Source organism: Balaenoptera physalus (genome assembly GCF_965194825.1).
Source record: "Balaenoptera physalus genome assembly, chromosome: 5".
NCBI lineage: Eukaryota > Metazoa > Chordata > Mammalia > Artiodactyla > Balaenopteridae > Balaenoptera > Balaenoptera physalus.
The window spans coordinates 68,361,953-68,938,668 of NC_138884.1; the positions used below are offsets into that span (position 1 = coordinate 68,361,953).

General features: G+C 34.7%; 1 long non-coding RNA gene and 1 pseudogene across 2 annotated transcripts; both read left to right on the forward strand.

The window, feature by feature from the left end:
* Positions 1-115,690: 115,690 nt before the first annotated feature.
* LOC309661924 lies at positions 115,691-382,866 on the forward strand. The gene is made up of 2 exons (XR_014264375.1): positions 115,691-117,013; positions 369,642-382,866. It is a non-coding gene; the product is annotated as an uncharacterized lncRNA (long non-coding RNA).
* LOC309661119 (THO complex subunit 7 homolog pseudogene) lies at positions 262,927-275,446 on the forward strand (annotated as a pseudogene). The gene has a single exon. The product of its transcript is annotated as a THO complex subunit 7 homolog pseudogene (transcript).
* Positions 382,867-576,716: the final 193,850 nt, after the last annotated feature.

Consider the following 576,716-nt stretch of genomic DNA (forward strand, 5'->3'; position numbering starts at 1 on the left):
GCAAGACTATAATTATATAGTCCATTAGGAGAAAAGACTGTCTCGTCAATAAATGTTGCTGGGAGAACTGGACAGCTACATGTAAAAGAATGAAATTAGAACACTCTTTAACACCATACTCGGAATGGGTTAAACACCTAAATGTAAGACCGAATACTATAAAACTCCTATAGGAAAACTTAGGCAGAACACACTTTGACATAAATTGCAGCAAGATCTTTTTTGATCCACCTCTTAATGAAAATAAAATAAAATAATATACAAATGGGACCTAATTAAACTCAAAAGCTTTTGCACAGCAAGGAAACCATAAACAAAATGAAAAGACAACCCACAGAATGGGAGAAAATATTTACAAATGATGTGACCTATAAGGAATTAATCTCCAAAATTTCCAAACAGCTCATGTGGGTCAATATCAAAAAAACAAGCAACCCAATCCAAAACATGGGTGGAAGACCTAAATAGACATTTCTCTAAAGAAGACATACAGATGGCCAAGAGGCACATGAAAAGATGCTCAACATCACTAATTATTAGAGAAATGCAAATCAAAACTGCAGTGAGGTATCACCTCACACCAGTCAGAATGGCCATCATCAAAAAGTCTACAGACAATAAATGCTGCAAGAGGGTGTGGAGAAAAGGGAACCCTCCTACACTGTTGGTGGGAATGTAAATTGGTACAGCCACTATGGAGAACAGTATGGAGGTTGCTTAAAAAACTAAAAATAGATCTACCATATGATCCAGCATATGGTATATATCCTGGTCATATATCCAGGGAAAAACATGGTCTAAAGGATACATTCACCCCAATATTCATTGCAGCACTGTTTACAATAGCCAAGACACGGAAGCAACCTAAATGTCCATCAACAGAGGAATGGATAAAGAAGATGTGGTACATATATACAATGGAATATTACTCAGCCATAAAAAAGAATGAAATAATGCCATTTGCAGCAACATGGATGGACCTAGAGATTATTATACTAGGTGAAGTAAGTCAGACAAAGACAAATATCATATGTTATCACTTATATGTGGAGTCTAAAAGATGATACAAATGAACTTATTTACAAAACAGACTCACAGAGAGAGAAGACAAATTTATGGTTACCAAAGGGGAAGGGGGGGAGGATAAATTTGGAATTTGGGGTTAAACGATACATACTACTATGTATAAAATAGGTAAACAGCAAGGACCTACTTATAGTACAGGGAACTGTATTCAATATCTTGTAATAACCTATAATGGAAAAGAATCTGAAAAAGTATACATATATTTATATACATGTATAACTGAATCACTTTGCTGTACACCTGAAACATTGTAAATCATCTATACTTCAAAAAAAAAAAAAAAACCAGTGAGATTTTACTGGGTTACATCCCAGTAAACCCATCGTAAATTGAAAATGCATTAAATCAAAAATGCATTTAATACACCTAAGTTACCCAACATCATAGCTTAGTCTAGCCTAACTTAAACATGCTCACAACACTTACATTAGCTTACTGGTTGGCAAAATCATCTAATACAAAGCCTATTTTATATTAAATTGTTGAATATCTCATACTTAGTTGAATACTGTATTGTAAGTGAAAAACAGAATGGTTGTATGGGTACAGAATGTAAGTGTATTGATTGCTTAACTTGTGATCCTGTGGCTGAGTGGAAGGAGCAGCTCCCTGACACTGCCAAGCATCATGAGAGAGTATCATACCACACATTGCCAGCCCAGAAAAAGATCAAAATTCAAGGTATAATTTCTACTGAATGTGTATCACTTTAGCACCATCATAAATTTGAAAATTTTAAATCAAACCACTGTAAGTCAGGGACCATCTGTACATTGCTGAAGTCCAAAACTCTGACAACACCAAATGCTGGCAAAGATGTGGAGCAACAGGAGCTCTCATTTGTAGCTGGTGGGAATGCAAAATGATACAGCCACTCTGGAAGACAATTTGGAGTTTTGTTTCAAAACTAAACATATTCTCATCATACAACCCAGCAATCATGCTCCTTGATGTTTATCCAAAGGAGTTCAAAACGTATGTCCACATAAAAACCTGCACATGGATGTTTATAGCCTCTTTATTCATAATTGCCCAAACTTGGAAGTAACCAAGATGTCCTTCATAGATGAATAGATAAATAAACCATGGTACATTCAGACAAAGAAATATTATTCAGAGCTAAAAAGATGTGAGATATCAAACCATGAAAAGACATGGAGGAAAGTTAAATGCCTGTTATTAAGTGAAAACAGGCATTCTGAAAAAGCTACATACTATATGGTTCCAATTATATGACATTCTGAAAAAGGCAAATCTATGGAATCAGTAAAAGATCAGTGGTTGCCAAGGGTTGGGTGGAAGGAGAGATGAATAGTTGGCACATGAAGGATTTTTAGGGCATGAAACTATTCTGTACAATGCCATAATGGTGATTATACGTCATTATACATGTATCCATACCCATAGTATGTACAACGTCAAGAGTGAACTGTAACATAAACTATGGACTTTGGGTGTTAATAATGTATCCAAGTAGGTTCATTGATTTTAACAAATCACTGTGATGAGGGATAAAAATAGGGGAGTCGTGAACTTGTGGGGACAGGAAGTATATGTGAACTCTGTACTTTCCCCTCAATTTTTCTGTGAATCTAATAATGCTCTAAAAAATAAAGTTTATTAATTAAAGCAATTTTTTAAATAAAAGATTCAGGCTGGATTAACCTGGCCTTTGTTTATTTGCTATTGTTCTTCAGTGATTTGTTTGGTGAAGAATCCAATTTATAAAACAGAAGACAATATTGTCTTATTAATTACAAAAGCTTTTATGAAATGAATTAGATATTTGGGTATCTTTACATCTTCATAAGAATAGAAATTTATTACTGATGTCTCCTGTTTATAGACCAAAAATGTGGACCTACCCCCAAAAAAGCACAAAATAAGTTGATAGAAACATTAAACCCAAGAAACACAAACATAACTTTAGAAGTTCTGCAGTGTATCACTTCTTTTTTCCTTCTTATTGCTATGCTTTGGCATAAAGAGTCATTAATTTATTTATTCATGCATACATTCAGCAATCACTTATTGAATTCCTATTTTACACAGAGGCACTGAGAATATAGTAGTGAGTAAGCAGAAATAAATTTGCTTATAATGAGTGCTGAGTCCTCCCAAGTGGGATGAGTTTGCTAAGAGGATATTTAATTTATTGGGGTGGGAGAAGAAAATATTGGATCTTTTATTTACATGTATATTTTGATTATCTTTTTTAAAAATATATTTTTGTTTATGCCTCATAAGGTAAAAAAAATCAGAATTCCGGTGCCTGTACAAATACATAAATACATGTAAATATATACATATTTATAGATAGTGGATTCACATTTTTTTCTCCATGTGATCAAACAAATTTGGTCTTATGTAATGAGACAGATCTTAAAACAAACATACAGAACACATAATTACAAATTGTGACATGTTTTATGAATGCAAAGCACAGAGTACTCCTAGAGCAAGTGTGAAAAGTGTGGAAAAAGTGTTCCCGGTGGATGAAACAACACGTACAAAAGCTGTGATGCAGGAGCAAGCTTAGCATGTTGAAGGAACTGAGAGACGCCTAGTGTAGCTGAAGCCCAATGATCAAAGAAAGGGTATAGGAAGGTCAGATGATGCTGGCGAGTCAGGAAGAGGCTGGGTCACAGACAGGCTTGTAGGACAGGAATGAATCTGAATTTAGTGTTAAGTGCAAAAACATGCTAGTAAATATTTGTTTTTTAAAAAGGAATGACATCAGGTTTATTTGTGTACAAGGTAAGTCTGACTGTTCTTTATGTTATTTTTGAGGGGGCAATTGAAAATGCCAAGGAGTCTGGCAGACACAAGGAATTTTGTTCAAATCTCATTATAAAAAATTTCCCTCAAAACATGATATGAAATTAATGACATAAAACTGTGAAATGAAAAAAATTTCTGGATTTGCCCTTTAAGTTTTTGAGGCTTGTCATTTAAGCTATAACTAATAAGGGGCATTAATGACTAGTTCTTTGAGCATGTCTAAAGTAACCTAGTTGCCATCAAACTTACGGATTCAGAACTTATGTCTTTTTTTCCCCAGAAAAACAAAGCAGCAGCAAGAGAAGAAGGAAAAGAAAGAGGGAGAAAGAGGAGGAAAAGGAAAAGGAAAAGGAGGAGGAAGGGGAAATAACAAGCTAAAATCAGTTAAATTTATATAAAAATTTTGTGTCAACATTTAAAGTTTGTTGTCATGGTTATTCAACCATAAACTGTCTCTAACATCAGACTTTATTAAGAATTAGGTTTATCTGACAAGTTGGCCTACAGACGTGACAAACTTCAATTGGGCTTACACAAATAAAAACCCTGCTTTGATTTTGAGTATCATTTTATTATTTAACCAACTTATTTCATTAAAGCCAGACATTGTACCTATAAGCATTTTATAAAATGGTGTGGATACAGCAAGATAAATCATGGCATAGCTTTATTTTTCCTGTAATAGTGGTTATTTATTTTTCTGTCCCTAATGCCATCTCTACTAAACCAAATAACATTTATATTCACTTTATGGAATTAACAAATTCTCTTTTTTAGGCATTAAAGTATACAGGATAATATCAACAAGTTCTAATATTTTATGAGGTTTAAATATTCACACTTCTCCTTTATCTAAGCTTAGAAGGCTGCGTTGAAAAGATGAATGTGATCTGTCTTGTCTTCTCTATTTTCTCTCCTATGTCCTGTACTCAGAGACTTTAGGGTAAGAAATAGAGGGAGATAAAAACCTCTCATTTAATGTTTGAAATTGTAGTTTGGATGGTAAGGGTTTAGAGAGACTCTAAAATTGTTTTCTCTGTTTAACATACATACACATACACACACACCCCAGTCTTCTGCTTATTTTTAAAATAATAAACATGAAAGCTTACCACCTCAGTCTGCTCCATCTGGCATACAATCTTTGGTTATATTTTTGATTTAATGCCTTAGCAGAGACCTCAATCATATTATGTTTCTTATACTTTCCTGGGATTTGAAGTTTACAGAAGAAAATACCTTTTCTAAACTGCTTTCATCCTCAGTCTTTGTATCCTGCTTTTGCTTGTAATTAAATCCAACATTTTTAAACTCTGAAATAGAAAAGATCAGTTTTGGCAGGTCTTTTTCAATTTGAAAGACTTGATTATTTTCCAGCTTTAATTATTTCAACTATGGCATGATATTTATCCTCTCATCCCTGAAGCACTCTTAAATTTTCAGAGTAGATACAAAATTTTACTTTCATCAATCTTTGATTCTTTTGCTGACACAACTTAAAAGGTGTTAAGAGTTTTTGTTTCTCCTACAAACATTCTGAATACAACCTGAATCCAAAAAATTTAGGGTCATCCATTTGCTAGCTTTGCTTTGGCATAGAAGAAAAATTCTCCTCCCAAAGGGATTTAATTGGTAAATGATATTAGAAAAGAATAACTGGAAAAAGCAGAAGAAAAACTTTATAAATTTTTGAATTTTACCTAGGATTAGCTAATAACTGATTTTCTATCATAATATTTGAGGAAATTGGAACTTTTTTAACATATTTTTAGATTATTTTGGGTTTCTAGATTAACACCCCATGGTTCGGTGGAAAGAATGCAGGCTTTGGATTTGGATAAAGTTTCTAATCCTGGTCAATAATTTTATAGCTTTGTTATCTGGGGGAAATCTCTCCAGGTCTCAGTTTCTATTTTGTAAACAAACTACATTTTCGAGTCCTTAGGTAGAATAGATGAAGTAATTGATGGTACTGCAAATTTCTACAGCACATTTCTGTAGAAATGTGCAGAGTTCTACAGCACATTTTCCATCCTTTACATATTCTTCCTCCTTTCATCAAAGCCCAATACTATAAAGATATCCACACTTCTCCACAAGGCAATGTGCTTTGGCACAGTGAATCCTTATTCTAGCATCAAGGATAGTTCTTAATTGGTCTAATCCAATCATGGTACTCCCATTTTGCTGGCCAGTGACTGGTCTAGGCTAAAGTGTATGATTCAATTCTAGGCAGCACATATGACGGGCACAGGAGTTAAGGGAAGGGTTTCTTCCTCCCTAAAAGTGAAACTCTTTCATGATGAAAACATATTCTCTTTCCAAATATGTTTTAATGTCTGGATATAATGCTGGGGGATACGGCAGCCATCTTGTTATAAGCTTATGGATAAAATCAAACTGAAAATGGCAGAAAGATGCTGGAGTTCTACCTGTTATCACTGATCATCTGATTAACCATTGTTGGAACCACAGTAACTCTAGAATTTTTGTTATGGAGATAATAAATGTTCCTTTATTTTAAGTACAATTTGTTATTTGCTGTAATTTACAAATAAAACATTCTAACCAATACAGTGATGACTGTAGTATGTGGTAGGTGGTAAGTGTTCAATAGATGTTATTTTCCTTATTTTACCCCATTTATCCCGAGAAGTGTTACACTAAGTATATCTGAAATTATTCTGCTTGATAGAAACCTAAATGCTGTATAGAAAAAAAAAAAAAGGTTTGATCAACTGCTTAACTTGTTGAATCCATAGGGGAAATTTATAACCAGTGCTAATAATGTGCTAAATTCATCATCATTTAAGAACAAAATTAGCTTCATTTGGCTAGATATCTCAGAGTGTAGAAATGAGATGAGAAAAACACTTTATTTTGCTCTTTAAAATATAACTCTATGTTTTTAAAAGTTGATACTAATTTGTTCAAACTAAAAATTAAATATTACACCATATTAAAATCAATATAATATTAAATAAAAAGCATACTGAGCATCTAGCATACTAAGGGATCATAAAATGCATATTTCATTCTTACAATAAATCAAAGTTAAAGAAAATATTTAAAAGCTAATGAGAGCAAGAGTGCATCAGTTATCTTTATTTCTCATCTAGAAAATACACCAAAAGAGGTAATTCAATTTTTATAAAATGAACTGTATAATTCAAATCTAAGTTGTTTCCATGAGTGGAGAAAAAAATCAAGGAAGAAACTTAACTATAGATGGCAATTCAAAGCTTCCTTGATTAAATTGGGAACATTCAGAAGGAGAAAAAACCTCTCTAAAGGAAGGAAGCCCTTGACAGATGAGAAAATTCACTTACATGCATTTTATGACACCAGGAAGCCCTGAATAAGTCCTGGGAAGGAGTTATTTTTCACTTTATTAAGAAAAATAGGGTGAGTACAAAAGAGTACCCTAATTAAGGACTGGAAATAAAAGATTTGGATAAATTGATGATATTTAAGGACCTTATCCTCATTTGAATTCTTTTAACAACTACTGTCTGAACCATATTGATGGCATATACTTTTAACTGCATTCCTTTCCATTGCGTGTATGTGTGTGTGTGTGTGTACCACTTTTATCAATCCTAGTGCATTGTTATTTTAAGTAGCTAAGATATAGTCTCCATTCTTGTCTTTTCTATTTGTTTCTTGGCACAGAAGAAAGGTTCATGAATAGGAGGCTTTTGATAAATTTCGTAGGTGAGTAAAGGATAAACTAGAACTATAATTTATAATTTTGCTTACTTTTGAGACCATTTCTTTATAATTTATTTCTTTTGTGCTTATGCTGACATGTTTTGTAAAAAAAATATAAGTGAAAAATCACCCTAATAGTCTATAATCACCATGTTATACTATAAATATGCATTCAAAGCACAGGTTATTAAAAAGTCACTACCTGGTAGTACTTCACCCAATTTGATAGTAAATTTTTGAGGAGAAATAATTTCTAATTTACTGAATTAGATCTCTACAGCAGTGGGCAGATCATTTCCACTTTCATGATTGCCCCAAATCCAATGAGGAGAACATTTATTTTGATCCAAAAGCAAGTTGTTATCCATTCTCAGGCCTAATAAGAATCTCTATGAAAATAATAAACTGCTAAGTAACACACACACACACACACACACACACACACATACACACACACAGCACTGATTATCACATTTTATCAATAGTTGACATCAAGTCTCTAGCATAATCCATCAACTAGAAGGTAACTTGAATAATCAACCCAAGAGCAAGGATTAGGCATTACTCATTTTTGTCTCCTCCAAAGTGTGTCCTACACATAGTATTTCTTTATCAATGTTTTTAGCAAATGAGCAAATAATTACTAAAATACTTTTTAAGCAATAATTGTTTCTTTAACAACAATTTAAAAAATAGTGCCAACATGTAATTTCAATTTCAATTCTAATTTGAAACATTCAAATCACTTAAAGATAATCCTTTAAGAGCCACTGTCACTGAGTCAAGGGTCAACCAAATTCTACCCACTCAATATGCTACTCCAATATATAGGTAATAGGATATAAAACCCCTCAGAAGCAGCTAGGATAATCCAGGACATGTTCTTCAGGTAAATTGAAAAGTTTCAGTAAATATCATAGTCAGAACAAGACAGGGCAAATTCAAAGCAAGTCAACTATCAAGGAAAACAAGGAGGAAGGTATTTGAATGCTGGAGAGAATAAAGATGAGGTAGGCAACTTCTGGCCTCTAAGCAATTTAACAAAGTCTGTTAGGTCAAAGAATCTTTAGCAGTGATATTAGCAGTCAGCTTCCACCTTAACCCAAAGAAGGAAGTTCTTGTTTCCCTGTTATGTTTTAAATTCTCTTCTGGGAGTGAATAGTACTAAGATCATAAATGTAGACTCCTTGGCAAATCCTGATGTTGATTTACATAAGATAGACTTTAAAATTCTGGGAAGATGGTGGAGTAGGAAGTGCAAGGACTTTGTCTCCCACCTAGGCAATAATTGCACTGGCAGAATCTGTCTTATGTAAATATTTTGGAACTCTGGAGTCTATTGAAGGCTTGCAACTTCCAGGGGAAGGCTTAGAACAGGGATCCCCAACCACTGGGCCACGGACCAGCACCGGTCCGCGGTCTGTTAGGAAATGGGCTGCGCAGCAGAAGGTGAGTGGCAGGTGAGCCAGTGAAGCTTTATCTGCTGCTCCCCATCACTTGCATTACCACCTGAACCATCCCACCCCCTCCTCTGGTCTGTGGAAAAATTGTCTTCCACAAAGCCAGTCCCTGCTTCTAAAGAGGTTGGGGACCACTGGCTTAGAAGGTAACTTCTGGTTAATTTCAGTGAATTTCACTTCTTAGCTTGGCAGCAGATATCCAACCCCCCATCCCCCACCACCCAGTCCTGTGGAAGGTGGTTGTGTACTTTTTCCTGGAGCAGCTTGCACACAGCTTGTGGAGCCAGAGTGGGCAAAAGGTCTTGCCCTCCAAATATCAGAGATCTGTGCTCTGATCACTCATTGCTGCTTCTGGTCTCAGAAGTGCAGACTAAGAATTGTGTGACCACTGTTGTTGTACCTCCCCCTGTTGTTGCAAGCCCCCTTTTTTTGCTAACTAAAGTGACTTCCAGGGGTTTTAAAGGGACCCTTTTCCCCCATCTTCATTATTTTCCCTCTTCTGGGAGACAGACATTAATGACAAGGGCATTCAAAAGCAATTACATATATGGGGGAAATTATAAAGTTACTGTACATGCCCAGGGAAAGGTAAAGTTTCAGAAAACAGCTGAGAAGACCATAAATTTATAGTTCAGGTTGATCCTTGCCAAAGAGCCAGCCTCTAACACTCAAAAAAACAATAACAATAAACCAAAACAGCAGCAATAACAATAAAAACTCAGCAAAACTGGGGAACCAGGGAGAATATGATTTCAAGTGTTCTCATGTTTTTAGGGTCAACTGTTCAGTTTTCAACAAAAAAATCACAGGGCATACAAAGAAACAGGATAACATGGTCCATTCAAAAGGAAGAATAATCAACAAAAACTATACTTGAAAAAGAACTGATTTTTTTTATCTAGTTCTGTGAAAAATGCCATTGGTAATTTGATAGGGATCGCATTAAATCTGTAGATTGCCTGGGGTAGAATAGTCATTTTAACAATATTGATTCTTAATTGCAGCGCTGTTTACAATAGCCAAGACATGGAAGCAACGTAAACGTCCATCAACAGATAAAAGGGTAAAGTTGTGATACATATATACAATGGAATATTACTCAGCCATTAAAAAGAATGAAATAATGCCATTTGCAGCAACATGGATGGACCTGGAGTTACCATACTAAGTAAGTCAGACAGAGAAAGACAAATATCATATGATATCACTTATATGCAGAATCTAAAAAAATGTACAAGTGAACTTATTTACAAAACAGAAACAGATTCACAGACTTCAAAAACAAATTTATTGTTACCAAAGGGGAAATGTGGGGAGAGGAATAAATTGGGAGACTGGGATTGACATATACACACTACTATATTTAAAATAGATAACCAACAGAGACCTACTTTGTAGCACAGGGAACTCTGCTCAATATTCTGTAACAACCTAAATGGGAAAAGAATTTGAAAAACAATAGCTTGTATCTGTATAACTGAATCAATTTTCTATACACCCGAAACCAGCACAACATTGTTATTCAACTATAATCCAATATAAAATAAAAATTTTTAAAAAAGACCTGACAGCAGATGTGCTAAACAAAGACTTTAAAATAACAGTCTTACAGATGCTTGAAGAACTAAAAGATGTGGAATAACTCAAGAAAATAATGTAGGAAAAAGATAAAAATATCAGTGAAGAGAAAACCTATAAAGAAACCAAAATGAAATTCTGAAGCTGAAAAGTACAACAATTGAAATGAGAAATTACTAAAGGAATTTAAAGGTAGATATGAGGAGCGTGAAGAAAGAGTCATCAAATTAAAGATAAGTAATGGAAATTACTGAATCTGAAGAGAGGGAAGAAAAAAAAAAGATTGAAGAAACATGAGCAGAGCCTAAGGAACCTGTGAGACACCATTAAGCATATAGTGAGAGTCCCAGAAGGAAAAGAAAGGAAAGGTTAGAATATTTGAAAGATAATGACTGAAAATCTCTCAAATTTAAAGGAAGACATGAATATAAACATCTAAGAAGCTGAACAAGCTCCAAGTAGAATAAATTCAAAGAGACTCACTTCAAGACACATTATAATAAAACTTTCAAAAGTCACAGATACAGAGAGACTCTTGAAAGTAGCAAAAGAGAAATGACTCATCACATACAAGGGGTCTTCAATAAGATTATGAGCAGAGTTCTCATCAGAAACTTTGGAGGTTAAAAGGCAGTGGGCAGGGCTTCCCTGGTGGTGCAGTGGTTGAGAATCTGCCTGCCAATGCAGGGGACACGGGTTCGAGCCCTGGTCTGGGAAGATCCCACATGCCATGGAGCAACTGGGCCCGTGAGCCACAACTACTGAGCCTGCGCGTCTGGAGCCTGTGCTCCGCAACAAGAGAGGCCGCGACAGTAAGAGGCCCGCGCACCGCGATGAAGAGTGGCCCCCGCTTGCCACAACTAGAGAAAGCCCTCACACAGAAACGAAGACCCAACACAGCCAAAAATAAATAAATAAATAAAATTAAAAAAAAAAAAAAAGCAAAACACAAAATTCAGTTTAAAAAAAAAAATGCCTATAAAAAAAAAAATTGGCAAAGGTATTGAATAGAATTTGTATATCCAAAGAAGTTACACAAATGTCGAATAAACACATGGAAAGATATTAAACATCACTAATCATTAGAAAAATGCAAATTAAAACTTCAATAACTCACACCCATTAAAACGGCTAGTATAAAAAATCAGAAAATAATAAGTGCTGGTGACAATGTGGCAAAATTGGAATCTTTGTACACTGTTAGTGGGAAACTAAAATGGTACAGCTGCTATGGAGAATAATATGATGTTTCCTCAGAAAATTAAAAATAAAATTACCACATGATCCAGCAGTTTAACTTATGGGTATACACGCAAATTAATTGAAAGCAAGGTCTTGAAGAGATATTTATCACCCTTGTGCATTGAAGCATTATTCACAATAAAATATGGAATCAAGCCAAGTGTCCATAAATGGATGAATGGATAAGCAAAATATTGTATATACATACAATGAAATATTATTCAGCCTTAAAAATCCTACATATGTTTCACATGTATAACACATTCTACAACATGGATGAAAATTGAGGACATTATGCTAAGTGAAATAAGCCAGACTCAGAAAGAATACTGTATGATTCCACTTATATAAGGTACCTAAAATAGTCCAAATCAGAGACAGAAAGTAGAATGATGGTTGCCAGGGGCTGGATGGAAAGGGAGAATGGGGAGTTATTGTTTAATGGGTATAGAGTTTTAATTTAACAATATGAAAGAGTTCTGGACATACTTTGTGGTAATGGTGGCACAATATTATGAATGTATTTAATCGCACTGAATCGTATACTTAAAAGCAGTTAACATGGTAGATTTTGTTATGTGTATTTTACCACAATAGAAGAAGAAAAATAGACTGTAACATTATGCCCCCAAAATGCTATATTACTTGGCTGACATTTCATGGCAGAAGTTTTAGAATTCATCATGAGTCAGGAATTAATGTCAGAAGGGAATTACTGGTTTTAGGGTCACCGTGACATCTCTGATTGACTCACAGTGAGGGCAAATGGAGTTTGTTGGCTATCACTTTCTCCTGTGGATGACATTAGGATGCATATTTTCTAAGAAGGCTGCTCTACACAGGTTATCATGGAGCCAGAAAAAGTTTGGGTCCTTGGTAGAGAAAAGGGTAATAGGAATAAAAAATAATAAATAAATAAAAAGAAAGCAATTAAAAATTCACAGTTATAGAGAAACTTCTTTGTAAAAGGTTTTCTAATATACATGTATATCCTAAAGGAGTTTTGATAAGTACAGCAAGAGAAAGGATTGATCATTGATCACTAAAGGTTAGGCTAAAGAAAGTAAATGCTAAGTATTCTAGATCAAGAAGGAGTCTATTATATGAAAAATGCTATAATATGATACTTAAAATAATATATAACTCCTTCCAGTCTAGGAGATGCTGAATTTTCGGTAAGATAAAATTGTTCTTCTCACTGTTTCAACTTGGATAAGACTATATTATATCTGTAATAGCTCAATAGAACCTCCATTTTCTTTTAAACCAATGCCTACCACTGTGAAATTTGTCTCTAGATTACGAACACCAGCCACCTAATTACATATGATATATTCTCTTTAATTAACTTTCTTCAACTGTTTCTTCAGTTATCTAATCTCAAATGAGTTGCCAGTATCATAAATTTACCACCTTTTAATAGATTTTGTATATTATATTTGCTTGTACACATAGATACAAATAAGATCATACATTATAAAAATAACAAAAATATAATCATTATACATAGTATGCAAGTATTATAATAAAGAATAAAAACATAATTTTTATAAAATTATGATACAATTTTACATAACCTTTTAATGTTTATAGGTCTGTTATGTTCTGGTTTCTGAAAATTCTATACCTAATTCAGTGTCTAATTATCAGTTAACAATTCTCTGTTCAAATTCTTTCAATGGCTCTCTAATTAACTCATAACTAATAATTTTAATACACTTAACATTTCATGCAATTCTTGACATTACTGAGCTTAATTCTACCATATGTTACTATATGTTTTCTATTTGTCCCATTATTTCTTAAAGTCTTTATTGAACTTGTTACAACATTACTTCTGTTCTATGCTTTGGCTCCTTGGCCCCAAGGCATGTCGGATCCCAGCTCCTCCACCAGGGATCTAACCTGCACCCCCTGCATTGGAAGGTGAATGGACTGGACTGCCTGGGAAGTCCCAGATTTTTCCTTTTAAGAGAGAGTAGTTCAGAAAGGAAGACCTATTGACTGATGCACTGAAACAAAGGGCTTTAACCCGAACCTACAGCTAAGTTTCATAGGTACAAGTGATTTCTTTGAAGAGAAGTGTTCTCACTTATTGCCCCTCTTGAGGTAGAAATGTCTTTGTTAACATATACTCATAACTATGCTGCTTCATTTGAGACAGTTTCACTGGATAGGCTGTCTCTAACAGATATATTGACCAGCAATGAAGAGCAGTTTCTATACAGAATGACATTTCCCAAAGCAATTACATAGACATTACATGTTTTTGTAATATCTATGTGTTGGTATCTGGAAAAAGAGACACAACAGATCTTAATATTGTTTATAATAGTCAAAGATCACCATTTTCTAATCTATTTATTTTCATAAAAACAGAAATCAGGCGTTGCACTGTAAGTATAAAGAAGACACCAGAGCCATAGATGGGGATTTACTAAATATTTTTCTAGGATATAGATATACAACAATGCCTAGGTTCAGATGATACTTTTCTCTGTCAAAGCTATTTTTGTTTATTTGTGTTTCTTTTTGTTTTTATCACGTGGCAATAAGTTCCTAATTATTAAATGCAGAAAGTCTTTGTATATGAGCCTGAAAATGTTCAAATTCTTTTAAGTGAATCTTTATCACTTTATTTCTCCAGACAAATATTTTCCCCAATTCCTGTCTAACAACTTCATTTGTTAAACCGGCAGTGACTTTTGACTCTAATAGGAACATGCTTTATCTGATACATGTTTGCTGATATGTTATCCTTCCCCATGACATTTTAATGATTGGATAGGTTAATATTATCTCACCTTTGAATTACTTTTTTACTGGGATCCCAGAAGAAAACAGTCTCTATATTAAATGCACAATTTTCTTTCTTTTTTATATCACTAAACTTCCCTCCCATCAACCCACCATAGTTCAGGTGTGTTACAGTTTAGTCACTTTATATCCATGTTTGTGTGAAGCACACAAGAATATAGTAGTACTTCAACAAATATTTAATGATGAAAGAAATAAATTTTAAAATTCATAAAAATAATATTCCCTCAAATTATAATTTAATTAATAAATAACCTCAAATTATAATTTAATTAATAATCATAACTAACTATGGTAGTATGGTCTTTTTTTGTAAGTTAAATATAGTACCAAAGTGAAATCACATCCATAGAAGTTACAGTGACCAAGTATCAAAATTTAAAAATAAAGAGTGTATCCAGCAATTCTACTACTGGATATATACCCAAAACAATTGAAATCGGGATATTAAAGAGATATTTGCATCCCCATGTTAGTGGAAGCACTATTCACAGTAGTTCAGAGGTAGAAGTAATTAAGTGTCCGTTGATGGATGAATGGATAAACAAAATGTGGTACATGCATATAATGGAATATTAGTAAGCGCTAGAGTGGAAGGAAATTCTGAGAAATGATACACCATGGATGAAATTAAAAGACGTAATGCTAAGTGAATTAATTCAGTCACAAAAAGACAAATATTGTATGATCCCATTTATATGAGATATATAGAGTAGTCAAATTCATAGAAACAGAGAGTAAGTAGAATGGTGGTTGCCAGAACTAGGGAGAGGGCAAAATGGGGAGCTGTTGTTTAATGGATATAGAGTTTCAGTTTTGCAAAATGAAAACGTTTTGTAGAATGATTGTACAATGATGTGAATAAAATTAATACCACTGAACTGCACACTTAGAAATGGTTAAAGTGGTAAATTTTATGCTATGTGTTTTTTACCACAATTTTAAGAGATGAAAAAAAGTGAGAATCTATGGGCTTAAAAAAAGTCTTAATTGTGCAGTATAAGTTCACAACGTCTCAGATGTATTTGCACTCTTAAAAAATATATATCTTTTACAGAATTCTGCAATGTCAACTTCTCATAACCAATTCTTATTAAACTCTAAACTAGTAGTCCAGGTTTTCCAGGTTTTAATTCAGTTTTATTTATTTTCTTTAGTATGTATTAAACTTAAAAGACCACTTAAACATTCCCTGCAGTAATGTTCTAAGATGTTTTTGAGGGTAACTTAAAATTTTCCATAGTATTAAAAATAGAAAATTGAAAATGTGTTATTGTGATAAGAGGTACTGTTAAAGCACAACAGAAGTGGTTTAATTGGCATGTACATTTCCACTTTAAAAATGATTCTTATAACATTTGACTTCAGTGCATTTTTCCCCCAGCAAATTAAATAAAGAGTATACTTCTTTTAACAGAACTGAGGAGATTTACTTAATATCTAACTCTAGGGAATTAATATAATGTGTTGAGAGTAATCTTTAAAAAGCTAAAGGCTAAATTGCTGAAATTGCTAAAAGCAGTTGTCTGGCCAGCTCGCGGGAATAAATGTGTTGAATGAGAAATAACATGAACAATTATTTAGTTATTTAAACTTGTCCCAAATTTTTCCATATTAATAATTGTGATTAAATAGGTCATGTAACATTTATTCATCTGTCAATTAAATATGTTTTACTTAGTTATAATGTAACTTTCTTTAGAATTGGATAAAGTGCTGTGGAATGCTTTCAGAATATTTTCCTTACCAAGGGGAATCAAAACCACATGAATATACAACATACACTAAATGAATAAAAAATAATGAATAATATTTTAAACACTTGAAAACTAATTTGAATTCATTTAAAAATGAGTTTAGAAATAGTTTTCTTTCATAATTTCTTCTTTTAGAAAGACAACTGCAAATAATTGAGAAAATCAAGTGCCTTCAGTGTTTTAACAATGTTAATTATGTTTTTCACAATAACTGTTCCTATTAAAATATGGTCTACTTATAAGAGTTAATAATTAAATGAAAAATGGAGTCTAGCAACAACGAATCATAAAGTTTATGTAATTATATCATAACTGGAATACATTTGGATTATTAAGAGTTTTAGGAAAGCTTCCCAGAAAGAAGATTGCTACATACATTTCATATATCTATTTCTTCCACAGTAACCACCAAAGTTAAAATTATTTAATGAGTTCTATATCCACAATTAAACAGAACTGTCACTTTAGTAAGCCAGAACATGACTAGTTAAAAGAAGTCATAAAAATGCAAAATATTTTGATTATTTTTTATTTATTACAAATAAGAAAGAGATAAATATTTATGCTTCTTACAATTTTTACTATCAGATTTATATCTGATTAAAAAATTTTTTTTAAACCCTATTCCTGCACTCAAACTTCTCTAATTACTTGAATCTATTTGTCTAGAAGGCATGATTTATTTTCCAAAACCATCCTATCCTTTTTTTTTTTAAGTGAGCAAACAAAACTTCCAGAAATAAGAAATCTTTCTCTCAAAAGGAAACCTATTAGAATACTAAAATTAGAGTTTACGGATTCTAACTTAAGATCACTAAATTTCTGACTTTGGGAAATATTTCAAAAGTCTCTTCTATGAGCTAAATTAGCAAGTGGATAGCACAGTACACATGGCAAATTTCTGAAAACTCTAAGATCACCACTAAACTTGAAGCTACACAGTTGAAACATTGTTTAACTGTCTTTAATTGCACAGATCTGCAGGGAGAACTAAGGAACAATATTATGATTAAATAGTCATAAGTAAATGGAGAAAATGAATAAATATTGGACCATACTTTTAACATTTTGGCACAAATACTGAGATTTTGGAAACCACAGTCACAACACATCAACCTGCAAATAGAACAAAAGAAATGCTTGTGGAAAAAAAAGATGGGAAATTATCACCTGATTGTGCAAACTACATGTAGCTATAAACTGAGGAATAGTCTCTTCAATTAGAAAATGAGGAAATATTATGTACCCATTAGTTCTTCATATATGCAGAACACTTGAGAAATATAAAATTACACATAATTTTAACATTATTTATAAATTGTTTAAAATCACATTTAAAAATATTCTGATCCTCTTTTTCTCTGTGTACTAAGAGTACTACTACCACCTTATCCTGAAAGGAAAAGACAAATACAATTTATAATCCTAAAGGATTTACTTCCAGCTAGTTAGCACATGCAGAGCATCAATAAGAAGTTGTTTTCTTTCAATTCAAATTGTAAATTCCAGTCCTTTACCATATCCTCATCTGGTAGAGATTGGGAACAAGCTCTGCTGCCCTATTCCTCTGTTTTCCCCTTTCGTGGTTTTCCTTACTGGTGCCTGGGCTCATTTATTGACAATAGGGTATCAAATGTCTCTCAAGGTCTTTAGAGCAACCTCTCCCACCCTGAACTCCCTCCTCTTCTTCTTCTTATCTCCAGTCTTCTGTCTCTTGTGATTCAGACTTTCCCTATGCTGTTTGTCCTTTGGTTTCGTGGTTTCCTACTGAATGCCCCTAGATATCTGGTTCCTTGGAGATTTGGGAAGGTATAGGGTAAGAAGGGGAAATAAGTCATTCCAATGGTCAGGTCTCTCAGGAAAATATCTTTTCAAGATGATAATTAGTTACTCTAATGCTCATTATAGGCCAGGCACTGTTCTAACCACTTTCCATGAAGTAGTTCATTTAATTCTGACAACTCTATGATAGATATCTTATTTTCAAGCCCATTTTACAAATAAAAATATTGAGGCTCTGAGAAACTAATGAAATAGCCCAAGGTCACATAGTAAATGTCAGATCACATATTTGAGCCTGAGAAGTCTGTTTGCTATGCAGATTCTTAACTACTATCCTATACTACCTCTAATAATTCACACTGCCTTTGTTAACAAACATATGGGGATTACCTCTAATTTTAGGAAAGATTGCTTGTCCTCGGCTTTCATGATGTCCTGATATTTGCACTACTGCCAAGGAGAGAAAGGAAAAAGAGGAAGGGGAAAAGCCTACCACACCGGTGTATCTCTTAATGAGACGATCTGTTCAACAGTAGTCAAGCAGCTGCATTATATGAAGAAATATTTGTATGCATTTGCTTTTCTCCAATGAAATGTTAAGGTGTGATGATTTTCACATAATTTAGTTCATATTATTGGGAAGTAAATAAAATAAACTTTCACTTTCAGACATTTTATTGATTTTCATTTTCATGTAAAATGATGATGCCATACTTGAAATAATATTTTGTTCATTAAGCAAACATTTTTACAATATTCCCACTGTTGTCAAACTATTCCAACCTAGCCACACTGCAAGACCTACTAAAAAGCCACAGTTCTTTCCATTTCTTCCCAGACATATCACCATAGTCCTTAGTGTCATTTCCCTAATATTTGCTTGTCTTTATATTCATTAGCATTTATTTAATGCTTAGTACGCCTTTTGTATAAATCACTTACTCAACTAATACATAGAATTGTTATATATTTTTTTATTCTTATATACATGCATAAAATGTTGTGTCCCCACAGGACCATGAAATGTTTGAATGTCTTATACATCAATAGTTCCTTACAGTATCTACTTATACTAGATGCCCAAGACATTCCTGTGGATAGGGTAATAATAAATTATAACTTTCTTTATATAAGGTAATACAAGAAAAGGATTTAGTTCAGTATCACTCTATATATGGATAAGTGTTCATTATTTATTATTATTATTCAGTATTGGTAATAACAGTATCACAAATATGTACTTAATAATGGCTCCAAACATTATAAATAACTTCATTTTTTAAACTAATTATAGAATCTCTATAGAATACCCAACAGTTACTGTGTCAAATGATGGAGACATAACTGGGGAGGGAAAAACCTGAAACTTTCAACCATATAATCTATTTGTGGAGGTAAACATTACAAAATATTATTTAAATAAATGCAAAATAATAACTCTGGTAAATTCTATAAAGAGAATGTATACGTTATTATAAAAAGACATACTAGTAGATTTCACATACAGAGATCCGGGAAGGCTATCCTAGCCAACAAGTAATTAATAAGCTAAAATCAGAAAATAGGGTAGGCATTAACTAAATAGGGAAAAGAGGGCCTACTCTGTACGGATGTCCTATGTTGGGAGGTGCCACATTATATTGTGAAATCTGAAAGAAGCCTATTGTGGGTGGAGTGAGGTCATAAAATGATGATGAAGATGGAAAAGTAGTTGAGACTCAATCTTGCAGGCACTCTTTGTATTATGTTTAGGATTTTGAACTTTATTTTAGGAATTCCGTGAAAAACGTTGAAATATCTAAGCAAATGGGTTACAGAATCAAATTTACTTTTTGACAAAAAACATTCTGGTAGCAGTGTAGAAAATGAATTTTCTACATAGAGCATAGGAGGCACTGCTCGTGCCTTGCACATATCCCTTTGGTCTCTACCATTTCAGTGCAGACCAGCCAGACTTCCCAAAGCTAGTACTTGGATTTTTTTTTCTTCTTGGCCTGAGGACTTTTCCTTGCAGTTAGAGTTCATTCTAATCACAAGTTTAGCAAGCTGGAAGTTCTAGGGAATTAATGACCAATAACTGACAGGAGTTGGTATATTAATACCCCAGACCCTTTGTTGCTTAGGTGGGCTAACCTTAAGCAATTTTCTACACTGTTTCCCAGAACTCCTTTGTGGGGCTAAGTTTCAGCTGCCACATGGTAACTAGTTTGATACTTAATCCTTTTTTGGAGTTCCTGCCTAACTTCTATACTGCCTTACAGGGGAGTAATTCTGAGATTACCTCCCCCCTTAACAACTCTATTGGCACTGAAATCTTTGTCTCAATTTCTGTTTCTGAGGAGCTCTAAACCAGTATAAGGAATGATAGAAATGGAAAACAGGAGACAGGTTAATATACCTTTGAAGCAACCTTGAAGAGATGCAGTGATAAAAAAGCATGCATTTAAATAAGGATCTGTAAGCAAGCCTTGTAAAGTTTGCCTTTCTGTTAAAACCCAGGTATCTTTCTTCAAAGTTAAAAATGATGGTAAACAGAGCAAACACTATCCTCAGTGTAATGAAGAACCTGGTGGCTTACTCTTTGATCTTTTTACAACTCTCTATAATATAATACCAAATAGGTTGCTCCTGGATTTAACACATAGTGAGTAGTTTTTTGCTCTTCTTTTTCTCGTCTGCAGTTTCTTGCCATCAAAGTGGCCTTTTTTTAACTTATATTCTGAATTTTAATGAGAGGTATCAGACAGAGTCACAAGAGGAAACAGAAAGCATACTCAGAATAATTTGAGGAAATTTTAATTACAAAGAAATATTTTATACATATTTGTCTGAGGTGACCACTATGAATAGTGTGTCATACTACAGCTAGGGATACTAGAAAGGAAACTGTTACAATAACAATACAGAAAGAAATTCCTAAGGAGCAGGCTACCTTGAGAGGACCAGTTGCCTTCCAGCTAGTGACATAATCAGTCCGACAGAATGGCACAGAGAGGACAACAAAGGAATAAATGTCTCAACCTCACTTTCCAACCATCTTCTGACTTCCTACCCAGGTTTTCAAGTTATCTGAACCCAATAGGAATCTAGCAAGTGGGGAAGCCACTGATGAAGTCCATAGAGTCCTCCTCCAAGGGCAGATATCTGGTAGGAGAAGAGTGTAGGATGACTCTGGAAGGATAAACCAAAGGTACTTAGTGTATATGAAAAGTACCAATGATGGATCTTTCTGCATCATAAAATTTATTGCATCCCAGGACAACCACATGAGCTGACATTATTCTACTTAAAACTACTGTACACGTTCTTCCCAAAGATATTCATTCAGTAACAGAATTTTTAGAAAGCAGTGATTCTATGTATAAAAAGGAGAATAAAATATGCATTATCTCAGATAATGAATCAAATATCATAATGATTTACCACTGCATAACGAACTAATGAAGGTGAGAAATACGTGGTCAAAGTCATTCTTCAAAAAGAATGTTAGGGGCTTCCCTGGTGGCGCAGTGGTTGAGAATCTGACTGCCAATGCAGGGAACACGGGTTCAAGCCCTGGTCTGGGAAGATTCCACATGCCGCGGAGCAACTAGGCCCTTGAGCCACAATTACTGAGCCTGCGCGTCTGGAGCCTGTGCTCCTCAACAAGAGAGGCCGCGATGGTGAGAGGCCCGCGCACCGCGATGAAGAGTGGCTCCCACTTGCCACAACTAGAGAAAGCCCTCGCACAGAAACGAAGACCCAACACAGCCATAAATAAATAAATAAATAAATAATTAAAAAAAATGTTAGTTAAGCCGTTGTTTTATCTTAATATTTTAGTGATTTTTATCACTTATCTATTGCTGCATAGCAACCACAAAACTTAGTGGTTTAGAACAACACATTTACTATCTCTCAATTTCTGTGGGTCAAGTATCTTGACATAGAAACAGAAAAGTAACACAAACTAATATGTAAAAATAAACCTAACATATCAGTTATAATAAATATAAATTCACTGAATTTTGCAGTTAAAAGACAGAGTGCAAATGAATAATAAACAAAGAAGATAACTCCTTCAATTTGTTGTTTATAACTGACCCACTTTAAAAGCCTGAGTACAAAGAATGAATATAATAAAACAGTAAAGGATTAGATTAAATATACATTTATTGATATGGACTAATATCCAAAACTATAATATTTAGTAAAAAGAGCTATTTATAAATATATTCAGGATGATTCCTGTTCATAAAGCCTAAGAAGTTTTAAAAGTAAACAATATACTTTTTAGGGATATTCAGAATCCATTAAAGAAATCAGTAAATGAATAAAGACTAACAAGGTACTGTTTCAAAAATAGTATTTCACTAAATCAATTGTTTTTAAATTGATCAACTGAAGAAATTTTGTGCTAAATCATACAAGGCAGCTGTGTAAAAATATACTCAAAAGAAATAAGAAGCTTTCACAGTTTTCATCAAGCAAGGGAGTTGAACTCTATCTGGGACACACAAGCCACTGTAAAGATACATACCTCTTTGGAAGAGATCAATTCATCAGTTTTATCATATAAAATCACTCTAGCCTACGAAGTAAAATTCTAACGTTAAAAAGAGGTCTATCACACTTGAACATTGCTATGTAACCACATTTGAACTAGTAATGCCATATGTCACCCTATTGTTTTTGTTTGCATGTTTTTGCATTCTTCTTTTTCAATACTCTCACTCCCTCTTCTTAGACTGATTTTTATACTCTGCATATGTCAGCCTGCTACACATAATATTTTCATCTTCTGTTTTTAACTAAGCTCTAGTCTTAAGTTGCCCCTTCCCTGTTATTCACTCCATATACCAAGATTAGGAGAGCTGTTTATGACCACCACAATATCTGACTTTATCTCATAACACATTCAGGTTGTGTCACCCTTTGTTATGAAAATTCAGAAATACCTTCCCCTGCTAAATATTCCAAATTGTGTCACTTTCTCATTAGGACATTATTTTATTTATAATATGCTTATGTGAAGTTTAATATGTGATTTATCATTTCATTGCTGCATTTAACACTGACATTATCCAGAGTCATTATTACCTGATATTACTTGGGCACTTATAAATGAATTATGTATCTTCTTATATCTATTATAACTTAAAAATGGGTAAAATTAAAAATCAAATACATTATTCAAAAATGGCCATAATAAAATTTTCTTAACTATTAAGTATTAAATTATGGTTACTTTCATAAAATAGTATCATTATAATAGTATCTTTGAAACAATTGTTTTAAAATATCATTCTTTTTACTTTAAAATATTTTATTGAATTTTGATAGGCTCACAAACTTACAAAGAGTTGTAATATAGTACAAAGATAATTTCTTTTTCTGAAACCATTGAAGAGTAAATTGTTGACTTAAGCCGCTTCACCTTTGCATACTTTAGTCTGTATTTCCTACAAATAAGGACTTTTTCCTACATAACCACAACATTACCACCAAGACCAGGAAATTAATAATGATGCATTACTGGCATGTAGTCCTTAGACCCCATTCAAGATTTTCCAGTTATCCCAATCATATCCTTTATAACAAAAAGTCATTCTTAAAAACCTTTTAGATTTTATTACCACTTGACCTACATAAAAAACCACAGAACCACAGAACATTGAGCTGACGATAGTGTTAAAATGCTGCATGACAATTTTCAATCTGCTAAGGGTGGCTGGTTCAGATTTAGTCCAATAAAACTCTGTCCCTTTTGGACTTTGTATATGTAAATAAAGAATTTCATCTTTTCCCATAACATCAGAAAGCAGTCTCTACTAAAACAATGACTTCTTCTTCATTCGAAAATATGTCAAATCCTTCACTATAGTGACAGAGCAACATTTGCAGTATCTAAACCATTACTTTTTGAAGCTGCCTAGTTATATCAGGTATTTCTGTCCACTCACTATATTAATGGCGAGTTAAAGTTACTATTAAAATCTTTCCAACACTCTATTGGATGTGGTTCTGACACTCCAGGACTAAAGATTGTATTAATGATGAGGGAGTAAACTGAAGTGAGGAGAAAAGCAAAAGAGGCATGTTTATGACTCATTCTCAAAAAAAAAAAAGAAAAAAGTTACTAGCTTCTTTTGTTTATTTATTTACAGCAAATTTAAAAGAAAAAACTTCAGAATTTTCATTTTCTTTCTTTCCAATCCTTTTCCTGAATATCCTCCTATGCTCATTAACAACATTTCATTCAGTTCATCTCACCTTTTGACCTTGTTACCTTCTTCATGTATTCTTGAGAAAGTGTTATATATTCTGGGGGGCGGGGGAGTGTCACACAAAAAATACCTCTCGGTCTAGAATTTACACAATAAAAGTGCATATTTTAACAACTGTCTTGAATAAACATGATACAGCATGCTTCTAAAATACCTTGAATAGTGTCCCGCAACAGAAAACATAGTTAAGTCATGAATCGCATGTCAAAAATTGAACTGCATTAAGAATGGAAAAGCCGCACTTATTAGAGGTGAGAGAGCAAAGTTGTGACACATAATGTGGTTTGGCTCTTCACTGTCTAGTCCCAATAATATTATCTTGTGAAGTAAAAAGTTAAAAGTTGGTCTTGAAAAAATGCATCAGTACTTTTTTATGTGCATAATTTAGCTCCCTTTTAGAAGAAAGCTTAGGCTTGGAATCACTTTAAATATTGAAGAGATATTCATTTTTTTCAAAGAAAACAATCTACTTCTCAAATGTCGTTGGTTAAATTTGGCTTGGTTCCCTATATGAATAGCCAGTAAATACTTGATATTTTGAGAAGATTGGGTTTTGAATCCTTCTTCTTTCACTTACACACTTAATCACATTGCACAAGCCACTTCACCCTGATGAGATTTAGTGTACTCTACTATAAAGACATACTGATTTGTGATAACATACAGTTAATAACTCTTCTCTCAAGGGAAATGGGAGGTCAGCAAGCAATCAATAGTAGACATAAATATAAAAGAGCCGATGGTGACAGGAAGAAGCAACGAATAAATTAGGAGTTTAAGTAAGTTCATGAATGCACACTACATACTCTCTAAGGCCTAGTGGGTTATCCCAGACAAAAACAAGAAATTATGAGATAGATTACAATGGAAAAAAGATGAGAATTAGAGTCTTTACCTTGGCCATGTCATAGATATATTGATAAAGTGATCTATAATAAGTTTGGGATTAAAAATCAGAAATAAATGTATCACCAACCATGAAATTCAAAAAGAAAGGAAGAATGAACTAGTTGAAGGCATAATTTTGGAGTTATAATGAGACCCAGTCTCCCACAACAAAGCATTTAAGGGGTGAATTGGAGCAATAAAGCTTCATTATCAGCTCATAATGTGTGCTCAATAAGCTGCTGGAAATTGTAGATGGAACGGTAAAGTACTGTTAGCTATTCTTGAAGTAGGTTCAGATGCAGAGTAGCTCAGACAGAAATCCCACATCAAGACTGTACCTTACTAAGGGTTCATGTCTTTCTTTTCTGGAATCCTGTGTTAATTAACAGACAAGACTACTGAAAAAAATGAAACAATCCCTTTTTCTCCCTTCTGGGAGAACACTTGGGAAAAAAAGCGTTTATTAATAACAGCAAGACTACATCTAGTTTATTATCTGTGAGTAGATGAAATCAGTACCTGCTCTTCCATATCCCATTATGAACACAAGGATAAGTGAGGAGGATAATCTTCACTCTTAACTTCAACTCTCCATTTACATTCAGAATGGTCAGTATTAATCACCAGAACTTTCTCTCAATATCTACACACTTTGCCCTGTGGCTTTGTAGTTCTCTCCCACTGTGACTTAGAGATGAGCCATATGACTTGCTTTGGTCAGTCAGTGTCAGCAAACAAGATACAAGCAGGGGCTTGAAAAGTGCATGCTTGCCTGTTTTGCATGTCCTGTCTTCTCGCCCTTGTAATTCTGTCACCAGTGTGAGATCAAACCTGAGCCTACTGGAGGGAATGTGAGGGATATGTGCAGGAGAACTGAGGCCATCTTAGATTAGCAAGCCCCCAGCCAGCCTGCCAGCTGACTGCAGACTCACAAGCAAGAAGAGTCAAGATCACCCTAACCCAACCCAGATCTGCAGAACAACCAAGCCAACCCATAGACTTACAGGAAACAATCATCATTTTAAGACTCTGAGGTTTGGGGTGGTTAATTGGATACATTTTTGAGGCAAAAGAAAACTGAAATACATACACACACACACACACACACATGCACAGGAAAGCTCTGTATTATCCCAAATGAAGTTAATAACTGATCTCCCATGGGCCTCAATAACCTGGAATAGAGTGAGTGGGAATGATTTCTCTATATCCACAGCTTAAGTCCCACATACCTTGGGAGACTTAACATTTTGTATTGTTTTAGAAAGCAGCTTACTTCCCCTGGTAGATTCCTTGAGGAATCTGAGCTCTGAAAATGTTTTGCTACTTGCTGAGAGCCTGGAGAATAGAAGAATGTTGCTCAACCAATGTTAAATGGTATTGCTGTTCATGATCTACTCCCCTCCCTGCTTCTCCACATCTGTCCTTGTGCTGCTCGGTTTAACTTTATGGACTCTCCTGAAAACTAATGATTCCTAAAGGTTAAGGTTTTTCAGTGAACATAAAGTCATGAATATTAGTTTTCTACTTTATAGGTTCATCATCTATAATGAATTCCAGCTTAAGCATTTTCCTTTACTTAATAACAAGGAAGGTTAAAAGATCTCTATTTCTTGTCAAGGCCTTATCAATAAAATTATAATGAAGAACAATCAAGACATACCAAAGGTTAGAAGTAGAGTTTTGGTGATTCTGCAGGGGCACTCTCTCCTGAAGGTTTATTTGGAACATAGGGGAAATGCACTTATAATTGATAATCTTTTATGGAATGATATAACTTAAAATGCTCCATCAGTCTTAATTGAAAGACCAGGATGCCTAGCACAGGTAAGCATTCTGTGCTCAGTTAATTAAATTGTCTTCTCAGTTAAATAGTTTGATTGAAAACTGCTAGTCTCATTAAACTGGACTTTTAAGCTCTTAGGTTTGCAAAAAGAATAATCGTTCTGGATGCATTCCCTTCATTGCCTCTTTATAGGCTTACAATGTACTAGAAGGCAGATATGTATTTTCCCCCTGTTAAGGACACAGAAATTGTGCCACAGTATTGTGAAGTGATGTGCTTAAGATAACGAAGTTAATAGAGGCAGACTATGACACGTAATTTAAACTTTGGGCCCCAAAGCTGTCTTTCTTTCTATGAAAACATATTGCAAACTCAAGTTTTCTTTTTGACAAAATGAAACTCTTGTTATTATCTAGAAATCTAAATTTGTGGCTGGTTTGTATTGGAGCAAAATTTCACTGATTAACTAACCTATGTAAGAACTATAGCTCTACCTTTTAGAACTATAGTTCTGCAATCAAGACTTTAGGAAAACAGGGAAAAGAAGTTAATATCCAAAACTGACCAATTATCCCTTTATAAAAAACACCTTTTTTTTGCTTTGACTATAGAGGCAAACTGTTCAAGTAATTAAAGCCTATGTTTGGGATCTTAGGAACTGGAATTAAATCCTATCTCTGCCACTTAGTGGCCAAGAGATCTAGAAGAAATTACTCAATTTCTTTAAGAATCAGGGTTTTAAAAATTTATAAATCTAGGCTAACAATGATACTAATTTCATATGTTCCTGTAAGGAATAGATGAAAAGTACAGGTAAAGTTCCCATCATACTGCCTGACTCCTAGTAAGTATTCAGTGAATGGCAGCTTTTACTATTTTTATTGTTGTTATCGTCTTGAGTTACAATAAACAAAGGTTAAGGTTTCAATTCCAGTGTACTGTTTGCAGATATTCGAGCTTCCTATCAATTAACCTGCAGTGGCCAAATTTTTATCTCAAAATTGGATTATTTCTACCTTCTTTCCCTCTCTCAAGACCAAGGAACTTGGTATTATAAACATTCTCATGTAAATTGGAGTGTGTTTTATTAATAATATGCCTTATTAGCTCTAAGGAAGCACATATTAAAATTAAAAGTTAGCAATGGGTAACAAGTGTTATAGACCACAGTTGATCTTGGAAGTAACACAGACTCAGCCCAGGCTATTTGAAGGTTGATATGGCTATTATAGCTGCTTTTGAAATTTCCTGCTGGGTACGTCTTCTTGCACAGATATATCTTCTCTTTGTAACTTTTGGCAGATCTGATTCTGTCAACTCCGCAAAATAAAATACTGAAGCTACTTACTCCTTAACTTCCTAGCTCCCCCCAAATCCTACTCTAGCTTTCAGGCCCTCCAGCACTGGCATTGAAAACTCCACTACCTTCTCTGGAGACCCTAGTAATTGACCTTGGAAATTCCTGTCCGCTCTTTTACTTATTGATCTCCCTCCTGTTTTGTTCTGAAATTTCCTTATTGCTTGTTAAGATAAGGAGTAGCCATTTAAGAATTTCTATTTTTACTTCTATAATTCTAAGCTAGAATTTTCCAATGTATTCCTACATTATGCTCAAGAAAAGAAAGCTCCATGTTTACTAAATATTTAGAAATGCTTAATTATCACAATCCTTAGTAAAGAATGAAGCATTCTAAAAGATATGTGTATATATAGTAAATATATTAAAATATATAATATATCATAATATATTTTTATAGTAACTAATATATTAATAAATTCATATACATATATTATGTCAGAGGAAAATAATATCCTGTTTTGGATTTACTCAAATTTATTTTAACTCAGAACTTATTTCTTTCTTTTATATCAAAGTAGTTATTATATCAATCAGTAATTATTATACCACCCTTCCTATTTCAAAGATTACACATTATTCTGTACTGTGCCTAATGTTCTCCTCTCAAGTGGAGACCATCTGTTCTCCTCAGCTAGTATATATAGCTATGCCATATACAGCAAATAAGCAAGACATTTTCTGAATTTTGGATAATTTTCCAGATTTTCTGACATAAATTCAGTGATGTGAGTCTTTGCTCCCAATTTATCTTGGAGTTGTTATCAAATAGCCTGTCTTTTGTTTTGTTTGCTTGTTTGTGCTTTGTTTGTTTGTTTTTTGTTTTTGCCTTGGACCTCTTTGGCAGTTTTGTTTAGCCTATGGCCTCTTTCTCAGAATAATGTTTTTAAACATTTTGCAGAAAAGATATTTAAAATAACAAATGTTTTAAATGTATTTACAAAGGAAATTAATTATAATAAATGTAGAATATTAGTAGTGTGCTATAGTTAAATATATGCATCTTGATGTTTTAAATAAATTACTGGGAGATTTATTAATTGTCATAATTTCAAAATAATGATGAGAATAAAAGACACTAGGACATATTTGCAATTGGTGTAATAGGATATGAAAATCCTACTGTGAGTTCCTACTGTGAACTCCTGTGAGTTCTCCTACTGAAAAAGTTACAGGCATCACTAATATTACCATAATTTATTACCTGATATATATAATGGAAGAAAATATAAATTTCAGTTAGAAGTTAGTGGGGGGGGAGAATATATATATATATATATATATATATATATATATAATTTTCTTCATCTAAATTGATGGTCTCCCAGAATTCCCTCTGTTGTCTATGGTTAACAGGTTTGGTACTTCAAACTTACAGGAAGTTTTTATTGCTGTTATTGTGTTTGCATGAAGGTTTAAAGTAGGTAGTTTTTGTTCTTCTGTTTTTTTCTAATGTAAATCTTATAGTTCTCTTGAGGTATGCTGACGTTTTGTGCAGCACCATTTTACTGTAAATAATTTTTTTAATTGAAATATTCATGATTGAGTTACCTGAAGCAGTCTCATTCCCTCATCTTAATTTACTATGAACAACATTAAATGTCCTCAAATTGCAATTTACTCCTAAATAGTTGTAGGCTAAAGTGAATCAGATGATACATCTGTACATTTTACAGATATAAAGTGGCATAAATTAATGCCTAATTATCATATTTATATCACATTTATATGTATTTTTTATTTTATGTAGATTGCAATTATGCAACTTTATACCCATCACAAAATGTTATTTTCTCTCTTTTTTTCAGCAGTAGAGAAGAATGATGTACTAATTGTTCTCAGTATTATAAGATTTAGAGTTTTATTTAAGTCTAGTGGACAGAAAAATTAAACATGAGTTCTTAGATCAAAGTTAATGCTTCAGAAGGTAACATCAATAGCCTATACTTGAATATGCTACAGAATTAAAACTTTGGATATTATTTTTGTAATAAGTTAAAACTTTATCTTTTAAGTCAGAATCATGTATCTTAAAACATCACAATTCTTAATAAATCTATAACCTTAAAGTTCATGCCACAATATTATAGTACTTTAAAGAAACTTTGACATATATGTTTGATCATTTGACTTCCATTGACCTTAGTTTCTTAGAATAAACCTAGAAACTGGGATAACATAAAATTTTTGGAGATAAAAATTAGAGGAAACAGATTTTCACAAATTCATAATGAATTATGTAGTTATTCTATGTCTACAAACACTGTACTCATTGGCATTTTTCTTCATACATAGCTGAGCATAAAATATTATCACATTTTCTTCATACTACTCCCAATGCCTTCCAGTTTTAGATGAATAGTAAATTAAAAGCAACAGAAATCCATATTCACCAAGGGTAAATAAAATAAAGCAAAATAAATAACAGCTAAAATGAAAAGTTGGCAAAAAACAAAATATATCTAGGCCTAGTTAGTACATACAATAATTTATACTAAATATTTATTAGCAATTTCATAGTGGTTTGCCATTCATAAAATACTCTTACACAAGTGTATGTGAAAAGAGGCAATGATGGATGTCATCAATGTTTTAGTTATTATATGTTATATCAAAATTATCATGGTCCTTTCAGACCAAACGTTGACAAACAGAGAAATTAGCTTAGTCCTGGAACCAGATGATATTTGAACTTCTTTCCTTCCCATGTAAATGCAAACTGTTTTGGACACTATTTATTGACTGGGATTAAAAAGAACACACTAGATTATTAAATGCTTTAGTAGAGCCAAAGGCTGTGTTCATCTATTCTAGTAAAAATACTAGGAGAGCAGCTATGCTGGGGCTACATCTTATTTAAGTGGCATTTACTAGTCTATTAGGGGAAGTATCCTACCATTAACTGTCATGACTCTTCTGTGTGTTAAATGCTGTGTGGCACCACCCAGAAGTCCTTAAGGTTTGAAGGCCTTATCACACAGCTAGTGGAATTGCTGCTGGCAATTCCCTTTGAGAACTGCCCCATTTGAAGAGCGCCGATTGCATCACCATTAATCACAACCCCCTTCCCAGGGCAGCCCACATCCAAAGACTTATTAACACGATAGTAAAAATATGGCCCTCTTACACTGATTTGGTCAAATCTAAAGGGCAATTCATGCTCCAGATATGTCTGGGGGGTTGTCTGAGCATCTATTTAGGGCTGCAAAAGAGCTCAACTTGTTCCTTTGCTCAGTCTAGCCCCTTACTTTCACTTCCACAGATGTTAATCCTAAAACCACTTCCTACAATCCCTCTTGCCTAGTTACCCCATGCGTAGTGAAGTTAGGACTTAGAAATAAGAGCTTCAGTGAGAAAGAGTTGACACATTCAAACATTATTCAAGGGGTGGACATCCTCTTTTAAGGACTCAGTCTGTCCAAACTTGGGTAAATATTTAGCCCTTTCAAAGAGACAAAAGCATCAACCTATCAGTGTGATGTCATTAATATTTTTGCCATAAAAATAATTTCCCTTCCTCATAGACTATGATTACCAATCATTCTTCTGATTTAGTTATTCCAAATAGATTTCTTTTTAAAGAGATATTTTACTCACTAGAAGGTATGAAGCAATAGTTTCCTAAGCAGTAATGGTTGTAATTATAAATTAATAAGTTGCCTTCTAGTTATTTGTAATATATAGTTAACTTATGAGCTTGAGTAACTATGCTAAGAATTATTACATTTATAAACTTATTATGTTTCTGCCATGTGCCATGAAATATTATAGGTGCTTTATATATCTTATTTTAGTTATGCCTCACAGAAATTCTCATAAAAACAAAGTCGATGTAAATATCTTTATTTTGCTAACAAGGTTGACAAAGTTTCAGTGACTTCCCTCAGAACACATAGCTAAGAAGCCTAATCAGATTTAAATTCAGGTCCATAGCGTGCTCAAATTCACATGAAGAGCTAATCTTTCCTTGTATAAATGCAAACTTGTTAAACTCAGTAGACCAAAAAAACCCCAAAATACATAAAACAAAGTCAGAATATTCCTAGCAACAACTTTAAAACTCATGTGTACCCAATACTTATTTTTAGCTATGATTAAATTTTGTCTTCACATCAGAGACAGCACATATCACCAAATCTCTGTGAACTTGTTTTGGGGTGTATTCATTTGATCTGATGCACTGAGAACAGCTGGTAATTCTTTATAAACACACACACACTTTATTTCGAGATCAAATGTGTCTCTATTGGTTGTTGCATAGTCTTTCAAAAGGAAGAAAATGGCATAAATATAATAATAACAATATTAGCCAATATTATTTAAACACTAGCATGTAGGAGGCACTGGTCATAGCATTTTAATATGTTGATCTAATTAGTACAACAAAACTTTTACCAGATATTTGCGATTATTATCTCCATTTCACAGATAATGTAACTGAGGCGTGGAGATGTTAACTAATTCACCAATGATTGCAAAGCTTTTGAATGGAAAAACCAGAAGAGGGGATGGTGTCAGTTCAAAAATTGGAGTATCCAACAGGGATAAGGCAAAAAATGGGAAGATTAGAGGACCTTAAAAGAGCATACACCTAACAAGATTCCCACTTCCATCTCCTCACACATGTATACTCTTATTCACTCCCTTATCTCTTCAGTTGTCTAATCTCTAGGTTTCAGGTGGAATCCATAGGTAAATGGAAAGGAAGATATCTCTGTGTTGTGATTTAAGCATTCTAGAAAATCAGTTACATTCAAGTTATTTTATTACTGTTTTAACAGGATATTTTTATCATCAGGATCACTTCTTTAGGAGAAAGTATTATAGTTAGATAATATCTCTTAAAACATATCATAAGACAGCAGACCTGATTGATGTGGAGTACAGTTGAGTCCAAATCAGTGTGTGCTACATATGCATCAAAAATTAAGACATTATTATTATTCATTTCCTGATTTAAGGTCTTACAGTCTAGGAGGAATGCTGCTCAAACAAATCTTAGAATTTTTAGAGCATATAAATGAATTTAAGCATACAAAAGGAAAAACAGAAATTTGAGAGCACCTTACATCTCAAACTAGATATTGGCGATTTGGTATGATAAACCTAAGTACAGAGTGTTAGGAACTCTCTTAGGAGAGACTCTTACCACAACCTAGGAGAGAGTAAGTTTTATGAAAGAGAAAGTGCCTGGCTGAATCTTGCAGAATAGGTAAATAGAGAAAGAGTGGACTATACAGAAAGAGAAAAGATCATATAAGGAGACCTGGAGATACAAATGTTTGGTTAGTTCAGTAATCCACAGGTGGGTAGTTATTCTTGGAGCTTGGAGTTTACATGTCATGTTGCCTATATAATATTCATGCTGCCTATGTAATATTATACAGTATGATATTATATAGGCAACATACAGTGTTACCTATACAGTATTCTTTCTCCTGTTTTTCTGTTTTTAGTTAGCTTGTTTTTTTGTTTTTTGTTTTATGTGGATCTGATTCATTCAGGCTATCAAAGTATAAATCTCCTTCTCAGGCTCCCATGAAGCTAGAGGTGACCAGTTCTGGACAAAGCAGAAGTATATTAGATAGGACTTCCAATAAAGCTATTATTTTCATGACAAAAAGGGACATGATCAGTTGTCAGGTATCTCTTTTGTGTTACCCTTTCCTCTTCTTTCCTGCTGGAAACTTAAAAGAAAGTTCTGGAAATGCATTAGCCTTATTTTGGCTTTGAGGATGAAAGATACATAGTGCAGGGTCCAGAGTGGAAAGATAAGGAGAGCCTGAGCCCTCAATTACCTCTTCACTGTGTTGATGTTCTATGAGGTCCCTATGGCTTATGAATATCTTGAGAGATCAAACAAAAGACAAAATAAGGAGGAGGGATGGCATCACCATTATTATTGATAGGTTTCAGATTGAACTATGTGGCTTAATGTGAGAGCAAGATTGCTAACTAAATGTCACAATTAGGCAAACTTACTCACCCAGTCACAAGCAATGCTGAACCAGGGCAGATGTCCCTGTGTGGTAGGGGGAGAGCCTTCTCTTGGAGGAGAAGTGAAGAATGTTTGCTTGTTATCTTCAACTCACCTGTAAGAAAGGAAGCATGGAATGATAACGTTAAGCAGACACACTTAACTATCAGTTGAAGCACCCTCACTCCCCTGGAGCAGAGTAAATTAAGTTTTAAGAGCTGCCAAAGGCCAGAATTACCGAAATTCGTCCTTTTATACATGAAAGAAATAACAAGATTGGGAAAAAAGTGTTTCCTTCTGACATACTATTCCAGTCTGGGCTGTCTGCCTCAGAGTTATTATTGCCTGAGAAAAATAAGTTAAAAATTATGTAAGTCATCATTAATAGATTTCTTTTATGTGTAGCCAAACAGAATCTTAACTGATTCAACAGGTGGCAAAATTTGACAGAAGTGTGTAAAGATATGTGGCTGTAATGAAGATATGTTAACAGTTTTAAAATCTATTCTGTATGCCATGGGAATGTTTTAAAAATTTGGTAAAGTATAACTGTGGATAACATAGTGCCTCCTTCTCCCCTGGTTGAAACAATGAACAATGGAAATGGAATTGAGAATCCAGCGAGGATTATGGATTTCAAAAATACTGTAAAGTCATCACTGATATTACTTGATGACTTATTGAAATGAGGGAGAGGAAAAGGAATAAATTAAGGATGACACACAAAATTTACTGTCTGGTAACAAGAAGAAAAGGAGTAGAGACTGGGTAGAAAAGCAGCAGATGGAGGTGGGAGGATAAACTCAGTTGCAGACATTTTGATTTTGATTTACTGTGGATCAACCAAAGTATAGACTGATCCAAATGCAGAAGGCAATAGAATGTATTGATCTAGAGCCCAGTGGTATTAATGGACTAAACATCTGTTTTGGAGACACCAGTCCAAAAAATCTTGGGTGGAATCATGAGGGTGCATGAGTTCATCTAGGAAGAATATGCAGCACAGAACAGAAATAGCACTTAAGAGAGAGGTCAGAAAACCTCAAGAGAGTGACATCAAGGAAGTCAATAACATTGCTTAGGAGATAGCGTTTTGCAGCAACAATGTGTAGAAAGATCAATAACAAGGAAAAGACTTAATGAATGGTATCCCTTTTCTTCTCATAAATTATTTCAATGATAATCCTGGTAAGAGTAGCCTTAGCAGAGATGGCCATGGGTGAGGCATAACAGGTGGTGAAATGTTGAGAAGCAAATAGGAGATGAAAAAATGGACTCAGTAAATGCAGTCTATTCTTTCAAGAAGAACACACCTGGATGTAAAGAGATACAGTGGGTAGAGGGAGTTTGAAAAGCATATTTTTACTGTGGTTATTATTGCTATTTTGTTTCAAAAATATGAAAACTAAGCCTTTTAAAGTAATGATGAAATATAGAACAAGAAAGGTTTGTTAAAGGAGCTTGAAGAAAATTAATGGGCTGTCACTCCCTAGGAAAGGATAGAATCCAGATCAGAATATATTCTGAGAACAAATATAAAAAGGGGACTCTTGAGAAAGCAAGATTAGGATTTTGGAGACCTGAGACAAAATGGGAAGCTAAACAATCTTATTTCACAATTCTGCTTGCAACTTATCTTTTTTTGGTGTAACTGAAATTTTGTACTTATTAGTGCTGGCCAGCCAATAACTCAGAGTCACATGCAATGATTTAGGAGCAAGTTGAAGGGAAAAATAACTGCAACTCTATAATAACTTAATGTTTCCATGAAATCCCTAATTTAAAATCTCTTGTTAAAAGCAAGAGAATTTTGTTTTTGTTCAGACTAGGGGTTTTATATGCATGATAAAATAGTTGTTTATCTCAAATTTTTCTCTTCATCTGACACTAATTCTTTGGGCATTATGAAAGATAGAATGACTGAATATAAAACAAATGAGCATTTTAAGCACTACAGGGAAATGGTGAATGAGAGAGAAACAACTATGACACTGATACTTAACAGCTATGCTAGAATCATGAGCCAGTAGTGTGGTGAGCACTTCAACCCATTTTTCTAAAATTGTAGCTGATGAAAAGTATGTCAGTTCAGCATAGGTTTGATTTTCTGTATTTTATAAAGGACATCAGACCATGAATATCTAGTTTCAGGACATTAAGGAATAAAAATCAAATAATAACATCAAGACACAGGAGACTACCCTAAATAACTTGAAACAGATACAGGAATGCAGGTAATAAATAAAGAATGGCATACTCAACAGGCGAGTGACACAAGTGGCACTTCCTGACACATACCTGAGCAAAAAGAGCCATCTTCTTTTGGGAATATAGTCAGATATGTAGACAGCTTCAGACAGACCACATAAAGAGGTGAAAAAGTCATACATTGCCTTGTAAACCTATAAATCTTTGGCAACCAGTAGTGTGGCACTTGTCACAATATTAGGCAATTTAGTTTGGGGGGAATTTATGGTAGTCCTTTATCAATGACACTTTTGTGCCTCTCTCCACACTGAATTCTGGCTCTTTTATTTCCTATATATTGTAGGTAATTGTTAGAGCATGGGTTCTGGATTCAAATAACATAAATAAAATAAACTGTTTAGATACATGGGGTTTTGCTAGTGAAATATTAAGACAGTTAGTTACCCCAAAACTTATTCTCAATACACTTGTTACCTTAAAATCAACTTTGTGCTGGCAAGGCTGTGTTTTAGATAAAGGAGGCCATAAGTATGTACTAAATAATTATTTACTTATCTTTCATTTCCTTTTATCAGTTCTTAACTTTTCCTTTGTTGTGACCCAGACTTTTTATATCTTATTTATTGAAGTTCTCAGATCTCCATAGTGGCTCTTCTCTGGACAGGAATGGCACTAGAGAATTCTCGAAGGAGATTATGTGATCCCAGAGAGACGGGGCCAAGTGAGAGTACTTAAGTGTCATAGACAAGGTTGGTGTGATTATCATCATAAGCAGCAGACCAAAGTGTTAATCAGAAAGTTCTGAGAAAGAGAGATCTTTAGTATTGGATAATGCATCATGACGTTCCCAGGACTGAAATAGGCTGCCTGTTAAACGTTTACTTGATTTTATAAGCAGAAATATCCTGGGTCTGGTGAACAGAAGTCTAAATTCAATCACCAAAACAGAAAATGATGGCCCCTCCAAAATGACCCCTCTGAACTCGACAGAACTGAGCTTTTGAATTCAGAGATCCAGAGCATCTTGAATGAAGGGAAAGTCAGGTCCCCTTTAGGAAGGACCCTGCTTAAATTTCCAAATTTCGTGTTGTAAATCTTACTCTTAGTCTCGCCTATAAACACTTGTGACCATTTATCGGGGTGGTCATACATGAAAAAAAAAGGAAATAACTAGATATTCAGGGAGTAGTGGACAGTGGCTCTGAAGTGAAATTAATTCCTGGGATGCAAATACCACTATGGTGCATCAAATTAAGGCCTTATGAAGGTCATATGATTAATGGAGTTTAGCAAGGATCTGTCTCACAGAAGGTACAATGGGTTCTTGAAACCAACCTCTGGTTATTTTCCCATTTCTGGAATGCACAGTTGCAGTAGACATACTGGCAATTGAAAATCCCTAAATTGATATCCTAGCCTTGTAGATTGATGTCTATTATGGTAAGAAAATCCAACTGGAAGCTTCTATTACTGCTGCCATCTTTCTAAGCAGTAAACCAAACACATATAACATTCTTAGAGAACTTGCAGAGAACAGTTCTACCACCAAGGACTTAATACCCACAAAAGAAATCCTTCCATATCTCCATACAATTTGCCCACTTGGAGTGTGCATAAGACTGGTGTATGTCAGAGAATTATTGTATTTTAATAAGTTATAGGCTCCATTGCAGCTTCTGTTTCAGACGTGGGTTCTTTGCTCTTGCACTTCAAAATATCCCCTGCCATCTGGTAAGCAGCTATTGATGAGGGAATTTATTTTTTCCCTATACCATTTAATGAAAACCATCAAAGTTATCCATGTAATTTCATGTTCTTATTCTCCAGCTCTATTTCATAATCTTGTCTACAGGAATCTTGATAGCCTCTTCATTCCACAGGACATCACACAGGTCCACTACATTGATTCTATCATGCTGGCTACGCCTGCTAAGCAGGAAGTAACAATTGTTCTTGATACCTTGCTAAGGTACGGATATGCCAGAGGTGGAAAATAAATTTCACAAAAAGTCATCGTCCTGATACCTCAATTAAATATCTAGCAGTCTAGCTGTCTAGTGTATGTCAAGATAGCCCTTCAAAGGTAAAGGACAATTCTGCATCTGGCCTCTCCTACCACTTAAAAAGAAGCACAAAGCTTAGTGGGCTGCCTTAGAGTTTGTAGGCAACATATATGAAATTTTCACTTGCTAATTCTACCCATTTACTGAGTAAATTAAAAGGCTGCCAGTTTCAGATAGATCCCATAGGAAAAGAAGTCTCTTAAACAGAAGCATACAATGTTGACGCTTGGGCCATATAACTAAAATGATTTGATGGTGCTTGACCTATCTATAGCTGATATAGATGTTGTATAGAGCCTTTGAGATTTTTCAGCAACGTTATGCCCTCTTCTAAAAAAAAATTTCTTTTTCAAAGAAATAACATCTGGCTTGCTACTGGGTCCTAGTAGAGACTGATCATGTGACTATGTGTCAGACTTTATCATGAAAATTGACCTTCCCATCATGAACTGTGATGTTTTCTGACCTTTCAGGCCATAAATTTTTAAGTATTCCATCATCCAGTGGAAGTGGTATACACCATATCAGGATAGAACAGGTCTTAAGGGTATAAGTAAGCCAAATGAAAAATTATCTGATTCTTATAGCTTCTGTTTCTCCTACATTTCTTCCTCTCTCAATTTGCATTATGATCTCATGGGAAACTTGCTATGATCAATTTACTGGAGAATAATAATTCAGTTATAGTCTACAGATGTTATACATAAAAGGCTCTATGTTTGAAAGCAGACAGCTACCTCCTTATTTGGAAGGAATAAAAACCTTCCAAAAAAGGATATAGACTCTGAGAAATCTATCTTATTATTCTTTTTTTTTTTTCAGGAAAGAGATATACAGAACTATGAGTCATCAATTCATGGGCAATAACTAACAATTTGCATAGAAGATCAAGGATTCAGAAGGAAATCAATTAGAAAATTGGTTACAAGAAAGTTTAGGAAGAAGTGTGAGACACAGTGATTATCTGTGTCCCATCTGAATGCTTGCCAAAGAAGAGTGTATTAATTATCAGATGAAGGCAGTACCCCAAACTGTGGATGGAAATCAGGCACCCTTGCCCTTATGCAAGGAACAAAGAGGCCATAACAGTAGGGATAGTGCTTAATGTCGGTTTAGCAACATGGATTTTGTAAATGCTCAATTATCGAAAAAGTCACCATGTTTCTTGCTTTTCACGATAGCTCTATTAATTAGGCAGAAGCACAATTTTACTATTGTGTTTATTTGTAAGTAAATATGATTAAGAGAGTTTGTATGAATTTCAAGTTAACAAAAGGTTTGTTCTGAATTGCGCTCTGTCAGATTGGTTAAGCTGGAGCTTACATTTCCCTAAATATCCTTCACTATGTAGCTCCAGATTAGATTAGTCCAGAAAAGGAACTTGTGGGAAAAAAGAAGTAAAACATTAGCCATTTCTCTCTGAAGATGTCAGATAAGTTTAAGAATAGATGCAGAGATATTTGGCAGTTCTGGCTTATCCTCACTCACCCCTGTTCTTCATCCAGCTATTTTCTCAATGGTTGGTCCTGCTGACCAATAGCTGCCCCAGGCCCATTGGAATATGGAGGTGTTAGAGACAGGAGCTTTACAAATACCACTCCAGGAGCCCACAGACTTTGTGCACTGCAGCTAAAGCAATGTTGGAAGGGAAACTGATAACACTAATTGCTTACATTCGAATATATAGATAAGAAAACAATAGAGAAAATTAAAGAAACCAAGAAAATCTTGTTTTCCAAAAAAATTTGATAAAATTCTAAAAAACTGACAAAAGTAAAAAGAGAGAAAAGATAAACCATCAATATCAGGAATTAAACTGGGGAATATCACTACAAATCCTGCTATAATAAAAAGATAATAAGAGAATGCTATGAACAAGTTATGCTCATAAATTTAACAATTTAGAAGAGTTAGACCAATTCCTTGAAAACCACAAACTAACATAACTCAATCAAGATTAAATAATCTGAATAATTCTATAACCATTACATAAATTTAATGTGTGATTAAAACTCCCCCCAAAAGAAATCTCCAGGCGCAGTGGTTGCACTGGTGAATCCTACCAAACATTTAAATAAGAATTAACCCCATATTTACACATAGTTTCTTCCAAAAAATGAAAATGAAGGAAATATTTCCCAAATTATTTTTGAGCTAAGTATTCCTCTGTGTTACCAAAATCAAAGATAGTGCCCCACCCCCCAAAAAAGAAGAGAAAAGTAAAGAAGTAAAGACCAATATCTTTCAAGAAATTAAAAGTGAACACTCTCAAAAATATTAGGAATATATCAAATGTATCCCAGAGTAAACCAAAAACTTATGATCACACACATGTAAAATGTACTCAAAAGTTCATAGCAGCCATTTTTTTGCTAATAGGAAAAACTAGAAATAACAAAGATGTCTTTAACGGGCAAATAGTTAAACTGTGGTATATTCATACCATGGAACTCTACTCAGCAATAAGAAAGAATGAATTATTGATATGTGCAACAATTTGAATGAATCTGAAGGAATATAGGTTGAGTGAAAATTCCCAATCTTGGGCTTCCCTGGTGGCGCAGTGGTTGAGAGTCTGCCTGCCAATGCAGGGGACACGGGTTCGATCCCTTGTCTGGGAGGATCCCGCGTGCCACGGAGCAACTGGGCCCGTGAGCCACGACTACTGAGCCTGCGTGTCTGGAGCCTGTGCTCCGCAACAAGAGAGGCCGCAATAGTGAGAGGCCCACGCACCGCAATGAAGAGTGGCCCCCGCTCGCCGCAACTAGAGAAAGCCCTCGCACAGAAACGAAGACCCAACACAGCCAAAAATAAATATATAAATTAAAAAAAAATAATTCCCAATCTTAAGATGTTACGTATTGTATGATTACATTTATATAACTGTATTGAAATGACAAATTTATAGAAATGGAGAGCAGATCAGTGGTTTCCAAAGGTGAGGAGGGAGTGGGAGGTTGGTATTGCGATAAAAGGGCAATAGGAAGGATCCTTTTGGTGATGGAACTATGCTGTATCTTGACTGCAGCAATGTCAATATCCAAGTAGTAATACTATATCATCAATTTCTCTATCTACTGTCTATCTATCTCTACTGTGCTATCAGGTTTTCAATATGTTATTATGGTGTGGTGGGGGATCTTGATAAAGGGAGTACAGGATATATCTCTACTATTTCTTACAACTAATGTAAATTATTTCAAAATAAATAGTTTAATTAAAAATATATTATCAGGTAAATAACTCATTCCTTAAAACTCTACTTGACATTACACTGGAGATAGCCTCATCCACCAGAGGGCAGACAGGAGAAGCAAGAAGTACTACAATCCTGCAGCCTGTGGAACATAAACCACATTCACAGAAAGATAGATAAGATGAAAAGGCACAGGGCTATATACCAAATGAACGAACAAGATAAAACCCCAGAAAAACAACTAAATGAAGTGGAGATAGGCAACCTTCCAGAAAAAGAATTCAGAATAATGACAGTGAAGAGGATCCAGGACCTCGGAAAAAGAATGGAGGCAAAGATCAAGAAGATGCAAGAAATGTTTAACAAAGACCAAGAAGAATTAAAGAACAAACAAACATAGATGAATAATACAATAACTGAAATGAAAACTACACTAGAAGGAATCAATAGCAGAATAACTGAGGCAGAAGAACGGATAAGTCACCTGGAAGACAGAATGGTGGAATTCACTGCTGTGGAACAGACTAAAGAAAAAAGAATGAAAAGAAATGAAGACAGCCTAAGAGACCTCTGGGACAACATTAAACGCAACAACATTCGCATTATAGGGGTCCCAGAAGGAGAAGAGAGAGAGAAAGGACCAGAGAAAATATTTGAAGAGATTATAGTCGAAAACTTCCCTAACATGGGAAAGGAAATAGCCACCCAAGTCCAGGAGGTGCAGCGAGTCCCATACAGAATACACCCAAGGAGAACCATGCCGAGACACATAGCAATCAAATTGGCAAAAATTAAAGACAAAGAATAATTGTTGAAAGCAGTAAGGGAAAAACGACAAATAACATACAAGGGAACTGCCACAAGGTTAACAGCTGATTTCTCAGCGAAACTCTACAAACCAGAAGGGAGTGGCATGATATACTTAAAGTGATGAAAGGGAAGAACCGACAACCAAGGTTACTCTATCCGGCAAGGATCTCATTCAGATTCGGTGGAGAAATCAAAAGCTTTACAGACAAGCAAAAGCTAAGAGAATTCAGCACCAGCAAACCAGCTCTACAACAAATGCTAAAGGAACTTCTCTAAGTGGGAAACACAAGAGAAGAAAAGGACCTACAAAAAACAAACCCAAAACAATTAAATGGTCATAGGAACATACATATCGATAATTACCTTAAACGTGAATGGATTAAATGCTCCAACCAAAAGACACAGGTTTGCTGAATGGATACAAAAACAAGACCCATCTATATGCTGTCTACAAGAGATCCACTTCGGACCTAGGGACACATACAGACTGAAACTGAGGGGATGGAAAAAGGTATTTCATGCAAATGGAAATCAAAAGAAAGCTTGAGTAGCTACACTCATATCAGATAAAATAGACTTTAAAATAAAGAATGTTACAAGAGACAAGGAAGGACACTACATAATGATCAAGGAATCAATCCAAGAAGAAGATATAACAATTATAAATATATACGCACCCAACATAGGAGCACCTCAATACATAAGGCAACTGCTAACAGCTATAAAACAGGAAATCAACAGTAACACAATAATAGTGGGAGACTTTAACACCTCTCTTACACCAATGGACAGATCATCCAAAATGAAAATAAATAAGGAAACAGAAGCTTTAAATGACACAATAGACCAGATAGATTTAATTGATATGTATAGGACATTCCATCCAAAAACAGCAGATTACACTTTCTTCTCAAGTGCGCACAGAACGTTCTCCAGGATAGATCACATCTTGGGTCACAAATCAAGCCTCACTAAATTTAATAAAATTGAAATCATATCAAGCACCTTTTCTGACCACAACACTATGAGATTAGAAATGAATTACAGGGAAAAAAACGTAAAAGACACAAACACATGGAGGCTAAACAATATGTTACTAAATAACCAAGACATCACTGAAGAAATCAAAGAGGAAATCAAAAAATACCTAGAGACAAATGACAATGAAAAGAAGATGATCCAAAACCTATGGGATGTAGCAAAAGCAGTTCTAAGAGGGAAGTTTATAGCTATACAAGCCTACCTCAAGAAACAAGAAAAATCTCAAGTAAACAATCTAACCTTACACCTAAAGGAACTAGAGAAAGAAGAACAAACAAAACCCAAAGTTAGCAGAAGGAAAGAAATCATAAAGATCAGAGCAGAAATAAATGAAATAGAAACAAAGAAAACAATAGCAAAGATCAATAAAACTAAAAGCTGGTTCTTTGAGAAGATAAACAAAATTGATAAGCCATTAGCCAGACTCATCAAGAAAAAGAGGGAGAGGACTCAAATCAATAAAATTAGAAATAAAAAAGGAGAAGTTACAACAGACACAGCAGAAATACAAACCATCCTAAGAGACTACTACAAGCAACTCTATGCCAATAAAATGGACAACCTGGAAGAAATGGACAAATTCTTAGAAAGGTATAACCTTCCAAGACTGAACCAAGAAGAAACAGAAAATATGAACAGACCAATCACAAGTAATGAAATTGAAACTGTGATTAAAAATCTTGTAGCAAACAAAAGTCCAGGACCAGATGGCTTCACAGGCGAATTCTATCAAACATTTAGAGAAGAGCTAACACCCATCCTTCTCAAACTCTTCCAAAAATTGCAGAGGAAGGAACACTCCCAAGCTCATTCTATGAGGCCACCATCACCCTGATACCAAAACCAGACAAAGATACTACAAAAAAAAAAAAAGAAAATTACAGACCAATATCACTGATGAATATAGATGCAAAAATCCTCAACAAAATACTAGCAAACAGAATCCAACAACACATTAAAAGGATCATACACCACGATCAAGTGGGATTTATCCCAGGGATGCAAGGATTCTTCAATATACACAAATCAATCAATGTGATACACCATATTAACAAATTGAAGAATAAAAACCATATGATCATCTCAGTAGATGCAGAAAAAGCTTTTGACAAAATTCAACACCCATTTACAATAAAAACTCTCTGGAAAGTGGGCATAGAGGGAACCTACTTCAACATAATTAAGGCCATATATGACAAACCCACAGCAAATGTCATTCTCAATGGTGAAAAACTGAAACCATTTCCTCTAAGATCAGGAAAAAGACAAGGATGTCCACTCTCACCGCTATTATTCAACATAGTTTTGGAAGTCCTACCCATGGCAATCAGAGAAGAAAAAGAAATAAAAGGAATACAAATTGGAAGAGAAGAAGTGAAACTGTCACTGTTGTTTGCAGATGGCATGATACTATACATAGAGGATCCTAAAAATGCCACCAGAAAACTACTAGAGATAATCAATGAATTTGGTAAAGTTGCAGGATACAAAATTAATGCACAGAAATCTCTTGCATTCCTATACACTAAGGATGAAAAATCTGAAAGAGAAATTATGGAAACACTCCCATTTACCATTGCAACAAAAAGAATAAAATACCTAGGAATAAACCTACCTAGGGAGACAAAAGACCTGTATGCAGAAAACTATAAAGCACTGATGAAAGAAATTAAAGATGATACCAACAGATGGAGAGATATACCATGTTCTTGGATTGGAAGAATCAATATTGTGAAAATGACTATACTACCCAAAGCAATCTACAGATTCAATGCAATCCCTATCAAATGACCAATGGCATTTTTTACGGAGCTAGAACAAATCATCTTAAAATTTGTATGGAGACACAAAAGACCCCAAATAGCCAAAGCCGTCTTGAGGGAAAAAAACGGAGCTGGAGGAATCAGACTCCCAGACTTCAAACTATACTACAAAGCTACAGTAATCAAGACAATATGGTACTGGCACAAAAACAGAAACATAGATCAATGGAACAAGATAGAAAGCCCAGAGATAAACCCACGCACATATGGTCAACTAATCTGTGACAAAGGAGGCAAAGATATACAATGGGGAAAAGACAGTCTCTTCAATAAGTGGTGCTGGGAAAACTGGACAGCTCCATGTAAAAGAATGAAATTAGAACACTCCTTAACACCATACACAAAAATAAACTCCAGATGGATTAGAGACCTCAGTGTAAGACCGGACACTATAAAACTCTTAGAGGAAAACATAGGAAGAACACTCTTTGATATAAATCACAGCAAGACCTTTTTTGATCCACCTCCTAGAGTAATGGAAATAAAAACACAAATAAATAAATGGGACCTAATGAAACTTCAAAGCTTTTGCACAACAAAGGAAACCATAAACAAGACGAAAAGACAACCCTCAGAATGGGAGAAAATATTTGCCAACGAATCAACGGACAAAGGATTATTCTCCAAAATATATAAACAGCTCATGCAGCTCAATATTAAAGAAACAAACAACCCAATCCAAAAATGGGCAGAAGACCTAAGTAGACATTTCTCCAAAGAAGACATACAGATGGCCAAGAAGCACATGAAAAGCTGCTCAACATCACTAATTATTAGAGAAATGCAAATCAAAACTGCAATGAGGTATCACCTCACACCAGTTAGAATGGGCATCATCAGAAAATCTACAAACAACAAATGCTGGAGAGGGTGTGGAGAAAAGGGAACCCTCTTGCCCTGTTGGTGGGAATGTAAATTGTTACAGCCACTGTGGAGAACAGTATGGAGGTTCCTTAAAAAACTAAAAATAGAATTACCATATGATCCAGCAATCCCACTACTGGGCATGTACCCAGAGAAAACCATAATTCAAAAAGACACATGCACCCCAATGTTCATTGCAACACTATTTACAATAGCCAGGTCATGGAAGCAACCTAAATGCCCATCGACCGACGAATGGATAAAGAAGATGTGGTACATATATACAATGGAATATTACTCAGCCATAAAAAGGAATGAAATTGAGTCATTTGTTGAGACGTGGATGGATCTAGAGACTGTCATACAGAGTGAAGTAAGTCAGAAAGAGAAGAACAAGTATCGTATATTAATGCATTTATGTGGAACCTAGAAAAATGGTACAGATGAACCGGTTTACAGGGCAGAAGTTGAGACACAGATGTAGAGAACAAACGTATGGACACCAAGGGGGGAAGTTCGCAGTGGGTTGGGGATGGTGGTGTGCTGAATTGGGCGATTGGGATTGACATGTATACACTGATGTGTATAAAATTGATGACTAATAAGAACCTGCAGTATAAAAAAACAAACAAACAAAAAAACAACTAATACTAAACTATCTTTGAGTTATTTGTATTGAAATATGTTAATATAAATGTTTCAGATATTACATGAAATTTCTAAAAATCTTATATGTTCTGGTATAATGTTATAAGTCATAATTCTCGTTATTACTTTAAAATGTATATCTCAGAAATAACTAAATTCCTTTGTCAATTGCATTATTATGAACTTTCATCAAATCTTTAACCATGGTCATTTTTAAGTCTTTTGTCATTTACGGACAGTTCTGGGTGTACTCTGATGCTTTTGCAAAAATGTTCCTATAAAAGGGTTTCATCTTCAAGGAATTCATGGAAAAGATTCTGACAAGTACAGGTTTCTGGTAACTGACTGTACTGCTGAACTGAATGAATAAGCATTTTCAGAACTCTAATGGAAAACTGATGAATTCATAAAAGTGTTAACAAAAGATCAAGATGAAAAAATAATTAATTACATGGGACTGAGCGAACTGATGAGGATGATTATAATTTTTGTGACTTTCTGTTTGAATAAAAAAAAAAAATCCCACCAGGACTCAGAGGCAAAAAATATACAAATCAATTTTCACTGCAAAGTAAAGGAGCTGTTACAGTGGAGGATTACTGGACTGAATGTCAATATTATGACATAGTATGAGTGTGTTTTGTGTTTGGTAATTGCAATCATTGTTGCTTTTGTTGTGGTCATGCATTTACAATGCTTGGTGTCAGTTTATTTATCTCTTGTAAAAATAAAATACAGTGTGTGTGTGTGGAAAAAAAAGACATTACACTGAATTTTCCTCCTACCTCCTCAAGTGTCACAGTTGGAATTAAGTTCTAACTTCATTATCTTTTTACATAACTAGGTGTTCCAACTATATCTTCTTTAATTATTTTCCTCATTTCCCTGATTTCTAAATGTTTGAGTATTCTAAGATTCAGTATCCATATAACTTATCTTTTCTATTTATATTTGTTCTCCAAAGGAATTAAGCTTTAAATTCCATCTATGTGCTGAGTCCCAAATTCTCTCTCTCTCTCTCTCCACCCCTTGCCTCCCAGATAGCTGAATCTAGCTGCCTACCCAATATTTCCACTTAGATGTTTGAGAGGCATCATAAATATAATGTTTCTAATACCAATTTCCAAATCTTTCCTCCAAAATGTCTTCTGATAACAGTGTTCCCTATCTCAATGAAAGGTATCTTTAGTTTCTTAGTTTAGCTGCTGAGAAATCCTCAACGTATCTTTGACTCTTCTTTACTTTTTCATTACTAGAATACATCAACTAGGAATTTCCCTTAGTTCTCAAAAAGACTTCAAATATCTTATCACTTCTTTCCACATCCAGTGCATCCTCTCTGCCAAAGTCACGATTATTTTCATTTGAATTCTTACAATAAACTTCAAATTTTTCTTTCTCCTTATTTCTGCTCTCTCGGGCTCCCTGACTGCTACTCACAGTCTATCTTAATACAACAACCAAAGTAAAATTTTAAAAATAAATCAGATATTTAAAAAGTTGTTCTTTATTCCACTTCCCTCCACTCTTGCTCCACTTCCCCCCCTAGACATCACCATCTTACAGTACACACATTTTACTTACTCCTCTGATTTTTAAATATCTCTTTCTCTCCTACCAAAGTATAAGCAATGTAAAGGCAAAGGTTTCTGTCTATTTTGTTTCCTGAGAAATGCTCATTTCAACATTTCCTGACACACTGTAGACATTCAATAAATACCTGTTAAGTGCATGAATGAAAAGAATAAATAAATGAATGAAATATAAAATTAAAAAGACCTGAAAATGGTCTGAATGTGAAACGTGTAAAAGAAAGTATTTAATATGACCCTGAGACTTCTTGTCTGAGTGACTATGAGGATTGATGGTTTCATTAAATGAGAGACTGTAAAATGTTCCAGGGGGTTGGTCAGAGGAAGATAATGATTTTGAACATGTTGGATTTTAGTCATATCAATGAATCAATATTAAACTAACAATTATAATTTATTGTAAGAAGGAAATCTAGACTAAGATGTAGATTAACAAAAAGTTAGGTCATCTTTGAATTTCTTAAAATGTATAGACATTTTTACGTTTCTGCTGTTTTTTTCCTTCCAGCATAATGCACATGTGGTGGGACAGATTTTAAACCCAATCTTGTGGGTATGTTTGGGATTGTTACTTAAAAGTGTAGGTTTTTTTAGTTTCCTGAATACCTGCCTTGGGAAATCTGATGAGAACCTCAAAGATCTTTGCAAACTTCCTCAAGGACAGATAGAACTGATGACTACCTATAAGTCTGTTTGGTTATTGAAGGGGAGATAACATACCAATACGTGTTCATATGCAGTGGATAAACAAACATAGAGTGGTTTAAAACAGGGTCTCTAAATGAAAGTTGCAAAGATAGATGCTCCAAATTACAGGCACTGATTTGCAATCAAGACAATTCTCACATGGACAGCTCTAAACGTGTGCTCCAGGGTGAGGAAAAGCAGGGATTTATTTATATTTGTTAATGATTCTCCCAGCAGGCTAGCCAGTAATTTAATAGAAGAATTTGAAAAAATACATAATTAATTTATAGCTTATAGTATTGGACAAGCAGTTAACTATCACAATAATTAACTTTGAGTTTTAATACTTGTGGGTAGATTTTGGTCTCATCCATTAGAGTCTGGCCACATTGCTTCTGCTTGGGTAATGCGTTCCTTGAAGCACAGAGAACTTACAGGTGAGATTTTCTTTGGTAAGATATGATTCCAAACAAATATGATGAGTTATTATCCAACAAAACTGTTCTTTTCTTAAGCTGCTTTAAGGAGGATTTTTAATCTGAAATCTATGATGTTTCCAGTATTCATAAACTCTGGCTGCACACACACTTCCTAGCCAACTAATTTTACCTTTCTTAAATTTAATATTTCAGTGCTTTAGAAACACTTGATATCAATGCAATTTGATCACCTACTCACACTTAATCAGAGAAAAGACATTACTTTACATGTGATACCCCAGCACTCCTTCTGTGTAACTAGGAAGTCAGTGTCTGGACTACATCCTCTTTTCCTCATGGTAAGTAGAGAAAAAAAAGAGAAGTAAGATTTAATTAGCAATGAGCATGAATAATGAAAACACTAAAGAATGTAAGAGATCCTCACTAACAAAATAAAAATAAAGCTAATATAATGTCTTATGGCAATAATTTTGATAAAACAGACAGTGGAATCCATTATACCCAACTACAAGCAATTAGTTTTAAGGGGGAATAATGAAAGGCTCAAATTTAGTGCACAAAATTTTCCTTCTCCCTAAATATATAACTTATTTACTGTGCTCTATTAAGAATATGACTCCTTTTAAAATCATTTGAAAATTGTACTTTTACTCTACGGTGCATAATAAAAAGCATACATTTCAAACTCTTTCACAAATAACACAGAATGGGGAATAATGTAAAGGAATTTGCTATAAAAAATTTAGTGTTTAATTGTATTTTAGTATTTGATCTAGTATTTAGTAATCTTTGACTTGATGCAAAGGATAATTATGACTTGCATAATTTTAGCTACTTTAAATTTTGGCATTTTTCAGGTAATGATTCTCAGGAAATGCTTTGACATATAATATGCCACTAAATGCTAGGAATCTGGAATATAGCTAACATTTGTCAAAAATGATATTTATTTTAGCTGTACCCCAATAGAAGAAGTAATTACACTATTCCCAGACAAACTCCTTGTCATTACCATGACTCCCTAGTATTGCTCTTACCCATATGTGTGAAATCAAGCATGCTACTTTATCTCTCTCATATTTACTTGATTACATTACATCAAAGTTTACTTCCAGTTCTTGAAATAATTCTGATTGTATTATGATTTTCTGATGACAGTAATAATTTCATTCTCTATACTGACTTTTGATTTAATATAATTACTGCCTTTCTGGTTATAAGTGAAGACTAAATGTTTAAAAATGATACAAAGAAAATGTGTATAGGTATAAGTTATCCTAGACTATTTCTGTGAAGTGATACTCTTTCAAAGATAATATCCCATCTGCATTTCCCCCTGGTATTTCCTGTATCCTATCTATGCTTTCAAGCTGATGGCTGGTTCTCATTGCCCCAAAATGGGGAGAGGACACAGCCCAAAGAAGAGAAATGTGTAAGTCTTGCCTGGTGTTTGAGTATCCCAAACCTAAGCCTATGTAGTGGTAAGGTGTGGGTGGGAGAATTTTGATTTGGAATCTAAACAAATTGTTTCAGAGAAAGAAAAAGTAACATTACTTTTCTGGGCTGGAAGGACTATGTAAACTAAAGAGTGGGGCCAACAGTACTGGTCTAAGAATAGTGTGTTGTATTTCCTGGTCAGAGTTCCAGGAGGTCTCCAGAGATCAGATATATGGATATGGGTATATCTAGGGAAATGAAGTCATAGAACCCTCATTAAAATTAGTATGCCCTATATATCCAGACAAAACTATAATTGAAAAAGATACATGCACCCCTATGTTCATAGCAGCACTATTCACAATAGCCAAGACATAGAAACAACCTAAATGTTCATCAACAGATGAATGGATAAAGAAGATGTGTTACATATATATATGATGGAATATTAGTCAGCCATGAAAAAGCATGAAATGATACCATTTGCAGCAACATGGATGGAACTAGACATTATCATACTAAGTAAAGTAAGTCTGAAAGGGAAAGACAAATGCCATATAATATCACATATGTATAGAATCTAAAATATGACACTGATGAACTTATCTACAAAACAGAAATGGACTCCCAGACATAGAGAACAGATTTGTGGTTGCCAAGGGGAAGGGGAGGTGGGGGAGGAATAGAGTGGGAGTTTGGAGTTAGCAGATGCAAACTATTATATAGAATGGATAACAACAAGGTCCTACTGTATAGCACAGGGAACTATAGTAAACATCCTGTGATAAACCATAAAGGTTAAGAATATAAAAAATAGTGCATATATATATATATAACTGAATCACTTTGCTGTACAGCAGAAATTAATAAAACATTGTAAATCAACTATGCTTCAATAAAAGCAATTACTATGTCCTATAGTAACAAGGAAAGAACAAAGATACTTGCTGGATATCTTGCCTTCTATGACATAAAGGCAATTGCAACTTGTACACAGAATTTTGAGAAGTTTCACAATTATTTCTTTTCATTCTGCCCTTACTTTAGTTTACAGCAGGCAACAGTGAACCTATGTTACCTTGCCCCAGATGACTTTGAGCTTAAGACACAAGACTTGTTTTAACACATGGACTCTGGGCAGAGTAAAACTCCCCAGTTCTAAACAGAGGCTATAAGAGGCATAATGTGTTTGTTCTTGTCTCCCTTGTGCTATGCCATCAGTTACAAAAAAAAAAAAAAAAAAACACTTTCCAAGTAGCTATTACTCCTACAGCCTGGGTCCTGGAATGGAGAACACCTGATCTGATTTGCAGCCTGATGCTGGGTCCAGCTGAGTCCAGTTAAGCCCATGTAAGGCAAGCCAAGACACAGGCTTTTGGGTGAGAAATAAATTTTGTTATTCACCACTAAAATATTGGTGGTTTTTAATTACAGCAAAGACTAACAACTATAAGATGTGACAGAAGAAATACGAATTATCTTAGCAGATAACTACAAGGAAAATAACTTAAAAATTTAGCATACCAACCCCCCCCCCAGCAAAAAAACAACAATCAACCAACCAAACGCAATATTCTAAAAGCTCCTTAGGATTTGGAGACTATCCTGGAAACTGGTTGTAGCAATACATAAAATTGAACAAAATTAACTTTTCCACCCAATTGAGAAAGATTGATAAATGGAGAGAAGAGAATAAAGTGCAGATTGAGGAAAAACTGGAAGTTTGAGTTTTTTAAGTAATAGAGTTTAGAGATATGCTTGCTGTCCAATATAGTAGTCACTAGCCACATGTGGTCATTTAGTGAATTTAAATTAAAGATAGATAAAATTAAAAACTCAATTCCCCAATCACACTACAATGTTTTAAATCTTAATACCTACATGTGGTTAATTACCCTATTGGAGAACACATATTATAAATATCATCATCACAGAATGTTCCATGGGACAATGCTGGTCTAGAGGTCTCAGTGATTTATCCTTTATATGGATAATAAGCAAGATAAAATAATTCCTATGTTTCCATCTTGGGCAAACAGAATATTACGGAACACTGTATTATTCCTGAAAATTTTCACTTTTACCTTCCTCTCTTTTAATATAGACTTGGCCCTGTAAGTTGTTTTGGCCATATGAAAAGAAGTACATTTGACGTGGTCAGGTCTGAGCGGAAGCTTTAAATATGACTGCAGGGTTCATCTCCCCACTTTGATTTTCCCCTTTGACATAAAAATTGGCATGTCTCAAATGAGAGCTCCTTCTTATTCTGAGTTCCAGATGAGACGGCAGTGGAGCAAAAATCAGGCTAGAGCAGACCTACACTCCAGAGAAAATCCAAAGGCAACGTGAAACCCTCGTAAACTGTGAAAATGAACATTGTTGCTGCAAATCACTGAAATTTGAATTATTTGATTCCTCTAGCAAATCTAATCAATACCAAAATGATTCAGAGAACAAGGGAATTTTGGAGTAGAAAATAAAATTTTAGTATGTTGAGTATAAGATCCCAGTGTGATGGCTTAGTGAAGATACCTGGTAAATATGTCCAGTAGATATTGGCTTCTGGAGCTCAGTAAAAATAATTGAGGTGGGCGATATAAGATTTGGGCATAAGCTGCACAGAGATGATCACTGAAATTTGGGAATGGATGCTATTATCTATGTGGGATTCATAGCATAAATAAGAGTTTTGAAAATGAAATCTCATTTTGGTAGATGCATGTTATCATTTTATAAACCTCCAAATATGTATTTGCCCTTTGCTAGATAAAATATTATTATAATTGCAATCTGGAAAAGTGCTTCAATCTTCAACCTGCTTTCCATGGGTTTAGCTGTATCTAAAGCTCCAGAGGTGGGCTTTCTCTGGCTAAACCAATCAGAGTATTTCTTTTCCTTGTATACAATGATCACTACCCCTCATGAACAGTGAGACATGAGAAGGTATTTGTGAGGCTTCTGGGAAATAGACCTTTTTTTCATATAAACAAGAATAGATTATCTTCCCCTGGATGGTGTAGTATGACTGTGAGGTGTACAACTGCCATAGCAATGTATGATTCAGGCAGATTTTCTGAGGATGCTGGAGTAAGGGTTCCCAACGTGGAGACCAAAAAGAAAACTGGCACCATGATAGAAAAGAGTGAAAAATGAAGGCACAGAAGAAAAAAATAATCAGGGTGATTGATGGTATTATTTGAACTTTCTAAAGCTTCACCCTAAACAGCCCTACTATTTGTCTTTTTAGTTATGTGACCCAATATCTTCACCCTAGTGATTGAGTTAATTTGATATGAATTTTTAATATCTCACAATAGAATTCTAGCTGGTATACAAAAGAAGCACAAATATGAATAAATGGCTGAAGAAAAAACATTTAATTAAGCCTTGAAATGGCATGCCACAGGAAACAGGAAGAAAAACAGAATAGGCCATGGAAGACTACTTCAAGTAAAGGGAAAAATTGATAATTCAGATGCTACTCAAAAATACAGTAAATAAAAACAGTAATGTTCTCAAAATTTTCACTGCATTTAGTAACAAAAACATATTTTGGAATAAAGCATGCTATGAACTGAATGTGTCACCGGATTCATATGTTGAAACCCTAACTCCCAATGTGATGGTATCTGGAGATGGGGCATTTGAGAAGTGATTAGGTCAGAAGGATAAAGCTTTCATGATGGCATTACTGTCCTGAGACACAGAGAACTTCCTCTCTCCCTCTCTCCCTCTCTTCCTCTCTCCCTCTTTTTCTCCCTCTCTCCTAATCATGTGAGAATATGAAAAAGCAGTCATCTGTAAACTTCACTAAGAACCTGACTTCTAGCCTCAAAATCTGAGAAATATGTTTGCTGTTTAAGCCACTCAGTCTATGATATTTTATTTGTTATAGCAGCTACAACTAAGACAAAGCATAATGCTTTATTCAAAGGTATGAATAAGTTATACGGTGGAAATAAAACTGAGATTTCTATAGTTTGGGAATGACTGAGAGTTTTTAAAATAGAGCAAAAGTAGACAACATCCACAAAGAAATTTGGCTATGAAGTGGGGAAAACAGGTAAACTAATTGGTGGAGTAGCGTATGAATTTGAGGCAAACTTTTTGTTTACGCTTTTAAGATTTGTGTTTTTTAAGTTTTCATACATATGATCACTTAAATATATGGTAATATGTCAATACAGAGAACTGGACAAACTGAAAACGTATGAGAGAGTTGGGATAAGGAAATGGATCCATACCACAAATCAAGTGGGAAAGGGAGGAGACAAAGCCTTATATTAAGACAGAGCCTTGTTCTAAATGTGGTATTAGGAAGTTAAAAATTTTTTATTATTATTTTTATTTTTTCTTGAAGTTCTGAAACAAGAACTCTACATGAATAAGTGATGAGGTGTTTGACTAAGTTTGCAGTAGGATTTGTAGAGAAGAGAGGAAATTATGAAAATGAAACATTTAGGAGAAAGCACTGAGGGTTTATTTAATGTTGGGAAACAAGAATCTGCATTGTGTTGTATAGCATTGGGTATACAGTCCATTTGAATGTGGTAGTCAACGAGAATAATGGCTGGATTTAGAATACAGCGGACTCATTCATGTTAGGTACTACACTCTTCAGTAACTGAGAGAATGGTGAGTTAAAATTGAGTAGTTGGAGGAATAGGCACACCCAGATGGCATAATGCTCAAAGGAACAGATGTTTTTAACATGAGGGTGACGCAATAATGATCTTGAAACTATATTCAGGGGTGAATTGGTTATCATCCTTTTTTCCTAGTACTAATGTAGGTGGGATACAAGATAATGAGGAGGCTATAAGAAGAGTAATACTCTTAGCAGACAACCAGATTTCAGTTAGTGCAATGAGATTGAGGCAAAGTATACAGAAATGTTCAGGTTGTGGGAGAGTTTTATAGCTAAGAATGTGAGTTCCAGAAGGCAGAATGACATGTTTTGATAAAGAGAACAACAATGGGAAAGAGAGTTGATATAAAGGCAGCAAAGCATAGATGAACCTTGTGAATGTACTACAATTTTTTAAAAAAATGCTGAATTGTGCAGCTTAAAAGAGTATATTCTAGATAAGTGAATTATATCTCTATAAAGAATAATAATTATTAAAAGTATGGAGATTAGTGAGGACTAAAGGTACTTTCATGGATGATGAAAAGTTAGGAGCGAAATGTTAGAATTATCTGGAAAAAAATTTCCCAAAGGAATTAGATCCATTCATACCCAAGAGAAGGCGGTAACTCATGCTTCTTCCTACAAAGAATCAGCAGCAAATAGTCAAAAGTAATGTATAGACGTACTTGACGGAGACAGTGTTCACACTTAGCTGTAGTGCTGGCTCAGCTGGTTTGTCGAGAAATCTGAGCCCTGACAAGCACTGGTGCACATCACCATGGGGCACACAATAAGCAATTCTGAAGTAGTCAGAAGGAATAAAGAATCAAACACACACACACAAATTAAGTAACAAAAATATTATTGCTATAGCACCATTATCTCCCCAAGAGTAGGTGAGCTGCTGCTCTTGAAAAACAGAGCAGCAGAAAAACATAAACCTCTAACATTTTTTCTTCGTGTCTATTATAGATTTTTACTGTCCCACCAGAATTCATTCTCCAAAGATAGGATTCCAGTTAGAAAAAAAAATAACATAAAATAAAAAATAAAGAACAGAGATTGTTCTTCATTATATATCATCTATTAACAGCAGAAGAAAATGTCTGTTCTGTTCTGGGCTTAGTGCTGAATTTTGAATAGCAGAGAAAAACAGAAAATGAAAGCAGTCCTCACTGACAAGTGTTCCACAGAAATAAATCTGAGATGCTACAATATGGCAATTACATTGATATAATAGACACCCAAGCCCCTTGTAACAAACCCAAGGGCCTCAGGAGGAAGGAGAAACACTATGTTATCTATCACGGAGAGATTCACTTCATGTGAAATTCATTGAGTCCTATGGGCTGTGTGTTGAGATTTTGCTGTCATTTTAATATAGCTAGGTTTTCCAGAGTTGTTTTAAAGGCATTGTATTTTATAATACAAACAGAAAAGGAAAAGGTTAAAGATGATTTAATAAGAATAAAATAATGATTGATGACAGACATATTGGGTTCTGAGACAACGTTGAGAAAACTGATTTTAAGCAAGAATAATCTGTATTATAATTTCTTGATATGTTTTTCTGGACAACTGGACAGGAGAGAATGGTAATAGGGTTTAAGAGAAGAAGGAACAATACATTTCCTGGAGAAAAATTAAGCAGTCTGATTATGTCATTTATTTATAAGACTCACCAGTTCAAAAATATTAATTCATGTAAATTAATAATTAATTCATAATTAAGAGAGCCTTTGTCATTCTTATAATATGAACAATGTAAAAATTTGTCAACTTTCTATAACCTATTGTTTAATGCCCAACAGAATTACAGTTCATGTCTTGGGAACTGATCAAAAGACTCCAACTTTGATTTTCTTGCTGTCTAGAGTTAAGTTATTCAGAATCTCTTTATTTTGATATCAAAGGAAGGTCTCTACCATTCATCAGAAAAATTCAAGATTCTTCTCTAGTACTATTTTGTTAATCCTTATCTATTTCTGGATGTGCCTTTGTTAGAGCAGGACAAAAAAATTCAGAACTCTTTGTGCCTCGTGCCTTAATACTTAAATGATAGCACACAAGGCAAATTTCAGAGACGTCATTTGAAGTCTGAGAGCCTTTTAATGTTTTCTAATTTTTCAGTTTTAAAATTTTTAAATGACATTAAGTATGGTAGCCTCTTTTGCCATTTTTGGGACAGAAAGTGATAACATTCTGATTTTTGCGAGCAATAGGGTTATAGGACAGTGGCATGAACATTTATAATGTAGAAATGAGGTAGTACTCCACCAATATAACAGTTGATATGAAGTGAGAATGAGAAATGTTGAGAAAAAATGTTCTATTTTTTCCATTTACAAAACAGTCATTGTTGACTTCTTAGGAAATAGTTAATATTTGGACATTATTAATAAAAACCAAAGAAAAAAACACTGAAGTGTATTATTTCCTGATGATCAAACAATAAAGGAGAAGGAGATTCAGATTCAGTTAAATAGAAATGTAATAATGGTGGTGGGAGCACAGGTGAAATCACAGACAACCCAAAACTTGTGATTAATAGAAACTGATCAACAGTGATATCCAAAGGAGAGAAACAATTCTGGAATGAATTCTGGGTAAAGCTTGGCTAGGAAGAGGGGATAGAAAAACTTTTCCAGCTGAACTCATTGGGCTCTAGTTAATTAGTGTACTGCCTTATCCTTTTCCATCCAGCCCCACCCCCAAGAGGCTAAGGAAGAGATGCAAACTCTTAGTCTTGGTTACTTGAGGAAGGGAAAATAGAGGATGAGCTGGTAATGGAGTAATTCATGGAGAGGAAAAGTCAACTTAATAAAAGGGCTAAATATTCACCTACTCACAGAAAACAAACAGGTAACGTGAATTAACGGACTCAAGCACAAGACAACAGGGAGTCAAGAGGACTGTGAGAAAGAATACAAGTTCTTATGAAAGACATTGAAATTTAAAGGAAAATGACTGAATGCCAAAACAGACAAAGAAATGAAAAGCAACAATAAAAAATGCATGCATGTCTATGGACAGATAAAATTCTTGTGCCACTAACTTGCTTTTCTTGCATAAAGAAACAGAATAAATCACAGACCAGATCAGGGTTTAGCTTTGTAAATTAATTAATGGAAGAAATACATTTTAAATAGCATATATCAATAAAAGGAGGGAGAGTAGAAACAAAACACAGAAATCTGAGAATCAGAAAGGAAAATATCAGTAACATCCATCTAATCACTAACTTTTGGATAGATTTCTCAGACATATTGGCATAAATATCATTTTTTTAGGATGCTTAACTCAGAATATCAGAAACTAAAGTTACTTCATATCCAAATCATATCAGCTCCCTGAAGGAAAATAATTTAACTTTTCATGTTTACTTTCTAACAGGAAAGAGTCTGATAACAGGCAATAAGAAGGTCTGAATTGTTTTTCACCATGTAGCAAAAGGAGATGTTTTTGCCCAAAAGTTTTACAGAATTAAAAATTAATTCTTGACAAAGTTGCACTATAAAAGGTATATATTTATATATATGTTAGTAGGAATCTAAATGTGGACATATATGTTGAAATTTGTTCTAGCATTATTTTTAAATGGTAAAATTGGGGAAAGGATAAAATGTGGCATAGTCATATAATAAATATAGCAGTTGAAAGTTAAAAAACTAAAACTACTCTGTCAACACAGATAGATCTTCAACATATACTTGTGAATGATAGAAGAAATTGCAGCATTATGCAAATTGTAAGGCATTTATGTTAAGAAATACACAAAATATAAAATTTCCATGGCTATGTATTAATATTTATAATTTTAAAAATATTACACATGGATCAGTTACTAGTACATGCCTCTAAAAAGGGGGTAGAGTTCAAATGGGCTTTTATTTTTAAAAGAAAATTATATAACAAAAGAATATTCTTAATATTGATATTTAAAAAGTATATATAATCAGTAATTAAATATACAATAGTCTAAGTAATAAATGGACAAATATACACATACATAATTCAATAAGGAAGAAATTCAAATGCCTGATAAATGTGAGCAAATTCAAAACCACTTTCAAAGATGTCACCTTCCTTCATAGTAAACTAATATGAAGTTGTTTAAAATCATAGAAGTCTATATAGGAAAGGCCGGTAGATATAGGTTCAAAACAAAAAAGTCTACTATTTTACCCTCCAGATGGAAGAATAAGTTGGCAGAGTTTTGATTTTAAAAATTGCTCAAATTTATCCCAACCCTAAAAGTTTATTTTCTTGACTCAGAAATGCTACTTCTAAGAAATTATCTCACAGAAATAGTCCGAGAATTATGCAAGTTTTAACTAAATTATCCTTCATAGTCTTATTTACTGTACAGAAATTGGGAATAACACAAATAATATGCACAGGGAAAGGAAAATCTTTATAAGCATTACTCCAAGAAGGGACATTTATGGCTATGAATATCAGAAAACACATTTAGTAATGTAGATACTTTTTTTTTTTTTTTTACATCTTTATTGGAGTATAAACACTTTACAATGTTGTGTTAGTTTCTGCTGTACAACAAAGTGAATCAGCTATATGTATACATATATCCCCATATCCCCTCCTCTTGAGCCTCCCTCCCACCCTCCCTATCCCATCCCTCTAGGTCATCACAAAGCATCGAGTTGATCTCCTTGTGCTATGCAGCAGCTTCCTACTAGCCATCCATTTTACATTTGGTAGTGTATATATGTGATTCTTATAATATAAAGCTGGGTAGAAAAGCATATACAATTTCTTATATGTTATGATTGCAATATATTTAAAGTGTATTGAACAGTAAATTAGTAAAATTATTCCCAAACTTTGTATCTGGGTAAACAGGTTGTAGATGACCTTTCCTCTTTTTATGCTTTTCTGTTCTATAATTATTTTGATACTGAGCAGGCATTATTTTTAAAGTTAGAACAATAAGAAACAAAGAAGTGGGAGATGTATCATACAGAAATTATTCCTAAAACCTGATTTTCCTCAGGCCTTGCAAACCTACAGACCCCTAAATTTCAAATGCACATTTTAGGAAGCTTTGCATAACTGCATAATATTACCTCCTATTACCTATGGTTTCTAACCTCAAAATTCTGTTCAAGAACAAATACATTCTTAGGGTATCTAAACTGATAGAACACAATAGTTCCCTGTTGCTGCTGTCTTTTCAACTCTTTCAGATGCACCCTCCCTATTCCATATGCTTTTCCAATACTGCCTTGTCTCTTCATCATTGAGATCACTTCTGTCCTTCCAACATGGCTGTCTTGGTCAGATATTAGTATTCCAAGTTACTCAGCCTATGCTGTGGTCTCTTACTCTCCAATAGGCTTAGAAATTTTTGGCCCACCGAGTAGATCTGGAACCCAAAGTCAATATGACATGATCAATATGAATCATGTCCTCACATTATACTGGGGGTTTTTTTGACCACATTTACTGATAAATAATTGACATACAACATTGTGCAAGTTTAAGGTGTACAACGTTTTTACTGTTTTAATTAACATTATTGTTGTATCAAATTAGACCAGTAAATTTATACATATAGAGAGACCTTCCCTCTCAGATATTTCATTATAGGAGAGGAGTTATTTTGATTTTGTTTGTGACAATGTCTTTTTTTTCTAAAAGTTTATTTTTTTACATTCCTTAGCCAGCATTTAATTGTTCCTGTGATAAATAACCAATATTTGGTTACCTATCACACAGAGGGCAACAATGCCAGATTACAGTCTCCCTTCAGGAGGAGCAAGAAATAGACATCTTCTCACCCCATTCCTGGTGTAAAATACCAGTCCTGAGCCAGGGATAAAGGGAAAAACTTGTATATTAGCTGTGAGACTAAAGTTTAGATTGAACTGAATTTCCTAATACCTAAATCAGAGATTGCCCTTTTACTCCAAACTGATTGTAAAAGCTCTGGAAACTTGCAGAAATATTATCCAGTGGTGGTAAGGAGGAAAAGCCAAGAATCCCACTCCAAAATGAAAACTGGTGGAGGCATAGATGAGTGGTGACCACCCTCTCGTGGATGAAGGTATGGGTATATAATTCCCTTTGAGTGTTATTCAGTAACAGTAACTCTGTACAACCCTTGTTGATAGAGAATAGACTATGGAGACATCAGTAGATCAACATTACAGGTCAACATAGCAGACAAGATTAAGACCAAGATCAAGAATGACCTTGTTATGTCGAGAACAAGAAAAGGGCTAGTGCCTAGGAATAGACAAAAGTATTTAAAAATTTGAAGTTGGATTCTTACAAGCCATGATAAAAATTTTGGATTTTAATCTACTTATAGTTCATAGAAGAGTTCAAATTTGTAGATTTTCCTACCAAGCTTATGTTAACCTTCTCTAACTACAGCTCTGTAAAATGCAGGGCATTTTCTTCACTTGTAGGTGTAATAACAATTGATGTTTTGGGGTAAGGGGCGGAGTATCCCTAACAGAATTAAATAAGCAATAGCAGTTATTTTTCTATATTATTTGTAGTTACTCTTAAAATTTTATTTTCTCAAAGGATTATCCAGGAATGAATTTTTCATTCAGTTCCTCTTAATCAAAATCTCATCATTCACATTGTTATATTTAAATTTCTCTGTATAGCATTGCTGAATTTCTAAGTATTTCAATGAAACTCTTCAGGTGTATTGACTGGAATTAGGAGAGAATTCATCAGACACTACTAATTTACTATAGGAAATATTCTCTTTTGTCCTTCAAAATAACCTCTTTGAGAAAGGAATTTATGTCTTTTATCTATTTTTACTCTTCTCAGGTAAGAACACAAGTTTACAACAGGATTATTGATAAGCCCTTTTGGTAGATTTTATTGCAGTCAAACTTGTAGAGATACAAATCATACAGTTAACATATATTTTGGTGTCTATTATGTCCCTAGATGCCAGAAACCTTGGCAAAGGACAATAATCTGACATCAAGATTCTTTCACTTGATTTAAAGAAACAGTAACCAAAGAGTTTGCAAGCAAATCATACATGTGGCATGATTCAAAAGTGAATTTGAACTTGAATTTCTCTTTTAAAATAAATACCATTAGGGTAGTCAGATAAGGCAGGAAATAGCATTATAAGTTACAAGGATGTAAGTTATTCATTATAAGTGTTATGCTATTTTTAATGAAATTAGGAGAACTTTGAAGAAGAAGGAATTATCAGGAAAGATGCAGCATTTATAAATTTGCATTTAGCCAAAACAATGGTATTTATAACCCTTTGCAGGTCAACTGTGTTCTTGATAGAAGTGACATTTTAAGTACAGTATTTCAGAAGGTTGTTGGTGATTTCTAAGAGGAAATTTAATAAAATTTATTAAAACACTACTTTTATACCATTTTTACTTAAATTATATGCTTTAATTTACCTGAATTAGTTGAATAATTGATTGATCAATCTATGCCAGCTAATCAGAGACATTTTGCTTTGTTTTTATCCACTTGACTGTAAATTTCCAAAAACAACACCACATCTTGTTTATGAACAGAAAATATCCTGCTTCCGTTAATGACGCGACATAAGACCTTGGACAAAATGAATGTCCAGAATACAGGTTTCTTCCTTTATCTGTTTTATTTCTTAATTTTCATTGTTTGTTCTTCATTATGCTATTATTTCTTTTTCCCTTTACTTTCATATAACACTTCAAGGTTCTATTCCAATCTTATTTTACATTTTTCTTTTCTGCTTATCCAGCAGTACTTTATTCAACTCTAAGGGCCAGGCGCACACATTTTTATCTAGTGAGCTATAGATGACCTAAAGATTCAAGACTTGTGTCTATGATGGAAAAGGAGATAAAAAACAGAAACTTTTTTTTATAATTTATGATTCACTACCTGTCGCCTTCAAAAAACAATTGAGGAGCACTAATTTTATTGAAATAAAAGTTGATATTCTTTATGTATGTTTCTTGGGAACAACGACTATTGGCTTTGGTAAATATTGTACAAAAATAGCTCATTGTAGAAAATGTAGAGAAGTTAGAAGTGGCATTTCTTTAAGAAGTTCAGTTTTGTGTTTGTCGATATTTGAAACTTTTTCTCATTGACCTTTGAAGATGCCATAGTCAACTCTTGAACAGGACTGGTTCCATTTGAATACTGAGGATTCCACACATTAGCTGTGTGCTATTGTGCAAGATACTACTCCACGTGTCAACTTTTTCACCTTTAAAGGTTAAGAGTACTAACCTAGGCCAAAGTGTTGCAGTGAAAATTAAGTGAGTTAATACATATAGAGTCTTGTACTTAATAATTACATAGTAAGTATCAGCTATTATTATCATTGTGGTTACTCTTTTAAAATCTAAAAACAACTAGATTGTTTATATCATTTAAAAATGGCCTGGTTCCAGAAAACAAATTTATCGCATTCAAAAATTTCACAGAGAGTAATTAATCCTAATGCTAATGAAAATTAGATAACTAATCTAAAATTAGATAATCTAAGAAAATTAAACTCTAAAGTTTTTCCCACTTTCCTCCTACATTATGTAAAAATAATTTTGGCTTACTGTGCCAAACACACAGGTTTGTTGGTTCTCGAAATTCTGGTTTAACTTGGTGTCCTAGTGAGAGAAATGTTAGTTAAAGAATAGAGCTCAATATTTTATTCTGAGATTCTAAGATCGAGAAAAAAAAGAATAATTATTGTAAATTTTTGATGCATTTACTTGAGCAATAGAAGTCTTCTGAGTTTTAAATAAAAAAATTAGTTCCATGCTCTGAATTTTATTTTTAATAACTTATTTTTCCAAGCCAGTTTCAAAGTATCAAATTTTCATGAAACAGTAAACTTCAAAAGTTTTAGTTCAGTACATACAGCAATTGTTTCTTAATGAATGAAACATATACTCTATTTATGAAGAAAATAAAAAAAGTAAAATGTGACTTTCAAGCCAAATCTAACATCTAACATTTAATAAATAGTATTAGTTGTAAAGATTATATATACATACAGACACATATAAAATCTGTATAATTATATGTTATAGAATATGTATAATCTGCTCTTTGTTGTGTACTTTGGTGCCAAGTGTGTAAGTCATCAGGAAACCATGTAATAACCAACTTTTTAGGATATTATCAAGTTTAACATTAGTCCAGGGAGTTTGAACAGAATGACAAGAATCACTGACTACATACAGAGAATTAAACTTTCAAATATGACCTAGAATCATTCCTTAATATCAGATTTCAAATGAAAGCTTAAATTCATAGGTGATTTGCCAATTTCAACCATAATAAGCATATAAAATATCTAACAGAGGTTTGCTCTTGAAAGGAACTCTTCTCTGTTCGGTTTTATTGCATGCCTTAAATTCTCCACTACCTATAAAATGCATTTTGATAAAGTGAAATTTAAAAATATTAGAATATAATCTTGCCTATTTCCCAGCACAAGAAGTTTTATCCAAATTGAAGCATGAGTATATAAAAGTCATGTACATTAATATAGTCCAGAGCTCCACATGTGCATATCTGATACATAATTACATTCATCCCTTTGATGTCGAATATGTGATTACTATTTTTGTGATTTGGGCTCAAAAGAAAAGAGAGTGAGTATCCAGCTGTTCATTCTAGGTATTAGAGGAGGTTTTCTTCTTAATGAGAGATACTAAAGTTTTATTGTCAGACAATCAAATTTATCGGATTATTTATAAATGGCCACATTCCATATGATTTATATTTCATATAAGTTTTAAATAGATTTATAGAAAGTTATATCTTAATCAGAATATCAATTTATTTATTTGTAAGTAAAAACACAGGGAAAGAGAAATATCATATGATATCATTTATATGTGGAATCTGAAAAAGAAATGATACAAATGAACTTATTTACAAAACAGAAACAGACTCACAGACTTAGAGAATGAACTTACGGTTACTGGGGGGAAGGGTGGTAGGGAGGGATAGTTAGGGAGTTTGGGATTGACATGTACACACCGCTATATTTAAAATGGATAACCAACAAGTACCTACTGTATAGCACAGGGAATCGTGCTCAATATTATGTAAAAACCTGAATGGGAAAAGAATTTGAAAAAGAATAGATACTTATATATGTATAACTGAATCACTTTGTGGTACACCTGAAACTACCACATTGTTAATCAACTATACTCCGATATAAAATAAAATGTTAAAAAAAAAAAAACCATACTGGAATAATTGTGTTGGCATGCCAAGATCTCCTTCCTATTTCTAAGTGCCTGCAGAATTCAATTAGCAACAACAACATTGTTTTACAAGCATTTTGTCAGAATGAAAGTAGATGAGGAGTTTGTACAATATTTCAGCTCCAGGGAAATTAACCCTGCTTGTATGTAGAATGTCTCAAGACATCTATTTTTATACTTTTGATCTCACTGTCAAAGAATGTTATAATTTGACTATATTCCCATGTTTTAGAATGAATGTATTTTAAATATCTACTCTCCTTCCCAAAGTTTTGACTCCCAGCACTTTAGTAGATTAATTTTAATTAAATAAATATTTACTAAGCACAACAGATTACTTCTTATCCAAATCAATAGAGTTGGTTAATTTTTTAAAAATTCCTCAAAAACTGGAAATCAGAAAAATAAAATCCCACGGATGTAAATATTTTATATTTATTAATATTCATTCACCAAATTTTTATTGCAAGTACAAAGTATTTTCTTTGGGCTTGGGTGTACTGATTGTCATTTGTGTTGACTTTATTTTGTATACTACACCCATACTGCTATTTCTTCTTATCTTCTATTTTTATATGATATTTTGTTTCAAATAAAGAAAAAAAGTGCTAAACCTCTATCAAAACTAATGTAAACTATGATAAAGGTAGAAAAAAGTGTCCAACCTCTATCAAAACTAATGAAAGCTATGATAAAGGTAGAATATAGAAGGTGCCTAGGAACACATAAATGGAAGCATTTAAGTATTACTGAAGATCCCAAGTAAATTTTCCAAATAGGCAGATATTTTGAGCAGAGTCCTAAAAATATAAGACTTTTCAAGGAGGTCAAGATGGGAAATTCATTCTAGTCAAATGGCACTGGATGTTCCAACACCTGGAGGTGATCAGTAAATAACTCAGAAACTTGTGCCTTATTTTCAAACAAGGTAGAAAGTTAGCTGAGGTCTATGTTGTAAACATTTGGTTTTACCTAGAGACAAGGGACTTATTAGAGGACTTGATTCAGACAGGTTTTTGTTTGTTCGTTTAACCAAATTTGTAGTTTACATGGAAGTATTCACATGTAAATTCAATATCTAAAATATGGAAATAGAGAAAAGTCTTACTTCCAATTCTATGATCTGACACTTTCGGAGTGATTTGGGGCAAATTTCTTCAATGTACCTTGGATGTTAGCAGAGATCTCACTCTCTTTCCTTAACCCCAGATCTTGGGCAAAACTACTCAAACATGATTACCTCAAGCTGAAATTCTATGGCAACTCATAGCCTGGACACCTGATTCTTCCTCCGCAGATCCTTTCTTACCTCACTCACTCAGCCAGGCACAAGCATACAGACAATATGATAGCATCCTCTAGGAAAAGCACGGTACCAGAGCCCAGAGCATGCCTAGTCCTGGGATTAATATTTCCCCATCCTTTTTCAGTGTCTTAACCTCCATCTCTTGTGCCTCTGTGGGGAGCTCAGGATGCTTATATTAATTTTACAAAGTGGAGATGGACACAGAAGACAGTTTTGTCAATTCTTTTAAGTTTTAAAAGTACATTTCTTTACATATGCCATATAAGTGGACATCAAAAATATCAGCACCAATGTATTCCAGAGGCATGACAAAACTATTTTTGTAGTTCAAAAAAACACTTGTAGTTAAAATTTCTCAGCACCATAGAAGAGCATATCAACTGGACAATACAGATTTATTTCCTCTTCTTTCTTACTAGCCTTACCAAAATAGCCAGACTAAGTTTATCTGTCTTTATCTATCCATCAACCATCTATCTATCATTTATCAATCACCTATCACTTATTTATCTTTATTTCTCCCACTTTTCTCTGATTCTTGCTCCTACTCAGGATGGATACTAGCTTCCAGAAAGGTCCCTCCTATGTAGCTTGAAGATGTCTCACATGAGTTCATTAATGAGAGCCTTCAGGTTCAGTTTCCATAAGGCATCTATAATTTTTCCATTTTGTTTATTGATGCACTCTTCTGTTGGGCACTATCATGTACTACAGATAACATGCCTGTATAGCATTTCTGCTCCCTGTAGGCACACTTCTGCTTCCATTGGTAGTTTTTTTTTTTTTTTTTTCCTTTAATGGGACCCTGGTACTTTCACCAGGGTCACAGGCACCCTGATCTGTTTGAAACTTTCTGGAGCTGAGTGCCATAGTCCAGGAAGCATTTAATATGTACAAGGTGTGAAAGGTACGGTATGTTTCCTACAGAAGTCAATCAATTATATCCTTCTATCATTCTGTGTTGTAATTTACCACATTAGTACCGAAACACAAAGCTTTTCAGAAAAAAAGCTACTGTGGTTCCACATATAGCTTTTAAAAAATCCCTCCACACGTCTCAGATGTGCTGGATGGGAAAACCACAGGGTGCTAGGCAGCAAGAAAAATCCTTGTGAGACATCCAGAATGCTGCATTCCCAATCACCCAAACCCTCTGTCAGGGAATAACACTTTGTTACTTGACCATGTATGAATTCCTTAGGAGAATTTTTTTCCAGGAAGCTCTGAAGTCCCTTCTCCTAATTAGCTCTGATAGATCTTCCTTATCAGGTCACCAGCCATTGTCAGGTAGAACTGAAGCCCAGCACTGACATCTCCAAGGATCATTTTAGGATCCTCTCTGAAGGTCAGGAGCTACATGCTCTTCTCAGTATAATATTCTATTTTCCCACATGCTCTTGCCACATCTCTCTTGTGACTCACTAGTAACCATTTTACATTTTTTCATCTAACATTGATGGACTAAACATATGGCTGCTGGATGAACACTGAACCATTCAGAGGTGAGGCAATACCTACCCAGCACAGGGTATGACTGTATGCATACAAATGCACTTGAGTGTGCTGGGAGAGGGGCCTTGCATCGGCACGCAAGCTTTTTAAGATATATGTATTTGTAGTTCTATACTGAAACAGTTCTAGCCCCGAAAATAAACTATCTTACTTATCTAAAATCTCTGTAGGAAAGAACATTTTCTGGTTTAAAAGGTGAAATAAAACTATATTTCCCAGAAATATTAATTAAGCATGTTTTCAAGAGTCCTTTTTTTTCTCTCCCCACCCCAGACTTCTTCTTGATATACTGTATTAGAAATTTGCAAATGTGTTTTTTTTCTACCTGGGCACCCCAAAATATTTAGTATATTGGTGACTACCTATGAAAATACTAGTAATGTCTGCACTTATACTGTGCAATATAGAACTATAGTCCTTCTTTGTTTTTTTTTTTTTAAAAAGAATCCTTTGACAAAAAGCAAAGCATCCTACATACAGAATTAAAGATGAGATATGCAAAATGGTTCAATATAAATAAATAAAACCCAACAAAGTAGTAGAATAAAGTAGGAAAAAAATGGAGCTCTTTCTCTACAAACATAAGCCTCTACCTAAATCCTCCTGGAAATTTGCTTGGCATTACTATCCCAACTCTCAGATCCAATATTAATAAGATAAAGTTGAAAATATAGATTTAATATTACAGAATAAACAAAAAATAAAAAGATTGAAACATGGAGGTGTCAACAACAAATTGGCACTTGTCATTGGCACTTACCATCTACCTACAATGATTAAATCATTTGCTGCTGCAGCTGCTGATTTTCAACACCCCCTGAAAGGAGTTCAGGGTGGAGAGCAGAAACAAGGCACTCTGTGCTCTGAACAGGTCTGCAGATAGATATTTTCAGGAGCCGATTATATGAGCCCAATTCTTGCATCTCCTCATATCGAGAAAAGCACTAAAATCCTTCATGGTGACGTCTACTCCTCATGACAAGCAGTAACCTTCATGAGACCAGCAGAAACCTTCTGCAAAAAATATGTGCTTGATTGCATGTACTCCCCCTTCACGAAAATCACATATATACTGACCTTCCCCCCTACCTCTTTGGAGAAATTTCTCAGAGCTATCTGAAATGCTGTCTCCCAGGCTATAGTCCTCATTTTGCCCCAAATAAAACTTAACTTGCAACTCTCATGTTGTGCATTTTTAAAAAGTTGACAGACGTATAGAAATCAATAAATTAGAAAATATCGAAATAATTAACAAATGAGTTACAGGAATGAGTTGTAGGAAAATGTACAAATGGAAAAGTATAACACAAACAATAAAAATAATAAGCTATGAAAACCAGTAGATATTAGAAAGCCTTAAAAATGCTTTTAAAAGAGAAAACGCTAGTTATTTACAAGAAAATATCCAAGTCAGTATTTCCAAGTAAACATGTATAGCAGAATTAAACCTATGGCAATAAAAAAGCCTGCACAAAGTTTTTCCACTATACAATATTTTATATAGCATACTTATATTATTTTAAATATAAATGGATACTTCCTGCAACACAAATTAACAACACAATGTATATATATATAACTATATTTTTCATCTTCATAATTAGAAATGAATGGATAAAATCATTTATTTTTCTTGAGCTACTATATTTTCATATTGTGAAATAGATTCATTAACATAAGCAATTCTAGTGAAGAGTTCACAATAAAAGAAGTAAGAATAAAAGATTCCAAACCAATGCCTGTAGTCATTAATCTCTAACAAGCTGAAAGGACAAAAAATTATCTTGCCTCAAAATACACTTTTTTTTTTTTTTATCGGTATGCACATCCAGTCCACAGCAGATAGGCTCAGCAGGGCCACTTTAATCCTCTATTTGAATGAAGATTTCTAGATGTCAGATTTAGAATATCTCAGGGATGCTAATTTTCTCTACTTAAATATCACCTTACATTCTGAAGTCCCCTTATGATTCTGTGACTCCTGTGAATGGAATAGTCTCTTTACTATGACTTTGAAAATAGTTCCTAAAATAAGCATCTCAAAGCTGAACTTTAAAATTCAGCTTTGAAAACTTATCAGTATTTATTATTTAAAAACATCTTTGAATCATGGATTCTCTTTATTTTACAAACATGTTTTTCTAGGTAGGTTAAGTAATCAAATTCATAAAAACATGATAATTTCCTTTGTGACTGTTTTTGGCAGCTTTCCATTTGATAGACTTTTTCTTTTCCTATAATTCCTCAAGGTGCTAATACTAGAACTTGGAAAATAAGTTTAGTTTCTAGTGTAATGTACTGATTATATTTTCTATCACAAATCTGCTTGCATATATGCAACAGATCTAGTCTCGGTTAAAAAATATGAGGTAAATAAATATCCTTTCATAAAATGTCCTGCAGAGAAGACAAAACAAAGTTTTAAGGTTTTGAGCTGGCCGCAATGCCCAAATCATAATATTGTAAGTTGTCTTAGATTCTTCTCCATTTTAATATCTCCCTTCTCTCTCCAGGAACATCTCTCCACACTGTCCCTTTGTGATATTACACTCAACAAGGTATCAGTTGATTTTTGCTAATCAATCAATAGAGTTATTTGTGATCAGTATTTAGGTGGATGAAGATATTGTGTAAAACATTCAATGATATAAGGAAGAAATATTTAATTCTGAAAGGTCTAACATGGGTCAGAGTAACTATATTGGTATCTGTTACGGGGTAAATTGTGTTCCCCAAAAAGATATATTGAGACTAACACCCAGTATTTGTGAAGATAATCTTATTTAGAAATAGGGTCTTTGTGGATGTTATCAAGTTCAGATGAGGTCATACTTGATTAGTGGATTCTAATCCAATATGACTGGTGTTCTTACAAGAGAAGAGACACAAACACACAGAGAGGAGAATGCCATGTGAAACAGAGTCAGGGATTGGAGAGGTGCATCTATAAGTCAAGAAGTTCTGAGGATTGTGAGTAACCAACAGAAGCTAGGAGAGAGGCATGGAACAAATTTTCCCCCAAGCCACCAAGAAGGAACCAACCCTATTGATATCTTGATTCTGGACTTCTAACCTCCAAAGCAGTGAGAAAATAAATTTTGGTTGTTTTAAGCCACCCTTGGTGACATTTTGTTATAGCAGCTCTAGGAAACCAATAAAGTGTCCTTGTTTGGCACCCTTAAAGAAAATTATTTGATGTATACTGCTGCTCCATGGAAAATCTATGGAAAAACAGTAAAGATACATAAAGATACATGTTCAGCAAGTTTCTGGCCTTTTAAGTTAAAAATGGGAATTAAGATCACAAGCTTAAAAGTCCTGATAGAAGTGAAGTGTATATTGCAATTTATCATGTCACAAACTATTATTCTGATGCCCGTGCTATGTGGCAATAAAAGCCTATACCAGTCTAGCATCTCTCTGACCATTTTTATATGTGAAAACTTGATTAAAACAATCATAAAAGGAAAGGTATTCACAAGGAATAAAAGAATGAAAGGAAAGTCAGATTTTGGATTGAGCAGTTTAAAGATGAGTTAGTAGTGGAAAAATGAAGTGCCAGATATAAGTTACCCAGGAGTTGGAGTCCCATATTTAGTCTTGGCTCCTCCACCAACTAGCTGCCTTCATATCTGTTAAGTTTTCTGAGCCTAGGTTTCCTCATATGGAAAATTAAAAGTTAGACCGGACACACCGGACATCTACATTCTACCTAAATCACTGGAGGTAACCAACCTGACAGTGATACAACTTTGGTGTATCCACTTCTTCAAACTTCTTTCAAGTCAGAAAAACAGGAAACAATTTATCTTGACTTGTTTAACATTGGAAAGACAGCTACTTGCAGCTAACTCTAAACAAAGTACAATATGAAAATCAAAATGGATTAAAGACCTAAATGTAAGGCCGGATAGTATAAAACTCTTTGAAGCAAACATAGGCAGAACACTCTGACGTAAATCACAGCAGTATCTTTGTGGATCTACCTCCTAGAGTAATGAAAATAAAAACAAAAATAAACAAAGGGGACCTAATTAAACTTAAAAGCTTTTGCACAGCAAAGAAAACCATAAACAAAATGAAAAGACAACCCACAGAATGGGAAAAAATATTAGCAAATGAAGCAACTGACAAGGGGTTAATTTCCAAAATATATAAACAGCTCATGCAGCTCTATATCAAAAAATAAACAACCCAGTCAAAAAATGGGCAGAAGATCTAAATAGACATTTCTCCAAACAAAACATACAGATGACCAAAAAGCACATGAAAAGAGGCTCAACATCCCTAATTATTAGAGAAATGCAAATCAAAACTACAATAAGATATCACCTCACACCAGTCAGAATGGTTATCATCAAAAAATCTACAAACAATAAATTGCTGGAGAGGGTGTGGAGATAGGGAACCCTCCTACACTGTTAGTGCGAATGTAAATTGGTACAACCACTATGGAGAACAGTATTGAGGTTCCTTAAAAAACTAAAAATACAACTACCATATGATCCAGCAATCCCACTCCTGGGCATACATCTGGAGAAAAACATAATTTGAAAAGATACATGCACCCCAATGTTCATTGCATTTACGATAGCCAAGACATGGAAGCAACCAAAATGTCCATCAACAGAGGAATGGATAAAGAAGATGTGGTACATATATGCAATGGAATATTACTCAGCCATAAAAAAGAATGAAATAATGCCATTTGCAGCAACATGGATGGACCCAGAGATTATCACACTCAGTGAAGTAAGTCAGAAAGAGAAAGACAAATATCATATGATATTACTTATATGTGGCATCTAAAAAAAAAATGGTACAGATGAACTTACATACAAAATAGAAAGAGACTCACAGACTTTGAAAACAAGCTTACAGTTACCAAAGGGGGAAAGTGGTGGCGGAGGGGAAGATAAATTAGGGGTTTGGGATTAACATAGACACACTATTATATATAAAATAAATAATCAACAAGGACCTATTTTATAGCACAGGAAACTCTACTCAATATTTTGTAATAACCTATATGGGAAAAGAATCTGAAAAAGAATGGATATATGTATGTGTACTACTGAATCACTTTGCTGTATACCTGAAACTAACACAACATTGTAAATCAACTTTACTCCAATATAAAATAAAAAATTAAATTAAAAAAGTACAAGATGAGAATGCTTACTGAAATGACATTAAGATTTTAATATCATCCAACCACCAAATCATTTCTCTCTCCCTTAAGACCTAATTTCTACTTTTATCTAAAGATCTTTTTTTATTTAACTTCATCTGCTTGTTGTTTCTCAAGTGATGTGATTTCACTTTTCAACATTTTCCACTACCAGAGTTATCTCTCACTTTTGACAGGGACAAAATAATTCCAGTCCTCTCTTTAGAGTAAGGGTCTCTTTTGGGTATCTGTGATATAGGATTTCCTTTATGCTCTTGATTATTCTCCTGAAACATGTCTTATTACCCAATATTCTCCAATTTCACAAAGCAAACCGAGTCAGGCACTACTCTTTAAGATAACATAATTCGGGCTTCCCTGGTGGCGCAGTGGTTGAGAATCTGCCTGCCAATGCAGGGGACACGGGTTCGAGCCCTGGTCTGGGAAGATCACACATGCCGCGGAGCAACTGGGCCCGTGAGCCACAACTACTGAGCCTGCGCGTCTGGAGCCTGTGCTCCACAACAGGAGATGCCGCGATAGTGAGAGGCCCGCGCACCGCGATGAAGAGTGGCCCCCGCTTGCCGCAACTAGAGAAAGCCCTCGCACAGAAACGAAGACCCAACACAGCCAAAAATAAAAATAATAAATAAATAATAAATAAGTTAAAAAAAATTTAAAAAAAGATAACATAATTCATTTAAGAAGAATTATATCCATTTAAAAGAATTCTTGAGTTTCATAGTTTAACACCAACATCAAGGAATAGGAAAAAGGAGTAAAAAAACCTTTCACTCAGTATCACACACTACTACTTCTTGTATTCATTTCTTTCCAGTTCAAAACTAGAATTAAAATAAAATTGGAAAATTTATCTTAACATTGCATAAGTGAACACTGAGACTAGCACTGTCATCTTTCTAAATATTCTGGCAAGTACTATTGTCTGCTACATAGGAATTACTTTCTGATTATTATAAAGACAAGAAATGTACTGAGCCCTTTTCTTTCTTTTCTTGTATATGTCCCTCTCAGAAATTTTTCTAGGATTTTGAGTCTCTTTCCTCTGATATCACTAATCAGCCTGGCAAGCTGGCCTTAATTCTCCTTGTGGGAAAAATCCTATCCCTCTAGGATTCTGGGAGAGTTTAAGGTATAGGAGGTGCCCTTTCCCCTTGCCATTTTGACTCTTTAGCCTCCACAAAATAACACATTCAGACTCCATACAAAATATCAATAACTAAGAAAAAAAGTTCCAATGCTGGAGAAACAAAGGTGAAATTTCTAACTAACCTGAACTTTTCGCTGAACATTTGTAAAGAATGGATTATCAATGCATGCCAGCTCCCAGTGGGAACTTCCAATGCAAGTTTCTTTCACTCTTACCTATGTGTGTTTATCCTCAAGTTCAAGTTTTCTGCTCCATCCCATAAACAAACTTCATTCCAAGTCTCTCTCTGTGAGACTCTAAGTAGTTTGTTGTTTTTTTTTTTTAGAAAAATATTATCTATTCTCTTGGGAAGAGAGTTTGCTTCCTAACTCAATCCTATGTCTTAGAGTCTTAAGTAGTATCCAGAGTCTCAGCCAATACATCAGAATTTGTTGCAGCTCTGTTTCATTCACATGGAGGAGATGGCTTCAGGCCCATGAGCAAAGATAGAAGTATTGAAGTTTACTTTTAATATTTCTACCAGAAAAGCAGCATGCCTTCGAGTTCTCTTAATTGTCAATCAATAATGTTAGCTCCCCTCGTGTATCAGATAGGATGGTTTCACCATTAAGTTACAGAAATCCTGACCTAAAATGGTTTATGAAATAAGTATATTCTTATATAACAGTAAGTCCCAAGGTAGGGCAAGTTTCAAATCTACTTGATTCAGTGGATTCATGATGTCACCAAAGACACAGATTATTTTCATTTCCTGGCAGTGTCATTCTCTATTTTATAGTCTGTGTAAAGCATTCTAAGCATCATATATAGATTTGAATGTATCCCCCCCAAAAAACAGAGACCTTCTCTTCATGCAGCAAGTTTTTTTCCAGAAGACCCTCAACAAACTTTTCTCATGAATTATTGGCAAGATATGGGTCACATGCCCATTTTCTAAACCAAATACAAATAAGGGGAATTGACTTCCCCTTAGGCCAGGCAGGTCTCATCTGAGGTGAGCTGGGGGTTCCCTGAGGCACAAGCTGAGCAAAGTTTATGCTCTCCTGGGGGAACACAGGTAAGAGGAGTAGGTGCTAAGTAGACATAAATCATTGCCTTAAAGAACCTTTTATTTTCTCTCTTAGAAATGATAGTAATTTCTAAATTCAACACCAGGATAAGTCATGAGCTTTTCTTAAAATTTTCAACTCAGTAATTTCCAACATAGTCAGGAGAATGGGTGAAAGAAACCAGGCACAAAATGATCTCCTCAGTATATTAGGAACCTATCTCTTCAGGTCTACATGATCATTAGAAATAAAGAGAGATACTAAACAAGTATCTTACTATCTTTTTTGGAAATAATAACACTTTCCCAATCAGATAAATAGTCCTCACCTTTACTCAATTAAACCATGTTTATCTCATAGCATGAGGGGCACCCTCTTATTTAAAATTTCTCAGATTTCATAATATTTTCTTAGTGTTGTGCAGGTTTGAAGGCCTCCACTTTGTCATTCAACTTTGCTAGCCATACCTTCAGTCTCTTTTGATCAATGTTTCAAAGACCAAATGGGGCATCAGAGAAACTCTTTCAGGATATACTTTTTTAGTGTTGTTTCAAGTCTACTGTCTGGATTTAGAGTAGAAAACCATTCTTGAAAACCATCTCTACAAAGAGTAATGTCTAATTTTTTTGTGTCCGATTTTACCTAACCTTTATAAGAAATTAGCATTCTTGGACTGATCCTTTGTAATTGGCAGGCTTCCACCTATGTATTATTGGAGACAAATTTTAAAACTGGACTATATCTCTTTTTGTCAATTCTAGAACTCTATAATAGTATTGTTTCCCCTACAATGGCATTGCAGAAACAATAAACAGAACCAAAAAGCTTTTCGTAGATTATCTCTTAGCTCAGCTGAAATATGAGTAATAGAATTTGCCTTTCCATCCACAGGAACGGTACTGAGATCAATAGACAGTAGCTAGATAATTTTCGTTATTTATTGAAATGCTTATGTCTTTAAAATTTGAATTTTGAACCCTAGCATCTTCTCACTCCAATAGTTTACTTGGCATCTGCATTGGTTTTCTACTGTGCATCTCAAATGCAAACAGCATGTATTATTCTCCCAGGGCTGCCATAACAAAATGCTAGAGACTGGGTAACTTAACAACAGAAATTTATTTTCTCACAGTTCCAGAAACTAAGTCCAAGATCAAGGTGCTGGCAGGGTTGGTTTCTCCTAAGTCCTCTCTGCTTGGCTTGCAGTGAGCAACCCTCTTGCTGTGTCCTCACATGGGCTCTTCTCTGTGTACATTCATCCCTGCTATCTTTCTCTACAAGGACACCATTGGATTAAGGCCCCACCACAAGGGCCTTATTTTATCTTTACCTCTTTCAAGGCCATTTCCTTAAATACTGTCATATTCTAAGGTACTGGGTGTTAGGACTTTTAACATATGAATTTGGCAGAGACACAGTTCAGTCTATAACACTGCAAAACAGACATCTTGATTAACCACCTCAAACCTCTTTTCCTTGTTTTCTCAAGTCTAGAGGTGCCACCATCCAGCTAAAGCTGCTTAATCTCTCTACCCTTCTCTGAACTCTTCTCACTAACTTTCCTTCTACTACCTTGATCCAGGCCTCAGTTATCTTCTGTCTGGACTATCAGCCTTCATATGACTTTCTTCATCATTTATTAAACTCCAGCCACATTAGTTACATCTCTGTTTCTCATATAATTGAAATTTAATTCTGCCTAAAGGTATTGTTTTGAATTTCCCTCTACTTCAAATCTTCTCTCCAAATCCTGAAATGTATGGATTTTTAAAATCATTAATCTCTTCTCAAAAGTCCTTATTTCTAACAGCTTTATTTTCCCCCAATCATCCTATCCAAATTGTCCCTCCTTTTACTCTTTCTCCAAAATCCCTGTTTTATATTGTGATCCCTCTGTGAATGTTACTCTTTATCGTTGGTTTGTTTATATTTTTCCTAACCCAACTTATATGTATGTTCTTTTAGAGCTAGGGTCTTTTCTCTTTCATTCACAACTCAAACAGGACCTGGAAAATAAGAAGAGCTCAATAAATACTTATTTAATACTTAAGTAGAACAGGTCATCAGGAATGATGCTGGCCCATATGACACACCATAGATCTAACCAAAACCACTCTCCTTTTTTGAAGGCTGTGAGATAATATTTCACACCTGGCCAGCAAATGCTTCCTTGAACACCACTTCTATTTTTCAGACAAAAAAAAAAATTCTTGAATTATAAAACTGACAATTTCTCTGGTTCTATCTCATGAGGCACCAGCAAAGGAAATAAAGCATAATATTTATTTCTGAATAATGAGTTATGTCTGAGCTCTCTGCTAGAAGACACTGACATATAAAGCTTCCTGGTGGAATATAGCTATATTCTAAATTCCAGACTGTGGTACTGTTGTTCAAAGTATAAAGAAAGTTAGAATTATTCTTATTGCAAAAGCTGAGCTACCTGTGTCAGCACAAACTAATCATTTCAGATATGAAATTGAGAGATGCAATACTGCCTGGTTCATCATATGAATATTGAAGTCATTCCAAAAACTGACAGAAATTATGGTGAAGAAGACTCTAAGACTGGTTCCAAAATTGTTAATAAATTACAAGACTCATGTGAAGTCCATAAATGACTGCAAAGTGTAGAGACAGAAATGGCTGAACCGGAATGGAATATACAATGGAATATTGGCTATAAAAAAGAATGAAATCTTGACAATTGCAACAACATGGATAGATCTAGAGGGTATTATACTAAGTGAAATAAGTCAGACAGAGAAAAACAAATACTGTATGATTTCACCTATATGTGGAATATATAAAAAACAAACAAAAACAAACAAAAAAACCCAAATTAACAATGATGACTAAGAAACAGAGTTATAGGTACAGAGAACAAATAGGTGGTTGCCAGGAGGAAGGGGGTTGGAGGAGGAAAGAAGTAGGTGAGGGAGGTTAAGAGGTACCAATTTCCAGTTACAAAATAAATGAGTCACAGGTATGAAGTGTGCAATATGGGGAATATAGTCAATAACTTTGTAACATCATTGTATGGTGACATATTGTTATCCTGGTGATCATTTTGAAATGTATAGAAATATTGAATCTCTATGTTGTGTAACAGGAACTAACATAGTATTATAGGTCAATTATACTTCAAAAACAAACAAACAAACTCATAAAAAAAAGAGGTAAGATTTGTTATCAGAGGTGGAGTATGGGGAGAGGAGGAATTGGATGAAGGCAGTCAAAAGGTACAAACTTACATTTATAAGATAAATAAGTACTAGGGATATAATGTACAACATAATAAATATAATTAACACTGATGTATGTTATATATGAAAGTTGTTAAGAGACTAAATCCTAAGAGTTCTTATCACAAGAAAAAACTTTTTTTCTATTTCTTTAATTTGGTATCTCTATGAGATGATGGACGTTCACTGAAGTTACTGTGATAATCATTTGATGATAAATGTATGCTGTATACCTTAAACTTATACAGTGCTGTATGTTAGTTATATGTCAATACAACTGGAAGAAAAAATATCTATTATAACCTTTAAAAAAATAGCAGAACTGGATAATATATATCTCAAATAATCAGATGTTCTTAAAAAATGGCAGAACTGGAGACTATATCTCTCAAATATTCAGATAATCTTTTGGGTAGCAAAATAATCATTCAAAATGGCAATGTGAGCAAGGAAGACACTGACCCCATCTTTTTATCTTGGAACAATACATGATAAAATAGAGTTGACTAAGACATGATTTTAGATGGGCCTTCCCCCAAGTAGCTATGTACATTTAATAAACAAGTTTTTGGTCAAGTTTTGAATTACAGTTATCTATAATAAGGAACATTCTTAGCTATAAAACATTCTTAAAAAGTAATTGAGATACCTACAATTACGCTAAATAATTGAAAATATGCTGAATTTTAAAGCAAACTAAAGTGTTATTATTAAATGTAGGTGTAGCCTCTATTAAGCTCAAATTCAGCTTTATTTATAATTGAACATAGGAACAAAATCTCAAAAAGATTAAGATGTTTTGCAAGAAAAGTCCTCAATCTAATGTTTGAATTTTAACACTGAAAGAGAAGCCCTAACACCAAACTCAAAAACAATGAAATACATTTACAGACACCATCTTAAAGAAACCAACTCTAAGGTGTTTATTTTCTGAAGTTTGCATTTACTGAGAATGAGTAATTTTTAAAAGTTGGTGATATATTGCAAAATGATCACCACAATAAGTTTAATTAACATGCATCACCACACAAAGTTATAATTGTCTTCTTGTGATGAGAACTTTTAAGATCAAATAATTACACTGTATACCTGAAACTAATATGATGTTACGTCAATTATGTTTCAAAATGTCCATCAACAGAGGAATGGATAAAGAAGATGTGGTATGTATATACAATGGAATATTAGCCATAAAAAGGAAAGAAATTGGGTCATTTGTAGAGGCGTGGATGGACCTAGAGGGTATAATACAGAGTGAAGTAAGTCAGAAAGAGAAAAACAAATATCATATATTAATGCATATATGTGGAATCTAGAAAATTGGTATAGATGACCTTATTTTCAAAGAAGAAATAGAGACACAGAGGTAGAAAACAAATGTATGGATACCGAGGCGGGGGGAGTGGGAGGAATTGAGAGATTGTGATTGATATACATACACTATTGATACTATGTTTAAAATAGACAACTGATGGGAACATACTGTATAGCACAGGGAACTCTACTTAATGCACTGTGGTGTCCTAAATGGGAGGGAAATCCAAAAGGGGGGAGATATATGTATATGTATGGCTGATTCCTTTTGCTGTGCAGTAGAAGCTAACACAACATTGTAAAGCAACTATACGCCAATAAAAATTAATTAATAAAAAAATCTTAAAAAATAAATAAAATATCATTTGATGAATGCCAAATGTTATGAGATAATCAGAGTAGTCACTATTATGTCCTTTCACAGTTGAGGAAACTGGGGCTGAACAAAGGTAAGAGGACTTTCTCTTCCAAGGTCACACAACTGGTAAATATCAAGTGAAACATGAACCCACGTTCTTTTTATTATTATTATTGTTATACTGGGTTTAATCTCATCGGCAAATGGATCTCCATGTAAATATACCAATAAAAAGTTTCTAAAAGGAAGAGATCTTTTCTGAAATGTCCTTAGCAAGGCATTCTTGGCTAAAGGATTACTTATACTGAACAAACCCAGTATCCATAGATTTATCAACCTGGGCTCCCCTTGTTTGTATTAAGGATTATGTAAGGTGGTTACTGAGAAAACTGACATTTAGAGAAGTTAAGTTACTTGACTTAGGTTCACATATTAGGTGTAGTTGACTATTAGGTGTCGAGACAAGATTCCTATCTAGCAAGTCTGACTCTGGATCCTGCACTCCTAACCACTACTCTCCAGGCCTCTCCACTGGGCACTGAAAAGAAAATTTATATAAATTTTCTAAAATCCTTCCAAATTCTGAAAATGTATAATTTTCCAAAGTATTCTGACAATACGGTATTTTAAAAATTCATTTGATGTGACATGTTTAGATTCATAAAATAATACATTTTCTTTAAAAATATTTAAAGCACTAGGACAAAATAAATCACATTAAATTACAGAATACCTATGCATTACAAGAATCCAAAGAACATACTTGTAAATAAGTTAGAAGAGTGCTTATCAGGCAAGGTTTTACATGTTCTTATACACTAATTAGAAATTAAACAACAAGAAGAGGTTTTTCTTATACAACAAGTTCTTAACCTCTATATATTGCTTACCTTTATCTAAATTAGGTTTACAAAACGTTGAGACAAACCGTCCTTTTTACCCTATCATGAGAACTCAAGTGGAAAAACAATAATAGTAAAATGATAATATTTAACAGTTTATATTTATTTATTCTGCAATCCCAAAATATGGTTAATGTGGATATCACATGGAAAGAAGTTGATTTTGGCAATGACGCATAATGATCGTGGCAATAACACAAAAATGGTGATGCTAAAATAGCCAAAATATACATTTATTTAATAAGTGACTAAGGAACAGGTATTGTTTTATCCCCTTTACTATAATAGTCAGGAGTTTTACGTACTGAAACTTCTTGATAGAGCTTATCACAACACTGGTCTTCTTACTTATTCCACTTATTCAATAATGCTTAACCTGAAAAATGATCTTATTTTAAATCATCAATGTTCTTAACAACATATTAGATTTAAAATTTTGAAATATTTAAAATCCTTACATAGCATGTTTATGTATACTATATATATGCATAGGTGCTATAAATATACATGCACTAATTTAATATATATGTATAGACATACATATATGTTTATATATATGCATATGTGTATATGCATGCATGTGTGTGCATATATATGCACACACACACATATATATAATTAGTGAATAGTTGTAATGAATGGCCCAGAAAGATAAATATCTAAAATTTGATATTTTAGGTTATTTTTCAAAATCAAAGCTTTTAAAATCAAAAATGCTATAAATATTTCTATTACTATTTTTCCATAACCCATAATTTTAAATCTCAAGACCTAATAATTGATTCAAATATTTACTTTTTTCTTCAACTGTAAGCTAGGTTTTGTTCTACTCTATGTCGCATGCCAAATTAAATCTTCTGAGCTGTACCATAATTCATGTCAATTCATATGAACTCTGGCTACAGTCATTTATGAAAAATTACTGTGATCTTATTATTCATAGAAACCATTTGTTCTCTTTAATAAAGTTCATCACCAAATTGTAATTTTATATATAGTGTGTTTTGAGATGAAGCAAGAGATGTGGAACTACACTGAAATAGGCTTTCAAAATTTCAATTATCTTGATTTTTCTTCATCTAGAATGTGATGAAATTTCCTGCATAAGTATATGTGAAATAAATGAAGTAAATATATATGCACACACATATATATTATGTGATAATGAACCCATGACTTATTAACAGATATGCAGCTATAGCTATATAGGCATATTTTGGAGGTAATGAGGGTTCAGTTCCAAACCACTGCAGTAAAGCAAGTATCACAACAAAATGGTCACAGAAATTTTTTGTTCCCAGTGCATATAAATGTTTACATTATACTGTAGTCTATTAAGGGTGTAATAGCATTATGCCAAAAAACCAATGTATATACTTTAAACAAAAACACTTTATTGCTAAAAAATGCTAACCATAATCTGAGCTTTCAGCAAGTTATAATAGTAGCATCAAAGATTACTGATCACAGATCATCATAACAAATATAACAATAATGAAAAAGCTTGAAATATTGTGAGAATTACCAAAATGTGACACAGAGACAGAAAGGGAGCAAATGCCGTTGGAAAAATGGTGCCAAAGGACTTGTTCAATGCAGGGTTACTACAAAATTTCAATTTGTAAAAAATGCAATTAAAGTGAAGCACAATAAAATCAGGTATGCCTGTTTTGAAATACTGATAGTCAAATCGCTTAAATATCTTTAAGCAATGATCATGTCTGGTTTATTGTAAATGGAAACATATTAAATATTATACAAAAGAATTAAGAATTTATCTTTATGACCAAAAGCTTTCAGAAACATGCTATTGGATAGAAGTGGAAAATTTTTTCCCAGTTACAGTTGCCTTGAACACTACTCAAAGGAAATGATAGCAATCAGCACTCTGTCATGTCTTAGAACAAACGACTAAATTCACTTTGGGACTTCAAAAATCTAAACTGGCAATATATATTTTCAAGTTACAGTTTCTAAATTGCTTATTTATATTTCAAAAATCCATCCAAACCACTGTTTATTCTTTAACAAAATACCAACATTAGCTCTATAAACTGAATTCTTAAACATGTAAATCCATTAACTGTAACCTTAAAACGTACAAAAACATACATTTGATTTTTCCTCTTTTAATATTCAATCTATCCTTAGGTAATGAATCACAAACATATGGGAGCCCCAAGCAAGGGAAGGACAATGAAGAATTTACAAAGAAATTTCATCTTAAGGCATGTAAATGAATAAAATCATAAAGAAGCTAAGTTTAGGGAAAAATTATTCAGTTTTGAATGATCATCTCATCATCATCATCACGACTAAAGTTTAAATGCTGCTGTGGACTGAATTTTGGTGTCCCTCCCAAATCATATATTGAAGAGCCAACTTCCAACGTGATGGTACATTAGCACCTGTGGTGTTTGGGAAATAACTAGGTTTAGATGAGATCATAGCAGGGAAGCCCCTATTGGGGGATTAGTGCTCTTATAAAAAGAGAAAGAGACACCAGAGCTTCCTCTCACTGTCATGTGAGGATACAGCTAGAAGGTGGCCAGAACTGTGACAAATAAATGTCTGCTGTTGTATAAGCCACTTCGTCTATGGTATTTTGTTACAGCAGCAGGCTGACTAAGACAAATGTTCACAATGATCAAAGGCTTTACACGTCTCATCACTAGTCTAGATGATGCCTCATCAATAGACACTGTGAGGTCAGAAATTTCTGCCTTTTAAAATGACCCGATCCCACCCTACCACCTAAAGCAATGCCTGACACATATTAGACTTGAATAAATATGTGCAGAAGGGAGTAACAATCCAGTTAACATTTGAATAAACAAATTTACATAAATTAAAACAAAGCAAAAATGAGACCAAGGGATAAATAATGGAACATTTACTATGTACATGAAGCACCTCAGCCAGACCATGATGGATGAATTTCACTAGTCAAAAAAGAAGAAAAAGCATTTTAAACAAAAGAATTATGAAGATAAAAGTCATGAAGTCACTGAACCTCGTAAGCTGTGTAGGAGAAACATGTCTGTCCTTATTACTAGACTGTAAAGCTCACAAAAAGCAGGGAGTAGTGATACGGTGGAAAGTGAGTAAAGGATGTGAAAGATTATTGCAGAGCTCCAGTGAGAGGTAGTGAATGCCTAAACTATGATGTTGGGCAGTCATATGCTGGAAAATGTTTACTAATTGCTCTTCAAAAGGAAAATATGTATGCGATGGAGTGTGCATTGTGTGTGTGTGTGCGTATCTGTACATGCTAGTAAAATTCACAATACCACTTGAGGGTTAACTTTACTATTTTGGTTATTCCTTTACATAATTTAATAAACAGCAGTTTAACAAAACTACGTACACTTAAAAAAATATACTCCTTTAAATTCAGTGTGACTGGCTATATCTCACAAAATCTACTACAAATTTTTATCATTCTGGCACCTATGACAATTTCACAAAATCAGATTCTGAATAATGTTTGATTACTAATGAATGGGGAAGGAATCACTCAAGTCAGTGATTAATAAGCATAGTTCCAATATGAATACTGTTTGAGATCTTCATGTACATTACTAGGTAAGCCAACATGAAACAATGAAGATCTATGCCAGAACTTCAGTTGTCAATGACATGAGTGAATTCTTTGCTAAATCTGATTGTTTTAAGAATGATGTGCAAAAGAGAAAAACAAATATCGTGTATTAACGCATATATGTGGGATCTAGAAAAATGATACAGACGAACCAGTTTGCAAGGCAGAAACAGAGACACAGATGTAGAGAACAAACGTATGGACACCAAGGGGATAAAGGGGTGGTGGTGGGATGAACTGGGAGATTGGAATTGACATATATACACTAATATGTATAAAATAGATAACTAATGAGAGCCTGCTGTATAGCAAAGGGAACTCCACTTCACCGTACAGTAGAAACTAACAAACATTGTAAAACATCTATACCCCAATTTAAAAAAAAAAAGAGTGAGGTGCAATATTTCCTCAATTTTTTTGGTGCTATTTATAACATAAGGGCTACCGATATGATAGACTTTAATCTGCATCAAAATGTTCTCCATTATTTTCCTAACTGCACAATCAGCAGAACAGTAAATCAAGCCCTAATTTGTAATGTTCGTCCATTTCCATGGTGTAAACCCTGCAACCATGCCAGATTCCAAGCTACCAAGGGAGCTTTCACTGCACATGAATTTGGGAAGAGATGTGCAGCAATATATCATGATGTAAAATTTCCACTCTATACATACAATAGATATAAGGTCAAGAGCACAGGCAAAAGCTAAATCAGTAAGATAATTAGGAAGTAATGGTAAAAATTAAATAATTATGAGCTTTGTTTATAATATAAATTTTAATTGTAGCTTTGTACAATTTAATTTTTAGTAATAGCTGTGTTTAACAACCAAATTACAAAAATTACTAAAATTTAACCATTGGCTCTCACAAACAACCTCCACCACATCATCATTGGGGTTACCACATTTTGGGTTTAAAATCACTTTTAAATTGGGGCTTACTCTTTATGAAAAATGTAATATCTATTTTAGCCATTATAAATATATTCAATCACTCTTCTAAGATCTTTCTCTAAACCAATAGAGAATTATATTTTAAGTAAATGGGAGGTAACCCAGATTCTTTAAGAAATTAAAATTAAAAAAATAAATAAGTGAAGTTTATTTGACCACAAGCTTGGACATAATTGGTACACAAGCATTTTCTTTCTCCAAAGAATTTGGAATTCCGTTAGAAAGTATACTCAATAGCTTGCCAAATGAATTATTATTGATTTGCATAAATTTGGTTTCAAAGAAAAAATATGAGAGTTGAATTAAACATTGAATTGAGAGAAAAAATCATTTTATAAGGTTAGAGATATTAATTTGAAAATATTTTACATGATATAAAAGGGAAATAGCGTGTTAATTAGACATTCAGAATATGATTATATCTTTATCTTCTCTTGTGGTTTAAGGCTAAAACCAGTTTCTAGGAGAGAAAGGAAGTCCATAGATATCTGACAAATGTGTAAAAAGAAAAAGGTTATCTATATATATATAGAGAGAGATAAGCTTTACATACATACTATTTATAAAAGCCTGTGTGTGTATGTGTGCAACTTTTCTCCTAAAAATAAATGTCAGATATTGCGGGGAATGTATAAATCTTGCTTTTATATGTTTTTTTTTTCCTGTCAAATTCATAACAAAAGACAGAATACTAGACTAGAGTTTTAAACCATTGTGGTATCCTGGGAAGAAATTCTTTATATTTTGTGTTTCTTCCTCACTGATAATAAACGAACAATTCTGTCATCAAGGTAAGTGGTTGAGGTATCTATTTTGAACTCAGGCAGTTCCATATATTTTGGAAAAGAGTTTATGAGTCGTGATAGCTTGACAATTTTATTATGAGGACAAATGTCAATCACTCAATTTCAAATATATTCTTTACTTAACACTGGCATTAGTGGTATAGTGGTGAACATAACTGCCTTCTAAATATATTCTTTACTGGGAACTGAGATTGATGACACATTGATCAACTTGCAAATGACAAAAAATATACTATCCGGCTAGTGACATACTAATTACAATTACATATATAAATATAAAATATTTTAAAGTCTTTTATTTCAGAAGTAAGAATGTTAGACACTAGTGCTTTTTATAGTAGAGATCAAACTTCTTAATTTGTAACTTAGGCTTAGAAAGATATTATAAGGAAGATGGTATCTTTATGTCTAATAATTAATTTGCTATCTGCTTAGTGTAAGCTAAATGATGAGTGAGTCATTCTTTTAAAAACCAAAATGGAAAAATTCAATATATCTTAAATGTTTTGAATTTATGGCTTATTTTAAAACTGTGCAGATATTAAAATATTGCTAGGTAGTACTTTAGAACATAACTTCATGGAGATTCAAAATAAATCTTAAAAGATTAACAAACCTGAAAATTAAGTCTCCAAAACAAACACTTGCCTTGGAAAATCAGCTGAAAAGAACCAAAGAGTGTAAAATTGTATTGGAGCAAACTACATGATTTGGGTTAGAGTCTACTTTCCTACTCAAATTGAAAACCTCACCATAATCTTTTCTGTAAGGTTTGGCTTTCAGTTTTTTCAGGGAAGCAAATACATGTGCATGTTTTTTCATCTTTGCAAAATAAGTTTTTCCAAGAGCAGGTATTAACTAGTTTTTTGGTAGTTCAGTAGTCAATGATTATTTTTAATTACTGAATTACAAAATTCAGTGAAAGAGAGAAATAAACTATGTAAGTTCTAAGATGATATAAAAAGTGTAATGGGTGTTTAGGGAATAAAATTGATGCTTGAGAAAATGACAGAATATATATGAGAGAAAATGACAATTTAGCCTGGAACTGAAGAACAAATGTTTTATTAATAAACTGATAATAATAGCAACATGTAATAAATGAATCATGTAATATTTTAAAATAGTTATGCTAAAATGCAATACTTAAATACTTAAAATCATCATGGATATCTAAGATATATTTTTAAAGTTTTTCAAAATACACCTATACTAATGCACACATTATAAAATTATCTTGAATATATGAATTATGAAAGTGAATACCCCTATCAGGATCCCAAGGAAAATAAGGCATTCAAAAAATGCCATATTACAACAGCACTGTAACAAAGACAGATTATGAAAATGACTAAGATATTGCCTGTCTTCATGTACAAATATTATATTTATCCCAAAAATTGATGTATTGATGTAAGATAGATTCTTGTCATGGGATCAAAAACAAAAAGCTGAATCTTAATTAAGAGATCACGCTGCTATTTCAGATCAAATATATTTGATCTATATACTGAGTTACAATCTTAGGAATAATAACGAATTTTCAACAATAGTCACTATTAAGGCTTAAACATGGTATGAGATCTCTGAGAAAAGAAAAAGCACAGAGAAGACAATATAGTGAATCAGACTCTATTTTCAACATGGAATCACAGGAGTTACTATGTTGGTGAAAAACAGAGAATGACTAGGAAAACAAGAACAGAGAGAAAAATGGCATTTTAAAGTTTTTTTGCAAGAAAAGGTAGACTTTGATTTCAAAATTATTTAGTCCTTATAAAATAGGAATGGGAGGATAAAACCAATAAAATTTTGGTAATAGATAAAGCCAACAATCTACATAGATTTTGTTGTTGCTGTTTCATGTCATCTGCTTCAACATGTCACTACTCTAAATGTTTCTTTAAAAACACAGTAAGTGTACACACATACACACACACACTTAATGATACAATATACCTGTAGTAAAAGGAGAGTTAGTAGGTACGTATATATAACTAATATGCATATTGTATTTCATGCTATATAGAAGTTATAAAGGACAAATAATAACTCATACCTTCAAATTACTAGCTAGCTAATAAATGAAACCATTAGAAAAATACTAGACAGACAACAAATACGATAAAACAAAATCATTAATAAAAACTTGTGGCACTCAAGCAAAAGAAAGAGGGAGAGAGCACAATGAGAGAGTAAGAGAACATCTAATTTAATACTGGCTTTTTTTTTTCTCCTTAATACTAAAGACTGGAAAACACATTGACAAGTCAAGTGGAAGGAATATCACTCTAGAGCATTATGTTAAGTTTGTACTAAGTTCGATAATGGACAGAATGTGTAAAAAGTAGGTAGAGTGGCTAACTGAATGGGTTGTAGAGGAAATTATGATATAAAATATGATCGGACCTGGAAAGACTTCAAATGTCATCATCACCAGCACAATCATCGAATTTATTCTATATCTAGTGGTATTTTATCAAAGTCTTGAAAATGGTGAAAACACAGATTTCCTTTTTTGTAAATTGTATTTGACAGATGAGAAAATGTAAAGTATTGGGTCAGAGGAATGAGAAGGGGAGTTATCACCAAAGAAAAGGAAGATGTTTCAAAAGGAAGGAGTATGTATACTAAAGTTAAACTTGATCAACGGCATAGTTTTGTTTGGAGCTGGCACTAAGTTCTAAGCGAGAACCTAGGATGATTTTTTTTTCCTACAGGTTGTATTTCAGGGTCATATAAATCTCCAGAAGGATAACATACCATAGGACTTCAAAAAGATTACAGAATAAAATTCCATAATAAAAATATAAATATGGTACCTTATTGCAACTAAGGTTGAAGAGCATAATGATATGAGTTTTCCATATATAAAATTCCTATAAAACTCAAAAAAAGTGTGAAGTAACACTAACAAAGGAAAAGTACTTTATAAAAATGTCTCTTAAAAAGATTTTATTTCTTTATTTTGAATCCTACCATTTTCCCTGGAATCTAACTTTATTTTATTTTACATTCTATATGCTTTAGTCAATGGAGTTTTATTGCCAAATTTTGAAGTCATATGTGTGGGAAAACTTTCTTTCATAGGACATTTTCCCATATTATTGTCTTACAAGACATCATCAATAGGAACTGGGATAGCTGCTTGTTCATCTCATTTTTCACTCATTTATTTATTTTCCTGTTACTGTTAGAGAGAGAAATATTTCATGTATTGTCTCATCCCCAGAAAGTATACTAAGCATAATTTGGCTTAGGCCAAGAAAGTTTAAAGAAGGTAATATACCATAATGAAGAATATAAAAGAAAAGAGAGACATAATAGCATCCTAAATATTTTCTGGCTTTGTGTATATCCAACTGAATCCTAACCTCATGAAATTTGTCTGAATGTCTTAGAACTTTACATGTAAGTTTGATTTTTCTTAAGCCAAGTTTGTTTTATTTATGTAATTTATAAAGTCCTCAGTATGACATAGACTCATTTCGATGTTACTTGTTTCTGTGAATTTCTGCCATGCTCTATTGAGATTTGGCCCTGATTCATATATTTTGTGATTTTTTTATTTAAGGAAGATACTCAAATATCCTGAGATTGAATAGCTGCATTACTTGGAATTCCCAAGTGATTAGTCATTTTTCCTTTCAATATTTAATTCTAATTCCAGTTGTTATGAGAACCATAGTCATTCTTGATACTAATTATTTCCCCTAAAAACATAAATATGCTAATCTGTTCCCTTTTACATTTTTACATTCAGGGAATTCTTCTAATCATTGTCTCTATCTTTCCATTTTTCTCCCTCTCTCTTCCATTAGGAAATTCACTCATAAGCTCTATTTTTCTTTTTTTTTTTACTTTGCTGGATCCCTCCTCATCCCTGATAATTCAAGATGTCTCCTACTCTGATTAGAACAACATATCTCTGAAAAGTGCATTTTATTGCTATAAAAACATCTTAAGAAATTCATATATGCACTTTATGTTAACTCATCATCTTTGAAGACAGTGCAGAACACTGTTGAGTTGGTCAAAGATAATAACAGGTCAATATACTTTCTATCACTGCTAAATCATTTAACAAAATATATTATTTTCTGGTACACGTACAGATAGTCCTAGCATCTCTACAACTTTGCCAAAGATCAACATAATAACATTTAGAATGCCTTCTCAGAGGTTTCAAATCCCTTGATTATACAACAGAACCCACATTTTATAGTATTACACGTTTGGAAATCATATATTCAAAAATATTCAAATTATTTTATTTATAATATTAAATACATCCTTAGTATAAATGTTTTTTATTTGCAAAATTGTATCCTATGCATATTAAACTTGTTCTTATAAAAAATGATTATAAGTGCTTTTGTTTTCTTAACCCTTTACTTTTTAGCTGATTATTACCACACATCTATCATATTGGGCAAAAGGGGACAATCCATTAACACTGTCTTGGAAAATTATGCTTGCTTTGAAATTCGCATTCTCCCTGCAAGTGCAATCAAAATAAATTGTGCTACTTAGCTTATAAATTGATTTTTTGGACCACTTTGGGAAGATTTCTCTAGGTTTTTATCACTGACTTTACAAGAAAAGAGCACTACATTTAAATGTCATAGTCCATGTCCTTACTTTGTACAAGTAACACTCCCCATACCCACATCGTGGATTCTAAATACCAGAGCACTTCACTTTAATAACACGTCATTTCACATGGCTCTTCATGGTCATTGAAAGAAAACGATTAAATTAAATCAGGAACACACAAGCATTCCTGTGAACTAGCTTAAGTACAAACTCCTTGGTCTTCAAATTCTGTTTAACATATGGAAGTAAAATTAAAAAAAAAAAATAGAACTTTGGTGTTGACCATACAATGCTATTATGGCTACAAAGTATGAAAAGATGAATTTGATATCATAAAGTAGAGTTATTCTCCTTCACTGAACTGATGAAACAGGTAGATAAAATATGAAAATGATTTATCACAGCAAAAATTTTTAATTATCTGGAATAATAAAAATAAGGATTTGTAAAGTTTGATTGTCATTCTTACTAGGGAAAACTGAATTTCACTCGAATAATTTTATTCAACCAGTCAGTGAAAAAAAAAAACAACTAAGTGTTGGGACCGATTTTAACGGAAATCTATTCTAAGATAACCAACAACGACCTACTGTATAGCACAGGGAACTGTACTCAATATTTTGTAATTTTGCAATAATCTATAAGGGAAAAGAATCTGAAAAAAATAGATATATATATTTATGTATAACTGATGTATACCTTAAACTAACACAAAATTGTAAGTCAACTTTACTTCAATAAAAATAAATTAATTAAAAAATTAAAAATAAAAAAATTAAAATAAAGGAAATCTAATTACTCATGTGATCTTTATACTGTTATTTCTTTTCTAAAAAAAATCCTAACCAAAGTTTATGTTTGAATATCTATAATAGTAGAGACTCAGTACATCCCAAGAAAGCCTATTTTATAACTGAAAGACTATTAGAAATAATTTCATAAATATATTCATATGAAATCTTTTTATTTTAATTGCCAAAAGTTTGGGAAGCTATACACCTGAGACCACACAGAATAAACTAAGATAGTACACATTCGATACCATCAAACACATAAAGAAGCATCTGATATATAATTTACTGTACAACCTTCTCAAATTTAGTTGCACTACAAAATTAAGCATACTCAGCATTCAAATATGGTTCTAACTATGGCTATCTCTAGAGAGAGCAAATTAGGAAGAAAGCATTTTCTCTACACATTAGCCATTAAATACTATAAAAAATACTTAGAAAACTCCATCTTTGCTATTTTATTGTCTGTTATACTCTATATATCTGAATGAAAAAGAGTCATAAAACAAATAGAATCTATAACTTTGTATAGTCTTTCCTACCTAAGCAAAGAATAAGTGTTCTAGAAAGTCAAGAAATTAATGTAAGCCTTTGAAATGAGGATAACTACAAGTACTTAAATGAGGTGGCATCTTTCTCTATCTGAGAGAAAGTTTCTAATGATCTTTGCCCGAACCATGGTATTTGGATTAAATGTTTCCGCTTTATTGTTTTACTTTTTAAAATTTTCTTGTTAGTTTTGTGGAGTCATTGTTCTCTAACATATTGTCCTAACCTGGGAATAAAATACTTCATTGGGAAGTCTTTAATAATCACACAAAAAAGTTAAAGTAGAGATATTCAAAAATTTTTTTAAATCTATGTCAAAATTATATTAACTTGTTAATAAACATTGAGGCCTTCTTTTTATCTGTACCTCCAAAGATGGCAAGAAAAAACACTGAAACACCTAGTAGTTTTTTTCATTTCCTATATGTATTTTAATCTCCAGACCCATTCCAGGACTAACCATGAAGACCTATCGATAGTTAGTAAATTTTTCATAATAACTGCTTATCAGGTCTCTGCATAAAAATTAGCTCTATATAGCCCATAGAGGGACTTAGGTATAAAAGCATTCTATTTGCTTTTAGGTATATCTAATAAGAAAACATTATATTTCAAAAAATAGTTTCATAGGAAAATGGGCTGAGAATTATCAGAGTACAAATATTCAATTTCTATTTATAGTAATATTGTGAATGAGTTGTCCAAAGAATATAAAGTATTATTCTAAATTATCCTAAAAATACTACATTATGATTACTAGTAAGATGTGTTCTACCTTGATAGTATAAATACATCTAGCAATTCTTAAGTGAATCCATGTTGAAATTGAATTTAAATCATATTCAGAGCCATCCCTAGTCTGTACCATATCAGAAAACTGCTACCACAAATCTGATGATCATTAGTAATCAAATTATTAAAAAGGAAAGAAACGGTGGAAAAGAGATTCTGGACATCTAAATATAAGGAATACTCATATTTTCTCTTCTCTTTAAACTTTAAATTATAAAGAATTTATTGTGGGACTACAGAATCTTCAGATTTTCATTTCTGGCTTAGAATTGGCTCCCTTGTGACTTCTGTTAACAAACATTAACTGGAACATGTTTACATAAAACTAACTTTTACTACATTGACTATCATCATTAGAAGTATTGCTAATTTCACACAGTAATAAACAGTTTCCCTGGTACTTGCCAACAACTAGAAGTGGAGAGGAGAGAAATTGTCTAACAGTGCTACTACTATGTGAACACACAGAAATCATGTTCTATATGCCATTCTGTGTAACCCATGCTTACAATTCATCCTGGGTGTTCTATTTTAGCTCTATAATAATGCTGATGATCAGAAGAAATAAGTGTTACTCTTTGTTTCTTCTTCATCACCTTAGGAACAGATCTGATTGTGTTTAATATGAGAAAAATTAACTAGAAGATAAAAAAGATTAAACATAGAGCACAGGGCTTCCCTGGTGGCACAGTGGTTAAGAATCCACCTGCCAATGCAGGGCACACGGGTTCAATCCCTGGTCCGGGAAGATCCCACATGCTGTGGAGCAACTAAGCCCATGCGCCACAACTACTGAGCCTGTGCTCTAGAGCCCACGAGCCGCAGCTACTGAGCCCACGTGCCACAACTACTGAAGCCCGTGTGCCTGGAGCCCATGCTCCGCAACAAGAGAAGCCACCGCAACGAAGAGTAGCCCCTGCAACAAAGAGTAGCCCCCGCTCACTGCAAATGGAGAAAGCCCGTGCACAGTAACAAAGACCCAATGCAGCCAAAGATAAATAAATATTAAAACAAACAAACAAAAACCCATAGAGTACACATTTTAACTTGTAGTATTCTATATTCTTTATGCAACAGTCAGAAGAGAGTGCATAATGTATAGACTAAAATGTCCCAAACTTATTTTTGACTGAAACATGTTGTTTGTAAACAACTAATTTAAACTTGTTAAAGAGTCATTCTCTTGACCTAGTTCCAACAGTCATATAACTCTTCCAGTTCACTCAGAATCTTAAATATTAATACTTTAAAATCAATACATACAAATATATGTACACATGTATTATATATATGTGTATACACATTACATATGTGCATATATACACATGTATATGGGTTTATATATTTACATGTGTGTGTAATTGAAAGGTTTACCTTGCTACTTGTGTGTTTTTAAGAATAGCCTTCTTTTTTCCATTTAAAGTGAATGAATATTTATTTAATGTGAACATTATGCCTAGGACTCTTAGACAAACAATGGGAGTATAATCTATTTAAAAGATACAATATCCTCAAGGAGCTTTACATTGTGTGTGTGTGTGTGTGCATGTGTGTGTGTGTAGATAAGAGGTAAATACTAAAGCAATAATATGAATTACACAATAAATCCTTTAGGTTGTGTATGTAAATAATGTGTATGTAAAAAAAAGTTAAAAATTGTGCTAAAAATAAGTGTAAAAGAACATGGCAGTGGAAGGAGCATGAGCCTTGGATTTCAATCCATACTGTTTTTAAAAAATTTTGCTATTCAGGTTTGCACAAATTACCTAACATGTCTAGGCTTCAGTATCTACATTTATAAAGTGCTAATAAATTACTAGGTTATATATTTGTTCTGTGGATTACAAAAATTGCTATATATAAAGGATTTGACAAAGTGCTAGGTATCTGATATATGCTCAAATTTTGGTGGCATTCTTAATGTTGTTAATATTGAACACACTTAATATTTAATAGTTAAAAGCCATTGGGAATAGAACAATGTTAATATTAAACATGAACACTGATTCAAGTAATAATATCAATAAAACAGCAATTGAGCACCATTTATTGAGCATATATTTTTCCAAGAAGTGTTCTATATTCTATCTCAACTCTGATAGAATTTATCAATAGGTTTTTTTTTTTTAATCGCCATCCTTGTCCACTTAGTTTTTTGTTTGTTTGTTTTAATTTTTATATTTATTTTTGGCTGTGTTGGGTTTTCGTTTCTGTGCGTGGTCTTTCTCTAGTTGTGGCAAGCGGGGTCCGCTCTTCATCGCGGCGCGCGGGCCTCTCACTATCGCGGCCTCTCTTGTTGCGGAGCACAGGCTCCAGACGCGCAGGCTCAGTAGTTGTGGTTCATGGGCCTAGTTGCTCCGCGGCATGTGGGATCATCCTAGACCAGGGCTCGAACCCGTGTCCCTGAATTGGCAGGCAGATTCTCAACCACTGCGCCACGAGAGAAGCCCCTCAATACGTATTTTTAATATGAATCAATATCCTAATTTAATGAAAACAATACATCCCATTAAGTTTGAAAATTAGCATATGTTATTCAAAAAGGGGTGAGAAAGTGATTCTAAAGTATTGCTAAAGTGCCTTCAAACACTGACACCCTATGTACATTTTTTTGTTTGTCACTAATTCAGACTAAGATAAATTGGTCTTTTTATTTTGTTCCTAAAAGCACAATCTTTCAAGGAAACAAATTATCAATTTCAATAATATAATGTAATCATATTCATTTATATATAAAAGGTATTATATAAATATGGGGTTATTATTAAGCTAGAATAACTTTTCAGAGTGAAAGTTCTTATATAAGTATCAATATTGTATGCTTTCTATCTTGTGATTTCTGAATTTCATCTTTCAAATTTAAATATATACATCAAAATGTTTGTCGCAATTTTATGAAAATAGTCTCTTAATGGCAAATTAATAAAATATGGATATTATAACTATGAATTCCAGTTTTACTGTGTTCACTTCCAAACATATCTCTTCAGTTACAATATTTAACCCTATTCTAGCATATGAGAATAGTACTGACACCAACATAGAAATGTACTAGACCTGTTCTCCCTTCCCCAGTCCTGCTCTACCTGGACGACCTTCATCAGAGTTCATGACAGTCTCATTATTCTGGTTTTTCAGGCTCAAAGAATAAACGTGTCCGTCTCTCTTCTTTTTCTCACTCTCTATATCCAACCTATGAGCAGTTCTTGTTGGCTATATTGTCAATATGTATCTACATTCTAACCATTTCTCATGATTTTCACTATTACAACCCTTGTGCAAGTTCCCATTATCTCTCTCCTGGAATACTGCAATAGTCTCCTAACTGGTGTCCCTGATTTATGTCAACATAGCAACCAAAACACTACTTTATAAATTAAAATTGTATTAAAGCATTCTTGAATCAAAACATTCCTTAGCAATTCATTTTTCTCAAAATAAAAACTATCCAATTAGACTCCTTTACCTCTGTAACACAATCCACTACTACCCTAACCATTGCTGACCAAACCTACTTACTGTTTCTTGAATAACCAGATACACATTCCCTCATCCTCTTCCTCCCACCCAAAGATATTTACTCAACTATTCCCTCTCCTCTTTCAAGTCTTTGTTGCAATAATACCTTTTCAGGAGATTCTACACTGGTCCTCTTATCTAACATTGTAACCTCCAGTCTTAACCCTCACTCTCTACCCTGATTGTTGTTTCACTTTCCTAAGTAACTCATTACTTTCTGACAAAATGAATTATTTACCCACTACTTATGTATACCATTTCTTTCTGTCCCTACCAGAATGTAGGCTCCTTTTTCTTAAGGTAAAAGTTATATTTTTATTGGAAAGATGTTTAACAAAATACAGTGACTCTATCTTATAACCTTTCATTTTTGTTGACCTTCCAGTCCTTGTACACATCAAACAGATTCAATCACAGGATTACATACCATAATGGGTGCTCAGTGCAGTGATGGAGTCCCACAATATGCAATACTACCATTAAGTGCTCCAAATTTTAAGTCCAGAAGACAAAGAAACCTAGAAACTTAGCAAGATAAATATTTATAAACAGTGTAGGAAAAAGCAAAATATTTCAATAGTTTCATTAAATGCCTTCTTTCAGGTGTAACAGAGGCTACAGAGGGGGATACAGCTAGCAGTCTCTTGATCAGAAAAGGAAACTTGACCAAAAACAAAACAAACTATGCTTTCCCAAACTTTCCAGCAACCCCAAAGTGAGATTACATGAACAACTATACTTCAGAAGTCTAAAATTCTCAGCAGTTGATTGATGTTGGTACTATGCTGCTCTCTACAAATCACTAAGGCAAGCATTGCTTCCTGTAACATTCCTGCAATGTTTTCATTTGTGAGAAAATCTCCAGAAAGAACTCTGTTTACACCAAAGCAAGGTAGCAAGGAAACCAGTTACTGTGGACTAATAAGGGCCTGACAGAATGTAAGCTCCTTGAGGGCAGATTATTTATCTGTTGGTTTCTCACACCACAGCACTAAAGGCAATGTCCAGCAATTGGTAGGTGTGAATGATTGAATGAAATATGCAGGTAATTAATCTCACCTCTATCTTTGAAACAGATAAAACTAGTAATTAAGTAAATTATAATCTATGTGAGGCAGCATGTCAGAGTCAGCAGGAATTCTTTGAAAAGAGTCAGTTCATTGGATTCTTTAAGGAAACATGTCTGTAAACAAAGAAGCACTTACATCAAATTTATGGATGAGGATGTTGATATATGCAACTTGGTAAGGTAAAGCTTCAGATTATGTATTCTTATTTACTTCCCTTTAAATTATTTCTTTATATTTTCATAATTTGATTTTTATGAAAAATCATAATTATTTGATTATGATTTAATATAGAGGAAAACAAGGTATCTTATTTTTTTAAGTGATTAAATGAGAAGACAAGATGTGTGATACGGAAGCTACTTAAAGTTGCTAAGAACACTGATCTTAAAGAGCTTAATTTAATAGCAATCACTTAAACCACACTTTAACCTTTTCTATCTAAAAGCTGTACACAAAATCTCTCCTATATTAAATACTTTATAAAAGTCATAGGTAAATTTGCTATTTAAAGAACCCTAAAACAATTATTTTGTTTTAAAAAAATCACACTTTCCAATACAATAATCCCCTTCTTCACCTGTTCTGTGGTCAAATGTTTTACTATTAAATTTTCTTAAAAGTGAGATGTGCTTCCCAATTTGCTGCAAACATTTTTGATACAGAAAAGACCTCTAAGTAAATTGACATGGCTATAAAATTAGCATTATGAAAAGTCTTTTTTCCCCCTCTTTCTCTTAAACATGTCAGACTCATTGCTGGAAGAATGTAGAAGACTTCCATTTGAAATATGTGAATGAACATACTATTTTAAGAAACTGATCACATTTCTATGGGATTCTTCCCCCTTACAAGTAAAATGCAATACTTTCACACATGATATATTTCCAGCAAATTATATTTTTGGTTATCCGTATGTTTGTAGAAGCAGAATTATTCCAACAAACTAGGTTTGTTTTAAAAGTCCCTGTATTGTGGTGGTTAAGTGGTCAGGTAAAGCACATGTGAAGCCTGTAAGTGTGGTAGGCTCCTGGTAAGTGTACATGTGCTCTATATTGATCGACATTGCTTTGAAACAGTAGTAACACAACTCCGGTGTTGAAACAAATCACTACTAGAACTCTTTGTTTTGAAATGCTCTCCTTAAAACTTTCTTAAGAGTATTCTGTTTGTCAAGAGGTAGAGGGCATCAGCTCAGAGGACAGGGATCTTGGAGTCCCACCCATACTTCACTGGCAGCTTCTATTTCAACTCATAAGAGAGTTTCACATGTTACAAAATATTTAAGAAACACAATAGCATAGAATTTTGAATTCACTTTTCTGCTCTACATACTAATGATACCAGGTCATAAAAATCACAACAGTAGGCAAGTTGGAGTACATATGTTTGTACTTTGTTTGCAGGTGTGACAGAGAAAGGAAGCAAGTTTGAAAGTGAGAATTAGAAAAGAATGACAAAACGAAGTGAGTGAAATGAGGAATCACCACTATTTGTAAACAAATAGAAGTTGACTTTGGTGTAACCAGTTATTAACTTGTATTTCGTGTAAAGCATTTGATTAAATACATACTAAAATATATCATTAAAAAACAAATATTTAGGTCTAAACCATGGTGAGGGTGTGTTAATTTTGCAACAATTCTTATTCAAATTATTTCAGTAATTTAACAAAGTAGAACTTCATGAAACATCCTACAAACTCTTGACTTCTAAATATCCACAACCTTTCCCTTAAACTTGCTGGAATGTTTTATCAGATGTATCAGGTGACATTTCTTGAAATTTGCTCTGCCTACTCAAACGCTATCACCAATTTTATAATGTAATTATGTGGAAAATCTACTTTGCTTTATCAGACTTTCAGCATGTCAGGATAAGAAGAATAAGTAAATAAACAGATAGTGCATTACTATCAAGTTTTCTTAATACTCAAGGCATCTATGTTTTTTATTAATCCCACTTGATCCTCTAACTATATTAGGAAGGATATTATTGACTGTTAGTATTAATGGTGTAGAGAGATTTTTTTTTAAATAACTTAAATTAGACCTGAAGGAGCTATAAAATTTGTAATGTTTTCCTTTTTATGAAGAAATCCAATAGATAAAATAACATGTGGCAAAGATAATAGAATGCCACTGAATCCATCTACAGAAATAACTGTAAGTAAACATTTTAAAGACAGATTAATAGTTTCAGTATTCTTTCTATGGCTTCCAGATTTCAATTCATTCAGAGAGTGAGGGGGGAAAAAAACGATTTACCAAAGGATTATTTCAGTGCATACATTTTTTTTTAAATTTTAAAACATTTTATTGAACGAGTAATAGAAGAAAAACATTGCTTGACATAATAAAGAATAATGTATTTCAAATGATCATCTATCATTTTACTTTGTGGTGACACAATGGAGGCATTCCTATTCGTATCCAGAATAAGATGAGAATATTTGCTATCACCAATAAATTTTGGGTTTTTCCTGGGCATTCTAACAAATGCAATATGAAAAGAGGGAAAAAAGTACACAAATACAAACACTGTAAAGGAAAAATCAAAGTTTTTGCCAATGACACAAATATCTTTTTCTTTTTTTTGAATTTTATTTATTTTTTTATACAGCGGGTCCTTATTAGTCATCAATTTTATACACATCAGTGTATACATGTCAAACCCAATCGCCCAATTCATCACACCACCACCCCCACCACCTGCCGTTTTCCTCCCATGGTGTCCATACGTTTGTTCTCTACATCTGTGTCTCCATTTCTGCCCTGCAAACCGGTTCATCTGTACCATTTTTCTAGGTTCCACATACATGCGTTAATATACGATATTTGTTGTTCCCTTTCTGACTTACTTCACTCTGTATGACAGTCTCTAGATCCAACCACATCTCAACAAATGACCCAATTTCGTTCCTTTTTATGGCTGAGTAATAGTCCATTGTATATATGTACCACTTCTTCTTTATCCATTCGTCTGTCGATGGGCATTTAGGTTGCTTCCATGACCTGGCTATTGTAAAGAGTGCTGCAATGAATATTAGGGTGCATGTGTCTTTTTGAATTATGGTTTTCTCTGTGTATATGCCCACTAGTGGGATTGCTGGATCATATGGCAATTCTATTTTTAGTTTTTAAGGAACCTCCATATTGTTCTCCATAGTGGTTGTATCAATTTACATTCCCACCAACAGTGCAAGAGGGTTCTCTTTTCTCCACACCCTCTCCAGCACTTGTTGTTTGTAGATTTTCTGATGATGCCCATTCTAACTGGTGTGAGGTGATACCTCATTGTAGTTTTGATTTGCATTTCTCTAATAATTAGTGATGTTGAGCAGCTTTGCATGTGCTTCTTGGCCATCTGTATGTCTTCTTTGGAGAAATGTCTATTTAGGTCTTCTGCCCATTTTTGGATTGGGTTGTTTGTTTTTTTAATATTGAGCTGCATGAGCTATTTATATATTTGAGAGATTAATCCTTTGTCTGTTGATTGGTGTGCAAATATTTTCTCCCATTCTGAGGGTTGTCTTTTTGTCTTGTTTATGGTTTCCTTTGCTGTGCAAAAGCTTTTACGTTTCATTAGGTCCCCTTTGTTTATTTTTGTTTTTATTTCCATTACTCTAGGAGGTGGATCAAAAAAGATCTTGCTGTGATTTATGTCAAAGTGTGTTCTTCCTATGTTTTCCTCTAAGAGTTTTATAGTGTCCGGTCTTACACTGGGGTCTCTAATCCATTTGGAGTTTATTTTGTGTATGGTGTTAGGGAGTGTTCTAATTTCATTCTTTTACATGGAGCTGTCCAGTTTTCCCAGCACCACTTATTGAAGAGACTGTCTTTTCTCCATTGTATATCATTGATTCCTTTGTCATAGATTAGTTGACCATAGGTGCGTGGGTTTACCTCTGGGCTTTCTATCTTGTTCCATAGATCTATGTTTCTGTTTTTGTGCCAGTACCATAATGTCTTGATTACTGTAGTTTTGTAGCATAGTCTGAAGTCAGGGAGCCTGACTCCTCCAGCTCCGTTTTTTTCCCTCAAGACTGCTTTGGCTATTCAGGGTCTATTGTGTCTCCATACAAATTTAAAATTTTTTTGTTCTAGTTCCATAAAAAATGCCATTGGTAATTTGATAGGGATTGCATTGAATCTGTAGATTGCTTTGGGTAGCATAGTCATTTTCACAATATTGAGTCTTCCAATCCAAGAACATGGTATATCTCTCAATCTATTGGTATCATTTTTAATTTCTTTCATCAGTGTCTTGTAGTTTTCGGCATACAGGTCTTTTGTCTCCCTAGGTAGGTTTATTCCTAGGTATTTTATTCTTTTTGTTGCAATGGTAAATGGGAGTGTTTCCTTAATTTCTCTTTCAGATTTTTCATCATTTGTGTATAGGAATGCAAGAGATTTCTGTGTATTAATTTTTTATCTTGCTACTTTACCAAATTCATTGATTAGCTCTAATAGTTTTCTGGTGGCATCTTTAGGATTCTCTATGTATAGTATCATGTCATCTGCAAACAGTGACAGCTTTACTTCTTCTTTTCCAATTTGTATTCCTTTTATTTCTTTTTCTTCTCTGATAGCCATGGCTAGGACTTCCAAAACTATGTTGAATAATAGTGGTGAGAGTGGACATCCTTGTCTTTTCCTGATCTTAGAGGAAAGGCTTTCAGTTTTTCACCATTGAGAATGACATTTGCTGTGGGTTTGTCATATATGGCCTTTATTATGTTGAGGTAGGTTCTCTCTATGTCCACTTTCTGGAGAATTTTTATCATAAATTGGTGTTGAATTTTGTCAAAAGCTTTTTCTGCATCTATTGAGATGATCATATGGTTTTTATTCTTCAATTTGTTAATATGGTGTATCACATTGATTGATTTGCGTATATTGAAGAATCCTTGCAGCCCTGGGATAAATCCCACTTGATCATGGTGTATGATCCTTTTAATGTGTTGTTGGATTCTGTTTGCTAGTATTTTGTTGAGGATTTTTGCATCTATATTCATCAGTGATATTGGTCTGTAATTTTATTTTTTTGTAGTATCTTTGTCTGGTTTTGGTATCAGGGTGATGGTGGCCTCATAAAATGAGTTTGGGAGTGTTCCTTCCTCTGCAATTTTTGGGAAGAGTTTGAGAAGGATGGGTGTTAGCTCATCTCTAAATGTTTGATAGAATTCATCTGTGAAGCCATCTGGTCCTGGACTTTTGTTTGTTGGAAGATTTTTAATCGCAATTTCAATTTCATTACTTGTGATTGGTCTGTTCATATTTTCTATTTCTTCCTGGTTCAGTCTTCGAAGGTTATACCTTACTAAGAATCTGTCCATTTCTTCCAGGTTGTCCATTTTATTGGCATAGAGTTGCTTGTAGTAGTCTCTTAGGATGATTTGTATTTCTGCAGTGTCTGTTGTAACTTCTCCTTTTTCATTTCTAATTTTATTGATTTGAGTCCTCTCCCTCTTTTTCTTGATGAGTCTGGCTAATGGTTTATCAATTTTGTTTATCTTCTCAAAGAACCAGCTTTTAGTTGTATTGATCTTTGCTATTGTTTTCTTTGTTTCTATTTCATTTATTTCTGCTCTGATCTTTATGATTTCTTTCCTTCTGCTAACTTTGGGTTTTGTTTGTTCTTCTTTCTCTAGTTCCTTTAGGTGTAAGGTTAGATTGTTTATTTAAGATGTTTCTTGTTTCTTGAGGTAAGCTTGTATAGCTATAAACTTCTCTCTTAGAACTCCTTTTGTGGCATCCCATAGGTTTTGGATCGTCATGTTTTGTCATTTGTCTTCAGGTATTTTTATTTCCTCTTTGAGTTCTTCAGTGATCTCTTGGTTATTTAGTAACGTATTGTTTAGCCTCCATGTGTTTGTGTTTTTTACGTTTTTTTGCCTGTAATTCATTTCTAATCTCATAGCATTGTGGTCAGAAAAGATGCTTGATATGATTTCAATTGTCTTAAATTTACTGTGGATTGATTTGTGACCCAAGATGTGATCTATCCTGGAGAATGTTCCATGCTCACTTGAGAAGAAAGTGTAATCTGCTGTTTTTGGATGGAATGTCCTATACGTATCAATTAAATCTATCTGGTCTATTGTGTCATTTAAAGCTTCTGTTTCCTTATTTATTTTTATTTTGGATGATCTGTCCATTGGTGTAAGTGAGATGTTAAAGTCCCCCACTATTATTATGTTACTGTCGATTTCCTCTTTTATAGCTGTTAACAGTTGCCTTATGTACTGAGGTGCTCCTATGTTGGGTGCATATATATTTATAATTGTTATATCTTCTTCTTGGATTGATTCCTTGATCATTATGTAATGTCCTGCCTTGTCTCTTGTAACAGTCTTTATTTTAATGTCTATTTTATCTGATATGTGTATTGCTACTCCAGCTTTCCTTTGATTTCCATTTGCATGGAATATCTTTTTTCCATCCCTCACTTTCTGTCTGTATGTGTCCCTAGATCTGAAGTGGATCTCTTGTAGACAGCATATAGATGGGTCTTGTTTTTGTATCCATTCAGCAAGCCTGTGTCTTTTGGTTGGAGCATTTAATCCATTCATGTTTAAGGTAATTATCGATATGTATGTTCCTATGACCATTTTCTTAATTGTTTTGGGTTTGTTTTTGTAGGTCCTTTTCTTCTCTTGTGTTTCCCACTTAGAGAAGTTCCTTTAGCATTTGTTGTAGAGCTGGTTTGCTGGTGCTGAATTCTCTTAGCTTTTGCTTGTCTGTAAAGCTTTTGATTTCTCCATCGAATCTGAATGAGATCCTTGCCGGATAGAGTAACCTTGGTTGTAGGTTCTTCCTTTTCATCACTTAAATATATCATGCCACTCCCTTCTGGCTTGTAGAGTTTCTGCTGAGAAATCAGCTCTCAACCTTATGGGAGTTCCCTTGTAAGTTATTTGTTGTTTTTCCCTTGCTGCTTTCGATAATTTTTGTCTTTAATTTTTGCCAATTTGGTTACTATGTGTCTCGGTGTGTTTCTCTTGGGTTTATCCTATATGGGACTCTCTGCACTTCCTGGACTTGGGTGGCTATTCCCTTTTCCATGTTAGGGAAGTGTTCGACTATAATCTCTTCAAATATTTTCTCTGGTCCTTTCTCTCTCTCTTCTCCTTCTGGGACCCCTATAATGCAAGTGTTGTTGCGTTTAGTGTTGTCCCAGACGTCTCTTAGGCTGTTTTCATTTCTTTTCATTCTTTTTTCTTTATTCTGTTCTGCAGCAGTGAATTCCACTATTCTGTCTTCCAGGTCACTTATCCGTTCTTCTGCCTCAGTTATTCTGCTATTGATTCCTTCTAGTGTAGTTTTAATTTCAGTTATTGTATTGTTCATCTCTGTTTGTTTGTTCTTTAATTCTCCTTGGTCTTTGTTAAACATTTCTTGCATCTTCTTGACCTTTGCCTCCATTCTTTTTCCGAGGTCCTAGATCATCTTCACTATCGTTATTCTTTTTCTGGAAAGTTGCCTATCTCCACTTCATTTAGTTGTTTTTCTGGGGTTTTATCTTGTTTCTTCATCTGGTACATAGCCCTCTGCCTTTTCACCTTGTCTATCTTTCTGTGAATGTGGTTTATGTTCCACAGCCTGTAGGATTGTAGTACTTCTTGCTTCTGCTGTCTGCCCTCTGGTGGATGAGGCTGTCTAAGAGGCTTGTGCAAGTTTCCTGATGGGAGGGACTGGTGGTGGGTAGAGCTGACCTTTGCTCTGGTGGGCAGAGCTCAGTAAAACTTTAATCTGCTTGACTGCTGATGCTTGGGGTTGGGTTCCCTCCCTGTTGGTTATTTGGCCTTAGGCAACCCAACACTGGAGCCTACCTGTGGTCTTTTGTCGGGCTAATGGTGGACTCTGAGAGGGCTCACGCCAAGGAGTATTTTGCAGAACTTCTGCTGCCAGTGTCCTTGTCCTCACGTGAGCCACAGCCACCCCCCAGCTCTGCAGGAGACCCTCCAACACTAGCAGGTAGGTCTGGTTCAGTCTCTTATGGGGTTACTGCTCCTTCCCCTGGGTCCCAAAACACACACTACTTTGTTTGTGCCCTCCAAGAGTGGAGTCTCTGTTTCCCCCAGTCCTGTCAAAGTCCTGCAGTCAAATCCCACTAGACTTTAAAGTCTGATTCTGTAGGAATTCCTCCTCCCATTGCCAGATCCCCAGGTTGGGAAACCTGACATGGGGTTCAGAACCTTCACTCCAGTGGGTGGACTCCTGTGGTATAAGTGTTCTCTAATCTGTGAGTCACCCACCCACCAGTTATGTGATTTGATTTTACTGTGAATGCACCCCTCCTATCGTCTCATTGTGGCTTCTACTTTGTCTTTGGATGTGGGGTATCTTTTTTGGTGAGTTCCAGTGTCTTCGTGTCGGTGATTGACCAGCAGCTAGTTGTGATTCTGGTGTTCTCACAAGAGGGAGTGAGAGCACGTCCTTCTACTCTGCCCTCTTGGTTCCTAATCTCAGTGCATACATTTTTATACCTCCACAAAATGAAGGCAGGGCTCTGTTAAATTCACTATCTAAGGTTTATAACCTATTATTTTTGTCATTTTCTTAAATTGATTCTATTTTAATTATTCAAGCCCTTGGTTACTTTTCACTTCCTTGAGTAATTCTTCTTACACATTTTAAAAGACATTAGACATATTTTTTTCTTTATGTTCATGTCTTCATTCCAACACAGCTTTTCTCTAAATATGCACAGTTAATACGAAAAATTATAAAAATTATAATTATCATTATAAATAATATTTATTCTTATGAATTCTCATGCATTTATATAGAATATGTACAAGGTTTTTGAAAGATGTGTCATTTTTAAATTATATTTTTTAAATGTGGCGTCTAAGCTTACATCCATTTTCTTCCTCACAGCTCTTAATAAATGTCTCATACATATGGTAGTACTTTTGAAATAGTAAACTAGTATTAAGAACAAACACTGGTAAGGTATTCACTGTAAATAGTAAAATATTTCTGCCACTATTTTTTTTTTAGCTGGTAAATTCATTTCTAAAGAAAGTAATTGTTGCCTGAGGTATTTAGCTTAAGACTATGCTGTTTTGAGACTTCACAAACTGAACGTGATTTTAACAACAGCAATACCACACAAAATTACAAATATATTATTCAGAATTATATTATTGAAATGACAGAAGCCCAATTCAAAGCATCTTAGGAGGTAATGGGAATTTATTGGAAGAATACTGGATTAACTTATATAACCACAGTAAGGCAGTGTTGACCTTGTATCTAAAAGGCCACTACATTTTTTTGTTTTTAACTAGAACTAAAGGAAGTAATTCAATCCCTGAAAAGTGAAACTCAGAAGCTGATAGTGGTCATGTTTCTGACCAGAAGGGGAAGCAGAGCTGGGAGAATTCTTTTGGCTTCTTTGACCCACTATTTTTTGGTGTTCCTCATTACTCTCCTGGCTACTTTTCTTTTTAATTATTATTGGAGTATAGTTGATTTACAACGCTGTGTTAGTTTCAGGTGTACAGCAAAGTGGATCAGTTGTATATATATCCACTCATTTTTAGATTCCTTTCCCATATAGGCCATTACAGAGTATTGAGTAGAATTCCCTGTGCTATACAGTAAGTCCTTATTAACTAATCAATTTTATATATAGTAAAGTAGTATGTATATGTCAATCCTAATCTCCCAAGTTATCCCTCCCTCACCCCCTGGTAATCATAAGTATGTTTTCTACATCTGTCACTTTATTTCTGTTTTGTAGATAAGTTCATTTGTACCCTTTTTTTAGATTCCACATATAAGTGATATCATATTACATTTGTCTTTCTCTGTCTGACTTAACTTCACTCAGTATGATAATCTCTAGGTCCATCCATGTTGCTGCAAATGGAATTATTTCATTCTTTTTTATGGCTGAGTAATATTCCATTGTATATATATATATATACCACATCTTCTCTATCCATTCCTCTGTTGATGGACATTTAGTTTGTTTCCATGTCCCAGCTATTGTAAATAGTACTACAATGAACATTGTGGTGCATGTATCTTTTTGAGTAATGTTTTTCTCTTGCTATATGTCCAGGAATGGGATTGCTGAATCATATGGTAGCTCTATTTTTAGTTTTTTAAGGAACCTCCATACTGTTCTCCATAGTGGCTGTACCAATTTACATTCTCACCAACAGTATAGTGTTAACAAATGAAATTAGAACACTCCTTAACACCATACACAAAAATAAACTCAAAATGGATTAAAGACCTAAATGAAGGCTGGACACTATAAAACTCTTAGAGGAAAACGTAGGCAGAACATTTTTTGACATAAATTGCTGCAAGATCTTTCTCGATCCACCTCCTAGAATAATGAAAATAAAACCAAAAATAGGGGGTCCTCGGGAAGATGGCGGAAGAGTAAGACGCGGAGATCACCTTCCTTCCCACAGATACAGTAGAAATACATCTACACGTGGAACTGCTCCTACAGAACACCCACTGAACGCTGGCAGAAAACGTCCGACCTCCAAAAAGGCAAGAAACTCCCCCCGTACTTGGGTAGGGCAAAAGAAAAAAGAAATAACAGAGACAAAAGAATAGGGACGGCACCTGCGCTAGTGGGAGGGAGCCGTGAAGGAGGAAAGATTTCCACGCACTAGGAAGCCCTTTCGCGGGCGGAGACTGCGGGTGGCAGAGGGGGGAAGCTTCGGAGCCACGGAGGAGAGCGCAGCCACAGGGGTGCGGAGGGCAAAGCGGAGAGGTTCCCGCACGGAGGCTCGGCGCCGAGCAGCACTCTCCAGCCCGAGAGGCTTGTCTGCTCACCCGCCGGGGCGGGCGGGGCTGGGAGCTGAGGCTCGGGCTTCGGTCGGATCGCAGGGAGAGGACTGGGGTTGGCGGCGTGAACACAGCCTGAAGGGGTTAGTGCACCACAGCTAGCCGAGAGGGAGTCCGGGAAAAAGTCTGCAGCTGCCGAAGAGGCAAGAGACTTTTTCTTCCCTCTTTGTTTCCGGGTGCACGAGGAGAGGGGATTCAGAGCGCTGCCTAAACGAACTTCAGAGACGGGCGCGAGCCGCAGCTACCAGCGCGGATCCCACAGCAACAGGGGCGCAGAGGGAAAAACGGAGAGATTCCCACACAGAGGCTCGGCGCCGAGCAGCACTCTCCAGCCCGAGAGGCTTGTCTGCTCACCCGCCGGGGCGGGCGGGGCTGGGAGCTGAGGCTCGGCTTCGGTCGGATCGCAGGGAGAGGACTGAGGCTGGCAGCGTGAACACAGCCTGAAGGGATTAGCGCACAACAGGTGGCTGGGAGGGAGACCGGGAAAAAGTCTGCAGCTGCCGAAGAGGCAAGAGACTTTTTCTTGCCTCTTTGTTTCGCGGCGCGCAAGGAGAGGGGATTCAGAGCGCCGCCTAAACGAACTCCAGAGAAGGGCGCGAGCCGCGGCGATCACCGCAGACCCCACAGCAACAGGGGCGCAGAGGAAAAAAACGGAGAGACTCCCGCACAGAGGCTCGGCGCCGAGCAGCACTCACCAGCCCGAGAGGCTTGGCTGCTCGGCGGGCGGGGCTGGGAGCTGAGGCTCGGGTTTCGGTTTCGGTTGGATGGCAGGGAGAGGACTGGGGCTGGCGGCGTGAACACAGCCTGAAGGGGTTAGCGCACCACAGCTGGCTGGGAGGGAGTCCGGGAAAAAGTCTGCAGCTGCCGAAGAGGCAAGAGACTTTTTCTTGCCTCTTTGTTTCGCGGCGCGCAAGGAGAGGGGATTCAGAGTGCCGCCTAAACGAACTCCAGAGAAAGGCGCGAGCCGCGGCGATCAGCACGGACCCCAGAGACGGGCGTGAGACGCTGGGGCTGCTGCTGCCGCCTCCAAAAAGCCTGTGTGTGAGCACAGGTCACTCTCCACATCGCCCCTCCCGGGAGCCTGTGCAGCCCGCCACTGCCAGGGTCCCGTGATACGGGGACAAGTTCCCCGGGAGAATGCACTGCCCACCTCAGGCTGGTGCAACGTCACGCCGGCCTCGGCCGCCGCAGGCTCACCCCGCCTCCTCTGTACACCTCCCTCCCCGCGGCCTGAGTGAGCCAGAGCCCCCGAAGCAGCTGCTCCTTTAACCCCGTCCTGTCTGCGCGGGGAATAGACGCCCTCAGGCGACCTACACGCAGAGGCGGGTCCAAATCCAAAGCTGAACCCCAGGAACTGTGCGAACAGGGAAGATAAGGGGAAATCTCTCCCAGCAGCCTTAGAAGCAGCGGATTAAAACTCCACAAACAACTTGATGTGCCTGCATCTGGTGAATACCTGAATAGACAACGAATCATCCCAAATTCAGGAGGTGGACTTTGGGAGCAGGATATATTAATTTTTCCCCTTTTCCTTTATTTGTGAGTGTATATGTATATGCTTCTGGGTGCGATTTTGTCTGTATAGCTTTGCTTTACAATAGCTTTATTTTACTTCACTATATTATAGCCTCTTTCTTTCTTTCTTTCTTTCTTTCTATTTTTTCTCCCTTTTACTCTGAGCCGTGTGGACGAAAGGCTCTTGGTGCTCCAGCCAGGCATCAGGGCCGTGCCTCTGAGGTGGGAGAGCCAACTTCAGGACACTGGTCCACAAGAGACCTCCCAGCTTCACGTAATACCAAACGGCAAAAATCTCTCAGAGATCTCCATCTCAACATCAAGACCCAGATCCACTCAACGACCAGCAAGCTACAGTGCTGGGCACCCTATGCCAAACAACTAGCAAGACAGGAACACAGCCCCATCCATTAGCAGAGAGGCTGCCTAAAATCATAATAAGGCCACAGACACCCCAAAATACACCACCAGACGTGGACGTGCCCACCAGAAAGACAAGATCCAACCTCATCCACCAGAGCTCAGGCACTAGTTCCCTCCACCAGGAAGCCTACACAACCCACTGAACCAACCTTAGCCACTGGGGACAGATACCAAAAACAACAGGAACTACGAACCTGCAGCCTGTGAAAAGGAGACCCCAAACACAGTAAGATAAGCAAAATGAGACGACAGAAAAACACACAGCAGATGAAGGAGCAGGGTCAGAACATACCAGACTTAACAAATGAAGAGGAAATAGGTAGTCTACCTGAAAAAGAATTCAGAATAATGATAGTAAGGATGATCCAAAATCTTGGAAATAGAATAGACAAAATGCAAGAAACATTTAACAAGGATGTAGAAGAACTAAAGAGGAACCAAGCAATGATGAAAACCACAATAAATGAAATTAAAAATACTCTAGATGGGATCAATAGCAGAATAACTGAGGCAGAAGAAAGGATAAGTGACCTGGAAGATAAAATGGTGGAAATAACTACTGCAGAGCAGGATAAAGAAAAAAGAATGAAAAGAACTGAGGACAGTCTCAGAGACCTCTGGGACAACATTAAACGCGCCAACATTCGAATTATAGGGGTCCCAGAAGAAGAAGAGAAAAAGAAAGGGACTGAGAAGATATTTGAAGAGATTATAGTTGAAAATTTCCCTAATATGGGAAAGGAAATAGTTAATCAAGTCCTGGAAGCACAGAGAGTCCCATACAGGATAAACCCAAGGAGAAACACACCAAGACACATATTAATCAAACTGTCAAAAATTAAATATAAGGAAAACATATTAAAGGCAGCAAGGGAAAAAAAACAAATAACACACAAGGGAATCCCCATAAGGTTAACATCTGATCTTTCAGCAGAAACTCTGCAAGCCAGAAGGGAGTGGCAGGATATACTTAAAGTCATGAAGGAGAAAAACCTGCAACCAAGATTACACTACCCAGCAAGGATCTCATTCAGATTCGATGGAGAAATTAAAACCTTTACAGACAAGCAAAAGCTGAGAGAGTTCAGCACCACCAAACCAGCTTTACAACAAATGCTAAAGGAACTTCTCTAGGCAAGAAACACAAGAGAAGGAAAACACCTACAATAACAAACCCAAAACATTTAAGAAAATGGGAATAGGAACATACATATCGATAATTACCTTGAATGTAAATGGATTAAATGCTCCCACCAAAAGACACAGGCTGGCTGAATGGATACAAAAACAAGACCCATATATATGCTGTCTACAAGAGACCCACTTCAGACCTAGAGACACATATAGACTGAAAGTGAGGGGATGGAAAAAGATATTCCATGCAAATGGAAATCAAAAGAAAGCTGGAGTAGCAATTCTCATATCAGACAAAATAGACTTTAAAATAAAGACTATTACAAGAGACAAAGAAGGACACTATATAATGATCAAGGGATCGATCCAAGAGGAAGGTATAACAATTGTAAATATTTATGCACCCAACATAGGAGCACCTCAATACATAAGGCAAATACTAACAGCCATAAAAGGGGAAATCGACAGCAACACAATCATAGTAGGGGACTTTAACACCCCACTCTCACCAATGGACAGATCATCCAAAATGAAAATAAATAAGGAAACACAAGCTTTAAATGATACATTAAATAAGATGGACTTAATTGATATTTATAGGACATTCCACCCAAAAACAACAGAATACACATTTTTCTCAAGTGCTCATGGAACATTCTCCAGGATAGATCATATCTTGGGTCACAAATCAAGCCTTGGTAAATTTAAGAAAATTGAAATCATATCAAGTATCTTTTCCGACCACAACGCTATGAGACTAGATATCAATTACAGGAAAAGATCTGTAAAAAATACAAACACATGGAGGCTACACAATACATTACTTAATAACGAAGTGATCACTGAAGAAATCAAAGGGGAAATCAAAAAATACCTAGAAACAAATGACAATGGAGATACGACGACCCCAAACCTATGGGACGCAGCAAAAGCAGTGCTAAGAGGGAAGTTTATAGCAATACAAGCCTACCTCAAGAAACAGGAAACATCTCGAATAAACAACCTAACCTTGCACCTAAAGCAATTAGAGAAAGAAGAACAAAAAAACCCCAAAGCCAGCAGAAGGAAAGAAATGATAAAGATCAGGTCAGAAATAAATGAAAAAGAAATGAAGGAAACAATAGCAAAAATCAATGAAACTAAAAGCTGGTTCTTTGAGAAGATAAACAAAATTGATAAACCATTAGCCAGACTCATCAAGAGAAAAAGGGAGAAGACTCAGATCAATAGAATTAGAAATGAAAAAGGAGAAGTAACCACTGACACTGCAGAAATACAAAAGATCATGAGAGATTACTACAAGCAACTCTATGCCAATAAAATGGACAACCTGGAAGAAATGGACAGATTCTTAGAAATGCACAAACTGCCGAGACTGAACCAGGAAGAAATAGAAAATATGAACAGACCAATCACAAGCACTGAAATTGAAACTGTGATTAAAAACCTTCCAACAAACAAAAGCCCAGGACCAGATGGCTTCACAGGTGAATTCTATCAAACATTTAGAGAAGAGCTAACACCTATCCTTCTCAAACTCTTCCAAAATATTGCAGAGGGAGGAACACTCCCAAACTCATTCTACGAGGCCACCATCACCCTGATACCAAAACCAGACAAAGATGTCACAAAGAAAGAAAACTACAGGCCAATATCACTGATGAACATAGATGCAAAAATCCTCAACAAAATACTAGCAAACAGAATCCAACAGCACATTAAAAGGATCATACACCATGATCAAGTGGGGTTTATCCCAGGAATGCAAGGATTCTTCAATATATGCAAATCAATCAATGTGATACATCATATTAACAAAGTGAAGGAGAAAAACCATATGATCATCTCAATAGATGCAGAGAAAGCTTTCGACAAAATTCAACACCCATTTATGATAAAAGCCCTGCAGAAAGTAGGCATAGAGGGAACTTTCCTCAACATAATAAAGGCCATATATGACAAACCCACAGCCAACATTGTCCTCAATGGTGAAAAACTGAAACCATTTCCACTAAGATCAGGAACAAGACAAGGTTGCCCACTCTCACCACTATTATTCAACATAGTTTTGGAAGTGTTAGCCACAGCAATCAGAGAAGACAAAGAAATAAAAGGAATCCAAATCGGAAAAGAAGAAGTAAAGCTGTCACTATTTGCAGATGACATGATACTATACATAGAGAATCCTAAAGATGCTACCAGAAAACTCCTAGAGCTAATCAATGAATTTGGTAAAGTAGCAGGATACAAAATTAATGCACAGAAATCTCTTGCATTTCTATACACTAATGACGAAAAATCTGAAAGTGAAATTAAGAAAACACTCCCATTTACCATTGCAACAAAAAGAATAAAATATCTAGGAATAAACCTACCTAAGGAGACAAAAGACCTGTATGCAGAAAATTATAAGACACTGATGAAAGAAATTAAAGATGATACAAATAGATGGAGAGATATACCATGTTACTGGATTGGAAGAATCAACATTGTGAAAATGACTCTACTACCCAAAGCAATCTACAGATTCAATGCAATCCCTATCAAACTACCACTGGCATTTTTCACAGAACTAGAACAAAAAATTTCACAATTTGTATGGAAACACAAAAGACCCCGAATAGCCAAAGCAATCTTGAGAATGAAAAATGGAGCTGGGGGAATCAGGCTCCCTGACTTCAGACTATATTACAAAGCTTCAGTAATCAAGACAGTTTGGTACTGGCACAAAAACAGAAATATAGATCAATGGAACAGGATAGAAAGCCCAGAGATAAACCCACACACATATGGGCACCTTATTTTTGATAAAGGAGGCAAGCATATACAGTGGAGAAAAGACAGCCTCTTCAATAAGTGGTGCTGGGAAAATTGGACAGGTACATGTAAAAGTATGAAAATAGAACACTCCCTGACACCATGCACAAAAATAAACTCAAAATGGATTAAAGACCTAAGTGTAAGGGCAGACACTATCAAACTCTTAGAGGAAAACATAGGCAGAACACTCTATGACATACATCACAGCAAGATTCTTTTTGACCCAGCTCCCAGAGAAATGGAAATAAGAACACAAATAAACAAATGGGACCTAATGAAACTTAAAAGCTTTTGCACAGCAAAGGAAACCATAAACAAGACCAAAAGACAACCATCAGAATGGGAGAAAATATTTGCAAATGAAGCAACTGACAAAGGATTAATCTCCAAGATTTACAAGCAGCTCATGCAGCTCAATAACAAAAAAACGAACAACCCAATCCAAAAATGGGCCGAAGACCTAAATAGACATTTCTCCAAAGAAGATATACAGATGGCCTACAGACACATGAAAGAATGCTCAACATCATTAATCATTAGAGAAATGCAAATCAAAACTACAATGAGATATCATCTCACACCGGTCAGAATGGCCATCATCAAAAAATCTAGAAACAATAAATGCTGGAGAGGGTGTGGAGGAAAGGGAACACTCTTGCACTGTTGGTGGGAATGTAAATTGATACAGCCACTATGGAGAACAGTATGGAGGTTCCTTAAAAAACTACAAATAGAACTACCATACGACCCAGCAATCCCACTACTGGGCATATACCCTGAGAAAACCATAGGTCAAAAAGAGTCATGTACCAAAATGTTCATTGCAGCTCTATTTACAATAGCCAGGACATGGAAGCAATCTAAATGTCCATCGACAGATGAATGGATAAAGAAGATGTGGCACATATATACAATGGAATATTACTCAGCCATAAAAAGAAATGAAATGGAGGTATTTGTAATGAGGTGGATGGAGTTAGAGTCTGTCATACAGAGTGAAGTAAGTCAGAAAGAGAAAAACAAATACAGTATGCTAACACATATATACGGAATCTAAGGGGAAAAAAAAAAAAAAGGCCATGAAGAACCTAGTGGCAAGACGGGAATAAAGACACAGACCTACTAGAGAATGGACTTGAGTATATGGGGAGGGGATGGGGTGAGATGTGACAGGGTAAGAGAGTGTCATGGACATATATACACTACCAAATGTAAAGTAGATAACTAGTGGGAAGCAGCCGCATAGCACAGGGAGATCAGCTCGGTGCTTTGTGACCACCTAGAGGGATGGGATGGGGAGGGTGGGAGGGAGGGAGATGCAAGAGGGAAGAGAAATGGGAACATATTGTATATGTATAACTGATTCACTTTGTTATAAAGCAGAAGCTAACACACCATTGTAAGGCAATTATACTTCAATAAAGATGTTAAAAAAAAAAAAAAAAAAAAAAAAAAAAAGTTCCAGAGGCTGGGGCTTCCCTGATGGCGCAGTGGTTGAGAATCTGCCTGCCAGTGCAGGCGACGCGGGTTCGAGCCCTGCTCTGGGAAGATCCCACGTGCCGCGGAGCAGCTGGGCCCGTGAGCCACAACTACTGAGCCTGCGCGTCTGGAGCCTGTGCTCCGCAACGAGAGGCCACGATAGTGAGAGGCCCACGCGCCACGATGAAGAGTGGCCCCCGCTTGCCGCAACTAGAGAAAGCCCTCGCACAGAAACGAGGACCCAACACAGCCATAAATAAATAAATAAATAATTAAAAAAAAAAAAAAAAAAAAAAAACCAAAAATAAACACATGGGACCTAATTAAGCTTAAAAGCATTTGCACAGCAAAGGAAACCATAAACAAAATGAAAAGACAACCCTCAGAATGGGAGAGAATATTTGCAAATGAAGCAACCGACAAAGGATTAATCTCCAAAATATACAAACAGCTCAGGCAGCTCAATATCAAAAAAAAAAACCAACAAAAACAACTCAATCAAAAAATGGGTGAAAGGTCTAAATAGACATTTCTCCAAAGTTGACATACAGATGGCTAAAAAGTACATGAAAAGAAGTTCAACATCACTAATTATCAGAGAAATGTAAATTAAAACTACAATGAGGTATCACCTCACACCAGTCAGAATGGCCATGATCAAAAAACTTACAAACAATAAATGCTGGAGAGGGTGTGGAGAAAAGGGAACTCTTCTACACTGGCTACTTTTCTAAGCAACCCAGTTAACTCATTTCCTCAATGTAGATGTTAAATTTTTATTCCATGAATTAAAAAAAAATTTGTATTTAGTTATCCACACTTTTCCTAGGAGAAATCATCTCTCATATGGCTTCAATTAGCATCCATACCCAGATAAGTCATATTTCTCTCTCCATCCTGGGATGCTACACAGAGTTCCAAACATCAATATTCAGCTCTTTAATTGACACTGTGAATTATATATATCAAAGCCAACTCAATATCAATATAAGACATTATTTTTTCCTAGTCCAGCATACCAAAATACACAAAAAAGAAAAGTTACTGGCCATCTTCAATGACCTTCAGGTCATTAAATGGATTTGTCAACCATATGATGAAACTATTGGAGTCAGGGAGTCATACCTTCAATTTCCCTTACCTGAGCCCAACATACATACCTCTACACTCACACAATTAAATCCCAACATCTAATCCATTACCAAGTATTGTTGAATGCCTCCTGAAAAATGTGTGCAATTCCTCCATTTGCTCTATCTCCACCACCACTACCTTAGTCTATCTTACATCACTTCTCAATTAGGTTACTCAAGTAGATTACTAAACATTTTATGTTTATTCACATATTCTCTTCCAAATAGTTCTCAAGGCAGTGTCTGTGATTTGCTAAAATACAGATATTTTCATGTGAAACACATTCTTTGGATCTTTGTTGAAAATGCTTGAATATTTCTTTTGCTGTATCTCTTAATATAAAGAGAAAACCCTTAATGTGACCTCTAAAACCATCACTAGTTAGTCCCTATTTACTTCTCCAAATTTCCCTGGCACCACATCCCGTTTATGCTTTGCTCTTTACAACCTGTGTTTAATTCACTCATATAAATCAGAGTCACCCCCACTATCATCTCTTATAGGTCCCTCTGTGTGGAATGCTATTTTCTCCCTTTAATTCTTGGTTAATTCTTACATCTTTAAGGTCTCAGCTCAAATTTGAGATCCTCATAACCTTTTTCCATCCTGGTTGTGTCAAATTTTGTTACCATTGGCACCATTTACCACTCTGTCACAGTTCTTGTTATGGTGAAATGTTGCACATATTTCTGTTATTACTTAAATATTATCTCTCTTCAATCACTGGAGTGTGAGTTTCATAAGACAGCAAACATATTCAGCTTTTATTATTTTATTCCCAGCTCCCAGGAAAGTGCTCAGAACTATTTTGTGCTCAGTTAATGTTAAATAACCAAAGGTAGAATGAATATCTACATTCAGCTATAAGAAAAAAAGGTAATTTTTTCAAGACCAAATTATGTCTCCTTTAAGAGAAATTAGCTACTAATCATAGTAGTAGATGATTCATTTAAACACATTGGTTCAATTAACAAACAACCTCTTTCACAACAATAATCAAACTAGAACTTAAAGATTTAAAATAGTCCCACTTTTACCAGAAATAAAGTGATATTTTATAGTATATTTTATATATTATATTACCAGTATATTTTCAAGTTTTCTCAATTTTATCAATTTTATTGAGTTCTAATTTTTATGCAATAAGATACCCATATTTAGGTGTAGATACACTTTTTTTAAGTTCAAGGAGAGCTGACAAAATCTTGTAAGCACCATAGCAATCAAAATATAAAATATTTCTAACTTCCCAGGAAGTTCCCATATTCTTCTTTATGGTCAGTCTCCACCCCTCCCACCCACACATACATCAGACAACCACTAATCTAATTTACATCACCACAGTTGGTTGCTTCTTCTAAATATAAATTTACATGGAATCAGACTTTGCATTTTTGTGGCTGGCTTTTCTCAATATACTGTTTTTTTGAATTTTGTCTGTTGTAGCGTATGTCATTATTTTGCTACTTTTATTAACAAAGTTAATATGAACAATCTTGTACAAGTCTTTTTGTGGGTGTATGCATTGATATCTCTTAGATGAACAGGTAGTATTGAAATTGCCAATTTCCAAAGTAGTTGTACCATTTCACCATGCCGTCAGCAATACACAAGAAAAGAGGTTCAAACAATATAGTAACATTTTTGGAAGGGCTCCCACTGGCCAAATCTGGGCTAAATTGTACAATAAAGCTATGAGAGGAATAAATGATAGTTTATTTAAAAAAATAGGAATCCTGAAATCCATACTGATATAAATAAATAATTAAATCGGGGAGATGAGAAATTTCCTTCTTACAGTAAAACACTAACTAAAAAATGTAGAAGGAGGGAATTAGAAAAATCATCATTTAGTCACCATGAGACTAACAATTTATTGAAATAAAAAATGTCAATGGATGTTAATAAAAAGAAAGAATGTTTACTGAGGGATAGGATTTTTACATATTCTCAAAATATCACTCCACAAAAGACATTTACTAAAAATGAAAACATTATAACTTTACAATGGAGAAATCTGGTAGATTACACCTTAATCAAGTGATCTAGTATCACCAGTAATAATAGGACACGTTGATATTGGATGCTCCATAAGATGATATACACTGAAGAACACAACGTACTTTCTGTAGCATTCCTGCTAAAAGTGAATATTCCCAACACAATCATGAAGAAATATTAGACAAAATCAAATTGAAGGGTATTCTACAAAATAATTAGTCTGTGGTCTTTAAGGATTTCATGGTTACACAAGAAAAGAATCATGTGAGAAAATGTTTCCTACTGAAGGAAACTAAAAGATATCATAATGAAATGCAAATAAAATAAAATAAAATGTTACTGGATTCTGGACAGGAATCTTTTTCTTTGAAAACAAAAGAATAAAATGTGGTGAAGTTATAGTACCTAATCTAAAGTTGCAGTAATAATAAGAGTAGCCTATTGGCATAAGAATAAACAAATATATCCATGGAACAGAACAGAGTCCAAAGGAACTGAGGTGACTTTATGATGAAATGACAATTTTTCAAGAAAAAAATCTGCTGAAAAAAGTGGATATCAATTTGGATATCCAAAACAAAAACAACTCCTTGACTTCCAGCTCACAGCTTTCACCAAAATTAATTTATGTATTAGATCTGTGAATAAAACCTAAAGCTGTTAAGCTTCTAAAAGAAAACAAAGGAGAAGATCTTTACAACTTTGAAGTAAGCAATGATTTCCTAGAATAAACACTGAGTACTTCCTTATTTTGGGGCACAGCAAGATATCCCAAGCCTGTTTTCTCTTCCTGTCCCAGTCTGGGATCAGCTATTTCTCCTGGTATCTCAGTTTCCATTTAGTGGAGAATGGTATATAGAAGCTAAAATCTAAGTACTAGTTGTGCTCCTTGCTATTAGGTCCTCTCAACAGAGAGAATTAGAAAATATATGTATGTATGTATGTATGTATATTTATATCTATACATTTATATGTATAGTAAAAACAATATTTCTCATTTATAGCTCCAATTCTAAGCCAACACTACAGTGTTCATTTATTCTTGTATTTTCCTTATTGGTATCTTCTCTGAAAGTAAAAAAATATGGTTCCCATTATCCTCGTTATATTTTCTGACTTGGTTACAGACACATACCCATATACATAATATATGCAGTCACACAAAACTACCAATCCCCTCCTTGGCCTCAGAACACCTAAATGGGCTTTGCTGACTTTGCTGGTCTTGTCAGCCTTGACTGCCATCTTCCGCCAGGCCCTGTCAGTCCTGCCATTTCCAACAGCCAACTTTATAGTACTCCTCCACAGATGTTAGCACTGGTATCTCAAGAGAAGAAAAAAGAGAGGAAGAGAAGGCAAGAGAAAAACAAATGAATCTTTTTTAAGCAATGGGGAACTGAAGGGAAACAGAAATTCCTTACTGATCTTTTGTCTACTTGTTTTGTCAGTGATTGAGAGAGCTCTGTTTAAATCAACTACTGTTATGAATTTATCTATTCTCCTTTCAGTGTTGTTAATTTATGTTTCATGTACATTGGCATTCTAATGTTAGGGACAAACACCCATAAAACTATCAGAACTTCCCTTTTTATCATATGAATTGTCCATCTTTAACTTTGATAACACTCCCTATGTCTACTTTAACTATAATATAATACATATTAGCTTTCCTATAGTAATTTTTTATCCAGCCCTTTGCTTTCAACTTATCTGTGAATTCTTTTGTTTTTCATCATTTTTCATTTTCAAATTTTTTAAATTAACTTTTAGCTTTTGCTCTTTGTTTTTTTTATTTTAATAGGTTTATTCTGTCTATTTAGATTGACCATGATGACTTCATGTAATAGGTACACAACAGTATAATTTCATTTTCAACCTTTCCTTTTTTTCTAATGGAGTCATATATTTTATTTCTACCTATTTTATGAATACATTAATATAATTTATTCTTTGTCTCTTACAGAAATAAGAGATAAAAAGTAAAGGTCATTTTGTGCTTTTTTAAAAAAATATTGTTCACAGAGTAAACTTTCTGATGCTTTTCATTTTTCTTGAAAATCTGTTTTTTATTTGTTATCATTTACCTTTAGACTGAAGAACTTCCTTAATCATTTCTTATCATACAGGTCAGTTGGTAACAAATTTCCTCACATTTAATTTTTCTGAAAATATATTTATTTTATTCTCAATTTTGAAGGATAAATTTATGGAATATGGAATCTATCATGACAGTGTTTTTTTGTTTCAGTACTTCGATGATGTCATTGTATGGTCTTTTGAGCTTCATCATTTCTGATGAGAAATTAGCTAGTGAATAAATCATATTCCCATTTGTGTAATTTTTTTCTGATTTAAAATCTTTTTCTCTTTGTGGTTTATAACAATATAACTATAATGTACACTGTTGTGATTTTCTTTGTATTTTTTTAACTTGGTATTATACTTCTTGGATCTGTGATATTATATTTTTCACCACCTTTGGGAAATTTAAAGGCATCATTTTGTTCTAGTTTTTTTTTTTTCCTGCCCCATAATATCTGCTCTCTTTCTGGAACTCTAATTGTGCATATGTAAGAATGCCTGATATTGTTCTATGTGTTATTAAGGTGTTGTTCACATTTTTTTTTCTGTTCTTCAGTGCGATAATTTATGTTAATCTGTGTCTAAGTTCACAAATTTTTTTCTCTATATAGTCTCAAATATTTGGTTAAGCTCATCAATTTATTTTTTTAAAATTTCAGATAATGTAACATTTCACTCTAGAACTTCTGTTCTTTTTAACAGTTCCATTTCTCTGCTCTCATTCCCTATACGTTACCTCATTAATGGATGTTTAAAGTCTTTGTATGCCAATTCTAACAGGCAGGCCATACTGGGATCTTGATTAAGGGTCTTTTCCTGCTTCTTTACATGTATAATAATTTGTAACTACATGCTGGACATTGTGTGACACATTGGGTGGAGCCTGGATTATATGACCTCCCTTTAAAGGATACTGAATTATTTTTGAGTAACCAGTTATATTTCTGGTAGATTCTTTCAATCTTTCCAGGTTTCTTTCTTTTTAAATTTATTTTCTTTCTCTTAAAGTATGGTCTTTCTGGAATCTCAGCTAAACACCTGGAATACACAATAAGATCACTCTACAGTGGCTTGGTGAGAAATGCAACATTTCTCAACATTGTGCACATTTTTGTGTCTCCACTTACCTCTCAGCTTTGTAGTAACTGCTCTGTGCTAAGCCTTGCCAATTCTGTGCTTATATATTCCAAACTTCTGCCAAAAAAATTGCAGTGTACCTCACACAGCATATGGGGTTTTCTGCTTCAGAGTTCCCTTCTCTACAGTACACTGTCCCACAAGTTCCAACCATTTTAACAGTCTGTAACATCCATCTCTGCCTCCTCATCTCAAAATACTACCATACCCTGCTCTTATTTTATCTTCATGTACTCTGGTCTAGAATGTGCCTCCGATGAGAGAGTAGAGTCTAGCATCCAGCTGTCTCCTCAAGAATACAGTTTTTGCTGCTTATTTGCTAATGTCTAAAAACAGTTGACTCATTTTTTGCCTAGCTTTATAGTTGCATCAGAAGGGCATTTCTGGTACCAGTTACTCCACCATGGTCACAAGCAGACCAATTTAATTTATTTTATGGTAAAAAGATTATTAAGAGTGAAGGGATTATTTTTCTGCCATTTAAAACCCTAAATAAGAAATAAATATAACTGTAATTTAATAATATTTAGAAATTCATTTTGTCCATTTGCTCTCCATTTCCTTTGATTTTTATGAAAATTTTCAGAAGGAAAGCATATAATTATAAAAATAATATTAGTATGCCAATTCATTAATTGTTAATATTTTGCCATTTTTGCCTCTGTCTTTCTGGATGGAGATATAGACAGAAATGTATGTATGTATTTGCTGAGCCCTTTGACAGTATTTAAAACCACAGTCCCCCTCTCTATCAAAACAGAAAATGCACATATACAGACATACATAATAGCCTAAAATTTTTTAAAATAGACCACTTGGGTTCTATTTTAAGCATACTTTATTTAAGCAAATCTAGAAATGACATTGAGGTAAGCTCCTGGGGGGGACTTTCATGCTTTCCAAGTTATTTATTATTTTATTCTGTGTCTAATAAGAAACCGTTTTTGCTTTAAACAGGATTTTCTTATGATTACAGATACACTCTGGAATAATTACTTTGACAGTGGCAAGTAATTTGTATTAGAAAGTTTAGAGAAGGCACTTAAAAAATGCTGAGTGAAGAAAGGTAGGCAGAAGTTCAATTAAGAGGCTCATGTAATGATATTAGTGAAAAACAATAAGGTTCTGAACTACATTGATGATAATGGAAATATAAATTATATACCAATGGAGATTTCAAAGAGGAAAAACCAACAATAGGCAATTACTTGATTGAGAGTAAAAAATGAAATAAAAAATGATTTTGTATTTTGAGTGCTTTTTTCATACCACTAACAGAAAAGATAAGTCAGAACAGGACTGGGTATAGGAGAGAAAGATGATGATGATGGTAATCATAATAACAACAACCACATCATCACTAATATGCCTCAGGTACAGTTCCAAGTGCTTTATAAGTATTAACTCACATAAATTTCACATTTTTCCATGAGGTAAGTACTATTATTATGTCTATTTTACAAATGAGGAAACTGAAGCACATGATTAAGAAATTTTCTGAAGTTCATCCAGGCACTAAATCATAAAGCAGAGTTTTAAACCCATATATATAAATGCAAAAGTCTGTGTTTTTTTAATAAATTTATTTATTTATTTATTTTTGGCTGTGTTGGGTCTTCATTGCTGCACGTGGGCTTTCTCTAGTTGAGGTGAGCAGGGGCTCCTCTTCCTTGCGGTGATTGGGCTTCTTGTTGCGGTGGCTTCTCTTGTTGCAGAGTATGGGCTCTAGGTGCACGGGCTTCAGTAGTTGTGGCACACGGTCTCAGTAGTTGTGGCACATGGGCTTAGTTGTTCCGCAGCATGGGGGATCTTCCCAGCCCAGGGCTGGAACCCGTGTCCCCTGCATTAGCAGGAGGATTCTTAACCACTGCGCCGCCAGGGAAGCCCAAAAGTCCGTATTTTTAACCCACTCTACCATGCTGCCTTCATATGACTAGTTGAATTTATTGGTCAAATAGTTCTTAGAAAAAAATTAATTTTAAAGACTATATTTAAAGCTTCTAATAAAATTACTATAGCCAGATTATAGAATTATATTTAGATGCAGCATATATTTAGATATATATTTACTGTATATTAGGATGCCTTGTGTACCTTTGGCTCAGATATAAGTCTCTTTAAACAAGGTCAGTAGGTGGAGATAAGCCTCTTTGATGGTGTGAGTCAAATAGCATAATTGAGTTATGTGGGAAAACGTAGAACTTTCCTCATTCCAAGCAAATCAGTGAATTATTTCTTCTGTTTTCTTTACTCTTATCCACAAAATATCAGTCCTATTTATTAGGTATATTATTTGTTTCCTTTTTTTCACGAAGTAACCTAAAAATATTAATGCCAAATGATGATTAATACTTCCCAACAGCCTGAGCTACTGAAGTGAGAGAGCTCTTGGTGGAATGAGAGAAAATTACAGGAAATATGTCCAAGAACAGAAGAATAATTCATTAGCTATAATCAATGTTAATTCAGTAATATGTTTGTCTCATATTTTGTTTTAGATCTGTCAGCCCCAAACTTCTATGAAGTACAGAATATTTTATGAGTTAAGAAACAAATAATTACATATTTGAATGAATAAGCTAACTATAAATCAAACCACTCATTATTTTTGAATTGAAGGGAAGATGAGAGAAGAAGGGATTAAATAATGTTAATAATTCCCTCTAAGTGTATAGATATATGATCAAAATTAATCTACACATTGCCTAATTAGCTATATTTCAACCTTCAAATCATTTTCTCAGTAGTATGTTTTAAGTGCATTACATTTAATATCTCATTTTATATCTAATACCAATAATAACAACAAATGAGGTATGAGCTATTAGCAGTTTGTCATTGACACATGACATGAGTGAAATGATTTCATCCAGATGAGAACCAATAGTGAGCTAGTAATGTAACGTAGTCATTAGTTCTTTTTCTTTAAACTCTCTCTCCACTGGTTCATTACATATATATGCTCAATAATTTTTTTCTTCTTAAAACATGTATACATATAAGGATGCACCGATGCCCGCACACCTGTCATGTGTACATGCACAGGTCCACACCTAATATAATTTTGATTTCCTTTACAGCCAACCTTCTGGAATCTGTTGTCTAATCTTTATTTTATCTAGTCCCTCATGTCTACTCATACCTCAATCCACTCCTATCAGGCTACTATACAGTAGTGTGCTGAAGCTGGCTCATATCAGTGCTCCAGAGACAGTTCTTAAATTTTCAGAAATATTTTGAGCTAAGCACAGCATTATTAACATTGGCTTGTGGTAGAGGTTAGCCATACCTCTATTAAAAACCTTGATTTATAATTAGATACAACACTTCTTCAGACCACTGAGAACAATGATATAAGACCCTTAACTTCCAGTATCCCTAACTAGACTACAAGTTTTCTTACCACAATGATTATTTCTATCTTGTTCACCATTGTATTCCCAGTGCTTGACTTATAGTTGCTCAAAAATGTTTAACATGTAATGTAAATGAAAAGAGTGAGGCATGCAATAGACAGGACTCCAAATAGAAGTGAAGTTAAAAAGAAAAGATAGGGAAAAAAAGTTGCTTCCTCTTTTTAAAATTTTGATCAGTTTTTCTCTGATAATAATTGCTGCAGCCGTAATTCATGTCAAACATTTTTCCTAAGACTACAAACCTCAGGGTTTCACATGATTTTTTTTCTGTACTTTATATTTGGGACAAAAAGTCTATTAAAGTTTAGCATGATGAGAAATATAATCTCAGTTAATATTTGAAGCTTAGCTCTTTTTTTAACAACTGAAGAAAAGAAAAATTACTTCTACTCCAAATGTAGGCAATTTCTAAACTGAGATAAGCATGTGGGATGAGAGCCAGAAACATTAAGCAATAGTACATAGCATCTAGCAATTTGAAGAGTAAAGTGCCCCACTGAAAGCATCCAAGTTCTTAAGAATGAAGTAAGAATGTTATAATTACATTATATACATCAATTTCAAAAACTCACAGTAAATAAACAGAAAGTACAGGCATACCTGGGAAAAGTTCAGGTTTATTTCCAGACCACTGCAATAAAGCCAATATTGTGATAAAGTGAGTCACATGAATTTTTTCTTTTCCCAGTGCATATAAAATTTGTTTATATTATATTGTAGTCTATTAAGTATGCAACAGCATTATGTCTAAAAATAATGTTCATACCTTACTTTAAAAATGCTTTATTGCTAAAAATTGCTAATCATCATCTGAGCCTCCAGCAAGTTGTAATCTTTTTGCTGGTGGAGGGTCCTGCCTCAATGTTGATGGCTGCTAGTTGCTGAAGGTTGGGGTGACTGTGGCAATTTCCTAAAATAAGAGAACAATGAAGTTTGCCACACTGATTAACTCTTCCTTTCATGAAGGATTTCTCTGTAACATGCAAAGCTATTTGATAGTATTTTACATACAGTAGAACTTCTTTCAAAATTGGAGTCAATTCTCTCAAACGCTGCTGCTGCTTTATCAACTAGGTTTATGTAATACTTTAAATCTTTTGTTGTCATTTCAACAATCTTCACAGCATCTTCACCAAGAGTAGATTCCATCCCAAGAAAACACTTTATTTCCGTATCCATGAGAAGCAATTCCTCATCCGTTAAAGTTTTATCATGAGACTGCAGCACTCCTGTCACACCTTCAGTCTCCACTTCTAATTCTAGTTTTCTTGTTATTTTCACCACACCTGCAGTTACTTCCTCCACTGAAGTCTTGAACCCCTCTATAAGAGTTAAAGTCAACTTCTTCCAGACTCCTGCTGATGTTGATATTTGATCTCTTCCCATGAATTATGAATGTGCTGAATGGCACCTAAGATGGTAAATCCTTTCCAGAAGGTTTTCAAATAGACTTCACCCACACCCACTAGAGGAATCACTACTGATGCCAGTTATAGCCTTACAGAATATATTTCTCAAAATAGTAAGACTTGAAAGTCAAAATTACTCCTTGATTCATGGGCTGCAAAATGGATGTTGTGTTAGCAGGCACTCAGTATTTTTTAAGTGCCTTCTCTAAACTTTCTAATCCAAATTACTTACGACTGTCAAAGTAATTATTCCAAAGTATATCTGTAATCATAAGAAAATCCTGTTTAAAGCAAAAATGGTTTCTTATTAGACACAGCAAGCCTCATACTCAATGGTGAAAAACTGTAAGGTATCTAAGTTTTTGTTAAAAAGTGACAAAGGCAGGTGTTGCTGTTTTTTATCTTCTTCTTGCCTTGAACATGGGCATGAGATTAAACCTACAGTAGACATTTTGAAAACATAAGGGAAAGTAATAGTAACCAAATTTATAAAAAGTAAATATTAAACAATAGCAGATTTTAAGCAAAATAATGAAATATGAAGATATCTAAATCGCTTATATGAAAATATTTATTGGCAAGTAAATGATCACAGTATATTGCAAAAGTTTTAAATGGTATACAAACTATGCAAAAAGATGGTAACATTTTGTAAATATATGAAGATAAAAGAGAAAAGTGTAAAGAGTCTGGGTATTCTCTGGCAGTGGAATAAAAGAGGTGGGGTGATAGACTTTGTCTATACCAGACGCAGCCAACAATGGGGTTGTATTCTCAGTTATAGTACTTAGAACAGTAATAAAGCCAACCAAAAACTAATTAGTGATTTATTATTAATATGTACCAGTTGGCTTTTCTGTTTGTTTGCAGAAATAATATCTTCTAAGGACAGAAAACTTGGAAAATAAGAATATAATCAAGAAAAACATCTTTGATACTTAGTTCACCAATTTTTTCCATTTTGTTAAACTACTCAAAATCAAGTGGCTTAAAACAACAATTTATCATTATTTTATTTCATATTATGTGGGTCAAGAATCTGGGTGGGGTCAAGGGGCTTATCTCAACTTCTCAACATCTTCTCTCTCTGCTGGGCTGATTTGAATGGCTGGGGCTGGAACACCTAGAGCTGGTGGAGCTTCTCTGTCCAGACAGACTCTGTCTCTGTCTCTCTCCTTACTTCCCCCAAGGCCTCTCGATGTGACTACCTTGAGCTTTCACATTGCTTGCACACAGAATGGTCTGACTTCTCCAATGAAGGTCAGTGTTCCAAGAAAAAGGAAGTGGAAACTGCCAAGTCTCTTTTTTTTTTTTTTTTTTTTTTTACTGCCAAGTCTCTTAAAGGCTAGGTCCCAAACTGGCAAACATTAGTTCTGTCATGCTCCAAGCCTAGATTCAAGGGGATGGGATATAGTCCCCATCTTTCAAAGGGAGGGATGTCGAAGAATTTGAGGCCATTTTTAATCTGTCACGATATTTATGTATGGATTTGTGTACATGATTAACTGGTCAGATATCTTTCAATTAAAATGAAACAATACAGCTTAAGAAAAAAATTGAAATAAAAAATGAAACAATATACAATAAATTGTCAGATTGATAGAGAAGACTAAGAAGAGTGGGTAGATATACTGGCTACTTAAAAAAATCCAGTTAGTTTCCAAGAGAGGCTAGACACGGGGTTCAAACTATGTTCTCCCTCTCTTGCTTTCACTCTCTCTTTCACTTGCTCAGATGTCCACGGAATAACCTGAGTGGACAGACTTTATAGGACTGTCATAGGACAGTACCTATAACAATATTGTAGCATGGAAAAAGGGGCCTGGTTAGCCAACCTGAGCCACATAACCGCCCCTGTGGGTGGAGAGATAAGGCCATGTAATTCTTTAGGTAAGAGAAGATGCATTAGACATTTCTTACTACAAAACAGAACTACCATATGACCCAGCAATCCCACTACTGGGCATATACCCTGAGAAAACCATAATTCAAAAAGAGTCATGTACCACAATATTCATTGCAGCTCTGTTTACAGTAACCAGGACATGGAAGCAACCTAAGTGTCCATCGACAGATGAATGGATAAAGATGTGGCACATATATACAATGGAATATTAGCCATAAAAAGAAATGAAACTGAGTTATTTGTAGTGAGGTGGATGGGCCTAGAGTCTGTCACACAGAGTGAAGTAAGTCAGAGAGAGAAAAACAAATACCGTATGCTAACACATATATATGGGATCTTAAAAAAAAAAAAAAAAGGTTTTGAAGAACCTAGGGGCAGGACAGGAATAAAGACGTAGACGCAGAGAATGGACTTGATGACACGGGGAGGGGGAAAGGTAAGGTGGAACGAAGTGAGAGAGTGGCATGGACATATATACACTACCAAATGTAAAATAGATAGCTAGTTGGAAGCAGCTGCATAGCACAGGGCGATCAGCTCGGTGTTCTGTGACCACCTAGAGGGGTGGGATAGGGAGGATGGGAGGGAGATGTAAGAGGGAGGAGATATGGGGATATATGTATATGTATAGCTGATTCACTTTGTTATAAAGCAGAAACTAACACAACATTGTGAAGCAATTATACCCCAATAAAAATTTTTTTAAAAAATTGTGTCCACTAACTTTAAAAGGGATATAGGTAAAGATAGTGTAATAAAATTATCAATAATTTACGGGTATGTTCACCATCTACATGTGTTTTCTGTTTGAATTATTTGTGTTCTGATTTAATACCTGCTATTAAGTAGAATTATAGGTTTTTTTTAATATAAGAAAATTAACAGTACTTATTGAAGTTTAAATAACAGTAACTGTGACTTGAATATATGTCAGGAAAATATATCTCAAGGTTCTATATAAAATAATGATTTTTAAAATGCCTTTATAGTTTGTTAACTATGCACAAAGGATTAAATTATAAAGATAGATAATAGCAGAGTACAAGCTATATATCTTCCCATCTGAACATTAGCTCAGGAGCCTGGACCAACTACTGAATTTTCTCTATGCCAGATTTGAAATAGTCTCAGGAAAAGGTTAAAATCACTCCCTGTCAATCATTATCTGTCAGCATCAACATCAAGCCCAGGAAGGATAATTGTTAAAATAGGTGTCTTCTAACAGAAAGACACTTGCTGGGATACAGTTTATTCTCAATATTTCCCATGGATGGATAACTGTAGAGTCCAAGGGTAGAGCAAGCTTCTGAGACCAGTCCAACCAGCATTTGTCCTATATTCACTGTTTTTTACATCAAGGGGACCTATATGCTGGAGGATTTCCAGAAATATCTTTCAAATGAAGTGAGGTCAGGAAATAAAATGTAGCATGCCTGAATTTGTCCCCATAATCTCTATATATGAGTTTCCATTTTAAGAATGACAGCTTTGATTAAAGTCAAATTTAGGAATACTAGTGAGGGTCAAAAATCAAGCTTTTATGGACTATATGCTGTTAGGATATTGTTCAGAAGAAGATGACTGAATTGTTAGAATAAACAGGAGTAAAAATGCAGTTCTAGGTGTGGAAGGCAAAAGAAGGCAACTGGTAGAATGTGCCATATATATATATATATATATATATATATATATATATATACACACACACACACACACACACACATATATATATATATATGCCATTACCCAATTGAAAACAATCTTTGTCATTTAAATGAATGCTTTTCAAACTGTGCTACCAGAGTCCAGAGCTTTCCACATGTTGAGAAGAGTCAAGCAAGAGGATGCTAAGTGATTGGGATTTCTCACATATAATCCAAAGCCCACAGCAAATCTATCTGGATCATAATAATTTTGTTTTTATTAATGTACGTGATTGGATTTTCACAAAGATTTTATTTGAAGGAAAGAGTCCATTGCTATAAAGATATAGAAACTACTGAGCTAGACTTGTTGCCTCTTCAAATATTAATATGTATTTAGTCATTAAATTTCATGCCATTGTAAATATCTTATTCATTATAATCATGTACACCAGATAGAGATTTTAAAGGATCATAACATTTTAATTATTAAACAAGGTTTTAGGCCTCATTAAAATCTAATATTGATAATATTTTAATGAAAGGATTGATTATGCATCTCTATTTTTGAACATTTTTATTTAGAAATTTGTGGTATAACTATTTATAAGCCTTGCTCCATACAAATATATTTCACAACTGTGTTTTAACGACCATCATACCTGAAAACTATACCATGAAAGATGTACAGATCTAAAAGGAAGAAAACCATCAGTGGCTGTGATGACTTTATGCTGATTAGCATGTTTAACCCAAACAACGAACTGCTCATGGGTTTTTACTGAAAGGTTGCTAATAAATATTCAGAAACTAATGGGAATGTTTTTGAAATTGTTAGTAAATTGGTAGAAACCTCTCTTGAATCTCTTCATTTAGAAGATTTTTAAAGAAATAAGAAAATCTTATTTCCAATTATCTTTTTTCTGTTTTTACGTGCATTACATAAGATTTTAAAGATGTTACTAATCTTATTATGACGATAAAGTCATATGGTAACTGTTACAATTCCAGACACCTGTTTTCAAAATGACACTGTTCATGGCACAAATTTCTTTTGAAAAGCATTAACTCTATCATTTATTGTAAAAAGGTCACCTTTATGTTGAAAGAACTTTTATATTTATTTTCAATTTACAAACACTTCATCAATAGGTTATTACTGACAATCACTTATCATTCAGTAAAATGTCAACAAATTCAGAGCAATAATTTTTTTTTGTAAGAGAAAAATGTATAATTCATCTTTAACTTTGACTATTCTTTGGGACTACATAACAGTAACTATGTTAGTCTGTACAAAGATTTTCATGATAATCTATCTCAATAGAAGATATAATAGGGGCTTCCCTGGTGGCGCTGTGGTTGAGAGTCTGCCTGCTAATGCAGGGGACACGGGTTCGAGCCCTGGTCTGGGAAGATCCCACATGCCGCGGAGCAAATAGGCCTGTGAGCCACAACTGCTGAGCCTGCGCGTCTGGAGCCTGTGCTCCACAACGAGAGAGGCCACGATAGTGAGAGGCCCGCGCACCGCGATGAAGAGTTGCCTCTGTTTGCCGCAACTAGAGAAAGCCCTCGCACAGAAACGAAGACCCAACATAGCCAAAAAAACAAACAAAACAAAACAAAACAAAAAACCTGGATTAAAAAAAATATATATATAATAACATTTTACAATTAAAATGTGTTTTATTATAGTAGCAACCATGTTTAGGATATGTTGGTTCACAACTATAGTATGTTAAATCAGCTGAAAGTATATGCCACAGTGACAGCAAAGTGACAAAGCCTCTGCCTCCCTGAGACTATATACTTTATGAAATGAGCTAGAGTTCCAATAACAAGCTATATATTAAGTTGTGAAAACTAAATGCTTTCATGATTTAGATAAAAATTTAAATAAAAACATTCTACTATTTCTTCCTGTACTTCTATGGAGCATATAATAAACACAGTGATGGATATGCCTGCCACCATGTAGACAACAATATTCTGCCAACAGTGTATATCTATTTGATCGCTGTTAGAATTCAGCCTATATACCATTACTAGAGAGGGTAAATTTCATTAAGTCAGACCTCAAAAAGCTTTATGTATACCCCCTTGGCTACAGATAATGTGCAGATGACTCACCATGGCAATCATGGCTTACTGTTTTCATATCTAAATCAGCCTTTTTACATGACCTTACCCAGAAAATTGAGTTATTATATGCATCAGTCATATTGAGAAACTTGCTTTTTACTGGATATGGTCTATGTTTTCCCACCTTAGGGCCTAAGCTATTTCGTTTCCTTCTGCCTCTCTTGTACAACCATCACTGCTTCTACAAACCGTACTTCTTTCAAATCCACCTCATGATTCCTTCTTCATTTTTAATTCCCTGAATTGGGACTATTCTGTGTGTGTGTATCAATGTGTGTATGTGTGTGCATGTATGTTTCATCAAGTGTGTGTACTGTCTTTAGTTTTATATGACTATAGGAATATGCTCTTTCTCTTCTACTATATTAAAGGGAAGGATCATGCCTTGCTCATGTTTATATTCTTTGAAAAACAAATATCTGGAAATATTATGAGCTTGATATATTTGTTGAATTTAAATTGTGCTCATTAATGAGAACTTTTGCTCATTAATACAAGAAAAATAAATCAAAACCAGTTTCCTAATTTCCCTGGATCTGCAGTAAGTAAAGAATAACTTGTCAATGTCTTAGCTATCTTCCACTACAGCTTCAGGAACAATATTAAATTGCCTTTCCTTGTTTATTTTTTATAAATTGTTGTTTTATTTCTATTAATAATTATTTTGCATGATGTTAATGTTGCTTATGTAACTTAAAATTGTAATTAATTATTATTTTCCTAGATGAGTTACATTTAACATAAGAAATTATGAATACTTTTATAATAATTTGAGACCATAAAGAAAAAATGCATAAAAATCCTTAATAACAGAAGAAAATGTTCTAGTATTCACACAAGAATGAAAGAAACATTCTGTACCATAAATAATTACTAAGCATTGATAAATCCAATGCACAATCTTCCTAGTTATTCAACCACATAAAATAAATAAATCCTAAACGTGACATTCCAGAGACCTACTTTAAAAATCCTGGAAGATAATAATGTATTTTTAAAGCCATTTAATAAGCATTCAGGGCTTCCCTGGTGGCGCAGTGGTTGAGAATCTGCCTGCCAATGCAGGGGACACGGGTTCGAGCCCTGGTCTGGGAAGATCCCACATGCCGCGGAGCAACTGGGCCCGTGAGCCACAACTACTGAGCCTGCGCGTCTGGAGCCTGTGCTCCGCAACAAGAGAGGCCGCAACAGTGAGAGGCCCGCACACTGTGATGAAGAGTGGCGCCCACTCGCCGCAACTAGAGAAAGCCCTCGCACAGAAACGAAGACCCAACACAGCCAAAAATAAATAAATTAATTAATTAATTAAAATAAATAAATAAATAAATAAGCATTCAGCCACATTTCTTTTTGAAATAAGCTTTTTTCCAATTAAACTGAAAAAGTGAAAATGGTTTATGCTTTTATTTGATGTGATAACCCCATATGTCAGAGTTATGGCATACAATTTCAGATAACACAAAGAAATAAAAACTAGCTTAAGGGTATTTTTTCTGATATACAATTTTTATGATTATAATAAATATTTCTTTATTAAAATCTCATGTTATCTGTTGATTGAAAGTGAATTAGATCATCAGTAGACATTGAAAGTACTGCTGTAGATTTTAAATTGGGTTGTTGCAAAAATAGTTCACTGACATGAGTACTGAATCTAGAGAATTGCTTAAGAAACCCATTGGAAAAATAATCTTTAAAAAAAATGTTCTGTCCTCAAGTGTCCTCATAACTTTTCATTAAATGGTCCTTTCTATTGACTAAATTATTGCCTATTGGCTTATTATTTCTAAGGTCAGCAACTAACATTTTGAAAAGCAAAAACCTGTGAATAAGAATGGAGTGTTTGGCTTCAATAATAGAATAAAGTTTTGCTAGTCAAAGGTTATCAAAATGTTTATTTAACCAGGAAAAAGTGATTTGTTCAACATGGGCAGTTGTCTGTTCGGTTTCATGAATCATTGTAAAGTATAAAATGAATCTTTAGGGGATTTATCATTCAGAGTAAAAGAACTGAGTTCTAAAATCATGGTTCTAGCAAAGGAAAAGTCTTCACCTCTCAACTGAATGTATCTGTCTGAAAAAGAATATCCTGAGAAATATTAGTAAATATGTAAGGAGGTTTTCTAAAGCTATTGAAAGTGCATATGTGTTGATATTTACCAAAGTAATTTATGGTCCTGGGCAAGTGCTTTAGTTTGTTTCAATTCTGAAGAGAAGATTTAAGTGTACAATATAAAAAAAGGTGAGCATATTACTCCCATTTCCCTATAAAAAACATTTCAAACATTTGTAATGTATGTAGACATTCTGTTCCAGTGGCAAACATCAGAAAACTTTTCTTTAGCATATTTTACTTATTCATTTACTTATCCATTAAGTAACTATTAATTGTCTAATATACAACAGTTACAGGCTTAATCCTTAAGTCTCATGACTTAATTTCAAATGCAGTGATCATGAATGTGTACAGATTATGTGAACAGAAGAAGGGACAGCTATTCCAAACTGCAACTGGTTAGAATCAGTTTTCCAAAGGAACAGGCTGAATTTCAGTAGGTGAGTAAAGATTACTTAGACTCAGAGAGGAGAAAGTGATATTCTAGAAATAAGAAACAGTAAATGCTAATAAAAGTAGCACAATGTACGTGGGGGGAACAGAAGTAATTTGGATCTTTGGAAACATAAAATACAAGGCACAGCATGACTAGATATGTGTCTGGGAAACAGTCAGAGGGCACTTCATGGCCACCCTTAAATATAAGGTAAAGTACCCCATAAGTGACAGAAAATCCTTGAATGTTTTTAAGCAAAGGAATAGTGTGGTTAAACTGCACTTGAGAAAGTACCTGGTGGCTCTTAAACTATGAATTTGAGTAGAGCAAGTAGAAAGCAGAAAGAATGCTAAAACAGAAAAATTTAAATAAGGTCCTGTTTTTTTGTGTGTGTTGGAAGAGTAGTGTTTTTGTGTGTGTGTTTCTTTTATCCTAAAACATTGGTTGTTAAACAATTACCAACACTTGACTGGCTGTATCCCACTAGTGATCAAAGACTATACCCTGTTATTCAAAAAATCTTCAGAAGTAAAAAGAGATAAGATACTGTGATATTAGTAAAAAAAAAATCTCTACAATGCCTCATAAAACCATGCACATGCAATACCAAATTAACTGAAATGTTGAAAACAGTAAAAAGCATGTGCCTCTTAGCTAAATTATAATACACATAAGTTAGAGGTTTAAAGGGTTTGCATATTATAATCTATAAAGCAATGGCTTTCTCTACAGAAATTACTGCATTCACCAAAGGCAGAAGTTATTCAGTCACACTTTTTTATCCAGGGACCTCTAGTCACCCCAGTCCTGCCATGTATATCTCAATATTTGAAGTAAGCTTCTATTTTTTCCCAGAGGTTCTTTTATATGACAAGCACTTTCAGAAATCTCTGCATAAAAAAGTGTCATCAAGGAGGAAAAAATCTCACAGGCACATAAAAATTATATTTTTAAATAAAAAATCCAAATGCTAAGTTAAATGCCACACAGTAATAAACATATTAAGTATGACAGTGTTTGATGAATATAGATGCAAAAATCCCCAACAAAATACTAGCAAACAGAATCCAACAACACATTAAAAGGATCATACACAATGATCAAGTGGGTTTTATCCCAGGAATGCAAGGATTCTTCAATATATGCAAATCAATCAATGTGATACACCATATTAACAAATTGAAGAATAAAAACCATATGATCATTTCAATAGATGCAGAAAAAGCTTTTGACAACTTCAACACTCATTTATGATAAAAACTCTCCAGAAAATGGACACAAAGGCAACCTACCTCAACATAATAAAGGCCATATATGACAAACCCACAGCAAACATCATTCTCAATGGTAAAAAACTGAAAGCATTTCCTCTAAGATCAGGAACAAGACAAGGGTGTCCACTCTCACCACTATTATTCAACATAGTATTGGAGGTCCTAGCCACAGCAATCAGAGAAGAAATAAAAGGAATACAAACTGGAAAAGAAGAGGTAAAACTGCCACTGTTTGCAGATGACATGATACTATACATAGATAATCCTAAAGATGCCACCAGAAAACTACTAGAGCTAATCAATGAATTTGGTAAAGTTGCAGGATACAAAATTAATGCACAGAAGTCTCTTGCATTCCTATACACTAACAAGAAAGACCAGAAAGAAATTAAGGAAATAATCCCATTCACCATTGCAACAAAAAGAATAAAATACCTAGGACTAAATGGACCTAAGGAGGTAAAAGACCTATACTCAGAAAACTATAAGACACTGATGAAAGAAATCAAAGATGACACAAACAGATGGAGAGATATACCATGTTCTTGGATTGGAAGAATCAATATTGTGAAAATGAATATACTATCCAAAGCAATCTACAGATTCAATGCAATCCTTATCAAATTACCAATGGCATTTTTTACAGAACTAGAACAAAAAATCTTAAAATTTGTATGGAGACACAAAAGACCCCGAATAGCCAAAGCAGTCTTGAGGGAAAAAAACGGAGCTGGACGAATCAGACTCCCTGACTTCAGACGATACTACAAAGCTACAGTAATCAAGACGATATGGTACTGGCACAAAAACAGAAATATAGATTAATGGAACAGGATAGAAAGACCAGAGATAAACCCACACACCTATAGTCAATTAATCTATGACAAAGTAGGCAAGGATATACAATGGAGAAAAGACAGTCTCTTCAATAAGTGGTGCTGGGAAAACTGGACAGCTACATGTAAAAGAATGAAATTACAACACTCCCTAACACCCTACACAAAAATAAACTCAAAATGGATTAAATACCTAAATGTAAGGCCAGACACTATCAAACTCTTAGAAGAAAACATAGGAAGAACACTCTTTGACATAAATCACAGCAAGATCTTTTTTGATACACCTCCTAGAGTAATGGAAATAAAAACAAAAATAAACAAATGGGACCTAATGAAACTTAAAAGCTTTTGCACAGCAAAGGAAACTATAAACAAGATGAAAAGACAACACTAAGAATGGGAGACAATATTTGCAAATGAATCAACAAAGGATTAATCTCCAAAATATATAAACAGCTCATGCAGCTCAATATTAAAAAAACAAACCCAATCAAAAATGGGCAGAAGACCTAAATAGACATTTCTCCAAGGAAGACATACAGATGGCTAAGAGGCACATGAAAAGCTGCTCAACATCACTAATTATTAGAGAAATGCAAATCAAAACTGCAGTGAGGTATCACGTCACACCAGTTAGAATGGGCATCATCAGAAAATCTACAAACAACAAATGCTGGAGAATGTGCGGAGAAAAGGGAACCCTCTTGCACTGTTGGTGGGAATGTAAATTGATACAGCCACTATGGAGAAGAGTATGGAGGGTCTTTAAAAAACTAAAAATAGAATTACCATATGACCCAGCAATCCCACTACTGGACACATACCCAGAGAAAACCATAATTCAAAAAGACACATGGTCACAAATCACCGAGCTGATCTCTCTGTGCTGTGTGGCTGCTTCCCACTAGCTATCCGTTTTACATTTGGTAGTGTATATATGTTAGTGCCACTCTTTCACTTGGTCTCAGCTTACCCTTCCTCCTCCCTGTGTCCTGAAGTCCATTCTCTACGTCTGTGTCTTTATTCCTGTCCTGCCCCTATACTCCAATAAAGATGTTAAAAAAAAAAAAAGACACATGCACCCCAATGTTCATTGCAGCACTATTTACAATAGCCAGGTCATGGAAGCAACCTAAATGCCCATAGACAGACGAATGGATAAAGAAGATGTGGTACCTATATACAATGGAATATTACTCAGCCATAAAAAGGAAAGAAATTAGGTCATTTGCAGAGTCGTGGATGGACCTAGAGACTGTCCATACAGACTGAAGTAAGTCAGAAAGAGAAAAACAGATATCGTATATTAACGCATATAAGTGGAATCTAGAAAAATGGTACAGATGAACTGGCTTGCAAGGCAGAAACAGACACAGATGTAGAGAACAAACGTATGGACACCAACGGGGGGAAAGTAGCAGGCGGGGTGGTGGTAGGATGAATTGGGAGATAGGGATTGACATATATACACTAATATGTATAAAATAGATAACTAATAAGAACCTGCTGTATAAAAAGATAAAATTAAATTAAATTAAAAAAATGTATGACAGTGTATAAAGCACCATGTTAAATATTTATATCAATATTTTACATATTATCTCATTGAATTCTCATGCAAGATCTGTTTTTTTTATTATCTTCAATTTCCGTATGTGAAAATTAGGACTTGGAATGGTGTTGTTGTGCTGGGGGCCTTACAGTTTAAAATTGGTTGAGTGATGCTTGGAATCTAAGTTTGAGATCCTGGACCTCTTTCTCTTGTCTGGTTGCCTAATCTGCCTTAACATTCTCTACAGTAAGTCTCTTTGGATAAAAATGAAAGAGGAAACCATGTGAAAATCTCACAAAGTGCAAGCCAGATTACTAATACAGAAAATGAATTTTAGAAGATAAAACCCAGAGCTCTCTTTAATAATAAAACGAGCACTGGTTTTAGAGTCACATATATCTTAATGAGATTTCCTGTTTCATCAGTCAGATGAGCTGGGTGAATATGGGAAAATTAGCCAGTCTGGGCCTCAATGCTGTCATCTGTAGCACAGTTATGAGAATTAAATATGAAATTGCCTATAAAGCCTCTAGTGCAGACCCAGGTAATAATGAGTGCTCATTAGCATGTTAATATAATTGCACTGCTGAAAGGTGAGCCAGAATAATAAGTGAAAGAATAGAAATATCAATATTTATTTCTTTCTCAAAAGCAACTTGCAACTGAGCCAACAATAATGTTTTCAGACATGGTGTTGACTTCAATAATAGTTCAGTAAGGAATTCTTTATATATATATATAAAACTTTGTTTTGTTTTCTGCTTAAATTATAAACTGAGGCTCAAGAAGGAAGAAAATAAGATGAGAAAAGGAGACAGAACTGACCAGCTCTACATCATTCTAAAAATATTATAATTTCCCTAGGAAATTATGACTAAAATGAAAATAATGCCACTAAGTTAAATTATGATCAATTATTATCAAATCTATAGAGTTTATGTGACTATTAAGGACATGCTTTTGAAAACTAGTATGGAAAGAAAGATTAAATGGGCCTGACATTTGCAAAGTGTTAGGTAAAGAACTATTCTTGCTTTCTGTTAACAAATACAAAATGAATTTATGGGAGTGAACCATAAAAAGTAGCAAATGATAAAAAGTAGTGTGGGACAAGATAGAAAGTGTTTATTATAACTTAGTATCTTCTTTACCTGTCCCCAGAATTGATCTCAAAAGTTTAACATTCTGATAAGTACTTTCACTCATATCTCACAGATGTTAATCGTTCTTGTTACAGGCGGTACCACTGTCACTTTCCCACAGACAACACTTCTTGGGTCATGTCAGTGTCTGCAAGCAACACCAGTATCAGTTGTTGGTTCTCTTTTCGCACTGAAGCAATGATCTGAGTGTGAAAGCAAAGCTACTGTTGATAATTGGCAAGGTATATTCAAGACTCAGAAACCTGCTTCCTGGATTAAAACATCCATCAATGTCTCAAACACTCTTCCCATCTGTCTCTCTTTAAAATAAAATTTTTTAAAAAATGAGTATCTGAGAACTATTTCATATCTTTGATATTTAGAAATGTACATAATACAAAGAAAAATATTCTAGTTTCTTTCCGCCTCCTTTTATTGTCACTGAAATTTGTAAATGATCAATATTGTGATCCTAACATTTATTCTCCATATAACTTTAATTTACTACTTAATATATGTGTTTCTATAGAAGATATAATAACAGGATTATTAAAATGATTGGAATTTCTTCTATGTATGCAAATCATAAAATGAACATAGTTTTATCAAATCCTTAAATAATATAGAGGAGAAATTCATAACTCTTCCTATCATAGTAAGCAATAACCACATACACGTAAACACAGAAATATACACAAAACCTCCTACATAAGAACATAGACGAAGGTTTTCAAAAGCGTCATAAGGCAAAAACTTTCTTTTTACAGAGGAATATATTTGAGTAATACTTATTTAAACAACCATTGCCATTCATATTACTGTGCTTACTGAATAGGTAAAATAGATTCAGTATTTTCACCTAGTTTTAATAGTAATAATATATATTATTTTTATTGAAATTTATCATGCACAAAGTATCTCTATAAATATCATCACTCATGACCCACACAATCTGGAAGTAGGAAGATGGAATCATCCTTCCTACTCTATAGATAACGAATCTAGGGTTTACACAGTCAGGTGGCTAATAGGTAGTAGTACTGAAATGATAAACTAGCACTTCTGATTCCCATTTTGCTGCTCATTTTCCTTTATCCAATAATCTGCTAAACTACAGTGATCTTTAAAAATACTTCTCAAGTTAAAATACTTGAAAGAATAAGAAAATTTAACATACCAAAATAAGAACTTGTCAGGCACTGAATGTGACACCTAGATCCATGGATAAGTGTAATAAAATTCAAGTTCTCAATAATTTCACGGTCTAATAGGTGAGACGTTATATTTAAAGAAATAATTACAACACAACATATTTAAGAAAATACAACTGTCTAGGACATGCCCCATAGTAGCAGGAGATGAGGATTGATGCATAGCCAGGACATGGAAAGCCTTGAATGCCAATCCAAGGTTTCCCCCCTTACAGATAATATAATACAAATGAAATGCAAGCAGGATAGTAATGAAATAAGACTTGCATTTTGAAAGTCTATATTAGCAGTAGTATAGAGAATAGATTGGAGGGACATGAAGAGAGAGTTCAGAGGTTATTTTAAAAATCTAGAAGAATGAGAGAAAAGAGAAACTAAATAAATAACAAGAAATGGGGATCCAATTTATATAATACAAAACCAATTAAATACTCAAAATAATGAATGACTCCCAGCACATTTATAGAGAAAATGGTAAATGGTAGTACCATTCAACAAAATACGTAATACATACATAATAAACCACAAATCTCATGGGAGAATATGAATGAAGTGTATTTTGTGACATCTGGTCACTCTGAGTTTGAAGGGCATAGGGACAGTGAACCACAAAACCCCAATGAAAGGCTGAACTAGGGAAAGAAGGACCACTGAGAGACTGGCTTTACCAGAAGTAACTAAATCTGAGAATCAAACAACTGGTTTCTAGGTTTTTAAATACATACATACATAAATACAGAAAAGGTAAGAATTTCAGCCAGATTCCTTGAGTGCCAAAACTATTAAGTTTCAAGTTAACAGTATTTTCAAATGGAAAACAGTGAGTGGCTTTTCCTTTACCATAATAAAATAATTTAAATCTGCAACATTTGATACTTAGAGAACACTATGGTAAAGTAGCCGTCTATCATTGTCACTAAGATATGCAGTAAAAAATTGAAAAAGTATGAGTCATTGGATCCTTCATGAAACCAATTAAGACAGATTAAATTTCTTCTTCATCCCCCTACTCCAGAATCCCCAAAATCCAATTTATCTTAGCTGAATCCTGTATCCAACTCTATGTGTACAATTGTATTTCTTTGTTGCCTAGACAAATAATATACAAAACATCTTGTAGTTAGCTTTTTAGAGGGTAAAATGTAATTTTCTCAAAGAAATGTGATTGCTTTCTGGGAGTTTAACTGGTTAAAATAAATTTTACTTAAAGGATACCATTAGCTATCTACTGTAGTGGGGATAAGCTATCTCTCTGGTAAAGTTAAAATACAAAGAAAAAGAACTTGAAATAGAATCAAAGCATGACCATATAAAACATACTATATGATATATAAAGAATAAGTTAAAAGGAGGGGAATGGCCTGTAAGGGACCTACATGGATGAAGCTTATCGTCCAATACATTATAAAGATAACTGATTAACTGTACAAATTGGAAACATCTCATTTTTACAATAAATATAGGCAATTGGAAAAAGGGACATGGTAATTGGCTTCAAGTCTACTGCCAAAATGACTAACATGATCATAAGTATGAATAATGTTCTCTATCTTACTAAGTTAAAATACATAGACACCCAAATATAAGATTTTGTTTCAAAGCTATGGTATATTTTAATTCACGTAGATGAAGAGGAAATAAAGAGCAAGGGCTCTAAACTCTAATTACCCAGGATGACTTGAATAAAATTCGTTGGACAAGTTTCTCATTAATTAATTTTAAAACTACTGAGACAAATTTTGAATTTTCCATGCAAAAACTTACCACTGGTTGTCAGAAAAAAGAAACAATATTCATGGGATTTTGTATAACAAAAATTTTGCGTACTGAAAAGAATTCAAAATTTTAAATAAACTCATATACACACATGCTCTTATTGGACTCCTAGCCCCACTACTTACTAGTTAGGAGTGATTAAAGTATCTTTCATTTCTCTGAGACTAATTTTCTCATCAGTTAAACAGGAATAATAATAACTGCCTTGAAGGGTTGTTATTGGATTGGAAATCACAAAGTGTAGTACAAAGCGAACTTCCTGGTACTTAATACACTCTCAAAAACAGACAGAAAATACAAGAATTTCACTTTAGAGTCTAGCTCTGTCATAGACATATCACTTCCCTTCAAATAGTTTATAAATGGCAAGTTGTGTAATCCCTCTAAAAATTTTTCCCTATAAATCCACATTACCAACTCAATCACATCCTTCAAGTCTTTGCTCAAAAATGACCTCATGGGCTTCCCTGGTGGCGCAGTGGTTGAGAATCTGCCTGCCAATGCAGGGGACACGGGTTCGAGCCCTGGTCTGGGAAGATCCCACATGCCGCGGAGCAACTGGGCCCGTGAGCCACAATTACTGAGCCTGCGCGTCTGGAACCTGTGCTCCGCAACAAGAGAGGCCGCGATGGTGAGAGGCCCGCGCACCGCGATGAAGAGTGGTCCCCACTTGCCGCAACTAGAGAAAGCCCTCGCACAGAAACGAAGACTCAACACAGTCATAAATAAATAAATAAATAAATAAATAAATAAAAGAACGTGAATTTCTAAAAAAAAAAAAAAAAAAAAAAATGACCTCATCAGTGCCTATCTTGATTTTTGAAACTTACCCATCCATTTCCACCCTTAGTATACATCATCCCTCTGAACTTGGTCTACTTTTTTTTCCATAACGTTTATCATCATTATGTATGTTTATACAATATTTTTTCTATTCATTATATTTATTACTTTCTATCAATACCTATTCATTATATTTATTAATTTCTATCTACAATTCCTTTCTAGACTATAGACTTCAAGTAATCAGATTTATTTTGCTGTTTTGTTTGTTCACTGACGTGTCCTAACATTTAGCATAGTGTCTGACACATGATGTATATTCCCAAATATTTGCCTTTGAATGAATATATTAATTAATTAGATAATCCTCACTTCTAAAGAAAACACAATTTGCTGTAAATATTGTCTAGAATAGGAAAATGAGTGACCCTATTCCAATGTTTATGAATAAGAAACACTAAAATACGAAATCTTCCAAAAGAAAAAAAAAAAGCATACGAATCTAATCTGAAATTGTTACCTATCCTCCAGTAGAATTAACAATAGCCACTTACACAACATTCCTAGGTAATGCCTAGAATTTTACCTAACTCACTGAATTGCTTTTTGAAAATTCTCTCTACATCCTTATATTTGGAGATACAATTTATGTGTCAATTTCTCTTATCCATGTAGTTGTTCAGAGTACTCTTTTGTTAAATAAAATATTGGAAGTATTTTCATGACAAGAACTGTGTGCTTGAGAGCAAAAGATACAATGTTATAAAAGGCTTTAGATATTCAAACGTAGACATTCATATTCGTCTATCTTTCCAACTCATCTGTGAGATGTAAGACCTGTACTCTCCTTGGATTCCACGAAATTTCTTTCTTTTTAGCACAGCGCTGTATCTCAAATATGAATCCCCTTCACTTTGAAAAGATGCCACACTGGGATGTGCCTTGCATTGACACAATGTAGGGGAAGAGGAACACTTAAAATTGTGAGAGGCATTTATATTTAGGACTCTTCATCAGCTATTGCATTTAGGATGGCCATACATCTCCTTATCCCGAACCCCTTCAAATTGGCTTAGTGTACATTTTTGGCCTGGGGGAAAGATTAGCTTCAGCTAAACCATAGATATATTTCTTAGAGAAACAAATGTTTCACAGAGTTCCCAGAACTGGCAGATTACGAATCTCTTTCTTCTCTGAAATCTGACAGAATTCAGGTTCAAAGAAATGAGAATACAAGGCACAGCTTGTTTTACTGAGAATAACATAGAAGTTGATCTATGTCTAGTTTATATATAACTATGAACACTGAAACCTGAAATAACCATTCAGACACTTCACTCTCTTGAATTCAATTAAACATAACAAGTGTATAAATAAATGTATTTTACACACAATAAAGCATGATTTATGTTAAAAATAAGCAGTGAATGCTTACTACACAAAAGGTACTCCTGCTGTTCCCAGATATAAAAAGTTGAATACGAAACAATCTTAGTACTTAAGAAGTTTACTATTTTTGATAAACCAAAGCAAAAATTAGGTTTATAGGGAGTACAAAAGTGGGACTGCTTAATTCTAACTGTAGGGCTGAATAAAAGCTTTAAAAAGGTTGCACTTGATGGGGCACTGAAGAAGTTTCATGATTTTGCTGAAAGAGGTAAAAGGATTCTAGCTAAAGTAAACAACATGAAAAAGACATATAAGCATGAAATTGCACAGATTACTAGAGGATTTCATAGGTGCCCGTTGTGACTGGAAATTTAGTGTCAGAAGGAGATCTATGGGCAAGAAAAAGTTGGTGAAAAAAGTGAGTGAATTGTTTAAAGCCATATATTTTTAGAATTGTAAATGACAAAGACATTAGATTTTACTGTTTGCCACAGAAACTTTGAAACCATTTGAATAGTGTCAATATTTAGAAAGTTAAGTTAGTTGTTTTAGACGGAAGTGTAATGACTAGAGACTGGAATAAGAAAATGTTAAGTGAATAACACGATTACATAAAGAACTACAGTATGGTAGTAATAGTGGCAATGATGTACTATTTTGCATTTTTGACACCCTTACTTATAATTTAGATCATTAAATTATAGCCTATGAACGATATTCTTTTAGTACATATACCTATGTCTCTGAAGTCACCCTGAAAATACTACATTTTTTATTTCAGGAAACTAGAGGTATAATTTGGTTAATTACCCATGTGAGACAATGACATTAATCTAGTGCTAAAAACAGTAAAGTGCCCAGACAGGAGTAGGTAAAGCTGTATGTGAATGGAGTATGAAGAGAGCTTTTCAGCTAGAATGACAGCAATTCTTAAGGACAGATTACAAATTTCCTATATGAAGTCAGACTATTAAAACTGGAATTTATTTTAAAATAACATTACAACAGAATTTTAAAATGTGAAATCCTTGGGAGTAAATATAAAAATTTAAAAAAATAAACTGCAGTCTCTAAGGCCAAATAGAAAACTTTGTTCAGAGAAATTAAAGAAATCCTTTAAACACCTGAAAAAGACATAAATAATTGTGAGAAAAAAACAGTATTTATGATTAGGTCTCAATAGTGTAAAATATCAATTCTCTGATATTGGTCTTTAGTCAGTATATTCCCAATTTAATATAATCAAAACATCAGAATATATTTATTTGGGGCACTAAACAACCTAACTCTAAAATTTAAGAACAGGAAAGTTTCCTGTAAGAAGAAAAAATGTTAGAATTGAGCCTACCACATTTCTAGACTTACTATAGTGTTATAGTGAGTTAGACAATGTAGTAAGCAGAATAATGGCCCCCTAAAGATTTTCATGCTCTAACTCCCAGGAACTGTGAATATGTTACTTTTTATGGTAGAACAGATTTTTTCAGTTATGATTAAGGTTAAAAACCTTAAGATAGGATGATTATCCTGAATTATCTGTGTGGGCCCAGTTTAATCACAAATCCTTAAAAATGGTAGAGAAAGGCAAACGAGTTAATGAGAGAAATGTGACGGTAGATGTGGAGACAGAAGAGATTCAAAGTCTGAGAGAGATGATCCAACATTGCTGGCTTTGCTGTTGGAGGCAAGGAATGCAGGTAACATTCCTTGTAAGCCTAGAAGGGCTCTCAATCCTACAACCACAAGAAACTGAATTCTGCCAACAAGCTAAATAAGAGAACAAAAATCCCAGAAAGAAAGGCAGTCCTGCCAACACTTTGGTTTTATACCAGTGAGACCAGTATCCAACTTGTGACCCACAGAACTGTAAGATAATAAAGTTGCATTGTTTTAACCCACTAAGTTTATGGTAATTTGTAACAATAGCAACAAACGGAAATAGTCTCATACATATATCAACACTTCATCTATGTAAGAGATGACTTTAAAAATCAATAAGGAAATAACAATCTTTTCAGTATATGAACTAGGATAAATGTGTAACCATTTGGAAAAATAATATTTAATATTTAGAAAAATAATTATTTAAACTTCTAAATATGTAAAGCAAAGCAGCAAAAATCTTAGAAGATAATCTAGGAGAATATCTTCATGATATATTGATATTTATCAAAAGACACCATTAAAAGTGTAGAAAGGCAAAGTTGAGAGTGGGAGAATATATTTGCAATTTATAGTATTATATAATACATATACAGAACTCCTATAAATCTCCAAGGAAAGTCAGACCACTTTGAAAATTTGGTAAGAAACTTGAACTTTACTGAAAATAGAGTCAATTGGTCAGTAAACAGATGGAATAGTAATTGACTTCATTAGTAACCAGGAAAAGTCAAATTAAACTCAAAGCTCCTCTGCAAAATGGGAAGAGGGGGAAAAAGGGGGGTGTTAGAGAGGAGGAGGGAAAGAAAGAGGAAGAGAAAGAAAAGAAGAAGAAGAGTGGACTTCTGGTTTCTAATTCTGCCTGGAAAAAGCTTAGAAGTCATCCTAATAACAAATAAAAAGCTGAATAGAATAAAATATAACTTTTCTTGAATCTGTAAGAAAAGGGAAGACACAAGCCAAACTGCAACCCCCAAGATTGCAGAGACACACAGTTGAATACAGGGAGTCACGACTTACCAGAGCAATGACTCATGAGTGGAAACTGCCATCAGGACCAGTGCCTTGGGAGGAAAAACTGAACTGTAAATGACTAATTGCTTGAGGTTTTTGTGGATCATTCTGGGAGTTAGAAACTCCAGGAAGTCCCAGTCAAGTGTGTGGGAGGTCACACACTTTTGTGTTTTACCTCCAAGAACTTAACCAGATTCTCACAGTAAATAATGCAGGAAAATACTTCCATGCTTCAAGCAGGAGGAGAAGAGGAACCATTTTGAAATACAGCAGAAAACTCTGTTCTTCTTAACAAGTCTAGGCCTCAGGTGAAACTAACCAGATCCTAACCTGGGGGATTATCAGAGCCTACTTGACCTGGAGAAGGGGAATACTGGATCCCAGCTGACTCTAGCCTTCCATGTGGAGAAGGGGAATATCCAAGTCCAGCCCACTCTAGGCAGAATAACGGCCCCCTAAAGAAGGGGAAGCTCTGAGAAGCTCTTGTGAAGTTTACAGCCCAGAGGAACAGGTTCCTAAAAGACTGAGCCCTAATCATAGGACTATAGGATGATTCCCCTTCCCCCACTCCTCACAACCACATTACTAAAGCCTAATTATAACAGTTCCTTTTATCATGTACAGCTGTCAAGAAAAAATTACAAGGCATAACAAAAGGCCAAAAACACAATTAGAAAATACAGAGCAAACATTAGGATCAGCTGTGGGAGGGGTGTTGGAATTATCAGGCTGGAATTTAAAACAACTATGATTAAATATGCTAAGGACTCTAATGGATAAAGTAGACAACATGCAAGAACAGATGGGCAATGTAAGCAGAGAGAGAGAAATTCTGAGAAAGAAAGAACCAAAAAGAGATGCTAGAGATTAAAACAACACCAACTGTAAGAGAAATAAAGCAGGCCTTTGATGCGCTTATTAGTAGATAGGACACAGCTGAGGAAAAGAAATCTCTGAGCTACAGGATATATATCAGTAGAAACTTCGAAAACCAAAAAGTAAAGAGGAAGAAGACTAAAGAAAACAAAACATAATATTTGAGGACTTTGGGACAGCTACAAAAAGTCTAACATAAAATTAATGGGAAAAGAAAGAAAGAAAGAAAGAAAGGAAGGAAGGAAGGAAGGAAGAAAGAAAGAAAGAGGGAAAGGAAGAAAGAGAAAGAGAGAAAGAAGGAAGGAAGAAAGGAAGAGGGAGGGAGGAAGGGAGAAATGAAAGCAGCTCCTTTGCCCCTTTTCTGTTTGCCCATTTCTGTTCCCCTCTAAACTTGAAAGAACCTAATTAATCTGTTGACTCTTTTCCTAGATAAAAAGAATGAAGAATTAAGTAGTTAAAGGATGACTAGCTCTCTGCCCCCAAAAGCCCCCTTATCAATACTGCAGGCAGATCACACTAGCATGAAAACTTCTGAAGAGAGAGTCAGCCAGCCTGCACGCAATGGAGAACAATGCAGAACTCAACCTCCTGCCTCAAAGATTCACTGAGATTCTTCCACCATTTTTCCCTTTAAAAACTGTCATGCCTTAGCAGAATCTTTGGAGCTGGCCTCAGGACACGAGTCAACCTTCTTTTCATATTGCTGGTTTTTCTGATTAAAGCACCTTTCCTTTCTGTTGACACTTGCATCTCTAATTAATGGCTTTTGGGTAGCGAGCAGCCAAACCTGAGTTTGGTGAAAAAAAGAAAGAAAAGAAAGGAGAGAAAGAAAAGAAAAATATTCTCATGGATTATCCCTCACTTCCTCTAGATCTTTGCTGAAGTTTTACTTTCTCAGTGAACAACCTATTTAAAATTATAAAGTACCATTCTGCTGAAACTTCACATTCCTTCCTCCCTTTCTTTGTATTTCTCTATATTTGCTATGATCATTTGGTCAATACACGTCACACTTATTAATGCAGTTGTTTATTTATTTGCTTGTTTTTATCATCTATGTAAAAATGTTAGCTACATGAGAGCCAGAAATTTTTAGTAAATCAGAAAATAAATAATTGAATGAACATTTGTGATACATCAATTTCTCATGACTTCAAAGGATTTTTCCTATGATGAACATAGATTTGATGATCATTATAATTTATTTGCAAGTTCTACAAGTTTTGTGTGGCAATATTTTTTTAAAGAAGTATTTTTACAAAGGAATCAACACCTTATTTTATTTATTAGAATGTGAATTTAATCATGTGCCTTCTGAATCTAGGCTTGCATTAGAAAGTAAAGTTTTATTGTAAAAAAGCCCCTGGTCCTTTGAAAAAATATATATATATTTAGTATGTCATAATTGTGTTACTGCTCCACAGAAATACAGCATCTTGGGGTTTACCAGAGTAAGGATTCCAATAGGCTGGTCTTCACCCAGAGAAGTCTACATGTGAACACAATGGGAATGGTATGTAGGTAAAGAAAAATTGTTAGTAATTTTATAGATAGAAGGAAGCTTGGCAGATTTTGCCTGCTGAGGGAAACTTTGACAGCTTGACATATTTTAATTGGCTGTCTACTCCGGGTATTGAAGTGAGCAAAAGCAAATAAAAGAATAAGAGGAAATTGGGAATAAGAGACAAAGATATTCTAAGAAATGTTGAAGAAAAAGACCGGAATAACTGATGTATGGAGATCTGCAAAATTACAAATTAAATTATGAGAAAGCACTGAGAGATATGAGAATGCTATAATTCACAAGAGTTAAAGGTTGAGAAGAATTGAATAAATTGTGAGCCAGAGAGCATTATCAAATAAGGTAAATATATTTTTGTTCAAAAGTATGTTCAGATAAAAATATTAGTGTTAGGAAGAAACTAGTTGAATCAGAGTGAAGATTGGCTTGGCAGGAAAAAATAATCAACATCTGTCACTTTCCTCCTTTTTGGGGTGATCTGTAAGAACGAAAGTTCCCTTGGGTGCCAAGTTACAGAAAAATCTGAAAGCCTATGCTTTTGGTAAGAGTGATATAAAAGTCAAATGGGCAAAAATATCAGCAGAGAAATGGTCTAAAAGTGGCAAATTTGAAAGCACTATATAGGTTAACATCATGTGGTTTGGGCAAGGTCTAACAGAAGATAAGAAAAGAGAACTCTACCACTTCAAATGTGAATACATGAATATCTGTGCCTCAAAGTACGTTGGCTGATATGAAAGTGAGAAAGATCAAAATAGAGTTTTACACACACACACACAGAGGGTTGCCATATTTTGCTACCTACTGAGTTTTGGACTTTGAAAGATGGAAAATATCCAGGAGACAATGATGAAAAAAGTGCTAGATTGTAACAGCCAAAAGTATCCAAAAGCATTCCTCTCACTAAAAGTATGTGGTAAAAGTTCAATAAAATGAAAATGAAGGTAAAAATGTTGAGCAATAACTAATATTAAGTGATATTTACAAAATTCCTTGGTGGGAACCATCATGTTTGTAAGACACACATAATATTAGTAAGATAATAAAACAAGATACCTTAAAGAAAATAACTCAAAAAAAGTCCAAGTTAAATTTTAAAAATATTTAAAACCATTAAATTTAAATGACGCTACAGATTATAAATGAGCAATAATAAATCAGTGAAGCCAAAAATGGCAGAAAATAATTATTGACTTATTCTGTGATTAACATCCAAAGTTACATTACACCTTTTACTCTATTGTTTTAAAGAACAGTTTGTCCGTGTTCACCTTTTCACAAAATGTATTTTATAGTATATTTACATATGAATAAAATATTACATTATGCATTACAGGTATAACCCCCTTTTATGTTTTGCTTTATTGCACTTCTCTGATATTGTATTTTTTACAAATTGAAGTTTTTTGGCAACTCTGTGTCGAACAAGTCTATCAGCACCATTTTTCCAAAAGCGTTTGCTCACTTTTTGTCTCTGTGTCACATTTTGGTAATTCTCACAATATTTCAAAAATTTGTATAATTATTATATTTGTTATGATGATCTGTGATCAGTGATCTTTGATGTTACCGTTGTAATTGTTTTGGGGGCATCTTGAACTGTGCCTGTATAAGAAAATGAACTTAATAGATTGTTGAAATGACAACAGAAGATTTACTATATTATGTAAACTTAGTTGATAAAGCAGTGGCAGGGTTTAAGAGGATTGATTCCAATCTGCAAAGAAGTTCTGTGGGTAAAAATGCTATCAAACAGCGTACTATAGAGAAATCATTCATGAGAGGAAGAGTCAATTGATGCAGCAAGCTTCACTGTTGTCGTATTTTAAGAAATTGTCACAGCCACCCCAACCTTCGGCAGTCACGACCCTGATCAATCAGCAGCCATTAACATCAAGGCAAGACCTTCCACCAGCAAAAAGATTACAACCCACTGAAGGCTTAGATGATGGTTAGCATTTTTAGCAACAAAGCATTTTTAAATTAAGGTGTATACAATATCTTTTTAGACAGATGCTATTGCACATTTAATAGACTACAGTATAGTGTAGACAAAAACTTACATGCACTGGGAAACCAAAAAATTTGCTTGAATCATTTTATTGTGAAAGTCACTCTATTGCTGTGGTCTGGAACAAAACCTGCAATGTCTCCAAGCCAAGGTATGCCTGTACAGTACATTATTACTGAACACAAACAAAAAAATTTGGTTTTTTTTATGCCTCATTTATGGTTGTAAGAGGCAATGGGATAGGTTCCATGGAAAAGTTTGACACAGTAGTATGGAAGAAAAAAATATATATATATTTAACATATATATATATTTATAATGCATTAAGTGCTTAATAAGTCTTAGGAATGCCATTAAGCATGTTACATACATTCTTTCATGCAAACACAAACATCTCTAAAAAAGATAAAGTTAGTTATACGTGCATTAAAGTGATATCCCAAAAGAGAACTATGAAAGTTCAGAAAAGGAACCTATTTCTTTCTGCAGAAATTTCTCCAAAAATGATGTCCTATGATAACTTACTTTAAAGCTTGACCTTGATGAGAAGGTAGGATTTGGATACACAGGGCAGAAGAATACAACATTCTATTGATATATGGGTGCAATACTGTCAACAAAGATATAGAAATTGCAAAACAATGGACACATGAAAAGAGAGGAATGCAGTTGATATGCAGCAGATATGCATGGTGGGAAGTAGTGAGAGAAAAGAAAAGCTAGGCTGTTTCATGTTTGCCATATTCAATAACACTATGTGAGGTCATGGAATTAAATTTCTTGATTTTTATTGTTGTCATTTTTTAAAAAAATTTATTTATTTTATTTTTGGCTGCATTGGTTCTTCATTGCTTTACAGGGCTTCTCACTGCGGTGGCCTCTCCCGCTGCAGAGCACGGGCTCCAGGCACACGGGCCCCAGCAGTTGTGGCACATGGGCCTAGTTACTCCACGGCACGTGGGATCCCCCCAGACCAGGGCTCGAACCCGCGTCCGCTGTACTGGCAAGTGGATTCCCAACCACTGTGCCACCAGGGAAGTCCCCTATTGTTGTCATTTTAATTGTTCCAGTTATTTTGAAATCTATGACTTGTAGAAAGTATTATTAATATTCTCATGACTGAAAAGTAAGGTCAAAATATAGATAATGCCCTTTAGTCATTAATTCTACACATATTTGTTAAATGTTTAATTATAAGCGAAGATAAACATGTCATACTGCTCATTTTGACTATTTTTTTATCTTATCCTTACAATTTTTGATAGAAATAAAATACATAGATTTTTGATAGAAAACAATGACTTTTCTGAACATTCATACTAAGGATTCATTCTGTCAATGATACAGTTTCTCCTAAGGTAGTGATAGTGGACATACTCTAAGGTAACCCCATTGACTCACAGCCTTGTATAATCCCTTCCCCTTGAGTGGGAACACAACTTGACTTGCTGCTAGCCAACAGAATATGGCAAAGGTGAGGGGATTTTGCAGACGTAATTAGTCTTAAATCACTTGATTTTGAATTTCTCAAAAGAGAGATTATCCTAGGTGGGCCAAATTTAATCAGGTTAAAGCCCTTAGAAAAGGGACTGGTGGTCATCCTGAAGTCAGAGACTCACTGTCCTGCTGGCCTCAGAGAAGTAAGCCACTATGAGTTCTACAACCATATGGAAGTAAATTCTTCCAGCAAGCTGAGGTAACCTGGAAGTGATTTTCCCCCAGTGGAACCTCTGATGAAAATTCAATCTGGCTGAAACTTCAATTGCATCCTCACAAGACTATAAGCAGAGGACCCTGCCTACAAGATGCTCTCCTTGTCCAAAATTTAGTCAGGTTCCTCTGAACCCTCTTCTCAACTAGGTCTTGACCTTTGGACTTCCATGTCCGTCTTTGCATTGCCCAATTTTAGCAAAAATCCTGCTGAGTGAGTTTAGCAAGAATCCTCACCCTTAATATCTGATCACACTCAATATCAGATCAAATTCCTTGGCTCCCTACCTTGGGTATCTGATCACCCTGGCCTGTGTTCAGCAAGAATTCTGACATTGGTTTAGCCAGAATCTCTCCTTACCCCTGATGTTTCCTCTTAGTAATTTTCCACCTACTGACCCCTACCTACCCTGCTCCTTGGCTATATATCCCCAATTGTCCATGCTATATTCAGAATTGAGTCCATTTCTACAATAAGTTCTCTTCCCCCTATTGCAACAGTCCTGAATAAAGTCTGTTTTTGCTGCTTTAACTACTTGTTCAGCTCTAGTTTTTCTTTCTCACAGCTAAGCTATGCCTGATCCACAATAATTAGTATCTTGTTTTAAACCACTAAGTTTGTGGTAATTTTTTATATCACAATAACAAATTAACACAGCAGCCAACATAAAAATATATATTTTCTCCTTTTCAGTAATGGGAATGAAAATTTAAAAATTCTACATCTGAACACAGACTTCCCCCTCAAAAACAAGAGTAAAGAATTTGCATGTGAGGAATAAACAGTTCTCTCCCAAGCACATACTCATGGAACACTGTTTCCTTAAATCTTTTGTGGATCATGGGGTTAGCAAGTATTATCTTTCTTACTCGTTTTTACAAACTTTTCAAAGTATTTGTAAATAAAGAGTGAAAAAGCATTAACAAAGCAAAGAAGAAGCAACCAAGAACTTTTGTTTCACTAAAGAGATTTTGACGATGTGGATAAATATGCCTTTGGAGATTTGAGAACTGACTGCAAAGATTTCTAGAGATATGTTCTAATATCTTTTCAAGGTATACAGGAATTATTCACAAAGCCTTTGTTTAGCCATATTTTTAAAAAGGATTTAGATTGATAAAATCTCAAGCTTTTAATGCTGTTTTTCTTGACATGTATATTGACTGATTTGGTTTTAACTGGAATGAACTACCAAGAGTTAAATATTTCATATGGGAGAATGTTAACTCTAAGTGGCAAGGGACCCCAGGAGAGTAGTGAATAATAAATAACAGAATTTCTTCTTTGTTAGCCTCTCACACCTATGCTTACTGAATATCATGCTGAGTATCCAAAGAAAGTATGAGTTTGTTTGAAACAGAAGCAAGATACTACAGAGCCAAGTTCAGGCTAACTTCAGAGCATCTCTTGCTGTGCCAGCCGGACAATTAAATGACCACATTCCCTTGGTGAGTTACCTGGAACACAGCAGTGCACAGAAAATGGACTTGAATTTATCTTGTTTTTGACCATTTTCTTACAACCATTTCAAGTGGGATTTTAAAGGATTGATTCTTAATGATTGCTTACTCTGCTATTATATTTCACGTAAGTGGATTTTTCAACAATGACAAACAACACATTTTACTAAACTGAGCAAATCTTAAATGGAAATACAATTAAATAACTGCATTGATAAAACACTGACAATAAAACAGAGAGTTTTAATGGCCACATAAGAAAGTGGCCCTGTAATATTAATCAGCTGCTGTGGCTACAATATGATGATATGACTAAGATCAATGATGAAGTAAAACCAAACAATAATGCTGAAATAATATTTTTGTATTATAAAATTGAAAGAAAGAGGTTAAACACGTAAAAAACTCAACTCTGAATGAAGGAAAAGGAATCTTATATTTACTACTAAAACCACATGTTGAAGGATGATAAACATTCAGCCCATAAAGAGCATCTTCCAACTGTGAAAGCCATCTGTTTTCCTTTTAATTGGGTAAACCTAATCAACTGTTATTCCAATAACAATGTAAAATCTCATCCACAGAATTATTTTTTTAATTAATTTTTATTGGAGTATAGTTGCTTTGCAAGGTTGTGTTCATTTCTACTGTACAGCAAAGTGAATCAGCTATACTTATACATATGTCACCACTTCTCTGGATTTCCTTCCCATTTAGGTCACCACAGAGCACTGAGTAGGGTTCCCTGAGCTATACAGTAGGTTCTCATTTATACATAGTATCAGTAGTGTATATATGTCAATCCCAATCTCCCAATTCATCCCACCACCCCTCCCCCCTTGGTGTCCATACGTTTGTTCTCTATGTCTGTGTCTCTATTTCTGTTTTGCAAGTAAGATCATCTATACCATTTTTCTAGATTCCACATATATGCGTTATGGTATATATATGATATATACTATGTTTGTTTTTCTCTTTATGACTTATTTCACTCTGTATGACAGTCACAGAATTATTATTTTAATAATGATGTGCAATGGACTATGGATTCTGCTTTTAAACAATTCACATTGCCTCATCTTTAATTCTTTTAAAATTCTGTTGAATTACACAACTCAAAGAAAATAATCATGCTTTGTTAATGTGAAAAACTAAAAAGATTAATATAATTTAATCCTTCTTTGGTATTTAAGAGAGCATTTTTGTAAAAAAGACATCTCTTTTCTATATATTCTTAAATTTACTATGTGTGGATTTATCTACTATATTTTATGGTGGTTTAATTTATGTACTAAAATGTTTCTTTATAATAACATCCCAGTTGGAGTTATACTTTGATGAAAATCTGTTAAATATCTTCCAAATTTCACAGAGTTTGTTTGGAAAACTCTAATATCCTTAAAATATTCATATTAGCAAGTTAAGGTGTTAACTTTAATTGTTACCATTGTCTGAATGTTTCTGCCTCTCAAAATCCATATGCTGAAAACCTAATGTCCAAGATGATGGTATTAGGTGATGGGGTCTTTGGGATGTGATTCGCTCATGGGGGAGGAAGCCCTCATGAATGGATTAGATTTATGAGAGTCAGGAGAGAGCAGCTTTCCCCTCTCCGCTCTCTGTCACGTGAGGATACAATGAGAAGTTGGCAGTCTGCAGCCCAGAAGAGATGCCTTACCAAAACTCAACCGCGCTGGCACCCTGATCTCAGGCTTCCAGTCTTCAGAACTGTGAGGAATAAATTTCTATTACGTATAAGCCACACAGTCTGTAGTATTTTGTTAAAGTAGCCTTAACAGACTAAGACAGTTGTCTACCTGCATATTTTATTATTTTTATAGTTGAGTTATATTAAAGAACGATAATTGTGACAGATTATACTCTCCAAGAAAGGTCACAAGGCTATCTCCTATCAGACATGCTTGTCTGTAATGTGGCATTGTCACTCTATCATCAAGGGATGGAATGTCTGTATACATCCCTTTTAACCCGGTAAGTCCTATAACAGCCTTGACTGATAGAATACAACAGAAATGATGCTGTGCCAGGTCCAGTGGTTCCCATTAACTAGCTTGGAAGCTTCTACTGCCTGCCACTTGGAAGCTGCTCAGCTTTATGAAGTGCAATTACATGCTATGAAAAGTTCAAAGTTCATGCTCATGGAAGGTGAGCTATCCTGTAGAGACAGACAGAGACAGAGAAACAGAGATCAGAATCATGAAGCTTCCAGACATTTGAGTAAAAAAAATCCATTTTAAAAGTGAAAGCTCAATCCCCAGCCAATACCACATAGATCAGAAATAAACCACCTGTTATCATTCCCTTCCAGAATCTCTAACATAAAAATTTGGGCAAAATAAAATAATTTTTATGTGATTACTTTTCAGGGTGTTTTTATTAATTTTTTCACATGGGTTTTGTTAACCAGAAGCAGGATGCTGCCATAATAAGAGAGAGGAAACTGGAGGGGTCTTAAAAAGACTGTAAGGAGAGACTGGAAAGACAATGAGGGAATTGTGTTCAGACTAGAGAAAGCAGACCATGTACTGGTGGAAAGTTTAGTGAAACTGGTGCCTATGATAACATAGAAAACAGAAAATGTTTTTAATGAATCCAGAGAAGGAGATATCCAGAAAGGAAGTTGAAGGTACTAACTGGTTTCTTTCAGCTATAGAAAACTCAAGCCACTTTCAGAGGCCATGGAAGATGAAACTACATGGAAAGACAGAGACCAAGTCCAAGGAGCTCCAAGGCGCCTGACATGTAAGCAAAAGGCCATCTTGAAAGTGCTTCATCCAGCTTTAGTAGCCCTGGCTGACAGATACCATATTCAGATACAAACCATCCACCCAATCACCTTCCAAATGCATATGTCTTAAATTGTGAGCAAAACAAATTGTTTCTTTAAGCTACTATCTTTGGAGTGGATTTTTTATGAAGCAATAAATAACTAGAATCTAATGATTGTTTTTTTCTAAGTAACTATTACTTAAATAAATTACTCCATTAATTTTTCTAATTGCAGAAAATGTTAGAATACTGGCTCTAAATATGGCAGTTTAAGGTCATAGAAATTTCTAAACAGTAAATGGTATCTGGATTTAGATTTAACAACTGTGTAATTGGATGTTTAGAATTGTTTTGTATTTTCTAAAAACTATATTACTTAGATAAAAGGATTAATTTTTAGTAAATGTTATTGTCTTTATGTTTTATTTTATTTAAGGGAACCAAATAAAATAGGTAAGTCTAACCATTGACACATCCAGAAATGATAGTGTGTGTGCCTATATGTATGTTTATGTATGCTTCCTTTCTGTCCTTTGAATATATTTCACTGCCATCTGCCATCCATTTTGGTTGATGAGAAGTTTGTTTTCAGACTATTGGTCATTCTTTCGTAGTCAAATTTTCTTTTCTCTCTTACAGCTTTAAAGATTTTTTTTTTTCTCTACTATGTTCTGCAGTATCACTACAATGGAACAGGAATGGATTAATTGTATTTATCCTTTTAGCAGTCTGTGTGTATTTCAATCTGAAGACAAGATAATTCTTCAATTCTGAAAATTCCTTAGCCATTTTCATTTTAGATAAGCTTTCCATCTACTTTCCTTTCATATTAGCTATGGTTGAGTCATAAGTATAGTCTCTATACTCTCAATTTCTTTTTCTCATTTTTAACTTTTTTATCATTCTATGCTGCATTCCTTGTGAACTTCTCAGGACACTTCCCATTTGTTATGGTGAAGGTTATGCTGCCATAAAAATTTTTATTTTTATGTGTTACTGTATTTTAGTATACAAGATCTATAATTGGATTTTAATATCCACCAGTTCTTACATCAGTCTGTCTTTGTTTCGTTATTTCCTACTGTTTTTAGGGATGTTATATTTTTTCCATTTTCTCTTTTAGAAACATTGTCTAAATGATTGTCAACATATGCTAAAATCATTTTGAAATTGCTCTAATACTTGCATTTCATTGCCTTGCTCCTATTTCTCAACTGTTGGTTTTGCTGATTAATTTTTTTCAGTGTTTGCTCTTCTCATGTGCTTGAAATATTTGCAAAAGCCTCACGTGTGAATTCTCTCTTTCCCTCTCTCTCTCCACCCCCCCTTTACCTTCCTCCTCCCTCCATCTTTGTCCAATGGTTTTGCATCTGCTTCCACCTGGCTTCCCCAACCCCATTCTGGAATTAGGACTTGTATCAGCTCTCCTACTGCAACAGCCCAGGGCTATTCCAGATCTAGTCACTGAGCTAATGGGTAGGTTATCCCAGACCCCATCTGGGATGATTTCTTCACTTTCCTCATTCTTTCAAGATGAGCTGCTTTATAAAAGTCATAGCTCTTAGAAATGTTCAGTCCTTTTTGGGTCACCTTTCTTACATGGATGGGAAGTCTTATTCCCGTCTTCATCTCCATGCCACGTAGCTGGTTCTTTTCTTCTGTCCCAGTGATTTGCCACTCAATATCTTCACCCCACAGGAGGTAAAATGTGATGATGCCTCTGCTTAAAGTTCTTAACATTAGGTTGCTCATAATACTGTTACCAACTTATAAAAATAATTTTTTTTTAAATTTCAGTTTTGTCATGTTTGGAAGAAAGGGGAAGTTTAAAATATGAATTCACAAAGCCATCTTGATCAGAAATCCCCTGAGAGTTCACTATTGCTTATGTTCCTCCTAAGAGTATGTTCCCCATCCTCCAGTCTAGTCACCAAAGCTTCAACCCTAAATATCAAGCAACATCCATCTTTTTCAGATGTTTATATGCTGTAAATAATTTTTAACTAGGGAATGGGTAAAGACAATAAAAATATCCATTAAAAAGAAAAGAGTTTAGACACAGTTATTAAAATATCTAAATTTCACTGCATAAAAAAATATAAAATTAATAATGATAAAATATACTTTAATAACAGCTTTTCTTTCCTCCTTATCCAGAAACAAGGAATAGATCTAGAATAGCTAAACTAAGAGTTTGCTTCAAACTCTACTAGTTTCCATTTTGTATATATTTGATCCTGTTGTGTATCCCTGGCTGCCTTGCAGAAGTTTTACATTGGGTGTTCCATCATTAATCACAGATATTCATTATTCTTTTACTTCTTAATCTTGGTAATGATTGTATAATACTCCTTTCCTTTTTTGTCTAACCAGATCCCTGGAAGTATATTTCTCTCAGTGGGGTCTATGTTCTTGCTCTGCTCAGGATAGGTGAAAGATTTTTTTTTTTAATTGAAGTATAGTTGGTTGACAGTGTTGTGTTAGTCTCAGGTGTACAGCAAAGTGGTTCAGATATATATATATACACACACACACACACACACACACACATTCTTTTTCAGATTCTTTTCTATTATAGGTTATTACAAGATTTTGAATATAGTTCCCTGTGCTATACAGCAGGACCTTGTTGTTTATCTATTTTATATGTAGTAATGTGTATCTGTTACTCACAAACTCCTAATTTATCCCTCCCCCACTTCTCCCCTTTGGTAAACATAAGTTTGTTTTCTATGTGAGTCTGTTTCTGTTTTGTAATTAAGTTCATTTGTATCATGTTTTTAGACCCCACATATAAGTGATATCGTATGATATTTGTCCTTCTTTCTCTGACTTACTTCACTTGGTATGATAATTTCTAGGTCCATCCATGTTGCTGCAAATGGCATTATTTCATTTTTTATAGCTGAGTAATATTCCATTGTATAAATATACCACATCTTCTTTATCCATTCATCTATCAATGGACGCTTAGAAGTAAAATTGTCATTATATGCAGATGACATGATACTCTATATAGAAAGCCCCAAAGACTCCACACAAAAACTGTTAGAACTGATAAACGAATTCAGCAAGTAGCAGGATACAAGATTAACATACAGAAGTCTGATGCATTTCTTTACACTAAAAATCAATATCAGAAAGAGAAAGTAAAAAAAGAAATCCTTTTTAAAATCACATAAAAAAAATAAGTAAATAAAATACCTAGACATGAACCTGACCAAAGAAGTGAAAGACTTATATGCTTAGAACTATAAAACATTGATAACGGAAATTGAAGATGACTCAAAGAAATAGAAAGATAGCCCATGCTCTTGGTTTGGAAGAACTGTTAAAATGCCATACTACACAAAGCAATTTACAGATTTAATGCAATCCCTATCAAATTATCCATGACATTTTTCACAGAACTATAACAAACATTCCTAAAATTTATATGAAACGACAAAAGATCCAGAACTGCCAAGCAATACTGAGGAAAAAAAAAACAAAGCTGGAGGCATAACCCTCCCAGACTTCAGACAATACTACAAAGCTACAGTAATCAAAACAGCATGGTATTGTCACAAAAACAGACATATGGTGAAAAACTTTTTAAACTAACTTTGTTGCAGAAAGCTGACATATGTTTTCATCTGACAAGAGCGATCTCCACTGACAAAACAATGTAAATTCCATGAATATTCTCACCTAACACCATTGAATTCGAAACACAATCAGTAGTTGTTTTGCATTAGTGCTTCGTTACTCCATGGTCACATAGTTACTCCTATATCACATAGGTCAAATAAGTACACACTGTGTCAAATACCAATAGTATATATAGAAAGGCACAATTCTTACTTTTCAGTAGTCTATTTGGAAAGACAATGAGAAACATTTTCAATGTATTAATTTTGTTCTGTGCAGGTTAGATTGAAAGAAGAAGATGAAAACAACAGAGAGATTAGGTAGGAGAAATTTTTAATAGCAATTTGAGATAACAAAGGCCTAGATCATAATGAGATCGTGGAAATGACAAGAGCAAACCAGGAAAGACACAAAAAAAGGAGTCAGTATACCAGGAGACAGGACCTGAGAAATAAAAGAAAGAGGAGTAAAAATGATGATGATGATGATAATAACAAGGGTAAGAGCAGCGAGAACAACAACAGGTTACATTTGCTAAGTGCTGACTGAAATATTTCAAGCAGAGGAAAATAAAACAATGTTAGCAACAGGGACAGAACCTGGAAAGAGAGTAATTTAAATGAAGAAAATTATTGAGTTATAGAAATTCCAAGTGTGATGTGACTGTGGGTTGTACAAAAGGAGAAGCCCTGAGTCACTTGAAGACTCAGGCATCAACAGAGACACAATTTTAAAAGGCAGCAAGATAAGGCGGAGCAGAGTCTTGAAGAGCACTCAAGAAACTGAATAAAATGAGAAGAGTTTTATCTTAGAAGATTGAGTTACTTTTATCAAATGTATATAAGTTCTGAGGACTTAGAAAGGGAATTGTACATTTTCTTTATCACTACAGCAAATAAGTAATGAAGCGATGTCTTTTTTATTACTTTTTATTTCTAGATCTTCCTTAATATGAATATTTGTGCTCTAATTGTGTTGCTTAATTGCCAAATAGCATCTCTCTAAAGCATCAAATCCCTGTGGTAAAAGCCACTATAGAAAACTAAAAATTCCACTGCTTCTTTCTGTAAATGCCTTCTCATTTTCATCTGTTATCTAATTCAAAAGAAAAGTTATTATTTTAGACATGCAGAAACATGAAGTATGCCTGAATCTATAATGGCCAATGGAATTATCTCTTTGGAATGTCTTAAAGTACCTTGAAATACATAGTGAATTAATAAAACTGCAGCAATTTTCATGAACTTTTTTTTTTTCAAGCAAAAACAAAGATCCAAAAAGAGAATAATTACCACGATATAGAGATTGGAGTGACCATTTCAGTTTGTTTCATATTGATTTTACATTCCTATTTAATAATTTTTAATAAGCCGGCATGTGGAATATCCCTAAATAAACTTTAAGATGAACATATTAGTATGGAGCTCACGTAGTGTCATTTGTGTTCCTTTCTACCTTGACACAATAGCCTCCTCTGTAGAGTGTTCCATAGAGAATTCTCTAACACTGGGTGGCGCTATATACTAAGAGAAAAATATTTATTTAGCTTGCATACAGGTTTTTCTAGCTTCAGATCATTTTCACAGTCTAGATATCAAGAGATATTATTTTTCTGGTCCTTCTGATATTCCACTCACACAAATGTCTGCTGCAAACTGGTCTATTAGCAAGGAAATGTCAACCATGTTGCTCCAACTAGGTAACATGCTCATGATAAAGCATTATGACACATAAACTGCAAGAAAATTAAAACATTTGATAGAGAAGCATTTTCCCTCATGTTGATGACTGAGGATATTTGTTGGAGGGAAACATTAAACAAATTACAAATTTGAAGAACTAATGAATTCCAAAGTAGCATCACATTTCCTACAACTTGGTTGTTTTTTAATAGTGATGTGCTAATTCATCAAGTGCAATGCTGAAGTTATTTAATTTATTCACCTGGGTCTTCCCAGAGTCACTCACACAGATTGAGCTATCTTTTTCAGGAAATTGGATACCAAGGCATTTATATTCAGAAGGGATAAATATAAAGGTTTTCTGAAATGTTAACAGAGTATCAATATTGGTTGTACAATAGAAGACCAAAAAGTACATTGGAAGAATATATTAATTAAATATTAGAATCTCTGATTAAAATAATAACAGAACATAAAATACATGTTTGAAAGCAGGAGCTTATCAGTTTTTTCTCTTACAAGTGATATATAACTAATATGCATTGTTTTTTAAAATTATCAAATAAAGAATAATATTAGCATCTGAATGTCCTCTTTCATCAGCATCCTCCCTCTGTACATACCATTCATACCCTAAACCAAGAGATAAAACTTGGTGCATCCAACCAGTCCTTTTTATATGCATGATGTAAATACATATATATATATATATATATATATATATATATATATATATACATATATATATGCACATTTTTTATTTTAAACTGATAGGATCATACCATGCATATGGTTCAACAATTTGCTTTTTAAATTAAAAATTTAAATATCATTCTGTGTCAACATAAAGGTCCAAATGTTTTTAAAGCAGCATGATATTCTATTCCATGGATATGTCATAACTCCTTTAACCATTTTTCTAATTGAATTTTTAGGGTTTTTTCCCCCTTTATTACCAGCGATGTTGAAATAAACATCTTGTGCATACATCTCTGTGCATGTGTGTGTTTCTGTTAGACCGATTTTAGAAGTAGAATTGCTGAGGCAGAAGAGATGCACACTTTCTTAAATTTGTCTAATTCTGAATTTCCTCCAACAGTGTTGGAGAGTGGTTTGTTGGAATCTAGTAAAGTGGTTTGTTGGACTCTCAATGTCAGTTCTTGGCAAAAATAAACAGTATCAATTTTTAAAATGTTTCTCATATTTAAATGTTGGGATGCTATGTCTGTGTTTTCACTGCTGACTAAACGTGAAATTGTGGATTATTTTGTATTTGTATTGGAATTTAGGGATTACATATTCATATCACCTTTGTACATTGGCAAGCTGGATTAATACTTATTTTTGTACAGCATTATAAGAGATTTTATATTATGTAATTTACTTTTTGTTAATAATAGCCATCTAAATATTTATTCCAGCCTGTCATTTGTCTACTAGTACCATTTACACCATCTTTGGTGAATATATGTTATAAGTTAAAAATCATCTTATCATTCTTTTTTTTTTTAATGAATTCTGATTTTGTTTCTTACCTAAGAAAGCATTTTCCATCCTCAAATTTTCAATGTATTTCCATTTATTTTTTAATAATGCTTTTATCATTCAGCTTATTATATTTATCTCTTTAATTCTTCTAAACTTTAATTTTTATATGGCATGTGGGAGGGAATTAAACTTTTTCTCAAATTTATAGCCAATTTTCCAGGCCATTTATTAAAGCGGTTATCCTTTCCCCACTGACTTGAAATATTTCTTTAATTATAAACTGAAGAAATATATTTTGAGGTTTTGAATAAGTGTTTACTTCCTTTGGTTTTATTGTTTGCACTTTGTCTTATTTTTATAAAACTGCTATCATTATATTCAAATGATATCAATATCACTCATAAGCTAATTTTTAAAACATATTTGATTACATGTGGTATCACTTCTCAAGTTATAATACAACTGAGTTAAGCTAAACAAGATTAATATTCTTCTTCAAAAAATGTTAAAATAAGTTTTTCTACTTTTAACTTTGTTCCTCAGTTCACAGAGTGACTCTTTTTAATATTCATTAAATATTATTTTTCTCAAGGTATTTAAAAATGACTATCCTGGACCTGGAAACTAACAGTCATATATTGACCTAGGCATGAACCAATTTATAGAAGGAAAAGAGATGATGATTTAGTAATTTTGCAATTATTGTATCTGTACTTCAGTGGGTATGCTAAAATGTGTCTGTATATCTTGACTTTTTCAGACTCTAAGGCTAGACAAACTAAATATGTCTCCTCGTAACTTAGATGAAGCCTTTTTGGACTAAATATTTGGCCTCTGAGACACCTTCTAAAAATATGATTTTATGATAATTTTTTGACCCAAGGTTCTCTTTTCCATTTGGAATATCTTAAATAGCAAAAAGAGTTCTCCACATCTATTTGATAAAGGCGCAATACTTACATTATAGTGTGGGATGCTATAAACTGTTTTTATTCACAACATGTCTGACACCAAATGTGTGGGTTTTTTCATCACACCAACAAATTCTCCAACTTTCTGGACACCAAATGGGTGTCCTACAATTCAACTCAATTCTGACATTAATTACCTGGAGATAACACTGCATAAGTTGAGGGCTCCATCACACAAAACTGCCCCCCCACTTCAAATGCCAATCACAATCCCAGGCCTCCCATATTTCTGACTGACTTCTATAAATCAGTTTGATGACTTGCTAGAATGACTCACAGAACTCAGGAGAGTGCTTTACTTCCTATTATTACTTTATTATGAATGATACAACTCAGGAACAGCCAAATGGAAGAGATGCAAAGGACAAGGTATAGGGGAAGGGCATGGAGCTTTCATGCTCTCTCTGGGCGCATCACCTCCCACCACCTCAATGTATTCACCAAACAGGAGATTTAATTACATAGGTATGATTGATTAAATAGGTGATCGTTGGTGATTAACTTAACCTCCAGCTCTCTCCCACCCCACCCCCCAAGTCAGTGGTGGGGCTGAAAGTTACAACCCTCTAAACATGCCTTGGTCTTTCCGGAGACCAGCATCCATCCTGAAACTATCTCGGGGGCCCTAAGGTTCTAAAAGTCACCTTATTGCATAAACTCAGGTATGGGTGAGAGGGGCTTATTATAAATAACCAAAAAGATGCTCCTATCACCCCTATCACTCAGGAAATTCCAAGGTTTTTAGAACCTCTTTTAGGCACTGAGGACAAATACCAACTATGTATTTCGTATTGTATCACAGATGTTTACACAAAAAACACAATGCAATTTTCTAATAATATACAATTTCATGCTTCTAATATTTATGTTTATATGAGAAAAAGCACTAAATTTTGCAATATTTAAGAATTATTCTATATATTAAAACATTAAAATGATTTCTTATAAGCAAAATTTCACTGTAGTCATAATGAAACATTGTAATACTCTTTATGGTAGAATGTATTGATTAGGCAATGAAACCTAAGCATTGTTTGAGTATTTTTCAAATATAAAATACATTCATAAACAGTGTGGACAATAATTGTCTTAATACATGTATTACTGATTCATAGTTCAGTTTCCTTCAACTTGATTTTATTTTGTATATAATTGGAACCATTAAACTGTACATTTAAGATCATGAAGATAACAATCCATGTGTCTTATGAAATCAAAAAAATCCATTATATAAGGTTATTCTGATTCAACCAAATGCATTGTTTGAAATATGCTTAGTTGATAGTAATTAATTACATCATGTTATTGCTTTTTTTCCCCCTATAGTAATTGTTATTGCTTCAGATTTGGGATCTACACACATTGCATTCAAATATCAACAGTAACAACTATTCAATGTATTTGTCATATTTATTATATTTATATTCAAAACTAGCATGCATTTAAGATAATTGTTAAAAATCTAGTCTATCTTCACTCTTACATGGGTGATTACAGAATCTGGACTTTCTTATTTTTAACTTGTAATCAATAAATGACCACTGAGATTTCTTCATAACAATATCCCTTATATCCATTGTGTTTAAATGTATAAACATTTTAAAACCATATTATTTTGTGTACTAAAAACTTAACATTCTAAATAATTAATATTCCATAAGGAAAGGAAAGAGGTAAGATTATTTGCTATATTATTTGTATTAATTTAGCTTTTGTAAATTAGTTTGAAGACTAAGATAAGATTATAATATATATCTTAATGTTTTGTGAATAATATGATTTCATGCATGGAAAATTTTATTAAAGTCTAACATAGTTATTCTTATCAATATTGATTGTTTTAACACATGATGAGAATTGCATGATTTTTGTTCATATGATCAGATATTAATTAATAGGTTGTAATATTCATGTATTTGAGGAAAACATAAGGCACCCACTTCAATGTATGTCAACACTTGATTTTGCTGAAGAATTTCCATAGCAATTCTTAGTTTTTACTAACATGAAGTTTAAGGCTATTTAAAGGAGAATTAGTAGATTATTACAACTGTATTAAAGAAAGTTTAATATTTTAAAACTGTACCTTCATCTTTATTTTATTTTCTTTACTAGTTTTATTTCAAAAGAAACCAATAAGTGGTATTACATTGGTACATTAATGATAGAAGCTTGATGCACCCAATTAGGCAATTCTATCATTGTAATCATTGTTTTTGACTAGATATAAAACATACATGTGCAGAATGTATATGTCTATACATTCCTATATATTTCTTTTTTCTTTTTTTTTTCAGTGTTGGACCATAGTTCATTCTTGCAAGTCATATTGAAAAGAAAAAACAGATAACATGGAGGTGGTGGGTAAATGCTGTTGTTAGAATCTTGCACCACTAAAGTTCTCCATGGCACAAATTATACCCCTTTTGTTGTCAGAATAGATATACATAAATTTTTTAAATTTAGAAGCGCCATTCTTTTTTTTTTTTAACATCTTTATTGGAGTATAATTGCTTTACAATGCTGTGTTAGTTTCTCCTGTATAACAAATGAATCAGCTATACATATACATATATCTCCATATACCCAGCCTCCTTATCCCACCCCTCTAGGTGGTCACAAAGCACCGAGCTAATCTCCCTATAATATGTGGCTGCTTCCCACTAGCTATCTATTTTATATTTGGTAGTGTATATATGTCAATGCCACGCTCACTTCGTCCCAGCTTACCCTTCCTGCTCCCCATGTCCTCAAGTCCATTCTCTATGTCTGTGCCTTTATTCCTGTCCTGCCCCTAGGTTCTTCAGAACCATTGTTTCTCTTTTTTAGATTTGATATATATGTGTTAGCATACGGTATTTGTTTTTCTCTTTCTGACTTACTTCACTCTGTATGACAGACTCTAGGTCCATCCACCTCACTACAAATAACTCAATTTCATTTTTTTATGGCTGAATAATATTCCATTGTATATATATATATCACATCTTCTTTATCCATTCATCTATTGATGGGCACTTCGGTTGCTTCCATGTCCTGGCTATTGTAAATAGTGCTGCAATGAACACTGTGGTACACGATTCTTTTTGAATTATTGTTTTCTCACAGTATGTGACTGTAAGTGGGATTGCTGTGTCATAGGGTTGTTGTATTTTTACTTTTTTAGAGGAACCTCCATACTGTCCCATAGTGGCTGTACCAATATACATTCCCACCAACATTACGGGAGGGTTCCTTTTCTCCACACCCTCTCCAGCATTTACTGTTTGTAGATTTTTTGATGATGGCCATTCTGACTGGTGTGAGATGATACCCCATTGTAGTTTTGATTTGCATTTCTCTAATGATTAGTGATGTTGAGCATCCTTTCATCTGACTGTTGTCATTCTGTATATCTTCTTTGGAGAAATGTCTATTTAGGTCTTCTGCCCATTTTTGGATTGGGTTGTTTGTTTTTTTGATACTGAGTTGCATGAACTGCTTGTAAATCTTGGAGATTAATCCTTTGTCAGTTGCTTCATTTGAAAATATTTTCTCCCATTCTGAGGGTTGTATTTTTGTCTTGTTTATGGTTTCCTTTGCTGTGCAAAAGCTTTTAAGTTTCATTAGGTCCCATTTATTTATTTTTGTTTTTATTTCCATTTCTCTAGGAGGTGGGTCAAAAAGGATCTTGCTGTGATTTATGTCATAGAGTGTTCTGCCTATGTTTTCCTCTAAGAGTTTTAGAGTGTCTGGCCTTACATTTAGGTCTTTAATCCATTTTTATTTTATTTTTGTGTATGGTGTTAGGAAGTGTTCTAATTTCATTCTTTTACATGTAGCTGTCTAGTTTTCCCAGCACCACTTATTGAAGAGGCGGTCTCTTCTCCATTGTATATTCTTATCTCCTTTATCAATGATACAGTGACCATATGTGCGTGTGTTTATCTCTGGGCTTCCTATCCTGTTCCATTGATCTATGTTTCTGTTTTTGTGCCAGTACCATATTGTCTTGATTACTGTAGCTTTGTAGTATAGACTGAAATCAGGGAGCCTGATTCCTCCAGCTCCATTTTTCTTTCTCAAGATTGCTTTGGCTACTCAGGGTCTTTTGTGTTTCCATACAAATTGTGAAATTTTTTGTTCTAGTTCTGTGAAAAATGCCATTGGTAGTTTGATAGGGATTGCATTGAATCTGTACATTGCTTTGGGTAGTACAGTCATTTTCACAATGTTGATTCTTCCAATCCAAGAACATGGTATATCTCTCCATCTGTTTGTATCATCGTTAATTTCTTTCATCACTGTCTTATAGTTTTCTGCATACAGGTCTTTTGTCTCCCTTGGTAGGTTTATTCCTAGGTATTTTATTCTTTTTGTTGCAATGGTACATGGGAGTGTTTCCATAATTCCTCTTTCAGATTTTTCATCATTAGTGTATAGGAATGCAAGAGATTTCTGTGTATTAATTTTGTATCCTGCTACTTTACCAAATTCATTGATTAGCTCTAGTAGTTTTCTGGTGGCATCTTTAGGATTCTCTATGTATAGTATCGTGTCATCTGCAAACAGTGACAGCTTTACTTCTTCTTTTCCAATTTGGATTCCTTTTATTTCTTTTTCCTCTCTGAGTGCTGTGGATAATACTTCCAAAACTATGTTGAATAATAGTGGTGAGATGGGCAACCTTGTCTTCTTCCTGATCTTAGTGGAAATGGTTTCAGTTTTTCACCTTTGAGAATGATGTTGGCTGTGGGTTTGTCATATATGGCTTTTATTATATTGAGGTAAGTTCCCTCTATGCCTACTTTCTGGAGGGTTTTTATTATAAATGGCTGTTGAATTTTGTTGAAAGCTTTTCCAGCGTCTACTGAGATTATCATGTGGTTTTTATTCTTCAATTTGTTAATATGGTGTATAACATTGATTGATTTGTGTATATGGAGAATCCTTGCACTCCTGGGATAAACCCCAATTGATCATGGTGTATGAAGCTTTTAATATGCTGTTGAGTTACGTTTGATAGTATTCTGTTGAGGATTTTTGCATCTATGTTCATTAGTGATATTGGCCTGTAGTTTACTTTTTTTGTGACATCTTTGTCCGGTTTTGGTATCAGAGGGATGGTAGCCTCGTAGAATGAGTTTGGCAGGGTTCCTCCCTCTGTTATATTTTGGAAGAGTTTTAGAAAGATAGCTGTTAGCTCTTCCCTAAATTTTTGATAGAATTCAGCTGTGAAGCCATCTGATCCGGGGCTTTTGTTTGTTGGAAGATTTTTAATCACAGTTTCAATTTCACTGCTTGTGATTGGCCGATTCATATTTTCTTTCTTCCTGGTTCAGTCTTGGAAAGTTGTGCTTTTCTACGAATTTGTCCATTTCTTTCAGGTTGTCCATTTTATTGGCATATAGTTGCTTGTAGTTATCTCTCATGATCCTTTGTATTTCTGAAGTGTCAGTTGTTATTTCTCCTTTTTCATTTCTAATTCTGTTCATTTGAGTCGTCTCCCTTTTTTTCTTGATGAGTCTGGCTAATGGTTTATCAATTTTGTTTATCTTCTCAAAGAACCAGCTTTTAGTTTTACTGATCTTTGCTATCATTTCCTTCATTTCTTTTTCATCTATTTCTGATCTGATCTTTATGATTTCTTACCTTCTGCTAACTGAGTTTTTTGTGTTCTTATTTCTCTTATACTTTAGGTGTAAGGTTAGGTTGTTTATTTGAGATGTTTCTTGTTTCTTGTGGTAGGATTGTATTGCTATAAACTTCCCTCTTAGAACTGTTTTTGCTGCATCCTGTAGGTTTTGTGTTGTCGTGTTTTCATTGTCAGTTTTTTCTATTTATTTTTTGATTTCCTCTTTGATTTCTTCAGTGATCTCTTGGTTATTTAGTAGTGTATTGTTTAGCCTCCATTTGTTTGTATTTTTTACAGTTTTTTTCCTGTACTTGATATTTAGTCTCATAACATTGTGGTTGGAAAAGATACTTGATATGATTTCAATTTTCTTAAATTTACCAAGGCTTGATTTCTGACCCAAGATATGATCTATTCTGGAGAATGTTCCATGAGCACTTGAGAAGAAAGTGTATTCTGTTGTTTTTGGATGGAATTTCCTGTAAATATCAATGAAGTCCACCTTCTTTAATGTGTCATTTAAAGCTTGTGTTTCCTTATTTATTTTCATTTTGGATGATCTGTCCATTGGTGAAAGTGGGCTTTTAAAGTCCCCTACTATTATTGTGTTACTGTCAATTTCCCATTTTATGGCTGTTAGCATTTGCCTTATGTATTGAGGTGCTCTTATGTTGGGTACATAAATGTTTACAATTGTTATATCTTCTTCTTGGATTGATCCCTTGATCATTATGTAGTGTTCTTCTTTATCTCTTGTAATAGTCTTTATTTTAAAGTCTATTTTGTCTGATATGAGAATTGCTCCTCCAGCTTTCTTTTGATTTCCATTTGCATAGAGTATTTTTTCCATCCTCATCACTTTCAGTCTGTATGTGTACCTAGGTCTGAAGTGGGTCTCTTGTAGACAGCATATATATGGGTCTTGTTTTTGTATCCATTCAGCCATCTATGTCTTTTGGTTGGAGCATTTAATCCATTTACATTTAAGGTAATTATCGATATGTATGTTCCTATTACCATTTTCTTAATTGTTTTGGGTTCGTTATTGTAGGTCTTTTACTTCTCTTGTGTTTCCTGCCTAGAGAAATTCCTTTAGCATTTGCTGTAAAGCTGGTTTGGTGGTGCTGAATTCTCTTAGCTTTTGCTTGTCTGTAAAGTTTTTAATTTCTTCGTCAAATCTGAATGAGACCCTTCCTAGGTAGAGTAATCTTGGTTGTAGTTTCTTCCCTTTCATCACTTTAAATATGTCCTGTCACTCCCTTCTGTCTTGCAGAGTTTCTGCTGAAAGATCAGCTGTTAACCTTATGGGGATTCCCTTGTATGTTATTAGTTGCTTTTCCCTTGATGCTTTTAATATTTTTTCTTTGGATTTAATCTTTGATAGCTTGATTAATATATGTCTAGGTGCCTTTCTCCTTGGGTTTATCCTGTATGGGACTCTCTACACTTCCTGGACTTGATTGACTCTTTCCTTTCCCATGTTTGTTAGGGAAATTTTCAACTATAATCACTTCAAATATTTTTTCCGTCCTTTTCTTTTTCTCTTCTTCTTTTGGGACACCCCCCATAATTTGAATGTTGGTGCATTTAATGTTGTCCCAGAGGTCTCTGAGACTGTCAATTCTTTTCATTCTGTTTTCTTTATTCTGCTCTGTGGTAGTTATTTCCACTATTTTATCTTCCAGGTCACTTTTCCATTCTTTTGCCTCAGTTATCCTTCTATTTATTCCTTCTAGAGATTTTAAAATTTCATTTATTGTGTTTTTCATCATTGTTTGTTTGCTCTTTAGTTCTTCTAGGTCCTTGTTAAATGTTTCTTGTATTTTCTCCATTCTATTTCCAAGATTTTGTGTCATCTTTACTATCATTACACTGAATTCTTTTTCAGGTAGACTGCCTATATCCTCTTATTTGTTTGGTCTGGCAGGTTTTTACTTTGCTCCTTCATTTGCTGCTTATTTCTCTGTCTTCTCATTTTGCTTAACTTACTGTGTTTGGGGTCTCCTTTTTGCAGGCTGCAGGTTCATAGTTCCCGTTGTTTTTGGTTTCTGCCCCCAGTTGGTGAGGTTGGTTCAGTGGGTTGTGTAGGTTTCCTGGTGGAGGGGACTGGTGCCTCTGTTCTGGTGGATGAGGCTGGATGTTGTCTTTCTGGTGGGCAGGGCTGCATCCGGTAGTGTGTTTTGGAGTGTCTGTAAACTTATTATGATTTTAGGCAGCCTCTCTGCTAATGGGTGGGGTTGTGTTCCTGTCTTGCTAGTTGTTTGGCATAGGGTGTCCAGCACTGTAGCTTGCTGATCATTGAGTGGAGGTGGGTTTAACTTTGAGATGGAGATCTCAGCGATTGATATTATGTGGGGCTGGGAGGTCTCTGGTGGAGCAATAACCTGAACTCAGCTCTCCCACCTCAGAGGCTCAGGCCTGACATCTGGCCAGAGCATCAAGACACTGTCAGCCACACAGCTCAGAAGGAAAGGGAGAAAAAAGGAGAGAAAGAAAATAAAATAAAAGTCATTAAAATAAAATTTTTTTTAATTATTAAAACGTAATAAAAAAAAAGAAGAGAGCAACGAAACCAATAAACAAATCCACCAATGATAACAAGCACTAAGAACTATACTGAAATAAACAGAAAAATCAGCCAGTAGTCAGTCTCATACAGCAAACCCCAAGTCTATAGGTGTTCCCAAAGTCCACTGCCTCAATTTTGGGATGATTCATTGTCTGTTCAGGTATTCCACAAATGCAGGGTACATAGAGTTGATTGTGGAGATTTAATCCACTGCTCCTGAGGCTGCACGGAGAAATTTCCCTTTCTCTCCTTTGTTCTCACAGCTCCTGGTGTTCAGCTTTGGATTTGGTCCTGCCTCTGCATGTAGGTCACCCTCTGGCATCTGTTCTTTTCCCAGACAGGAGGGAGTTAATGGGGTGGCTGATTAGGGGATTCTGGCTCACTCAGGGCGGAGGGGAGGGAGGGGTACGGAATGCAGGGTGAGCCTGTGGCGGCAGAGGTCAGCATGATGTTGCAACAGCCTGAGGCGCACCGTGTGTTCTCTTGGGGAAGTTGTCCCTGGCTCATGGGACCCTGGCAGTTGCAGTCTGGAAGCCTCCTGGGAGGGGAAGTGTCGATCATGACCTGTGCTTGCACACAGGATTCTTGGTGGCTGCAGCAGCAGCAGCCTTAGCGTTTCATGCCCATCTCTGGTGTCCGTGTCGATAGCCATGGCTCATGCCCTCTCTGAAGCTCGTTTAGGTGGTGTTCTATATGTCCTCTCCTCACGCACCCCAAAATAATGGTTTCTTGCCTCTTAGGCAGTTCCAGACATTTTCCCGGACTCCCTCCCACTCAGCTGTGGGACACTAGCCCCTTTCAGGCTGTGTTCACACAGCCAACCTCAGTCCTCTCCCTGGGGTCTGAATTCTGAAGTCTGAGCCTCACTTCCCAGCACCCACCTGTGCCGGCGGGTGAGCAGACAAGCCTCTTGGGCTGGTGAGTGCTCATTGGCACTGATCCTCTGTGAGGGAATCTCTCCACTTTGTCCTCTGTCCCCTTGTCTCTGCGCTCTCCTCTGTGGCTCCAAAGCTTTCCCCCTGCTCACCCCCCATTTCCACCAGTGAAGAGGCTTCCTAGTGTGTGGAAACTTTTCCTCCTTCACAGTTCCCTCCCAGAGGGGCAGGTCCTGTCCCTATTCTTTTGTCTCTGTTTTTTCTTTTTTCTTTTGCCTTACTCAGGTATGTGGAGAGTTACTTGTCTTTTGAGAAGTCTGAGGTCTTCTGCCAGCGTTCAGTAGATGTTCTGTAGGAGTTGTTTCACATGTAGATGTATTTCTGATGTATTTGTGGGGAGGAAGGTGATCTCCACATCTTACTCATCTGCCATCTTGAAGGTCCTCTCCCTGTATTTTCATCTTTAAATATGTAATTTCTTACTCTAGCATATTTCAAAAACTTGCATTTTCATATCATACTTAAATGAATACTTTAGATAATATAGCCGTACAGACTCCCATTGTCTCCAACGAAGATTTCTTGAAGGTATTTTACTATGTCATTGATACTTCAAATATCTTTACTTATAATGTCTAAACTAATCCTGTTGCTCTATCTACCCTGCTTCTTCACATATCACATTTCTAACCATCTTATAAAGACCGAAGAATGTCCTATCTGCCATATGGTGTTGCTTTGGATGCTTGGGTCTTAGTACATGGATGTAACTTAAACCAACTTTTTTATCTAAGCAATTTCTAAGAGTGAAAATACTGGAAATTTGCATACAGGGCCCTTGTGAAATTAAGTTAAATTGAGAAGTTCTTGACAGAAACAGAACAGAAACCTGTTTGCCAGCCTCAAGTGTCTCCTTCTATGCCTAAATTGGGTTTATCACCTTTTGCTTTAAGGGACTTCATGGCTGGCACTGTTCCAATTAAAGGAAGGTTTGCTTGGGCATTCTATGAGAAATGAACATCTTCCTTTGAGTCCGTACCATAGAATCCAATATTTGATTATAAACTAGGGTGGTGAGAGGATGAATGCAGACGTGTGTGCCTCTATAACATTTTAAGCTGAAGTTTTAAAGTCTTTGAATTCATAAGCTATTTCTTTTATCATTTTTTTGTATCCCAAACAACAATCAAAAAATAAAGGTATTATATAAATGCTTATCTTTAAAAATAATTATTTCATAGAATTGTAAAGATTAATTAATACATGTAAAATGATTAGAATACAACAGCATGATGCATAGTATTTTATATATAATTGCTATTATTTTATGAATTAACATAGAGAAAATCAGTCAACTTTAGAGAGCAACTACCACCAGTGTGAAGTGTAGTAAAGTAGGCATTAATCAGAAGAGGTATTTACTATTTGCTTGCCTTAAGAAAATACACTTCTCTTTGGTATTTCTTTAAAGAACAAAATACGGATTGAGTTAACTTTCATTAATTTTGGTTGCTGAATTGTGTTTCCCTTTGAATACCAGATTTAGTTTAATTTGAACAATAGTGGTCCCATGTTTTATTTAAGTTTATTTGCAATAACCAAAAATTCCTGATAAAAAGCAACTGTTCTAATAGTTAATTGGGATAATAGAAGAAAATATTATAAATCAGAAACAAACAAAGAAAAAGAGGGGTGTGGCAAGGGTTAAAAATGAAAGTACTCGAATAAGAACAAGTCAGAAATATCAGCCACACCCAAATGTTGTGTAAATTCTTCAAGTTTTGTACCTTTATAGACTGAGGCTCTGTTAAGTTTTCAGTTAACTCTTTAGTCAGTCTCTCTTCAAGGAAAGAGCATTCAGGGATAGGCAGTTGGATTTATATTGATGAAACTGCACATAGTTTGATGAGGCTAGAGTTATGATAAACAGAAGGCACAGCACAAAATAGGAGAGAGTGTGTATTTCAAACTAAAAAGTGGTTCTACCAGTAATGGGGAGCCACTGTAGATTTTAAGCAGGTAGTGGCATTATCACGTTGCATTTTAGAGAAAGTATCTTGGATTCATTAAATTAAATTTATATATTAAATTTTAAGCAGATTTTAAGCAGGTAGTGGCATTATCACGTTGCATTTTAGAGAAAGTATCTTGGATTCATTAAATTAAATTTATATATTCATTCATTTAACAAATATTTGTTTTTATATATGCCAGATAATTTTCAAGATGCTCAGGATAGCAAAGTGAACAGGACAAAAAACCAATCTTTTTCATGGAGCTGACAAAAAGGACACTTTGACAATAAACAACTAAAGAAATAAGGATTAGGATTTTAGATAGTGAAACTATTATGAGGAAATAAGCGGAATTAAGTGATACAGTGTGATTGATGGGTGTGATCAGTGGTTGGCATCACTAAATAGCAATGATGATACCATATTATCTCTGAGGAATACCATCATATTTAAGACCAGAATGAAAAGAAGGAAGTCACCACTTGGACTAGAACCGGAGAATGGATAACTGCAAAGAGCTGGAGGAAGAGAGCTAGGCTTGTTAGAGAAATGGAAAAAAGTCCAATGCGGGAACAGCAAATTGTGTGAGAATAAAAATGGTACAACCAGAGGTTTAAAAGCTAGTTTAATAGCTCATGTAGAGTGTCAGAGCATAGGACATGGGAAAAGACTACAATTTTAAAAATGGAAATCTCTTGGTTGATGTTTAAAAGTGGAATGATATGATCTTAATTACCTGTTTAAAACACAACGTTAGCAGCTGATTGAAGTGTGAATGAGAATATATGCAATAGGGAAACTAGTTAACTCCCTAACTGATATCTCCTATCAGAGGTGAGAGATAGTGGTGATTTGTCCTAAGTGGTAACAGAGGAGATGGTGAACATAGAGGTGGAGCTGCAGGTACTCAATGGTAGGATGGATAAGGGTGAGAAAAAAAATTGGGGTATCAATAGTTAAAACTATATCTGATACGTAACGTGGCTTCATGAAAAGATGCGAAAGCCATTTCAGGGTTATGATGATAGAAGATGAGTCCAGGTTATATTCAAGACTACAAAGAAAAAGGAAGTAACCATGTCTTTCTCCATTTAACAAGTCTTCATTTCCCAAGATTAATTGCTCTCAAGTCTGCTCTTTCATCCATCAAAGCCATTATAGTCTATAGTTTTCCCTTAGTAGTAATACTTCCCTTATTGGGTTACTGTGAGAAATAAATCAGATAGAAACAGACTGTACAGTCAGGTTATATGAAATAGCCCTTTATGTAAACATACTGGCAAAATTGTATGTTTCAATATAGTAACATGTAAAGTGTCATATAAATGTTGTTATTATTAAGCAGTATTTATTTAATGAATAAATTGTAATTATTATTTATGATGTGCTAAATACTGCTCTAGATGTATTTAACATAGAAGTAAAAATGTTAGATGATAATTACCCTGATCTCTTGGAGTATTCTATTAAGAATTCTATTAATTTTAGATAGAAAAGAAAAACAAATATATAATATGCAAATAAATTATTCATCCAACAGAGATTTATATTAAGCACCAACAACTTTCTAGGTACTGCTGTAGGTACAGGAAATACAGAAGTGGAACATAACAGATAAAAATCTCTTCCCTCATGGAAACTGCATTCAAGCAGGCAAGCAAACAAGAACAACAACATAAAAAAACAGATCAGATTAAATCCTGGGAAAATATTTACAATAGAGTGATGGGATAGACTTAGTGGGTGTCAACTTTGGTTAGAGAGCAAGTCACGTCTCACCCGTACTCAAAAGAGGGGTGACTCATTGGGAGTCACCTTAGTGTGTGTCTATCACAGTCCTCAAACACTGAGCCTGTTATATGGCATATATTCTACAACATACAAAGATGCTAAAAAATGCTGATATATTTTCAATAAAGTTTTAATTTTTATGCAGTTTTCACAAATAACATACAATATGAATATTAGTAATATTTAAGGACACTGAGTGTTAATATACCTTTTTTAAATGTAAGATAGCATTCACAATGATAATAATAATAATATATTGTTTTAGAGTAAATTATCTTACATTTAAAATGATCAACAGTTATAATGTTAGAGAGGAAATTAATTCTTTTTAGTTTTCCTAAACGGAAATGACTGTATGAAAGCAAGAAAGAACCTGAAAAATCATTAGTGGCTCATTATCTTTCATTTCCTTACAAGACTAAAGGACACATTGCAGTTAATATCTTCTTAACCAACTCTTTTTCCACTGACATTCTTCTAATGTTGCAGACTGGTGCCACATAAGTCTCTCCACTGAGGGTGACTTGTTAAAATCCTCAATCAATTATATGATGCAAGTTAACATAACCTAAGTCCCTTTCTCAAGAGGATGAAGGTAGAATAATGGAAAGTGAGGGGACTTTAAAGTCAGATAGATATGACTGGGATCCTACTTATTAGCTGAGGGAACTGGTTACATTCTTGAATCTCACTGAGGCTTAAATTCCTCATCTGTTAAATGGAGATAACTGTATCACTCTTATAGAGTTATGGCAAGCCTGGAAGGAGAAAATATATGTAATTCATTGAGAACACTATCTGACACATGAAAACTCCGCTCAATAAAGTTTTGGTTTTTTCAGAATTAATAAAATTGTTGTTATACCCACTTTAGCCTTCATCTTATTATGTTCTCAACACCAGAAAATTTTGATGGTTAGTTAATTAAAAATTTTATTCATAGGTGATAAATCAGACACATTTTACCTCATCACTTTTCATTTACTATAATGGTAACTTTTAAAATGAATGGTCAGAAAACATTAGAACAATTCTTTTGTTTGGGTGCACTTATTGCTAGATTCTAAGATAAATGGTTTCCACAGTTCCTGTTAAAAACAGAAAATGCAAAAATTTGGCAGATAACTCTTCTCATCAAGTTTTCCTGCCCTATTTTATCAGCAACATTTGTCATCATTCTTTCACAGTGATAACAAATTAGTTACATTTTCCTTATTGTACCATCACTATCTGTATCTCTGAGATTGACAAATGTCAATCTGTGTTCCCACAGAAAAATTCACATTTTGTCTTGTAACAATGTCGACCAGGAGTTCCTTGAGATGGGGTTAATTCCTCCTCTCTGTCCTCTCACGTCTAGGATAGAGCCTGGATAATCAACACTAAATAAATAATTGGTGAAATAAAAATGAAACCATAATTGTTCAAATTAAATACATAGGTATCTGCTGACACAATTTACTAGTGTGTAGAATCACAATGGATTCTTGAAATCTCTTATGGACTGAATGTCTGTGCCCACTCTACCACCTCCTGCTAATTCATATGTTGAGGTCCTAACACCTGTGTGACTGGACTGTATTTGGAGAGGAGGTGATAAAGGTTAAATGAGTATACAAGGTCAGGATTCTAATCCAGTAGGGCTGGTGCCCCATAAGAAAAGGAAGAGACACCAGAGCTCTCTCTCCAACATTTAAGGATACATTGAGAAAGTAGCCCTCTGCAAACAGGAAGAGAATTCTCACCTGGAACCGAATTGGCCTGCACCTTGATCTCAGGTTCCCCAGCCTCCAGAACCGTGAGAAAATAAATTTCTGTAGTTTAATCCAGTCTGTGGTATTTTGTTATGGCAGCTGGAGCAGACTAAGACAATTACATTTTATATAATATGATGGATTTTATACTTTATATTATATTCTTCAAGAATTAACGCCTCACCTGACTAACCGTGTTAGTAGAATGTGTATAATTAGTTTACCAAAGCAAAATTAATATTAATAAATTGTGGAAAATAAGACTGCATTTGGCATTTGGGACTTAGCTAAATGATATGCAGACGTAAATGCATGGAGTCTATTAAAAATCCCACTGACTGCCAAGGATCACAGATAGAGTTGAGCTGCCTCCAGTTTTATACATCCATTGCAGAATTTGTTCTACTTTGGGTATTTTAGCCAAACAGGGTGCATTTTTGAGACCCAAATAATATCATTTAATAAAGTTTGAACCATGGAAAACATAGTTATAGCTTCTCTAAAGAACCTACAGTAAAAACAACATGTATAAAAATATTTCATTCATGAATCTACTCTGAGATTGAATCCTCCTAATATTTTATTGATGTAAGAGTTTGGACTCCAAATTTTAAAATAAACTAACAGAAAGACACTCAAATAGTCAGTAGGAATTTTTCCAGAAGAATAAATCTCTACTTTTTAATCTATAATTCTTCTGTGGTATGGGACAATATAGTTAATCTACTCTTGTCTCAATATCTCTGTTTATCTCCATAATCTTTGAAATAAACAGGCCAATAAGTTAGAAAGTTTTTGGTCTTACAGCTGATTTATTGAAGGAAACATCCTTTATCGTAACTTCTCCTTTATGATTTGGACTTGAAAGAAACTCATTAATATATACAATGGAAAGTACCCTCATATTAATTCAGGGTAGTCTGGAAGAATTATATATGGCAAATTCTCTCATTTCATCCTTACACAACCCTAAGAGATTGGTATTACTACTGTTTTATAAAACAATAAATGAAGCAAAGAATTGATAAGTAACTTGCTTAAACTCATATTGTCATTAAGTGGTAGATGTAAGATTTGAATTGCATTTCCTTTAGAAGTCCTGAAGATATTTTTACAAAATTGAGGAATAAATAATAATGATGATGATAGTTAAAAATAATAATAATGAAGTACAGTTTCTTCCGCAAAGCTCTTACAATGGATGTATAGTCTCTCACTTAAACACTTAAAAATAATTCAAAGATGTCTACAAAAGATATTAAGTTACATGTAAGTAAGTAGAATATAAAGTCAAAGAAGGGAGAGAAAATAAATACTAAAGCCATGGAAGACTTCACAAGCAAAACAGTTTAGCCAACAGTGTTTATTTTGCGTCTTAAACATAATAACATGTTATATGTAGTTATTTGTAGGGTAAGAACGTTTTTCCTTGCATTCTACAATGCCAGGGTATGTTATGCATGAATATATTAAGTATTATTTTCAACTCAAGTTTGAAATGAAAAATCTGAGTTTAAGGACATTGAGTGACTTATCTAAAGTGACTTAGCCAAAAGATGTCAGTGCTGGATCAAGAATCCAACTTTTTTACTCCTGTCCCCAAACCATTTCTTTAAATCCTCAAAGCTAGAACAAATGCCACTTCCTCCCCCATAAAACTGTGCCTAAAATTGCCTTCAAGCTATAAGGAATCCATACATCTTACAATAAGAAATGTTAATATTCATTAATCAAAGCACTTGTTTATTGGATTTGTTATCAAGGTAAAAAACATACTTTGAATAAATATTTAATTTCCTCCTAAGGGCACCAAGCAAATAACACCATTCATCTTCTAACCCTTGTATATGCAGGCAAGGAAAGGTTGCTGAGGAATAAAGTGCTTGCAGAACTCAATATTAGACTGTTTAGATTTACAAATTCTTGGTGGTAGTAATGTTAGTAAATATAGCTCATTTGTCACTTTTTTATTTTAAACTCAGAATGGAAATAACATAATCTCTCACTCTTACAGTACATGTTGAGTTATGAAACCAATAAAATTTAGATCAAATATTAAAAGGACTGACATAGGCAGAACAATGGGTATAGATTGACATAAATTTACTAAAACTTTGATTTAGAAAAAATGTAAAGAAAAAGAACTACTAAAAAAGTTTAACACTTTCAGAGTGCAGTCTCATTTTCAGATGCATCACCAACTATAGGACTAGCATAAAGATGCAACGTTAATGTATTTATGATCACTCCTAAAACATATTTGAAAAAGACATTAAAGTCTTATATGGTACAGATGGCTTCAAACACTTTAAAATATTGCCATTTTGTTCTATGAGTAAAATTTCTAAATGTAGAAAAGGCATCACATGTCATATAATCTAATGACAACTTGTATTACTTGTAAGACAAAATTTTTTTACAAATTAGGTAAATACTAGAAATAATTAGTAATTAGGGTACCAATAGAGTTCTGCTCTTCCAGTTCTGTCTTTCAATAAATTCACATTTTTATTAATAACATTTTCTTTCATTTTGCCTCTTTTGTTACCCAGAAGAATGCCTCTTATCATTATGTATTTCCAAATAAGAGCAGACTAAGTGGAATTCATTAATGTCCTTCTTTTACAGGTTAATATTTGTAAGCTTAAGTAACTTAGTTATTAATGACAGTTCAACACATTAGATTAATTATAAGAAATAGGAGGCAGGATTTAATTTGATCTTAGCCTTTTGAGTTAAGAAATACATTTAATCAGTAATAATACTTGTTGCTGGCATGACAGCAAACTGCAGAGTTTCAATAAAATCTATTTTAAGTTTTTCATGAAATTCTGATTAGGTTGACATATTTTTCTTTGTATATACATATATATATATATATATAATCTTTTTTTTTTTTTTTGTAATTATAATCATTGTACCTTCCTTGGTTTCCCAGGGAAGTCAACCATTAAAATGTAAAAGATGATAAAAATCCAGGTACCACATCTTATTATTCTGTTTCTAGAGAGCATAATATTGTCATTTTAAATGGTTTTTTACATATTTGCATGCAAAAATATGTGCATTTTAAGACAGTAGTTCATTATTAGTCAAACAGATTTCATTAACATTTTCTTCCATGGAATTTAGATCCAATCAAATTTAGATTCTCCTTATGTAAAATGCTGAAGTTAAAAACATTCAGAATAAAAATCTCAGATAAACAACCTAACTTTACACCTCAAGGAACCAGAAAAAGAAGAATAAATGAAGCCCAAAGTTAGTAGGAAAAAGGAAATAACAAAGATCAGAGCAGAATTAAATTAAATAGAGACTGAAAAGACAATAAAAAAAATCAATGAAACCAACAGCTGTTCAATGAAAAGATAAACAAAATTAACAAACCTTTAGTTAGACTAATGAAGAAAAGAGATAGAACTCAAATAAACAAAATCAGAAATAAAAGAGGAGATGTTACAATTGAGACCACAGAATTACAGAGTATCATAAGAGACTACTATGAACAATTATATGCCAACAAATTGGACAGTCTAGAAGAAATGGATAAATTCCTAGAAATATACAACTTTCCAAGACTGAATCATGAAGAAATAGAAAATCTGAACAGACCAATTACCAGCAAGGAGATTGAATCAGTAATCAAAAATTCCCCAACAAAGAAAAGCTCAGGACCAGACAACTTTGTTGATGGATTCTACCAAACATTCAAATAAGAATTAATATCCATCCTTCTCAAACTCTTCCAAAAAATAGAAGAGAAGGAAACACTTCCAAATACATTTTAAGAAGCCAGCATTACCATGTACCAAATCAGACAAAGATACCACAAGAAAAGGAAATTACAGGCCAATATTCCAGATGAACATAGATGCAAAAATCTTCAGTGGGGCTTTCCTGGTAGCGCAGTGGTTGAGAACCTGTCTGCCAATGCAGGGGACAAGGGTTCGAGCCCTGGTCTGGGAAGATCCCACATGCCACGGAGCAACTGGGCCCGTGAGCCACAACTACTGAGCCTGCGCGTCTGGAGCCTGTGCTCCGCAACAAGAGAGGCCGCAACAGTGAGAGGTCCGTGCACTGCGATGAGGAGTGTCCCCTGCTTGCCGCAACTAGAGAAAGTCCTCACACAGAAACGAAGACCCAACACAGCCAAAAATAAATAATTAAAAAAAAAAAATCTTCAGCAAACTATAAACAAACTGAATTCAACAATATATTTTAAAGGATTATACACCATGATAAAGTGAAATTTATTCCAGGGATGCAAGGATGGTTCAACATCCACAAATCAGTCAATGCGACAAACCAAACTGACAAAATGAAAGCTAAAAAACATATGATCATCTAAGTAGATGCAGAAAAAGCATTTGACAAAATTCAACATCAATTAATGATAAAAACAAAGTGGGTATAGAAGGAACACACTTAAACATAGTAAAGGCCATATATGACAAGCCCACAGCTAACATCATACTCAATGGTGGAAAGCTGAAATCATTTCCTCAAAGACTTGGAACAAAATGGGAATGCCCACTCTTATTAATTTTAATAAACATGGTATTGGACGTCCAATTAAAATCATTCAAATTAGAAAAGAAGTAAAATTTTCACTATTTGCAGATGACATGATATTATATATAGAAAACCTTAAAGAATCCACCAAAAAACTGTTAGAACTGATAAATAAATACAGAAAGTTGCAGGATAAAATATCAATAAACAAAATTCTGTTGTATTTCTATACATTAATAACAAACTATCAGGAAGAAAAATTAAGAAAACAATCCCACTTACAAGCTCATCAAAAAGAAAAAAATACCTAAGGGTAAATTTAACCAAGGAATTGAAAGACCTGTACACAAAAAATTACATTACAGTGATGAAAGAAATTGAAGAATTCACAAATAAATAGAAAGAAATTCCATGAACATAGATTGAAAGAATTAATATTGCTTAAATGTCCATTCTACCCAAGTAGTCTATAGATTCAATGCAATCCCTATCAAAATATCAATGGCATTTTTCACAGAAAAAGAACAAACAACCCTAAAATTTGTGTGAAGCCACAGAAGATCCCAACTAGCCAAAGAAATCTGGAGAAAAAACAAAGCTGGAGGCATCACACTCCCTGATTTCAAATTATATCACAAAGCAATAGTAATCAAAACAGTATGGTATTGGCATAAAAACAGACACATAAATCAATGGAACAGAATAGAGAGCCCAGAAATAACCAATGCATATATGGTCAATTAATTAACAACAAAGGAGCCAAGGATATGCAATGGGTAAAGGACAGTTTTTTCAATAAATGGTGCTGGGAAAACTAGACAGCCACAAGCAAAAAAAAGAGAAAAGAAAAAGAATTTGGACCACTGGGTTACATCATACACAAAAATTAGCTCAAAGTAGATTAAAGACTTGAACGTACGATGTGAAGTTATAAAACTATAAAATTCCTAGAAGAAAACAGATACAGTAAACTCCTTGAATCTGGTCTTGGCAATGATATTTTGGATTTCATACCAAAAGCAAAGGCAACAAAAGCAAAAATCAACAAGTGGGACTACATCAAACTTAAAATCTCCTGAAGTAGAAGAAACCATCAACAAAATGAAAAGCCAACATACTGAATGGGAGAAAATATTTGCAAATCATATATCTGATAAGGGGTTAATATCCAAAATATATAAAGAATTCATTCAACTCAACAGTGAAAAAACAATCAAATTAAAACATGGGCAAATATCTGAATAGACATTTTTTCCAAAACAGACATACAGTTGGCCAACAGATACATGAAAAGATGCTCAAATCACTAATCATCAGGGAAGCACAAAACCATAATGAGATATTATCTCATACCTGCTAGAATGGCTATTATTAAAAAGACAAGAAATAATAAGAATTGACAAAAGATGGAGAAAAGTGTACCCTGCTTCACCGTTGGTGGGAATATAAATTGGTGCAACCATTATGGAAAACAGTATGGAATTTCTTCAAAAAATTAAAACTAAAACTGTCATATGATCCAGCAATTCCACTTCTGGATATTTATCCAAAGAAAACAAAAACACTAACTTGAAAAGATATATGCTCTCTTATGTTCAATGCAGCATCCTTTACAATAGCCAAGATGTGAAACAACCTAAGTGTCTATTGATAGATGAATGGATAAAGAAAATGTGGTGTATATATATATATATATATATATATATATATACACACACACACACACATATATACACACGTACATACACACACATACATCATCAGGCCAGGCCATTTATATATATTTGACAGGATATTACTCAGCCATAACAAAGAATGAAATCTTGCCATCTGCAACAATATGGACGGACTTTGAGAGCATTATGCTAAGTGAAATATAAGTCAGAAATAGACAAATACCATATGATATTTCTCACTTATATGAGAAATTTAAAAAGAAAAAAAGAAAATCTCACAGATACAGGGAACAGACTGGAGGTTGCCAGAGGCAGGGTTGGGTGCTGGGCAAAATGGGTGAAGGCAATCAAAAGCTACAAACTTCTAGTTATACAGTAAATAAGTCATGTGATGTAATGTAAAGCATGGAAACTATAGTTAATAACACTGTACTGCATATATGAAAGTTGCTAAGGGAGTAGATCTTGAAAGTTCTCATAATAGAAAAAAAATTCTGTAACTATGTATGTTGGCAGATGTTAACTATACTTATTATCATGATCTTTTTGTAACATATACAAATATTGAATCATTAAGTTGTACACCTGAAACTAATATAATGTTATATGTCAATTATATCTCAACAAAAATAAGTAAGTAAATAAATACACAATATAAATAAATAAATACAAGCCCTCAGAACGATGTCAAATCAATGAAATTCATCAGAGAATGAGTATTTAATAGTTAAACATTTCTAATATTTTCTGTTCTCATTCTTTATGAGTCAGAATTATTTTAACAGAGATTGATTATTTTCTGTGTGAATTTTAAAATGGAGACTTGTTTAATCAATCTATGTCCAGATCAAAATTTTAAGATTTTAACTTCTACTTTTAAAATGATATTTTTAGATCATTATTTTTGAAGTCAGGTCTTCCATGGCTATACTGGGCAGATTAAAATGTTATGAAGATTTTTTCTTTCATTGATAGAAGTCAATAATTATTTTTACTCTTTTAAGAATGGGTTTTAATTTTGAATTTGATTATACCGAATATATTTTATCACATAATAACAAATGTATCTTGTAGTTTTTAATATCACTAATTAGATGGGGTTCTTCTGAGTTTTTATTCTACTAAGAAGTTTACCATTATAATTTTAAGTTGTGTCAGGGTTATTTTGAATAAATGCTAAGACACTGCTTTCTGTAGAGTAAGCCCAGAAGTAAATGAAGAGTTGGTTACCTTTGCATTCTGATTTAACACAACCCATTATTCCAAATTACAGATGTATAATCTGTCATTTTACTGTCATTATTCTTTGCAGAATTGAAAAACTTTCTGTTTTTTTAAAGCACCCTATTAGTATGCATAAAACCCATAGAGAATCCCAGGCTTACCGTTAGCAAAAATATTAATATAAGCACTAATTTTCAGAATACTTGGTTTTTCTCTTCCATGCAACTGTTTCACAACTTAATTCCATCCAGAGTTACACTCTTGTATTATTTCCCTCCTCTTTCTCATCAATGACTTTGTACAAAATTAAACTCTGAAATAAGGATATATTAATTTAATATGAATAACATTCTAGTCTCTGGGGAGTTGATATTATTACCATTCTCATAAGAAAAGTAGATGCCCAAGGAAACATAACTGATGATCAGCAAAACAAGCATTGGAACTCGGGTCTTTAGTTCATTTAACCTGAACTGAAGAATGGAATGCTTTTGTTCTCTTCAAAGAATTCCTGACATTATCAAATACAAAGAGTAAAAGCTAACAAATCAATCTCTCTCTCTTTCTCTCAGTATCCATAAACTTCTACTACTAACTAATCTTTGTGTGAATGTACACACACATGTGTGTGCACACACACAATACTGGAAAGGAAGTATTCTTGTTCTTTTTAAAGGGCACTAAATGCCAAATTACCGTAACTATTGCATCTCCTTTTTATCTTAAATAGCACTGAGAGAAGTCAGTTGCTGATTCATTCATAAATGACAGATGAAAGCATGAAACACTGAGAAAAAGTGATGGCTGAATGGTTAAGAAGCTGAACAAGGTTTTCATTAGTTTCAGACCAGAATGGAAAATAAAGTTCAGAGCTAAACAGCGTGGAGGGTGCAGTCTTTAAACTATGACCAACATCATTAGCATACCTAACACCTAGATGCTGGTGTTCAAGTACTATCTCCACTGAAAGGGACTAGAACTCCTTAGAGAATTGACTAATACTAGGACTGGGGCAAAGAAAGAACAAGATGACCCTGGAACATCTTGTGTCCCAAATTTAGGAATTGACTAAAGAGTGATAAAAATATTCAGAATGACGCTGAAACTAACTAAAAGATGATCCCACTGATCAAATCTGGAACAAATTTATCTTTAAAGTACATTTGAAATGTAGCAGTTTATAGCACATTGAATAAAATTGGAAAAATGTTAGTCTATATGGATAAAAATTAATAAATGAACAATATGAACATTTGAAAAGGATCAGGATACTTTTTAAAGATTCATGTGCTTTACCACAAGGTTAAAAAGTAACTTCACACTCACCTCTGCCTTGCAGACACCTCTTTTATCAAGTGATGAAAGCATGTGTGCTAAGCAAATAGTCTACTAAGTGATATTCTGGGTCTCTTCCTGGCTGACTATGAGGAGGAATCCAATTAGATAATGCATTGTATCACATTGATTTGAGCTTTTTCTTGCCCATTTTTCCCTTTTTTTCATCAACTTCACTGCTTGGTCTTATAACTCCTTAGTAAAGGCTTAGCATTTTAATCCTTGCTTTAGTCACTGTTATTTTAGGATATTATCTAAGCCATTTGGTTTTACACTTGAAATTCAAGCAATATAATACCCATATCAACAAAATCAAATAGAACAATCCCTATAAACATCACAATAGATACAGAAGAAGCATTTTTAAAAATTCAAAATTCAATTTATAATAAAACTATTGCCAACCTAGTAATAAAGAAAACTTCATTAGCTTAATAATGAATATCTACAAATAATAGCATAATTAATGATTAATCAATATCAGTAGCATAGTTAATAATGAAATAATGAAAGATATTTTTATCTGAGCTGAAAATATAAGAATGTCCCTCAGCATTTATAATCACTATTATATTTGATATTTTATTAAATGCAAGAAAAGGAATTACAAGAATTTGAAAGAAATAAAACTGTCATTGCTTGCAGATGACATGATTAGTTACATAAAAATCCTTAATCTAAAATATGTCTATAGGATTAAAATGCAATGTAGTAAGATCACTTCATAAAATTTCCATATACAAAAATCAATTGCATTTGAAAAAACAATAAGAAAATAACATATTAAGATATAATAATATTTGTAATTACTTTTAAAAAGAGATTCTTGTGAAAAAATCTAGTTGCAAGAATTAAGAAAACAAGAAAACACTGCATAGAAATACATAAATACTATTGAGAGAAATTAAAGGAGCTCTTTAAACATTTAAGAATATATCATGTTCATGAATAAAATGATTCAGTATTGTAAAGAACTGATCTATAGATTTGATTCAATGCAAACATAGGAATGTGTTGTGTGTATACATGTGTGTTGGAAGTTGTTTAGTTTATTTTCAAATTTATATGGAAGTGAAATGAACCAAGAATAGCCAAGACAATACTGATGAGGCAAAACACTGATAGAAAACTTAACTTGGTAGATATCAAGACTTATTTTAAAGGTTCTGTAATTAGAAATGTGTGCTATTGGTGCAAGGAGAACCCAAATAAAGTAATAAAACACAACATTCAATTTACATCCAACGTGGTATTTCAGAGCAGTAGGAGAAGCCTTTACAATAAATTGTATTGTATTAATGAAATATATACCCATTGATCCCTACCTCACACCATACACACACACATACAAACGATTATATGTAAATTGTATATATAAATGTTAAAGGTAGAGCATTATGCTTCTAGAAAAATATCAATAAGAAAAGAAAATAATAAGTAGGTATGCAAAATTAATGTACATTAGAAGAGTGGGGATTTGTGCTATAATTCATATAGAGAAAAATTCATCTTTTAAGATGTACAGTTTTATGAGTTTTAACAAATTTGAAGCTTACTTTTAAAACATCACAAATTTGTAAAGAAACTAATATGATAAACTGGACTACATAAAAATGTATGAAATTCTGCTTACCAAAAGATATTATTAGAAAGCGAAAAGTCAAGCCATAGAGTAGAAAAAAAATATGCAATTCATATTACAACCAATTATTTGCATACTGAAAGTATATAGAAAACCGCATAAGTCAAAAAGAAAAACTATTGAAAAAATGACGAAAAGATATGAACAGATATTTCAAATCAAAAGACATTCAAATGAAAAACAAATTAAAGTATTTTACAACTCATGAGGGAAATGTCCATTAACATCACATTTTTGATCCCAATCTATACTCACCAATGCAAAAATAAACATACAAGTCAAGTGTTTGCAAGGATGTAAAGTAACCAGAATTCTCGTTCATTGATGATGCAAGAATAAGATGACACTAATGCTTTGGGAAGCTCATGATATATACTATAGTTCAAAATATGCATGCTCTATGACCCAGTAACTCCATTGCTACTATATATGCAAGAGAAATACATTGCAAACGATGTACACAGAATGTGCATAACATTATTATCCATGAGAATCAAAAACCTTAAAACTACTCAAATATCCATTCACAACAAAATGAGTAAGCAAGCAAAAGGTAGTATGCTCACACACACAAAGACCTATTATTATACAACAATATTGATAAATAAACTGTATTCATATTCAGTAACTTGTATGAACCTCACAAATATGATGTTAAGTTTAAGAAGCCAGTCACAAAAGAATTCACACTTTTACTCCATATAAATAAAATGCAAAAGAGTGAAAATAATCTATGATTTGAGAAGTAATGTAGTACTCATCTTTGGAGAGATTTATAGGGGGGCTGTAGAGAATGGGTAAGGTTCTATTTCATAGAATTGAACAGATGGTTCACTTTTTGATAATTCATCAAGCTTTACACTTAGGATTTGTTTGCATTTATGTGTGTATGCTATACTGAGATGAAATATTCATTATAATTGGCTGGTACTTTTAGTCTATCCTCTATTTGTAATTGAAATATAACCATATTAAATTAATTGCCATGAAGAAAATTTGATATTCACATATTATGTACCAGGTTTATTCCATAGCTTTGAATACTCCCTGGAACATTACTCTGTAGTCTCCAAATTACATGTACAGCATGAGAAGATGGTTATCAAGTCACCTCAGTGAATCAAAACTTGTTAGCTAATAATGTAATGGCAAATTGTAGGAAATTCAGTGGGCACCAATTTGAGGGTCAATCCAGCCTTCTTTTCTGGGTACTGCCTGCCACACCCAGGTTTGCTTCCTTGTATCATTGTTTCTTTTCTATGATTCAATTCTCCTGGCTACAGGTGACTGAATATAGGTGAAAATATTACCTGGGACCTTTTCATTCTATCTTTTGGAAAATTGGAATTTAAGTTGAAAATAGCTTACTATGAGCTGGCCTATTAAATAAAGGTTTATATAAACCTAGAAGCCATTAATGCACCAATTTCCACTCCTTTAGCCCAATAAGCAGAAAACACCAGACTGCAGGGAAAGGAGAATGGGACAAATATGCAGAAAGTAGAAAAAGGGAAATTCAAGAAGAGAAGTCTACTGGCTTTCCAGTATAAAACTGCAGTTTCTGGCTGAGGTTCAATGTCATTTCTGCCTTGGATTACACAAGAATGTCCATTAATCCTATAAAAATTATATTTCTTTCATTCCTGCTGTTTTTAATGACAAACTTCACCTTCATCATAATTTTATCGAGGATATTTTGTATTTACATTGTATGTGCATGAGAGTTAGTGGGAAAAAGAGCAATGTAAGTTTTCTGAAGGTGAAGATATTTATGATGGGATAAGATGTACTTTGATATCAAGAAATTTAGATTTTAGAAGTTAGAGTATCTTGGTTAACTGATTATTTTTATAACTAATTAAAAATACAGAACCAAATCAAAGGAAACTTTTAAATGACAGAAATTGCAGGCATATAAATAGAATAAATTGTAGTTAACGCTATAATTATTTGTCCCCATTGACCAATAATATCATTCTAATTGTAGATTTACACTTCAGCAGACCATTATGTTGTAGTAAAAGTTTGTACCAATACTAAGTATTTATACAGAATGCACACCGCTGAACTGTCTACAGAAGCCTTTCATTACTGTGCATAAAAAGCACTCCCTTAGTGATGTAATTTAGCTACAGTTTTAAGTTAACAAGCAATCTTAATGACTGTGTATAATGTTAACTGTGAATATAACAGAAAGGTTATAGAATAATATGCATATTACAGAAGCAAAATTATAGTAGAAACATTCAGTTCTTTATATTTTTGTGCATTTAAGAAAAAAAAAAGCTCCATTTTTCCAGAAATTAAAAAACAAAACAAAACAAAAAACCCTAAAAACTCTTGTGCATTGAGGTTTTGGTATCAGGTTGATGGTGGCTTCGTACAATGAGTTTGGGGGTGTTCCTCCCTCTGCTACATTTTGGAAGAGTTTGAGAAGGATAGGTGTTAGCTCGTCTCTAAATGTTTGATAGAATTTGCCTTGTGAAGCCATCTGGACCTGGGATTTTGTTTGTTGGAAGATTTTTAATCACAGTTTCAATTTCAGTGCTTGTGATTTGTCTGTTTATATTTTCTATTTCTTCCTGGTTCAGGCTTGGAAGGTTGTGCTTCTCTAAGAATATGTCCGTTTCTTCCAGGTTGTCCATTTTATTGGCATAGAGTTGCTTGTAGTAATCTCTCATGATGCTTTGTATTTCTGCAGTGTCTATTGTTACTTCTCCTTTTTTAATTCTAATTCTGTTGATTTGAGTCTTCTCCCTTTTCTTCTTAATGAGTCCGGCTAATGGTTTATCAATTTTGTTTATCTTCTTAAAGAACCAGCTTTTAGTTTTATTGATCTTTGCTATCATTTCCTTCATTTCTTTTTCATGTATTTCTGATCTGATCTTTATGATTTCTTTCTTTCTGCTAACTTTGGAGTTTTTTGGTTCTTCTTTCTCTAATTGTTCTAGGTCTAAGGTTGAGTAATTTCTTTGAGATGTTTCTTGTTTCTTGAGGTAGGGTGTATTGCTGTAAACTTCCCTCTTAGAACTGCTTTCGCTGCATCCCATAGGTTTTGGGTCGTCACGTTTTCATTGTCATTTGTTTCTAGGTATTTTTTGATTTCCTTTTAGATTTCTTCAGTGATCATTTGGTTATTTAGTAGTGTATTTTTTAGCCTCCATGTGTTTGTATTTTTTACAGTTTTATTCCTGTACTTGATATCTAGTCTCATAGTGTTGTGGTCGGAAAAGATACTTGATACGATTTCAGTTTTCTTAAATTTACCAAGGCTTGATTTGTGACCCAAGATATGATCTATCCTGGAGAATATTCCATGAGCTTTTGAGAAGAAAGTGTATTCTGTTGTTTTTGGATGGAATGTCCTATAAATATCAATGAAGTCCAACTTGTTTAATGTACCATTTAAAGCTTGTGTTTCCTTATTTAGTTTCATTTTGGATGATCTGTCTATTGGTGAAAATGAGGTGTTCCTATCTTGCTTGTTGTTTGGCATGGGGTGTCCAGCACTGGAGCTTCCTGGTTGTTGAGTGCAGCTGGTCTTAGTGTTGAGACGGAGGTCTCTGGGAGAGCTCTAACTGATTGATATTACGTGGGGTCAGGAGGTCTCTGGCGTTCCAACGTCCTGCACTCAGCTCTCCCACCTCAGAGGCTCAAGCCTGACATCCAGCTGCAGCACCAAGATCCTGTCAGCCGCATGGCCAGGTATGTGGGGAATTTCCTGCCTTTTGTGAAGTCTGAGGTCTTTTGCCATTATTCAGTAGGTGTTCTGTAGGAATTGTCCCACATGTAGATGTATTTTGATGTATTTGTGGGGAGGAAGGTGATCGCCACGTCTTACTCCTCCGTCATCTTGAATGTCCTTGGCCTACTTGAACTTTTAAACCTCAGTTTTCTCATCTGTAAAATTAAGACCAAAAATATCTACCTCATAGATAAATAAAAGGATTACCTTAATTGGAATGATGTTGCTAAGTTCAGAGAAAGTATTTGATGGATATGCTTAATGCTTATGTTTAATAGATTTGTTGCTACTCTTGTAGTGACAGTAATAGTAGGAGTAGCAATAGTATTCTATTACTTTGAAGATTTATCTCTATCATATCTGAATTAGGACTTATTGGACTAACAATAGGACCTTCTGGGCCCTGCTTTGTATCACCATTATTACAAGAGAACAGTGAGTTGTAGAAATCTGATTAGTAGAGGTAGTTAGTTAAAGTGCTACAGAACCACAGATAAAGGTTCACTAGGAACCCATTATTTAAAATAAAAAGTAAAACTAACCTCAGTGAACACTGTCTAATGAACTAAGCATGACTACTTGAAATCGTTACAATGGATAAAATTTATGTTCAAGTCACTGAAAGAAACTTTTCTTTTCTCTACCCTATGGTCATGAGTTTCTAATTGAAAACCAGTGAGATTAAAGGGAAAAAATTACTCAATGAAAGGGAAATGAATTTAAAACTGTGTAAACTCATCTAATATAAACCTTAGTTGACATCCGAGACAGGGAAATGGCTCCAAAATCAGTGAAGAAGGCAGCCAAATCATAAAGGTTAAGATCAAAACAGTTTTTTTTAAATTGCACTTATCTCTTTCAAATTTGCATACAAGCCACCATGTATGCTAGAAAATTAAAAAGTGATCACTTTTGTTAAATGGTCTGTAAATAGTAACTAGATAAGTATCATTATCTTAATCAAAACCATTCATTAAACTCACATTTAAATTGGCTGGTGGTGCAGTACTGGGCATTGGGAACAAGGCAGCTTAAAATGTAGTGATCTTTACCCAGGGGGCGGTGCGGGGGTGTGGAAATTGGAAAAGAAACTGTATATCTGGCATAAAAGACAAATGAAGTAGCATTAATCAAATACATTAATAAGAAAAGTGTAGATATTAGGTTTAAAACAGAAAAAATAAAGGATTCCTTATATTTCTAAATGACTCTATATGAAAAATATCTCATTGTTCCTTTAAACAGAGAGATTCATCAGTACATTTACATCACAAGAAGACTGATTTAATCCCAATTTTAAAGGTCACAGTAATTACATATATTGTGGCACATTTAACAGATATCATCTGAGCACATTTGCAAAAGCCAAAGGAAGTAGCCAGTGTAGGGTACATTCAGCAGCCCACAAATCTCAAAATTGTCACCTTCAGAATTATCATGATAGAAAAAATCTCTCTATATGAGTTTTTCCATAATGAGTTTTCATGTGAGTGGTTGACAGTATTATAGCATATTATAACTAATGTTTAACATAATCAGGATATTATAGCCTGTGTGTGCACGCACGTACTTGTATTGCAGTAGAGAGGGATACAATCAATGTATCTGAAAAGGAGATAACTCTACAGAGCATTCAGAATTCTGCACCCTGCACTTAAAATGTGTCTCTAAGTCAAAAGGCCAAATACTGCAGATCATTAATAAGCAATGCCTGGCACTTCCCTCGTGGCACAGTGGTTAAGAATCTGTCTGCCAATGCAGGGGACATGGGTTCCATCCCTGGTCCGGGAAGATCCCACATGCCATGGAGCAACTAAGCCCGTGTGCCACAACTACTGAGCCTGCACTCTAGAGCCCGTGAGCCACAACTACTGAGTCCACAAGCTGTAACTACTGAAACCCGTGCGCCTAGAGCCTGTGCTGCGCAACAAAAGAAGCCACTTCAATGAGAAGCCTGGGCACCACAATGAAGAATAGCCCCCACTCACCACAACTAGAGAAAATCTGCGCACAGCAATGAAAACCCAATGCAACCAAAAAAATAAATAAATAAATAAATTAATTAATTTAAAAAAAGCAATGCCTATAAGAATTAATAAAAAATCTTCGTGAAATCATGAATTCTTTAAGAATATTCTAATTAGATTTGGAGAATACCTACCTCATTTCATTTGTACAAGTCTTGTTGTGCATTGAAAACATACAGAAAATGTGCAGATGTTTTATAAACGGACACACTTTAAAAAAAATGTTTCTTTTATCCTCAGGTAAAGGAAAGATAGCATCAGCCAATCCAAAGAAGAAGCAAGAGCGATTTAAGGAGAGACTTTTTTCATTGCTAATTTCCAGAGGGAATTAACCAATTTTCTGTATTATGATCAAATCAGCATATTGAGGATTGGACCTATAGATAATGTCAAAGCAGAAGGGGTTCTTTCAGCTTTGTATGCCTGTTGAATTTTAACTATGAACGGCTGCTGAGCTTCTGTTTGCTCCATGATTACTGGTCAGGTTTCATCAGATTGGAGCCTACTGTTTAAGCTGTATTTAGGACATGACCCTAGCAGCTGGCTCCACTGAATGAGCCGCTTCAAGGTGGTTATTACTATGCATGTAATAACTAAAGAATTTGGAAGAGCTATGAAAAGCTCTAATCCTTGTGTACCCTATTGAATATTTCGGTAGATTTGAAATCTAACTAAGCAAGGAGCATATGAAAAATAAAAGTATGGTAATTTACACTAAAAATAACTTTAACATTACCATCTGGATGACAGAAAATGCCATATGACTTTGTCAGAGTAAACAGAATCTATTTTTTTAAATACCCACAACTTAAAAAAAAATTTGAGAGTTTTTACTATAAATTTACAAAAGCATTGTTTAAATGATTGGTGTTTGAATAATATCTGGAAAAATGAAAAACGTCAAAATAAATTTACTTTTATATCCAAAGTCTATAAGGATGAAGATTATATCTTATTCAGCCTTATATCCTGTAGGATATATCATATTGCAGTCACCCATAAATGTTTCTTGAATTTGAACATATAAAACGAGAGCTTTGGAGGTCTACAGAAATTTAAAAACCACCAAAAAATGTGCATTGTAATATGAAAAAATCCTAAATGTCCAGGAGAACTAAACCTTGCATTTTCTGTATATAAGACTGAAAATAAAAATAAGGCTAATGATAAATATATTCCATTTTTATAGATAAGAAAGAAAAGTACTAAGTATATTTTTGCTAGGTTTTGTATTATCCATCTGACTCCGGAAATAATAAGATGCAAGAAGAGCTGTATCATTTTTCACAGAGTAAACAACTTGGATGTGGTCAATATAGTCTTTTACCTAAATATATTGGTCATCAAATACTTCAGTAATAGTTACCACTATGAGGGTTACCAAATAATTTGGAGATAGGAAATGACATACACTGAAAATGATTTCTAAGTATTTCTATGTAGTGTGATAAATAAGTTTGTTTTAGGGCAACAATCTAGGGTTGCTTAAACACTAAAATATTTATTGAAACCTCCAGGAAACATTGTGGCATTAGAACCCCCTGAATTCCAGGATCTGACCAAAATGTGTAATGAAAAATTAAAATGTTGGGCTTGAGGGCACCCCTCTGAAACTAAGATAAGGTGTCAACCATATTTTATAACATTATACAACATTACAGTGTAGTATTGTTTTCACTCTTTAAAAATAGAAACATAGAATTTAAAAATATTTTTTCCTTGCCCCTCTCCTAAGGCATAAGTAAAACTTCCCCTGGTCTCCTTTATTCTCCCTACTCTATCTGAATGACATACTACAGCCAAATTATATCTGATGAAGGGTTGTTTGTATGGATCTCTGACAGTAGGGTCAATTTCTGGATTCACAAGTATCTCTGTGATTTTCTTCTCATCTCCCTCCAGCCTATTATGCCAGCAGAGTCACACTCAGTGGGGATATTGTAACCTCCCTCTAGGGAACTACCATGACACAAACATTTATCTCCCCAGGACATCAGGGGATAATCTTTCAGGTTGTATAAAGTTAATCTCACTTTTAGCTTTACCTGCAAAGTTCAGGAATGAACATTTTGTACAGCTATACAAATAAATGTTTTGAGTTAGGGCTTCTCTCTATTGACCCGTCTCTATTCAACAGAGACTTAATGGATTCATTTTGCTCTCACTCGATTCTTTCCTATTCATTCTAAATGCTTAATGCAATTGCAGGCCATTACATTGCAATTACTCAATAAGGAAATACTTTCAAGCGGGAGCTTATGAAAACATTTTATAGTATTTCAATTGGAGCCAAAAATAACTGCAGGTGTAATTATTATAAGAGAAAAAAACAAAACAAAACAACTGCACAGTAAATAGAAAAGTTACTCTAAGATATTTCTCCTCATGTAGGTTGCTAGAGCTGAAATATGGAGAGTTAAAGAAAACTATATTTTGTCGTCTCTTTGTACTAGGTTATATATGAAGAGTTTGGTTGGCAGATGACAATGAATTAACGCTGATTTATTCTGCAATTTTCAACAATTATATATTAACATGTCCACATACACTAAAGTACTTTGATTTCCCTAGAGTGGTATCAGGATGCTTTTTTTTTTTTAATTAATTAATTTATTTATTTATGGCTGTGCTGGGTCTTCGTTTCTGTGTGAGGGCTTTCTCTAGTTGCGGCAAGCGGGGGCCACTCTTCATCGCGATGCGCGGGCCTCTCACTATCGCGGCCTCTCTTGTGGCGGAGCACAGGCTCCAGATGCGCAGACTCAGTAGTTGTGGCTCACGGGCCTAGTTGCTCCGCGGCATGTGGGATCTTCCCAGACCAGGGCTCGAACCCGTGTCCCCTGCATTGGCAGGCAGATTCTCAACCACTGCGCCACCAGGGAAGCCCAGGGAAGCCCCCCAGGATGCTTTTAAAAGTCACATTTTTAAAAGCAAAATTATTCTGAAATGTAAGTATAACATTTAGATTTTATAAATTAGTAAATTTGTTTAAATAATCTATACTTAGGCTTCTGAAGATATGCAATGGCTTTTCACTTTTAAATTATATATTAGAATTACTATAATTGGGGCTTCCCTGGTGGCGCAGTGGTTGAGAATCTGCTCTGCCAATGCAGGGGACACGGGTTCGAGCCCTGGTCTGGGAAGATCCCACATGCCGCGAAGCAGCTGGGCCCGTGAGCCACAACTACTGAGCCTGCGCGTCTGGAGCCTGTGCTCCGCAACAAGAGAGGCCGCGAAAGTGAGAGGCCCGCGCACTGCGATGAAGAGTGGTCCCCACTTGCCACAATTAGAGAAAGCCCTGGCACAGAAACGAAGACCCAACACAGCCATAAATAAATAAATAAATATTTAAAAAAAAAAAAAAAGAATTACTATAATTTACAGTTATATATAATTTTATATGCAACTGCATTATAGCATTTGTAAACTCTTGCTAATAAATAAAAATGAATATTATAGATAATAATAATGAAAGGCATTAAAGACTGAGTTAAAGTGCTTAGTACTGCAAAGAACTCAAAGTAATCAAATCCAGTAATCATATCAAATCTTTTTCTCTACATAGGAATTTTCTACACTATACCTAATATCTCATAATTAAATGTAAGCTATATCAAATTATTATTGCTGTTGAATGTTTAATTTTTACGTGATTTCAGCACTTATAAAGAAATAACACATTTTTAAAGGATTGTTCTCCTATGACAGAGTCAATCACAAAACTGTTCAGTTTGGAATCATAATGTCTCATCCCCCTTTCCCCGCCCACACAGTGTTTAGAATGACTCAGTTAGTGGTTCCTCTTCTAATTAAAGGGAATCTCCTCTAGGCTTTATTCCTTCCCCTTTTATCACACCAGAACAAAAAAAAAGCATATAAAATAGAACAAAACATGAAATGAAAAAGTACTATGGTACCAAAAAAGGGTAATGAACGATCCAACCTGTCACTTTTTAGAATGGATTAGTACTGACTATACATGGAAACCATGTTAGAGTAACTTAACAATGCATTTAAAAGTCAGTCAGAAAAATGTGGAGCAGTGCTAGTTGTTCACTTAATAAGATCGAATTTGTAAGGCAGGGGTATGACTGGTTAGTTCTTATTTCATATTCCATATAAGTTAGTTATGTAAGTTAGCTAGTAACTCTATAATATAGATGTAAGATCTGCAATACATTTTAAAATAAATTGAACGTAGCTCAAAGTAATGTATTTTAAATCTGAGCTTCACTTTTTAAAAAAATCAGTATTGAAGGATGAATCATTAGGGAAAAACTTACTTGAAACTTTTATAGTAGTCAGAGACTACAAATAGTTATAGATTATTTATCTCTTTAGTACAAATAACTGTTTTCTTTCATTTAGTTAATTTATCGATCGAGTCCAGTGAAGAGATAAAAACACAATAATCTGAACAGGGAAAATTTAACATAAAGGATTATTAATTATAGCAGGAGACTGGAGTAACAACGGATTGGCTAGTAAGACATAAAGAGAATTCTGAATAAGATAGGAAGCACAGGTATAGTGAATAATATAATAGTAAAGATAATATCACATAATATGGTATGAATAAACATTTCCCCTTTCCTCCCCCCAGAATTAATATATTGAAACCTTATCCCACAATGTGATGGTATTAGGAGGTGGGGCCTTTGGGAGGTAATTAGCATTAGATGAGGTCATGGAGGTGGAGCCCTCATTAATGAAATTTGTGCCCTTATGAGAGTCATGAGAGAGCTTGCTTCTCCTCTCTGCTCTCTGCCATGTAAGGACTGAAGAAGAACTTAGCATTCTGGAACCTAGAAGAAGGCCCTCCCCAGAACTTGACCATGCTGGCACCCTGATCTCAGACCTCCAGCTTCCAGAACTTCTGTTGTATAATAAATAAATTTCTTTTAAGTCACCTAGCCTATGATATTCTGTTATTGTAACCCAAACTGACTAAGACAGCCATTGCTCCTATGGGTAAGAGAGAACACCCAAGGTAGTGTTCCCTCCTTATTTAACCCCCTCCCCTAGCCCAGGACTGAGACTCAGACCTCCCTGGAGAAGGTATGGCCATGACTCATTAAATGACAGAGAAGTTGCTGCTCTAGTGCCGTGTCAGAGAAACTTGTCGGAAATCCTCCCTCTGGAACTTGCTGGAAACTTGCCCTCTGGATGTCTGGAGAGGCCTCCCATTCTGCTGTCCCTCAGAATTTGCTGTGAACCAAACCAAAGGGATGCTAGGGGAAGCTGCTTGGTGCTGAGTGCTGCTGGCTGCCTTGAACCACAGAGCCAGGAGCTACAGAAACTACAAAGTGACAGGAGCACATCAGAACCAGGAAGAGAAAGTCCCTACATTTTCCAGCAACTCTACTGGCAAAGCACTCTACTGAACATTAGCTCAGCTGGCAAAGAAGAAACTGCACAGCTGAGAGACAATAAATTGATCATTGTCACAGTTATTTGTCTTATCAATGAGTATGTCTCTTTTACCCCCTCACCTCTTTTAACTAGATTTCTAACACCGATTCTCCAACTAGCTCGGTTTCTCTTTCTTAACAGAATATAAAAAGTATCACTATCTCAAAACATTTAAAATCCTTTATTTTAATAATAATAATACATATTTTATGGCACTATATGGATTTAAAACATTTTTCCTAACTTATAAAGCAGTCAGAAAGATGGAAAAAGCTATTAACAACATTTCACAGAAGACAAATCTAAAGCAGCCAACCCAGTCCACTTCTGCACTCTTCTCACAATAAGCTCCTATGTTAGAATACTGCTTAAAAACATATGTTGGTTTCCTTCTTCTTACGGAATGAAATCTAAATTCCTTAATTTGGCAAATAGACATTCACATTCTGAACCCAACTTACTTTTTCATCCTTTATTTTCTTTTAATGTGTCATACTCAACATTCACTCTGAAGACACAACATGGCTCACTTTTTCCTCATTAAGTCATGTTTCTTTTTGGCAAATATGCTACTCAGTGTATTCTATTTCTTCTTCTGGCTCAAAAAGCCAAGGTCAGTAACTGGAGTAATTATGTACAATTTTTGGCAAATATACTACTCAGCGTATTCTATTTCTTCTTCTAGCTCAAAAAGCCAAAGTCAATAAGTGGAGTAATTATGTACACTTGGTAGAAATGGAAGAACTATATTACTTTATTACTTTTAAGTATAGTAAGTTAATACATGTAATGTGTTCAGAACATTGCCTAGTACATTCTAAGTACTCCATAAATGTTAATGCTTTTGTTATTTTTTGCTTAATTTCAGTTTTCTTACCTCCAGCTTTGGTGAAGTGGCTCTGTTAGAACTACTACACACTCTGATTTCCTACTTCTGGAGTGAATAATGATCTGAGAAAATACCGGGCAGTATAGCTGATTAAATTTTAGGAAAAATATCAAGTGGATTACATGGTGACTCCCACTTCCAATTCCCCATGGCCAGAGTGTTTCCTAATCTTTGCCATTGCTGTTGCCCTTCCATCATCATAATCGTCATATATAAAAGTAAAACACGAGTCACTGTGGTCAAGTAACATAATGCTAAAGTGGGCCATAGCATAACCCTAGCTCTATGGAGAGTAAAGGAGCTAAGTGAAGGGTGGAAGCAGACATGGCCCATTAGGGAGATATCAGCACATTAAAAGAAGGATGTATGAATGCTGGAGAGAAAACAAAAGGCGCCTACTACATATATCCATTAAAAGTTATCTCTTTTAAAGAATTCCAAAGTAACAGAATGCCAAATATAAGTTGAAAAATTCAGGTGCCTTGATAACTACTTCCAATTCTGTTATTTTAGAGTCAAATATATCAATGGTCCAGAGAATGTATATTTGGTCCAAGGTCAAAACCTGGGAAACATCAGAGCCAGGAGTAGAACACAGCTATTTTAATTAGGTTAGTGTTCTCACAAAGAGTTATGCTTTAAAAAGTACTTTAACATAAGCCAAGAAATGTAACTAAATTAGAAATATCAGCAAAGAAAACTAATAATTTGCAAACTGCTGCATACTAAATAACAAAGAAGGAGAATTCTGCTGCATACTGTACCAACCCTTCAGATCTAACCAAAATTCACAAAAATTCCTAAGAATGCATTTTTCCAACTTGTCTCCAAAACCATTATTTGATATTAGCTCTTGACTTCATGTTTCCCATTAGCTGAGTTATTTCTGTAGTGTTGTGCAGATTTAGCATATCTGTTTGTGCTGGGCTTTTCAGCACTTCTAAGGAATGCTGATGTTCCTTGTTTCCTAATAGCATACTCTCTTTTGACATTGATGATCATGTTATATAAGCTCTGTGAAGCCAAACAAGCACCAAAAATTGAGTATTACTGACTTACAAATTTTCAGGTAACGTCTCTATCAATTTTGTGTTCCAGAGAAATTCTGTAATACAGAGGCTAAGATATTTATCTCAGGATTCAGAAGATCTGAGTTCAAATCCCAGTTGGAACTCAGAAGCTGTGTAACCTATAGAAATTACTACTACTTTGTATCTCAGATTCCACATCTTTAAAATGGATATGATACTAATATTTAACCTACAGTGTTATTTTTATGATTAAATGAAATAAAAGTATATAAGTCACTTAACACTACCTTGCCCTCAGGAATCACACAATTAATTAATGCTGTGATTGTTGTTGTTGTGGCTACTCATAGTCTGTGGGGTAAGGGCAAGGAGTTCCAAGGTCTGGAGGAGAAGCTAATAGTCTCACTACAGACAGAAAATGAACTGCTGAAGAAAAAAACACGGGGACACCAGACCTTTTCAGAGAGGATAAAAAGGTCAACATCCAAATGAGCCAAATATCAAAACCTGGAAGGTTGGAGAGAGTATTTATTGAAAAGAATGTCTCAGGGCTTCCCTGGTGGCGCAGTGGTTGAGAATCTGCCTGCCAATGCAGGGGACACGGGTTCGAGCCCTGGTCTGGGAAGATCCCACATGCCACGGAGCAACTAGGCCCATGAGCCACAACTACTGAGCCTGCGCGTCTGGAGCCTGTGCTCCGCCACAAGAGAGGCCGCGATAGTGAGAGGGCCGCGCACCGCGATGAAGAGTGGCCCCCGCTTGCCACAACTAGAGAAAGCCCTCGCACAGAAACGAAGACCCAACACAGCCAAATATAAATAAATAAATAAATTTATTAAAAAAAAAAAAAAGAATGTCTCAAATATGGATTAATTACAGTAGCTAGCTACATCTCTTTGGGCAACTCTTTTCCTCTAAACTACAGTTTCTTCATCCCTACAGTGACATTTGTGGCTTACATTCAGTGAAGGATACTCTTTGCCAGGCATTGTTTAAACATTCCAAACAACCAATCTTATGAGTTAACTTCAATTATTTTTCCCCTTTCAGAGATGAGGAAATAAATTCTAGAGAGGTGAGATGAATTGTCCAAGATCATCACAATTTACTGGTGGAGCAGAGCCATGTAGTTTGGCTCCAGAGTTCAAGCTCTTAGTTAACTCGGCAATTCAGCCTCTGCTAGGCCAGCACAGAAACTACTTGTAAGGCTTGTCTAAAGATGAAGTGCAATATACATGTGAAACAATAAGCACAGAGCCTGTCACATAGACAAACTGCAATAAGTTTTAGCTATTACCATTAATATAATACTGTTGAAATAAAGAGTCCACTAAAATCTGACACTTTATTATGCAGAAAGCACTTAAATGTTTAGTTGACCCTTGAACAAAATGGATTTGAACTGCGTAGGTCCACTTATATGTGAATTTTTTCAATAAACACTACTACAGTACTATACAATCTGCAGTTGGTTGAATCCACAGATATGAAACCATGGATACAGGGGACCAGTTGTAAAGTTATACTTGAATTTTCAGCTGTGTGGAGGGTTTGTGCCCCTAACTCGCATGTTGTCCAAGGGTCAACTGTATTTTTTTCTGTATAAATAAAAAAGCAAATTTGAAAGCTAAATTCCATGATTCAAGGAAGAAATTGTATACTTATTTGAGTAAATGGCTTAAGAAGCCACATTTTCTATGCTTTCATCTGTTTTTATATTTTAAATGTTTATGAAATTTTCTGTCATATATAGTTCCCACTCCATTTTTTGTCAAAGGAGTTTTCTGTTACAATAATAGAAAATACATATATATATATATTTTAAAAATATAATATCACCCAAGCTTTGGGAGCCATTTTCTTTATCTGACCTAAATTAGAGTGAATTAGCACAAATTTGTGGACTTATATATCATATTTAGCCTTTTTGAGCTTGGTTTCTAAATTCTATAAACTAGAAATCATAGTAACTGAATAACTGGCCCTAGGTAACAAATGTGAGAGTGAATTTGGAAAAAGAAAGGTCTTACAAACTGTAAAATTCTTTTAAGAAGTAGAGGAGTTTGTCTTCCTTTTTAGCAAGATATATTTCAAAAAAAGGATGTATTTCAAAAAAAAGATCTATTTCAAAAAAAGAATGTTAGCCCATGTCTCTAAGAGTTTACATTTCAAATGAATTCTTCCATTATCCTATAATGTTAAATATATCCCAAGCCAAATCCATCATTTTCTTTCCATTAAACCAGGGGCTTCTTTCAACCTGTAGAAAAATGTACTATTACAAAAGACAATAAAACTTCTAGGTCATAGTAGATTCAGGGAAACCAGAGCCCTTGTCAGAGACAGTATAACATGGTGTTTACGGTATTCTGTATCTGTAATACCTGGGTGTGATTCTTTGCTCTGCTACGTCCTGCTTTATGACCTTAGGAAAGTTACTTACCTCTGTTTTCTCATCTTACTCATTTGAAGCCTGTATATTGGGTTGGCCAAAAAGTTCGTTCGGGTTTTTCCCGTAAGATGTTACGGGAAAATCCAAATAAAATTTTTGGCCAACCCAATACTTCAAATGGCTACTGTGGGGACTAAACGTATTAATTTATGTAAAGTGCTTGGAAGACTCTGACATAGATTGTACATTAAATAAGTGAGAAATTATTCAATAATGTTTGTAGTTTGAACATACTAATTAATCATCCCTTCTCCCTTTCAAGTTCTGATAACAGACACAAGAATTCAAATGGGAATTAACATACAATATCAATTCTCACTTGTAGAGCTAGATTACAGAATATGATGGAGTCTTCTATCCCATTTGGGACTGAAACCTCTAGACCCACCCAAGGCTGCCTTAACTCAGTTAGAGAGGCCAGAGAATGGCATAACACATTTCTTTAGGACCCACCTCTCCACCCAACTTGGAGGTTTTGGCCAGAGGATAAGAATAGAGGAGGTGGGAGGGCAAGAGAATGAGAATGAACTGATAGCAACTGATACATTGAAAAGGGGAACCAATGGCTGCGAAACTCAGAAATCAGATAAGTCATTCAGCATCCTAAAGGAGAGGTGAGTGAGGCGATAGAAAGATGGCTCATAAGCATTCACCAGGCAACTTCTCCCTTGAGAAAAGGAGCTGAACTCTCTTTTATGGAAAACAAAAATCAAAAACAAAAATGAGGTAAGGGAATAAGCATTATCTGACCGGAAATTTAATATGGGTCAGGACATCAGTTGCTTAGAAAGTATTTGTTCTTTTAACAAACATTGACTGAGACCATATTATGTGCCAGGTATTGTGCTTGCACAGGGTGAAAAAAAATAAACCAAGATTAATAGTCAGATTCAGTGATGTATGGATTTTAGGTCTCATTAAGCAAGTTAATAGAGGACCCTGCTTAGAATCTCTACAGAAGATTGTGTACTCCACAATGTACAGGTAATAATATTTCTTCCCAATATATCATAGTGTCCAACACAATTTTTTTATAATATGCCAGAATATGTTCTTAAGCATTCTACAAGTGTTTGGTCTAGTGCTAAAGAAGGTGGACTAGATAAATGACTCTCAAATTTTTTCTTAGTACAGAGTTCTTTAAGCAGGATAAACTCTTAATTAAAACCCTGAAATGTAAGCTAATAAAAGATCCTCTGCTTGATATCACCATTATCACCTTCAGCTTCCCCTGAGGACTCCTGAAGAAATTTCACCTCTAAAGCATATATTTGAAGACCACTGGACACATGAGCAATAAGGATTTTTTCCAGTTTATTAAAGTGTTAATTCTAAGAACTCTAACATGTATATAGTCAGAAAGCTTAAATGAAAAGACACTGCTAGAAGAATCACTGCTCTCAAAACATTTTCTTTAAAATGTAACCAAAAATTAGAAAACAAAAAAACCCTGCATGTTTCTCAGTATGTCTTAGTAAACATGTGCTTTTTCTGAATCATGATCAAAAAAGTTATTAATTATAAGGATAATGCTATGTAAGTAAATTAAAATATTGTTTTAACTCTAAACTTCACTAAAAATATTGGTTTTGCTTAAGTGTAAATTATATTAAAACATTCATGTAAGATGATGTTTAGCAGACTTTCCGTCTTAAAGAGTTTTCATTTGTCAAGTTCTCTGAATATAAGCTACTGTAATCATTCTCTATTATAATTCTATGTATTTCTAAGTATTTGTAACAAAATTTAAGCCTGAACATGAATATTTTTATAGTTAAATGTATTAAAATAGATGCTGTCAAGTATTCTTTTGCCCTCATACGTAATATAGTAACATATATCAATCCAGTATTTTTTAATGACAACTCTAGCTGTTTTCTTTTTACTGTGCCTCTGTTCTTCCTGCTTCTTTAAAATACAGACTATTGAGAAGAAGTGAAGCCATCAGAATACCCACTTTATATTAGCACTCATAGTACACAGTAAAGTTGAATGAAGAAATTGGCAGAGGATAAGAGCTTGACAGGGTTTTTTCTGTTCTTCACTATTTTTCTTGGGCACATGCAGATGGCTGTTTAAGAATGGGCACAGTGTTCAGCCTAGGTTTGCCAACAATGCAGACTTAGAAGATAGAATAAAGAAAGTCATCAATGAGCATAGTAATGGCAGGAAATGGTTCAAAAGAGACCCCTGTGTTGCATACAGAAATATCCTAAAAAGCCTAAAAGTAACTTCAGTAATCATTAATTATAAAATTTAGGTTTTCAGTTTGGGCAGAGTGTACATAGCCAAAAAAAAAAAAAAACAAAAGACCAACAACAACAAAAAACTGAGCTGAATAATGTAGTTACCTAAAAGCTATGGGAAGATAATCTTTATAACTAGGATATCATTAATGCATTTATTTTCATTTATAGCTTTAACAAATATCTATAGCTTGTTAATGATGTGCCAGGCATTACACTAGGAACCAGAGGTAAAATATTGGGCCAGGGACTTCCCTGGCAGTCAAGTGGTTAAAACTTCACCTTTCAATGCAGAGGGTGCAGGTTCGATCCCTGGCCAGGGAGCTAAGATCCCACATGCCTCGTGGCCAAAAAACCAAAACAAAAAACAGAAGCAATATTTTAACGAATTCAATAAGGACTTTAAAAATGGTCCACATCAAAAAAAAATCTAAAAAAAAAATATATATATATATTGGGCCGAAAATGCTTGGTTATGCTTTCACAGAACTTTCATCCAAGTAAAACAGACATACAGTTAAATACACAAATCTAATTAAGAGCGATGTATCCCATAAAGTACTTTCTCTAGGGAGCTGTCTGGTATCCTGGAGAGACCATGAGCTTTGAGGTCCTGGATAATTGCTTTCAGGATTCTTACTCAGACACAGACTAGTTTTGTTACCTCAGAAAAGTTATTTAACCTTTATAAGACTGTTTCACTAACTGAACAATAGCTAAACTTGTTTCATGGTTTTGCCTCAAATGTTAAATGAAACAGTAAATGTAAAGGACATCGTAACTGGCACAATGCTGGTATTTGATGTGTTACATCTGTTGACCCAAATTTTCAACAATAAAAGCAGAGATTAATGAGGTCCTGACATTTTATCTAAGTTAGTCTCAGAGAAATTCTGTGGTCCATTACAAAGTCATTACTGTAATTATGGTGAATACTTTGCTTTTGGGGTATGTGTAATGTTATTCCAAGAGAATTAATTTTATACATTCCCTTTATTGTATTTTTGCTTTAATTTTTCCTATATATAAGTATTTTTATTCATATAACCTAAGGAAGAATACTAAAAAGCAGAATTGACCCTCATTATTTACTGATCATGTATATGCCAATTTACCTAGCAGCTAACATTTATTTATAACCCCTAAATCAATATTTGCAGTGCTTTGGGGTGATTTGCCTACATGTACCAAGTGAAGGGAAAAAATTGAGTTGCCCAACTGCCATGTTCCCACCTGCAATGAGAGGAAACAACACTGCCTTCCTTGGCTCTCATATGTACATCACCAGGGGATGGAGATGGTAGGGGGAGTATGGGTAGTGTAAGAATCTCCTGCTCTGGGGGCAACTGGATGGGGTTCGAATCCCAATTCTGGCATCTATTAGTGGGGGCGCCTCAGGCAAGTCACTTAATCTGAAACTTTGTTTTCTCTTCTGTAAACTAAAAAAATAAAATCTACCAGAATTAGTTGTTTTTATGATATAATTATAATCTATGTGAGATACATGTTTGTAGGTAGGCAGGTAGATCGATAGATATGAATATGTTTCCACTAGGAACAATGATTCGGAGTTTGCTAATTCAGTGTTTGCAAGACTTTATAGAACTTAACTACCACGAATAACAGAATTGACTGTAATTATTTTTTATTATACAGTTGACCCTTGAACAACACAGATTTGAACTACATGGGTCCACCTATATGAGGATTTTTTTTTCCAGTAAATATTTAGTACAGTATTATAGGATCTGCAGAGGTGAAACCATGAATAAGGAGGACAGACTGTAAAGTTATACCCAAATTTTTGACTGACTTAATGTTTAGGCCCCCTAATAGCCCCACATTGTTCAAAGGTCAACTATATATAATTCAAACTTTATTTTCAACTCTGTATGCTATTAAAGTAATTACTAAACAAAATACTACATTCTGGAACATAACCCAAATACTTTGGTTAATTTCCCTTTGGAATAGAAAAAGGTGTTAATATCAGTCTTGGGGGCAATGGGCTTCACACAAGAGATAGAGAAGGTTACACTTCATTATAAAGTGATTCAATGTTTCCCTATTTATGGCATGGTAAAGCAATTCAGAATGTATTTGTTACTTCTACAGATACAATTTTTAAATGATAACATGGTAGGAAAGTTTAATGTTCCAATTTGGGAAAAAAGAGTTATCAGATTATCACATTTCAACTGCTTAAGTAACTGAATTAAGTAGTCAAAATCATGAATGAAATTACAGTGAGCATAAGACACCCTCAGTAGTCTGTCAAAATATATTTTGTATAAATAGAGACAATTCACATACTTATGTTTAGACTGATTACTATTAACTATCTTTATAATTAGATATAATACTGTAACTTTTAAAAATTCCATTATTTGAAATCAAATATTATAAAAAATCCTATCAGGTTTCTATGAGTTAAAAGTATAAATTTTTAAAATCTGAAATATAGCTGAACACAATACTCTTATTTTGGCCTTATGATCCAAATACCTCAGAGGGAATAGTTTAAACTTAAGCTTTGAGTTACTCAAGATTTGATCAAACAATAGATTCTGAAAAATAAGCCAAAATAAGCCACAATAATTTTAAAACAGTCTTTCTGTTTTAAGCATAAGGCTCTTTCAGAAAAGTTTTCGAAGAGATTTGTCAGGCAATGCAGACTGCAGTTGAAATTGTTATCTCAAAACTTTCCAAATATGCTAAGCAAAATCAGCTGTCCAGAACTAGTGTTCATATATATTATTGTATGCTAAAGCAAGCTCGTGCTTAAAGAACTAATGGAAGAAAAGAAATTTCAAAATACTTCTCATCTGGACAAAAAATAGCTCCATAAATACATGGAGTGACCTGCCAGCAAATATCCTAGTTTTTATTCCTTTTTCTCTTCTGCCTCAGATAGCTAATTTACAAGGTCCATTAAAACATGCATTGTATATATGAATGATTTTGTTAAAATAAGGAAAAATTTTATTAGTGACAGTATATATCCTACTATTTCTTTGGATGCTAACCTAAAATAAATTGGCATTTTTCTTCAAAGACTAGTATGTGGTAGTGTTGTGACCTTGAATTTACCAACTCATAATATATTGAGCAGCCCTGCCAATAGGTGCAAATAGGTAAAATAATCACTTTTTGAAACAGTAAAAGTCATAATTACAATATAATTCTTATTCTGTCACAATATGATTTCTATAAAAAGACATAAAATTAAGTAGGCAGGTGCCTGAATAAAGTTACATAATTTTTTCAGTGTCATGTAACCTGAGCGCAACTTCTAGGACTACTGTTTTTTTCAATATGAATGCAAATTGTTCAGGGATCACAGAGGCTTATTTCTTTTCTGAACTCAACCATACAAATAGAGCTCTATGGATATCAATGCAGGACACAGAAGTTGGCAATGTTTAAAATAACATCAGTTAGGTCTGGCTCTGTGGATTTGCCACAGAATCAGACAAAATGAAAATGAGAAGAAAACATCTTGATATTAAATAAGAATGAGATATTTTTAAGTGGAAATTCAGCATTAGGAATTCTAGCCTCATTAATAGTACAAGTAACTAATAGTCAGCTTATTTGAACTCTGGTACCAGGTTATTTCTACTGTGCTACAGTGCTTCCTTGAAATGGTTTTGAAACACAATTACACAATTCATAAATATATTAGCATTCCATTATAGCTGAGCTCATTATTAGATGTATTGAAATATACCTTGGATCAAATCATGTTCCTTAAAACTCAACCTCCACCAAAAAGTCTAATAAATAAAATGATAAGCCTACAAGGTGAGCATTCAATTTGTATCGTCAAACCAGCAGAAGTAGAGTCTATACCATTCATTCTTCAGAATCATAAGCCAGGAAAATATCAGAGAAGAAGGAAAAAATATTATACTTCCAGAAAGCCAGAGCATGGAAACCATCCTGTGATAGGCAGTATAAGGTCCCCTCCAAATATGTCTATGTTCTAATCCCCAGAATCTATGAATGTTACCTTACATGGTAAAAGACATTTTGAAGATGTGATTCAATTGAGGATATTAAAATAAGGAGGAAATTAAAATTCAGGATTATCCAGGTAGGCTCAATGTAATCACCAGGCCCTTTATAAAACTGAGGCGGGAGACAGAAGAGACAGAATAAGAAAGACAATAATGTGAAAAGGATCCAGCCCAATCATGCTCGTTGTGAAGATAATGGAATAGAGACACGAACCAAGGAAATGCAACTGGCCTACAAAAACTGAAAGACGGCGTGGTAAAAGATTCTCTCTTAGAACCCCCAGAAGGAAAACAACCCTGCCAACACCTGGGTTTTAGACCAGTGAAACAGACCAGGACCCATTTTGGACTCTGGACCTCTAAAATTGTAAAGATTATATATGTATATTTGTGTGTGTGTGTGTATATATGTATTAAAGCAGATTATTTTGGAGGTGACGGAACTATTCTGTACCTTGATTATGTCTGTAATAGTATGTCAGTATGTGTTTGTTAAATCTCACAGAAGTGTAAAATAAGAGTACTAAATTTTACTCTAAGTAAATTTTAAGTTTTTAAAAGGTAACTTTAATTTTGAAGAAGTGTTTCAAATTTGTATTTAGAAAATTCTCTGATTTCTTTTGTTTCCCATGTATATTATTTCATTTTTACCACCATCTTCAAAAAGCAAATTAATGTATTCTTTTTTCATTAAATACATTTGAAATACTGGTATTGATTGGATGGGAATCCTATGTGTGACCTTTCATATTCTTTTGAAAGAAAAGAAAAAATTATAATTCAATTATTTATTCCTTGAATAAAAATGTATTGTGTTTCCTCTATGTAATATATTTGAGTTGAGAAGAGCATGAATGGAAAGATCATAGGGTGATCTAAGGGACCATATCAAGCAATCTAAACTATGTGTAATTGAAGTCATAGAAGATGAGATAAGGGGTTGCAGACAAAATATTTGAAGAAATAATGGCCATTTTCCAGACTGGTTGAAAAATATAAACCCACAGAAGTAAGAAGCTCAGAAAACTCCAAGAAGCATTAACACAAAGAAAACTACAACAAAACACCTCATATTCATAATTTTGAAAACTAATGATAAAGAGAAAATCTTTGAAGCATATGATAGTTTTGATTATGAGTCAACAGAATTTTATTTTATTCCATGGGCTTTATGGTCATATTATTATTATTATATTTGTTTTAAAATGAATAATCCAGCAACACTTTGTAAAATGCATCACACTTGAAAGAGATTGATTATAAGAACAAAAGGGGGGATAGGGATAAATTGGGAGATTGGGATTAACATATACACATTACTATATACAGAATAGATAACTAATAAGAACCTACTGAATAGCACAGGGAACTCTATTCAATACTGTAATGACCTATATGGGAATAGAATCTAAAAAAGAATGGTTATATGTGTATGTATAACTGATTCACTTTGCTGTACAGCCAAAACTAACACAGCATTGTAAATCAACTGTACTCCAATAAAAAAATTAATTGAGAAGAAAAGAATAAAGACTCTGAAAAAGACAATTACTAGCACAAGTGTGAGTTAATGGTGACATGAACTGGAGTGGTATTATTAGTAGAAATAAGAAAACAAATGTTCAGTTTCTTTAATAAAATTGTGTTCATTATTTCCTTAAACCCATTTGCAGAATATCTACAATAAACTGTGTCCTGTAACAAGAGCTGAGGGAGTAAAAAACGTAAACAGATTATTAGGACAAAAATGAAAAAGTGTTATAAAAAAGATATTTGCAAGATATTGGTTTTTGGAGATAATTCCTATTTCTGCCTATCATTAACAGTCAATTTGTTCCAGACTGTCTTTTCAAGAATACTGTTATAAGCAAAGAGCCTTAGATTGATGGTGGTGTCTCCTACATTCCATGGTAAGAAAGAGAGATTTCTCCCGCTGCCGGCAACGCCAGGTTTATTTACATTCCAGGCTAGGGAAGATAGAGATGCATCCTTCTCCTCCTTAGCACAGATATCCTTTTATTTCAGTATAATAAGATAATGTCTCTCTCCACAGGGGAAGGTGGGCAGTTTTCCAGCAGCCCTTTTATAAGACTGAGGTTTCCTAAACTTGGGGTTCCTCTTCTATAACACACTGCATGTGCAGGCAATACTGAACCCTCTTTTCATCTCTTTGTGAGAACTGGAGCTCAGAGAGCTGGCATAATATATAACTCTGGCTACTGTGATTGCATTAAGAAACTTTCTCATATTTTGGACCAAAAGCCTTGGATTTTCTGCCATAATTTATGAAATTGTGACAGACTAACTTACCTTGAGGTTGGGTAAAGTCTCATACTTTTTTACAGTTTCTGATTTTCCAATGAGGGCATAAAGGAGAGAAGGGATTAAATATACAGAGAAGTCAGCTAAAACTTCATTATCACAACTGACATTGCACTGGATCTTGAAGACCAAGTAGAAATGTCTGACCTTGGAGGCAGGGGAAGCTGCTTGCCTTTTAATCTAAAGAGAGCTTTTGTGAGCTATAGTGCCAAAGCCATATTTTCAATCTAGTAAATAATGACTAATACTTAGCCTGAAGAACTGGGAGGATTTTTTAAAGTAAGCAAAATCCTTTCCACAAGCCCCAGAAATGCAGGCATACATCCTCGACACTCCCCTTCCTGCCTCTGGGATGAGGTTCCAAATCTTTAGAATCAACAATAATGAAAGACTTTTATAAATGTGTTATGCCTACTCCTGTTCAGGTGGGGAGATAAGTAGTCTTGAAGACCAGTATTATATAGGCAGTGTTAGTTATTTAGTTAGTTGTTAGTTAAATGCATTATGAAAAGGTTTAGAAACCTTTAAACAATTTTAAAAATACAAGAGAAAGTTTATAAATTCAGAAATAAATAAGATGAATTGACTGTGCAGTCACATTGTTGACTTACAATAGAAGATAACAGCATTCTAGACAAGGGAAGTTGCTTGGCATTTAACCTAGGGCAAGTTTTTGTACTTATACATGTCAACTGAGGAGAACATTATAAGCATGGCTTGTCTTTGTTTTTAATAAATTTTGCAGCAAAATATTATAAAGTATTGTATACTTCTATTACACAACTAGCAGAAAATAGTAGGTACTTAATTACATGAAATGAATGTATTTTAGGTCTCAGTTGGGGATCCCCAGACCCTCAAAATCCTTGTAAAATTGACTTATTCCACAAACCACTTCCCAGTCATTACTTCTTTTTGTGGTAGTCCAAAGTCCTACACAAGATTTTCAGTAAACTCCTGAGAAGCTTCCTTTTTCATATAAGGTCCTGCTTTTGTACATGTGGGAAAAGGTACATTTGCTTTTTTAAATAGAGTCTTCCTAAAAAGAATGCTAATTATACTATATTTTATCTAAAATTACACAGTTGTTTTACAGAACAAGAAAATATCTAAAAATTAAATAATAAAAATTAACATTGTTACCATGCGTTCAATCTTTTCAAGGCTGAGAGCACTGTACTCAAATTGGAGACTCTGGCCCACTGAAAACAAATTCATTAAATGTCAATGTTTCTTTGGGTATTTTTATAGAAAACATGGACACGCCTTTGAGATGGCCAGCAAGAACTATTGCCAGCATCACTAGTATCTTTTACCTGGAAGAATGGAACACAGAAAAACGGAAGAGACTATACAGGTATTATAATACAAGCATTGATAAATGGACGGCTTTAAGGAAAACTTCTGGTTTAGCAAATTGCCTAGAATGAAGAGATTTAATCCACAGACAAAACAATTCCAGAAAGAACCCATGGTCTTGCTACTCCAGCATAAAGTTTTCTCCTTTAAGGATATGGTCAGGTACATTTAACACTTAAACCTGTGTAGAAAATTGCTGAACTCCTTTCAGAGTTGCTGAATTGTTCAAATTAATCTGAGGCAGGTGCTAAGGTATGCGATGTGTATGCTTTCCAGAAACTTAGCAAGTGGAAAAGATACTCTGCTAGTATTTGCTGAATTAGATAATCACAAATGCATGATTACTAAACTGTGATTGAATATATGGTCTCAGTATTTTCTATGGACAGACTTGTGTCCCTCCATAATTCATATATTGAAGCCATAACCCCAATGGGACTGTATTTGAAAATACAGGGCCTTTAGGAGGTGATTAAGGTTAAATGAGGTGATAAGGGTGGGTCCCTAATCCAATAGGGCTGGTGGCCTCATAAAAAGAGGAAGAGAGAGATTGCTCTTTATCTGTGCTCCCATGTGAATACACAGTGAGAAGGTAGCACTCTTCACAAGCCAGGAACAGAGCTCTCACCAGGAAAGAATCAGCTGGCATCTTGATGGGGGACTTAGAGATGTGAGGAAATAAATTTCTGTTGTTTAAACAACTCAGTGTAAGGTATTTTGTTAAGGAAGCCCAAGCAGGTTAAGACAGTATTTATCGCCTAAGTCTTAACTGCTGCCTCATAGACATGTATCAGTTTCACACTAAGAAGACAGCATTAACAGCAAGATCATAATTTTTAACAGCCCATGGAAAAGATAATCACAATTGCTGAACTCAAAACTAAAATTCATGGTATACTAGGAGTTATTGCCATGGCTTTATTTAGTTTCCTGTTGCCTTAGATGAACTTCTTTCTATTCTCCATTTGGGTATAAGTTTTCTTGTTCTTCCTAACCTAACATTCAATCATCATAAGCTAAGTTAGATCTGTTGTCTTAAAACATGGCTTACATGTTAGGTTTTCATATCTAGAATGATGTACGTATTCATATTCTTCATATATATAAGACATTTTAGAAGAACAGGAATGGTTTGAATGTATAAAATAAAATTTTATTTTTATAGTAACTATTAATAATAAAACATGAAATATTTCAACTGATGTTCCCCAAAGACCCCAAATATTGGTCATTCAAAGCACCAGAGAAATATGTATTTACTAATAATAACAGGGTCTTGATTCAAAGTGGGGATATATTCTAAATCCCCATTACCAATTTCCCATAAACTAAATATTTGGGACAATGAAAAATTTTAATAACAATCACAAAATATTTTCAGTATCAGATATTCTGAATATTTTTACAGTTAAATCTAAATCTCAGAAGCCATTTGATAACATAGAACCTGTCTCTCCTAATTTAACTAACTTTTAGTTGTGAAATTTTTTCTTTATATAAAATATCTGATTCTGGGTTTGCTTATAATACCCAATAAATTATTTCACTTTGTAGCATTCATTTTATTTTATTTTTATGAAAATAGTGAACTTTATTTTTGTTTATGTAGCTGAAATTCATAAAATTTCTGTACAAATATTTTAATCAAGAAAAATAAAGGACAGATTTTATGAGAATTAAAATGTGTGTATTAAAATATATATAAATGTAATTTCTAACTAAAATCATCAGCATAAAACTATTTTCTTCAGTTTGCAGTTCCCTAACTTATTTTCTTTCCCTTCATGAGCATTTCACTTGATATTCCATACAAAATGACAGTAAGAAATTAAATTTGGAGGAAAAAACTTCTTTTAATCCTAATGATCATGCTTCCTAATGAAAACTAAACTGATATTTTCCCTTAAGAAAGAAGAAAATTGAGCCAGATACTGGAATATTACAGCATTTTAAAAGCAAGTTAAGTATATATATACACTAATCAACATCATCTTTTTTGTTCATTTTTACCCAGCGTACACAAGCTCAATAATGACTTTCTCATTTCCTGTTTGAATAGTATGTTTTAAGTGAACTATATGTCTGCACTTGGAGTTAGACCGATAACTTTCTTACTATTTGAGGATGTAACAAGTTGTTTTTTTTTCCTAAGCAGAATTATTTCTTTATATAAATTAAATAATAAAAATTAAGTAATGCTTAAATAGAGTAAAACTTTATTTTTTAATATATGTATCTTTATATGATCATAAATCATATGGATATCCTCTCCTGATTTCGTGCTCTATTCCCCAATAATCCCTTTGTCGTCATTCTGTTATTCTTTTTTGAGTTTAAAAACTTTTCCCAATCAACTTTCATTCTTGAACACATTCATTTCTCTAGAGCTTTATAGGATCTGAGATTTTACCCTATCAGAAAGCTCACAGTTATCCTGCCACAGTTTTATGAATGGTGGCAGCAGGCATGAGACTTCCATGTCAGAGACAAAGTATTTTATTACTCACAGCACAGCAGACAACACTGGCCTTATATTTGCATCTTGATTTTCAAGTTCCATGGGGCAACGTAGAGCACCCAATTTGGTTGCTGCATGCAAAAAGAGTTTATGTCACATTGTGTCACCTCAGACTTAGGGAACCCTGATATTTTATAATGTAATGGGGTACAAGGAAACATGCTTGAACTTTTCCCCAGAGGGAGATATTATCTTTATTATCTGGCACAGTAAACAAACATATTCCCTGCTCTAGCGGAAGACACTACATTTATCTTCCAAGTTTTTGGCTACACAAACATAGCTGAAAAGGCCGTCTGGGGATGAAAGTTGTCAGTGCCTCTGCTCACAAGACAGGCAGAAATGTGAGTGACCCAAGGAGAAGTGTCTCCCAATATAACTCCCCCACCCCCCTTTTATTTTTCTAACTTTATGTTTATGAATTAAAAAAAAAATAAGTAGCTACCTGACTGACTAAACACATACAAATACACACACACAAGCACAAAACACAGAGCACACAAATATGTTTTTCTTTTATAATATTTAACTTATATTTAGGATCACTGTAAAAATTATGTGGGATAGTACATAAGAATGTGCTTTGTAAAGTGAAGTTTATACACAGGTAATTATTGTATTCTGTCAGCTTCTCTGTCTAGATCTTCTTCTTTTCCAAATTTTCTTTCCACTTAAGTATTTCTTAACAAAGTTTATTGCTTTCCTCAGGAAAAAAAATTCTATGTTAGAGAAGAAGGGTTCTATATTAGCAGAATGGCTTCTGAGATTTAGATTTAACTATAAAAATATATAGAATGCTGAAAATATTCTGTGACTGTCATTAAATATTTTCATTGTTCTAAATACTTAGTTTATGAAAAGTATTAATAGTAAATAGTCATTCTAATAATCTCCTTTTTTAAAAAATAAGGTCTGAACTGTATTTAGCCAGGACAGCACTGTCTGATAGTAATATAATGTGAGCCACATAAGTTATTTTAAACTTCCAGTCATCACACTTAAAAAGGCAAAACGAAAAAGGTGAAATATTTCATGTTTTTTTCACACTAAGTCTTCAATATCCAGTGTGTATTTTATATTTCCAACACATCTCATTCAGATACTAATTTTTACTGGATATGGTTCAATTGTATTTAGATTTCATTTTCTCACTTAATCTTTTTTTTCCTTTCAAGTTCTCAATAGACACATGTGGCTACTGGTTATCGTACTGGAAAACACAGAATTAAAAGCTACTAAACTAAAGGCAGAATTTGTGTTACTTCTCAAGTCCACCTGGTAGATTGCTTCCCAGCCCACTCTGTTTTTAAAAGGTACCTCAGGGGCTGGATTACTTTTTCAGGCCTGATGAACCCATCTAAAAGAGACGGAAGGTAAAATATTTACAAAATTGTGCTGCTGGGCATCAGCAAATGGAGTCCAACAGCAACAGGAGAAAACAGAAACCATATCCTGACTCTGGGAATGGAAAGAAAGGTAAAAGGAGTAACAAAGCAAGGGTGCAACTCAAGGGATATGGCTGATATATACCAAGAGTGAAGGGAGAGGAGTTGAATGAGATATTAAGAGACAAGTGGATATTTGTGATATAAGAGGTTGAAATAAACTCAAATTATTGTGAGAAAGAAAGAATTTAAGAATACAAGCAATAAGAAATTGAAAAGAGAGGAAAAAAGATAAGAAGTTGAATTTGCTGACATCTCAGTTCAATTCCCCAATCCACCCTCTGCCCAAAAAGTGGATGGAAGATAATTGGGTAAGACTAAAATTCTAAAAGGAATATAATTATAACCTTAATATTTTGTTATTAGCTTGAAAGTTGACCACTGTGATAGTTAATAGAGTTAACATTGTAATAATTGTAACACTGTTATAATACTGTGTTAATATTGTACAGCAACTAATGAGCTTAAATAGATTTTAATTGAATATTGAAATGTCTCATTAATCTCTCATGATATGTTATGCATTGAATATCTAGATAAATTCCTAAGGAAAGATATTTTATTTTTAATAAAACCAACATAATACCAAGTGTTTAAAATGTTAATATGCAGTCTAAGACTTACCACTCAACATAATTTTATCTTTTAAAATTCCCTATTATTATTATTATTATTTTTTAAATTTTTATTTATTTATGGCTGTGTTGGGTCTTCGTTTCTGTGCGAGGGCTTTCTCTAGTTGCGGCAAGTGGGGGCCACTCTTCATCGCGGTGCACAGGCCTCTCACTATCATCGCGGCCTCTCTTGTTGCGGAGCACAGGCTCCAGACGCGCAGGCTCAGTAATTGTGGCTCACGGGCCTAGTTGCTCCGCGGCATGTGGGATCTTCCCAGACCAGGGCTCGAACCCGTGTCCCCTGCATTGGCAGGCAGATTCTCAACCACTGCGCCACCAGGGAAGCCCTAAAATTCCCTATTATTGATTAACTATTTGGTTTATATTCCAAATTCTTCAATTTCCTAGAAATACAAAGAACTTTAAAGATACATACTGCATGGTGAAAATTTAGTGGAGACTCATTACAAATAGATTTACCCTTGATTTAGCCAATTGTTTAAGAAAAAATATTTTATTTCTTTTTAAAGATATTTAGGTACCAAAAGTGAAAGAAAAGTTGCAACTGAAAGGCAAAACTGAGGTTACTCTTATTTAAGTGAATACCAAGAAGTGTAAACACTGCAATATGAATATTTTAGCACATACATCATGCAGATTTATCAAAACCCTTGGGAAACACAAACTCCAGCCTAATGAGAGAGCATTTGCAAGGGACAAGCAGATGATTTGGAATACTTTGAAAAGAAAGCAGATGCAGGGAAATTAATGCTATATCTTCATAATTCCCATGATGCTCCTTAGAAACCACTGAATGAACCATTGATCTGTCAATATCTGTTAGTATCATTATGCATAAAACTATATGGAAACCTGTGCAAATTGGTAAGACTACTGAATATAATTTTATATTTTTCTTCTTTTGTTTTTCTGGGCATTTGAATCTTTGTTATATGCTCTCATTTTTCCCTTATTTGATTTTGCTTTTCAAAAAAGTTTATTTCTCATGCTGTCAGAGCTACTATAGAATAACTTTAAAACATGATTGTAAAAAAATCTCTCATTGCTTAGACATACTCTTTCATATTGTTCTCAAATTCAGGTTTTGTATTTAAGAGACAATGGTATCAGCTAAAGAGTCTCAAAGCCATGTCTTTGTGACATTATCTTGTAATGTGAGCACAGAAGAAACACAAAATGTATTCTTGTAGCTTTTTTGCTATGTAACTATGGATCAGACAATTTCCTCCAAGACAGTTCATTAAAAAGACCTCAGAAACTGTTTCCTCTCCTTGTGATGTACGTTGTGCTCATGTAAAGTGGGAAATGACTGCTATTAGTTTTTGTTTTATCTTCTGGAGTTTCTTCTGCTTCAGAAACTGCACTGATTCTGGATTTGTCATTCAGACCCTTCAGGTGTGCCATATTTAATTGGGCTACATGGAGGCATCATTAGTTAAATAATACACATTGTCATGAGCTGCAGCATTTTTCCCCTCTGATTATTTTTGAATGTGCCACACTCAAGAAAGACTATGAAACACAGCAAAGTTAACAATGCTTTGGCATAAAATAACCTTGTTAAATCACAAGGCTACTAATAAACTCAATCTTTTTCCATGTTATTGAGCTTCTACTGCTTACTGGATTGTGCTGATGGGAGGCTCTTCTCATACCTATCCTTCTATCTTTGTTGTTTTTAGTGTCTACCATAAAAGAAGTCCCTTTCTTGTTATCTCAGAAATATGTAATTTTGATCAAAGGAGTCACTGGATAAGCAAGGGCAGACAGGTAAGTCATTTAACTTAGGGGAAAAAAATTTAAACATAAAATAAATAATTTAAAAAGTAAGCTAAACCAAACCCAAAGTCAACTGATTCATCTTTTATGTAAAGAAGAATTTTTCCTTATTATGCCTACCATTATGCTGTATGGCTAGAAAAACAAAACTTGCTTTGATAGATGAACAAAATATCCTTTTCCCCCCAATTTCTCTCTAGACTTTAAAAAAAAGTATCATTTTATTTTTCCTTAAAGTATAATAATAATAAATTTATTTAAGTAATAGTATTTCATATACATATTTATTGTACAAATTACTACGTGACGAGCACTAGGCTAGGTGATGTACACACATTTTCTCTAACCTTTACCATAGACTTGTAAGATTTCAATTCCATTTCAGATAAAGAAAATGAAGCTTAAAGAGGTTAAGTGAATGGATAGAAGATTACAAAACAGCCATGGGGACACTAAAGATACGTGCAATGTAGAGTATTAATTATTGAACAATATGATTAAAAGCACAAACAACAATTAAAGAGTAATTTCCCCTAAAAGAAAAATTGAGCATAGCTACATAAAATATATATTTCATGAATGAGGAATGCCTACTAATATGCTAACACAAATTAATAAATAAATTTTATTTTCTAAAGTTCTCCAGCCAATGAAGAGAAAAATTATCAAGAATTTCAGATTATTGCAGTTTATACTTTTAATTATAAAATAGACATTTTCTCAGTGCTACTTTAAAATTGGTTTCTCATTTCTGACTTTTCTCACCAACTTTATTTCAAACAGTAATTGCCAGTGGATTCATAACATTCTTAGTTAAGTATACTTTTTAAACTTCTCTAAATGAAACAAGAACTAAAAGTAGTAACCAATAATTGTATTCATAAGAATGCATAATGTAATTAGCATATTATCTTGATGTTTAGAAAATCAACAGCTCTGCCTCTGTGCCATTGTTGTTGATTTGGAGTCCATCCATTCCTAACTTTCCACAGCATAATTTTATTATGAGCATTCGTTAGAGTAATTTGGACAAATGGACATTGAGAGCACTTACTGGAGGGGAGTAAATATGGTGGTGGAATTACAACATTGTTGCTTTTCTATATAAAACAATTTATTATTCCTAAAAATGAGTACAGAACTACCTAGTTATCAGTAAGGTATTTAATGAGAGAGAAGACATGGAGATCAACACACTTTGATGATCTTACCTTTTCTATATGACTCCTTCCTCTCATTTATGTCTCTTGTGTCCTCCCTGAAGAGTTTAACTTATCACTGTCCCTGGGTCTTGACCTTCTGGTCAACTATTGTTGAGTCATCCAGACACACCTCAGACCAGACAGCCACTTCAGAATGTATAGGGAAAGTGGGGGTTGTTTTTGCACTTGGGTTAGGATGAGTAATTGTTCTGCCAAAACATTTAAATTATATTTTACTTTACTTCCTGATATCTTACTTTTTATTCTAATACCTCACTAAAAGACTGCCTGAAGCCCAGCTTCGCTTATCAAATTAAGCAGGCATTTTCGACTTGTATATTAGAAACAGAGGATATCAAACCAAGAAGCAAAAAAGTTGAGCCATAAACTGTTGAAAAAAAGACATCTTCATCCTCCTCCCAAAGATCTCCCTCATATCAGAAATTAATCCAGTAATTCAGTTAGGTTTGTACTAAAAAAATATTACAATGACCTTTGTTGTCATTATTTTGTGCCATTTAAAATAGTCTATAAGGCAAGATACCGCTATTAGGTATCACAGTATGTAGGTGTATTATATAAACTAGAAATGAATACTATTTTTTCTCTTAATGAGAGAAAGAAACCTAAAAAATCCAAAAGATTTTTAAATTAACTAACACTTAAGTTATGTCTTTAGATTTGAAAGAGAATTTAAAGCCTAAATAATCATGCTCATTCAACACATAGGTTCTATTCGCTAAGTGCGGGGGGTGGGTGGAAATTGGTCAACTTACACAAGGTCATGTATCACTCATTTTTTAATATACGCTTGATGCTTCCTGTTTTAGTTACAGGTGGCAGGTGATAATGGTCAAATAATTGGTAAAATCTGGATCAAGTTCCTTTCTCTGAACTTCCAGTTTTCTCCATTTTTGGCCATTAAACTTGACCATTTCTCCCATCCTAGCCTCTCTCACGCTTTCAGAATTGAAAAACCACCAAACACAAAAAAGAAAAAAAAACATTCTTTTTGTTTCCTTCGCAAGTCTATCTCATGCTTTTTTTTTTTTTAATTTTAACAATGTGTCAAAATCCCAGATGCAAAATCCTAACAGTTTAATATGAGGCATGTTTATGGTATATCCCTACAGATCTTTGTAAGTAACTCTATAAAGAAAAAAGAACACAAAACTGTCTTAGAGAATATTCTGAGAGGAAAAGGGAATAATAATAATAAGCTTCTGACCATGAAAGCTGAATGGCCAAAGAAAATCATTTGCTTATTAATAAGATTTTAAAGTATTAATGGTTCATTTTATTCTTACCAATTTGGGAACGAATTTAACATTTGTTTATAATTTTTTTTTTTTTTACTTTAGGTATGCAGTTAAACAGTCAGATGATTTCATAGATGTTAAATAAGTGGTTCTTAGTTTCTTGTCTTTATTTTCTCATTGACAAAATGAGCCAAATGGCCCTAATGAACCAAATTTGACCTAAAGACCAAATCACTATCAGGGACAAAAATAGAATGAGAACACAAGAGGTTTTATACACAAAACATCTCTTCAACATTTAAATATTATAACTGCCCACTTATTACCCTTCTTTCTTTTTTCTAGATTTTTCTAGCCAAAAAATCTAAGACAATGAAGATTTACTTTAGTAAGTTTATACATCAGGGATATCATAACAAGCAGCAAGCACACTTAGAGACAAATAAGCCTCGTTTATGATAAATATTACAATCAGTATATGTATAAAAACTAGTACTAGTTGTTTAGAGTTAAGAGACTAGCTTTGGATCCTCCACTAGAAGTTTTAAGTGGCCTGGAATCCAGCAAGATGCTACTACTTCTTTCTGAATTTCTATAAATAAATCTCAATCTTTGCTCATGCTTTGTTCAAAGTACAATTTTGTAAATCCCAGAGTTGACTACATAATGAGGCCATGTTCTCTCTAATCCAAGTATTCTCTATCAGGGCATTCTCTCTGTTTTCTGTCTGCTCTATCAGCATTTTGAATCTCCTTTGATAAAAGGAGGGTTTCTTAAGCCCTTTTAGAGGAAAAGGTCATTCCCAGGTTGAAGTGAAAATTGAAACAGAATCATCCATTTCTGAAGCACAGATGTCTGGGTCCTTCGGGATGATGTGAACAGGACGCTAAAAGGAGAATTAACCAAAGAGGAGAAAAATATCATATTCATGTTGAAACATCTCAAAGGATCAAAAGAGAAATAAGACCAAATCTGAAACCAAATTATTTACTATCTCCAAAACAGTTCTCCACTTATTGAATGTGAGCGTTCATATATATTCTCCTCTAAAATTAACACTACTAGTCAAGTTTTGCATAAAGATTCAACTCTAATGATTCTAAGAACTGATTTTGAAAATAACAAAATATGGCAACCATTAAGGAATTTAAAACTACTTTTACTTTTAAACTGTCACATAATTCTATCTTTTGTGTACCTGATTTGGAATTAATCCATGAGTGACTTATAAACCTACCCCATCACATTATACAAAGTATTTGTGATTTTCAAAGGCCATGCTCCTATTTGTGCATAAATAAGTTGCTAAGCTTCCTAGAACTTTCTATTCTCTCTCACACAACCTTTTAACTCCTGAATGACTGAAATCTTACATCAATGTCATTATATTCTGAAAGCCTTTGCTCTTTTTTTTTTTTTGCTCTTTTAAACCAAACTTAATCCTGAGTCTTTTTTCAATGTGTTCACACAAATACATGTATACCTTCTCTATTGTTATGATACAATGTTGTAAATATTTACTAGACCATCACTCCCGTTAAGTGTTGAGAAACAAGAAGACAGATGTTGCCCTTCTAACCCTTCATGACCACTGTTTATCACAATGCGTACCACACAACACACACTCAGTATTTTTGCATAGATGAATTGTTATAATGTAAACTGCCAGAATACTGTTGATAGTAGGGAAAAGCATCTCAGTTGTCTTATAAGACTGATTTTACTCAGGTATTATAAGGGCTGCAGACTACAGAACCACTCAATTTAATCCAAGTTCTATATATAGTGATAACGTTGAAATCAAAGTACTATAGCATCATAGAGAAGAAAACTTTTCATGCATTTCTGGCTTCTATGTGGCCATAAGTAAAGCTTGCAAATAAGACTGAAGATTTCTTCAATGTTCTGGTTTAAATTTTTTCCCATCTTATTAACAAGGCCCCCCCTCCTCAAGCCTGTTGCTTATTTTTTGGTTGATCTGCCTATTTTTCTTCTATTAATAAATGCTCAAGTTTTCATTGCTTGCTGTTGTTGTTATCTCTAGTTGTTGTTTTATCTGCTGCTAAGCTCTTACTCAGAGGGTTCTTTGATATTGGATATCATCTTCTCAGCTTGAAAATTAGGACACATACATAAAATATTGGGAACCTTCCTAGTATTTTATATCTCTATACTTTAGAATAGATGTTACAGTCCCTTCATAATCCAACTTGATTTGGTATTTCTATGGGGGTGTTTATTTGAGGGCTGTAACACACAAAGCCGCAGTGTAAAATAACACATTAACAATTAGCACCAGGTTGGGTTTTCAAACAGGCAGTGATACAATTTTAAGAGTTCCTCAAAGTATTTTAAAGATTGAGAAAACACTTGTGTCATTACAAAGCCATAGTTTAAAGCTTATGAGACTTCCACTCTACTAAGAAAAGCATTTAAAACAACCCACAGAGGATAGGGTAGCACAAAAACAGGTGGATCTGTAATTACTAGGAGCATTATAATGGTTCAGCATACAAAAGAGGATTACTCCTTTACTTATGAATATTTAATGGTAAAACGTTTTCTTTAATAGTTAGCCACTAACAGTCAGGTTTTCTACATTTACCATGTCTTAGAAATCTTGACTCTAGAAATTTTCTTTGTTTATGAGAGAAGTAAATTTAAGTCATGGTCACTCTGGACTTATGTTTGCACTTCAAGCCAAATCTGCTTTTATGAACAGTATTTCTGTTTCAGATAAGTGTTTTTGCTTCCCCACAGATTGGATCCAAATTCAACTGATCTGATAGAGTTTTTCTACTGCTATTGCCATAGGTTGCTCATATCTTTTATTTGGACTATTGAAATAGCCACTAGAGACTAAACTAATACACCCTAAGCACTCCAATGAGAGTGTTCTTCATAAAATACAACTCTGATAATGTCAAAAGGCATTGTTGTATAGGTATTAAGATTGGGAGTTCAGACTTGGTGTTTCCACAAATCACCAATGTGTTTAAACCATCCATGATGCAATTCCCTCCTCTGTGAATTGGGAATAATAATGTAGCCTACCCCATAGGACTGTTGAGGGAATTAATAGTTAGTTCATGTAAAATACATCAAATCCTGGGAATTTTTAAGAACTCCCAGAATGTTAGGTATTAGTGTTTGCACCATGTTTTTAAAATGTACAATTATTCCCTACAGAATACAGAAGTAAATTAAGGATCCTTGCATGGAATCTCGACAGATTGGCCTTAACCAACTTTACAAATGTATCTCAAAATAGAGACTATATCCTCCTTACTCCAATACCATTCTATATTCTATTTTTATACAGCTTTATTGGGTTAGAATTTACACACCATAAAATTAACCCTTTTAAGATGTACAATGCAGTGGTTTTTAGTCTATTCACAAATTTGACCATCACAATGACCATCGTGATGATCTAATTTTAGAACATTTCATCATCCTATAAAGAAATCTCATACTCCTTAGTAGTCATTCCATTTCCCATTCACTAGCCTCCCACAGCCCTTTGCAACTACTAATCTACTTCCTGTCTCTCTAGATTTGCCTTTCTTGACATTTTTATATAAATGGAATCATATAAGATATGGTCTTCTGTGTCTGGCTTCTTTCACTTGGCATAAGGGTTTCAAGGTTCATCCATGTTGTACCATGTGTGAATACTAGATACATTTTTTATGGCCAAATAATATTCTGTCCATTCACCTGTTAATGAACATGGAGGTTATTTGCGGTTTTTAACTATCATGAATAATGTTGCCATAATTGTGTGGACATTTGTTTTTATATTCTTTGTGGTATGTACCTAGGACTAGGATTGCAGAGTATCGTAACTCCACGTTTAACATTTTGAGGCATGCCTAAACTATTTTCCAGTATAGTCACAGCATCTTACAATCCCACTAGCAATTGTTTGAGGATTCCAATTTCTCCACATCCTCACCAGTACTTATTACTGTCTGTCCTTTTTAAATTTTAGCCATTCTCGTGGGTGTGAAGTTGTATTATAGTCTATAATTTTACACTCTCTCTGTACTCTCACACCTCTGGCCATTTATTTCTGCTGTTCTCTGTTTACCACAGTCCCCCTTTCTCCTACCTGATCTCCCATTGTGGAGCTGAACCCCTATTCTTCCTTCAAGGCTAAAAGTCTCACCTATCCTAAGAAGCATAATCCAATGTACCACTAAAAAAGGAAATCATCTTCCACCTACTCATATAGCACCATAATCTTTATTACAGCATTTTAAATGTTTTGCTTTATAACAAAGTAAATATTATATTTTTGTCAACTTCCTCAACAGATACTGAAAGGAAATGACCTTCCTAACATAGTGTTTGGCACATAGAAGACACTTAGTGTTTCCCAAATTTATATTTGACCAGTCATTCATTTTGATAACTAGAGAAACGAGCCTTTTGACTAAGGCACTTCAAATGTTTTCCAATAAAATACTAAGAATCTTTTTAAATAATAAATGTGCTTCTTAGATTATCTAGAGATAAACTGAATTGACATTTCACGATATTTGTTAATAATGTGTTTACCTGTTAGCCTCCCTCACTTGATTTCAATTTTCTTGAGTATGGAAATCATACCAGTGCCTAGAACAATTGAACAGAGCTATATAAGGCTGCAGACTTTTGTTTACTCAATCTATTGAATTACAATGAAATAATAGTTGTAGTTTCTGTCCCCTCTCTCTCTCTGTCTCTCTCAGCAAAGGACAATGACACAAGGGCTAAAATATCATCTATTTCTCTGGCTGTAATACTCTCACAAATTCAAGTAGGAGTCAAAATGATGTGTCTTTCAGAATTACATTAGGTTACTTGTGAAAACTTTTTAACCACTAAAGGGCTGACATCCAGATATATTCACATTAAGTACAGAGATGTGGGTTTTGATTAAAGTTTCTTGAGTATAAAGAGAAAATAATTGATGATACATTTTTTGACATTGGTTACTGCTTTTACTTTATGTAGTACATTACATCATTGGTCTTGCAGAAATATAAACATGAAGAGCTCTGGTCTTAATATAGGACACCTGAGCTGTTCTGCATCAAATATCCTCCAAGAAATTCTCTAATCATTCCCCTCCCTTTCAATAATGATGGCAATTATTATGTATTTATTCATCTCTGAACCAGACACTGTATCAGTTCCTTCATATAGATTATCTCATTTAATATTCACAAAAAACCCAAAGAGATAAATAGTATATTTTATCTCATTTTACATTGATACATGTGCAACTGAGACACAGAATAGACAAGTAACTTGCCTAAGACCCCACCACTAACTAGTGGTAGAGCTAGAGTTTGAACACAGGCAGATTGTTTCCTTGGAAAACACTGTCTCCTTTGATTAATTCCAAATTTCAAGTAAATATCAGAATTCATAGAATACAAAATAAAAGCAGTGATTCTTAGAACTACTTCAAGTTCAGGATTCCATAGTTAGAGTAACGTTACTCCTTATCTTCTGCCCACCCAGCTCTTCATTCCTCTCCTTAACCCAGCTCTTCATTCTTCTCCTTTCTCTCATATTTTATTTTTAAATACTCAATAATTAAATGAACTTTTAGAGCTTTACAGTGTCAAGTGTGGCAATTGATTACTCTTGGGTTATCTCAAAGTCATGGCTAAGAATTACCTGAAATTTTACCAAAGTAATCATGATACATGCTGCACAATAGATACAGAACCTCTGAAGAACATGAAGGACACCTACATCCATGTCAGACAGAAATAGAACTATCTACGAGGAGCCATGCTTCAACAAAGCAGATCACATTTACACTAAATATATAGAACTGTATATTGCAGTCCTCTCTTTCCAGTCCCCAATGTGATAAGCTCCTTTGGCTTGATATAATTCCATAAACTGCTCCATAAAGAACCATTCTTGGAAACATTATTACTAAAAAGCTAATGAAGTGGACAAGGTGAAAAAAGAAGATAATAGATGACATTCATATGTCAAAGATTTCTTCAAGGACTACTCTCTTAAAGTACAGTATAGACAGGAGGGTTGATTCTCACTTGCTATTTTATGCCCAGAGTTTCTTGCATGCTTGTTTGGAACTGCAGTAGTGCCACCACCAGGAACCAGAGTCAGCTTAGATGCATGGAATGAGCAATATATTTCTTTCTCTCAACACTACTCACTGCACCCATATTTTTATAGAATCTTGAAAGAACTCTTTGGCATTCAATACCTCATAAATTTTATTTATTTATTTTTTCATTTATTTATTTACTTATTTACCTAATTTTTTAAAGATTTTTTTTTGATGTGGACCATTTTAAAGTCTTTATTGAATTTGTTACAATACTGCTTCTGTTTTATGTTTTGGTGTTATGGTCACGGGGCATGTGGGATCTTAGCTCCCAACCAGGGATGGAAACCATACCCCCTGTACTGGAAGGTGAAGTCTCAACCACTGGACTGCCAGGGAAGTCCCAATACCTCAAAAATTTCATTTAGACATTTAGATTCCTACTATTAAAATGATAACATAGTTTTTAGACCTTTAAAGAAAAATCATACTCTGAGTTGTGCCAGTGGCTTAGCACATAGATAAATTTTGGAAGGCCACACTAACTTTGAAAAAGAAAACAGTTTAAACATGGGCAGTGGGTTAGTTTATCAGTTTCTCTCTACATGCTTTCACAGTAGCCATTTCCCTACTGCACCACACTTATTAGTTCACCTCCTTTTTTACTCCAACTTCCCTTCCATTTCTTAGTGAAAGAATTTCTCCTGGTTGATTTAGGCTATTTTCTAACAGAGTGCCTCTTCCCTGAATATAGATTTAAAAAAAAAAAAAAAGAAAGAAAAAAGAAATGTTTGATGAAGAGCAAAAGGAATAGCAAACACTGTTAACTCAGACGCTTAGAAATTCTTGGAATGTTGAACTGTTGCATCAATACATGCATTCATTCATTCAACTAACAAATATTTATTGGGTCAGACATGTACTAGCTATTAGAATACCTCTCTGAAAAAGACATAATCTTGTGTAACTTACTAAACACTGAATATTGTATGCTTTCCCCCACTATCCTGACACTAGTTTTTCCCTTTATTCTTCAATAATTCTTCATATTTCTCAATGCAACCATGTGCTAAAACTCTTGAGTTTTCTATGATATGTAAATAAGCAAGACATACTATCACTGACAGGAGCAAAGCAGTAATAAATTTAACTTCTTAATTGTCTCAAATCACTAATATTTTTCTTTAAATATAAATATTACAGATAATTTAACACATTGCAATTATGTTATCAACTAACTACTTTAAAATAATACAAAAAATTTGCATAAGTCCCAGCTATTTTCAGCACTTGAAGTTCATACCTTCTGCATCAGTGGCATAATGACAGATGGTATGTTTCCTTAAAGAGTTTTTTTTAATACCAAGATGTGTGCTAAATGTGGATAACCTGCTTATACTCTTCTAAACAACTGTTTTATGAGTTTTCTGCCCAAAGTTTAATTAGCTCTTCCACACTCTGTCCCTTTTTCAAATTGTTATTTCCATTTTCATTTGGGTTAAGAAAAAGGTTGTGATGTATGTTTAAAACATTAGCTAGTCACCAAAGAGTAGAACTGCCTCCTGTGTTCTGCCAAGGAGAGTAAATTGCTTGGAAAGATGTCAACACTGAAAAACTGTCAATAACTTTTTTGGCTGCTGTTGTTCCAAACATTTTATTAGTATTTGATCGGTGTTTTTAAAACAGACCAAAATACACTCAGGATTTATAGACTTTGGAAACAAATGATTATATGTTAAGCCAAAATCCTTTTCTTTCTCATTATATTGCTTCCATTCAAAAGTATGAATCCATATTTGAACCTCTGACATTATATTTTTTTGATATGAGATATGTTCCATCTGGATTCCATCCAGAGAGCTTTAATAATTAAAGTACCAGCTAAGTATGGTACATTATCTCATAATGATGAGGAAAAAGCATACAACTAAGATTTAGGAGACCTATATGCAACCATCATGGTAGTCAGATTCCCTAGGTCTTGGTTCTGAAAAATATGGAGATAATTTCTGCCTATCTATTTCAAGGGGTTTTTGTTAATATAAAATGAAATTAGCACCTAAATTAACTTTTCTAAATTACAGATAAGTGCATTTGTGTTATAGACACCTGATAACAGTAAAAGTATACCAAAAATTTTTAAGATTATTGGACAATTTTATTAAAATACATCAAAAGTGTTAAGTGCAAAGAGCAAGACAGAAATGCTCACATAGAATACATATGCTTAGAAACACCAGAAGGGAGTACACTAAAATGTTATCTGTGTTCCTCTCTAGTTAAGGTACTATAGGCAAATATTACTTTCTTTTTTAATCTTATCCACTTTTTTTTTCAAATGTTCAATAGTGAGTATACATTAGTTTTATAAGAAAAATATCAATGTAAAACTTGAGAATTATCTTTTTCACTTATATTTCACTTGATTTACAAATAGTGAATACAGAATTTAAACTTTATATCTATATTACTGACAACTGTTTTAAATAATCAAGATTGGGTTATTTACACTGAAGTATTCACAATCCTAGCTCTGGATCTGTCTCTCCAATATATCACCTGTATCTCCCTTCCATTATGAAATGAAGAGAAATATTTTCTGTCTTACGTAGTTTTTAAGAAATAGCTTTCATGATTATTTCTTTTTCTTTTCCCCTGCTGCATTAAAATTTTATACTCTAATTTTCCATGTGATTAGCTTTTTTTAATATAGTTTTTTCCTTCAGAGTGTGCCATGCACTTTCAGCACTTTGTACCATGCCTGAATGCTAGCCAGAAAGAGTAGCTGACGTCTTGCTTATTCCTGGGATCCACAGACAAGGCATATTCAGTGCCTTTACTCCTGCAACTCATGGATAGTGATAAAATGGCTCTCATACTGAAGAACAATTAGAAAATGTGAATTGAGAACTGAATTTGGTATAAGATGCCCTCCTGAAAAGTAAGTATAACAAGTGTGAAATAATTTTCAATAGTTCTATAATACTAATAAAGTTGAAAATTGAAATCAATCTTCTTTTCTATATTATTTCCACCTTATAATAATATCAAACTCTAAAAATGTTGTAGAAATTAAGGTTTGGTGCTGTAGACTTCAGGTTCTTTTCTTATAACCTTGTATGAGGAGTTCAAGACCTCAAAAGCAAAAATGAGGATGGGAAAGGGAATGTTTGATGGTAAGAAAGATAATTTTTCCCTAATATCTATCAGATAAAATATTTTAGAAAAGTAAAAGGAAATTAAAATGTGGCTCATATATTCCTTCTATTAATACTCTTCTTCCCTCCCCTGTAAGTTCCATGAGACATAGTGGATTAGCTCTCTCAATGGTACCTGTGTTCCCACACTGAAGTTAACTGAAAAAAGACAAATCTTTCAATACTCTGGTCTCATTCAAAAGTCATAAGGTGCACTGACTAATGAATGAATAAGGCACTTTGAAAACCATCTAAAATATAATATGTAATTATCTATCATTAGGGGAACATATCAGAAAGTTTTGTTTTCATTTTTTAAACAGTTGACTTCAGGCCAGTTCCTCATTTTACTTTATTTTTCTCATCTTGCTCTGGCTTATGTTCAGAACTCCCATTGACTTCCAGAAGGATTTTTGCATTTGGCTCAGCTTCAATAGCAGAAAGCAAGATATTGAACAGACCCTTACTGCTTCTGAATATCTCTAACATAACAATGTTCCACCTTCGAACTGTCTATCCCGTAATGGATTTTTCATCATCAACATCAAAAACTGCAAGCAACTCTGCACAAAATGTTTTATAAAATGAATTCAAAGAGTGTAAAGAAGTTTGCTTACTTTTTTGTGGAGTTGTTTTAAAGTTTCCTGTTATTGTATATATATTATTTCATGTAATCTTTACAATATTTTGTGAAATTTTTAGGGTAGATACAAGTTTCTCCATTGTGCAGAAGAGAAAACATGGAATAGAATTATTAGCCATTAAAAAAATAACTCTTAGTGGCATGGACATATATACACTACCAAATGTAAAATAGATAGCTAGTGGGAAGCAGCCGCATAGCACAGGTGGATCAGCTCGGTGCTTTGTGACCACCTAGAGGGGTGGGATAGGGAGGGTGGGAGGGAGGGAAATGCAAGAGGGAAGAGATATGGGGATATATGTATATGTATAACTGATTCACTTTGTTATAAAGCAGAAACTAACACACTATCGTAAAGCAATTATACTCCAATAAAGATGTTAAAAAAAAAAAAAAAACCCTTAGCTCTACCAGTAGCCTCTGTACTTCAGACTTCTGAAAGGTTTCAGCATTACTTAAGGGAGTTTTACACATCATTATAGTACAGCAAGTATGGGGTCACATACGTATGTATTATAATTTTAAAATATTTTTAGGTACCATTTGATTAATAAACCATATGCCAGTTATACAGTATTTGTATAGTCATAATATTTTTGCATTATGTACAATCTCATTCAGGGGCTAAAAGAGAACAATTATTCTTATATACAATCTCACTCAAACTTATTTTCTGGTATTAAAGAAAATTCAACATGTAAAGAATAAATGCACTGAACTGCATTTATGCTCCTAGAGAAAGTGGCACTAGGGGAATAAAACAGATTATTCAAGATGATGGGTTAAAGCAATATTGAGCTTAACAAATTTGCATCTAAGAAACCATATATATGGACCAGATATAGTCTAACTATTGAGGCTGTCAAAAGAAACTCTACATCTTAATATACTTTTATTGGTTCTTATTTTTTCAATAAGAGATATGGTGTATAATACACCACTCTCAATTGAGAGCCTAGCTCCCAAAAAAGACAAAGAGCTCCTAGCCCCAAATCAAGTTAACTCAGCCTTAGAGAATAAATTTAAGCAGAAGTAATAGGCCTTACCTTTCAGTGTGAAATTGCAGAGACCAATTAGTGAAGTTCTGAAAGGTACCATTCTAGTAGCAATTCTTCACTGTCTCAGTCAGAGACAAACTGTAAAATGAAGGGGACTTTTCTCATTATGTTTGCAATATCTTCAATAGCTATGACAGTAATACAAATAAGAAGTCATCAGTATGAGTGAAGAAAGGAATCATATTTGAAAGAAGCAAGTTAGAATTCTCTAATGTATTAATAAAATATTGAATGAAGCAATTCCAATTTCCACTTTTACAATACTATAATATTCACTATTGTCTTAGAACTATGGGAAGAAAGTTGACATATAAATGATGACAGAAGAGAGGACAGAAATGGAGAAAATTTTTTTTAGTGAATAACAAATATGGTATGAAAGGAAGAGTAAAATCAAAGATCCAACAGGCCCTGAAGGGAGAATACCTTCCTTAATACCACTTATTAGAAAAAAAACCTCTAGAGCTCAAAAAATGCATTCAAATTGATTCCCTCTCATTACTACAACTGCATTCCTTCATTTCAGCCTCCTTGCTGACCTTCCAGTTACACACCTTCTCATTCTCTCCCTGCTTCCACACTCTTGCCTCTATTTCTCTCTCTAAAAACAAACTGAATCATGTTAATCTAGTATTTTAAAAAGGAAAAACATAATAATAAAAACTCTATTAATGACCCATTCTGATATGCCCATATCATATGACAGAGATCTATTCAATCTCTGTATAACTTGAAGAATAAATTATCACATGAAAAAGACTGCAAGTGAATATATTTTAAATTTACCTAAAACAAGGCAAATAAATAAGTAACTGAAAAACTCACTTTTCAAGAATATGTTATAAATTAAATAATATTTTTCATTTTTATTCTTGTTTTTTCTAGCATTATTTTATTTTTATAGTCAGAGAATGGTTCATTTATAGTCAATATTTCCTTTAAGAACACTACAAAAGTAATTATGGTTTATTCTTTAATCAATAAAGACTACTCTGAAATAATCATTACATAATGATCAAAAGGTCTTATCAATAATTTTTGTTTCAAACTGGTTTTTCAAAATTTCTTTTCTTTTTTTTTTATTTGACAGGTGTTTATTGTTTGTCAGACACTGTGCTAGGCATTGGAAATAGAGGAGTGGATAAAACAGACATAGGGACACCAGCCACTGGATTTAAGACTCCCCTTAATCCAGTATGACCTCATGTTAATTTAACTAATTACATCTTCAAAGACTCTATTTCCTCGCATTCTGAGGTTCTGGGTGGGCATACATTTAATTTTTTTTATTGGAGTATAATTGCTTTACAAAGTTGTGTTAGTTTCTGCTGTACAATGAAGTGAACCAGCTATATGTATACATATATCCCCTCTCTCTTGGATCTCCCTCCCACCTCCATATCCCACCCATCTAGGTCATCACAGAACACTGAGCTGAGCTCCCTGTGCCATACAGCAGGTTCCCACTAGCTACTTGTTTTACACGTGGTAGTGTATATATGTCAATCCCAATCTCCCAGTTCTTCCCACCCTCCCCTTCCCCCCCATGTCCACATGTCTGTTCTCTATGTCTGCATCTCTATTCCTGCTCTGGAAATAGGTTCTTGATATAATTAGTATGAGTATTTATGTAAAATGACAGCTAGATGAAATACCACTATCATGGATAAGGAAAATGTCCAAAAGTGTATATCATCTATTTTTATTTCACAGTTTAATATATTGTTGTATTTGATTTAAGACTATAATTTCAAAAGGCAATAGGCATCACTGAAAGGTAACACTTTTAAAAACAGATTTAAACTCCAAAATACAAGACACCAGAGTTTATATCATATCAAGTGCCACAAAAATATTTTTAAATGTTATTTAAAACATTATTTTAAATATTCCCTACTTTATTTTTTTTTAATTTAGTATATCAAGTGAACTTAATAATACCTGCTTGGCTTTTAAGTTACTTAAGCAACATAGTTATAATAATATTTTCTTTTAGAAAAAAATGATATAAAAATTCAATTTTAAAGTCTAATAAAAAATACAACAAAATTAAGTTAGACTGCATATAATATACATTTAAGGTATTTTGAAAATACAGCAGTGAAGAAGTCTTTCCTGCTTGAGTATGTAAGAAGATGTATGTGAAGGTTAACATTTATACATATGAAGTCAACCCAAATATCAAAACTTTTATAAACAACTAGACTGTTTAAAAACTGTTTATAAATCTGAGGTTATGATTTTTTGTTTCGAATGCGTGTTGGAAACCTAGTTAGGATCATTTAATGTTGACCTCTGGACTTTCACCCTTATTTCATAAAAAGTGGCCATTTTCATATTTTTCTATGCCTTAAAAAAGTATGATATAAAGGTAAAAATAAATAAATGGGATCTAATTAAAGTCTTTTGCACAGAAAAGGAAACCATCAACAAAACAAAAAGACAACCTACTGAATGGGAGAAAATATTTACAAATGATATGACTGATAAAGGGTTAATATTCAAAATACATAAACAGTTTGTACAACTCAACATCAAAAAAACAAACAACCCAATTAAAAAATTGGCAGAAACCTGAATAGACATTTTTCCAAAGAAAACATACAGGTGGACAACAGGCACGTGAAATGATGCTCAACATCATTAATCATCAGAGAAATGCAAATTAAAACTACAATGAGATACTACCTCACATCTGTCAAAATGGCTATCATCAAATATACCACAAAAAAACAAATGTTGGTGAGGATGTGGAGAAAAGGCAACCCTCGTACACGTTGGTGGGAATGTAAATTGGTGCAGCCACTGTGGAGGACAGTATGGAGGTTTCTCAAAAAACTAAAAATAGAAGTACCATATAACCCAGCAATTCCACTCCCAGATATAAATCTGAAAAAAACAAAAACACTAATTTGAAAAGATACATGCACCCCAAAGTTCATAACAGCATTATTTAAAATTGCCAAGATATCAAAAGAACCTAAGTGTTCATCAACAGATGAATGGATAAAGAAGATGTGGGGGTATATATATATATACACAATGGAATACTACTCATCTATAAAAAAGAAAAATTTTGCCATTTACAGCACATATATATACATATATATATACTATATTCCATTGTGTATGTACATATCTATATATAGTACTCAGCCATAAAAAAGAATGAAATTTTGTCATTTGCCACAACATGGATGGACTGTGAGGGTATTATGCTGAGTGAAATTAGTCAGACAAAGACAAATACTGTATGATATCACTTATATGTGGAATTTTAAAAATACAACAAACTAGTGTATATAACAAAAAAGAAGCAGACTCACAGATATAGAGAACAATCTAGTGGTTATCATTGGGAGAGGGAAGGGGGAGGGGCAAGATAGGGGGAGGGGATTTAGAGGTACAAACTACTATGCATAAAATAAATAAGCCACAAGAATATATTGTACAACACAGGGAACATAGCCAATATTTTATAATAATTATAAATGGAATATAACCTTTAAAAATTGTGAATCACTATATTGTATACCTGAAACTTCTAATATTCTACATCAACTATACGTCAATAAAAAAATAATAAAATACAAAAAAAATCAGCAAAACAGATGAACTCTTAATTTAAAAAATTTATGATATATTAGACCCATTTAGATATCAGGAGCCAGAACTTAATCCAAAATTATAGTTTGTAGAGTTCCAAAATTTCTACTTTGTATCAAATAAGTTTACCAAAAAATGAACCAGAATGACTTTCACTTTTAGTCAATGCCCTCAGATGCAATTGAATTAGCTATGATGGTCTATCTTTTCTATATAAAAAAAGAAATGTGTGCTCATATATGTTAACACAATCCCAAAAATCTATTGGGGAAGATGATGTATTCATACACAAGTTCTTTAAAGCACTATGATTTGTTTATGCTGCAGTTAATATGGAACATTAACCTCATTACTGAGGTTGTTTATGATTTGTTTATGCTGAGGTTAATATGGAACATTAACATTTTATTGGAAGGTAGGTATCAGTAAAAACACATAGTGCAGAAATGTATTAAACCAGCAAAAAGAAAAAAAATAATAGTATACTTTCTTCAAGGAAAAGAAAAATAAATGTGAAGTAGATAATCAATATGAACTTAAACTTTTCATTCACTTATATACATTTAGGTATTAAATTTATTCCTCTTTTTTTTTCCTAGAGGAGCAGTTGGGTAAGAAGGTGGAGACGGTGCCAAAAGGCTTTGTTTCTGCCTATTATCTTTTAGTTATGCCAAGTCATTACATAATGGTTGCAAAGAAAACCAATTAATTGCAGTTCAGAAGAAAATAATAGTTGAAAATAAAAATCCACACAGACACTTTAGACTCACTGGAAAGACTAATGTCAAGATACAGGGAAGTATTTGTAATAATTTTATCTTAGGAAGTGCTATTAACATTATTAATATTTCCATTTTTTATGAGGAAACTAGTTACTATAACTTTATTAGTACATTTAAAATGATAGAAACCAAAAAGTGTTTTATAATATTTTGCTGATTTTAAACATCAGTGCATACTTAAATAATAATTTTCAGAGTATATTTTGGAAAAATAATATGGATAATTTTAAAGAAAAATTAAAACCAAATATTTCACCATATGGAAAATTATGAATAAAATAAACTCTCCATATAAATATACTGAATAGAAGTTTAAAACATGGTTGCTGTGAGTGTGAGTAAGGTCATTCATCAAACTGACCTAATATTTTAGCCGCACCTACTTGCTGTGTGAACTTGAGCAATTATCTAAACTCTTTCCCCCAATATATCCATATTCAAAACTTGATTAGAAATTACTTATATCATAAGGTCATCTGAGGATTAAATAATTTAATTACTGAAAAGTTCTTAATGCAGTCCTCAGACCTCTAGTAAATACTAAATAAATGTTGGTACTATTATTGTTAACTGATTTGTCTTATGATCTGTGGATTGTAATTGTTGCCTTGACTTCTTGACTTAGCTGTGTTTTGTTAACACGGTAGATAGCAGTTCAACAAAGTTTCTGGCTGGAATTTTCTGATCTGGTTTCATTCTCTACTTAAGCTGCATCAGCTTTGGGCTTGCAATTTAGTTTACACTAACTAATTTCAAGCTGAAGAAATGTGTCCTGGTAGAAAGCACATATGTAAATTGGTTCATGTTCAGCATCTCTTGTATGTCTCTGGACATAACTGAAAAGTCATGGAATGACTATGGAAGCCTTTGAATTCTTAGGGTTTTAATTTAGGACCTGAGATAGATCACTTATTGAAACTTACTTAATTGAAACACCTAATAAACATTTAAATTATTGCATTTCCATTTTTTTTTCTTTTAATCAATTTTTAAAAATTATACAGCAATATACTCTTACTGTTACAAGTACTAATTATAGATATACAGAAAAAATTAATAATCTTTTTCCTGAAAAACTTTCAGTCTATCCCCAAAAGTCTTTATCACCACCACTGTCAGTAGTTTGTCTACACCTTTTCATTCATTGTATATACTTGCATGTGTTTGTGTGTGTCTGTGTGTACCTAACACACACACACATATCCACATTCTTATGTGGATATGTAAATATATATATGGGCATCATCCTTTTATTAACTTATTTGACAGAAATAGAGGTATATCTATTAACTAAATATAAAATGCAAAAAAATACATAAGAAATGGTTTATGTTTTGTGTGTAATCAGAACCACTGTGTATACTTATATATACACACACATATATGTACATATCAGCATAATATATAGAGTAAGGAATAGAGGTTTCATTGTTTTTAAATTACTTGACATTCTTGCAAGTTATATTATTATTTTTTCCTGTAAACTATATAATATATAATTAAAAGTTATATATACGTGTAATTTTAAAAAATGATATATAATAGGCAAAAGTATATCTAAGACATTAAATAAAAAGGAAGATATCAGTAACATATACATAATGTATTAATTTCTCTATATAATCTCTATCATATACATATGTACATATATTTGTATATAGATGTTAGCATAATCAATCCATCTATAGATAAATTAAATATAAAGAGATTCAATACTTTTAAACTGGCCCTTGACATTCCTACAAGTGCTATGTTATTTATAAAGAAACACACAAACATATATATATATATACACACGTTTATACAATTACTCAATTGTTAGACATCATGTAACATACACATTTTCCCATTTTTGCTTCCATGAACAACTTGCAATAAATATTCTTGTACGTATGTGTGTGAGAATGTGAATTTATAAACATACATACATATACATATACATGTACATATTCATACATATGATAGAGGTTTTTTTGGAAATTAACATCCTAGAATTTCTGGGTAAAAATATGCACATATTTAAAAATTGTAAAGATATTTATAGCTTAGACCATTGAAACTGTGGAATGGTGTTAAAAATTCCAGAGTCTATGGCACAAATAAATATCTGTGTAAGGTTTTTTACTCAGCTACTTTGCCACTGTAGGGGGGAATGTAGTGACAAAATCTTGTCACCAGAGCTAGAACCTTAATCCCAGCAAACTGCTTTTCAGAAAGATTTTAGCAATTTATCCTCCCACCAGAGGTACTTATCTCTGTCACAGTATCATCAACCAATGGATGTTACTGTCTTTATTTATAAGCACTAACTTTATTGGTGAAAACTGTATTACATTATTATTTTAATTTCCATTTACTTGACATTTAGTGAGATTGAACAAATTTTTATATATTTTATTGGTAAAGTGATTACATCTTTATCAATTATCTATTTTCCTTTTATTTCTCATCAGTTAGAAGGGATTGTTGTTATATTATCCATATTGACTTTATTAGTCATAAGTTCACATTTTATTTGTGACTCATTTATGTTGTCTATTGCCATAAAAATATTTAATTTTAAGCATTTAAATATGTCCACATTTAGACATATTAAAGATGTTTTTATGGCTTTTCTCTTTCTTTCTATACATAGCTTCACTTGTTTGAATTATACTTGTGATCATAAAATTTCATTTTATTTTTTTACAGACTATCTCACAACCGTATTTCAATGTTATACATACCTATTATGAACATCAATACAACAATAGTCATGTTTTGAGAGAAGGATAAATAATATTTTGAGTTAAACTATCCTGTCAGCTTCTAAAATGCACATGTTACCTGCACCCAATTGTAAACAGAGCAATATAATATGTATACCAGGTCAAGACAAACAGTTTTTAATGTAACTTGAAAAACATAACTTACCCAAAAGAGGAACCACCCTACCTCTAAAAGAATACCTGCTGGCAGGGTCAATTTTTTTTTTTTTTTCTAAGCATGGGAGAATACTTAGCTCTCTTCAAGCACCCACATGCATAATTGAATTTCTGGAGTTCTGCACCACAGAGCATAGAGGATAAGATTTTAGCCAGGAATATTTTAGAAGAGATGTTGTCAGTTGTCTACTTTGAACTTTTCTATCAAATGTATGATTTTGAATAGTTATGCTTCTTGGATGGTCCTGCCAGGATGTGTCAGCTGCAAAATGTATCAACAGTTAACTTAGTAAATTGACCTAGTAGGTGGGTTCTGTTAGCATTCTCCATTTAAGATTGCATACTACCTTCCAAACACATTAGCTTTCTTCTTTCCATAGTTGACATCAAACTGCACTTTCTGGCACTAGTTAAAGAAAATGATAGAATGACTTTTCAAACAACCACTGGTTTAGAATAGAAAAACCATATTTTTAATACAGAAAGATATTTTCATATTTACTACAGCAATAGCATCTGGATGCAGTTTTTTTCTAAAAGCTTATCAATGTGTTTATAATAATACACTTTAATGAATATGTAGTTCCTTGAATGCAAGGGCAGTGTCTTCATGTTTGCCAGACTGATGTTTATCACAAAACTTGAATAATAATAATAATACTGATGTCTGAAAAAATTGCTAAAAAATACAGGAGGACTTCATTTTATAACACTTGGTTTGAAATCTGATACTTTCCAAAACCATTTTCACTAAGTCTGGTCTCATGGTAGTTCTTAAACTGCAAGCTTTGAAGCACTTTTGCCAATTTTGGATCAATAAGGAACTGATGTAATTTGATCCATAAATACTTTCTAACCATAGTAAAATAAAAATCTGATAGCAGATTGATGAATGTCATGACAACTCTTATGATCTTAGCTATTATCAATGTAAACTGAGAGCACAACAAAGACAGAACAGCAGTAATGCTTTAAACCAACTTGGCCTCTGACATATTGAGTAAATTTTCAAACCCAGGCTGGGAGCTTATTGGGGAAGAAATAGACCTGGAAATTAAGCAAGCTGAATTTTTAAATACTGTCATGTATTAAGTGTTTACATTATGCCAGGAGCTCTAGTAAGAATGTTACCTATATATTACTGACAACAGCCAAATGTGATAGGCACTAATATTAATCCTTTTTTGCAGATAGGAAAAGGTAGATCTACATAGTGGGACAACTTCCTCAAAGGAATTCACAAAGCTAAAATATGAACCAGAATCTGTCTGATTTAAAAACCCATGCTTTTTACAACTACATAAAAGTATATACTAGATAGAGTGTATGTAGTATGTTACTGCTAGGTTTGCCTCTTTTCCTGTGTGAATTTTTTCTTTAATTACTAAGATTTCTTATCAAAGCAAAATCAAGAGTTACAAATATTTGATTACTCTAACAGAAGGCAGAAAAAAAACGTTTCTAACATTTCCATGATATATAACTGGGAACAAACTCTCTCTCAAAAAACTGTTTCACAGAAATGTTTATTATTTATAGGTGTAACCAGAAAAGATGAAATTAATTTTGGTAAATTTAAAAAAACAAACATTCAGAGCAAAAATGTATGAAATTTTGATTTTAGAAGACTGTTTATGAGATTATAGCAATCAGCACACCATCTCAGTCTTCTTGTATTGTCCATTCATCATTCATTTATCCATTTAACAAACTTAGGGTAGAGCTCTGCTAAGCAATGTGGACATAAAGATGCATAACATATTTCCTCATCTTAAGACAAATTTTTATCTAATTATAATACAGTGGGATAGATGCTTCAAAATAAATAAAAGGTAGTTACAAACAAAGTACTGTGGAATAAATAATGAAATGACTATTTCTACATAATACATTTGAGGACTCCTTTATATGAGTGTTAGGTGAGATAAAACTTCAAAGTTCATAAGGCACAAAGATGGGAGGCTATTCTTGAAATAGGAAACAGTGTAGTTAACTAACGGTACATATTAATGTCCATTGTCACAGAAAACATTTTTATCACCCCTACCCAAAACCTCACAAATACACCCAATCTGTCACCAAATTGCATTGTTTCCAGAACCAAAAGCGACAATGCATTACCTTAAAAAAGTAGAAATTTTGAAAGAATATTAATATCAGTGAAATACTGTAATTTAGTATGAGTTGTACTCAAAAAGCCTTATTTTGAGCTTTTAGTAAATCACTGATAAAGATTTAAAACAATAAGAAAGACTTTTGCTGTAGTAAGACAGACTGGGTAATTTGAACCAACTCTCCTACTGAGACAACTAGAAAATATGAACAGAAGAAAATTTATTTTCTTGAAAGCTTTAGAAAGTTTAAAAAACAGTGAAAGTGATAGCATGAAGATCCAGAAGAATAAAGAAATGCAGAGAGGAGAGCCTAGAATTTTTCACTATTTATTTCCTAGGGGCATAAGTGGATTATAGAGATGAAAGGGTCTGTGATGCTGTTCTGTTTGGAAGAGTGTTGCTCATGATTTATACCCCTTCAATTGGGAATGTCTATTGGTTCTTCCTGTGGAAATATGTCTCTCTTCCCCAGGAGGATTTAAGGAATCATCTCATGTAGCTTCTTTGGGCTATTCTCTCTCTCTCTCTCCTCTAACTCTCTTACTCTATAATTGGAGATATTTTCAATGAAAATCAATATCTTGCTTTTCTAAAAGTTCCATATATAACAATCCACACTCCTAAACAAAATATTCATCTCAATCTAAAGTAGAAGTCATTGCAAAGGAGGTAGAAACATAGTAGTCTTCCTTATTAAATATCTCCACTGAATAAGTGGATGAAAAGTGAATAACTAAAGCATGAATTCTGATCCCAGTCTGGTCACTAGCTGCCAATATGATCCCAATGTGTCCTAGACTCTGTACCTTAATTTTAGGAAATTAAGAATACTATTATCTTTCTATCCAAGTTTTTTTGTAAGGATCAAATAAGATAATGCAAGGGAAGTCTTTTGTCAACCATAGGTCATTTTTTTGCCCCCAAATTAAAAGATACATGGGTTGAATTTAAGGAAAAAAACCTCTCTACAGGAGAGAACTGCCTTTAAGTCATTCCTGACTGATATCTGGTTTTTAGGAAAAAAAATAATCTGCCATTTCTAACTATCACACGTTTGCCACTCTCCTTCCCACGAACTTTAACATTCCAGTTATGAGTACTATTAAACTATGCTGACAGTAAGACTAACAGAAAAAAATTTTTAATTAACATAATTTAAATTATTTTTATTTAGTATTATATCAATTTAAATGTGAACATTCAATATAAAATACCATTGGTTCTTGATTGGAAATCTAAATGAGTCTTTCAATATGGAACAAAAGTGACATCGTGAGAATATTGTATTGTCCTTGTGGATGCATTTTTCTCAATGTTCCCTGCCTTGATTTAGGATATCATTTCTTAAAGAGGTCTCCTGGGAAAATAATTTTATGAATCATATTATCTGAGGAAAAAATTTTGTAAGTGGTACTATCACTGGCCTGCCATTCACAAAGTAGCATGAAGGTATAGAATTAACTCTAAACCTAAAAATTAAAGATCAGATTCCTAATGAGTCTTAAAGCAAATCAGTAAGAAAAATATAAATGTAAAAGTCATCCCTTGTATCTATTACCAGAATAAAAACAAGCAAGAGCATGTAGGGAGGACAAAATTTGTCAAAAAAACAAACTCTCTAAAAAGATCTGCCTGAAGAAATGTCAGCTGTCCATAATCCCTTTTGCAACTTGGCAACTCCTGAGTGGCGGAAGGGGAAGACAGGACTTGGAAAGTTTTCATTAATGCATCTGGTAGCACTTTTAACAATTACTGTCACTAAACTCCACTGGAATTTAGTGAAAGGTTGCTATATCACAGACACCAAAGCTACTCATCACTCTTGCTACTCTGCCACAAATTCTAGTCACTTCAGTTACCAATTATACTCTGCTGCATTCAGGGTCAAGGAGATATTTTCGGTTCAAGGCAGCCCTATCATTTCAAGAAGAGGTATTTCCATGCCAGGCATCTTAACTCATTACTGCTTATCTCTGACTCATTCCGAGTTCTTTGGGGTCCAGAATTGCTATTTCTTTATTTTACCTGAAACAGCACCATGGGACATTATCTCCAGACCTGCACAATATATTTACCTCCTTATCAGGCTATGCCAGGGCAGCTGGGTTTTACAAGGGTATATTATTTTCCTAGGAATGCCATAACAAACTACCACAAATGACATGGCTTAAAGTAACAGAAATTCATTGTCTCACATTTCTGAAGGCTCAAAGTCCAAAATCAAGTTGTTGACAAGACCAGGCTCCCTCTGAAACCCGTAGGGGAGAATCCTTTCTTGCCTCTTCCTAGCTTTGGTGATTTGCAACAATCTTTAGCATTCCTTGGCTTGCCCCTGCAGCATTTCAATCTCTACCTCAGTTGTCACATGGCCTTCTCCCCTCTTTGTCTCTATCTCCATCTGGCATTTTCTACTTCTCATAAGGACACCAGTCATATTGGATTAGGGTCCGCCCTAATGACCTCAGCTTAACTACATCTGCAAAGACCCTATTTCCAAATAAGATCACATTCCCAGGTTCCAGGGATTAAGACTTCAACATGTCTTTTGGAGGAACACAATTCAACCCATAACAAAGGGCTAGGGACGCTTTTCCTCAGCCCTTGGCACCATGTCCTTTTGAAGCTTGCAAACCTTAATTCTTATGAGACAGCCAAATAATTATACTCCTCAATTCTCCTCATTTATTTTGGGATAAAAGGAAGAATTCTAGATTATTCATTATTTTGTACTAAAGTATATATCCATAGCCTTTGCCATCTAATTTTGCAGTGCCATCCAACTGTGGATGGCAAATACTTCCCTGCCCCTGTGCAGTAAGACTTGCCCATAGGACTTGGTTGGCCAATGAAGTTTAGTGGGTTCATTGAAAGACTAAACTGTACTTGCTTGATTTGGCTTGGTTCTTGGACTCCTGCTGTAACTCATGAGAAGAACATGTCCCAGGTATCCTCTGGTCAAAAAAGAGTGAGAAAGATGTGGAATTGTCTAATCCAATCTTTAACCTGTAAACAAGACCGATAGATCTGCAGATTAAAGAAAAGGTAACCCTGCTGACCCACAAAACTCTGAGCAAGAGAAATAAGTATTTGTCTTTGTAGGCTACTGAATATTGGGGTGGCTTGTTTCACAGCATTATTATAGTAATAGCTGACCAATATGTTCTGTTGTGTTCTGATGATTTAAGATATATGCCCACTTTATCACTCCCTCTTCTCTAAAATTTTCCTGATTGATTTTGCAGGTTCTTTCTATTGAAAATTATTTCAGGCTTAATTTATTAAGAGAGCTACTCTTGGGCTTCCCTGGTGGCGCAGTGGTTGAGAATCTGCCTGCCAATGCAGGGGACACGGGTTCGAGCCCTGGTCTGGGAAGATCCCACATGCCGCGGAGCAACTGGGCCCGTGAGCCACAACTACTGAGCCTGCGCGTCTGGAGCCTGTGCTCCGCAACAAGAGAGGCCGCGATAGTGAGAGGCCCGCGCACCGCGATGAAGAGTGGCCCCCGCTTGCTGCAACTAGAGAAAGCCCTTGCACAGAAACGAAGACCCAACACAGCCAAAAATAAATAAATAAATAAATAAACTTCAGTCTCTTAAAAAAAAAAAAAAATCATTTTTAAAAAAAAAGAAAAGAAAAAAAAGGACTCTTTAAAAAAAAAAGAGAGAGCTACTCAATATTAAAAGAAATATGTCTGTTTTATGAGCCATTTGTTTCAGAAATTATACTTCTGATACTATTTGTGATTATCACAATTGGCCTATCACATATTCCACTGAAATTAACTTCCCACAGAAGATAATAGAAAGAAACAGAAAAGGCTAAATCCTTGGGCATGTGTGAAATAATTTCAGGGGCCTCTTACAGCTAAGGTGACCATATAATTAATCGTGTACTCTGGGACACCTTTGAGAATGAAAGAGGATGTTCTTAATAGTTATGCCATAATCAGTCATAAACCAGACTTCCTGAGCATTCTGGAATGTATGATCATGGTTCTTATGGTGAAACAACACTGACGCACATAAAGAGTTTAATTTTCATTATTGTCTATTCAGCACCTTAATGTCTTTCATATAAATGCTGGTTAAGATATTTGCATTTAGATTTGCAAGGTATAGAAATCAGAAAGAGTAACTCCAGAAAACTCCCAAGGGGAAAAGCAGCTATTTACCATTTTTGGATACAGGTTAATAGAGTCTGTATTTATTGTTAGAGCAATTCTTACTGAGGAAGATTCACAAAGAAAATATTTCAGAAAAAGTTCAGGCTCTTCAGGAAGCAGGTTAACTTCCTGTTGACATTTCCAATTCCAGGTATACAGAGAACTGATTTCCTTACTGGATAGAAGGACAGCAAATCCAAATAATATGAGTTTTAGCCTTATATATCCCAATTATTCTCAAAGCTTTCAACACTAGTTTTCAGAATAAAAGATGATTCAGCTGTCTGTTTTTCTGTCTTCCTGCTCTAATGCAGCAGTTCTCAGAGTATGATTTGAGAATCCTAGATATTCCTTACACTTTTTCAGGAGGTAGTGAGATTGAAACTGTTTCATGATAATACTAAGACATTATTTATCACTTCTATCTATTGACATTACAGTGATGGTGGGAAAGCAAAGGTGGGTAAAACTGGTGGGATCTTAGCACAAATCAAAGGAATAACTCAAGCCTGTACGAGCAGTTATGCATTCTTCAATACCATGCACTTGCGATGAAAAAAATGACAATTTCAACTAAGAATGTCCTTGAGAAAGCAGTAAATATATTGATTTTATTAAATCTCAACACTTGAAGACATATCTTTTTAATTTTCTATGCAGTGATATGAGAAATACACATGAAGCCTTTCTGCTATATAATGAAATACAATGGTTGTCTCACAGAAAACTTGCATGAAAATTTGTTTACTTGTGTCACTGAATGTAAAGCAAGTGCATTTTCATAAAATATCATTGTCATTTGAAAGGATGTCTGACACACAAACTATGGGTATTGAGACTTGGGTATTTGGCAGACATTTTCTCAAAAATGCACAAAGTGAGCCTGACATGCCAAAGAGAGCAAGTGAGAGGTATGTTGCCAAGAATTCACGTAAAAATTTGAATCTGGGAAAATGCCTACCCACTTCCATGAACTTAAAGTTTCCTAGGAGGTAAATAATTTTCTGAGACAATCAGAGGTAATATTAATAAAGGTGATATTTTGCTATTTGATTTATATAATGAAATGTGCTAAAATTTTGGAAGATTTCCATAACTCTGTAAACAAATACTTTCCAAATGACCATTGCATGATGTTACAAAATAATGCATGGAGAAATGATACAATCAGAGTGCAAAATAGATGGTGGACCTTAAGGTAACAATGTACAAAACGTTCATTGGTATTGTTTAATATTCTTTACTAATTTTTAAGAAATTACTAATGTTGAGTTTTGATGTAGAATCAAAGAAGGATATTTCAAAATAAGTGAAAAGGCTATTGAAATATTTTTCTCTGTCCAATTACATATCTGTGTAAAGCCAGATTTTCTTCATGTTCTGTAACCAAAATAATATAGTAGGTTGAATCCAGAGACATATAGAAAAATCTATATGTCTTCTACTTTACCAGACATTAAAGAAATTGTAAAGCTATTTTAAAAATCATTCTATCACTAATTATTTTTTATTTTGAAAACTGTAGTTATTTAATTTAAAAATATTTTTATGCTATCATAGTGAGCTTACTATTATTCATACTTTAAAATTTGATTTTAATTTCCAACATAATAAATATTGGTAGATCTAACTCATGCGAATACAAGCTTTTTTTGTGGTACTCAGCAATTTTTTAACACAATAAGAGAGTCCTAAAAACAAAAGTTTTGAGTACCATTGCTCTAGTTAAATCCTTTCTGTCTCTTCTGAATTCAGTTTCATTTTGTTTTGTTTTCAATTGATAAAGATAGAGAGATAAAAATCACTTTTTATTTCCTAAAAACACTGCTATGTATAATCCCAATTCTAGTCAACTCTTGTTTAATTCCTATTTTAAGAAGAACATTAATAAAACTTACACCATAAAATTATCTATTGGAAGCACTACACTGATGGTAGAAAAATCAATTTGTTGAGTTTTATGTAAAGTACAGGCCAAGTAAAGGGGCAATGATATGATTATGATCTTTCTGTTGTGTCTTTTCCATGAAGTATTATGTGAAATTAGAAGAGTTACACTGTAGATTTCTCCTCTGGATGAGATTATCCACCCATTTCCATCTCCTTATCTATTGTGAGCTGCTTTCAAATTGTTAGAGTAATGGGTTGCATAGCTAATGTATTTGTTCAGGAAGAAAAGGAATTGTTTTGACGTACATTAAAAAAAATTGTTCTGATGTTTTCTTAGGATTAAACTTATTTTTGTCCCCCTAGTTTGGTGATAGTGACTTTTCAACCTGTTTGTTTTTTTGTTTTATTTTGTTTTTGTTTTTGAAATTTTTGGACTCCATGATATTTTTTAAAACTCTCAGTTTCTTTGTGTTCTGATTTAATGCTTAAGGATTTCATTGAGAAATTTACTATTCCCTGATGACTTACTGCGGAGCCAGTTTCAAGGGGAAGTGAAATAACTTAAATTCTCAAATTTTAGGCATATTCTATTCACTATACCCCTCACATTATGACTCCCTATGCTGTAAATGTAAAAGACATTAGAAAAACTAACATAGGAAAAATGGATAAAATGTGTTTTTAAATGAATTTATAAAATTCAAGAACAAACTCTTACAGATCAACAAGCATACGCTTTGACAAGCTGAAAGGCTAAAAGTGGATGGATGGTGCTCTGTACATTGGAAACTTCAGCTCTGAAAATCAGGGCAACAGATCCTTGACAAGTAAAGATACTGGATGTGTCTAGTCAGAATAACAGTAAAGGATTTTTTTCTTACTTTGTGACTCAAATTTGTAAATTATATTGGAAATTAATATCTAGATATGTTCAAGATATGCCCTATTCTAACAATTTTTTATTCAGTATCTACCCAAGTTTCTTGCACACACAATACCTGAAATGTGTGTTTGTTGAATAATAAATCTGGACTTAATTCCATGTTAGTTTTCTCCAATAAATTTCAACATGAAAAAAACAATGCACCCAGTATCCAGACTCCTTACTTTGCCTTCGATAAATCATTCCCAGTCCAACTCTGGCTCTGAAAACATCCCCAGTATCTTCTTTTTTTTTTCTGCTCCAATTCCAACTCTTGGATGTAAAAATTAAATACATGTGTGATCTGGAAATATTAACAGCAATGAACCTTGGCTGCTCTACTCAGACATGTGAGTATTTAAGTAATAAAAGGTTAATACTATACCAGAAGGAGCCAGGAACTCTTATTCTTCCTGCTTAGTACATATAGAAGAGTCAAATGACAGCATGTGGCAGACTACAACTCAGAAAACAATGTGTGCCAGAAGTTTACAGAATAAAATATCCAAAGCCCCAGATGTACAATAAAAGGTGCCTAGAGAAAGAGGAAGGGGATACATTTCTCTTGAAATCTTTTGAAATTCTTCCTTTTAAGTCTCTTGTGTGATTTTGGCTGTCAAAATGGCAAAGTAGACGCAACATGAGGAAAAAAATTGATAGAAGAGTTGTATTTTTTATACTTGCAACTTGGGTTGCCATAAACCTTTGGGTAAAGAAAGAGTGAACTTCACAGCAGTGTAGGATAAATATTGCTTGCTGTAAGGTGCTCACATTTCCAAGCTCAGCTGAAGGTGACTATTGGTTTAGTAGTGCAATGTTATAGACATGATGTGCAAGATTAGAGCAACTCATTCAATATTTCCATTCAACAACAAACTGTGAAGGTACAGTTCTATGCCTTGCAAACTCACTTCATAAAATAAGAAAAATGATATTATATAGTTGATCCTGTCAGTGAGGTTGGGAACTTAAATCAGTTTGTTCAGCTCAGAATGAAGAAAGATTTACTCTGGAGAGCCAGCAAACGCTATCTGAAAGTAGACGATACCTTACAGTGGTCAACCTGGAAGGAGTTATTGAAGCCCATGGGTAAAGAAAGATCAAGAAGTGCTGAAAAGAATATTCTGGAATATTCAGAACATCAAGATAACTTTAGTTTAAAACTCTAGAGCTAAATTACTTAGATCAAAAATAAATTTAAGAAAATAAGAATTTTAAATTATTTGAAATACCATCATTAATGACTATAAAGAATACTTCATCCTGACAAACATATTCCACTTCAAAATATCCTCACAATTCTAATTTTGAAATTCTCTTTTCTTGAAGGTTTCTGAAGCTTTCAAGACTATTTTGCTTATCACCATGGAGTTTTGGTCACAGATTTTATTTCCCCCACCTAGCTTTATTTTGCTTAGCCTATGTAATCAGAGACAACATCTATTTCACATTTCATGAGTTCTCAAAGTCTACTTCATGTTGTATATGATGGTCTTATTTAAATAATTAAAGTTGGAAAGTCATTTTAGCTTTTACAAATGAATACTTGAAAGCAAAATCAACTCAATTATAAATTACCAGTTTCTCCTAATAGTATGCTTGCTTGAGGAACTTTATTTGTATTAGTAAACTAAATTTTACTTAAATAAAAATGTATTTATCTTAAACTACTTAGCTTATTTACTATAATCTAAAATACCTCAATGCATATTAGGTACACCTTATATTTTTAAAAATAAATTTTCCATATAATATATACTAGTTTATAGATCAAATCTTTAAACTTTAGCATGTGCTAGTAAATACTAATGACAATATAGATACTAGTAATCATTATTATATAAAAGAAAGACTATTACTGGTGGAGTAGCTTTTACTATACTTACTTCGGGCAGATAACAAGTACATATTACCTCTGGACGAAGTATAACAGGCACTGTAGAGTGATCAAAATTAGACAGAAATTTAAGAGCATTTGACTCTTGAAAGAAAGGAACTGGATTGGATTAGATCCATGTTTATACAGATATCCCCCTGAGGACATTCCCATGTCTGAAGGTCCTGGAAGAGCTAAAAATTCAGGAAAAAGTCACAGACTTATTAGATTGAGGTATCACAAGACAAAGTTTAGAGCTGTCAGACTGCTGGGAACTGAAGGAAAAAACAAATTGAAAGAGAAGGGCACACAGAGAGGAAGCTGCAAAACTTGTATATAAAATGTTCAGAAACTATGCATGCATGAGGAAGACTTTAAGAAGTCCAACAGAAAACAACATGTTGCTAACAGCACAAGACAAAAATTGGTACATTTTAGATGTTTGGTAAACACATTGGGTTTTCCATTGAAATCCAAGAATGGCCATACTTTTTTCTCAGGTCTAAGGAATTCACTCTGAGCCTAAAGGCAAAACAAATACAGACTTGCTCTAAGAAATCATATAAGCAAGACTTCAAGATTTCAAGTTAATCAGCCAGTTACTTAACTATCATCTAGAGCAGAAATTTCTCAGAGGAAAATAACAGGAACCAGTATCTTTAAAATAAATCATCCAGACTACAGTAAAAATTTATAAATGTGAACAGGAATATCTAGCCCACAATCAAGAGAAGAAGCAGCACACAGAAACATATACTTAAATAACACAGAGGTTAGATTAATAAGTACTTTAAAGCAGCTAACATAAAATGTTCAAGGAATTAAAGGAAAATCTGGTCATAATAATCAAACTGATGGATAATTTCAACAGGTAAATGGAAACTATAAAAAGAAACTATGGAAATTCTGGGACAGGAAATACAATATCTGAATCTAAGAATTCACAGGCTTCAGAGAACACTGAAGTTGGCAAAGAAAGGGAGAGACAGAGAGGTAGAGAGGACATGAATGTAAAGATAGTAGAAGGAAATGTATCTAATGTATACAACAGAGAAACAAACTTGAAAAAAAAATTCAAGCAAATATATGTAACTGTGTATCCATAAGAAGAGGAGAAATAAAGGAAAATAAAAATAATAATACTTGAAGAATTGTTGAAAGAATATATAATTTATAGATCTAAGAAACTCAGAGAACTCCAAGCTTTATAAATATAAATAAACCCACATTCAGTCACATCATAATCAAACAGCAGAACCCCAAATATGAGTAAAACTTTGAAGATGCTAACAAAAACAACAACAACAACAAATACTTTATATATAGGGGAGCATTGATAATAATGCTGGCTAAATTCTGATCAAAGTATGTGAATGAAAAAAGACAATGGTATGATATCTTTAATGTGCTGAAAAGAAAAAAAAATATATATATATAAACCTAGAATTATCTATCCAGTTTAAATGTGATTCAAAAATGGAGAAAATACTAATATATTTTCAGGTAAACAGGGGCTGAATCTATCCTTATGAAACCTAAACTATAAAAACTGCTAAATGAATTTCTTGAGACTGAAGGGAAATGCTGTAAAATGGAATCTCAGCTCTACAAGAAGGAACAAAAAATATAAGAAACAGAAAATACCTGGATAAATATATTTTAAAAACTTAATTTTTATTCTTTTAATTTCTTTTTAAAAAAGCAACTAACAGTTTAAAATTATAACATCCTAATGCAGAGTTTGTCATTTGTTTGTGTGTGTGTGTGTGTGTGTGTGTGTGTGTGTGTGTGTATAAACAATATCACAAAGATTGGAGATATTGTTTGAATCTTGCATTTTACATTCATTTTACATTAGCTCTGAGAAGCCTTTGATAAATTATGAATATGTATTATAATCCCTAGAACATCATTAAACATACAAAAACTAGAAATAAAAGGCAATAGAGAGATTTACATGGACTAAAAATAATAATATTTGATTACCACATAAAAGGGAGGAAAGGAGGAACAGAAAACAGAACAAATGTAGAAAAAAGAAATATAAAATGGTAGCGCTAAATGCAACCACAAAAAGAATTATAATAAATTTGAATGAACCAAACAAAAGGAGGAGTTAGAATGAATTGAAAAAGGTAGATTTATTGTCTATAAGTTATTTGCTTTAAATAGGACACAGTTGATTAAAAGTAAAGGATAAGAACTAAGATGGCGGAGTAGAAGGACGTGCTCTCACTCCCTCTCGCGAGAGCACCAGAATCACAACTGGCTGCTGGACAATCATTGACAGGAAGACCCTGGACTTCACCAAGGAGGATACCCCACATCCAAGGACAGAGGAGAAGCCACAGTGAGATGGTAGGAGGGGTGCAATCAGAGTAAAATAAAATCCCATAACTGCTGGGTGGGTGACTCACAGACTGGCGAACACTAATACCACAGAAGTCCACCCACTGGAGTGAAGGTTCTGAGCCCCACGTCAGGCTTCCCAACCTGGGGGTCCGGCAACGGGAGGAGGAATTCCTAGAGAATCAGACTTTGAAGCCTAGTGGGAATTGATTGCAGGACTTTGACAGGACTGGGGGAAACAGAGACCCCACTCTTGGAGGGCACACACAAAGTAGTGTGTGCATCGGGACCCAGGGGAAGGAGCAGTGACCCTGGGGGAGACTGAACCAGACCTACTTGCTGGTGTTGGGGGGTCTCCTGCAGAGGCGGGGGGTGGCTCTATTTTACCGTGGGGACAAGGACACTGGCAGCGGATGTTCTGGGAAGTACTCCTTGGCGTGAGCCCTCCCAGAGTCTGCCATTAACCCCACCAAAGAGCCCAGGTAGGCTCCAGTGTTGGATTGCCTCAGGCAAAACAACCAACAGGGAGGGAACCCAGCCCCACCCATCAACAGTCAAGTGGATTAAAGTTTTACTGAGCTCTGACCGCCACAGCAACAGTCAGCTCTACCCACCACCAGAGCCTCCCATCAAGCCTCTTAGATAGCCTCAACCACCAGAGGGCAGACAGCAGAAGCAAGAAAAACTACAATCCTGCAGCCTGTGGACCAAAAACCACAGTTACAGAAAGATAGACAAGATGAAAAGGCAGAGGGCTATGTACCAGATGAAGGAACAAGAAAAAACCCCAGAAAAACAACTAAATGAAGTGGAGATAGGCAACCTTCCAGAAAAAGAATTCAGAAAAATGATAGTGAAGATGATCCAGGACCTCAGAATAAGAACGGAGGCAAAGATCGAGAAGATGCAAGAAATGTTTAACAAAGACCTAGAAGAATTAAAGAACAAACAAACAGAGATGAACAATACAATAACTGAAATGAAAACTACACTAGAAGGAATCAATAGCAGAATAACTGAGGCAGAAGAAAGGATAAGTGACCTGGAAGACAGAATGGTGGAATTCACTGCTGCGGAACACACTAAAGAAAAAAGAATGAAAAGAAATGAAGACAGCCTAAGAGACCTCTGGGACAACATTAAACGCAACAACATTCGCATTACAGGGGTCCCAGAAGGAGAAGAGAGAGAGAAAGGACCAGAGAAAATATTTGAAGAGATTATAGTCGAAAACTTCCCTAACATGGGAAAGGAATTAGCTACCCAAGTCCAGGAAGCACAGAGAGTCTCATACAGGATACACCCAAGGAGAAACACGCCGAGACACATAGTAATCAAAGTGGCAAAAATTAAAGACAAAGAAAAATTATTGAAAGCAGCAAGGGAAAAACAACAAATAACATACAAGGGAACGCCCATAAGGTTAACAGCTGATTTCTCAGCAGAAACTCTACAAGCCAGAAGGGAGTGGCATGATATACTTAAAGTGATGAAAGGGAAGAACCTACAACCAAGATTACTCTACCCGGCAAGGATCTCATTTAGATTTGATGGAGAAATCAAAAGCTTTACAGACAAGCAAAAGCTAAGAGAATTCAGCACCACCAAACCAGCTCTACAACAAATGCTAAAGGAACTTCTCTAAGTGGGAAACACAAGAGAAGAAAAGGACCTACAAAAACAAACCCAAAACAATTAAGAAAATGGTCATAGGAACATACATATCGATAATTACCTTAAACGTGAATGGATTAAATGCCCCAACCAAAAGACATAGACTGGCTGAACGGATACAAAAACAAGACCCATATATATGCTGTCTACAAGAGACCCACTTTAGACCTAGGGAAACATACAGACTGAAAGTGAGGGGATGGAAAAAGATATTCCATGCAAATGGAAATCAAAAGAAAGCTGGAGTAGCTATACTCATATCAGATAAAATAGACTTTAGAATAAAGAATGTTACAAGAAACAAGGAAGGACACTACATAATGATCAAGGGATCAATGCAAGAAGAAGATATAACAATTATAAATATATATGCACCCAACATAGGAGCACCTCAGTACATAAGGCAACTGCTAACAGCTATAAAAGAGGAAATCGACAGTAACACAATAATAGTGGGGGACTTTAACAACTCACTTACACCAAGGGACAGATCATCCAAAATGAAAATAAATAAGGAAACAGAAGCTTTAAATGACACAATAGACCAGATAGATTTAATTGATATATATAGGACATTCCATCCAAAAACAGCAGATTACCCATTCTTCTCAAGTGCTCACGGAACATTCTCCAGGATAGATAACATCTTGGGTCACAAATCAAGCCTCAGTAAATTTAAGAAAATTGAAATCATATCAAGCATCTTTTCTGACCACAACGCTATGAGATTAGAAATCAATTACAGGGAAAAAAACGTAAAAAAGACAAACACTTGGAGGCTAAACAATACATTACTAAATAACCAAGAGATCACTGAAGAAATCAAAGAGGAAATCAAAAAATACCTAGAGAACAAATGACAATGAAAACACGACGACCCAAAACCTATGGGATGCAGCAAAAGCAGTTCTAAGAGGGAAGTTTATAGCTATACAAGCCTACCTCAAGAAACAAGAAAAATCTCAAGTAAACAATCTAACCTTACACCTAAAGAAACTAGAGAAAGAAGAACAAACAAAACCCAAAGTTAACAGAAGGAAAGAAATCATAAAGATCAGAGCAGAAATAAATGAAATAGAAACAAAGAAAACAATAGCAAAGATCAATAAAACTAAAAGTTGGTTCTTTGAGAAGATAAACAAAATTGATAAGCCATTAGCCAGACTCATCAAGAAAAAGAGGGAGAGGACTCAAATCAATAAAATCAGAAATGAAAAAGGAGAAGTTACAACAGACACTGCAGAAATACAAAGCATCCTAAGAGACTACTACAAGCAACTTTATGCCAATAAAATGGACAACCTGGAAGAAATGGACACATTTTTAGAAAGGTATAACCTTCCAAGACTGAACCAGGAAGAAACAGAAAATATGAACAGACCAATCACAAGTAATGAAATTGAAACTGTGATTAAAAATCTTCCAACAAACAAAAGTCCGGGACCAGATGGCTTCACAGGTGAATTCTATCAAACATTTAGAGAAGAGCTAACACCCATCCTTCTCAAACTCTTCCAAAAAATTGCAGAGGAAGGAACACTCCCAAACTCATTCTATGAGGCCACCATCACCCTGATACCAAAACCAGACAAAGACACTACAAAAAAAGAAAATTACAGACCAATATCACTGATGAATATAGATGCAAAAATCCTCAACAAAATACTAGCAAACAGAATCCAACAACACATTAAAAGGATCATACACCACGATCAAGTGGGATTTATCCCAGGGATGCAAGGATTCTTCAATATACGCAAATCAATCAATGTGATACACCATATTAACAAATTGAAGAATAAAAACCATATGATCATCTCAATAGATGCAGAAAAAGCTTTTGACAAAATTCAACACCCATTTATGATAAAAACTCTCCAGAAAGTGGGCATAGAGGGAACCTACCTCAACATAATAAAGGCCATATAGGACAAACCCACGGCAAACATCATTCTCAATGGTGAAAAACTGAAAGCATTTCCTCTAAGATCAGGAACGAGACAAGGATGTCCACTCTCACCACTATTATTCAACATAGTTCTGGAAGTCCTAACCACAGCAATCAGAGAAGAAAAAGAAATAAAAGGAATACAAATTGGAAAAGAAGAAGTAAAACTGCCACTGTTTGCGGATGACATGATACTATACATAGAGAATCCTAAAACTGCCACCAGAAAACTGCTAGAGCTAATTAATGAATATAGTAAAGTTGCAGGATACAAAATTAATGCACAGAAATCTCTTGCATTCCTATACACTAATGATGAAAAATCTGAAAGAGAAATTATGGAAACACTCCCATTTACCATTACAACAAAAAGAATAAAATACCTAGGAATAAACCTACCTAGGGAGACAAAAGACCTGTATGCAGAAAAGTATAAGATACTGATGAAAGAAATTAAAGATGATACCAACAGATGGAGAGATATACCATGTTCTTGGATTGGAAGAATCAACATTGTGAAAATGACTATACTACCCAAAGCAATCTACAGATTCAATGCAATCCCTATCAAATTACCAATGGCATTTTTTACAGAGCTAGAACAAATCATCTTAAAATTTGTATGGAGACACAAAAGACCCCGAATAGCCAAAGCATTCTTGAGGGAAAAAAATGGAGCTGGAGGAATCAGACTCTCTGACTTCAGACTATACTACAAAGCTACAGTAATCAAGACAATATGGTACTGGCACAAAAACAGAAACATAGATCAATGGAACAAGATAGAAAGCCCAGAGATTAACCCACTCACCTATGGTCAACTAATCTATGACAAAGGAGGCAAAGATATACAATGGAGAAAAGACAGTCTCTTCAATAAGTGGTGCTGGGAAAACTGGACAGCTATATGTAAAAGAATGAAATTAGAATACTCCCTAACACCATAAACAAAAATAAACTCAAAGTGGATTAGAGACCTAAATATAAGACTGGACACTATAAAACTCTTAGAGGAAAACATAATAAGAACACTCCTTGACATAAATCACAGCAAGATCTTTTTTGATCCACCTCCTAGAGTAATGGAAATAAAAACAAAAATAAACAAATGGGACCTAACGAAACTTCAAAGCTTTTGCACAGCAAAGGAAACCATAAACAAGACGAAAAGACAACCCTCAGAATGGGAGAAAATATTTGCAAACGAATCAACGGACAAAGGATTAATCTCCAAAATATATAAACAGCTCGTTCAGCTCAATATTAAAGAAACAAACACCCCAATCCAAAAATGGGCAGAAGACCTAAATAGACATTTCTCCAAGGAAGACATACAGACGGCCACGAAGCACATGAAAAGATGCTCAACATCACTAATTATTAGAGAAATGCAAAGCAAAACTACAATGAGGTATCACCTCACTCCTGTTAGAATGGGTATCATTAGAAAATCTACAAACAATAAATGCTGGAGAGGGTGTGGAGAAAAGGGAACCTTCTTGCACTGTTGGTGGGAATGTAAATTGATACAGCCACTATGGAGAACAATATGGAGGTTCCTTAAAAAACTAAAAATAGAATTACCATATGACCCAGCAATCCCACTACTGGGCATATACCCAGAGAAAACCATAATTCAAAAAGACACATGCATCCCAATATTCATTGCAGCACTATTTACAATAGCCAGGTAATGGAAGCAACCTAAATGCCCATCGACAGATGAATGGATAAAGAAGAAGTGGTACATATATACAATGGAATATTACTCAGCCATAAAAAGGAACGAAATTGAGTCATTTGTTGAGACGTGGATGGATCTAGAGACTGTCATACAGAGTGAAGTAAGTCAGAAAGAGAAAAACAAATATCGTATATTAACGCATGTATGTGGAACCTAGAAAAATGGTACAGATGAGCCGGTTTGCAGGGCAGAAGTTGAGACACAGATGTAGAGAATGGACATATGGACACCAAGGGGGCAAAACTGCGGTGGGGTGGGGATGGTGGTGTACTGAATTGGGCGATTGGGATTGACATATATACACTGATGTGTATAAAATTGATGCCTAATAAGAACCTGCAGTATAAAAAAACAAACAAAACAACTAATACTAAACTTTCATTGGGTTATTTATATGGAAATATGTTAATATAAATGTTTCAGACATTACATGAAATTTCTAAAAATCTTATATGTTCTGGTATAATGTTATAAGTAATAATCCTAGTTATTACTTTAAAATGTATATCTCAGAAATAAAAAAAAAAAAGTAAAGGATAAAAAGATATATACCATGCAAACATTAATCAAAAGAAAGTGAAAGTGCTTAGAGTAATAGGAAACAAACCAGAATTTAATCTGAGGAATGTTATTAGGGATAAAGTGGGACACTAATATGAATAAAGGGTCAATTCATCAAAGGTACAAAACTATCATAAATAAGCGTCATCTAGTAACAGAATCTTGACATACATGAAGTAAAAACAGGTAAACAATCTACAGAGATAGAAATTAAATAAAAATAATATTTACATATGTTGGTGGGTATTGGCTAGAAAAACACATAAGGAAAATTTCTGGAATAATGGGAAAAGTCTATGCTTAATTTGGGTGGTGGCTATAGTTTTATACACATTTATCAAAACTTGAATTGTATATTGTAGATTTATCCATTTCATTACATGTAAATTTAACCTCAATGAAAAATCAAAGGAACAAATATGTGTCAGACAGTTATACACGACACAAGATTTCATTTATTATCTACATGCACATTATGAGTTAGATATCATTATTTTTTGATATGATGGAACTTATTTTAAGAGAGATTAAATGATTCACTCAAGGTCACAGAATTAGTTAGTGGCAGAGTCAATATTGAAATGCAGTTTGGTATTTATTCCACTATACCATATTCTAATTAAAAAGATTCTATGTAACGTAAGCATTATAATCTCTTATAAAATCATATGGTACTAATTTTTGGTTATGCTTTTCTATTTTTGTTTTCTTATTTAATGATCATTTTGCTGTAAATCACGTACCTGCTATATGCTCAAAGGTTTATGTCTTGACAGTAAGGCCGTTGTCAAGAGGATCTTTCTTTGTTTGGAGTGGAAAAGTTAAGATAGCTGAGATAAACTTCTTAGTGATCATTAATAGGTGGAACATTCCAAGAATTACAAAGTCCTACCAACGACTATGTTAATTGAATAGAAGTTAATCATAGGTATAATATAAGCCATACATAGGCAATACATTCCAACATTACCATTATACCAATATGTTAATAAAATTATCTTTTTGTGAGGGCTCAGGGTATTTTTTTCTTCCTTTGTTCCCTATTTCTATTTTTTTTAATCAACAAAAAATTTCTTTTTTCAAAGGGTAACATTTTTTAATGTGACTCATATTTAAAATGTAAATTAAGTGATTCAGAAGTTTAAAACTGAAGTCCTTGACTTGTTTGAGATTCACCATCTCCTGGGAGACAACTAAAAATTAACAGGAGTGATCAAGCCTTATTTTTGAATAGCAACTCTCCCCAAGGGAACTTTCTGCAGCTTAGAATAGCAGAGAATTTGTAGTCCTGGATTTAACAAATTTTAAAATGTAATAAAATACACAACAGTTAAGTTGTACAGAACTATCCTTATTGACTTAGAAAGCTCTTGAGAATCTTGCAATATGTCAGACTCAATCAGCACTGTGAACATTGTGATTATCATTGCCTATCATAGACTAATAAACTAGTCATTTGAACTTACAATTGATTTGAATTCTACATAAAGGAAGTCTATTATGTTTATAGAAGCCTTACATTTTAATTCAATCAATAATATTCTTGCTTTGCATTTATCAGCAGTTTATATATATTTCATCTTATAGAATTTTAATTTGTATTTTCTGAATTTATTGCATTTTTGACACCCATCCCTTATTTAGTATTTATTCATTCAATCACTTATTCATTCACTTCATTCACTCTCAGATGATGCCATTATTTTTATTTCACTGAAAAAGAAGAAAAAAAAGATGCGATCAGAGATTTTCCGCCTCATGCCAAACACTAAATTAGTCAATAAACCCATATTTGTGCCCACATACTCTACTTATACTCCAGATGTAATCAGCAATCACCCCCATGTATGAACTGGATCCTAAGAACAAATGCAAAGACATTCCTCCTACAATTTTGGGCTATCTACTTTATCATTGTCTTTGCCTTCACATCTGGATCATAGCTTAAAAATAAATCATGCTTTAACATCTCCCATCTTAAAACCAACCAACCAGCTCTTCCCTGATCTCATATCCTTCTGCCAATACTGCCGTTTCTTTTCTGTCTCACTGTTATGGACTGAATGTTTGTATACTCCCAAATTCATATATTGAAGTCTAATACCCAGTGTGATGGTATTAGTAAGTGGGGCCTTTGGGGCGATTAAGTCATGAGGTCTTATGATGGGATTCGTGTCCTTATAAAAAGAGACCGGAAAGCTCTCTTGCCTCTTTCTGTCGTATGGTACAACAAAAATTCAGTAGTCTGCAGCCAAGAAAAGAACTCTTACCAGAATTTGACCATGTTGGCACACTGATCTCAGACTTCCAGCCTCCAAAACTGTAAAATAGATTTCTGTTGTTTATAAGCCACCTAATATCTATGGTGCTTTGTTATAGCAGCCAGAACCGACCAAGACACTCTCCTCACAATAAAATCTTCAAAAGAGTTGTCAATACTGATTGTTTCTACTTCCTGATCTTCAATTCTCTCTTGAATTCTCTCCAGTCATTACTCACCACTACTATTCCCCTAACATCTTTGTTGTCAAGGTCACCAATAACCTTCTCTGTGATAAGTCCCACAGTCAGTCCTCAGTGCTCATTTTACCAGGCCTATCAACACCACTTGATATGTTTATCATTTCCTCTTCCCTAAAATATTTCCTCACATTTCTTCTGGAGTACCAGTCTTTCTTGATTCTCCTTCTTTGCTTGTTCTCTTCTGTGCTGTTCTCAGCTCTATCTACAATGTGTAGACCTGTGACTGCAATGACACGGGCATGCACTAATATATTTTGAATGAATAAATTAATGAATACTTGTGTTTAAAAGCCACTCTTGCTCTTCAACTGAAGGTAATCACAGAGTAGAGACAAATATAAGCATTAAAAAATGACTGCCAATCATTTATCTCTTCTAACAACGGTATAACATGAAGAGAAAATGTTCCTATCAATATCATAAATACAGCCTAAGACAATTGTCATGCGACTTTTCTTGTATAATATTAAACCATGAGTTTTTTTTTACAGTTTAATTTTAGTATTGTCTTTCTAATCAGAGTATAATTAACATTGCTTTGCATTTGTATATAGTCTTAATTTTATATTTATCTACATTGTGTACATGAATGTTACAAATATATATTTTCTTCTACATGTAAGATTTCCTGTGCAAATTACATGCTTGTCAAACTTTGTCAAGTTAAATGATGAGAAGATAGCTCCATAGAAAATTTCTGTTTTAAAACCACTACAAAACTTAAACTTTCCATTTGAACAAAATAACAACAAACAAAAATTAAAATGTGCCTATTGTCCAAGAATTACTGGTTTCTTTAACATGACCCCTAAAGACACAGCAGGGTCTCTGTAAAATAAGAACAAGTAGAACAGGAAAACATGAAATTACAACATAATTTGGCATGTATGTGTATAGTTATTCTTTGGTTAAAAATAGTTCATTATCACTGAGGAGATTATTCAAACAAATAGAAGCATTACCATCTAAGAAGTCATGAGATTAAAAAGGAGATATCAATACTTTATTTTTTCAGAACATACTTCAGAATACTTGAAGTATGCTCAAGTAGCATAATTATCCTATTCATGACCAGCTCACTGTTTTACCTGTCAAACTGAGTCTCTTTAGGTGAAAAAAAATCATCATATAATGATTAGCAGACAGATGTGATTTAATAAATATTGAGAATAAAAGCACTGCACAATTTTAATGGATCTGTAATTGTAATTCCCAAGTATCTTTCCTTCCTCAACTAATTGGGTAATGACATTGCTAGAATTAATCCAAGGTCATCAGCTTGCACACAGTGCAGATGGTTTCTCCACTTTATGGGTATACAGGGGATTCGAGACTACTGTTGCCTGCTGCTTTTCAAACTAATTTTTATTCTTAAAAATCCACATTTTCACTGCAACTGAACAGCTAAGCCATATGTTACTTTGTGAATACTTTAAATTATCTGGTGCATGTAATTATTACACTAAAACTAACATGCATTAGTACTTTTCGATTTTCTTGTAAGAAGGAAACACTCACAGTACTCTGCTTTGTGTGTGTGTTTTTTTTTTCCTCTATGTACCAAGGTTTAGTTTAAATTATGGTTCCAATGAGAATTTTAACCTAAAATACATTGGTCGGCTGATATGTTTCCTCACATGTAACATATACCAGCATAGTTCAGATTTTGCCTAGTGCTATTTAAGATACTATGTTAATCCATCTAGCTACTAGAAAGTTTGGCTTTGAGATATCTTTCCAACTTCTCCTGTGGTAGCCATGATAAATAGGAACAAGGTATTTCTGTGTTTTTGTCAGAATTCTGACATGCCAATGGCAGGTTCGACAATTTGGGCCTTTTCAAATAACGTAATGGGTAAAACGTCTTTATTGAAAATAGTAATATCCTCCGCCGCCGCCGCGCATGCCATGGGAGCCGTGACTGACGACGAAGTCATACGCAAGCGTCTCCTAACTGATGGAGATGGCGCTGGAGATGATCGGAGAATTAATCTGCTAGTGAAAAGTTTCATTAAATGGTGCAACTCTGGATCCCAGGAAGAGGGATACAGCCAGTACCAACGTATGCTGAGCACACTGTCCCAATGTGAATTATCAATGGGCAAAACTTTGCTGGTATATGATATGAATCTCAGAGAAATGGAAAATTTTGAAAAAATTTACAAAGAAATAGAATGTAGCATTGCTGGAGCACATAAAAAATTGCTGAGTGCAAAAAGCAAATTCTTCAAGCAAAACGAATACGAAAAAATCGCCAAGAATATGATGCATTGGCAAAAGTGATCCAGCATCATCCAGACAGGCATGAGACATTAAAGGAACTAGAGGCTCTGGGAAAAGAATTAAAGCATCTTTCACATATTAAAGAAAGTATTGAAGATAAGTTGGAATTGAGAAGGAAACAGTTTCACGTTCTTCTTAGTACCATCCATGAACTTCAGCAAACATTGGAAAATGATGAAAAGCTCTCAGAGGTAGAAGAAGCTCAAGAAACAAGCATGGAAACTGATCCTAAACCACAGACCAACTAATCACTCACCGTTCCCAAGAATACTGAAGTAGCAACATGACCTTAGTGTGTTCAGAATTTGTTGTGCTCTTGAGACATTTAAAGTTTTGGCAGTGAACTACGTTGCTTTTAAATATTAATGCACAGTTCACTCATATTTCTTCACACAAAGGGAGATGACTTCATTATATATTTATTTCTTCACACAAAGGGAGATGACTTCATTATATATTTGTTTTTATTGAAATGCCTTTTTTATACTTAAAAGATAGGAAGCAACATCCAAAAATGTTTAATGAAATGTTTTCAAGCCAGATATGTTAGTGCTCATTGGTATTCTAGGTAGTTTTTAACTGGTAACATTGATTTGCTCACAAAATAAGTGGAAGATAGTGAGAAGGTGGCATTTCTAGGATGTACATGAGAAAATGAGTCAAATTCTGGAAATCGTTACCACTTTTGAAAATGAAGTCCATGAATAGGCTCTCAGGAGGTCTGTGAACTTGTGAAATTATGTATAAAATGTTTGTGGTGTACGCTTATTGTGGGAGAGGTTCCACGATATTAAGAATCACTGATATCAGAGGTAATTACAAGATGCAAAGTAAATCAATATGCATTACTTTCTAGATCTCTGTCCTTAATACTTGAGCAATGTGGTTGTTAAATGTTTTGTTGAAATGTTTTCTCCCTATCGTTTTATTCTGTAGGAGTCATTTTCAAGAGTCTTGCAAAAAGGATTTCATGATCTTTTTAAAAAATTAAGCCAGGTCTGAATCAAAAAAAAAAAAAAGTAATATCAATCATACTTATTTGTTAATATTTAACAGTCACCAAAGTGTTTTCATATTAAATATACTTTTATAACACAAAACCAATCTGAGCTCAGAAGGCAGATGAATCATTATTTTGCATATGAAAAACTCAGAGATCCAAATGATTCACTCAGGGTCCCACAGCCAATAAGTGACAAAACGAGGTTAGGACTTGCTGCTACTTTGGTCTTCCTAGAGCTTATTCTGCCCCCATGACTAGGTTCAGGGTCCTGTCTTTTTCATTTTCGTCTTAACCCATTCATAGATTAGGAACTAGCCATGTAAGGCAGATAGGCAAGATGAATCTATATTAGCCAGCATTCTCCAGAGAAACAGAACTAATAAGATAAGAACGATAGATAGGTAGATAGATTGGCTTATGCAATTATGGATGAAGGCAAATCCCAAGATCTACAGGGTGAGTCTGCAAACTGGAGACCCAGGAGAGCCAGGTCCAGTTCAAGTCCAAAACCCTGAGAACCAGGAGAGCTGCTTGTATTGGCCCACTCACATTAGGGAGGAAAAGCTGCTTTACTCAGTCCACTGATTTAAATGTAAATCTCATCCAAAAACACCCTCACAGACACACCCAAAATACTGATTGACCAAATATCTGGACACTCCACAGCCCAGTCAAGTTGACACATAAAATTAACTATCACAAAAACAAACTAGTTTTTCCCTATAATTATATTTTTTTCTATACTGCTTCCCTAATTCACATAAGCTTTGTTAAAATTAAGCTCCATAAACCATTTTGTAAGTAGATGCAATAAATCTTTACACAAACAGAAACTGTATATATGTGCATATATATATATTCAAAAGTTATCAATATAGCGAAGCAAAAAACCTAAAAGTTTATATCATACTCTGTAAAGTATCTGAAAAATGTCATATGAATAACTGATCCTCTGTGTTCCAAGGGAGAATATATCATAGAACTTGCATGTAGAGATAAAGTGTGACCTAAGATGGACTCTGAAAGACAGATTATAATTAGTTAAATTAAATGAACAAAGAAGGCTATTCCAAGCCTAGGAAAACCTGAATAAAGTGAAAAGGCACAAATTTGGTGAGCAAATTTTGAAAAACGTGTTGGGGACCATCAAGGATCAAATAAGATAGATGAATTAGGAGGGTTATGGACAATATCAACTTCCTCAAATAGGCAGGATTTGATTCAGAGTGAAATGGGATCAACTGATGATTTTGAGCGAAGAGGTAATTGATGAAAGTAGTCAGGTTTCTGAAAAATTTGCTTGAGGTGATGAATAAAATTGATTCAAAAAGGCATAGACATAAAAAGGAAAACAAATGAAAATTCAGAATCCTTGGCACAAATTTATGAGTATATGTAACAGGGTAGCTGCAGAAGGATAAAAAAGGAAGGAAACAAAAACATTACTAAAAATAAACAACCGCTTGAATATGTAAAAAAGGAAAATTCAATGACATATCAAGATTTTAAGACAAGATAGCTCGGGGAATGATGGTATCTCTGATATAAATTTAGAACCAGGACTGAGGCTTTGGCAACACTCACAGCTAATGATATATAAGAATAATTAAAACCAAACCAATGAAGAAGGAAAAGAAGAAAGGATCATAAGGAAGAGAGAATCAAATTGGAAATTTTACTTGGAGGGGAATGTGTCAAAAAGAGTAGATGTTCCAGAGAGGGGAAATAAAAAGCAGACTTACACACACATAGAAGACAGATTAGTTTGAGGTTCAAAAAGGGAAATAATTGGTGGAACTGTTTAGATTCTTTCTACTAGATGAACATTCTGTACACTAATCAATTGCAGAGGAAAAATTGTCACTGAATTCTAATTGCTGACTTTCACTACTTAATCTCTCTGTGGAGATAAGAATTAGTTATGGAGTGTTTGTGTAGATGGCAGTCATCTTATTTTCCACAAACTCATTTGCATGGAAAAGCGCACATCAGTTAGACACCTGTCAAAATAATTAGCTAGGCATGAGATAAGGCCTTTTAGATTTTAGAACATTCCAAGCATTGTCTTTTTTTTTTATGTATAAAACCAAATCAACACATTTTACAGAAATAATAAGCATTGTATATAATTCTATAATTTTTGTGTTCCTTTTTCTTTGGTTTTTCTTATCTATTTAATAAAGTATCTAATTTAGTAAAATAAAACATTACCAGCTGGTAATCACTGAGATAATGAGAAATGGAATTTCTTCTCACTGTTCTCATCCCTCTCATTCTATGTTAGGCATTATGAAATTGAAATAAAATCCATTTCAATTAAAAGAGCTCTGTTCTCTTACCATAGAGCATGATAAACAGTATTACTGAATTCAGGTCAATCATAATTTAATCACCATGTATCCATCATTGAACACCAAGTTCACAAGAATATATCCTTTTTTCCTCCTGCATGATGTGAAAGCCCAAGGTTGAAGTATACTTGAAAGTGCTTGTTACTAAGGGCATTCTCTACTTTGCTCCTCCTCTTGAGCATGGAACAGGGAACCAAAGATCAGAGCTTGTATGTCTGGAAGATGTGATGTGATTTGTTGCTTTATAAATATGTTTATTTTACAAATATTTAGCCTGCTTCTTTCAGTGAATTTACTGTCCACTATTAAAAGTTTGAAAAATGTGAAGTTGATACTAGTTCCTTTTATTGTTTACCTTTTAGATTAAGACATGTAATGACATGATGGTCATTTTGGTAACTTAACTCTCCCAATTTCCATGTCCTCAGATGATTTTAAAAATTGAACAAAACAAACTACTTACTATCCTATGTTTTGTGGCTATGAAGATGAATGAGAAGCAGTTCCTGTCCTCAAGTGTGTTCTACAATGGTTAAAGCATTTATAGTTACTGATCTATTAATTAAAAGAAAAAAACATTTGAAGGTCATTTCACACACAAATGCTTGCCTTTCTTACCTACTTTGTACTTGTCAAAAGTGATCCTAAGCACACAAACATTATATTCTTCTTCTAATTCAAGGTGTCCCACCTTTGTCACTATTGACATTTAGGGGCAGATAGTCCCTTGTGGGGCTGTCCTGTGCATTGTAGGGTGTTTAGTAGCAACCTCAGTCTCTACTAACTGGATGCTAGTAGTGTATCCCTAGGCGTGACATTGAACGCTGTGTCCTGACATTGCCAAACTGCCCAGGTTGAGAACCACTGATCTCATTGTAGTGGAGGACACCTACATTTAAAAGGCAATCAGAGATGTACATTTTTTTTTTGATTCCATGTATAAGCAATATCATATGATATTTGTCTTTCTCCATCTGGCTTACTTCACTTAGTATTGTAATCTCTAGGTCCATCCATGTTGTTGCAAACGGCAAGCCAGACAGAGAAAGATAAATATCATATGATATCACTTATATGTGGAATATAAAATAAAATTTTAAAAAGATGCAAATGAACTTATTTACAAAACAGAAATAGACCCACAGACATAGAAAACAGACTTATGGTTACCAAATGGAAAAGGGGTGGGGGAGGGATAAATTAGGAGGTTGGAATTAACATATACACTCTACTATCTGTAAAATAGATAACCAACAAATATATATATATATGTATCTGAATCACTGTGCTGAACACCTGACACTAACACAACATTGTAAATCAATTATACTTCAATTAAAAAAGAAATACAATAATTAATTAATTAATTAATTAAAACTGTGCAAAGAAAAAAAAAGACTCTTCACAGCTCCCTTGCCCCTTTCACATGCGAGGACGCAAGGAGTCTGGGACCCGGAAGAGGTCCCTCACCTGACCATGCCTGCACCTGGTCCCAGTCTTTCAGCCTCCAGAACCATGAGAAATAAATTCCTGTTGTTTATAAAATAAAAAACAAACAAACAAACAAACCAAAAAAGGCAATCAGAGGAAAGGGAATCCACAGAGGAGACTCAAAGAAAGCAGTCAAGAAGTAGAAACAGAACAAAGTCTGAGAAACCAAGAGAGGAAAGAATTTCAAGAAGGAATCTGGTCAGTGGTGTCTTATGCTGTGCCCAGTAATAAAGATAAGGCTCTAGAATGGAGTTTAAGCAGAACAATTCAGGAGTGATTTTTACATATTGACCTTTACCACACAGCATCTCCTCTAGCCCAGTAGTTCTTAAGTGGCCATGCACATCTGTGTCGCCTAGACATCTCAAACCCTGGAGATTCAAATTCAGTCATCTTGGAAAGTGCTGTGTTAATGTACATATTTTGGAAAAGAAATTTACCTGAGACATCCTGGAATGCGTCCTAATTAACAGCTATTGTTCTAATCTCATTTTCTGTTTCCTTTATTTCCTCTGTAATTTTCTCCTTGTCTTTAGCAGTGTGGAATAGTATAAAGAATGTTGAACTCAGCTGTTCTGGTCAGAGTTCCTAGTTCCCAATTTAACACTAAATAAATGTGTTTACCGGACAAAGTCCCTTATACTCTCTACCTCAGTTTAATCACCTGTAAAATTGGATTGGACAGTTTCCCTAACACTAATCTTCTACATATAATCTGATAAAATAACCAAAGTAAACAGATTCCTGGTGGAAATATTAGTTGATCCATTCCAATCAGATACAAATATTATGAAAATAAAGAAGTAAACCACAGATTATAGAGCAAACTATAGTCTAAATTGTGATACAATCATCACACAGTAACTATGTAATAACATTTCAAATTGTAATATATCCAACAGCTGGAAAAAAAATCCAGAATAGTATATAATACTACATATCCAAACAGAATAATTAATTCTCAAAGAAATATTCTGAGTGATTTACATTTCAATATTCTGAAAAATGAATTCTCAGATATCTGCACACATGATAGATTTTTTTCTACCAATGAGATCACTCTATATATTTAATTTGGAATTTTGCTTTTCATGTACATTTACTGCAGTTCCTTTATCATCATGGGAGTTGTCACCTCTGAAATGACCACTTGAGAAAGTCAAGAAGCAAGAAGCTGCTGCTACACACTCTACTCACTATCACCACAACTACTTCTCAAGCACAGGAAGTAGGGGAAGAGGCAGCCAAAGCTGCAGTTTGTGGATTCATGCATCTGATGGAGCATCCACAGATTCAACCTGCACATGGGGTAGTGGATGAAAGAAGGCCGGTGCCAGACATCAGCATGCTTTCAAACTTTGTTTCAAACAGCCAAGTACCTCAGGAAGAAGGGTTCTGCCTTATTGTCACCTTCCAGACCTCACACAAGTGCATCTTATTAGTCGAACCTAATTTGTATTCAGATGAAAAGCACCGGTTAGCTTTTAAACATCTCCCCAAAGAAGAAGAAGAATATTTGAGAGAGTTTAAAGAATGCACCACAGTGTATTTCTGAATTTTCCTTTGCAAATGGAGTAGAAAGAGCAACAGTAATCTCTTTGAGTTGGTAGTCTTTATTCTTGGCCATGATAGTATATCAGCAAAGAACTTGGGCATGGGCTTCCCTGGTGGCGCAGTGGTTGAGAGTCTGCCTGCCAATGCAGGGGACACGGGTTCGGGCCCTGGTCTGGGAAGATCCCACATGCCGCGGAGTGGCTGACCCCGTGAGCCACAATTGCTGAGCCTGCGCGTCTGGAGCCTGTGCTCCGCAACAAGAGAGGCCGCGGTGGTGAGAGGCCCGTGCACCGCAGTGAAGAGTGGCCCCCGCTTGCCGCAACTGGAGAAAGCCCTCGCACAGAAACGAAGACCCAACACAGCCATAAATAAAAATAAATAAATAAATAAAATTAAAAAAAAAAAAAAAAAAGAAATATCTATAAAAAAAAAAAAAAAAAAAGAACTTGGGCTATCCTAAAGGTTTAGTGGCTGTTGATGTGGTTGATGTGACTATTAAGTAATTAATCATAAAAATAGTCGATATAAACTGAAGCAGGAAAAATTTATTAGTTAAATGTTCAAACTCTGGAATAAAACTCCTTGACTAAAATTTTAGCTCTACCATTTGGCTAACTAATAGGACTGTGGGCAATTTACTTAAAATCCCTCTTCCTCAGAGATTTTCTTATATATGAAGTAAGAGTAATAATATTACTCTTCATGTTACTGTGAGGATTAAAAGAGAAAATCTGTGGAAGACATCTAACTCAGTGACTAACACTTGGTATAAACAGTGCTAATGGTAACAATAATTAAGTCAAATTGATTGTATTTAACAGACCTATCAAGACCATCCTGAAAGAATTTTTGAAATTATTACGGTAGCCACCCATCCATATAAATCCAATTTGTCTATAGGTAATTGACCAAATGCTATGTATTATACATGCATGTGTATATATTTTTTCCCAGAATATTTTTTGGTTAAAATGGTAGCCATATTTTACAGCCTGAAATTAACTCTATTTTATTATGTAATAGAATCTTTGGGAGGAAAATCTCATCATCCAAAAAGATGACTTAAAATTTTTTTGATCAAAGTTACAGGTCTATGATATCTCTACAGTCATTTATTTCATTGATTTATTTAATTTGAATTTCTAAAACAAACTGTAAACTGTTTAATAACTTCTAGACTGCTTGAAGAGAGACATTATTCCCCAGATTACTATCTCCTTAATATGATTATGACATAATGAGAAATTCCTAGGATGGTGCTAAGTGTATAATACAGGTTCTAAATAAATATCAGTTTCCTTTTATTTTCACAGTTCCACAAGGGCTTGGACAATGTTGTCTTCATTTAGAATTAATAACAGTCAGTGAACAATGTGACTGATATAGTAGAAATGTACCCGGTGAATTTGAGGTTCTTGATGTCTCATCACAGAAAGAATTCAGTGAGAGGCAAAGTGATTGATAGGTAAGAAATGGAATTATTTAGAGAGAAACACACTCCACAGGGTGTGGGCCATCTCAGAAGGCAAAAGAGCCTCGAAATATGGTGTGGTTAGTTTTTACGAGCTGGCTAATTTCACAGGCTAATGAGTGGAAGGATTATTCCAATTATCTTGGGGAAGGGGCAGGGATTTCCAGGAATTGGGCCACTGCCCACTTTTTGACCTCTTATGGTTGGCCTCAGAAGTGTCATGGTGCTGGTGGGTATGTCATTTAGCATGCTAATGTATTACAATGAGCGTATAATGAGGCTCAAGGTCTACTGCAAGTCAAATCTTCCTCCATCTTGGACCCAGTTGGTTCTAACCAGTCTTTGTCACGTCCTATGGCTATGTCTTTCTTTTAAAGGTTGTGCCCTGCTCCCTTCCCTCCTGCTTCAGAAAGAGCATGAGTTTGAAATTAAGTTCATATAGTAGGTTGCAAAATGCCCACAAGTTTCTCCTCTCCCCACATGCATGTCCCTTGGCAATGTGACTTTGCCTCTCCTCCTATTAAGAAGTGGAGAAATGTTCTCCATATGGGCTTAGCCATATGACATACTTCACTCAATGGAACATTAGAAAATACAATCTAGAGTCTTAAAAAGTGTTGAGTACTGGGTGGTTGTCATCTCTTGGTGTTAAAAACCCTCCACCATGTGAACAAGCTAAGGCTAACTTCCTGAATGATGAAAAACAATATGGAGAGAGGTCCCAAGCCTTCCTAGACACTCCATCTATCCCAAATATGTGAGTGAGGTCTCCTAGACTATTCAGTCTCTTTCTAATCAAACAGACTCAGACTGAAAGAATTGCCCAGACAGCCTACAGAATTATGAGGAAAAATTAAAATGTATTGCTCTAAGCCATGTACTTTGGCGTTCGATTGCTGAACTGGAAAAAACTAACTGAAAAGCCTCATACTACAGTTCTACCACTTAATAAAGCTGTTTAAACTTGGACAGGCTACTTACCTTATTGAAACTTAATTACCTTACTTGGAACATTGAGATAACTTCTGACTATACATTGTTGTGTTAGGTAGTTAGTCAGACATTAGCAGCAAGGAGGTGACAGCGGTAAGAAAGACAATAAGGAGCAATCAAGTCACACCCAACCATCTGGGGACTCTCCCCTGACCTCACCCAGAATGGGCGAAACGATGGTCGTGTGGTGGGCAGCTTAACCTGATAAAGAGGGGCACAGTAACACGAGGGAAATTCCCCGGGCTGCGCATGCCCAGACCAGAGAGGGGTATAACCTACAGTAAACCCAAACTCATTATACCATCATTATAGCAAAATCTATATGGGGTTTTGCACCACCACCCCACCACCCCGCCCCGTGGGCATTTCTTACCAATTCAAGGGTGAGAGCATGCGTAGCAGTAAACTTGTTACATATTTTGGGGCTGTCAATCAAATAATGATCCGCTCTCACTCACCCCCACCACCCTGCAAAATGCTCCTTAAAAGTGCCCTTAAGGGCTTCCCTGGTGGCGCAGTGGTTGAGAATCTGCCTGCCTATGCAGGGGACACGGGTTCGAGCCCTGGTCTGGGAAGATCCCACATGCCGCGGAGCAACTGGGCCCGTGAGCCACAACTACTGAGCCTGCGCGTCTGGAGCCTGTGCTCCGCAACAAGAGGCCACGATAGTGAGAGGCCTGCGCACCGCGATGAAGAGTGGCGCCCGCTTGCCGCAACTGGAGAAAGCCCTCGCACAGAAACGAAGACCCAACACAGCCAAAAATAAATAAATAAATAAATAAATAAATAATTTAAAAAAAAAAAAAAAAGTGCCCTTAAGCCTGTATAGGAATGCTGCTTTCAATTTGCAGAAACAGCCCACTCTCCCTCTCTGAGAGTGTACCTCTGCTTAAATAAACTTTGCTTTGTGCTTAAGCTTAAAGTGGTAGTTTGCTATTCTTTGCTTACTATCGTGGGACTGAGATTGCTGGTCTGGGTCTTCTGTTGACCTCCTCGGTTGAAGCTATTTTGTTACAACATATGTCAACCAGGTGACACTGCGGTGAGAATTAAAAGAGATAACATGTTTAAAACCCTTAGCACAATGGCTGGTATCTGTTAGGGACTCAGCAATATTCCTTGCCTTTCCTTTCCTCTCTTCTGACAATTTCTTTCATAGAGTGTTTTTTGGGCCACAACATATGTTTGTACAAGATGTACCAAGCACAAAAGTATTGCCAACTAAAAATTGGCACTTGCCATCTGCCACTACAAGGATCAAGTCACTAGCCACTGCGGCCATTGACCTTCAACACACCCTGAAAGAAGTTCAGGGTGGAGATCAGGAATGAGGCACTCTGTGCTCTGGGAAAAATTGGCAGAACAAGCCTTCACATAGTTAGATGTTTTCAGGAGAAGATTTTATGACTCCAAATTCTTGCATCTTCTAGTATCTAGAAAAACACTAAAATCATTGAAGGTGACATCTGCTCCTCGTGACTAGCAGAAAGCCTCTGCCAAAATGCGTGCTCAGCTGCAGGTATCCCTCTTCACTAAAATCATATATAAAACTGACCATCCCCCCCACCTCTTCGGAGAAGTTCCTCAGAGCTATCTGAGATGTCATCTCTTGGGCTGTAGTCCTCATTTTGCCCCAAATAAAACTTAACTCACAACTCTCATGTTGTGCTTTTTTTTTTTTTCTGTTGACAGTACTAAGTCTAAAGAAGCAGTGGGACCTATAATACAGTCCAGGCTATGTTTCCCAAACTGTGCACTCAGGTTTAGGGTTTTCTTTGCGCAGAGGAAAGGGTGCCTTACCTTATTCACACAGGCCTAACTAGAGCTGGATTGTATGCTTAACAAATGTCTGTTGACTTGCATCAAATTAAATTATTTGGTAATGGGAAAGTTGAGTTTTAAAAAATAGAATAGGAAAAGTTATCCTGGCTGATTTCAAAATCTAGACGAGTCATCCAAAACCCATCCTCACCTTTCCTTGATCTCCAGTGAATTTCACATTTCATTTCAGTATTTATACACATGGTTACATTCTAGAAATAATCATCACTTATCATTTTTCAGCCTCAGAAAACTTAAGATGTAATGATGCACTGTACTTTGATTATAACCGGTATCCTCTACTGTTCTGACTTCCTTAATTGTGCTACATTTGGACTTCAGCTCTTTTGATTCCCCCATTTTCTCCAGTTGATCAACAGCCTCTTTCAACACTCTCTTTTCCACCCAGCCTGGATTGTATTGAGAGAAAAAAAAAATAACATAAAAATGTAGATGTTTTACACATTAATGTTCTCCAGCCACAGCTGGACGTTAAACACTGCTTAGAAATCCTTGGCTATTTTCCTCTGCCTTTCCTCAAAGTGACCATTCTGAATCTTCATCACACTTCTCAATCTCCTAACCTCTTCTCACTCATCCATCTACTCACTCATTCATTCAAATATTTGCATTAAGTTTCTACCACACAATGTATATTTTGACGGGACATGGAGATAAAACAGTGACCAAAATATGGTGACCTCTTCTGTCAAGAAGCTTATATTCTACTCTGAAAAATAGAAAATAAACCAAAAAACAAAATAATTATAATTTTTAGTTTTATGGACAAAATAAATAGAAAGGATGCTCTGAGAGAATTTAGATGGGGAAGGGGACGTGGAGGTGGCATTCTTATATGTTAATCAGAGTAGAACACCTTATGGAACACATTTAAGTTGGAATTTGAAAGTTGAAAAGATAGCCTTAAGAAGAGCTATGAGAAGATGCCCTAGCAAATAGCACAGCATTGGCAAAGACCTTGAGTTTTTAAAAAATACAGCGTTCTAGAACCTGTCAGAAGTTCAGTGTATCCAGACCATGGAGAAATTCTAATGTAGGGTTTAACCATACATAGGAAGTAGGGTGATTCATTCACAGATCATGCAAAAGAAAGAATGGAAGAAGGAGTAAGGGAAGCAGGGAAGAAGGAAAGAAGGAAGGGAAGAAGAGAGAAGGGAAAAGAGAAAGAAAGAAACTTAGAACACATGCTAGCACAGTTAAAGAAGTAAAATGTCTTACTGGCTTATTAGATAGCTCACAGACATTTTGGAAGGCAGAGAAAACAAGCTTGAAGGCCACACAAAAAGATACTATGCCCAAACTATACTGTAGGAGTGTGCCAGTGAAGAACCCCTGTGACTGCTTCTACCTCTCTTGGCATCAGTGACCCTGGGCAGTGGTGCCTAATTCTCTCTCATCACTGGTCCTAAAAGCCTCTATTGCCATCCTCAGCTAAACATGGGTCCCAGGTGGCACCTGTTTCCTCATGTTAATCTTTTGTGAATTGAAGTTCATTGTAGACATGCTTAGATAGCAGGCGCTAGTTTCCAAGTCTGTGCCTTTGTTGCAAAGGAGTCTAGGAGAGTAAATACCTGGTTTCTACCTTGGACTGGAGGAACTCAACTCATAAGAAATTTCCCAAACTTAAGAAATGTGCTTGGCAGCTAGATGCCATGACATTTTTATGCTGTGAAACATATAATGCCAAAATCTCAGAAACGTACAATGAAAGTTCATTTCTTGCTCATGTTTTATATATATATATATATATATATATATATATATATATATATATGTGTGTGTGTGTATATATATATATATAGACTGTAGGTTCTCTGATTCTCTGCTCCATATGTTTTCTCATTCTGGGTTGTAGGTTGAAGAGCAACCCCTATACCAGTTATGCCTTTTTCTGTGGAAGAAGCATAATCAAGAAGCTAAGATATTCCATGCAATCACATTTAATGCTTTAGTTTGCTGAACATCATGGCTATTCATATTCTTTTGGCCAAATTAAGTCTCACAGCCATTTTTTTAAGTTAAAAAATATGAAATGAAAAAATATACTTCTCCAATTGCAGGGGCTGGGGAAAGAGGAGAGGAGAAGTAAATATTTGTAAACAATAGTCTATTAACACAGTCTAACCTCTTAGTCACAATTATTTATTTCCTTTTCCCCTGCACAGAAAACACACCTCAAGGAAGACATCCTAAATGTCTTATCCAATCAGGGCATCAGACTTTGAATCCATCATTTTGTGATAATCTCTACTTTATATCTAAATGATGGCACTCCTCCAGCTCACACATCCATCATAAAATGGTAGATTATCCACCAAAAAGCATTACCGTTTGAAAAGAGAATAATGAGAGACAGAGCAATCAATCACTGGTCCAACAATATCTAAAATTCAGCTAGACAAACACTGCAGAGATCCCTCTTCTTGGTAGTTGAGCATGTCCCTCAATTAGTTTTTGGTTCTGTCTGCTGGGAGGAATTCCTCAGTTCATTTTTCTCCATGGGTCTAAGCCTTGCCTTCTGGGAAGAGTTTCCTTTTGATTAGTCTCCTTGGCAACATGTGATGAGAGTTTTCTGTCTTTTTCTTTCCAATAGAAATTAGAAGCTAAAAGTTCATTTTACATATTGAATAGTCACAAGTTGTTCTGATACAGATTAGCAGTGATTTTAAAGTTACAAATCTCTCAAAAACAGGGTTGAATTTTATTTTTTACCAATTTGATGCTAATCAATTTAATATTCCAATAGCCATACAAACTATTATTTTGGATACATGTTTTTCTCCTTACATTAATTATAGATATTTTCAGTATACCTGCCTTTCATTGGATCACACTCTTAGCTTAACCTATTCTGAACTATTTTACGCAACTAAAAGGATTTACAAAAGACGATTCAATAATAAATAAAATACATTAAAATCTATTCTGAGATTTTAACAAAGAGCTAAACCATACTTATGACTTGTGTTTTCCCTTGAGCATGTGTCTTAATAGCTACGTTCATGATTTGGTCTTTGACCTAAGGATGCATCTTAATGAGGTTTTGGGTCTCAAAACATTTCTCAATTTTATATTTACTGTTTATAGAAGAGAACCCATTATATTTCCTAACCCTGCAAGTCTCAGATATTCAAAATTCTAATTTCCTTCATATCCTTGTTTGAAAACAAGCAGGTTTTTTTGTTTTTTGGTTTTTTTCCTGAGCTCATTTCTTGCTGGTAGCATTATATCCAATGCAGCATAATACCTAACCCTCATAATAACATTTACTTTCCAAACCTTATAGGTCAAAGCCACAGTTCTATTAGACACATTACCTGCCTTCCAAATTATCACAGTTGATGGGTTTTTTTTTTTTTTCCCTAACTGCATAAAATGGGGCACTGTTTTTCCAGTTTCTAATAACAGTTTGGGGAGATTTTTTTCGTCCTTCTACTGGTCCCAAAGCCAATGTTACATGTACTACATTTTTGTTTTAGGAGTACAACATTTCTAGGTGCCAATGTTTGTATTAGTCAGCTTTGATAATCTATGTTGTGTAACAAACATCTCCAAAACCTCATGGCTAACAACACAGGTTTATTTTTCACTCCTTTTGTATGTATTCGCTGGGATAACTGTTCTTCTGCTCTTACCTGTGGGAAGTTTTGAATCTTCTACATTTGTCCTCTAATACTACAGGCTAGGGTGAAGGGACAGCTCTAACCTAGAACATGACTTTTCATACCAGAGGGGAAAAGCAAGAGAAGCTAAGCCAAAGCATGTCACTGTTTTTAGCTCCTGCTCAGATATGGCATAGAGCAGATCTGCTCACACAATGTTGACAAAATTTAGTCACTTGGCCAATAGGATGAAAAATTATAATCATTCATTGGGAGGTTAACAGTGAAAGAGTAAAGGAGAATAAATATTTTCGAACAATAGTACAGCTTACCACAGAGTGACTGTAAAAACAAATTTGAGAACCAAGTCCTCAGGAGTTATAATAATTAGAGTTTAAATAAACAAAGAAGAGTCAAAGAGGAAGAATCAACCAGTGAGAAAATAAGAGTATCAGGGAAGTATGAAATCATGTGAACAAATAAGAAGACAGTTAAACAAAAAACAAATAGCTAATTTTGATAAGAACCACTAAGATGTTAAGTAAGTTGAGGCCTAAAAGATATCTATGGATTGAGGGAACATGAAGATCATTGGTGAATTGGACATGAAAAATTTTAGAAGAGCAGAGGAGCTACTACCAGGTCAGAAATCTATGTTAAAGAATAAATAGAAGATTGTGAAGTTTAAAAGACTGATAAATTATACCCTCTCTTCCCTACCAGTTTCAGAATCAAATGGTAAATACATGTAGGAGTAAGAGCTATAGAGATCAAAATAACAAATTTATAACTAGTAAAGCTGAAGTGGAGACTAAAGCTGTGTGGCCAATATATGTTTCCTTATATTTTCCTTTTCTTATAAAGCATAGGCTATATCCACAAGGTAGATTTTGTCTGAAGAACAGACTTCATTTATCCATCCATGTGTAAGAAAAAAATGGTTCCCTTAGCCCAGTACATAGAGAAATTCACTTTCAAGAGTCCTTAAATGACAGATCTGCGGCCTCAATCCCAACACATTTTCTACATAGCATGAACAGTAGAAGAATGCATCTATCCTCTAGGTAGATGTGGTGGAGACTACTAATTGTCTTCCAGTACCACATTTCCCTTCATGATTTTAGAACTGTACCTCCTCTCTACTGAACTTTAGCAAGACAAATGGATGTATAGAGACCAAATTGCCCAGTCTTTCTTGCTTCTGGTATGGTTCAGATTAAGTGGCAGATAAAGTGACAAACAAATTTCAGGTCCCATTCTTAAAAAGAAAGTATATTATCATCTATTTTTCTTTTTCCCTGTCTGGGTTCAGAGAGATGGAAACAAAAAGCATATCAGAGATGGAAATTACATGTCAAGGATAGCAGAGCCACTCCACCAGCCTGAATCTCTGGATTGTCTTTTGGATCAGCCACTTAACCACCCTAGAAGCTTCATATCCCTCTGAACTCTCGCATGAAAGATTTTCTCTTGTTGACTGACTGTATTTTGGGGCCTAATTGTTACAGTAACTTATGCTACACCATAATTAATACATAATTTGGAACTTAGCAATGTTGTGCTGCCATAATAAAAATCTCAAATGAAGCATTGGCTTCTCAGGTGGGCTGTGAGCATCAAGTACATAAAAAGTTTTAAAACCTGGTAACACTTATTATGTCATGACAAAATATTTGGTCAGCTACGGTAGTGTGGAAGGCAAACCACATGCTTTCCAAACCTATGAGTAGTTCAGAAAAGGTAAATGGGCAGTACTCTGTGACTTCAACTTGTTGTTTTTAGCAAGATCCTGAAAGAGATTAATGAAGACAGGCAAGAATTAGCCTGGTTACAAACAGAGACAAAATGGAACACTTTTCTCCTAAAGGACATTTTCTTGTCCTGTGGTTTGCAATTTGAATTAACTTTAAGTCTAGAATCTGAGTACCCAACAGTATTGCAAATACTAGTTTTCCTGTATAACTCTACCTAAAAAAGATAAAATTACTTTCCAGAGTCTAACACATCTCCCAAGATTTCTCAGATATGGTGGCAAAGATCATATTACAGTGTTTCTTCCCAGCCAAAACTATTTTTTTCTATTAAATAGCCTCATGTAGCCTCAGTTACTTTGAGGAAGGAAGAATAGACAGAAGAATGTAAATAAGTAAAAGTATAAATGATTGAAAACAATGACTATATAATAGACATGAAAGAATCTTCAGAAGGCAAGCCAAAAGCTTGGACAAACTAGAAAAGAAAAGGTCTAACCAAGGAACTTTTCCACTGAAAATTGAGAAAGTCTTTATAATTCCTGCCCAAGTAGGAGTTCATCATTATTATGAACTAGTGAGGGCTATGTGTTGCCTATTCTTTCCAATTCCGAATGGCCAAAATAGGGCTTTTATTGACAATATTCTGTTTCCATTATACTGTGTATTAGGGTGTGTGTGTGTGTGTGTGTGTGTGTGTGTGTGTGTGTGTGTGTGTATACTAGGGAGTGAGGGCAGTAATTTGTTTATCAATGTATATGTCACAAGACCTTGAAGAGTAACATCCAGACTCAGTGGAGAGCATTACGTATTACCCAAAGATGGTGGACTTTGTGCAGAATGGAACTTTGTACTATCTTTTTGGAGAAAAGTGTGGGAGATGATATGCATTAATATTTGAGTGGCCAGAGGAGAAGAAACTGCTAATCACCCCTCACTACCCATTCACCCATCTGTTAACAACCTACCTTTCCCTTTGATTTTGAGCCAGGAAAGCCCAAATAAAAAGAAAATTTCTCAGCTTCCCTCGTGGTTAAGTGGCCACAGTCTCAACTGAATTGAGAGTACAGGGATATGTGCAACACAGAGGTGACATCTTGAAAAAAAAAAAAAAGGCTTCTTTCCCTCCATTTCCTCTTTTCTCCTTCCTGCTTGCTGGGAAACTGTGATAATTGGAACAGACACTTTCAGTCAGGAAATGGAAGCCAGGTGTTGAAGATAATAGATGTTCCTCAGCCAGCATGCTTAACCCCCTTGAAACTTCTGCCAACCTCTAAGCCAAAAATTGAGAGTGAAATAAACTTCTGTTAAATCCAATGAGTCTTTGCAGGGTTCTTGTTTTGTTTTTTTATTTTATGTTTTTGTTCATGTTTTTAACTCATACTCTCTTTTTTCACATCTTTATTGGAGTATAATTGCTTTACAATGTTGTGTTAGTTTCTGCTGTACAACAAAGTGAATCAGTTATATGTAAACATATATCCCCATATCCCCTCCCTCTTGAGCCTCCCTCCCATCCTCCCTATTCCACTCCTCTAGGTCGTCACAAAGCATCGAGTTGATCTCCCTGGGCTATGCAGCAGCTTCTCACTAGCCATAACTCATACTCTTAACTAATTCAAAAGCCATCCATGTACATTCTGTTCCTTTCCCAAAATCACCAATAGCACATGTCACTCATCTTAAGTAGAAGATTGAGTGAGGAAGACCAGAAGTATAATAAAAATGATCCTCGGTGTGAAGTAGGAGTAATATTCTTCCTTATCTTAGGTGTAGAAGTAGACACTGGTTATACAACAGCTCTATCAAGAATTTTTGACAATAAGAGGAGTAAATAAATGAGGCATATTTGGAGTAAAAGAAAGCACTTTTAAATGAGGATACGCTAGAACATATCTGTAGTATTGTTATTTTACAGATTCTGATAGATTATACCATAGAACAGGAACTGAAAGCATAAAAAAACTAAAGATCTGGTTATTACATACTAGATACACTAAGTCAAATTTGTTTAGGAGGTTTAAGAAAGGGTCAAAAACTTTTTTTTTAAAATGATACAAAGGATGGTGCCAAATTGAAAGACGGGAAACAAATTCTGCTGACTCAGAGATCCTGAATTTCAAAAATAAAATGTAAGTTTCAATGACACAGGAAGCCATTGCTAATAGGCAGGATTTGGAAAGTGCCATAGAAGTGGCTGGCAAAACTTAAACTGAGAAGGGACACAACATACCTAATGCGGGTTGAGTTTCAATCACCTTGGGGATACATCCGATTTCTGGGCAAGAATCAACTGGCTATAGCCAGAATGGCTACCCTACCTTCCTTGCTCAGGTAAGTGAAGCTTTGTTTGATTAGTAAGTGCAGTTACAATACTGGTACAAAAATAAAAGAGAATTGCATAAGTGAATGGTACTGATAATTTATGTTAGAACGACGTGTAGACATAATGACAAGTTTGGAATCATTGAGATACATTGCAAGTGTTGCATTTATTTTTCTACATCTTTGAAACTTTTAAGAAAACCAAGCATATTAAATCTTTGATTTAATAAATTGAGTGAAAATTTAAATACAAGAAGCACCGAGAGTTTCATTTTACAAAAAAATAGGTAGTATGCTGATGGAAACAAACAGAATTATGATATAGTGGACAGATGGGAAATAGAAGAGATATGTCTTTATAAAGACAAGGAAGAATGGGATCAGTCGCATATGTGGAAGATTTGGGCTTTGAGAAAATGAGGCACTTTCTCATCATCACCGTTTTAGTGAAAATGAAGAAAATATGGTTGCAGCTGCAGGTTGATTTATAAAGTTGGTGATGGAAAGATGAATGCATCCCACCGGATGGCTTCAATTTTCTTAGTGAAGTGTGAGGTAAAGTCATTATTTTGAAAGGAAGGAGACATAAGTAAGTTAAGAAGAGAGAAAAATCATGGTCAGAAGATGAACAAGCAAATTTTCTAGATAAAAATAGGTGTTCAATAAGTATTAACAATTAAGTTTATGTTTATGTAATTAAAATGAAATCGTGCAACCCTGCCCTATAGTGTTCCCCTATAGCATTCAGCAGCATGAATACAATCATAAATAAAGGAGGTTCTTGCACTGAACCAATGTATGCTTCCCACCAGCCACGCATGAGTGGAGTCTAAGGAGCCCAGGGAGTTGGGAATACTTTCCAGGAAGTGATGAGACTATCATGCTATGGGCTAAGAAATGAAGTGAAGCAAGGAGGGGGCTGATGGATGATGAAAAAAGGTGACAGAATCAGTGGACCAGAGATTTTGATGAGATAGAAAAAACTGTACTATTACATGAGATAGTAAAAGTAAATCTTGCTCTCCTGGTGAGCATCCAATACCTCCTCCATGATTCTCACTTTCTGGTGATGACCTTTATTCATATTCTTCTGGGGGAAAAAAAATGTCAGAAGAGAAAGTTAAATTCCCCAACGATCACCACCATATCTCCCAGCTGATCTGGCTCCCTACTTGTATCCTATGAATTTCCTCCTGTTGCCAGGGATAAACTGTTCAAAATCCCACACAAGGCCAAGCTCTTCCACTTTTGCAGTGGATCCTATCACTGATCCATTACTGTTCCTTTCTCTCTTTCATCATTAATTCTTTCTTCTGACCTGAAACATAAGCACCAGCTAAAAACAAACGCTATTTCTCATATTAAAAAAAATTATTTTTAAAATTGTGACCTCACATTCCTTTCCAGTTACCAACACATTTTTCTGCTTTCCCTTTAAAATAAAACTCTTTAAATGTAGCTTCTACACCCATCATTCCCAATTTGTCTCCTCTCTTGAACTCAGTCCAATCACTGTTTTATCCTGGTTACTCCACATTAACATTAACTGTTATCTTCAGTGTCACCAATGACCTTGAAATTGCCAAAACCAATGGAAAATTCTTAATTCTCTTCCTAATCTATCAAACATAACAATTGTTCCATTTTTTTCCACTAACTCATATCTGTAATTTTTTCATCCCTTGACTTCTATGATATATGTCTATTTTGGTTACTCTTGTTTCCTCACAGTTAACTTTCCCCTAGTCTCCTTTGCTTGTTTTTCTTAATTTTTCCAGCCACTAAAATAATGGCACATCATGAAGCACATCTCAGAGTCCATCACTCCTCCACCTACAGTCACTACCTTGGTTATCTCATCCAACTGCATTACCTTAAATGACATGAATATGCTAACTAAACCTAACTGCTACCTTGTCTCTCCAAACTAAATTTCCCTTATAAACTCAGATCTCATACTTGCTACTTGACATCTCCTTTTAGACATCTATTAGAGACTTTAGGTTTACCCTGCCCCTGCAAAAAACTCTTAGTTTTCTACCTCAGTCACTGAAATTTTAAAATCTTGGAGTCAACCTTGATGCCTCTATTTTTTGACGTCTCACTTGAATCAATATATCACCTCTCTTAACTTTAAAATATTGATCAAATCTAATCTCTTCTTACACATCTCTTGCACTACGACAACCCTAGTCCAGTCTAACTTCATCTCTCACTGAATTATCACAATAGATTTCTGTTTCCGCTGCCTTCCATCCTTAACCCTTTATAGTCTATTCTCCACTGCATATAGGGTGACAATTTTAAAATACATTAAATCCTGTAATTCCAATAGACACTTCAATAGTATTCCACCTTAATCAACGTACAGTCCAAAGTCTTACAGTGGCCCACAAGACCCTATGTGATTGAGCTCCTTGCCATCTCTCTGGACTCTGAGATACACAGTAGTATAAGGAATTTTGTTTTGTTTCATTTAAAGGTCTTATTATCTTACTCTGTTTCATGCTCTAAACCAGCATGGGTGCAATAGAGATTTTGAGGCTGAACTTAACCACGCAAAAAAAGCATTTTTTCTCACTCTAAGCAGAAGATTTAATCTGTTTCATTAGGAAAAATAAATCAAACATGATCCATAGCAAGCATGATCTACAAGTATAATCCTACTGACACATCAAGCACATTATAACCCAGAACCTGATCATCAGACCAAAACACATGCTATCATTTTTCACATCAAAATAAATTTTTTAAAAAACTAACTTTAATCCTCTTTCAGCTACCAACATACTTCTATGCTTTCTCTTTATCCCTCTTCCTTTTTTCCTGAACCTACTTTTTCTCCTTACTTCCATTCTTGGAAGAATATAAGATGCCTTTTGGATACCCTATTTCTGCTCAATGACAACGCCTACATCTTTCTTCCTATTTCTTCAAATATATTACTCTGTCAATTAGCCCTTTTTTTACTCTGTGTATTCAGTCTCTCTCACTCTTTTTGCTCATGTTTTCAGCAGCTAAACATGCACAAGGTTATTCCACCCTGAAAAATAAAACAAAACAAAATTCCATTGACCCTTTTTACCCTATAGCTTTCCAACATCTTTCTTTTTCTTTTCACTACCAAGGCCCTTGAAGGATTATTGGGTCTTCTTTTTCTTACATCACATTCATTTCTTAAGTGTCTTTGGTCCCCTAACACTTTACTAAAATTGCTTTGGAAAAAGGTCACCAATGATACCCTTATTGCTGAATGTAACAGAAAATACATGTGTTTGTGTGTGTGTGTGTGTGTGTGTGTGTGTGTGTGTGTGTGTGTGTGTGTGTTATCTTCTGTTTGTGGCATTAATCATCTCCTTCTTCTTGAAATCTCTCCTCTACTAAGACTTACATAACACTACCCTCTTCTTCTACCCTCTCTGCTACTCTAACTTCCCTCTCAGTTTCCTGTGTCACCTCCACTCCTGGGACTTGACAAATTCAACTTGCTTGATTCCTTAAACCAAGGCATCCTGATGTTCACTCTTGATCTAACATGTCACTGGAGGCTGGTAATAGAGTGTCATATTATCTGATTTCACATTGCCTCCAGGACAAACCTAAGAACTCTATGATGGTGTTTCCAGATGACAGTCTATCTAGTCAGTGGGTCTACATGATGTTTGGCAAATAGTAAATAGTTCTGAAATTGGAGACCACAGTCAATCTCAGAGCATTCAATAAACTTTGTAGCAATTTAATCCTATTGGCCACAGACCAAAACTATTCATTGTTGTTAGAAAATACATGCCAACACACAGTTGTACCTCTGAGACTTCCAGGACAAGTGAGAGGGTTCTTGGAGAGGGATAAGTTGGTTGTCGTGGAAACACTTTAGGTCCTTAGGAACAGAGAGAGCTATTTCCTCTTTTGAGGAAGGCTTAAGAACTGCTTTCCTACACATAGAAGGACAATAAAAATATGACAGGGCTTCAATTTTTTCTGGGTCTATGTAAGAGGGAATGGTACCCATATTCCAGACAGCTCAGGAAGATCTTCATGGAAATAAGGCCTTAGGCAAAAATTGAACTAACAAAGTTTTACAAAAAGAAAAAATACAGACAAACCTCCTCCATAGGCCTTAAGTCCCACCAAATGAATTAAAAAACAAAACAACATTAGCAATAATAAATTTTCACGCAGTCCTGCCTGGTGCCACCTTCTTCCTCAGACCTGCTGCGCAGGAGAGAGGCAGCCCTGAAAGGGTTCCTCTAACAACTACCTGGGGGAGGACCACATTTTCCTTCTGACTCCAGCCTGCCTTTCCCATCTTCTCACCAGCTGTTTGCCATCGGAAATCAGTTGCTTAAGCCAAACTCAGTTATTCACCACAAATCCCTAGTTCCTTGTTGTTCCTGGAAGGTTGCCCACCTCCTGCAATGATCTCTCCATCTCCTCTCTGTTTAGACATATTTTCTCCATTCTTTAAGGATCCAAGCAAATCTTGTCATTTTCTAGAAGACTTCCTCAACTACAACTGCTTTTGCTGACACGGCTGAATTTCTAAAGTACAGACAGTCTGTAAATACCATTTGACCTCAACAAAGATAGCCATGTAGTTCTGGTTTTGTTTTTTGTTTGTTTGTTTGTTTTTAACCTATACTACTGTTCTTCCCACTAGTGTTAGCTTCCTTGAAGGGCAGAACTGGGTCATGATCATCTTGGTCTCCACCTTAGTCTGTAGCACAGAGTAGGCTCACAGTCAATGCTTATTAAGGGCAGAAACATAAAATCACAAACTATAAATCAATAATAACAAATGTGATACAGTGAAATCACATTCTCTTTGGTAGAAATTTCTAATTCTACTGATAATTCTCAAGATTCAATTTACCATGGCTATTTACAATTTACTTCTGACTCCATACGGTCTATTCAAGATCCATAGTTTGCATGCTGTATATTCATCCTTTGTGTGAATATTTTTACCTATGGCTTCTTTCAACATTTGTATAATAATCTTAAGATGTGGATCAAAGGCCAATTTTCATAGGTGGAATAGCTGGAGTGATATAGATCCTAAAGAATCTGAAACCCTTAAATTATGTATGGAGAGTATCTAGCAATGTATATCTTTTTCTTCAATTCTGCTTCTTTATGGAAATTTCCTTGGGTAAAATATAATACTTCTTATAGCAATATAGAATCACATTGCTTGGAAAATGCATGTTACAGAAGTATTTATATTGAGGATATTACACTTTGTATGTATGCTCTGTTTTCTGACCTCAATGGTTCTTTTACAATTTAACCAGGGACCATTATCACCTCAGCAAGTATGCACACAGCACGTATCATTAATTTTCTTCCTACACTACCCTCACCTGAATGTGGCCACCCTAAAGATTTGGAATTTCTGGGGATGTTTAAGAATCCCTAAAGTGTTTGTTGATCGTACTGAACAAGTGTTTTACTGTCTTTGTTATGTTCAGCAAATGTTTGAAACTATTCTACTAGCTTTGAACACAGTTAAAAATTATCAGCCAAAAAATATGTTTGAATAATAATTCTGATAGAAACTTTGCTGGATGGTTCTCATGTTTAAAAGAGGGAAAGGGATATTCTAAGTGTTTATGACTGACCAAGAAAAATTTCAAGGCTCTTAGGATGGAAGCATACATAAAGCAGGCAGGGAACATGGCTATAAGCAATCAATCAATACAGAACCATTTTCATTTTTATGAAAATTATATGTATGGCTACATGCAATAAGAGTTATTTGGGTAGAGAAAATTCAAATTGAAAAAAAGCCAGCCTTGTACTTTTGACTATAAACTGGACTTTATTGTTGCTGATAAGACTTTTTAGAAACAACAAAAAAGAGCCAATTTTCACAGCTAATATAGATTATTTCAAAAGTATCTGCAATACTACAAGTACCCAAAAAATGACGGCATCTATTTTCCCCTAAACATCAGGAGAGAAAATCCAATATGTCATTCTGCTATTTAAAAGCCTCTTGCATTAACAGAGATAAGAAGAAAAAAGCTATTTCTATTGATCTATGGATAAAAACAAATAGTACAGTATTGAGTGAACAGTATTGGTGAGAAGACAACTTACAGCATTAGAGAAGAGAAAGACATGAATTTAGTTAGTAGATGAAAGTGGGTTAGTTTAGCAAGTTTAAGAAGAGTGTTTGCATCAGTATGACTTTTGTGTAGTAACAAGGAAGATAGGGAAAGAAACAGAATTGTATTACATTTTACATCCTTTAGAATGAAGAAAGAAGGTGAAACAAGAGCACAGCTAAATAGGATTCCATAATGCTAAACAGCACAATCATGGCTCCGTGGTGAGTTGGTAACAAACCTCTACCCCACAACCCCATCATCTTATGGGAATTATATTATAATGAAAAATATTACCCACAAATTAAGTATCAATAATTATTATTCATATGAAAGATGTACCTAGCTAGTTCTACCTTAGAAGAAAGTCTGTCCAGGAAAAATGGTTTTGAGACCTTTTTTAATGTCATGGAATACATCATAAGAAATAATTTTTGCACACACACTGGGATAAATGGAAAAAGTGGGCAATTAGCACAAGCTCGCTGGCTCCCCAGGCCTTGCACAGCTTCTCTGTGGGATGAGGAGACCAGCATCTCCAGGGCACCTTTAAACACTTCCCTACAGATCCATATTCTCTGGCTCATCTTCAGACAATGGTTGATATTGTAAGGGAGCAATTGGCCATCCCAAAATATGTCTCTTTGACATGAAGATTAATTTAGGCTGATTATGTTTAAGAAAAAGAAGATTCAAGAAGTTTTTCTTGTTTCTTCCCCCTTAACTGCTTAAAAGAATTTAGATCAAAAGCCTTTTCCTAATGTAAATTGGTGCAGCCACTATGAAGAACAATATGTAGGTTTCTGAAAAAACTAAAAATAGAGTTACCATATGACCCAGCAATCCCACTCTTGGGCATATACCTGGAAAAGATGAAAACTCTAATTTGAAAAGATACATTCCCCCCAGTGTTCATAGCAGCACTATTTACAGTAGCCAAGACATGGGAGCAACCTAAGTGTCCACTGACCGATGAATGGCTAAAGAAGATCTGGTGTATATATACACAATGGAATATTAGTCAGCCATAAAAAAGAATGAAATAATGACATTTGCAGCAACATGGATGAACCTAGACATTACCATACTAAGTGAAGTAAGTCAGAGAAAGACAAATATCATATGATATCACTTAAATGTGGAATCTTAAAAAAATGATACAAATGAACTTATTTACAAAACAGAAAGACTCACAGACATAAAAAACAAATTTAAGGTTACCAAAGGAAAAATGGGGGGAAGGGATAAATTATGAGTTTGGGATTAGCAAATACAAACTACTATATATAAAATAGATAAAAAATGAGGTCCTGCTGTATAACACAGGGAACAATACTCAACATCTTGTAATAAACTACACTGGAAAAGAATCTAAAAAAGAATATATATATATTGAATCACTTTTCTGTACACCAGAAACTAACACAACATTGTAAATCAACTGTATTTTGATTTTAAAAAAAGAGCCTGTTCCTAGAATATAGCTATCACCAGACATATCTGCAAAGAATATGGGCTGGTTGTGATGGGAGAAACTCAGCAGGGCCTAGAGATCAGAGTTCACTCTGTGCCCCATTTTCTCTATATACACAAGCAAACATTCGTTAACCAAACATTAGCTTTTCCTTCTCCGTGTGAATTTCCTTCTTCCCTTTTGAAATCCCAAACCACAACCCTCAACATCCTCTTTTGAACATGGTATTTAAGGTGAAGGTTTCGGCCATTTTAGGGAGTTACTCAGTTTTCCTGGGTCTCTTCTATGTTATTAAACTTTTGTTTCTCCTGTTAATCTGTCTCATGTAAATTTAATTCTTAGACCATCCAGAAGAACCTAGAAGGAAAATGTCTTCCTCCATGACAGTATCAGTTAGGAAAGAATTTGTGTTTTGAATAAAGGGGTTAAATTAAGCTTGTATACCCTTGAGTTTCTGGACCACATCTGTGGCATCTCCTGCTCTTTCAGTTGCAAACAATTTGAATAAATCAAGCAGTTGCACATTCAATTTGCATGACCTATTCAAATTATTGGCATTACCTATGGAACGGGATTTTGGATTGAAAAATAAAAGTCAACTTTTTCTGTGTTTTTGGCTGGTTGTTGTAGACATTGTAGCAGCTTGTTTCTTGGATTGAGTTCCCTGTTCTGTGCTATCAGCCAAAAGGGCTTAGCTGGCCTAGAGCCCCAGAGGAAAAGGGTACCAAAAGTCAAAATATAATAGCTACATTTAAGTATTCATTTTAATAATTTTCCAATTTTTAAAAATATCATGGTATCAATCCTTTTGAAAACCAGCATTCTCTCTCTCTCTATATATATATATGGCTTTAATTTTCAGTAAAAAGTTAATGATTACACTTTGTAAATTACCTTTGCAATTTAATAAAGCATAGGTAAGTATACCTTAACTCAAAAATGAAAGCTAACACAGATCATTAAATGTTAATCTGTTGCCAAATTTATAGATGTGCAGGAGCCACAAACTCCTTTTTTGGCAATAAGTGTCTTGAGATACCTTGCCTCAGGCTAAACCCTCTGGCTGACAATATCTCAGAATGCTTATCACCCAGTAGTTTTCTCTTTCCTTCTAATCCTATATAAAAAGATCAGGCAGTTGATAAGTAGCAAAATCACCTCTCCAGAGATCTTTAATTATAATCAAGGTATTTTTTAAAATCACCAAATAAATGAGATAGATGGGGTCAAATTAGTGACCAGAAACCCATAAAGTCTTATTTTACAGGGTCCAAAATACACTGATCCCTATCAGATGGCGATGTGACAATTTGTGCTTTTGATATTAAAAGCATAATCTGTAATTCAGACACAGGATCTAGGGCATTTGTAGGTTCATAGTATAAAAGTGTATAGTTTGAATATGGCAGGGGTTGAAACGTTTAAAATGGGTTATAGTTGGGTCACTTTCACTCTTGCATTGCTGTCCCATGATTTTTCCTGCATTATATTTGTTTTTCTCTTTTTTTCCCCTCTAATTTTACATTTGTCTTTTACCTCTTCAAATTCTCTTTTTCCCTTTTTTCTTTAAGTGGGTAAACTAGCTAGTATTCACGCATATGAAAGAAATCCCTTTTGTATTCTATAATGTATTTTACTCAGGGAAAGGGAGCCATTATAAAGTTAGTGAGGGTTAGGAAAGCCTGGGTTAAAAAATTAAGCATATCTCATATTAAGCAAAATTAAGCATATCTCATATAATATCTCATATTACCACTAATTCTTGCACACAACTTTAGCCCGGTAATGTTGCATCTTCATTAATAGAAAATTGTTTTGTGAGCTACCCTGGAAATACCAAGAAAATAAATATACTCAGCTAATCTTATATGTGCTTATTTCAACTCTAAACTAACAAAACAAAAACAAAGAGTGAATATCTGTGAATTGCCTGATATACAAACATAGATTGAAAATGGTATATAAGAGAACTGAAAGATGTATCATATACTAATGGAAACTTCCTAACAAGAAAAACAAAATACTCATTTTGTTTTGTGTTTAAAAGCTGATCTGAAGATGTCCATCTAGGGTTATAGGGAAAATCTTTGCTACAAAGACAGTGCAACTTCACATAAACTGTCAGTAGTGCTGATAGAACCAGATATGCTGATGGACCATTATAATAGAACAAATCACAAAATGAGCAGAACAGTGGCTTTCTCTTGTTGAAAAGGAAAGGGAAGGGAAATAAGGTAAGGGACAAGAAGGGCAGGGATGACATGACAGTTTTGAATACAATAAATTGGTTACAGAAAAATACTTAAAAGATGATGATAAATTGGTTTGTCTGAATCATGGTCAGTATTTTGATGCAGTTAAAGCTTATGACAATTTGCTTCTCTTTTTTTTTTTTTGTTTTTTTAATAAATTTATTTATTTATTTATTTTTGGCTGTGTTGGGTCTTCGTTTCTGTGCGAGGGCTTTCTCCAGTTGCGGCGAGTGGGGGCCACTCTTCATCGCGGTGCGCGGGCCTCTCACTATCGCGGCCTCTCCCGTTGCAGAGCACAGGCTCCAGACGCACAGGCTCAGTAGTTGTGGCTCACGGGCCCAGTTGCTCCGCGGCATGTGATTTCCTCCCAGACCAGGGCCCGAACCCGTGTCCCCTGCATTGGCAGGCGGATTCTCAACCACTGCACCACCAGGGAAGCCCCAATTTGCTTCTCTTGCCATGCTTTAGTTTTAGGTTATTTTCTACATCAAGTGTGTATATGCACTTGTGGGGAAATATGTATCACAAACAGGAAAGAACACTTGTTTTATTTTTTAGAGCTTATTTGTATCATTTCTAAAATACTCTAGGAACAAAATAAATATTTGCATTTTTAAGGATGTTAACACAATGATCATTGGTTGGTACTGCAAAAAAAAAAATTCAATACACTAGATTTATGACCTTTGGTTTTTTTCAGTCTCATTTAAAAAGTAGCCATGCCTTTATAAAATTACAGTGACTGACTCAACATGACTTGTATCATATAGTTAATTTTTTAAAAAATATGTTCTTTACAATGCCTTTCTACATAAAAATTATTCAACAGTTCTTCTACCACTTCCTCCTACACTGCAAATCTATCAAAAGCAACATTCATATGTTCTAATAAGATCTTTTAATATTTTTCAATAGTTTTGTGCATTAATAAAGTTCATTGAAAACAATCTAAAATTTACTCCAAAACTTTTTTATTGTTTGAAACAAAGACTGAAGAAGTATGAGTGAGTTTCTGACTTTTGACAAAATTTTCTGCTGCCCCTAAAATATCATTTTTAAATACATTCCCTAAATAAGCAACATATTCTTTGCAGGTTTTTAAGGGATCTATGTCTGTTCAGAAAACATAAATGTAAAAATGTGAAGTGAGAAAAGTAATGAAATCTAATGAATTTGAGTCCAAAGATTATATTTTTCAAGTTCACCAAAGTGGTTTAGTTTTAAAGCACAGGGATAAAATTACTTGTCATGGGGAAATTTGTATTCATTTTGGCTCCACTTTTGGAGTATTATTCATACTTCTGGGTCCTTTACTCTTTATACTTTCAAATGTATATTCCTAATACAATTTATTGTTATAAAAACAAATTTTGTAGCTTAATCACTTAATATTGTTATATAAATTCTTATAATACCTGAGTGAGTATAAAATACAACACAAATGTAAGGGCCTTTTTGAAGCATAACATGTATCCACCATTAATAAATGCATTAAACTTTGTAGCAGAGAAGTGTGTTATATCAATTCACATTATATATTCACAATGTGAAAATATGTATGTCACAAATGCATTGTTCTGTGTCTTGCATCATAGAAAACAGACTTTTGAAAAATCAAAGGGCTATATCAAAAGGAGAATTCTTTCATACTCCTCGCCTTTGCTGCCACGAGACCCTGTAACACCTAGCCTCATCCACGACTTCACAAGTCTTTGAAGCTGTACGTGAAGTACAAGCATGCATCATTCCCTTCTAAGGAATTTTTCTTTGGGATGTCAGCCCCTGCCGTAGCAGCTTATTAATTTTTTAAAATTACAACCTGTAGTTTTCTCAGAAAATGTATCCATTTATGAGGCCAGTAACAATATGCATTGTGTTACTTAACAAATGCAGTGTTCTTACACCAAAATTCTTCTCTGATGTTCAGCAGGGTCTATACTCCCCAGTTAGAATCAATCTTATGTTATAGGATATGGATCTCCATAAAGCCACTCAATTGATAGCAGGCTCAATTTATTAACTGATTTGTATCTAATTTATAGAGAACAGTGGCCTAATAGAATTGGCTATAGGTCAGGTAAGGATTTATTTGAAAGCAAATAGTGACAAAATTTGAGGAAAACGGAGCTGTCCAAAAAGCGCAGGGTGTAGAGTCTAAGGAAGTAGGGTGAAAATATTGAGAGAAAGAGGCAAGGGAAAGATGGAAAGGAGTGTATTGAGGAGACTGGAGGAGAGAATGACATTATGTTTAGTGAACAAATAAAAAGTGAGTTACCTTAGTAAATCTAGAAAGAAATGTCCATATCAATGTGATCATTGTGTTGAGACACACAAAGCAGAAAAGAAACAATGGTAGACTTTTATATTCACTTGAATACTGAAGTGAGAGAAATGATGGGCCCCAGGTTTTCCTCAGTCCTCTCTTACACTCTGTGTCCAACCAGTCTCCCCAGCTGCTAGCCTAACCAACCAAAATCAGCCTCAAACTCACCAACGCATGTTCGGCAGCACCTCCCACAGAGGTGAAAGTTTCCAAAGACATGACCGTGATCACATTCTTCACGGTCTTGTTTTCATGGCTTGATGACTTTACTTTCTCAGACATTCCTACAAGCTTTGATTGTCCACTTGTCTACCCACATAAGTAATTCAGGCTGTTATGGTGAGTGATTGATTACTCTCTGATCCTCCAGCTGAAAAAGTCTTGAATGTTTCTGCTTTTTCTCATGGAATTCTGCTACTCCTATGATGACATACCTAGCCTAGTCTACTAGAGGAGAATGTGGAGGAGAATGAACCCATTCTAGCTAAGGCCATCTTTGACAAGTCAGAGCACATGGACCCACCAGCTGACTGCAGATGCGTAAAGGAGTCCAGGTAAGATAAGATGAACTTGATCTAGATCATCAGAATAGCCAGCAAACCAGAAAAATCATGAAAATTAATAAATGCTTGTTGCTTTAAGCCACTAATTTGGGGGGGTGGAATTTGGTATGTAGAAATAAATAATTGATACAGTAAAAGGAGCAAAGTTAAAGGGAACAGAACTTTAGACATGGGCATCTGAAAATAAAGAATATACACAGAATCATGGGCATTGACAAATGCCTCAGCTTGTTGATTGGGAACTGGGGGGAAGAAAAAGATAAGAAATAAGGACGTCTAGGGGAAAGGCATACGAATGGACCTATGGGCGAAAGCATAAAGCATGACTATGGGAGTGATAATAAAGCAGTCTTTGTATTGCATGTTGATGTCCATGAGTGCCCATTTATCACATAAGAAGCCTAAACAAAAAAGTTAGCCATTTCCCATCAGCCAGGTTCTGACAACTGATACCCTAATGGTGGCACACTGAGCCTGTGAATGGACAAGCCATAATGACAAAGATAGAGCCTGTGCATAAGCCCAAAAGTATAGGTTCCTATTCATCAAAGCTGATCTAGCTACTGCTACAGCACAATGTTCAACCTATCATCAGCAGAGAATGAAACAAAGCCTCCATAAAGCACCACTGAAGGTGGACAACAGTCCCAGTTAGTCCAAGACTGAGGGGTTATCCAGGACGGCGGACATTCAGTGCTAAACCTGGGACAATTCCAGACAAACCATCTTTCAAGGAGACCAAACAACCAGCTGGTGGCAAGTTGACTACATTGTACACCTTCAATCCTGGCAAGGGTAATGATCTATAGCAACTGTGCTGGGGAGGAAGAAATTTTCCTCTAACCTTCTAGGTTTTTCTGGCTGGGCTAAGAATTAAATTTGTATGAGACAGATTAACAGGAGAAAAATCAGAATTTAATAACATGTATACATGGGAGAGACCCAGGAAAACTGAGTGATTCCCCCAAATGGTCAAAACCCTCACCTTAAATACCATCTTCAGATAAAGACAAAAGAGGATGCTGGGGGTCGTGGTTTAGGACTTCAAAAGGGAAGAAAATTCAAATGGAGGTGGAAAAGCAAATGTTTGGTGAACGAATGTTTGCTGGGCCATGCAGTAACAGTGGGGTACAGAACGCACTCTGATCTCTGGGCCCTGCTGAGTTTCCCTCACCACACCTATACTATGTTCTTTGCAGATATGTCTGGGGATAGCTCTATTCTGGAACGGGCCCTTTACCTAAGTTATTTTAGGTAGTTAAGGGGGAGAGTAACAAGAAAAACTTTCTGTGTCTTCTGTTTCTTAAAAATAATCAACCTAAATTAATTCTCACACCAAAGATACACATTTTGGGGTGGCAAATTTTGCTCCACTGCAACTAGAATTGTCACAAATTTCAGGTACAGGTTTGCCTTTCCTACACACAGAGCCTTGACAAAGTTAGAAATGTTTAATCCACCGGACACCATCACACATAACATCATCTCAAACCAGGAGAATCACTTCAAAGCAAAGGACATGTGACGGTGGACACATGAACACAGGATAGTCCAATCCCATACTGCACTCCCTGTGGCTGCCAGTCAAATGAAGCAATGGGACAACATTTTCAATATTCAGTTGAAGTGCTAGCTTAGAGATGTGACCCTACAAGGATGGGACACTAAACTTTAGGATGTGGTTTCCACCCTAAATCAAGAACCATTCAATGGTGCAATGAACATAATAGATAGAAAACGTAGCTCTGGGACCAAAGAGTAAAGTTAGGAGTGACCTTGCTCATCATTTATCCCAGTGACCCACTTGGAGGATTCATGCTTCCTACAATAGATTACAACAGTATATTCTAGAATTCTTAGTTCCCAGAATAACAATCTTTCCAAGACGTAGCCTATCTCAATAAAATTTAAGCTACAGATGCTACTCAGTGACTTCAGGCTCCTGATGCCAAGGAAAGGAATCACCAATCTTGCAGGGGCTTTAATTCTGATCATTAAGGGGAATGGATTCAGTTTTGCCACTAGTCAGGTGAAGTTTGGAGGTCCTTATACAGTCCAAGATTCAGTTTTCTCATCTTTAAAACAAAGGTAAATTCTACTTCATGGGACTTTTATAAGACTTAGATGAGAAGATGAATTTAAAGCAGGCTAATACATACTAGGCATTTGGTAAATAATAGCTGCTATTATCTTTTATTGTTTTTAGTATTATTATCATTATTATTATCAATATAAGCCTTCATGGAGTTTACACTCTACCATAGTCAATAATGTTTCTAGAGGTAAATCTAAATTCCTAAACTCTGGCAAATGGAAGGCCAAATGTGCTATAGTCACATGTGAATCTTAAGCAGGCAAATGTGAGTTCTTTTTCCTCTTAAAACAATAGTATTTTCCTCCTCCCCTTCTGGTACTGTCAGTGGAAACTATTTTTTCTTCCTGAAATCTAAGCCCTTCACTAGGCCTTAAAATTCTTATTGAGGTATGTAGTCAAAGGATTTACCAATTTAGAAAATATTCCTTCCCTATTTGTCTAGGAAAAGGCCAAGGTTCTTCTTTTAGAATCTTAAAGAACACTAACACATTACCATTTATAAAATATCACCATATTTTATCTCATAGATCTTCTGGCATAGAGTAAGTATTGATTGTCCATTTGCTTACATGTATTTATCTGAAACAGACAAAAATGTATATAACTCCTGTGGAAATAAACAAAGACCACCCAGATAGAACAAGCAAAGGCTATTCAGAGCTTGCTATAAAGCAAGGGAGTCAGCTGCCATCACTTGCATTTGGCAGAGACTCAAGGCAGATGGGAGTGGGAAAGCTTTATAGTGGAAAAAAAGGGAAGGCTCTAGTTGGAGGTTATTGGCATGAGGACTCTAGAGGCAGGCTGATAGAACTGGAGCATCCTGCATGACTGGTTAGGAGAGCATACTTCTCTTGCTCTGATTGGCCCTAAATTGTGAACAGGAGCAAAATGAGGGAAGCTGGCATTTATTGATCAAGTCATTACCATTTGGGGAAAACTGGTTAAGAAGTTGTGGTTTGGCTTCTGAGAATGTTTGCCGCAGGGTTTGTGGATTAGAGTTTTATTTTAATATATGGTCTGGCCATTTCCATTTGCATGGTCAGTCTCTCACTCCTTTTATGACACAGATAGAGGACCCCTCAAAATCCTAAATACTTATTTTCATGCTCATCTATGCATATGGAAGTGAGTTTCATAATAAGTTTATATACTCAAAGATATGTTTCTATACCGGAAAAAGATGATGTTTTTGAAAACATCTGTGTATAGATTTCTACGTAAAATAGACAGACTTTTTTTTTTTGACTTAGTTTTTTTGGTTTGTTTTGGGAGGAATCTCATTTCTGCTACTTTGAATTGGTGATATTTTAAGGACAGTTTTGAAAATCAAGATGGAAATTCTTTATAGACCATCATAGCTAAGAGAAGTATGATAACCTACCATCAGTGTTTTTCATTCATTGATTACAGCCCTGAGAGAAGAGCAATCTGACTGTGAAATTGCTTTTTTACTAAAAATAATTAAATCTGATATGTAAAATAATTTATTAACTTTACAAGTTCTTTAAAAGCAATTTCATTAGATGAATGTATTATTGCTATCTTTAGGAAGAGGTCACAACAAATCATGAAGTATGTATAAAAATAATTTCACAATAAAAAAGTGATTATGCAGTCTCACACTTCCTTTATTCTGGGTAAAACAAATCTTCTCAATACACCACCATGTTACCTTTAAGAACTTGAAAAAAAACCCAACCTCTGAATAAGAAAATTCTAAAAGGGAAGTGTGTAATATTAAATTGCTTGATTTAAAGGGATTTTCCTTTAATAATAACCAAATGTTTAAAATAAGTTAAAGAAAATTATCTTCTTCAAATCATTCATTCACTTTTTTCAACAAATACTTGTTGAATACATAGGAATCTAGACTGAGGATGAGAGCTCAGATATGGTCATCTGACATCATATTTTTTTTCTGCACTTTTAAAAAGTTGAACCAACTTTTAAAAAATCAGGGGATTTCATACACAAACCTAGATATCTGTCTTCTCTTAAACAACGCAGGCCTGCATTTGCACAGGCCAGACATCTGCTGGAAGAGAGAAGAGGCTGCCTTTGTGAGACAGGCCGTGTCATCTTCACCACAGTTCTGACCACTCCCCACTGAAACCCTGTCTCTCTCAACTGTCCTCTATCAGAGCCCTGACACCCTATTATCCTTAGAAAAATATTTCTTTATACCTGTGCCTCGGTAAAGAATTGAAAACCAAAAGCTAGACCAATAAAATATCACATTTTAAGAAAAGGGGAAAAATATGTTTACTTGTAGAAATAAGACTATTCCCACAATTAAATATACAAACAGCTCAACAACAACAACAAAAAAGACAAAACCCAGTCCCTTTTTAATGATTCATACTATCATTGTGGCCCCTGCAAACTTTTGCACTAGAAACCCCAGGTAAACAAGCCAGGCACTAGTCTAGTTCCTAGGAATAAAATTGTTAGCAATATTGAGTGGGTTTTTGACTCCACAGAGTGTATAACCTAGCAGGGAGAAACCTAATAAGAATTCTAATAAAGTTAAATAAGTAATTATAATAAAGATCTATCCTTAGCCATTAGAAAAGTAGAAACTTCAAGGAGCTGCCTTTTAGTAAATCATTGGAAAAGCACAAAGGCCCAGGGAAACGGTGTTTGGCTCACCCTCATTTCAGATTGTGAGATCTGAGGCCTTAATACCTCACATTCCTATTTATGCCCATCATCACTAGTTCCCAAATTGTTGTCTACACACTCTTATCTACCAAATTGTCTTCCACTCTCCTTCATGCATTTCAGCCTTCTAACTTATGATCATCAAACTCACCTATAGCTGCCATCACTTCTTGGAATGTTCTCGCGACTGGATGACCTTCATTAAAACCTGGCTGCCTCCAATGGAAATCCTTCCACTAAATTGCTCTTAACAAAAAGTTTTTGTTGTTGTTTTGTTTTTTCTTTCTCAGTCCACAAACCTCAGGACCAAGAGATAAGATAGGTGTCCTCCTTCCTCCTTAATACTACATTCAGGTAATTAATCCCTCTGCCTTCTTCTGAGGGAATTAATACTATCTAAAGCTTATGTCATCTTCCTGTGCCACCTTCCTTGTGTCTTGATACCATCTACTGAATTACTCATTATTTTTTGAAGACATTTCTCAGGGCAAAGAATTTCTCCCTACCTCATTATCATTCTCAGCTACTTCAACATGGACATAGATGAATTAGCCACACCCGGTGTCTTTAATCCTTGGACTCTCATCTCTACCTTAGATGCCCACTCCCACATTTAACACTCTCAACTCATTCTTCTCTTTTCCCCTCCCTTTTTCACCCTAAAAGAACTCTTGTTGAACGCTAACCTACACCATTTTGCTGCCTGTAATTGAACGCTTGGATATTTCTAGGGGAGAGAAAATCATACAACGGCATATTTCACATTAAAGTCATAATCAAATTACTCAAATGAGTACATAATATATAACTCCTAGAATTCCTATGATGTTTCCTTAGTGCATTTGTTTCCAGCGTTCTGAGATAAGTTATCATGTCCTTAGTCCACATTCTCAACTCCATTGTGTTAAGTGTTAATGATCTACTTAATATTTTATAAGACAATCGATGACATCGAACATAACAGCTTTGGCAGAAACTGCTAGGAACCTCAAAATAGCCATTCAATTTTTAAATTTTTTTTAAATAATGGAAATCCATTCTTTCCATAAGCATATTGCCACCAGCTAAAAGATTTTGTATCCCAGAATTCCTTGAAGCTACATATGGCCCTATGACTTAGTTCTAGCCAAGGAGATATAATAGAAATGTATGATATCTTCATAAAGCTCATTAGAAGGTATGGATGTGGCCTTTTTTTTTTCTACATTCTCCAACTTACTGCCTAGAAATCAAAAATGATTGTGGTGACTTTTACGCTAAAAGGCAGAAACATTTTTTAAGAAAAAGAGAAAAGGGTCAAGTAAAAAGGAATGAAAAAGACTCACTGGATGTCATGATAAAACATCATTTGGGGTCTTTATCAAGTATTGTTTCAATGGAATGAGAGGATTAGAAGACATTGCAGGGAACGGAGTGAGTAAAAAGGTAGAAATACGGGGACAGTTTATAAAAATCTTTCCAGAAGTTTGATTATGAAACAGATGAGAGAGATAAAAAAGTAAATCAAGGAGGAATTGGAAACTAAGTACTTTTTTAAAAAGGGAGGTTCGTGATCATTTTCACATTATTTTTTATTTACTGAAGGGATATATGTTGATTTTAACAAGTCAATCAGTGTAAAGGTGACTAAAAGAAGGATTAATATTTTCTCCACATCTCTCCTATCCTCCCAGCCCCCTAAACAACCTGTTCTTTTTCCTTATTACCAGTTTTAATATGACATCATTCTAATTTTCTCTCCTGTAAAGTGAGGATAATGTTAGTGCCAGCATCAAAGGTTGGTAAGCATTATATTTGCTATTATTCCTTGGCAGTTGGGCCTGTGACTGGTTTGTTTATTCTCAGATCCACTCCTTCATACCCCTTGCTTTGTTCTATACCACAGATATCTGACTCCTCCATTTTCTGGGCTCCTTTGTCTATTGGTTTCTAATTAGTTTCCAGATTCTGGATGCACTAGCAGAACACTAGAGGAGAGAAAAGAAATCAGGATATTTAACTTTCTCTTTCACTGGGCTTCACGCCAGGTCTCAGCAGGAGCTGCCTCTCCTTCACTGTGTGAGCTAAATTGGAAACTATCCATCCCTGAACTCTGTAGCACCATCTTGTTCCACTGTACCATGAAAATGATAGTAGCTTTCAGCTGTTGCTAAGTTCTGGGTGTCTTACTATCACCCAATTTTCAAGTCTTTTATCACTTTTACAACTAGTTTCCAACATTACACTCCCTCTATTATACTACCTGGCATGGGTTCTCTCTTCCTGACTTTGCCCTGATTGATACAGCTATCATCATCGTCATCACCATCAGAATGAGTCAGTAAATAGAAATCAGTTAAATGTGGAAATAAGTGCCTAAAGAAAGAAAGAGATGGAGTACAAAGCCCAGGTAAGAGGAAAAGCCTACAACTGAGAGAAGAAAAACTATCTTCCTATTTAAGGGAAAAATACAGCCATGTAGAATTAGGTAAACAGTCAGTCCAGGTTATTTTGTATTACCTTTTTTTATTTTTATAGAATCCATTAATCCTGAACATGTTTGAGGCAACTGAGACCAGGGTGTAATTGTACCTTACCTCTCAATAACACCTTCGCAAAATAGTGAGTCTCCAGGGAAAGATGACTAAATTATGTGTTATGCAGATAGAGCTTTAGAAAGTGTCATAGAGCTCCTTAGGTCCCAGAGTGCACAGCAACAGCAGAATGACATACATGCAACACAAAATGCGGTGAAAAGTAAAAACGGTTGCATGGAATTTCTAGGCAGATTGGGGCTTAGCCAGGCTCAGAAAGTTCCCCAAGCACAATGTTGTGTGAGCAAAAAATAGAAAGATTTCTCTCTGCCTGAGCACGGCGCTGCAGAAGAAAAGAGCTTTGCTGAACCAGATGAGAACCAGCAATAATTTAGAAGGAATCTATACAGACTGACCACTGAGAAACCAGCAAGACAATGAATGACTCAATAGAAGTCAGCCTGGACAAAGCACACTTAGGACTAGATGCCCAGTCTACCCTCCAATGACTTGGGACTATGTAAGGACTGTGGAACCTTGATAGAGTACCTAGAAAAGGAAAGGAGAGACTGAGAAATAATTTGGATTACAAGTTTTGACACTGTGCTGGAATAGGGCTCCAAATAAAAAACCATTTTATAAAAATAAATTTCTATTTATTACACACCTGAATTAATAAAATGAGATTTTTACCTGTGACTTAGCAAATAAAAATAATTGAAGATTCTTACAAGTTTTCAACTCATGTCAGAAAAGTAAGCTCATGCTATGGGAAATTTTATGAAGTACTGCATTGAGGATATGAATGAATCTATTTTTGGTAAAAAAGTAGCCAAGCTGGAAAAAAAAGTGTCCTTATTTTATAATGCTTAAAGAATATTTTGAATAAATGGTTGAAAGACTGAAACCAACCAGAATGTTAACTTGAACTTTTATGAATGTATAGTCAGCACTTTGGTTATTTTGTTGTTTTGTTTTATTTTGTTTTCCCACACACAAAAATTATATGTGTGAAGACAGATTTAATTGTGAAATTACTTGTAAAGAATTTTTCAAATATTAATTTTTTCCAACTGGGAAGAAATAGAAATATATACTTATATGGCACAAAAACTTTAACAGGTAAAATGCAAGACTAGGAGTTCACACTGCACCCATCGTTTATCCTGAAAATCGTTCAGTGTGATTTCTCAGCTGGTTTTCTCACCTGATTTTCTCAGTATCTTCATTGGGTGCTCAAATGGTAAGTTAAAATAATAATTTAAACCCTTTTGGCCATACTTATAATGGAATTTGAAGTGACTTATAAGCTTTCTTCAGGTACAGTGATAAATTCTTACTTGGCATGTAGAATGCATTAGCCAAAATTTATTTGCTGCTTTTCTTAAATAAGAAAAATAACGATGCCCTGGCAAAGGATAAACATGAGGACAGGGTGAAATGATTCATTGTTTACCTAACAAGTTGCTCACAAATTCAGATTATTTAGCAGCTATTTTTCTAGCCTGAGCATTCACGTCCAACAAGTGTAAGTTTAACTTCGAATTGTTGTAAGGTACTTGACGATATCCATAAAATTGAAATACAGCTGGAACTGGAAAGGGAGACTTGATTATTGGTAATACAAGTAATGTTTTATCTTTCATTACATGTGACAAAAATTGTAGTGTTAGTGGTTAAAAAGAATGCATGAGTTATCTTTCTTTACTAAATATGTCTAGTCTAGTAAAATAGACTGAGGAATAAGTCAGTGAAACTTTCACTGACATATGACATAATTAACTAACCTCCCCAGTAATAAGATTCATTTACTGAAAATTTCAGCATTGGATGGAGTCTCCTCTTTGAAAATATTATTCCAGCACTTCTCTTCAGGGATTCCTCATTCAGCTGGGGAATATCAGTTCACATTTATCTCTCTCTCTCTCTCTCTCTCTCTCTCTATATATATATATATATATATATTTCTAAATATATTTTTTTACAAAAGAAAATTGCCCAGATAAGGAAGCTGGTATGCCATGATGCTTCTCTATTCAACCTAGATTTTTAATAAGTAGACATTTATTTTAGCCATTAAGCAAAAGAGAAATCTAAAAATCTCATATAGTAAGTAATGTAAAATATCATTTTTTTGTGATAAAAAACTGATGCTTTATAGAGTTGAATGTAAACTTCCCATGAACTTTTAAGAATGGGGCAGTGGGACACCAAGCAGTCCACAAGGTGTCCCTGGTTTATTATCCTATGCCACTATAGATACTCTGCAAAAGCTTTGAGAAACATAGCTATGACTTCAATACTTCGGTCATTGATTTTACATCCTTTCAATGACTTTGTCCATCAGCAAACAGTACCTCCTTGAGGAACCACCAGCCCTTATTCCTCATAATGATCCTCTTACTCTAAAAATAGGGACCCATGTCCTGGTCCCAGATCCCAGTGAAAAGGGCCAGAAACTGGCAGCTGTGTCAACTACTAACTAATAAAGGCCTTAATGAGCACTTTGGAAAAACCAGCAGAGACTGTCTAGGTCTCTTTTTCCCATTGCTGTCAGTAATCTGGCTCTCATGGAAAACAGAAAAGAATCTTCAAAAATGTCTATCTGCAGTATAACAATAATAGTGTAGAGTCAGTAGTTTACCTCAAAACACTGGTAAATGGTGAAAATATAAAGATGATAGTAATCATAAAGGGCATAGAGAGAGAAAACAACAAGACTGTTTGAGGATGGCTTTTACTTTCCAATGAAAAGCGAGGAATATTAAATATTTCTTCTCTAAGAACCTCGAATACAGAAATAATTTAGAAGGTTTTTTTAATCTTGTTTCTCTGACCTGTGCTTCCATAAAAGGTTAATATTTGGAACATTTGACTGGTTTTTTTGAAACCTAATACTAAGCACTTCTACAGACTTAACAATTCCCTGGATATGGAAAAACAGCCTGGCCTGTCTAGCCATCTCCTTATATTCCTGCAGCCAAGCTTGGTATTTCAGGCCTGTTTTGCATTCATCCCCATAGTGTTTGGTGAAGCCTGTTCATGAAAGAGAGCAGTACAGGATTTCCTGCAGATTTCAGTCTCATTGATTTATTAACTGATTTCTATACAAGGGTTGTTTTAATACACGCATCACTAGTGATGACACATAGAATAATTACCATCCTGTAAATGATCAGAAAAGTCCTTTTCAATATGAAAGTAATAATCTTTTATTATTAAAAGTCTACACAGACCAGTTCTCTCTTTTCTAGGATACTGCACTAATGGACTTTATAAAGCAGTATCCTACTCTTTCAGGGTGTTGAATATTATTGAAATCAGTGAGAGGATCAAAGCAAGTGCACATTTTATAGGGTTAATTTTTTTCTTAAGTTTCTTTGATGCACAGCTGAAATAATATCACCAGATCTTGCAACAAAATGACAAAAATATTCATTATAAGGCAATTCTAATAAGTTGTATATTTTTAAGAATGCATTAGGGCTAAACAGAAGCATATTAAACTATGGTTTCAATGAAATAGTCTTAATTGGTGCTATAAATAAAATAATATAAAAATACTACCTAAAATCAATTTTGAATCACTTCATGGGTAGATGAACTCAAATTAATACTGACATTGTGTGCTTCACTCTTAACTAAAAGAAAAATAACATTTCTAGAAAATTTTCATATAATGATGTTGCTCTGGTTGGCTTTCTGCCATTTAAGCAAATAAGAGTGGCCTTTTGTTAGGCTGTTAAAATTATATTTTGGTGTGAAAAATTATATTCTTTAATAACTAGTTTCATTATACAGAATTTTCTAATAGGTCAAAGTACATTTGAAGCTTCTTCTATAATTTTTTTCCTGGATTAATAATATGTCTGGAAATTAGATATTCACAACAGAGACTCCTTCTGTCTCTTGATTTTTCTTTAACATATTATAAATACTTTCTTTTTCTCTTTGGTTGTATAAAGGAATGATACATGTAATATGTATTTGCATTTTCCAATTCAGCGTTCTAAAACAGTTATCTGTCAAATCATATAAAGTTAAGAATGTTCACTATTCCTACATCACCATGATATTATGATCTATACCTCTCTGTACATTTTCTTGAATACGGCCACTGTGACAGCATGGACCTTTTAATGGCAACACTGTTGTTCACACCATCATGGTACACCCTGAACCACACAGAGTTCTTCCCTCACTACAGGACATTTTAATAGTTTTCACTTTTGTAATTCATTTTATCATGAATCCTTTGTTTGGACATTTTAGTCATTTGGACAGTTGAAAAAACAATTTTCTTCTGTAAGAATATAAGAGCTCTGTTAGAATATAGGAGCTCTATTTCTTTTTCCAAATTGAATTAGAATTTATAGATTTCTGTTCCCTTTTTCATTTTCTTTTTCTTTCTTTCTCTTTCTTTCTTTCCCTTTCTTTCTTTCTTTTTTGACAAAATCCTCAGAGAAGCAACAAATAATTGCACTATATTCTAGTTCACTAAATATTAATTTAGTTACTTTGTGTAAAAATTCTTTCTTCTATTTGTATATCCTCAATGAATGCTTTTATACTTCTTTAAGTAAATAGCATCTTTTGTGCAAGTATAATGTGGATGAACTATAATAGTATACTTTAATTTTACCCACTGTATCAGTCAGGGTTCACCAGAGAAACAAAACCAATAGGATTGGCTCACAGAATTATGGAGGCTAAGTCCCTCAATCTGTTGTCTGCAAGTTGGAGAACCAGGAAAGCTGGTGGTGTAGATCCAGTCCGAGTCCAAAGACCTGAGAAGCAAGAGAGCTGATGGTATAAGACCCAGTCCAAGGGCAGGAAAGACCAATGGCTCAGCTCAACAGTCAGGCAGAAAGAGTAAATTCTCCCTTTCTCTACATTTTTGTTCTATTCAGCCCCTCAATGAATTAGATGATGCCCACCTACAGTGGGAAGGGCAATCTATTTTACTCAGTCTGCCAATTCAAATGTTAATCTCATTCAGAAACAACCTCACAAACTCACTCAGAAATAATGTTTAACCAAATATCTGACCACCCTATGACCCAGTCAAGTTGACACATTAAAATTAACTATAACATTCACATATAATTGTTCTACTTGACTCTTTTCCCTTTGCTAGTACTGGTAAAATATATTACCTCATAAAATTATGTCAAAATACACTTTTCATAATTATTTTCTTCCCAAACTATGACATGTGTCTTATTTGCTTCCATTACACTTTTTTTTTATATTGGAATTTAATAATTAAGTATATTATAGGAACTCAAAAGTAATGCCTTGCCAAAGCAGAAGGAGGTGGGCGGAGGAGATCAAGATGGCAGAGTAGGAGGACACTGACCACATGTCCCCCCATGAACACATCAAAAATAGACCTACATGTGGAGCAATTCTCACAGAAAACAAACTGGAGACTGTCAGAAAGACTCTTCTACAACAGAAGCTGTAAAGAAAGAACCACATGGAGTCAGGTAGGAAGGAAATAGATGCAATCAGCTCGGAACCTGGACCCCTAGGAGGGGACACAGAAGAGGAGGAGGATTACATGGGCTTGGAGATCCTCCCTGGTGAGCGAACTTTTTGAACCATGTATTGGGCACTATAGCCCTGGCATCCAACACTGGGAAAGTGAGTCCCCTAGCTGGTTTGAGAACCAGTGGGACTAGCAGGAGGGCTGAAAGAAACTAGACTCTACTCATGAACAGTGTGCACATGCTTGTTTACTCCCAGGAACAAGGTGGAGGAAGCAGACTGAAACAGCCTGGGACTCTGGCTGGCTTCCCACAACAACCCCAGCACATGCTCTGTCCCATACCAAGTGCCCCTTCTGGCACTTCTAGCTCCAGTGCAGCTCTCTACTAGGGCAAAAGCTGTTGTAGCTGGGAAGGATGCACAGTTGGGGGGAATGGAGCTGGCTCAGACCTGGCAAAACATCCAAGTGGGGCAAGGTTGGCCATTCGTGACGTTCACAGAGGTGACAGATTGGGAGAAGTCTAGAGCTCTGACTAGGTGGTCGAGACCATCCCAGCACATGCACTGTCTTACACTGGGCACCCGCTCCAGACCCTCTTGCTCTAGCACTACTCCCCTCTGGGGAAAAGATGCTGTTGCTAGGAGTGTACACACTTAGAGAGAACAGAACCAGCTTGGACCCTACCCTCAGGGCTTCTGTTATAGCACCTTGAGATCAGACCCCCACCCCTGATAGGGCAGGGACAGCCACTGAGAATAGGAGAAGCCCTAGCTCACACCTGGCTCTGGCTCTAGATCCTCCACCTCCAGTCCCAACTCCCACCAAGGTGATAGCTGCCAGCACACCTTGAGGGGAAGATGTGACTTGTGCTCACTTCAAATCCAGCTCTCCCAACAAAGCCATGGAGCACATATAGACTGCATAGTGATGCTTACACAAAAGGACACCCCTTCAAGAACAGGATAGGTAACTGTTTCACCTAATTTCACAGAGACAGAGAAAGCAAAGCAAAATGAGAAGACAGAGGAATTTGTTCAAACCAAAAGTGAAACAGAGATAAATAATTTACCAGATAAAATGTTCAAAACTGAAATGAAAAAACACACTAGAAGGAATTAACAGCAGACTAAGTGATACAGAAGTATGCATAAGTGATCTGGAAGATAAAATAATAGAAATCACCCAATCAGAACAGCAAAAAGAAAAACAAATTTAAAAATGAGATCAGTTTAAATTACCTCTGAAACAATGTCATACATACTAACATTCACATTATAGGAGTTTCAACAGGAGAAGAGAAAGAGAAAGGGGCCAAAATGTATTTGATGAAATTGTGGCTGAAAATATCCCAAAGCTGAAGAAGGAAACAGATATCCAGGTACAGGAAGCACAGAGAGTACCAAATAAGATGAACCCAAAGAGAGCCACACCAAGACACATCATAATAAAAATGACAAACGTTAAAGATAAAGAGAGGATTCTAAAGGCAGTAAGAGAAAAACCAAGAGTCACATACACGGGAACTCCCACAAGGTTATTGGCTGATTTTTTCTGCAGAAAATTTGCAGGCCAGAAGGGAGTGGCATGATATATGTAAAGTGCTGAAAGGGAAAAACCTACAACCTGGGATACTCTACCTATCAAGATTATCATTCAGAATTGAAGGAGAAGTAAATAACTTCTTAGATAAGCAAAAACTATGAGTTCATCAACACTAAACTGACCCTAAAAAAATGTTAGAGGGTCATCTCTAAGTGGAAAAGAAAAGGCTAAAACAAGAAGTAAGAACTAATAGGAAAGGAAAAATGCCACTAGTAAATACAAATGTATGGTAAAGGCTGTGGATCAACCAATAAAATAAACTAGTATAGAAGTTAAAAGTCAAAAATTATAAAATACAACTACAATAAACAGTTAAGGGGTAAACATGAAGATGTAAAATATGACAACAAAAAACACAAAACGTTGGGGAGAGGAGTAAAAGAATGTAGATCTTTTAGAATGTGTTTGAACTTGAATGACTATCAGTTTAAAGCAAGTAGATATAGTTACAGGTCAACATACATGAACCTAAAGGTAACCACAAATCAAAAACATACAATAGATTTACAAAAGCCAGAAAGAAAGGAACTCAAGCATACCACTAAAGAAACTCCTCAAGCCACAGGGAAGAAACTAAAAGATGAAAGACAGAACAGAGAAGAACTACAAAAACAACCAGAAAACAATTATCAAAATGACAATAAGTACATACCTATCAATAATCACTTTAAATGTCAATGGACTAAAATCTTCTACTCAAAAGACATATAAGCACCTAATATGGGAGGATCTAAATATATAAAGCAAATATTAATAGACAAAAGGGGAGAAATCAATAAAAGTACAATAATAGTAGGGGACTTTAACACCCCACTTATATCAATGGACAGATTATCCAGACAGAAAGTCAATAAGGCAACTGTGGCCTTAAATGATATAATAGACCAATTGGACTTCATAGATATCTACAGGACTTCTATATAGAAACAGTAGAATACACATTCTTTTCAAGTATACCTGGAACATTCTCCAGGACAGATCACATGCTAAGCCATAAAAGAAGTTTCAGCAAACTTAAGAGGATAGAAATTATGTTAAACAAGTTTTCTGACCACAAGAGTATGAAACTAGAAATCAATTACAGGAAGAGGAACAGGAAAAACACAAACATATGGAGACTGAACAACATGCCACTAAAAAACCAATGGGTCAATGAATAAATTAAAGAGAAAATCAGAATATACCTTGAAACAAATAAAAATTTAAACAACTTTCCAAAATCTATGGGACAGAGAAAAAGTAGTTATAAGAGGTAAGTTTATAGCGATACAGGCTTACCTTAAGAAATGAGAAAAATCTCAAATAAACAACCTAACCTACCATGTAAAAGAATTAGAGAAAGAAGAACAAAGCCCAAAGTCAGCAGAAGAAAGGAAATAATAAAGCTCAGAGAGGAAATAGAGACCACCCCACCAAAAAAGTAGAAAACATCAGTGAAACCAGAAGCTGTTTTTTGAAAAGGTAAACAAAATTGATAAGACTTAAGCTCATTAAGGAAAAAAGAGAGAGGATCCAAATAAACAAAATAAGACATGAAAGAGAAAAAATTACTAATGATGCCACAGAGATCAAAAATATCATAAGAGACTACTATGAACAGTTAATGTTAACAAATTGGACAACCTAGAAGAAATGGATAAAATTCTAGAAACATACAATCTTTCAAGGCAGAATCAGGAAGAAATCTGAGCATACCAAAAACTAGTAGTGAAATTGAATCAGTAATCAAAACTCTCCCAGCAAACAAAAGTACAGGACCAGATGGCTTCACAGAATAATTCTATCAAATATATAAGGAAGAGATAATACCTATCCTTTTCAAACTATTCCAAAAAGTCAAAGAGGAGGGAATACTCCAAAATTCATTCTAAGAGGCCACCATTACCCTGATACCAAACCAGACAAAAACACTACAAAAAAAATTATAGGACAATATGTCTGATGAAGATACATGTACAAATCTTCAACAAAATATTAGCAAATCACATTCAACAATATATAAAAAGATCATACACCATAATCAAGTGGGATTTATGCCAAGACTACAAGCATGCTTCAATATCTGCAAATCAATCAATGTGATGCATTGCATTAACAAGAGGAAGGATAAAAATTACATGACCATCTCAATTGACACAGAAAAAGCATTTGACAAACTTCAACATCCATTCATGATAAAAACTCTCATCAAGGTCAGTAAAGAGGAAACATATCTCAACGAAATAAAGGCCACATATGACAAACCCACAGCTGAAATCATACTCAATGATGAAAAGCTGAAAGGTTTTCCTCTAAAATCAGGTACAAGACCAAGATACCCACTCTCACTACTTCTATTTAACATAGTATTGTAAGTCCCAACTAAAACAATCAGACAAGAAAAACAAATAAAGGGCATTCAAATTGGAAGAGAAGAAGTAAAACTGTCACTATTTGCCAATGACATGATACCATATAGAGAAAACTGTAATGCCTTCACCAAAAAAACTATTAGAACTACTAAATGAATTCAGTAAAGTTACAGGATACAACATTAATATACAGAAATCTGTTCCTTTTCTATAGAATATTAATGAACTATTATTAAAGAGATAGCAAGAAAACAATAGATCAAGATCAAGCAAGTCAATAGATACATAGATCAAGCAAGTAAACAATTTACTTCACATTAAAAAGAATAAAATACCTAGGAATAAACTTAACCAAGGAGGTGAAAGACATATACTCAGAAAACTGTTAAAACATTGATGAAGGAAGTTGAAGATGATACAAAGAAATGGAAAAATATCCCATGATCTTTGTTTGGAAGAATTAATATTGTTAAAATGACCATATGACTCAAAGCAATCTAAAGATTTCATGTAATCCCTATCGAAATACTCACGACATTTTTCACAGGACTAGAACAATATAATCCTGAAAATTATGTGGAAACACACACTCCTTGACTTCAGATATACTACAAAGCTACAGTAACCAAAACAGTGTGGTACTGACACAAAAACAGACACATAGATCAATGGAACAGAATAGAGAGCCCAGAAATAAACCTTTGTGTCTATGGTCAATTATTCTATGACAAAACAGGCAAGATATACAATGGAGAAAAGACAGTCTCTTCAATAAGTGGTGCTGGGAAAACTGGACAGCTACATGTAAAAGAATGAAATTAATACACTTCTTCACACCATATACAAAATAAACTCAAAATGGATTAAAAACCTAAATATAAGACCTGAAATCTTAAAACTTCTGGAAGACAACATAGGTAGAACTTTCTTTGACATAAATTGTAGCAATAGTTTTTTGGATCTGTCTACTAAGGCAAAGGAAACAAAAGCCAAAATAAACAAATTAACTTAAAAGCTTTTGAGCAGCAAAGGAAATCATTGACAAAATGAAAAGACTACCTACTGAATGGAAGAAAATGATATGACCAATAAGGGGTTAATATCCAAAATATATAAACAGCTCATAAAACTCAATATCCAAAAAACAAACAACACAATTAAAAGTGGGCAGAAGAGCAGAATAGACAATTTTCCAGTGAAGACATACAGATGGCCAACAGGCACATGAAAAGATGCTCAACAACACTAATCATCAGAGAAATACAAATGAGAAGCACAGAACATTCTCTAACACCATATATGAAAGTATGCTTGAAATGGATTAAAGACCTAAATGTAAGGCCAGATACTCTAAAACTCCTAGAGGAAAATATAGACAGAACAGTCTTTGACATAAATCACAGCAATAGTTTTTGGGTTCATGTCCTAGAGTAGTGGAAATAAAAACAAAAATAAACAAATGAGACCTAATTAAACTTAAAAGCTTTTTCACAGCAAAGGAAACCATCAACAAAACAAAAAGACAACCTATGGACTGGGAGAAAATATTTGCAAATGATGCTACTGACAAGGGATTAATTTCCAAGATACATAAACAGCTCATGTGGCTCAATATCAAAAAACAAAAACAAAAAACCCAATCAAATAGTGGGCAGAAGACTTAAATAGACATTTCTCCAAAGAAGACATACAGATGGCCAAAAGCACATGAAAAGATGCTCAACATTGCTAATTATTAGAGAAATGCAAATCAAGACCACAATGAGGTATCACCTCACACCAGTCAGAAAGGTCATCATCAAAATGTCTACAAATAATAAATGCTGGAGAGGGTGTGGATAAAAAGGAATCCTCTTGCACTGTTGGTGGGGATGTAAATTTATACAGCCATATGGAGAACAGTATGGAGGTTCTTTAGAAAACTAAAAATAGAACTACCATATGACCCAGAAAACCCACTCCTAGGCATATACCCAGAGAAAACCATAATTTGAAAAGATACATGCACCCCAATGTTCATAGCAGCACTATTTACAATAGCCGAGACATGGAAGCAACCTAAATGTCCACTGACAGATGAATGGATAAAGATGTGGTGTGTGTGTGTGTGTGTGTGTGTGTGTGTGTGTGTGTGTATATAATGGAATATTGGCCACAAAAAAGAATGAAATAATGCCATTTGCAGCAACATGGATGAACCTAGACATTACCATACTAAGTGAAGGAAATCAGAGAAAGACAAATATCATATGATATTACTTAAATGTAGAATTTTTAAAAAATGATACAAATGAATTTATTTACAAAACAGAAAGACTCACAGACATAGAAAACAAACTTAAGGTTATTACCAAAGGATAAATGGGGAGAAGGGATAAATTATGAGTTTGGGATTAGCAAATACAAATTACTATATATAAAATAGGTAAACAACAAAGACATACTGTATAACACAGGGAACTATACTCAATATCTTGTAATAACCTATAATGGAAGAGAATCTGAAAAAGAAAAAAATAAACACAATGAGGTATTGCCTCATACCTGTCAGATGACTGTCCTCCAAAATACCACAAATAACAAATGTTGGGAAGGATGTAGAAAAGTGTACCCTAGTACATTGTTGATGGAAATATAAATTGGTTCAGCCACTATGGAAAACAATATGGAGGTGCCTCAAAACTGAAAACGGAACTACCATATGATTCAGCAATTCCACTCCTGTGTATATATCCAAAGAAAATGAAAACACTAATTTGAAAAGATACACACACGCCAATGTTCATAGCAGCGTTATTTACAATAGTTAAGATGGGGAAGCAACCTAAGTATCCATCAACAGATAAATGAATAAAGAAGATATGGTATGTGTATATATATATATATATATATATATATATATATACACACACACAATACAAGGAATATTACTCAGCCATAACAAAGAATGAAATTTTGCCATTTGTAACAACACAGCTGGAGCTGGAGGGTATTATGCTTAATGAAATAAGTCAGACAGATAGACAAATACCGTATGCTATCACTTATATGTAGAATCTATAAAATAAAACAAACAAATGAATATAACATAATAAAAAGAGACTTACAGATATAGAGAACAAACTAGTGGTTGCCAGTGGGGAGAGAGAAGACAGAGGGACATGAAAGGGATAGGGAATTAAGAGATACAGACTACTATGTATAAAATAAATAAGTTACAAGGATATATTGTACAGCAGAGGGAATATAGCTGATATTTTATAATAATTTTAAATGGAGTATAATCTATAAAAATATTCAATCACAAAAAAGTAATGCAAATCATATTTATAAATTATAAATTATGTAATTGGTATATCAAGTTGGTTAATTTCACATTATAAATATTGGGCTGGCCAAAAATTTGTTCGTGTTTTTCCATAAGATGTTACTTATTAACTATAATCTTCTTAAATGAATGAATTATTTTTATTATTTCAATTACATATATTTCCCAGTATTCTGAGTGCCACATGGTGATACCTGTAATGCCAATGTTGAACATGTTTTTGTTAATAAAATTGGGATTACAAAGAACTAAACATTAAAAAAAAATAACCTGTTCTCACCTCAATTAATATTAAATTTCCATTTCCTCCCAAGATAATTTTCTTCTTCAAAAGTAAGTTATGTAATATATCATATATTCATTGAATTTTTCACCACAACTCACATTCTCCTTGATTTATGAAGGAAAAAGTATAATTAGATAAAAGTAGACTTTGGTCTATTTCTGCACTTTAAGATTTTTTTGGTTGTGTAAGAGTAAACCATCATATTGTGCATTTTGGGGCATGGGTCATAAAAATAGTTACTCTGGTAAAACAACTGTTATCTATTAGAATTAACTCCTAATAATCAGTATTTATTTAGAAATATTTAATTTGAATGACATTTGAAACCACTGTAACTTTATTTTTAAGATAGTTCCATTGTTTGATTGTTCTATGATAGTAAAGTATTCAATTCTCTAATAGGTTTAATCAACTATATATCATATATATAGACACACATACATATGCATCTTATAAGTAACTGTCATTTTTATAGAATACGTAAGCAAATTACAAAGTTACACCAGAAATAAAATTGTATTTTTCTACTACTAATTGGGAATTTTTAAAGGCTTTGTCATGTCATTTATGTCATAAAGGCACAGAGTTTTATAAATTTAAAGAAAACTTAGACATGACATATATTGGCTGTCTTCATTATACTGGGTAATAAATGACTGAACAGTTAACACCTGGGCATTGCTTTCAGTAGGAAGACAGAAACAGAGTAATAATGATTCAGTAGGATGAGTGATTCTTTTTCAGCCTGAAATACAAGTAGCAAGTTAATGCTTCACAGTCAAGGAGATTTTAGGTGTTCTGTCCTTGGTTGCAAAGGGAAGACTGTTACTATGGCTAGGAAGAAGAGCCCAGCATAGAAAAATGGAGAGAATTCAGGGTATGGAAACAAAAGGATAAAATATTTGATGATATTGACAATCCCAAGGATTAATGTATTTGACAACATTGATACTCCTAACAGACGAATCAAGCATGAAGCTGTGCAGAGCTCCTTGGACAGAGTAGGCACAAGAGGCCCCACTAGAGGGAATTATGCAGAAGTGCGCTGAGAGTGAGATAACAGCAAGCAACTGACTATAATGAATACAGCACAAATGGTCATAATTGAAAAATATTCAGCAAAAAAATGGAAAATCTTGACTGACTCAGAATAAGGATGGTTTTCCTTCATTTATTAAGAATTGTAATTTGACTATCAGAATACAGTGAACAATGATTTTATTTATTTTGCATATTTATCCTTATAATAATGTACATTACATAAGTATATGTCCCATCATAGAGTATAATTGGTTATTCTCTGTGAATCTATTTGTTAGAAATAAGACAAGAGCTTTTTTTTTTAAAAACTCCTTAATAGTATTTAATATGTAGGCAATTGGATTAAATGTATTATGAGCTTTAAAGTCAAGTGAGCAAAAAGAAATGTGGCACCACTTATAAAATCCCATCACTATAAGACTCACTTCTGTTTGGGTATCTTGCAGCTCCTATTTTAAAAGTATGATTAATTTTGGTAAAAGAAACACTATGCAAATAAACGTATTTATTGACACATTGACACATTGACAACAAAAAGTTTAATCATACTCAAACCTAATTATTTTTCATCTGCCCCCCCCCACAGAGTAATTGTGTATATATCTATTTTTTCCTTCTCCCTATGGAGTCTCTCCAAATTGATTTAGTAAGTAACACCACTTACACAAAACTGTCTGTGAAAAGAAGAAAAAATGTTTAAGGAATCTGCCTGCTACGGTGGTGAATTAACTCTTTTCACGTAACTATTGACAAAGCCACCAAATATAAACTGGCCGAATGAATTGTGTTATATGATATGTAGCAAGTAATTCACTTTCCATCCTACTTGATGATCTTTTCATTCTTGCCCATAAAAAGTGATGGCTTGATAATTAGCATCTCTGATACCTTCCTGGAAGGAAACAATATTGTATCAATAAAAAAAAAAAAAGACCTGATGCACACGTAGCATTTAATGGGCTCAATTAAATGCTCTTTACCACCCCACCACCCCCAAAATACATCTTTTCTTGTTGTAGGGAAGAAAATCAAACCTAGTGTTCAGCTCTGGTAGTCAACTTCCTACATAAATTCTCACTGCGGTGAGGTTCCCACTCAGGCAAAGTAAAGTTAAGATCCTTTAACCATTTTTGCTCTCCTTTCCTAACAATAAGATACACAAAAGCTGAGTTCAGATCTCCTGCAGTTTTAGGAAAAAGAAGCATTCCCTTTATGTATGATTAAAGGAGTTCTTGAAATAGAAAACTATCATGGAAATTTTAACAGTTACTATTGTGCTACTATGGCCATTATTAAATTCAAATTATTAAAAAGTAAAGAAGAATTACTAGATAAATTAGAAAACCATGGGAATGTAAGTTTATAAAAAAAAATTCTAGGAAGAAATTATAGAAGAGGTTTGAATATACATGTTTGAATTTATTCTAGACAAATTTATTGTAGACAAGGTTAGGGAATATTAAGGTAGAAAAATAAATTATAAAGTAATGAAGCTTGACAATGATATTTCACAGGCACTGCATGTCTCCACAACAGAGGGTCACCAAAGTGATCTGAAGTGCTTTGAAGAACTGATAAGCACACCCTGTTGAGATAAGATGGGCTTTAGAACAATAGGAGGTAAAAGAGATAATCCAGAAGTTATCAAGAACAATGCAAATAAACATACACAATATTATTTTGGAAAAATGAAATTTTGGGAAGCTATTGCATCAAAATTATCCCTCATTATGTACTATTTATTGTACTAAACTTTAGCGATAAAATGTAAGCAAAAGAGAAACAAAGTTTACTATTTGTTGTCCCGTAAAAGGAGAAAGCATATAGATAATCACTGAAATAAATAGTCATGCTTAGAAACTGATACTGTATATGAAGTAAAGGAAATTGATGCTCTGAGATTATTAAAAAAGGAATTTATTTAGATTAAATAATCATGGAAAGTTTTTTTGAGAAATTGATGTTTAAGCCAAAACCTCATTAAAGAGTATGAATAGCTTGGCAAAAGTATTTGGAGCACGGAGTAGAGGGAGTCAACTAATAGGTGTGCTTCAAGCAATGAGAGATGAAATTATAAAGGCCTAAAAGCCAAGGTGGCCTGAAAGCAAATGTGGAAAGAGTAAGTGATACTGAGAGTGACTGGAGATAAAACTAGAAAGGTATCATGAGGGCAAGGTCAAAGATTTTTTGTTTTCTCTTGAATGCAATGCAGAGCTATTGAAAAATTTAATCAGATAAATGACATCACCTGATTTATATTTTATGATTATTTTGGCTGCTATTAGCAGATTGGATTGGTTAGGAGCAAGAGTAGGAGAGCAATTGTTATAGAAGATAAGGCAAAATGACTAAAACAGGGTGGTGGGGTGGAGATGGAGATAAATTGTCATATTTGAGGTATTATTTTTGAGGCAAAATTGGCAGGATGTGGCGTTCAGTTTTATGTGAGGGTTGTTCTACTTTCTTCCTTGAGCAACTAGTGGGTGGTGATGTCATTTACTGAAATAGTGAACACTGGAAGAGAAGCAAGTTTATTTGCAGAGTTAAGAAAAAATTAATTTTGGTCATCTTAGGACCAAGATGATCCAGAGATATCCAAATGTAGATGTATAGTAGATTGTTACTTATGGGTTCTGAAACTCAAAAGTGAAACCAGAGCTGGTGATACATTCTGGGGAGAGGTAAGCGTATAAGTGGTTTCCAAAGGCAGGGAGATGACATGATTTAGACAAAGTAAGTGTATTTACCACGAGAGAACAAACAAACAAACAACAACAAAAACCCCACAGTGCAAAGACCTGAGGCTGTATGAAAAAGAAATAGCCAGCAAAAGAGACATAGAAGAAAACATAATGAAGAAAGAAAAACCCAAACTTAAAGAACATATCATGAAATTAAAGACTATTTTTAACACAAATAAATCAGCCAATTTTTAACAGCAAATAAATCAAATAATGCTGAGAAGTCAAGTCAGACAAAGAATGAGAAATGCCCATGGATTTGACAACAAGGAGGTCATTGGTGACTGTCACATGACCAGAGGAGTTGGAGACAATAAAACTTGCTATATTTTCCTATGAAGGGAAGGAGCTGTCTGGATAAATCAACATAATATCCCTGAATTATCTTATAGGAACAAATGAATTATGGACTTTTATGTATAAAAAGGAGGTCAAAGTATTTAATTTCTTTCTTAATAAATCAATTAAAATTAGGATCCACCTGTTTTACTTTTCCTAAACTTTTATGCCTAATATATTTTAAAATACAATCTACTTTTAATTTTGTAGTGCCATATAATTGTCCCTGGAAAACACAATTACCAATATTCCAGTAATCTTAGAGGAGACGAAAACAAGGATAACATGAAATTGACATATACAGATTTCAAAAGGTAAACAGAATGAAAGTCAGTAAATATTTGAACTAAAGGGATTTTAGACAGTTTGAAGTTTACCCCAAATTAAACAGATAAGAAAATTAAACCGCTAAAGAAGAGCCACTAAGTCCAGAATATTGCAAAATATAAAACTATCTGTGCTATTCTAGTAAAAAATATGCTTTGAATTCAGTAAATACTAATGATAATGTTACCCAGAAATTAGACTTCAGCTCTTCAGTAAACAAAGATGAAAAATAACTATATGCCATCCAAAACAATTCTTAAAATGCTGATTTCAAAATTGGTCTACCATAAGGAGCAATTGTCTAATTACCTATTAGACTATAAAGTATAAAATACAACCTTTTTCATATTTCAGAGAAATTTCACAGCCAGCTCAGGTGACCTAGAATTTACTAGTTTACTAAGCGGGACTACTCTTTTCTGATTTTCATTCATTGACCACAGGAGTGCTAGTGGTGAAACCTGATGACATTCTATGGACTGTGGCTTTTCAATAAACTGTGCTTCAGTTTTAAATAAGATCATGTTCTGTGCTTTACTTGTCTGTTCTCACTTCTGATATCCAGATTGGCTACTACAGTTTGATGAGTTCTTGGATGGACTCTCAATAACCAAATGAGAAAACTTATACAAAAGAACATGCTTAGCCTGATGAAACACGTTATTTCTATACATTAATTTTCACTTTAATAATTTAATGCAAAGAGAGTCCTCAATAAAATTCTAATTTTCTAGCATACACTTGGTAGTTTTAAGAAAAAGTGCTAACAAACAAGCCTATCAATATTAAGGATAAAAGTAACACAGTTTTCACAAGAAGTTAATTTTTCATAGTTTTAGGAAGATTGCTATATTGAAATAAGAAGGAAGAAAGGAGGGAGGGAGGGAGGGAGAGAGGAAGGAAGCAAGGAAGGAAGGAAGGAAGGAAATGATAATGTGAAAAATATATATTTCTCAAAAAATTGTTTTCAGTGCTCCTTCCTTTTTGATCTCTTTAATGTAAACAAACAAAAAACAACCAATACAAAAAAACTATGAGATACATATGAAGTAACCTTGATCATATTGGGAAACCTGGGTTAAAACACCTGGCCCTGCCTTGGTAGCTGGATAGCAACTTAGAGTAACTTAGAAAATCTTTCTTCGATTCAATTTCCTTGAAGGCAAACTGTAATTAAAAATCCTTATATTCCTCACATTGTTATGAGGAGAATAAGCACCTTATAAACTGTTATACTCGTGTAAGGTACAGTTTACCATTAATTTAAAAAAACTCTATTGATTTTAGAAAGTTGGTAACAAGACTTTTTAAAGCAAACCAATTAAAACTGAATTTGAGGTAGCCCAAAGATAAAATATCGTCATGTGGATTCATTATTGGTCTAATAAATTTTCAACAATTTGGGAATTTTTTACACAGATTGAGCCAAAATTTCTGTTCCAGGAAATGTCGATATAAAACTAGATTTTTAAACTTTATTGTTGCAAATATAAGTTGATATGATTATTTTTAGCTGTATTTACTTTCAGACTATTTGATGTCTTCAAAGGTGGCTGTGGTGTGTAGACTTTCAGGTGGCACCCAAATATAGCACCACTTCCTGATGTCCAGTACTTATGCCATGTATAAGCTTCTCTCCTTGAGTGTGGGTGGGACCTGTGACTTCCTTCTAATAGAATATGATAAAAGTGATGAGCTATCACTTCAATGATTAAGTTACTGTGCGAAATAAAACTTTCCGAGATTTCTCAATGTTCAGGTAAAAACCCCTAGTCTCCTGGTAACAAGTTGACATACTATGAGAATTAGATCTATAGCCATTTGTCTAGTTAATTGTTCTAATCAGAAGAATAGTGGATACGGCCAGGAGTTGGTCTCTGGGTTAAGCCCCCAAGGTGCCAGGAAAACTGCAAAGTTTATCTTAAGTATTCTCATTTCAAGGAGGAATGAGGCCCAGGAACTTGGAGACTTCTCTAGGTTGTAAACCAGACCCAAGGGTTATCTGTTTCCTGGAGAAATTTTATTTACAGAGCAAAGGGCTAGAGTAAGGAAGATACCCTTCCAAGACAGAGAAAAAAGAAAGGAAGAGAAGGTGTCTTGGTCCTTTATAAACAGAGAACAATCATTTTTCCCCATCCCTCACTATGGGGGTCAAGCTCTTCTTCCCTTGGAACAATAACATGCTTGCATCTTATAGTCCCAAAGATAAAGATAGAACACATGGATGATGATACTATTATTTACTATGAAACACCTAACAAAAAATCTGTTTCTAATTCAGAACACCTTATGTGGACATGTAGGATGAAATCAGTAAAGAGGAATATCAAAAATCCAACAGTTACAATCTTATGTTGTACAGCTGAAACTAATATGTTATATGTCAATTATATCTCAACTGCAAGAAAAATCTAGAGTAAAGATATTGAATAATTTCATTAGTGAAAGTTTTCTCACATACATTATTATACAATGTGAAGTGTGTCCTGTATTTTATCATTTTTTCTAATAAATTAAGGAAGTTATCTCTTGGGAGGGAATTTATTTCTCACTTTTAAAAAAGCTTCTATGAAATGTAATGTTTTGATATGATCATTTTTAATGCAAACCAATTTGAAAAATAATGTTTCAGAGTTGAGGTCATTAGAAAAATGTCTGAAATACACAGGATAAAACATCTGATTTTTAAAAAATCACTACTTTAAAAAAAAATAAGCTTTATTAAGGTAAGAATACTTCCCCAAAGGTTGTTTATTATATTAATAACTTAAATGTAAAATACCTCCTATTAAACTAAAATAATCCACAAATTCATGAAGTTGCTAAAGAATTATTAGAAGACTGTGAATTGAAAAAAGGTAAAATCCTACCAGTAAATTTAGCATATCTGTCCAGTTTTTGATCCAGCAAAACCATCCACATATTGCTTAAAAGCATACATTTATGCCCTAGGCACACACAATACATGCTCTTTCAAAGTTTGGAAGAAAAATAAAAACTGTCACTATGAAGACCGCCACTAGCAAAGGAAAAAAATAAAAGAAAAATAAGCCTTTATAAAATATAAATTATACTGTTTTCAAGCTCCTTGTGTGAATTTCATTACATAAAATATGCAATGGCTAAAGAAAAAAATGTAACAATTTAAAATTCTTGCCAAAGAAGTGTGTGGATAAATCTATATAAATGTTATATATTTTGTATTATAGATTACAGATTATAGATTATATACGAAGAGATCATTTTTATTGTGTAGAAGTACTATTGAGTGTAAGGAAAATCAAGCATGAAAAGCAGATAGAATACAAAGGATATTGAGAAATACATTTTTAACTTATCTAAAATCCTATTACTTTTTATCCTCAGTTGGTATAAAAATAAATGTATTTTATATAAACATGAAGCTGCATAATAGAAATAGTAAATAATGTATAAATAGTCTGTGTCTTTTCAAGATGGTTGTTTGCCTTATGTAATTATATGCTGGAAACATTTAATAGATAAAAAATTAGAGCTCTAGGACCTAATCCAAAATGGTGGTTAAGGAAAGAAAAGGAGTTTATGGCCCATATATTCATTTATAGGAGAAAACAATAATATACTTTTTGAGACATAAGAATAAAACATATGATGTTCTGGGTGTTTAAAAAACCACAGCTAATCTTTTCTTTATTTATCATTTCAAGGCAGAAAGCAACTGAATATAAACTCCACTAATCTTTAAACAATCAAAGGTGATTGAGACATATTTGTTACTCTTTTCCATCATACACAACTCTCACGATTGGAATGATTCATATACCCATATCATATTTCCATATAGGAAAAGTTTATGTGTGGCTGTTTTAACCAAGGAAGTGACATCAGCTAATTTCTCTTATTAAAGGTAATGAATATATGTGGAGAAAGGATTGGGTAAGGACAAAAAAGTAGCAGGTTGTGTGTTAGGCGTTTACTGGTGAGGTTTAGGAGAAAGAAAAAATATGTTGGGATTGGTAGGGACATAGCAAAAGGATAGGAGAAAGGGAATTCAAGATAAATGATATGGGTGATAATACCAGCTGGACTTACTGATGTGAAAGTGAAAGAAAAGAATAAATTAAGGCTGATTCCTTGGTTTGGGGTTTGAGCAGATAGAAAGATGACAGAGACATTTGCTGAAATTCAAATGATTGATAAAGGAATGGTACTTTGTTACCATTATAACAATATTTTATATCAATATTTTCCCCAAACAATGGCGATGCAATATTTCTGATCCTACATCCACTTGTACCTCTAGCTAGGGAGACTATCTCCCCTCCTTTGAACCCAGCTGGATCATTTTGGCTACATTACCAAATAAGAATGCAAGGTAAGGGATGCTACCTGACTTCTGACGCTAGGTCATAAAAGGCAATCTCGCTCTCAGGAGGCTCATCCTTGGAAGCCAGCCATCAGGTTGTAAGGAAGTGAAGGCTACCTAGGAAGAAGTGTGCTCTAACCAAGTCCCAGTTAAGGTCTTAGCTGAAAGCCAGCACCAACCACCTGACATGATAGTGAAGGGACCTTGAGGCCATTCTAGATCCCAGCTGACACCAATTGCAGCAGTGACAAGCTATCACTAGCAAGCCCTACCTAAAAGGCAGACTTGTGAGAAAAATAAATGTCACTGTGCTTTAACCTACCAAGTTGTGGAGTTATTTGTTACGCAGCCACCGTAACTGGAACAGTTGCTTGGTTAGTGCTTTTGTTATTTGTGTGTGAGTGTTGCAGGGGTTGCTTTTGGGGGCAAAGCAGTTTATCAATCTGATCAAGAGTTCAATTTTGAACATGTACCTGAGAAATATGCAAGTTGATATATCAAATATGCAGTTGGATGTGAGTTTGGAACTTAAAGGAAAATTTTAGCCCTGAGATAAAAATATAAAAGCACTAGCATAGAATTATAAATAAAATCACCTAGAGATATAGTGTAAATATGTTAATTTTTTTTAAGTAGCTAAAAAAGTTACATAGAATAATTGAACTAAGTCATCAAAATTAATGCTATGGTCTGCAAATTATCAGGCCTCAGGTGTTAGGGATTGGCACTCAGTGTATTCTGCAATGAGAATAATATAACAATAATAACAATAACAGATCATTAATTCACTACGTGCCAAGCATTATACTCTAGAACTAAGTTATCTGTACATATGATCTCATTTCATCATCAGATTAAAACCATTATTATTATTTTTTAATTTCCATCATTTAAGAGATGTGGAAATTAAGTCTAAGGGAGGATGGTAACCAACACATAGTCATGTAAGCAGTGTTAGCAAAATCTTAATTTTGGCTGAATTCTGTATGACTACAGCTAAATTATGCTGATCTTTTCTTATAAAATTTTTCACATGTTCATATCTAAAATAGTTTCTATTGCTTATATATGTATATATTTTTCACTCCATAATTTTCACATATTTGATGCTAATAAAAACAAAAAGTATTTTTAGAATATTTTATATTCGATAGCTTGCTCAGAGACTGCTGAATTTTCATTTTCTCTCATTGGATTCATCACTTTGGAACTTGAATCTATTTAATGACTGATTTTTTTTTTTAATTTTGAAACAATACATTTTAGGAAGTTTGGAAAAAATATATAGGCATTTTTCAGGCAATAAACAATAAAAACACTATTGTTTCTTCCTTGACATTGTGTTGTATTTCTCTTTAATTGCTTAAAGAACAAAATGTAATCTTATATCTTGAAAACCTGAGAGTTTAACAGTGATAAAAATTATAAAATATAGGGAGAAATATAATGCTCTGAAATAAGACAAGCAATTTATGGTCCAACACAAAAATGACAAATTTGATATTCAACTACTACGTCAACTGCAGTAGTCTCTGTTGTGTTAATTTATATTAATGAAGACATTTTAAACAAACAAACATCTACATTTTTCTCATCCTTTTAAAGAATCCAATCTCTCACCACTTTAGAAGCACCTCAGCTTTGCAGATTCTGAGATGTATCTATCACTGTTTCCATTGCTGACCACTGAAGGTGCCAAGGACTCAAGGAAAAATATAACTGCTTTTTAAATGCAGAATTCCTTTTTATGTCTTTCTTTCTAAACCCCAGCTTCATATTTTGATTCATGGTGAGTTTTAAGAATTTATAGGCCCTATTCATGTTGTGTAAACGTAACGCTTATTGACATTTTGATGACAATCAATTCTGCTCTTCTGCTTCAACACTTTTGCATTTCACCTCTCTTTATAAGGGAATATCAAGGTTAAGCTGTAAATTCAGCTCCAGTGCGAAGGGTTCAAACCTTGAGTTTGACTTTAGAATTTAAGTCCAAGACACTCAGCAATGTTTATTGCTCTTCAACAGCTCTGTAGGGTTAAAAAGCTTACTTTTACTTAAGTTAAGTTCTCTATTATCTGGAAAATATTTAGATTTCCAGTTATAATTTCACTGAGTTCTGCATTTCATTCTTCCAAATTTTGACTTAATGACAATAATGCAAATAGTGGTAAATATATTGAATTTAATTATATTTTCTAAGCAAAGTATTTTTATAACTATCTTTTATTCTAATATATTCTTTTCCATTCTTTGATGGTTTATTTATGCTTATCACATATGCAGTCTTCCCTTATGTGAGATAGAAAATGGTAAATTTAAAAAGGTCATAGATGTGATATTGTGGGAAAATGCCATGATGTTCCACTTTTTCTTTTATTATTTTAATAATTGGAAGCTAGCATGACTTGAAAGAGAAGAGAAAAATACACAGAAAGGTTTTTTTGCTAGGCTGTAGCAATACAACACCAAAATAAGTAGTAACACATTCAAGAAACCTATTGATCTCTCCACATGATGTCACATGATAATATTGATAGCTTTTTTTTTCACTAAATAATCTGTTTTCTGTTTACAGGCATAATAGCTTCTATGTTATAAAGAACTAGTATAAATATCCTTAACTAATAATAATTATGTCTAAATATAACTAAAGTTCAGTCAATCAAATCAATTTGATTTTTCTTTAAAATTTTATCAAACATTAAGTCTAAAGATCCATTTAACATTTGAAAATTTTTCCACAGCTTATTTTATATATACATCATGGTCATATTCTAAGATCCATTCAATAAAAGGATTACTCTCGTATTTGCATTAATCTTTTCAATAAGTTTTCATACCACATATTATCACCTTCCTTAATTTTTTTCTCAGTTATACACATGAAGAAATTAGCTTGGAGTCATGAAAAAATTTATATATCCAAAATCACAATATAAGGAAGCTCTAAGAAAAGAATAATCCATGCAGCCAACAAATGAGGTAAACTGTCTAATTTGAAATGCATGCCGTAGAATTTGGCCAAAACGGAGCAAGCTAAAATTTTCTTGGAAGAAGCTCTCATAACCTCCAGCTATTTTGCATTATCTATGATCACAGTCACTTCTGAAGAGAATGTGTGAATCTGGTTCTTAAAAATGTAGATTGATATGTTCAGATACCAGTAGGTACAGGGAGGGACTGAAGCAAAGGATCCAGTTAAGAGCAATGGTGACTTGACCAGTTCTCTGCACATTCAACCCATATTGTGCTTTATTTCTGGAAATAATATTACTGGTAACAACACAGAATGGTAGTGGGGATTATGAATTTTGGAGTTGATCCTACTTGGTTTTCAAGTTCATGACAATTTTTAAATTTCAAGTGTTTATGAAAAATTACGTATCCTGTGTCATCCACTGAGTCCTTTGTGTTGATTTGAATCTTTTTCCAGTATTCCTGATATCAGGTCAGTCAGCAAATCCTCTTCCTTCTTCATTAGGAATATCTCTTGAATTCTTCCCATCATATAATCAGCAATTTTTCTGTTATTATACTAGTGAAGGTTGTTGTCACCATAAGTCCAGATTACTCAAGTAGGTCCCCAAATAGTCTCTTTCTACATGGTAGATTTAGTCCTTGGTCCCAGTTCTTCACTCCCTCCCTAAATTACAATTATAGTGCCACACCCTTTGCCAGGTGCCTTTGCAGTACTACTAGAATGTGCAAAGTATATGTTTCTACCCTACTGATCTTGAGCTTGGACATTGACTTGCTTAAGCCAATGGAATGTGAGGCAGAATGACAAAAACTAGTTCTGAGCTGAGGCTTTGAGAGTCAGCAGGTGTTTCTGCTTGTGCTTGTGTCATTGCCAAGAGAAATGTCCCTGGTAGACCGTGATCCCAGAATGAGACACCGTGGGTCCTGGGGACCTGAATCCAACCTGCAATCTATAGCAAGCCTAGACAATTGGCAACCTGAAGGCAAAGTGCTTCAACTGACCTGCAAAACTATGAAAGACAAGCTATAAATGTCCATTGTTGTAACCCACTGATATTTTGAGGATCTTTTGTTGTATAACAAAAACTCAGCCTTTAGGCTCTCTTTCCTCTGTTTGATAGAATGCACCTCTGCCAGTTTTAACCTCTATAATACCACTGGAACTCTCCTTTTTACTGCTCAAATGTTTTATTGTTCCCAATCACCTAATGAAAAATCCCAACATTTTAACCCGATCATTCACAACCTGGCTACTACTTACCTTTCCTGGCTTATCTTTAAATACACCTAAAGATGCACTTATTCATTCCAGCACACTGATGGATTCATTGCTCCAAAAGCATTTATCATCTATTTCCTGGTTTATCCTGTAGCTCATTACTCACCTTCTTTCTTAAAGTATCCTTCTTAACCTTTTCCTTCAGCAATAAATATTTGAAAGTTTTAAAATATTTCCAGATAATAGCTGCCTCTTGCACAGAACATCAAAAGTATTTTGTAACCTTGTAAAAGGATTAGGCTATTGATGTCCATATGAATGCCAGGTGAAGATGCTACCCAGTACACTTCACTCCTGAAATCCTGTAAGCCACAAACGCTAAGTGACCTTTTAATGTAGTTTAAATAGCTTCCACATATCTGGCACTTTTAGGCTGCTCCAGATAGACACTATTGTCTTAACTGTGTTTACCATGTTAACTAAATGTTTAAAAAGCAATTATATGGCTATAGATCTCAAGTGGAAACATAAGTAAGAGAGAAGAAGACTTTGTTTTTCCTTAGCCCTGGTGATGTCAGTATGATATTATATGCTTCTGTTTTGACTTACAATTTTAACTTATAATTCTAAATATTTTTTGTTGTTTTTTCTTAGTGTTGGAACCCACTCTTGAGACTTTCAGGCCAGCCTGACACTCATTACATATCTTAACTCCTTCCTCCAAATCATAACTATATACCCAACTATCCCGGTCATGAATATTTTCTCCTATGAAGTTTTCCCCCTTATTGGAATGACCCCTTTCATGGACTACCTTTAATACAAATTTTCTGTTTAAATTGAAGTATCCAAATCCCCTAACTAGACATTAAACCTTGAAGAGTCAAACAAGTCCTCTGTAACTCCAAAACCTAAATGATATCTTACACACTGTAAGCAAAATACAGAGGGAAAAGAACACAGGATTTGTACCCATAAAGACCTAAGTGCAAAATATGACTCTACCAATTGATGGCATAAGTTATTAAACTCTCCATACTCTAGATTAATCATGTTTAAAAGAGTGGGAAATGGGGAAGTGGGTGTGTAGGTACTAGTACCTAATAAATTGGGGACAAGGTATTTACTTAACATCTCTTAGTTCCCAATCCCACTTTACTGACCTCAAACTCTAAACCGTGAAGGTTTTCACATGAGAGATTTGTTCTATTCTGGGAGCCCCCATATCTATCACATTGCTTCAATTTATGATTAAGAGTCTAGAATGTTTAGTATTTTCCAGAACTGCTTTTCACCGAGATTTCAGTACCCCATTGCTATCTCCAGCAAACCCCAATCAGAAATCAAAGAACTCACACCCAGTTAGACTGTCCCTAGAAATGCAGAAAAGATAACCTAAGCATCATAGCACAGAGCTATGTTATGTATCTTCTGGATTTAGAGGGTAAATTATCTGTAACATTGGGAGAAAAACTGAAAGGGAAATGAGCACACCATTTCTGTTTGATTTTAATTTAGATGTTCTTTCCTAGCACAGATTAAAATTGACAAAAGTTATATTTTATCTAACTAGGTAACAGCTTGAAAGCCAAATTTAAGTATGGCTGCTTAAAGAATGCTCTGTCAAATATCAAAGCTCTGAAATTCATAGTGTGATGCCACAGTGGAGGTTTGATAACTCAGACCGCCTGCTAGGCACTCAATAAATATGTGACAACAATTGATTAAACCACAGATGCAGTTTAATGATTAAGTACTGCACACTTCTTACGCCGTATCAGTAACAAACAGCTGTTTATTTGCTTTATCAAAAATTGCCAACTTCAGCATCAATATGATGACCGTAGAATATATGTCATTGTCTGAAAATTCCATGTAAGGTTTTCAGTTTAAAAATGGAGTCTGACCAGTAGTAGTCTTTGATTCAACTTTTTAAACTTCCTCCTAGGTGCCCATAAATGGAGAGGATAACATAGTTTTATACAATAATGTTAAAACCAAGTCATAAACTTACTGCCAAAATTAAAGAGAAACTTTAAGTAACAAAAGCCATGAAGCTACATGGACAAATTCAATTAATTTAACCATATTTGCCTCTCTATCTTGCAAAACAGAGCAAACAACTGTTCTTGGAAGTAGGTAGAAAGTGGCTCCAATCCACAATCAATTTCTTGATCAAAAGGCAGCAGACCTATACTCATTAGTGTGGATACTCTTTGGTATTGCCTAGTATACTTCATTCCTATTTCCTCTTATCAGAATCTTGTTAGAAATTACACTAGAATTTGCATAATATAATTTGCCTTCCTGTCACGGCAACGAGATGGCAAATCTACCAAGATTGCAAAGAACACTTAGCAAAACTGTAGATCACACACATGCTTCCTGAGTAAATAAGTCCGTTCTAAACAAAGAATAATTTCAAAATAAAAATTTTGGGACAATGAAAAAAACTGTCTTACAATACAGAATAAAAAGAACATCAACCTGAAATTCAAATGAAAACTATATCAGGAAAGATTCTGTAGTGTAACCGTAAGAAACGTTAGAAAATGTTCTTCATTGTCCTCAGTAGGTTATAAGGAGATCTGACTCCTATGAAAGAAGAGTAGGAAGCAGGAAGTGTAATACACAAAGGAGAGCCAACACCTGAGATGCTCTGGACTAAACTGCTAGCTGTTTGTTCTGAGGAAGGCCGAAAATTCAATCTTAAGATACCCATTGAAACAGTAAGAAAATTATTTTCAGGAAATAATCTGCAGAGATCTAGAGCAGATAACACGGAGGAAATGGACAAGGAGAAATTATAAAAGAAAATATAAGAACTATGAAAGACAGAGAATAGAAACCTGAAATGAAAAAATAGGTGCTTCTGGGGAATGTACCAGAAATATTGGATTGAAGAATAATTCAAGATATAATTAGAAAGAGTTCTACTAACTAACTAAGATGTGTAAATCTGCAGCAGAATGTCACTCCAACCCTAACAATGAGAAAAATCTGGATTTTTTTTTTTTTTTAACTCAACAGGGAGCTGAGGTTACCACGTAATAAGGTAAACCTAATTCTAACGGGAGATGAACACTTCTGTGGGCCCTAGTGATGCTGTAGATTACATGGGAGCCTCATATACAAGGTAAGTTTGTCCTCATCCAGCAGCTCTTTTCTATAGGCCTTCACCAGGTGTTCATGAGAAAGACTGGGGACAGGGCAAGAGAAATGAATGAGTTCCCCTTGTGGCACAGGCTTGGAAGAAGTACTGAGAGTGGAGTATTCATACTTAGAGAAGCACATTAATGACTCAGGCTGTGCATAAATGCAAAGTGGTGATCAGCTGCTGGTGAGGGACAGGGCAAAAACCCGTCAGACCTTTTTCTGAAACAAAACAAAAGCAAGCTGCTTCTGAGGGAGTGGCAAAACATCCACTCTTGTCTGGGACCTAATCCTGCTTTGACAGGAAAAGTTGAACAGCAACTTGGACTTCACCAGGTCCAAGGCAAAGATAGGCTGCTACTGATTTTGGTGGAAGCTAAAGCTATCTTTAGGTGGCTATATTTATGTGGGAGTAGAACAAAATCCTCTTCTATTCCCTGGTTCCAGCAAAGGTTGGATGCCTCTGAAGGAGGGACAGAAAACTTGCCACTTCCTCCCAATTCCACTCTGCAGTCACAAAGCCATCTGCCACTGGGGCAAAGGCAGGAAATCTGCTCAGGCCTAGAACATACACTGACACAAAACTAAAAACTGTTACCACTGTAGTAAGAGCAGGACATTCACTCACAGCCAAGACTCCTTACCAACACAGGGAAGAGTTTGGCTGCCCTGTGGGTGGAGGAGCAGGAACACACCGGCCCTATAGACTCTGCACCATATATGAGATAGAATTTTTCTGTGGTGAGTGAATTTTTCTGTGGCCAGGAACTCAGAGAAAGCTTCATTCCTGAGTCTCAGAAAAACAAAGCCTGCTTAAGACTGACAAAGAAGCACATCTGCCCCCCCACCAACCCCCGGCAAAACAAGCCTTGCATTAAATAACAAGCAATAGCAGTCTGCCACAGCTAAAGGGCCAAGGCAAGTCACCCCTTTGTGATACAGGTGTACAGGATCCGGTGAAAGGAGAGGATGGAGCACTGAGTAGAGCTGTTCAGCACTCTCTTATTTATTCTTATGGGTTGAATTTTGTCCCCTCAAAAATTCATAAGTTGATACCTGCATAACAACACAATGGTGGATAAAATATCCTCAAGTGGCCAACAAGTGCCCCTGGATTTGAAGGACAAAGACCTTCCATCAATTTCTCATGTGCAGAGACAGAAAGTATAACAATGATAAGAGGATCTTCACATTAAATAAATATGGATGCAGGATTCTGTACAAAAACTAACCTGTGGAATTTGGACTTCTTGGCAACCTTCTATCAAACGATCAAAACTTTAAGTACTGTATCTCTCAACTGGAGATGGCTACTGTGAGTACATCTCCCAGTGATAATGAAGACCCAAACAGAAATGTGTGCGTGTGTGTACAGTAGATGTCCATATGTGTAGTAACAACATTAGATCAGAACTTTGTGGCTAACAAATATTTGAATTGTCAAATAACGACACACAGAAAACTGACCAGTACACCCCTTCTAAACTAGACACTATCTTTGTTTTTTTTGTTGTTGTTGTTGTTGTTTTAAATAAATTTATTTTATTTTTTAAACAAAAATTTTAAAAATTCATAAGTTGAAAACATAATCCCCAATATCTCAAAAGTTGAACTTATTTGAAATAGGGTCATTATAGATGTATTTAGTTAATATGAATTCACCCTGCAGTAGGGTGCGTCCCTAATCCAGTATGTCTGGTGGTCTTATCAAAAGGGGAAATTTGGTGACAGACACCTACACAGAGAAAATGCCATGTGAAGACTGGAGTTATGCTGCCACAAAACAAAGAAATACCAGAAGCTAGGAAAGAGCTCTGGAGTGACCCTGCTGACACCTTGATCTCAGACTTCCAGCCTTCAGAATTATGAGAGGATAAAACTCTGTTTTTGAGCCAGTCAGTTTGTGGTACTTTGTTACGGAAGCCCTAGCAAACTATTATACCCACAAGATAAACAAAATAGCAATACCCCACTTCTGAAGGCATTTCAATCCCACAGTGTATTAAAGGTAGATATACCAACAACAAAAACCTAACCCAATGCAACTACTGACTGGATTAAGGCAACCAACCATTGTAATGGCCTGACAAGAACATGGGTACCCATTTCCAGCCATAAATATTTTTATCTCAGATTCTACTGTTCTTTTACACATATTATCCAGTATTCAATCAAATATTATGAGACATATAGAAAAGCAATAAAAAGAATCAATTGTCAAGAAAGAAAATAGTCTACAGAACCAGATAAAAGGTAGCCCAGCCCAACTATCAAAGAGAGGTTTTAAAAATAACTTACTAATATTTAAATAATCTAATGGAAAAAGTGAGCAAATCCATGAACAGGTGGGGAATTTCAGCAGAGAAACAGAAACTATCAGGAAAAAAAAAAAAAGTCAAGTAGGAATGTTAGGAAAAAAAATATCAAAGATGAAGAAATCTATCAATAAGACTATTATAAAGCTGGTCATAGCAGTGGAAAGAATCACTGAACTTGAATCACTTAACTTGAGATATGTAAATGGAAATTATCTAAACTGAAATACCAAAAACAAACAAACAACAGTAACAAACAATTTTTAAAAAGAAGAACAGAGCATCAAAAACCTGGGAAAATATGAAAGGCCCTAAAATATATGTATGATTGGAATCCAGGGAAGAGAAGAAAAACAAAGTAAAGCAGAAGAAATATATGAAGATATAATGGCTGAGATTTTCCTAAATTAAGAAATGAAAACAAACCACAGACTCAAGAAACTCACAGGACCCCAAGCAGAATAAATACATGAATACAAAGAAAAATGCACCACAATACATCAAAATACTGAAAGCTAAAATAAAAAGAACACTTTAATGACAAGAAGAAGAGGGATGGGGGGAAGGAAGACAGAGAAAGAGAGAGAAGATGGAGGAAGGAGAAAAAAGATGTCCCAGTAATAGGAGTATACAAATTCTTTTCAATTGTACAGGAAACATTCACCATTATAGACAATAATCTGGACCACACAATAAATCTCAGTAAACATCAAAGGGTTAAAACTGTACTACATTCTGTGAATTAGAACGCAGAATCATAGAGATAACTGAAATATCCCCAAAGAGTTGGAATTTGTCAACGTACTTCCAAATAATCCATGAGGCAAAGAACAAATCACAACAGAATTTGGAAAATATTTTTGATATACATTTCACTCAGTGAAAACACTACATACAAAATATGTGAGATGCAGCAAAACCACTGCCTCAAGGGAAATATATCCATTAAATGTCTGTTAGAAAATCAAATCTCAAATCAATGATCTAAGTTTCCACTTTACAAAACTAGAAAAAAAAACAGCAAACAAAACCAGAAATAGGCAAAAGGGAGGATAGAAAGATAAGAGAAGAAATAATGAAATAGAAAAAATACAGTCAAGAAAATCAATAAAACCAAAGTTGGTTTTTCTTTAATGAGTCAATAAGATTGATAAATCCCTAGCCAAATTTATCCCCCCAAAATAACCAATATTGAGAATGAAAGAGAGGAGGACATCACTACTTATCTTACTGACATTACAGGAAAAATGAGGAAATATTGTTAATAAATTTATGCCAATACATTCAACACCTTAGATGATAAGGTCAAATTCCTTGACTGACACAAAGTACACTAAATAAGAAACAGAAAATTTGAATATAACTGTATCTATTAAAGAAATTGAATTTGTAGTTTAAAAAAGAAACTTCTCATAAAGATAGAATTTGGAAAAAAATTTCTAAACCTCTCCAAACTTTCTGAGTATACACATTAAAAACATCCTTCATGATTCATGTTAAACCATGCAAAAGATATACATTAACACAACAGATAAAAATTTTTGCATTGCAAGTTAATAAGAAAAGCAGTGAACATAAAAATAGTTATCTAAGAGGAGTAAAATCCAGGCTTGTCATCTGCAATACTAAATGTTAGGATTATATGAAACAACTTACACAGAATTTAAAAAAGAAAATAGCTCGTGGCTTAAGAATTTCATGTACAGCTGTGGCTTAGATTCCTCATTACACCCTAATACCCATTGTTTCCTTCCACTACAGTGTATTAGATGGCAAAAATAGCCCAAAGTATTCAGTCCCCCCTACAGTCTTGCCCTTCACCACGTAACTTTGTAGGGCCCTCCCACTCTTACTCTGGGGTCACCATGTGACTTGGGATTTTCCAGCATTGTCCAAAGAACTCAGAACTATGTCTACACAGAGTCATGTCCAAAAGAAGTGTGGATATAGATTTTGGGCTCATGGGATGAATTCAAGATAAATAGGATACTACAATATTTTTGAAATAGCTATAAGGCAAAACCATCAGAAACTTGGACTGAAAGGAACTGAGACTATTACAAATATAAAACACTTTCGCACTCCCAACTTTCTAAAAGCAGGAAGTAGACTTAGAAATCTACTCACATGCCCAAGGGAGTAATTTCTTCTAAAGTAGTCAAGGAGGGTGATAAAGATAGGAGGATGATAAAGAAAGGAGGATATATCAGCCAGTATAGCCAAGAGCAATAGAGCACAACAGACTGGGAGGTCAATCTCAGGGAGCAGAACTAGAGGCTAATTGATAATGTTATGGTTAAAACAAAAAAGACAGTCACACATTCATTACATGGTGTGATTATGCATTTTGGCAATAAGTAACAAGACCTTTAAAAATGGTTATACCCTTTTATCCAATAATTTCATTTTTTAATATGTATCCAAAGGTAATAATCAGGTGAACTGAATTACATGCAAGATTTTGAAACAAGATGAGTCCTATAATATGAAAATGTTTAAACTACAGATCCACCATATAATGAAATATTATTCATTTAAAACATCTTTTAAGTGGTAAAATGCTCAAAATCCAATATTAAATGATAAAAGCAAAATAGTATATGAGATATGAGCTTAACTTTCTACAAAGAACATCATATTAAAGAAGTTCAAAGGACCAGAGAAGAATATTTTTTATGTAGCAGCACTGAGTTGGTGATCTTTACCATGTCTACTTGTATAAGTATCTATCAGAATGATCACAACACTTGTGATGTGCTACATTTGTTTGCTTAAAATCCTATGCTTTGATATGCCAGGGACAATGAATTTAAAAAAAATTATATTTTAACCACTTTATGGTGTGAATATCTAGAAAAACATAATTTCATATGTACCAAATATATAATATGCTAAGAAACAATTTTAGTTCAGCTAGGATTTAACCCATTATTCTTAATCTCCTTGTTAAAAGGTTTTTAATTGTTTTTAAGAATTATCATTAAAAGGATGGAGAGATCCACTGGAAAAAATGGAGCTGTGGTTTACTCCAGTGTCAGATAATGGGAAGAAAACGAACAAAGTCTCCTGTATATGGGAAAGGAGCTCTATATACTAACCTCTCTGTAATCATATTTCATAATCATTAAAAATTCAAAATTTTTACATTAAAAATTGAAATAGAGATGCAGATTTTAAAAAACTAATTCAAAGAGGGAATGATTTTGCTTTAAGATTAAGATGAAAAGAGCAACAACAACAAAACGGTCTTATATTGAAGGAAAAAGAATTGAGTAAAAATTGAAAGAAGATTAAAGTTCTAGCAATGGTAAACACAAGATAGATAAAGTTTTTAAAAAGCTGGGAAAAAATAAAGATAAGAAGCACAAGGTGATTTTATAAAAGAAAAAATGTTGAAGGTTTGAGATACATAGCTTAAAACATGAATTACAAGCTAAAAGTAAAAAGTTACTTTTTAAGTAAAAAAAGAATTGCACTCCCTCTTTCAAGAACACTAGATTCACAACTAACTGCTGAATAATCATCAACAGGAAGACACTAGAGCTCACCGAAAAAGATACCCCACATGCAAAGACAAAGGAGAAGCAGCAATGAGATGGTAGGAGGGGCGCTATCACAATAAAATCAAATCCCATAACTGCTTGGGGGGTGACTCATAAACTGGAGAACACGTACCACAGAAGTGCACCCACTGGATTGAAGGTTCTGAGCCACACGTCAGGTTTCCCAACCTGGGGGTCTGGCAATGGGAGGAGGAATTCCTAGAGAATCAGACTTTGAAGGCTAGAAGGATTTCATTGCAGGACTTCAGAAGGACTGGAGGAAACAGAGACTCCACTCTTGGAGGGCATACAGAAAGTAGTGTGCACATTGGAACCCAGAGGAAGGAGCAGTGACCCCATAGGACACTGAACCAGACCTACCTGCTAGTGTTGGAGGGTCTCCTGCAGAGGCAGGGGGCAGCTGTGGTTCACTAAGGGACAAGGACGATGGCAGCAGAAGTTCTGGGAAGGACTGCTTGGCGTGAGCCCTCCCAGAGTCTGCCATTAGCCCCACCAAAGAGCCCGGGTAGGCTCCAGTGTTGGGTCGCCTGAGGCCAAACAACCAACAGGGAGGGAACACAGCTGCACCCACCAGCAGACAATCAGATTAAAGTTTTACTGAGGTCTGCCCACCAGAGCAACAGCCAGCTCTACCCACCACCATTCCCTCCCATCAGAAAACTTCCACAAGCCTCTTAGATAGCCTCATCCACCAGAGGACAGACAGCAGAAGCAAGAAGAATACAATCATGCAGCCTGTGGAACAAAAACCACATTCACAGAAAGATAGACAAGATGAAAAGGCAGAGGACTATGTACCAGATGAAGGAACAAGATAAAACCCCAGAAAAAAAACCTAAATGAAATGGAGATAGGCAATCTTCCAGAAAAAGAATTCAGAATAATGATAGTGAAGGTGATCCAGGACCTCGGAAAAAGAATGGAGGCAAAAATCGAGAAGATGCAAGAAATGTTTAACAAAGATCTAGAAGAATTAAAAAACAAACAAACAGAGATGAACAATAAAATAACTGAAATGAAAAATACACTAGAAGGAATCAATAGCAGAATAACTGAGGCAGAAGAACGGATAAGTGACTTGGAAGTAGAATGGTGGAATTCACTGCTGCAGAACAGAATAAAGAAAAAAGAATGAAAAGAAATGAAGGTAGCATAAGAGACCTCTGGGACAACATTAAATGCAACAACATTCGCATTATAGGGGTCCCAGAAGGAGAAGAGAGAGAGAAAGGACCATAGAAAATATTCAAATAGGTTATAGTCGAACACTTCCCTAACATGGGAAAGGAAATACCCACCAAAGTCCAGGAAGCATGGAAAGTCCCATACAGGATAAACCCAAGGATAAACACGCTGAGACACATAGTAATCAAATTGGCAAAAATTAATGACAAAGAAAAACTATTGAAAGCAGCAAGGGAAAAATGACAACATACAAGGGAACTCCCATAAGGTTAACAGCTGATTTCTCAGCAGGAACTCTACAAGCTACAAGGGAGTGGCATGATGTGCTTAAAGTGATGAAAGGGAAGAACCTACAACCAATATTACTCTACTCGGCAAGGATCTCATTCAGATTCGATGGAGAAATCGAAAGCTTTACAGATAAGCAAAAGCTAAGAGAATTCAGCACCACCAAACAAGCTCTACAACAAATGCTAAAGAAACTTCTCTAAGTGGGAAACACAAGAGAAGAAAAGGAGACCTACAAAAACAAACCCAAAATAATTAAGAAAATGGTCATAGGAACATACGTATCAATATTTACCTTAAACGTGAATGGATTGAATGCTCCAACCAAAAGACACAGGCTTGCTGAATGGATACCAAAACAAGACCCATCTATATGCTGTCTACAAGAGACCCACTTCAGATCTAGGGACACATACAGACTGAAAGTGAGGGGATGGAAAAAGATATTCCATGCAAATGGAAATCAAAAGAAAGCTGGAGTAGCTATACTCATATCAGATAAAATAGACTTTAAAATAAAGAATGTTACAAGAGACAAGGAAGGACATTATGTAATGATCCAGGGATCAATACAAGAAGAAGATGTAACAATTATAAATATATATGCACCCAACATAGGAGCACCTCAATACATAAGGCAACTGCTAACAGCTCTACAAGAGGAAATCGACAGTAACACAATAATAGTGGGGGACTTTAACACCTCACTTACACGAATGGACAGATCATCAAAACAGAAAATTAATAAGGAAACACGAGCTTTAAATGGCACAACTGACCAGATAGATTTAATTGATATTTATAGGACATTCCATCCAAAAACAGCAGATTACACTTTCTTCTCAAGTGCGCATGGAACATTCTCCAGGATAAATCACCTCTGGGTTCACAAATCAAGCCTCAGTAAATTTAAGAAAATTGAAATCATATCAAGCATCTTTTCTGACCACAATGCTATGAGATTAGAAATCAATTACAGGGAGAAAAACGTAAAAGCACAAACACATGGAGGCTAAACAATACGTTATTAAATAACCAAGAGATCACGCGAGAAATCAAAGAGGAAATCAAAAAATACCTAGAGACAAATGACAATGAAATCACGACGATCCAAAACCTATGGGATGCAGCAAAAGCAGTTCTAAGAGGGAAGTTTATAACTATACAAGCCTACCTCAAGAAACAAGAAAAATCTCAAATAAATAATCTAACCTTACACCTAAAGGAACTAGAGAAAGAAAAACAAACAAAACGCAAAGTTAGCAGAAAAAAAGAAATCATAAAGATCAGAGCAGAAATAAATGAAATACAAACAAAGAAAACAATAGCAAAGATCAATAAAACTAAAAGCTGGTTCTTTGAGAAGATAAACAAAATTGATAAACCATTAGCGAGACTCATCAAGAGAAAGAGGGAGAGGACTCAAATCAATAAAACTAGAAATGAAAAAGGAGAACTTGCAACAGACACCACAGAAACACAAAGCATCCTAAGAGACTACTACAAGCAACTCTATGCCTATAAAATGGACAACGTGGAAGAAATGGACAAATTCTTAGAAAGGTATAACCTTCCAAGACTGAACCAGGAAGAAACAGAAAATATGAACAGACCTTTCACAAATAATGAAATTGAAACTGTGATTAAAGATCTTGTAGCAGGGCTCCCCTGGTGGCGCAATGGTTGAGAATCTGCCTGCCAATGCAGGGGACACGGGTTCAAGCCCTGGTCTGGGAAGATCCCACATGCCACGGAGCAACTGGGCCTGTGAGCCACAATTACTGAGCCTGCGCATCTGGAGCCTGTGCTCAGCAACAAGAGAGGCCGCGATAGTGAGAGGCCCGCGCACCGCGATGAAGAGTGGCCTCCGCTTGCCACAACTAGAGAAAGCCCTCACACAGAAACAAAGACCCAACACAGACATTAAATAAATAAATAAATAAATAAATAAATCTTGTAACAAACAAAAGCCCAGGACCAGATGGATTCACAGGTGAATTCTATCAAACATTTAGAGAAGAGCTAACACCCATCCTTCTCAAACTCTTCCAAAAATTGCAGAGGAAGGAACACCCCCAAATTCATTCTATGAGGCCACCATCACCCTGAGAGCAAAACCAGACAAAGATACAACAAAAAAAGAAAATTAAAGACCAATATCACTGATGAATATAGATGCAAAAATCCTCAACAAAATACTAGCAAACAGAATCTAACCACACATTAAAAGGATAATGGACCATGGTCAAGTGGGATTTATCTCAGAGATGCAAGGATTCTTCAATATACGCAAATCAGTCAATGTTATACACCATATTAACAAACTGAAGAATACAAACCATATGGTTATCTCAATAGACCCAGAAAAAGCTTTTGACAAAATTCAACACCCATTTATGATAACAACTCTCCAGAAAGTGGGCATAGAGGGAACCTACTTCAACATAATAAAGGCCATATATGACAAACCCACAGCAAAGATCATTCTCAATGGTGTAAAACTGAAAGCATTTCCTCTAAGATCAGGAACAAGACAAGGATGTCCACTCTCACCACTATTATTCAACATAGTTTTGGAAGTCCTAGCCACAGCAATCAGAGAAGAAAAAGAAATAAAAGGAATACAAATTGGAAGAGAAGAAGTAAAACTGTCACTGTTTGCAGATGACATGATACTATACATAGAGAATCCTAAAAATGCCACCAGAAAACTACTAGAGCTAATCAATGAATTTGGTAAAGTTGCAAGATACAAAATTAATGCACAGAAATCTCTTGCATTCCTATACACTAATGATGAAAAATCTGAAAGAGAAATTAAGGAAACACCCCCACTTACCATTGCAAAAAAAGAATTAAATACCTAGGAATAAACCTACCTAGGGAGACAAAAGACCTGTTTCCAGAAAACTCTAAGACACTGATGAAAGAAATTACAGATGATACCAACAGATGGAGAGATATACCATGTTCTTGGATTGGAAGAATCAAGATTGTGAAAATGACTCTACTACCCAAAGCAGTCTACAGATTCAGTGCAATCCTTATCAAATAACCAATGGCATTTTTTACAGAATTAGAACAAAAAATCTTAGAATTTGTATGGAGACACAAAAATCCCAAATAGCCAAAGCAGTCTTGAGGGAAAAAAACAGAGCTGGAGGAATCAGACTCCCTGACTTCAGACTATACTACAAAGCTGCAGTAATCAAGACAATATGATACTGGCTCAAAAACAGAAATATAGATCAATGGAACAGGATAGAAAGCCCAGAGATAAACCCACACAACTATGGTCAAGTAATCTACGACAAAGAAGGCAAGGATATACAATGGAGAAAAGACAGACTCTTCAATAAGTGGTGCTGGGGAAACTGGACAGCTCCATGTAAAAGAATGAAATTAGAACACTCCCTAACACCATACACAAAAATAAACTCAAAATGGATTCGAGACCTAAATGTAAGACTGGGCACTATAAAACTCTTAGAGGAAAACATAGGAAGAACACTCTTTGACATAAATCACAGCAAGATCTTTTTTGATCCACCTCCTAGGGTAATGGAAATAAAAACAAAAATAAACAAATGGGACCTAATGAAACTTAAAATCTTTTTCACAGCAAAGGAAATCATAAACACGACGAAAAGACAACCCTCAGAATGGGAGAAAATATTTTCAAATGAATCATCGGACAAAGGATTAATCTCCAAAATATATAAACAGCTCATGCAGCTCAATACTAAAAATAAGAAACAACCCAATCCAAATATGGGCAGAAGACCTAAGTAGACATTTCTCCAAATAAGGCATACAGATGGCCAAGAAGCACTTGAAAAGCTGCTCAACGTCACTAATTATTAGAGAAATGCAAATCAAAACTACAATGAGGTATCACCTCACACCAGTTAGAATAGACATCATCAGAAAATCTACAAATAACAAATGCTAGACAGGGTGTGGAGAAAAGGGAACCCTCTTGCACTGTTGGTGGGAATGTAAATTGTTACAGCCACTATGGAGAACAGTATGGAGGTTCCTTAAAGAACTAAAAGTAGAATTACCATATGATCCAGCAATCCCACTACTGGGCATATACCCTGAGAAAACCGTAATTCAAAAAGCATATGCACCCCAATGTTCATTACAGCACTATTTACAATAGCCAGGTCATGGAAGTAACCTAAATGCCTGTCAACAGATGAATGGATAATGAAGATGTGGTACATATATGCAATGGAATATTACTCAGCCATAAAAAGGAACGAAATTGGGTCATTTGTAGAGACGTAGATGTATCTAGAGACTGTCATACAGAGTGAAGTAAGTCAGAAAGAGAAAAACAAATAGAGTATATTAACACATATATGTGGAACCTAGGAAATGGTACAGATGAACTGGTTTGCAGAGCAGAAACTGAGGGACAGAAGTAGAGAAAAAACGTATGGACTCCAAGGAGGGAAAGCGGCAAGGGGTGGGGGTTGTGGTGTGATGAATTAGGAGATTGGGATTGACACGTATGCAATAATGTGTATAAAATGGATGACTATTAAGAAAAATAAAGTAATTAAAACAAACAAACAAACAAACAGAAAAGAATTGCAGAAATCATTTTCAAAGAAAAATAAATGTAACATCTTAACTTGGTTAGATGTTGGGCAAGAGATAGTACTCTAACATGACAAAGTATCAAATTGTTGGTTAAATCCTGCACTTTGCTTGGTCAAAAGTCTCTCCTTCAAGCTAAGCAGCAACTTTTTGAGTAAGGTCTCCAGGAACATTAAACCATCGAGACTTCCCTCACTTCTCTTTTGCTACCTTGAACTTTCTCATAGGCATTGAAACATAATTTAGTTTCTCCTATCATCATCCCCAGACCACACGCCAAATTTCAATTAACTGTGCATCTCTTTACTCCTCTTCAACATCAGCCTTCATAACAGAGTTGTCAACACTTGGAATTTTCACTTCCTCGATCCACCAAAATCTAACTACTTTTGCCCCCATTAATCCACAGAATTTATATTTGTTAAGTTTGCCAAGAAATAAAACATTAATAAATCCAATGGGCAGTGTTGCTTTTCCTTCATTAAACTCTTGACAACTTTCAACCTAATTAAAAATCTCAATTTTAAAATATTCTCATCTCTTGGTTCAACCTCCAGGCTTCTTTCTATCTCTCCCTAAGATAATATTTTATCACCTTTGTTCTGCTTTCTCTTACTCCAGTAAATGTTGGAATTGCTCAACTCATTTCTTTTCTGAATCTATATTATTTCCCTGAGCGATACCCTCCACTTCATTGGTTTGAATTATGATGTGTATGTCTATGAATCACAAATACGTCATCCCCAGTCTACTCCTCATATCTGTGCTCCTAAACTGTAAGAACAATTATCTTCAGTTGAATGTACCTATAATACCAAAACATAGTATTTCTATAATTAAACTCAAGATCTCGCCTCTCCCAATTTGCCCCTCATCCAGTTTATCCTCTTAGTTTATGGCCTACATGAATGCCAGGGTTTAATAGAAATCATGTTGCCCAAGCTTGTTTGCTCACTTATCTTTCCAATCACTCATGAATTCTTTTCAATTTTTCATTGGAAAATGTTCTTGAATCTATCCACTTATTTGCATCTCTATTCCACAACCTTCATCCCAACCATCTCTCCTAGCCTCTGAATTTATCTCCTAATGACTTACATCTAGTTCGTTCCTCACAGGAAGGTCAAAATTACCTTTACACTTATAAAAAAATAATAGATGAATTTCTAGGAAGTCTTCTAGGTGTTCTAGGGTAGAATATAATGACTTCACTTTGGGCAATATTTGAAACTTTTAACATGGTTTAAGATGCCCTTCGTAGTTGCTTATCAGTTAAGGCTGTATTTTACTACTCTCTCCTCATACTCTTGTTCTTGAGACATCACAAGCATTTCCATTTCTTGAAGTCACTGTGGTAGGCACAGTAATTCACTTGTCCACATCTTAACCCCCAAAACCTGTGAATATGTTATCTTACATGGTAAAAATTACTTCACAAATGTGACTAAGTTAAGGGTCTTGAGATGGGGAGGTAAGCCCACATTATCCCAGTGGGCCCAATGTAATCCTTGTAAGTAAAAGAGGGAAGCAGGAGAGTCGGAGGAGAGTTTGGGGTGATGTGATTGCTGACTTGGAGGCACCCACAAGCCAAGAAATATAGGCAAATTCTAGAATTGTCAAAAGGCAAAGAAACTGATTTTTCTCAGAGTCTCCAAAAGGAACATAGTCCCTATCAATGCCCTGATTTTAGCCTAGTGAGACTGATTTTGCACTTTTGACCTCCAGAACTGTTACATAACAAATCTGTGTTAAATCAGTAAGTTTGTGGAATCTGTTATAGAAGCAGTAGGTAACTAACACACTCACCATGTTCTTTTTGGCCTCAAATTCTTTACATACACAATATGACCCTTACCTAGAAATTTCTGCTTCTCTTTACCTGGCTAATTTTTGGTTTTTCTTTTTACCTCAGATTAAATATCATTTCCTATGGAAAACGTTCTCTGCTTCTCACCTACAAACATTAGGTGCCTGTATTAGTTTTCTATTTAAGCCACTTAATGGCTTAAAACAAGACACATTTATTATCTTACCTGTTCTGAAGGTCAGAAGTCCAAAATCATTTTCACTGGGCTAAAATCAAGATGTCGGCAGGGCTTGGTTCTGCTAGAGACTCTAGGGAAAAATCTTTCCTTGCATTTTCCAGTTTCTAAAAGCCACCTACATGCTTGGCTCATGGCTCCTTCCTCCCTTTATTTCAACCTCTTGCTTCCATGGTCACATCTCCTACTAGTAACTCTGGTCTCCTCCTCTTAAAAGGGCCCTTATGATTACATCAGACATAGCATAATAATCCAGGATAATCTCCCTGTCTCAAGATTCTGAACTTAATCACATCTACAAAGCCTACTTTGCCATAAAAAGTAATATCCATAGGTTCTGGGGATTAGGATGTGGACATATTTAAGGGGCCATTATCCATTCTATCATAGCCCCCACTGTACACTCCATACATACCCTGTATTTTCATAATCAAAAACTTTTTGTAAGTCTTTGCAGAATCAAAATTATTTATTTGTAATAACTTGTATTTGTAATATTTACTTTTCCTTCTTGGCTGTATTCTTTACAAGTGCATTGAAAAAAATAAAAATCTCCACTGTTATATGCCAGACATATTTTGACAACTACGACTTCTATATTTTGAAGTCTTGACAATATTCTCAAGTGGCAAAAATAAACACTTTTAAGTATATTTTATGAAACCTGTACCTGTAGATGACCCTTGCAGATTTGTGCCTACATTTTGAAGCTAGTCTCTGAGAGAAAGCAAGTATTTAGGTAGAGCCATGTCATATCTAAACATGACGAAGAGAAAGTGCAAGTTACCAGGGATTGTTTTAAGTTAGGGGTGATTTTTAGTTCACTGAGGGAGGCTAAATTGAGACCTGGATTGCCAAATTAGACATTATCTTTTACTTCATAGAAGTTGATGAGGGTAAAGTTAAAGGCTAGAGCCCAGAATTAGGACAGGACATCAGAGAATGCTCTAGAATAGTGCTTTTCAAGCTATACTTAATGAAGGACTAGTTTTATCCTTTTTAAATTAATAATCTGTCATGGTTAGATAGCTTTATAAAATTTAACAATAAATTACTAGCAAAAATAAAATGAAAAAATACATATACACAAGAAAAGACCAAATTTCACAGACACAGGGAAAAAGAGTTACCAGAACTACACACGTTGTTTACTGAATGTTCGAAAATGCTATGTAAGGAATCACTATTACACTCCCACATTTCTGGAATTTCAAACTATAGATTACTGAAAAGTTATGAGTGAAAGGGCTATTTTCCACGTTAAATGTCTTTACAAACATTTTGATGAATACTATGCATGTCAATTCTTAAAGATTTAATGTGACAAATGAGTTTGCTTCTTGCTTGTTAGTTTATCTAATCTAGGTGAGATTGATGACAATGGTGCTTGCTTGGGATAATGTATATCTACATGGCATTTATATTTTGTTTTGATAATATGGGTAGAGAAGCCAGTCTCAGAGAGCTTTGTTGAATTGAATGAAAAATCAAATTTAAAGTGATTTCAGTCAGTCTCAGAATGTTCATTTTTAACTTTTATCCAAAATGAAGCAAATTGTGCTGCTTTTCACAATTCAGTTTTAATTACTCATCAATAGCAATTCCAACAACATATTCTATATAATTATGATTAAATTTAAATTATTTTATGATTAAAGTAAGGAATCCCATATTCATAGATTTGTCATATGTGAAACTTATCTTCTTGAAAACCTCAAATCAAAATTTTCTGTAGAATTCTTGTTTTTCAGTGATAACTTTCCTCAGATATGTAACATGAACATCCCCTACCTAACTGTTAATTATTCTTAAATTAAGAAGCACGTTACAGAATCTGTGGAAATGGTTCTTCTAGACTTCTAACTTTTGTTTTTGTTCTTTGATCTTATCTGCCTTTGAAAGCCATGTTGTATTGGGTCATTTGCATGCAAAAATTTAAAATATTATAAAGGCTGAATATATGCAATATGAAAACTAGTGGCCCAATTTATAGCTTTAAAAAGTTGGGACCAAACATTGTTATTTTGTAGAAATACTAAGTGTTCAGTAATTAAAACATTTTGAACAGAACTTTTGATTCCTGTTTATGATCAGGTCCATATTATCACATAATAATAATCACAACTTTAATGTTTTAGCCTATGTAATTAATAAATGTTACTATGTCACTAGGCACATTTTTTTTTCACAGCAAGTCTTTCTCCATGAAGCAAGAAGTGTATCAATTTATACTCTGGCACAATCTCACTCTTTAATCTATATAACTACTTCAGAAGGTTTTCTGATATCACAGCTATTTCTTCAGAACACACTTCTACCAAACTTAGACTCCAAACCACATTTTCAAACTATGTAATCTTTTATATTTTTATAAAGTATAAATTTTGTTGTGTTTCCATCAATGAAGCTAAAAAAATTATTCTTCCTTCCCATCACTACTATGTTCAAATCATACATACATTTTTTAAATTGTCATGTTAGCTGTATCTGGGCATTTGCCAAGTTGCAATGAAAAATACTTTGAAAGCTTTGTTTTCTGAGATGGTCCTTCTTATTGCTAGCCTGTTCTGGAATGCATGATATGGTATCAGAGCAAAGTGGTATTTTCACTACTTTATCTGCTACAAATTCACCACTATTTTTAAGCCAATATAATATCATGGCAATTGTATCTTTTTAGTCTTGGCTGTTGCTTTATTAGAATCCTGCAAAGCACTAATGTTCATAGGTAAACTATGAAACATCTGTTTCTAACAGCCTTTAATTCAATGCTTTTTCCTTCAAATATTTTTTGTTTTGAAAGTGTTTCTTCATGATTTGTTCATAAATTTTGCTTGCATTTTGATGGTTTTCTTGCTTCATTAGCCATGTTATGACCCCACAAATAAGATACTGTTCTTTATATTCCTCCATTAATTATGGCTACAAAACCGAACTTGGCACACAAGAGATCATGCTTCTAGGTAAAATCAGTAGTACATATTGGGGATTTCCTCAGAGTTACTTCCATTGCCATCCTTTGGTTTACAACCAACAGAGTTCATCTTTCTTTGGGCTCTGTGCTCCTGAAACAGCAACAGTTAAGAAATCTCCCCACCCAATTGTGTTCTGGGAAATGGCTTACTGCAAAGAGCCAACCTTCCGTACCACAGGAATTAGACAAGATTCAAGGATGCCCCTTGTTTACCTGTCTCAAGGCCAGACACAGATCCTCCAAAATTTCCATTCTTTGTCTCATACATGATTAGTTGAACTATTTATAGCCACTAACCAATCTGGACAAAATACCTGCTAACTTAACCTAAATTTGGTTGAACCTCTCTCCTACTTCTAAATGTGGAACAACCCTCCATAGAGGCCCAAGAATTGGCTGACCGCAGGGAAAGAAGTTCCCTGATCCAATGTCTGATCACATACCTGCTCAACCTGCTCCCCAAGCCCAATTCTTTCTAACCTTACTTACCTCTCCCTATAAAAGAAAATTCTTTTCTGCCTGACATTTGAGACACTTTTAGATATTATGCTTGGCGAGTTTTTCCTAATGCAGTGGTCTACCTCTCCTTAGTGCAACAGTCATTTTAAGTAAAATTTCTCCTTACCTAGGGCCCAATCTGTTTTTATTTGAAAGTTTTTGGATGCTGACACTCAAATGGAGTGCTGACCACCCTCAGACCCTCTGTCTTCCTCCGTGTCCATTCCAGTTTCTCTGATCCTCTGTTCTTTCCTGGCTGGGGTTCTTAACCATGGTGGTAAGTCTCAACTCTTCAGCCATTTTCTGGACATTTGTCTGTTGTAACATGATAAAGGGTTACTTTGATTCTCTCATGCATAGACAATTTTCTTGGCCCTTCTGTGGGGCCTTTTCTGTTTCTTCTTGTCTCCTCAAGCTGAGGATCATTTGAGGGAATTTCTTTAGCTCCTTAACTGGGTATTACATGGAGGAATTTCCTTGGTTCTGTGGGGATTGTGTGAGGGAATGAATCAAGTGGGCCTTTTCCCAGCTCCCTTAAGGTTTTATCTCTGATTTAATTATCTAGTCCCATGTGTAACTTTCACCTGATTAGGCACTCTGCCTCATCTTTTCCCATTGACTACATGCTTTTCCATAATTGCACTGTCTTAATCTGCTTGAGCTGCCATAACAAAATACTATAGATTGGGGAAATTAGAATCATAAATTTATATTCTCACAGTGCTGGAAGTCTGGGATCATGGTACCAGCATACTTAGGTTCTGGTAAGAACTTTTTTCCTTGCTTGCAGGTGACTGCTTCCTTGCTGTGTACTCACATGGCTTTTCTCATGTGCATGCCCATGGAGAGAGAGAGAGTGAGAGAGCGGGTAAGCTCTCTTGCTGCTTTTCTTATAAAGGCACTAATCCTCATGTCCTTATCTAACCATCATTCCCTCCTAAAGGTCCCATCCTCAAATATCTTCACATTGGTGGTTAGGGCTTCAATATGAATTTGGGAGGCACAAATGTTCAGGCACTAATTCTGTTCAGTACCTTGAGAAATGGAAAAATTCACCATGGAAACATTTAAAACTTTAATATTCTGGACTTTTTGGAAAATTTGGGACTGCCCCAAATTTTGGGCTATTTAAAGCCTCCCTTTCCCATCACCCATTCCTTCTCTTTCTTTCTTTGTACTACCTTTGGTCTTCCTTCGGCTCCTGTGAATCTTTTATCTCTCTCTCTTCAACATCTCCAACTCCTCCACCACGATGTCCACCTCTGCCAGACCTTTCCCTTCTCACTTTGGCCCTAAGCTCTTTATAGTAACTCCATACTCCAGCTTTACTTGGGCTCTCAAAGGGCTCAGGACCCTAAAAGCAACTGCCTGAGACTGAAAAAGCTAACTGGAAACAGTCTGGGTATCATATCACTCATATGAGCTTTGGAGACCTCAAGATGGCCACTTGTTCTCCTCTTTTTTCCCTTGTCCAATATTTAGTCTATAGGCTAAATAAGATTACACACCAGAGCAAAAAAAATTTAACGCTCTCCTCCACAAATGTTAGTGGGTATCCTTTAATCCCATATTAAACAGGCAAACTTAAATTTTCCCATCTACCAGAAACATAATCCTGGTAAAAATATAAAGGTAGGGATTAGAGCCAGACCTTCTCTACAAACCAGTGAGTTTTGTATTTCTGTGTTTATGTCTGACTCATAGCTGAAATTTTAGAATTGAACCTATAAGCTCTGCATTTGGGTCTGTTTGGTCTGTCTATGCATGTATGTATATGCATATATATGTGCTATGAACTGAATTATGCCTCCCCCTCAATTTATATATTGAAGTTCTAACCCCCAATATAACAATATTTGGAGATAGGGCCTTTAAGGAGGTAATTATGGTTAAATGAAGTCAAAAGAGTGGAGCTCTATTCTGATAAGACTGATGCCTTTATAAGAAGAGGAAGAGACACTAGAGCATTCCCTCTCTCTCTCTCTCTCTCTCTGCACACACAGAAGAAAGGCTCTGTGAGAAGCAGCCATCTGAAAGCCAGCAAGAAAGCTCTCACCAGAACCTGACTATGCCAGCACCTTGAACTTGGACTTCTGGCATCCAGAACTTTAAGAAAATAAATTTCTGTTGTTTAAGCCACTCAGTCTGTGGTCTTTTGTTATGCCAGCCCCAATTGACTAATATGCAAATTCGGGTACTGTGAAGTGGGGTACTGCTGTAACAAATACTTAATAATGTGGGATTGGTTTCAGAACTTAGTGATGGGTAGAGGCCAATAAAGTTTTGAGGTTCATGCTAGAAATAGCCTACATGATCTTTGAAGGGAGTGTTGCTAGAAATATGGACATTGAAGGTGATTTTGGTGAGGTTTCAGATGGAAATGAGGAACAGGTTTTTGGAAACTAGAGGAAAGACCATCCTTGTTATAAAGTAGCAAAGAACTTGGCTCCTCTCTAGTGTTTGGTGGAAGGTAGAACTTGGGAATGATAAATTTATAATTTAGCTGAGGAGATTTTTAAGCAAAGTATTGAAAGAGAGGTTTAGTTTCTCTCTACTACTTATAGTAAAATGCAAAAAAGAGGTAAACTGAAGGAAAAAGGAATCAGAACTTGAAGATTTGCAAAATTCTCAGCCTATCTATACTGTAAAAAGTGATGGAGCATGTTCTGAAGAGAACACGATGAGTATGGCTGAACAACCATTTGATAAAGAAATCATGGGTGCAACTCATGGATTTAATCAGCCACCTCAGCAGAAGCCAGGAATAGAGGTGGAATTATAGCAGCAGAAACACAACTGGAACTAAAGGGGAGAGAAAACACGACAGAATGAAGGAAGGCTGTCAGACTTCTGGGATTCTACAGGACAGGATCATAAATCTATTCAGTTGTGAATATACATTCATTATCTTTCAAGAACAGGGAAGAATAACACCAAAGATAATTCAGAGATCATAGCAGGAGGTGGAGGTTGACACTCCCACCATAGGCTCAGAGGATAAGGCTGATTCCTCCTTGATTTCACAGGATAGAACCACCTCCTCAGTTTCACTGGACCACACTGCCCTTATAAATAGCCACAGGGCAAGGCGCCTACAGAGAGCTATGTAGAAGGGGCCATTAGAAAGAGCCATAAGGAGTATTCTGTTCTGCTAGCCTGAGCAGACTAACATAGTATGTATATATGTATATATGTATGTATGTATGTATGTATGTATGTAAGTTATGCATGTGTAATATTTTCCTAACTCTGGATGGTATTACCAAGTTAAATTATAAAATTCCTCAAAGGAGCTCTATTCTGATTGGCTTAGAGATCAATAAGAGTTTATATAAGTTGAATGTTCCTAAAATTGCCAGAAATTAAGACTAATACAATTTTTTTTTTTTTTTCCTATTTGGATATGTTCCTCCTAAACTTATATTCCACTGACTAACTTTACATTATATCTACTAGATGTTTAAGATATGAAAATGTAAATTTATGATTAATCAAATTGAATAATTATTTTGACAAACTTTATTTCAACAGTAATTATGTTTTATAGTTCATCAATATGAAGATATAATCTCCAAGATCTTTTGATAACTTAAAATCTTAGACTCAGGAATCTAACCCCTAACCCTGGTGGTCCAGTGGTTAGGACTCTGCACTTCCACTGCAGGGGGCATGGGTTCGATCCTTGGTTGGGGAACTAAGATCCCACATGCGGTGGCATGACCAAAAAAAAAAAAAAAAAAAAAAATCTCCTAGATTTATGTTACATTAGGTTAACTAATGACTATTCTTTCAATACTTAAATCATTTCTATGTAAGATGAAATACTGAAATATAAATTACTAAGCCTAATTTTAAGACTCTACGTATTTGGGTCTGTTAATGTTATTCATTTTTGATCACATTTACAAGTTATATTACAAGGACATAAACGGTTATAAAAATTGGAGTATGTATATTCTTAAGCTGTAAGACAAACCCCTGGTCTATGACACTGAGTTCACAATTATCCACTTTACACTTTTCTCTGTGAAATGGAAGCTAATATAGTTAAAATTTATAACCAATATATGTTAATGAGACTCTACCAGAAGAAACAGTGGCAGAGAAAAACAAATTTCTATACAGGGTATTCAGGAATTATTTTCGTTAGGGGAAAAAGGAGTAATTTTGTCCTAGTGTAAAGTGATTAGTTATTCCATGTGAGAAAGAGGAAAGTGTAGAAGAAAACCTGAATGGGTATAGAAAGTTGTAAAGTTCTACAGACAGGCAATTTTATTTTTTATGTTTAAAGCTATCAAAGGTTTATTTATAAGAATTGTTTGAAAAGTGCTTTTGTGTAAAATAGTACATTGATGCAAAACTAACATCTGGTTTTCTCTCTGTTAAAATGACAAATTTTCTTGAATTATCGGTTTGTTATTAACAAGAGGTTGTAAAATGTGTATATTTACCTTCTGAATAATCTGCTTAGGAGGCAAAAATTCTGTGTCATATTGGAATTGTTTCTTGTGCTTTATTTTGACTTTATCATGACCATAATTAGTTAAGAAAATAAGTTTTCTCATTTTTGTGCTAAGTTCTTATTACATCTTATGTATACTTTAAAAACCCCTTATTGTCACAGTGATTTTTGATTGATTTTGTTTTGTGTGCCAAAAACAAGCAAATTTCCTTGTCAGTGGCATTTATATTTTAATAAACTTTCATTAGATCTTTTGTTTTTGAAAATTATCAATGATAAATTAATCACAACAAGTTTAAAGTCTTACATCCTCTACACAAAGTTTTTTGTTTTATTCTCATGCTTCCCTGAAAGCACTTGCAAATTAGCTACAGACCAGAATGCTGTCTTCAAAAAAGGACTGTCTTAGAGACCCTTAGAAAATGACTATGCCAGGTACTCTTGGGCATAGGTTTCTGACGGCATTGCTTAAATAACTTTGAGATCATACCATTGGACTGAGTCAGGATGTTCATAACTCTAATGTAGAAGCAAATGAGATCACAAGACAGCCCTGAATCTATCAGAACAAGAATTAATTACATAGGACAGAAAGAACTCATGAAGGAAGATTATGGATTTTGCTTAGAATACTGCTGATTTAACATCCTATTTTCTGGATATGAGGAACCTCTTTTTCTTTTCTCTTTTTCTCTCTATAATTCCTAACAATTTAGTAGACTATATTCTTATAAACAGAAATGAAACATTTATCCTGATCCCTTCATATTTTAGAAAGTCTTATGGATTGAATGTTTTTATTTTATGGCAATATAACTTTGGCTTAGGTTCAATGTGTCTTCCTTTGTTAGCAGGACATAATTGAAATCATTGGTAATAAACCAAGGCTTTGACTGGAATGTCATATTTGAGAATGATACTTTAAATCACATATGACTAGACACTATTAAGGAGTTCAAGTTAACTTTATGGAGCCAAAACTCACAAAGCCTTATTAGGAAAACTAGTGAAGTACCTAGCTTTACAGAGTTTCCAGGCTTACAGTTGACAAGGATTCGCATTTCTTTGCAGGCATAGGGAATTTAGGATATTTTAGGGAACTCTAGAAGAGAGAAATTCACCCAAATTTATAGGTACTGAAGGTGAAGTATAATGATGAGTTCTTGGTTTGGCTTCCTAGCCTTAAGAGGCTTTTGAAACGCTATCTGAGATTCCTCATGAAAATTTTCAGCAAAGTAAATTTTAGAAGGCCTATAAGGGCAAATCACCATTCTTTACCTATGAAATAATGAGGCCAAATCTAATGAAAGAAACCTTAATTTATGATCTAGAATAACCTTTCTTTGACATTATCTTTGATCAAAGGAAGGGTGACTATAGAAAGAAATTTTGTGTATCAGTGGACAACCATAGAACTCCATGCAGGTTATCATATTCTGGCCCTCAATTGTTTTTGAGCTATTTAGCATCGCTTGCCAAATTGTAAGTAACAAATGGATATGAAAAACCGGTTTTGTTACCTATATTTCAATTGGACTGGATCCTTTCATCTGTCATGGATTGTCAACCTTTACAATATTTTCAATTCTTCTGGCTTTCTTCAATATTTGACTATACCCCCAACTAATGTTTCCAATTTTTCTCCCTCCTTCCTTACTTGGTATTACCAAGAGCTAAAACCTGACTAACCAGACTCTTATATGGACTCTAGGTAGCCATGTAACAGACCCTTTCCTCCAACACGTGAAGAAAAATATGTGAGCTAAATTCTGAAAACTTGATAACCTTGAAGGACTTATCACCACAGTAGACTATGCATGGGACAAATTTCTTCCTGCACTATCTGCTGACTGGGTCATTAAGAAGTCTGATAAAGTTCTCAGGTCTTGCAAGCTCTTAGAGGAGAGATAACTGGAACACTGACATCTTATTAGCTTCAAGAAACTCAACAAGCACTGCTACATAACTGAAAGATTTTCATCCATCAAACTCTTAGAATTCACTGAATACCTTCTGGGGTTCAACTTCTGGCTTTTTACTTTAATACAATTTTTTCCATTAATAATTCTTATCTTCATTTTAAGCAACTTTCTTTTAAGATGCCTGAACCTAATGCAACTGACCTTTGCTACTATCTCTCAACAGATAGTTTAACTGATTTTACAGGAACAGTGCCAACAAGAGTCCTCAGGTGTCTACTTAGAAGCTACTTTGCCCCACTCTGATTTACAATCCCCTCTGAGTTACTCAGCAATGAATATTCATTTGGCTTAAGCAAATGGGGGAGCTGACAGTGTTAAACTCTACCAGATTCCTGTGCTCCCGGCAAACAGTGACAGGTAAGAAATTCCTCCTTAATCATTTTGTATTCTATAAAACAACTTACTGCAAAGAACCACTCTTCCTCTATGACTTAGGTAAGAGTCAATGATGCCTCCTACCTTACTCACCTATGACAAGGCTAGACACAGACCAAATTCTCATTCCTTGTCTCATCCATGATTAGCTAAACAATTTGTACTCACTGATCAATCTGGACAACATATCTGCTAACTTTAGTTGAGTAAACTTTAGTTTCATTTCTTTTCTTCCTCAGAACACACAAAACTGAATTTGATGCATGCCCAGCCTTAGCCAGTATTGGAATGTGAACCAACTTTCATAACAACCCCGCCGGAGAATCAAGAATCAGTTGATCTTAAGGAAAGACATTTTCTGATCAACTGTTTGATCACACCACCCAATCATTCCCCTCTTACTCACTAAGTTCTTTTTAGCCTTGTTAGTCATCCTATAAAAGAAAATACCTTTGGGCTTCCCTGGTGGCGCAGTGGTTGAGAATCTGCCTGCCAATGCAGGGGACACGGGTTCGAGCCCTGGTCTGGGAAGATCCCACATGCCGCGGAGCAACTGGGCCCGTGAGCCACAACTGCTGAGCCTGGGCGTCTGGAGCCTCTGCTCCGCAACAAGAGAGGCCGCGATAGTGAGAGGCCCGTGCACCGCGATGAAGAGTGGCCCCCACTCTCCGCAACTGGAGAAAGCCCTCACACAGAAACGAAGACCCAACACAGCCAAAAATAAAAATAATAAATAAAAAATAAATAAAAAATTAAAAAAAAAGAAAATACCTTTTTGCCTGATATTGAAGAGTCTTGCAGATCTTATCATGGTCAAAGTGTTCTCCCTATTGCAAAAGTCTCCCTCATCCTATGGCAATAGTGCCCTTCCTTCTATTGCAATTGTCCTTTTTAATAAAGCTTCTCTTTACCTAAGATCAGAATTTTTTACACTACCATTCTGCAACAGTTAGAAAAGTTTTATCTTTTCTTGAAAAAATAGTTCAGTGAAAACGTTTCATAATCTGTAAATTAGGAGTGACAACAAATAATATATATGTCACTTCCTTATTTTTCCAAGTCTTGTTAAACTATAAATTAAAAACCAGGCTTAATTAAAACACAAAATGATGTAGAAATAACACGACTTAAGAAACCAATGACACGTTTTTCTGATATATCCTTTTGAGTTATACTTAACAAGCTAACTTTAAAATGCCACATGTTGTGTTGTGATCTTACTACACATAAACATCTCACCCTATGCCAGCTTACTCCCCAAGATGAACTTTACCAAAACTAGTCTAAACCTTCTCAGTGATGTGAGTCCACTGATCACATGCTTGTATGCAGTAGGTTGTCAAATTACTGTAAAAAAATTCCAAATTCTTCTTCTCATTTTCTATATTTATCTTTTTGTGTACCAGTACCAAATACTTTGCAGTCCAGCCCTGCAGGCCATGGATTTCATAACACTCACTATGAATTCATAGGCCTTGGGGGTTGGCTCTAAAGCAGTTCCTGGTGCTAGAGATAATTTTGTCACCTATTGCACCAATGGCTGGGTTTTGGACTAAGAGTTCCCTATTGTTCAATGGCTCCTCCACTCTGCTGTTCCTCTCTGTGAAGTGTGTTGCCTTCAGCAAGACAGGAAGTCAGGGGATAAGAAATCAGCATTAAGATTGAATATTAAAAGTACTCCTACTTTCAATGTGGCTATAAAATTAACTAAGGACCATCCAATTTAAAAATATTAATTTTCTAAGTTAATTTAAAGATGAGAGAAATGCACATGTACCTGAATCTTTGAAGATCAATGGATAAATTTCTAATCCACTCTATGTTAGATTCATTTCTAGAATTCTTTTTTGCATGTTCTCTTACCATGTTTTAATGTGATTTTTAAGTTCATGTGATATTATCTCTTGATGTATTTCTTCAACAAGTGAAAAATATAATCAACCAATAGGAAATTAATCAAAATATCAAAGGCAAAGAATTTGCTGCACAATTAACTTAAGAAACCTTAATGTCTAATCTTCAACATTGAATATTTTGTCATTTCAGCTCTGAAGGATAGGCTCAAGCAATTTAACATACTCAATATATATGGTTGATACTCTAGTGAGGAAATTACTTGAAATGTGTGAATATTATTTAGGGACAATATTGGTGTGTAGGCAGAGCATATTAACCTGAACAAGATTTTCAAAAAGTCATGTAGGTACCTTACCCAGCACAGAGAGAGTACATTAACACGGAAAAGCAGATTCTTGAACTCGCTGCCCACTTTTTCACTAAGCAGAAGATTTTGTGGCCACAATGGGAGTGAATTAACATTTTTACTGTTTCTTGATACATGAAATCAAAGTCAGGAAGCATATCAATGTACACAAAATATTTACTATGAATGAAGTTGTACGTAGATTAGTATCAAAGGACACTCAGACTGGTCCACAAAGTAACCCCTTTCCCTCCTCCCAACTCTTCTTACAAGCCCACAGCTACAAAGGCCAAGATAATAAAATAAGTGTTAACCAAATAAATTATCTCTTATCCTTGTAGCATGACTTCCTCATTGATAAACAGGATAAAAATTCATCAACTCTGATTCTCTCATATCTGTACAGTGCATGGGCCAAGAATTTATTCATAATCTGCAAAGTTGGTTTCAATCAACTGGTTATTAAAATATCTACAGGCACCTACCACATAGTAATTATTTTTCTTCCTTTGATACATAGTTAATATTATGCATCATCTTGAAATATCATTCGATAAAAGATTTTTGACAATAACCTCCTCTACTTTCTCTTTGTTTGTAATATTTGTCATTAATATTGCAATTGGCTATATAGTTTTTTAAAGTAGTTTTTGCTATAAAGTGTGAAATCTTAAATGCTTCTCTTCTGTACGTTTAGCAAAAAATTAATCACTTTTATTGCATAGAAATTATTTCTGCATGTTATTTTTTTATTTTTTATTTTTTGCCTGTTATTTTTTAAAAAATTTCCCTTGGTTTACTGTATCAAAAATAAAAGAATCAATGACAATTTCCAACTTATTATTTCCAGTTCTTCTACCCCTCCCACTCCTGCAATGAGTGAGTATCACCACCACCACCACCACTACCAGCCCACCAGACAACTCATGTCTAAGTTCCCCTCTGCTGAGGAGGTACAGAATGTATCCCAAACTATAGGGTGGTGGGTTAGCCGCAGATAACTCGACATTTGGGAGTGGAGAAAATGAAGGTAGAGTCTTCAGGTTATAGGACAGTTACATTGTAACTGGGTGTTCATATACAAAAAAAGCTGCAGTTTCTCTATTTGGGGACCTCTCCATGGGAAACAAAAACGATCGCTCCACAGTTAGCCATGATCCATGCAGGCTTCTGGTACCTAACAGTGCAGGTATTTTCTACCTACTCCTCAGACAAGATAAGCCCTTCCTTACCTGCCTCCTTTCTCTTTCCTTCCCTTCTGTGCCTACTCCTTCTTTTCTTTTATCTCCCGGCTCCATGTCTTCCCTTACTCCTCTCTTTTCCTCCCTACCTTTATGATGTTAGACTTTCTGAGGATGATTCTGTAGTGGGTGATTTCCCTTACTCATGTGTCTGAGGAGAGTGGAATATTTCTCAGGCTATAAGCTGAATATTTCACAAGGAAGCAGGGGGAACACATCAATTAATCCTTCAAGAAAAGGTCTTGCCAGACATTTATGTCCTTGTTTGACAAGGTTTTATAATGGAAAATAAACTAGGGAATAGTGGTAAATTAATCTCTAGTCAAATATAATTCAATTTTTTAAAGATATTCATAAATGTACTTCCTATTTGTATTTTTCTCTTCCTGCTGCATATGTGAAATCATGACACTTGCAGACTTACGTGTCCCAGCATATACAGATTTGCATTCCATATTCAGCACTGGAGACTGGTTCACTCTTTGTTTATGATGTTATCTGTGGTTGTACTATTTATGTAACTCTTTCTATCGCTTTTCAGGCTTCAGTGAATCACATTTCAGTCATGGGTCCATTTTTGAGAACTGGGGATATCATGCAGCACAAGCATAAAAACAAAATTACAAATTTAATAATGTTAACAGTAGCATGAAAATATATTAGGTGAGACAAACGTTATCCTACCAGCTAGATATTTTCAGACAAACAAACCGATGCAGTCCTGAAAAGGACATACATAATTTTAGAGGACATGTATAACTTTAGAGGACCTAATTATCATTAACTGTATGAGTAATGGAATTTCCATACAAATAAAAATTAATCTTACATTTCAGATTTGTTTAAGTCTGTGAACAAATCATTTCAGGGAGTTGGGATTTTTCCTCTTCAGACTGACAAACTTCTTCCAACATAGCCACAAACCCATACTTTAACAAAGACTACTCTGTCTATCAAATAAATACCACTACGATCCCCTTCACATTTCTTGTCTCTAAATTCATTATATATTACTTTTTTTATTTTTTTGCCTTTTCCTTTTGAGACATCATATGTGTACACACACACACGTACACACATAATAATTAGGAAAGAGATTAGTAGGACCTCTGTGTTTTGATCTCTTATCATAATTTAAAGCAATTAATAAAGAGCACAGGAGCATAAAAACTTATCTTGACCTTAGAGTGCTTATCTCTAAAAAGCCAGATAAAACACAGCAGCAGCTTTCATTTGTCTGTAGCTTACGTCTTCTCCACAGAATGTGCAATGACTGCATCCTTACTCAAGAGGAATGCTGTGTAATCTCAGGAGCACAAAGAATCTGAAGGAAGGAGGCTGATACCAGAGGGAAAATAAACAAATAAATAAAGCGTTGCTGATTATAGCAATAATGATATTGTACATCCACTTAGAAAAGAGCCTTCTGGAAAGATCCAAATTTTACTTCTCTGACACACACTCAATACTATGTTGAATAAGTATGTAGTATGTGTGTTTATATACAAACAAAATACTTTGATGAATTTTCTAATAAACCTTTGGAAACTTAATTTTGTTGCAAAAATAACTATTCACTGTGTTAGTACCAATAAACTCGTTCAAATTAACTTCAAACTTCTTCTCCTTACTTGTAAAATAGAAATAATACCTAGCTTTCCTTTCTGCAGATACACTAAAGATCAAACGGGAAAATGTTTTTGAAATTAATTTGTAACCTGAAAGCAGCCACATAAATATAACGTTTTGATATAAATAGAGCTCTGTTCAAATAAATGAATAAAAGATCATAGTTGAAAATAAAAGTGATTATCCTAACTAACCCATGATTTATTATTTTTAAAAATAAGTTTAAATATATGTTTAAGGGAATACTTTCAGTAGCACTGACATGGAATCATATATATTAATACGTTTGTGATTATGTAAAGATCTAAAGTGATATAACTTTACATAGATTGATTCAGTCAGCATGTACTGAACTCATACCTTGAGTAAGACCCATTCTAGAGGAACAATGCTTAGTCTTGACTCTTGCCCTCACCGTGTGTGGGGCATTGGAGCACGTGTTACTGAAATAGTCATTTCACTAAACGTTATAGAAAGCAGAGGAAAAGACAGTATTAAATGAGTCCTCAGCATGTTGGTTTACATTTTATCATTAATTGTAAAAGTCATATTGAGTGAGATACTTTATCTTGTAGAGTTTATGGAAGGATCAATTATACACTGTGAAAGTAAATGGGAGAAAGGAATAAAAATGCTGCAAGAGTTGCCTTTACAGTAGGAATGGTATAGTGAGTCTTGAGTTGCTACATATACAAAGCAATGCTGATAGCTTCTGACCTTGGTGACAGACTATTCTTAAGCAAAACTTGCTTTCTACTCATGGCTAGGTATATTTTTACAAGATATTATCATAAAGAAAGAGAGATTACCAAAAAAGACATTGATCCTAAGATCAGTTATAAGCTCGTTAGTGTGTTTAGTTTTATCCATTTCAGTCCTGGTATAAACAATGAACGTTTTAGCCCTTCTTTTATATTGACAGAACTAAGAATTCTCAGTTCTATTATGATGTTAAAATGATGTCATCTTGTCAAAAGTCAGTCATTACGACAACTATATTTCATATATCTGAGAAGAAAGCCATATTTAAAACTTCTTGGTTATTATTTTGAAGAACTAGAGGATTCCTAAGTCAGTCAGGCCAAAGAGTACATGATCTGAAAAGGTGGATAATTTTTGGAAATTCAGAAAAAAATAGCATAGAAGGAAAAAATTGTGGTACTTTTATAGGGACAACTGAAAAATATAGACTCCCTAACAAATCTGGACTGATAAGAAGGATGAATTATATATATAATAATCATTATATTTCTTTGCATAATATACTTGAAGTAACTTTAAGGAGTTCTCTCAAGGCTATTAGATATAAGCAGTTATGATCACTTTTGTCACCTAATATTTGGCAGATATTTTGAAAATGATTATGATATTTTATAATATCTAAGATATTATTATTTTATAATTATGATATTTTATAATATCTAAGATATTATTATTTTATAATTATGATATTTTATAATATCTAAGATATTATTCACTTGCATTCTTCACAATAGACACCAATATAAGAAGGAGACGAAGACATTGAGTCACATGTTACCAAATACCTCACTGGAGTTCGGCTGAAGGCTAAAACCCAGTGATCTCTTCTTGATATAAAGTCTGACCTACAGACAAGTAGATTCAAAAATAATAGATTTAGAGACAAAGAAAAATTGTTGAAATATGTCAATATGTTTAAAAGAAAGCAATAAGTCAAATAAAGGTTTTTTAAAAAAGTCTAATGATCACATATGAGACAAAGTTTTGAGGAGACAAGTTTTGGCTTTGCCTTGTATAAGTTGATTTCCTTAGATGAAATTTCTTCTAAAAAGAGAAAGTTGACATAAATTACCCTTAAGGTGCCTCCAAGCATGGATCCAGCATTATTAGAGAGAGTATAGATTTTAAGGTTATTGTTTCCTGGATTTTAATCTGAAATACACCACATATTGTCTGGGTGAGCAATGGCAAGTTAATTAACTTTCATGAGTCTAAATTTACTCTTAAAATAAGTATCTGCCTTTTAAGACTGTGTAGGGGAGGGGCTTATATAAAATAATGGAAATTAAGTGCTTGGCACAGAACCTCACATTGTAGTCAACTATTCCCCTTTATTAATCTAAAATTCTATGAAATATAAAAGCCAGATTACTCAGGTTATGACCTAAAGATTATTGTCTCTAGGTCTTACTAGCTAAATGAACTTGGGCCAGTAACTATGTTTCTTCCTGTGTAAAATTAGAGTGTAAATATAAGCTTTGTTTCCTTTCTGCTCGTTATTATAATGAAGAAAAATAACATGAAAACATAGTCACAGAAATAGCTATACTCATGGACAGGGAAGGAATTAGCACTTCCGGGTGCTTACAGTGTTCTAGATGATTTGCTTGCAGTATCAGTCAATCTTCATTACAATCCTGTGAAGTATTTCTTTATTTCACAAGTAAGAAACAGCAGAAAGGGTAAGTAAGTTGGCCAAGGTTGGCCCAGTTCACCCAACTGTTAAGTCACAGAGCAGCAAAGTCAGTCCATGTATGTTCACTTACCCACTCCACACATGGCTTCTGAATAACTAAGGTTGTTAGCAAGAGGAAAGGATTTAATTTTAAATCATAAAGCAAGAATGATGAAGGGAAGGGTGAAGCATAGGCTAATAGATGCTATGAGCAACAATTTCAGTGTTCACTCATTTAGTAGAACAAAATAAAACTCACTAAGCTGATGAGGAGTCATAGATAATAAGTGAACAAATCACAAAATAAATGGAGAATTATTAAATACAACAAGATCGTTTAATGTGTATGTCTAATAGTGTATTTTTCCTATCTTTATAAAACTGATAGTGAGAAAAGGAAGAAAAATCCATGTTAATGCATCATATATTCTAATACACTTCAGCTGCAGATTAAAGGAACCACACCAGTTGCTGCAACTCCAGACAGAGTGGAGAAATCCTCTATGAGCCCCGTGGGTTTATAGAAGTCTATCAATCACCCTGTCAGTCTTCTGGATCATTATTCAAGTTGCTATACCCAGTTTTGCTGGATATATCAGATCAACTCCAGCTCCATAGGTAATTTTTCTCCCTAATGGGTTTGGAATTTGTTCTTTTTTTAAAATTGTCTTTGGGCTAACGTGCTGCTCAAAATCTTTGAAAATGGTGGTAAGAATGTCAATCATTAGCTGTGTGTGTGTGTGTGTGTGCACGCCTGTGCATTTATTCACAAACTATTACCTTACTATTAATACACAGGGAATTTAAAGGTATAGACAGAACAGTTATTTAGTGTCAGTAATATTAACTGAATATCATGCTTTATAATGTTTCTATTAATATAATTATTTTCTATATTCCTTTATTTATTTCAAGGGATCTTAAAGGACAGGGAAAAACATGTTTACATGGTTCCAGGTTGATGCAGAAATTTGGCAGATATCTAGACATTTGATCAATAAAAACAACATTGGGAAAATTTAACTAAATATTTACCAAAATTCAATCAGCAAACATATACATAAAAACATATATATAATTTTTAATTAATTTTATAATAATTATTATAGATAACATTTATCATTAATATTCACAATTAATTTTAATTAGTTATAATATCATATTTATATATTTTTAAATATAAAATTAAACAAGGATAGTTCTTGCACACATTCACAAAGGAAGTTTATTTTTTTATTCAAGAAACTTGTACAGGTAATATACATACAAAGAAGACGAAGACCCTACCTTTAGACAAAAAAAAAAAAAAGCCAACAACAGTAAAGAGATATGTTAAGTGTTAATATCAGAGGCACATAAAATTGGAAATATCATCCACATGACAAGATTCAGGAAGGTTTCCTAAAAGACATGAGCGTTAAGCAGACTACTAAAGATTACCTAGGTGAAGAGGAAGGAAAGAGCACTGCAGAAATCCATAAACTTTTTACTATTTCCAACTACAGTTTAATCTTCATGGGAGCAGGACTTTTCATCTTTTATGTTCAGAGATGGATCCAGTATCTAGAATAGTTCCTGATACATAGTAACTGTTGGTTGAATGAATGATTAAATTATGATCTGCAAGTCAAGGAACAGAGAAACGTGAATTTGGAATAGAACCAAATCACAAAGTATACTTAAGGGTTCCTTAGTGACACTTTCTGTACTACTTTTTCTCACTTAGGCCCTTCCAGCCCACAGATACCTGGTAACAATGTAGATATCTCAGTAATCGACACTCCTATTCACACTTGCTCTCTGGACCTTGTCCTTGTAATGTGGCATTTTCTTGGTGTAACTTCCTATCATAATCTCCCTTTGTCCATTTACCTTGGAATATATCTTTGCTGATAGAAGCTAATGTAATTTGTCTTAAATTGTTCATGGGAGAAAACCTTTCCAGATATCATTTTCAGTCATCCACGGCATTTTGAAAAGACCACTACTCATTGGACTTAAAAGGACTGAGTTCATATCTCTGGTCTGACATGGACCGGGTCTACAACTTCCTTTCCCATCTATATTAAAAGTGGCATCGGGCTTCCCTGGTTAGGAATCTGCCTGCCAATGCAGGGGCACATGGGTTCGAGCCTTGGTCCAGGAAGATCCCACATGCAGAGGAGCAACTAAGCCTGTGCACCACAACTACTGAGCCTGTGCTCTAGAGCCCGCGAGCCACAACTACTGAGCCCACGTGCCGCAACTATTGAAGGCTGAGCGCCTAGAGCCTGTGCTCTGCAACAAGAGAAGCCACCACAATGAGAAACCTGTGCACCACAATGAAGAGCAGCCCCCACTCGCTGCAACTAGAGAAAGCCCGTGTGTGGCAATGAAGACCCAACGCAGCCAAAAATAGATAAATTAAATAAATAAAATTTTTTAAAAAGTGGAATTAAATTATACCACAGGCATATTGGAGATTATGATTTATTCTCAAGTAACTCAATCTCTTTGTTCCTTAATCTCAATTTTGAGAGGAATAGCATCCTCTGATCACTATATAAATACTTTTCCAATTCATCCTCATAAAAACTAATGCTACAAGATAGCAATTGCCATCACCATCCACACTTTATATAGAAGCAGTTATAAAACTTGTGCAAAGTTAAATATACTATGCCTGGCTCCGTAACTGTTGGGCTTTCCAGTATATATTTATACATTTCTCTGAACTTGGTTAGTCAATGAATCTGAGACAAAGTTATTGAAAGACATTACTCTTTATTATAATAAAAACAAGCATATAATAACTGCTTATTTTTTTTCTTTTTGCCTTCACTGAAATAAGACAATATTTGTCTTACAGGCAAATGGATAATTGTTTATGTGAATTATGCTTAGTTCATTACTCTCATACAATTAATTTGTATGTTTGTTATTCTGTGTGTATATATACATATGTAATATAACCTATATGTTTATGTATAGACATATATACATGTATGCACACATATATACATACACACACACACACAAAACAAACATTCATTCCCATCCTTCACTACTCCCATAGACACTTGCATTTTTTTCTCTTTGTGAAATATAGTGCCAAATCAATCTCTTACATATCCTAAACTTACTTGTTCCTGTCCTTATGTATGTTATTAAAATGAGAAGTAGTTTTTCAAATCAGACACATAACACATTAGATGCAACAAACATGCTAACCTTAATTAACATAATATTTGGTGGAAGTGTCCTGAAGAGAACAACAGCTGTATTGGTCTGGCCTAATTAGTGAGGCAGAATAGTATCAGTATAAAAAAGATACTTGTCATCTACAGATAACCTGAGGTTTGGGAGACTGTCAGAAAAGAAAGCCATTACCAGGACTTCCCTGGTGGCTCAGTGGTTAAGAATCCACCTGTCAATGCAGGAAGCACAGGTTCGAGCCCTGGTCCAGGAAGATCCCACATGCTGCAGAGCAACTAAGCCCGTGTGCCACAACTACTGAGCCTGCACGCCTAAAGCCCACGCTCCGCAACAAGAGAAGCCACCTCAATGAGAAGCTCGCGCACTGCAATGAAGAGTAGCCCCCACTCACCACAACTAGAGAAAGTCCGTGCACTGCAATAAAGACCCAACGCAACCAAAAATAAATAAATAAAATAAATAAGTTAAAAAAAAAGAAGGCCATTACCTAAGTTGCCATGGTTTCTTACAGAAATACAGTCATATAACCTCAAAATCATCATGTTGAATGGTAAATACATCTGAGATGCCATGAATTTTCCCATGAGGTTTCAGACTAATATTATACTATAAAATACATCTTTTACTATTTTTGAACATGGTAGCACCCAGTAAAAATGACTGCATTTGTTATTTCAAATTATATTTGATACTACCTTCATTATTTTTTCTTTCCAGTTGGGTAGAGTGTTTTCCTTCTATTTTAAAAGATAGCAAAGTGGAAAACTGGTGAATATTATAAGGACACATTGAAAAGTGCATTGTTACTATGGCAATAAAAAAGAGAACAAATGCCCCAATTCTTTTTGGTAAAATTCCATTTCTCTATGTGAAATGTTATAGTTCCCTGCATTAAGTGTAAGCAAATAGTCTTCATGTAACATTTTTAATTGAACTAAATATATCCATATGATTTAAATGTATTTAACACCTACTATGTTCCTGGGAATTCAGGAACATGACTGAAGCACCTTTTCTGATCTCTTTACAATCTATATGGGAAAACTGGTAAACAAACCAACAAGTGGTACAGAGGAGGTCTGCACAGGTAATGAAGCATCTAACACTCTCCTCCCCTTCAACTTAAAATTCCACCTTCAATAAATTTTTCTTCAAGGCATATGTGAAAAAGTTGCTTTCTTAAAATAAAAAAAAAACAGACTGCCAGCAATAAATCATTGCAAAAATCTTTTTAACCAGTAGAAATATACAGAAGGTAGTATGAAAAATTACTGTGAGATAGACTAAAAGGAATTATCAGGTATTTTTAAAAGAGAAATGTAATTATGGTGATTCCTTTTCAAACCTAGATATAGTCATGGTAATTCACTGCTTAAAACGACAATTACCAGTGAGGACCTGTAACATGACTAAAAAAGCCCTTTCAGATCTAGCTCTTGCCTACCTCTGAAGTCCCATTCCATGACATTCTCTGTTTTCTCCATACTTCGTCATTCGGATCTTCTTTCAGGTCCTTAAACATTTTTTCCCTTCCCAACCCCTCTATATATACTATTTTCTCTGTTTGAAACATCTCCTGAACTTGAAGTATCAATTTAATATCCTTGTAAAAGTCTAAGCTGTCCCTAACCTCCACCACTGTCATCACTACCACCACTCCTGTCCCCACCAGACCAGCTCAGTTCCACTATTAAATTCATATAATCTTATCTCCATTAAATCTATCCCATATTATAATTAAATATTTTTGTGATCTGTAAGCTCCATTAAAATAAAAAAGGTGTTGAGGTGGAGTTCTCAAGATGGCAGAGTAGAAAGACCTTGAGATCACCTCCTCACACAGACACACCAAAATCACAAATATCAGACCCAGCTTCACCCACTAGTGGATGGGCACCAGTCCCAGGATCTCTTGGACCCTGACTCTGCCCAACAGTGAGTCAGCACTAGCCCCAAGGCCTCCTGGGCTTCCACAGCCAGCCACCTCATGACCCAGCCCCACCAACTAACAACGAGCAAGCTCTGCACAAAGCATATCCTGGCAACCAACCACAGTGGGGGCCAGCCACACCTACCAGACTGCCCAGAATTGTAAGCCTACTGCAACAAAAGGACCCACGCAGCCCACGTAGGGAACACATTTAGAGCTTATAGTCCTGGTGACCAGAGGGGAGTGCACTGCTAGGATAGGACATCTTCTACAAAAAGCCATTTCTCCGAGGTCAGGAAACAGAACCAACTTATCAGAGACATAGAAATAAAAACAGAAAGTTAGATGAAATGAGGTGATAGAGGAACATGTTCCAAAAGAAGGAACAAGATAAAACCCCAGAAGAAGAACTAAGTGAAGTGGAGCTAGGCATTTTACCCAAGAAAGAGTTCAAGGTAAATATTATAAAGATGATCAAAGAACTCAGGAGAAGAATGGATGAACAGTGAGAATTTAGAAGTTTTTAAAAAAATAGTTAGAAAAAATAAAGAACAACCGAACACAGATGATGAATATAATAACTGAAATGACAAATATACTAGAAGGAATAAACAGTAGAATAAATGATACAGAAGAACAGATCAGTAAGCTGGAAGGCAGAGTAGTGGAAATCACTAAAGCTGAACAGAAAAAAGAAAAAAATGTAAAAATAAATGAGGTCTGTATTAGAGACCTCTAGGACAACTTCAAGTGCACTAACATTCATATTATAGGGGTCCCAGAAGGAGAAGAGAAAGAAAAAGGGACAGAGAACAACTCTACCAAACATATAGAGAAGAGTTAATACCCATCCTTCTCAAACTATTCCAAAACTTTGCAGAGGAAGGAATGCTTCCTAACTCATTCTACAAGGCCAGTATCACCCTGATACCAAAATCAGACAAAGATATCACATAAAAAAGACAATTAAAGCCAATATCAAAGATGAACATAGATGCAAAAATCCTCAACAAAATATTAGCAAACCAAATCCAACAATAAATTAAAGGGATCATACACCATGATCAAGTAGAATTTATCCCAAGGATGCAAGGATGAGCAAATCAATCAGTGTGATGCACCACATTGACAAACTGAAGAATAAAAACAATATGATTATCTCAGTAGATGCATGAAAAGCTTTAACAAAACTCAACATCCATTTATGGTTAAAACTTCCCAGAAAGTGGATACAGAGGGAACATACCTCAACAAAGTAAAGGCCATATATGATTAGCTCACAACTAACATCATATTCAATGATGAAAAGTTGATAGCTTTTCCTCTAAGATGAGGAACATGACAAGGATGCCCTCTCTCACCACTTTTATTCAAGATAGTATTGGGAGTCCTAGACACAGCAATCAGACAAGAAAAAGAAATACAAGGAATCCAAATTGGAAAGCCAGAAGTAAAACTGTCACTGTTTGCAGATGACATGATACCACACAAAGAAAATCCTAAAGACTCCACCAAAAAACTACTAGAGCTCATCAGTGAATTCAGTAAAGTTGAAGGATACAAAATTAATATACATAATCTGTTGAATTTCTATTCAATAACAATGAACTATTATAAAGAGAAATTAAGAAAACAGTCTAATTTACAAGTACATCAAAAAGAATAAAATACCTAGGAATATACCTACCTAAGGAAGTAAAAGACCTGTACTCCAAGAACTATTAGACACTGATGAAAGAAATTGAAAACAACACAAATAGATGGAAAGATGTAATATGTTCAAGGATTGGAAGATTTGATACTGTTAAGATGACCATACCACCTAAGGCAACCTACAGATTTGATTAAATTCCTATCAAAATACCAATGGCATTTTTCACAGAACTAAAACAAATAATTTTAAAATTTGTGTGGAAACATTAAAGACCCCAAATAGCCAAAACAATCCTAAGAAAAAAGAGAAGAGATGGAGTTATCAATCTTCCTGTCTTCAGACTATATTACAAAGCTACAGTAATTAAAACAGTATGGTACTGTCACAAAAACAGACACATTGATCAATGGAACAGAACAGAGAGGCTAGAAATAAATCCACATACTTATGGTCAATTAATCCATGACAAAGGATGCAAGAACACACAATGAAGAAAAATGGAGAAAAGACAGTTTCTTCAGTAACTGGTGCTAGGAAAACTGGACCACTACATGGAAAAGAATGAAATTAGAACATTTTCTCACACCATGTACAAAAATAAGCTCAAAATGAATTAAAGACCTAAATGTAAGGCCAGAAATCATAAAATTCCTTAAAGAGAACAGAGGCAGAACACCTTTTGACATAAATCATAGCAATATTTTTTTGGATCTGTCTCTTAAGGCAAAGGAAACAAAAGACAAAATAAATAAATGGGACCTAGTTAAACTTAAAAGCTTTTGTAAAGCAAAGTAAACCATCAACAAATAAAAAGACAACTTACTTAATGGGAGAAAATATTTGCACATGATATGACCAATAACAAGTTAATACCCAAAATATATAAACAGCTTATACAATTCAATAGCAACAAAAACAATCTGATTAAAAAATGGGCAGAAGGCCTGAATAGACAGTTTTCCAAAGAAGACATACAGATGGCCAACAGGGACATGAAAAGATGCACAACATCACTAATCATCAGAGAAATGCAAATCAAAACCACAATAAGACATCACCTCACACCTGTCAGAGTGGCTACCATCCAAAAACACACAGATAATAAATGTTGGTAATGAAGAGGAGAAAATGGAACCCTGTACACTGTTGGTGGGAATGTAAATTTGTGCAGCCACTGTGGAAAGCTGTATGGAGGTTCCTCAAAAAAATAAAAGATAGAAGTACCATATGATCCAGCAATTCTATTCTAGGTATATATCCAAAGAAAACAAAACCATTAATTCAAAAAGATACATGCACCCCAGTGTTCATCACAACATTATTTACAATAGCCAAGATATGCGAGCAACCTAAGTGCCATCAACAGATGAATGGATAAAGATGTTGTGTGTGTGTGTGTGTGTGTGTGTGTGTGTATATATATATATATTTATATATATATATATACACAATGCAATGCTATTCAGCAATTTAAAAAAATTACCATTTGTATCAACATGGATGAACCTGGAGGGTATTATGCTTAGTGAAATGAGTCAGACAAAGACAATTACTGTATGATGTCACTTATATGTGGAATCTATAAAATAAAACAAACTAGTGAATACAATGAAAAAAGCAGACTCACAGATGTAGAGAATAAACTATTGGTTACCAGTGAGGAGACGGAAGGTGGACGAGCAAGAAGCAGTAGGCAGTTAAGATGTACACAATAAACAAGCTATAAGGATATACTGTATAGCACAGAGAATATAGGCCACATTTTCTAATAACTATAAATTGATTATAATCTATAAATAATTTGAATCAATATGTTGTACACCTGAAACTAACATAATATTGTAAATCAACTATAACTCAATAAAAAATTAAATGAAAAAAAGAAGAAATTTTTAGATTTGCAGTTCTAGTCAATGGTAGATATGTTTTTAATTGTTTTCCCCAAATATTTTCCCATTCTGAACTTGGACTCATAATTCAATCATTGTCTATGTAAGCAATACATATTATCCACAAAAAAATAAATAAGAAAGATGTCTCTTTTGCTTACTATATTATTCTTAGTGCTTATCACAGGACTTGACATATAATAAGGGTACAATAAATATTTGTTGAATGAATAGTATTTTCAAGATCATATTTTTATGAAAAAGAGGAAAGATGATTAAAAGGAAGTAATACAAAGGACAACAAGAAATAAAGTTTTAAGTGAGTCCAAAAAATTTAAATAAGTCAAGAAAAATGTAAAAACTGTATACAGGAAGGAGAAAACAAATCTTATTAAATGGTTCAGAGATATTTCACCAAGAAAGTGATATTTCAGTTGAATTAAAAGGAATATGGAAGATTTAAGTAGAAAAGATGGAAGCAAGGAAGCTTACTGTGGTTGAAAAAATGAAGGCTTTCCAAAGATGCTTAGGTCCTAATCCCCAGAAGCTGTAAATATGTGGCAAAAGGAACTATTACTGTGTGATTAAGTTAAGGATCTTGAGATGAGATTAACCTGAATTATCTGGGTGTGTCCAATATACTCACAGGGGAGTTTATTATAAGGGAGGCAAGAAGGTCAAATTTAGAAAAACTAGGTACAACAATGGAAGTAGAATTTCGATTGATGCACTTTAAATATGGAAGGCCAAGAAATGTAGAAAGCTTTAGAAGCTGGAAAAAGCAAGAAAATATATTCTCCCCCTGGAAGCTCCATAATAAATAGAGGGGAACTTCTTCAACTTGATAAAGAACATATACCAAAAAACCTATGACTAACATTATACTTGATGGTTAGAAACTAGATGCTCTCCCCCTAAGATGAGGAACATGGTAAGGATATCCATTCTCAGATATCTGATTGAACATCATTCTGGAAGTCCTAGCTAATGCAATTAGACAAGAAAGGAAATAAAAGCCTTATATACTGGAAAGGAAGAAATAAAACTGTCTTTGTTTGCATATGACATAATTGTCTATGTAGAAGAAATGAAGTTCTACAAGATAAGAGACTAGAAAATCAAGGTGACTTTAGGTTTGGCAATGAGTTTTTAGATATAACTCTAACCACATAATCCATGAAGGAAAACACTTATAAGTTGTACTTCATTAAAATTTAAAACTTCTGCTCTGCAAAGACACTGTTAAGAAAATGAAAAGACAAGTCACACACTAGAAGAAAATATTTGCAAAATAGGTATTTGATAAAGGACTTATATCCCCTAAATATGCAAGAACTCTGGAAACTCAATAATAAGAAAACAAGCAACCCAGTTAAAAAGTAGACAGGCGATCTGAACAGTCACCTCATGAAAGAAAGTATACAGATGGTAAATAAGCATATGAAATGATGCTTAATACCATATGTCATTAGGGAATTACAAATTAAAATAACGAGCTATCACTACACACCTACAGAATGGCTAAAATCCAGAACACTGACAACATCAAATGCTGGGGAGGATGTGGACCAACAGGAACTCTCATTTTTTCCTGGTTGGAATGCAAAATGATACAGCCACTTTGGAAGATAGTTTGGCAAGGTTTTTGTTAACAAAACTAAACATAGTTTTACCATATGATCGAGCAATCAGATGCATAAGTATTTACCCAAATAAGTTGAAAACTTACATCCACACAAAATCCTGCACACAAATGTTTATAGCAGTTTTACTCATAATTGCCAAAAATTGAATGCCACCAAGATGACTTTCAATAGATGTATGGATAAACTGTGATAAATCCATACAATGCAATGCTATTCTGTGATAAAAGTAAGTGACGTATTAAACAAGGAAAGGACATTGAGGAGCCTTAATTGCATACTGCAGAGTGAAAGAAACCAGCCTGAAAAGGTTACATACTATACGGTTCTAACTGTATGACATACTGAAAAAGGTAAAACTATAGAGACAGTAAAAAGATCAGTAGCTGCCAGGATTTGGGGAGGAAAGGATATATTGGTGGAGCGCCGGGCATTTGTAGGACAGTGGACCTATTCCGTATAATATTGACATTATCATTTGTCAAAACCCATTGAACTGTACAATAGGAAGAGTGAACCCTAATGTAAACTACTGACTTTAGTTCATTACAATGTATTAATATTAGCTCAACAACTGTAAAATATGTGCCACATTAATGCAAGAAGTTAATCATAGAGAAACTATTGAGGGAGGGGGTATGCAGGAAGGAGAAGGAAATATACAAGAACTCTCTGTAGAGCTCATTTTTTTTTGTAAGCCCAAAACTTCTCTAATAAATAAATTCTATAAATTAAAAAAAAAGCATTTGGGAGAAGTATGTTTAAAAGATACAAACTTGCTGCCTAGTGTTGCATTGTCACTAGGCAAAAGTAGAAAAATCAAAAATGGCTAATGTTCTACTTTTTGTTTTGTTTATATTTCTATTCTAGTTTATTTCTCCAATTCAAAAATGTTCTCCAGAAAGACGTATTTTGGAACAGTTGTCAACTTATTAATAGAGGTAGCACTTCTGACATCAAGTGAGAATCAGTTCTATATTTCAACAACAGAACACAAAAGGCTTGCATTCCTTAAGGATTTCACAAACTGCTTATTAAACTTTCACAGGCTACTTCAAAAAGTAGAAACTGGAGTCAGGTAAAAAAGCCTCAAAGGAAAAATCCACGTAGAAGGCCAACTCCTGTCTTATTCTACACACAAACACAGCTTCTATTGAAAATGTTTTTTTCTTTTATTCAATGGCAGACTCCAAGCATTATACAGAGAAACAAATCTATTCCCAAAGTGTACATAGCAAGTATCGCCAAACAGAAGGTTATATCTAAAGGTGAAGTTGACCTCTTTATCATGAAGAAAACCATGGAGAAACAAAAAGTTCTTTCATCTGGACACTTAGGAACAACAGTGTGGGACTTGTTACTTAGGAACAACAGTGTGGGACTTGTTAGGGTTATAACTGTAGATGACACTCAAAGCCTGGATTTAAACACAGTCTTCCTGAGTACAATGTTAGCTTGGCCCAAAGGGCCCGTATTATTATTTTTTATTTTTTGAAGAGGGTCGTCTATTAAGATACTGACAGCAATCGAAAACTTAGAATTTTTCTATGTGGTTATGAGAATATATAATCTTTTTGCTCCCCCAGAAGAAGATGTTCCCAGTAATAAAATTTCCCCAAGAGCTCAATTTACATGACAAAATTTATTCCCTATAATTATAATATGTAGCATAAAAAACAAAGTTGTATGAGGATTTACACTACTAAATCAAAAATATAGAAAGGGGCATAATATGTAATAGATTTAAATGTCAATGTACACTTTTTCATCTATATGAAATACTGCTGGTAATTTCATACAGGTACCAAAATAGAGGTGATATTTTTCATCATTACGATTTTGCTTATAACAGGAGGCTATTTCATAGCTGCAATCTTTTATAAAAAATTATACGCTTGAAATGAGTGGAAGCTCCAAATATAGCCTAGGAGAAAGGGCTACTGTACTAAGGTTAAATTTATCTATGAAAGCTTTGCTCAAAAAGTCTGCAGGAAATTACTCCATGGTAATAAATGATAACTTTTCAAAATTAAATTTATCATAAAGGTTGATAAAATGTATATAAGGAAGGTACTTTTAACGGCTGGTAGGATTTTGCCTTAGCTGGTAGATAACAGAAAAATATTTGGGAACTACTGATTTCTAACTGTACTTTCTCCTTCTCTCCTGCTAAAAGCAGCTGAAAACTCATCTCATTCAAAAGTCTTGGCTAAGTAACCCTCTCAAAATTCAAATTTATCCTGAATTTTTACTCATTATTTGTAGAGCCCTAATATGAATCACATTCAGTGTATCTTCACAAATAATATTAAATCTTTATTCCACATATAGTTTTCTAGAAACCAGAGTTTTTAAATTTTATTATTTTTAGACCCCATAACACTTTACAAATGCAAAATATGCAGTGAACACTTAGTTTTAAGCCACTGGGAGGTGTCATCCTTTTCTTCATATTAATGACCTAGATTATGAGAAAATATTTTAAATAATTGTTGTATAAACACATCAGCAAAATTTATTAAAATTTTAAAGTTCCTAAACTTTGATGGGCATTTATAATTCTTGGAATCTAAACAGACAAAACAAAACAGGATAAACTGAATGTCCAACCATAAAAGAATGATAGAATAATGTAGTTAGCCAAGTATTATAGAAAATTATATGATGATTAAAAAGAATGCATTTGATCTAGATAATTTTCTTAATTATATCACTCCCTTGCTGAGTCATTTAGCATCCAATGGCCTAGTTTCCTTATTTGTGGAGTAGAAACATTATTCATCCTAAGACAAGCAAAGTAGGAATAAATGAATATACTAGTACACATTAAACAAATGAATGTATAGTTATATAATTTTATGTATTTTATGCAATGTATATACCATTTTTAAATGAATGTACAGTTATAACTGAGGTATTATTATAGCTCTTTTCCATGTGAGGAAAATGTGGTTTATATAGATTAGGAAACTTAGCAAAATTTACCTAGTAATTTACCTAGAGGTGATGTGACTGATACTTGATTTCAAGTCTGTTGAATTCCAAAGCTAAATCTTAACAACTGTTAAATTGTTGTACTTTGTTCCTGAACACCGAAGTGTCTCATGAATATGCATTACCAGTACTAGGAAATAATGTCAAATTGAATGTCCCACTAAGAATGAGTTAATGGATACTTCCTTTAGAAAAAAAAATATATATATGTACATTTTCCTTGACAAGAAAGAAAAAATGGCTGGGAACAGAGTTCATAGAAGAAGATTCATTAAATGTTTTTATACAACCATTATCTACTGTAACTAAGAACAGAAAAATGGTAACTCATCAGCAGTGAAACTCTGCTTTGCCATCCACCAGTTGTGCTTTCTTAGCCCAAACTGTTCAACTCTCTGAGCTTTGTTACTCTTCATCATTAAAACCAGACTAAGAAATTTACACCCCAATGTTCATAGCAGCATTAATTACAACTGCCAAGATACAGAAACAATCTAAGTGCCCATCAACAGATGACTGGATAAAGAAGATGTGGTATATATCTATACAATGGAACACTATTCAGCCATAAAAAAGAATAAAACTTTGCCATTTGCAACAACATGCATCAACTTGGAGGGTTTTATACTTAGTGAAAAAAGTCAGAGAGAAAAAGACAAATACTGTATGATGTCACCTATCTGTGGAATCTAAAAGTAAAACGAATGAACATAACAAAACAGAAACAGATTCATAGGTATAGAAAACAAACTAGTGGTTACTAGTAAGAAGAGGGAAGAGAGAAGGGGCAAGATAGGTGAAGGGAATGAAAAGATACAACTACTAGGTGTACAATAAATAAGTAACGAGTACAGCACAGGGAATATAGTCAATGTTTTATAATAATTTGTATGGAATATACTCTACAAAAATATCAAATTACTATGTTGTACACCTAAAACTAATATAATATTGTAAGTCAACTATACTTCAATTTAAATAAAAAAAAGAAATTTGCTGTAAGGGGCTAATGGAATCTTGATACAAAAGTACATAGAATGTAGTAGTTAATAAATAAGTTGTTAGTTATAAAGTATGTTGGTTATATAGGAAGACTGTTTTTCTTGCAACAATGTTTATTTAAAAAATTAACTAATGGTCTAAAGGTATTGCAAAACGATGTCTTTATTTCTCTAAGACATATAGATCTGGTTTTCTTGTCTGAGTGGGTAGATTCTATGAAAGCAGGAATCAACAGTCTCTTGAGATCTTTTTACTTCCAGTACCTTAAAAGTAGTATTAGTTTACTGGATACAAATTAGGGCCCAGAGCCAACCTCAGACACAGAGGATGTCAGGCATGTTTACCCTTGTCTCCCACCAAATGAGTTTGCCTGGTCCAGATATTGTCTACCTAATACTTTCAAGGACCCTTGTCACTAACCTCACCATTTCCAGAAGCCCAGTTCTCTTTCCAATCATTTACCACTGTTTATTAGGAAGTACAATAACATGCAGAAAATAAGAGTTTTATGTCAAAGATGTTATCTTAGTTAAGCACGATCAGGAAACTGGTAAAAACTGAGCATTTTCTATTACTAATAAATCTGTGCCACATATATATGTATACATATATATTATGCACATATATAGTAAAAAAATTTCTGGCTTTGTGGTTATTCTTTCCAACCTATTTTAAATTCAAGAAAAAGATCATTTTCTAAATGACAGTAATAGGCAACAAATACTATTCTACTATTAAAGGCAAGCAACTCACTACTTTATTACTGGCAGGTTTCCTCCTGTTCACTAGCGTTTACTAAGTATTTACTATGTGCTACATATGCATCTTATTTAATATTCATTAAAAGTGCAAGAAGTGGTTACTAAGTTCATATGGAAACTGAGGCTTAGAAACCATAAGTTACTGAAAGTCTAAAAATTAGTTAAGAGGTGGAAATGGAATTCAGAGACAGCCCTTTCTAATACTGAAGTGTGCTATTATTCATTAGGGAATTATACTTGCATTTCAAATTGTGGTCATTTGGGATAGTGTGTCCTTCACTTGCAAATAACTATTATTATAGTCAATATGTGAAGGATTAGAAAATATAAAAAGGCCTATTATGCTGACAGAGGGACAAAGTTCCAATGTATTTATGACTTATATTTACTTCATTAGATATGCAAAACAAAATATGGTTTTAGGATGAGATTCTTGTGACAAATTCTTTTGTACACTGACAAATCTCTGGTATAAAAACGTCATTGTATGAAGTGAGACTGGTTAAAAGCAAGCAAAAAAAGTTATAGCTAATAAAGACCTGTCTGTTTTGCTTCTAGAAGGCACAAATACTTTCAAATTTGGCTTTCTATCGATCTGTTGAATTGCTATAGGAACTCAGTTGTAATTGAGTGCGACTAATCCTTTATACACCTAAGCTCTTCCTTTACGCAGTTATCCCTCATTTCATGCATCCAATATATGTCTGCCCCTCACCCCCATTTACCTTAAGCTTTGAAACAAAAATGAATCTAACACCAACCAGTACTTGTGGTTATTATCTCTGTTAAAATCAAGTTATATAAAAGTGCTATCTTTCCTGGGAATATTTGCATTTTAAACCGGTTAACTCTCATTTAACTTTTCGGCTGGTAAAGGAATTTTTTTACAAAGAAATGGCACATATATCATAGAGGAGAATAAGCCATGCAACTCATGCAGTTAGCCATTTTACAATAAGACTAGTAGGTATGGCCATACAGAAGATCAGACCTGAGGAATGACCCAGGTACATTATCTAGACTCCTAATCTTAGGAGCTATTAAGAGTGGTGGAACCCTTTCACTCCTACATCCAGAGTCTAAATTGCACAGCCCTGGCACCTCTCCCTTCCCTCTCAGTTTTCCTCTCTCTTTCTCTTAACCCAGCCATGCATCTTTAGGTACCAAGAAGCCCAGATCTATAGATTAAATTCTTTCGATCTATAGATGATACTTAAATTTTTTTTATTAGAGTATAATTGCTTTACAGAAAATGGACATGTAGATAATATTTTTTCAATGTTGTGACAATTTAAAATACGTTATGATTGATTTCTGTGTTTTCTACTTACAATTAGTTATGAGGGTTATAGTGAATAAATATAATAGTAGCATATACTGGTACACAGTCCTTATTAATAGTGTCATTATTGCTGTCTAATCTACTACGCAATGCTGCTTCTAAGAATAATCATTTCAAAATTCAAGTTATTTGCTGGATGTATATTTTAATATATGGCAAAAGTAAGTTTTCTATTTCATGCTCAAGTGTCATCTTGTACTTCATACTTAGAGATAAAAACAGATCAAGTTATTACTCTTCATAAATCATAACTGAACAGTTATAACCTCAAGGAGATCAGCCTGACATACATAAAATACAGAACTGCAGGCTAAGTGTGAAAATCACATTGAACTCTATGAGGTCAGAGTGTAATTCTCCAAAGTAATTATTTTCTAGTCCTATTCCGAGACAGGATTATTGATTCAATATATCCAGTCAATACTTATTTGTTTCTGTTGCTTCTGATTGTGGATTTTTTCAGAGAATTCAGATTGCTATTTAGCTCAACAGTAAAATCTTTGCATATCAAATGAAAAGGAAAATACTTAGAGAAATTGAACTGTACAAAACTTTAATTTTACCACTTAAAAACGTAGAAATAATCCCCGATTATAGTCTCAAAAATACCTCTGTGTACTTACTTTTTAAAAGATGAATCATCTTTTGCTTCTTCACTTGATTCCAATTTCTCCCTTTTCAATCCATGCCACCTCCTCAGGGCCTTGATCAAACAACCACCACTTCTTGATTCATTATCTTTCTCCCTACCACTCTGCTACCTCCCAACACTTGCCAAACAGAATGCTAGAGTCTCCTCAGACATTAAGAAAATAGACAATCTTAGTGTTGCCATAATGCCCTCCCTTTATTCATTATCAAGAATAAATATTAGTCCCAAGTTCATCACCTTCACTTCCTTGCCTTACATTTCCATCTCAATTTTCAGAAATCTACTTAGGTACATTATCCTGAAATTGTTCCCCCTAAGATCACCAATTATTTCCTAGTGGTCAAGTTCACAGAAACTTTTCCTTGGTTGACTTCTCTTTGACTTCAATACCATGCATGATCTTCTCCATAAATAACACCTCTTCTCTTCACTTGCATGAAAAATGTTTTTTCCCTGCTACTACTTCTCTACCATTTTCTGGTTCTCTACCAGTAACTTTTCCTCTAACTATTCCATGCGTTCACATCACCTGTATATAGGTGGCTCTCTTTCTCCTGAGCCCCAGACTTTTGTATCCACGTTTATATTTACCTATCTATTTGAATAAAACATAGACCACTCAGTCTCCGCATAAATAAATGTATCACATATACCACACCAGTTCCTCCTCTTCAAATATTCTTTGTGAAATAAAAAAGCTGAGAAGAGCAACAGTCAGCTCTACCCACCACCAGTCCCTCCCATCAGGAAACTTACAAAAGCCTCTTAGATAGCCTCATCCACCAGAGGGCAGACAGCAGAAGCAATAAGAACTACAATCCTGCAGCCTGTGGAACAAAAATCACACTCACAGAAAGACAGACAAGATGAGAAGGCAGAGAGCTATGGACCAGATGAAGGAACAAGAAAAAACCCCAGAAAAACAATGAAATGAAGTGGAGATAGGCAACCTTCCACAAAAAGAATTCAGAATAATGATAGTGAAGATGATCCAGGACCTCGGAAAAAGAATGGAGGCAAAGATCGAGAAGATGCAAGAAATGTTTAACAAAGACCTAGAAGAATTAAAGAACAAACAAACAGAGATGAACAATACAATAACTGAAATGAAAACTACACATTAAGGAATCAAAAGCAGAATAACTGAGGAAGAAGAATGGATAAGTGACCTGGAAGACAGAATGGTGGAATTCACTGCTGCGGAACAGAATAAAGAAAAAAGAATGAAAAGAAAAGAAGACAGCCTAAGAGACCTCAGGGACAACATTAAACACAACAACATTTGCATTGTAGGAGTCCCAGAAGGAGAAGAGAGAGAGAAAGGACCATAGAAAATATTTGAATAGATTATAGTCGAACACTTCCCTAACATGGGAAAGGAAAGAGCCACCCAAGTCCAGGAAGTGCAGCGAGTCCCATACAGGGTAAACCCAAGGAGAAACACGCTGAGACACATAGTAATCAAATTGGCAAACATCAAAGAAAAATTATTGAAAGCAGCAAGGGAAAAACGACAAATAACATACAAGGTAACTCCCACAAGTTTAACAGCTGATTCCTCAGCAGAAACTCTACAAGCCAGAAGGGAGTGGCATGATATACTTAAAGTGATGAAAGGGAAGAACCTACAACCAAGATTACTCTAACCGGCAAGGATCTCATTCAGATTTGATGGAGGAATCAAAAGCTTTACAGACAAGCAAAAGCCAAAAGACTTCAGCACCACCAAACCAGCGCTACAAAAAATGCTTAAGAAACTTCTCTAAGTGGGAAACACAAGAGAAGAACAGGACATACAAAAACAAACCCAAACCAATTAAGAAAATGGTCATAGGAACATACATATCGATAATTACCTTAAACGTGAATGGATTAAATGCTCCAACCAAAAGACATAGGCTTGCTGAATGGATACAAAAACAAGACCCATATATATGCTGTCTACAAGAGACCCACTTCAGACCTAGAGGCACATACAGACTGAAAGTGAGGGGATGGAAAAAGATACTTCATGCAAACGGAAATCAAAGGAAAGCTGGAGTAGCAACACTCATATCAGATAAAATAGACTTTAAAATAAAGAATGTTACAAGAGACAAGGAAGGACACTACATAATGATCAAGGGATCAATCCAAGAAGAAGATATAACAATTATAAATATATATGCACCCAACATAAGAGCACCTCAATACATAAGGCAACTGCTAACAGCTACAAAAGAGGAAATCGACAGTAACACAGTAAAAGTGGGGAACTTTAACACCTCACTTACACCAATGGACATATCATCCAAAATGAAAATAAATAAGGAAACAGAAGCTTCAAATGACAAAATAGACCAGATAGATTTAGTTGATATTTATAGGATATTCCATCCAAAAATAACAGATTACACTTTCTTCTCAAATGCACATGGAACATTCTCCAGAATAGATCACATCTTGGGTCAAAAATGAAGCCTCAGTAAATTTAAAAAAATTGAAATCATATCAAGCATCATTTCTGACCACAACGCTATGAGATTAGAAATGAATTACAGGGAAAATAACGTAAAAAACACGAACACATGAAGGCTAAACAATACGTTACTAAATAACCAAGAGATCTGATGGAGGAAGTCAAAGAGGAAATCAAAAAATACCTAGAGACAAATGACAATGTAAACACGATGATCCAAAACCTATGGGATGCAGCAAAAGCAGTTCTAAAAAGGAAGTTTATAGCTATACAAACCTACCTCAAGAAACAAGAAACATCTCAAATAAACAATCTAACCTTACACCTAAAAGAACTAGAGAAAGAAGAACAAACAAAACCCAAAGTTAGCAGAAAGAAAGAAATCATAAAGATCAGAGTAGAAATAAATGAAATAGAAACAAAGAAAACAATAGCAACGATCAATAAAACTAAAAGCTGGTTCTTTGAGAAGATAAACAAAATTGATAAACCATTAGCCAGACTCATCAAGAAAAAGAGGGAGAGGACTCAAATCAATAAAACTAGAAATGGAAAAGGAGAAGTTACAACAGAAACCGCAGAAATACAAAGCATCCTAGAGACTACTACAAGCAACTCTATAAATAGAGTTGCCAATAAAATGGACAACCTGGAAGAAATGGACAAATTCTTAGAAAGGAATAACCTTCCAAGACTGAACCAGGAAGATATAGAAAATATGAACAGACCAATCACAAGTAATGAAATTGAAACTGTGATTAAAAATTTTCCAACAAACAAAAATCCAGGACCAGATGGCTTCACAGGTGAATTCTATCAAACATTTAGAGAAGAGCTAACACCCATCCTTCTCAAACTCTTCCAAAAAATTGCAGAGGAAGGAACACTCCCAAACTCATTCTATGAGGCCACCATCACCCTGATACCAAAACCAGACAAAGATACTACAAAAAAGGAAAATTACAGACCAATATCACTGATGAATATACATGCAAAAATCCTCAACAAAATACTAGCAAACAGAATCTAACAACACATTAAAAGGATCATACATCATGATCAAGTGGGATTTATCCCAGGGATGCAAGGATTCTTCAATATACGCAAATCAATCAATGTGATACACCATATTAACAAATTGAAGAATAAAAACCATATGATCATCTCAATAGACGCAGGAAAAGCTTTTGACAAATTTCAACACCCATTTATGATAAAAACTATCCAAAAAGTGGGTATAGAGGGAACCTACCTCAACCTAATAAAGGCCATGTATGACAAACCCACAGCAAACATCATTCTCAATGGTGAAAAACTGAAACCATTTCCTCTAAGATTAGGAATGAGACAAGGATGTCCACTGTCACCACTATTATTCAACATAGTTGAATAAAAGTCCTAGCCACAGCAATCAGAGTAGAAAAAGAAATAAAAGGAATACAAATTGGAAGAGAAGAAGTAAAACTGTCACTGTTTGCAGATGACATGATACTATACATAGAGAATCCTAAAGATGCCACCAGAAAACTACTAGAGCTAATCAATGAATTCGGTAAAGTTGCAGGATACAAAATTAATGCACAGAAATCACTTGCATTCCTATACACTAATGATGAAAAATCTGGAAGAGAAATTAAGGAAACACTCCCATTTACCATTGCAACAAAAAGAATAAAATACCTAGGAATAAACCTACCTAGGGAGACAAAAGATCTGTATGCAGAAAACTATAAGACACTGATGAAAGAAATTACAGATGATACCAACGGATGGAGAGATATACCATGTTCTTGGATTAGAAGAATCAATATTGTGAAAATGACTATACTACCCAAAGCAATCTACAGATTCAATGCAATCCCTATCAAATTACCAATGACATTTTTTATGGAACTAGAACAAAAAATCTTAAAATTTGTATGGAGACACAAAAGACCTCGAATAGACAAATAGTCTTGAGGGATAAAAACGGAGCTGGAGGAATCAGACTCCCTGACTTCAGGCTATACTTCAAAGCTACAGTAATCAAGACAATATGGTACTGGCACAAAAACAGAAACATAGATCAATGGAACAAGATAGAAAGCCCAGAGGTAAACCCACGCACCTATGGTCAACTAATCTATGACATAGGAGGCAAGGCTATACAATGGAGAAAAGACAGTCTCTTCAATAAGTGGTGCTGGGGAAAGTGGACAGCTCCGTGTAAAAGAATGAAATTAGAACATTCCCTAACACCATACACAAAAATAAACTCAGAATGGATTAGAGACCTAAATGTAAGACTGGGCACTGTAAAACTCTTAGAGGAAAACATAGGAAGAACACTCTTTGACATAAAGCACAGCAAGATCTTTTTGATCCACCTCCTAGAGTAATGGAAATAAAAACGAAAATAAAAAAGTGGGACCTAATGAAACTTCAAAGCTTTTGCATAGCAAAGGAAACCATAAACAAGATGAAAAGACAACCCTCAGAATGGGAGAAAATATTTGCAAACGAATCAACGGACAAAGCATTAATCTCCAAAATATATAAACAGCTCATGCAGCTCAATATTAAAGAAACAAACAACCCAATCCAAAAATGGGCAGAAGACCTAAGTAGACATTTCTCCAAAGAAGACATACAGATGGCCAAGAAGCACATGAAAAGCTGCTCAACATCACTAATTATTAGAGAAATGCAAATCAAAACTACAATGAGGTACCACCTCACAGCAGTTAGAATGGGCATCATCAGAAAATCTACAAACAACAAATGCTGGAGAGGGTGTGGAGAAAAGGGAACCCTCTTGCACTGTTGGTGGGAATGTAAATTGATACAGCCACTATGGAGAACAGTATGGAGGTTCCTAAAAAACTAAAAATCGAACTACCATATAATCCAGCAATCTCACTACTGGGCATATACCCAGAGAAAACCATAATATAAAAAGGCACCCCAATGTTCATTGCAGCACTATTTATAATAGCCAGATCATGGAAGCAACCTAAATGCCCATTGACAGACGAATGGATAAAGAAGTGTGGTACATATATAGAATGGAATATTACTCAGCCATAAAAAGGAACGAAATTGAGTCATTTGTTGAGACGTGGATGGATTTGGAGACTGTCATACAGAGTGAAGTAAGTCAGAAAGAGAAAAACAAATATCATATATTAACGCATGCATGTGGAACCTAAAAAAATCGTGCAGATGAACTGGTTTGCAGGGCAGAGCTTGAGACACAGGTGTAGAGAACAAGACACCAAGAGGGGAAAGCCACGGTGGGTTGGGGATGGTGGTGGGTTGAATTGGGTGATTGGGATTGACATGTATACACTGATGTGTATAAAATTGATGACTAATAAGAACTTGCTGTATAAAAAATAAATAAAATAAAATTCAAAAAAAAGAAAACTAATACAAAAAAAGAAAAGAAGCTGAGAATTTTTCTCCAGTCCCACCCCCCCACACCCTCAGTCAAAAAGTTCTCTCACCTCTACATTCTCATTCTCTTTCCACATTGCTCTACTGACACCACTCTAATTCAGTTCATCAAAATGTCTAGATTTCCACCTTTTCCTTCAGTTTCCAATATCACCTCTCTCTCCTTTCCTTCACTACCTGCAAATTCTTTATTCATCCTTAAGCTTGATACTTTTTTTTAACACATCATTATCTCCCCTATTATCCTCAAGGTAAAATACAAATAGCTTAACATACCTCTATCAACTCAACTCTCCACCTATCACTTCCCTGTAGATGGGCTATATTTCAGCCATGAAAGGTCATTTGATTTTTCCCAAATGAATGTTAAAATCTCAGGTCCCTGTGCTTTTTATACATTTTCTGTTGGAAACTCCTTCGTCCTCTGGCTAATTACTCTGTATTATTTGAGTTCAGAAAAAAATTACCATATGTACAAACCTATGTCTGGTACCCCTCACTGCCCCCAGAGCACAACACAACTAATATTACAACACTTATTAGGTAATATTATAACTTTTCATATTCTTATCAATCTCCTTCATGGAAAAATTTTTGGACATGAAATATATCTTATTCTTTGTATTCACTATGCCTAGTAGCTTTAGTTAATCTTAAACATTTATGGAGAAAAAAAGATTTTAGTCTATAATAAAATGAGATAGAAATATCAATTAATCACAGATTAATGCATGAATGATACAACCAGAATGTTATTTATCACCCAGTATGGTAACACTAAATTATTACTGACAGATATTTACACTTTGAAGAGGAATTTTGAGACCCCCAAACGTTTATGGGCAAGATATTGCTCAGCCTTTAAAGGGGGCGTATTCTTCAGTAAACTCCTTAGATGAGGCCAAGGGGCATAATAAAAAAGGAAAGAATTCCCAGAAGGAGAATCCAAGAGCCATGAAAAACAATGAACTGGAAAGCTAGAGCAGATGCCAAACTGTGTCCTAAACAGGGAGTATTTCCTATCACCACGGCAGAGGTGCAACATATTTATCCAGCAGGATTTGGGAATTACTACTGTAGGTCTCTCATTCTTTCACTTTCTGAATGGTGGTGTCTTTTTCAAAGTATACTAGACATTGTAATATATAGTGACTAAAGATTTTACAATATATTTTTAATTTATGTTATAGATATAATTATAAATATGTATTATATAAATATTGTATTTATATATTTAATCAACAAATATGCCAGAAAAAACAAGCCAAAATTCTGACTCTTCTTTCATGTTTTCTGGCAAAATGAAGGAAAAATATATATATAAAATTTACACCCCCACCCGCCACTGCATTTACACTTACAGTGGCCCTCTAACTGGAATGTCCTTCAGATAAATATTGACTTATTTACTCCCTTATTGCCTTCTAGTTTGTGCTGAAATGCCATATAATCAGAAAATTCTTGACCCAACCACTTGTACAATATAACAAGACACACCACTTTCTATCTTATTCTCCTGCTTTATGTCTGAAATGAAGCACTTATCACCATCTGATATTTGTATTTACTTATTTTTGTATTCCTGCCCTCACTTTGTTATATTCAGTGCTATTTCCTCAGCGCCTAGAAGAGTGCTTGGCCCATAGTAGGAACCTGATGTTGAATAAATTATTGAATAAATCATAGAACATTAATCTCTTAATAGATCTCCCATGAAATTCTTCATTTAGCAGTTAGACTGATCCTTGAAAATATACTAAACATATCATATCACTTAATACTACACTTAGAATACATCTAAACTACCTAATATGCACCACATGATCTGATCAGACATACATGATCTAACATCTGTCTACAGCTCCTCCAAACAGACACCAGGGTAGCTTGTGAATGTCAAACTGGGAGCTTTAAGATCCCTGTAATTTCTATCTGCCCTCTCAAAGTTGTCACAAAGAAATTTGTAGTCAAAGTAAAAACAATGTGCTTGTAAGGCTCATGATAATCTCCCAACCTCTACTTCCAAACAGATTTATTCCTCAGGCCCCTTCCATGTAGAAAATTCTAAGCCCCACTCTTCACTGTCTTTTAACCATATTGGCCTTAATTCTATTTACTCAAATGATCCAAACTTTTAGAGACCTCAGGTACTTTATGTTTTCTGAAACACTCTGATGCCAGATTTTCACATAGTGTTCTTGTTATCATTTGAGTCTCAAATATTACCTTTCCAGGGACATCTCAGTTTACAGGTCACATCCTCTGGGTGGGTCTTCCCTAAAGTATTCCATATACACCTTCGTGTGTGCACACACGCACACACACACACATTCACATCCCTTAATCTTCAGGCATTTTTCATCATTGCACTTATCAAAATATGAAATGTATCTTCATTTGTTTGTTCTCTGGCTTGTGAATTGTTTTCCCTTCCACTAAAGAATAAGCTCCATAAGAGCAGGGACCTTACCTATTTTATTTATCACCGGGCTTCCATTCCCTGGAACAACATCTGACATAATGGAAGGCATTTAATGAGTACTAAAAAACAAATGAACCTAGCCTTCAACCTGAATTTTAATGTATTCAGACATTTATCTCAATCTTCTAGGTGGACACCATTTATATGAATAAGACCCGTATTCTAGTCCTAGTTCTTTGCAAATCCTCTGGAACTCAATCTTGATTTTGAACTAATTTACAGTGACCCTTGAATTCTAACTTTCCATAATTCTGTGGCAAATGAAATATCAAATGCCATTCTCATTATATATATTTGAAGTCTTAGCGATGCTGTAGTGTTTATGCAGTTCAATTTTCCACAGATTTACTCTTTAAAGGAGAATACAGAAATATCAATGTATCTTGGCTGGAATAATTTGTTGTTGCTGAGCAAAGTATTTAAGCTCTACTGTTGTCAGCAATATCCTAAGACAAGAAAAACTGAGTCAATTGAATATTCTTGTAACAACAGTAGCAGAGAACAGATTAAGCAATATTAAGCTATTTCTATGTTAAACTTTCCAAATGCAGGTAACACAGATCTAGGATTAGAAGTCTGCATGTATCAGTAAGCTAGTTGAGCCTACCCCAATGAAAGATGATGCCTGCATTTCTAGAAATCGGGAAAGCAGGAGTCAGACAAACCTGTAGTCAGTTCACGTTTTGGTCACTTTGGACAAATTACATAACCTCCTCAACTCTCACTTTTATCATACCAAAAATGAGATAATATTTGTGTTGTAAGGATTAGCAATGATATGGTCATTATGTGTAGCATAACATTTGCAGTGTACTGGGTTGGCTGAAAAGTTCATTTGGGTTTTTCCATAATGTCTTATGGAACCCAAATGAACTTTTTGGCCAACACAATAATAGGTGCTAAATAAAACCCATCTGCTGTTAAGACAATGATTAATTGTGATAATGGGCAAATTTCATATTTATCTTTCTTCAATAATTAGAATTGTCCTTCTTTAAAATATAAATAAAGACAAGGATGGAAATATTTTTTGATGGAAATAAAGTTATGTAGAATTTTCCTTAAAATATATTAAAATCTGATGATGGCCATTCTGACCAGTGTGAGGTCATACCTCATTGTAATTTTGATTTGCATTTCTCTAATAATTAGTGATGTTGAGCATCTTTTCATGTGTTTGTTGGCCATCTGTATGTTTTCTTTGGAGAAATGTCTATTTAGGTCTTTTGCCCATTTTTTGATTGGGTTGCTTTTTTAATATTGAGCTGCATGAGCTGTTTGTATATTTTGGAGATTAATCCCTTGTCAGTTGCTTTCTTTGCAACAATTTTCTCCCATTCTGAGGGTCGTCTTTTTGTCTTGTTTATGGTTTCCTTTGCTGTGCAAAAGGTTTTAAGTTTAATTAGGTCCCATTTGTTTAATTTTGTTTTTATTTTCATTATTCTAGGAAGTGGTTCAAAAAAGATCTTGCTGCAATTTATGTCAGAGTGTTCTTCTTATGCTTTCCTCTAAGAGTTTTATAGTGTCTGGCTTTACAATTAGGTCTTTACTCCATTGTGAGTTTATCTTTCTGTATGGTGCTAGGGAATATACTAACTTCATTCTTTTACATGTAGCTGTCCAGTTTTCTCAGCAACACTTATTGAAGAGACTGTCTTTTCTTCATTGTATATTCTTGCCTCCTTTGTCATAGATTAGGTGACCATAGGTCTATGGGTTTATTTTTGGGCTTTCTATCCTGTTCCATTGATCTATATTTCTGTTTTTGTGCCAGTACCATACTGTCTTGATGACTGTAGCTTTGTAGTATAGTCTGAAATCAAGGAGTCTGATTCCTCCCACTCCATTTTTCTTTCTCAAGATTGCTTTGGCTATTCATGGTCTTTTGTGTTTCCATACAAATTGTAAATTATTTTGTTCTAATTCTGTGGAAAATGCCATTGGTAATTTGATAGGGATTGCACTGAATCTGTAGATTGCATTTAGTAGTATAGTCATTTTCATAAACAATAAATGCTGGAGAGGGTGTGGAGAAAAGGGAACCCTCTTACACTGTTGGTGGGAATGTAAATTGATACAGCCACTATGGAGAACATTATGGAGGTTCATTAAGAAACTAAAAATAGAACTACCATATGACCCAACAATCCCACTCCTGGGCATATACCTAGAGAAAACCATAATTCAAAAAGATACATGCACCCCAATGTTCACTGCAGCATTATTTACAATAGCCAGGACATGGAAGCAACCTAAATGTCCATCAACAGAAGAATGGATAAAGAAAATGTGGTACATATATATACAATGGAATATTACTCACCCATGAAAAGGAACAAAACTGTGCAATTTGCAGAGACATGGATGGACCTAGAGACTGTCACACAAAGTGAAGTGAGTCATAAAGAGAAAAAGAAATATATAATATCACATATGTGGAATCTAGAAAAATGATACAGGTGAACTTATTTGCAAAACAGAAATAGAGACAGACATAGAGAAAGGACGTATGGATACCAGCGACGGAAGGAGGGGTGGGATGAATTTGGAGAATGGGATTGACATATATACACTACTATGTATAAAACAGACAACTAATGAGAACCTACTATATAACACAGGGAACTCTACTCAATGCACTGTGGTAACCTAAATGGGATGGAAATCCAAAAAAGAGGGGATATATGTTTACATATAGCTGATTCACTTTGCTGTACAGCAGAAACTAACACAACATTGTAAAGCAACTATAACCCTATGAAAGTCAATTTAAAAAATACATTAAAACCTGGGTCATACTAGTTGCTATTGATATATGCACATATTTGACCTGCACATGAGATTGAGTCCCAAAGCTCATAATTAATGATCGTCAATAAAGAAAATATTTTTGCAAAACAGAGAGAGATTTTTTTAGATAATAAATACTTTAAATGTATATATTAATGCAACAATGACAACATAATTCTACCATTTACTGAGTCCCTGCAATTCCACCAAGAACTCTACAAGAGAGGATTTGTCAGCTTGATTTAACAGATGAAGAACCTGAGGGTCTCATTTTGTGACATAACATATGCTTTCTAAACATAATCATAAAGCTAGTATAAAAGATAATCAAATTGGAACAGCTTGCACAGATTTTTTCCTGTTAAATATAAAAAGCAGTAGATGCATACTTATGACTATGTAAGGGATTTCATAGTTCATTATAATCTGTGCACAGATTCAATATGGTACCTGAAATGGTGTTATTTAGTAAATTTTAGATGATTTGTTTATGATGTAATGTTTGTATTGAAAAGTAATTGGAAACATATAATATGTATGTTTTGCTGTTCTCTCTACTGCTTTGGGTTAATTTCAGTACGGCAATCTGTGGGATTCGTTGGCTTCCTCCTTGATCCTAAATGATTCTATTCTAAATCTGATTATAGCCCAGAAGTTCTAACTACTCAAGGATAAGAAGAAGATTAGATGCCAGCTTGATTTAGAAACACAAGGACCTCAAGGAGCTAACCTAAACTCTAAGCACCTAGAGTAAGGAGATTTGAAGTTTATCACATCCATGAAAAATATATCAAGAAAATATTTGTGTCAGGATTTAGGCAAAGAGAAAAACAGACATTCTCATTCCTTCTGAGATTAAAGGGTCTTCTGAATAGAATATATTACACTTGTAAGAGATGAACATCACTAAAATAAACAAATCAAATAAAAACTTGCAAATGAAATGTTAGTGTGAAAAATGTACACATATGCTTGAGGAAATATTTTAAGCCCTAGAATACAAAATCACGCACAACTTATTTATAAGCTTATGGATATCCACTGTGACTAAAGTTATTTTAGCAAAACATAATTTTACCAAACATATCTTAATGCTTCTAAAATCACAGATTTCTAAAAGTAAAATTGTATGAACTATAGAGTAAATCCCTTTATATTTCTACTTAAAATATATAGCAAATGAGTTCTTTGCCAGGGCATTAATTGATATCACTTTATTTAAATTCCATAAATAATGAAGCAGATGCAGTATTCTTCAAGGCAGAAACAATATTCACAGGTTGTATTCCAAACAGTATTCATAGGTTGTATCATTTATATGACATCACATGTGGTCTGAACTGTGTATGGAGGTGAACCAAATGTTTCCCATTTAAAGCTGGCCACAGCAAAGATTTCATCTCCATCCATGTCATATAAACATGCTATGGGCAAGAGCTCAACAAAAGCTTATGAAAGAGGCACCTGTGGTTTTTAAATTAAGTCCATTTGCTGTAATTAACCAGCTTTGTTTTTCATAAGTCAACTTTTTTCATTGTTTTTTAAACCATCCCTGTGGTGGTAATAAACACCATGCAGTTTTAACGGGGGAGGATTTTGTTTCTTACAACTCCAGGAGACTTGAAATCAAATCAGTCAGGCCACTTCTAAAAGGGAAAAAAGAAATTGAGGGCTCTGGTTAACTCAGCTCTAGTTGTAGGCAATTCAATCCAAATAAAATAAACGGGCATTAGTGCAGTTCCGTCTTGTGCAGTCTCAGTAGATTTACCTTTCCCTTGGAGTTTAATCCCCAGCATGGTTATTCTTGAGGCACAACTTACTTTTCTGCATGGTTAACCTTTGAAAATTAACTGTGCAACCAAAACAAAATATATTTTGAAATAAAATCTCAGGGAATTTCATAGAAAATATGCGGCTACTAAAAAAATTAAATATGTTTGAGAATAGCCAATACCATTTTAAATAAACATAGAACAATTGCAGATTTGATATATATTTGAGGACCTTTTTAGAATTATTTGAGCTTTCATTTTTTTCCAAGTACACTTCAATATTGGTAGCCCTAAAAATTCACCTACAAATGCTGTGACTATAAAAACGTATTTTACATCTATTGCTTTGCTTAGCTCTAGTCAGAACAGAAGTGCATGACTCTTTGGTACATCAGAACAGGACGCTCAAAAGTTTTGACATGAGCCTTTTTTCTTAAACAAAAGACACTCCCAGAAATCATGTATATTTTTTTTAAAAAGTGTTTTCAGGAACATAATTTCAGTATCCTAATGAAAAGAATTTGAGTAGGAAAAGCATTTCTACTATTCTAGGAAACACCCCTGTTTATAAGAAATAGGTGATATACATAAGAAAAGATATAAATAATATATTCGATTCTGCTACATTTATTTCTTCCTCAGTGTTATTGTAAAACTGACTTTCAGTAACAGCACTATGCTTTACAAGGTGGCAAAGGAATAAAGATATATGCAAACTGTCCCAAATAAGAGTGTAATTAAGCACAAAAATTATATCAAGAACCACAAAAATTATCAATTGTTGACCAAAATAATTTCATCTGTTGATCAAAATAATTTCAAATCTAAGAATTGATTATAGGGAAAGAAATAGAAACTTTGACATAGTATGTAAAGTTCACAAAGAAATTCATTGTAGAATATGTAATCATAAAGAAAGGAAAACAACCTACATGCCAAGCTAAAGAAATGGATACACACACCACAGAGAATCTATTCAAGTAAAAACTTTCCGAGGACTACTAAGCATGATTTGGTTTGTCTAATCCATTTGGGAAATGGTTTGGCATTCCTAATAAAGTGGAAAATATGCATACTCTGTGATATAGCAATCCCACCCATATTATATAGTCTAGAGAAATTCACACTGTTAAGCATAATGTGTATATATACAAGAATGATCAGAGCAGTGTGGTTTGTGACATCAAAGTACTAAAAATAACCTACGTTACCCATAATAGAATAAATAAAACATTTCTGATATAGTCATACAATATCATTGGGTACATATAAGAATACTAGCTATAGCTTCATGCAATAAAATGGATTACATATTTAAGACAATGTTGGGTTAAAAATCAGGATACAAAAATAATTCGTACAGTGTCATCTCATTATATAAAGCTCAAAAAAAGCAAAACTGTACTATATTTTTAAGGGAAATTATATAGGTGATGAAGTGTACATAGCAGTAAGAGAATAATTTTTATAAAAGTATGTTAGTAAATACCTGGAGTAGGGAGAGGATTATGACTAAGAAGGAATATATAGTAGGCTTCTGAAGTGTGAATTTATTCCATAAATGTATGTTTTATAATTAGTTATGTTATATTTCACAATACAAACATAATGCTTTTAAATGCATAGTTTCAAACAATTCTTGAAAAGAGAAGATAAATATGTTATAATATTAAATAGAGTAGCAGGATTTCCTTTGTGTGTGTATGTCTGTGTGTGCATTCACATATATATATATATTTATACTTACATAATTATTTCAATAGATGTATAAATATTTAATCACATATTTTAAACTTTGTTGTGTAATGGAGCTTAAAATTTACTTATACCAATGTGATCTTCTTCCCAAGTCCCTACCCCTAAAGTAGCAGCTAAAACTATACTTACTTAATTCTGACTTAATCTTTAGTCAAACCAAATATTTTTTAAATGTAAAATGTAATGAATTTTAGATAATGATTCAGTTTCTCTTATTTCCGTTCCTCCCTAAGTTCCTGCTTCTATTCAAGATAATGTTTAGATAAATGTAGGCAACAAAGTGACTTTATTGGCTACAAGAAGCAGGTCATCGCATCAGCAGGGAGGCCAGTGGCAGCTCTGAGCTCTACAGCAATACCCCTTGTCTTCTTGGCTCTTCTTGTTGGCATGTAAGCTTGATGTCAGCAGATGACACAGCTCAAGACCCTTTTACTCCTTTAGTCTTATTGCAGTAGCTCTTCCTATTGGCATGACCTCCACATAACTCTCACTGGCTACAGTCATTTTTGAAACTTTACCATATTTTCCTTCTACCTGATGATCCATCCGTAGCCGCTGTTTTAAGTCTAGTTCATTCATACAATTGCCTGGCCCCCTTGGCATAGTGACACTCAATTCAGCACAGTACTGTATAGAAACAAAATGAATCTTATAAATCAACTAACTACACTCCCTCTCTTTCTCTCTGCCTAAGTTCACAGCTCTGTCCCCTTTAAATGACAGCCTCATCTCATTTCAATTCCTTTCTGCCCTCAGTGCTTTCCTCAACTTTGTATTACAGTTGATCCTTGAACAATACGGGTTTGAACCTTGTGGGTCCACTTATATGTGGATTTATTTTTAATAAATATATTGGGGAAATATTTGGAGATTTGTGACAATCTGAAAAAATTCACAGATGAGCCATATGGCCTAGAAAAATTTAAAAATTAAGAAAAAGCTAGGTACGTCATGAATGCATAAAATAGATGTAGATACTAGTCTGTCCTTATATAGGCATAAGGTGAGTGATATTTAATTTAAAATTAATAATGTGTTAGTTTTCTTACTGTTTTCAACTTTGCTTTCAAAGAAGTGTATTACCATACAGTACGCCTCTCTCTTGTAATTGGAGAAATTGAGTATCAGCCTATCATCACATGTGTTTTTAGTGTAACAGTGTTTCCAGTACTGTACTATGAATATGACTATAATAACATAGGCCATAAAGATTTTATAATGATCCATCCGTTAGTCTCTAGGCCAGGCTATCATAAGGCAATTATATTGCTGCTTCTCTGTTATCAATGCATGAATTATACCTGTAAATAAAAGTGAACATTTTTCATATTATCTTTTCATTTTTGATGTCTAGAGTTAGTAATATGTATAACATCTACAGTATTTTGTATCATACGAGAAAATATTGATATAGGTACTGACAGAGGATTAGTCTTATAAACAGACAACACAAACTTACAGTATCAATAAGTACAGTACACTACTATAAAAGTATTTTCTCCTTACAATTTTCTTAAGAACATTTTCTTTTCTCTAGCTTACTTCTTGTAAGAATACAGTTCATAATACATATAACACAAAAAATATGTTAATTGACTGTTTATGTTATCAATAAGGTTTCAAGTCAAGAGTAGGCTATTAAGTTTTGGGGAGTCAAAAATTGTATGTGGATTTTTGAATCTGTGGAGGTTGGCCCCTAACCCCCCATGTTGTTCAAGAGTCACCAGTGTTTTTAAACCAATGCCTTCCCCCTCCTCCCACTGTCTGCCCCCATGCATTTTGAGCTTAGCCCTTGGCTTGGATCAGGGACAAGGAAATAAGGGAACACAATTATCCCTAGATTCTGACCACCTCAATCTCTCTTTTTTGTTTTCTTCCATGTCCCTCTCAGGTTTCCACATTTCCTTGGTCACATTCTCAACTTCTTCCCAATTCAAACATCTTAAGTCTTAACTGAAGACAAAGTATCTTCTCTAAATTATTAAAAACTCTAAAATCTGCCCCTTGATAGGTTAAATGTGAGTTAAAATAAATTTAGAATAATTGTTTGCTTTTATGAAGACTGGCTTTCAAGATGTTCTGAAAAATCTTATTTTGAAGTCAAAAGTTTGTCACTATTTCTTTTTCTATATATATTCTGTAACAATCCATACAGTTCCCCCAGGTAAAAGAATGCGTTGGGCTAAGAGAAAGATCTTGTGATAAGAAAGGCATTAAAAAAAATGGTACAAATAAACTTATTTGCAATACAGAAATAGAGTCACAAATGTAAAAAACAAACTTATGGTTACCAGGAAGGAAAGGGAGGGCAGATAAATTGGGAGACTGGGATTGACATATACACATTACTATATATAAAATTGGTAACTAATAAGGACCTACTGTATAGCACAGGGAACTCTACTCAATACTCTGTAATGACCTATATGGGAAAAGAATCTAAAAAAGAGTGGATATGTGTCTGTATAACTGATTCATTCTGCTGTACAGCAGAAACTAACAGAACATTGTAAATCAACTATATTCCAATAAAAAAAATTTTTAAATCATATCAGTTTTCTTTCAAAATATTATCTCCTTACATATGCATAATAAAAAGTCTTAAAATAAACATCACCCAAAATATTAATATTTTGAAGGTGTAGTCATAGGTGATTTTTCTTGCCTTCTTCATAAAAATTTCCCCAAACTTTTTAGAATGATGATGTATTATACTTATAACTAGGTTAAAAAAATATGAGACACTTTATAAAATCTAAAAAACATAAATCATAACTATTTAGTATCTGTGTGGGACAAAGTGCTTGGTTTCTATTAACCTGAATCATGGAGTTACAGCAGGAAAGCACTAGCTCCAGTTAAGATGGGGAGATTCTAAACAATTTGTCCTGAATTAAACAGAGCAATAAATTATATATTTATGTGTGATGTTTTTTCTTTAAACACTGAGATAATCAATGGTGTAAATTCTGAAATCAACATGATATAAAACATACATATTAAAACATGAGAGTTATTCTCAAAACAAATTAGACAGACATAACCTAAGTCTCTAGAATTCAGTTCAGCTTAACAATCCCTATAACTCTGTTTTTACTTAAGGTTAAGCCTGTAGCACTTTAGATTCTATGTTCATTTCTCTTAGTGTCATGTTAGAAATACAATTGCCAAAAAAAAGACATTTCTATTCAACATAGCTTTAGTTATCTCACTGTAAAAACAACAACAAAAAGCAGCTTATCAACAAAACAAAAATCTAATTTAAATTCAACCAAGGAAGAAAATGCAGCCTCTACCCTAAGCTCAGCAATTTTGCTTATTATTTTCCTAAATTTCAGATAAAACTTTGTTTAGGATAGAATACTTCTTTTAGATACATTTTGCACTTTTGATGTTGAAAGAACTTATTCAAAATTTAAGTGTTGTCATGTCTGTAAATACAAACCTAAACAGATTAATGGTTAAAAAGAGAAAAGATGGAGTATTAACATGAGTATTGTCTTTAATTAGGCAGTTGTTTTTAATCCTCACAAATAGATCCACATGAGGGCAGTAGACCACGATAAAGCCTGGAATATGAAAAGTGACAGAAAGATACGCCAAAAGGAAATGCATATTCAATGCTGGAATTCTTTCCCTTGGCAAGAGGCATAGCCTCTTATTTTAGAAACCACAACTAACCTGAGTTACCGATATCTTTCTCATGACTAATAAATCTTTTCTCTTTATATACCAGCAGGAAAAAACTGTTTTCTCTCTTCCCTCCCTATAAAAATCCATAAAGGATAATAACCCTTTAGATTATTATCTCATAGAACTCTCATGATCTCATAGAACTCTCAAAGTAAGCAAAATTCTTGTTCCACTGTTTTCCTATAAGTATTGACTAAGATAAAAATATCCCAGTTAAATGAAAACTCTTACTGTGGAGAGAGGGAAAATGAATAGAGTATCAATTTAATTTACCATTTTTAAAGCACTTTAAGGAATGATAACTCTTTTACTTAAAAATCAAGATGGAAAAAAGTAGAAATGTACCATTTTTAATATCAGGCTCCTGAGTAATCTGAGAACAAGATTTTTGGAGTATTTATATGCATCCCCATTATTGTCAGGATTTGAAGTGAGGAGTAAGGAAAAGTGATAGAAATGTTACCACTACTTGCCCTTGCCTCTTCCATAGTTCAAATACAATATTCGGCATATCATCTGTATTAGTTTTCTATTACTGCTATAATAGATTACCACAAACTTGGTGGTTTACAACAAAACACAGTCATTTTTTCACAGTTTCTGTAGGTCAGAAACCTGAGATGGGTCTCACTGGATGAAAACCAAGGTGTCAACAGGGCTGTGTTCCTTATTGCAGGCTCTGGGTAAGAATCCAGTCTAAGCTCATTTGCATTGTTGGCAGATTTCAGTTCTATAAATTTGTAGGATTAATTCCCTGTCTTTACTCGCTGTCAGCCAGTGACACCTTAACTCCTAGAAGCCTCTTTCTAGTCCTCACTGATGGGACACTTACATCTCAGAACCAGCAACAGCATAGTGAGTCCCTCTTAGGCTTGGGACCTCTCTGATTTCCCCTTGTGTTGTATCCTGTCTGGCTTTTGCTGCTTTTGCATCTCTCTGATTCCAACCAGGGAAATATTTCTGCTCCCAAGGGCTCATGTGATAAGATTGGGCCCACCCAGATAATACAAGGTAAACTGCCTATTCTGAAATGCATAATCTAAATTATATTTGTAAAGTCCCTTTTGCCATGTAACAACCTATTCAAAAGTTCCAGTTAGGATGTGGGCATCTTTGGGGAGTAATTAATAAGCCTGTCACCTCGTTTAATTGAGAGGAGGCCCTGAAGGGAATAGGGAAGCATGGAAATAACAAAGAAAAGGAATGGACTTTAAAAAGATTAAAAAAAAATTTTTTTCTGAGGCTATTTTCATCCACGTCCTTAGTGTCCCTATGTTACAAGCTCATTGCTGCACTAGCGTCTTACACATGCTCTTTGCCCTGCTCAAACGCACACCTTTTATGCACTGCCTATCCAAAGCATAATCTGTTTTCAGGTTTCTAGCAAGATCCTTCTTCCTACAAGCTAGCACCAATATTTACTCAAAGCATTACTGATTTTTTTATTTCTCAGAGTCCCTAAGCATTTAGGAACTGAACCATTGGCACTTAATGATGTACTAATGTAAATCTCACCTCCTCCAAGTAATGTGTATGATGGTTAAGAGCATAGATTCTATAGCAGAATGCCTAGATCATATCCCATATCTGCCACTTAATAGCTGTATACTCTTAAGGAAGCTAATAAATCCCCTTGTGTCTCAGTTTCCTTCTCTGTAAAATAGGAATAATAACAGTAACATCATGGGTTTAAGTGAGTGAATATACATACAGTGCTTAGAACAAGTGTCTAGCACTTAGTAGGTGCTCAATAAATGTTAACTTTGATTACTGTTGGGTTTTTTTTCTTTTCTATGTTTTTTTTTTTTTTTGGAGTATGGTTGCTTTACAATGTTGTGTTAGTTTCTGCTGTACAGCAGAGTGAATCAGTTATATGTATACCTATATCCCCTCTTTTTTGGATTTCCTTCCCATTTAGGTCACCACAGAGCACTGAGTAGAGTTCCCTGTGCTATACAGTAGGTTCTCAGTAGTTATCTATTTTATACATAGTAGAGTATATATGTCAGTCCCAATCTTCCAATTCATCCCACCCCTCCTTCCCCCCTTGGTAACCATAAGTTTGTTCTCTACATCTGTGACTCTATTTCTGCTTTGCAAATAAGTTCATCTGTACCATTTTACTAGATTCCTCATATAAGTGATATTATGCGATTGATTACTATTGTTAATACCTGTTTAAGTGATTTGAGTATATGTCTTATTTTTAGGTTATATTCAATAAGGCTCCAAGTTCTTTAGCTGTATATAATTTTCCCCTATATGATTTTTCTGTATATGCCAGTAAAATATAGGTGAAAAGTAATAAAGGTCACACATATATTTATGTTCTAATAGTCATTACATACACTTAATTTTATGTCAATAAAATGTCCTATGTGCATTAATTACAGTTTGAATGAGAGGTTATACTTACCTGACAGTTTTAAAGTGAGGAAATTTTATTTGATTGTCCTAGACTGCTATTTTCAAACAAAATAAGTGAGAATACACACATTTTATTCTGGCTTAAATTATTGAAGCAAAAGACATGTGACTAGTGCTGCAATGTAATGCAGCATAGAAAGTCCATGAGAAAATGGAGCATAGATGGTATTCTCCCAGGGGTCTTAGGTTCATGAACATTTTAACAATTTTATTTAAAATTTTAATAACTGGTTTTTAAGTGAGGTGTTCTAAAATAAATTTTGTTCTGGTCTTTTTAGAAAACTCAACTCTAAGCAAAATATATATATCATTATTAGGAAAATGAGAAAATATACCACTTACTCATTCAACTATTATTTATTAAGGTTAGAGATTATACCTAAATAATAAGTGATAACTGTGAAATAAAATTCATATTTTATGGTAAGATAAGAAAAATTTAAACATAAAAAATTTTCTCTGCCCTCTGGCCTCCTCTCTCCTCCAATTGTACATTGTGTATCTGCATTATGCATCGACCAAGCCTCCCCCATTGGCAGCAATACCTGCTTAACAATAAAGAGTAGCATTCTCCTGGCACCAACAAAACAACTTCTTTAAAAAAAATAACATTCTGTCTCAATCTTGTAAGGGGCCACATGACATTTAGATCTGGATTGTGTAAACTGTCAGTAATACATCATTTAATGTACAGCCCTCTGCCTCAAAAAACTTACAGAACTGTTCCTTGACTTCTAATGGGTGGAACAGCTCTCGCAGTTTTCTGAGATGCTCTTCCAGGGTTATAATCCTCAAATTTGGCTGGAATAAAATTTTCCATTTCTTTCTTAGATCGACTGATTAATTTTTCGACATAACTTTAATCACCAATCTTTGAAGCAATGTTAGAGGTAGGGATCATTTTATCCTCATTTTTCAGAGATTCTTAAGTCTTGTCCTAAAGACCATAGAGCTTGCTATTGGTAACACCCAGATTAAAACTCTGTTCTGTTGTACTTCAAAGCCCATGGCATTTCAATACCAGGTGCTGTTGTTCATTAACTATTCTAATTTGTTCAGTATCCCCCCATCCAGTGTGTAATAAATGTTTGTTTCACTTTTTGAGATTAAGAAACATGTGTTGAATAAGTGAATACATGAAACATATTAATTATTAGATTAATTATAAGACTTTTCATTTGAGACCTCCCAAAGAAAGAATTTAATGAAATCATGTGTTTTAACTAGAGCAACAGCCCTAAAATGCTTTTGGCTTCAAGTAACAACATACCTACTATCAGTGACTTAAACATATGGTTATATTAACAAGTCTTGAATAACAAGAAGTTCAGAGGTTAATTCAGCAGCTCAACCAATGTCAGACCTCTCAGTCATTTATGATTCTCCTGTCTCTTCCCTCACCATTGCCCAAAGCTGTTGCAAGCCTCACTCACATATAACTGTTGAAAGGCGAAGGTGGGAAGGAAACGAAGGGCCCCCTTATGCACCTCTCCCTCTTAATTAGAGAGGAAACGTTTTTCCCAAAGTCCCTCAGCCGTGTTACTCTTATGTCTTTTTAACCAGAACAGGGTCACATGCTCAATCCTTAACCAGACGAAAAGGATTCATATAATTGACTACATCAATCAATAGTCATGTCCTGTGCAGAGCACAATTCTTCCCTTAAATGTGAATAAAATCAGCATCCTGTTTGCAAAACTGAGAAGAAGAATGCCTAATTGGTAGGCATCTAGCAGCAGCAGGTACTATTTCCTTAGTATACTCTCTCTGCCACATGGTAGGCAGAGTGCTGTACATTCTTTGAACATCTTAGAGACGGATCACATTTTCAATAATGTAATTGCTTACGTAGACATCATGAAAAAAATACATAACAATGATAATAAGAATTCACACCAGCAAATGTTATAGGTATTTTTGTTTTTCCCATTCATCAGTGAAGAAAATAAGATTGAATTACCTTGCCCAATATCAGCAAATCTCAGCAGAGAAGCTGGGACTCAAGCTTCTGTTTCTCTGACTCTGAAGCTGGAGTTCTTAATGCCTAAGATACACTACCTAAATGTCACTGGAGGACTGCCATTTATAATAATTGAGATAAATTCTTGTTCCATGAATTTCCCTTCTTTACTTTGTAACAGTTTTAATATCAACTGCTGCTCCTTTGGAATCAGAACTAATATCTATAAGAACATAACGCTGTGCAAAGTATTACATGTATTATAAACACTAAAATCTAGTTTCTACCTTCTTGGAGATAGCAGTCTAATGCAAAAAGCCCGCCGGGGTGTGGGGCTGGGGTAGAGGTTTTCATTTCCAAAGTCAAAAGGAAAAAGGAACTTAACGATGAAGTTCTCTCTCTTTCTCTCTCTCCCCATCTCCTTCAAACACACAGACACACACACACAGACATGCACGCACGCACATGACCTTGACCAATAGACAGCCTTCATAAAAATCTAAGCAAAATGTCTGAACCACTGTCTTGGAAATGAATAAACACCCATCTCTCCAGGCTACAACTATAAATATACAAGTTTTATTAATGACAGCAAATGCCTAGAAAATGTCTAATAAAACCAAGGTATCTTTCAATCAATGATAGATTAATTGAATTTAATATGGTGGGATTGGAAAAGCCACTGTAACTAATTGTCCTTACAGTCTGTGAATGCCTCTGACTGTAATATACAGTATCACACTTCAGTATTTCAGTTAAGGGTCTTGATATTAAATTACCTTGAAACATCGATGTTGGAGGTTATAGAGCTCATTTACTCTTTATCTGTGTTCTAAGCTGGAAGGTCACCTTTTAACATTTAGTTTTTATATTTTGCATGTTCCTGCAGCTAATGATATCAACCTTAAAATAATGCAATGATATTACCTAATGTAACAATAGCAATCAATCCCTACAAATACCTGGAGAAATTAAAAATATGCTCCAAAATTGACTGATTGCCTAAACTACATCTTATCATCCAGTAGCTAGTAAGCATAATTTAGCTATGTGATGAGTGTTACCTATCATCTCTTTTCTGGTTTCAAATTTAGCAGCCTCAGAAGAAGCATTTTTCATTTGTTTGTAAAATGTCACTGACACATACATTAGCCCTTATAGGAGGATAAAAAACATCCATCTGTCTTCTAAAAGCTCTGTGACTTTCACAAAGAGTTATTATTTACCATCTTTCCCTTGAAAGCACTTCTAATATTGAAGAATTATGTCTGTGCCACACACACGTGCATGTGTGTAATTCTCTCCATAACAGTTCATTTGGGGTCAATAACAAGCATTATATTAGGGCTTTACAAATTTACAAATCCAGAGGTGAACAAAAGAAGGACAAAAACCGTAGAGGTAGAAAGCATACCTAATACATACCAAGTACTTACTAGACCCTTCGACATAGTCTATGTTATAGATGAGACCATCTCAGAGTAGCAGTGGTGGGGATGGTAGTAATGCCTTCATGGTGTTAGAGGTAAATAAAAATAATTACAATAAAAATACTACTATAATTATTGAATGTCTATCATGTGCCAGGCACAGGTACACCAGACATATGCAAATCCTTTCAAAGCCTTACAAAACTCATACAAATGTAGCTGATATCTAAATTTGTCTAGATTGGACTCTCCTATGTACTGAATGTTAGCCAGTTACATCCACATTTTAAAACCAAATTTTGCTTCAGCTTTGGGACTTTGGTCTCAATTGTCTAATCAATTAGCAGGAAATTAAACTCAAATAAGAAATTCACTTCCTCTTGAATTTCTAATGCATAATTACATTTGGAATTATAGATTCCAACAGAGTTTAGAGGGTTTTTCCAAGTTCTTTTTCCTTCCTTTTTTAGCCATTTTCAGAGGAGAGATTTTAATACTGTGTTACATACATTTCATGTTTTTCAAAAAAATACATTGGAATTATATCTGTATTAACAAAAACATGTCCTATATGGCCATGACTTTGAACCCAATTACTATTCTCTGCAGCAATACCATCTGCACTCAGCACCCAATTAATATCATTATAGTATTTGGTACATTTTAATGGCCCTTTTGGTCTTCTACACCCTGAAACCCACAACTTTCACCCAACTGACAGTGACTGTGTGATTTTTAATTAGTACAGGTGTGGAAACCAGATAGTCAATATGCTAAAATCCACTCCCCCATCACCAAAAGAGGAAAATGTTCTGAATGATCGCTTAAGACAGAAGTTGGCAAACTGCTTCTGTAATAGGTTGCATAGTAACTACTTTATATTTTGTGGCCATTTCCATATGATCTTTGTCCCAAATACTCTATCCTGCCATTGTAGAAGGGAAGCAGCCAGTCAATATAAACGGGTGTGGCTGTGTTCCAAAAACTTGGCAGTGGGCCACATCTTATATTGTATTTTCATTTACACAAGTTTGAAATATTTTATAAATTCATATGTGGTTCCTTCCTTGATCTATGTATTTAGAATTAACTGTGTTATTTAATTTCTAAATGTTTTGAGGTATTCCTAGGGATCTTATTGTTATTGATTTCTAATTTAATTCCTCTGTGATAAGAGAACATACTGTATATAATTTGAAATTATTTATTTTTATTATATGTTTCAGGTGTACAGCATTATAATTCAACACCTGTATACATCACAAAATGATCACTACCGCAAGACTAATTACCATCCATCACCATATGGCTGACCCCTTTAATCCATTTCACCCAACCCCAACCCTCTTCCCTGCTGGTAATCACTAATCTGTTCTCTGTGTCTATGGATTTCCTTTTGCTTTATTTTGTTTGTTCATTTGCTTTGTTTTTTATATTCCACATATGAGTAAAGTAATACGGTATTTGTTTTTTTCTATCTGACTTATTTCACGTAGCCTAAATACTTTCAAGCCTATCTATGTTGCCCACTATGGTTGGATTTCACTGTTTTTTATGACTGAATAGTATTCCATTTATATATAAACCACACCTTCTTTATCCATTCATCCATTGATAGATAGTTAGGTTGTTTCCATAACTTGGCTATTGTAAATTATGCTGCAATGAAGATAAGGGTGCATGTATCTTTTTGAATTAGTGTTTTCTTGTTCTTTTGATATACATCCAGAAGTGGAATAGCTGGGCCATATAGTACTTTTATTCTTAATTTTTTTGAGGAATCTTTATATAGATTTTCATAGTGGCTGTACCAGTTTACAGTCCCACCAACAGTATTTGAGGGTTTCCTTTTCTCCACATTCTTGTTGTTTTGTTTTGTATCTTGTCTGGAACTTATTATTGTTATGTCTAGGAAGTTCCTGTCCAATAGGAGCATTAATGGTCACAAAAATTTATTTTTTAAAATGTAAATTCAGGGCTCTATGTTTATTTTTTTAAATGTGAATTCAAGGCTCTACATTTGCCTCACTATATTTCATTTTATTGGTTTTGGACCATTGTTTATTTTGATTATAACTTTGTCTCAACACATATCAAAATGCCTTGGACTCATCAATGAAATACCTAGACTTACATTGGATGAATGAGATAATTTCAAATATTGTTTTTAATATTCATTATCTTTCTCTCCCAGTTGTGTTTCTATAGAAGCAACAGCTTATAATTATAGTCATGGCTAAAATATTTACAGAAAATTAGTAATTTAGACCCAAGATATACCATTTCAGACTTTCTCCTAGGTTGCCACTAATTCTTGTCCCATTATTTAAACATTGCTGCAAAATAAATACATATCTGTCTCTCTCTAAGTTATATGTGTGTGTGCACGTGCAAGTGTATGTATTCTCATTGAGTTTATATTTCTTTATTTTTTTTGACTCACACTTGTATCCTTTCCTTTGAATCTCATCATCTTTGGAACTCCCATCTCCTGGGTCTTTCCTAGCCAATGACTCCCTAAGGTCGAGCTATAGCAGCCCTGCCCTCATGATGAAGTATTGGTGAGATCACACTCCAGAACTCCCCATGAGATCAAGCTGAGGCTATACTTCTCTGATAGACATCTTTGCCCAAGTTCTTCCTCTGCTTTACCCTGCTGTCATTATAATATTACATATTTATTCTAAGAGAACTTCCTGAATTAATCCCTTGTACAATAACCTCTTTCTCATGGTCTGCCTTTGGAGAACCTAAACTAAATTGGCCTGCTTTAGCTCCCCCCCACCCTTTTTTTTTTGCATTTGATTTTACTTTCTCTTTCCAGTGAAGAAAGTTTAAAAGAATAACTATGGAAAACTCTGGAGATTAACCCAACAAAATCCTTCAACCTCCTTCTACTCTGCCTTGCTGTACACTGGAAATTAAAAAGCTAAAGATTAAAATTTTTATAACCTAGTCACAAAACAACAAATATATGATTCCACTTATATGAGGTGACAAATGTAGTCAAATTCATAGAAACAGAAAGTAGAATGGTGGTTTATCAGGTGCTGGGGGGAGAGGAGAAAGGGAGTCATTATTTAATAGATATAGAGTTTCAGTTTTGCAAGATGATAAAGTTCTGGAAATCTCTTTGATAACAATGTGAATAAACTTAGCACCATGGAACTGCAGACTCAAAAAATGGTTAAGATGGTAAAAAAGAAAAGAATAATAAATATATACATATAAACATGGAAAATTTCCATGTAGATAAATTCCATTGAGGGTGGGCTTTTTTTTGTTTTGTTAACTAATATAGCATCAACATCTAGAAAAGTGCAAAGATATAGTAAGTTCTCAATAAACAACTTATGAATAATAAACATATTTCTTAGCCAAAAAAATATGCTACAAAAGAATATATGCCAATCTTTTTTTAGTTTATGTGAGTGTATCTGTGTGTGTGTATGTGCATAAATACATACACACACATACATATACTACTCTACTATAGTCAGGATAGATTAGGTTATGCTGCTGTAACAGACAACTGTAAATAAAAATGTGCTATTTCTCAAAAGAAAAATTAAATTTTCTAGAATTTTTCTGTAGCTCAGGGTTCACAAATGACTTAGGTTCTATTAAGCAAATGTATCTACATGGGAATTAGAAGGCAAAAAGATTAGTTAAGTCAATAATGAGTGGCTCTTCTGATGAGCACTGTGGAAAGGTATTTAATTATTTTGCAACAGTTGTAACAGAGGTTCCCTTGTCCTTCCAACCTTTTCCAATTCTCCTCTCCTAGAGTCCCTCAAGACAGTAATAACAGAAGGATTTTGTCTGAATAACCACTTGACAGTTGGATGCTTTCTCATATCTACACCTCTCTTGCATCTTGAATATTTGGTACCCTGATACTCCTAGAAATTTTATCAGGTAACTCATGTTTTCTGATAAATCCCTACTTGCAAAACTAGCTACAGTGGATGTAGCTGACTGCAAATAAAATACTAGCCAAGAAGACAATTAGGAACAAAAGTGCTTGTCAACAACAGATCATCAAGCAATGAGAAAACTTGGATTATTTTTCTAACCTATTTCAGTTTGAAGATAGAATCCAGTTGACATTAGAAGATGAGGCTATTAACCAGTGCCATACAAGAAATAGCTATTTAATTTCATTAAAACTGTGGGCACATAGAAATAAATGACTTAAAGGAAAGCTTTGGCAGAATGATGGCCATAATGACAGATAACTAAGAGAAATAAAGAATTCAAAAACCCTGGAGAAGCAGGCTGCTTCTAACTAAATTCAGTATACAAACTCAAGGAGTAGGATTTTATCTCTTGCTTGGATGGTTGGCTGATACTTTTTAGATCTATTGTAAATGAAATTGAATACCCCAAATTCCTTGCAAGGCTTGAAGATTTAGTGATATAGAATTGTTGGAGTAGATGTATCATGAACAACACACACAGACAGCCCTTAATCCTTTCTCCAGAGAGGCTGTATTTGGGGCTGAAACTTTTTGTTCCCCAAAATTCACTTGTTGAAGCCCTATACCCCAGTGTGATGGTATTAGGAAGTGGGGCCTTTGGAAGATAACTACATTTAGATAAGGTCATGAGGATGAGATAAGAGCTCTCTCTCTCTCTCTTTTCCTTCCTTCCTTCCTTCCTTCCTTCCCTCCTTCCTTCCTTCCTTCCCTCCCTCCTCCCCCCACCATGTGAGAATACAGTGAGAGGACAGCTGCCTGCAAACCAGGAAGAAAGCCCTCCCAGATAGTGGATCTGCCAACATCTTGATCTTGGACTTCCCAGCCTCCAAAAGTGTGAGAAATATTTATGGGTTAAGCCACTCAGTCTACGGTATTTTATTATAGCAGCCTGAACTAAGACATATGACAGGCCGTATTAGACTTTGTTTCACAAAGACATTAAGAATCACATTGATGGCATTCTTGAAAAAATATCATGGTGGCTCTCCAGTGTAGACCATGGATAAAGATGGGCGATAACATCATTGCAATGAGTTCCATGAGGATCATGAAGTCCAGGGATGATACTAAATAGCAACACTTAACTGGCAAGACAAAGGAGGGTACTAGTACCATAAAAGAGAGCAAGGGCAGAGTAGTAATCAGAATTGTTTGGCATTGCTTGGTGGCTTCTAAAATCATCTTAGATAAAAAGCTCAAGAAAGTCCCACTACAAAAGTTCCAATACATATGAAAAACCTCTAGTTCAGATGAATAAGGCCTGACTTCAGCAAACAAAATAGAGAACTAGAAACTTTAAGTCCGTTCAAAGACCTAGAGCTCCTTGAATGAGGAGGAGAATGGGCACCCTTGAGAAAGAAATAAGCAATAACATCACAAGTCCCTGTTATAAGTTTTCTTTCACAAAAGAACTTGTTGCTATTAACCAAGATAACTGTGCATTTGGGAAAGAGAAATGTCCAGACTTTTTAGGATTTATTGACTCAGGCTCTGTATTACTTTTCTATTGCTACTGTAACAAGTTACACAAACATACAGTTCTGGAAGTCAGAAGTCTGAAATAAGTCTTATTAGGCTGAAATCAAGATGTCAGTAGGACTTCATAATTTTCTGGAGCCTATAGGGGAGAATCTGATTTCATACCTTTGCAGCTTCTAGAAGCTCCTACATTTTTGGTCCCTGGCCCACTTCTATCTTCAAAGCCAGTAAAAACTGGTCAAGTCTTTTACATTACTCTGACACAACAGTCTCTGCCTCCCTCTTCTTGTCATTAGAACCCTTGTGATTATATTGGACCCTCTGGATAATAGAGTATAATCTTCCCATCTCAAGGTCAGTTAATTGCAAGCATTTATCCGGTCTACAACTTTAATTCCCTAACACATTCACAGGTTCTAGTGAGTAAGGCAGGGGCACATTTGGGTGGGGGGTGGGGTCATTATTCTACCACCAAGCTGTAAACTTATCACATAGAATATTATGGTGATCCAGCCGTGAAAGTGGGAATTTATGAGGGTCAAATAATGAATGGAGTTTGGTCTTACAGTGATCTTAGTGGACTAGCAATATCATGACATTGGTTTCCTAACCAATGAAGTAAATGTTATTTTAAATTTATTTATTTATTTTATTTATGGCTGTGTTGGGTCTTCGGTTCTCTGCGAGGGCTTTCCCTAGTTGTGGCAAGCGGGGGCGAGTCTTCATCGCGGTGCGCGGGCCTCTCACTATCGTGGCCTCTCTTGTTGCGGATCACAAGCTCCAGATGCGCAGGCTCAGTAATTGTGGCTCACGGGCCCAGTTGGTCCGTGGCATGTGGGATCTTCCCAGACCAGGGCTCGAACCCCTGTCCCCTGCACCGGCAGGCAGACTCTCAACCACTGCGCCACCAGGGAAGCCCGTAAATGTTATTTTAAAAGAAAAGGGCAAGTGAAAACTTCTGGAACCACACCTCTATGCCAGAGTAATAAAGCAAAAACAATGCCCCATTTTTGGGAGAACTTTGAAGATTAGGGTCAACATCAAGGACTTGAAAGATACACAGGTGAAGATACTTATTATGTCCCTCATTTAACTTGCTTCTTTCGCCTAAAGGAAGAAGTGTCTTACGGTTATTGTTTCAAATTCAGTCTCCCTTACAGAAACAAAGTAACACATGCTTCGTTCAATTAAAACAGATACACATATACACATTTACTTTACATGTATATTCAATACACTTATATACATTACAGTCAGCACAAATTACATAATATATAAAATACACACTTCTTTTTTATGAAGGTTTATTTTTATTTCACTATTAATGGTAACCCAACTGGGGAAAATAAGCACATATCACCCACATGACATTGGGATTAGAAGAACTTGTCCTGTTTCTAGTACAACAGAGTTGCTCTGTCTCATGGAATGTCTCTTCCTGTTGCATCATTTAAAAGTCACAATTTCCGTCTAATTCAGGTTATTGTATTGAACAGAACTTTTTCTTTCTTTTTTTTGGTTTTCAGTTTTATAATTTTTACTTCATTCTTTTTTTTAACATCTTTATTGGAGTATAAATGCTTTAAAATGGTGTTTTAGTTTCTGCTTTATAACAAAGTGAATCAGCTATACATATATATATATCCTCATATCTCCTCCCTCTTACATCTCCCTCCTACCCTCCCTATCCCACCTCTATAGGTGGTAACAAAGCACTGAGCTGATCTCCCTGTGCTATGTGGCTGCTTCCCACTAGCAATCTATTTTACATTTGGTAGTGTATATATGTCCATGCCACTCTCTCACGTCATCCCAGCTTAACCTTCCCCCTCCCCGTGTCCTCAAATCCATTCTCTATGTCTGCGTCTTTATTTCTGTCCTACTCCAGGGTTCTTCAGAACCTTTTTTTTTTTTTTTAGATTCCATATATATGTATACACTTTTTTCCTTTCTTCTTCTTTGTTGGTGTTAGTAAATGTTATAGTTTAGTCCAGACGTTACTGGATATCAAAACTAGATTATGAAGATGAAATTTCCACAGTTTCCCCCCCTGTAGTTACCACTCATTTAAATTAGAAGTCTTCTTAGATAGCCTCATCCACCAGAGAGCCAACAGCAAAAGCAAGAAGAACTACAATCCTGCAGCCTGTGGAACAAAAACCACATTCACAGAAAGATAGACAAGATGAAAAGGCAGAGGACTATGTACCAGATGAAGGAACAAGATAAAACCCCAGAAAAACAACTAAATGAAGTGGAGATAAGCAACATTCCAGAAAAAGAATTCAGAATAATGATAGTGAAGATGATCCAGGACCTCGGAATAAGAATGGAGGCAAAGATAGAGAAGATGGAAGAAATGTTTAACAAAGACCTAGAAGAATTAAAGAACAAACAAACAGAGATGAACAATACAATAACTGAAATGAAAACTACACTAGAAGGAATCAATAGCAGAATAACTGAGGCAGAAGAACGGATAAGTGACCAGGAAGACAGAACGGTGGAATTCACTGCTGTGGAACAGAATAAAGAAAAAAGAATGAAAAGAAGTGAAGACAGCCTAAGAGACCTCTGGGACAACATTAAATGCAACAACATTTGCATTATAGGGGTCCCAGAAGGAGAAGAGAGACAGAAAGGACCAGAGAAAATATGTGAAGAGATTATAGTCAAAAACTTCCCTAACATAGGAAAGGAAATAGCCAACCAAGTGCAGGAAGCACAGAGAGTCCCATAAAGGATAAGCCCAAGGAGAAACACGCTGAGACACATAGTAATCAAATTGGCAAAAATTAACGACAAACAAAAATTATTGAGAGCAGCAAGGGAAAAATGACAAATAACATACAAGGGAACTCCCATATGGTTAAAAGCTGATTTCCCAGCAGAAACCCTACAAGCCAGAAGGGAGTGGCATGATATACTTAAAGTATACTTAAAGTGATGAAAGGGAAGAACCTACAACCAAGATTACTCTACCTGGCAAGATTACTCATTCAGATTCGATGGAGGAATCAAAAGCTTTACAGACAAGCAAAAGCTAAGAGAATTCAGCACCACCAAACCAGCTCTACAACAAATGCTAAAAGAACTTCTCTAAGTGGGAAACACAAGAGAAGAAAAGGAGACCTACAAAAACAAACCAAAACAAATAAGAAAATGGTCATAGGAACATACATATCGATAAATACCTTAAACGTGAATGGATTAAATGTCCCAACCAAAAGACACAGGCTTGCTGAATGGATACAAAAACAAGACCCATATATATGCTGTGTACATGAGACCCACTTCAGACCTAGGTGCGCATACAGACTGAAAGTGAGGGGATGGAAAATGATATTCCATACAAATGGAAATCAAAAGAAAGCTGAAGTACCAATACTCATATCAGATAAAATAGACTTTAAAATAAATAATGTTAAAAGAGACAAGGAAAGACACTACATAATGATCAAGGGATCAATCCAAGAAGAAGACAGAAGACATAACAATTATAAATATATATGCACCCAACATAGGAGCACCTCAATACATAAGGCAACTGCTAACAGCTATAAAAGAGGAAATCGACAGTAACACAACACTAGTGGGGGACTTTAACACCTCACTTACACCAATGGACAGATCATCCAAAATGAAAATAAATAAGGGAACAGAAGCTTTAAATGACACAATAGACCAGGTAGATTTAATTGATATTATTAGGATATTCCATCCAAAAACGGCAGATTACACCTTCTTCTCAAGTGCGCATGGAACATTCTCCAAGATAGATCATATCTTGGGTCACAAATCAAGCCTCAGTAAATTTAAGAAAATTGAAATCATATCAAGCATCTTTTCTGACTACAACACTGTGAGATTAGAAATGAATTACAGGGAAAATAACGTAAAAAACACAAACTCATAGAGGCTAAACAATACGTTACTAAATAACCAAGAGATCACAGAAGAAATCAAAGAGGAAATCAAAAAATACCTAGAGACAAATGACAATGAAAACACGATGATCCAAAACCTATGGGATGCAGCAAAAGCAGTTCTAAGAGGGACGTTTATAGCTATACAAGCCTACCTCAAGAAACAAGAAAAATCTCAAATAAACAATCTAACTGTACACCTAAAGGAACTAGAGAAAGTAGAACAAACAAAGCCCAAAGTTAGCAGAAGGAAAGAAATCATAAAGATCAGAGCAGAAATAAATGAAATAGAAACAAAGAAAACAATAGCAAAGATCAATAAAACTAAAAGCTGATTCTTGGAGAAGATAAACAAAACTGATAAACCATTAGCCAGACTCATCAAGAAAAAGAGGGAGAGGACTCAAACCAATAATATTAGAAATGAAAAAGGAGACGTTACAACAGACACCACAGAAATACAAAGCATCCTAGAGACTACTACAAGCAACTCTATGCCAACAAAATGGACAACCTGGAAGTAAAGGACAAATTCTTAGAAAGGTATAACCTTCAAGATTGAACCAGGAAGAAATAGAAAATATGAAGAGACCAATTCCAAGTAATGAAACTGAAACTGTGATTAAAAATCTTGTAGCAAACAAAAGTCCAGGACCAGATGGCTTCACAGGTGAATTCTATGAAACATTTAGAGAAGAGCTAACACCCATCCTTCTCAAACTCTTCCAAAAAATTACAGAGGAAGGAACACTCCCAAACTCATTCTATGAGGCCACCATCACCCTGATACCAAAACCAGACAATCATACCACAAAAAAAGAAAATTACAGACCAATATCACTGATGAATATAGATGCAAAAATCCTCAACAAAATACTAGCAAACAGAATCCAACAACACATTAAAAGGATCATACATCATGATCAAATGGGATTTATCCCAGAGATGCAAGGATTCTTCAATATACGCAAATCAATCAATGTGATACACCATATTAACAAATTGAAGAATAAAAACTATATGATCATCTCAATAGATGAAGAAAAACCTTTTGACAAAATTCAACACCCATTTATGATAAAAACTCTCCAGAAAGTGGGCATAGAGGGAACCTACCTCAACAATAATAAAGGCCATATACGACAAACCCACAGCAAACATCATTCTCAATGGAGAAAAATTGAAAGCATTTCCTCTAAGATCAGGAACAAGACAAGGATGTCCACTCTCGCCACTATTATTCAACATAGTTTTGGAAGTCCTAGCCATGGCAATCAGAGAAGAAAAAGAAATAAAAGGAATACAAATTGGAAAAGAAGAAGTAAAACTGTCACTCTTTCCAGATGACATGATACTATACATAGAGAATCCTAAGGATGCCACCAGAAAACTACTAGAGCTAATCAATGAATTTGGTAAAGTTGCAGGATACAAAATTAATGTACAGAAATCTCTTGCATTCCTATACACTAATGATGAAAAATCTGAAAGAGAAATTAAGGAAACACTCCCATTTACCATTGCAATAAAAAGAATAAAATACCTAGGAATAAACCTACCTAGGGAGACAAAAGACCTGTATGCAGAAAACTCTAAGACACTGATGAAAGAAATTAAAGATGATACCAACAGACGGAGAGATATACAATGTTCTTAGATTGGAAGAATCAACATTGTGAAAATGACTATACTACCCAAAGCAATCTACAGATACAATGTAATCCTTATCAAATGTCCAATGACATTTTTTACGGAACAAGAACAAAAAATCTTAAAATTTGTATTGAGACACAAAAGACCCCGAATAGACAAAACAGTCTTAAGGGAAAAAAACGGAGCTGGAGGAATCAGACTCCCTGACTTCAGTCTATACTACAAAGCTGCAGTAATCAAGACAATATGGTACTGGCACAAAAACAGAAACATAGATCAATGGAACAAGATAGAAAGCCCAGAGATAAACCCATGCACCTAGGGTCAACTAATCTATGACAAAGGAGGCAAGGCTATACAATGGAGAAAAGACAGTCTCTTCAATAAGTGGTGCTGCGAAAACTGGACAGCTACATGTTAAAGAATGAAATTAGAACACTCCCTAACACCATACACAAAAATAAACTCAAAATGGATTAAAGACCTAAATGTAAGACCAGACACTATAAAACTCTTAGAGGAAAACATAGGAAGAACACTCTTTGACATAAAGTACAGCAAGATCTTTTTTGATCCACCTCCTAGAGTAATGGAAATAAAAACGAAAATAAAAAAGTGGGACCTAATGAAACTTCAAAGCTTTTGCACAGCAAAGGAAACCATAAACAAGACAAAAAGACAACCCTCAGAATGGGAGAAAATATTTGCAAATGAATCAATGGGCAAAGGATTAATCTCTAAAATATATAAACAGCTCATTCAGCTCAATATTAAAAAAACAACCCAATCCAAAAATGGGCAGAAGACCTAAATAGACATTTCTCCGAAGAAGACATACAGATGGCCAAGAAGCACATGAAAAGATGCTCAACATCACTAATTATTAGAGAAATGCAAATCAAAACTACAATGAGGTACCACCTCATAGCAGTTAGAATGGGCATCATCAGAAAATCTACAAACAACAAATGCTGGAGAGGGTGTGGAGAAAAGGGAACCCTCTTGCACTGTTGGTAGGAATGTAAATTGATACAGCCACTATGGAGAACAGTATGGAGGTTCCTTAAAAAACTAAAAATAGAATTACCATATGATCCAGCAATCCCACTACTCGGCATATACCCAGAGAAAACCGTAATTCAAAAAGACACATGCACCCCAATATTCACTGCAGCACTATTTACAATAGCCAGGTCATGGAAGCATCCTAAATGCCCATCGACAGATGAATGGATAAAGACGATGTGTTATATATATACAATGGAATATTACTTAGCCATAAAAAGGAATAAAAGTGGGTCATTTGTTGAGACGTGGATGGATCTAGAGACTGTCATACAGAGTTAAGTAAGGCAGAAAGAGAAAAACAAATATCGTATATTAACACATATATGTGGAACCTAGAAAAATGGTACAGATGAACCGGTTTGCAGGGCAGAAATAGAGACACCGATGTAGAGAACAAACATAAGGACACCAAGGGGGGAAAGTGGCGGGAGGGTGGGGGTGGTGGTGTGATGAATTGGACGATTGGTACTGACATGTATACACTGATGTGTATAAAATTGATGACTGATAAGAAACTGCTGTATAAAGAGAAAAAAAAAAGAACGAAAACAACAAAGACAATTTTGAAGAGGAAGAAGATGTGGTAATGATAAGGTGTGGAGATTTATTTATGCAATAACAAGATTTTTAAAATAAAACTAGTGTAATGTTGGCATGGGAGTGGGCAAGTACTGTATGTCAGTGTAACAGTTCAGAGTGCTCAAGAAATGACCCATATATAATGAGAACTTGGTGTTATTATAAATTGGCATTATATTGATTAATCAATATATTGTGCTAGATAATTTTGTATGAAAAAATTCAACTTAATTCTATATTTACTACTCTTCTTGGAGTTTCAGACTCATACTCAATGTTTCCCAAACTAAACTGATTGTAACTTTTCAAACTATTCCCTTTGTATTCTGTGTATCACTAGCAAAGAAATTTGAGAGCCAGTAAATAAACAAATCAGAAATCTTAAATCCAAAGCATAGTAATTCCTCAGAGTTCTGAATGTGCTGGATATACTAGGCAGATTCAGCTCTCTGTGTAAGCTGCAAAGTGAAGGTGGGCCTTACACACTTTTCTGTCTTTCACCACTGGTTCTAGGAGAATCTTGGGGATGGGGATGAAGATGCAGATAGGGATGGGGATAAATTTTCATTCAAAATGGACATACAAATTTAAACTCTTAGTTATATTGTTTAACTTTCCTGCCATGTAAGTTTTTTGAAACCAAAACATCTCATCACTGATAGAAACTAATCAATTGGCTTCACAGTTTGGGCTACTGAGACAAACAACTCATGATTAAATGGTGGAGCATTTTCCTTGAAATGTTAAATAAAACAATCCCAGCAATGAAATTAGCAACATTTGCCAATTGTTTGCTTGAGACTATTCTATCTTGTATGTCTAAAACAGTGGAAACAATAGTAAAATTAGAGGGCAACCCATAGTTTGAAACAGTTTAATATAATCACACTTTTAGCAGTTATTAATGCAAGTGTTAGGGTATAATATAAGCAAAGAGTTGATGTCAAAAAAAGGCATTCTTACAATAATATTTAATATCTTCCTGGGGTTAAAATAAAGCAATACAGAAGGATTAGGTTTATTATTCCCCAAAACATCAACTTCTAGATGATGTTTACCAAAGAATTTTCCCTCCCTTAAATCTTGAAGTTGTAGAACAAATAAACCCTCAGGATGACAAAATAAGATTGTTTCATGGTTGCAGTCTTCAGAGAATTCTTTGTACAACTTTTGAATGTGTAAGATAAACATTCCAATATTTCTCACCTTACATTGTTTTTCTTTTCCCATAAACTTTGTCACAAACGATAGTGTGATTGATATGTAACTCTTAAAATAAATGTTTAATTTCAAAGAGGCTACATCATGAAAATCATGATGTAACTCATAGAATAATTTCAAACAGCTGGGAGTAGACTTCAGTGTATTATCACAATACACTTCCACCTTGAGACAACCATTGTAATTGCATCTAGACGTCTTTTTAAAAAGAAACCTAAGTTTACAAAAGGAAACTTGAACTTTGCAAGCTTATTTTGGTGGCACTAAGAATTATATTTCTTTAAATAAAATATATGAAACTAGTAACACTTTGCTTTTGTTCATCATACTTACCTCCTGGCATGAAATCAACTTTAGGTAATATAAGAAGTACATAGCCTAGAGAAACATATATTGTGCTGTCGAAGGGATTAAGACAGATAAGAACCCATCCTGGCTCCTAAGGTCTACCTTCCTCACTTGTAGCAGCCAGAGGGAAAGAAATGTATAGTTATTACCCAGGACTACTCTGATTTTTATTGTTTGTTTGTACTGTCCTCTCACACCCATGGCCACTGTAGCGCTCCAAGCATTAGGCTGAGAAACAGCAGTTCTGAGCCTGCCATGAACAAACTGGAAATGCCTGGTCATCTCTAGCTGGATGCAGGGCCCAGAAAAATTCTACTCTGGGGTAGATGCAGGTTTAAACACCATTAAAGGCAAGTTTGGAAGAGAGAAAATTCACAAAATGGAACACATGGCCACAGATCAGATGAAGACTTGGTTTGGCAATAGAGAATATATTTATGAACCAGCCCTAAGTGTATATACGTCAGGTCTTTTACTTTATTAGGACCAATTGGCAGAACATCTCCTTTTCCCTCCAGTTCCCATCACTGCCAGATAACAGTAAAATAGTACCTTCTTCACCACCCCAAAATTGAATTTATAGTGTGAGATAATCCCCCAAGGATTGTTTTGACCAGGTTGAGAAGAGAAAACCCCCCTTCTTAATTTGGACCTGGACAAGTCACTTAAGCTTCTAAACCTTGAGTTCCTCATCTGAACAGATAATACTTATCTAAGGATTAAAATAGTCTATCATCTGCCTAGCACAGTGTCTGGTATATGAGCATTCCATATATGGTAACTATTTTTTTCATTCCACATGTAATTTTATAAAAATAATGGCACTTGTGGTTCAAGACATATCTTTAGTGGTAACTCGCTCTAATCAAACTGATTATAACTTCCTTCCTACACATAATGCTCTCTAGGATTCCATCCTATAGCAAATCTACTAAGCATTCAATTTACACACACACACACACACAACTTACAAGAAAGATCAATCTTCTAACTAAATGATATCACACATTATCCTTCTAATACAAAACTTTGTCTTAGGATGGTATAAGAATCCAATGGCTTGCTATCTTTCCCCTGAGGGTGTTGTACTCCTTAGGTGTCCATTTATTCTGTCCTATGAGGACATACTTCCCCAGGGTATGAATTATTTTATCTGGTCATATGTATTGGGAAAGATCCAAAGGCCAGTCCAGTGTGTATTAGTACTGAGGAGTTTAGAAAGAGAGAAGGGATGAGTTCAGAGCAGAGAGCCCCAGGACCTATAAGACATCTTTGATCACTCCTTTTGGTTGACACTCATGAGGCATCTCTTATATTCAAAAACTCTCTGTTAAATGCTCAGGAAAAAGCAGCATTGGAAAGAAGCAGCCTCCTTAGGTTATAATTCACCAATAATGGAGATTTGGAGGGAGAAGTGTTGAAGAGTAAATTCCCTAGGAAAACTGTTGTGATTGTACTGCTTTCATCAACTCCTCACAACTGCAAGACTTTTGTGCTATCTTGATACTATACTTGGTTATCTGAACCAGTGGTAGAACTTGTTGCAATGGAAGCACAGTCACTGACCACTGACCATCTAAAAGAAGTTGTGAAAGTAGAGGGGAAAAGAACAGAAATCTTAGTATGGAAACAGTTTTTCCTCCACTCATTTCCCACACCAAGGTCACTATCCGTTACTTTCTCTAAACCTGAAGTCAACCTTTGGTCTCTGCAGAGACTTCTCATAGTTGTTTACGTTGTAGATTTTAATTCCCAGAGTCTACACATCTGTTTTACTTCTTTAGTTTCCCTAGTGATTTTGATGGAGGAAACCAACAGCTCATGCCAGTTTGCCATCTTGATATCACACTGCTAAATAAACATCTGATAAATATGTATAATTTGTAGAGACTTGTTTAGTTAATTAATAATCCAAATATAAAGCATTGATTTTTTTAAAGTATTGTTTTATTCTTGCACTGACACTTCTGGTATTGGCAACGTGGTATATTGAGCTATCACAGTTCTTATTTCCTCCAAACAAATATAAAAATTATGGACAACAACAACAAAAGCAAAGGTTGAGTTGAGTTAAAAAAAAAAAGCAGGAAAAAAGGAAGGAAAGAAAAAGAAGGGAGGGAGAGAGGGAAGGGAGAGAGGAGGGAGGGAGAAAAGAAAGAGAGCAAATTCCCCTGTGAATAAATAAGGAAGGACTATAAAGCAAGAAAGATAAGTTCACTAAGTGATGCCATTGTAGCCATAGGGGCCCTCAAAATCTGATTCTGACCCAACAGTCTGTCTGAGGATAGATTTTAATTGCCCATGAAGGCAGAAGTTAAGGTCTTACATACAGATACCCAACAGGCACATGAAAAGATGTTCAACATCATTAATTTTTAGAGAAATGCAAATCAAAACTACAATGAGGTACCACCTCACACCAGTCAGAATGGCCATCATCAAAAAATATACAAATAACAAATGCTGGAGAGGGTGTGGAGAAAAGGGAACCTTCCTACATTGCTGGTGGGAATGTAAATTGGTGCAGCCACTATGGAGGGCAATATAGAGGTTCCTCAAAAAACTAAAAATAAAGTTGCCATATGATCCCTCAATCCCACTCCTGGGCATATATCTGGACAAAACTATAATTCAAAAAGATACATTCAACCCTATGTTCATAGAAGCATTATTCACAATAGCCAAGACATGGAAACAACCTAAATGTCCATCGATGGATGAATGGATAAAGATGTGGTACATATATACAATGGAATATTACTCAGCCATTAAAAAAAATGACATAATGCCACTTGCAGCAACATGGACGGGCCTAGAGATTATCATACTAAGTGAAGTAAGTAAGACAGAGAAATACAAATACCATATGATATCACTTATATGTAGAATCTAAAATATGACACAAATGAACTTATCTATGTAAAAGAAACAGATTCACAGACATAGAGAATAGACTTGTGGTTGTCAAGGGGGACGGGGAGTTGGGGAGGGACAAATTGTGAGCTTGAGATTAGCAGATGCAAACTGAGTTGCAAATTTTATAGCCTCACAGGATTAGGAAAATTTTGATCTACTTTCTCTCTAGGGTTCACCAAGATGGGGAAATGCTAAATTATTCCTATCATTTTGGGTTGATACTGAAATAGTTATACCCTAGAAATAAGATTAACTGAAACTAAACTAACTCTATTGTAGCCAGTCTTAAAATCATCTGGACAGACAAGAAAATCTTGATATTTGAAATAAAATTAAGGAGAAACTGAATTTTTAGTGTCCCCATGTACCTAGCATAATCCTTGAAGGGAGAAAAAAATACCCTGCCATCAAATAATTACTATAAATAATTTTTTTTTCAAATAAGCAGTGAGTCAGGGGGAAAACACAGAAATACAAAAGACACAGAAGGACTATGACACTAAAGTTATGAGTAAAACTGTAAAACTGCTGTACTTGTTATGTCCAGAAATAAAAACGAATGCTAAACTTGAATATTTAAGAAGGGGATTTGAAATTATATAAAGTGATGGGAGAGGAGGGGTCTAAAAATATGGCATTGAAAGACTCTAAGTCCACCTCTTCCCACTGACACAGTGAATCTAAACCTATACATAGAGCAATTCTTCTTGAAGAAGACCTGAGGGCTGATTTAACAGCTTCTGCACATAGAGGAACCACATAGAAACTGGATGAAAGATGGAGAAATGGTATCCTTGGGAAACCCACCCCCTACATAGTGACCTGCAGTAGAGAGGGATATCACTGAGGAACCCAAGCACAGACTCACCCACCCTAAAACACAGCAAAAAAAAAAGAAAGTTTAAATAGCACTTAAACTATACAGAAGGAGATCCAAATACTAACTTAGAGCATCTGCCAAATGAGAGAGGAACTGCTGGAACTCTGTCTGGAGTAAAAGGCACTGGTGAGCACCAGTGTTGGAGTACCCTTGGAACAGCCTTCAGCCCACACCAACTCCAGCTCCCAACCATCCTACCAAAGCAGCCACAGTGCAGTGCCCCCTGGGACAGCCCCTGATCCACATCTGGTCTTGGTCTAGCCATCTCACCAAGACAGCCACAGCATAGCATGCCCCAAGATACCTCCCTGCCCATGCCTGCTCCAGCTCCAGCCATATCATAAAGGTGACTTCTGCCAGGAGTACCCTGGGACCTCCACAGCCCACACCCACTCCAGCTCCAGGCAGCCTATCAAAAATGCCCAGCACACACAGGTACATGGATACTTCCCTGTACCAGACCATTCCTTCAAGACTGGGAGAGGTAGCTTTTTACCTAATTCATAGGGGAAAAACGAACAAACAAAAAAACGAAAGGCAAACAAAATGAAAAGACAGAGAAATATGTTCCAAACAAAAGAACAAGATAAAACCCAAGGGGAAAAACAACAACAACAACAACAAAAACCTTAATAAGATGGAGATAAGTAAATTTCCTGATAAAGAATTTTTTTAAATGGTCTAACTAACTAAATTTGGGAGAAGAATGTGTGAAATCAGTGAGAACTTCATCAAAGTGTTAGAAAATATAGAGCTGAAGAATATAATAACTGAAATTTAAAAATACACTAGTGAGTCAACAGCAGATTATATGATCCAGAAGACTAGAAAATCAATTTGAAAGAGGATAGTAAAAATCATCCAAATCAGAACAGCAAAGAAGAAAAAAAAGTTAGTGAGGATAGTTTAAGAAACCTCTGAGATAATATCAAGCATACTAGCATTTACACTATAGGAGTCCCAGAAAGAGAAGGGAGAGAGAGAAAATGACAAAAAACTTAGCTGAAGAAATAATGGCTGAAAAGTTCCTAACCTAGGGAAGAAAATACCACACAGCTCCAGGAAGCACGGAGAGTCCTAAACAAGACAAATCCAAAGAGATCCACACTAAGATGTATTATAATTAGAATGGCAATAATTAAAGATAAAGAGAGATTTTAAAGGCAGCAAGGAAAAAACAATGAGTCACATAAAAAGGAATCCCCCTAAGCTTATCAGCTGATTTTTCAGCAGAAACTTTACGGGACAGAAAGGAGGGGCAAGACATATTTAAAGTGCTAGAAGGAAAAAAAAACTTACAATGTAGAAAACTCTATCCAGCAAGGTTATCATTCAGAATTGAAGAAGAGGTAAAGAATTTCCCAGACAAACAAACTAAAGGAATTCATCACCACTAAACTGACCTTACAAGAAATGTTAAAGGTCTTCATTAAGGGGAAAAGGAAAGGCCACAACTAGAAATAAGAAAATATATGAACAAAAAAATCTTACTGATAAAGATAAATATATAACAAAGGCAGTGGATCGCCTCCTTAAAAAACAAGTATGAAGGTTAAAAGACAAAAGTAGCACAATCAACTATAACTAAAATAAGTAGTTAAGGGATACACAAACTACAGATGTAAAATATGATGTCAAAAACATAAAATGTGGAGGGGGTGGGATAAAAATGTAGTACTTTTAGAATGCATTCTAACTTAAGTGGCCATCAGCTTAAACTAGACTGCTATATATATACAGGTTGATATATGACCTCATGGTAACCACAAATCAAAAACCTACAATGGATACACGAAATATTAAGAAAAAAGAAATTCATACATAACACTACAGGAATCCAAAAATCACAAGGGAATAAATCAAGAAAAGAAGACAAGAACAGAGAATAACTAGAAAAACAACCAGAAAACAATAAGATAGCAATAAGTGCACACCTATCAATAATTACTTGAAATGAGTTCAGGAGACCTGGTGGGATGTGTGGCTGGAGAGGGAATTGGGGACAGCATCAAGGAGGAAGCATTCAGTGCAGCATTAAGGAGTGGGAACTTTGTCTTACAGTAGATCCTACAGTATAGGGGAAATGGGGCCACTGATGGATGGATGTCAACCTAATGGGATCTGTTTTAGGAAACTGACTACCACTGGAGTCTGACAAATAAACTTCAGTAACAAATGAAAAAAAAAAATAATAATAATTACTTGAAATGTAAATGGGCTAAATGCTCCAATCAAAAGACAAAGGATGGCTGAATGGTTTCTTAAAAAGATCCATCTATATGCTGCCTATAAGAGACACACTTCAGATCTAAAGACACACATAGACTGAAATTGAAAGAATGAAAAAAGATATTCCATGCAAATGGAAAAGAAAAAAAAGCTGGAGTAGCAATATTCATATCAGACAAAATAGATTTTTAAAACAGAGACTATAATAAAAGACAAAAACCATTACATAATGATAAAGTGGTCAATCCAATGAAAGGATGTAACACTTGTAAACATTTATGCACCCAATATAGGAGTACCTAAATATGTAAAGCAAATATTAACAGACATAAAGGAAGAAATAGACAGTAATACAATAATTGTAGGGGACTTTAGTACCCTTACAACAATGGATAGATCACTCACAAAAATTCAGTGAGGAAACACTGGTCTTAAGTGACACATTAGAGCAGATAGAGTTAATAGATATATACAGAACATTTTACTCAAAAGCAGCAAAATATACATCCTTTTCCAATGCACATGAAACATTCTCCAGGATAGATCACATGTTAGGCCACAAAATAAGTCTCAATAAATTTAAGAAGACTGAAATCATATCAAGCATTTTTTTCCGACCACAAAGGTATGGAACTAGAAATCAATTACAAGAAGAAAACTGGAAAAAAACACAAGCACTTGCATACTAAACAACATTCTACTAAACAATAGGTAATAAAGAGATCAAAGAGAAAATTTAAAAATATGTTGAGATAAATGGAAATGGAAACACAACTTCTCAAAATTTATGGGATGAAGCAAAAGCAATTTTAACAGGGAAGTTCATAGCAATACAAGCCTACTCCAAGAAACAAGGAAAAAAGTCTAAATTGCATTGAACAGAGCTAGAAAAAGAAAGAACAAGCAAAGCCCAAAAAGAGTATAAGGAAGAAAATAATAGAGATCAGAACAGAAATAAATAAAATAGAGACTAAATGAAAATAGAAAAAAAAATCAATGAAACTAAGAGTAGGTTCTTTGAAAAGGTAAATAAAATTGACAAACCTTTAGCCAGACTCATCAAGAAAAAAGAGAGGGAGGCCAAGTAAGTAAATCAAAAATGAAAGAAGAGAAATTAAAACTGACACCACAGAAATACAAAGGATGGTAAGAGAATACTGTGAACAATTATATGCCAACTAATTAGACAACCTAAAAGAAATGGATAAATTCCTGGAAACCAAAAACCTTCCAAGACTGTCATGAAAAAATAGAAAATTTAAATAGATCAATTACAAATAGTGAAATTAAACCAGTAATAAAAAACTATCCAACAAACAAAAGTCCAGGTCCAAATGGCTTCACAGGTGAATTCCACCAAACATTTAAAGAAGAGCTTATATCTATCTTTCTCAAGTTATTCCAAAAAACTGAAGAGGAAAGAACACCTCCAAACTCATTTTATGAGGCCAGTATTACTCTGATGTCAAAATCATACAAAGACACCATAAAAAGAGAAAATTGCAGGCTAATATCCCTGATGAACATAGTTGCAGATATCCTTAACAAAATATTAGCAGACCATATTCAATAATACATTAAAAGAATCATACACCATGATCAAGTGCGATTCATTCCAGAGATACATGGATGGTGTGACATCTGTAAATTAGTCAATGTGAAACACTACATTAATAAAACAAAGGATTAAAACCAAATGATCATCTCCATAGATGCCCAAAAAGCATTTGACAAAATTCAACATCCATTTATGACAAAAACTCTCAATGAAGTGGGAATAGAGGGAACACACCTCAGCATAATAAAGGCCATATATGAAAACTCTATAGCTAACATCATATTCAGTGGTGTAAAGCTGAAAACTTTTCTTCTGAGATCAAAAACAAGACAAGGATGCCACTCTCACCATTTTTATTCAGTACTGTATTGGAAGTCCTAACCACAGCAATTATGTAAGAAAAAGAATAATAAAAGGCATCCAAAATTAAAATGGAGAAGTAAAACTGTCACTCTTTTCAGATGATATGATACTATATATAGAAAACCATAAAGATTCCACCAAAATTTATTAGAACTAATAAATAAATTTTATTTAAATATTTTATTAAATAAATATTTCACTTATTTAAAGTTGCAGAATAGAAAATTAATATACAGAAGTCTGTTGCATTTCTATACACTAATAACAAAGTATCAGAAAAAGAAATGAAGGAAACAATCCCATTTACAGTTTCATCAAAAATTATAAAATACCTCTGAATAAACATAACCCAGGATTTGGGTTAAGTATGGGTTAACCCTATACTCTGAAAACTATAAAACACTGATAAAGGAAATTAAAGGTGATACAAAGAAATGGAAAGATATCCTGTGCTCTTGGATTGGAAAAATCAATACTATGAAAATGTCTATACTACCCAAAGCAATCTATATTTCATGCAATCTCTATCAAAATACCAATGGCATTGTTCACAGAACTAGAACAAATAATACTAAAATTTGTATTGAACCACAAAAGATCTCGAATAGCCAAAGCAATCTTGAGAAAGAAGAACAAAGTTGGGGTTATCATGCTCCCTGATTTCAAACTACACTATAAAGTGACAGTAATATAAAAATGGTATGGTAATGGCACAAAAAACAGACAAACAGATCAATGGAACAGCATAGATAGGCCAGAAAGAAACCCACATACTTGTGGTCAGTTAATCTATGACAAAGGAGCCAAGAATATAAAGTGGGGGAAAAGACAGCCTCTTCAATAATTGGTGTTGGGATAACTGGACAGCTGCATGCAAAAAAAAAAAAAAAAAAAAATCAAACTGACTACATTCTCACTCTATATATAAAAATAAACTTAAAATGGATTAAAGACTTGAATGTAATAACTAGACCCATAACATTCTTAAAATAAAACATAATCTGTATGTTCTTTAATATCAGTCTTAGCAATATTTTTTTGGATGTATTTTGTCAGGCAAGGGCAATAAAAGCAAAAATAAGCAAATGGGACTACAACAACCTAAAAAGCTTTTGCACAGTGAAAGAAGTCACCAACAAAATGAAAAGGCAATGTATCAAATTAGAGAAGATATCTGTAAATGATATACATAATAAAGAGTTGATATCTAAAACATATAGAGGACTCATACAACTCAATTAAAAAAAAAAAAGCCAATTAAAGAATGGGCAGAGGACCCGAATAGACATTTTTCTAATGAAAACATACAGATGGCCAACAGGCACATGAAAAAATGCTCAACATCACTAATCATCAGTGAGGTGCAAATCAAAACCACAATGAAATACCACTTCACAGCTCTCAGAATGGCTATTATCAAAAAGACAGGAAACAACAAGTTTTGGTGAAGATATGGAGAAAACAGAACCCTCAGGTATTGTTTTGAGGAAAGTAAATCAGTGCAATCACTATGAAAAATATTATGGATGGCCTCAAAAAACTGAAAATAGAACTAACATATAATGCAGCAATTGCACTTCTGAATATTTATCTGAAGAAAATGAAAACACTAATTCAAAAAGATATATGTACTCCTCTGTTCATTACAGCACTGTTTAAAATAGCCAAGATGTGGAAGCAACCTGTGTCCATCAATTGATTAATGGATAAAGAAGATGTGATGTGTATATATATATATATATATATATATATATATATATATATATATATATATATATATATGGAATATATATGGAATATATATATATATAATGGAATGTTACTCAGTCATAAAAAAGAATGAAGCCCTGCCATTTGCAGCAACATGGATGGACCTGAAGGGTATTAGGCAAAGTGAAATAAGTCAGACAGAAAAAGACAAATATTGTATGATTTCTTTTTTTTTTTTTAAAGAGTTTGACATACTTTATTTAAAGGAAACAATCCATGGATTAGAGAAGCACAATGTCTGCAAGCAATGGAGCATTATTCCAGAGGGATCTTGGACAAAAGCAAGTTTTTTTTTAATTTAACAATTTTTTTATTGAAGTACAGTTGATTTAGAATATTTCAGGTGCACAGCAAAGTCACTCAGTTATACATATATATACATATATATGCATGATTTCACTTATATGTGGAATCTATAAAAACAAAAAACAAAAACACAGAAACAGACCATAGATACAGAGAACAAACTAGTAGTTACCAGAGGAGAAGGAGGAGGAGGAGGAGGAGGAGGAGGAGGAGGCGAAGGGGGAGGGGGGAGGGGGAGGGGAGGGGAGGAGGGGGAGGGGGAGGGGAGGAGGAGGAGGAGGAGAAGGAGAAGAAGAAGGAGGAGAAGAAGAAGGGAAATAAAAAAGCTAGAATAAGCAGAACAAATGGAATCATATTGTAACAAAAAACTATAAAGTCTACTACAAAAAATTACATTTTATATAAGAAATTAGTGTTCCAATTTTTTTAAGATTGTCAGCTATATTAATTTCTTAAAATCTTTATTGTTTGTAGAATATTTAAATATTAAAATAATATAAACATAAGGGATAGAGAGTTGTATGATAAATGCTAGAAAAAAATTTTTTATACAAAGAACAAAAAACAGAAAGCCAACATAGATATATTAATGTCAGTACACATCTACATTAAGGCAAAGGCATTATTAGAAATCAAGAGGACCACTTCATAATGATAATAGTTTAATTCACCAAGACTATATAAACATTTTAATTTTTAATCTAATAACTGTCCTTGAATATTAAAAATCAAATATTGACACGACTACAAGAATAAATGGAAAAAATCTATAATCATAGTAGAAGATTTTAAAGTTCCTCTCTAGGTACATAACCAAAGAACTGGAGAAAGCACATTATTTGAACAACATGATAATGGAACAAATGTAGAATATATCTGCTGTGCAAGCACACATGAAATCTTTTAGAAAAATTGACTACATACTGAGCTATAAATCAAGTCTCAATATTTCAAAGGATTGAAATATAGAGTTTATTTTCTGACTATAACAAACTTTTGCTAGAAATCAATAATAAAAATAATAACTAAAAAGTGCCCAAATGTTTGGATGTTATAATAGAAAAGTTAAAACATACTCTGAAATTATTGAAAATAAAAATACTACATATCAAAACTGTAAGATGAATCAAAACAGTACATAGAAGAAAACTCATAGTTTTAAAAGCACACATGAGGAAAAGGAAAGACTGAGAAATATGAGTTAGGCGTCCAACTCAAAATTAGAAAATGAAGAACAAAATAGACTGAAACAAATAGAAAAGAGGAAGAATAGAGTAAAAATTATTTAAAAAAATTATTATAGGATCCACAAAGCCAAAGTAGCTTATTTGAAAAAGAAGAAAAGCCACTAAATATAAACTTGATAACCTCTAGTGAGACTACAGGACAAGAAAAAGAGAAAAGGTATACAAATATTCAGTATAGTATTGGGCTTGGAAAGTCATCACTAAAGATCTCATAGACATTAACAGATAATGAGGAAATCATCCCAAGGCAGAATTTCTAAACAAAAAAAATTATCAAATTGAAAACAGTAATATAAAAACTGGTAATACATTACAACCAAGCTCATATAATTCCAGGAATGTGAAGTTGGATCAATAATCCATTTCCCCCATTAATAGATTAAAGAGAAAAATCATATGATCATCTCAATACATGTAGAAATATTTGGTAAAATTCTAATCTTAACAAACTGAAATAGAAGGAAACTTAATCTGATAGAATGTCTATAAAAGTAAAATCCTACAGAAAATATCATAGAAAATCATAAAAAATTCGTGTTCCTCTTGAGATCTGGAAAAAGGCAAGGCTAATCTTTATTACCACTTCTATTTAACTTAGTTCTGAGGGTTCTAAGCAGTAAAATAAATGAGAAAAATAAAAGTTATTGAGCTTGAAAGAGGAGGAAAAGTATCTATTCACAGATAAAATGATTGTGTACATTGGAAATCTAGAAAAACATTCAGATAAACTATTAGTATTATTAAGAGGATTTCGCAAATCTGCAGGACATATTTAAATACAATATAAAATCAATTTTATTTCTATATACCAGCAAAAAATACAATATTATCTTTAAAAGATTTAAATAGCATAAAAAGTCAAGTATCTGGGAATAAATATAACAAAAGATGCACAAAACCTATATTAAGACAACCACAAACCTCTACTGATAGAAATAAAAGAAGAGCCTAAAACAGCAAGACACACTATGTTCGTGTACTACTATATTTAATTTTGTAAATTTGTCTATTCCCCCCTAGGTTTTACAGATTTAATACATTCCCAAAATAACATAATGCATGTGTGTGAGTGTGTGTGTGTATTTGTAGAATAGGACAAACTGAATCTGACATTTAAATAGAAAGTTTAAGGGCCAAAACCAGCCAGGAAAACCTTGAAAAACACAAATAAATAGTAAAAATTATATTTCCAGATTTTAAGACTTATAATACTGTACAACTGAGTGTGCTATTGGCACAAGGATAGAAGAATGGAATGGAACAGAACAGAACAGAGCAGAATAGAGCCTAGAAAAAGAGCCCTATGAATATTTAAATGATCACTTGAGTTTTTATAACAGCAGCACTGCAGAGTAATGGAGAAATGATAGTCTTTTTAACGTGTGATGCTGGGAAACTGGATATTCTTAAATAGGAAAAAAATAAATTGGACCTTTACCTCTACAAAAAAAAAAAGGTTTCATGAAGACTATAGGCATAAATATGAATGAGACAAATAAAAGCCTTCTGAAAAATAATATAAAAATATCTTCATATTCTTGTGTAGGAAATATTTAAATAATTTACAGAAAGCACTAACCATAAGGGGGAAAGTAATAAATGGGTCATGTTAAAAATAACATCAGGGCTTCCCTGGTGGCGCAGTGGTTGAGAATCCGCCTGCCAATGCAGGGGACACGGGTTCGAGCCCTGGTCTGGGAAGATCCCACATGCCGTGGAGCAACTAGGCCCATGAGCCACAATTGCTGAGCCTGCGCGTCTGGAGCCTGTGCTCCGCAACAAGAGAGGCCGCGATGGTGAGAGGCCCGCGCACCACGATGAACAGTGGTCCCCACTTGCCACAACTAGAGAAAGCCCTCGCACAGAAACGAAGACCCAACACAGTCATAAATAAATAAATAAATAAATAAAAGAACGTGAGTTTCTTAAAAAAAGAAAAAAGAACATCAGTTTATCAAACTAATTAATTTATTTATTAAAAAATAATTAAGGTAATGGAATATCAAGCCATAGAATGCAAGTGTATATAGGCAACAGAAAATTTTAAAAGGGCTCACATTTAGAATACATAAAGAGCTCCTAGAAATCAATTAGAAAAACACACATAAATAAATAGTTACAAACCACATGAGGGAATGACCCAAACAAGGCAGAATCAAGAAACAAAAAGGAGAAAGGTGCGCACTCTCTGAGAACTGAGTCCCTTCCTCTAAGGTCCCTGGTCCCCTAGACCCTCTGGTTCCAGGCTTTCTGGAGTCTGGATTCTTTAACTAATACTCTAGCTCTATAAACTCTATAATGGGCAGAGACAGTTAGTGCCCAGTATTTTGTGTGTTCGTTTGCTCTCCCCAGTCTTTTTTTTGTGGTTAAGTTGCAGCTATTTAACCTGTTCTTATCCATAGACCATAAGCAGAATAATGAATATTCTTTCCTGCCCAAGGCAGTTCACCACTGGTATTCCTCTTCTTTCCTTCTACAGCACCCAAGTGTTCCACATGGTGTAGTCTAAGATGAAAAAAGGCTGTTCAACTTGTATCTAACTTTTCATAAGAAGAAAAAAACAACTGGGGTTTTGCAGTTTAAGTTTTACTACGGTTAGCCAGAGTGGATATCTGCCCTAATTTATACGCCAAAAAAAAAAAATGTATAATAAATTTGTTGGGTCTAAATATGAGTATATAATCTTATTTTATGTAGTCCCTTAATGCTTCCTGCAAGAAAGAGGAGAGAGGTTTTTTTGTAATATATTGAAGGAAATAAAAATACTGGCTATTCTAAATAGCAAAACAAAATATTAATTTTCAGTGAAAACACTTGTCAGAATCTCATTACTTTCACAGATTAGTTCTAGTTGATCTTGTTGCTGTGCCAACTAATCTGAAAATACAAGTGTCTTCATCTATTATACATTTATGAGAAATGAAAAATTCATGCCTAATTCTCAGATAAAAGAAATAATAATTGCTTTGATTTAAGCTATGATAGTACAGTTTGTTGTCATCCACAAGGCACATTTCAAAAGGTAAACTGGAAATGTAAGATCAAAGTGTAAATTAAAATTTAAAAACTATTTGGAAGACTTCGCTTTTCTTCTTTCGTATGTTAAAGCAGGTCTCATCTTGAAGTGTAACATATTTTGGGGACTAGGACTTTCATCAGAAAACTTAAGTTTCCATATATTTCCTAACAGCATTATCCTCAAAAAATGGCACAACAAAAATGATTCTACAAATCATAAATGCTGGAGAGGATGTGGAGAAAAAGGAACCCTCTTACACTGTTGGTGGGAGTGTAAATTGGCGTAGCCACTATGGAAAACAGTATGGAGGTTCCTTAAAAATCTAAAGATATAGTTACCATATGATATAGCAATGCCACTCCCGGGCATATATCTGGAGAAAACTAATTCAAAAAGATAGATGCACATGCACCCCAATGTTCATTGCAGCACTATTTACAGTAGCCAAGTCATAGAAACAACCTAAATGTCCATTGACAGATGACTGGAAAAAGAAGATGTGGTATATATATATATACACATATACACATACACACACACACACACAATGGAATATTACTCAGCCATAAAAAAATTGAAATAATGCCATTTGCAGCAACATGGATGGACCTAGAGATTATCATATTAAGTAAAGTAAGTCAGACAAAGACAAATAGATGATATCACTGATACATGGAATCTAAAAAACATGATACAAATGAACTTATTTACATAACAGATAGACTCACAGACATAGAAAACAAACTTATGGTTACCAAAGGGGAAAGGGGAGGGGAGGGATAAATCAGGAGTGAGGGATTAGCATATACACACTATTATGTATAAAATAGATAAACAACAAGGATCTACAGTATAGCACAGGGAATATTCAATATCTTATAACTAAGATATTCAATATCTTATAATAACCTATAATGGAAAAGAATCTGAAAAAGAATATATATATTATACATATATGTATATATATAACTGAATCATTTTGCTGTACACCTGAAACTAACGCAACATTGTAAGTCAACTATACTTCAATTAAAATTTTTTTTAAAAATGATTCTTGGGTTATGATTATTATTAATTTTTAAAAATATATGTCACTGGAGAATGATGATTTTAAAATTCACATATTTTATGAAATTTTAGCAACAATGATAAGAGTAAAGAGCAAAAATTCCAATTTCTGTTTTACAATATTATGGCCAGATAAGGGAGAAAAGATGAAAATCTTGGTGGTCATAACTTTTAAGAAAATCATTCAACTCCTTATATAGGACTGACCAAATCTCTGAAATCTGATGCCTGATGGCTTTGCTATCATGTTCTATCATAAAAAAAAAAAGGCACAAACTCTTTAGACATTAACTACTGAAGTACTGAAACCACATCAACAGAGGTATGAAATTGATTTTGTTATATGAGAATTCCAGATTTAGTATTTATAAAAGTTCTACATAGTTTCTGAAAATATAGTACCTGTGGGAGAGGAGGACATCAAACTCATCTGCCAGGGAACCATTAGGATTATTCTTTTAAAAACATGAGTTCAGGTCATCACAACATGCTTCCTGTTCTGATCTTACATCATAGACATAAACTGATTTAGCTTATGAAATTCTGTTTCTCCCTGTCTCTAACTGATCCCTCCCTCTCTATCCCATCTGTTGCATTCTGTAGAAGTCCCACCCCATAACAAAGAGATTTCTCTACATGTCCTAATTCTTCTGGAGTTTTCCATATTCTATTTTTCATTCCACATTCTGGTTTTTCCTTTTGGAGATACACTTTTCTAAGTTAGATGTTTTCTCAAAGAAAACTTATGCTGAGACTTCGTCTTTTCTTTCTGCATACTATGACATCTCACTCATTCCTACAATTCCAGTTCATACTTGAAGGTTAGTGTTTCTCAAAAACATAATCCCGGACCAAGAAACTCCAATAAACATCAGATCTTACATGCAAATGCTTAGATCCTATCATAAACATTTGCCTTCTACTCAGTTTTTATCTTCTCCCATAATCTTCTGCTCCAATGATTTTTACCTCATCCAAGGGCATCACAATACTGTATTCCCACTTACATAATCAACTTGGACATTATTCTTAATTCTTCTTACTCCCTATCAGCCTCATCCAATTAATCACCAAGATCTGTCTCAACTATCCCTGAAATCTGTCAAAACTGCCTACCTCACTAATGAGTCACTACTCTTGTCTAGACTTACCTGGACCACTGAAAGCACACCCCACCCCTGTCTTCATTTGCACCTTCACCTAATCCATTCTCCACAACGAATCAAAGCTATCTCTCTAAATCCCAAGTCTGATCATGTCTGGTCTTCAATAACTATCCACATTTTCTATAATAAAATTCAAATATCTATCATTGCATGATATATCAGCTATGTTTCTAACCATTCCCCTTTGAAGTCTCCTATCAAAGCAGACTTCTTTTAGTTAATAAGCATATTATCCTTATTACAGGTTTTTGCACCTGCCGTTAATTTTACCAGGAACTTTAACCCCTCGTCCCCTCTCTTTTAGCTTAACTCCCAGCTGTCTTTCAATTCTTCATCTAGTTATCTCTCACCGACTGGCAAACATTTCCTGACCCTCAAGCCTGAGTTAAGTAACCTTCTTATATGTATGTTCCCATAGCACTGATAATTCCCCTTCATTATCCTTACCATGGAATACTATAATTGGCAGTGGCCTCAACTGTCTTATTCACTTCTCTATCTCCAGTGCTTCATACAGATCCAGACACTTGTAATATTTAATTAGTAGATTAATGAGGTGACAACTTTTGTCAGTCCAAAATTTAGAACCATCTGTATAATAAAAGAAAATGTGTAATCACCTTATTTTTCTTCTAAAACACTTTTTGAAAAAGTGATTCTCAATTAAAATCTCCCTTACCTTCAATAAAGAAGATTTGATTCTATTTTCCCCCACTTTTTCATTCTAGGTGCTTAATAAAGGATACACATACTAATGTTACAATATTCTCAGCATGGCTAACAGCAATATTGTGAAATTCTGTATGCTTCTATTAGCATTGATTGGCAACATTGCCCCTGATGGACAAGCTATTATCTATCCTAGCCCCAGTTGTCTCATTTTGAATGCTTATCTTTATGCAATTGCTAGAGCCAAAATCTTTTCTATTGTTGTCTCCCTTAGAGGGTGATTTATTTGATAGCTCAGCTGCAAACACAATTTCTTCCCAAATTATCCTATCCATTCCATTATTCCCCTTCTATTATCTTGAGACTCCAAAAGACTAAGTAAAAAGATGACGTGCCAAATTCACTGTAACTTTTAGAAACAAAGAGTAACATTGTTAAGTTTTTTGCTGAAATTTTGGGAATGTATCTCTGTCTTTCCAATTAACTCTGATTGATGCCTGACTGATGAAGGATGGTGGTGAGAATCTCGTGTCAATGTCAATGAAGTCTCATGTAAATACACATGTAAGTGTTTAAGATACATCACTTGAAATTATCTGGCAGAGTCTCAAAGTTTATCTTCTAAATTGTTTTCTATCATTAGTACCATTGTATGAAATGAATCCACATTTTGCTTTAGGGCTCAAGGACAACTGTATAAACACTCATATAATCAAAGTACACTGAACCAGTTGGTTTTGGTTAAAGAGAGACCAAACATTCAATGATTAAGGAAGTTAAATATACAATACAGTAAAGATTTCAATAAGTTTAGTGAACTCTCTGAAATTAGATACCTTTCAGTGCTTTCCAGGAATCATTAATTTACTTAGACTTATACTTTGATATTCTACTTTAATTATTTCTACTCTGAAATCTCATCGATGGTGCTTTCCATATTACACTCTCTTTATACAGCGCATTAAGATCATATTCTCTGCATTTAGTCTCTGAACCCATTAATGGTTTCCAAAATGTTTCTGGCCGTTCCTGATGTCCTATTACGTATCAGCATTGTGTTTTATTCACGTAAGTGTTCCTTAAATTTAATTTTTAATATGTTATCTTATGCAGCCATCACCATTTAATTGGCCCCTTTTTCATTTGTGAATTGAAATAATAGGTGTAAATTTCGTAGTTCTCTCAACCCTGAAAACCAATGTGAAATGAAGATACCAGTATTACAAAGGGAAAATATACCATTAAGGCTATATTTTAAAAGGTTATTAAAAAATTGACTTGCTTAGGTTGTCAGATTTGATCCTGAGATGTTTACTGCTCATATTCAATATTGAACCTCTAGCCCATCAAACCAGATATTTTAAATGTACATAAACATTGTAAATTAGTTTGGGATCTGACATTAATCAAATTTCCCAAGTCTGTAGGAATATCAGAATCGTTTAGGGTATATATATTCCTGGCCCCAACCTCAAGACATTCTGAGTTAATAGACTGGAAAAGGTGCTCAGAAATCCATACTTTTTAAATGTTCCCATAAGAATATATATTGGTTTTTTGTTTGTTTTAGTAATGTTTACAGAAATAGTATTAAACTATATGCAAATTGTTACAGTCGAACTTTTTAATATACACATCAAAATATAAATGCATACATAGGCAGGACATGTGCTAACTTCTTAATGCTTACCTCTGGGGAGGGAGGGAAGAAAATGGGACTGGGAAAGAGAATTCTTTAATTCTAACTGTGACATTGTTTATTCCTTAAAAAGAAAAAGTTAAAGAAAATAATGGCAAAATGTTAACTGTCAAGTTTTGACCGTGGGTATACAGGTTACTGTTATTTTGTTATTTTTTTAATATACTTAGGATATTTTATATATTTTAAAAATACTGTCCCCAGATAATACAGATCACCATCCATGGTTGGGAACTATTGGAATAATGACTGAGCAATGTAATTTATCATCCAAACTGGGACACTGTTGAGAATTAAAGAGAACTATTAATAACTTTATCAGAATGAGAGGCAAACTAGAATGTATGGTCACCCTAGGAATAAACTATTTTAAGTCCCACTTAATGCATGAACTTCTTAACAGGAAAATGTATTTTCTATCATCTTCCCTAATCTCCTTCTTTATAAGTTATCATAGAGGTTATTGATCTAATTTGCCCAATTTATTATCCATTTTTCACTGAAGCACTTTAGGGTAATCCATAATTTTCAAAAGAGTCATAATAAATAGTGGAAATACAGGAAATTTTTGAAGTTAAAATATTTCTAAGATGCAATAAGACGTAGTTAGTCAAAAGTTTTTAATGAACACAGTATTTCAAAGTAAGACATCAGGTGATGTGAGGTTAAAAACCTAACAAAAATATAGTCTTTAACCTCAAGAAATTTCTATTTCAACTAACTCTATAGACAAAATACATAAAACAAACCAAGAATACAGATTCTATAACTGTGTAACAATTGAATGAAAAGTAACTACTATTAGAAAGCCAAGTACTAATCAATAGTAAAGTTAAACATAGTAAGTAATGTGATCATCACCAGTGCCAAGTCTGAGAGCTCAGTTTCTCTTTTCCACATGTGTGTCCTTGCTCTCACCACACACTCTTTTTGGACTCTTTCTTCTCCAGTTTGTAAATTATCTCATCATAGAAATGATCTCTGCTTTATACTATTTTGACTAAGACACAAGTCTCAATCTGTTTCAGTTAGAAAGTTTTATATAACTATGCATAAAAGCCCTCCCAAATGTACTTAATGAAAAAAAGCAATTTTTTGGCTCAAGAAGGTGAATAGTCCAGATGTAGCTTAACCTAGGGCTCAAGTGATACAATCAGGACCCACTTTACTTTCTTGTGTTCTTAGTTCCTTTTTCAGTTTTGGCTTCCTTCTCAAGCCATCTTTTCTTTTAGCCATTAAATTACTTCCAGCAAACCCTAAGCTATTACCTGGGGAGTCATCCAGAGGAAAAGAAACTGACTATTTCCTAGGCCTTTAAAAAAGAAATCCTGGAATTTCAAGCAGAAATTTCAACTGTGTCTAGCCTGACTTCAGTCAAGTACATTTCTCTGAATCAGCTATGGCTGAGGGTGGAACTTGTGGATGTCTGGATTGGTTTACCCTAAATCCTATGCTCCACTGAATTGTGTCATCCAAAGTAGACAGGTTGTTAGTACCAGTACGTGGTTCCCAAAAGCAAAATGAACATATTGTAGCCATAAGAAAGGAAAATGAATGCTGGATGGGCAAAAAGGAAAGAAAGAAGGAACTGAAGAACAGAGAGAGAAAGAAAGGAAGAAAGGGAGGGAGGGAAGAGGAAGGCAAAATTACAAAGAGGAAAGGAGAGATGGAAGGAGGGAGGAAGGGAAAATGATAGAAAATAGTCCAGTAAGACAGTGGTGTAGGTAAATATTTAACAATCAGCTTTCAAAAAAATAAATAAGCAAACAAAACAAAATATAAGACTTTCTCTGTAGTGTTTGACAATTTTTATACTGTAAATTCTCCCAACATGATGATTTCAAGATATCAGGTCACTAAATGCAGAGTTTGGTAAAGATGCACAGAAGTATATCTATATACACATACACACACACAGATACAATCAACATCAATAACCTCAAAAACAACAATAGTACTACGTAGTAAAATAATTAGAAAGTGATATGTTTTCAGTATTTATTAACTTTGTTTTTTTTTTTTTTTTTTTTTTAACTTTTGGGTTTATTTATTTATTTATTCCTTTTTTTTATGGCTGTGTTGGGTCCTCGCCTCTGTGCGAGGGCCCTCTCCAGCCGCGGCAAGCGGGGGGCCACTCTTCATCGCGATGCGCGGGCCTCTCACCATCGCGGCCTCTCCTGTTGCGGAGCACAGGCTCCAGACGCGCAGGCTCAGCAATTGTGGCTCACGGGCCCAGTCGCTCCGCGGCATGTGGGATCCTCCCAGACCAGGGCTCGAACCCGTGTCCCCTGCATCGGCAGGCAGACTCTCAACCACTGCGCCACCAGGGAAGCCCTTAACTTTGTTTTTAATGTGATTTTTTTGCTTATAAGTTTACATAAGATAATTTTTAATAACGGCTCTGTTTAACAACCATCTCACAAAATCACTGAAATTTTAAAAATTGGCTTTTCCAAGCTGCCACAGTCTGGCTCCAGCACATCACTGACAGAGCATCTTTCTCATTTTCTTAAAAAAAAAAAAAAAGTGCTCACACAAAGCAGACTGTGCTTGTGCAGTGGTCTCCACTAAAGAGCTGGTGGAGATTGGAGTATTTTTATTAAAACACAAGAACTGGTCATGGGGAAGATGGCGGAAGAGTAAGACGCGGAGATCACCTTCCTTCCCACAGATACAGTAGAAATACATCTACACGTGGAACTGCTCCTACAGAACACCCACTGAACGCTGGCAGAAAACGTCCGACCTCCAAAAAGGCAAGAAACTCCCCCCGTACTTGGGTAGGGCAAAAGAAAAAAGAAATAACAGAGACAAAAGAATAGGGACGGGACCTGCACTAGTGGGAGGGAGCCGTGAAGGAGGAAAGATTTCCACGCACTAGGAAGCCCCTTCGCGGGCAGAGACTGCGGGTGGCAGAGGGGGGAAGCTTCGGAGCCACGGAGGAGAGCGCAGCCACAGGGGTGCGGAGGGCAAAGCGGAGAGGTTCCCGCACGGAGGCTCGGCGCCGAGCAGCACTCTCCAGCCCGAGAGGCTTGTCTGCTCACCCGCCGGGGCGGGCGGGGCTGGGAGCTGAGGCTCGGGCTTCGGTCGGATCGCAGGGAGAGGACTGGGGCTGGCGGCGTGAACACAGCCTGAAGGGGTTAGTGCACCACAGCTAGCCGAGAGGGAGTCCGGGAAAAAGTCTGCAGCTGCCGAAGAGGCAAGAGACTTTTTCTTCCCTCTTTGTTTCCTGGTGCGCGAGGAGAGGGGATTCAGAGCGCCGCCTAAACGAACTTCAGAGACGGGCGCGAGCCGCAGCTACCAGCGCGGATCCCACAGCAACAGGGGCGCAGAGGGAAAAACGGAGAGATTCCCGCACAGAGGCTCGGCGCCGAGCAGCACTCACCAGCCCTAGAGGCTTGGCTGCTCGGCGGGCGGGGCTGGGAGCTGAGGCTGGGGCTTCGGTCGGATTGCAGGGAGAGGACTGGGGCTGGCGGCGTGAACACAGCCTGAAGGGGTTAGCGCACCACAGCTGGCTGGGAGGGAGACCGGGAAAAGGTCTGCAGCTGCCAAAGAGGCAAGAGACTTTTTCTTGCCTCTTTGTTTCGCTGAGCGCAAGGAGAGGGGATTCAGAGTGCCGCCTAAACGAACTCCAGAGAAAGGCGCGAGCCGCGGCGATCAGCACGGACCCCAGAGACGGGCGTGAGACGCTGGGGCTGCTGCTGCCGCCTCCAAAAAGCCTGTGTGTGAGCACAGGTCACTCTCCACATCGCCCCTCCCGGGAGCCTGTGCAGCCCGCCACTGCCAGGGTCCCGTGATCCGGGGACAAGTTCCCCGGGAGAACGCACTGCGCGCCTCAGGCTGGTGCAACGTCACGCCGGCCTCGGCCGCCGCAGGCTCACCCCGCCTCCTCTGTACACCTCCCTCCCCGCGGCCTGAGTGAGCCAGAGCCCCCGAAGCAGCTGCTCCTTTAACCCCGTCCTGTCTGGGCGGGGAATAGACGCCCTCAGGCGACCTACACGCAGAGGCAGGGCCAAATCCAAAGCTGAACCCCAGGAGCTGTGCGAACAGGGAAGATAAGGGGAAATCTCTCCCAGCAGCCTTAGAAGCAGCGGATTAAAACTCCACAAACAACTTGATGTGCCTGCATCTGGTGAATACCTGAATAGACAACGAATCATCCCAAATTCAGGAGGTGGACTTTGGGAGCAGGATATATTAATTTTTCCCCTTTTCCTTTTATTTGTGAGTGTGTATGTATATGCTTCTGGGTGCGATTTTGTCTGTATAGCTTTGCTTTACAATAGCTTTATTTTACTTCACTATATTATAGCCTCTTTCTTTCTTTCTTTCTTTCTATTTTTAATCCCTTTTACTCTGGGCCGTGTGGACGAAAGGCTCTTGGTGCTCCAGCCAGGCATCAGGGCCGTGCCTCTGAGGTGGGAGAGCCAACTTCAGGACACTGGTCCACAAGAGACCTCCCAGCTCCACGTAATACCAAACGGCAAAAATCTCTCAGAGATCTCCATCTCAACATCAAGACCCAGCTTCACTCAACGACCAGCAAGCTACAGTGCTGGACACCCTATGCCAAACAACTAGCAAGACAGGAACACAACACCATCCATTAGCAGAGAGGCTGCCTAAAATCATAATAAGGCCACAGACACCCCAAAATACACCACCAGACGTGGACGTGCCCACCAGAAAGACAAGATCCAACCTCATCCACCAGAGCTCAGGCACTAGTTCCCTCCACCAGGAAGCCTACACAACCCACTGAACCAACCTTAGCCACTGGGGACAGATACCAAAAACAACAGGAACTACGAACCTGCAGCCTGTGAAAAGGAGACCCCAAACACAGTAAGATAAGCAAAATGAGACGACAGAAAAACACACAGCAGATGAAGGAGCAGGGTCAGAACATACCAGACTTAACAAATGAAGAGGAAATAGGTAGTCTACCTGAAAAAGAATTCAGAATAATGATAGTAAGGATGATCCAAAATCTTGGAAATAGAATAGACAAAATGCAAGAAACATTTAACAAGGACGTAGAAGAACTAAAGAGGAACCAAGCAATGATGAAAACCACAATAAATGAAATTAAAAATACTCTAGATGGGATCAATAGCAGAATAACTGAGGCAGAAGAAAGGATAAGTGACCTGGAAGATAAAATGGTGGAAATAACTACTACAGAGCAGGATAAAGAAAAAAGAATGAAAAGAACTGAGGACAGTCTCAGAGACCTCTGGGACAACATTAAACGTGCCAACATTCGAATTATAGGGGTCCCAGAAGAAGAAGAGAAAAAGAAAGGGACTGAGAAGATATTTGAAGAGATTATAGTTGAAAACTTCCCTAATATGGGAAAGGAAATAGTTAATCAAGTCCTGGAAGCACAGAGAGTACCATACGGGATAAACCCAAGGAGAAACACACCAAGACACATATTAATCAAACTGTCAAAAATTAAATATAAGGAAAACATATTAAAGGCAGCAAGGGAAAAAAAACAAATAACACACAAGGGAATCCCCATAAGGTTAACATCTGATCTTTCAGCAGAAACTCTGCAAGCCAGAAGGGAGTGGCAAGATATACTTAAAGTGAGAACGGAGAAAAACCTGCAACCAAGATTACACTACCCAGCAAGGATCTCATTCAGATTCGATGGAGAAATTAAAACCTTTACAGACAAGCAAAAGCTGAGAGAGTTCAGCACCACCAAACCAGCTTTACAACAAATGCTAAAGGAACTTCTCTAGGCAAGAAACACAAGAGAAGGAAAACACCTACAATAACAAACCCAAAACATTTAAGAAAATGGGAATAGGAACATACATATCGATAATTACCTTGAATGTAAATGGATTAAATGCTCCCACCAAAAGACACAGGCTGGCTGAATGGATACAAAAACAAGACCCATATATATGCTGTCTACAAGAGACCCACTTCAGACCTAGAGACACATATAGACTGAAAGTGAGGGGATGGAAAAAGATATTCCATGCAAATGGAAATCAAAAGAAAGCTGGAGTAGCAATTCTCATATCAGACAAAATAGACTTTAAAATAAAGACTATTACAAGAGACAAAGAAGGACACTATATAATGATCAAGGGATCGATCCAAGAGGAAGGTATAACAATTGTAAATATTTATGCACCCAACATAGGAGCACCTCAATACATAAGGCAAATACTAACAGCCATAAAAGGGGAAATCGACAGCAACACAATCATAGTAGGGGACTTTAACACCCCACTCTCACCAATGGACAGATCATCCAAAATGAAAATAAATAAGGAAACACAAGCTTTAAATGATACATTAAACAAGATGGACTTAATTGATATTTATAGGACATTCCATCCAAAAACAACAGAATACACATTTTTCTCAAGTGCTCATGGAACATTCTCCAGGATAGATCATATCTTGGGTCACAAATCAAGCCTTGGTAAATTTAAGAAAATTGAAATCATATCAAGTATCTTTTCCGACCACAACGCTATGAGACTAGATATCAATTACAGGAAAAGATCTGTAAAAAATACAAACACATGGAGGCTACACAATACATTACTTAATAACGAAGTGATCACTGAAGAAATCAAAGGGGAAATCAAAAAATACCTAGAAACAAATGACAATGGAGATACGACGACCCAAAACCTATGGGACGCAGCAAAAGCAGTGCTAAGAGGGAAGTTTATAGCAATACAAGCCTACCTCAAGAAACAGGAAACATCTCGAATAAACAACCTAACCTTGCACCTAAAGCAATTAGAGAAAGAAGAACAAAAAAACCCCAAAGCCAGCAGAAGGAAAGAAATTATAAAGATCAGGTCAGAAATAAATGAAAAAGAAATGAAGGAAACAATAGCAAAAATCAATGAAACTAAAAGCTGGTTCTTTGAGAAGATAAACAAAATTGATAAACCATTAGCCAGACTCATCAAGAGAAAAAGGGAGAAGACTCAGATCAATAGAATTAGAAATGAAAAAGGAGAAGTAACCACTGACACTGCAGAAATACAAAAGATCATGAGAGATTACTACAAGCAACTCTATGCCAATAAAATGGACAACCTGGAAGAAATGGACAGATTCTTAGAAATGCACAAACTGCCAAGACTGAACCAGGAAGAAATAGAAAATATGAACAGACCAATCACAAGCACTGAAATTGAAACTGTGATTAAAAACCTTCCAACAAACAAAAGCCCAGGACCAGATGGCTTCACAGGTGAATTCTATCAAACATTTAGAGAAGAGCTAACACCTATCCTTCTCAAACTCTTCCAAAATATTGCAGAGGGAGGAACACTCCCAAACTCATTCTACGAGGCCACCATCACCCTGATACCAAAACCAGACAAAGATGTCACAAAGAAAGAAAACTACAGGCCAATATCACTGATGAACATAGATGCAAAAATCCTCAACAAAATACTAGCAAACAGAATCCAACAGCACATTAAAAGGATCATACACCATGATCAAGTGTGGTTTATCCCAGGAATGCAAGGATTCTTCAATATACGCAAATCAATCAATGTGATACATCATATTAACAAACTGAAGGAGAAAAACCATATGATCATCTCAATAGATGCAGAGAAAGCTTTCGACAAAATTCAACACCCATTTATGATAAAAGCCCTGCAGAAAGTAGGCATAGAGGGAACTTTCCTCAACATAATAAAGGCCATATATGACAAACCCACAGCCAACATTGTCCTCAATGGTGAAAAACTGAAACCATTTCCACTAAGATCAGGAAAAAGACAAGGTTGCCCACTCTCACCACTATTATTCAACATAGTTTTGGAAGTGTTAGCCACAGCAATCAGAGAAGACAAAGAAATAAAAGGAATCCAAATCGGAAAAGAAGCAGTAAAGCTGTCACTATTTGCAGATGACATGATACTATACATAGAGAATCCTAAAGATGCTACCAGAAAACTCCTAGAGCTAATCAATGAATTTGGTAAAGTAGCAGGATACAAAATTAATGCACAGAAATCTCTTGCATTTCTATACACTAATGACGAAAAATCTGAAAGTGAAATTAAGAAAACACTCCCATTTACCATTGCAACAAAAAGAATAAAATATCTAGGAATAAACCTACCTAAGGAGACAAAAGACCTGTATGCAGAAAATTATAAGACACTGATGAAAGAAATTAAAGATGATACAAATAGATGGAGAGATATACCATGTTCCTGGATTGGAAGAATCAACATTGTGAAAATGACTCTACTATCCAAAGCAATCTACAGATTCAATGCAATCCCTATCAAACTACCACTGGCATTTTTCACAGAACTAGAACAAAAAATTTCACAATTTGTATGGAAACACAAAAGACCCCGAATAGCCAAAGCAATCTTGAGAACGAAAAATGGAGCTGGGGGAATCAGGCTCCCTGACTTCAGACTATATTACAAAGCTTCAGTAATCAAGACAGTTTGGTACTGGCACAAAAACAGAAATATAGATCAATGGAACAGGATAGAAAGCCCAGAGATAAACCCACACACATATGGGCACCTTATTTTTGATAAAGGAGGCAAGCATATACAGTGGAGAAAAGACAGCCTCTTCAATAAGTGGTGTTGGGAAAATTGGACAGGTACATGTAAAAGTATGAAAATAGAACACTCCCTGACACCATGCACAAAAATAAACTCAAAATGGATTAAAGACCTAAGTGTAAGGGCAGACACTATCAAACTCTTAGAGGAAAACATAGGCAGAACACTATATGACATACATCACAGCAAGATTCTTTTTGACCCAGCTCCCAGAGAAATGGAAATAAGAACACAAATAAACAAATGGGACCTAATGAAACTTAAAAGCTTTTGCACAGCAAAGGAAACCATAAACAAGACCAAAAGACAACCATCAGAATGGGAGAAAATATTTGCAAATGAAGCAACTGACAAAGGATTAATCTCCAAGATTTACAAGCAGCTCATGCAGCTCAATAACAAAAAAACGAACAACCCAATTCAAAAATGGGCCGAAGACCTAAATAGACATTTCTCCAAAGAAGATATACAGATGGCCTACAGACACATGAAAGAATGCTCAACATCATTAATCATTAGAGAAATGCAAATCAAAACTACAATGAGAGATCATCTCACACCGGTCAGAATGGCCATCATCAAAAAATCTAGAAACAATAAATGCTGGAGAGGGTGTGGAGGAAAGGGAACACTCTTGCACTGTTGGTGGGAATGTAAATTGATACAGCCACTATGGAGAACAGTATGGAGGTTCCTTAAAAAACTAAAAATAGAACTACCATACGACCCAGCAATCCCACTACTGGGCATATACCCTGAGAAAACCATAGGTCAAAAAGAGTCATGTACCAAAATGTTCATTGCAGCTCTATTTACAATAGCCAGGACATGGAAGCAATCTAAATGTCCATCGACAGATGAATGGATAAAGAAGATGTGGCACATATATACAATGGAATATTACTCAGCCATAAAAAGAAATGAAATGGAGGTATTTGTAATGAGGTGGATGGACCTAGAGTCTGTCATACAGAGTGAAGTAAGTCAGAAAGAGAAAAACAAATACAGTATGCTAACACATATATACGGAATCTAAGGGAAAAAAAAAAAAAAAAAGGCCATGAAGAACCTAGTGGCAAGACGGGAATAAAGACACAGACCTACTAGGTGCTTTGTGACCACCTAGAGGGATGGGATGGGGAGGGTGGGAGGGAGGGAGATGCAAGAGGGAAGAGAAATGGGAACATATTGTATATGTATAACTTATTCACTTTGTTATAAAGCAGAAGCTAACACACCATTGTAAGGCAATTATACTTCAACAAAGATGTTAAAAAAAAAAACACAAGAACTTCAAGTCAACCATCATATATTTTGTTCTCAGAAATTCTTCATCCTCTGCACTACTGTGACTTTCACAGTTTTTTTTTTTTCCTTTCATTTCACCTCAGGAGGCACTCCCCCTTCTTGTATTGTCAGAGATTTCTCTTTATCCCGGTTACATTACCATAAATGTACTCTCACAGCCCCTAACCACTGCACCCCGAACAATCCTTCTCACTCTCGTATGAAAAGTTGTTTAACTGTACTGACCCCTACACCCCAAAAACAACTGCAGCTGTATCATTATATTTGCAAAGCAAATGTAGAGAGTTTATAAAACTACGGTCCCTAGACCAGCTGCTTAAGAAACAACCAGCGTTGTTTAAAATGCTGATTCCTCCATCCTGATACAAATCTTTGGGGAGAGGACTTAGATACCTCCTTGCTTATTAAACACTGCAGATGTTTTTAATGGACATGAGAGTGTAATACCATCAACAATAGGCTGGACAGAACTAACAAGCTTTCTATCTGAAAGAAAATCCTCATTTGTGCAAATAATTTTTTCATTTGTATTGTGTGCTGTAAAGCCATTCTTCCCAAGGTCTCCATGACCACCTGAGCAGTCTATACATCCTTACAGACTCAACCTAAAAGAGAGCTCTTAGCAGCCCTTTTGACCCTCATCTAGCCTCAGGACTTTCCCTGACTCTCATTTAACCCCCTCTATTTAAATTTAGCTGTTTCCTTCCCTAGGCAATTACAGCACTCAGCCCATTACCTCAGTAAGTTAGTGATTGCTTTTCAGTCTACTTCTCCTAAAAGACTGCAATCTCCTTGAAATTCAAGACCGGTTCCTAGTTATCTGTGAATCACCTGTACTTAGCATAATGCCTGACAAATGGTATGCGTTCCATAATCGTTGTTCACTGATGAAGCAAATGAAGACAGAGAGGAGTAGGAAGGGGGGACAGCTATAGATATAAAAACAAAAAAAGTAGAGAAGTAGAAAAAAATGAGGAAAGAAAGAATAAAATGGAAGTTTTTGCTTTAAGTTCTCATTTGGGCTTGAATTCCTGTTTCATTGAATAATATATTATTGTGTTCTCAGGTAATTTAGATCTCTAAAAATAAAAGACTCATATTCTATTAGAATAAAAAATTCTATTACTGTAGGCATCCACCAGAGTTTCAGGTTTTAGCATTGTTTGTAACTTCTAAACTTAACAATGCCTGCTCAACAAACATACTTTTCATGTTTTCATGTGTATTTCAGAAAATATTTCATGTCAAATATGCATAAAGATTACAAATCAGGTGCAATAGAGTGCCAGGACATGGAAATGAAGAACTGAATTCCAAGCTGGCTTAGATTACACATAGCCTCTATGGATCAAGAAATAGAGCCCTGTTCCTTGTCTTCTGTAGAGACATTTACTCATATTTCTTTAAGAAAAACCAAGTTAGCTACAGGCATACCTCGGAGACATTGTGAGTTCAGTTCCAGACCACCACAATAAAGTAAATATAACAATAAAGTGAATATCACAATAAAGTGAGTCACACAAATTTTGGGGTTTCCCAGTGCATATAAAAGGTATGTTTATATTTTACTGTAGTCTATTAAGCACGCAATGGCATTATGTCTGAACAAGTTACATATCTTAATTTAAAAAATTCTTTATTGGTAAAAATGCTAACCATAACTGAACCTTCAGTAAATTGTAACCTTTTTGCAATAGGAACATCAAAGATCACTGATCACAGATCACCATAACAAATATAAGAATGAAAAAGTTTGAAATATTGTGAGAATTACCAAAACGTGACACAGAAACACAAAGTGAGCAAATGCTGTTGGAAAAATGGCACCAACAGACTTGCTTGACACGGGGTTGCCACAGTCCATCAATTTGTAAAAAAAATGCAGTATCTTCAAAGTGTAATAAAGCAAAGCACAATAAAAACAAGGTATGTCTGTTTTTCTCCTGTTTTAAAGAGCCCACCCCCTAAGACATTGCTTATCAGTTTGTGGACAGGACCCTATATATCCCCAGGTATTTGTAGAAATCTGTAAGTTCTACACTAAAAAGATATTCCTTACATTTTGAGTTCTGTTAGACAGTTTTAGTGCCCATGATTGTAGTTATATATATAATTAAGCTGCCTGCAGTCAATTCTACTTTAGAAGTCACAGGGAATAAAGACAAGACAGAGCCCAACTTAGCGTGTAAACGCTTTTGCACCAAAGCCACATGAAGGCCAAATGATACTAGAAAGTGCTGCATGAACAAATGTTTCCCACTTATTCAAATAGGAAAAAATGGTAGGAAATGTGAGGCCACACAGGGTAACCAGCACTTGAGATGTGCCAAAATCAAAGGAACAGCAACAGAGCAATCAAAATCATAGACATAATGGGAACTGAAATTTAGATTCAACAAAACAATCTTATCTGTCATCTTAATGTTATTTGAATTGTACTGGTTTTTCAGATATGTTTATATTTCATGTGTAAATTTTATTTTAAAGTTGAATAACAGAGAAAAGCATGAAGAATTTATCCCCTTTTTTAGGTTAGATATATAAACAACATTATAATAAAACTACACAATAAAACTGGTAAGCCCTAAGAATATTCTTTCCTTTACAAAGAAACACTGTATTAGAACAAACTGCAGCACTGACATGCCATCTTGTTCATTCAGAAGGACAAATACCAACCTTCAATGTTACATGTGATTTTGGTATGAGTTTGATGAGGACTTGCTGACTACTAAGTGCCCTCTTTTACTCTCCCATATTGGTTTGGATTGTTTCTGCTTAGCTCTATTTACCACATTGCAGTATAAATATTTCTTCATAAGGAACACTTAGTGATTTAGGGGGTGTGCCCTATAAATCTTAAGTTGAAATCTTGACTGTGCTACTTAGTAACCACGGTATAGACTTGTTAGATGTTCACCAATCCATTTCCTTCTGCGAGCACGTAAGACAGCAATATTATCCAGGTTTCTTTATACTAAGCTAGACCCACATGACTGGTACGGTCAGTGGATATGAGGGAAGCAATTTCGCCATTTTGAGGGTTGGTCATTATCCCCCTTGAGCAATCCTTACCCCCCTTAATCCCTCTATGATGACTTTGAGAGGTAGGTATTTCTGATGTTGTGACTATAGTGTTGTAGCTGCAACATGGAAGCAACTTGGATCCCTGGGCCACCACATGTACCATGGCCTTAACTTTCCTGACTAATAGAGTAACCACACAGCTCTGGACAATTTAACCTCAGTGATCAGTTTCACAGTTTCTGTATATGTAAAACTGGAGTAAAATATCTCATAAAATAAGTGTGAGAATCAAATCAAATAATTCAGGTAAATCTGTAAGAAAATGCCTGATGCTGAGTAAGCATTACTATGAGTCTTTCTCCCCCTCCTCTTCTGTAGTTCACCTTCTATTTCCAACACCTTTTTATAGTGTTTGACACATAGTGGGTCCTAAATAAATGTTTGCTTCATTGATAAATCTAATATCTCCATAAAATTGAAAGTCTTATCAAGTTCATCTTTGGTTTGTGTTCAATTTATATTGATGGTCTGGCTTCATAATAAGTATTGTGAATTCACTGCAGCAAACATACAAGTATGATTTTTGTAATCCCTTATCCCTTCCCCCATCTTCTTTTTCTTCACTGTTCTCTACCCTCAAGCATTTAAAATACTGATCTACATTTGAGAAAAGTCATTAAAAGAGCTGATTTAATTTAAATTTAAATACCTTAATTTAAATTAAGTATTTTTATGTAGAATAGGTCTCCCTGTGTCATCTATAGGATTATTCTCAAATTATAGGAGAAATACAAAATTGGAATTTCATATATCTATAAGCTAAATAATTCTAATGAATCTTATTGTTAATCAGTTAGGGTGGAGAAAGATGAGTTTATGAGAATTAACCTTTCCTTTGCCTCGTGGTCACAGACCTATGACATGCTTTTCTGTCCTACAGCTAAAGTGAGATGCATCTAGCTCTTCATTATGCATGGATGCATCTTCCCATCAGCGGTCGATGCTGCTCTCCTTTGGGAACTGCTCTTTTGCTTATTTACATATTAGCACCTATACCAAGTGCTTAAGGACAAAATTCAAAGTTACTCTATTAGCATCTCTAGCAAATGACTTAATCAAAGAGAAACTGAATTATTGAATAAATATATTAATTCATCTGTGGATTTCCAATATGCATACCGCTATCCCAGTTTCCATAGCAAGTTGAATTGAGAGTATCAAATGAACAATCTGAGATGTAAGGTGAGGGAATATTCAGATTAACAAGATAGCAGGATTTTGCTCAAGTGCTCAGGAAAGAATCACAAATACTGCAGCATACTGTCCAGACAAGAATTGCCCAAGCAAGGAAAGGGTAAAAAAATCAAAATGCCAAGCCATTAATTTGCTGAATTTACCAATAAACCCCCAAATCCACATAGAGCCCAATTCTGGAAGACGTCTTTTAATAAATAATTCTGTGTTTTCTGATAATAGAGGCAAGTGGACTGCTGAAAAAAAGACTAATTTCCCCTTGTAATCATAATTGGACAATGATAAAAGCATACTGCAAATATAACTTCCTACTCTGCAGCAAATTTTTGAAAAAGTAACTAGTATTTAAAAATTAAATATTGTCAATACTGTACTACTGTATTGTACATTTGAAAGTTGCTAAGAGTAAATCTTAAAAGTCCTCACCACAAGAAAAAAAATTCTTTTGTAGCTATGTATGGTGACAGATGTTAACTAGACTTACTGTGTGATCATTTCTCAACGTATAAAATTATCAAAAAATAATATAAAATACATGACAATAAAAATACTAATTTAAAAAAATAAAATAAGTGGAAGAGATGATGAAGGATTTTATAAATGGTTAGATTATGTTCAATTTTAAGTGTTCTCTTTAAAAGCCATCTCTTAAAATGTTCTTTTCCTTCAAACCAATTCTAATTTTAACTTTAAAGTTCATCTGAAAAAATTGTCAATAATATAAACAGAAGTATTTCCTTTTTTTGTGTTTGTAAGATAACACTAATATGAATCTATTTATTATAGTGCATTTATCAGGGATGCATTCAGATAATCAAAGATAATCTTTCATCATATATTTTTCTTGCTTATATTAATCTACCATACTGGGCACTAGGGAGTAGTGTGGGAAAAAATAGATAGGTAGGTAGTAGGTAGATAGACAGACAGACATATAGAGGATAGGGATATTCCAATTTGATAAACTTAATCCTATCCAATAATGTAAAAAGTCACTATGGATAATTCAGTCTTTTTATTTTCTTGATAAATTTTTTTGTGCATGTGTTTAGACTCTTCTTTATTGACTGAATTTATTCCAATGGGTGTTTATTAGTATCATAATTCAAGTAACTTGAATAGTTACAATAAGGCTTTCTTATATTATTTTAAAGATAAATATGCTAAGATGAACCCTTTGGGGCCATAGAAAACAAGCTTCGTGTGTCAACTTTGTTTTTTTTTTTTTTTAACATCTTTATTGGAGTATAATTGCTTTACAGTGGTGTGTTAGTTTCTGCTTTATAACTGATAAATTTTTAATCTTTGAGGTTTCCTTTCCGTTTCCATATTACTACCAGATGGCATCTGAAACATATGTAGAAAGTGGGACCTTAAATAACTTCCTATGTTGGGAGCACATGCATCTAATCTATATGAGTGAGACCTTGTACTATCTTCTGGCTCCTCTGATTTCCATGATGATGCCGCCTGTCACCTGGACATTAGGTGTAATGCTGGCTTTTAATGCTGAAATCTGAGTCTGGTTAACAGGTGGGATGAATCTTAGGTAGATTAGAACATGTGATCACTGGCACCCCCAGTACCCCTTGATCCAGTACTTGTTGGCACAATTTGAGTACTGGCTATAATTTTCATTTTTCCCCAGGAAAACTGGTCATCCATAAAGACCTCAAGAGTAGGATTACTCCCTACCTCTCAGGGATTCCCTTTGGCCATCTATCCACTCAGATTCAGCAATTGCCTCAACTCTCCTCGGGGTGTAGAGGAATTTCCAGGTCCTTCACACTACATGGCATCCAAGGGAGGTTTGGGAGTGCTGTGTTTGTGTGGGAGCTGGATGACTCCTAAGTGTCCCAGGCTGTCAGGGAACAGAGAGCTGGTCTCTTCACAGAGCCGCATATGGAAAATAAAATTTTGTCCAGATCTGAAGGATCATGACAAAAATGTCTCACTGGGTGCTTCCCCTCTGTATCCAGTTCTTCCCACAATTATAAGAAGATCAAACAGTGCCAGTTTTCTGCTCTTTCCCTCAGGCCAAGATTTCTTCTAAGTCCTGCCCTTCCTTCTCATGGTGGCATATACCTACACTTCTGTTGGGGACATTACACCCTGTTACAGGGAGAACTGCTTTCCACAGTCCAACTTCCTAAGAAAAGAAAATGAATTTCATTTTCAAAAAATATTTTAAAAATATTGAACTACTTATATTTTATCACCCATAAGTAAGTTTGTTTGTTTTTTTCCTCCAAAGACTACTTTGGATCTGTTCTCATTCCCCTTTCAGCTCTCTCTCTCCTCTCTCTCTCTTCTCTCAAATATCAGGCCAAGACTGTTGTTAAAAATGAGGTTAAAAAAAAAAAAAAAAGAGGTAGATACATAAAATAAAACCTTTTATTAATTAATTAAAACTTTTGCTTTACCTAATAACCTAACACTCACCACTATAACAAACTTAAATTTAAAAATTAATTGGAATGCAATGTAGTACAAGGCATGTTAAATGAAAACACAATATCCTATAGGAACAAAACACTGTTACACACATTGTATCTCACTTGATCCTCATGCAGAATTACCTTGGAGATTGGTGCTTTCTTTTCCCTGTTTTTACAGATGATCAAATGAGATCAAGTTTTAGTTAATTTAAAAAAACTATAAAGTGGTACATAAAGAGCCACTGTACCATATTATGATGTTTTCTGCCACATTATTTGAGTGATATTAAGAGGACGGTTATAAACATACAGCAATTTATGAGATGAACATTTAACAATGACGAGCAAGTTAGAACTCTAGTAGCATTTCCACTTAGACACTTGCTAGGCACACTCATATCTCATCCTTCCCATTACACAGTAGTCTAATTAAGCTCTGGAAGTCTGTAGACTTGGAGGAAAAAAAAAAAACTCTAAAATTAAGTAATTTCTATCAAGATATTGAGAGAAGGAAATAAGATTTGACTATGAGGAATAAATTCTTTCTATTCCTAGACAGTTTTGTTAAGATCATGTGGCACTTCTATGTGAAGAAAAAAAGCATGGAATTCAGTTCTACTTACACCCCTACTCCCACCCCTCTGAATAGCATTTTATTTATTGGAAGTTGAGAAGTAGGAACAAGTGGACCCTTAGAGATGCAGAGGATCCTAAGACCCTACCCAGCACTAATACCTGTGATTCTACAGTATTCCTAATAATGTCCAGCAAAATTCTAGAGTGTATTCAGTCATCGAAACAACAGAAAAACAGACCTTCAGTTTTAAATTGATTTCTTTACTCTGATTCCAGAGAAGTTATTTATCAATGCCTGTTCTATCTGATAAACTTAAAATATTCTATAAACTGGACTATCCTATTGGCCAACTCTTCTGTATAAACATAAGTCTACCCTGTCTAAAAATACTTAAATGTTTGACTCTCTATAAAAAAATAATTATGTTTGATATTTTATCAATATGTTTGACATAGCCTATAAATGTCTAATTGAACTATCTGAAACATAAAGACACAAATTTAAAGCTACTGTGGCATAAAAATAATGAGTTATATGTAATGGATTTTTTAAGGTCACAATCAATTTGTTTTAAAAGAAAAATAAATTCAGCTATACGATAATTTCATGTTTAAGTAAAGAAATGTTTTGGTCTTAATTCTCCATCCAGCCAAATGTATTGAGCACATACTATGTTCCAAAGAATTCAGTGGTAAACAACAAATTTATGCACTACTCTCATGCAGTTTATAATCTGACGCAAGTCACAGACGACAGAAAGCAAACATTATAATAAATAAGTAATCTCACATGATAAATCATATGAAGAAAATAAAACTAGTTGATGAAGTAGAGAGTGGTAGAGCGGGTCCACAGTGGGCCAGGGATAAAGAGTCTTTATGAGATCAGAGAGGGTCTAACTGAAGAGGGAAGAATTGTGGTAAAACTTGTGTGTCTAAGGAAACAGCCATGAAATCCAGGACCAAAATATATCAGGCTGGAGAAACAGTACTCTCAGCAGGAATGAGCCTGGCATATGTAAGAATGAAAAGTAAGGCAACGTGTTTAAGGAACAGGGATTGAAGGAAATGTGTCAGCGAATTGGGCAACAGACAAAACAGATAGCCCCTATACACTATGGTCAAGGAGATTAAATTTTATTCTAAAGGCATTAAAGGGCACTTGGAGAGTTTTGAGCAGGGGATTGTCATAATCTAATTTGAGCTTTTAAAATATGACTGCTGTATGGAGAATAGATTGAAAGAGAGACAAATTTCAGCTGTAAATTTTAAAAGAATAATTAGGGTAACAAAATTTCCTGTAACTGATGTGTTGGAATACCTGATTCATGAGATGAAATCAACACACAGTTTTTTTTTTCTCTCTGACCCTTTAAAACTTACTCAGTGGAGGTAATCTTCTCCTCCCGTGGATGCATATTTAGTCAGATTCCATGAATTTTCTGCTTCATCTTAGTCAAGAGGCATTTCTCCAGTTACGGTACTACTCAGCTATGACTCAAATGCTTTAATCTCTATTCAAAATTAGAACTTTTCAACACCTTCTGAACTAAGATTTATAATAGATACTGCCTGTCTTTGGGGTATGGGGTGAGGTCAGCATCTACACTCTCTCCCTGCTCTAATGTTCTATCTTTTCTTAGTCAGTGTTAGGGACTTTGGCTAAGGTTGAAAGAAGCATGGAAGAGAAGGGGGAGGTTGGGAGAGATGGTAAGAAAAGGTAAAGGATGGAAAACCAATTCTTACTTCATCCTCATCATTTTACTTGTATGAGTGGCTTTATGCTCTTTGGGCATGGTAGATGTTGAAATCTTACACCTTCTCTTGTGGGGTTTCTTAGGTCCTTCAGAGAGTTCCAGGTTTAGGTAGGTACTCTTCTCCTGTTAATTCTTTGACCTGGGTACAGGTTTCTCTATTCTAATTCTGGCTGATGGTTTGTGGCTCCTTTCTAAGCCCCAAGGAATATGTGTTCACCTCCAGCAATGAACATTTCTGAGAATGTCAGTCGCTCACAAAACTATCATTTTTATCCTACTGCCCAGGAGCCTTTGGATTTCTTTGGCTGAGTCAGCTCCAGATTTATATATTCTCCAAGTCTCATTCTGATCTTATTTCTATCACCTCTCTAGGTTTGAGAAAGGTGAATGAAGTGGGAGGCCAGGTGACCAACAGAGCAACAACTTTCCCCAAAGCAATATCTTCACAAAGTTTTCTTGCCTCCATAAAATATGACCCTTTCTTTTTTATCCTTGTTATGGACAGAGGGTCCAAAGTTGTAGACCATTTCGTTTTGTTAATTCTGTGTATGGCCTTTTATTTCACATCTACTCAGGAGTCTGATGTGTATCGTTATTGACATCTCATTTAAAATAAAGCAGAAAGTATGATTTTATTACATACTCAACTTTTTCTAAGAAACTTACTTTCAATAACATTTTGTTTGTCATGAATACATTGCTTTGTTTCCAGTGTTTCATCAAGAAATATAAATATGTTCACATTTTGTGCTAAGGATGCAGCTGTGAAAAAAAAAAGGCAAGTTCCTTGTTCTAATGAAACATATTTCCTAGTGGGTAAAACAGACTCTATTTGAGTAAATAAATAAGCAAATAATTTAAGATTACAATAAATAATCTGATGGAAATAAAGAGTGTACTGCAATAGAGAGAGGAGGACCACAGATGAGAAATGGGTGGTGAGGAGGCTTACTACAGCAGGATGGCCAAAGACAGCTTCTCTTAGGAGGTAAAATAGAAGTTAAGACTCAAAGGATAAAGAAAGGCAAGTCATGGGAGAAACAGGAAATTAGTTTTCCAGGCCCAGTTGGAACTGGAAATATGAAGACCCTAAAATGAGAAGAATCTTGAACAATCAAGGAACTTGGAGGCCAGTGTGACCAAAACACAAATAGCAGGGAGAATAGTACAGGATGAGATAGAATTCTAGAAACTTTTGCCAGTACAAATTATTTGGAAGGTATGTAACATTCCTTTACGAAATCTAGATTGACAGTGTGCCTCCTGTGATATTCACATTAATACATATAAAATACATTAATTTCAATAGGAGAGCTAATTAATGTCTAGCTTGATTTGTCAATGATCATTTAAATTAAGCCTTGAAAGAAACAGATCCACTTTCAGGAATATGATTCAATTCTTTGCTGAACAAAGAAACTCTAAAACCCTTAGGGTGTAAAACTCTTTTTCTAATGCAGTGTGCTGGAGAAAGACAGCCCACTGTGCTCAGAGTGAATTTAGCTGCCAAAACTCTGAAACAAAAGAAAAAAAAAACACTTTGCAATTTGCTGAAGCAAAGATTCTACTATGAAAATTTCATATGGAAAAACTGCATAGCTCACAGTCTAAAGCAGTTAAAAACAGTCTTCCAAAAACTCTGCACATTTATTCAAACAAATAGTCATATACAATGCTTATAAAATAAAATCTATCTGGGGGAATGAGATTTTTAAAGACAATGCCTCAAACTAAGAAAGATCCCAATGCATATTAAGTTTCACTAAAAAATTGAATCCCAGCTTAAGTTTGCAAATATTTTGGAACTGAGCCTAGAACAAGTTCCACATGAGCCCCAAGGTAGAGATTCACACGTCTCTTTAAATTTCTCTCTGACTAGAGCAACTGCTCTTCTGGGCCAAATATCTGGACAAGAGGAAGGCATCTTGAGCATCAATGCATCTTTTTTTTTATTCATGAAAAATTATTCACTTCCTACTCTCAGCTCCCTTGACATTTTGTAAGTATCTGTTACTTTGCTTCTTCTATTGCAATCCAGTTAGTTAACCTTGTGCCTGTCCCTCACCTTCTCTTCCCTCCCTTTCCATCTCTACCATGAGGTTATGTACTGAACAGATTTTTAGGCTTTTTGTATTTGAAAATCAGTGATGATTAAATGTGTGTGTCAACTTGGCTAGGCTGCAGTACCCAGCTGTTTCATCAAATGTGAGTCTTGATGTTTCTGTGAAAGGTATTTTTTAGATGTGATTAACATTTAAATCAGTAGACTTTGAATAAAGCAGATTACCCTCCATAATGTGTGTGAGCCTCATCCAATCAGTTGAAGGGCTTAAGAAAAAAAGACTGAGGGCCCTCACACAGGAAAGAAGCCTACATTCAGACTGTCTTCAGACTGATGCTGAAACATCAACTCTTCCCTGGGTCTCCAGCCTGTCAAGATGCCATAAAGATTTTGAACTTGCTAGCATCCACAGTTGCACGAGTTACTTCCTTAAAATCTCTCTCAATAGATAAGTAGATGGATGGATGAATAGATAGATAGACAGATATATAGATATAGATATACATATATATACACATAAATGTGTGTGTGTATGCGTACTATTAGTTCTGTTTCTCTGGAGAACTCTGAATAATACACACAGTAAATTTTGATCTAACAGATGAATAAACAAATGAGTGAATAAGTCAGTAAGTCAGTCATCAGTCTAATAAGTTATGGAGAATGTGAGTTGAAAATGGTTAATAATAAAGGGGGATACCCCATGTAAACATGTATAATTTCATATTTCTCCAAACTCCACTTGCAGTTTCAGATTTCTCCAATTCAAAAAAATTTTAAAACTATTATTTGCTGGGCCTAAAAATTAAACAGTGAGTTTTGTGCTTTGCTCTTAACTGAGCTCCATAGCTGCCCAGATTCCTTTGTGATATTTGCGTTGGGGAGAGGTGGGAGGATTTAGGAAAGTCAGGGTTTCATCTTCAAAGGAACCAAGCCAAGGGGCAAGTCTCAGCAGGGCCTGTCCTATTTGGTTGGGAAGAAGCTGGTACGAATAGCACAATCCTCTGACAGCTTCCAGGTTTTACTTTTACACACGTCCTCTAATTTTACAGTTTTAATAACTATCCTGTCAACATATTACTTTTGAAAGTGTTGATATGTGGCACTTTTGGGAAAGGCACTCAGGAGAAGAGCAAATCAGTTCTGCTTTTATCTGTCATTCAGGCTGGATGTGACTGGGATAAACTTTTGTTGTAAAAATCTATGTTTTTCCATATTTCCCCTTTCCCCTGTCCATTTAGCATCATAGTACATGATGAGGGTGTGGGAGCAGGAGGTGGTAGTGGTAGAAGCCCCAATATCTCGAGGTAGGGTCCTCAACTGAACCAGCTTTAGATCTACCTGTATTGAGACTGTGACTAATGATATCCCAGGAAAGGAAGGATTCCATTTGCTTTAATACTATTTTATACTACTAAACTAGAAGATAATAATGCCTAGACATATATTTTTTATTTTAGAAAATTCCAAGTTTCATTTAAAATCATCCTAATTGGATGAAAACATAGTTCAAAATGATAATCTATTTAAATGCTCAGCTATTCCCTAATTTGTCTGAATTGACCTTAGCAAGCAGCACATTGTTAACCCTTTAATTATATATACATTTTAAATTTAATTTGAAAACTAATGTAAGAATGAATGCATTCCAGCATAGATTGGAAAAAAATCCTATGTAAGTTAAACATCCTTTTGTCATGTAATTTACAATAGCAGTGTATGTGTTTAAATTTTTACACTCAAATAGTTCAATGGAAATGGCCAATTCATGATAGAATTGTTAACTTCCTATTTTGTGAGAGTTTTTTAAAAAATAAAATGTACAAATTTAGGGACCCCAAACCATGTGTTTATAATAATAATAATGATAATTTTTTTAAAAACCTTTTTGCTTTTTCATTCTTATTTACTTTGATTCCAATTGTCCTTTATTTGCACATTTCTTATATTAAATTTGTATTTAATATTTACAACAGTAGAAACCTATTCTCTGCAAACATTTAAACAATGCATAAAGTAAGTAGCTGTTCTAGAATTCCTAACCTTAAATCCCCTCTCCATCCACTAACAGATTGATATAAATATTTCCTTCTATAACATTAATACAAACACTCACACTTAAGTCATTTTATTGCTATTTTACCAAAATGTAATCATACTTTTCAAATTTTTCCCATTTTTTTTTTTATAGCATATCAAGTCAATAACTATAGAGCTACCTCTTTTTTTGTAATAGTTTTGTAACACTATGTAATATCTTTACATGACACTAATGATTTCTGTCATGGTAAATATTGATAGACATTCAATTTTTTGCCAATATCTTTTCAGTAAACCAATGCTGCAATATATTTCTATATATCTATCTGTATATATGTATACATATATTTACATCTACAACTCTCTATCTGATTTGTATCCATATATGGATACTTACTTCTTCTATGTGATAGATCCCCAAAAGTAGGATTTCTGGAAAAATGGTAAGTGGTGGGTTTATTCTTTTAATGTTAAAGATAGAGGCAATTTACATTTCATAAAAGCTGTAGCAACGATTATTTCTATTAACAACATATTAATGTCTATTCCTCACAGTCTCACCAAAATTAGAGGCTGTTGTTCTGTTTTGTCTTTCAAAATGATGTATAAAATAAATCTCATTAATGCAGACATTAATCAAAAATGGTTTAGATTCCTGTCACAATTTTTTTGGCTGTTAGGTTTTCCTCTAATTTAAATTGATTACTGAAATATTTTGTCAATTTGGGAAGGGATTGGTCTTTTTCTGATCACTTTGAAATATTCTTTGTACTAGGTATATTAATCATCTCATGTCATATACATTTTAAATATTTATTCTATTACTTGCTATATAACATTTTATGGTAGGTATTTCTGATACCAAAATAAAATAATAAAATTAGTTCTATATAGTTTGTTAATTGTATCTACCTTCCCTAAATTGCTTTTGATTTTTCCATATTAATTTTTCCATATTAATTCTTGTCACTTATCAAAATCATACAAATTTTCCTCTAATGCTTCTAGTGCTTAAAGATATTTAATATATTTAAATCTTCAATCCAATTAATGTGAAACACTTGATTTTAAAATTATAAAGTTAATGTCATCTTATTAACAAAAAGTATTAAATTGATTAAAATTTTAAAAAATTATAATCTATTTTGACTCTAGAGCTAATTCCAATTTAAAGTTACAATAATAGATCACAAGTCAGACTTTAGTATTCCATATTTGACAATAACATTTATTGCACAATTTACTAGCAGGTAATAAGGGAATAAGTACTTTTGGGATGTTAAGGAATTCCTCATGCTTGAATAAGTCAGAATTATTGGTAAGTGAGCTACAAATAAAGTAGAGCATTATGTTTAAAGCTGTTTTAGAAATCGGAGCAAATTGAAACAAAAATGGATACAATCTTCCCATCACTCAGTGTTAAGGAAAACACAACCTATTATCTGCCTTTCCTTCTACATTACACAGCAGGAATCTCTCAATCTTTTGAATCATTCTTTTTTAGAGAAGCTTATCAACTCCTCCCTATCACAGATACCTCTGACCCCTATGTTCTTCCAAGAGTTCTTTTTTTATGCACTCTTTTTTCTGCATTTGTTTTTGGCTTTTTTAGCAGCTTAAGTTGACTCAACTTACTTCACTTTCTGCTGTCTCTGATCCATCTTCAAACATTATTCATTTTTTATAGGAAGGAAAATCTGAAAACAGTCAGGCTTAATACATCACCCCACTTTCCCATTCAATGCAGAGAAAATTGTGGGAGTTAAGAAAATGATAGCTATTGTATAGTTTTGAAGTGGATAGAAAAAAAGAATTTTCTAAACCTGATGTTCTGAAGCCATAAAGAAAAACAGTAAGCAATTTAAATACATAAAATCCAAGAACATATGCGTGTTAAAGATACATAAAGAATAAGTCAAAAATAAAGGACAACTTAAAAAATACTATTTACATACATATGCTGAGAAAGAATAAAATTCTTTAATATAAAAGAAGTCTTTACAAATAAAGTTTTAAAAAGAAAAATAGAAAAACATGTTATAGGAAATAAATATGAAATTTACAGAAGAATAGACAGATGACAGTAAATATGTGATACTTTGCTCAACCCTATAAAAATAGAATGAATAATCAACTTATCAGATGTCATAGCAGAAAAAATCACTTAACACATTATTGTTGTGAGTATAAATTAGTGAAATTTTAGATAATCCTTGGAAATATCTATAAAAATTTTAATGTGCAAAAATATTTGGCTCAGCAATTTAAATTTTAGAAATTTAGTCTAAAGATAAAAATCACACAAATATGCAAAAATATAGCTATAAAAATTTTCATTACTAATTTGTTGTAAACACAGAAATCTAAAAACAACCTAATTGTCCACTGATAGTTTAAACAAATGATGATTCCTTGAGGTCTTTAAAGGAACCTAATAATTAGTTAGGTTCCTTACCCTTTCCCTTACTGTGTTCCTGAACAGATGGATATTCGAGAGCAATAATGTTATCATTAGCATCAATAAGGGATAAGTCAGGACACATAGCGTAATTTGAGAGTGAAATATTCAATCCAACAGTGAATCCCAGAGTTAGACAGACATATTAGTCTACTACTAGATAACTAATCTCAGGCAAACTTCCCCCAGATGGCTTAACAGATGACCTGGGAAGACTTAGAGCATGAAGAAGTAGAAACTAACTCACATTCTCTGGAGCCAGATGAGTTTTTCCCAGTTTTACCTGTATTGGGACCTTCTTCTGTTGGGGAGAACTGGGCAGGAGTGGGAGGAAGGCAGAAGGAGATTGGAAAATAGTCAGATGATTTTAGGGAAAATCTCTCATCAGAATCAAAATTGTGGAATCTTCCTTAATATTAAGTTTTTTCCTTTTTAAAGAGCTCATATTTAATGATAGTAAATACAGTTTGATAAAAGAAAAAGCAATTTACTTAATAGAATGGCACATTTTTGACTTTAGAAAAAAACAAAGAGGAAATAGAGAAAGAAATGTAAAAGTTTATGTATGCATACAGACATAAACAAATCCAGAAAGACACATGCAAAAATATAACAGAAGCTATTTGTAGGGAGAGAAATATGCAGGAGATGAATATGGTTAAGAGAAAACAGAGTCTATGACTAAAGATAAGAGAAAAAACTAGAAGGAAATAAAATAATGAAGTAAAATTAAAGAGATCAAAACCTAAAGTAAATGGGAGGAAGTTGTAATAGTATTGAAATAGATGAGTGAAAATTAATACTTTGAGTTTTTCCTTTCCTACTTCTTTACACTTTGTCCAAACAAAACGAAAAAGAAAAAAGCTAATGGCTTTTTTATTGTCATCCATCTTCCACAAATCCTAGTAAAAATTGAATTAATTTATACTTAAGTTTAATAGACAAAAAATTTTTAGAGTGCATTAACAATTGGATTCTTAAATAAAGGGTGAATTTTAATGACATTTGTGCCTAAGACCAGGATCCTATCACTTTCCCATATGCTTATATTATAGCCACTTTAAGTGGTTATAACTTTGTATTTTTCATCCAACCATAGAATTTTTTAAATATTTAGTCTGCCATATAGTTAACCTAAAATATTATATGTATACTATGATAACACAAAAGACCAGATTGTCAAATCTCACTCACATGAATCAGAGCTCTGAGCCAGTAACACAGTTTTACTAATAGCTTTGATGACATGAATAATCTCAAGGTGCAGGCCAGCAAGGAGAGATCTAGGATAATGTATGCAACTACACACCTTACACAGTAGAGAACTGTCTGGATTATAAGACATCTGCACCTTCTAATCAGATAGTTACATAGCTTATAAGACATTTTCCTTCCAGAGAACTGCCCCATAAATTGAAAGCTTTGAATTTTTTTTTTTTTACCATAACTTATTATAGTAACCCTGGTCCAACCTGCTAAAAGCATCCATAGACATGAACTATTCCACTAGCGAGTATCATTGGTTTGTTTGCCAAAATTTTTGTCATTAACCTGTTTAAAGGGAGATTAGACTGGGTCAGCTTCTTTCCTGACCAGAAGTTCTCCCTAAAAGGAGAGAGTTAATTGCAGACCTACTGCTTAACCATTTGTACGCCAGATTCCTAGATGGATTCCATAAAAGACCCCTTTGCAAAAAGACAGATATGCAAACATCAACAACTCAGGAATAGGTATTCACAGTAACTGATTTTTACCCAAGTCGGTTAGTAGATCTCCTTTTTAATTATTAGTGTCTTAAAATATATGTATTTGCTAATTTGTAATTTTGCATCATCTTTCACTATACTAGGGTTATAACTAAGACCAAAGAGCTGGAGTGCATTAAGTAATAACAGTCTTGTGAGCCAGACTGCAATTTCACAATTTATACAAGTTTATAATTGAGTAAAGCTATATTTCTTTCTATTCTCTCCTGTTTGGCCCAGGGCTAGAGAACTATGCTAAACAATATAAACTTTTGTGCTTGACTAAAATAATTATTAAATATGGTAAGTATAGTCAGATGAAAGCATATTAACCTAGTTAACGTAGTTGATGTTGTAAGTGTAGTAAGTTGTTAATATAATTAAGCATTTTATAGTCATTTTATAGAATATTTTCTTTACTACAAATGTATATCTATTACACTGCTAAGATTTTATATGTTTTCTTTGATGTATCTCCAATATAGTAAGAAAACATCTGGCAGTAGAATTGTTCACAATATTCGTTAAAAGTCAGTAAAAGGAAATCAGTATTTGAACAATTTTCGAAGTCCAGATGTAGAAACCCAATGAAAACTTTAAAAATTATAATTTCATTTACATGCCTCTGGCAGAACCAGTGCACCCTCAGCTACTATCCACCAAAAAGTATGTAAATCACTAACTGCCAGATGAAAGGACCATATTTCTACAAAGTGTTCTTTGAATATTACTAATATATTTTAATCTCTGTTTGTTCTTCTTATTAGAAGACTTAGATTATCTGTCTTCAAAAGCACGATTATACATGTCTTCCAAAGCATTACTCATCTCAACTCAAACTTTGGATAATTTTGAATTTAATTAACTCTTGTTTATCCTAGTATTTTTCCTATATTTCACACAGACTTGAATTGAACTGTCACATGACTTTTTACTAACTTGACATATTAAATTTAAATATAAGCTAAGGATTACTATGCTAATTAGTAAAATATACGTAGCCTTTGAAAAATGGACTGAATCATCTTAATTCACATGTAATCCATTAAGTAAAATCTGCTATTTTAATTAGTAATGGTGTAACAAATTAAGATATAAAGTTTGATTGATACTTTGAAATTTAACTTAATTAGTAATTGCTAATCTAATTAACAAATGCAATAAACAGTGAAGTGTTTCATCAGGGAAAAGAGAAAAATGCAATAATGCCAACAAAAGGAAAGAATAATAAAGAATTTAAATTGTGTTCACCTAAACACGTAGGGCTTGATCTTATAAATAGGAAGCTCCTTCTAAGTGAGAGTTTAACCTATGGTGACACCAAATCTGTCTTGTATCTCATGAACTATCATGGGGGTCAGCAGTTTGTTACTTAAGAACACACCAGATATACAAATCTGTGTTTGACAGTAATAATAACTGTTAAAGTTTATTAATAAAAAAGAAAAGAGAGTAAATATTGGAGAGCAGCCATTCTCTGATAGAGAATAACTGTTGGGAAACCCTCTATAAAATTCTTCACACAGGTCTTAAAAATCCTGACACTACCATTCTCATGAAACATGATATTAATAGTCTGTATCTAGTGTGTTAAACAAAATATAACAGCTTATGCGTGCTCTTTCCAAGTGTTAGGTTGCATATCTGCAATGAAGGAGAGAAAAATGCAATGCTTACAAATTCTTTTTTTTTTTTTTTAAAGCCCCTTTATTTAAACTTCAGGCTTGATTACTTGCTCTTTGATCTAGGAAGTAATACCAATTTATCAGAGAGTGAATTATCTGAGTCTCAATGGTCACAGAATTGAGAAGATAAAGTTTCCAGAGCAGGAAAACATTTAGTCATTCATGCACTTATTTATTGACTGCATACTATCAACAACACATTGGTAAAGTTTCTGGGAAAGCAACACAAAGCAAAACAGATAAGGTCTCTGCCTTCAATGACCTTATGTGGTAGTGGCGAAGGAATACAATTAATAAACAATCAATTGAGGTATAATAGGATGTCAAAAAGTGACAAATAGTAGGAGAAAGATAAAGTAGAGTGGAAGGATTGCTACTTTAGATAGGATGGTTGTGATAAGCCTATTTGTGAAGCAGAAAACTTAGTGATATGACGGAGAGAACCATATGAATTTCTGGGAAGAACTTTCCAAAGAAAGTAACTATCAAATATAAAGGCCCTATGGTAGGAGTACGTTTGATTTGTTAATGGAACAAATCAGTGAGATCAGTGTGCCTATAATAGAGAAAGCAAGAGGGAGAGTGATAGATAATAAGGTTAGAAAAATAGATAGGAGTTAATCACCTGGGTTGTTAATCTTACTAAAGTTTGGCATTTTTTTTTTCCTAGGTGCGGTAGGGAAACATAGGAGAGTTTTGAGCAGGGGAATTATGATTTATATTTTTGAAGGATAATCTGACTGTTGTACGAAGAGACTGTTAAGGCTGGGGAGTAGACTATAAACAATAGACTTGTTTGGAGTCTATTGTAGTAATCAAGGTAAGAGATTTTGGTGATTTTGCTCCAGAGTGGTAGCTCTGGAGGGGATTAGAAGTGGTAAAATGTGGAATATATTTTGAACTAGATCCAACAAATCTTGTTGCCTTAGGGGATTCAAGATTGAAAGCAAAGATAATAAGATTTGCTTATCAGTGTGATGAGTTTTAAAAGAAATAAGTCAAGGATTTCTCTGAGTTTTTAGCCTGAGCAACAGAAAGAACAGATTATTTACTACAATAGGAAAGACTCAGGGAAGGTAAATTCTTTTGTCAGGTGGGTGGGGGAAGATTATCAAGAGCTGATTTTGCACATGTTAATTTTGATTTGCCTCTTAGTCAAGCAAGATAATATGTTGAGTAGAGAATTAGATATATTAGCCAAAAAGTCATGGAGAGACATCAAGGCTCAAGAGATGTATTTGAACATGATCAGTATTTAAGCATAAGATAATGTCTGAGCCACAGGACTGAATGGATTACCTTGGCAGTGCATGCAAATAACAAAGAGAAGGGTATTTGTGCTCTGACAGTCTATATACTCAAAAATACCTCTTGTTGATACCCACTAAGATTGCATATGGAAAATAAAGCTTTCCAAGTGATCCAACTCCCTCACACAAATTACATCCCCAAAAGAAAGTCATCTCTTCTATTATGTGTGTGTGTTTAATCCAGCTTGGATAATGTGTTTGATAATATGAAACAAGTATGCACTTGTTGGTACCTAACCCTGGTATACTTTTTCTCAGATATTTGCATGGCTCATCACTTTATAAAAGTACTTCCAATTGTTCTTCAAGTTATGATGGAATAACTGGAATTAGACTTGCTCTCCTGAGGTAAAGAACTGAAATACTAAACAAAATTCATGAGTCAACTGTTTTCAAGCATTTTGCAAAAGGCAGTACAGCAAAGTGATCCTTGAAGGAAGAAGAACGTATAAGGTAAACCCTGCATTTGCATCAGCTTTCTGCCTAGTGGTACTTTGCACACCATGGTGCAGAGAGATGGAGTATAAGCACAGCATGGGATTCTCATTGGGTGAAGAAGCTGGGATAGCAGAATAGGGTGGAATTTTAAGGGTAGGGTATCAGAGAGAAAGGAGATACATAGAGGGTGTGATAGAATCCTACAATGGCACCAAGGTCCCTGTCCTTAGTGTACATATCTCTATAGACACCAGGACTGTGAATATGATAGATTTTACTCACATGATTAAGTTATGTTATATGGCACATTTAACTTCAGAAAAAAGAGATGATCTGGGATGAACCTCATCTGCTTAGGTGAGTCCCTTAGTTTTCTCTAGCTGGTCACAGAAGAAGCAGTCAGAGAGACAATCTTTCCAGTTGGAAAGAAAAGCCACAGCCATGTTGTAAAATGCCTACTGTGGGTACATGGTAAGGAATACGGGCAACTTCTAGGAGCGGAGGGGTCCCTGGCTGAGAGCCAACAAGGAAACAGGGACCTTAGTCCTGCAACTAGTTTTTTAGTTGCAAAAAACTAAATTCTTCCAACCATATGATTGTGCCTGGAAGTGGATTCTTCTCCAGAGCTTCCAGAAAGAAATGTAGCCCTGTCAAAACCTTTTGATTTCATCCTTAGAAGACCCTGAGGAGAGAACCCAGCCACTCTGTGCCTGGTCTCCTGAACTACTGAACTGTGAACTAATAAATGGGTGTTTTTTAAGCTGCTAAATTTGTGGTAATTGGTTACCCAGCAATAGAAATGCAACACAGAAGAAGACATCAAAAATCTGTATGGGGATTCACTGTTAAGTCTTTCGACATGAGTGTAGTTATAAGCAGGGTAAGATTCTGTGAGCACTAAGAGCACTAAGTGAGAAACAAAGTAAGAACTGATCTAAGGTGGTGCAGTGCTGTGAGGTACTGAAGTTCTGGCCCAGCCAGAGTAGAGAGAACTCCCTGAGCACCTATGCTTTCAGCTGAAACCCCAGAATGGTCACTCATCAAGAATGAGAAATGCTTCCTACACTAATGGGCATGCTTTAGTACTAGGCCAAAACTGAAATTATCATTCACAAGGAATAAAATCATGTCTGATGACATCAAAAGATTCCCCTATAAATAACTGCCTACTAGAACTAAGTTTAATACCCTTAAGAGAAGACAAAATAAGCAAGATCCCCTACAACATAACTGATAATATATAGCATACAATAAAAAAAAACACTGAAGAGCAAAGAAGAATGAAAATATGACATATGATTGGGGCAGGGGTGGAGGAAGCAGCCAACAGAAACATGCCAGAAGACCCAGATATTAGAACTGGTAGAGAAGGATTTTGAATAGCAATTATCATTATCTGTAAGAAATTAAATGAAAAGAAGAACATATGAATAAACAGGGAATATTGGCAAAGACATTGAAAATGTAAAAAAGAACCTATTGGGAATCTCAAAGATGGTAAGTGCATTATCTGAAATAAAAAACTGAACTATATGGGTTTAACAGCATATTGAAAACAATAAAATGAATGCTCAGTTAACATGAAGACAGAACCATAGAAATTATTCTATCAAAGGAGAGGAAAAAATAAACAGGTCCTAAGTGACTTGTTGGATAATCTCAAGTGATCTAACATATACTTACTTTGAATTTCTAAAAGAGAGAAATAAAAAAATTGGGTGAAAACTTTTTGAAGAAGTAATTGCTAATTTTTTTCAAAATTTGTTTAGAAAGTTTATACTATAGATACTAAAATCTAAGCATGATAAATAAAAAGAAAACCACACCTAGGTGTATCATAGGCAAATTGCTGAAGCAGACAGAATAAAAGCAGCCAGGAAAGAAAAACCATTATGTACAAAATATGACTGGCTCTTTATCAAAAATAATGGAAAAACTACTTTAAAGTGTGCCAACACAGGAGTATACATCCAGTACAAATGATACTAAAATTAAAACATTTGAGATGAACAAAACAAAACAAAAAAGTTGCCAAAATGCTTTAACTAAATGAATGCAAATGCTAAAGAAAGGTCTATCAAATGAAACTAAAAAAAATAGGAAAAATAAATATGTAGATAATATAAAAATTGTTTTTCTTCTTTTAATTTAACACTGTTTCAAGGAAAAAATGATAACATTTTCCTATATGGTTATACTGCACAGAGAAGTGAAATTTATGATAAAAATAACAAAAAGGTTGAAAGGCATAAATGCAATTATGCTTTTATAAGGCTCTTACATTTCACATGAAGTGGTACAATGTTAACTCTAAGTAGACTTTAGTGTGTTAAAGGTGTACATTGTAATAACTAGAGCAACTACTAGAAAAAAGAAATTGAAGAGTTACAGCTATAAAGGTTTTAGAAGAGTTAAAATGGAATTAAAAAGTTTTTTTTTTTTTGGTTAATTTGAAATAGTGAATACAGAAAGGAAGGAAGAATCAACAAAATTAAAATTTAAAAAGATGGAACAAATAGAAAATAAATACTAACATGATATTATCTAAACCTCAATCATAGAATAATTGTATTAAATACAAATTACTAAACACTACAATTTTAGGACAGAGATCGTCACATTGGATAAAAGAAAAGAAAACTTAACTATATTCTGTTGTCAATAAATGCATTCGAAATATGAGATGAAATATAGAAAGAAAAAAATATGAAAAGAAACCCAGTTTGTTTAGCTAAATTAATACTAAAGCACACTTCAAGACAGCAAATATTTTCAGAGATAATTAAGTATATTTCAAACTTTAAAAGGAAACTATCATCAGAAAAACATAAGTTTTTTAATAATATATGGACCTAAATAATAGAGTTTCAAAACACTTGAAGGAAAAGCTGACAGCACTAGAGAGAAATAAAGAAATTTAAAATCTTTATTAGAGGCATTATCATTTTCTAATAATTGTTAGATCAATTAGACAAAAAAAATTCTGTAAGGATATAGAAGATTTGAATTATCAATCAATATAAGTTAATTGATATTTCTAGAACAGTACATCCCACAACTACAGGATACACATTTACACACTTTTTACCTGCACATGTAACATTCACCAAGACAAACAATATACTGAGCCATAAAATGGGTCTCAATAAATTTCAAAAGACTGAAAATGTACATAGCATGTTTTGTGATCAAACTTCAGGAAGGACAGATTTTTTTTTTTAATAAACTTGTTAGCAATAGCACTCAGATTTATAATTTAAATTGTATACATGTGTGTGCATATATATGTATATATCGGGCAAAATTTAACATACATGTGTACACATATATATATATATATATATATATATATATATTCACACACACATATTTAGATATCAGTCATAGTTACTATGAAACAATGCAATAGACAGTCTCCCAAGCCCTAAGGATATTCAAAATTGTTCTTCTAAAGCAGAAAAAAATAACACAAAACATTCTTAAGATTCTCCTACATTAAATTTTCTATAACCTATGGGTTACACTAAAATTTGTCATTTAATATGTATTTTTTCATATCTATATAACACCAAAGCATACTATAAAACCTAATTTAGTGGAGAAACTTTTTTAAATAAAAAAGAAAATATAAAGATTCTCCTACATTAAGATTCTCCTACATTAAATTTTCTATAACCTATGGGTTACACTAAAATTTGTCATTTAATATGTATTTTTTCATATCTATATAACACCAAAGCATACTATAAAACCTAATTTAGTGGAGAAACTTTTTTAAATAAAAAAGAAAATATAAACCCATCTTATTCATATGTGGTATATTTGGATATTCAGTTATGTTTTTTATTAAATCCACATATAGGAAAATATTGGCAATATATTATACAGAAGTCCTGTCATCATTTAGGAAAAGCTTGGGTGAAAAACAAACAGAGGTTATATAAGATTTAAGAACAACTAAGAATTAAAAGATTGTTCCAAATATTCAATTTTTTAAAAAATCCTAGGGTGTGCTAGTATATAACAAAGTGACAACTTTTTTAAATGTTCAAGTTACAAGAGATTCTTCTGTCTAATGACTATTTTTTTTGCATTTACTTGACACCAAAAATTTTATTAATTTAGTTTAAAAAATAGTCAAAAGTACTTCTTAGGATCACATAGCTTTTGTTACTAAAACAAAACTTTTACCATGTATTATGCTGGGATTGGTGGGTTGGGATTCTTTTTTTCTTTTTCCAGTTCTACTGACATATAATTGACATACAGTACTATATAAGTTTAAGTTGTACAACATAATGAGTTGACTTATATACATCATGAAATAATTATCACAATAGGCTTAGTGAACATTCATCATCTCATATAGATACAGCATTAATAGAAAAAATTTTTTTCTTGTGATGAGAACTCAGGATTTACTCTCTTAACTTTCATTTATAATGTACAGCAGTGTTAATTATCTTTATCAATATGATATAGATAACACTGAAGTCACAGCTTTTGAAAGGAATTACTTGACTCCTGTTTTACTAACTGGAGAATCCAATTAGAAATATAACTATGAAGACAAGAGGCTCTGGATTTGAAAATGGAGGGTTAGATTATTTAGACAACCCCTCTTGATGAAAATATCCAAAAGTCTTCTATCTCCAACTTAGACAATTCAAATGGTGCCATCATTAATTCATGTATCCCAGTTTCTAATCACAAGCTTATTGTTTTAACATGCTTCATTACTTACCATATCACAGCTGAGTTTGGACTTACTCCATTGGCCTCTGCTTTCTATACATCATCCCCCTTCTTGTCTTCACTTATTTGCCTCTGTCATTTTTCCCACCCTTCCTTCAAAATACCAACCCTATTTCATTTAATTATCACCTCCCAGGGCCTCTTGGCATTGTTGGAGTAAAAAGCCTAACCAGGAATATTGGTACTTGTTCTCCAAACTCAGCTGGATCCTCAATAACCCTGGCAGGGCAATCATCTTTTTCTAGTCTTTTCATCCTCCCATCCTCTGCAGCAATGATATTTCAAAGCTTCTCTACTCTCCTCAACCCTCTGACAAGCTTTCTTCATTTTTCACTCTCAGTAGATGACCCTTTCTACTACAGAGAAACTAGAAGTTACCAGCTTGGAACAATTCTTACCTTCTTAACTACATTTGCTGTTCTTTGTTACCTTTGTCTTTTTATAATGGAGTAAATATGCAATCCCTCCCACTGTGTCCTAAGTTTATTTCCTTTAGAAAAATAATATATTCAGTTATCTTCTTTCTCCGATATTATTAACATCTCCCTGTCTATTGTCTTCTTTATATCCACCTTAAAAATATTCTTTGATCATATTTCCTCACCCAGCTACTGTCTTTTCTCTATTTCCCTGCATTTTGTTAAAAGTTGAGGTGTAAAGTGTGGTTCGTATTGCATAGTATTCAGAACAGGGACCCAAGATTGCTTAAATCCTAATCTGTCTGTTAACTCTCTTCAGTAGGGTATCAACAGAAAGATGTAAATATTAGGAACCATGGCAAAAAGAATCAGCATGTTACTTTATTGAGAGTAAGCAAGAATCTGATAACCTAGTTAACTCACAAGCTCCAAAGTGGTTTGGAGAATCAACTTTATTACTAAAGTTCTATGTGAGGCCACATTCGTATTTTCTGCTCAATAAGAAAAAGCAGGTCTGGAGAACAGGCACTGTCCTTACCTTATATCCATTTTATGTGGTCAGAATTTAGAGAACAAATAAAGATTGAGCATGATTTGCCCTAGTATGTAGAGTCTGCCTAGGACCGACATTAGAAAAACAAGGCTCTGTCCAGAGATGCTAAACTTTAAAATACAGTTTTAAAGTTAAACCATCCCCCTAGTAAAATGTAACTCAATTAATGCCCTGGGCTCTAACCAATTAAAGACCCTTCTTTACGTGAGGGTGGAGAGAGAGAAAATCGTAAAGAGCTGTGTAGAGGCAGATTAAGGAAAGAGAGAGTCAACTGACCAGGTTAAATTCTTTCTTGTCTACATTTCTTCTCCTTCTACCACTCCTCAATTCTTGCCAGAAAATTTTCACTCTGTTTCTTTAGACTTTTATGTCAGTCCATCTAATGGTCATCTTTCAGGCCACATCTTATATGACCCTCCCCACCCCACCCCCAGTGTCATTTGATATGGTTCACCACTGGCTAATTCTTTCAACACTTCCTCACCTTAGCTTTCATAACAAGCTATTTTCTTAATTTTTTCCCTATCTTTCTGGCTGTTCCCTCTCAAAGACATTTAACAACTCTATCAGTTATTAATATTAATATTCTTTGGCTAAATGTATAATCGTCCCCTAAAACTTGCTCCTATTCCAGTTTTTCCTGTTTACTGCGTGTTCATACTGTCTACCAAGTTTTCAACTTAAATCCTGATCGCTGTTCTTGTCCCCTCCCTTTCTAATGTCCCTCATCACTCATATCCTCTAACCAAGTCTTACTAATACACTCTTGTATATTACTTACAATCCTCCCTTTCTTTCCATTCCCATTACTTCCTGTGGAGAGAAGCCTTACTTCTTACCTAAACTCTATTCCTTTCAGGTTTCCATGAATCTACTTTTGATCCTATCTTATCCATCCTTACTACCATCAGATTGAACTTCCTAAAAGGCAGGTCTGATTTTGTCACTCTCTTCAGTAAATTTATAACATCTTTTGGATCAAGTTCAAGAACTAACAAAGCCCTACATGCTCTAGATGTTATTTACTCTATTGTTTCATCTCACACAATTTTCCTTTTGTTTATTATGGTACAGTCACAATGCCTACTCAATGAATGGTGATGAACTATCTAGACCAGGGCACTATTTATCAATTAATTACTATATTATTCTACCAGGGACTCCAGTGTTTTTAAACCTTGTATTAATGTGTTAGAGTTGCCAAAACAAACTATCAGTCTGGGTAGCTTAAAAAACAAATTTATTACCCACAATTCTGAAGGTTGGAAGTCTGAGATCAAGATAACAGCATGTTTAGTTCTTCTGAGACCTCTTTCCATGAATTGTAGATGACCACCTTCTTCGGATGTCTTCATATGGTCTTCTGATGTTGGTTCATATGTACAAATTTCCTCTTCTTTTAAGAACACCAGCCATATTAGATTAGGGTCCACTCTAAAGACCTCATTTTAATTTAATCACCCTTTATAAAAACCTTATCTCCAAATATAACTACTAGAGCTCATCTATGAAATTGATAAAGTTGCAGGATACAAAATTAATACACAGAAATCTCTTGCATTCCTATACACTAACAATGAAAGATCAGAAAGAGAAATCAAGGAAACAATCCCATTTACCACTGCATCAAAAAGAAGAAAATACCTAGGAATAAACTTACCTAAGGAGGAAAGATCTGTACTCAGAAAACTATAAGATACTGATGAAAGAAATAAAAGATGACACAAACAGATGGAGAGATATACCATGTCCTTGGATTGGAAGAATCAATATTGTGAAAATGACTACACCACCCAAAGCAATCTACAGATTCAATGGAATCCCTATCAAATTACCAATAGCATTTTTCACAGAATTAAGACAAAAAAAATTTACAATTTGTATGCAAATACAAAAGACCCTGAACAGCCAAAGCAATCTTGAGAAAGAAAACTGGAGCTGGAGGAACCAGTCTCCCTGACTTCAGACTATACTACAAAGCTACAGTCATCAAAACAGTATGGTACTGGCACAAAAAAAGAAATATAGATCAATGCAACAGGATAGAAAGTCCAGAGATAAACCCACGCACCTATGGTCAACTAATCTATGACAAAGGAGGCAAGACTCTACAATGGAGAAAAGACAGTCTCTTCAATAAGTGGGGCTGGGAAAACTGGACAGCTACATGTAAACAAATGAAATTAGAACACTCCTTAACACCACACACAAAAATAAACTCACAATGGATTAAAGACCTAAATGTAAGGCCAGATACTATGAAACTCTCAGAGGAAAACATAGAACACTTTTTGACATAAATCACAGCAAGATCTTTTTCAATCCACCTCCTAGAGTAATTAAAATAAAAACAAAAATAAACAAATGGTACCTAATTAAACTTAAAAACTTTTGCACAGCAAGGGAAACTATAAACAAAAAAGAAAAGACAACCCTCAGAATGGGAGAAAATATTTGTAAATGAAGCAACCAACAAGGGATTAATCTCCAAAATATACAAACAACACATGCAGCTCAATATCAAAAAAACAAAAACAAAAAAAAAACCCAATCAAAAAATTGTTGGAAGATCTAATAGACATTTCTTCAAAGAAGACATACAGATGGCTAACAAGCTCATAAAGATGCCCAGCATCACTAATTATTAGAGAAATGCAAATCAAAACTACAATGAGGTATCACCTCACACTGGTCAGAATGGCCATCACCACAAAATCTACAAACAATAAATGCTGGAGAGGGTGTGGAGAAAAGGGAACCCTCCTACACTGTTGGTGGGAATGTAAATTGGTACAGGCACTATGGGGAACAGTATGGAGGTTCCTTAAAAAACTAAAAATAGAGCTACCATATGATCCAGCAATCCCACCCCTGGGCATATATCAGGAGAAAACCATAATTCAAAAAGATACATACACCCCAATGTTCATTGCAGCACTATTTACAATAGTCAGGACATGGAAGCAACCTAAATGTCCATCACCAGAGGAATGGATAAAGAAGATGTGGTACATATACACAATGGAATATAATTCAGCCATAAAAAGAGTGAAATAATGCCATTTGCAGCAACATGGATGGTGTCATACTGAGTGAAGTAAGTCAGACAGAGAAAGACAAATATCATATGATATTGCTTATATGTGGAATCTAAAAAAAGGGTGCAAATGAACTTATCTACAAAACAGAAATAGAGGTACAGATGTAGTAAGCAAACTTATGGTTACCAGGGGGTAAGGCGGGGGGAGGGATACATTAGGAGATTGGGATAGACATATATGCACTATTATATATAAAATAGATAAGTAATAAGGACCTGCTGCATAGCACAGGGAACTCTACTCAATACTCTATAATAGCCTATATGGGAAAAGAATCTAAAAAAGAGTGGATATATGTATATGCATAACTGATTCACTTTGCTGTACACCTGAAACTAACACAACATTGTAAATCAACTATACTCCAATAAAAATTACAAAAAAAAAAAAAACACAGTTACATTCTAAGGTACTGGGGCTTAGGACTTTAATATGAATTTGAGAGGATACAATTCAACCCCAACAAACCTGGTCATAACACTTCCCAGAATTCAAACTTTGCCCTCTTGATTATGAAGGTTTGAGTTTCTCCCATCAAGAAAGGTAACCCTAATTTAGAATTTCATTGATATTCATGTGGCATAATTTTCTTCTCAGTTTATACATTCACAATTAGAAATACAGACTTTGCATGAAAAATTGCCTGTCTGCTAGAAAATAATTTATTAAAAATATATGTATGTGGAGAGAAAAATGTTTATCTTCTTTGTGAATCACTGAGCTTTGGAAGATTTTTATTTGCCAAAATTGCTTCATATAATACAGGTTTTATTAATGGATAAAATATATTTTCTTATTATTGATATTTTACTTGCTCCCTCTGGAACTATTTTAATATTGTTTTAAATAAAATTAAATATAGGGCTTCCCTGGTGGCGCAGTGGTTGAGAATCTGCCTGCTAATGCAGGGGACACGGGTTCGAGCCCTGGTCTGGGAGGATCCCACATGCCGCAGAGCAGCTGGGCCCGTGAGCCACAATTACTGAGCCTGCACATCTGGAGCCTGTGCTCTGCAACAAGAGAGGCCGCGATAGTGAGAGGCCCGCGCACCGCAATGAAGAGTGGCTGCCGCTTGCCGCAACTGGAGGAAGCCCTCGCACAGAAACTAGGACCCAACACAGCCAAAAAAATAATAATAATAAATAAATAAATAAATAAATAAATAAATAAAATTAAATATAAACAATCTGTTATTTTCAGAACAGTTATCTGTTCTTTGTAGCAGTACTTATGAGTATATGTCAAAGGTATTTTTTAATGAATACATACACCATATTTAATAGGTAATGGCATTTTAAAATGTTACCTATGTAATACAAAGGAGAATATTTGGAGCATTTAAATGTAGATAACTACTGGAAGAATTGTAATTGCTACATCATTTTCAAATATTTCCTTCTTGATGTTGGAAATCTTTTTTGCTTAGGACAATTACTGAACTTTAAAAATATATCATGTATTGAACACCCAAAAACTTCCTATTACATTTTTGTCTTTCTCTAAATCTCAATGTCCAGACGATCATTCTATGCCAAGTTATCTTCTTTTCAAATACTTGCGAAACAAAATATTCCCTATGATGCCATCTTTTTCTAATTGGGTCATTATGTTCGTCAACCCATTTCTTCCCTGGATCTTGCCACACACCAAGATGAGGGAGACTACAGTGAACATCTGTTGTTTTTGCTGCCCAGCACTTTCTGATAACCACATTCTAATTTTCTTCTCAGTCCATTTGCTTCTGTTAGAGTTGAATCCATCTCCCAATACTGTGTGATTTAGACCTGGAAATTTGGAGTACAGCATTTGCCTGGCCACATCAATTGTTAAGGAACAGACACATAACCTAAGCTGAGCTTGTGAGATGGAAGACGATTTTACTCTAATCTCTGGAAAGGATATTCCTACCCTTTCCTGTGAGGCCTGAAATTACATCGGAACTGGAGATCCTGCAATCATCTTGTTACCGCTTGGAATCAAAAATGTAAAAGCAAGGCAAGAAATGATGGAAGATACAATGAGTTCTAATGACATTGCATCGTGAAGCCATTGGACTTCCTAGTTATGGGACCCAATAAATTTAATTTTGCTTAAGCCAATTTTGATTGGGATTCTGTCATTTACAACATTAAGAATATCAACTAATGCAGAGAAAGATACTCTTTTAACCTAAAAATGTATAGGAGATACTCCAGCAAATACATCTGCTTTTGGTTATATGTGTAACAGATCAAAATTCTATGATATGCACATGCAGGGTCAGAAACTGCAAAAGGACATTGAGTCTCACAAAAGAATTTCAGCAGACAAATGCAAATAGATCCACATTTTGTATTAGAAGAGTTAGAATTCTTTCTAGTATACCTCGTAAAGTCTAAAGCCATAACCGGGAATGCTAAGGCTGTGTACAGAAATATCTTTCTACATTTTCATAAATTAGTTCAGAGGAGAATGTATGCCACCTCACAATCTGTCAATAACTGTGACATATATAACAGATAGTGAAGGGTGTATATTGAGAAGGAAGAGAATGAGGGACCTAGAAACCTGTGAGAGGCCCTATATCCTCTCAAGCACGGATGGCAATGGAATGTTTTCTGTCTCAACATGTACCAGGGCAAGTCCTCTTTGGTAGAATACATTCAAAGAAGCAAGTAGGAGTCTTTAAATGAAATCATTTAAAATCATTGTATCTCAGGGAAGAAAAATTAAGAATCCCGGACCACTGCAGAAGAATGAGTATATTCAAAGGTGAATTTATAAAGTAGCCAGTTTACAAAGCAAAGCAATAAATGACAAGTTCCCACAGGACCTAAACCAGCTAGCTAAGTGGGCAGGGAAACTATTAACTCCCTGCTGTGCGACAAGCAGTGTTTCAAGTGAGTTCTTTTTTATCTACTATGAAGAGAGGGAGTGTTCAGGACTGAAGGTATTCTACCAGGGCAGCACGTGGTAGAGCAGCTTTTGGTCCACCTCCCTGCTCTCTTCTTGGGCACAGACAGAGAAAGCCATCATTTTCCTATCATAGAGGCAACATTAAAGCAGGAATTTTCTGGATACTGAGAACTTGGATCATCTTTTATCTATTCCACTCTGAGTCCAGTTCGTGATCAGAGAACCGTTTCCAACCTCCCTTCCACCTGTCATCTACAATCAGCAATGGAAGTAGAGGGACCCGAGTGACTGAATATAGAAGCAGAAAGTAGAGCCAGTAAAAGATTCTCAATGGGACAGAAAATCATTTAAGGGGGCTGAGAGTTAATAGGGCAAGAGAGGAGAAAGGAATCTAGAAAAAAAAGGAGTTTTGCTTATTAAGAAGGTATGGCCAAGTAGGTTTGAAGGTAGAGAATTAATGTCCTAAGTTTTATGGAGAAAATGAGCCTGGTGGGGATGTGGGTGTGGGACTGTTTTATGGTGTAAGAAGCTGTTCCTCCATCTCCAACACTCTGTGGACTTTATGGATAATATTTTCCCATTTGAACTCAACATAAAGGAATTTTTTTTCCTTTCTCACTCCAGAGCCTAAGATTCATTTTCAATTGTTGTCTATCCTTACTTACTAAATGATATATTATTCTTTTTTTCTGATTGTTTTTAATAAATGGTTTTATCTGCCTATATCAGTATTATTTAGCTTAAATTATCAGTTTCTTGAAGCTTGAAATGTTTGCCATATGACTTATATTGTCCAGATTCTAGGACCAGGGATATATAGCTGTTCTTGGTGCTAATTTTGATAAAAATTAACACACAAAGTAAAAATTCCTTTTAGCTTCAGGAAAAAAGTGATGCTCGTTCTCTAGAAGAAGAATAAAAAGAATAAGAATCAGTCTGACAAAGGTATTATAATTTCCTTTTCATTTCACCTTACTGAAAAATTATTATCAGATAAATTCCAGTGAAAATCATGTCTGCTTAGGATTTTGGTGACTTAGTGAGGCAAGCTGCTGTAAACAGATTTTGCTTCAGATATTGTTATTCCTGCTATCTTATAAAGTCAAACTCAATAAAGTATAGGGCTTTATATCATCATACTCTGGATAAGGAGCAACCAGTTTCTTTAATACAATTCACTGAATTGTATTAAATAATTTAGACTTTGTTTTTTGCATAAAAATAATAGCACTTATATTTGTTTAGTGTATAACAGTTAATAAAAAGCACTTATATATAAGTAATAAGGTTACCATGAATGAGTTTTAACCCCAAGGTTATTAAATCACTGGTGAAATGAGACAAAAAGGAAACTAAACTATGTCTTATTAGCCCACAGGATAAGACTGTTCATGTTTAAAACCAAATAATCTAGACTCTGAGAAGTATACTGATGTCTTACTATTACATTATGTTTTTTTGTTGAGGCCTTGGGAACAGAACAGAAAACTGTGAATGGAGATGAGGTTTCTCCTGAAGAAAAATGGACATACTTGCTATCATTCAGGCTCCAGAAATAAGTCACAAGTCAAGTGTGCAAGCCTTAGTTAGGTGTGAGGAAAAAGTTTATTTTTCTTTTTAGAGTTGAAAGTAGATTTGGTCTGAATTCAAGGTGTGGAGATCTTGGTAAACTTCAGTGCAGGAGTTCGGTACTCCTGACCACATGAAGAGCGGTGGGCAATGAGGCAGGATAAGGAATTCTAAAATGACTTGGAACCCACATATTGTTGTAAATCAATTTCTGTATTGTATTTCCCTAGAATCTGGTTCCTTAGACCTTTAGGAAAATATCCTTAAAGTTATGGACGGGTCTCAGCTGCACTTTGTAGAACTAGCATCCCCAAATCAGATGCTGAGCCATGCATCTATTACTGTAGCAGAGGTCTGAACCATAGATCACAGGGTTCTCATGGCTAGGATGGCGAAAGCAACAACCAATCCAGCAGAAAATGTGTGTGTCCAAAGACAGACTGTAGGATGATCTGCAAAACAGGCAGTCATAGGGCGGCATGACAGAGGGACAGAGCGGAGGGACTTCAGGGACTTGTCCTTGAGCGCATAAGAGGCAGCACCCTGGAAATCACCTCTGGGGAGAAAGTCATTTTAAGGAGGATGGATTGGTGACAATTAGGCCAGTGAGAGCTCAACACATGCTAATCTGGGCATTAAAAATAATTTTGTAACTATAGGCTTGCAAGGTCTAGGAAACTGATATTAATACATTTTCTCAGTCATATCCTATTCATTTCCAAACGCCATTTAGGCTATAATTTTATCATCTCTAATCTCTACTTCTTGCCTTATCCCAAGTTTAGGTCATCATTACCTCTTGCCCGAATTATCACAATGACCACCTAGATGGACTCCTTCCCCATCTTATGTAATATAGCCAATTAGTCTTTACAAAATATCCATCTCATTGTGCCAATGTCTTTTCAAAATTCCGCACTGGTGACTTCACATTCCACACATTATGGTGTGTAAAGCCCTTACTCATTTGGCTGCTGTTTACATGTTCAGGTTCATCTCTCAAGACTCTTACCTTTGCCTCAATTAGCACATCAACTTCTTACAGTCCCATTAATGATCAATGCTCTGTTACCTCCAAATTTTTCCATGTTATTCCCTCTACCCAGAATGCCCCACCCACCACCCACTTCCATTATAGAATTTTTCTTCCTACTTTACTTGCATCTTTCTCTGAACAGAACATCCCTTGAGAAGTCTTCCTGATTCTTTCCCACAATATATACACAGAATGGGTTATGTTCTCACCTTACCCCCCAGAAGTACTAATACATTTGGTATCATCTATTGTTTCTTAAGGGAAAAGACTATGTCTTGTTTACTCTATCTCCTAGCACCATTCCAGACACAGTAGGTGATCAAGAAATGTCAGCTGAATAATTAATTTTTTCATTAGTAACACAACCACTCTATGAGTTAGAAGCAATTACTATCTCACTTTACAACCATGAAAACTGAGTGTAAGAAATAATAAATGACTTTTCCAATGTAGCAGAAATAGTCGATGACCAAGCCAGGATTCAAAATTGGATCTTCTGTCTACAAACCTCATACTTTCTCTGCTGTACTGCAAAGCCTTATAGTATTCATGTATAGTATACTATACATTTCTCTACAAATATAATGCTTTGCTAGAGGACTATAATCTAGGTTTGAAAATTCAGTATTGTGGAGATGCTATTATAGAAGAAAGAGTAGATATTTGAATAAGGTAAGTCCGTGCACATGGTTCTCACACTTAAATGTGTATTGAAATTACCTGGAAAACTTGTTAATACACAGATTGCCCAAAGGTGGTAAAAAGAGATTAAAGTGTAGCTTATTCAACTCTGTAACTATACAATTCTACTTATGTGAAACCTATAAGAAAGCTTCTCTACATCTTTTCTTTTTAATCTTATTTAATTATTTTAAATGTATTTCTGTATTTTCCTAGTACACTAGTGATAAGAAGGAAATTCTCAATCAACCAGATATTCAGAAAATTGGTACAAATAAGGCTTAATACTAGTACTGGAAGAACCCACCTTGGTAGTGCCAAATTTATTCTGGCAGTCCAAAGACTCTGGAAGTGTAGGAACGACAGGCATGGCCACAGTGACCACATTCCAGGCTCTGCTACATTCACTCACCATCTTGAATAGTAAATGTCCAGAAACCTTGGATGGGTGGCAATATTGCTCCCATACCCAGGCTTGCATGAGATCTAAATGTGGGAGAAACTCAGAGCTGGAAGCTAGTAGTCTTTATGCTGATCACAGATGCCTAAAAAATGATATTTGCCAAGGAAGCTGACGGAAAACACTTCACCACACTAGATATTTCAATTTAGGAACATAGTTCCTTTTTAATTCATTTTTTAATTTAAAAATTCTGATTTCAAATGTTTGTTTGTTTTGCTGGTTTTGTTTTCTTACACGCATCTGTTCATTTAAGTAAAATTGTCTTTGTTTTGCTTCTGTTTCCTCTAGTTATAATGTCACATCTGCTTACCATCTTTATTTTTAATTGATGTGTGATAAATGACAACTTCATGCCTAACCCTTTAGCTTACAGTTTGGAGTAAGTATAATCAGAAAACAAAATTTTACCCTCCTGCTTTTGTCTAAAATTCTAGGGCCACAAAATAACTTAATATTTTTATGTGTATGTGACTTTCTTCTTTTGGCTTAGAGCCCCAACTAGGAAATTTATACTGTTTACCTACCACCTAGTCTAATATAGATCTTCAATACGCATTTGTCAAATAGTATTTATAGTGTAGTAGGCTGCCATCTGTAGCCCAGCTTGCAAGATGCTGGCCACAGTGGATTCAAAGTAAATTCTATTAAAAGTTGATAAAGTAAAGAAACAAATCACAGCAAATCACAGCTACCACAGTGCCTCATATGTCAAATATTTTCCAAAATAGTCTCTGAAGAATCTTTTTCTAATAAGCATTAGAGTCAATAATTCCCAGAGGGTCAGCTAAAATATCCTCTGCTGAGTGGTCTTCACAGCATACAATCTTATGATCTCCCCACTGGCCTGATCCATCTTTCCCTTCCACCAACGTGCTCCTCTGCTGGAAGTCCTATTTCAATGGATTCTCCCCATCCCAGTTCTCTAGATGTTTCATAGATATTATCCAGGGAAGTCCCTTAGTTTTCTTCCTGATCTAGCCTGTGATTACAATGCCTTCAGAGAAGTGTCATCATAACAATAAGTGCCAAGTTGGAACTGCATGCCCTTAATACCTATTTCCTTCTCAAAATTTGAAATAATATAATATAATGGGAGAGAGAGATAATATAGCACAAGGGGTCTCACTCTTTAGTGTGCCTCAAAATCACCTGGAGAATTTGTAATACATAGATTGCCAGGCCCCATGCCCAGAGATTATGATTCAGTAGATATAGGTTAGGGTCTGAAAAATCTGTATTTCTTACAAGTGGTATCAGTGATGCTGGGTAGAGGACCACACTTGGAGATCCACTGTTATAATGGAAGGAGTATCAACTTTAGAAGTCTGAATTACAACTGCGCTATTTGCTAGCTGTGTGACATTGAGCAAAAGCCTCAATGTCTTAAATCTTCTGAGTCGTCATTTGTACATACGAAAGATGGCAATCAACACTACTTAGGGTCATTGTGGGGATTCATTTAAAATTAGAAACATACACACACAACATTAGGCCAGTATCTGACTAAAAGAAGTGTTCTATAAATGTTCACTCTCTTTCTTCCCCTTTTCTCTGTGCTTCCCAGCTCAGTTGGTTTCTTCACAAAGAAGCAGCAACCTCTCCACTCTGGGCTACAGCAAAGCCAGTATCACTGACTCAATCCCAAGATAGGTGCTTTTCCTCCTAAATATAGTACTACTAGTAATCCTTCCACAATCCTTCCCTTGTTTCTCTAAGAGTTGCCAAAGGGTACCAGCTGCCTCCCAATTACTCTTATTTCATTCTCTGTGAAAATAGCCAAATAACAAAAGGTTTCTTTCTAATGACAGACACTGATTACTGGCTATAAACTCACTCGAATGAGGACTGTTTAAAAGTTCTCAAGCCCTGCCTATCTTTGAAAGTCTTCCTAAATAATGCAGAATTAACTTGAGCCAAAGGAGACTCAGATTCATTCATTCTCAGCAAAGGACAACATAGGCAAGCAAGCCTTTCTGTTAAATTCTTTTTTTCCTTTGCAGAGTAGTTTAAAATTGAATTAAGTAAAAATATGTTAACCAACAGAATTATACCTTCTCCAAACTTTTCTTCAGATTTCCATTTTCAATCTTAATGTGATTTAATGTTGACTGTGAGTATGCAATGCCTGAACAGTAGAAAGAGGGAGCAATGAGGCAAGGATGGAAAGAGATGACAAGTACCTAATAAAAATTACACTTTTTCCTGAGCACTCACTTTTTATGAGGGATTAGGCTAAAACATTTTGCTTATACTCTCTCATTTGATCTTATAGTAATCCTGTCAGGTTGAAAAGCATTTCATCCCCATTTTATGTATGACAAAACTGAGGTTATAAGATGTAAAGCAATTTTACATAGATAGTAAGTAGTAGGGTCAGGATTCAAACTTAGTTCTCTAACGCTTTTGCTCTTAATCATTACTTCAAACTCTCTTCTAATAGTCATTGAAGAGTCCCTAAAGAATCCCTTATTCCTAAACACACACACTAAAATACTCAAGGGCGAATTAGAATACACACATACATACACACATGCACACACGCCAATATGGCAAACATTAACAACTGCCGAAACTAGATGAAGAGTATCAGGGGTTTATTGTATTATTTTTTGTTGTATATTTTTATAATAATAAGCTGGATTAAAAGAGGCTTCATAAGGTGATAGCATGGAGATGAGTTCAAACTTCATAAGGTGATAGCATGGAGATGAGTTCAAGATATGGATATAAAAATAATAGAAGACAGAATGCAAACAGTATAGAGAAGAGGTCACTGAATGAATTGATATTCTTTGAATTAATGCCCACGTGCAAGTCTTCCCTTAATGCCCTTGGCCTTGACCATTCCATATCTCTATAGCTTTGTTATCTAAATATCTTCCTACACTCTTCTTAGGCATCTGCAATCATCACGAAAGCTCACTTACTCATTTCAGTAATAAAAATCATCTTCTAGCAGTCCTAAGAGAATACCCAGAGTACATCTCTCTCTTTTTTTCTTTTATATATAGCTTTGCAATTTACATGTTCTGCCAAACTGATGATTATTTCAGAAAATATAATGAAATTTTCTGTTCTATCCAAGCAGCCATTTGCAGAATTTTTTCTTTTTATGTAAGGCAAAGTCAAAATAAACCAAATTCAATGATATTTACATAACACTATTTGGGTCATAATTTCTCAATGGCATAATTAAGATAGAATGACCTTTATTCTGTGCAGTCTCTGATTACTGAAGATCCTGGATTTAAACAGTCACTATCATAACCTACTTAAATGAATGTGAGATACATCACCCAGGAGGCTTGTTCTATAATGATTATTAAATTTAACACTAAAAACCAGGCCTGTCTTTTTCCATATCTATCAACAACATATCTTACATGTAATTGATCCACAAAATGCAATAATTCACCAGAAAATTTTAAATGCCTATAATTACGCTGCAGGCTGTAGGCCCAGTCATGTAATTAGAACCAGAATTGTCTGGTTACAAAAATGTTTAGGGCAACCAAAAGGAATTCAGAATTTCTGAAGACAATGCCCAATTATTTCCTTTTGAGAGCTGGTCCTATAAGAACAGTGTGGAGGGAAGACAGGAAGCTTGAGCTTTGGAAACAGACTGTTTGTGTTTAAATTATTATATCAAAATCACTCTATGCCCTCTGGGAAAGTTATTTGACCTCTCTAATCCTCAAATTATTCATTGTTTAATGGAAATAATGATAGCAACTATTAGATATTGTTGTCACGGGAATAATACAAAATAATTCATGTAGGCTGCATCAAAGATGGCCTATTGATAATTAAGCAGTTAATGCATGTTGCTTATTATCATCATCATTACCATTATTTTCATGCAGATGTACCAGGGCATCTCAAATTCAGAATGTCCAAAACTAAACTTATTCTTATCCTCTCCACTTTCACACCTTCTTCTCTAGTCTTCACCCTAATTAACAGAACCATAATCCACTTCATTCCCTCAAGACTGGAATCCGGGAGAAATCTGCTTATTATCTAATCACAATATCTACTCAGCAATCACATTGTATCAATGACTAATAGCTCTCAAATTTGCCTTCTCTCCTCCATATCCTCTGATACTGACTTAATTCAGGTCCTCATCATTTTTCATCTGATCATTGCAATAGCTCCTTTCTTCCAGTCGGGCTCCCTCCCGTATGTTCCCCACAAGGTTTCCATATAGTAACTCTTTAAAATAATTATCTTTTTACTTTCTTTTAAAAAATTATATCACGACTTCTAATGAAAAGTCTTCAGGATTTTGTTCAGACATGACAAATCAAACACATGTGATATTCTCTATTCCTTCTTAAAAATCTCTCTATACTTGTCATCTATGGTTATAAAATAAATAATATCAATTTAGCAGTTTAAAACAACAAACATTTATTATCTCACAGTTTCTGTGGGTCAGGGTCTTAGTCTGCTCAGGCTGCTATAACAAACTACCATAAACTGGTTAGCTTAAAAACTACAGAAATTTATTTCTCACAGTTCTGGAGGTCAATAAATCCAAGTTCAAGACACCAGCAGATTTAGTGTCTGGTGAAGGCCTGTTTCCTGATTCACAGACACATTTTCACTGTATCCTCACACGGTGGAAGGGACAAGGGATCTCTCTGGGGTCTCTTTTATAAGAGCACTAATACCATTCATGAGGTCTCTGTCTTCATGATCTAATCACCTCCCAAAGGCCCAACTCCTAATACTATCACCTTGAGAATTAGGATAACTTGGGTGCAGCTTATCTGAGTACTTCTGCCTCACGGTTTCTCACAAGCCAACAACCAAGGTGTCAAAGTGTCAAGTCTTCTTGTCTGAAGACTTGAATTGGGGAGGATCTGCTTCTAAGCTCATTCATGTGGCAGAATTCAGTTCCTCCCAGCCTATTGCACTGAGGGCCTACATTCCTTGATGATTATTGCCCAGAGACCTCCCTTTGCTCATTGCCATGTGGGCTCTGTATAGGGCAGCTCACAATCGGAAACTTGCTTCTCTCAGAGCTAACGAGAGAGCAAGAATGAGAGTGAGAGCAAGAGAGACAGAAAGTAAGACCAAAATCAAGGTCTCTTTGTAACCTAATCTTAGAGGTGAAATTACATTACATTTGTCATATACTATTCTTTATAAGTGAGTCACTAGGTCCGGCCCATATTTAAGGGGAGGAGGTTACACAAGAGCATGAATGCCAGGAGGCAGTGACTCTCAGAGGCCATTTCAGAGACTGCTGACCAAACCTTTTAAATAGATAATAAAAGGATAAAACAGGAACTAAGCCAGCAGGACAAATGGAATGGAAAAAGTAACAACAGCAGACAAGAAACCAAGAAAGTAACTGGACTAATAGTACATGATTAATAGCTCAGAAAAAGCTACAACCTGAACCCTTAAGATGATTTAGTAACTCAGAGAAACCTGGAATCTAAACCCCAGAGAGATAAAGTCAAACAGAAGCTAACCAATGGATAACTCAGGGATTTTCCTCAGAAAGCTAACAGTGAGTGTAGCCCACCAAACTAAGGGAATAAATCAGTAAAGAGGAAACAACAACTCAAAAAATAATAGATGCTGGTCAAAGAAAGGGATTTTCAAGAAGATAGTGTGAGGAACAAGTTACAGAGCAAAGAGCTGAAACTAAAGCGGGAGGACAAAGTGTTCTGAGAGTCCTGTCTGCTAGAAGAAAATTAAACGGGTAGAGTATCTGATGTGCTTTAACATATCCAGGAGTTATTTTCAATTCTATCAGATAACTTAGGGATAAATTATTGATAGGGTGGACAGAAAGCTAAGCAAATGAAAATATATTATTGACTACTTTTTAAACAATCGAAACGTAAAATAAAGGGAAAATGATCATAGTACATAGTACGTCTTGGCTGTAAAAAATATCCACAGTTACTTTAATGACTATTTAACCAAAAATTGTAGTATAAGTATATTGGAACAATAGAAGGAAGTAGATTTGTATACATGAGGGAGGGAGGATGAAAGACAGATGATTTATTTTCTTATAGGATATTAATATCTAAAAATTTTTTAAATCATAAATAAAATTATAACAAATATTGGGAGCCATATAAGCACATGCTTCAAACCCTCCTGAAATCCAATTTGAAAACTAATCCCAGAGACCGAACACTGTATAAATCCACAAAAGCAAAAGTAATTTCAAATAAATTCCAGTGCAAAATATTTTGGTATTTTGTTCTTTCAAGAAGGAATTCTTTATTAGATGCAACATATCATACTTGCAAGTTTATATAGAATTCATCATGAAACACAAATGGCACTACTGTCCTACAGAAAAACAAACAAACACACACACAAAAAAACAAGAAACCCAATGATGGTATAGTTCTCCTAGTTCTTATCATATTACCTATTTGCTTTGTGTGGAAAATTACCTGGCTTTACTTAAAAGATTTGTTATGACTTTAGGCAAATGATTTAAATTTTTTATGCCTTTATTTCTGCAAGACAAGGTGGGGGAATATGCAACTCAAACTTGGGGAAGTATTTTTAAAACATGACCAAAAAATTAAATTCATAAGTTTTAAAAAGAAAGAGAGAAGCATTGATATACTCATGCTATTTAGAATAGAAGTAGATGTCAAAAAAACACCATAAAGTGGAAGCTTCCAGACGGAATTAGACAGAGGCCTGCTATTTTTATAATCCTTATAGTACAAATTTTACTTTTTAAACTTGATATATTATTTTGATGGAAATAATACTTAAATTTTGAGAGGTCCTTCAGAATTAAAGCATTAAAGAAAAGATTGACTTTCATCATCTTTTCCAACTTAACTCTTCCAACTTCACATCTTGCACCAATGTCCCAACAATACTAAATTATATGCAATTTCCCAAAACCTGTCTTCCTGTGTCTGTGCGGCTTTTCCCGGGCCATTTCATTCCCTGCACACTCACCTTCCCTCTGCCCTGCACCTTCTCATTTGTCTGAATCCTGCTCCATGGGCTGGACACAGCTTAGATTTCCTTTCCCCTGAACTGCGAACTGTGCAGTGGAGTTGCCAACTTATGTGTCCTGTGCATGCCACAATGGGAATATTTATCACATTGTGCTGAATTTATTTAACCTATTCATGTTTCTTCACCTTTGCCAGAAAATGGCAATTTCTGTTGGGTTTTTTTGGTTTGTTTTTTGTTCTTTTCCCCACATTGTTGGGGCAAAGCACCGTAGAGAGACAATCAGCTACATGAGATGATGGGGAAAGGGATTAAGAACTGACTCAGAAGCAGGAATTCTGAGCTAGAAGTATGGACTATTAAGAGGAAAATGTAACATTATTCTGGGTGATGTGGGATGGGGTTTGTTTTATTTTATTCTATTTTATTTAGATTTGGATATCAAAGGAAAGGACAATTTCCAAATCTAGGAAGCTTCACAGAGCTTCAAAATCTCTAACTGGTTTCCCTGCCTACCTCTTGCTCCACTCTAATCTATTCTCCCACATAGTAAGTATCCTGAGTGAGCTTGCAAAAACACCAATCTGATTAAGTTACTTCCATAACATAATCACAGTTTTAATACTTCAATTGGTCCTCACTGCTCAATGATATAAAGTCTGTAACATGGTTAATTAGACCTTTTCTGCCTGGGCCTCTGCTACCCGCCTCCAGCCTCATTGTTCACATTCTTGTTTCCTACTTTATAGTTCAGTGGTACTGAGCATTCAGCTCTTCTGAAACAAGTCACATTTCCCCTCGCCCCTCCCACAGTCTCATGCTCAGTCAACAAGAACATTCTTCATCATCCCCCTCCTCCATCTCTTTGAGACTGTGAATTCTTTACCTGATTCTCCTACTCCTTCAGGTCCAAGCTTACATATCATTTCTTCCGAGAAGTCTTCCCTGATACACCTGGTTTGAGATCTTGAACTTTGAACTTGTCCCATGAAAGCACTCATCACCACGAATTAATTTGTTTGCATATTTATTCATATTCTTTACCAGGCTAGAGATGCTGTGGGTGAAGGGACCTTGACTCCTAGCTTACAATGGAATCCTCAATGCCTAAAATAGAGCTTGGCATCATGCAGTCAATAAATACTGGGTTGACTGATTGTTTAACCGAATAATGGAATCACCACAGTTTCAATTAATTACAAACATTTGAGTCATCTTAAAACTGATATTTCTATGAGGAAATACTGTTTGGGAATTAAGGGGCATCCTAAGAGATTTCACAATTCTTATTTGGCTTGTATTCTGTGATTTTTTTGGGTTTTGGCAGGAGAACCACTTTATAACGAGCTCAGAAGACCTGGATGCCAACTAGAAAGACAGGCACAAAGGAATTCATTGTCATGGGACAAATGAACCACTTCCTCCAGCAGAGAAGAACCTGGAAAACTCTAAAACAGCAGACCCAGAGGTTAATGCTATGTGGATTTCAATTACAGCTAAGATTAATAGTCACTGGGACCAGCTAAATTAATACAATCTCCTGTCTAATACTGTCAATTTTTTAGAGGACCAGAAGGAGCTCCCTCTCACTTAATTTTCAAATTTTCATAAACCTCTTACTTGATCCAGCCACGTGTGTAGTTCTGAAGAAGGAACTCTGATCTGGCATTGCCTTCTCCAGGAATTCTTCCCTGACCTCTTCTTTCATCTTACTCCTTGCTTATCACTCCTGGCTGAGCCAGAGTACCTCTGTTCCATGCTCTTTCCACATACATGTTTACCTGTACCTCTCTCTCTCAGCTGGGAACTCTTTTCTCTTTTTAATATAAGTTACAGGTGTACAATAGAGTGATTCACAATTTTAAAAGTTATGCTCCATTTATAAAATATCGGCTATGTTCCTTGTGCTGTACAATGTATCCTTGTAGCTAATTTTATACCGAATAGTTCGTACCTCTTACTCCTCTATACCTATATTACCCCTTCCCCCTTCCCTCTCCTCACTGGTAACCACTATCTTGTTTTTAATTTATTTAACTTATTGAAACTTGTTTATGAAATGATCTTTAAGTATATCTATTGATACTTTAAAAGGTACATTTAAATGTCTGAAGATCATATTTGAGACTGTGTTACCTATAAATTTTATAATGTAGTGGATAGGAGTGTGAATTCTGGAGTTCAATTGCCTAGGTCAAATTCAAGCCAGTGTGACTTTAAGGATGTTATTTAAACTATCTCTGTCTTAGTTTTCTTATATGAAAAACTGGGATAATATGACCTGAGGGAGCTGTTATAAGGATTAAATAAATGCATGCAAAGCACTCAAAACAGTGCATGGCATATAGGACATTTAATGTTACTTTTATTTTAATTTTACCTCTACCAGCCATAAAAGACTAACATTTCTTAGTAGAATAGAGTTTCTACCTCTTTTTCTACTATTTTTCTGTCCCTTTATATATTTTTATATTCTATTATGTGTTGCATAGTGGTTCATAGTTCCATGAGAGATATAGGTGATTTGTGGACTGCACTGTTTATAAATATGAATGGCTGTCTTTTTTCAAGTTAACTTTTTCTATTTTAAATTCTACTGTCTCCTAAGAATATACTGACACCTGCTTTTTTAAGTTTTTCTTTATTTTTCATTTTGGATTTGCTTTATGCATTCTTTGCATTTTAGCTTTCTGTATCATCTTAAATGTAGCTCTGCAAGCACCATATAGATGGATTTTGATTTGGAACCCATTCCAAGAAACTATTTGCTCTATAAACAAGTTCAAATTTTTACAATTATTGTCAAAGTTAATGCACTTCTTTTTCTTCTATATTTTACTGTACTTGCTGTTTTTTGTTGTATTTTCTTGCTATTCCTTTATTACATATATTTTATTCTGCGTACAATATTTTCTTAGATTTTTTCATTCTTATAATTTATATAATGTACATACTATTTTTACTTTCACAAGGACGTTAAGGTATTAAATTTATATTTAGACTTATAATTCTCAAATCATCATCAAGATGAAAAAGCATCCTGATTCACTGGGAATTATAAAGAAATTAATAGCCACTTCTTGTTTTTTTGTGTATACTATTTGGAATTTTATTATTAACATGTTACATTTTATGTATTTTTATCTCAGTAATTAGTCACTGAAATTTTAGTTTTTAGCAGATATGTTTTCTCATAACTGATGTACACAAAAATGTTATTTTGAAAATATCCTTAAAACTAAAATTAGTCTCACTTCAAACTCCTGTTTCATGCAATTGCAAAAAATTGAATCTAGACATTTTCAAGTAAACTCCTGAGGTTTACTAATAATTTCAACTTTAAAATATGTTAATAGAGAATTGACCTTTACTCTTCCTTTTACCTGTGATGGCATCTAGGGGTAGAATTTGAGGAGGGCAGCATGTTTATATAGCATCACTGCATCAGGAACAAGCTGCCTTTGGGAGTCACTGAAATCCATTTTTTGTTGGCATCAGACCTTTTCTGTAACAAAACCACAAGCTACCATGTTTATTCTCCTGGGGGCACCATGCTAGAGCAATAAAACTCAATTCCAGAAGACTGTTCACCTTCTGTGCACCTCCTCAGAAATGAGAAAATGTCTCCCTTCCGTCCTCAAATCCCCACCATCACAAAGCTGCTATCATAGACCCCAGACCTTAGCCTGGGTGAGGATGCAAACTTCTAATGTTTGCTATCTTCTCCAATCTGCTCCCTTTCTTTACTATATCTACAGCAGGAAATCTTATACTTATTAATGATGCACTTTTCCCAAATCTATTATTAAGGTATGTATTTTGACTCTGGATACTCTAAAGTCAAACTGTTACCTACACCAGAAATTTCAAAAGTCCATCTTAAAATGCAAATCTCAAAATAAGAAATTTAATGGTCTGCTCTCTCCTCCACAGAGTCCTAGGTACTCAATCTTTTCTAGAAAACATGACACAAGTATCACATAGAAATGTACCTACTGGGAGCAAAAAATACAATTTAACATTAAAATATTAACTCAGTTACCATTTTTATAATAAATATATTTACAAACTATTGATTTAAATCTATTTAACTATTCAGTACTTACTGTAAGTCCTTTTACACAACAATTTTTACTTTATTTTTGTTCATCTCTCAATTGACTGGAGGCAATCTCTCATTGACTTCTTTGGAGGCAACTGTTTGAGTGCTATATTTGACTATTTAAGAATTTATTTATCTTAGAATCTTTCTCTGCTAGATTCACCCAAAACAACCATTTTTTTTTTCTTTTTTTTTCCCCCTCACACGATTTCTGTAGTCTGCTAATTTTGCCTTTTAGAAAACTATATGCAAAGTAACCAAGGTCTCTAAACCAGGTAAATTGTCACACAAAAAATGAACAGAGGTCATATACTTTTTATGCATTTACAGGACAAATAAAAAGATAATTTGTTTAAAAACACATTGGATAATTGTTAAGAAAACCCAAAAATATAGACTCTTCTTAGACCATACCCCTTTACCAAGCTTGAAGTACCCTTAATAATTGAATACAGTTAAAGCTTTCCCTCTGCTTGAAGAAAAAGTTTAAAACTATAAGTTGTGACTATATTATGTTTTCAAATTAGTTCCACTTATATCCATGTACACATTTAAATTTCACACAATTGCAAAAATAAATTGCAGAGATTACAAAGTTCCTAGCAAAATTTTTGTCCAAATATTTTTTTCCATATAAGGCAATGAAAAGTATTCAGTATAGCTCAGTGTATAATGTTGTTAATAAAAAATAGAGATAGGCCTGCTCATTAAACCTGTCCTAAATGGATTCATGGAGTTATGATTGAATGCTATTACTGCTATCATTTTCAAAAATGTGTCAGAACACTTTCCTCTATTTGGAGTGCACAATCATAAGCAAAAACCCATTTTTTACCTTCCATAAAGGTGAAAGATCTGCTCAAATCCAGATCTGCTCAAATATATAAGGGAGGAAAAATGGGAAAGAAAAGGAAAAGTGTTCACAGAAGACTGAAAATAATGTGATAATGCTTCATTGTTTTTAACTTATCTGAATACTTATCATGTTTTCCTTAAAAAAAAACCTCCAAAAGAAATGTAAAATTTTAAATATAAAATGCTGTGGGATTTCCTTGTAAGAGGCTGAAATGGACATAAACATCTACTTTCCTCTGAGTTTCCTATGCAAATGATCAATAAAATGCAAAAAAAAAAAAAAAAAAACCCCAAAAAAACACACTGAAAATTCAATAATAGATCCATTCATATGTCTAACAATCAAAATATTATTTTCATATGTTGCAATTATAAATCAATTATTATTTTATAATGCAATGTACTATGAGCAGACCCTTCATTTGCCACCAAAAACATACATATTGTTTTTAACCAAATAACCTGTTACTCAAAAAAATAATAATAATTAATTAATGGGTCTAATATTTGAATCAGAGATGCTATTGGCTGTAAGTTATGGAATAACCTATTCAAATAATAAGTATTTATTATAAACAACAAGTCTAAAGGTAGGTACTTTAAAGGTTAGCTCAATGTCTCAGTGTCACCAAAGATCCAGATCTGGCTTCTCTTTTCAGGCTGTGGCTTCGTGGTTTCAGGATTGATGTTGCATGTCTTTGTATCACATGCTCAAACAGTACCCAAAGAAGAAAGTAAGTTAAGGTTCTATTCTATCCTCCCTATTTTTTTTTTAATCAAGGAAAATATCAGATACGCGTGTGCATACACACACACACGCGCGTGCACACACACACACACACTTCTGCTTTTTTATCTCTTTGGCCAGAGCTATGGCTTAGCCTTACTGTAAGCGAGGCTGAAAAGTCAGAATCTGACATTTTCGTTTTTTATGATGAGAGGCGCACTTTGTCAGGAAGTAAAAAAGAGGAAATGTTTAAACGTCAAGGCACGGTGTCTGACACCGCTTCATTACCTCATCAAATTATAGCATTGAATCGAATTTTTAGGTTAATCACTCAAATAATTTAATGGATTAAGTGTTAGATCATCAAAATATAGATTCTGTGGGTTTTTACTTAATTTATTTGGAAGACAAGTTTAACTTTGAGGAAATGAAAACTAAAATACTCAAAATGATATGTAAATATATCAAATAGATTATTCCTAATAACATTAACATTCATAGTTTAGGTGTAAAATGTATCAACTGTCACATCCCCTAAAAGAACATCAAAAATCTGTCTTTCCAGCAAAGTTAAGTTTCTTAGAGTTTGGACTGTAAGACAGAATACCACTTTGACAGTCCTAGCTGCACCTCAAAAGAGAGAGATCAAGGAAGGATTCTTACAAAATTTGGGAGACTAGGTTCAAAGTTCAAGACAAGAACTTGATTGATATTCAGCATAGAATATGACAGAATAATTTAGAACTGATGGACATAACACAGTGAGGGTTTTGTTGAGTAAAATCTTACATAACATGTGAGTTTTTGCACCAGTGATCATTCTATTTTCCTGACAGGAGAGTTGTTTGCCCAGAGGAGCAAATTGTTTGCCCAGATAAATTGATTTACAGCAATTTCCTGAAGTAAACAGTAAAGTTATTTTTTGGTTTACACCCTTACCTTCCTGAGAAAGAACTTCCTGGGACAGGGTTGTGTACATATTATCATATGTAACCACAGTTCTCTATGCTCCCTTGTAATTCTTATATCTGTGCTGAACAATAAGTCAGTATCATCTAGGGATGCGATCAGTCCAAGTCTAGACCATGCTTTGTGGAGTGTGATCATGTAACAAGTTCTGGTTGTGGTCATTTCAATCTCTACAAAGTTTAGATTTCCTCATTCTTTTTGGTATATGATTGTTTGGGGACAGTAGCTGTATAACAGCATTTAAGACTCTAGAGATCATACATTTGAGCACTGCAGCATAGTAAATACTAAGAAAAGATCATGATCAGAGTTTTTAGTTTTCTTCTACACTAGAGGATAAGAGTGTCCAAATTAAACCAAGAGAACAATCCTTTCACCAATCTAATAGAAAGAGATACTGGGGTATTTACCAAAGCATATTTATCATCTTGTGTGTATGTGTGTGTGTTTGTGTGTGTATGTATGTGTGTTATGTTTGTATATGTAAATATATATTATGTATGTATGTTATGGGCTGAATTGTATCTTCCCAAAATTCATATATTGAGATCCTAACCCCTGGTACCTCAAAATGTGATTATATTTAGAGATAGGGTCTTTAAAATAGTAATTGAGATCATTAGAGTGGGCCCTAGTCAAAAATGACTGCTGTCCTTATAAGAAAAGGGGATTTGAACACAAACACAGAGGAAAGAACACGTGAGGACACAGGGAAAAGACAGCCATCTACAAACCAAGGAGAGAGACCTCAGAAGAAACCAACCCTGCTTGACACATTGATCTTGAACTTTTTGTCTCCAGAATTGTGAGAAAATAAATTTATGTTACTTAAATCATTCAGTATGTAATAGTTCGTTATGGCAGCCCTGGCAAACTAATACATTGATACTTCTCTGTAACTCTTGAACCAAGTATTATCTAAATATAGTTTATTTCTAATTAATATCTTTATCCAAAGTAACCAAATTTTGTTTTCCCAAACTCAAAAATAAAGGCAGAAAGCCAACAAATATTATTTCATAAGCATAAATCTATCAGATTAATAAATTTTTAGGTTGATCATTCAAAGGCAATTGTATATACTTTTACTATACAACCATTCTATAATATATAAAAATAAAAGGGTAGATATAGACAAGGACTAATGACCAGTGTTTTTCATCTTTTTCTTCTTAGAAATTGTCCAGGTAACCAAAGATTAAGTTATTAACTCAGTAAGATATTAGTCTAAGACCTTAAAGTAACAGTCTAAAAATTAAAATTAAGTGAATACATTGTCTATATCATTGGTAACATTGTTAAGTATTCATAGGCTTAACCACTTTTGGCAGTTATTCATTAAAAAAGTTATTCATTATTACAAGCTCTTTTAGTTAAGTAAAATTGTATGTCTTTGTAATATTGAAACAATTTGTGGGGGACTTCCCTGGTGGTGCAGTGGTTAAGAATCTGCCTGCCAACGCAGGGGATACAGGTTCGAGGGCAGGTCTGGGAAAAATCCCACATGCCATGGAGCAACTAAGCCCATGCGCCACAACTACTGAGCCTGCGCTCTAGAGCCTGCAAGCCACAACTACTGAGCCCGCACGCCACAACTACTGAAGTCCACGTCCCTAGAGCCAGTGCACTGCAACAAGAGGAGCCACCAAGATGAGAAGCTCACGCACTGCAAAGAGTAGCCCCCACTTGCCGCAATTAGAGAGAAAGCCCGCACGCAGCAACGAAGACCCAACGCAGCCAAAAATAAATAAATAAATAAACAAATTTATTTTAAAAAATTTGTGGAAACACTGATGGCTCAACCCCTATTTTATATACAATATGTAGTATAATAAATGTTACATAATACAATACAAAAATTTTTAAAGTTTAACTCATAAGAAATTAGACTCAAGTCATGTCCTAACTAAAATATTGTGCTAAGATATGGTAGTAAATCAGGGAGAAGATAATAATCTTGAGTTCTATGTCTTGTTTTGGAATATCACATGAAATCAGGATTTTACAGTGGCACTAGCAATGCAAGAGAGATTTGCTTTCTCTGCATCCTCATCAGCATTTGGTATTGTAATTATTTTTTATTTTAGCTCTTACAATAAGTATGCCATTTTGGTTTAAATTTTTATATCCCTAATGGCTAGTGATGTTGAACATTTTTTCAAGTATTTATTGCCATCCTTACATCCTTTTCAATGTACTATTTCTTCATGTTCTTTGTCCACTTTCTATTTGGAATGGTTTGGGTTTTTTGTTTGTTTGTTACTGTTGAGTTTTAAGAGGTCTTTTTATGTTCTAGATATAAATCTTTATCAGATATGCAGTTTGCAATTCTTTTCTCAGTCTGCAGCTTGTCTTTTAATCTTCTTAACCGTCTTTCTCCGAGCTAATGGTTTTCATTTTGATAAAGTCCAATGATCGATTTTTTTAATCACGCTTTTGGTGTCATTTCTAAAGAACACTTGACCAAGCTCTAGTTTTTCTCCTATGTTATCTTCTGAAAGTTTAAATAGTTTTGAATTATCCATTTTGAGTTAGTTTGTGGATAAGGTGTGAGGTACACATTGAGGTTTATTATTTTTGTCTATAGATGTTTAATTACTTCAGCACCATTTGTTGAAAAGACTACTCTTTCTCTTGCTGTTGCACCTTCATCAAAAATTAAAAATCGGTATTTGTTGGGGTCTATTTCTGGGTCTACAGTTCTTTTAAATAAATTATTAGAATTGGTCATGTTAATTTTCCCACTAGTTTTGTGACTCTGGTATAAGTTTTTAGTGTCTGCATTTTATTCATATAATCCTTAAAGACTAGTAAAATTACAAAATATACAATTATTTTCTAATGTAACCTATTTCACTTTAATAAAAACACATTTGAGCATTTGAACTTATTTTAAATGTTTATTCAAACATTTCTTTCTTGATCACTCTCCTATCTTCTTTATCCAAATAATAAAATAGAAATTATATTCTACAACATTAGATTATATTCACAACATAAAAGTTCTGTCCTCTAATTAGATGAGATATTCCAAAGAGTGATTGAGAAAGCTTTCCTATTCTACTGGTATGATATGATATCATTTGGAACAACATGTAATTAAATACTAGAAATGAGCTATTGTTGAAATGAGAACACTGTCTAAATGAATAATCTTTACTTACACAACTCTTTACAATGAAAAACATTGGCCAAAAAGTTTTGTCCTTGTAAAAATGATCTAGAATATATTTTTTTCCCATTTAACTCTCTATACAGCATGAACTTAAGAGGAAAGAGAATTGTTTCGTTGATGTTCAACATAGGGCAGCTTTAACTGAATTACTCTAGGGAAACAATAGCCAGTACCATTAAAATCATCAAGTTTTTTCTCTATTCCTCAGTGATTTATAAAGTGTATTCTCTACAGAGAAAGAAGAGAGGTCGATGTGTAAGCACTGGCCTTCTTTTTTCCACCAAGTATATTCCCTGAATATATGGTTTAATTGATGCTCAGGTCTAAAATTCTCCTTATAAAGAGTTCAGACGTAGCAAATAGCTGAGTCACTACAAAGCTAAATTAATAGTATATAAAACATGAGTGATATTTACATGAGTCCTTCATTTCATATGTCAAGATTAGAAATATAAATACATTGGTACTCTTCCTCCAGTTATCACCATATTTACCTCTGATGGTTAATTTTAACTTGACTGGCCATGGTGTGCCAGATTAAATGTTCTTTCTGGATGTATCTTCAGAGTGTTCCTGGGTGAGATTAGTATTTGAATCTGTGGACTCAAAGTAGATTGCACTCCCCAATGTAGGTAAGCATTATCTAATCCACTGAGGGCTTAAATAGAACAAAATGTGAAGGAAGAAGGAATTTGCCTTCTTTTCTAGATTCCTGCTTTAGCTGGGACATTTCATCTCATCTTCTCCTGCCCTCGGACTGGGATTTACAAACCTCAGCTTTCCTGGTTGTCAGGCCTTCTGACTCGGACTGAATTATACTGCCAGCTCTCCTGTATAATGCCAGCTTGCAGATGGCAGAGTGTGGGAATTCACAACATCCACAATCACATGAGCCAATTTCTAATAATCCTTTTCTTCTCTCTGCTCCCCTCTCCCCTCTCAGAACAGGATTCTATTTCTCTCAGGAACTCCACAAATACACTGCCCTTCTCATATCACCTCCAACTGTAGCAAGTTCCAAGCTAAGTTCTGTAAGCTATTGCTTTATATTGTAAATGCATATGATAAAAAAGAATTGAAGTTTTTACTTCATTAAGGGCTCAGATTCTTCAGCATCATATGGCTAAAGAAAACCTTAGTATCTTCTTTTAAACAGGCATGATTATTATTTCATAGAATTATAGACCTGGAAGAATCTCCATTATTTCATTACAATTATGGTCATTTTAACTGTGCCAAGCACTGTCCCACACCCCTTACATATACTTGACAGATGAAGAAATGGAGCGTCCAAGATCACACTGTTAATAAATGACAAAGCCAATTTTGCTTAGGCAGTCCATCTCAAGAGCTCACATTATCAAACCATATGCCTCATATATTTTTTTAAGATATTTATTGGAGTATAATTGCTTTACAATGTTGTTTTAGTTTCTGCTTTATAACAAAGTGAATCAGCTACATTATGTATACGTATATCCCAATATCCCCTCCCTCTTGCATCTCCCTCCAAACCTCCCTATCCCACCTCTCTAGGTGGTCACAAAGCACAGAGCTGATCTGCCTGTGCTATATAGCTGCTTCTCACTAGCTATCTATTATGCATTTGGTAGTGTATATATGTCAATGCTACTCTCTCACTTTGTTCCAGCTTGCCCTTCCCCCTCCTCGTGTCCTCAAGTCCATTCTCTACGTCTGCATCTTTATTCCTGCCCTGCCCCTAGGTTCATCAAAACCATATTTTTTTCTTTTTATATTCCATATATATGTGTTAGCATACGGTATTTGTTTTTCTCTTTCTGACTTACGTCACTCTGTATGACAGAGTCTAGGTCCATCCACCTCACTACAAATAACTCAATTTCGTTTCTTTTTATAGCTGAGTAACATTCCATTGTATATATGTGCCACATCTTCTTTATTCATTCATCTGTCGATGGACATTTAGGTTGCTTCCATGTCCTGGCTATTGTAAACAGTGCTGCAATGGATATTGAGGTACATGACTCCTTTTGAATTATGGTTTTCTCAGGGTACATGCCCAGTAGTGGGATTGCTGGGTCACATAGGAGTTCTATTTTTAGTTTTTTAAGGAACCTCCATACTGTTCTCCATAGTGGCTGTATCACTATGGAGAACATAGAATTTACATTCCCACCCACAGTGCAAGAGGGTTCCCTTTTCTCCACACCCTCTCCAGGGTTTACTGTTTGTAGATTTTTTGGTGATGGCCATTCTGACCAGTGTGAAGTGATACCTCATTGTAGTTTTGATTTGCATTTCTCTAATGATTAGTCATATTGAGCATCCTTTCATGTTTTTGTTAGCAATCTGTATATCTTCTTTGGAGAGATGTCTATTTAGATCTTCTGCCCATTTTTGGATTGGGTTGTTTGTCTTTTTGATATTGAGCTGCATGAGCTGCTTGTATATGTTGGAGATTAATCCTTTGTCAGTTGCTTCGTTTGCAAATATTTTCTCCCATTCTGAGGGCTGTATTTCCTCTTGTTTATGGTTTCCTTTGTTGTGCAAAAGCTTTCGAGTTTCATTAGGTCCCATTTGTTTATTTTTGTTTTTATTTCCATTCCTCTAGGAGGTGAGTCAAAAAGGATCTTGCTGTGATTTATGACAGAGAGTGTTCTTCCCATGTTTTCCTCTAAGAGTTTTATAGTGTCTGCCCTTAAATTTAGGTCTTTAATCCATTTTGAGTTTATTTTTGTGTATGCTGTTAGGAAGTGCTCTAATTTCATTCTTTTACATGTAGCTGTCCAGTTTTCCCAGCACGACTTAATGAAGAGGCTGTCTTTTCTCCATTGTATATTCTTGCCTACTTTATCAAAGATAACGTGACCATATGTGTGTGGGTTTATCTCTGGGATTTCTATCCTGTTTCATTGATCTATATTTCTGTTTCTGTGCCAGTGCCATACTGTCTTGATTACTGTAACTTTGTAGTATAGTCTGACGTCCGGGAGCCTGATTCCTCCAGCTCTGTTTTCCTTTTGCAAGGCTGCTTTGGCTATTCAGGGTCTTTTGTGTTTCCATGCAAATTGCAAAATGTTTTGTTCTAGTTCTGTGAAAAATGTCATTGGTAGTTTCATAGGGATTGCACTGAATTTGTAGATTGCTTTGGGTAGTACAGTCATTTTCACAATGTTGATTCTTCCAATCCAAGAACATGATATATCTCTCCATCTGCTGTATCGTCTTTAATGTCTTTCATCAGTGTCGTATAGTTTTCTGCATACAGGTCTTTTGTCTCTTTAGGTAGGTTTATTCCTAGATATTTTATTATTTTTGTTGCAATGGTAAATGGGAGTGTTTCCTTAATTTCTCTTTCAGATTTTTCATCATTAGTGTATAGGAGTGCACGAGATTTCTGTGCATTAATTTTGTATCCTGCTAATTTACATATTCATTGATGAGCTCTAGTAGTTTTCTGGTAGCATCTTTAAGATTCTCTATGTATTGTATCATGTCATCTGCAAAGAGTGACGCTTTTACTTCTTTTCCAATTTGGATTCCTTTTATTTCTTTTTATTCTCTGATTGCTGTGGCTAAACTTCCAAAACTCTGTTGAATAATAGTGGTGAGAGTGGGCATCCTAGTCTTGTTCCTGATTTTAGAGGAAATGGTTTCAGTTTTTCACCACTGAGAACAATGTTGGCTGTGGGTTTGTCATATATGGCCTTTATTATGTTGATGTAAGTTCCCTCTATGCCTACTTTCTGAAGAGTTTATATCATAAATGGGTGTTGAGTTTTGTTGAAAGCGATTTCTGCATCTATTGAGATTACCATTTGGTTTTTCTCCTTCAATTTGTTAATATGGTGTATCACATTGATTGATTTGCGTATATTGAAGAATCCTTGCATTCCTGGGATAAACCTCACTTGATCATGATGTATGATCCTTTTAATGTGCTGTTGGATTCTGTTTGATAGTGTTTTGTTGAGGATTTTTGCATGTATGTTCATCAGTGATATTGGCCTGTAGTTTTCTTTCTTTGTGACATCTTTGTCTGGCTTTGGTATCAGGATGATGGTGGCCTCGTAGAATGAGTTTGGGAGTATTCCTCCCTCTGCTATATATTGGAAGAGTTTGAGAAGGATAGGTGCTAGCTCTTCTCTAAATGTTTGCTAGAATTCGCCTGTGAAGCCATCTCGTCCTGGACTTTTGTTTGTTGGAAGATTTTTAATCACAGTTTCAATTTCAGTCCTTATGACTGGTCGGGTCATATTTTCTATTCCTTCCTGGTTCAGTCTCAGAAGGTTGTGCTTTTCTAAGAATTTGTCCGTTTCTTCCAGGTTGTCCATTTTATTGGCATATAGTTGCTAGTAGTAATCTCTCATGATCCTTTGTATTTCTGCAGGGTCAGTTGTTACTTCTCTTTTTTTCATTTCTAATTCTATTGATTTGAGTCTTCTCCCTTATTTTCTTGAAGAGTCTGGTTGGTGGTTTATCAATTTTGTTTATCTTCTCAAAGAACCAGCTTTTAGTTTTATTGATCTTTGCTATCATTTCCTTCATTTCTTTTTCATTAATTTCTGATCTGATCTTTATGATTTCTTTCCTTCTGTTAACTTTGTGGATTTTTTGTTCTTCTTTCTCCAATTGCTTTAGCTGTAAGCTTAGGTTGTTTATTTGAGATTTTTCTTGTTTCTTGAAGTAAAATTGTATTACTATAAACTTCCCTCTTAGAACTGCTTTTGCTGTATCCCATGGGTTTTGAGTCATCGTGTTTTCATTGTCATTTGTTTCTAGGTATTTTTTGATTTCCTCTTTGATTTCTTCAGTGATCTCTTGGATATTTAGTAGTGTATTGTTTAGCCTCCATGTGTTTATATTTTTTTACAGTTTTTTCCTGTAATTGATATCTAGTCTAATAGTGTTGTGGTCGGAAAAGATACTTCATACAATTTCAATTTTCTTAAATTTACCAAGGCTTGATTTGTGACCCAAGATATGATCTATCCGGAAAAATGTTCCATGAGCACTTGAGAAGGAAATGTATTCTGTTGTTTTTGGATGGAATGTCCTATAAATATCAATTAAGTCCATCTTTTTAATGTGTCATTTAAAGCTTGTTTCCTTATTTATTTTCATTTTGGATGATCTGTCCATTGGTGAAAGTGGGGTGTTAAAGTCCCCTACTATGATTGTGTTACTGTTGATTTCCCCTTTTATGGCTGTTAGCATTTGCCTTATGTGTTGAGGTGCTCCTATGTTGAGTGCATAAATATTTACAATTGTTAAATCTTCTTGTTGGATTGATTCCTAGATTGTTATGTAGTGTCTTTCTTTGTCGCTTGTAATAGTCTTTATTTTAAAGTCTATTTTGCCTGATATGAGAATTGCCACTCCAGTTTTCTTTCGATTTCCATTTGCATGGAATATCTTTTTCCACCCCTCACTTTCAGTCTGTATGTGTCCCTAGGTCTGAAGTGGGTCTCTTGTAGACAGCATATATATGGGTCTTGTTTTTGTATCCATTCAGCCAGTCTGTGTCTTAGTTGGAGCACTTAATCCACTTACATTTAAGATAATTATTGATAGGTATGTTCCCATTACCATTTCTTAATTGTTTGGGGTTTGTTTTTGTAGGTCTTTTCCTTCTCTTGTGTTTCTTGCCTAGAGAAGTTCCTTTAGCATTTGTTGTAAAGCTGGTTTGGTAGTGCTGAATTCTCTTAGCTTTTGCTCTGTATAAAGTTTTTAATTTCTCCATCAAATCTGAATGAGATCCTTGCTGGGTAGAGTAATCTTGATTGTAGGTTTTTCCTTTCATCACTTTAAATATGTCCTGTCACTCTCCCTTTCAGCAGAGTTTCTGCTGAAAGTTCAGCTGTTAACCTTATGGGGATTCCCTTGTATGTTATTTGTTGCTTTTCCCTTACTGCTTTTAATATTTTTTCTTTGTATTCAGTTTTTGATAGTTTGATTAATATGTGTCTTGGCATGCTTCTCCTTGGATTTATCCTGTATGGGACTCTCTGCACTTCCTGGACTTGATTAACTATTTCCTTTCCCATATTAGGGAAGTTTTCAACTATAATCTCTTCAAATATTTTCTCATTCCCTTTCTTTTTCTCTTCTTCTGGGACCCTTATAATTCAAATGTTGGTGCATTTAATGTTGTCCCAGATGTCTCTGAGATTGTCCTCAGTTCTTTTCATTCTTTTTTTCTTTATTCTGCTCTGCAGTAGTTATTTCCATTATTTTATCTTCCAGGTCACTTATCCATTCTTTTGCCTCAGTTATTCTGCTATTGATTCCCCCTAGAGAATTTTAAATTTCATTTATTGTGTAGTTCATCATTGTTTGTTTGCTCTTTAGGTCCTTGTTAAACGTTTCTTGTATTTTCTCCGTTCTATTTCCAAGATTTGGATCATCTTTACTATCATTACTCTGAATTCTTTTTCAGGTAGACTGCTTATTTCCTCTTCATTTGTTTGGTCTGATGGGTTTTTACCTTTCTCCTTCATCTGCTGCATATTTCTCTGTCTTCCCATTTTGCTTAACTTACTACGTTTGGGGTCTTTCCTTTTCACAGGCTGCAGGTTTGTAGTTCCCATTGTTTTTGGTGTCTGCCCTCAGTGGGTAAGGTTGTTTCAGTGGTTTGTGTAGGCTTCCTGGTGGAGGGGACTGAAGCCTATGTTCTGGTGGATGGGGCTGGATCTTGTCTTTCTGGTGGGCAGGGTTGCATCAGGTGGTGTGTTTTGGGGTGTCTGAACTTAGTATGATTTTAAGCAGCCTCTCTGCTAATGGGTGGGGTTGTGCTCCTGTTTTGCTAGTTGTTTGGCTTGGGGCTTCCAGCACTGGAGCTTGCTGGCCATTGGGTAGAGCTGGGTCTTAGCATTGAGACAGAGATCTCTGGGAGAGCTCTCACTGATTGATATTACATGGGGCCTGGAGGTCTCTGGTTGTCCAATGTCCTGATCTTGGCTCTCCCACCTCCGAGGCTCAGGCCTGACACCAGGCAGGAGAACCAAGACCCTGTCAGCCACACGGCTCAGAAGAAAAGGGAGAAAAAAAGAAAGAAAAAAATTCAAAAATAATTAAAATTAAACTTTTTTTTAATTATTAAAATTTAAAAATTAATTTTAAAAAAGAAGAGAGCAACCAAACCAATAAACAAATCCACCAATGTAACAAGCACTAAAAACTATACTAAGATAAACATAAAAATCAAAAACAAGTCAGTTGCAGACAGCAAACCCCAAGTCTACAGTTGCTGCCAAAGTCCAGCGACTCAATTTTGGGTTGATTCGTTGTCTATTCAGGTACTCCACAGATGCAGGGTACATCAAGTTGATTGTGGGGTTTAATCCACTGCTCCTAATGTTGCACGGAGAAATTTCCCTTCTATTCTTTGTTCTCACAGCTCCTGGGGTTCAGCTTTGGTTTTGTCCCCACTCTGCATGTAGGTTGCCCACAGGCTTCTGCTCCTTTTGGGAAGTCTGAGGTCTTCTGCCAACGTTCATTAGCTGTTCTGTAGGAGTTGTTCCACATTTTGATGTATTTTTGATGTATTTGTGGGGAGGAAGGTGATCACCACGTCTTACTCCTCTGCCATCTTGAAGGTCCCCCCCCATATTCCTCATATACTTTAAACCATACAATCTCTAATGGGAACTTCTCCTTTTACAGATATGAACCAATCTCTATAAACATTTTCAATTTTTAGTCTTTAGTAGCAGATTTTGTTAATATCAATGTCAAATGTTTGTTGTATTTTACCTCAGTATAATATGTTAGAAATTATTTAATATAGTTATTTGTGTTATAAATAACTATAATTGAAATATTAGAGTTCAATACCTTAAGTGTTTTTGAGTCTTATAAAAGTTAAGTTCAGAATGATTACTTACAGTCTACAAGTTACTGTAAATCAGAAATCTGCAATGATTTAATCATTCCACTGCTCTAAGGATACACACACACACCATTGCCATGATTGTATCTGTCCCTCTGTGTATGCCATGTATGTAAACATGTGCATGTCAAATATATGCGAGTCTATACATGTATGTATATACATGTGTGTATATGTATGTACATATATGTAAATATATAATGTGTATATACCAAAATACATATATATATATACACACATATATATACTTATATACACACACACTCACCCACATGGAGAAGTAGTACCAATGAACCAATGATCGCATATTTTCCATTATAGTTGTCCCTCAGTATTCGTGGAAAATTGGTTCTAGGACCCCCCTGTGGAGAACCCAAATCCACAGATGCTCAAGTCCCTTGTATAAAAAAGCATAGTACAGTTGGCCTTCTGTATCTGCAGGTTCTGAAGAGATTGGCATATGTGGCAAACCCAATTGGGGTATGTTTTCTAAAGAGAATTGTTAGTTCTGTAAATATAGCACTTAATCTTAAACACCCTGTGATTAACTTTAAGCTCAGTGGACTATAAACTTTAGATCTCAAATTTCCTCCCAGCCCAAGAATTAGCAATAACTGACTGCAAGGTTTTCAGTAGGTAGAGTGTACTTGGCTGTATTTGAAAATTTGTCTAAATTTCTCATATAGTAGCTTAAAATAAAGCATATTTGTGTCAAGACTATGCATTAATGATGATGTTTCACAGATATGATGGACTTTAAAGATAAACTTCCATATTTTGTAAGTTGGTAAACTAAGATCTGTGGCTAGTAAATCATCTATTTTGGATGCACAGCTAATTCGCGGCACAAAAAAGATTGTATGGCTATAAAATTGCTTATTCCACTAAGCACTGTCTTCATCTATCAAGAAAAACAGGAGTATATATGTCCCTGGACCTCTAGCAGGATGATCAGGGAAGATTATCTGCACTTAGCCTTAGGGATGGAACTGGAGATATTAGAAAATTGAAGAGCATAACCTTTTTTTTTTTTTTTTTTTTTTTTTTTTTACAGGGGCAAATCAAAGATGAGATCTATTTTAAATAACTATACTCATACTAATATTAAGTATTCGCTAGGTACAAAGTGCTATTTTAAGCATTTTACAAATATTGTCAGTTACTATTAACAATTTTCAGATGAAGTAACTGAGTTACAGTGAGGTTAAATAGCTTGCTGAAAAGTCACCCAGACTTAAGAATATAGTTCCAGAATTCACATGTTTAACCACTGTGTTCTAGCGCTTCTTTGAGTAGATTACAACCTTTTTCAGAACAGAGGTCTTATCATTTTATATCCTCAGGAACTGGTTCATAACCTACCGTGTGATAGGCACATGGAAGACGTTAATTTTGCTTTCATTGAAAAACAACATCTGGGAAAGCCAAAGTCTAAGCCAGCAGCCTGATACATTTTCAAGTCTTCGAGGGAGAAACACCATGCAGCCCTTTGGTCCCAGAGTGATGAATGATATCTTAGCCTTGTGATCTTCGAGTATTCTTTTCTACCCACTGAGTTGTTCAAATTAAAATAGGTTGAGCAATACCCTTATCTGCTTTCTCCTAGGTCAAAACCAGGCTCTGGGATCTACTACTCTAGAATTTATTATAACATACTTGAACAAAGTTTTACTAAGTTGCCAATTCTGTACCTGATTTCCACTAGACCTCACCCTGGTTTCTCCAGCCTTCCATGGGACTTCCTAAAGGAAGGAAAGTGCAGTTTACCCTTGCCACACATGGAAAGGGGAAGAAGAGGAAAGGCCAAATCTAAAAAAGATAATGTTACAAAACAAAGAGTCTTTCAGACATTTTAAGAAATACCAAAAAGGCATTCCTTTTGGAAGAGACAGCTTTTACCTTCTTAGCTTCCCCTTCTGCCTCTGCCCTCTTAAATCTCAGACCCACTGTGTATATTAAGTATTCCATTTTGCCTATTTAGCCTTTCATTCTTGAGACGGGAAAAAAGGAAAAACTTTCTTTGCTTTCTCACATCCTATGTTTCAAAGTGAGCCACTATTACCAGATAATTAACGTTTGCAAAATTAAAGAAACCACAGGGCATATTAAAATATCAAGAATTAAAAAAATCTAAATTTTACTTTTTCCAAGACAGAAAAATATTTGACAGACGATGAGAGCACCTTTACAAATTTTTCCATTTATCAGATGAAAATCATTCTACAAAATACTTTCAGATATACCACAACTGATTAAGTTGATATGTTTAGATTAAATTAGTTATTTCCACAATATTTTGTTTATCAAAATCATCTTAACATTTAATATCCCAATAAGCCACTCTAAAAGTAACTTTTTAGGCTAGCCACTGCTTTTATATTACATATATATACATACACACATATATACATACATATATATAACTTTTTAGTAAAAACTTGTTGCTTAATGCCCTGACAGTACAAAGTTATCTCATCTGTATGTTTAACCTAACTTATGGTAAGATAAATGCAAAGAAAAGCTATACTTCGATGGCATTTCTCAACTATTAGGAAAAAATCCAAAAGTTTGACTACCTACTCTGTTGGCAGAGTTGTAGGGAAACAAACATACTAAAACATTGTTAGTGGAAATGCAAATGGAACAAATCTAATGGCAGAGAATTTGGCAATGTCTAGTAATTTCATACAGTTTACTTTTTGACCCTATGATCCCACGTCTATCTACCTATATGAAATAAACCCTGGCAAAAATACAAACTATCCACAAAGCTAGTTATTACAGCATTATTAAAATAGTAAAGTGTGCAAACCACTCAAAAGTCTATCCATAGCAGATTTGTTGAGTAAAATATGGCAGTATTACTCAAAGTCTAGTTTATGCTCTAAAATCAGCAAAATTCAGGCTGCAGGTAATTCCATGGGACAAACACCCTGGTCTCTTTAATAGCAAAATTCTAAAGAAAAAATGTTCAATGGAGATGAAACCCATTCATCAAAAAGACTCAAGAAACATCAGTCATTCATCTATATGCATGGAGCTTATTTCAACCTTGAATTAAGCAGACAAACTGTGTGTTCAAAACAATGATGAAAATTGAATACTAACTGGATATTTGACAATATTGAAATTATTATTATTTAGATGTGGTAGTTGATTTGTCACTGTGATTTTTAAAGACTTTGTATTTTAAAGATCATACTGAAATATTTACAGATGAGCCAATATAATGTCCGTAATTGCTTCAAAATAACCATGTGGGAGACAAAGGATGGGGCTATAGAGGAAACAAGATTGGCTGTGCCCTGATAATCACTGAAAGTGGATGATGGGTATTTCATGTTTTTTTCACTATTATCTTTAATATTACATATGTTTCAAATTTTCTATATTAAAAAGATTTTTATCTTATCTCTAAATATATATGCAACTCCAAAAAGTTTCTCATTATACACTTTTATTGTTCTATTTTAAAAGTATGAATGTATTTTCAAAAAGTTGGGAATTTTTTGGTTTATTAGTTTTTTGTTTTTTCAGTTTGGCATCAAAAATCCCATACCCATGAAATAATTCAGAAATACCCTATGATGAATAAATAAACAGTACTGAGCATTCAGTCTTCAAATATTTATGATGAGATAAATTGTATGACAGAATATGAGTCTTAAAGAACCCTTTGGAAAGAAAATCTTCAGCAACCTAGGAAATATCATACAAAGGACAAACATTTTGTTTTATATTCTCTCTTGTAAGGCACAGGCGAGTATTAGAATAATTAGAATAGATTAAATAGCAGTAAGCAAGGCTGGTGGTATACCACTGACTTTTATTCCTAATGAGCTCAAACAGAGCACGTAATCTAAATTTATAGAATTTAGTCGTATCTTTGCATTGTTACTGGAGAACAGGCTGGTACAGATTGCTTGAGACTAGCATTGTTTAACAAAATTATTTTGTCATAGGAAATCATGAAGTACAACTAAATCATCAATGAGGTGTAGTAAATAGTCTTGTAAATAGCTAAGTAAAGGTTACAAGCAAACCTATCTATCTATACAGTGATCAGCTAGCAATGCCAAAGAAAAGTAGTTGTTAGGGACTTCCCTGGTGGTGCAGAGATTAGGAATCCGCCTGCCAGTGCAGGGGACACGAGTTCGAGCCCTGGTCCGGGAAAATCCCACATGCCGCGAAGCAACTAAGCCCATGTGCCATAGCTACTGAGCCTGCGTTCTAGAAGCCGTGACCCACAACGACTGAGCCCCTGTGCCACAACTACTGAAGCCCGCACACCTAGAGCCCGTGCTCTGCAACAAGAGAAGCCACCACAACGAGAAGCCCACGCACTGCAACAAAGAGTAGACCCTGCTCGCCGCAACTAGAGAAAGCCAGTGCACAGCAACAAAGACCCAAAGTAGCCAAAAATAAATAAATAAATTTATGAAAAATAAAAATTAAAAAAATAAAAGTAGTTGTTTACCTTTATAGAGACAAATATATCCATGTACCTTAGATACTGCACCATCATTTTTAACAAAGAAGTCTGAATCAGCTATTTGAGGCAATAATGATAGTGTGTACAGTAGTCACTAGCTCCATGTCACTTTCAATAAAATTTTAACTATAGTTAAATAACATTAAAAGTTATGTTCTTGAGTTGCACTAGCCACACTGCATGTGCTCAGTAGACTCACATATCTAATGGCTATCATATTGGACAGCACAGATCTAGAATATTTCCCTCATTGTGGAGAAGGTTCTATTACACATTGCTCCTAGAGAGACTTCCCACTAACCAAGCACCATAGTACTCATAAGCTACTTTTCATTCTTGAAACTAGCCTAATAGCTGAAATGACTATTTACTCCATTTTATTGTTAAAAACCTGATTTGCCAATTATAACTCAGTAACAGCCATTTGGGTGAGCAGTGTACTTATTCCTTTTTCTTTTTTACATGCATAGCATTTTATTTATAACTATTTATACCACTTTCTACATTCTGCTTCCATATATGTATGTGTGAGTGTGTTTAAAAGAAATACATATTTTTTACAAGCAAAAAATGACATCCTTGAATCTCCTTTACTGCTCTAAAATCTTCCCCATCCCAGCTGTGATTTCCTTACCCACAAGTTAAATAAACTAACACTGTCAACTCATTATGAATCAATAGCCCTTAAAAACTTAAAGAGATAGAGAAAAAAAGATTATAGTTATGGAAAATTACACTGAATAGATTACTGAAGAGAATTAACTTTTGTAATTTTCTCACATATCAACCCGGGAAATTACTATGGCAATGGCTACTCAGTATCAGTACAGATTATTAAGATTAAAAGATTTCCTAAAGCAACTGGACTACAGTGGATTTTAAAGGCAATTATCATCAAGTGGATTACAAATAATTATTTACTGATATTTTCAATTTGCAATTGTCACAGATTCAGTTTACCTTCCTCTAAACAGAATACACCTGCCCTTTAAATTCCCATCAGCAGTTAAACTCTTCATCAGCAGTTCTTAAACCTTTCTGATTTCCAGAGTCAACTGGGCAACTTTTAAAAATAATTTATAGAGATTAAAAAGTTCATTCTAGAGTGGAAAGTAAAACATGCAAAAATAGCCTGGAAAACAAAAAACTAGGAGAGGTGACTAACCCGACCGGAAATTAAAGCATACTATAAGACCTCTATAATTAAAAGTGTGGTACTGGATTAGAAACAGAAAATAGATGAGTGTAATTGAATAGAAACCCCATAAATTGGCTCAAGTATACACAAAAATCTTATATATGATAAAGGTAACATCTCAAATTACTAAGGCCAAAAAACCCAGCAATAATAACTTCCAATTCCCCTTCCATATCTGAAAACAATCTTACTCCCTGAGGGGAGGAACCTACAATCTTTAAAGCTCTTCAACAACCAGCCTGAAACATCCATCCTAACACAAATCCTGTGTTAGTTTCCTATTGCTATTGTAACAAATTACTACAAACTTAGTGGCTTAAAACAATAAAAACATATTATCTTACAGTTCCGGTGGTGAGAAGTCTGAACAGGTCTCATGAAGCAAATCAAAGTTGTTTTCTTCCTGGAGGCTTTTGGCAAGAACACATTCCTTACCTCTTCCAGCTTCTGGAAGTGGCTCACATTCCCTGACTTTGGCCAAATCACTCTGGCCTCTGATTCCATCCTCACTTCTTTGACGCTGACCTAGAGCCTCCCTCTTATAAGGATACCTGTGACTACATTGGGGCCACCTGAAAAATCTCTCCATCCTAAAAGCCTTAACTTAATCACACCTGCAAGTCTTTGATCCACTTAAGGTAAAACATTCACAGGTTTCAGGGATTAGGATGTGGCCATCTAGCAGGAGTGAAATTCTTTGTGATACATTGTTTTGGTTGAAATACGTTAAAAAAAAAATCTGGCCTCACACAAATATGCAGTTAAAGAAGGGACCACATTTTGAAGTTCACTGGTGTAGAGGAAATTCAAAAGAATTAACATTAGGATTTAGAATTAAGAATTAAAATTAGGAATTAAAGGATTGCCTTCATTTAGAAGGGAAAAGAACAAAAGCAGGAGAAGAAGGAAGATCATAGCAGAAAATAAAAAAGGGGAAAAAATATAATCAGAAACAAAAAGAAAGTAAAAATGGAAGAGTAGAGATAAGGAGAAAGAAAGTGAAGAAGGAAACAACTGGTGAAAGAGAGGAAAGGGGGAATGAAAAAGGACAAATAGAAGTGGCAGACAGTAGAAGATAATAACAATTAAGACATAGTAAAGATATTGAAAGAGAAGCATGATATTGTAGGACTATATTAAAGTAATGGAGAGAGTTATGAGCAGATTTCAACAGTATTAAATGCTACAGAAAACTCAAGTGTTTTTATGAAAAGCCAAGTGATTTGGGATAAATACACAATGACTATTACTCTAATAAATATTTATTATTGGTGACCCGACCCTGAGATGTAAGTTCCTAAAATGGAATCAAAATAACAAAAAGATAAAGTTGCATTCTGCAGAGTTAAGGTATAAGCATATGTAGATTTTTTAATTTTATAATTTTTAATTATATTCTAATTCATTTAAAATCTTTAGTTTCAATTAAAGAGTTATACATTGCAATTGTCTGGTGAGTTAACTGAAAATAATTTGCACAACTTCAATATCCAATAATATGGGTTTAATTGGGAAGTAAAATTAAATGTCCAGCAAGAGGAATTAATTGGAACAAACTGTTTTTCACAACTAAGCATAAAATTAAAACATAGTAAACCAGCAGAAGTGAAATAATTGGTTTACAATGAATTATAATTTTTAATCACTGAGATTCCCCAAACCTACTCATTTTCCTTTTACAGTAAATTTTATTTTTAGATTAATTCTAGTTTTCCTATTACAAATGCAATACTTACTACAGAATAATTGATACAATTAAGTGAAAAAAAGTCATAGGAAAATCACATGCCTCCAGACATTTTCATGTATCCAGATACCACCACTAATAAAACCCTGATGTTTATATTTCCAAATCCTAGTCTATGTTTAAGTAAGTTTTATTGACTTTAGGCACACTATCATAGTTCACACAAGCATCCCATCAATTGTGAAACCCTAAAGGGTTCCAACTAACCTATTCTTGTTAAAATTGCTCCACACAGTATATTAGGGTTATTTTCAGTTTTCTAATTAATGTTCTACTGTTTGGTATTAAAATTGGCACAAGTTTTTTATGTTACAAATAGTGATATATATATATAATTGACTTAAAGTTGATTATAAAAAGTACAAAATTGAGAGAAATCTAAAAAAAACAACTAAGCAGAGATCCAAAATAATTTACAAAAACTACAACATGATACACCAAAATTGCCAATGCTCAAAACACTAGTAACTGAGATTCAATTCTCAACAATAATTATCATGTTGATCAATCTGTTTTCTCTTAAATTGCTTTAGGCAATTAGCAAGGGAAGGAGTTGGGAGGTTGGAAGAACAGCAAAATTAACTTCACAATACTGTTCTCTCCCTGGGACTGGAATAAATGATATCTCCGGGAAATAGATTTATAAGGAAATACGTTGCACTCTATCACTCCCCAGATTTTATTATCTTAACCTATGGGTCTTAACAATTAACCCTTAGTAATTAAAAGCAGGGATGTGGCTGTGCCCCTGTGTGGAGAAGATCATTATTCTCTCAGGCTGGTCCTACTCCCACTTCCTAATATAATTTCTCTATACCAAATACAGCTTTTTTGGAATATCATCCTGGGACCACTGGATGTGGGTTTAGCTTTTGCCTCAAGAAAATATTAGATTAAGTCAAAATATTACACAAAATTAATTTCAAGGCCACACTACCCACACCGGCCAATAAAGTTGCTTCCTAGAATAATTCCCATCCTAAATATTATATCTTGTCCCAAGGACGGATACAGCTTACTAGAAATTTGGTAATCAGCTCAGTGATGGCAGAAAAACACCTCAAAGAACACAAATATTCAAATGTCTAACATTTAAATACTATTAATTCCTCTCCCATTTATCAAAGTCCAGGAAGAAATTAAAGTCCAAACTTTAATTCTACTTCAAAATTACGAAAATCTCAAGAAATGAAATCCATAATTACCATCCCCAATTTCTTACTCTGCTCACTCTCAGTTAGAGGGTTCTCAGGGAATCCCAGGTAGTTAGTCTCATGACTTAGTTTTCCCAGGAATTAAAAAAAAAAAGAGCTTTTAGGCTTTTAGGCTTTAAGGTTGAATTAATTGAACCCTAAGCTTATTTATGTTTTAAATTAAAACTTTACACAACAGTGTGTGGCACATACTAAGAATGATCAATAAAATTATTATTATTATTATATGTATGCATATATGGCTGTTTCAAAGGCCCTTAATAATTACAAGGACATGTCTTGTGATTGCAAAACCAGCCATATGCCCACAAAATTTAGAGAACACAAGAAATTCCCAAGTGTCCATAAGCAAGCTTTCATTCTTAGTGTTTTTGTACTCCATATTAATGCTGTCAAAGGGTCCTTTTATCTGAAGGAAGGTTCAGACCACAAAGACGCTATGAGAATAAAGGAAAAATTCTCTCTGCTTCATCTCAGCAGGGTGCCAATTAGCCTGTGCAAACTGATGTAGCTTACAACCTATAAATTTAATCTCAATGGATAAAACAAGTGGTTCATTATGTCACCATGTTTACCCTGTCTCGGGAGGTAGGGAAGGAAGGTGGGGCAGGACCAACCAATTCTTTCTGCCTCCTTTCCTGGCAAGTGACTACCCATTTTCATGTAAAATACAGAAGTCTGCAGTGGTGATCCCCACGGTCCCTGAGTCTTACATGGTAAGTTTCCTGCTAACCCTTCCGGCATTGTAACCCACTTACTTACCTTTGCTTCTTGCTCTGAAAATTGTCTTAGCCCGGGGAAATCTGCCTATTGAAGAAAAGCCTCGGGCTTCCCTGGTGGCGCAGTGTTTGAGAGTCTGCCTGCCAATGCAGAGGACACGGGTTCGAGCCCTGGTCTGGGAGGATCCCACATGCCGCGGAGCAGCTGGGCCCGTGAGCCACAACTACTGAGCCTGGGCGTCTGGAGCCTGTGCTCCCCAACAAGAGAGGCCGCGATAGTGAGAGGCCCGCGCACCGCGATGAAGAGTGGCCCCCGCTCGCCACAACTGGAGAAAGCCCTCACACAGAAACGAAGACCCAGCACAGCCAAAAATAAATAAATTAAAAAAAAAAGGAAAGAAAAGCCTCTCAGCGTATTTTTTTACCCAGCTGGAAAATTATCCTCAGCAGAATCTTGAATCAAAAGTACAACTGATCGTTTTGAAACATGCGTCTCGGAATTCTGAAGAGGCCCATAAACCTACCTCAAAAACTGTCCTTTTGAAAACTTTTCCATTTTCCATACCTTGAGTAATTCTACTACCTCGACAACAGCGGAAACATTTTGTTTCGCCAATTATGTTTTTCTGCTTTAATAGGATTACCCTCTAGTGTTGTTACCTTCTGTTTCTTCTTCTAGGCAGGCTGAGCAGATTTTAATCTTCTTCAGTTATCCCTTTTCTTTTCTACAAAGTGTACATATTTTACTTTTATTTTTCGTTTTGCTTTTGGGTCAGGTTATTAATTTTTTCTAAATTATTGTTAGTATTAAATGCTCAACTAACTCAGGATTTGACTTCATCTGTTAATGTCTTGCTTGGCTTCCCTTTAGTATAGTTCATGTTCCCTATGCCTTTCCTTTGAGCCCTAACTACATATATTTCCCTGGTGTGCTATCTAAGGATAAATGTCCTATTGAAACTAATCTAAAAATGATATGTCAAGGTTGTCTTCTCAGGCTCCTTTCATATCTTTTTCCTTATCACATTAATATGTCCCATTCCTCAATGAACGATTAACCCAAGAATGTTTTAATTACTGATTTCATGTCTGAAGTTTAACAGGGAGCCTCTCAAAAGTGTACTTACTTGGATCCAGGATTTTTCAGGGGTATGACTCCAGTTTACTCCATGAGATCATGCCTCTTGTTTTCTTTTAGGTTTCTCTGACCCCAGTCAATCTAGTAATAAGTCACATATAGCTGCCCTTATAATACCATTTTAACAGCAGTAAGTTCTGAGTATATCTGCTAAAATATGAGCTCTATAGAGGGAAGGGATTTGCGGCTTCTTTTTTCTTTTCTTTCTTTTTTTTCCTGTGCAGTATAGCAAGTGCTTAAGTATTTTTTAAATAAATAAATAAAACTATTTTTTTAGCCTGTCAAATAGATCTACTTTGGCTTCAATGACCTTGCCTCCTTTTAAGTATATTTCTCCAATACTCCTTGATACTTCCCCAATGTGCTTGCTGCTATTTCCAGAGTTAAAATAATTCCCCGAGCTTCATTCATCTAACATCTTGAAACTTTTCTGATGTCCAAAGTTCTTATACTCTTTTGGTGCCAACAGATTTTACACAACAAAGCACCCTACATACAAGATTTTTTTTACTTTGATCTTGGGATGTGTGGTAATCTCAAAGTTTCTTCTACCACTTTCAAAAAGAATCAATATTACTGTTAAAACAAAGCCCCCCTCTCTATCTGTTTATCAATAAATATTCACCACTCCTCTGTGGTTGAATATGCTGACTGGCTCCTGAAGCCAACGTTCACAGTTCAAGGCTTATATAATCAATAAATCAAACATGATTTGAAGGATGTGTTAGAGGAGAGGACTGGCCCTCCAACTAATGGGCAGGCCTCATAAATACAGTAAGTTATCAGCTCTGCAATGTTTTTTCTTTGGTCCTGAATACAGCTAATAACAAGATAAAGTAGAACAATGGTTTTGGCTATTGATTTAATATGCCAACTAACGATCAATGCTAAAATTATAAGGCAAGAACCACATACTCTAATGCTCTGTAGCCCATGTGACACATAGCTTGTCTTGAGGTTTAAAGTCACAGCCTGTAGGTTCTGTTGAGAAAATACAGGGAGGAAAAGGTCTCCCAACAACCTTTGTATATAAAGTCTGGATACTGCTCCTTTTGTGGTAAGCTTCCGTGAGACTAAAAGACTCTCTTTTCTTGGTTCTCTAATCCCTGGCTTGGTGGCACCTACTTAGGTTAGGGCTGTTATTCAAGGTCAGTCTCTGAGGTGTGAATAGTCATGCAGACTGAAGTCAGCTACCATTTTCTCTCCCATTGACAAAAATCATCCTGAATATTACCACTTAGTACTTAGAGAAGTTGAGCAAATTTACTAACTGATATTTATGGACTACATCCTAATGCCTGAAAGTGCATAAGATGCTAGAAATCAAATGGTCCACAGAAGCCACATGGCTTTCAGTCTAGTCAACAAGCAGACGTTAAATAAATAATAGCACAAACAATTATCTATTGTATATCATCAGTTTTAAAACACAAGTTTTGTTTTGTTTTTTACGTTTTATTGTGCTTCACCATTCTATTGTGTCTTACAATCAATGGTGTTTTACAATTTCTGAAAGCCAGGCAGCACCCATGGTGTAGTTGTCATTGTCAGTATATAACCAAGCTGTCCATTGTTGTCATTTAGGTTGAATTATGTGTATTGTTGGAAACACATTGGTGAATTTCAGTGACATTTTAAATACCTCTGAAAGATAATGCTTTGATTTGTCCTGAAATTTAAAATGTTATTTTCTACACAAAAAAAGAGAAACAGGGTAGGTAAATGTAATATGAGGGAAGAGGTAGTCAGTAGCCAAATCATGATAGTAGCCTATAGGCTATATGAGTGAATTTTAATTTTATCCAAAGTGCAATGGTAAATTATTGACATATTTTAACCAGGTAAATAACATAATCCAGTTTGTAGTCTAAAAGATCAGTCTGAATTGTGTAAGCTGATTGAGAAACAATACTAGAAGGGGAAGCATTTAAGAGCCTATAGTAATGTAGAATGGTGGAGTGGAATAGAGATTGTCAAAAGTATACAATTTGGGATACATTTTTAGAATCTACAGGACTTGATGATGGATTGAATTTTAGGTGAGAGAAAAAGGGAAGTGTCAAGGATGACTCCCAGATTTCTAGACAGAAGAGTTGGTCATGTGATTTATCACATGGGTATGTTTTACTGAGATGGATAAAATTGGAGAAATGGTTAAGACTAGAGTCCACTAAAATTGAAAATTGAGACCAAGAATACTTGTAGGAAATTTTATTTCTCACTCATTGCATTGTAGCAGTTAGGAGACAGAAACTACACTGGTTATTCGAAAAGAGAAATTTCAATATAAAGAATTGTTAACTAGTAAAAAATGGTTTAACTACTAAGAGTAAATAAAATGGACTTCAAGGGATCTAGAAGCAGTGGGTGCAAAAGGGCAGCTACTACCTCTAGAGAATGAGAAACAATAAAGAAACTAAGAACCAGGAGAGACCACTGCCCAGCCAATGCTGAGATTCAGGCTTCAGCAAAGAGAGCATGGCTGCCACAGGGATACACAGCCTGCCAGTGGTGAAGAAACTTGTCAGAGGGCTTGGCTGACACTAGTTTGTAGAAGCAATGAACTGTTGGGGTTTGGGAGCCTTCAGAAGGGCTGCTGGTGGGGAGAACATGGCATGAGGGCACAGCTGCTGCTTGTCTGCAGAGGCCCCTGGAGTCCCTGACTCAATAATGCCATTTGCAGCAACATGGATGGACCTAGAGATTGTCATACTGAGCGAAGTAAGTCAGACACAGAAAGACAAATATCATCATATCGCTTATGTGTGGAATCTAAAAAAAAAAAGGGTACAAATGAACATATTCACAAAACAGAAGTAGAGTAATAGATGTAGAAAACAAACATGGTTACCAGGGGTTAAGAGGAGGGAGGCATAAATTGGGAGATTGGGACTTATGTATACACACTACTATATATAGAAATAGATAACTAATAAGAACCTGCCATATAGCCCAGGAAACTCTTCTTGGTACTCTATAATGGCCTATATGGGAAAGGAATCTAAAAAAAACAAAAAAAAAAGTGGATATATATACGCATAACTGATTCACTTTGCTGTACACCTGAAACTAACACAAAATTGTAAATCAACTCTACTCCAATAAAGATTAAAAATGATGATAATAATAATAAATGGGGACTTTGAACCTGGAAAGAAAGTGTCTTCCTACTGCTATCACCTTGCAGTCACTCCAGTGCCCTCTACTGATGAAGCTTAACGTTGTGCCAGCTGGCAAAGGAGTTTACAGAGCACAGCTCCGATGTCAGGAAGCAAGGTAAACAAGGGTAGATTTGGAACTAAAACACAGTAAGTTGATAATTGGCACAGTCATTTATGTGTTAATTCTTTTGATAATAATCTACTGTAGATACATTAGTTACCTTATTTAAGGTACCATATTTAAGACACTAGCTGAATATAATACTATATCATTAACTAACAAATATTTACAGATTTCAAATAACAACTCAGGACATTGCTAAGAGTTTATTAGAAAAAATTATTGCAAGAGAGGGAAAGGGACTATTGTAATTGGGGGAGGGGACTGTTTCAAGAGGGAGAAGCTCTGACCATGAGATCAGCCAGTGTCTCAGAGATCAGGCAGAAAAGGGTTCTCTTCTTTCTTTCTTTTTTTTTTTTTTTTTTTTTAATAAAAGGGTTTCCTTTTATTAGGAGTAAATAAGGCTAAAATAGGTGGGAAAGTGAGGTGGCAGGATAGTAGGTAGTAGATCAGAAAATGTTTTATCCCAAGGCCTGAAATACAGCTTGGGAGAGGCTGTTAAGGAAGGTTGTTGCTGCTCAGGCTGAGGGTGTGTTAATGTTTAGGGGCCTGAGGGAAGGAGAGAAGCTTAACCAAGGTCTGGTTAACCAGCATTTTGTTCCTATTGACCAGTGGGGCAAGCCTTTCAGCTAGTCATTTAGAAGCCAAAAAGGGGAATTTGGTGGGTCTGTGTCTGGCTTGTCATCAATAAAGTAGGAGGCATCCCTGAGTCTTATCTGTGTCACCTGGGAGGGATGGTTCTTCCAAGTAAGGCCTTTTCAGGAACACAAAAGGGTTGAGGGATTTCTTTAACCTTCACTCTTCCAGGATCACAAGGCTTAGTTCAACATTGTCACTACTGATCTGTTTGGAAAATACTGTCCTTTTCAGGATTGTTTCTATAATAAACAAGTAAACCAGGCTAAACATCTGCCCTAATTCTTCCCAGTAAGCATATACAAAATTCTTAAAATTAGAATAAGCAAAAGGGCCCCATTTCAAAGTACTTGAAACTTATAGTTCAAAAAACGTAAGAGAAAAGGAAAAGCTGGAACAACAAAATTATACAATCAGGCTTTCATATAAAAGCACATTTTTATACCAGATTTTAACTAAAAGAACCCTAATATAAAGTATCCCATAGTGCTTGGAAGTCAGGACAAATCCCAACATCGCTTATACAAAACAATATAAGAAAATAAATCCAGAATTAGAGCCAAGAAAAAAAAGAGAAGATAAAGTGCAGAGGTCAACAAGGAGCTATTTCACTTACTGTGTCCCTAGCTCAAATTCTGAAAAACGTCCCAAAGGAATGGTTGTCCTTCTGCTTTCCAGGCCTCTCTTTTTTACTGTGTTTTCACACATAGACCAGAACAGAGAAAGCCTGAACTGCAACTATTTAGAAGTGGCCTATCTATCATATACTGTCAGTATCTGGAGAGTGTTATTAAATATTTTAGTACGAAATGCTAATATGACTAGTGTTGTAATAACAATGAAAATAATGATAATAATGTTGTCGTTGATGATGATGATATAAAAAGATACATGCCTTAAGAAACGCATAACTCTAAAGGGCATTACCTTTAATAGGGAAGAAGAGATTTTTATCATCAGACCATAAGGCCAACATAATGTTAATCTTGATCTTTTTCTTTGTGTTAATTTATTTATTTTAACTACCATTTTAACTGCCATTTATAGGAGGACAATATTTTTCTACCGAGAAAGTCTATTGCAAGGGAGAATTAACTTAATTTGTGAAGCCCTTTGTAATTTCCAGTTATCCTTAAATCATTCCTTTCAACCACTCCAGTAAGGAGATATATCCAATGTCATGCTTTAAGAGCCAATTAATTTTTAAAGTCAGAAAGATATAAAATAGGCATGTACCTGCCCTGAGAGAATTTTGTTTATTACTCTGCCTTATAGAAGGTTCCAAGCTTAGAATTGAAGGTATGCCTGCATTACTATGAAAATATATTTAAAGTCACAAACTACAAATTAGCCAGGAAAATGATAATACTATTTACCTGTCTTTGTCTAATCCTGGGTAATAGGCTTTTATTTTGGGTGACTGCAACCATAAAGGACTTCTCTTCATTTTTTTTATCATTCCAATTAGCCATATAAACTCAAATGCACTAATTAATCGGAAGCAAAGGCTGTGCCCTGTTCCTGTTTTCATCCACAGTGCCCAGAACACAGTCTGTCCTGTGACTGGACCTCTGCATACTGTCTACTCACACTGACATTACTCAAACAAGAATACTGCTGGGGTCAATTTTTGAGAATCCAATTAGCTTCCACACTTCATTTACTGGTTCTCCCAGAGAACATTTCAATAACTTCTCTTAATATTATTTTTAGAGAGGCAGCACTTATTTCTTACAGCTTTCTTCCACTATTAAAAACAAATCATCCTCTGAATAACACATCTTTCACATATTTTCCGTGTATTTCCCCAATCCCATTTGCAACTAATTCATGTCCACACAGCAACAACACACCTTGAAGTTATTTTTTAATTACAAATTCATCTTGGTTTGAATACACAGTCACTATGTAAGTTTCTATATTTGACACTTGTAGAGAAATTTATTTTTTCACAAAAGAAAATGAACAAAGAGATTAGGGTGTTACTAACATAGGGAGGATGTAGGACCAGAGTGAGATCTTAGAAAAGCTGGATTTTATAAAATACAGGGACAAGAGCCCCGCCAAATAACTGGAAACAACTGCAGTTTGGTGAAGAGAAAGTTACAATAACCGTATCGAATAGAAGTTCTCACACTTCTAATTGAGAAAGGGAGAATGAAGGGAATTATGCAGGAAGCAAATAAAAGGTGAGGTGGTGGTAGTAGGTAAATGTGTCAAGTCGTGGTTACAAGATGGGAGATATAACAGAGGGAAAGCAGTTATTTTTTGGTCCCCTAGGTCCAGTTATCGCCTTTCCAATCCCAAAGTTTTTTGGACATGTGCACATTGAACCACGCTGATGTAATTTAATTGTCTCAAATGGAGCATCCGTTCTTTTATATTTCTTGCCTTAAATAATCCATACCAAACTTTATCAAACCGACCCAACATTTCATCATGAAAACAACTTCAGAGAAAGGAAAGAATATACTATGCATTCAAGAATATAATAGTCACAGTTGTTAAGTATCTAGTAATCTATTTGGAAGAAAGGTGCTATACACATGTTAACCCATCATTTACATAAATAGATTACATCTACAATTGGTTTGCAAAAGTTTCTTAAGAGATTTCCATCTCTTAATTATTTTCTCTGAGCCCCTTTTTACAATAACAATTCATTATTGACAGTACTGGTATGCAATTCTTTCTGCAAATAAAGGGTTTCATGGATTTAACTGACAAAACACAGTAACTCAGAGACCCAGAGAGAAACTTCCATAATGATAAAGAAAGACAAAGCAAGCAAACACTAAAAACTCCAAAAGATAATGAAATGCAGGGAGCATCCAAACAATCATGCTTTCTCTAGTGTATTTTGCACAGAAAGAGAGGCCCTCCAAATGCAGATAAACGGAGAGGAAAAAGATGTTCACTTCAATTCCTCTTTTATTTTATTCTGTATGGTACATTAGCAGGGACTGCAGCAGGCACTACTAGTAGGAGAACTGATCGGAAATGAAATCTCTTGATGGTACATGTTTGTACACATGGACTGCAACTATGAGATTTTGAAGCATGGGGTTGTTGAGACAAAAAGCTCTCCAAGAGTATTACTGGGAAAATTACACTCTTGAACAGATCTCATTAATGGAGGAAATCAAGCCTAGCAGCTACTTCTGGTAGGAGTGACAGACTCAGAAAAAAAAAGAAAATCAGTAGTATTGATGACTAGGGTCTGTGTGTGTAGGTGTGTGTATGTGAGAGAGTTTTAGATAGAAAACAAATTTTTGTATTGATATTTCAAAGCTTTCTACCAGCTTTTTTGGTTTTCTAAGAGTAAAAGCTTTTTTGTTTTTCTTCTTCTACTATGAATTTTCAATGCAAATCAGGTAAAGAAGTGGTGGGAAAGAGAGTTTTCTCTGAGAGATTAAGCTTAAAGAAGGATATTTTTCACTAACGTGAGATATTCCATGAAATTTGTTTTTTTGTTTGTTTTTTAAGAATACAGAAGGTAAGAGTTAAGAGAAAAACTAGATTTAAAGGAGGACAAAACCTAAATCCATTCTTCTGTTTACTATATAATTAATCTCTGTCTTACTTATTCTTATTCTGAGATCTTGTATTTAGTGTACCTGCTATTGTATAATTTCACTTCAGAGTATTCACCTCTTACTGATAATTTATCATGCTAATTTGCATTTTTTCTATATTTGATGTTAGCATGTTTAATTTGTAAATAATTTAAGCATACTGATGTTTAATATTATCTGGATAGTACCTGGATATCAGAAAAGACCAAAACTTGGGATACCTCCTACAAAAGCTATTTATTTTGAGGTTAACAAAGTATAAAGAAATATTTTCTATACTTCTTGCTTGAGAGCCCAAGAACTAAAAGCACTCCTATATAGGAGTTAGAAGATTTCCTCTGGAGTTTAAATTGATATGCCCTACAACATAATAATGACCTATTCGGCTTAATTGACTTTTACAGTATGCAAACAAATTTGAATGAATGTTGATGTTGAAAATCCTATGGCAGTTAAGAAACACAAATTTAGATCGCAATAAGAATACATTTATTTAACATTGTATGCTTTGAATTGAATTTGGAAATATTTTTTTTCCCAAGATTTCCATGATTGGAATCCAAAGAACATTCTTTCTAATATAACTTCATGTAAATTAGTATTGAATTTATATCATCTGTTTTTATTCCCTTAATTTAGGAACTATGTTGTTCAAATTCAGGGGACAATAGGACTTATTACAGTCATAAATATTGAAACATTTTTAAAATTAAAAAGGAATTCAAGAGATCTATAACCTTCAAATGTAACCAAACCTGAAGTTATCATAAAAATATCTATTTAATTTGGCTATCTTTGGATATCATGTTTTCATATGAGCTTAGAAAAGAACCCATGTCCAAATTAATATCCCTGTATTTGAAAGTATTTTTCTTAACCCAATCCTTGTCAAAATTCAAGAAATAGATACTACTACCTGGCTGTCATGTTCTGATTAATGTAGGATTGCAAATAAATGCTAATAAAATTTCCTAGAAGAAGTCAAATGGTACCAGGATGCCAATGTGATTCTACTGTTGCAGCTGTAATTTTCTTGAGGACAGGGATTCTAGATAATAGCTTTATTTACATTTAATATGGCCTTAGCACAGTACTTTGCACATAGAAAATACTCCACAAATATTAGTTGAATGAATACTTTTGATATTGCTGTAGTTTTCTATTGTTGCATAACAAATTACTGCAATCTTTGTAACGTAAACTAACACACATTTTATTATCTCACACTTTCTATGTACCAGGAGTCTGGGCAAAGCTTAGATGGGTCCTCTACTCAGCAGTTCAACATTTCAGCCAGGCTGTGCTGTCATCTGGAGTCTTGACTGGGGAAGAATCCACTTGGAAGCTAATGTAAATTGTTGACAGAATTCATTTCCTTGCAGCTGTATTACTGAGGGTCTCAGCTTTTTTCCAACAGTTGGTTAGAGGCTGCACCTAGTGGCTGTCCAGAGTTCCTTCCATGTAGGTTTCTCTAATATGGCTGCTTACTTCATCAGGTCCGTAAGGAGAATCTTTCACCTCAGGGAGAGCCCAGTCCTTATTTTAAGCATTTTTGTATGATTAAGTCAGGCTCACCCAAGATAATCTCTCTTTTGATTAATGCAAAACCAACTGATTTAGGACTTTTATTACATCTGCAAAAGCCCTTAATGTTTGCCATATTCTACTGACTAGTAGCAAATCATGGGTCCCACCTACACTCAAGGGATATGAACATCAGGGGGTAGGGAACCATGGGGGCTACCCTAGCATCTGTGTGCCACAGAGGTGATCTGATTTACAAAACACATCTGATTTACAAAACATATCATGAGCTTTGTAGTTACACACACATACCCTTACTGTCACTTTCTGTATGACTTAGTCATTTTGTCTCTTTAGCCCTCCTCTCTTTATCTATAAAAAGGAAGTAATAACAATAGTTTTGCATTATCAGTATGAATACAAAATTATAAATGTGTAGGAATTTATAAATGGCTGGTAATGACATTAGTCTAGCCATTGTGTGAGGAATCAGAAAAGATCAGACTTGACTTTGTCTTCAGTAAATTCATTAAGTTTGTCAGACCTAACTAAACCAAATGTATCTGTCACTGATGCATACCAACTTCTTGCTCTCCTCTCTGGGTTCAGTTCAACATTAGAGTAGGCACCTTGCACAAGCAAAGAAAAGATGAGCTAGAAGAATCAATATTGTGAAAATGACTATACTACTCAAAGCAATCTACAGATTCAATGCAATCCCTATCAATTTACCAATGGCATTTTTCACAGAATTAGGACAAAAAATTTTACAATTTGTATAGAAACACAAAAGACCCTGAATAGCCAAAGCAATATTGAGAAAGAAAACTGGAGCTGGAGGAACCAGTCTCCCTGACTTCAAATTATACTACAAAGCTACAGTAATCAAAACAATATGGTACTGACACAAAAACAGAAATATAGATCAATGGAACAGGATAGAAAGTCCAAAGATAAACTCACGCACCTATGGTCACCTAATCTATAACAAATGAGGCAATATACAATGGAGAAAAGACAGTCTCTTCCATAAGTGGCTGGGAAAACTGGACAGCTACATGTAAACAAATGAAATTAGAACACTCCCTAACACCATACATAAAAAACTTCAATGTAAACAAATGAAATTAGAACACTCACTAACACCATACATAAAAATAAACTCAAAATGAATTAAAGACCTAAATGTAAGGTCAGACACAATAAAATTCTTAGAGGAAAACATAGGCAGAACACTCTTGGACATAAATCACAGCAAGATCTTTTTTGATCCACCTCCTAGGGTAATGAAAATAAAAACAAAATAAACAAATGAGACCAATTAAACTTAAATGCTTTTGCACAACAAAGGAAACCATAAACAAAATGAAAAGACAACCCTCAGAATGGGAGAAAATATTTGCAAATGAAGCAACCAACAAGGGATTAATCTCCAAAATATACAAACAGCTCATGTGGCTCAATATCAAAAAAACAAATAACACAATCAAAAAATGGGTGGAAGATCTAAATAGACATTTCTCCAAAGAAGACATACAGATGGCCAAAAAGCACATGAAAAGATGGTCAAGATCACTAATTATAAGAGAAATGCAAATCAAAACTACTATGAGGTATCACCTCACACTGATCAGAATGCCATCATCAAAAAATCTACAAACAATAAATGCTGGAGAGTGTGTGGAGAAAAGGGAACCCTCTTACACTGTTGGTGGGAATGTAACTTGGTGCAACCACTATGGAGAACAATATGAAGGTTCTTTAAAAAACTAAAAATAGAACTACCATATGATCCAGCAATCCCACTCCTCGGCATACACCCAGAGAAAACCATAATCCAAAAATATACATGCACCCCAATGTTCATTGCAGTACTATGTACAGTAGCCAAGACATGGAAGCAACATAAATGTCCATCAAAAGAGGAATGGATAAAGAAGATGTGGTACATATATACAATGGAATATTACTCAGTCATAAAAGAGAACAAAATAACACCATTTGCAGCAACATGGATGGACCTAGAAATTGTCATACTGAGTGAAGTAAGTCAGACACTGAAAGAGAAATATCATATGATATCACTTATATGTGGAATTTTAAAAAAGCATACAAATGAACTTATTTACAAAACAGAAGTAGAGTAATGGATGTAGAAAACAAACTTATGGTTACCAGGGGATACGGGGGGGGGTGGGATAAATTGGGAGATTGGGATTGACATACACACACACACACTACTATATATAAAATAGATAACTAACAAGAACCTACTGTATAGCACAGGGAACTCTACTCAGTATTCTGTAATAGCCTATATGGGAAAAGAATCCAAAAAAGGGTGGATATATGTATATGTATAACTGATTCACTTCATTGTACAGCAGAAATTAACACAACATTGTAAATCAACTATACTCCAATAAAATTTTTTTAAAAAGAAATTAATTTTATAAATAAAAAAAAAAGAAAAGCTGAGCTACTGTTTATTAACAATGTATCACTGGTCAGGCTTTGTGCTAAATGATGAGGTAGAGATAGAGTTAGAGATAGAGATAGAGAAAAAGAGATAAAGAGACAGAGATAGATATGTCTCTATGAATATATATATACATATTATATATATAACATTAATATATGTGAGGAGGAAGAAACATTATTATTCCTATTTTACATGAGGAAACTAAATCTAGGACTCTAAGGAAAGCTAAGTAACATTGTCACACAAAGTGGCTAAGAACAAGAGAATTTAAGTTAAAAAAATGACCACTCTCAACTTGAACAAATTATTTAATCTTTCTGTGCTAATAATAATACAGTTGGCCCTCCTGTATCCAGGGGTTCCACCTTCATGGATACTAAGTGCTGACTCCACTATGCCATTTTATATAAGAGACTTGAGCCACTGAATTTGGGTATCTACAGGGGTCCTGGAACCAATTCCCCTGCAGATATCAAGGGACAATGGTACTTACCTCCATGGGTTGTTACAAATATTAATTGAAATAACACATAAAGCATTTTGCACCGCCTAAAACACAATTAATATTAGCTCTTATTATCATGATTTTTATTTTTGGTAATAGTAGTATTAGAACTGTTTGGAACAATTAGAACAATATTAGAACCATTGGGATGCAACTTCAGGTTCTGACCACTAATAATTATCTTTTCTCTATGCCATTGTAGAAGGTGCTAATTCCCCTTGAAACTAAAGGTAGAGTACCTAGCAGAGGTGCAAGTTGCACCTGCAACTAAGTAAGCAGTAAATTGCACAGATCCACAGGGTGAACCCACTCCATCCCAAGGGCAGCTAGGGAGTTCCAACATAGAATAGGCTGAGTTCCCAGGGACCTGTGACCTGGAAAAGCTCATTCTTATTCACACAATGAAATAGGGAATTGCAAACAGCCTAGGTTGCTCTTTGTTTCGGCAGCTGTCACAGAGAAAAACAAGGACTTGTCAGTGGCCTTGAGGAGACCACATCTAGCCTGGCACTCATCCACTAATCCTCCCTCCCCACTAATCAAATTATATTTTCAGGTAATACATCTCCAAAAAACTACCTAATAAAGAAAATCCAAATAATAAAAAGTAAGGGATATAGTATTATCTCAAAACTCACCACATCTCAGTACAAATCTTTACAGGAAGGAAAAAAAACCACATTAAATTAATATTAATCAGCCTCTCTCATATATGCTAAATATTTCATCATCTAGTACATTAATTAAAATGGTAAATTTTATCTCCAGATTTTGCCCTAGAGATCCATTTTGATATCTTAAATTCCAGATTTAAATAGAAATGGAAAATACTAGGACACAGAGGAACAACACAGAAGTTACATCCATTGGGCTAAGCTGGTTTCTGTGTTTGGTGTGGGAATAGGTGTCTGGTTGTCCAGGTTGAACATTTGTTTTAAACTGGTAGCTGTTAATCATATAATAAAGAAGGCAATCTCCCTATGATAGGAAAGGAAAATTAGGAACTGATAGAAATATATTTGCATACATCTAGCTCATTTTACTTTCTTCATAAAACTTACCATCATGTGAGATGTTCTTATTTCTTTATCTGTTTACTAACTTGTTAATCTATTCTTCATCATCCTCCTCTAGAATGTAAAATAGGTCAGATCAAATATCTTGCTTGTCTTGTTTACCACTTTATTATTAGAATCTAGAATAGTTCCTTGCACATAGTAGAAGTTCAGTAAATATTTACAGAGCCTCCTTTAAGGACCATTAGGTCTAAGGAAATAATTTGTTAAGAACTCCATACACATTTGCTTCATGGCCATGTGAGTACTTGATAAATATCTGACAGTAATTTTGATGATATTGAGTTCTTTATTTGTAAAAATGGATCATGAGAAATAAATATCAAACCAAGTGCTAGAAAAATAAGCAGCAAAAAATACATATATAGAGAGTTGTGGCCATTTGTATTTCAATTACAATTTCTACAAGTTAAAAAAGAAAATTTTATTTTCATCTGAAGATTGTTAAGCAAGAATTTGAATTTTCTTGTCTTCTTTCTAACAACTACAAATCACTAAAAACTCATCAGATTTTGGCTTTGGAAGGAAGCTTGGAAATCATCCAGTCTGCCTCCCTACTTTCTAAATTTGTGCAGGGAAGCCTGGAGAGACTTAGCAATTTGCCTACATTACCCAGGTTTTAGCTCCCATGGAGAGGGTAGAAGTCAGGTCTCCTGACCACTAAATCCAGGCTTTTTTCCACTATATTTTTGCCTTCTTAGCAAAATTAGTTTTCTAACTTCATTCCTGCTCTTCAAGTTTCGGAGGTTTTGTTTTGTTTTGTTTTGTTTTGCTGGCCTTTTGACAGTTTTATGAATATTTCTTTTCACAGCACATCATCACAGATGCATTTATTACCATGTATCTTGATGTTTTATAGTTGGCCTCAAATATTTAAGGCAGATGCATTTTGTAATGCTCTGTCAGTTTTTCAATAAAGGAAAAGACAGCAGCTGAGGTATGTCCCTGTTCTATTAAAAACAGGGTGGCAAAACTACTGAGTTTTAAACTACTTTTGATGGCTTATATTAGGAAGCCTTGTCAGAATAAAGGGAACTCAAACTCTGATTGATTAGTGTTGTCTGGTACATCATAGTCAACTGCCTTAGACCAAGGGTTGTGTGTTAATGCTATTTGTGTGTTACTGAAGTCTGTCAGAATGTGATCACCTGATTGCTGTTCCACTGCTGCCATCACAAAAATAGTGTGATGAATGTTATAAGAGGTTCTCAGGGCACAGAAATTTTGAATAAAGAAAAAAACGTGAGAGAAGCATGCAATATTTCAAGAACACTGTTTTGTTTGCTTACTTTCCCTTTTAGATATTGTCTTCTAATATGTTTCTCCTTTCCCTGTTTATCATCAGTGTCTACAATGTAAGGAACACTGAGGTTTGGTAAATGTGTTTTGTTGTTTTGGTTGTCATTTGTTTCTAGAAAATATCTGAAAATGTAGAAAATAGATCATTATGAAAATGTAGAGAATAGAACACTATACAAATTTTTCCTAGGTATTTCCCCTTCTAAATTGTAACATTTTGTTTCCTTGTAAAAGCTATGAAAACTCTAATAAATAAAGAAAATCCAGTTGTACACACAATATCCATGATACACTTCAGCCACTCCAACCCCAATGGTTTCTTTTTTTTTAAATTAATTAATTAATTAATGTATTTTTGATTGCATTGGGTCTTCGTTGCTGCACTCGGGCTTTCTCTAGTTGCGGCGAGCGGGGGCTACTCTTCGTTGTGGTACGCGGGCTTCTCATTGCGGTGGCTTCTCTTGTTGTGGAGCATGGGCTCTAGGCACGCGGGCTTCAGTAGTTGTGGCTCGTGGACTCAGTAGTTGTGGCTCACGGGCTCTAGAGCACAGGCTCAGTAGTTGTGGCACACGGACTTAGTTGCTCCGTGGCATGTGGGATCTTCCCGGACCCGGGATCGAGCCTGTGTCCCCTGCATTGGCAGGTGGATTCCTAACCACTGCGCCACCAGGGAAGTCCCCCCCAATGGTTTCTTTATAAATTATTTATGCTTATTTTGGCTTAATTAGTTCCTGTTTTCTTTACTTCTAATTCTCGTGTTGAGTTTATAATACAGCAGATATCAGAGGGGCTGGAAAGGAACTAATTGTTGTTTAGAGAATCTTACCAGAGTATTTTATGTACTGGTCCTGGTCCTAACTCCTCAAATCAATTTTATCAATGATGAAGACTTTCATGGGTTTAATCAAGATCAATTAGGTCTTAGTGCAGATTCATCCCGTCTTTCCAAAGCATTTAATATTTATCAAATGAGATGCAAATTTAGATAGCTGTTTACCTTCCCTAGCATTTTTAATAGTTTTACAAATATACTTGCTTCAAGGGAAAAACTCATCTGCCAGTCATAATTAAGCTCTCCAGCTTAAAATAGACTATTATAACCATGGAATGTATTCCTCTATTATGTTGACACCAGGTGGAATTTAACCTCTTGAAGACATTATTCTGTAATACATTTTGTTTCCCTGGTTTTTCCAACTTTAGGTACAAAAGTCTGATGCTAATGGACAGAGAAATTCCACCTAAACCAATGATTTTTTTAACTTACCACTTTATGAAGATGATAAAAAGACTTTCCGAAACTGAATGGATTATGACCATGTAATGTGAAAAGCTTACAGTTTAGAGTACTATGTGTGTGTGTGTGTGTGTGTGTGATATTTAGAAAATTCTCTGATCTATTTCACTTTCTGAGTAAGGAAACAATGATTTTTAACTGGTATTGTTAAGATCAGTCTCTCTATTCTGATCTGGTATGGATTTGTTTATGAAAGTTTCAAGGCATCACTTCCTATTACAAACAAGTTATAGTTTGCCCCAGGCTGTTTGCAATAGGATGTATATTTATTGTTTTAAGGACTTTATTATTATCTGCAAACCTATTCGTTGAAAGGAAAGAAATCAAGTGCCAGTTCCTTAAAAAGTTGATGTAGTAGGGTGACACGTTGAGGGCTGAGAGAGCATGTCATTCTTTCTGCACCTTCTCCATGAATATCTACTAGCAGTGGGTGGGGATGGGAAAGGTAGGTCAGGGCTGACAGGACTGTGCCTCTACAGAAAGGAATCAGTGTATTGACTGCTATCCTTGAATGGTAGCCAAGTGAAACCTGTCTGATCTCCTAGGATGAATGGCAGCAATAGAAGCATCCTGGTGGACACTCTGGTATAGCACATAAAAGGTGGCAGGGTGTATGAAGATGTTATCTATGTATATTGTTAAAAATTGCAGAAGACCACAGGCTGTAATCTAACTGAAGCTTTCTTAGTGGATCCTACCATAAACAAGGTGCAATTCTTCACCTTCAAGGGATCATGCTAGTTTCTTCTGGGAATCAGAGCCCAGACAAATTTCATGCACTGCAGATAATGAAGACTCAACCATAGCAACACATGGAAGTTGTGACAAGAACTCAGAGATACACAGAAAGGTAAATCCACAAGAATGTGGAAGGTGGACTTCTCACTTTTTGAAAGCCCGTCAGGTTTCTTGGACAATCTGGCAAGAAGGGAGCCCTAAAGAATACTTCCAGGGACTTCCCTTGTGGCACAGTGGTTAAGAATCCACCTGCCAATGCACGGGACACGGGTTCGTTCCCCAGTCTGGGAAGATCCCACATGCCGCGGAGCAACTAAGCCCATGCACCACACCTACTGAGCCTGCGCATTAGAGCCCATGAGCCACAACTACTGAGCCCTCATGCCGCAATTACTAAAGCCTGCGCACCTAGAGCCCATGCTCTGCAACAAGAGAAGCCACCGCAATGAGAAGTCCACTCACTGCAACGAAGAGTAGCCCCTGCCTGCTGCAACTAAAGAAAGCCCATGCATGGCAACGAAGACCCAACGCAGCCAAAAATAAATAAATAAAAATAAATAAATTTATTAAAAAAAAAAGAATAATTCCAGAGACTTGACCAGTATTTAATATTTTTTAAGCATTAATCAAATAAACGAGGGTTGCATGTAATTCAGAAACAAATATTCTTTCCTGCTGGGTACACATTCAAATCTATCCTGTAGGTTTGGTTCTTTCCTGTCACCATGTGAAATCTTGGGCAGGCCTTGAATCCTATCTCCTGACTCTCAGAAAAAAAAAGCTCTCTGTTCACTTTTAGTTATGAGCCTAATATCATTTATACAATTTAAATGTCTATTGTATCTAACAGTCAGAACTCTGAATTACATTTCAAGTATAAGTTTCCCTTCTTCCCTAACTTGGACATGATGCTAGTGGGAAGGTCATGTATGACCAGTACTGTCATGAGGGTTATGGTACATTCTGGACTAGGTAGGTATTTAAAGCTATCACTTTCTTTCATAGAGTAGTGTTATGGTTCTCTGAATTCTCTCTCATTATTCGAGATGTCTTATGCTCTTGGATCATGTCTAAGTCAGCCCATGGCCAGCTTTTTCTTGTTCATATGGCCCAGATTTTTTCAGCAAAAAAGATATAGTCTTGGTCTATTGTGTTGGGAATTAGAGTGCAGTTACTGTCCTAATACAGAGCTCTATTCTGCTTCTGTAGGTCATTTCTGCCAGCCTCTAGCCTCTACACTTTTTGAGAGGAGAATATAAGTGGGGAAAGTGTTTAGGTGTGCATCTTATGCCAGTTCAATATGCTCCCAAACTGCAGGCACCAAAGTCAAGACCATCACCCTTGACTTGAAATGAGGTAAAGCACAATTTCCCCTACCCCTTTTTAAACAAGTATAAGTTTCTGCTGAAGAAAAATCATCCCTCTAATTCCCAAGCTCAACTTTTGAGGCTAAGGTAGATAGCCAAGGATTGCAAAACTGAGTTTTGACCTCTTCATTTGCATGTCTGGCATAAGTATGTAGCACTTCAGTTTGGAAGGCCAAAGCACTTGCCACCTGATTATTTTATTCTTGGTCTTCTGGGACCATTTGTGCATTCTGGTACACAGAGAAAAACTAAACATAATAGCACTCACACCTTAAGTTAGTAGAACTAATCATATCAGTTTTCTTCCTTGCAATATGTATCCAAAATGGTGACTGCCAGCTTCGTTAAAAGAGAATGGCTGGGTATTACTGCACTATGTAATTTTAGCTTTCTTACTCTGTGTTGATTATAAGCTATACTCTTTCTTCCCTAGTCAGCATTATCATCATCACCACAGTTTTGCCTACTGTGATGATGATAGAGATGTTTAAATTCCTTTGGCAGAAAGATTCATTTCTTGCTCAAAGTATGTTATGAGCTGAATTATGTCACTCCAAAATTCATATGTTGAAGTACCAACACCCAATACCTCAGAATGTGATCATATGGGAGATAGAGCTGTTAAAGAGGTAATTAAAGTTAAATGAGGTCACTGGGGTTGATTCTAATTCATTATAACTGGTGTCCTTATAAGAAGAGAAGATTTAGAACAGACAGGCACGGAGGAAAGACCATGTGAAGACACAAAGAGAAGATGGGTATCTCTAAGCCAAAGAGAGATGGCTCAAAATAAATCAACCCTGCTGACACCTTGATCTTGGACTTCTAGCCTTCAAAACTGTGAGACAATAAATTTCTGTTGTTTAAGCCATGCAGTATGTGGTATTGATACTTTGTTATGGCAACCCTAGCAAACTAATACAAGGCCGAAGCAGAAAACACATCCACACTGGCCAAACAGGGACATCATGACATTTCTTTTGCAAGCACATTAAAATCACCTTCTTTTTTAGTCTTCATACTACAGAAACTTAGGAAGGGCTTTCATTTAATCATTTCAAACTCATTATTATATAACTCTGACAGTCTATGCATCATAAGCAGTGAGTATTATATACACCAATATCCTCCCTTAAAGAAAGACATTTTATCATGAACAAGGTATATTTTTGAAAAGACAAAATACTTTAACTTATTGAAATACCTACTAAATTTTAAATATTTGTGTAAAAATTTGTTTAAGCTAGAAATGTGTAAGAAGGGAATGAAGGTTTGGCCATTTAACTGCTGTTAAATGTTGTGTTAATACATGAATGAGTTAAATAAGGATCTGTTTTCTTAATTCCACATATTTGGTTAATTACAAAGGTTTACACAGATCAAAATGAACTTTTAATTTTCACTTAAATATGTTGGTTTGTGTGTACATGGCTCAGTTTTACTTTCAGCAAGTAAGATAATAGGGTAAATGAGAATTTTTGCCACTGTTTTAACAATAATAAAGATAAATTATAGATAGTTTATATGCACAAGTAGTTCTCTTATCTGAAAGAAGTATTTCATTCCCTAATATGTTCAAAGATAATATATCCAGAAAAGTGATCAGTTTAGGTCTTGAATTAACATTAACCAAAATAAAGTCATTATTTGTTTGAATCAAGAAAAGTCTTATTAAATTTTTTCCCTAAAAATAAAGGCAGTATTTCCTTTAAAGTAGTTCACAGAATTTGGAAGAAGACCTAGCTCTGGCATATACGGTCTATTTATTCCATGAATAATACTAATGAACTTAAACAGCAAGAACTAATTATTATGTAATCAATTCTCTCACACACATTTCCATATCTTCTCTGTGATAAAGGCATTTCATTTTTCTAATGGCATATGTATTATTAGAATTCAAAGGAATAATTTCATGTTCATTTCCAAAGACAAGACTTCTCTTTTGAAGTTAGTGATTTTCATCATAATTGATCCTCCTTGAGATCAATTGCTCTGTTAAGGTAACATTTGTTTAAGTAGTGTCAGACCTTTTAAAGACCCATGCATATTCAATTTGATTTAAAGGTGGTTTTCTTTTCCAAAATGTAATGATTTCTAAGTAGCTAGCAGACATTTTATAGTTGCTGAAATAAAATATATTCACATAGGCACTTTAAGAACAAACAGAAACATGAGAACTGTAGAAATCTCTTGGACGGCAGCAAAGCAATAAAATATATTAAGCTGAAATACACTACTGGGAAGAACATAGTAACAAAACTTGAGAGGTGATAAAGTAAATGAACAAGTTTTATACCTTATGTTTTATTGATACATGTACATTAGGACAAATGCTGCTGGATTGATCTATCAGAATTTATGGGATTTAAGCCATGATTTAATATAACTCAGGATGATGAAGTTATGAACATGTCATAGATGTGTCCATATTGAGAAAACCTATCAATATAATATAAAAACCTGCCAATGGTAAGTCTTATATAAATTGAAATTAAGGCTTTTCTGTAAACCCTGGTGTTTAGTTATACTATGCTATCAACAAATACTTGCCAGACAGTTATTTCTATAACTTGTACACCATTGTCCAGTGCTGGCCTTCAGTTATGTCTCTACATCCTCTTTCTTCGTCACTTTTACTTTAAATATGTTTCTGACTGTTCAATGTTTTCTATGGTATTTTACCATCAAGATAGTTTCAAAATTTTAATCTAGCAAATTTATCAGTCTTTTCCTTGTGATATAATTTTCAGGAACTAGAAGGCTCAAAAAGCCCTTTCTGATCTGAGATCAGTGTTTTCTAGATTTTTAATTCATTTGTTTATTGTTTCTTTGTTTATGAATTTTATTTTCAACACTTTAATTCATCTGGAGTTTGGGTGTTTTGGATACAACAATGGTCTGATTTGATTTTTTATTTTTAAGTACACTTTTTTCATATATTTGTTGAAAAGTCTATTTCATTCCTAACAGTTTATAATGATATCTTTATCATATACTAAGAATATGATAAATACAATATATGTATATATTTTACTTTGTTTTGTGACAATTCATTCTGTTTTACTGATCTGGTTTCTAAACCTTGCTCAGTACTATGACTTTTCATAATTGCATTATTTTGTTTTTATAACATGATGACACGTTTTTATGTTTGGTAGTGCAAATCTATCCTTGTTACAATTTAAAAACATCTTAATATTCTGTTCTTACTATTTTTCCTGTTAATTTTGAGAATTGAGTTGAAGATGGGAAAAAAATTGGCATTTCATTGGCTTTACACTAAGCCAATAAACTAATTTGGAAATAACTGATATTTTTAAAACATTCTATTTTTCATCCAAGAATACGTCATGTGTCTCCAGTCATTAAAATCTTTTCCCACATTTCTCAAGAAAGTTGTGTGAAGAGCTTCAAATAAATATTATGAATTTTTTAGAGTAATTTCCAAGTATTTACAGTTTATTTTGGGTAGTGACTGTTATTGTTTCTATATTTCAACTTCTGGCATACAAAAATGCATTTTGATTTTGTGTATCTGTCTTAACCATAATCCACATAGTAAATGTTCTCATTATTTCCAAGAATTTTCGGTTTCTTCTCTTTGGTTTTCTAATGCTTAAGTGTGGCAGAGACTATTTTTCTCCTACCCAATGGTCATCCTCCTCTCTCTTACTAAAAAATCTCTAATGTTATTTAATATATCAATGCAGCTTTAAAAACTGTCTTTCAGCCTCACTTGGAGAGTAGAGATGATCATGAGACATAGTCTATATAAGTAGAAATTCTTAAATGCACTTTCCAGGAAAAAATATTTAAATAGCAGGGCAGACTCACCTAGCCATGATCTTTTTTTTTTCTTTCCCTTTGTCCTGATCCTTACTGCCCATTAGCTATCTTGAAAACATTAACAACAATCACATACTAAGGAAGATGGAGCAAAAACTAGAAGAAGTCTCATTCTCGATAATGTCAGGGAAACTCATATCAATAGGGAAGTTCCTACCCCTAGTATTCTTTTATGTGCAACAATAATAATAACAATAATAAATATTAATTTTGTGTAAGCCATTGTTTTTCAGGACTCTCAGGTGAAATGCAATTTTGAACAAATATAATAGCTATATTATTTGGAAATAATGACAATTTTTTTCTTTTTATAACAACTTACTGTGTACAATCTTATTATATTGGCAGGGCTTTACAGACCCTGTTAAATAAAAATAGTGACAGCTTCTTGGATCTAGAACTCAGTTCAAACACATTTCCAAATCTACTTGAGTCTTGCTGGCCTATATACTGATCACCAATATTTAACATACTCTGGCTCACTTATTGGTGGGCATCCTTAGAACTAACAGGTCCCTGTATTTGTTGCCATACTCAAATCCCAAGCTTTGGCTCTACCTTGCAGAGGTCACTATTCACTCATATTCAAAGCAATTGCAGTGACCTCACTTTGACCCTTCTTTCATTTGTAACTACAGCCAGTGTGAAAGAAAGTAACAGAGAATCATGATGGAGAATGAGGTTTTATTTACAATAGCCTGATCAATGGTTTGGAAGTGACATAGAATTCTACTACTATTTGAAGTTTAAAAATAATGTTGCTGAAAGAAAAGTAAAACCTGTGATAGAAATGTGAAAAATTGTATCAAGAAAGTGAGATAAAAGCTACCATTTAGCCTTTTATAAAAAGGCTTCAGGAAATTATATATGGTCATGAAAATATGGTGTTTCAAAAGACACTTTCAAAAGAAATAGTACAAAACTATCTTTGGAAGCACTTTTGTGATTATGAAAGAGAATTATTCCCTACAGAACAATGCACCTAGCATGGATGAAATGGGAAAATTATTTTTTACATGTAACTTCTTCTATGATTATCAATAAGAGCAAATATTAAAGTGTAAAACAGAAAAAAAATCAATCAGATAATAAGTTTATTAAGAGCAATGGTCTGAAAAATATGAGTTTCAATATCTGATATGTTGAAACTCTTAATCAAATACCATAAAATAAATGTAATAGTAATTTTATAAAAGCAAAGAAATATGATAAAATTTATAAGAACTAACAGAAATTACATAAAACAGAGTAAGATATGCATGAAGCCATAGTTTGTTTAGAGGAATAATGATTAAAAGCCTATAATAATAAGAAAGTATAATGGCTAATGATATACATAAAAATATGGTACATGGATCATTCATTTGTGGCTGTTAGAAATTCGCTTTTTCAAAAATTGGTTTACTGGGGCTTCCCTGGTGGCGCAGTGGTTGAGAATCTGCCTGCCAATGCAGGGCACACGGATTCGAGCCCTGGTCTGGGAAGATCCCACATGCCGCGGAGCAACTAGGCCCGTGAGCCACAACTACTGAGCCTGCGCGTCTGGAGCCTGTGCTCCGCAACAAGAGAGGCCACGATAGTGAGAGGCCCGCGCACCGTGATGAAGAGTGGCCCCCGCTCGCCGCAACTGGAGAAAACCCTCACACAGAAACGAAGACCCAACACAGCCATAAATAAATAAATATTATTTAAAAAAAAAAACAAAACAAAACTGGTTTACTTTCATTTCCATTCAATACTCTTTTCTTGTCCCTCAAAAGGACATTGGAGAAAAAGAACACTACATTGTAATCTTCAATACTGAAATAATTCTATACCTGGAATCAGAAAGAGAGAAAAAAAAAAAGACCAGCAATTATTCATGAATTAAGAAAACTGATATCTCTTTTCTCAGCTAGGGAAGAATTAAACTAGGCTGAAAATTAATGAGAAGAGCTGTAGTAAGAAATAAGTGAGAGCCCATGTCTTTTGCTCAAATCTACTCTATCCCACTAAGCCCCTCAACTCCTGCCAGGAAGGAAGGCAAAAAGACATGCAAGGTTAGCCCAGGAAAGTTTTCTGCTGAGTACAGAGTGACAGAATTGGCATCTGGTGATTTCCATCTTGCTATTTCTAAGTATATTTTGGCCTGTCTACAGGCTAGCTCTGTATATGGTTGAAGGTGGCTACTACATTTCCATCCATCTTCAAATGCCCATTCCAGACAATGCCCACAGGAAATGTGTGTCTTTTTCAGAAATCCTCAGTCTCTTTCCTTTCATATCTCAACAGCTTGAATTTTTTCTGATGTCCAAAACTAAAGCACTTATCCTGAAGAATGAAACCATTGAGATAAGGCTTAAGCCAATGGAGCAAATGATACACTGGACCCTGGGATCCCAGGGAAAGGATATTAATGGGTTTTGTTGCTTTTTTTTTTCAATCATATGCTAGTAAACAACATAATGGCATTAATATTGTTTAATTCTGTGCCTACCACAAAATCTTGTAATGATGATTTGTCTTCCCATGTTGCTTGTCTACAGGGAGATAATATATAAGACAGAAGTGTCTTGGCCCTTTCACAGTTATTCCTCACTCTAAAATAATAAATTTTCTTGTTGATTTCATTAAAAAAGAGTAAGGAATAGAGTGTCGCAGCCAAAAATTCCTAAAGCCAGCTTTCTCAGACAAACCTCCTCCAAGGAAGTTTCCCAGGAGACTATGTACAAGGTGGGAATAGAAAGTGAGAAATAAAAGTATGAGTTGATTAGGTGGGCCAGTATCAAATGCTTTCCAAAACAGAGCTCGAGTAAAGCTAATATGAGGTTTCTCTCTAGGTCTAATTTTAAATGAAAATATTGGGATTATACCATGTTCTGGTCAGCTCTGTGCTGTAAGAACTTGAAATTTGACAAGATTCTTAGAGAGAAAGTGTGGATGCCATTGATTCTATTCATGGTAAGTGTAGGAATGTATATTCAGATACTACATGTCATTGAATCCAAGAAGCCATTAATTTTCGAATATACCATTACTTCATGTACCACTAAGAAAATAAAGCTACCAGTCAAATCATGGCATCATTACCAAGAGCTGTAAAGGGTCCACAATTTTATTCTATTTGGAACCTAACAAGTTAGCTTTCCACAGTTTCATGAAAGCTGGTAGAAGATATGAGATTCCTGGGTCAGAGATGAAGAGTTTATTACTCACAACATTAGCAATAGCCAGAGTACCCGCATTCTTGTGCCAATTCCCCAGTTGCCAATTCCCACAGGGCAACATAAGAGAGTCATATGACACCTGTTTACATAGTGGACTGCATTACCATAGAGGAACCCTAAGTTAATGGAGCCTGAATCTTTTATAATGCGTAGTCTGATACTTGGCAGCCATCTCAGATAGGTAATTTTTAGATTTCATTACCAAAAATACATATTACTTATAATATGATAGCAGTAATACCCAGCTCATGGGATTATTTTGAGCATCAAATAAGATAAAATGGATAAATGCATGTGCAGGGTAACTGGCACATAATAATAGTATTTAATAAATGTTAGTTTTCCTTTTTCCTTTTATACTTTCCCCTCTGAAATAGACACTCCTCAAATGCCACACCTAGCTCCCCCAATTCTATACCCACTCGCTGCTTAAAGCTTGACTTTCTCTTAACAGGGAAAGATGCTGCATTCCAAAATTACAGATATTGTTAATAAGTGAAATACTTGCCTTATATGAAGTGACTAACACACAGCAGAACAGATGGGTTTGAGGATGCAAGTGCCAACAGTAAATGAAGGGAATATGGACAAACAGTGAGAAAACATTCAGAAAGTGAAACTGTAGTCCCAAAAGGCAAATGTATTTTAATTTTCAACCTAGCATTTAGGTGAGCCCAAACTAGTAAACAGACATATAACCTCTTTTATAAATTAAGGCATGGAAAATTTTGGTCCAAATCCAACCAGGAGCAATTGGAAGTTCCTAACTTAGAATAAACAACTAATTAATTCAATTGGCTAACCAAATGCTCTGTTAACAAGCACAATGAAATTATAAATTAATGAAGGATCAAATAAATGAATAAACATATAGACAATTAAGTACAGTTCTGTAATTTAGCCTGTAAATCTTTTATCACAATTGGTGAGATATGCTGTACTGCTGTCTGAATGCTACAAATCTTTTTAGTATTTTTACTTTCTATGTTTTATCGAATCCAGTAGATTTGAAATAATTATATAACATTTCAAAGTAAATATAGATCATTTATGGTTGAATTTTTAAAATTTTATAATTAGGTTATTTCTCCATAATTTCTTTAAATGTTCACCCAAAATTGGTTATATTTTGAACGTACCAGTGACACATTTCCAAGTTATGAGCTTATTAAACCAAGAGCATTACATTGGTTATTTGTTTTATCCTGCTTTATCATTTACATTTAATGTAAACTCAAAATATCATTGCTTAAGTTACCTTTTTCTACAATGTTTTCTTTTAAAGGAAAATATCTTTAATAGTTTTAAGTATTGCTAAAAATTATTTTTATTTTTTAAATGTCATCCGACATCCATCGCAGATAGTAACCTTTTATATTAGGTAACAGCTGTATTGACAATCTTCACAGTACATTTATAAAAATATGTCACCATAACATATACCTGAACATATATAAGAGTATATACACATTGGGAAAAGATTTTTAAATAAAAATTAACCCAATATTCAGTTTATCATCATACTTTATAGAAGTGTTTTACAGAAATTTTAAGGACATCGCTAATAGCCATAAAAAATGTCATTCATAACTATAGAAACTTTCAAAGATAAGATTATCTTTTCTAAATATAATGGTACCCTCAGCATCTGTATGTCAGCTCTTGTCTTTGGTTGTAGATATGGTCTTACTAGAAATCAAGAAAATGATGCTTCCAATTAAGGTTTTTCTTATTATTTAGGAAATCAAAACCTCTTGGCATGAGTGTGTCTCAATATTTTTAATGTTTGTAACACTCAGATCTCTAGTAATTTATCATCTGTATTCCTTTTCTTTCCTACTAGTGGTTTCCATCTCCATCAATTATTCTTTAAAACAGCCGTTTCAAAATAGATTGCTTTCTATTTCGACATTGTACAGTCCAGAAGGGCACAGTCCTGTCAATACGACAATAAAAGAAAAGAAAGAAAAGGAGCAGGAAAACAGACACTCACACATACACACACAGACAAACACAAAACACACACATGCATCCACACAAAGTCACAAACACACAAGACAATATCAAAGGTAACCACAAGAAAAAATTTGGTTTTGCTAATTCCCCGCTCCCCAATATTAAAAATTCATACTTAGCTGCCTCCCTTCCACTAACTAAATACCCTGTGGAATAAAATGATCCTTAGGCAGGGTTTTCATCAGATGGAGAGAGTGGTAAATTGACAGCTTCTAAATCAAAAGGTGAGAGAAGGCAATGTGTATACGCTGGCCTAGGGCAATAGTGAGAAACTCTTATGCCAGCCCATGTAGACATCCTCATGAAAATGCGCTTAAGGTTTTCCAAATGAAATCCAGACTAGCCTGACAAATCCCTGCTGTGACAGCCACAGCCCACACAGTCTTCAATTGCTGCTCACAATGTCACTGCCTCATCTGTCTTGTCAGAAAGACAGCACTTCATTGAACATAGGCTTATTGAGCACTACACTTGAGCACAAAGACAAGTGATGCCTTTACAACCAGTTCCTTAAGGAAGCCATGGCGTTAAATATAAAAAATTCAGGAGGATAATTTCAAATGGCACTCTTGCATGAAAGAACTTAGGAGCTGGTGGTGTGAAATAAACCACTTAGTAGCATTTAAGGCTAATTCTTACCCCACTATCTCTGTGCATGCTGTTCCCCTCCCTGGGAACACTCTTTCTTCTTTTCTCCTGTTCTTCAGAGGCCATTTTAAAGCTCACATCCCCTGTGAAGTCTTCCCAAATGTTTTTAGCGGTATTGATTGCTCTCATCCATGAACCTGGACTGATGGCTCACAAGGTGCATTGTACTATTCAGGCTTTTTCTAGTTATTCCACTCTCTAATTAAATTATAACTTCTATGAAGAGAAAGATCTACCTTTATAAAAAAAAATTTATGTCTTTTCTTTTGATGCCAGTGATAAGAGACTTCAAAGAAAAACAAGAACCTTGCCCACGCGGAGGTTACTTTTTATTTGAAGGAGACAACGAACGTGTGATGACATAAAATATATTCAGATAGTCTCAGGTGACATACAGAAACTGAAACATGGTGATGTGATGTAAGTGATGAAGGGGCATTATTTTATACTGGGAAATTAAGAAAAGCTGCTCAAAGAAAGTAATTTATGAGCTGAGTCCTAACTTATGAGAAAGAGCTGAGCAGGCATTGACCTAGAAGAGTGTGTACCAGACAGAAGGGAGAACAAGTTATTAATTGGTGAACTGAATTTTGTTTCCTTCAGAGAGAAACACGTTTAGCTGTATCTCTAGAATTCAGTCCCCATTATACTTCTGGCTTCTTTAGCCCTACCCCTAGCTCTCCAGTTTATCTTTTTAATCTCTCCAGTTATGTTTGCTTATCTTTTCCTCACCTCCAAGAGCAGTGAATAATACGAGTGGAGTTGATCTAATCTAAAGAAAAATCAGGAGGGAAGAGATTAGTGGGGAAAATGGATGTTAATAATTAATGAAAAAACAAGAAAAGGAAATAAACAGATCTGACAAACAAGGGAGGTTTTCTATGAACATGGAAGAGCAAAATTATTTGAAGAAAGCTATATCTGCCCCATTTAACACACTCTTTGTTCATTGTGACTTGTTGAGCCAGAAGTGCAGCAGAATGTTTGAATCATACTGTCCTATACAGACCAGAGAGTAGTTCAAACTTCTTTTTTAGCAAGAAAAACATTAAATTTTAATAGTAAAGATATTACCTAATTAATTAGGACACAAAGTTTGCTTTAAATATTTCTTTGGGGGAGGAGATACTACATTCTATTCAATTAAGAAAAAAGCAAAGTCCTAACTTTTACAACATTTACAATCTGTGAATTCATAGGGAATAGGTTCCAGCTGTTCAGGCTCCTTTCCATTGGTGCTCACAAACTGTGCTCCTCTGGGTGGAGCAGACTGGGGCTTCAAGTGAACCCAGGTACCTTTCTCCTTGGCTTCCTTCTTTTCTGATCATTTTCCTTCATGAGCTTCAGGAAGCTATCATGGCTCTTAGAGTGTATATGCCTAACACATACACTAATTCTCTTGGCAAGAATCTTACCTTTAACTTGTTACAACAGTGCCAACAGCCTGCTGGGTACACTCTAGACACTTCCAGTTTTGCCATGGTAATATTTGTGGCGTATTCCTTTTTGAACAGTGCCCATTCCCTCCATGTCTATAGTAGCACCTTTCTTGTATATTTACATGTATGTTGCCAAAACAACAACTCCATGTTTTCTAAAAGGCCTAGAAAACATATAGCAGGTGTCTCTCTCCTCTTTATCCTTGTGTTAGTCACTTTGGCAAATTACTGGAAGATGGCAGTTCCCATGGAAAGGAGCTCAAATGTTTTTTTGTTTTTAATTTTTTAATTTTATTTTATTTATTTTTTTATACAGCAGGTTCTTATTAGTCATCAATTTTATACACTTCAGTGTATACATGTCAATCCCAATCGCCCAATTTATCACACCACCACCACCACCCCCCCACCACTTTCCCCCCTTGGTGTCCATATGTTTGTTCTCTACATCTGTGTCTCTATTTCTGCCCTACAAACTGGTCCATCTGTACCATTTTTCTAGGTTCCACATATATGCATTAATATACGATATCTGTTTTTCTCTTTCTGACTTACTTCACTCTATATGACAGTCTCTAGATCCATCCACGTCTCAACAAATGACCCAATTTCGTTCCTTTTTATGGCTGAGTAATATTCCATTGTATATATGTACCACAACTTCTTTATCCATTTGTCTGTCTATGAGCATTTAGGTTGCTTCCATGACTTGGCTATTGTAAATAGTGCTGCAATGGACATTGGGGTGCATGTGTCTTTTTGAATTATGGTTTTCTCTGGGTATATGCCCAGGAGTGGGATTGCTGGATCATATGGTAATTCTATTTTTAGTTTTTTAAGGAACCTCCATACTGTTGTCCATAGTGGCTGCATCAATTTACATTCCCACCAACAGTGCAAGAAGGTTCCCTTTTCTCCACGCCCTCTCCAGCATTTGTTGTTTGTAGATTTTTTGATGATGCGCATTCTAACTGGTGTGAGGTGATACCTCATTGTAGTTTTGATTTGCATTTCTCTAATAATTAGTGATGTTGAGCAGCTTTTCATGTGCTTCTTGGCCATCTGTATATCTTCTTTGAAGAAGTGTCTATTTAGGTCTTCTGCCCATTTTTGGATTGGGTTGTTTGTTTTTTAATATTGAGCTGAATGAGCTGTTTATATATTTTGGAGATTAAACCTGTGTCTGTTGCTTCATTTGCAAATATTTTCTCCCATTCTGAGGGTTGTCTTTTCATCTTATTTATGGTTTCCTTTGTTGTGCAGGTCCCATTTGTTTATTTTTGTTTTTATTTCCATTACTCTAGGAGGTGGGTCAAAAAAGATCTTGCTGTGACTTATGTCAATGAGTGTTCTTCCTATGTTTTCCTCTAAGAGTTTTATAGTGTCCGGTCTTACATTTAGGTCTCTATCCATTTTGAGTTTATTTTTGTGTATGGTGTTGAGGAGTGTTCTAATTTCTTTTACATGTATCTATCCAGTTTTCCCAGCACCACTTACTGAAGGGACTGTCTTTTCTCCATTGTATATTTTTGTCTCCTTTGTCATAGATTAGTTGACCATAGTTGCGTGGGTTTACCTCTGGGCTTTCTATCTTTTTCCATTGATCTATGTTTCTGTTTTTGTGCCAGTACTATATTTTCTTGATTACTGTAGCTTTGTAGTATAGTCTGAAGACAGGGAGTCTGATTCCTCCAGCTCTGTTTTTTTCCCTCAAGACTGCTTTGGCTATTCGGGATTTTTGTGTCTCCATACAAATTTTAAGATTTTTTGTTCTAATTCTGTAAAAAATGCCATTGGTAATTTGATAGGCATTGCATTGAATCTGTAGATTGCTTTGGGTAGTAGAGTCATTTTCACAATATTGATTCTTCCAATCCGAGAATATGGTATATCTCTCCATCTGTTGGTATCATCTTTAATTTCTTTCATCAGTGTCTTAGAGTTTTCTGCATACAGGTCTTTTGTCTCCCTAGGTAGGTTTATTCCTAGGTATTTTATTCTTTTTGTTGCAATGGTAAATGGGAGTGTTTCCTTAATTTCTCTTTCATATTTTGCATCATTAGTGTATAGGAATGCAAGAGATTTTTGTGCGTTAATTTTGTATCCTGCAACTTTACCAAATTCATTGATTAGCTCTAGTAGATTTCTGGTGGCATCTTTAGGATTTTCTATGTATAGTATCATGTCATCAGCAAAAAGTGACAGTTTTACTTCTTTTCCAATTTGTATTCCTTTTATTTCTTTTTCTTCTCTGATTGCTGTGGCTAGGACTTCCAAAACTATGTTGAATAATAGTGGTGAGAGTGGACATCCTTGTCTCGTTCCTGATCTTAGAGGAAATGTTTTCAGTTTTTCACCATTGAGAATGATGTTTGCTGTGGGTTTGTCATATATGACCTTTATTATGTTGAGGTAGGTTCCCTCTATGCCCACTTTCTGGAGAATTTTTATCATAAATGGGTGTTGAATTCTGTCAAAAGCTTTTCCTGCATCTATTGAGATGACCATATGGTTTGTATTCTTCAATTTGTTAATATGGTGTATCACATTGATTGATTTGCGTATATTGAAGAATCCTTGCATCTCTGGGATAAATACCACTTGACCATGGTTCATTATCCTTTTAATGTGTGGTCAGATTCTGTTTGCTAGTATTTTGTTGAGGAATTTTGCATCTATATTCATCAGTGATATTGGTCTGTAATTTTCTTTTTTTGTAATATCTTTGTCTGGTTTTGCTATCAGGGTGATGGTGGCTCATAGAATGAGTTTGGGAGTGTTCCTTCCTCTGCAATTTTTTGGAAGAGTTTGAGAAGGATGGGTGTTAGCTCTTCTCTAAATGTTTGATAGAATTCACCTGTGAAGCCATCTGGTCCTGGACTTTTGTTTGTTGGAAGATTTTTAATCACAGTTTCAATTTCATTACTTGTGAATGGTCTGTTCATATTTTCTATTTCTTCCTGGTTCAGTCTTGGAAGGTTATACCTTTCTAATAATTTGTCCACTTCTTCCAGGGTGTCCATTTTATTGGCATAGAGTTGCTTGTAGTAGTCTCTTAGGATGCTTTGTATTTCTGCGGTGTCTGTTGTAACTTCTATTTTTTTCATTTCTAATTTTATTGATTTGAGTCCTCTCGCTCTTTTTCTTGATGAGTCTGGCTAATGGTTTATCAATTTTGTTTATCTTCTCAAAGAACCAACCTTTAGTTTTATTGATCTTTGCTATTGTTTTCTTTGTTTCTATTTCATTTATTTCCACTCTGATCTTTATGATTTCTTTCCTTCTGCTAACTTTGGGTTTTGTTTGTTCTTCTTTCTCTAGTTCCTTTAGATGTAAGGTTAGATTGTTTATTTGAGATTTTTCTTGTTTCTTGAAGTAGGCTTGTATAGCTATAAACTTCCCCCTTAGAACTGCTTTTGCTGCATCCCATAGGTTTTGGATCGTCGTGTTTTCATTGTCATTTGTCTCTAGGTATTTTTGATTTCCTCCTTGATTTCTTCAGTGATCTCTTGGTTATTTAGTAACGTATTGTTTAGCTTCCATGTGTTTGTGTTTTTTACACTTTTTTCCCTGTAATTCGTTTCTAATCTCATAACGTTGTGGTCAGAAAAGATGCTTGATATGATTTCAATTTTCTTAAATTTACTGAGGTTTGATTTGTGACCCAAGATGTGATCTATCCTGGAGAATGTTCTGAGTGCACTTGAGAAGAAAGTGTAATCTGCTGTTTTTGGATGGAATGTCCTATAAACATTAATTAAATATATCTGGTCTATTGTGTCATTTAGTTTCTGGTTCCTTATTTATTTTCGTTTTGGATGATCTGTCCATTGGTGTAAGTGGGGTGTTAAAGTCTCCCACTAGTATTGTGTTACTGTCGATTTCCATTTTTATAGCTGTTAGCAGTTGCCTTATGTATTCAGGTACTCCTATGTTGGGTGCATATATAATTATAATTGTCATATCTTCTTCTTGGATTGATCCCTTGATCATTATGTTGTGTCCTTCTTTGTCTCTTATAACATTGCTTATTTAAATGTCTATTTTATCTGATATGAGTATTGCTACTCCAGCTTTCTTTTGATTTCCATTTGCATGGAATATCTTTTTCCATCCCCTCACTTTCAGTCTGTATGTGTCCCTAGGTCTGAAGTGGATCTCTTGTAGACAGCATATATATGGGTCTTGTTTCTGTATCTGTTCAGCAAGCCTATGTCTTTTGGTTGCAGCATTTAATCCATTCATGTTTAAGGTAATTATCGATATGTATGTTCCTATGACCATTTTCTTAATTGTTTTGGTTTGTTTTTGTAGGTCCTTTTCTTCTCTTGTGTTTCCCACTTAGAGAAGTTCCTTTAGCATTTGTTGTAGAGCTGGTTTGGTGGTGCTGAATTCTCTTAGCTTTTGCTTGTCTGTAAAGCTTTCGATTTCTCCATCGAATCTGAATGAGATCCTTGCTGGGTAGAGTAATCTTGGTTGTAGGTTCTTCCCTTTCATCACTTTAAGTATATCATGCCACTGCCTTCTGGCTTGTAGGGTTTCTGCTGAGAAATCAGCTGTTTACCTTTGGGCATTCCCTTGTATGTTATTTGTCGTGTTTCCCTTGCTGCTTTCAATAATTTTTCTTTGTCCTTATTTTTTGTCAATTTGATTACTGTGTGTCTTGGCCTGTTGCTCCTTGGGTTTATCCTGTATGGGACTCGCTGCACTTCCTGGACTTGGGTGGCTATTTCCTTTCCCATGTTAGGGAAGTTTTCAACTATAATCTCTTTAAATATTTTCTCTGGTCCTTTCTCTCTCTCTTCTCCTTCTGGGACCCCTATAATGTGAATGTTGTGGTGTTTAATGTTCTCCCAGAGGTCTCTTAGGCTGTCTTCATTTCTTTTCATTCTTTTTTCTTTATTCTGTTCCACAGCAGTGAATTCCACCATTCTGTCTTCCAGGTCACTTATCCGTTCTTCTGCCTCAGTTAATCTGCTATTGATTCCTTCTAGTGTAGTTTTCATTTCAGTTATTGTATTGTTCATCTCTGTTGTTTGTTCTTTAATTCTTCTAGGTCTTTGTTAAACATTTCTTGCACTTTCTCGATCTTTGCCTCCATTCTTTTTCTGAGGTCCTGGATCATCTTCACTATAATTATTCTGAATTATTTTTCTGGAATGTTGCCTATCTCCATTTCATTTAGTTATTTTTCTGGGGTTTTATCTTGTTCCTTCATCTGGTACATAGCCCTCTGCTTTTTCATCTTGTCTATCTTTCTGTGAATGTGGTTTTTGTTCCACAGGCTGCAGGATTGTCAAGCATCTATATCAGTAGATGTAGTAAAATCCACAGTATCATTTCAGAGAGTCTGCTCCAAGATCTCTCTGCCATGAAATTTTAGCAAATAGATATTACAGCCTGGTTCTTTCCACAGTCTGGTATAAGTAAAAGCGTTCTTGTCTTGGAAGCAGAAAGACGGCATCAAATCTGGTTTGTCCACTTCTGACCTGGGTGTCCTTGGTCAAATCACTTGAACTTTGGGAGCTTCACTTCCTGCACCTATAAAATAAAGATAGGGCTTCCCTGGTGGCGCAGTGGTTGGGAGTCTGCCTGCCAATGCAGGGGACACGGGTTCGAGCCCTGGTCTGGGAGGATCCCACATGCCGCGGAGCGACTAGGCCCGTGAGCCACAATTACTGAGCCTGCGCGTCTGGAGCCTGTGCTCCGCAACAAGAGAGGCCGCGATGGTGAGAGGCCGGCGCACCGCAATGAAGAGTGGCCCCCACTTGCCGCAAGTGGAGAAAGCCCTTGCACAGAAACGAAGACCCAACACAGCCATAGATAAATAAATAACTAAATAAAAATTAAAAAAAACAAAAAAAAGATAAAAACATCTAACTCCCAACAATGGGTGGGAGGGTGGATTATAAACGTGAATCTCAAATGTTTTAATACATGTAAATGTTTCAATACATGTTTCTATACATGTAATTTTGAGGGGAAACACATGGAAATCTAGCCATGAGATATGCCTCATTTTAGACAGATAGGCCAAGCAAAGATGTTGAAATGAAAACCAATGCTCTTGTTTGTACAAGACAATCATACAGGTGGCCTTCATAGATTTGACTATATCCTTTGACTGATGTAATTGAGGAGTATCATCCACTTAACATTATGTACTGTCACTGTAGTGCCTCAGGGGACTGACATTCTTACAATACCAAATCATCTCTCTTTATGTGCCACTACCCCTCCTCTTGATTAATTCATTCAAGAATACTATACACACATATATTTTAACCAGCTCAGGAAAAAAAAAATGAGTCTATGCTGTGCTAGCTGAATAGGGAAGTGAAGTGTCAGGTGGAGTTCCTCTGACTATAAGAGTACTTATGTTTTTGGCTTTTGGTTTTTGTTTTTCCTTTGTGTAGTTTCAGATCTGGCAAGCTCTTTCAGCAAATAGTTTAAATTTCACACTTTCGTATTTATGCAGGAAAGTGGCTGCAATATTTATAGCACAATAAAATATCAATTGGTACCATATTGTGTTGGTAATAATTATTACTAAGAACTAGTTAACTAGGTATTTCACATTTCATATCTTCATTAAACACTTGTAGTCCTTGCTCTCTCCTAACTCTCCCATGTCTCTCAGGTGGGAGAATTGGTTAATAATATTTTCATTTTATTTCCTAGAAGCATGAGGGCTATTTATAATTGAAGTTCATTGATATGATTTAAAGCTTTCTTCAAAGAACAAAAAAGACATGAAGATGTCTTTAAGAATTTAAATAAGCATTCATGTTAAAAACAAGCCTGTTAAAAAGGTTAAATGTACACCTTAAAGAGCTTTTACCCATTTGGTTTCTAGAAATCTTGATTTTTTTTTTTTTAAGTAGTCGTATCACTTACGATGTGATTGATAGTTATACATGTAAAAGCACAATTGTACGCTAGGTAGATTCCAGCCAGTGAATTATCTATTTTTTGTGTCTTTTAACCAATTGGAAAAGTAATATGTGTCCCCTTTTCTCTTTCTTCCCTTCTTTCCTACTTACTTCCTTTTTTTTCATCCTTTCTTTCTTCCTTCCTCCCTCCTTTCCTCTCTTCCTTCTTTTCTTCCTTCCTTCCATACTCTTTCTCTCTTTCTTTTTCTCTCCTTTCTTCCTTTTTCTTTCCCCAAATATAGTTTTTCTAAACAACAATTCTTTATCAGTTCTTCTGAGGAATGCTGCATCCTGCAGTCCCCCACTGCACATTCATAATACATATAAGCATATTAAAATCTAATATTTCCTGAGGTGACAACTTTTATTTCACCTTGTTTAATCCAGCATTTTTCAAACATATGTGACCTGAGAATTGTTAGTATATAATAAGTCAACACCTGACTAAAAATAACCAAAGAAGTGCACTTGGGGACTATTATCAGAGAACTCTAAAGATGACTTGCTTATGAAATACCTAAACAAATAACAGCATGTTGTTGGTAAATGTTCTCCAAGGAGAAAAGTGTGGGCGTGGGCGTGTGTGTTCATGTATGTGTATGTGAGAGTGTGTGAATAGACAACTTTCTATTATTTTCTATTTTGTGGGGACATAAAAACAGATTAATTTTAGTATAGAGTTAAGGTATTTCTGTATTTAATTGGTATTTAATATAAGGTGTCACCTGTTTATAGTAAAAACTATTGTAATCATTATTTTATCTACTTTATTAACTGTTACATAATTATTACACTACGTTTAGCTGGAAAAAAGAAAAATTCTTACATTTGTGTGTATGTGTGTATGATCATATGTCTGCATGTATCTATATATATAAATGCACATTGAAGTTTAGCTATGAGAAAATGGTAGAGATAAAAATACTGATGCTCCTATATATACAGAAAGGCTGTAAAAAATTGGGAGAAAGCTGAGGCTGCAGGCTGCTGCTTTGAGCCATGGAGGTGCTAGTTATATAAATAATGTTGAAAGATTTCTCCTTTTGTACAAATAAAAGGCTCAGTGATGCTAGAGGTCCCTGGTACCAGAGCCATAATATAGCAAGGCCATGAGTGAAGGACTGATATCAATGGACTCTGACAAATTAAAACCATACCAGCGTGGATGGACCAGAAGGATCAAAATATGTCATTTCAAAGGGCATTGGTATAAGCTTGGAATGTAAGGACAGCAGTCATGAAGATCAAGGCTGCTGCCTCCTGACCAGCCTGTCTACTGCTGTCATTTTGAGGCAGCCCAGATCTGAACAGAACTAAGTCTCCTCTAGGTAAACTTTCTTATGCAAGAGGGCTAGAGCAGTCACTCTGGCTTGACTGTCTTAACTTTATCACTTTAGACTAAAGTTGGTCAGGTGATTTAGGAAACTAACTTTTGAAAAGTCTAGAGTTTTAGGACAAAATTACAAAATTAACATACATTAAACATATTTGATGGGTCCAATTGGCCATTTAAGAGATTTATCACAATGCAAAATCACATTTCTCCTCAAGTTGATTATTTTTACTCTTTGACCAGTGAGAATGACAATGCTTATAGTCTAATCCGATTATCCCTAGCAAAGCAGGGAGGGATTTAAGAGAGGAAAGAACTTTACAGTAATCAGTAATGTTATCCTTAGGTAACATATCCCTAGCATGATATTCCCATGATATCATGTGATAACAAACATTTATTATGTCATGGTTAAAGATTCAAGAGAACTTAGCTGAGTGTTTATGCCTCAGCCTCTCTCACAAGGCTGCAATCAATGTGGCAGCCAGGGCTGCTGCCACCTCAAGGGTCAACTGGGAAGAATTGCTTCCAAGTCCACTCACATGGCTCTTAGCCCTCAGAAGATCTGTGTCTAAACTCACTCACATAGCTCTTGACAGAGCTCAGAAGATCTGCTTTCAAGCTCACTCATGTGGGATCCTCCACAGGGCTGCTTTGGGACACCAAACTTACCTCCCCCAGAACTGGCAAGGTAACAGAGAAAGGGAGAGCACCCAAGACAGAGCCATAGACTTTTTATAACCTAACTTCAAAAATGACTACCCAGCATTTCTTACATTCTATTCATCAGAATTAAGTCCATCTCACAGGCAAGGGGGCAAGATTAAACAAGGGTGTGAATACTAGGTGGTGAGGATAATTGAGGGCCACTCTAGTGGCTGCCTACGACATGAGAAAAACAAATTAACTGCATCCTCAAAAAGTTAACTGACTTGATCATTGGACTCCAGTTCTCTAGACAAGTTTGCATTCAAGTGTCTATTTCTAGCAATAATGTATGGCCGCTTACATTATTTGGACAGTATTTTTGGCTTGATCTTAAAACTAATTTTAGAAGCAATACCTAAATATGTGAGGACTATGGAAATGATTATAAAGCTAATTTTGTAAGTAACACCTAACTAAGTGAAAACTACAGGAAAGACTAAAATGAACACAAGACAGGATTCCTTGAATTTATTAGAGTGAAGATCTCAAGGTTTGTAAATTTTAACAACAAATGCAATTTTTAAATTCTTTGCTACATGGTGTAAGATAGCAATGGTATCCTTATCCTATAAATATTGGTAGTTGAATGTATGCTATTTGTAATTTCTTTGGTATTGACATCAGTGGTCCAAAATTCCCCTATCAGGAGACAAATAGACATTTTGGAAATTGACACCATAGAACTGCATAACAGAGACAGAGTTCTTCACCTTTAAAGAGTTTTAAGAGAACATCTCGTTCAATTCCAGGTATTCCAATGCACGATTTTTTTTATAATTACAGAACTAAAGTTATAAAAATGATTTTGTAGAAATCATTGGGTCTAGTGGTCATTAAACTTATTTTTTAGTGCCTGCTCCGGGGGAAAGGTGGGCTAGTCATAGTGAATAGAAAATGCAAAAACCCTGAAGTGGATGAATAATTAGCATGTTTGTGCACATAGTGATGCTGAGAAGCCAGCTGAACAGAGAGAATAAGAAAGTGTGGAAAAGGATAAGATCAGAGAGATAGTAGGTAGAAGAGGGCAGCTCAAACAGGGCCTTGTGATAGGAGGTACCATATGGGGCAGGTCATGTAGGGCCTAAATGATATGGGATACTGTTGAAGAGTCATGAGCACAGAAATGACCTGATTTTACTTATCTTTTTAAAAGGATTATTCCAGCTGCTCTGTTGAGAATAGACTATTGGGTAATAAAGGTAGCAAAAGGGAACCAGTTGGGAGGTCCTTGCATCAATCCAGGTGAGAAATGATGATGGTTGTGAATATGGTGATTAACAGTGGGGATAGTAGGAAATGATCAGACTTTTGAAAACAGAAGCAGTAAAACTTGTGTTGGATAGAGGCTGTGAGAAAAACAGAGGAATAAATGTTATTCTAATATCGTTGTATTAGTAGCAAAATCTTTTCTTCAATTAAACCTTTTGTAACAAATAGGAACAGAATCAAACTGATTGAAGCAGGGGTGGTGAGCTCAGATCCCTCCCCCAAGATACCCTATTGCCCCTGATGTCACTCTGAGGACCTGTAGAACATCTCAGAGAACAGTTTGAAAAATACGTGTAGCTGGTAACATCCCTCAATCTATATATTACTTTTTCCCTTTTAACGATCACTGAACTAAGTTTTAACTTAGTTTCAAAACATAGTGAAAAATTTAATCTTATTCAATCTCAGATAAATAGTCATTTCAGGTTATAATCAGTCAATTTAGGCTCCTTTATCCAGGGATTTGACAGTGCCATGGTGACATTAATGGACAGGCATAATAATATTTTGTTATATTGTTTATTATGCTGCCATTTGTATCTACAGCCAAGTAAATTTTTACATGGTCATAGGCACCTCTCTATTCATCTAGGTGCCCCAAGTTAAATGCAGTCTCCACATGTATGCCTCGTTCAACTGTTGTGTCTCCTTAAGTAGACTGGGACACAGTCAAATGCAGCTACATTCTTATTCCAATCTAGTGCCATGAGAAACTTCGTAAGGCTACTTCAAACTCTATTTGCCATTTACAGCTAGAGTGATCATCTAATTTATCATCTGAAACTGGGACATGTTGTCTGAGACAAATGCTATTGAAAAGCAGATGTAAATCAGGACTGTCCTGGGCAAACTAGGCTATGTAATTACCCTGTGTCCAACTCCGATAACCATCTATCTTCTCTTGTTCTCATGTCAAAATGGCATAGTGAATGCCTGCAAGGCTGCAGTTTTCCAGTTTTACAGACAAATTTGGAGAGCACAGCTCCTTAAACTCTTAGCTGCCCAAATTTAGCTGGCAGTTTTATTACCCCAAACGTGAATGGTAAGACTCAGGGGTTGAAGGGTTAGAGCACACAGCCTCTTCTTTCACTAGAGTTTACTTTTGCTTCCTGTCATTGTCATGTCTAAAATTCAGCCAAGAATTTTAACCTCTTCTAGTGTGGGAGCAACTTACCCAGGGCCTTAGAGTGTTTGGGATGCTATAACAAATACCATAGGCTGGTGGCTTACAAATAACAGAAATGTATTTCTCACAGTCTGGTGACCAGGAAGTCCAAGGTCAAAACAAATTCAATGTCTTGTGAAAGCCCACTTCTTGGTTCATAGATGGCTCCTACTAGCTGTAACCTCACCTGGCAGAAGGGACAAGGAAGCTGTCTGGGGTCTCTTTTATAAGGCCACTAATCCCATTCATGAGGGTTCCCCTCCCATGACCTAATCTCCTCACAAAGATCTCATCTCCTAATACTATCACATTTAGAGTTAGGATTTAATATATGAATTTGGAGAATTATAAACGCTCAGTTGGTAGCATTAAGGAAGTATTCTTCCAGATCTCTTAATGTCATCCATGGACTGCTACTTAAAAGTCAAGCATGTACAGTTCCTATTTACTGGTTTGGCAACTGTGACCATATGAGCAACTGTGACCTCATAACTCAAATGGGCTCATGCACGGGATTAAAGCGAAGAGTGCAACGGAGTCAAAACACAGTAGAAATTTATATTACATTCACTCAATATTCATCAAATAAAATCACTTTATTGATGATAATACTTATATCTCAGATCACATAGCTAGATAAAGCAAAGTTGGGACGACAAATCCATTCTCCTGATGCCTCCTCTACTGGACTTAATTCTTTGATGATACTTTTAAAAGCACTGAACTGTCTTGTTTTTGTTCTGATTGTTGTTGCCTCCAAACTCCTACCAAATAATATTGTTTCAAGGTTTTAAATCTCTAGGCTTTGTAATATGCAGGACAGCTTGAGATAAACTCAAAGTATCTGCTTTCTCTCAGTATATGTCAACTTCTTGATTTAATGTGCTATATTTTTAAGTTATCTCACTATATTTTAAAGGCTACTATAAAATATGTAGTGAAATAATTCAATTAGTTTAAGTGAAAAAAAGGAAATCTTTTTATACATTAATATTGCTATAAAGACTATAACGATTTCAAAAATCTACTCAATTCCAAAAATTATAGAGGTTTTATAAGATACTGGCTATAGTAAAATATATCCACTACCTTACACCAAGTTTTAGAAGCCTAAAGGTGCAAAAGGTTGACATTCTTTAAATGGATGGCATATTGGGATAGTTAAAGATTATACTGCTCCATTTATAAAATGACTATTAACCAGTAGGGAGCAATTAGGAAACTGCTATGTTTCAGAGTATAGGTATATCATCATATTTAAGTTTAGAACACCCAAGATATAGGTTATCAACATAAAAGGGAAAGAACTCAGTTTGTAAATTTGGAAAAATAAGTTTAAAACTAGGTTAAACTTATACTAATATAAACTTCTAAATTCTTACTTATGAGTTTATTTAATTTTATTCAAAATATTTTCTTGATCCTATTTGAATCTACACATACAATAAGAATAGAAAAAGGTATATGTTAAACTGAGCTACTAAATTTCCCTTTAGGAATAAGTTAACAAACTACCCAATAAAGAACAACAAAATTTAAAGGTAAATGAATGCTGACCATTTCTAATTCATTTGCTTATTCGCATGAACAATTTATTGGAGTATCTACTATTGCTTAGGTCCTATTCTGTCTGAGCTAAAGTAGTGAACAACACAAAGTATCTCAGAATAGCTTATAATCTAATTAGGGAGTTCATTTGAATACCTTTAAAAATAATTATTTAGAAATATAATGTGAAGTAGTTTTGAGGTATGTAAAAAGTAAAATAAAATGGGTGAGAGGATAGAAAACAAAAGGTGGTAGAGAGTGGAGGAGGTTATTTCAAATATTATGGGTTCCTCCTCCTACACTGTTAGTGGGAATGTAAATTGGTATGGCCACTATGGAACAGTACGGAGGTTCCTTAAAAAACTAAAAATAGAGCTACCAGTTGATCCAGCAATCCCACTCCTGGGCATATATCTGGAGAAAACCATAATTCAAAAAGATACTTGCACCCCAATGTTCATTGGCTATTTACAATAGCCAAAACGTGGAAGCAACCTAACTGTCCACTGACAGATGAATGGATAAAGAAGATGTGGTACATATATACAATGGAATATTACTCAGCCATAAAAGTAATGAAATAATGCCATTTGCAGCAACATGGATGCACCTAGAGATTATCAAACTAAGTAAAGTAAGTCAGACTGAGCAAGACAAATATCATATGATATCACTTATATGTGGAATCTAAAATAATGGTGCAGGTGAGCTTGTTTACAGAACAGAAACAGACTCACACACTTAGAGAGCAGGTTTGTGGTTGCCAATGGGAAAAAGTGGGGGGAGGGATGAATTGGGAGGTTGAGATTGGCATATGCACACTACTGAATGTAAAATAGATAATCAACAAGGACCTACTGAACAGCACAGGGAGCTATACTCAGTACTCTGTAATAACCTATAAGGGAAAAGAATCTGAAAAAGAATAGATATAAGAATATGTATAACTAAATCACTTTGCTGTACACCTGAAACTGACACAACATTGCGATTCAATTATATTCCAATATAAAATTTTAAAAATTAAAAAAAAAAAATTATAGTTTCCCTAGAGAAGAGCCTAAGTCTGGAATTACTGTTCAATGACTTATTGGGAAAATCTCTCAGGAGAAAGGGAGAACTCCAAGTGGAAAGAGCAGAGGAAAAAAGCATAGTAAGAATGTGGTCTCAGCCAGAGACTAGCTTCAATCTGATCCCATAGGGAAGCTTGGGGATATCATTACCCTGCAGAGGTGGTCCTATCTCCCTGCCAATTAGAGAATAGCCAGTGCTTTTTCATTTACTATCTTGAAAAAAGCGTAACTTTCAAGACTTCTAGTCCTTTCCTTCTAGATGTTACTCGACAGGTCAAGAAGTATGAGGGTTGTGCCAACAGCTAAGAATATCAGTTTAAGTACCAGAGACGTGAGCATAGGCTGGGCCAAAGTTGATCCAGTGGACCCACTGTGAGATGGATCTGAACTCTATTACCTGATTGTGTTCATCCCTCCTTTAACAGGGGTGCCATGACAACACTTTGGGTCCCAAATGTCAGTGTCAACTCAGATCCTACATCCAAGGGTCCTCTAAAGATCTATTATTCCCCATTCCCCAGTGTATGGTTACCCTAACAAGTGGCCCTAGGTCCTTTTAGGGGAGGGAGTAGGGAGATCACTGCCGTTCAATCCCTGATTTCTGGGTGTGAGAACTGGCTCACATCTAGGAACTAAAAAGCAAGAGATCATAACTTTCTATGGAGGCAAATGACCTCCACTTCTACATGCCCATTCTTGATCTTCTAATTATATATATTAAGCAGTAATCTGTGGCCTCTTATTTATTTTGCTCCAAGAACAGGATAAATCCTATCATATCTCATCAAAAACCACATGCCATCTAAATTTATTGTCAATATTTTTATGTTTTACCAATGCTATATAAGTAATATTATTAAATTATATTCTTCATGTTATAATTTTAACACATCACTTGAAATTTTTAACATTAAACATATTTCTTTTTAATGTAAAAGAAATGAACATCTACCCTATGTTAGGTGCTGTACTGGTCCCTGTGTTGACTTAGAACTAGAAGTATTGCATTCAATTGCTGTGGCAATTTTGGAGAACCACAGACAAATTCTCACAACGTCAGTTTTCCCAGTCTGTACTATGAAAACAAAAATAGTTGCCCTATATTACCTTTCTATTTTGAAGTTCAAATTTTAAATTAAATTTTTTTTGAAAAACATAAAAGCCTTATGTAAATATCATTTACATAATTACCCTCATTTGAGCAGATGTCTCAGGTGTGTACTATTTTAGAATATATATGTGTACATATATCTATACATATATGTATATATTCACAGAGAGAAATTAATACATAAATGATAACACAAGTTGGAACATTAAAAGAATTTGGTCAAAGAATTTGGTCTCCTGATAATTTTCTACTAAAAGCCATTTTGTTAGCTCATAGAAGAATGCTACTTTTTTTTTTTTCACTTTTTAACATTCACTCTACTATTCAGGTCCTAAAATAAGATTTTTTTTTTTAGTTTGAATTTAAAACTGGCCTTTGTAATACATGACATTTCTTGCTTCTGAAAAGGCCTCCTCGTAAAAGCTACAAAGGGCTCTCACACTTCAAATAGTTCCCTCAGACATTTCGATAAGTATAAATGAATTTTTTAATCTTCTGGCAGATTCATAATGCCCCGCAGATGTGTCCCTGGCTAAGAAAGTCACATAGACTTCTATAAGAGGAATGCTGTCCACTAACAGCTGCTATATTGCTTCCAGCGCCTAAAGTGCTGTTCCCAGCTGCCATTTCATTCTCCCTAGAGAGATTTTATGTTGCAAACTTCAAGTTAGGAGAGCTTCTCTTATTACAGCAGTTCAGGAGTGACTACCTTCTGATAAACTCCACTGCATTTGACTTGAGACTTGAAAACAGTCATTGAGTCACTTTAAAGGTAACTTGTCAGGAAGGAAGTTTGAGGAGACAGACAGACTTGGGGTGGGAGGATGGGTAAGGAGGTGGAAAAGGGAATGAGAGAGGTTTATACAGAAACAACTTATTTAGGTGTTATAGGTGGAATATATTTTTCCACTCAGAATTGACTGTGTTTCTAAGGAAATATTACTGAGGTATGTTCTTCAACAACATTTGCTCTGAGGAACCTGAAGGGTAGATGGAAAATGGAAGAATTCAATCTGAAGGTTTCCCAGTGGTACAACTCAAAACTTATCCACGAATCATGTCCTCCCAAAAACTCAGTTTACAATATCAGATTTTTTTAAGTTAACCCAAGGCAATCTACAAGACTACAGTTTAATCATATGAACTGAAATTACATACAGCAAAAACCTATCTTGAGCATGACATTTACCATTTCATGTTACTTCTACTGTTATATCTTTTTTTTAATGAAGCATGACTCAAAAAGGTAAATTTTACATGTTATCCAGTTTCATTTTTTCCTTCAACCATCAGGCATTTTATTTCAGTGCTTCGCCTTTCAATTTCTTTTTCTCATTATAAAATGTATTCATTTTAAATATCTTCTAGTTTAACAGGTATTCACTTCAGAGGGTTTCTCTGGAATGGATTTTCTACCAGAAAGGTAATTTATCATATTGAGTACTGTCTCTCAAGCTAAAAAGGAAACTGGTAGATAATAAACATTCTCAATGCACCCTCAGTATTTGCAAGTGCAGTCTTTAAAATAAGAGGGATGTAGTTTAAACAACATGTGGTTCAGGGCTTAACATGTGTGTACCTTTAGTCCAAATTGTTTTTTGAAATTGGCTTTCTTGGCACACCATTGTAAAGCATTTGTAAAGTTTGCAACCTAGCCATGCTTTAAGATAACCAGAAGTGCTACTTTAATTTTACAACATATATACCTATTACAGATACATTCTATTTTAAGAAATTCTGACATGAAAACACAGCTTTCTAAATATCTACATATTTTTATAAAAATCACATTTAATATGAGATCTATTTACCAAAACTCACTACTTTTTCAAAAAATTTTTTGTAAAAATTTATTTTATAACCAAGTTTTTAGGAATATATTCAAGAAATGAATGTTAAGGACTTCATCTGATGTGTAAGTTCATGGGAAAGATCCCATGTCTAGATAAGTCTTTCAGTATTGAGGTCTTAACTGAGGGGAAATTCTGCATCTCTTCCTACGTCTAAGTGCCAAATTACATTTTATAAATATGCATTTAATGGGAGACTGGAGAAAACGTTTTCCATAAACGTTTTGATTGGCTTCCTGAGCTTTTTCCACTGTTGCAGTTGTGTGGAAACTACTGCTGTGTGGAGGACTGTGGCGCCCTATGCTGAACGGCCAAGACCTCTCCAGAATGTCATTCATTCGCACAACACATACTCACCAAGCACCTTCCGTGAGCCACACGTTTATACAATGTGAATTCAGCAGTTACCAAAAAGTCTTTTCCCCATGGAGCTTAATTTCATTGGGTTTTTCTTAACGTAACCAAACATTTCAGGTAGTGATAAGTGCTATAAAGGATATTAAGCAGTGAAAGGGGATAGACACTGACTTAGGGGTGTGGAGTGGGAAGTGATTGTTAAATATCATGGTCAGGGAAAGTCTCGCTGAGGAAGAAACATATAACAGAGAATAACATTGTGAGAAGGAGTGACCATGTAAAGACCTGAAAGAGCACAGTGAGGGTTGAGGAGATGGTGGAAGAGACCAGAAACTTAGACTAGGTCAGTTGCACTGTTGTGAATCGTGGTGTCTAGTTTTAGTTTATTCCAGGTGTAAAGGGTAAACATTGAAGGCTTAGCAAGAAAGAATCATGATGAGATTAAAATTTTGAAAACATAATATTATTGAGAAAAATCATGAGTTTTCCAAGTGGTTGTGAGCAAGTTGATGACAAGAATCTTAATTTTTGCATCTCTATTGCCCTGCACAGTCCTAGACATCATGGTCATTACTCAATACATGTGTGTTTAATTACTGATATCAAAGTAGTTGTGAAAAGAGTACACGCAAGGCAACCTACGCTTCCTCCTGGTGATGTTGTAATTCTTTGGGGAAAGATTTAAACTGTTGGTCTGTTACTTCTGACTGGACAAATATATTCTCTAGTCATTTGTACTTTGTTTACCAAAGGTTTCCCTTTCTAGAAGTAAAATTCCAGTAACAGGGCATTACCTCCGTCCACATAGTCCAACTTTCCTCTCAGGAGCAACAAGGCAGTTTCTTTATACTCAAAAAAGCAGCAAGATGTATAAGTATGATTTTCTAACACTTTCTTTCTTTCTTTCTTTTTTTCTTCAAATAACTGTATCTGGACAGACAGCCACCTAAAGAAAGGATTCTTTTTTTTAATTTTTTTTTTATTTTTTATTTTTGGCTGTGTTGGGTCTTCGTTTCTGTGTGAGGGCTTTCTCTAGTTGCGGCAAGCGGGGGCCACTCTTCATCGCGGTGCGCGGGCCTTTCACTATCGCGGCCTCTCTTGTTGCGGAGCACAAGCTCCAGACGTGCAGGCTCAGTAATTGTGGCTCACGGGCCTAGTTGCTCCGTGGCATGTGGGATCTTCCCAGACCAGGGCTTGAACCCGTGTCCCTGCATTGGCAGGCAGACCCTCAACCACTGCGCCACCAGGGAAGCCCTAACATTTTCACTCACAGTCCACAGAGGACTTGATATGCTCAATATATATTGAGCAATATACTCAATACTCAATACTTCATTTAAAGGGATACGATAGTAATATATCATAATGGTTTCTAAAGAACTGAGGGCATGTAAGACATAAGGAACAAAGACTACAAGCATTTCTCATAGTAATCAAATAGTCAAAGTCTTTACCTAAAGTAAAGAGTAATTTTATTCTGAAATTTATCATTTGACTAACTGTTTACAAACCTGGACCCAATTCCTGGTGAAACTGATAGCATATATTTAGAAATGATACGTTTTTAGCACAGTCATTACACAGGCATTCTTTCTTCCAGGAGTGTTTTGCATGTGAGTTCCCTTTTCATGCTTCACTCACTTTCAATCACATTTCAGTTTCATTGTTTGAAGAATAAAGCTCTAATTCACTGTCACACACAATTTACAACCTTGATGTTTGGGTGGACATTACTTCTCTTAAAATGCACATGCGCACACAGCTGCAGCGCCTCCTGTCTTTTGAAAGCAATCTAGTAACGATAGCTACCAGCTCTGTTATCAGGCAGAAACTTGACAGCAGCACCCTCAGCTGCCCTAAAGCATCCCCTGTGTCACACAGACTGTCCTTTTACTTTCTTCCTCTTGGTTAATTTGGATGCTGGGCTTCAGTTTTTCAATTCATCCCGGTTGTCAGTTTATACACTATATCAGCATCTTTCAAGCTTCTCTTTGTAACATGCAAGGTGAAAAGAAAAAAAAAAAGTGATGACCTGACTCTTGGGATCAAAAATATAGAAAACTCTTCAGTACAGAAAATGATAGATACAGAAGAAGAAAATATTGAAGACAGCAAAATCATATAATTAAAGAAAACTTATAATTTTTGAATTATTACCCTGCCATTAATCCCTGACCTATTAAAAACTGATATATGTTAGAAGAGCTTCCATAACCTAATCATTCGTTCAGTAACTTCATCCTGTTGAAGGCCTACTATATGCCAGGCTCAACAGTAATACTGGGATTAGAGCAGTGAGCAAGGCAGGATTGCTATTTCTCAAGGAGCTTATATTGTAGTAGTACATATGTTAGTAAAAAGATGCAATTTTAATGTACTGAGAGAAATATTATCATGGGAGAAGTATGGATTACTTAATTACAAAAAAAATAGGTTTTGGTGATAGCTTAAAAGAGCATCTGACCCAGATTTGAGGGTCAATAAAGGTTTCCTGTATAAAATGCTGTGTAAACTAAGACCTTAAATATGGACAAGATTCTTGGCAGAAAGTGCTCCAGGCTAAAATTTCCACATGCACAAAGTACCAGAGGCAAGAGGGAACATGATCTTTCTCAAGAAATGCAGCTTAGTCTGGCTAAAGTATAGAACAGTAAGAGGTGAGTGAGAAAAGAAAAGAGAAGGAGACAGAGGACAAGGTTACAGAAGTAGACAGAAGTTTATTAAATCATGCAGGGAATTTCACTCAGTTCTGTGTTCAAGGGGGAAACATTGAAGAGTTTATACAAAGATCACTCTGGATGTTAAACTGGGAATGAATCGGAAGGAGTTAAAATTAGGAGAATGGCAGAAATACTAATGAGGAAATTTCCCTAGTAATCTAGCCAGGATGTAAGTTAACATATTCATACTGAGACTGGAGGAAAGTTGATGCACTGGACAGATCTTCAGAAGACAGAACAGATTTTATTCTCCTAAGTAACTCATTAAATATCAGGAGAGTGAGGAGTAATGAATGAATCCCAGATTCCTGGCTCAAACAACTGTTGCTGTTCTTGACGGGTAAAACAAGCAGCCGGTAAATATCACATAAAGCCTCTTTTCACAGCATATACTGTTTCCCTAGTTACTCAGGGTACTTTTTAGAGTTTCTCATTGTTCAGCAAATCTAAACCCCTGTAACTCTCTTATGGACTGAACGTTGTCCCCCTCAAATTCGTATGTTAAAGCCCTAATACCCACCCACCATGGGACTATATTTGGACACAGGTCCTTTAAGGAGGTAATTACAGTTAAATGAGATCATAGGGTCTAATATGACTGGCGTCCTTATAAGAAGAGGAGATTAGGACCTACATAGAGGGACACCAGAGAAAAGGCCTTGTGAGGATACCACGAGAAGATGGCCATTTGCAGGCCAAAAAAAGAAGTCTTAGGAGAAACCAAAACTTCTGATATCTTTGGTCTTAGACTTCCAACCTTCAGAACTATGAGAAAATGAACTGTTGCTTAAGCCACCCAGTCTCTGGTATTTTGTTATAGTAGACCTAGCAAACTAATACATGCCCCAAAGCAGAATTTGTCTAAAGAGCAAATTCACCATAAGCATATAGGAAATGTATCACATTTATCAGAGATCATGTTAAAGTTCAGGTGAGGTGTACATATTAAAAACATACCTGTTAAGGAAGAATAGCAAATACTACATTGTAACAAATATTCTTTCTCAGTTAATGCCATTGCAAGTAATTTCAGTTGTTCAGGCCAATGGAAAATTCCCCCAAGAAACTAATCATAAGAAATTAGGTTATTTAACACAGTAAAATCTTTCAATTAATGATCTCATGGTTATGACATGGGTTGTTGTGAGGATGGGGTTTGCCACCCCATGTTCTCTATCAGCCTCCAGCCATCCCAATATACCTACACTCTAAGGAAAAATAACGTGCTTCCTAACAAAACACAGCTACAAGGTAAGTTCACTAACCAGATTTCTGGCCCTAAGACTCTACTTAATGAAACTTCTAGTATTACTGTGACTCTCCTGCAGGCTTTTCAAGTTTTCTTGGTTTCCCGGTAGCTGTAGTAGTTTCAATACCATTGGGTTTCCGAAAATAAACCCATGACACAGCATCTCATCAATGAGTCATACTATTTTTCAGTGGGCTGAAATAATTTATACCAGTGATTTCTACCTTTACCAGTTTATAATAATTTATGTGGAATTAAAGCTCACATATTAGAATTTTTTCAGTTATGTACTGTATCTAGGATATTCTACAAGGTTTTCACTATTTGCTAAAATCAAGTAAAAGTAACTACTGCATATTCTCAAATCAGAAACACTGATTTTACAAATAACTTTTCTCCAAGAATATTTTGAAAGTAAGAACGTGGTAATTTAGTAAAATTTGAAGAGGATGACTTTAAAATAAATTGCCATACTAAAACCTCAAATATTTTAGGGCTACTCATGTGTTATTACTTAGGAATAGAATAACAATGAAAAAACTCTCCTTTCTGTACTCCTACATTGCATTTTACCATTTTTAGAACATTTTCGATGTTTTATTTTTAATACAGTTATTTTCAATTGTCTTATATTCCCTAATACATTATAGTAACTTGAGAAAGTCACCTTATATCTTTTTGTTTTGATTCCTACATAGCATTATTCAAAATGGCTCAGGCACGATATATACTTCGAGATTGAATGAAACCAAATATACTCACTGTACATACTCTCTGAAAATCAAAAGATTTTCTGTACAGAGCCTGATGATTCCAGAGAGACTACAGAAACATACTTAGTATTATTCCCAACAGTTCAAAAATGAACCACAAATTCCTATTAGTCTTTATCATTGATGTAAATCTTATCAGATAGCTACTACTGAGAAAGAAATGAAGCTTAAATTACACTGAAGAAAAAATCCACAAGGAGTATTTATTCTCTTTTAATTATTAACATCAAAGGGCAAATTCAGTGGCATTAATCCAGGCTTAAAAGAAGGCACACCACCTATGGAAAAGATAGTTCCACAGGGATCAATTTACAAAGCCAGTGCAACTAAAAATGTAATAATATTCAACTAGTCTAAAGCAAAAATAGTTGAAAGCTGCTAGCATTAAATAATCTATCCTCTTTCTAAATTAGTGGTTCAAGAGGCTCATAGAAAATACATTCAGGCTCCAAACTACGGTTCAGTGGTGGTAGGAATTTTTGTTCTCTCCTATACAGCATCATAAGGGATCCTTCCCCAGGTCTAATTCAATGAGGGATTTTGGAGATGTGCCTGTGTGTGTGTGTGTGTGTGTGTGTGTGTGTGTGTGTGTGTGTGTGTGTATGTGTGTGTGTACAAAATGGTGGTGGAAATAAAAATGGGTCACAAGGCAAAAAGATAAAGAGGCAAAAAGTATTTTACTGTTAATGTGACAGTTGTATGACAACATGTTCAAAGTACTGAATTTACAGATATTTAATATGCAAATCATAATATAAACAGCATGTCAATCAAACCAGAACTTATGAGTGCTTTGGTTGATGGAATTTAGTTCCTAAGATACAGAGCAGACTCTCAAATATTGGTCCCTACACATCCAGATGCCAGGTTTATTTGGTCCTGCACATTCAGTTGAAGGGAGAAGAAAGCGTAAGATAGAGCAAGAGGTGGAACTTGCATGAAATGGAGCACTGGATAGGTAACAAATGGGGATAATGACCCAAGCCACAGAGAGACCTGAGGCGTTTTCATGAGAGAGAAAGGAGCTCTACTGACACTGAACTAGTTACTATTAAGAAATGTGTAAAAAAGTATAACAAGGGATCAGGAGATAGAAAGCAAAATCAAGGTTATGGACTTTCAAATACCAAATTCCTCCTGCTCCCACCAATCTGGACAGACATGTTCTAATATCATTTTAACTTGCAGACTATTTCTTGTAGCAATTCACAGAAGTTTTATGTTGATGTGAAATGAATTTGTGATTTTATTTCTAAAACCAGCAGGCTATTAGAACAACGAATGCACATAGGCCCCTTATCAATATTCACTCTAATTTTTGCAGTTGAATATTACATAATGCATAAGATTTTCCAACATCTTAATTCACTTTATTTCTTTGTCTGAGTATCAGTATCTCACAAGAGCAATGCCACACAAGCAAATGGCAACAGATAACACTTTCAATGTGAGCAGTTAGTGTTCTAAAACAGGAGTGTTACAGATAGCTAATTAACCAGCACATGAGTATCTAGAATAAATCAGTAGAATACATTCATGTAAAAAAAACAAACATGGCAATGGCATTCTCTTTTTACTCTTGTATATGTGTTCAATTTAGGACTGGAGGTATGTATA